The 511,823-nt window shown below is 40.2% G+C and overlaps 9 protein-coding genes across 13 annotated transcripts; 5 read left to right on the top strand and 4 right to left on the bottom strand.

The window, feature by feature from the left end:
* Positions 1-36,204: 36,204 nt before the first annotated feature.
* On the top strand, positions 36,205-85,704 carry snap25a (synaptosome associated protein 25a). The gene is made up of 8 exons (XM_063002053.1): positions 36,205-36,313; positions 59,827-59,970; positions 61,081-61,122; positions 72,077-72,125; positions 76,363-76,480; positions 81,874-81,993; positions 82,184-82,328; positions 84,205-85,704. The coding sequence occupies exons 2-8, from the start codon at positions 59,899-59,901 to the stop codon at positions 84,271-84,273; spliced, it is 615 nt and encodes a 204-aa protein (XP_062858123.1). The 5' UTR covers positions 36,205-36,313; positions 59,827-59,898; the 3' UTR covers positions 84,274-85,704.
* Positions 85,705-104,322: 18,618 nt separating this feature from the next.
* On the bottom strand, positions 104,323-124,126 carry cnstb (consortin, connexin sorting protein b). The gene is made up of 9 exons (XM_063002483.1): positions 124,033-124,126; positions 122,376-122,479; positions 119,775-119,805; positions 119,327-119,413; positions 116,359-116,476; positions 113,713-113,734; positions 112,816-113,061; positions 106,756-106,894; positions 104,323-104,716 (listed from the first exon to the last, which is right to left on the bottom strand). The coding sequence occupies exons 1-9, from the start codon at positions 124,124-124,126 to the stop codon at positions 104,505-104,507; spliced, it is 1,053 nt and encodes a 350-aa protein (XP_062858553.1). The 3' UTR covers positions 104,323-104,504.
* Positions 124,127-134,247: 10,121 nt separating this feature from the next.
* kif26bb (kinesin family member 26Bb) lies at positions 134,248-180,165 on the bottom strand. Its single transcript, XM_063002482.1, has 15 exons — positions 179,783-180,165; positions 178,128-178,463; positions 165,723-166,076; positions 157,997-158,127; positions 154,116-154,284; positions 151,319-151,516; positions 148,529-148,622; positions 143,769-144,025; positions 143,363-143,546; positions 141,578-141,722; positions 141,344-141,500; positions 138,388-141,253; positions 138,107-138,276; positions 135,949-136,099; positions 134,248-134,450 (listed from the first exon to the last, which is right to left on the bottom strand). Exons 1-15 carry the CDS (start codon positions 179,801-179,803, stop codon positions 134,248-134,250), a joined length of 5,436 nt encoding a protein of 1,811 aa, XP_062858552.1. The 5' UTR covers positions 179,804-180,165.
* Positions 180,166-190,848: 10,683 nt separating this feature from the next.
* hnrnpub (heterogeneous nuclear ribonucleoprotein Ub) lies at positions 190,849-199,018 on the top strand. Its single transcript, XM_063002051.1, has 14 exons — positions 190,849-191,458; positions 192,900-193,014; positions 194,325-194,398; positions 194,524-194,663; positions 194,750-194,846; positions 195,025-195,137; positions 195,221-195,484; positions 195,959-196,078; positions 196,175-196,303; positions 196,392-196,560; positions 197,164-197,487; positions 197,603-197,850; positions 197,948-198,058; positions 198,481-199,018. Exons 1-14 carry the CDS (start codon positions 191,002-191,004, stop codon positions 198,529-198,531), a joined length of 2,412 nt encoding a protein of 803 aa, XP_062858121.1. The 5' UTR covers positions 190,849-191,001; the 3' UTR covers positions 198,532-199,018.
* A 5,772-nt stretch (positions 199,019-204,790) lies between these two features.
* On the bottom strand, positions 204,791-207,508 carry lft1 (lefty1). The gene is made up of 4 exons (XM_063001242.1): positions 207,241-207,508; positions 206,011-206,254; positions 205,665-205,904; positions 204,791-205,118 (listed from the first exon to the last, which is right to left on the bottom strand). The coding sequence occupies exons 1-4, from the start codon at positions 207,506-207,508 to the stop codon at positions 204,791-204,793; spliced, it is 1,080 nt and encodes a 359-aa protein (XP_062857312.1).
* Positions 207,509-219,340: 11,832 nt separating this feature from the next.
* Positions 219,341-350,130, top strand: cdc42bpab (CDC42 binding protein kinase alpha (DMPK-like) b). Its single transcript, XM_063002052.1, has 40 exons — positions 219,341-220,137; positions 267,905-267,996; positions 274,663-274,746; positions 275,527-275,622; positions 280,960-281,108; positions 290,923-291,016; positions 291,140-291,340; positions 291,709-291,957; positions 292,365-292,444; positions 297,072-297,232; positions 302,390-302,512; positions 307,524-307,654; positions 308,781-309,023; positions 310,742-310,852; positions 310,976-311,229; positions 314,087-314,192; positions 321,232-321,356; positions 321,811-321,916; positions 322,431-322,579; positions 322,942-323,033; positions 323,969-324,045; positions 326,157-326,195; positions 328,172-328,288; positions 328,388-328,465; positions 328,625-328,730; positions 332,499-332,635; positions 333,949-334,088; positions 334,166-334,247; positions 335,127-335,346; positions 335,679-335,741; positions 338,060-338,358; positions 338,447-338,741; positions 340,011-340,108; positions 341,666-341,750; positions 341,837-341,960; positions 343,035-343,152; positions 344,155-344,272; positions 344,460-344,617; positions 346,361-346,435; positions 349,744-350,130. Exons 1-40 carry the CDS (start codon positions 219,960-219,962, stop codon positions 349,861-349,863), a joined length of 5,373 nt encoding a protein of 1,790 aa, XP_062858122.1. The 5' UTR covers positions 219,341-219,959; the 3' UTR covers positions 349,864-350,130.
* Positions 350,131-359,505: 9,375 nt separating this feature from the next.
* On the bottom strand, positions 359,506-387,909 carry fzd3a (frizzled class receptor 3a). Of its 3 annotated transcripts, none has more exons than XM_063001241.1 (6): positions 387,691-387,909; positions 372,955-373,151; positions 367,716-368,733; positions 361,657-361,805; positions 360,994-361,242; positions 359,506-359,792 (listed from the first exon to the last, which is right to left on the bottom strand). In XM_063001241.1, exons 1-6 carry the CDS (start codon positions 387,907-387,909, stop codon positions 359,534-359,536), a joined length of 2,091 nt encoding a protein of 696 aa, XP_062857311.1. In that variant the 3' UTR covers positions 359,506-359,533. The 3 variants fall into 3 exon arrangements, with proteins under 3 accessions (XP_062857311.1, XP_062857309.1, XP_062857310.1); XM_063001239.1 differs by having other exon boundaries at positions 360,994-361,239; positions 387,691-387,885; XM_063001240.1 differs by having other exon boundaries at positions 360,994-361,142; positions 361,704-361,805; positions 387,691-387,885.
* A 5,678-nt stretch (positions 387,910-393,587) lies between these two features.
* fbxo16 (F-box protein 16) lies at positions 393,588-405,465 on the top strand. Its single transcript, XM_063002481.1, has 8 exons — positions 393,588-393,615; positions 394,946-395,065; positions 398,983-399,018; positions 399,135-399,341; positions 400,793-400,957; positions 401,793-402,049; positions 403,889-403,988; positions 405,226-405,465. The coding sequence occupies exons 2-8, from the start codon at positions 394,973-394,975 to the stop codon at positions 405,463-405,465; spliced, it is 1,098 nt and encodes a 365-aa protein (XP_062858551.1). The 5' UTR covers positions 393,588-393,615; positions 394,946-394,972.
* A 7,477-nt stretch (positions 405,466-412,942) lies between these two features.
* fam49a (family with sequence similarity 49 member A) lies at positions 412,943-467,667 on the top strand. 3 transcript variants are annotated; one of them, XM_063001235.1, is made up of 12 exons: positions 412,943-413,027; positions 448,095-448,149; positions 455,704-455,783; positions 458,042-458,163; positions 458,592-458,697; positions 458,789-458,925; positions 460,610-460,687; positions 461,254-461,370; positions 465,144-465,223; positions 465,435-465,561; positions 465,680-465,750; positions 466,972-467,667. In XM_063001235.1, the coding sequence occupies exons 3-12, from the start codon at positions 455,711-455,713 to the stop codon at positions 467,033-467,035; spliced, it is 975 nt and encodes a 324-aa protein (XP_062857305.1). In that variant the 5' UTR covers positions 412,943-413,027; positions 448,095-448,149; positions 455,704-455,710; the 3' UTR covers positions 467,036-467,667. The 3 variants fall into 3 exon arrangements, with proteins under 3 accessions (XP_062857305.1, XP_062857308.1, XP_062857306.1); XM_063001238.1 differs by lacking the exon at positions 455,704-455,783 and adding an exon at positions 455,300-455,379; XM_063001236.1 differs by lacking the exons at positions 412,943-413,027; positions 448,095-448,149 and adding an exon at positions 455,311-455,379.
* The last annotated feature ends 44,156 nt before the right edge of the window (positions 467,668-511,823 follow it).

The raw sequence follows: 511,823 nt of genomic DNA, 5'->3' as shown, positions 1-511,823 counted from the left end.
TGTTATGTATGCTTTTCGATGTACAGCACTTTGGTCAACGTAAGTTGTTTTAAGAGTGCTTTATAAATAAAATTTACTTACTTACTTACTCCTTGCTCTTGTTTACATGCGTACATAAGCATCAGTGTCTGCACATTGATAAAAGCCAGAGAAGCTTGCTCTTACACACTTGCTGTAATCTCCAGGGGCTTTGGGATATGTCGGCTTGTGACAAAGGAGGGACGTGAAAGCAAATCCACCAGCACGGTCCCAAACATATTTTCTAAGCCCAAATCAGTACACTATTTAATGTTAAAAGGTCAGATTAAGAAGGCTACAGGTCATTTGGTTAGTTTTTGCTTCGGGGTTGGATGCACTAAATGAATCCTATTTCATGGGTCTGTTTTTAGCTGTCAGGTCACACTGGGGAAAATGCGCCATACTGCAGTACTCGTATCCCTCGTTAGCTTGCAGTTCCTAAAACCGACCAGCAGAGGGAGAAGCAGGGATGCGGTACCATGATGAAAAATGCCTTGTTTTGGTGGGCTGACTGGGCTGTAGAAGGATTCTTGTTTTACAACCAGTTCACATTATAGCAAAACTGCAGGATTGTTTAAAACTGCAGTCCAGTTCATTTTTTAATGCATCTAAAATCCAAGTATAAAGATCCAGCCTGGTGGATTATTTAAAGTCAGGCTATGTAGTCTAAGCTTTGTGCATTAATGGTTTTTCTTCTCCAGAACAATCTGATCTGCAGCAGAGTCTAAAAACTGAGCATGCAGTATTTGTAGAGACACTTTTGTTTACAGGATTTTAGCATTAATATCAACTGATCTTTCAATAAACGATCAAATTCTGTCGAAACACAAACAGTTGTACTAATTTAAATGCCTCAATAAATTAATGTCACTACTACAGAGACACATATTACAAACGTTGGGCTAACAACTTATCTGAATCATATGTACCAATTTACTTGCTGATTTGGGCAAGGATGGATTAAGGATAGTCTGGGCCCCTGGCCAAAAAAAGTCTAAGCGCTATGTAGACATTTGGAAAGGTTGACTGTAAATTCAAATTTATCATGGTTTTGAGCATTTTACTAGGACATTTTTCTTTTTCTGTTATGAATAATTTGTATTGTATCAATTCATCTGCCAGGCTCATGTTCAGATCTGAAGGATATGCTGCAGTGAGTGAGTTAGCCTTTAAAGTGAGCTCACTGTTGGACATATTGTCAGGCATGAAAAGAACATCAAATAGCTCAGTTAAGTGTGTGTATGCATTCAAACTGCTTGAAATTGCTTGTCTTAAATTTAAATAATTGCTAAATTGCTAAATTAATTTGTGTCTCTGCGCTTAAGAGAAATTGAACATAATAATTTTGAAACAATACAAATTCAGAAACATTAAGTAAGGGCCTGAATCGCATATTTGCAACAAAACGTCTGTTATGAAATATGGTAGCTTGCCTGGCAATTTGTAGGTCCCTAGAAAGTCAAGGAGCCATGGTAAATGACTTCTATGGAAGTCAAGGGCCCCATAGCAGGGGCCCTCGTGATCAAGGGCCCTCTAATGGTATGCCCTGCTCTTCTCTAGGGCCCCCTGGTAGGGGCTCTCATAACCAGGGCCCTCTAAAAATATGCCCCCCTCTTTCCTAGGACCCCTAATAGCCAGAAGTCGAAGTCAGAGCAGTGCCACAACGCCTCATCCATTTTCATAAGGGGCCCAAAAGCATGGCTAGGGCCCCCAAAAGCATGGCTAGGGCCCAAAAGCATGGCTAGGGCCCCCAAGAGGCCCTGAGGTCAAAGTCCCTAATAGTCAGAGGATCCTTAAAATGGAGGGCCCTAGGAAATAAAAATATATTGTATCATAAATGTTGATAGGCATCGCAAAATGTTTTGGGCCAGGGCCCCCCCCCGGGGCCCCCTGACCTCAAGGGCCCCTGGGCGCTGGCCCCACTGGCCCGGTCAGTAATCCAGCCATGGATTTGGGACATGTGGGTAATAGAGGTGCCCTGTAATAATGTAGTACAAGGAAAATGCAAAAAAAATAATAATAATAATTAAAAAAAAAATTATTTGATTGCAGACAGGATGAACCTGAGATATTTCATTTATTAATAAACAACCATTCCTGCATTTCAGGCCTGCAAGACATTCCAAAAAAAGGACTGTAAAGAATTTACCACTTTATAATGTTGCCATTCCTTTTCACCACACTTAAAAGACGTTTTGGCACCGAGGATACCAAGTGATTTAGTGTTTCAGCTTTTATTTTGTCCCATTCTTCCTGCAAACACGTCTTAAGATGTGCAACAGTAAGGGGTCGTCGTTGTCGCATTTTTCGTTTTAAAATTCTCCACACATTCTCTGTTTTGGACAGGTCAGTACTGCAGGCAGGCCAGTCCAGTACCCTTACCCTCTTCTTCCGCAGTCATGCCTTTGTAATGTGTGCAGCATGTGGTTTTGCATTGTCTTGTTGAAAAATGCATGGACGTCCCTGGAAAAAATGACGTCTTGAAGGCAGCATATGTTGCTCTAAGATCTCAATGTACTTTTCTGCTTTAATGCTGCCATCACAGAAGTGTAAATGACCTTTGCCAAAGGCTCTTACACAGCCCCATACCATGACAGACCCTGGCTTTTGGACTTGTTGCTGATAACAGTCTGGATGGTCCTTTTCGTCTTTGTTCCGGAGCACAGAGCATCCATTTTTTCCAAAAAAGACCTGGAATGCTGATTCATCTGACCACAATACACGTGTTCCACTGTGTGATGGTCCATTCTAGATGCCTCAGAGACCAGAGAAGTCGACGCCGCTTCTGGACATTGTTAATATAAGGCTTCTTTTTTGCACAGTAAAGTTTTAAATGGCATTTGTGCCTGTAACTCTGTATTGTAGTGCTGGACAAAGGTTTGCCAAAGTAATCCCTCACCCATGTGGTTATATCAGCTATTGTTGAGTGGTGGTTCTTGATGCAGTGCCGTCTGAGGGATCGAAGATCACGGGCGTTCAGCTTAAGCTTGCGTCCTTGGCCTTTATGCACTGAAATTACTCCTGATTCCTTGAATGGTTTAATGATATTATGCACTGTAGAGGGAGAAATATGCAAATCCCCTCCAATCTTTCTGAGGTACATTGTTTAACATTTCAATCATTTTCTCACACATTTGTTGACAAACTGGAGATCCTCTGATCATCTTTTTTCATCAAAGACTCAGCCTTTCCTGGATGCTGCTTTTGTACCAAACCATGATTACAATCACCCGTTGACATCACCTGTTTGGAATCACATCATTATTTAGTTTTTTCACTTCATTACTAGCCCTAAATTGCCACTGTCCCGACTTTTTTTTGGAATGTGTTGCAGGCCTGAAATGCAGGAATGGAGGTATATATAATAAATGAAATGAAGTTGAGCAGATAAAACATGAAATATCTTGTGTTCAAACTATCTGCAATCAAATAAAAGTCAAAGTAAATGTAAGAAACACTGCAACTTTTTCTGATTTGGGGTTGTTTGTGTAATGAGGACAGTACTAACCTAAAACTAACATTCTATTTTAATTAACTCATATATTTATTTATTTATATGAAAATTGCATTTGCTTGCTTTATAAAGTTGATTTAGCCACAGCATGCAGACAGTACAGTACAGTATAGAATCTGATGTATAAAGCACCAATCCATTGTGCAGGTGTTGATTGTGTAATGGTGCAGGGAATGTGTTTTTGACACACCTTAAATTTATTGCAAAGTGGCAAACCTTGGCTTACAAAGGCTTGCTGTTGTAGTGCATGCACACTAAGGCCCTGCACTGTCTTTCAACAACCCCAAATCAGAAAAAGTTGGGACAGTATGAAAAATAATAACCAAATAAAAAAAATAAACACGACATATTTTTACAAGGAAAAATGCGACAATGACAAGCCTACACAAAATAACACATCTCAAGTGCTGTGAGAAGAACATTACATGTGGTCAATGCTTTTTTTGGAATATGTTGCAGGCCTGATATGCAGGAATGAATGTATATTAACACATGAAATGAAGTTGACCAGACAAACATGAAATATCTTGGGTTTACACTGCCACAGCTTTGCACAACTTCAGCCATGTCCCTTGAAGCTTGTTTCCGTCCATCCTTAATGTGCCCTTTACCCCAGCTGTCATTTGCTATTCTTTTTGTAGGGAACTTGGTCATCCTACAGTTGTTGAGTGACATTTGAAAGAGTCATTTTTGTCCTCTGCCAGTTTATAGCTTGGTTATCCCCAATGGGGCGGCATGGTGGCTCAGTGGGTAGCACTGTCACCCAGGTGGGGCAGTCCGGGTCCTTTCTGTGTGGAGTGTGCATGTTCTCCCTGTGTCTCTGTGGGTTTCCTCCGGGAGCTCTGGTTTCCTCCCACAGTCCAAAGACATGCAGTCAGATGAATTGGAAATACAAAATTGTCCATGACTGTGTTTGACATTAAACTTGTGAACTGATGAATTTTGTAACCAGTAATTACCGGTTTGGTCATGAATGTAACCAAAGTGTGTAAAACATGACGTCAAAGTCCTAATAAATAAATAAATATCCCCACTGTATGTTGCTGGACCTTGTTCTAAAGAACTGCCTTTTTAAAAAAAGCAAGTTGGTGCTCACTTTATACCTTTACTAGTAAAACCAGAATTAAAACCTTTTCCTCGTTTAAACTTGTTGTCTACAATTTTGGCATGGTCTAGTTGTTTTATGAGATCAATTACTTTTGAGGTACTACCATCACTGTTATTGCCAGAGGTGGAAAGTAACGAATTACATTTACTCATGTTACTGTAATTAAGTAGTTTTTTTGTGTACTTATACTTTTTAAAGTAGATTTTACAACCAGTAATTTTACTTTTACTTTAGTATGTTTTGTATTAAGAATTATAATTCGCTACATTTTAAATAACATCCGTTACTGAGTGAAAAATAAAAAACTCGACATTAAACCGGCCCGTTAGGCTGTTTGATCCGGCCCGCTGAGCATTTACGAAATTGTTCTTTAGAGTAGGGCTTGCGAACTGAATCACTGAGTTAAAGAGTCAGAAACGACTCACTCTGTTTCATTATGATGTTGTGCATAAACAACTCCATGAATCGGTTTATTTGGTGAAGAGATTCAAATGTATAAAGCAATTAGAGCTTCAGTATTCAGATTCTGGGCAGAATTTCAATATTTTTCTTCATTGGTTGTTGTATAAATTACAGTTTAGTGAACGAATCACCAATTTAAGCTTTTTACCGGGAAAGTCGAGAGAATAAATGATCTACAATAGTTTTCATTAGTTAGGTGGATAAAAAAGTATAAATATAAAAGGGTATGGATTTATATATTATGAAAACATACAAGATGGTCTTATATAGTGGATTATATCCCTAATGGGACAACACACAGATATAAATCAGGTAAGCAGATAAGTGGTTATGATTTTTTGCAGCTGCTGTGTGATTGATCTAGGTCACCATTCTACTGTTTACAGTACGCTTCCATTTTGCAACGATAGCAAAGCATTTTCAAAACCCGGTATATTTTTTATAAGTGCAACCCTAACCGCCTAACCTGATTGAACTGCTAATATGCACTGCATGGCTGGTGAGCTGTGTGTAGTCTGCTGTATCATTCATCTATGAACATCTGTTGGAAAATGATGTCCCTCCTTCTGTTAAAAAAGTAACAAAGTAACGTTTACTCTAAGCACATTTTACATGAGTTACTTTTTACTTGAGTAGATTTTTAGACTAGTAATTTTACTCGTACTTAAGTAAAAAATCATCAAAGTAATAGTACTTTTACTTGAGTACAATATTTTAGTACTCTTTCCACCTCTGGTTATTGCCAACAAGCTGGTCCTGTTACAATGAGATTATGAGAGTGATAATCACAGCAGTGTTTTTTTTAATACTTTTTCTTTGTTAAATAAGATTTGGTTCAGGTGATCATTTAATCAGTACCTCATTTACTAGAATAAGGTGTGTGTGTTGAAGTGGAAGACACTGGAATGGAATGGCTGCCATACATGTACTTGGTAGTGGCAAGCTAATCAAACTGACCATGTATACTCCTGTCCATCTTCCAAAGGGCTCGCAGGCATTGAAACTGGACTTTAAAGCAATGAAAGAAGGTCGACTGGTCAGATTTAGCCAGTGCTCTCCAATATCGTATGGCCGCCACATGTGTATCGTTTCCCATGGACGACATGGCACCAGGTTATACTGTGGTTCTACTTCGCAACATACAGAAGTTAAAGAACATGCTGGTAATGTCCTGGTACCAGATATCACAGGACTCCTTCAGTCCAGAAGTCCATGTCTTGGTTGGTCACAACTTTTAGGATAATGTAGATAGATGAGAGAAAAGTATATTCTTCTCTCATTAATGCACAACGCCATGAATGAAGAGAAAATGTACATCACACTAAAATTATTCCAGTTGTGAAGCACTGGAGGAGAGCTTCATGATTTGGATCTGCATGGGGCCTCAGGGCCTGGACTTCTTCCAATTTGTAATCTTTAATAATGAATGTAAATTTCCTTTAATTTCCTTCAGATCAATAAAGTATCTATCCATCCACAAAGTTGAATCAGTTCATCAGGACACAAGTTTGTTGTAGAGAAATGTTTCGCCATTCAATCCGAGTGACTTCTTCAGTCTGAGCTGGTGGTGGATACCCCAACCTTATATGCAGCCGACTTGCATAACGACCGATCACAGCCCATTGCATAACAATGGAATCGGTGATCAGGTCCATATGCAAATCACAATGACCATTAATTACAATGGTCATGTGTGTCTTTCACATATGATTGGGGTATAGCTCCTATTAAGGCATTGTAAGATGGTGAGAGATGTACTCTCAGGCCCCCTCCCCGGTTCAGAGATGGTCGTTCCCTCTTCACATAGATGGCCTCTTTGACCAGCGTTCCTCCTTGTCAAGGATCTGCGCATCTTTTTCTTGTCAAGGATCTGCACTTCTTGAGAGTACATCTCTCACCATCTTACAACGCCGTAATAGGAGCTATACCCCAATCATATGTGAAAGACACACATGACCATTGTAATTTATGGTCATTGTGATTTGCATATGGACCTGATCACCAGTTCCATTGTTATGCAATCGGGGGTGATCGGTCGTTATGCAAGTCGGCTGCATATAAGGTTGGGGTATCCACCACCAGCTCAGACTGAAGAAGTCACTCGGATTGAGTGGCAGACGTTTCTCTACAACAAACTTGTGTCCAGATGAACTGATTCAACTTTGTGGATTTGTGTACCTGGATTATTCAGCATGCATCAACAGATATCCATCCATCCATCCATCCATCTATCTATAATTTTACAAGAAAATCTCATGGTGCCTATTGCTGCATAGAAATTGCATGGATAAGCAAACAATGACCAAAAACATACCACAACAATACCAACAAAATAGTTGGTCTTAATTAATTAATTTATTTTAATTTATTTTTAATGAATTGGCCAGGTCAGAGTTCAGACCTTAATTTCATTAGGAAGCTGCATGGTCTAAAAAAAAAAGCCATTTTTACAAAACATTTGCTAATGGTCAGACTTTCCTTCTTACTATTGTATATGATTAAGACATAAAAATACAATCATTTATGGATTAGTATGGATTTTGACAAAAAAAAAGTGAATTTTTTGAGCAATCCATAAAATAAAATCTAATATTTTTAAATGTTTCACAGTTTTCTTGTAGTTACTATAAGCATAATGTCAAACTTTAAGCAAAATATCAAAGAAGGTGTGTTTAAAATGTCAACATTAGCATCTGAGTAATCGAGATAATAGTCCTACACCGCAAGACTGTGATTAAGCTCATTTCATACCGCTGGACTTTGCCGTCAGATTACATTATTAGATTTTAGTGTCTTCCGATGTCTGTTGGGAATCATTACATAGCCAAGCAAGTCTACAGTGCCAGTGGCTGTTCAGGCTGCTGATAAATGCTGGTGCTTAGAAGGTAAATATACGTAGATGATGACTGTGTACAGATGCTTGACAAATTATAATGTCATATAATAATATGGCATTGTTTAGTCTTTTAATAAGCTAAGAGGCTATTCCTAAAACCTTTTATTGCAGACATTATAGACTGCATTTGACGTTTGACATTTTCTTCAAACAGTTAAAATATATCCAAACTGACATTATTGTATATTGTAAACATTATTGTATAAATATCTAAGTAACTTTAAATGATGGTTTCTAATTGATAAATAGATGACAAAAGCTTCAGACACAAGACCTCTCACCTCGGTTGTATTTTAGTTGGAACATTGACCAAAGTGACATTCATGTAGGCATTAAGATGTATGGGAAAGTTTTCAGTTTACAGAGTTGTAAACTGTGGTGGAAAATATGTGTTTAATAACTGTAGTGCTCACTAGTGCTCAGGCATCAAGTGTAATATAAAAAAAAAAAATCAAGTCACTTTGTCCAGTGTTTGTTTAATACATACAGTATATACATTATATTTACAAAGTATTCAGCCACCTTGACCTTTTGCACACGTTATTGTGTTATGATTTTAATGATTTCATTTGGTTCATCATATCATTAACTATTAGGGTTGCCCACTTTCAGAACGGGAAATAAGGAACACCCTGGGCTGGCGGGTTGGCGCCGCCCCACCCCAGCGCCCCCATAGCGCTGACCCTGCTTGTGTTACTTGCCCTAAGCCGGATTCATGCGTGATGCACTCTGCCCACTACACTACTCAAACAGCAGAATAATAAACAGGTTGTTATGCTGAAATGCCTGTGCCTAAAAGTGAACACTACTTACAATAATAACCAAACGCTTTCTAATTCCCACGGTAGCAGCAGTTTCCTTCTGTTTCATACATATCGCCTAATGTCTAATCTGCAGCATTTCTTTCCTATTGATAAAAATACGGAAGAAAGCACGTCCTGTATCAGTTCAATACGCAACGCGACGTTTAGTTTCCAAATAAGAAACGATTCCATATTTTACGGGACAGTTAGCAACCCTATTAACTATATAGCAATATGCCCGTTGAATATGGCTGACTTGAAAATGAGATAATATTCTGTAACGAATGGGCTATAAAGACGTGACAAGAGGGGGGACACACACGCAGAGATGTTTACAAAATGTTTAATAATAACAAAAGACAAGACAAGGTACAAGACACAAAAACACACAACCTATGCTAACTACTAAGCTAAATGCTAAACACATGAAACACTGACCTAAACAAACTAAACCCTAAGCTAAGCTAACACAAAATGATCTAGACAACATGAGGCAAGACAGTATTACTAAACAAGAATTATAACTAAACACATGAACCGAAATGCGAGACAAGAATCAAGAACATGATAACCAAACTACTCATAAATATCCACAAAACCATGAACCATACTATGCAAAAAAGAAGCCTTATGTTAACCATGTCCAGAAGCAGCGCCGACTTCTCTGGGCTCAGAGGCATCTAGGATGGACCATTACACAGTGAAAACGTGTATTGTGGTCCGATAAATCAGCATTTCAGGTCTTTTTTCAAAAAAAAAATGGATGCTGTGTGCTCTGGACCAGAGACGAAAAGGACCATCCAGACTGTTATCAGTAACAAGTCCAAAAGCCAGGGTCTGTCATGGTATGTGGTTGTGTCAGTGCCCTTGGCAAAGGTAATTTACACTTCTGTGATGGCAGCATTAATGCAGAAAAGTACATTGAGATCTTAGAGCAACATATGCTGCCTTCAAGGTGTCATCTTGAAGACAATGCAAAACCACATGCTGCACACATTACAAAGGCATGGCTGCGGAAGAAGAGGGTACGGGTACTGAACTGGCCTGACTGCTGTTCTGATCTGTCCCCAATAGAGAATTTGTGGAGAATTTTGAAATGAAAAATGTGACAACAACGACCCCGTACTGTTGCACATCTTAAGACGTGTTTACAGGAAGAATGGGACAAAATAAAAGCTGGAACACTAAATCACTTGGTCTCCTCGGCATCAAAATGACTTTTAAGTGTGGTGAAAAGGTAAAAAAATATATATTTTATATATTTTACCACCGCTTTATCCGAGTCATGGTGGGTCCAGCTTCTTTGCAATCAGTGGGTGCAAGGCAATACATTTTGCAAATAGGGCACCAATCCATTACAGCTCCAGTTTTTAGTCACTCCATCATGATAAAAAAAATTATATGTACAGTGTGTGATAGCATACATAAGAGGGCATCAAGTGCAAGCTTATTAATTATATTTATAGATCAAGTCAGAGAGCCAAGCATGGTGAGTCAGGATAGAAAAAAAATGGTAAAGAAGTGAAAAGTAAACAAGTGGGAAGAGCAGACGTGGAGGAGTGGTGAAGTAATAATGACATCAATGCAGTGCTGCTGTAAGCAGGGCAGCATTGATCTATACACACTGAGCACTTTATTAGGTACACCTATGTGGTACATACATTCATTGATTATTTCATAAGCTACACTTAACATACAATTAAACTTTGTAGGTATACAATTACTGACAGTAGCCCATTTGTTGCTCTGTGCACTTTGCCATGCCCACCTCATTTATCAATTACATTCAGGTGCAGCAGTGTTGTTGAGATTTTTAAATAGTGTTTATACGAATTTATACGTTCTGTACAAGGGGTGCTGTTGCATTGACACTAAGGTGTCCCAACAACACTGCTGAACCTGCTTCACTCATTCCAGCACAACACACACACCCTTGTCATTACCATGTTAATGTCATTGCAGTGCTGAGAATGGTACACCACCTTAACGTCATCTGGCCAGTGTGAGTCTCATGGTCCTAAGAGTACATAGCAACATGTAGGCTACATTGATTAATTGAATACCCTAAAAGTTTATCTGTATGGTAGCTGTAGCTCATGAAATAATTAATGACAGTATGTTTCAGCTAGGTGTCTCTAATAAAGTGCTTGGTAAGTGTACACCGATCAGCCATAACATTAAAACCACCTCCTTGTTTCTACACTCACTGTCCATTTTATCAGCTCCACTTACCATATAGAAGCACTTTGTAGTTCTACAATTATTGACTGTAGTCCATCTGTTTCTCTACATACTTTTTTTAGCCTGCTTTCACTCTGTTCTTCAATGGTCAGGACCCCCACAGGACCACCATAGAGCAGGTATTATTTGGGTGGTGGATCATTCTCAGCACTGCAGTTACAATGACATGGTGGTGGTGTGTTAGTGTGTGTTGTGCTGGTATGAGTGGATCACACACAGCAGCACTGCTGGAGTTTTTAAATACTGTGTCCACTCACTGTCCACTCTATTAGACACTCCTACCTAGTTGGTCCACCTTGTAGATAAAGTAAAGTCAGAGACGATCACTCATCTATTGCTGCTGTTTGAGTTGGTCATCTTTTAGACCTTCATTTGTCGTCACAGGACGCTGCCCATGGGGTGCTGTTGGCTGGATATTTTTGGCTGGTGGACTATTCTCAGTCCAGCAGTGACAGTGAGGTGTTTAAAAACTCCATCAGTGCTGATGTGTCTTATCCACTCATACCAGCACAACACACACTAACACACCACCACCATGTCAGTGTCACTGCAGTGCTGAGAATGATCCACCACCTAAATAATACCTGCTCTGTAGTGGTCCTGTGAGAGTCCTGACCATTGAAGAACAGCATGAAAGGGGGCTAACAAAGCATGCAGAGAAACAGATAGACTGCAGTTAGTAATTGTAGAATTACAAAGTGCTTCTATATGGTAAGTGAAGCCGATAAAATGGACAATGTGTGTAAAACAAGGAGGTGGTTTAATGTTACGGCTGATGGGTCTGATGATTGTCAGATGGGTCATAACAGGCTGCACCAGTGGCTAAATGCCTGTCTCACACATGCAATGAAGACAAAGTAATAGGCATGTAGTGTGGAAGTCTCCCACCTTTGTGTCACAGGGCACAAATAGCCCTCAGGATGCAGGTGAAAACTCCTATACTATTTGCGCTGCAACAGTGTGCTTCGCTATGAATTTTATATGGTAATGTTTATGGATTTTTTGTTGTAGCTGAGGAAAGCTTCCACATAACATATTGCCTTATTCTGTTGAGCTCAGGCTCTGTGTTGTTGCTCACTGTATTTAAATGAAAGTCTTTCCTTGCAGGACTGCAGTGCCTCAGCCCCCCCCCCACACACACACACACCCACACACCCACACCAAGCTTACTCAGCATTTCTGTTCCCACTGGGACTAAAGCGGAGACATAGTGCTCCAACTAACCCATTCCAATTTTTGCTTTTGCTCTCTCCTTCATTCTCTCTCTCTCCTTCCCTCTCTCTCTTGACTGTGCTTTTTCAGCATCCCCGGCAGCTCGGTTGCACTGCCAACCCCCACTGATATAAAAAAAACAGCCAGACTCATTATACAGAGTCTTATAAAAAGTCAGCCCCTAAACTATTTTAATAATTCATTGTCTTAGATTGCACATTTCAAATTCATGTTTTTTGTAGTCAATCCATAAGGCTTAATGCATATACATGTTACTGTTGGTAGTAAACATCTGTGTAAGGAAATTGAGAATTTATTGTGCATGAACAAATAGTCACTTAGTGAGGTCTGCTGTTGGTGTATTCTATGATGTAAAATAATAGGCCAAAAATGTAACAAAGCAAAATTAATAAAATATTCAACGCAAACAAGCCAATGATCAAACCATAGACACACGTCTCAAATTATATGTATCTAAGGAGGTGAAACAGTATGAAAATACAGCCACACTGCCTTGGTCAGTCAGCTATTTTAAACATATTTAATGATATGAATGAAGGCAACTCTGCCACCATGATCAGGAACTGAGACCAGAGCTGCGTCCAAAATACGGTTTGCATAAGTCCATACTGAACAGTATGCAAAAGCAGTACACGTGTGCCAGCTAGGTAATGCCAAGTTCACACTACATGACTTTCCAAGTCGTCGGGTCGCTGCACAGTTCACACTACACAACTGGATCTCTTGTAATCGGGAGTCTTACAAGTCGGTGTGTATTTCATACTACACGACTGATCGGCGATAGGGGGTTTCACACTACACAACTACGTTCTGTCACGAAAACAAACGCGAGAAGTGACAAGGGGTTTAATGATACCACGTCCAAAAATGCACGTCAACAAGTAGCGAGCAATCAAAGTTTGCGCGCTGATGTGCAGCGTAAAAACAAGTAGGAAAAATAAGAACAGTATAGATTGTTCTATAGTGAGTTGGAAGTTGATAAATATTTTTTTGCAATGCAGCGTTGGTGTTATGGTTTGTAGAGAACGATAAGGTCAGAAATACTTGTGTGTGTCTCAATGTATTCTGGTATAAACTATATTACTCCCCTGTCCCACCTTTTTACAACTTCTCCCCTGCGTTTCCCCTCACCCCGTATCTTGCGTTTTCATTGGCTGGTCAACATAGCACTCATTGCCAGTCGGGCAACTCAGATCTAGATATTCGACAAGTTGAATATCTCTCTTCGGTCGCCGAGTTGCTCTTGAGCTGGGAAATCTAGCACCGACCAGTTGCCGAGCGAAAATCAGGGCAAAAATCGTGCAGTGTGAACTAGGCATTAGTGTCAGCTAGAGAAGAGTCGGCTCTTTACAAGTGCAAGTAAGGCAAACATTTTAAATGTTATAATTGCATACAACCATGAGTAACATTATCAGTAGCTTTGTGAAGAACGACAGAATTCATTTAGTCTGATTTTAAAATTGTTACAACGGGACGCTCAGGTGGCGCAGCGGTAAAACACGCTAGCACACCAGAGCTGACATTTTGAACTTGTAGGTTCAAAACTCAGCTCCGGCATCCGTCTGGGCTGGGCAGCTATATGAACAACATTTGGCTGCTGTTCATACAGGGAGGGAAAAGCCGGATAGGGACCTCATAACTGATGCAATTACGACCTCTGCTGGCTGATTGATGGCGTCTGCACAGAGTTGAGGCATAATGCATTGATCAGGGTGTGGTTCTCCGTGAACAAAGCTGATCCACATATGAACTTGCCTTGTGCAGTCGGTACTGCACACGTGCCGGAGGGGGTGTGTGTCAGTTTGTTCTCCATCGGGGCGGTGGTCAGCACCAGTAGAGAGGAAGCATAACACAATTGAGTAAAAATTGGATGCGCTAAAAATCATTGGAAAAGGGGCGAAAATGCATACAAAAATGTTATAACTGTGGTGATTTGACGTCATGCATCACGTGACATTGGTAAGAAGGCGGACGTAGTACATCTGAGGTTGCGTGCATACTGCACACTTGTATACTGAAAGAGCTTACTGCTTTACTGGCCAAGCAGTACATTTAGTACATACTGTTTAAATATGCGATTTCGGACACAGCCCAGTAATATTTTTAAATCAACCATATTAAACTTCCTGGAAGAGTTTCAAGGAAAACCCATTTACTTAAAGAAATTAACAAATACAAATTGAAAGACTCTTTAGCAAGCACCAAAACGTCTTGTGAGTTTCTTAAGTAGCCCAGTTGCAATCCTGTGGTACAACCCAACCACCCTGAATATTCTGGCAATAACTGGGAATGAGCCAAAAAGAGGACTGGGCCGAAACAGCTTCATTATAACATTAACTGGGACTACTGGCTGTAATTTTTTACATTTTTTACAACAAATGTGTAATGAAAATTTAAAATGTATAATGTAAATGTAAATGTATGCTATTATCAGGCACTATATCACCTTAATTAACATGAGATAAGTCCTTTGCTAACTAATGTTACTGAAACTATTAGTAAACATGGCAAGGTTTATAATACCATCAGGACTACTTTCATCCCACATTATGTTTTAGATTTAAATTATTTATGACAGCATATCTCTGACAGTGCTTAATACTTTGTGGTCAATAAACCGTACATGAGCTTTTAGTACTACAGCTTTGCAAAGCAGTAGAAAACGTCATGCAAACTTGAAGACCACTCGACTTTAGAAAATAGGCCAAAGATCAGTATACAAATAGTAGACCAGTATCAAATTCAAAAAGTGGAAGGGCCAAAATAATCCTAAAAGAAACAATGGATTTAGAATGGCATTATTATATTCATACTGTGTGATGGGATCCACATAATAAGGGCATTGTTATATTTATACAGTGTGATGAGACCATAATACAGTACTACCAATGAACAACAAAATTGTTAATATAAAAAGACAGTTTGTAATAAAAAGCCTAAAGTAAAAGGTCAAAATGTTTAATAACTTAACTTCTCTCTAAACATGTAATCATAACCTATTTAAATAATCTAGAATATGAAACCTATATTAGCAGGTTTGTTAGCTAACTGCTTACTACAGTGAAAGGAAACAAGTTATGATATCAGATATCCAATTTAAATGTACACAGAATATCTTTTTACTTTAGTCTTTTGTAAATATGAATAAAATGAATGTATTTCTAAGCATAAACAAAGATGAGTTTGAAAAAGAAATTCATTAAGAAAGAAGTAATTAGGAAGAAAGAATAATGCAAGTCAATCTATGTCAGTTGCAACTCTAAAACATGTACAGTATTATACGAGGGTTCTTCAAAAAGTTTCCGCACTCTATTTATTAAGAATTTCAAAAACAAATTACATCACTTTTTTACATAGTCACCTTCCGATGCATTTTTCCCAGCGTTGTACTAACTTCTTAATGCCATCAGCAAAAAATGTTTTTGGTTGAGCATGTAGCCACTGATGCACCGCTGCTTTCACATCATCACAAAATCTTCTTCCCCTTAAAGCTTCTTTGAGCGGTCCAAAATCAGGACTATAAGCTCTCTCTCAGTCTCAGACACGACCAATTACTACTCCTCCCGCCCTCACCGTTTCCAACCAAAATATACAAGTGCGGAAACTTTTTGAAAATCCCTCGAACAATGCACTCTTTTCAGAATAGTGGTTTTTATTTTGGCTCATTTTACTTTACAAATTGTCTTTAAATCCACATGGTAACAAGAGTTATTATGGTGGACTCCCTGGTTCAAGGTGCAAATAACTGAAGATGATTTTTAAAGAGTTAAAGTCTGGACATTGGCTAGGCCATGTTTGTTTGTTTGTTTATTAGGATTTAAACATCATGTTTTACACTTTGGTTACATTCATGACAAGAACGGTAGTTACTCATTACACAAGATTCATCAGTTCACAAGGTTAAATCAAACAGAGTCATGGACAATTTAGTGTCTCCAATTCACCTCACTTGCACATCTTTGGACTGTGGGAGGAAACCGGAACACCCGGAGGAAACCCACGCAGACACAGGGAGAACATGCAAACTCCACACAGAAAGGACCCGGAACGCCCCACCTGGGGATCAAACCCAGGAGCTTCTTTCTGTGAGGCGACAGTGCTACCCACTTAGCCACCGAGCCGCCACTATTATGTCCAGGTACTATAAATTTTATCATTGTTTTTCTTTGGTGACATGTAAAATCACAGTAACTTTGTATAGAAGTCCAATATTGTGATGCTACCACCACCATACATTACTGTGGTTCTTTTTCTTTAAATATGACTAGCTAAATTATTAGCAAAGAGCTTTTTTTGGGTTTCCTCTAACCAATAAATTGTCCCTAAATTGGTTTGATCTGTCTAAATACTAGTGTGTAAACTGTAGACATGCATCTATGGGCTTCTTTTTATCGCAGAGATGTTTTGCATGGGGTGTAGGAAAGAGGATTTTAGTGCATATCATTGCTCATTGTGATCTGTGTGCCTGCTGTTGCTGCTTTTTTAGGCTGCCTTGCATCTATTTTTAAGTGACTGGTGGCTTTTCTCAAACCTTCCTTAATGTTAGTCAGAGAGCACTGACTTTCTATTGCAGATTTTATACTTAGTAAGGCATTTTTACTGATAAAAAAATGTTTAGGGTGTTTGCTATGGCTCTAACTTTTTCTATTTAAGGGTTGTGATAATGGGTCATAATCACCCATTCATCTGTCCTATATTCTGTAAACACACAAAAATCCATTCCTGTAATGAATTCACTAGGAATACTCATCTGCTTTCCCTAGCCTATTTTCTAGTCATTAAGTGTAGATGATCTCTATTGAAGTTTCCTGGCTGCTGGCTATCTTCATTTATTCATTTTTCTAAACGCTCATCCCTGGTCGCAAGGCAGAAACCTACCTCTGACTAGGTGCCAATTCATCACTGAGTCACACACCCACACTTTCTCCTACATTCCCTTTTCCCCCACTTTTGTCTCAGTTTGGTTCCATTTATTGCCATCTCTAGTCTGACTTGCACAACACCCTTGCTGGTGAGTTTTCACACTGTAGTGCATGTGAAGGACCGTGCTATGCATTCCTGTGCTGGTACCTTGACCAGACAAAAGGAAACACTGATGATGAGGTAAATCCACATTCAACTTTAACTCTATCAGTAACAGCTAATTGTGTCTGTGAAGCACTCAGCTAGGTCTGTACCACCACTAGAACTTGAACTTTGGTCTCTGTGGTGGGCTAGCACATTAGACAAATTGTGTCTAATGGGATTAATATATTCTCCTACATTTACACTGATCAGCCATAATATTAAAACCACCTCTTTGTTTCTACACTCACTGTCCATTTTATCAGCTCCACTCACCATATAGAAGCACTTTGTAGTTCTACAATTACTGACTATTTCTCTCCATCTATTTCTCTACATACTATTTTAGCCTGCTTTCAACCTGTTATTCAATGGTCAGGACCCCCACAGGACCACCGCAGAGGAGGTATCTCTCTCAGCACTGCAGTGACACTGACATGGTGGTGGTGTGTTAGTGTGTGTTGTGCTGGTATGAGTGGATAAGACACAATATTGCTGTGTCTTATCCACTCATACCAGCACAACACACACTAACACACCACCACCATGTCAGTGTCACCGCAGTGCTGAGAGAGATACCTCCTCTGCGGTGGTCCTGTGGGGGTCCTGACCATTGAATAACAGGTTGAAAGCAGGCTAAAATAGTGGACAGTGAGTGTAGAAACAAGAAGGTGGTTTTAATGTTATGGCTGATCGGTGTATATTACAACAGACAGCTGTCATGAAAAAATAATGTGAGATGATATATGAAAAAAGATTACAGTTAACTGGATTGGAAGAAGAGAGCTAGGGCCCTCCTTTTATACTGTTTTAGTCAAATCACATTGGGTGTTGGACTTTGGAACCTCCATTCTGTGCTAACTGTTGTTTCTTATCTGCTGACAGCTTAACGATAGACATGTTGCTTATCTCTGTACTTTAGACTCCCAGCCACATCTCAAGCACAATATAACTGAGGATTTAAAGCAGAAAACAAAATGTACGCTTACTAGATGCCATTTTTAACAAGTCATGTGATAAAACTGTTTTGCCAGCACTGCCCTGTTAATTTTAAATATCACTGTTAAGTAAAATATTTACAAATTATAACATAAAATCTTACATACATGGACTAGTAATACTAATTTGCATATAGCATGATACCACTAAAGTGAGAAGTTATGTCAGCACAACTGCTACTCATTCCATTGAAAGTAATTGGATTGGATTTCTACTGGTAAGCAGCCACTCACAAGCCTATCACTATGCAAACTCCCAGGCATCGTGTTGGTGTAAAGTATAGCACTATTTAAGAACAGTTAAAGCATGTTATCTTCTGTCATTAATGGGGTGGCACGGTGGCTAAGTGGGTAGCACTGTCGCCTCACAGCAAGAAGGTCCTGGGTTCGATCCCCAGGTGGGGCGGTCCGGGTCCTTTCAGCGTGGAGTTCATGTGTATGTTCTCCCCGTGTCCACGTGGGTTTCCCCCCGGGTGCTCCGGTTTCCTCCCACAGTCCAAAGACATGCAAGTGAGGCGAATTGGAGACACTGTGTTCGATATAACCTTGTGAACTGATGAATCTTGTGTAAAGAGTAACTACCGTTCCTGTCATGAATGTAACCGAAAGTGTAAAACATGACATTAAAATCCTAATAAACAAACCATAACAAACTGTCATTAATGCGAGAGAAATCAGGGTTTGACTGATGCCAGGCTAAAGTGGAATTCTGATCTATAGCAGTTGTTGATTATTTGTGCATGACCAGCTTGGTTTTAAATGCAACATTTTATATACCCCAACAGTGTTGTGTAATAAGAGTGTGCTAAGGAGAGCAATTATACAAAGATTTGGTCAGGATGTGGTCAGGGCTGTGTGCCATCCACTGGAACTCCCCCACATCAAGCCTTGTCTTAATGGACCTCACAATGGTCACAAAGGTCTGCTAAAAAATAAACTTTTATTACCTTTGTATTTAAAAAATAAAGCATTTCTAATGGCCTTTATTACAGTCCTGTTGAGAATACGAGTAATGGCAATATACTGTAAATATACAGTATATACAGCAATATACTGTAAATTTCCTCACTGCTAGTTTAGGAGTCACTGAGGCAATGGTAGCTCAGTGGTTAAGGTACTGGCCTAGTAATCAGAAGGTGTTTGGTACAAGCCCCACTGCTGCAGAGTTGCCACTGTTGGGCCTCTGAGCAAGGTCCTTAACCCCTAATTGCTGTATTCATTCATAATTTTTAGTCGCTTTGCATATAATTGCTGCTAAATGCTGTATATGTAAAACTTATCACTTATCACAAAAAATATAACTTTTTTTTTTAATGCATTTTTATGACCATTTCTCCTCCCGATTTAGCACATCCAATTTGTCTTCCGCTGCTGACAGACTCCAGATTTGTATCCAAGGAGAGCACGCCGCTGCCCACGCCTTCTTTACACGTGTACAGCTTTCCTCTTCTCGTCTGCGCTTCCTGCACGAGCGTCTCTTCTGCCAATCAGGGTCCTTACACAGCGTATGAAGACCCACCCACCCACATATAGTCCGGTCTCCACCCTGCAGATACGGTGGCCTATTAGTATCTGCTCCAGGCACTGCCAATTATGCCCGCCAGATGGTGCCCAGCCGACCGGTGGCAACACCAAACCTCAAACCCGGGAGTTCAGAAACTCTGTGCTGGTGCGTGAGCGGAATATCCTGCTGCGCCACCTGGATGCCACATATCACTTTTTTTCAAGTTTGACATTTACTTATACAAAGGAAGAGCCTTCCTGTAAGATAATTATAAGGAATTAAGTGGTCTTGGTTTGCTCATTTTCGGCATTTAGCAGACAGTTTTATCCAGACTTACAGTTGTGACAGTATACAATCTAAGCAGTTGAGAGTTAAGGGCCTTGCTTAAGGGCCCAACAGTTGCAACCTGGCAGTGGTGGGGCTTAAACTGGCAACTTTCTGATTACTGGACCAGTACCTTAACCACTAGGCTACAGCAGCCCTTCGCTTAGGGGTGGCATTTGATCTAAAATTGCAAGCTTAACTGTGGTGGCAGTTGAAGCCTAGTGGTTAAGGTACTGGACTACTAATTGAAAGGTTGCTGGTTTAAGCCCCACCACTGTCAGGTTTCCACTGCTGGGGCCTTGAGCAAGACCCTTAACCCTTAATTGCTTAGACAATATACTGTCACAGTACTGCAAGTCACTTTGGATAAAAGTGTCTGCTAAATGCCAAAAATGTAAATGTAACTGTACTAGCCTGATGTTTTCTTGTTGATAGTAAGATTTGTTTTAAACATCTTGTATGATATGAAGAAAAAAAGACTTACTGGTCTGTACAGAGTACTAAACTCTGTGAATGAACTGGAATGCCTAATGGAAATCAGTCCTTACAGCCCAGTCAAGCTGGAAAAAGGTATTAAAAGTGTTAAATCCAAATCTAGAATGGTGTAATGGTGTTTTAACACACTGGATGTTCTTTTTGTTCTATTTTTATAATTCTTTATTTAACAGCAGCACTGTTGAGTGACAAAATATTGATTCATGATAAATAATTTAATAACATGCTAACCTGCAAGCACACAAACATGATTACAATAGAAACAGATTCACACTTTGATGTTTGTATGTGTCGACCTGGATCTGGGAATGAAAAAGCTTCATATAGTGAGGATCAGGTTGTTCTTCTTTATGCAGCAATATCGATCTCACATACAAGTCCTAGATTAGTAACCTTAAGATGTAAGATGCTTTAGAAGTATTAGCACTAAGCGAGGAGTGCTTTGTCTCTTCGTCTTCCTGTAATATTGTTTGAAGTGATCACATTGCAGCCCATTACAAAACACTAGTGTATGTAGCAGCCTGCTGAAGATGGTGACCAATAAATCAGTGTGCAGTGCAAAGGTAGAGACACTAGTAGAGGGGTGCATTACTGCTCCTCTCTTTTCATCGATCCAGCACAGAAGCAATGGCTCCGGACTTAGTTTCACTGCAGTGGAGTCATCTGCTGTTCTACCTTGACCCTCTAACACACTCCAGCTTACTAAAATGCAGTCCTTAACCCTTTGATGCAAAACCTGGGTTAAAAGTGACTCAACTGAGTTTTAATTATCTTTATCTTCTATCTTCTTCTATCTAAAAATAAATTAATTTCATCATGCACTACATAGGTCATAATTGGCTACTTTGGAACTACTGACATTTGTAAATGTTTGCATTCAGAAACATATTTACTGCTACAAATTTCTCAATTTAACACTGCTGCTTTTGTACATACTTTGTTTACCTTTTTTTGAAGGGGGTTGTTCGGGTCTTAATAAAATAAAAATAAAAATAAAAAAATAACATAGGAAAAGAAGGGGTTTGCTTAGCTAGTGCATCAAAGGGTTAAAGACCTGAAATATAATTCTTAGTGTTTTCCAATTCAATCTTTCTAAAACTGTACATGTAGCCAAAGTGTACTTGCAACTAAAAATGATTTCTATACTGAATGTTACTATGAATGGTGGCTTGACTGGTAACACTGTCACCTCACAGCAAGAAGGTTCTGGGTTCGATTCCCAGATGGAACGGTCCAAGTCTTTTCTCAGTGGCGAGTTTGCATGTTCTCCCCGTGTCTGTGTGGGTTTCCTCTGAGTGCTCCGGTTTCCCCCCACAGTACAAAGACATGCAGTCAGGTTAAATGAAGCTACTAAAATTGCCCTTGGGTGTGAATGTGTGTGTAAATGTGTGTGTGTTTGCCCTGTGATGAACTGACGACTTGTCTGGGGTGTTTTATACCTTTTACCCAGTGAAACACACCCACTGCAACACTAAACAGAAAAAAAAAACCCTGTTCCAACTTTTTTTTAAATGTGTTGCAGGCATCAAATTCTGAATGAACATGTATTTATAAAAATCCTTGATATGGTAAAACATTACATTTCTATGATCTGTGCTGTTTTCAACTAAATGCCAGTAAAAGTCATATGATGGATGTCTGTTTCTATTTGCATTTTACCTACTGTCTCAACTTTTTTGGAACTGGGTTTGTATAAAGGTGCTAGAGTATGATGCAAGTAACCGATTTGCAAAACCTCAGCAGTGTAAACAAACAATATAAACAACCAGCACTCAACTTTCAATACAAAGGAGAGAGAGGAGCTACTGCCTGATTCAGTCTGAGCCACAAAACAACTGTCATTCCTCGCCTCTCAGATTAACGTGTAGGCTGCATCAGGCGTTCGGCTGTTTTTTTTTTCCTTGAATGTGAATCGAGTCTCGAGTGAAAGAGGAAAAGAGGCGGTAAACGAGGGTGCAGGTGACGCAGACCGGCTGGAGAGGAACCCCGTGTTTCCATGGCAACGGACAGGTAAAGGCGCAGGAGGCTAATCGGATGTTCCATCCGTGGTATTGTCCCACTATGTTGTGCATAAACTCATACACAAGCTCTGTGATACGCCCACGCACGGGTGAGTCGCCGTTCCTGAAGTCTTGCACCATGCTTTTAGAGATAACAATCTGCAGCGCTGGGCTTTAGTCACCAACCGGAACAATGACCTCCACAACAAAGAACCAGAGGAAAAAAGAAGCACTGTAGTGGAGGAGGATTGATGGTTTTAGTAGCACACTGGACTCATCCCTGGCTCCATCAATATTCCAAATGGCACACACCCCCACAACAGTTTCCTTCCTTATAAGGATACGCTGTAGCAAAATGGCCGACCCTGCGTGTTATATCTCTCTGTGTTATTTTATTAGACCGGCGCCAATTTCCTCAGGATGATTGTGAGCTCATTACATCTGCTCAGACAACACATTAAGCATTCCTATGCAGCAGAATGTGTGTGTGTGATGTACACACACCCACAGCCTGGATTTGTGAGCAATAAACACCAATGCAAAGGAAGAAGCATCACACACAAGCACATATGGGCTGTAGAAGCTATGATGTCAAACTTCCTGGGAGACAGCCAGAAGAGACTTTCTGGCTCATTGCACTCAGGCATCCAGCATCTTACATGACAAAACATGGTAAAATAAGTGTATGCTCTTATTTTAACCCCACCTCTTCTAAGCTGCTTATTCTAATCAGGGTCGTGGGGTGCTGAAGCCTATCCAAGCTCTCATTGGGCGTAAGGCACACAGAAACAGCCTGCCAGTCTATCGCAGGGCAGACACACACACACAAACACATTCATACACACCTGAGGGCAATTTCAGTATCTCAAATTAACCTGACTGCATGTCATTAGACTGTGGAAGGAAACCAGAGGTCCCGAAAGAAACTCACACAGCCACAGGCAGAACATGCAAACTCCACACAGAAAGGACCCAGACTGCTCCACCTGGGAATCAAACCCAGGACCTTCTTGCTTTGAGGCAACAGTGCTACCCACTGAGCCACCGTGCCACCCTTTATTTCTACCTGTTAAACTGTATTGTTGTTGTTTGGTTGTTTCATGTTACTTGAACATTCATTCATTGTCTCTTATACTACCACTGTAATCTATTTAGGGTGGCAGTGGGTCCTTAGAATCAAGCAGAAAAGCTAACTCATTTGACCATGTGTGTTTCTTTTGCTCCAACTGAGATGAGTTTGTGTCTAAATACCTTTGCATAGAGCTGTGTTTCTGCATAGAACTGATGTATGGTAATAGAGTTTTGGACTGCATTTCTCAATACAGCTGTGGGCTGTGATAAATGACAACATTTTTGCGAAGTACTTCAGAGCCCATGTGGCTAAATTTATCCCAGTAGCAAAAATAACTGGTTTTTCATGCAGTTCTGTATTGGGGCTCCAATCTATTGGTCTTGTCCTACATTGACCATTGATTCTCTGGAATCCCTAAGTATTTTCACAATATTATGTATGGTAGATGGTGTAACACCAAAATTCTTTGCAAGCTTGCATTGGGAAATGTTCAAAGTAGGTACAAAGTGGTGAGCTACAACCCATCATTGCTTGTAAAGACTGATACTTTGGTGGATCCTCATTTTATACCCAATCATAATTCCAAATTGTTGCAGGCATTAAATTCAAACTAAGTTTACTATAATTAAAATCAGCCAAAACATTAAAAGTACTTCCTTTGTACTTTTGTTAGTTAAATAAAGGTTCTTGTTTTTATTCTATTCTTTTATTATTATTACTATTGATGTTTATGAGTCCAGGCCACATCTTTAACTGTAGTGAATGAAGAGTGATTATGAGACTGTATGAGAGCGGAGGGGAACTCTGAGGATCTTGGGCTGGAGTTCAGGGTGGTTCCCTCTGGTACTAAGCAGCCAAACCCCCTTTTTATTGATTTACAAAACAAAACATGAAGGACTGTGGAGTAAATGGAAAAGAGGTGGGTACAAGGGGTCATCAAGGAAGAGAGAAGGGAATGATGGCTGAATATATATAAGTTGGGTGGAGTTATGTCATAGCTCCATTTATTGTCCTCGTTCATTTTTTGGCTTCCCAAACAGTAATAAGGGGGAATAAATATTGAGTTAAACTAAAAGTTGAGTTATTGTGTTTGAGTTGTATTATTTTTAATTTATTTACATTTTTATTAAACTGGACAGAACACCAAGCCATCGCATGGTTTTGACTTATTTGACCCAAGTTTCATTTATACTTCAGCTTTACCCTGGGCAGTGTCACAGTGGGTCACCAATCCATTGTGTGGCTTCAGCCACCCCCGTAGACATAACCAGTGATAGTTTCAACCAGCAAATAAGACCTGCTGAGATTCAAACACAGCATTGATGGGCTAGCATAATAAACTGCTGTGCCACCTCAACACCTACAGTTTATTATTATTATTATTATTATTATTATTAACTGATGTCTGTCTATGTTTTGTTCTGTATAGATTCCACAGTTCTCTTCATTTATATTCTCATTTTACTCAAGTACCTGCAACTTGAAACCTGTCACAATATTTCAGGAATAAAAAAAGCACATTCGTGTTTCCTCTGTTTTGCATACACACACAGTGAGAGAGAGAGAGAGAGAGAGAGAGAGAGAGAGAGAGAGAAATGAGAAGACCGCCAGATCAATGCAAGTCGACAGCTCAGCTGACATTTATCTGTGTTTCAAGGAACCCAGGCTGTAAACATCAGACCTTTCAGTGTCAATGCAACCCTAAAATCCAGCCATTCCTCAATCATCACACTAAACATCACATCAGTATGTAAAATCATTTCTTTTATCTCTTTTGAAGATTTTATTTATTCATTTATATTCACACAACTACTTAAAAACACTGGGCAGAAGCCAAAAATACACAGACCAGGCATAATATTATGACCACTGACAGGTGAAGTGAATAACACTGATTATCTCTTCATCACGGCACCTGTTAGTGGGAGGGATATATTAGGCAGCAAGTGAACATTTTATCCTCAAAGCTGATGTGTTAGAAGCAGGAAAAATAGACAAGTGTAAGGATTTGAGCGAGTTTGACAAGGGCCAAATTCTGATGGCTAGACGACTTGGTCAGAGCATCTCCAAAACTGCAGTTCTTGAGGAGCACAACAACGAGTCTGAGGTGTTGACTTGGCCTCCAAATTCTCCAGTCTGATCCATGGAGGCCCCACCTCACAACTTACAGGAGTTAAAGGATCTGCTGCTAACATCTTGGTGTCAGATACCACAGCACACCTTCAGGAGTCTAGTGGAGTCCATGCCTCGACGGGTCTGGACTGTTTTGGCAGCAAAAGGGGGACCAACACAATATTAGGAAGGTGGTTATAATGTTATGCCTGATCTAAGAGCATGGAGAAAAAAAAGGAATACAATCTGGAAACTTATCTGAACATGGTAAAGGTCTGTTTTATGGTATAAACATGTAAAAGTTGAGAAAAAAACAGACACAGCGGTACCCTATTGTTTGCTGCAATGTGCAAACACCACAATTATTAGCTTGGTAAACAATGCAAACTGTGATTATCCAATTTAAAGTGTGGATGATTTTAAGAAGTAGGGTAATTCTTTATGTTTGGTTAGCGGTGTTAACCATTTTTAAAAAATAAGTAATTGTACTTACAGGTTACATCAGGCATGCAGGCCGCTGTGCTGGGAGTCAAAGGACCCGAGCGCTGATGGTTGATAGTATTTGAAGTCCTTGGACTGCACCATTTTGGAAATGTGCTATTTTAAATATATGGGGTGTGTGATTGTAAATTATGCTTTGTATGGTGTTGTTATATATTTGTGTTAGTGATATTGTCTGAAGGTAATTAATATGAAATTATTTATTAATGTAATGATGTAATGTATTGGTTTATCCTAGACCAATGTATTTTAATAATGGTGAACTTGTGGAAATACTGAGTTACCTGTAGTTGGTTTTGTCCAATCCCACAGAGTATTTAACGAGCAGACTTCAGCCAATGTGGGGAAAGAGGTTTTTCTTTTGTCATGGTGGAGAAGCTGTAGTGGAGAAGCTGTAGTGGAGAAGCTGTAGTGGAGAAGCACTTTAGCTTAAGTTTAGTTTAAGTTGGTTTATTAGTTTAGACCTTAATTGAGTTTTGGTATATCTCATTAAAATGATTTTGCTTTATGTATGATATTGTGCACTTGTTATTAGACATGGAGAAATAAATCACCATTATTGCATCACAAATTCCTGATCCTGACTCCTGTAACAAACTCCCAAATACACTGACCTAATGTGAGGATTAAACACAGATTCTTAGGACCCAGCTTGTTGTATGACATGCTTTCCATCAGCTGCATTACTATAGGGCTGAAATACAATGGCGGATTAGGGTCACTGTAAACAAATATTTATAAATTTTGATTTCAAGTTGAAATGATTACGAAAATAAAGTCAAAATATTATGGCCAAAGAGTGTGCAGCCATCATAGGCTTGTCAGCCATCAAAGCACGGGTCTCAGTACCTGGATCGGCACGCAAGAGCTGAAGGCAGCCTCCAATGCGCGTTAGTGTGGTTATCCAATAACCCGCGATTATTTTTGTGTCGTTGTTTGTATTGTATGCTCCCATCCATAGGACGTGGTGACTTAACCTGTCAATGCAACCATTTATAGTGATGTCATACGGCTTTAATCTTAAAATCATTTCGACTTCATTCTTGAAATAATTTTGACTTTATTCTCGAGGTCATTTTGACTTTATTCTCGAAATCATTTTGACTTTATTCTTGAAATCATTTAGACTTTATTCTCAAAGTCATTTTGACTTTATTCTCGAAATCATTTTGACTTTATTCTTGAAATCATTTAGACTTTATTCTCGAAATCATTTAGACTTTATTCTCGAAATCATTTAGACTTTATTCTTGAAATCATTTTGACTTTATTCCCGAAATTGAAACTTATACGACTTTATTCTTGAAATCATTTTGACTTTATTCTCGAAGTCATTTTGACTTTATTCTCAAAATCATTTTGAATTTATTCTTGAAATCATTTTGACTTTATTCTCGAAATCATTTTGACTTTATTCTCGAAATCATTTTGACTTTATTCTCGAAATCATTTTGACTTTATTCCCGAAATTGAAACGTATACGACTTTATTCTTGAAATCATTTTGACTTTATTCTTAAAGTCGAAACTTATACAACTTTATTCTCGACATAATTTCAACTTTATTCTCAATATCGAAACATACTACTATATTCTCGAAATCATTTCAACTTTATTCTCGAAAGCGAAACTTATACAACTTTAATCTTGAAATCATTTCGACTTTATTCTCGAAATCAGCACTTACATGACTATTTTCAAAATCATTTCGACTTTATTCTTGAAATCATTTCGTCTTTATTCTTGAAATCATTTCGTCTTTACTCTCGAAATCGAAACTTGTACGACTTTATTCTCAAAATTATTTCAACTTTATTTTCAAAATCATTTCGACTTTATTCTTGAAATCATTTCGTCTTTATTCTCAAAATCATTTCGACTTTATTCTCAAAATCAAAACTTATACGACTCAAAATCATTTCGAATTTATTCTCGAAATCGAAACTTATACGACTATTCTCAAAATCATTTCAACTTTATTCTCAAAATCAAAACTTATACGACGTTATTCTTGAAATAATTTCAACTTTAATCTCGAAAGCGAAACTTTATTTCGACTTTATTCTCGAAGACAAATTTTTAAAATATATTTTTCTTTAAAGTTGCCCTAATACGCCGTCGTACTGAAAAAGTCCTTATATAAAAATATAAAAGGAATGATATGGGTAAACTTTGTCTGCACGCATGACTCAAATTATTTTAAAGCTTTGTGCTTGTTTAATTTAAACAGAGACTTTTTAAGTACTAAGGGGGGAAAACATTTGGGTAGCATATTGTTTGGGCTTAAAGGGTGATTTTCTGTGCTTCACTGCATCACTGAGCAAACACTATTTAAATAACCAGGAGCTAATAGTAACCACTGCTGATCTTATAATAACTTATTTTATGAGGATGTTCTACAAAAACACTTAAAAAAGGTGCTCTGAAGAACCATAAGAATTATTTTTAAAAAAGCAAGTGGAACCCAAATGTTTCTTTAAGAACTAATGTGTTTTACAAGAGTATTTTGATGGCATTCCAAAGAAAATTTGGTGATTGTTGTTTGTTTGTTTTAATTAATACCTTTTAGAATTAGGAGTGTTGTCGAGCATGTTCACATTGTTCTTTCTGTCTTAAAAGCTCTGTAGTTTTTTCTGTGTCCCCTGGAGCTACTACTACCACTATCTATCTGAGGAACACTTTTCTGCACAGTAAGACCAGAAATCAAAGGTTCTGCACCAGAAGTGACAACAGGATGCGATAAAAAATGAAGTGAGGTAATAATAAATCAGAGAAATAAATTTCCGTAATAAGGCAGGCCAGGCATTTCCCTGACTCATCTGTCTGGGCTTTTCTGTGAAGCAGTAGGGTAGAAACATGTTTACTGGGGGAGATTGCTGAGTCACAGGTAGAGTCTTTATTGCCAAAGCACTAGAGCTACCCGTTCCTGCTTTTAAACAACCCTTTTTAAACATGTTTCCATCCAGTTTCTTATTTTCTTTGTTATTCTGTTTCTTTATTAGGATCTATCCTCTGTTTCTCTCAAATACTCTCAATGTTTTTAATCTCCTCCTACTATTGAACAGTATTGCTTTACAACCCCCTCTTCAATGATCTCTCACTCGTTTAATTAGGAAGATGCAGGCTGGAAGAATTGGAGGTCAGGGGTCACCGTTCAAGGACAAACAATTTGATAATACAACTGTAAGTCTTTGTTAGAACAGGATTTAAACTAGAAGAAAATCTAGCACTACTCTCTTAAAAATGAACATGCCAAAAAGGGCCTTTTAGCTTTACTTCAGTTGGAGCTTTATCCTGATTAGGGTTGTGGTGGATCTCAGACTACCCAGGAACACTAAGTTCAGCAGGGGACTGCATCATCAATAAAGTGCCAGTCCATTGCGGGGCATCATACTCTAACTCATACACTAGTCACTCAGCTACTTACTTACTCCCACACACCTATGGCCAATTTAGAGCATTGCCATATTTTAGTGAACAGACCTGGCAGATGATTCAGAGTGTGGGAGGGGATCGGTGCAGCTACCAAATGTTTAGATTTGCATAGTCATGGTGCAGCTCTATTTCTAAATGTCAGTTAAAACCAGTGCTGGGTATTGATGAGATACAGATTAGGGATACAAATAAAAGATTTTAGATTTAAAAAGAACTATAGACTTAAAAATCCCATGCTACTGTGATATTTCATCAGCTCCACTTACCATATAGAAGCACTTTGTAGCTCTACAATTACTGACTGTAGTCCATCTATTTGTCCCCTTTCATGCTGTTCTTCAATGGTCCGGACCCCACAGGACCACTACAGAGCAGGTATTATTTGAGTGGTGAATCATTCTCAGCACTGCAGTGACACTGACATGGTGGTGGTGTATTAGTGTGTGTTGTGCTGGTATGAGTGGATCAGACACAGCAGTGCTGCTGGAGTTTTTAAACACCTCACTGTCACTGCTGGACTGAGAATAGTCCGCCAACCAAAAACATCCAGCCAACTCTATTAGACACTCCTACCTCGGTGGTCTACCTTGTAGATGTAAAGTCAGAGACGATTGCTCATCTATTGCTGCTGTTTGAGTTGGTCATCTTCTAGACCAGGTGTGGGGAACCTTTTACCCACTGGGGGCCAGATTAATAATTACATATCTGGTCACGGGCCACAGACTACAATGACGCAACATACAGCCAAATAAAATAGGCTTTATAAATACATGATGCTCATGGTATGTAGTGTTTATATTTGATCTCAGACTTACCTTATTATAATTTCAATGTGACAGTTGTGAATGTTTGGTCTTGACCAGCTGTAAAATATCTGGGGGCAATAATGTCGTGGCAACGCGCAACTGGTATGTGGCAACATAACTCGTATTGGTTATGTCTGTTGTCTCATCTAAAGTTTAATTAAATGCATAAAGCTCAGACAATAAAATCTAGGAAATACAGTATATGGCAGGCCAGATTTAATTGAGAGGGGGGCCGTATACGGCCCACGGGCCGGAGGTTCCCCACTCCTGTTCTAGACCTTCATCAGTGGTCACAGGACGCTGCCCAAGGGGGGGTCAAGACCAAACATTCACAATCGTCACATTGAAATTATAATAAGGTAAGTCTGAGATCAAATATAAACACTACATACCATCAGCATCATGTATTTATAAAGCCTATATTATTTGGCTGTATGTTGCGTCATTGTAGTCTGTGGCCCGTGACCAGATATGTAATTATTAATCTGGCCCCCAGTGGGTAAAAGGGTCCCCACCCCTGGTCTAGAAGATGACCAACTCAAACAGCAGCAATAGATGAGCGATCGTCTCTGACTTTAAATCTACAAGGTAGACCAACGAGGTAGGAGTGTCTAACAGAGTGGAATTTAAAAACGTTATCAGCATTGCCTTGTTTAATCCACTCATACCAGCACAACACACACTAACACACCACCACCATGTCATTGTCACTGCAGTGCTGAGAATCATCCACCACCTAAATAATACCTGCTCTGTAGTGGTCCTGACCATTGAAGAACAGGGTGAAAGCAGGCTAAAAAAAGTATGTAGAGAGATAGATGGACTACAGTCAGTAATTGTAGACCTACAAAGTGCTTCTATATGGTAAGTGGAGCTGATAAAATGGACAGTGAGTGTAGAAACAAGGAGGTGGTTTTAATGTTATGGCTGATCAGTGTATAACACAAATAACTGATTAATTCATAGTTCATATAGGTGATGAATATTGGCAAGTGATATTTATTTGCACCTTATTGGTTCTTTCATGCTTTTAATCTTCTGTGATGCAGACATTACTTGTCTGTCAGTAATTAAAACTGCCTTTGTAATGTGGTGGATCCATTTAGGAGCTGCTCACAGTAAGGAGTCGTGTCCCCCTGTGCAGCTTATTTTGGCTGGCAGATGAGGCACAGTAGCATGTGATTTTAAAGTCTGTCTTAACCGAACAATTATCTGTGCCTCTCTGCACTCCCTAGTTTGGCCTAGTTGCATGTGATCTGTCAATTTCTCTTGACTGACAATCACCTGCACCTGATACGTTGATATGCTTTGTTTGCACACTTGTTTTTTTCTGAAGCTTTTATGCCGGAATGCTCGGTCCCAGTGGCGTAACTATTTTGGGCCCCCCTCAACAAATTTCATATATATATACTATATACTGTATATATACACTCGCCGTATGGCCTCAGCATTGAAGTTCGGGTGCTCGTCCGGCGAGGATGCTACAGGTCTTTTGCTCCGTACTGTGGTGGAGGTGTGGAAATAAAGGCACACGACAAGGTAGAGTTCACTTTAACTGTTTAGTCAGGACTTCAATGAGCATTACAACACTTTAGACTGCCTAGGTCCAGCTCCCGAACTTCAATGCTGGGGCCATACGGCGAGTCTCTATATAAAACTGCAGAATGTCCGAACGCACATGTATAAACTGGGTGCTGCATTCTGATTGGTTGGAGCTGAATGTCAGTCACATATCGCCGCTACAATATTGTAATATAATAATAACGACCTGGTGAGTGCAGCCAATGGGGAGGCACCCGAAGGTACAGTAGTTACGCCCCTGCTCGGTCCGGTCCAGTTTCGTGCTGATGTGGGATGTCTTTTGGTTTCTGTGACTGGTCCTGGTTTTATGGTGTTTTGGGTCTTACGATGGAGCCACACTGAGACATTGCCCCAGTGGCAATGTGACATACCTTTTTTTTTTTATTTAACCCACTCATAAACTCACTTCATGCTGGGGTTAGAGGTTTTGCTCAAGTATAGCCAAGCCAGCAGATTCTAGTGGTCCTTTAAAGTTTTTCATCAAAGTTGGTCCATCTCTGCCCAATCCTAAATAAAAGTAATACATTTTAAAGGCAATATAGCTTGGAAGTGTTTGAAATGTCCTTATAGCTTGTGCAGTTTGAAATGGTTGCTTTTGACTTATAGCCTCTGAAACTGAGCATTTGATCAAATTTAATGTGTGAGCCTCTGATCTATTTCAAATTCTGCAAGTCATTTCTGCTTTACTAGCTGTCACAGCAGTGGCCACTTTACTACTGCACTACGTTCAAAATAAAGAACTGTCAATAACTTCTGGTACTCCTGCAGTGTCAGGTAAATAAGGCTAAAAAGATGAGTGATAGGCTCAGTAGGAAGAGAGTGGAAACTAAAGGATGTTATTGCATCCTCTCTCTCTGCTTCTCTACATCTTCCTCTGGTGAATGAAAGAGTAAGAGATAGAGAGATGTAGAAAGGGAAAGAGAAGGAGAATACAAATGTATTCTAATAAATTTCTACCTTGATTTCTCTAAGGGATCATCATTATCACTGTAAGAAGCAGGTTTATACAACCCCAAATCAGAAAACGTTGAGACAGTGTGGAAAATGCAAATAAAATAAAAACACAGTGTTCCTTACATTTACTTTGACTTTTATTTAATTGCAGATAGTTTGAACCCAAGATATTTCATGTTTTATCTGCTCAACTTCATTTCATTTGTTAATAAACATCCATTCCTGCATTTCAGGCCTGCAACACATTCCAAAAAAAGTTGGGACGGGGGCAATTTAGGGCTAGTAATGAGGTGGAAAAACTAAATAATGATGTGATCCCAAACATGTGATGTCAACAGGTGATTGTAATCATGGTTTGGTACAAAAGCAGCGTCCCGGAAAGGCTGAGTCTTTGATGAACAAAGATGATCAGAGGATCTCCAGTTTGTCAACACGTGTGAGAAAATGATTAAAATGTTTAAAAACAATGTACCTCAAAGAAAGATTGGAATGGATTTGCATATTTCTCCCTCTACAGTGCATAACATCATTAAACGATTCAAGGAATCAGGAGGAATTTCAGTGCGTAAAGGCCAAGATTTCAAGCTTAAGCTGAACACCCGTGATCTTCGATCCCTCAGATGACACTGCATCAAGAACCGCCACTCAACAATAGCTGATATAACCACATGGGTGAGGGATTACTTTGGCAAACCTTTGTCCAGCACTACAATACAGAGTTACATGCGCAAATGCCACTTAAAACTTTACTGTGCAATAAAGAAGCCTTATGTTATCCATGTCCAGAAGCGGCATCGACTTCTCTGGGCTCGGAGGCATCTAGGATGGACCATCACACAGTGAAAACATGTATTGTGGTCAGACGAATCAGCATTCCAGGTCTTTTTTGAAAGAAATGGATGCCATGTACTCCAGACCAAGGACAAAAAGGACCATCCAGACTGTTATCATCAGTTTTGTTGTTACTTATGAATAACAGTAAATGACAAAACAATCTAAATTAATCAAATCTATTAATTACATTTTCATTTATTCATTTAAAACTGGTATTAGTTGATTACTTAATTAAAGCTAAACAACAATCTAAATACAGAGTCTGGGCTTGGTACTAAATGGAACCAGTTAGGGAACCTTTTAAAGTGCTGTGAAAGAATCATTAAGAGTTCCCTTAAGTGCCTTCCTAAGAGTTCTTAGTGAAGCTGCTTTCAGGTGGTACAGCAGTCTAATACATTAGCTAAGTCTTAAGTTTGAGTCTCATTAATTCCACCAGACTGGCTGGATGCTATTAGACACAGAGACATGTTTGTGTATACTGGTTTCTAACAATACATTTAGTAACGATATACCAGTGCCAATTACTATAAAATGGCAGTTTTTATCTTTTATATAATATATTAACAGTAAAATGTGCTTTTGGTTGCCTGATTGTAACTTAACAGCAATAATATGAATAATTATAAAAAGTCTTTACAAGATAGCACTGTATTACTTAAACAACAATGACATTTTTAAGATAATGGAAATTATGATGATGATGGGGTTTTACCAAGCCATGTTTAATATAGTTGGGAAAAAGAGTGAAGTGTTTTCAGAATTTATTTCATTATTGAATTTAAAGAAAGGTTCCAGTTTTTTAGTTTTCTGTCTTACTTCTCTTCTCTCAAACCCTATTACTTATAAACTCTATTGCTCTCATATTACCACATCATATAAACTACCTAAACCTGATTATTTCAGAACATCTCATGCTGGGACAACTACCAACTCAGTAAACCCTAAAGGTATAATATGTATTGGTCATAAGAAATACTAGATTTCTAGAAAATAAACTTAATGCTTAATTTATCACATCTTATTTTGTTTTGGTGCTGAAAGAATGGATCAGTAACTAGTGCAATATTTTGGTCTGATTTATAGTAGCTGCCAAGCAGCTCCATACTGGGATTTACTGAGAAGTGTCTAAGTAAGTAGGAAGGCTATCTTTGTTAAATTCATTAACATTCAAAAGCAGAGTCATTGATTGTAATGTAAGGAAGAAATGTGTTCCAGTAAAAAAACAACCCATTTCAAAAATCATTTAAATAAAAGGAATGCCATACATTATACAACCCCAACAGTCCGGATGGTTATTGTTCAGGAACACACTGCATTCATTTTTTTTCCAAAAAAGACCTGTAATGCTGATTCATGTGACCACAATACACATTTCCATCCTAGATGCCTCAGAGCCCAGTGAAGTCGATGCCGCTTCTGGACATGTTTAACTGCTTTTTTGCACAGTAAAGTTTGTATTGTAGTGCTTGACAAAGTTTTGCCAAAATAATCCCTTGCCCATGTGGTTATATCAGCTATTGTTGAGTGGCGGTTCTTGATGCAGTGCCGTCTGAGGGATCGAAGATCACAAGCATTCAGCTTAAGCTTGCACTCTTGGCCTTTAGCACTGAAATTCCTCCCGATTCCTTGAATCCTTTAATGATATTATGCACTGTAGAGGGAGAAATATGCAAATCCCTTCCAATCTTTCTTTGAGGTACATTGTTTTTAAACATTTCAATAATTTTCTCATGCATTTGTTGACAAACTGGAGGACCTCTCATCAAAGACTCAGCCTTTCCTTGATGCTGCTTTTGTACCAAACCATGATTACAATCACCTGTTGACTGTTTGGAATCACATCATTATTTAGTTTTTTCACCTCATTACTAGCCCTAAATTGCCCTCGTCCCAACTTTATTTGGAATGTGTTGCAGGCCTGAAATGCAGGAATGGATGTTTATTAACAAATGAAATGAAGTTGAGCAGAAAAAACATGAAATATCTTTGGTTCATCCTGTCTGCAATCAAATAAAAGTCAAAGTAAATGTAAGAAACACTGCATTTTTTATTTTATTTGCATTTTTCATGCTGTCCCAGGTTGTAATATATTAACAGTAGTACAGTTTTGCTGTAACTGGGGGTAAATTTTGCCAGTTCTCCACCACACCCCCCCACCCTCCTCGCGCCACACTGCTATTAAAAGGAGCTGACGTCAAAGCGGCGGCCATGTTCGGCGCGAGCAAGGCTGCTCTCTCTCTCGCGCTGTCTCTCTCTCTCGCGCGCGCTCTACTGAAGAGGAGCTGCATTAGAGGCAGTCAGTGGCAGCACGAGCAGCTTCAAAGCGGTCAGTCAGCTGGTCAACAGCGCACATTAGCAGGTAAGATTTCATTCTTTGTATCTTTGTACCTTAGCCATCTAGGACAGTAAATAGTAACATGTTTTGTTATATTATAAGATTAAAAAACACTGAGCAAACGGTGAACTCTCAGTATGAGGAGTGATTTTGTCACTGCGTAAAACTAATTGCCTGACGACTGCATGGTTGGATAGTGTTTTCGTGATGAAAATAGTATTTAGATGCTGGTTTGGTGAACTGGTTTGAGTTTGATGATGGGATTTGAGGATGTGAAGGTGGTGGTGCTGTATACGGTGGATGCGGTATGCGCACGATGTGAATGTGGGCGGATTCTGCGTTTCAGCACCACGGACAGCCACTGCATTCTCTAGTGCAGGTTTCAATACGATCAAACGTCACGTTATTCTGTACCTGATTTTTACTCATTATTTACATATTTTGCTGACAATGCAGCAAACCAACTCGATTTCGAGCTGTCACATAAGAAATACATCTTATATTTACTGACTGGTGTACTGTACGAAATCTATACAGTTATAAAAAATCATTCCCAAATGGATCAATCACTTGCTGCCATATTCTACTAGTCATACAAGCTCTTTTTCATGTACTTACATTACAAAAGTCAAAGGAAATGAAGTTTCGTTTGAATAGCGCAGCGTATATGCAATGCAGGGGTATTTATTTAAAATTCAATACCACTCATATATTTAATTATATTCAGTTAAAGTTTGATTATAATATCAAACATTTGGCATCTAATAGTACATATAGATGTTCTGAACATCGTATTGTTTGGCGTGAGCATTTTTATAAAGAGCTAATTTGCTGGTATGCCCATCAATCATGTTCTCTCAGCACTACAGCAAAACTGCCAAAATCGAAGCCAACGCCTTTCATTAGCAAGCTCTTTTGTTCTAAATAATACTCATCGATCAGTAAATGAATTGGTATGTCGTTTAAAAGAAACCCAGCTATGATGCTGGTCCACAAACTGTGAGGATGGAGTGGCTGCTATGCCAGCGGATGCTGTGCCAACTGCGACATAGAGGATGAAACAGAATAAGGATGGACCTTGATGATGGAGGGAGACAATCGTTTTTAAAAAAAAAAAACGTATTTACTGGAATGCTACAAGCAGTAAAACAAAAAGGTTAATAGGATTTATTTATTTCTTTTTAAAAGAAAGAAAAAAGCGGCCACAGCCCTTGTGTATTTACGTGACGGAGGCGTTAATTAGTACCCGTGTCTTGTGGGTGATGGGCGGTGGGTGATGGGCGGGTCTTGTTGTGCGTGGGTGGATGGGAGAAACCCGCACTGACAGAGCATCATTCCAACCGAGATCAAATCCTCACGTAGCTATAAGCGCATTATAGTGCATCACGATCCAACCAGATTCACATTTATGTGCGAGCCCGAAATTAGGCAGATATAGAAAAACAAGCCGGATAAAACGCAGCGTCACACCTACAAGCTGTGCTGCAGATGTTCTCTGTCAAACGCTTTGGCTTTTTTTTTTTTTTTAATCCTCTGAATCAGAAAGGATTTATTCAAGGTATGTTTTTTAGGATAATCTGGAATAGTAATAAAAAAAAGGCTTTAAATTGGTTTGGATGCCATCCAAAAATACACATAGCACCAATGTATTATATAAATCAAGCTTATAATAGAATCAGAATCAGACTTTATTGGGCAAGTATGCTCACACATACAGAGAATTTGACTTTGGTTATACAGATGCTAGCAGTGCACGATAAATACAATAAGGACAGTCTTAAACACACACACACACACACACACATTCATACTTGTAAACAATAAGCATGTGTAATTCACATTATGGGTTAAAGGTGCAGAGTTCTGTGCAGTATAAAAACTATATATATATATATATATATATATATATATATATATAAATAAGAAATGAAATGAATGTGAAAGACCAGTGTAGCAGGGTTGCGAGTCATTATATAAGTTAAATAGGTCATTTGTAGATGAGCAAATGTCCCAAAGATTCTGTAGTTCAAGTTCTGTAGTGTTCAATTGTTCATGAGCACAGTGGAGTGTGGAAAAAGAAGCTTCTTTGTAGCCTGGTTGTTCTGGTCTTTATGTGGCTGAAGCGTCGGCCTGATGGAAGGCGCCGAAACAGGTTATGGCCAGGGTGAGACGTACAACTCAATATACACTGAGTTGCAGGTGGACAGTAAAATACTAAAGCTGTTTTTCTTTTTCATACAGAATGTTTGTTAATCCTGCTCTAGTCTGTTGTCAGAATGGTCTACCACCCGTATAACACTTCCCAAGCAACAGATGGGCTACAGTCAGTAATTGTATACAAACAAGCTCATCTGTGTGCTTGAAGCTAGGAAAATATTGAATAAATGTATGTGCTCTATATGTGTGCATAATAAAGCGCTTGACACACATACGTCATTACAGGGTAAACACACATTGACTCACATCTAGGGGCAATTAAAATACATGTTTTGAGGGGTGTGCGGAAAACAGAATACCCAAAGGAAAGCCATATGATCAAATGTAAAACGTAAAACTGGAGGTGAGAAGTAAATCCAGGATCCCATGACCTATAATTTGTGGCACGCATTCTACCAGCTGTGTGACCATGAGGTCTAGTAATATCTTTCATTTGTGTGCTACTTGTGCACAAATTAAAATTCAGTCAGCTTACTTACACCTAAGGGCACCAACCAATATGGACATAAAAAGCTCATGCAAAGCTCCTCACAGACTGTGAGTGGAGGTAAGGATCAGATTCAGGTCCTATGCCACTTAACAGCACCCACTCTACCAACTGCATCACCATTGTCAACCATACTTTATTTACTGTATGTAGTACATATGTGTTTAGGTGTATATTTCAATTCCATCACTGTTTTTAAGGTTTTATTGTTAGATAAAACCTTGCATTTATTAAATGAAAAACATAACACTTTAACTTTTCAAATCAACACATACAACATACAGTTATAAAAAGTCTGTAAACCCCATTCAGTGAATTACGTTTTACGTGTGTACCTTACCAATGAAAAATTGGTCCTTCCCTGAGTATGACGCAGTGGATAAAACTAAAGTCATGTCTTCTGTGAGAGAGGAAGGAAACCCCCAGCTCTTCTCAATGTTTACAAACGTTGCTAAAAGCCTTTTAAGCAGACACTGTGGAAAATGCGTCTTTTGTGTGGGTTTACAATATGCTATTGTTTGTCAGCTATTGTACGAGGCAGGTGGGCACAGTTTGGGCTCCAACTGTTAAATGTATTGAACGTGTGTTTAATGCAGCTGCAGATCTGCAGTGCTCTACTGCTTTATTTCACCAAATGGTGACTCATGATTCTGAGCATCTACTAATATATTCACATTTTATTTCTGATTTTCATGATTGAACTTACGCATTTCAGGTTAATATTAACAAGAAACCCTTAATTGATTCTGATTGTCAATGGGTTATACATACAGTATGTTTATAAATAGAGATTCTATATTTCAGTTATTGAAAATAGCATTCCATGGGCACTTTCATGCTGGTATACAGTCAAATGTAATAGAAAGAATCCTTCTCTACTCTGTTATCAGAATGGTCTACCACCAGTATAACACTTTCCACTGATGCATGGGGAATGGGGGTGGCAAAGTTTACAGAGCAAAAAATGAGCTACAGTCAGTAATTGTATACAAACAAGCTCATCTGTATGCTAAGAGCAGGTAAAATATTGAGTGAATGTATGTGCTATATGTGTGTGCATAATAAAGCGCTTGTTGACTGTGTGTATATACACACATACGTCATTACAGGGTAAACACACATTGACACACATTGATCTAGGGGCAAATAAAATGAACATGTTTTGAGGGGTGTGAGGAAAACAGAATACCCAAAGGAAAGCCATATGGTAAAACATTAAATGTAGCTTTGCTAATAAACGACAACAGTTGCTTGCTTACGACAACAGTATGATGAAATACGACATGGTTTAAAGGTTAAGTATGTAACTGGTTTGGGGTATTTAGAGAATTATGTGGTACAAATGTGTTACTGCAAGCTACTTGTTAAACAAATTTGTTGTTTATAAACTGCTTAATCCTGGTCAAGGTCACAGTTGTATCAGTAAACACTGGGAACAAGGCAGGTATACCCTGGACAGGAAGCCAATCCATTGCAGGGCTTTGGGCATCACACCCCACACCAGACATTGTCCGTCATGTTTGTGAATACGGTTGGTCGTCTAATAGCACAACTAAGATTTGAACCTGGATCTCAGCTGTGATGGGCTAGCAAAAGAGACCACTGCGCCACCTGATCTAGTGCATTTGTATAGTGGATATTGTGTTGTGCATTTGCATAGTGGAGAGTATGTGATGCTGGGCACTGTGTGAATTATTTGTTAGAGGATAGTATGTGGTGCTTTGTGTAGTGCATTTGTATAGTCAACATTATGCAGTGCAAATGTATAGTGGACTGTATGAAGTGTACTTGGATAGTGGACCCTATGTAGTGCATATGTTTAGTTGGTTTATGTGAAATGCATATGTATAGTGAAAACTATGTACCATGTATGAGTGGACATTATGCTGTGCAATTTAATATTGAACACTATGTATTGCATTTGTATAGAGGACGCTTTGTAATGCATTTGCATTGTGGACACTAAGTACTGCATTTGTAGAGTGAACATTATGTAGTGCATTTAAGTAGTGTGTAGAAAGTAAAGATTTCCAATGTATTTACTGATCAACTTTATTGTATTTTGTAAACATGAACACATTTAGAATTCAACCCCTTCAACAAACCCCCAAAAAGTTGGCACTGAGGCATGTTTACCCCTGTGCACCTCCAATTAATGATACTTATTAATGGTTTGGGAACTGAGGATACTAATTGTTGCAGTTTTACAAGTGGGATTTTTGTCCCATTCTAACTTGAAACAAGACTTCAGCTGCTCAACAGTCCATGGTTGTCATCGTCTGATTCTCCTCTTCATGATGCACTATACATTTTTAATAGGAGACAGATCCTGACACATTCTGTGTCTACAAAGCCACGCTGTTGTAGTGCATACATCAATTGGGCCTGGCATTTTCTAGCATGACCTTCCAGGACATGTCTCTCAAAAATCCCAATGTATGCCTCCTCATCAGTGGTACCTTCACACATATGAAAATCACCCATGACATGGGCACTGATGCACCCCTGTATAGATCTTGAGGGTTGCTGCTGCTGGCAGTGGTGGGGCTTGAACCAGCAACCTTCTGATCACTAGTCCGGTACCTTAACCACTAGGCTACGGCTTTTACAGATTACTTTTCATCCTTTGGCTTACAGATGTCCGTTTTTCCCAAAAACAAGCTAAACTGTGAACTCATCTGACCACAGCACACGTTTACAACGTCTTTTGAACCATCTGAGATGAGCCTGGGCACAGTAAAAATTGCATTCTCTTTGTGTATTAGAGTTTCAATTTCCATTTCCTGACGCAACGGTAGACTGTGTCAAGGGACAACAGTATTCTGAAGTACTTTCAAGTCCATCCATGTGACTATATTTTTTGCAGCAGCATGACAGTGTCTCATGCAATACGTCAGAGAGCTTAAAGGTTTGCCATACACGGTCTTAAGACTTCCCCAGGTTTCTTGAATCTTTTCACAATGTTAAGTACAGTGGATGGCAAAAGACTTGAATTTTTTGCAATCTTGAAATAAGAATTTTTTTTTTTTTTTTATTGATTGGCAATTTACTTTTCAGATGCTGAGCCATGATTCATATTTGCTAGTAAAGACTGATCCTCTTTTTATACCCAAGCTCTTACCAATTCACCTGCTTATTGTAAAAAGCTCTAACTTAAAAATTCTATATATTTTTTCACTCTTATTTTGCCTCTGTTGTAAGTTAAATACACAGAAGTTGATCAGTGAAACCATTGTAATTTTTTTCTTTCTACCATTGTCAGTCAAATTCAAGAGAATTAACACATTACAGATTCTTCCTTTTACCTGATTTTACACCATGTCCCAACTTTTTCACAATGGGTTTTTTACACTGTGTTTTAAAACATGCAGAGTGTTACTTGAGTTTTGATTTGCAGTTTATAATGCTGTGCATTTTGTGCAAACATGCTAAAATTTGCATGAATTTTACATTAGTACAAATGTTAAAACTGCGCTAAAGGGGTTTGGCAAATTGTGACAGCAGTGTTTTGAATGGGCACAATAGACTGAATGCCAAATGGCTTCCTAATGGGTACATTCACTGTATAGGGCCCACAAGCCATGCTAACTTCCACCACTAACTTCAAGTGGTGCATTTATATCAGTGCTGTCATGGATAAAGAGAGCTAAAAGGAAGTTTTTACTTTTTAACAATGAGCATTCAGTGATCCTAGAAGGTTAACATTTTAACAGAGATTAAGGTTTTCACTTCCTCTTGTCTCTAAATTATTACTTTCATAGCATTTTACATTACAGCCTAAATGAATTATAATTTCATATTTGGGTACCACTTCCTTTAAGGAGTAACCAGATTGGGTCCTTTAACTCATTAGGCATAAAAAGTATTTAATGATAGAGCATTAATTAATCTCTAGGGATTCTATAGTATCACAACACTTTCATAGTAGGAAATCATAGTTTTGTACCATTCCTAGGTGATGTATACCTTCATGTGCTCAGATGCCAGCTAAATTATGATATGATACCTATCAATAACATGTTAATCTGAGTAAAGAAAATCACATGTTTACAATTTTTGGAGCACTTGGGTGGCATAGTGGTAAAATACCCTAGCCCATTAGTACTGAGATCAAGGGTTCGAATCTCGGCTATGTCTATTGGTGGATAAAAAGTCTATTTTTTGCCTAATAATTTGGATAGGAAATTTGTCAGTGCGCTAAAGAGCCTATACACACTTATACAAAGATCTAAACCTTTCCAAAATCCTTCATTAATAATTAAGTAGGTATAAAATTATCTGCAAGTTCAAATTTGTATTCTGTTACTGAAGCCCAGCTGTGATGAGTGTTCTCTTACTGTGCAATATTCTGTAGCTGTGAATAAAATGGAATGTTTTTTGGAATGTTCTGTAATTGAACTGAAAAGACATTTACGTTTGGACATTATTGAAGCTTTGTTCCTACACCATATACTACTGTCCCATTGCTGTGGTGCCCAGAATGTTGATTGTGAAGTTGTTTGACCAATGGTTATTTTGTGTGTGCCTAATTGTGCTGCGTGAAAACACAAGACCTATATAGGGTAGTAAATAAATGCACATTGTATAGTGACTGTAGAGAGCAACACCAAATCCCGGACATATGGGCAGTTTGGAAATCATGCCCACACATAGTTTCTAATTCCGTCACTGAAAACATATTAGGGGAAAAAAGGGGGAGGGCTTATTTTATATTTTTTCCAGCATGACTTCATATATTCTGTATGTAATGCTTTTGAAAGCTTTATGAAAGACTAATGTATGTAGCAATTCTTGTACATAAACCGTACAAGCAAATAAAACACATGTTAAGAAGATAATAATTGGAATACTATATACCTGGGCTATAAATAGGTTTTAAAGCCCAGTGGATAGACGAAATTATGTCGGGTTGCTAGAAGATGCATAGAAGATGCTAATGTTATATTAAATCATTAAAAACCAATCAAAAGTAAGTAAGTATTTAAGAAACTGGTGAGAACCAATAAAAAGGCATGAAAAAATTTACTCTAGGACCAGTTGCGGCTCAGGAGTGTGTAATATTCCAATAGTACCTCCCGATCAGGGCCGGCGCTGGGGGGGGCTGAGGGGGGCATTGCCCCCCCAAATTGTGTCTTTGCCCCCCCAAGCACAATGCAAGCAACGGCTATTTTTAAAATTATCTCTGAACCAATCACAAAAATGCATTTTGTTTTACAGTGTGAAGATATTTCCTTGCTTATTCCTGATTGGCTCTTTGAGTCATATAAAAATCGGCAGACTGCCCCAAACAGTTCAGTTCGGCAGTATATGTTCTGTTAGTGTGAGCGAGAGGCAGGTATACTGGTAAACACTTTTTTTTTACAGAATTAGTATTCTTTTGTTTTCTTTATATTTCCCAATAATATAAATATTCTCACTCATTCCTATTTCCACGTTTGAATATTCTCAGTCTGTGTGTAGGTACATTTGTCAGCTTTGACTTAAATTTGTATTAAAGCCTTTCAAGAAATAGAGTTGTTCTATTAGTAATGGCAATTTAATTAAGGGGGCGTATTAAAATGAAATACAATTAGATAATCTTTTTTCTCCATTTACATAATCAACATGTATTTTTTAATCATTGGGTTTTAAGTTTAAGTTCGAAAACATACATTTTTATTTCTTTACCTCATACATCACTTTAAGCCAGTATCAATAGCTTGGCTGTCATCATTCATGCACAAATCAAGCCTTGAATATATTTCTGGCTTCAAAAACATGACTATCAACATGCCCCCTCATTAGGTTTTACTGCCCCCCCAAGCAAAGCAGTCCAGAACCGGGGCTGCTCCCGATGTTTTGTAACCAACTCGTAATATTCGGTACATGTTGTGATAGCTTTACTGTAAGTGATATCTAGTGAAATCCTGCAGCTGTAATGCAATAAGTCTTCAAGCCGCAGCTTTTTTTTTAATATAATGGACGCTCCATCTTACTGCTGTTCATTGATTTCTGCTGCAGAATTCTCCTCAGAATGTAGCTGAACCCCACTGCACCAACAAACCTGTCTTCCTATCTGCTCCTATTTCTTTAGATTTTTGCTGATGCAACTAAAGTGAAACTAGGCATTCATGATTAGGCCAAAAGTATGTGGACAAACTTTTCAATAACCAGGAGTATAGCTTCCAATATTGTTTCACAGTTTAGGGAAGATCCTATTCAGTTCCAGTATGACTATGTATTTGTGCACAAAAAGAGGTTTATAAATACATGGTTTGATGAGTTTAGTGTGGGGGAACCCCAGTGGCCTGCATAGAGGCCTATCTTAATCCCAACTAAACATTTTTGGAATGAAATGGAATACTGATTGCGAAGCCAGACTCACTTGATTGACATAAGTGTCTGGCCTAATGTCACAAATGTTCTTTTTACAAATGCTAAGTATGTGTGATGAATAATTGCTGCATAATGACTCCTAATTCCTAATACCCGTACCAAACAGTGACATTATTAAGAATTTTTTTCTACTTTTGTTCACAAATGTATTCAGACCCTTTAATCAAAGTCTTTTTTTAAAGAAAGTCTTTCTGGATACATCTTTGCAAACTCCTACATTTGGAGGTTTATTCCATTGTTCATGGCAGATGCTTTCAAGCTCAGTCAAAGTGAATGGCAAGTGTCTGTAAACTGCCATCTGTAGGTCTCTCCACAGATGTTCCATGGGGTATAATTTGGGTTTTGGCTGAGCCATTCAAGAAGATTGAACAGACTTGCACTAAAGCCAGTGTTGTTTTGGCTGTATGCTTTGGGTCATTATAATGTTATAAGATGAACTCCCACCTCAGTCTGAGTTTGACTGTACTGTCGAGGAGAATTTTTTGAAGGATGTTCCAGACCCTCAAATCTTTTCGGCCTCTCCACCATTGCTGATGCTGCCACCAACATGTTCTATCACTGGGATGGTACTGTATAAGCCAGGTGACTATTTTCTACCAGATTTGGTGCTTAATGTTTACCCCAAATAGTTTAATCATCTCTTTAGACTAGAAAACTAGTAATTTTGTTTAGCAGACTCTAAGCAGGCGGTCATACACCTTTTACTAAACAGCTGCATCTATCTTGAAACTGTCATAAAGGCCAGAGTTTTGGAGTGCTGCAGAGATGGTTGGTTGGAACCAATAGGTTCTCCGATCTCTGCACAGAACATTTAAAGTGACTATTGGGTTTTTTCTTACCAACCTGACCAAGGCCCATTTCACCCAGATCAAATTTGCCTAGATAGCCAATTGTAAGAAGGTCCAAGGTTTTTCAGCTTTAAAATTATTAAGACCTGAGGAAAAAAAAGCCTTCAAAACTTGGATTTGTTTTATGTTCTTGCCTTGATCTATGCATTGCTAGAATTTTTGATGGGGGTTTGACCTGGGGGTTTGGTCCTCACATCTGATCACTGCCTGTGGGAAGTTGGTTTTGTGATCATGATTTTTCCCCTTTTTATCCAATAGACTGGCTCCTCTAAACTGATCCTGGTTGTCAGTAAGTAAGTAAATAGGTAAGTGTGCAGTGCCATGTAGGAAATTGGCAACCAGTCTAAAGTGATTTTCTGCTTTGCACTAACTACAACATACCCATTAATGAATACTAAAAATATCACGTTTGATGTTGGGTAATTTACTGGCATTCCACTTTTATGATATTGGATACTGAAACTGAGATTTTATAAAGGCATAGTCATGACATACCCTTGGGCAAAAGTTATGAACCAGTGAGTGTGTCTAAGTGCAAATCCATTTGACTAAACTCTCTCTAAGCTCAGTCAAGAGTCATGTGCCAGTATGGCCAGCTAAGATTCTAACACCACCCACTAATCCCATCTTCAATGGGCACTTTGAGCACATATTAGGTGCAGTTATCAACAAAAATGCACCATCAACAATTCTGAAATTGGAATTTATGAATGTGCGGCCTTAAAATGTCCTAAACCAAAGAAATCGCAAGTATGATTTCATATTTAAGTTTACAAAAAATTTACATCCCATGCAATTTAATTTTTGCAGACCTGTCAGGGTATGCTGGGCCCGGCAAAAGCATAAAACCCTGGGCACAATGCCAGTGCACCAACGGTCATTTATACTCTTTCACAACTATGGGCAATATAGAGTAGCATGTTTTTAGAGGTTTGGGAAAATTAAATACCCAAAGGAAAACCTCAGAGACACTGAAAGAACAAACAAACTCCTACTACTACTTCCAAATACTGAATGTATGGGATGCATCATGGTAAAAAAAAGCAGACAGTAAGAAGACAATAATGCTAAGGGGAAATTTGTCTGGATAGTCGGGTCTAACTGTCAAACAATCATAATTGGGTTAGGAGATTACTGTGCAAGCAAAACAATTTGGCTCAGGGTTGTAACAGGTCCAAGTCCACCTGGTACCACTGGGTACAAGGCAGAAATACTCTGGACAGGACACCAATGCATCACAGGACTTTGTCCATTCCATGCCTCCCTTACATAACCAATCGTGTATAGATACCTGTCGGCCATTAGCACCAGTGGTAGGCTGGCTGCACCACCTGAGCACCAGATGAACTGGCACCCTGTATACTGTATTCCTGCCATGTGCCCAGTGTTTCCCTGTGGAAGCAAAGCTTATGCGGCCCTGACCACTACAAAGCAATTGATGAAAATAAGATGAAGTGAAAGGGTACATTGTGTACAATTGTAGAACATTTTATTAGCAATTTCAATGTTACCTCAAATGGCAGTAAGCCCTAATCTGAGGGTAGCCATAGTTCCTTTAATTTTTGATAGCTTGGCAACTTGGCAACTGAGCATGTCATTATGTTGTCTAAAGGATCCAAAATTGCATTATATAATCAATAATTATTGTTGTAAGCAGTTATTGATTTGCTTATGTATTAATGACCTGAAATTAGGTTGAGAAATTAGAACCTACGCAGCTTTTTTCACAGCATGTTTACATTAAATCCTGATCCTGAATATGATTGAAGGCTTTGTTCATGTCTGTAGGCTCATGGACTCTCTAATTGCTTTTTAATGTCTTTGTTTTTGCAGCTTCTTAAATATTTATCAACCATTCATGCCACGACTTGCCACTTCTGCGGCTTTCCGCACAAACCTTAAAAGCTCAGCCCTCCATCATTTAACCTTCATTATAATCCTTATTGTCATACTCAAAGCTTGGGTTCTTAAAATAAAAATGTGAAGTACTCTTGATGGTGTACTTGAATAATGCAATTTATCTCACTACATGTAGGTCACGTTATGTAACAGGAATATGCACGAACATGATCACACAATGTCGTGCATAAGTTGCTTGTAAATTTTGTACTCAAAAATCCATTTTAGCAAGTGAATGAAGCATGTTCTGGTAGAAGGGAGAAGAACAAGCATTTTGTTATTTAATTAAGGCATTAAAGAGCATGCTTAAACCATGTTTTTATGATACTTCTTCTTAATAGTGTGCTAATTTTATGTCATGTCTCCAGAATAGTTGTTAGTAATAGAGGACGGGTGCTCTTTTATAGCTGTGCTGTTAAAAAAAATCCATCCCATTACAGGACAGCATTATTAGTCTGGCCTGCTATAAGTGGACTGCGGGATGTACTCCTTGATTCGCAGTTGGGTGGGGTTTTGTTACTGCAGTAAAATCTTTTACTGCAGAACAGGCACAGGTGGTCATGTGAAATAGACCATTGGCAGATCAGTTGCATAGAAAAAAAAGACTATCTAAAGAAGAAGTATATACAGCAAATGAGCTCCAGGCTTAGAGAATACTAGAATAAACGCTGTGTCATGCATGTTGATGAGTGTGGCAGTGACAGCAGAACAGAACATTTTATGCTCAAATACAAAGCAAAACTAAAGCAAAGCAGAATGGGTCGCGCCTCACCGCTGAGGTGCAGAGTGTAGCAATAATTAAAAATTAACCCAATTTGCAGAATGGTTAATCAAGGTAGAACAATACTGTGGGTTAAGGGCCAAAATTCCCAAAACAAACAAATTAACAGATGAAAGACATAAAAAAACATCCACAGCCCGCAGGAGAGAAAGTGGATAGAAATAGGATGAAGCAGAAATAAAAACTGGTTGTCACAAAATGCGGAGCTGCTCAGAGTGCCTTTGACAACAAGTTCTCAAAAAAAGAGGACAGAAAGGAAACCCAGAACAAAGGATGAGCGGCACCCCACTGATCTCATTGGCAGATTACAAGGACCCGTTACAAGAACATGGCACTGTCAACAATTCATGATCACTTTAGGTTCAACTAATTTAAAGCAGGCTACAAAGACCACACGTCTAGACTTTTAATAATAAAATACTCAGATCTGCCCATATTCACTCACTTTCTTAACCGCTTATCCAATTAGGGTTGCGGGGGGTTGCTGGAGCCTATCCCAGCTTTTCAATGGGCGCAAGGCACACAGTAACACCCTGGATGGGGCGCCAGTCCATCGCAGGGCAGACACACATACATCTGTGCACTATATTAGGTGCCATCAGGATGTAGCCAATAAGAATTTAGAAACAAGAGGGTACATTTTGCCCTAGTTGCTATGTTTCTTTGTTCTGCAATAGACTAACTAGATACTCCAGAGGAAAGCTAATCTCACGATTAAGGTTTATTTCCTTTTTGGTCATTTCTAAATATGGTCAGTTCTAAATATAGGACAACGTGTAACAATAAAAGTTGCTTTTAAAAGGTCATAAGCAATTGCCATTTGATTTAGAAGTCATGGTTAGTGTGTAATGCACTGCAATGAATTAGTGCCCTGTCCTTGCATCCAGCATTTGTGGGTGACACCAGACTCATTACAACCCTGACCTGTAGAAAAATGATGGATGGATACTATGAATTTATAATCAGAACGGGATAGTGGCTTGTAAATGTCTAGTTGAGCCTTATTTAAAATCATATCCACAATCCATTCCCAAAAGAAGAAAGTAATCCATATCACCACACAGAAGCGGAAAAGCTAATAATAAGACCAAGATCAAGATAATCTCATAAAAATAAATCAGCTTTCTCTGATCTCTAAGATTTCGAAATGTGATGAATAAACCCCTTTTATCCAACTGAACTGCAAGTACAGTGAAAAAGTTTAAACAGGCAGTGCAAAATGCAGACAGTAAGTGACAGTAAGACCATTGATGAGACATGATTTGGTGGCATAGAAAGAAGACTGATGCATTGAAAAAGAATAACATTTTAGTGCAATATTGTAAAAATTACATTTACACAAGTAAAGATTAATTGTGCATTAAAAGTGCCATTTGTGATGAAGGTTAAGTATATTTTCCTTAAAAAGAACGTATTTGGAAACTTATTACCAACGTATTTGGAAACCCTGAAGATGAATACAGATACAAAATGGGCAGTATATTGCTGCTTTAAAACCAACACCACCCCCAACACAGACAATCACCATCACAATCATTATTTGGCTTTTATATCTGCACTCATTTAAAGCAAACTTAAAGCATGTGCAATACCTTATTACTTATTATTTTATTAATATATGTATAAACACGTATTATACTTTTGTATTCTGAAAGTTGCTGTAACGTTGCAATTATCTCCTGTGGGATAATAAAAGGCTATCTTATCTTATTTGAAAATCACATAGAAACAGAGATTTTTGGTAATATATACAATTAATCTTGGGAGCAAAAACATGAAGAATATAAGAATATGATGTACCAGGTTTAGCAAAGCTTATCCTATTTAAAACTTGCTAAGCTTCAGTTATTTTTAATTAGAAATCATGGTTACACATAGACAAAACAATTTCCGTAAAAAGACATTTGTTTTACAGTTTTAAAAATATTATTACACAAACCCCATTTCCAGACGAGTTGGGACATTTTGACAAATGAATGAAGGTCTAATTTGTTCATTCTCTTAACACTTTATTTAACTGAGAAAGGAACAATAAAATAATTTCCATTGTTTTCACTGATCGTTGTATTTTATAACTATAAGCACATTTTTTATTTTATGCTTGCAACACACTCAGGGAAAGTTGGGACAGATGCATGTTTACTACTAAGTGACCACAGTGGGGCCAAAAAGTATTTAGTCAGCCACTGATTGTGCAAGTTCTCCTACTTAGAAAGATGAGAGAGGTCTGTAATTTTCATCATAGGTACACTTTAACTATGAGAGACAAAATTTATGGTGGAAAATAAGTTAATAAATAAATAAAAGCAAGGTTTCTGGCTCTCACAGACCTGTAACTTCTTCTTTAAGAAGCTCTTCTGTCCTCCACTCATTACCTCTATTAATGGCACCTGTTTGACCTCGTTATCTGTATAAAAGACACCTGTCCACAGCCTCAAACAGTCAGACTCCAAACTCAACCATGGCCAAGACCAAAGAGCTGTCGAAGGACACCAGGAAGAAAATTGTAGACCTGCACCAGGCTGGGAAGAGTGAATCTACAATAGGCAAGCAGGTTTGTGTGAATAAATCAACTGTGGGAGCAATTGTAAGAAAATGGAAAACATACAAGACCATTGATAATCTCCCTCGATCTGGGGCCCCACGCAAGATCTCATCCCGTGGTCAAAATGATCATGAGAACGGTGAGCAAAAATCCCAGAACTACACGGAGGGACCTGATGAATGACCTGCAGAGAGCTGGGACCAAAGTAACAAAGGCTACCATCAGTAACACACTACGCCGAGAGGGACTCAAATCCTGCAGTGCCAGGCGTGTCCCCCTGCTTAAGCCAGTACATGTCCAGGCCCGTCTGAAGTTTGCCAGAGAGCATATGGATGATCCAGAAGAGGATTGGGAGAATATCATGTGGTCAGATGAAACCAAAATGGAACTTTTTGGTAAAAACTCAACTCGTCGTGTTTGGAGGAAGAAGAATGCTGAGTTGCATCCCAAGAACACCATACCTACTGTGAAGCATGGGGGTGGAAACATCATGCTTTGGGGCTGTTTTTCTGCAAAGGGGACAGGACAACTGATCCGTGTTAAGGGAAGAATGAACAGGGCCATGTATCGTGAGATTTTAAGCCAAAACCTCCTTCCATCAGTGAGAGCATTGAAGATGGAACGTGGCTGGGTCTTCCAGCATGACAATGATCCCAAACACACCGCTCGGGCAACGAAGGAGTGACTCCGTAAAAAGTGGCCTAGCCAGTCTCCAGACCTCAACCCCATAGAAAATTTGTGGAGGGAGTTGAAAGTCCATGTTGCCCAGCGACAGCCCCAAAACATCACTGCTCTAGAGGAGATCTGCATGGAGGAATGGGCCAAAATACCAGCTACAGTGTGTGCAAACCTGGTGAAGACTTACAGGAAACGTTTGACCTCTGTCATTGCCAACAAAGGTTATGTTACAAAGTATTGAGTTGAACTTTTGTTATTGACCAAATACTTATTTTCCACCATAATTTACAAATAAATTCTTTAAAAATCCTACAATGTGATTTCCTGGATTTTTTTTTCTCGTTTTGTCTCTCACAGTTGAAGTGTACCTATGATGAAAATTACAGACCTCTCTCATCTTTCTAAGTAGGAGAACTTGCACAATCAGTGGCTGACTAAATACTTTTTGGCCCCACTGTATTAATTACACTTTTTTAATGTTTAGAAACTGAAGTTACTAATTGTTATTAAAAATACAATTAAGCAAGTGGAATTTTTGCACATTCTTGCTTGATACAAGAATTCAGCTGCTCAACAGTCAAACGGTTCTCTTTGTCTATGGCACAGAGAACTTTTTGTCCCCAAAAGAAGCTTTTAGTCTTAGAATTGCGTAGAATTCATGTAGGACTTTCTCTTAATGTAATGCTTAAGGAAGCATTTCTTTGAGTGGTGGACTGTGACAACAGTTTTCTGAAAAGTACTACAGTACTCCGGGTGGACTGCAGTAGAGGTTTTCTGAAAAGTACTCCAGTACTCCAGGTGGACTGCAGTAGAGGTTTTCTGAAAAGTACTCCAGTACTCCAGGTGGACTGCAGTAGAGGTTTTCTGAAAAGTACTCCAGAGCCCATTTGTTCTAAATTAACACGCAACATGACGGTTTCTGGTGCTATGTCCTCTGAGGTCACACGTTAAGTGGTTTCTGGCTTTGCTCTACACAGACTGAGATTTATCCAGATTCCCTGAATCTTTTCATATTATTATGTATGGTAGATGGTGAAAACCCACTATTTTCAATATAACGCAAATTATTTGCAATCTTGCTTTGAGAAATCTTCTTTTTGAACTGATTGACAATTGACAATTCCCATCTTTGTTGTGTTATTATGCTGTAGTCTATAAAACAGTTTGTTTTAGCTCCTTTGTCATATGTTGCACCAGTTATCATCAATACTGTGGTGTATGTGTATATTTCAACAAAAACATTTGATTTTTGGTTAAATGCCCGGGGAAAAATATGGAAAGATAATTTGCTAAATGTTGTTATTTGAGAAAAAAAATAGCAACAGCAGTCGATAAAGAAAATCTCAATTGTTTCATAGCTTACATTTTACACCACAATAATAGATTATATTACTGAGGGCATTTTACAAATCAATGCCTTTACAACTCACTGACTGGGCAAATTAACAAAATAATGTATGCTTAATAATTCTAGAGCAATAGGCTGATGAAATATGTGTTCAATTACTTTGACACTTGTCAAGTATAAAAAGAATCGTTAATATAGTTGGTTTCAAATGGTTGCAATATGCAAGTGAAATAGATTAATATTCATCATTGCACTGTACCTTTGCAGAGTTTGTCCTTGCTCTTTAAAGTGCTGTCCTCTCTCTTTAAAAAAGATATTGACTGAGATCAGTTTGTTTCTGATCTGATCTAATCTGATCTCCACTGACAAGAGGGCAGGCCTGAAAACTGGGTTTTACATTGCCTCTAATCGCCATCTATGGGGAGTTTTGTCTATGGTCCAATGTAATGTGGCTATCTCCAGGATGTATTCCTATCTAGAGCCCAGTGTTTCCGAGCTGTACTAAACCTATTATAACCTACAGGAAAAAATAGTTAATTTATTAAAATACATTATTTATGTATTATGGAAACTGTTTATTCACCACAGCTTGTTTGTTAGTTGTTCACCATAATTTAATACAGTCTAACAATAATTAAATTGAAAGTAGAACATAGCACTAAGAGAACCCACATTATTTGGTTTTAACCTTGCCTTTGGTCATGATTAACAGTTTCCTTTTCCTAAATTGCTGCTAGACATAAGTGAGTAATGACTTGCAGTGTAATGGCACAGTAGTGTATTCCTGCCTTTTTGGCTCTAGACCCACAATGACCCAAAAAGAAGTAGTTACTAAAGAGAAATAAATAACTGATGATTAATGAATAATCAATAACAAATATGTAATCACTCGTGTCAGCATATCTTTTTATTTTTTCTGACATTAAAGGAGGTGTGAGTGATTTGGGTAGTCTGCTGAGATTCAAACCCCGGATCTCTGTTGTAGTATTGATACAGAGCTAAATTACAGTGGACCTTCCTCCTAATTATAAAGTTTAGATGTTTTAGCCACACCCATTGCTAATACCTGGTATGAAGAGGAACACTAGTGGCATGTACACAGCCTGGACCTCGACCCACTGAGCAACTTTAGGATAAACTGGAATGTCCGTTACAAGCCAGGCCTTTCCATCCTAAATCGGTGCACACGAATGTCCTTTAACTCAACAGGCACACATTTACACAGACAGCTCTTGCTGAAAGCCTTCATAGAAGACTGAGTTGTCTGAGGAGCTTAGAGTTGGGTGTCCAGGGGTTTCACTGAAGCAGTTTTCATTTTTCCAATATAAGAAGTGATACAGTAGGAACAGTCGGTGCTGTGGGACTCTTGTTTTGAAATTCCCTGAGCATGAAGATAACGCTCAGCCGGAGTGCCGCTTGCTATCTGTTTATTTTAAGCCTGCTGTCAGCTGATGTTTGTTTTAATATCTATTCTTGTTTGCTGAGCTGTTAGGAGTGAATATGAAAAAAGAAATGCCAGTGACTCTTTTGGATGAACATAAAACAATATTAAAAAAGCAACTTTTGTAATGAACAAAAGATTGAAGAGAACAAATTGTAACTCCTAAAACTTACCAATATGGTAAATTCAAAGCTGTTTCCTATATGATTACACTGTAAATGAAGTAAAAGCTGTTATTTTAAACACATGCTTATGCTACTAGATGCAGTCCTAACCTGTTTCGTGATGGATTAAAAATACTTAAAACAGGTTTAAGTAGCATTAGTATTTACACCAATGAGGCATAACATTATGACAGGTGAAGTGAATAACACTGATTATCTCTTCATCACGGCACCTGTTAGTAGGTGGGATATATTAGGCAGCAAGTGAACATTTTATCCTCAAAGTTGATGTGTTAGAAGCAGGAAAAATGAGCAAGCGTAAGGATTTAAACGAGTTTGACAAGGGCCAAATTGTGATGGCTAGACGACTGGGTCAAAGCATCTCCAAAACTGCAGCTCTTGTGGGGTGTTCCTGGTCTGCAGTGGTCAGTATTCAAGTGGTCCAAGGAAAGAACAGTGGTAAACCAGCGACAGGGTCATGGGCGGCCGAGGCTCATTGATGCACGTGGGGAGCGAAGGCTGGCCCGTGTGGTCCGATTCAACAGACGAGCTACTGTAGCTCAAATGGCTGAAGAAGTTAATGTTGGTTCTGATGGAAAGGTGTCAGAATACACAGTGCATCACAGTTTTTTTGTGTATGGGGCTGGTGTAAGTAATCATATACCACAGCCTGTGAATATTTATCCACACACACAAAGATAGATAGATAGATAGATAGATAGATAGATAGATAGATAGATAGATAGATAGATAGATAGATACAGTGCCTTGCAAAAGTATTCAGCCCCCTTGAACTTTTCAACCTTTTGCCACATTTCAGGCTTTAAACATAACGATATGAAATTGTAATTTTTTGTGAAGAATCAACAACAAGTGGGACACAATCGTGAAGTAGAACGAAATTTATTGGATATTTTAAACTTTTTTTAGAAATAAAAAACTAAAAAGTGGGGCGTGCAATATTATTCAGCCCCTTTACTTTCAGTGCAGCAAACTCACTCCAGACGTTCAGTGAGGATCTCTGAATGATCCAATGTTGACCTAAATGACTGATGGTGATAAATAGAATCCACCTGTGTGTAATCAAGTCTCCGTATAAATGCACCTGCTCTGTGACAGTCTCAGAGTTCTGTTTAAAGCGCAGAGAGCATCATGAAGACCAAGGAACACACCAGGCAGGTCCGAGATACTGTTGTGGAGAAGTTTAAAGCTGGATTTGGATACAAAAAGATTTCCCAAGCTTTAAACATCTCAAGGAGCACTGTGCAAGCGATCATATTGAAATGGAAGGAGTATCAGACCACTGCAAATCTACCAAGACCCGGCCGTCCCTCTAAACTTTCAGCTCAAACAAGGAGAAGACTGATCAGAGATGCAGCCAAGAGGCCCATGATCACTCTGAATGAACTGCAGAGATCTACAGCTGAGGTGGGAGACTCTGTCCATAGGACACAATCAGTCGTACACTGCACAAATCTGGCCTTTATGGAAGAGTGGCAAGAAGAAAGCCATTTCTCAAAGATATCTATAAAAAGTCACCTGGGAGACACACCAAACATGTGGAAGAAGGTGCTCTGGTCAGATGAAACCAAAATCGAACTTTTTGGCCACAATGCAAAACGTTATGTTTGGCGTAAAAGCAACACAGCTCATCACCCTGAACACACCATCCCCACTGTCAAACATGGTGGTGGCAGCATCATGGTTTGGGCCTGCTTTTCTTCAGCAGGGACAGGGAAGATGGTTAAAATTGATGGGAAGATGGATGGAGCCAAATACAGGACCATTCTGGAAGAAAACCTGTTGCAGTCTGCAAAAGACCTGAGACTGGGACGGAGATTTATCTTCCAACAAGACAATGAACCAAAACATAAAGCAAAATCTACAATGGAATGGTTCACAAATAAACGTATCCAGGTGTTAGAATGGCCAAGTCAAAGTCCAGACCTGAATCCCATCGAGAATCTGTGGAAAGAGCTGAAAACTGCTGTTCACAAACACTCTCCATCCAACCTCACTGAGCTCGAGCTGTTTTGCAAGGAAGAATGGGCAAAAATTTCTGTCTCTCGATGTGCAAAACTGATAGAGACATACCCCAAGCGACTTGCAGCTGTAATCGCAGCAAAAGGTGGCGCTACAAAGTATTAACGCAAGGGGGCTGAATAATATTGCACGCCCCACTTTTCAGTTTTTTATTTCTAAAAAGTTTAAAATATCCAATACATTTCGTTCCACTTCACGATTGTGTCCCACTTGTTGTTGATTCTTCACAAAAAATTACAATTTCATATCGTTATGTTTGAAGCCTGAAATGTGGCAAAAGGTTGAAAAGTTTAAGGGGGCTGAATACTTTTGCAAGGCACTGTAGATAGATAGATATAAACTACCAACAGAGAGAAAAGGGAATTAAAATCTTAATAAATACACACAACTGTAACAAAGTAATATAATATTACTATTTTATCACCTTAAAGTCACAAAAATCGTCTCCCAGTGTCAAAATACATATTTTAGCTGGACCTGGCAACCCTGTGTGTCATTATTCATATAGTAAAGATCCGTTTTGTTTAATATTGTTGATAAAGCAACAACCAAAACCTTTTTAGATAAATTTTTATTGCCAACCTGTTTGGGTGTCAGATTCATTTATATGTTAGTATAAGGTCATGTGAAGGACAGAACACAACTGTAATTACCACCCAGGCTTTACATAATGAAGTTCTGTGGTAAGACCACCTAAATCCCTAAAAGTCACCAATTTCAATGCTAGCAAGCTTTTCAGTGATTGTTCACCGTGCTGCTGTTGTATATTGTATACGTTTAGGTTGTTACATCACTACTTGTAGACCAAATCTCCTTACTGCTGCTTTTAAATGTATGTGGGTTTTACATGCCTGCATATGTCCTTACTAACACCTTAAAATGACTTGTGTACCATCCTGGAGGATTTGGACTACCTGCACAACCTGAATGTGCTGCATGTACTGCCTCATGCTACCAGTAGACCTTGTGGTGGATTGGCGCCCAGTCTTGCGCTCGGTGTTTTCTAGTGTTTCCCGGACTCTGATCAGGATGATGAAAGTAAAAATAAAATGCTTTTTTAATCCTGAACTGGTGTGCTCATTCCTTACTAAAGCAGAAGAGAGTGATTAATGAGGTTTTACAAATGTTAATAGACCATCCTGCATTTTCCATGCAGTGAAAGGTCAGGCCACCACATAAAAGCTAATTGCTAATGTCTGCTGTATGTAAATGAATGAATCAATGTTCTGTTTTTTTGCACCATAAATGTGACTGAATTTTATATTTAGTTACGTAATACCATGTAGCTGTTATTTATTTAGGTTGCTACACTGGGTGCATAGTACTTTCTTATTACTTTCTATATGCAGTGATTTTTGCATATTTTGCATATTAGACACATGTAAAAAGCAGTGTCCAAAATAACAAAAACAAAGTAACAAATGTTGTCACAATATGGTGGGGTGATCTGGCTGTCCAAGACAACTAAGTTCTATGAAAAGAGGAACAAGAGGAAACCCAGATCCAGCCAGGGCAGCAATAGCTGAGCTGGCACTCAATCCCATCAACTGGCACAGTACTTGCCCAGCGTGGGTCCATATGTGTTCTGGAAAAGGGATGTTATGCCGCCTTTAGGGCAATTCACTCTCACAGGGCAGTTATATCGCATAACCTGAAAGTGCCGCAATCTCAGTCAGGTTACAATTCAAAGATAAAGTGTGCTGGCATCCCACACTGGCAGAAAATCAGAACGGACCAGCATAATGTTTTTGGAAAAAAGCAGGAAGAAACCATGATAAATAGAAACACTTTCACCTGGAGCAAATTAACACTCAACAAGACGCAGGAACCGACATCGATCATCTGCACCTCAATGCCCCATCTGTCAGCCAAATTTGGGGAGGCAGAAGGACATGAATCTGTAACTAAAACCAGCAGCTGATCACCACAACAGGTTACAAAAAAACACGGAAAACAAAAATATTTTTCAGACAGGCTTGTTAAAGTCCTGACTGACAGCCAGGATTTCAAGACCTTAAATGTGAGGTTCGTGCTTGACAAGCCTTCCAGCGTGGCTAAATAAAAGCAATTCTTTTTCCATAGAGACATTTTTAAAACTAATCTTCACTCATTAGAAATGTTTGGATTTTCTAAGCAGTTTCTTCACAGTCGTCTGTAGCCACATAATCTTTTTATTTTTAATAAATAAATGTGTTGTTTATCAAATTATGTTCATGATTAAAGATCTAGAACTCTTGTAGGAAAAAGTACACAAATTAAAACAAGAAGGGACATACCATTTTACAGCACTGTTGGTAAAATCGTAGGTAACATACACCATTAAATAAAAAAAATCCTAGACGGGCCTTTATTACACTAAACGGTCACAAAAATGCTTGCTACTCATAAATACTGCTTTTTCTTTGAGGTGTCTGTTGAAGCATTAAAATAGCCTGGCTAAATGAAATTACTTTACTAGATTATAAATCCAGATGACCTCGGTAACTGCTAGCTCAATGACAGCGGGTTGTGTGATTGGATCTGAGGCAAAAGGGCATGAACTTTAAAGGCTGACATGTTTACCTCCCATCCTTTAAATCTGGCCGGAACCGACAACAATCCTCACACATCAGTGGCCTTTCAGAGCAGCCATAATTCAGGAAAACATTACTACCCTTGATCAACTTGAGATTACTAAACAGTTCTGTCTGTCTTGATTCTGATTTTTCCAGCCCTCCCCTGACTCCCAGTAGAACCCAAACTTCCCTGTTGGAGATCAACTCCACCCACTCCACCCAGCAGCAATGGCAGATGACGCAGACATGCGCAATGAGCTCTCGGACATGCAGCAGCGTGCCGACCAGCTGGCTGATGAGGTAAGGATGAGCATCGTTTCTTAATCTGTTGCTTTCTATTTGTGTCAGAGTTCCAGGAGATTGCCAAAATTATGACTATTTCCAAAAAGCAAACATATTAGTGTTAACGGATGAAATCCGTTAGATCTCCAAAAACAGAAGAAAAAAATATCATACTAAAATCCCTAAATATATAATAACAGGAGCAAAAAAAATGGAATTAAAATTTCAGTTTCTAAGATATGCACATATTGCAAATAGGTTAAAAGTGTGAATTATTTAAACACTGTTTAAACACTAAGTACATTACTATCTTACGCAAAACATTACCTTGATAACCAACTTACTAACACTCATGTCAACAATCATATAGTGGGTACATCTAGAGCTCTTTTGAATTACTTCATAAAAATAACTAAATCAGTCATCTCTTTGTGAGGTCTATCAGTATGGTAAAGTTGAGTCAAATGAGCCTTGTAAAACAAGTCATGGATCTAATTACAGAGAAGCACTTATCTGAAAAACAATGAAAGACTAGCTTAATAACTGATCACACATCAGTGCTCAGTTTAGCTCATCATACTGACATCAAGAAAATATGGAACTGTGGCCACACTGTCAGGTCAGATAATCCTCTTAAACATCACTTTATAGACTCCATAATAAAGTTTAGAATGCTTAGGCTTTAATTCTAAGTGGTATGTGGCATACAAGGGACATCAGCCAGGTAACACCATCATTTCTGTAAAATGTAAAGTTGGTTACATTATGTTATGGGGTTGCTTTTTAGTAGTTGTGGAGTTTGAACTGCAACCGTGTAATTACTGGTCCTGTACCTTAGCTACAGAGCTACAACTAATTAGTGTCTTGGATCCTAGAAAAAAACTCTCTGATTCATAAAATTAAGCCACTCAAAAATATTTTCAAGTTTGCCTCACTGTGTGCTTTGGGTCATGGGGATTTTCCTCATGTTTATGGCATTGATTGCATTCTTTTTCGGGTTTAAGGTTATACAAATTTTCTTCTATTTAAAAATTATTAGGGTCACTGTGGTCCTGGTGACGTTCAAAGCCTTGGATATAATTCTGTCACACTTCCTTTTGTAAAATAATGTTTTGTCTCTTTCCGCAGTCACTGGAAAGCACTCGCCGTATGCTCCAGCTGGTGGAAGAGGTAAGTTATTTGTCAAATTAATTATTCGCAATATTACATACAAATGAATTTCAAAATGTGTCTGTACCCCCTGTTGAGTTCACATTGGGTACCGACACAGACAAGATTGGCGGATACTTCTCACTGTGAGACTCCTTCTCTGGCAGGTGAAAAGATACGGTCATTGTCTGAATGCATATCGGAGGGGGAACAGAATAGTCTTTGGCTCTCCTCATTCAGGTTGGGGGTCTGCAGTAGATGAGGATGTTACAACTGGGGAATTTGATATAACTACATTGAGAGAAAAAGGGAAAAATGCAGGAATATAATTAAAGAAAAATAACACCCACAATAGACCTACTATAATGTTAATGTACAGCGGGAGCCAATAATCAAGTTTACTAGTGAAAATGCTTCTATTTTGCATTTTCCCTGAATTAAATACAATTTAAATACAATTTTATTAGAAATCATAAAATCAGCATAACAGTTTGCGGGAAAAGTCTTTGAAAAATCCATACAGTTTAGAATTTCTTAGTATAAGTTGGTGTAATACGGCAGGCCTATAGCGCCGCACCTCCAAGAATTAAAAATAAACACCATATTCAGGATGCTTAACCAAGGTAGAACAATACTCTGGTTAAAAAGCCACAAAGAAAACGGGCAATGGTATGAAAGTGGTCAAAATAACAGAAACAAACAAAGAAACCAAAGAAAGTAACAAAACATATGCAGAAGCAGCAGAAAAAGTGGATATAAAAGGGAAAAATAAGAATGAAGGCTTAATCTATAATTCTACGCCAACCAAGTTCATGAAAGCAGGGTAAAGAGAGAAAACCCAGCAATGAAAGGATCCAAAAGTGGGACCAAGTCCAAAAAGGGCTGTCAAAAAGTTCATCCATTGAAGCTAATTATTGAAAGTAATTGGTGATTGTTAGAAGCCATGAAGTTGATAGTTAATGTGGATTCCTACTCATTAGTGTTTCTAATCTATATTCTGTCAAAATTAGCTTATTCATCAACTACTATTTGGAGAAATTTACAGGGGATATTTTTAAAAACCCAAACCATTGAAAAGGGGTAAAGAGAGAAAACCCAGAACAAGTTGAGGACAGCAATAAAAGGATCCAGATATGGAGCCAAATCCGAAAAGGGTTGTCAAAAAGTTTAGTGACACAGCTGGGTTAAAAAAAATATATATATATATAAAAGTGCCATCATCAACGCCGGCAAAAGAACAGAACAATCGGGCCTGGCATCACGGTTTCAAAGAATAACAGGTGCCAACAGAGGAAGCATAATTAAATACATTAATCAGCCTCCATGCCCCCTGTGCCAGTCATAAATACATGGAAGATGGACATGATTTTTTATGTCATGTCTCTCTGCCAATCTCCATGGCAGGTGGGCCAGTTACAAGGCATATGTAAGCACATATGTGAAACTGACCACGTCTATTCCTTTGGACAAAAAGGTCAGATTTCTGTGGGTCTTATCCTTTTAATTGAAGCACATGATCAGATGACTTTAAAAAGGGGGATGTGATCTATAAAGCTTCTTATCGGTAGCTTGTTTAGAGACGAGGGATCTTCAAAAAGTTTCCACACTTTTATATATTCGTTGTAAGGTGAGGGTGGGAGCAGTACTAATCTTGTCTGAGAGACTGAGAGAGAGCTTATAGTTTGGATTTAGCGCCAACTGATTTCCACCTTTTTGAACGCTCCAGAGAAGCTTTAAGGGGAAGAAGATTTTCATGTGATGATGATGTAAAATCAGTGGTGCATCAGTGGCTACACACTCAACCAAAATAAATTTTTGCTGATGGCATTAAAAAGTTGGTTCGAAGCTGTGAAAAATTTATCGGAAAGTGACTATGAAGAAATATGTTATTAGTTTTTGAAATTCTTAATAAATAGTTTTAAAAAAGTGCAGAAACTTTTTGAAGAACCATCCTAAATACATAAAATATGGCCATACTAAATACTAAGAAATTCCTGTACATTTTTCTAAAATTCATCTTTTTACTCAGTGTTTACACAACTTGCCCTGAAAAAGACTAATTAATTCAACATGCAGAATAAAAGTTGTTTTTTTTTACTAATGATTTTATACCTTTGGCCCCCATCAGTAATAAGCTTAATCAAGTTATGTACAGACGCAACAGAAAATATCCAACCACCATGACCTTCAATTGTATGATGGTGATGTGAATAGAATTAAATCAAAACAAATACACAACAAGAACTCAAAACATCTAGTTCTCTTTACAAATGTTCATGTGTACCAAACAAGCTGTTGATCATTACGGCCAAAGAATTTTAGTTCTTTCGTCACTCCAAAGAACTGTGTCCCAGAACTATGCAGACCTATTTAAATTCCTTCTGGCATATTCCAGTCAACCATTCCTGTGCTTCTTAGTCAAGAGTGGTGTGCACTGGGTAGTTAAGTCATGAAGACCCTGGTTGTTAGGTGCTCTTCCTATGGTTCTAATACTTTCGCAATAAAAAAAAGTGTTTTTGCTAAGACCTCTGAACCAAACTGAACCAAAACAGCCAGACAGGTTTGTTCATGCACCATAAGTCTGAAACTTCTGGACAGTACTCCCAATGGTATCGCTAGAATTGTTCAAGGTCTTTTACTAACCGTTGCCCTTTTAGTGCATGAAATGATCTTCTCTCTCAGCTTTTGTAACAACTTAAATCTCTGGGTGGTGTTTATATAACACATCACGACCGAAGCAAATTAAGGTTTGTTATTGAGTTCTCAATGGTTTAATCATGTAACCCAACTTTAGGTCTTACAAACAAGCAGTAGGTTTTAAGATCAGCAATTATGTAGAGGTTCATTATCTTTGTTTAAGGCTTTTAAGACTTAAAGCAAAATTAAACTCTGCTAAAAGGGTTAGAGTTATTAATCCTTATTTTCCTTTCTTTGGGGGGTTGAATATCTCCAATTGCAACTGTCTTACAGCTGCAAAAATAACACTGCACTTTTAAAATACTTTTAAAATAAATTTATACAGAAATTCAAGTTAAAAAAACAAAATTGCTGTTAGATTCTTTTCTCAACCTCATTTACATTTTTGTGTCTTTATTAATTACTGTTTCTTAGTTTAGCTAAAGTGATGTTGCCTAGAATTAAACACAATTAAAAACAACAATATTTGGCCGCTCAGGTAAAAACACAGTAAAAACACACGGTAAAAACACACGCTGGCACACCAGAGCCGGGATCTTGAATACATCGTATCGAATCTCAGCTCTGCCATCCGGCTGGGCTGAGCAGCCACATGAACAACGATTGGCCTGTTGTTCATATAGGGGTGGGACATTAAGCCGGATAGGGACTCTCTCATAACTGATGCAACTATGACCTCTGCTGGCTGGTTTATGGCGCCTGCACAGGGGTGGGGAAGGAGTGCGTTGATCAGGGTGTGTCTCCCTGTACACAGAGCTGATCCGCAGCTGATCTCGTCTAGTGTAGGTGACAAAATGCATACGGCTGCTGCCCACCTTAACCTTAATTGCTTGTATTGTTTTTAGTCACAACTGTAGATCACTTTATATTAAGGCATCTGCTATATGCTATAATGCAGTTTTCAACTGATGATTAAGTAAACATAAGACCCCATTATGAAAGGAATAAAACACATTAGATAAAAATTAGCATAAATTATCCCAGGATTTTTAAGACTTACAGTTTATAAATTAGGTCAGGCTGTTTGTGTGTCTCTGTCCTGTCTGATGAGATCAAGACAGATGGTTTGTGTGGCCAGAAGCAAGTTCAGTCATTTTTAACCAGGCTAGACAGGACTAGGGTGGGGAGAGGTAAAAAAAAAAAAAACACCAGGGGGACAGCGATGTGGAGAATATATTGTGGTGCAGAGGCAAATGACTTTCTGCTGTATATGTCAAGGTTGTACACATAATCAGTGTCCATATTGCTGTTAAAGCACCACCCATGCCAATTAACTGGAAGAAAAGACTGGAGCAATACATGAGGAACAGTCTGTTCTGGTGGAAGACAATAAAATGGAGGACACAGGCTCTTAAAGGTGGCTCAGCACTTAGTAAATAATAAATAATTAAAATGCCTCTACATGTTCCCTATTTTTAGCTTTCTGCTTTGAGTTTCATTAGTCGTGTTATACATTTTGTAGTAGAGACACAGAGAAAAGCAAAATTATATATATATATATATATATATATATATATATATATATATATATATACAGTGTATCACAAAAGTGAGTACACCCCTCACATTTCTGCAAATATTTTATTATATCTTTTCATGGGACAACACTATAGACATGAAACTTGGATATAACTTAGAGTAGTCAGTGTACAGCTTGTATAGCAGTGTAGATTTACTGTCTTCTGAAAATAACTCAACACACAGCCATTAATGTCTAAATAGCTGGCAACATAAGTGAGTACACCCCACAGTGAACATGTCCAAATTGTGCCCAAATGTGTAGTTGTCCCTCCCTGGTGTCATGTGTCAAGGTCCCAGGTGTAAATGGGGAGCAGGGCTGTTAAATTTGGTGTTTTGGGTACCATTCTCTCATACTGGCCACTGGATATTCAACATGGCACGTCATGGCAAAGAACTCTCTGAGGATGTGAGAAATAGAATTGTTGCTCTCCACAAAGATGGCCTGGGCTATAAAAAGATTGCTAACACCCTGAAACTTAGCTACAGCATGGTGGCCAAGGTCATACAGCGGTTTTCCAGGACAGGTTCCACTCGGAACAGGCTTCACCTAAGTCGACCAAAGAAGTTGAGTCCACGTGTTCGGCGTCATATCCAGAGGTTGGCTTTAAAAAATAGACAAATGAGTGCTGCCAGCATTGCTGCAGAGGTTGAAGACGTGGGAGGTCAGCCTGTCAGTGCTCAGACCATACGCCGCACACTGCATCAATTCGGTCTGCATGGTCGTCATCCCAGAAGGAAGCTGACGCACAAGAAAGCCAGCAAACAGTTTGCTGAACACAAGCAGTCCAAGAACATGGATTACTGGAATGCCCTGTGGTCTGACGAGACCAAGATAAACTTGTTTGGCTCAGATGGTGTCCAGCATGTGTGGCAACGCCCTGGTGAGAAGTACCAAGACAACTGTATCTTGCCTACAGTCAAGCATGGTGGTGGTAGCATCATGGTCTTGGGCTGCATGAGTGTTGATGGCACTGGGGAGCTGCAGTTCATTGAGGGAAACATGAATTCCAACATGTACTGTGACATTCTGAAACAGAGCATGATCCCCTCCCTTCGAAAACTGGACCTCATGGCAGTTTTCCAACAGGATAACGACCCCAAACACAACCTCCAAGATGACAACTGCCTTGCTGAGGAAGCTAAAGGTAAAGGTGATGGACTAAACCCAATTGAGCACCTGTGGGGCATCCTCAAGTGGAAGGTGGAGGAGTTCAAGGTGTCTAACATCCACCAGCTCCGTGATGTCATCATGGAGGAGTGGAAGAGGATTCCAGTAGCAACCTGTGCAGCTCTGGTGAATTCCATGCCCAGGAGGGTTAAGGCAGTGCTGGATAATAATGGTGGTCACACAAAATATTGACACTTTGGGCACAATTTGGACATGTTCACTGTGGGGTGTACTTACTTATGTTGTCAGCCATTTAGACATTAATGGCTGTGTGTTGAGTTATTTTCAGAAGACAGTAAATCTACACTGCTATACAAGTTGTACACTGACTACTCTAAGTTATATCCAAGTTTTTTTTCTATAGTGTTGTCCCATGAAAAGATATAATAAAATATTTGCAGAAATGTGAGGGGTGTACTCACTTTTGTGATACACTGTATATATATATATATATATATATATACTGTATATATATATAGGTGAAAGGCATTGAGCTTCGTCAGTAATTCCAAACCTCTGTGGAGATTCAGCAGAGCCCAGTGCTTATATCTAAACCCCCAAGGATTCATTAAATACCTGCTAGAGCATGGGGTAGCCACCGCTACCGAATCTTACCCTGATTTATGCCACCATGCAGCTGCATGCTGTAAAACCTTGATCCCTTTTTTCTCTCACAAATTGCCGAGACAGCAGCTTTGTTGATTAAAGCTTCACCAGCTCATTTGGCCATATTTCAGCAGTACAAAGACAATAGTGCAAAAGAGCAGAAATGTGATTTTTTTTTAGAAATAAATCTGAAATCATTTCATCAGCTGAAGCTAATTATTGAAAGTACTTGGTCGTACTATTCAATACATCAATATTAGTGAGTGTTAGAGGCCAGGAAATGGATGTGTAATTGTGGACTGCTACTCATTAGGGTATCTAATCGACAGTCAGGCAGAATTAGCTTCTTTATCAACTATGCAAAGCTCTAACTGGTATAAAAATCTAAATTATTTTGCATTACTGCTCATATCAACGGTATATGAATTATAGACAATTCAACACTAAGAAGCAATTTGGAGAAACTTACAGGAAATATATTTTTTAAACCCAAACCATTATGCAGCAAACGGTTTCGCAGATTAAAACATATATATATATACAGGGGTTGGACAATGAAACTGAAACACCTGGTTTTAGACCACAATAATTTATTAGTATGGTGTAGGGCAGGGGTCGGCAACCTAAGGCACGCGTGCCAAAGCTGGCACGCGATACACGTTTGCCTGGCACGCTCGCAGCCCTGCACATAAAAAGTGTATTTTATGTGCAGGGCTGCGAGTTATTAGTTGGATCCGTCCCTACACTTTATGCCTCGTTCCCTACCTCTTGATTAACCTTAACAAGCATAAATTACTCCACCTTAACTCCATTCGCCACCTCCTCCTATGGCCAATTAAGGTGGAATGATTTATGCTTGTTTAAGGTAATCAAGGTGTCGGAGTGAGTCGGCTTTCAATGCGAACTTTAGTATAATATGGCTGCAAAACGCGCAAAAGTGGATGTTCGTTCATTTCAACAAGACTGGACAGATTTGTATGGATTTATTCAACAAAAAGACCGGGCTGTATGTGCCATATGCTGTGAAAGCGTCGTTAGTCGCACATCAAGTGTGCGCCGTCATTTTGAGACAAAGCACCAAAGCTCATTTAGGGATGATACTGAAAAAAACGAATCAATCAAACGAGCAATTTTAAGGTACTATAAACAGACGAGTGTTCTTCAAAATTTAAGCCATCGTAAAAGTTATGCCACACTTGCAAGTTACAAGATAGCTCAGTGCATTGCTAAACGTGGAAAGCCATTTACTGATGGAGAATACATTAAAGAAGCCTTTTGTGCAGCAAGTGATTTGTTTGACGGTTTGACGAACAAAAACACTATCATTGCTAGGATTAAAGACGTGCCTGTTTCAGCAAGAACAGTTGAGCGTCGTATCACAGATATGGCGGGTAATATCAGGGAGCAGCAGGTGACCGGGTTGAAAGACTGCGCTGTGTTTAGCGTTGCGCTTGATGAAAGCGTGGATATTAATGATTTGCCTCGTTTGGCAGTTGTGGCCAGATTCTGTGACTCTGTTGGAGTACGAGAGGAGTTATGCTGTTTAAAACCCATGTACGGCACCACAAAAGGTGAGGACTTGGCTAAAACCTTTGTTGAATATTTTGAAAGGATTGCCGTTGATATTCAAAAAATCGTTGCAATCACCACTGATGGCGCCCCCGCAATGGTGGGAAAGCAAAAAGGATTCGTCGAAATAATTGAAGACAAAATTGGGCACCCTGTTCTTAAATTTCACTGCATAATACACCAGGAAAATCTGTGTGCAAAGATGTCGAATTCTGATCTTAACACAGTGATGGCAACGGTTGTGAAAATCGTGAATTTTCTGCGAGCTCGCTCTGCCTTAACTCACAGGCAGTTCCAAGCACTGCTTGATGAAATGGATTGTGCATACAAAGACATCCCGCTTCACTCCAGTGTCCGGTGGCTGAGTAGTGGAAAAGTGCTTGAGAGTTTTGTGAACTGCATTGATGCAATCAAAGCATTTCTTGTTGACAAGGACCAGAATTACCCAGAGCTGGAAGATGTCAGATGGCTTGAGAAACTTATGTTTCTGACTGATATTACATCACACTTGAATGAACTCAATGTTTGCATGCAGGGAGCTGGACAAACAGTCATGGGGCTGTTTGAGACATGGAAGTCATTCACATCCAAGCTTAAAGTTTTTGCAGAAGATATAGAAAAGGGGACATTTCGCTATTTCAAACACTTGAGAGAAATCTCCACTCGAAATTCAGTCAGAACAGCCAACATTTCCATGTACATGAAAGAACTTGAGTTGGAATTTGCCAGGAGATTCCAAGATTTCCAGACACATGGACCAATGTTTTCCTTTCTCATTCATCCGGACAAACTTAGTGTGAAAGACATGGACTTGTCAATTTTCCAATGGATAGGCATTGATGGTTTTGAAATGCAGCTGATTGACTTTCAGAGCTCATCTCTGTGGACAATGAAGTTCTGTGAACTGCGGACTTCACTTGAAACATCTAAAGAAAATGCACAGTCCCTGTTCATGTGTTGGACATCACTGCCAGAAAAATATGACTGTTTGAAGAAGGTTGCATTGGCGATGCTGTCAGTCTTTGGGTCAACATATCTGTGTGAGCAGATCTTCTCACACATGAATTCCATCCTCAGCCCCTCACGAAGCAGGCTTACTGCAGACCACTCTGAGAACTGTGTTCAGCTCAAAGTCACCTCATATACACCACAGATAGATCATCTTTGCAGAGAAAGTCAGGGACAAGGATCACACTGACATGTAAGTTTAATTAGCTGATTAATTGGTTTATGTCACATACACATCAACTGTTTGTGTTATATGACTAATGTATTCCATGGCACACTGAGTACTTCATTTTCAATTAATTTTTTTTTATTGGCACAGTGTACAAAAAAGGTTGCCGACCCCTGGTGTAGGGCCTCCTTTTGCGGCCAATACAGCGTCAATTCGTCTTGGAAATGACATATACAAGTCCTGCACAGTGGTCAGAGGGATTTTAAGCCATTCTTCTTGCAGGATAGTGGCCAGGTCACTACGTGATGCTGGTGGAGGAAAACGTTTCCTGACTCGCTTCTCCAAAACACCCCAAAGTGGCTCAATAATATTTAGATCTGGTGACTGTGCAGGCCATGGGAGATGTTCAACTTCACTTTCATGTTCATCAAACCAATCTTTCACCAGTCTTGCTGTGTGTATTGGTGCATTGTCATCCTGATACACGGCACCGCCTTCAGGATACAATGTTTGAACCATTGGATGAACATGGTCCTCCAGAATGGTTCGATAGTCCTTGGCAGTGACGCGCCCATCTAGCACAAGTATTGGGCCAAGGGAATGCCATGAAATGGCAGCCCAAACCATCACTGATCCACCCCCATGCTTCACTCTGGGCATGCAACAGCCTGAGTGGTACGCTTCTTTGGGGCTTCTCCACACCGTAACTCTCCCGGATGTGGGGAAAACAGTAAAGGTGGACTCATCAGAGAACAATACATGTTTCACATTGTCCATAGCCCAAGATTTGCGCTCCTTGCACCATTGAAACCGACGTTTGGCATTGGCACGAGTGACCAAAGGTTTGGCTATAGCAGCCCGGCCGTGTATATTGACCCTGTGGAGCTCCCGACGGACAGTTCTGGTGGAAACAGGAGAGTTGAGGTGCACATTTAATTCTGCCGTGATTTGGGCAGCCGTGGTTTTATGTTTTTTGGATACAATCCGGGTTAGCACCCGAACATCCCTTTCAGACAGCTTCCTCTTGCGTCCACAGTTAATCCTGTTGGATGTGGTTTGTCCTTCTTGGTGGTATGCTGACATTACCCTGGATACCGTGGCTCTTGATACATCACAAAGACTTGCTGTCTTGGTCACAGATGCGCCAGCAAGACGTGCACCAACAATTTGTCCTCTTTCCCTGGGTTGGACAATGAAACTGAAACACCTGTCATTTTAGTGTGGGAGGTTTCATGGCTAAATTGGACCAGTCTGGTGGCCAATCTTCATTAATTGCACATTGCACCAGTAAGAGCAGAGTGTGAAGGTTCAATTAGCAGGGTAAGAGCACAGTTTTGCTCAAAATATTGCAATGCACACAACATTATGGGTGACATACCAGAGTTCAAAAGAGGACAAATTGTTGGTGCACGTCTTGCTGGCGCATCTGTGACCAAGACAAGTATTTACTACAGGTGAAGTAAATAACACTGATTATCTGTTCATCATGGCACCTGTTAGTGGGTGGAATATATTAGGTAGCAAGTGAACATTTGTACATTTTGTGAACACAATTGTACACAACCCAAACAAATGTCTGAATGCTGAAGTGTGCAATACATTACTATTCACATATAATTCCATGGTAACTATGGCCCTAATATATGCATTTGTATTCTAATAATTCCAAACAGTTGCATATCGATGGGTTTCCTGCACTTAGACATCCCAAGCAAATATCATATTTACTTTTACCAGATACCAGACAATATGATGTTATAATTTCCATATTGGGGATTATAAAATCTACAGTTTACAGTATTCCCTGTCAACAGTGACACTGACAATGAGCAATGATTAACTCATACCTCTAAAACATTACAGCACATATTAAACAAAACATGAATACCATGGTACAGACAAGTATTCTCCAAACTTAAGGACTCCAAACAGTCAATATGTTGCTCTTCCCCAGTTCCCAAGATAAATGTTCCAGGTATTTAGTGTCTTTATTGTTTGGTTTAGCAATGCTTATTTATGTAGCTTAATGTCTGAATGCCATCTGCTGGGTGCTTTTCTATGTTTTCATGGTAAATCTAACCAAGCCAAAAGGGCTATGAAAGGTCTTTACACATTCTTAACTGTGGACATTTCAATGCCTTTTTAACTTGCCCTAGTAATCTTAACTTACTCTTTTTTATTCTTTCTCTTTCCCTTTATCACCATTACGCCTCCTCTTCATGCTTATTGGTGCATAGAGTAAAGATGCTGGTATCAGGACTTTGGTTATGCTGGATGAGCAAGGAGGTAAGTCCAAGTACTTATGAGTGATGACAAAGTATGATTTACTTAAATATGATTATTATCAAATTATCAAATTTACACTCCTTATTTTTTAAAACACTGTTACACTTTGTTGCATTAAAGTTAAATAAAGTACATTAATAATTTCCAATTCAGTCATCATTAATTTTAACAATTTGTTTAAATGTTTTAAGGTGGTTGTTTTCTCTATTTTCTTTGAACTAACATTTTCTAAATCTTTCTTTATTCTACTACCCTTCTAACAAGCTCTTCTAACAAATGTTTAACTTCAGGATGCAGTCTAACAGAAAGCCACAAAGACTCTTCATTTATTGTCTGCAACATTCCACTTTCCATTTTATATGTGGTCAGTTTAAACTGTACCGTCTGTTCAGTTAAAAGGCCAACATTTTATATTTCATTAAAAATGAGTTTCTTTCTCTGTGTGGGGAAAAGAAAACGATCGATTTTGCTGGTAATGACAAAATGTCTCTCTTTTTCATAAAACACTAAAATCCTTTTTGTAAAATCCCTGGTTTAGAGTTATTTTGTGCCCACATAAAATCAGGACTGGCATGACAAATTGGCCTATATGCAAGTAAAGAATTCATCTGTGGTGTCCACCAACGACTTGTTACCTTACATCGTGAGCGGCATTAACCCAAGATCAGCACTCTGATTGGCTTTGTGAGGGAAAACTTTTATTCCAAAGATTTCTTTTCCATGGTCTGGCTACAAAGAAAACATGGTCAGACCTTTGGAATTTGCAGTAAAAGTCTATTTAAATAAATCCCTAAGCTGTAAAATACTGTCAAAACAGGGTTTAAGTCTGAAGGACAGGTCTTATTAGTATATTAGCTATATTACAATCAGAAAGCTTAAGTATTTTTTGCTTGCACATAATTCTTCTAAATGAGACTAAATTGGGAAGATGTACATGGGATCTTAAGCTTGATAATCTAGCATGTATACGTTATATAAAAAGTAAACATTAGGTTAGGTAATAATGTAGGTTGCAGGTTAGGTAATAATGTATAAACTGTTAGTCAACACACTGCAAAAGTTAGCACCTTCTTCTTCTACCTTGGATTCACTTTGTTGCAGCAAAACCACTGCCATATTAGGTCTACTGAGACATTGGTTTTGCCATCGGTCAAGTATGCAAAATTGCATAACATCTCATGAAAGTCGAAAATGAATGTGATTTTACTTAGAAAATGTTACTGCCAAAAATCTGGTTTGGCCACAACCTTATATAACGTGGTTTTATTTGATCCTAGGATGTCCGATTGTCATTTATAATTAGTATTTCTTTCTTACATGCCATCAAAATGCAGTAGTTTTAGCTTCAAAATCAGGGATTCTACAAATCTGACTATGCTGCAAAGTCCCCGTCCTTTTCTACCCATCCAATGTTTGCCTGTCTTGTTCCTCACCTTACAACACTCTTAACAGTGCCAGACTGAATTGCCACCGGTCGCGCAGCCACCTCTGCCATGTCCATGCCTTACCCCCACCCAGACAAACAAACCATGAGCTAACACACACTGTTAGAGTGGGACTCAAGGGCTAAATGACACAGCAAGTTACAGTTCTCGAAGCTGAACTAAGAGATGAAGGCGGTCTGTAATTTCATCCTGAGGTCTTATTAAAGTCAAAGGATTTTTAAATACTGTTGCAATACAATGGCTCTTAACCTGCATTCAGACTGGCTGCATTTTCTTTACCTAAAATCACACAAATCACTGTTTGTTTATTGCCTGTGGGTATAAGCTACAACAAAAAGGCATTTGTTGTTTTTAAAATAAGAACTATAATGCAGCCTAATGTTGTTGTTTAAACTGTCGGGACTTATTGGTTTGTCTACGATGAACCCAGACTACTAAGCTTAATACCTGTCTGTGGTTCACCAAGTGTGTGGAGTCTCTTCACATGTCATATGCCTATTATTGATGCTCAATAAACTGTAATGTGATTTTAACATTAATTACATGCAAGTAAAATTATTATTATTAATGTAAATAATTTATATTATATTAGAATTTAAGTATGTGAATCAGCATGTGTTAACATACACTATATGGCCAAAAGTATCTAGACATCTTGTTGGTTACCCTATTTCAAAACCATGAGCATTAATATAGTGACTGCCATCTTCCTTCCATTTTTTGGGAAGGCTCTCCACAAGATTGTGCCTTTTGAAAGTTGTCTAAAGAATTTATGCCTTTTCAGTCAAAATAACACTTGTGAGATTAGGCCCCTTTGTTGAACAGCACCTATGGTGGGACAGTAGTAGCCTAGTGGGTAGAGCTTTGGGCTATCAGTCAGAAGGTTCAAATCCAGGCTGTGCTATGCAGCCACTGTTGGGCCCTTAAGCAAGGCCTTTAACCCTGTCTGCTCCAGGGGCGCCGTACGATGGCTGACCCTGCACTCTGACCCCAGCTTTCAAAACAAGCTGGGATGTGCGATGAGAGAATTTTATTGTACTGTACGTCTTTATATGTATACATGACAAATAAAGGCATTCTATTCTTACATGAAGGCCTTGCTTACAATTAATGTGCCAAATTATCCCAGTTGTTTCAACAGGGTTAGGGTCAGGGCTCTGTATCGTTTCTCCACCCCAAACTTGTCAAATCATGTCTTTATTGACCTTTTGTTGTACACTCACACTAGAGGAAAAGGAAATAGCCTTTCCCAAACTGTTGCCACATATTTGGAGGCATTTAACTTATTTTACATAATTGATTTTATACACCGATCAGCCATAACATTAAAACCACCTCCTTGTTACACTGCTACACTCACTGTCTATTTTATCAGCTCCACTTACAATATAGGAGCACTTTGTAGTTACTGACTGTAGTCCATCTGTTTCTCTGCATACTTTGTTAGCCCCCTTTCATGCTGTTCTTCAATGGTCAGGACCCCCACAGGACCACCACAGAGCAGGTATTATTTAGGTGGAGGATCATTCTCTGTTGTGCTGGTATGAGTGGATCAGACACAGCACTCTATTAGACACTCCTATTCAGTTGGTCCACCTTGTAGATGTAAAGTCAGAGACGATCGTTCATCTATTGCTACTGTTTGAGTTGGTCATCTTCAAGACCTTCATCAGTGGTCACAGGACGCTGCCAACGGGGCGCTGTTGGCTGGATATTTTTGGTTGGTGGACAATTCTCTGTTCAGCAGTGACAGTGAGGTGTTTAAAAACTCCATCAGCGCTGCTGTGTTTTATTCACTCATACCAGCACAACACACACTAACACACCACCACCATGTCAGTGTCACTGCAGTGCTGAGAATGATCCACCACCTAAATAATACCTACTATGTGGTGGTCCTGTAAGGGTCCTGACCATTAAGGAACAGGGTGAAAGCAGGCTAAAAAAGTATGCAGAGAAACAGATGGACTACAGTCAGTAATTGTAGAACTACAAAATGCTCCTGTATGGTAAGTGGAGCTGATAAAATGGACAGTGAGTGTAGAAACAAGGAGCCTTTTATTTTTAGATTCGTTAAAACACTTTTCGCCTCACTTCACATTGCTACATGTGCCAGCTCTAATTCATTTACATTCGAAAAATAAATTGCTTTGCTGCAGCACATTGCTGCCTGTCTGAATGCAGAGTTAAGGGACATTTGCTAGATTTTAACTGCTTTTGACCATAGAGGCATGTATTAACACACTTCCAACCCTACAAAGCCAACAATTTTGAGACCTTAAATAAAGAAGGTATTCAAGCACAGATTTTTTTAATCCTTATTTATATATTTGAGATGTTTATAGGTTCATTAATATGCATGCTGTCCCCACTAAATAGCAGAAACACGCCCAGAGTGATAGTTCATTTCTCCAAAATAAACAGTAAAATTCATTTCACTGCTGTCATCCCTTTGTCCTGACCAGAACAACTCGATCGTGTTGAAGATGGCATGAACCATATCAACCAAGACATGAAGGAGGCTGAGAAAAATTTAAAAGATTTAGGGAAATGCTGTGGCCTTTTCATATGTCCATGTAACAAGTAGGTACTGACCATGTGACAAGAGGGTCTTATACGTATGTGGTGGCGTCCATCCATTTTTTATTTTTTTTTGCTTTCCTTCTGTCGCAGTGACTGTCCAAAGTTTTATTTCTTTCTGTCCTCTCTTCTTTGTCTTTTCTTTCTTTCCTTCTTGTCTTCTTCTGACGTACTCCGTTCTGTGGGGGATAAATTGCTTGTTGTTTAATCAGAACAACTGGAGCGCATCGAAGAGGGGATGGACCAAATCAATAAGGACATGAAGGATGCAGAAAAGAATTTGAACGATCTAGGAAAATTCTGTGGTCTTTGCTCCTGTCCATGTAACAAGTAGGTGCTGCTTGCCTGCCTGCCTGCCTGCCTAAAATTCAATGATTAAAAACCTAGAAATATACCCCAGAGGTCTAGTAGCCCTAGCCAGCAGCAGAAAACTTACTATCCACGCTCTTCATCATGACCTGCCCCCTGGAAGAGGATGATAATGAGGCATGGTCTCAGTCTCAGACATACACACACACACTTCTAAACTAACACACACACGCATCTACCCTGCAGACTTGGCTCTAGGTCCTCTGATACACACAAAGTGAGGCATGTTGCACTAATTCTTAGTTCTAACTTCACTATAGACCCCACTGTAGAACCGCATGCTAAGATTTTTAGACTGTCTCTTTAAAAATTTCTCAAATATTACACTGTAAAATCTGTATGGATGTGCCAAAGTTGAACATAGGGCTCAAGTTGTATAAAAAATGGAAACATTAATAATAACAACAACCAATTTCTGGCTATAGTTCTTTCTTGATATGCATAATTACCTATTAAATATAACCAACCACAGTCAAATTATTACAAATTATTAATCTATAATTTGCATTAAATTAAAAAAAACAAGCTGACCAGCAACTTTGAAAGCACATCCATCAATGCCACTGGTTCGAACAGCATGTCCCTGAATGCAAAATGCATGCTAATGCAACTTTTTCCATTAATGAAAATGCTGCTACCTGATTCATACATAATGCATAATGACACTAACAATGGTGATGACTTACACCTGTTATTTGTTAATAAACCAAACCTTGTATACATTAGCATTGGATAAAGAGTATAAGACAATGTGAGAGGGATATGACAGTGCTACCCTGAATTCTGTTTTATTTGATTTTCCACTTTCCTAAGTGTCTTTGGTTAAAGAAATAAATAAATACATAACATTTTTGTATATGAAGCAAAACTAGATATATTGTTACCAAATATACACCAGTAACCTAAAAGATTGGCCTAATGCTTTTTCTGATCCAATCTGTAGACATAGCAACATTACAGAATAAGTGGTCAAAATTTACTGCAAAACTTTTTGCATCTTGAACTGATCATACTAAAATAATAATGTGTGAATAAACAACTAATTGTAATGGGTTGACTAAATTAGTTTGTGTGCCCTAAAAGTAAACTTAACAATATGTCATCACTCCTGAAAAAGCTGTTACATTTATCGCCAACATGAGAGAAAATTCACATTTATCAGCTGTTGTGTGTATGCTTATGAAAGCTACAGACACATTGATTTAAAGCTATCAAGTCATACCAACTATGCAGAAAAATCCAAAGCAGTAGAGGGCATTAATGGAAGGTATTACTAGAACAGCTTACCCCTGGTCACAAATGCCTTTAAAATGCTAGGAATGTTTCATATAGGAAGGGTTATTTGAGATAAAATTTTAGTACGAATAGCACTACGTAGAAATAAATAAGTAAAGACGCATTATGATATATAAGATTATGAATTTCTGCTCTGCAGAATCTTGAACCTTATGGCATAAACCTAAAGTCTACTTGTTTTTACTTCCTAAATGTAATGTTAAAAATAGGGCTAGCACCGATTCGATACTCTGTATCGATGTCAGTCCGATATTGGCCCGCATCACTGGATCGGATATCGGAAGGAAAAAACGTGTAATCCGATCCGATACTCTTGCTTAATGTAAATAACACTTAATGTAAATAAGGCCATTGTTTGTGTATAAAGCAAATAACACACGAAGATACATTCCAACAGAGCGCGGTTTATTGCCACTCACTCTTGATGACATCATTAACATGTGCCACTGATCTACAACTCATCTGCAACAGCCATTCAGAAATTAAAACACACAGATCTACTCAAACTTTTAGCATTTAAAAAAAATCATCTACTACTGCCACACCTAAAAACACTGTTTAAACACAATAAAAATCGCTTTATAAATCGCTCTATAAATGATACATCGGACTTGGATAAATCAGTCTTGTCCTGGCTTGGAGATCTTTCACATCCTCGACGATTAATCCATTAGTGTTATGACATAAAACAAACACCACCGTTTCCCGTTTTCCTCTTCAAAATCCAGCAGGGTTTTTAATAATCTTAAAACACGACAGAACTTTAACGGAAAATCTCAACTCTGCATCAATTCTAATTGGTTAATCGCGTTCGATTGACATCCTCATCTTCCAATTGTAGACACTTTTGTTAAACAAGCCAAAAATGCTGTTAAATGTTCTGTGTGTAAAAGTGAAAATAAAAACAGCAGTTTTGCAGAAGTGTGATGTTGTAGGTTCTGTATTTATTCCTTTAGAATATTTTTTTCACAGTCTGAGCATTGTTATTTAGATAGCTAGTTTAACCATGGTGCATTGAGACATGTATTATTACTGCTGAGAGGAGAAATGACGGTATCGAATTGGTATCGGTATCGCCAGATACTCAGTATCAGTATTGGTATTGGACATTAAAAAGTGGTATCGAGCCAGCCCTAGTTAAAAACACTAAAACCTAAATAAAAATCAAGCAAACATGGATTTTGTATCCAAACTTTTGCATAGAGCTGTATATTTAAACATCAAATGATCTTTGATCAGAACCTGCTTCTTTGCATAGACATTTTACGCTAAATACAGAACCTAGATATCACCACAGTACTTTCCAGAACTAAAGACACTGCAAAAATGGAGAGATGGAGGAAATTATAAATAACACTTCAGTGGGATGGCTGGCTTTCTTCCATGTAGATAAAATCAAGATCTAGAATGCAGCATTCTTCAAACAATAACAGAATTTAATGCACTGGCTCATATTAGCCAGACCAGATTGTATATTAGGATAATGAAGCCAAGTATTTTATTTTTGGCAGACAGGCATAGATAACCAATGAGAACAAACTTTCACAAGCTAGTGGTGCAACAGGAAAGCGTTTGCCTTATTATTAACTTTGATCCCAAACTATCCCATAGTTATCTGTAGCCTGGAGTACAAGAGAGCATAATTAGCCCTGACTTCTGAATCAGAAGCAATACTAGCCAGTCTGAGGCAATTGAGAGCTCAGTTCTCTCTTTTAGACATGTGAATCTGCCTAATAATGTTGCATTAGCTGCAATTAAAAAAAAAACACTGCTTAGGATGATGTGTTTTGGAGGAAGCACATGTTACGCCTTACTAACCCAGGTTGGAAGCCGTAATGCAATGAGGAAGACTCAGTAATTGAAAATAGACAGTAAATAACATGGTGAAAAATTGCCATGCACTTTCTTAGTAGAGCTTAGGAGGAATTAGTTCTATAATGTTATATGCCTTGACAGAATGGTAAATCCTCTAGAATGTAGACATGATACATGCCAACAGTAAAAGAAATTAGCCATCACTACCCCAAAAAGATCCAATCTTTTAATCGGCAGGCCCCAAATTAATTGGCAATTAAGGAATAGGTCCTCTTTCCTTCAGCGTTTTTTCTTTTGCAGTTGTTTGGTCATGTCTCTGGCAGTGTGGCAGTCCTGTGACTTTATGTTGTCTGTCTGCCAAGGCCTGTCATCTTTGTTATTTGTTTAAATTAGAAATACAGAGCAACCTATTAACATTAGGAAGGTGTAGCAGTTCAGAAAAGTAATGGACAGGTGATATTTGTCCCATATATTTTGCTAGCTACCTACTACTTGTACTGTAACTATTAAAAAAGTGTAGGTTTTAGCCAAAACAAGCCACGCATGTATGTATGTATGTAAGTACGTATGTACAATGGGGGAAATAAGTATTTGATCCCCTGCTGATTTTGTAAGTTTACCCCCTTACAAAGACTTGAACAGTCTATAATTTTTATGGAAGGTTTATTTTAACAGAGAGAGACAGAATATCAACAAAAAATCCAGAAAAAAAACAATAAATAAAAGTTATAAATTAATTTGTATTTAATTAAGGGAAATAAGTATTTGATCCCCTACCAACCAGCAAGAATTCTGACCCCCACAGACCGGTCATGTGCCCATGATGCACACAAATTAGTCCTGTCCCTGTATAAAAGACTCCTGTCACAGAATCAGTTTCTTCCGTTCAAATCTCTCGACCACCATGGGCAAGACCAAAGAGCTATCAAAGGACGTCAGGGACAAGATTGTAGACCTGCACAAGGCTGGAATGGGCTACAAGACCATCAGCAAGAAGCTTGGTGAGAAAGAGACCACTGTTGGTGCAATAATTCGAAAATGGAAGAAATACAAGATCACAGTCAATCACCCTCACTCTGGAGCTCCATGCAAGATCTCACCTGGTGGGGTAAGAATGATTCTGAGAAAGGTGAGGTCAGCCCAGAATTACACGGGAGGAGCTTGTCAATGATCTCAAGGGAGCTGGGAGCACAGTCACCAAGAAAACCATTAGTAACACACTTCGCCGTAATGGATTGAGATCCTGCAGTGCCCGCAAAGTCCCTTTGCTCAAGAAGGCTCATGTACAGACCCGTCTGAAGTTTGCCAATGAACACCTGAATGATTCAGAGAAAGCTTGGGAGAATGTGATATGGTCAGATGAGACCAAAATTGAGCTCTTTGGCATCAACTCCACTCGCTGTGTTTGGAGGCAAAGAAATAAATCCCGGTGGGGATGGTGTTCTTGGGGTCATATCCAGCATTTCTCTGATCATTGACAAGCTCCTCCCGTGTAATTCTGGACTGACCTCACCTTTCTCAGAATCATTCTTACCCCACGAGGTGAGATCTTGCATGGAGCTCCAGAGCGAGGATGATTGACTGTGATCTTGTATTTCTTCCATTTTCGAATTATCGCACCAACAGTGGTCTCTTTCTCACCAAGCTTCTTGCTGATGGTCTTGTAGCCCATTCCAGCCTTGTGCAGGTCTACAATCTTGTCCCTGACGTCCTTTGATAGCTCTTTGGTCTTGCCCATGGTGGTCGAGAGATTTGAACGGAAGATTTGAACTGATTCTGTGACAGGAGTCTTTTATACAGGGACAGGACTAATTTGTGTGCCTCATGTGCACATAACCGGTCTGTGGGGGTCAGAATTCTTGCTGGTTGGTAGGGGATCAAATACTTATTTCCCTTAATTAAATACAAATTAATTTATAACTTTTATTTAATGTTTTTTTTTCTGGATTTTTTGTTGATATTCTGTCTCTCTCTGTTAAAATAAAGACTGTTCAAGTCTTTGTAAGGGGGTAAACTTACAAAATCAGCAGGGGATCAAATACTTATTTCCCCCACTGTATGTAAGCTAGACCTAGTATAGAACTGTGAGGTGTATTATTGTGTATGTTATTTCTTGCTTGTTAGTCTAGCATTTGTCTTCTGTTGTTTACTGTGCATTGCTAATCTGTGTGGGTGGGGAAAACTGCTCATACTGTGGCTTTCCAGCCCCCTCGGCACTCATACTCTTCTTGACTCATAAACAGAATGAAGAGCGGAGGCAGCAAGGCCTGGGGCAACAACCAGGATGGCGTGGTGAACAGCCAGCCCGCCCGCATAGTGGACGAGCGAGAACAGATGGCCATCAGCGGAGGTTTCATCCGCAGGTAAGGGGTACCTTAGTGATCTAGGATGGGAACTGTAGAAAATCAGAGATTTGGTTTAAGTAGGGATGGTTAAGACATCTGTGATGCTTAAACAGGAGTATAATTCATAAGTATAATTCAGGTTCTAATAAAGTGTGTGTTTGCACAAAACAGTGTTTCATTTTTATTATATTTGTGTGATTCTGTGCAGGGTAACAGATGATGCCCGGGAAAATGAGATGGATGAGAACCTGGAACAGGTGGGAGGCATCATTGGTAACTTGCGCCACATGGCCCTTGACATGGGTAATGAGATTGACACCCAGAATCGCCAAATCGACAGGATCATGGACAAGGTAATTATTTTTGTCCAAAAGGGGTTTTTAGAGAAAAGAAACTTGCACACTTCTAATAACAGTTCTCTGTTCCCTTGTGTGAAATACAAAAAAGACATACATCATAAGACTTAATGTTTTAAATAGATGGTATTAAAAATAATGACTTTTAATTGAATGGCAAAAACTGAGAAACAGTCTAAAGTCATGGTAGTGTATTTCAAATACTGATAAGCAGAATTGGTCAAATGATACAGTGGTCACACACCGACCAGGCATAACAGGTGAATTGAATAACACCGATTATCTCTTTATCACGGCACCTGTTAGTGGATGGGATATATTAGGCAGCAAGTGAACATTTTATCCTCAGAGTTGATGTGTTAGAAGCAGGAAAAATGGGCAAGCGTAAGGATTTGAGCGAGTTTGACAAGGGCCAAATTGTGATGGCTAGACGACTGGGTCAGAGCATCTCCAAAACTGCAGCTCTTGTGGGGTGATACCAGTCTGCAGTGGTCAGTATCTATTAAAAGCGGTCCAAGGAAGGAACAGTGGTAAACCAGCGACAGGGTCATGGGCTGCCAAGGCTCATTAATGCATGTCGGGAGTGAAGGCTGGCCCGTGTGGTCCGATCCAACAGACAAGCTACTGCTAAAGAAGTTAATGCTGGTTCTGATAGAAAGGTGTCCGAATACACAGTGCTTCGCAGTTTGTTGCGTGTGGGGCTACATAGCCGCAGACCAGTCAGGGTGCCCATGCTGACCCCTGTCCACCGCCAAAACGGCAACAATGGGCTCGTGAACATCAGAACTGGACCAGGGAGCAATGGAAGAAGGTGGCCTGGTCTGATGAATCACGTTTTCTTTTATATTACATTGATGGCCAGGTGCGTTTGCATTGCTTACCTGGGGAACACATGGCACCAGAATGCACTATGGGAAGAAGGCAAGCTGCCGGAGGCAGTGTGATGCTTTGGGCAATGTTCTGCTGGGAAACCTTGGGTCCTGCCATCCATGTGGATGTTACTTTGACACGTACCACCTACCTAAGCATTGTTGCAGACCATGTACATCCTATGGTATTCCCTGATGGCTGTGGCCTCTTTCAGCAGGATAATACACCCTGCCACAAAGCAAAAATGCTTCAGGAATGGTTTGAGGAGCACAACAACGAGTCAGGTGTTGATTGGCCTCCAAATTCCTCAGATCTCAATCCAGTCGAGAATCTGTGGGTTGTGCTGGACAAACAAGTCTGATCCATAGAGGCCCCACCTCGCAACTTACAGGAGTTAAAGGATCTGCTGCTAACATCTTGGCGCCAGATACCACAGCACACCTTTAGCGTCTAGTGGAGTCCATGCCTCGATGGGTCAGGGCTGTTTTGGCAGCAAAAGGGGGACCAACACAGTATTAGGAAGGTGGTCATAATGTTATGCCTATTTGGTGTAAATAGAAACTTACTGACCAACATGGATGGTTGTTAAATGCCTCAAAAGTACAACTACAAAAAGTAACAAAAACTCTACGTTGTGAGTTCACACAGATGCTAGGTCATGGATGAGCTGCTATTTTAAAACATTGTGTTTCAGAATCCAGTACACTAAGATACAATACTTGTAATATTCGACTAATGCATCATGAGGTAGTGTGTGTATGGCACACTACTAGAAAACTGGCCCTAGCACTAAAAGTTATGAAAAAGCTATTAAACTCTACACCCTCATAGTCCCACAAACACTCTAACCACTATACACACAAGTGAAGAAAGCAAATTGACCCCCTATTTTGATGTTTAAAGAATTAATCTATTATTCAGCCATGATAATAGCCATAGCAGCTGACATGGCATTAAGAATTAAACAAACATGATTTTTATTGTTGCTCTTTTTGTCTACCAGGCTGAATCCAACAAGACCAGGATCGATGAGGCTAACCAGAGGGCCACAAAGATGCTTGGCAGTGGTTAAGCATCTGAACCACCTGCTTGTAACAGAGCGGTTTGACAAAAGGCGCAAACATGCTTTTATCCTGGTATTTACCTTCTAGGTTTGCACACATGCACATATCACCCTGGCCCCCACATTGTAAATGTTGTTCTGTGTGCTGTCTGTCGGCTTTTACAATGACTGTCCTCGTAAATTATTTCTTATACTCCGTACCATTCTTTCCAAAGGTTGTATATAGTGCTGGCTCTGGCTCACTTGTGAAGTTTTAATTCTCTTTATCACATATTTATGTATGTGCATATATGTATACACAAAAATAGCTTATATATATATATATATATATATATATATATATATATATATATATATATATATATATATATATATATATATATATTGGATGAAATATATATTAGGAATGCTATACAAACCGTCTTTCCTTTTTGGTATCTCAGTATCGTCTTGGTAATTCTGTCATTTCATTAGGCTACTGTCATGCTCCTTATTTTGATGTTGTCATGACAACTGAAGAATGGGTAAAAGAAAAGTAATTGTTTAACTTTGATGCCAATACAAAAGCACTTACAATATCTGTCCTTGGTTCATTTTCCTTATCACGAACATAATCAGTTACTGTTTAGACAATGTGCAACTGTAGCTGTACTAGACATTGCATTCCAAGTGGTGTGAATTGTGCATTATGCATGACAAATGTTAGATTTTAGAGTCTTATAAATAAAATGTGTTTTAAAAATATGAAAAAAAAATCATGGCAGTAGCAAAAAAAAAATTGACAAACGCATGCTCAGTATTAGGACACAGTTGAACGATCCATATTCCTGCAAGTTTGCAATAGTGCTCTCTGTCAATATATATTTACAGACTGTGATCATTGTTGTAACATAATGCAAAATGACCTTAAACGGAACTGTAATGGAGATGAGAAAAGTTGTGATTCTTAAAAATGACCTGTTTTCTAAATGATTATGCAGTTTGTTGAAGATATGACTGAAGTGGGGAATGGTGGGGACTAGTTGTTTACTGTATCATAGGTTTTGGATGCTCTGAAAAATTAAGTAAATAAACATTTGCAATGTAAAGCAAAGATGCATATTTCTGAGAGATCTTACTTTTATAAGAAGACTGTACCCTGTTAGTTTACTTTCCCAGTGTGGTTTGTTATTGGTTAAAAAAAATCTGAATAATCCATAACAAAAATATTACCGGAGATTTTTTGTTGCTTCTGTACTTAGAGCTATGCACACCAAATTGCTGAGATGTTGAATATAAGAAGACAAATAAATACCTTATCTGAATGACACATAGGTTAAACTGTGAGATGGATGTCCTCAATGCATGTAATATTAAAAACTCCCTCTGTATCCTGTCAGTCTGTGAAGTGGTCAATATTTTGTAGTTAGCTGAATTAATTAAAAGTAATTTCCCCTCCTCTATGGGTTGTCATTATTGTTTCGCATGAACATATGGAACTCTATTAGGGCTGTTTATTTGATAACCCTGATAAATCCTAAGGGGGGTAATGGAATCATTAAAATTTAGCTTTGAAGTGAATTATACAGTTAAGTTCTGTATAAGGTAATATATTATATTACTACTGCAAAGCACATACAATTTGTAATCTGGCACCAAATACCTAAAGCATAACTGCACTTAGGTACATCTATCTTGTATATACATTTATTGAGCCGTTTGGAAATACAATTACTGAATGGAGCCCCTCTGTCAATCTATATGTTTTGTCATGCCCCTGTGCACCATTATTAATTAAAGTTATCCCCAAAGGACTTCAATAGGATCATCAACTGGATGATGTTAGGGTGGTAAACCATTCTCAACATACAATGACACCACTGTGTATTGACATGGTAGTGTGTATTTGTTCTGGTTTGAGTGTATCATGTGCACCAGTGTTGTTGCATTTTTAATTACTCTTCAAACTTACTGGCATCTTTATTAATAGAAACATATATCCAGTTAGCACTCATTGTAGGTGTAGTTACTTCATACACAGTGTAAGTTCATCTTCCTTTGGTCCTTTTAAAGTCTATCAGTGGACACATTCTGATCACAGGACAATGTGATTGGAGCATTGGCACTGCAGCTTTTAAAAATCCCATCAACACTGCTGCACCTGCTACACTTACACAAGCACAACACAGACTTGTGATCATGTGATTACCATTTTAGTGTCTTTGCAGTGCTGAGAATAAAAACCCATCAGTGGGGGTCCCTAAGTTAATCTGTATGGTAGTGGTAGCTCATACAATAGTCAGTAAATGGACATACCAGATGAGTGTTCCATATACATACACCGATCAGCCACAATATTAAAACCACTGACAGGTGAAGTAAATAATATTGATTGATTATCTCATTACAATGGCACCTGTCAAGGGTTGGGTTTTTAGGCATTCTTAAAAAAAATGGGGCCAAGGACCAAACTGAGAGGTGGCAAGATGATTGGGTCAGAGCATCTCCAAAACAGCAGGTCTTGCAGGGTTTTACAATTGCAAATGGTCCAAGAACAACCTGTAAACCAGGGTGCCCATAGCTCAGTGATGCACATGGGAAGTGCTACTGTATCACAAATTGCTGAAAAGCTAATGCTGAATATAATTGGTGTCAGTTTGTTGTGTATGGGGCTGTGTATCTACAGAGGATCAGACTGCTCATTCTGACCCTTGTCCACTGACAAAAGCGTCTATAACGGCTATGTGAACATCAATACTGGACCATGAATGAAATGAAAGAAGGATGGCCTTGTCCGAATAATGACATTTTCCTTAACAAAATGTGTTGCTTGTCTGTGGAGGAGATGGCACCAGGATGGACAGGAGGTAAGATGCAGCATGTTGCTCAAAGCAATGTACTGTTTGGAAACCTTGGTCCTGGCATTCATGTAAATGTTATCACCAATCTTAGAACTGCTACAGACCAAGTACAGCCAATCATGGCAATGGTATTCCCTAATGCACCCTGCTGCAATGCAAAGTTATTCAGGAATGATGACAGGTCAAGGTCTGTCCTTATTTCTGGTTGTTAGCTTAGATTTAGATGTCAACAACACACACTTCAACTTAGATTTAAATTGATGTAATATACAAATGTTTACTTTATATTTCTTATTTAATTTTCTAATTTAATTTATATTTTTATTATTTTGCATTTTTATTAATTGATAATTCCAAATCTGCGAATTTATTCTAAAGCACAATTAAAATCCATTTATTTATGTTGCCCTTTAGATCCTGGTCTCAGTTAGTCTCTTTATTACTCGGAAATTTACCATATGGATCTAGATCTGGTCCACTAGCAAAATAAGGGTAATTTGTGTCTAACTCACTACACTTGTTTAAAGAAAGAGGGTAAGTGTGCATATACTTACAGAGGATTTTGAAATTCTGAGTCCATTTAAGTCAAATATGTAGTCCTCAAAGCTAACAACTTCTTATAGAGTCAGACTTTTCATTTAATTCGATATAATTTGGGTGTGTGCATTGTACAGTACAGGGTGTCCCTAAAGTCTGGACACATAGGAAATATTACTAACTATAACTAACTATGTGTTTACTAAAATACACACACATACAGTACATCACAAATAGTGGAAAACACATTATTAATTACTTAATATTAATATAATGAAATAAATTTACATTTTCGGCATTTAGCAGACACTTTTATTCAAAGCCACTTACAGTACTGTGACAGTATATTGTCTAAGCAACTGAGGGTTAAGGGTCTTGCCCAAGGGCCCAACAGTGGTAACCTGGCAGTGGTGGGGCTTGAACCAGCGAACTATCGATTAATAGTCCAGTACCCTAACCTCTAGGTTACAACTGCCCTACTAAAATAAAATGTTGTTAAAAAAATGTATTGAAATTTATTGAAAATATGCAGTTTGCCTATGTGGCCAGACTTTAGGGACATCCTGTATTGCTCTATAAACAGGCACACAATGTCAAGAGTCTGACCATAAAAATTGTCTAACAATAACAGCAGCACAGTCCTTTAGCATAGACCTTCAGTCTATGTGTCAGTTATATAAAAAAGGCATCATTCCACCTGTAGGTAATGGGTGAGGAAGTATTAGGGTTTGATGTTTTTAAACTTATTTAAAAAATACAACTCAAACTTTGTAAACATGGCAAAACGCAGGGTCAGCCTCTGGAGCAAAGAGGGTTAAGGGCCTGCTCAGGGGCCCAACAGTGGCTGCAAGGCAAAGCTGGGATTCAAACTCTCAACCTTTCAGTTGATAGCCCAAAGCCCTACTCACTAGGCTACCACTGTCCCCAACAGTGACGGTATGTGTGTTTTAAAGCATGGCTTTGTAGGGCATGACAGAGGTTAGAGACAAAATTTTGTTTAGTTTGGTTAGTTTTCAGAAGTGTAAGTTTAGCAAAAAATAAACAATAAAAAGTTACTGAAATTACCATTAACCAAAATGAGGTCATTTAAGACAGCAGGGACAGCAGAAGCTCAGCAGTTGAGGTACTGGACTAGTAACCAGAAGGTTGCAGGTTCAAGTCTCACTTCTGCCAGGTTGTCATTGTTGGGCCCCTGAGCAAGGCCCCTAACCCTCAATTGTTCAAACTGTATTCAGTCAGAACTGTAAGTCGCTTTGGATAAAAGCATCAACTAAATGCTGAAAATGTAAATTAAAGATTACCTAAATAAAGTAGTATTGCAATTTATGAACAACAGTATTTTCTAGTTATGAACAATGTTTGATGGGGCTGCTAGTAGATTTAAGTAGATTTTACTGGTTATTAAATACTCCTTCGGCTGCTCTCATACTAAGGAATTACCAGCGTGGATCTGGTCCCCAGACTTGGCACAGTTTTTACGCAGGATGTCCTTCCCTCCTTTTTTTATCTGGGCTTGGGACCAGCACTGAGAGTGCAATGACAAGTACACCTCCCTATGGCTAGGGTTGTTTCAATCAATTTTTCAGTTTTTCACATGGGAAGCTAGTTGTGTGACACATCAAACTGGTAGAGAATCTCAAAGGTGTGCCTTATGTTAACGTAACGTTTCGTTCTAATGTCTGTTAGTTAAGTTTACCTTAACTAACATGCCTTTGGACTGTGACCACCCCATCTGGGAATCAAACTCAGGACCTTCTTGCTGTGAGGCAACACAAGCCAACAAGCTGACATGAACTGGAATAGAGGACAAGGCAAACACTATTTTTAGCTCATATTATACATCCATAGCGAAGGTAGTGGTTCCATGTGGTAGGACCCTTGATAGTCAAGAGCGTTGTTAGAGTCAAGGCAATTGTAGCCTAGCAAGTAATTGAAATGTCACTGGTTTAAGCCCCACCACTGCCAGGTTGCCACTGTTGGACCCTTGAGCAAGAACCTTAACCCTCAATTGCTTAGACAATATACTGTACTGTAAGTCACTTTGGATTAAAGCATCTGCTAAATGCCAAAAATGTAAATTAAAGGACATAACCTTTCAGAACACTGTCCATAAATGCCATCTGGCTTAACAATTCATTATGCACAAACTGGTCTATCCTGTTCTATATGAAAACGATCCATCAATATTAACGTTGCCTCTACCATATGCTGGCTTATTTTATCTATCATCTCTGTAAGTGAATGTAAACAGGTCTACATCTGCTGTTACAGACAGACAAATGTAACAAACAGCAAGGGGCACCTTAGTCATTTTCTCATCTGAGCTTGTAAAATTGCAAGTGCATGGAGTGGCAGCCTCTCCGGCACAGAAGTAAATAGGATTTCCTCTCTCCCCCACACCTTGGGAGGCTGATGAAAGAGCCACGACTGGCCATGTTCATGCCGCTGCAGTGGTGATTAGGGATGATGGCGACTGATGAATGAGCAGCCTCCTACAGATGGAGGGATGGGTTCTGTTTAACTCATTACCATCTGCCCACTGACAGCTTAAGGGACTATTTCTTATTCCATTTATTCTCGCTGTCTCTTGAGGTAAATTTTATGCAATCAATAGTTCTTTGGTGCTTATCACCTCCTCTCCTCGCCTCCTGCTTTAAAGAAAAGCAGGGATATGCTGAACTGGTCTATTCTGCAGTGTCCTCATAGTGTTAGCTGTTCTAGCGTGCAATCTCTAGACAGCACTTAGAGCAAGCAGACAAGAGGAGAGAGAAAAGAACAATGAAGGAAAGAAGACAATAATGCGTGGATGATGAGGATATGTAATATGTACTGGGCTAGTGTTGGAAGACAAAGTTTATTAGGGGTCTAACAATACACAGATTTTACAAAAACATGAGTATTTTCATTTTGGCACCACATGTAAAAATGCTTTTTAAGAAGCTTTAATGTAATATTTCTGTTGCATTAAAAGTAAGACAAAAATATCTGGAGAACACAAAACAGCACAGCTGTTAAAGTGATATCAATCACAAAATAGACATGCAGCCATGAGTTATTTGATCTATAATAGGGATAGTGGTAGCCTAGTGGGTAAAGCTTTGGGATATCCACTGAAAGGTTGAGAGTTCGAATCCCAGCTCTGCCATACAGCCATTGTTGGGTCCTTGAGCAAGGGGCGCAGTGGGGTCCTTGCTCCAGGGGCACAGTGCAATGGTTGACCCTGCGCTCTGAACCCAGCTTCCAAAACAAGCTAGGATATGCGAAGAGAGAATTTCATTGTACTGTACATGTGTATATGTATATATGACAAATAAAGATATTCTTTCTATCTATCTATCCATCTATCCATCTATCCATCTATCCATCCATCCATCCATCCATCCATCCATCCACACATGAAGGAACTGCTGCTAAACCACTATAATACGTCTCCAAACACTAATATATCTTCAGCAGTATTCTTACAGAACATGAAGTTGATTTCTCACTCACTCACTTTCTTAACCGCTTATCCAATTAGGGTTGCTTATCCCTAATTGGATAAGCTTATCCCAGCTTTTCAATGGGCGCAAGGTACACAGTAACACCCTGGACGGGGCGCCAGTCCATCGCAGGCAGACACACATACACACACCCATTCACCTGTAGGGCAATTCAGTGTCTCCATTTAACCTGACTGCATGTTTTTGGACTGTGAGAGGAAACCGGAGCTCCCGGAGAAAACCCACGCAGACACGGGGAGAACATGCAAACTCCGCACAGAAAGGACCCGGACCTCCCCGCCTGGGGATCAAACCCAGAACCTTCTTGCTGTGAGGCGACAGTGCTACCCACCGAGCCACCGTGCCGCCCTAAGTTAATTTCTAATTTGGCTAAATTACTTATGGAGAGATAAAGCTATTAGTCATTAACAACTGTTATACCATTTGAATGAATAAACTAGTAAGGTTTTAGTCATGTACTATATGTATTTTACTGGCTGAATATAACTAAAGGAAAATACAGAATTCTGGACCACAGATGTTGCTAAGCTAGTTAGCCAGATTTGCTATCATTCCTGATTTAGTGACTGAATAATTTTTTAATTTTTACATGGTAGAACTTTGACACAAATTATAAATAATGTATACTTGGATGTGCATGAATGAGAGATGGGTTAAGAAATAAACTAGCTGCTACAACCAAAATTCTACCTAATGTAGCTTTAACGCTATATACTATTGAATGCATTTTGAATATGTTTTACACACTTTGGTTACATTCATGACAGAACAGGTTATTACTGGTTACACAAGATTCATCAGTTTAGAAGTTTAATGTCAAACACAGTGATGGACAATTTTGTATCTGCAATTCACCTCACTTACATGTCTTTGGACTGTGGGAGGAAACCGGAGCTCCCAGAGCAAACCCACACAGACACACAGAAAGGACCTGGACCACCCCACCTGGGGATCGAACCGAGGACCTTCTTGCTGTGAGGTGACAGTGATACCCATTGAACCACCGTGCCGCCCCCCACAAATCAAAAACATTTAATGTATTGCTAATATTAATGGATGCATATACAAAATTGTAAATTTTTTGTAAATTGTAAATTGCCTTGCTCCTATTCATCTGGTCATTATTTTAGAAGATGATATACTTTATTTGTCATATATACTGTACATATACAGATGTACAGTACAATGAAATGCTTTCTTCGCATATCCCAGCTTGTTTGGAAGCTGAGGTCAGAGCGCAGGGTCAGCCATCATACGGGTTAAGGGCCTTGCTCAAGGACCCAACAGTGGCTGCATAGCAGAGCCTGGATTTGAACCGCCAATCTTCCGGTTGATAGCCCAAAGCTCTACCCACTAGGCTACCACTGTCCCTTCAATGTAACAGAAAGAACCACTCGTCTCTGTGCAGGCTCCATCAATCAGCCAGCAGAGGTCGTAATTGCATTAGTTATGAGAGACACCCTATCCAGCTTAATTCCACCCCTATCTACAGTGTATCACAAAAGTGAGTACACCCCTCACATTTCTGCAGATATTTAAGTATATCTTTTCATGGGACAACACTGACAAAATGACACTTTGACACAATGAAAAGTAGTCTGTGTGCAGCTTATATAACAGTGTAAATTTATTCTTCCCTCAAAATAACTCAATATACAGCCATTAATGTCTAAACCACCGGCAACAAAAGTGAGTACACCCCTAAGAGACTACACCCCTAAATGTCCAAATTGAGCACTGCTTGTCATTTTCCCTCCAAAATGTCATGTGACTCGTTAGTGTTACTAGGTCTCAGGTGTGCATAGGGAGCAGGTGTGTTCAATTTAGTAGTACAGCTCTCACACTCTCTCATACTGGTCACTGAAAGTTCCAACATGGCACCTCATGGCAAAGAACTCTCTGAGGATCTTAAAAGACGAATTGTTGCGCTACATCAAGATGGCCAAGGCTACAAGAAGATTGCCAACACCCTGAAACTGAGCTGCAGCACAGTGGCCAAGATCATCCAGCGTTTTAAAAGAGCAGGGTCCACTCAGAACAGACCTCGTGTTGGTCGTCCAAAGAAGCTGAGTGCACGTGCTCAGCGTCACATCCAACTGCTGTCTTTGAAAGATAGGCGCAGGAGTGCTGTCAGCATTGCTGCAGAGATTGAAAAGGTGGGGGGTCAGCCTGTCAGTGCTCAGACCATACGCCGCACACTACATCAAGTTGGTCTGCATGGCTGTCACCCCAGAAGGAAGCCTCTTCTGAAGTCTCTACACAAGAAAGCCCGCAAACAGTTTGCTGAAGACATGTCAACAAAGGACATGGATTACTGGAACCATGTCCTATGGTCTGATGAGACCAAGATTAATTTGTTTGGTTCAGATGGTCTCAAGCATGTGTGGTGGCAATCAGGTGAGGAGTACAAAGATAAGTGTGTCATGCCTACAGTCAAGCATGGTGGTGGGAATGCCATGGTCTGGGGCTGCATGAGTGCAGCAGGTGTTGGGGAGTTACATTTCATTGAGGGACACATGAACCACTGCTTTATTGAAGAGGCTGAGGGTAAAGGTGATGGACTGGCCAAGCATGTCTCCAGACCTAAACCCAATAGAACATCTTTGGGGCATCCTCAAGCGGAAGGTGGAGGAGCGCAAAGTCTCGAATATCCGCCAGCTCCGTGATGTCGTCATGGAGGAGTGGAAAAGCATTCCAGTGGCAACCTGTGAAGCTCTGGTAAACTCCATGCCCAGGAGAGTTAAGGCAGTTCTGGGAAATAATGGTGGCCACACAAAATATTGACACTTCAGGAACTTTCACTAAGGGGTGTATTCACTTTTGTTGCCGGTGGTTTAGACATTAATGGCTGTATATTGAGTTATTTTGAGGGAAGAATAAATTTACACTGTTATATAAGCTGCACACAGACTACTTTTCATTGTGTCAAAGTGTCATTTTGTCAGTGTTGTCCCATGAAAAGATATACTTAAATATCTGCAGAAATGTGAGAGGTGTACTCACTTTTGTGATACACTGTATCTTCGTGTGGTTGCTCAGCCCAGCCGGCAGGCAGATGTATTTGAGATCCCAGCTCTGGTTCCAGCGTGTGTTTTTACTGCTGCTGTGCCACCTGAGCGGGCCCCCGCTTGCATTGCATTCTGATCTAAATGTATGTTGCTTTGAATAAAAGCATCGTATAAATGCCGTAAATGTAAAAGACTGAAAACTTCTAAAATGCGATAGTTCTTGCTGGCTGCCAAATTTATTTAGCTGAAACTTCATCAGTTAATCAGATATTTTCTTTTTCAAGTTTTAAAATAATTTTTTACAGCTGTACAACATCTGTGTAGTTCAGTGATGATTCCTTTCAGTTTTTGTACCAGATGCCCTACCTAATGAAACCTAATGAAACTCCTGTTTATCCAAGCATGGGGTGCACTGATATGTATCCCACTATGATGGCTGTGTTCACGTACTGCCACGCACCTTTTTTTATTTGTGAGCCCAGCCCAGCATTTAAATATTCCAGTTGCAAATAATTCAGCAGCTCCCGGGAACACTGGGCATAACTTAAACATAAAGAACGTATTAAACAGACTTGTGCAAGTTATGGAAATGCCAGTGGAGTAACCAAAACCCTACTTGCATGTTTTGGCAGATGGAGTAAACCCACACAGTCACTGGGGGAAAATGCTAAGCTCCTTACAGACAGTTACTGGAGGAACACATGTCCCAGAGCCCCTGGTTCTGTGTGCCAGTATGCCACCCAACTTGCTACCAGCGTTTTCAGTATGGTCTAAGACCCCGGGAGCCCTGATCCACGGCCAGATCGCATAAAGGTGTGGTCTGCACTTTGCACTTTAGACTTGGCATTGGTGAGGATGAATGGATGAGTGAGTGAATGAATAAATGAATGAATGAAGCTGCAAAGAGAGAGAGAGAGAGAGAGGGTGGGGTTTAGATTGCTCTGAACTGTGTGTTTCTGACTCATTTATCTCCCTCTTGCTGCCAACCTTTTCCTCGTTTTCTCTTTACCCACCCCCTCAGTAATGTGGGCATTAATAAACACTATATAAATCTATCATCACGCTTTCATCACCTCTTTAAACAGCGTCATGAACATACAGAGGGCGTCCTGCCAGAGGCCTGCTGTGTTCGATATCATATACTTCTTACTACATAGTGCACTACAAAGAAAGGTCATCGTGTTATAAACAATGCATATACGCCAATAACTGGCTTTAAAGCGTTTTGGAATTTCATGTCAGTTGTGCTAATGTAAAGCAGCATTTCCAATAATGAAGGGCACTCGCGGTTTGAATGTTATACCACAATGCAGTTTGAAGGTTATAGTGAGTTGTGTGCGATTTTGGACACGACCCTGCTACCTTGCTGTCTGCGTAGGTGAGGGTGGGGCCGCAGTCTGACTCACAGAAACCGCATAGTATGTTTGGCCATGTGTCATGCGTTGTACTTACATACTATGATGTCAGGCTTTTATTAATGTAGTACAGTAGTATAAGCTTTTAGCTTAGTTCCCCTCTGTTCTACATTCTAAATATCCATTTTTTAATTCTTAAACAGTATTTTCTTCTTTTACCTCGTGATGTCCGCCCTCAAGCAGCAGTACTACTTATATAATACTGCCCCGAGGAACAAAAGCGAGGGCAAGCTGGTAAATGGTGACATCATGTGGGTAATAATGGTATTACACATCGAAACATTAGTTACAGATACAGAATATCCCACAAACCAAAAATATTCAATGTATTGCTAATATTAAAGGATGCAAATAAAAAATAGTAAATCCAGATATAATCCATAATCCATTCCTGTCTTGCTCCTATTCATCCATTCATTCATTTTTAATAACCACTAGAATTATGCCAATTCCAGTTGCAAGAAATTCAACATACAGCGACAAGCTTTCATTAGGAAACAGATGCTCAGCTGGCAGGCAGTTTAGCTGCACTTTAGCAAAATGGTATATTGGCAAGACTTTAGAAATAAACAAGTACAAATATCCTGAAGTCAAGTTTTTAAAACAATTATTTTCATTGTTTGTATCTGTCTTTAGGACCAGCGTTCGGGGGTAACAGTGTTGTCCTCTAGCTGAACCAGCTCTGCCCTGTTACAGTATACAAGTTTAGCTGGCCTTTTTTTTTACTTCTCCTAATTTCGTCATTTTAAGTGCAGCACACTTATGGAGTCACATATTGATAAGGTACTGGCAACTTTATTTTCACCAACCAGCAGAGATAACACCATAGGCCAGGGGTGGGCAGTTACATTTTGCATGAGGCCACATGAAAAAGTGGGACTGTTGTGGAGGGCCGGACCAATAGGCTAAACTTAATTCTGTTCAATACATATTTTATCTATTTGAAAAGGCAGTAAATTGTACAGTTTTTATAAGGTGTTACTGGTAAAAGTAGTCTAGCAGGTAAAGCCTTACTATCAATTGAATGGTTGAGAGTTTGAATCCCAGCTCTGTTAGACTGGCCTGACTGCAGTCCAGATTTGTCTCTTATCATTAATGCTTCTTGACTGGACTATTGCAATTTTGTTCTGTTTGAGCTTTCTGCCTGTAGCCTAAATAGGTTACAATAGGTTCAACATTCAGCAGCCACAGTGCTCACACAGTTCTGCAGAGCACATCAACCAAAATGCCTGCACTAGCTCTGGATAAATAAATATATATAAATAAATTATTATTGTTATTAAAATAATAATTGAATAATTGAATATTATCAAAAATAATTGAACATTGTTAAAAGAATGTGAATGTGTTGCAGCCATCGAATTTAGAATGTATACATGTAGAGTTGTAAATGTCGTTGTACTGTTTTTATTTAAATACATGTCAAATCATATTTGTCTGTTTAACTTTTTTTTTTTATGGTCCCAAACTGTGTTTTTCATATTAATTTGGTTTTTAATTAATTTGTTAAAAAATTGTTTAAACACTGTTTTTGGTGGTGTTCAGGTAAAACAGCGGTAAAATACACTTGCTGAGATCTCAAGCCTTTGAGTTCAAATCTCAGGTCTGCTAATCAGCCGGCCTGGCACTCAACAGACCCACAATTAGCTGTGTGTCTGTAAGGATGGGACAGTGGCTGAACAGGGTTTCCTCATAACTGCTGCAATTATGACCCCTGCTGACTAAATTGATGGTTCCTGCACAATGAGATGGGGAATAATTGACATCAGTGTGTGACTGTGCACGAAACGGATCCCCATATGAACCCACCTCGTGCAGGTGAAAAGATGTGGTCAGTCCTGGTTCCTGGTCTGGAGTGGAAGGTCTGCAGCAGTAGAGGCAAATTACAATAGGCTAACTGGATATGACTAAATTCAAAAGATTTCATTAAAAAAACTTTCATGCCTAAAAAAAAGTTCATGCCAAATGTGCTGCTATATTTTCAAGGCACTGGAACAGTCTACCAAAAGCTATTATCAGCTAAAGCTAGGATAAATCACTGCAGGCCAAAAACAAGGCCTAGCATTAGGCTGAGATACAAAGTTACTAGAACAAAAACTCGGTTAAACAAATATTTTTTTTCAATTTTCATGTGTCTACAGTTGGTTTATTGATAGTTTAAAGCTCTCCAATAGTGTTCATGTCCTATGCATCAAGACTGAACATTGTAGTAAGCAGGTAAATTATTGGGTGGTTTGCATGATTCTAGATTCCAACCAATACATATTTAAAAAAAAAAATGCTTTAAAGAGCTGCCTTCTGCTAGTTAAGTTTGTTACAGAAAATCCTTCTACTACAAAACTAAATCACTGCAAGATTTAGTTTTTAAGATAAGATAACACTTTATTGATCCCGAAGGAAATTGCAGTGTCACAGTTCTTTACAAATTACACAATTACAAGTTACAATTTACAAATTACAGTACAATTACACAAGGGAAGACAGACAAAAAACAACACAATTAAACATAACAGGGCATAGGCAAAAAGACAGGACATTATCAAAAACAGCAGCATACGTATTATTGCACTAAGAGAAAAATATATAAATATATTATTTTACAAAAGTATATTTCACTAAAAGAGATAAAAAGATATTGCACTGCAAAAAAATTATCAACACTGTTCGGGTGGCATGAGATCCGTAGTGTTTAATTCATATATGTTTTTCTTAAATTCAGTTGCATTTTTTTGAGTGTTTATACTTGTTACTTATATATTATTTGCTAATTGTTAAAAATGAAAACCTTACGTGATGTTAATGAAACCATCGATCAGTAGAATATGCACTTTCAGAACTTCACCAGCAGATGTCACCACAGTATAATAAAATACAAAAATACATTTTACTACGTGTATTACTACAAAACTACTGTATAATCAAGCAAAGTATTCGATTATAAGATGAAGTATTTGCACCATTTTCATAACAGCAGTGTTATTAAAAAACATAGATTACCAGGTAAACCAGTTAGTGTCGAAAATGGTCACTCCATGTAGTGTATCCGTTCTGGTAATTTAGCTCGTAAATGTAGTTAAACACTATAACTTCAGAAAAAGTCACGGCTGTATCAATGACAGTGAAGATAGCAAATATTGTAACAAACTAAAATAGCACAACTGTTATGAATGATACAGTTACATTTAAAGTCTATATTTGAATTGTAAATGTGCTACCATAATTTTAATTTGTGCATGACCATGCTTTTATTTATTTATTTATTTTTATTTTATTCCCCCCCCCCCCCCTCCCCCCTGCCCGTCAATCATCCTCTCACTAATGCTGGTCCCTGCTCCTGATTGGGGAGAACGAGGCCGCCCCACGCCCCTTCCGACACGTGCACAGCAATCGAACATCTTATCACCTACACTTGACGAGTGCAGTGCAGTACAGCACTGTGCAAGGAGAGCCACAACCTCTACCGCACTCCTTTCCCATCTCCGTGCAGGCGCCACCAACCGGCCAGCAGAGGTCGTAATTGCACTAGTCTGAGAGAGAGTCCCCATCCGGCTTAGTCCCACCCCTATCTGAACAACAAGACAATCGTTGTTCATGTAGCCACTCAGCCTCAACAGGCAGGCGGAGCCGAGATTCGATACAACGTATTTGAGATCTCAGCTCTGGTGTACAGTGTGTGTTTTTACCACTGCGCCACCTGAGCGGCTGACCATGCTTTTATGATTAAAAATAAAATTGAACTTCCTTGTTAATATCTTTGAACCTTTATTTAACTGACATTGACAAAAGTAAAAAAAAAAATATGTGCAATGTTTTCACTGACTAGCAAAATTGTACAGTATTTTCTAAAAAAAAATAAACGAGGCATACATTTAAAATTTGATGGCTAAAAAAAAAATCTAGCGCTGACAATCTGAACACTCGGTTCGAATCTTGGCTCTGCTACCGGTCGCCGGTCGGCTGGGCGCCATCTAGTAGGCACAATTGGCAGTGCCTGCAGCAGACAAAACTGGCCACCGAGTCTGCTGTGTGGGAAAAGGCCGAACTAAGTGGGTGGGATCATAAACTTGTTCATATTTCTGAAATACAATCAAGTTGATAACGGACTGGTGCGGTGGTCTATTATGCTGACCCACCACCACTGAGACATCACTGGCTATATCTGATGGCAAGTGGCCAAAGCCCTGCCATGAATTGTCATCCTGTCCAAGGTATTCCTGTCTTGTGGCCAGTGTTTTCTTGGGAAACTAGGAAAAAGTGGCAAATGAAATTAAATGCACAGGCATTAAAAGTCATTTCATTGTCGTTGTCAGTCAAATAATGGTTTGAGACAATTTGCACATCACAATTTCTGTGTTTTACAAAATGTCCCAAGTTGTTGGCTAATTAGTGTATAATACCAAGAAGTCCATTATTGTTGCAATGAAAGTCTTCTACATAAGTATATTTATTTATTAGGATTTTAATGTCATGTTTTACACTCTTTGGTTACATTCCTGACAGGACAGGTAGTTACTGGTTACGCAAGAGTCATCAGTTCAGGTTTATTTGTCAAACACAGTCATGGACAATTTTGTATCTCCAATTCACCTCACTTGCATGTCTTGAGCTCCCGGGAGGAAACACATGCAGACATGGGGGGGAACATGCAAAGTCCACACAGAAAGGACCCAGACCGCCCCACCTGGGGATCGAACCCAGGACCTTTTTGCTTTGAGGTGATAGTGCTATCACTGAGCCACCATGCCACCCATCTTCCAGGTAAGTAAAAACATAGCATTAAAAAGACATAAAGAATGTATATAAATAAACATAAATTTTATTTATTCGCATGTTGCACATTAAAAAATAACGTGATTAAAAACACTGATAATGCATACTATTTAAAAAAAAATGTCATTTAAATATTCCACATAATCTGTTCATTATGGAAGCTCAGTCCAAACCTATTGCATATCTGTTGTAAGCATCATGTACAGTGACTACTATGCCATTAAAAATGCACCGGTCAGTATTTTACTTGTTCTGACTATGATGAAACAGAACTGTTAAAACAATTTTAGCATAGCACTTGTTACATATTTGAGAAAAAGTGCTTGAACAAACACAGCTTCAGGATGTTGGCATGATCCCAAGAGCTATTTTTATTGCTCACAGACACAAACATGACGAACCCCTGTGCTAAATGGCTAACATCTTAGGGTGCTTTGCTTTGGGAAAAACACAATTTACTGCAAATGTGTAACATGTAATAATGCTAATTCTGTTATATCAAATGCATGGGCCAGTTGTAGCCTAGTGGTTAAGGTACTGGACAAGTAATCAGGAAGTTGCTGATTCAAGTCCCACCGCTGCCAGGTTGCTGCTGTTGGGCCCTTAAGCTAGGCCCTTAACATTTAATTGTTCAGACTGTAAACTGTCACAGTACTGTAAGTCGCTTTGGATAAAAGCGTCTGCTAAATGCAGAAAATGTAAATGTAATTCAAATAAGACAAATGGAATCCATGAGCTGTTTTCAACTATAGAAACCTACTGTCTATTGGACATAAACAGAATGCTGAATTGGCTAGCTACTGTAGATAATATTTCTGTCAGGCAGTTGATGCAATACCTAACTATTTATACTAATAAATAGGCTGGTCAATATAATGCTTATTAATAGCTGCAATTACTTGTGTTTATAGCTACCTTGGTCATAACTTGCTGACCACAGTTTGATGTTGTGAAGTTGTGCTAAAAAGATAAAGTTGTGGTAATTTTGTACTATTTAAACACATTCATCAGTTATTTTTGGGTGACATTATTTATATATTTTAGATAATTATTTAAGAACTAGCTGAGCAAAATATGTAAAGAGGCTGGAAGACAAGAGCAGCCAGGTTATCTAGTGGCCACCTGATGTGATCTGTTAGTTAGTTTGTTGGTTTATTAGGATAAATTTTTATGTCATGTTTTACACTTTTGGTTACATTAATGACAGAAACGGTAGTAACTCATTGGGTTCATCAAGGTTCATCAGTTAACAAGGTTATATCGAACAGTCATGGGCAGTTTAGTATCTCCAATTCTCCTCACTTGCATGTCTTTGGATTGTGGGAAGAAACCGGAGCAGACACAGGGAGAACATGCAAACTCCACACAGAAAGGACCCGGACCGCCCCACCTGGGGATCGAACCCAGGACCTTCTTACTGTGAGGCAACAGTGCTACCCACTTAGCCACCGTGCCGCCCTGTGATCTGTTAAGATGTGTAACTAATAACACAATCACACATTAAACAATGCCAATTTTTAGCATAATGCCAGCTATGTACTTCAAAAGTATGAGGACACCCCTTCCAGTAATACCCAGAGCTAACAGATGTATAAAATCAATGATATAAAATAAATCTAAAATGTAAATTCTTCAACCTTTATATCCTAGTCAGGGTTGTAATGGGTCTGGTTTCACTGGAAAACACTGGGCAGGAATATTGTGGAAAGGGCACCAATCCATTACTGGGCTTCGGCCACCCCAAACACAGATCTTACTGGTGGTTCTTTATTGTTCTATTGTTCTTTATTGTTTTTTACCCATCATGACTTTAACCCTGTCCACAAGGTGAGGTCCATAAAGGCATGGTTTGACAAGTTTGTTGTGGAAGAAGTTCAGTACCCAATCCCAATAAACACTTTTGGCAAGAATTAGAATGCTGATTGCGAGCCAGGCCTTCTTATCCAACATCAGTGGTAGCCAAAACCGATGTACAGGCATAACATTAAAACCACCTCCTTGTTTCTACACTTACTGTCCATTTTATCAGCTCCAATTACCATATAGAAGTACTTTGCAGTCCTACAATTACTGACTGTAGTCCATCTATTTCTCTACATACTGTTTTAGCCTGCTTTCACCCTGTTTGTCAATGGTCAGGACCCCCACAGGACCACCACAGAGTAGGTATTATTTAGGTGGTGGATCATTCTCAGCACTGCAGTGACAATGACCTGGTGGTGGTGTGTTAGTGTGTGTTGTGCTGGTATGAGTGGATCAGACACAGCAGCACTGCTGGAGTTTTTCACTGTTCACTCTATTAAAACACTCCTACCTAGTTAGTCCACCTTGTAGATGTAAAGTCAGAGACGATCGCTCATCTATTGCTGCTGTTTGAGTTGGTCATCGTCTAGACCTTTATCAGTGGTCACAGGACGCTGCCCATGGGGCGCTGTTGGCTGTATATATTTTTGGTTGGTGGACTGTTCTTAGTCCAGCAGTGACAATGAGGTTTTTAAAAACTCCATCAGTGCTGCTGTGTCTGCTGAGAATGACCCACCACCCAAGTAATACCTACTCTGTAGTAATCCTGACCATTGAAGAACAGCATGAAAGGGGGCTAACAAAGCATGCAGAGAAACAGATGGACTACAGTCAGTAATTGTAGAACTACAAAATGCTTCTATATGGTAAGTAAAGCCGATAACATGAACAGTGAGTGTAGAAACAAGGAGGTGGTTTTAATGTTATGGTTGATTGGTGTATATGTATATATGACAAATAAAGCTGTTCTATTATTTTCTATTCTGTTCAGTGCCTTTACTGACTAAATGGGCACACATTTCTATGACAGACAAACACCATAATAATGCTCATGATTTTTGGATTGGGAAGTCCAACATGTTCCTGATCAGGTGTCCACATACTTTTGGTCAAAGAGAATAATAAGGTACAACATGAGATTTACAGTATATAGATATACAAGTGATCTTTAAAAAGTTTCCACACTTTTATATTTTGGTTGAAAGCGGTGAAGGCGGTAGGAGTAGTAACTGGTTGAGTCTGAGAGACTGAGAGAGAGCTGATAGTCTGGATTTAGCACCATCTGATTTCCACCTTTTTGGACCACTCAAAGAAGCTTTAGGGGGAAGAAGATTTTCATGTGATCAGTTGCTACACTCTTAATCAAAAACATTTTTGCTGATGGCATTAAAAAGTTGGTACATCGCTGGGAAAAATGCATCGCAAAGGAATGTGACTTATATAGAATGTGATGTAATTCGTTTTTGAAATTCTTAATAAATACAGTTAAAAAAAAGTGTGGAAACTAGGGCACCCAGGTAGCACAGTGGGATATTCCGCTAGCACACCAGCAGCGAGTTTCTGAATTCCTCGGTTCGAAACTCCCTGTTGCCACCGGTCGGCTGAGTGCCATCTGGCGGGCATAATTGGCAGTGCCTGCAGCAGATACTAATTGGCCACCGTATCTGCAGGGTGGGGATTGGACTGTGTGTGGGTGGGTGGGTCTTCATACGCTGTGTAAGGACCCTGATTGGCAGAAGAGACACCTGTGCAGAAAGCAGGGGCGAGAAGAGGATGGCTGTAAACGTGACGAAAGAGGCGTGTACAGCGACATGCTCTCCTTGGATGCAATCTGGTATCTCTCAGCAGTGGAAGACAAAAACTGAGTGTGCTAAATCGGTAGGAAAATGGGGGGGGGGGGGTGGGTGCAGAAACCTTTGGAAGAACCCTTGTATATACAATATATAGATCATTTTATTAGCTCTATATTTCAGATACATATCAATACATTTACTTTAGTTTACATTACGGGTTTAAAATTAAAACATTGCAAGCGAATGCAAAGTTAGCCTGCTCGCTTCTGAACTAATCTGAATAAACTCTGGCCACTGTATATTCTAGGAGGTAGAAAAGAAAGAAGGTGTTGAGAAATAAACAAAGGTTTGTGTTTTCCCCAAGGCAATCTGGTGTTTTTCCACATCTAAAAACATGCAGACAAAAGTGGACTAGCTGTTCTAATTAGTGAGGTGTAATTTATTGAGTGTTGCTCTGTAATGGACTTGTGCTCTGTATTCCTGTCATGCAGCTAGTACTTCTAGTGCTACCCCATGCACCTTCAAGTTTTTGCTGTTTGACACTAATTCCATTAAGGATAATATGACAGGACTATGATGATGCAGGAGTAAACCAGTGTGTTAGAGTGTCCACTCCCCGTCGTACAGGTCCAAAGTAAAAGTCCATGTTGTTTGAGAAATCAGTGCAGACAGATGAATAAGCTCCACCAAGAAAGCAGTAGAGCATGGTACCTCCCATACTGATGACCACAGTTACCAGGCACAGGAAGAAAAATACAAGACAAGAGTCCCCACCGACTTCATCTGTGTATTACACAATGCAAACAGATTCAATGTTAGTCGGGTTTTAAAAACAAGTGACAACAAATTACAGTGGTACCTTGGAACTTAACGTCAGTTGGTTCTGGGAGTGGTGTTGAGTTTCAAGGTATTTTTTCCCATAAGGATGTTTGGGAAACCTGTTAATGTGTTCCATGGTTCTATGTAACTGCATATATTTTAGGCTAATGTAAAATAATGGGGTTGTTTTTGACACTTATACACTAAAAATGACACAAATATAATATATAAAAAACACTGAAATACAATAAAAAATACAATAAGACATGCACTTTATCTTTACTTCTTTATTGTTTCCTTATGCTTCTTAATCGTGGAGATGATCGATCTTGAAATACCGTATTCCTTAGCAAGTTCGGTAAGGCCGCATTAACATGAGAAGTGGCAAAACCGCTTTTGCGCTGGCTATATCATTGTTTCCTATTGAGTGTGGCTGCTTAGTTTGCCGCGATGCTTCCTTGAGCGACGGGCACTGTGCACTTTTGGGCTCACGATTTTTGCGCTTGCCGATTTGCGCACTTGATATGACACAATACAAGTGACTCAGGTCATACAAACAACGCTGAGCATAAAAATAGCTTAAAACATCGAGCGAGGAATTGTATTAGTTGAGAGAACTTATGAGTAGTTATAATTAAGAGAGGTCTGAGGTTTCTATGTTGTTCTTTTAATACATTAAGTCACATTAAGGTTTATTTTAAATACCCAGATAAATGCATTTAATTTGAGGTAACTCATCTTTCACCTTTAACCTAAGCACCAAATCCAGTTTTAAAAACGTACTGTGCACAAATAACCGAAATCTAGTTGTATTATTTGCACTGCATAGCAATCTTAATCTTTCCTATTAACATGCATCTTCATCTAGGTGCCTGTAATAATGAGCAGTTACTTTGTTTATATGCTTGCTTAACATACTGCTGAAGAGCTTAATCTTTTAGCTTATATGTTTGTTTGGGTTTTTCAACATGACCTTGAAACATGAGAAATACACTGATCAGCCGTAACATTAAAACCACCTCCTTGTTTCCACACTCACTGTCCATTTTATCAGCTCCACTTACCATATAGGAGCACTATATACAATCACTGACTGTAGTCCATCTGTTTCTCTTTTTAGACTGCATTCACCCAGTTCTACAATGGTCAGGACCCCCACAGAGCAGGTATTATTTAGGTGGTGGATCATTCTCAGCACTGCAGTGACACTGACATGGTGGTGGTGTGTTAGTGTGTGTTGTGCTGGTATGAGTGGATCAGACACAGCAATGCTGCTGGAGGTTTTAAATTCCGTGTCCACTTACTGCCCACTCTATTAGACACTCCTACCTAGTTGGTTCACCTTGTAGATGTAAAGTCAGAGACGATCGCTCATCTATTGCTGCTGTTTGAGTCGGTCATCTTCTAGACCTTCATCAGTGGTCACAGGACGCTGCCCACGGGGCACTGTTGGCTGGATATTTTTGGTTGGTTGACTATTCTCAGTCCAGCAGGGACAGTGAGGTGTTTAAAAGCTCCAGCAGCGCTGTTGTGTCTGATCCACTCATAGCAGCACAACACACACTAACACACCACCACCATGTCAGTGTCACTGCAGTGCTGAGAATCATCCACCACCTAACTACATTCAGTAATTGTAGAACTACAAAGTGCTTCTATATGGTAAGTGGAGCTGATAAAATGGACAGCGAGTGTAGAAACAAGGAGGTGGTTTTAATGTTATGGCTGATAGGTGTATATTTTAATAGTGATATAATAACCGTAATAACTTTATACTCTATAACTGCAAACATTTTCAGTGTGATTAAACAAAATTTTGCAGAGATACTTGTGTTATGTTTGAGCTCTATAATTTACAGATAGCATCTCTATAGGGTCTATATGTAATCTAGAAAATTCCAGAAATGCTTTTACATAAATGTCTAAGGTGTGTTATTTTGCTTATTTTGCGATGGCATATCACGTTTGGGTGTGTTTTTAAATAAAAAATAAAAGTATCATACCATTGTCAACTGTATCAGCTGTTTCACTGAAGCGAACCTTAGGTTTGGAGCTTTTGGGTGGAGAGTGATCAGCAGGATTGTTTTTCTCTACACAAGCCCTCTTCTTCAAGATGGAGACAAGACCATTGGAGGGAAACGTCTACAATTATACATAATATATACATGATTACAACATCTGCATTATATATAATCCTTAAGCCTTAAACACTGGAAACATAGGCTTGTTCAAAAAGTTGGAACATTTGTAAAATGCAATCTGTAATTTGTTAATTCTCTTGAAATTGTATTTAACTGACAAATGTAAAAGGAAATGCCACACACTGGCATTCAAGTGAACCCACTAGTGAAAGGCACTGTTTTAAATATAAAAAAAATCAGCAGATTATCTTCACATAAGTACAACCCCAAATCAGACAAAGTTGGGACAGCATGAAAAATGCAAATAATAAAAAACACAGTTTCTTACATTTACTTTGACTTTTATTGCAGACAGTTTGAACCTGAGATATTTCATGTTTTATCTGCTCAACTTCATTTCATTTATTAATAAACATCCATTCCTGCATTTCAGGCCTGCAACACATTCCAAAAAAAGTTGGGACAGAAAAGCATTTACCACTTTGTAATGTTGCCATTCCTTTTCACCACACTTAAAAGACGTTTTGGCACGGAGGATACCAAGTGATTTAGTGTTTCAGCTTTTATTTTGTCTCATTCTTCCTGCAAACACGTCTTAAGATGTGCAACAGTACGGGGTCGTTGTTGTCAAATTTTTTTTGTTTGAAAATCCTCCACACATTCTCTAATGGGGACAGGTCAGGACTGCAGGTGTCTTTGGTTCGGCGCACACAGCGTCCATTTTTCCAAAAAAGACCTGGAATGCTGATTCATCTGACCACAATACACATTTCCACTGTGTGATGTTCCATCCTAGTTGCCTCCAAGCCCAGAGAAGTCGACGCTGCTTCTGGACATGGTTAACATAAGGCTTCTTTTTTGCACAGTAAAGTTTTAAGTGGCATTTGTGCATGTAACTCTGTATTGTAGTGCTGGACAACGGTTTGCCAAAGTAATCCCTCACCCATGTGATTATATCAGCTATTGTTGAGTGGTGGTTCTTGATGCAGATCGAAGATCACAGGCATTCAGCTTAAGCTCGCGTCCTTGGCCTTTACGCACTAAAATCGTTTAATGATATTATGCACTGTAGAGGGAGAAATATGCAAATCCCTTCCAATCTTTCTTTGAGGTTCATTGTTTTTAAACATTTCAATCATTTTCTCACACATTTGTTGACAAACTGGAGATCCTCTGATAATCTTTGCTCATCAAAGACCTTTCCTGGATGCTGCTTTTGTACCAAACCATGATTACAATCACCTGTTGACATCACATGTTTCGGATCACATCATTATTTAGTTTTTTCACCTCATTACTAGCCCTAAATTGCCCCCATCCCAACTTTTTTGGAATGTGTTGCAGGCCTGAAATGCAGGAATGAATGTATACACACAAATGACAATGTTGAGCAGACAAAACATGAAATATCTCAGGTTCAAACTGTCTGCAATCAAATAAAAGTCAAAGTAAATGTCAGGGACACTGCATTTTATTTTATTTGCATTTTCCATATCTGTCCCAACTTTTTCTGATTTGGGGTTGTACAATTTTAGGCCTTGCTACCCTAAATTGTATTAATGAGAGTTCCGAATGGCTTGACTAAAATAAAAAAGGTTTTAGAGAAACCTAGTAAAAGTCCTGAACCCTACTGTGTCAGTACATGCTCAAAAGCCCTCAACAGTATAAAATGGAATTTCACAAAAAAGGGCAAGGTCTCTAGTTGACTGATCTTAAATTATTAGAGGCTTCTGGCTGCAGTTGTTGCTCCTAAATGTGGCATTAGATGTGGCATTTTGAGAGGCAATTACTTCACACAGAGGCAGTTGATGTTAAATACTATACTTTTACAGCACTGTAAATATAATTTAAAAAAAAAGTCAAATGCCTTTTATAAATTTGTCAAATTTTTTGTTAGATTTTCAATCATTAAAACTGCTGTTGAGTAAGAACAGACGCTGTATGCTCTTTTGTTTTTTTGTTATTGAAGGATAGTATTATGTAGGAGGTCCACGCCCAGCAGATGTGCAAGTCATTTTGTACATACTCCTGCAGCTGGATTTTTTTTAACTGTATAGAAAACCTTTCACCTGGTGTGACTTAAGACTCTTATGAGGAGCAAGTGACAGTCAATCAAAAGATATTGACAGATCACATGACAGCCAAACTACGCAGCACAAAGAGATACAAGGCACAGGTGATTGTCAACTGAGAGAGGCTGACATATCAACATGTGTCTCTGTGCCCTCAACTGCAGGCCAAAGCAGAGCATGTCATGGATGGATGCCACCACTTTACACACTAGGACTCCAGTGAACCATAGTTAAAGCCACTGTCTTCACAATAAATCAGCAGATTAGATAATCTTCACAAAAGTAGATGGTAGGGCTGGACGATATGGATCAAAAATAATATCTATATACAGTATATTTTAGCTGAATGGCGATATACGATATATATCTCGATATTTTTTCATCCCATAAGGTAATAACAACAAGACACTTCTGCGACAAAGCTACATGTTCCAAATACTAAATACCAAAAAATTTTACAGGCACTTTTATTAATATTCATGCTGGGGAAGCTTTACACAGGAACTATTTTTCCATAAAAATAAAAAAAAAGAGCTATTCTAAGAAAAAGTTTGTTGTTTTCTAACGTCTCGCCTGTTGTGTAATGTGAATTACAAATATATTGTCTGGCCCTTTAAGAATGTTAAGTGCACTATAGGGTGCAGGGAGCAAGTGTGTAGGGAAGAGATCAGAATTTATCTGATCACGACCACGTACAACATCCAGTATAGAAATCACTCCCCATAATGTTTGATTTTTACAGATAGAGCAAATACATGCACATCACATATACAAACACACAAGTCAGAACAACAGGAGACGCGTCGTTACGTTATTATTACTTTCTCAACACGTGCATACACTGTTTATATATAAAGTAAACACGTGCATGTCAGCGCGTGCATGCGCTTGTGTTTGTTTATTTCCGTTTTCCAATATTGGACTCATTTTCTTGTTTTTCAACTTTGGGATTTGAAGTGAAAAACGAATGACCAAAGGTACACGGAGCTGGAACCTTTTGTCTGAACTTGTTTTCGGCATTCTCTACAGAATACATTATTCCGCTGCTCATCTGACACTTTGAATTCGAACCATCTCCAAATAACTGAGCCATTATTATTCTTTTTACTAACCCGCTCCTCCACCGTCTCCATGCTATCACAGGACGCTGCCCACAGGGAGCTGTTGGCTGGATATTTTTGGTTGGTGGACTATTCTCAGTCCAGTAGGGACAGTGAGAAACTCCAGCAGTGCTGCTGTGTCTTATGCACTCATATCAGCACAACACACACTAACACACCACCACCATGTCAGTGTCACTGCCGTGCTGAGAATGACCCACCACCCAAATAATACCTGCTCTGTAGTGGTCCTGTGAGAGTCCTGACCAATGAAGAACAACTGGACTACAGGCAGTAATTGTAGAACTACAAAGTGTTTCTATATGGTAAGTGGAGCTGATAAAATGGACAGTAAGTGTAGAAACAAGGAGGTGGTTTTAATGTTATGGTTGATCGGTGTATATATGGCAAATAAGGGCATTTTATTTTAGACTAAAGGGACTTTACATACACTACATGGTCAACAGTATTTGGACACTTGGTCATAAACTTGTTGGACATCAAAAATGATATTAAAATACGTAGAGTGAGTTCTGTGTAAGCTTTTCAGCAATAACAACAGCCACGTTTCTAAGAAAGCTACTCATAAGCCTATGAAGTATGCCTGTATGAATTTGTGCTCATTCAGGCAGAGATGTTGATGAAAAAAGCCTCAATTGATGTTCCAGTTTATTTCAAAGCTGTTCAGTGGGGCTGAGGTCAGGGCTCTGTGCAGGTCACTGGAGTTTCTTTAAACCACGCTTTTCTTCATGTCTTTATAGAGCTTGCTTTGTACACGGAGGCACAGTCATGCTGGAACAAGAAAGGACCTCTGCATCTGTTAGCAACTATTGTGGCTGAAACACAGGGGTGTCCCAATACTTTTGTCCATGTAGTGTATGTATCCATTTAAAAGTTCCACTGATGACTCATTAGTCCACAGAACATTGAGGGTGGGGTTTTTGGCAATTGTAAGGCGAGCCCTGGTTAGCAGTAGTTTTTGCCATGCAGCTTTCCCAATAAAAGCTATTTTTGGCCAGATGTTTGTTTTATTAATTCAGGCACAGAAAAGAACAGTTGCAGAAAGCACTACAATCCCAAGACTGACATGACATTCTGAATTTGTCCCTTAAAAGTCTATGGTTAATAATTTACACTGCATCAGATACAGTGTATCACAAAAGTGAGTACACCCCTCACATTTCTGCAAATATTTCATTATATCTTTTCATGGGACAACACTATAGACATGAAACTTGGATATAACTTAGAGTAGTCAGTGTACAGCTTGTATAGCAGTGTAGATTTACTGTCTTCTGAAAATAACTCAACACACAGCCATTAATGTCTAAATGGCTGGCAACAAAAGTGAGTACACCCCACAGTGAACATGTCCAAATTGTGCCCAAATGTGTCGTTGTCCCTCCCTGGTGTCATGTGTCAAGGTCCCAGGTGTAAATGGGGAGCAGGGCTGTTAAATTTGGCGTTTTGGGTACAATTCTCTCATACTGGTCACTGGATATTCAACATGGCGCCTCATGGCAAAGAACTCTCTGAGGATGTGAGAAATAGAATTGTTGCTCTCCACAAAGATGGCCTGGGCTATAAGAAGATTGCTAACACCCTGAAACTGCGCTACAGCATGGTGGCCAAGGTCATACAGCGGTTTTCCAGGACAGGTTCCACTCGGAACAGGCTTCACCAGGGTCGACCAAAGAAGTTGCGTCCACGTGTTCGGCGTCATATCCAGAGGTTGGCTTTAAAAAATAGACACATGAGTGCTGCCAGCATTGCTGCAGAGGTTGAAGACGTGGGAGGTCAGCCTGTCAGTGCTCAGACCATACGCAACATACTGCATCAACTCGGTCTGCATGGTCGTCATCCCAGAAGGAAGCTGACGCACAAGAAAGCCAGCAAACAGTTTGCTGAAAACAAGCAATCCAAGAACATGGATTACGGGAATGCCCTGTGGTCTGACGAGACCAAGATAAACTTGTTTGGCTCAGATGGTGTCCAGCATGTGTGGCGGCACCCTGGTGAGAAGTACCAAGACAACTGTATCTTGCCTACAGTCAAGCATGGTGGTGGTAGCATCATGGTCTTGGGCTGCATGAGTGTTGCTGGCACTGGGGAGCTGCGGTTCATTGAGGGAAACATGAATTCCAACATGTACTGTGACATTCTGAAACAGAGCATGATCCCCTCCCTTCGAAAACTGGGCCTCATGGCAGTTTTCCAACAGGATAACGACCCCAAACACAACCTCCAAGATGACAACTGCCTTGCTGAGGAAGCTGAAGGTAAAGGTGATGGACTAAACCCAATTGAGCACCTGTGGCGCATCCTCAAGTGGAAGGTGGAGGAGTTCAAGGTGTCTAACATCCACCAGCTCCGTGATGTCATCATGGAGGAGTGGAAGAGGATTCCAGTAGCAACCTGTGCAGCTCTGGTGAATTCCATGCCCATGAGGGTTAAGGCAGTGCTGGATAATAATGGTGGTCACACAAAATATTGACACTTTGGGCACAATTTGGACATGTTCACTGTGGGGTGTACTCACTTATGTTGCCAGCCATTTAGACATTAATGGCTGTGTGTTGAGTTATTTTCAGAAGACAGTAAATCTACACTGCTATACAAGTTGTACACTGACTACTCTAAGTTATATCCAAGTTTTATTTCTATAGTGTTGTCCCATGAAAAGATATAATAAAATATTTGCAGAAATGTGAGGGGTGTACTCACTTTTGTGATACACTGTATGCTCTTACCTCTTCTACTTCAATGAGCTTAGTCAGTTCTTCCCCACAGTTCTCCTCCACCTCCTCTTGATGCATTTCCACCAAATCCTCATTTTCCAAAACCTCATCTACTCCCTCTTTTCCACTGTTCTTCTTTTTCAGGCAAGTGTTTATATTAAAACTCTCATTTTCTTTAAGTGGGATTCCTCCATACACTGCCTGATCCACTATTCCATCCTTCATATTTTGTTTTTCCAGCTTATGGTCATCCACATCCTATAGCAAAGACAGACAGCTTTTCTTAACACACTTGTTCAGACCTACAGTACCAGTCAAAAGTTTGGACACCTTCTCTTCAGTGGTTTTTCTTGATTATTTTTATTTTCTACATTGTAGATTAATACTGAAGACATCCATACTATGAAGGAACACATATGGAATTATGTAGTGAACAAAATAATGTTAAACAAACCAGAATATGTTTTATATTTTACCAACTCTACCTCTGCACAAAACAACTGATGGTCTCAAACACATTAAAAAAGCAAAAAATTCCAGAAATTAACTCTAAACAAAGCACAAACATTAATTGAAAACCATTCCAGGTGGCTACCTCATGAAGCTGATTGAGAAAATGCCAAAAAGTGTACAAAGCTGTCATCAAAGCAAAAGATGGCTACTTTAAAGAATATAAAATATAAAACATATTCTGGTTTGTTTAACACTTTTTTGTTTACTACATAATTCCATATGTGTTCCTTCATAGTTTGGATGTCTTCATTATTAATCTACAATGTTGAAAATTTAAAAAAAAACACAGGAATGAGAAAGTGTGTCCAAACTTTTGACTGGTACTGTATGTTCCACACAGAAAAAAATCCCCATGAATTTATATGTTAAAAAAAGAAGAAGCTTTTTATATCATACCTTTTGCCTAAAGCGATGGGGCCTGAAAAAGAAAGAAGCAGGGCAAGTTCAGTCAGTGCATACTTTTTAATAAGTAAGCAAAACTGCAGTATATTTATACACACATTGCTTTTAACAACACATTAATTTTATATAAATCATTAAATCTAGTTCTAGTCACCCCCTCCACCCCCAGCTTGAATCTAGTCTAGACATATTCTATTAATAATGTATTCCAGAATCTATAATGACATTCTGCTTTCTGCATGTCTGCACATGTTATGCTGATATGTCTGTTTCTGCGGTTTTACTGCAGGTCTAGCACACATTAAACAAATACACACTATATGGCCTGTGTGATCTTTTTAGCTATAAGAACAGCCAATCTTTTCACAAGAATTCTCATACTATTTTTTCCCAGTCTCATTTTAATCCTAAAATCATGAATCAGAGTTCAACTGAGATGCAACGGGTGTGGTCATAATCAAGCCTGATCATGTCTAGTTCAATCGAATTACCAATTTAATAAAATTATTTTATTACACAGAGCATGTACAAAAATGTGTTTTGTGTTAACTGAGGTTATTGTTTCCATAATATACATTCAGTTTAAATATCTAACACAATTATGAACCCCATTTCCAGAAAGGCTGGGACTTTTGAAAACGCATAAAAAGAAGTATATGTGATTTGTTTATTCTCCTAAATCTTTATGTAACTGATTAACTAAATATCTTAATATATCTGGAAATATAAACATCTAGATATATCTGGAAATATAAACATCTAGAATTTGACACCTGCAACACACTCCAAAAAAATTGGACATTAATTCCTATTAATGAGACTTGTTATTGGTTTAGAACCTAAGGACACTAACTGTTGCAGTTTTGCATTTTTGCTTGATACAAGACTTCAGCTGTTTAACAGCCTGTGGTCATCGTCTAATTCTCCTCTTTATCAATGCACCATGCATTTTCAATAGGAGACAGATCTGGACTGCTGGGAGGCCAATCAAGCACACACATTTTAAGGTTGATCTAAGGTTGTAGCGCATACAGAATGAGGGCTGGCATCATCTTGCTGAAATAATCATAAACTTCCCAGTAAAAGGTGTTGCCTTGATGTTAGCATGTATCTCTCTAAATTTACAATATAGCTGTACACCTCAAAACACCTCTTGTGTAACTAGTGATTACCTGTGCTGTCATGAATGTAACCAAAGTGTGTAAAACATGACATTAAAATAAATAAATAATGCGCAACAGTCACACACATTCAACAGTGGTTTCCAGCTTTTACCTACATAGACTAAGATCTTTTTACAGTATTATGAACAGTAGATTGTAAAAGACTAAATTATTTGCAATGTTCTTTTTTCAAACTGATTGGCAGTTCACTCCTGAAGTTTGGCACAAAGTGATGAGCCACGACCTATCATGCTTGTAAAGACTGAGTCATCGGTCGATCCTCCTTTTATACCCAATCATGATTCCCTCAACTGTTACCAATTTACCTGCTTATTGTGGAACACTGTTATTTAAATATTCTATTCTGTTATATTCTATTTTACTCTTATTTTGCCTCTGTCCCATTGGACCTAATGAAATGTGATGCAGGCATCAAATTATAAAGTATTTCTATTTACATAATACAATGAGCCAAATTCATAAGTGATTCCTTTATTATTATTATTATTAATGATGAATAGATAGTATATTTAGATAACTGTGGTTTAAAAATAGTTAACTTTTTGTATTACTATTAATCATTTCCTGCCTGTGGGTGCTCAGGTAGTGCAGAGATAAGGTAAGCTAGCCCACTACCCATGGCAGTGGGCGGAAAAGCCCAGCCATTGCCATTAGGAGGTATACAGTCCCAAGCCCAAATACCAACGGGGGTTGAATCAGAAAGGGCATCTGGTATAAAAACTGTGCCAAGTTTTATATGCAGACCAGATCTGCTATAGTGACATCTAAATACATGAGCAGCTGAAAAAAAATGTAACCGTTCTTGCCAACTCCATTCAGTTCCTACAGGTTAGAAAGGCCCCTGTGATGGAATCGTGCATCGTATTGTGGAATTTAAATCAGAAGACTAGCTACGTGGTGGAAGCAACGTCCAATAAGATTAAATGCACATCCCCATTTTCCCATTTTTCTTCAAACATGACAAGCTGAATTACTGCCAAAAGAGTATTTTATTTCTTCCAACCATTGTTCTAATGTGTCTAAATGCATGTGTAACATTGTTAGATGTCATATTTGTGTCTCTTTTTAGAATGGAACTAGGTGAAATTAACATTTTTCATTGTTTTTATTTATTTATTTAATAAACATATAAAAAGTAATTTATGTAACTTTTACACTTTTTACACATGTTCTTGTTTGTGCGTATAAATGCATTATTATGTTTGTTTCCAAAAGTTCAAAGATAATAAACATAATGTGTAAGCGAATATTAAGTGGATATATAGATCAAAACTATATGAATAGTTAAAAATTGTTGATCAATAGAATTTTGCCTACTGTAGATGTTACATTTGGGAATTCACATACTTCAGACCATGCAGTGTGTACTTTCAGTTTGAGAGGTATGCTTGTCTATAGTCTGTTGGCTTGGTGCTTGGCGTCTGGTTTATGTAGCTACATTTACAAACGTTCTTGCCTCTGGTGTGTTCTACAGATGTGACTGAGAGAGTCCATGTACTTGCTCTCAGTCTCACTGCAGCAGCTCTTCACAGCAGAACTGCTTTTAGTTTGAGAGCCAGCCTTCCACTGAGATTCTAAAACCAAACCACAAGTTTAATTGTTACCATTTTCTCCACGTTCTTTATATATTATACACACTTGAGGACAAAATTATTAGCCCCCCTATGAAATTTAAAGTTATTTCAAAATTTCCCAAAGTCCTTTAATAACAGAGCAAGGATTTTTCAATATAGCATTTCTAAACATACTGGTTTTCTTTAGAAAGCATAAATTATTTTTATTTGCTTACTATAACAGAACTATTTCGAAAGAAACAAAAATCACCGGGGTCAATATTATTAGCCCCCTTAAGAACTGACTTTTTTATTGAGTCATAGCACAAACCACTGCTGTGCAATGGTGTGCTTTAACTTTGTTATGATGAAAGCTCATTAAATCAAGTCACAGCTGAGGGTTTTCTCCCAATTTACACACAGTATAAAAGCTTCAGTAAGCATTTGAGCTGTCACTTGAGAAAGCATCATGCCAAAAACAAAAGAAATCAGTTTAGACTTGAGAAAAAGAATCATCTATGCTTACAAAGCAGGAGAAGAATATACAAAGTTATCACAGCGTTTATAAGTGTCAAGAACTGGAGTGAGAAGTATTATTAAAAAATTCAAAGAGAGCCACACAATACAGAACAAGCCTGGCAGAGGTAGGAAGCGCAAAATATCAAAGACCCTGGAAAGAAAACTAGTGAGAGATGTGTCTAAAGACCCCAGAACAACTGCCAAGACACTAGTGAATGACTTAGCCAAGTCAGGAATTGTTGTCTCAAAAAAGACAATCACTAGAGCCCTGCACAGGAATGAAGTGCGAGGTTGCAGACCAAGAAAAACTCCACTCCTGCAGAAAAGACACCTTCAAGCCAGACTGAAGTACGCTAAGGGACAACCTGGAGAAAGATTATGCATACTGGAAGTATGTCCTTTGGTCAGATGAGACAAAAGTAGAGCTCTTTGGCCATAGAGACATTGCTTATGTTTGGAGGAAAAAGGGTGAGGCTTATCACCCAAAGTGTTCTTTGGGTGATAAGACATACATACATCGCACCCAAACATCGACATACATACATCGCACCCAAAACATACATCGCTCCTGGTGAAGAACTACCTCCAGAAGACCAAAGTGAATGTTATTGACTGGCCTGCACAAAGCCCTGACTTGAATCCCATTGAAAATCTGTGGGGTGAACTGAAGAAGAAGATTCATGCCAGAAGGCCATCAAATCTGGAGGAGCTTGAGAGATTTGCCAAAGAAGAATGGGCTGGGATTCCTCAGCAGATGTGTCAGAGACTTGTTGAAAACTACAGCAAACGACTGCAGGCTGTTATCCAGCAAAAAGGATACACAATTGACTATTAGCATCAGGAAGGCTAATAATTTTGACCATGATAGTTTTTGATTTTGTGAAATAATTTGATTTCTGTGGGCAAAGTAAAATGATGTAATCATTCAAAATAAAACTGGGATGTTTGAAAAAGCTGTGTTAAAAGTTATTTGCTCTATTTAACAGTACTTGGGGAAATACATTTAAAACAATGAATTTTTCATAGGGGGGCTAATAATTTTGTCCTCAAGTGTATATATATGTTTTTACATATATATGCCCACAATGAGTTTAGAGCCTAGAGTACTCTTATCTCCCTAAATCAGACACAGCCATTTGCTCATTGCAAACATGACCTCCACAGCATGACCAACATAATGCTGGCTGAGGAGGGCTGCAGGCTAGCACATGCCTCCTTTGATGCACATTAAGTCTTTAACAAATCAAAAAAAGTTTAGACAGTATGGAAAATGCAAATAAAATAAAATGCAGTGTTCCTTACATTTACTTTGACTTTTATTTATTTTTAAAAAATGTTTTCCCCTTTTTCTCCCACTTTAGCATATCCAATTTCTACCCGTCAATCATCCTCTCACTAATGCTGGTCCCTGCTCCTGATTGGGGAGGACGAGGCTGCTCCACACACCCTCCGGCATGTGCACAGCAATCGAACATCTTATCACCTACACTTGACGAGTGTAGCTCAGTACAGCCTTGTGTACGGAGAGTCACACCCTCTACCGCGCTCCTTCCCCATCTCCGTGCAGGTGCCACCAACCAGCCAGCAGAGGTCGTAATCACACTAGTCTGAGAGAGAGTCCCTATCCGGCTTAGTCCCGCCCCTTACCTGAACAACAGGCCAATCGTTGTTCATGTAGCCACTCAGCTGACAAGGCAGAGCCGAGATTCGATACGATGTATTCAAGATCTCAGCTCTGGTGAACAGCATGTGTTTTTACCGATGCGCCACCTGAGCGGCTACTTTGACTTTTATTTGATTGCAGACAGGATGAACCCAAGATATTTCATGTTTTGTTTGCTCAACTTCATTTCATTTATTAATAAACATCCATTCCTGCATTTCAGGCCTGCAACACATTTCAAAAAAGTTGGGACAGGGCAATTTAGGGCTAGTAATTAGGTCAAAAAACTAAATAATGATGTGATTCCAAACAGGTGATGTCAACAGGTGATTGTAATTATGATTTGGTACAAAAGCAGCATCCAGGAAAGGTTGAGTCTTTTATAAGCAAAGATGATCATAGGATCTCCAGTTTGTCAACAAATGCATGAGAAAATTATTGAAATGTTTAATAACAATGTACCTCAAAAAAAGATTGGAAGGGATTTGCATATTTCTCCCTCTACAGTGCATAATATCATTAAATGATTCAAGAAATCGTGATGAATTTCAGTGCGTAAAAGCCATGCTGTCCCAACTTTCTTATTTGGGGTTGTAAGTAATGTGGGGCCAAATGAGGGGACATTTGAAGCACCTGTGGTCCTTTTTTAGAAAATAATTTCTTTAACAGTATGGAACCTGAATTCTTACCGCACTCTTCCTGCATGGAGGCCAGGTTAAAGAGCAGTTTCTCATGGTACAGCCTCTCCAAGCTCAAGAACAGAAGTGCCCACTGGTCTGGCAAAGGCAGTGAGTTAAAGGTAAGACTACTATGATTACTTGGGACACTGTAATCCAATCACTAACATCATATACTGATGTTTCATAATCATTACATAAAACCCAAGAAACTCGATTCATGCCCTAGAAACACCCTAACATTGAATGTGGAAAGCCACACCCTTGTGTGCATTCCTCCAGCCATTATTGCACAAATCACGATGACGGAACAAACGCAGAGCTTCAACTTGACAGGAAAGATAACACAAAGAAATTAGCACATGAGGTTCTCATTATAGCAGAGTGAGACTAAACAATGCTGATTTGCATCAAAACAAATATGCACCCAAAAAGTACAAAATACCAAGCAAAAGGATACAGTCCTCCTCCAGGAAATACGCTTCTGATATCTGTAATGAAAGGAAGCTATTAGAGATGAAAACAATTTTACTCTGACCCAATTTCCTTTCCAAGGCATGTCGGGCCACAGTGTATTATATAGCAGTTACAACTGTTAAATCTTAAACTTAAAACGAAACTTCTAAGTCATTTTTTAAGTTGGATAATTGGTAAGATACAGTAAGAAGCTAATTAAGCTCATAAATTATTATTATCTCTTCTGGGAAGGCTTTCCACAAGGTTTAGGAGTGTGTTTATGGGAATTTTTGACCATTCTTTCAGAAGCTCATTTGTGAGGTCAGACACCGATGTTAGACGAGAAGGTCTGGCTCACAGTCTCCACTCTAATTCATACCAAAGGTGTTCTATCAAGTTGAGGTCAGGACTCTGTGCAGGCCAGTCAAGTTCTTCCACACCAAACTCGTTTATCCATGTCTTTATGGATGTTGCTTTGTGCACTGGTGCACAGTCATGTTGGAACAGGAAGGGACCATCCCCAAACTGTTCCCACAAAGTTGGGAGCATGAAATTGTCCAAAATCTCTAGGTATGCTGAAGCATTAAGAGTTCCTTTCACCGGAACTAAGGGGCCGAGCCCAACTCCTGAAAAACAACCCCACACCATAATCCCCCCTTCACCAAACTTTACACTTGGCACAATGCAGTCAGACAAGTACCGTTCTCCTGGCAACCGCCAAACCCAGACTCGTCCATCGGATTGCCAGACGGAGAAGCGTGATTCGTCACTCCAGAGAACACATCTCCACTGCTCTAGAGTCCAGTGACAGCGTGCTTTACACCACTGCATCCGACACTTTGCATTGCGCTTGGTGATGTACGGCTTGCATGCAGCTGCTCGGCCATGGAAACCCATTCCATGAAGCTCTCTACACACTGTTCTTCAGCTGATCTGAAGGCCACATGAAGTTTGGAGGTCTGTAGTGATTGACTCTGCAGAAAGTTGGCGACCTCTGCGCACTATGCGCCTCAGCATCTGCTGACCTCACTCTGTCATTTTACGTGGCCTAACACTGCATGGCTGGGTTGTTGTCATTCCCACTCGCTTCCACTTTGTTATAATACCACTGACAGTTGACTGTGGAATATTTAGTAGTGAGGAAATTTCACAGACTTGTTGCACAGGTGGCATCCTATCACGGTACCACGCTGGAATTCACTGAGCTCCTGAGAGCGACCCATTCTTTCACAAATGTTTGTAGAAGCAGTCTGCATGCCTAGGTGCTTGGTTTTATACACCTGTTGCCATGGAAGTGATTGGAACACCTGAATTAAATGATTTGGATGGGTGAGTGAATACTATTGGCAATATAGTGTATTATCTGTATTATTATGTGAGTAGTAGAGCCTAATGGATCCTGCTCATTACTTTAATTTTTTAAATTATTTTGAGAGGACAAAATTGTCATTCATTAATTTTCAACAACCTTTTTATCATGCACATTGCATTTTCTTCTCCTTTTTCTCCTTTTTCCTTAATTAAGCACCCAAAATCTGACCGGCTTGCACAACTGACCGCTTCTTAACACAAAACAGCAGCAAAGAAATGTAACATGTACAGAGTAAGACACTATGCTCTCTGTATTTGTCAGCTGTTCATAATGGCACATTATGCCTAGTTCACACTACTCGATTTTTGCCCTAATTTTCGCTCGCCGACAGGTCACCGCTAGATGTGGCAGCTCGGAAGCAACTTGGCGTCCGCTGTGGGCTCGGAAATCAGCTCTCGATCACTATGTGTGAACTGTATGGAAACAACGACTCGATCCGAGCGGCTCGACGAACGCTCGCAGACTCAAGAAAAATATCTAGCATGTTAAATATCTGGACCTGTCAGCAACTTAAAATCATGTAGTGTGAAAGGTGTTGCGATCAGGTTGTAATTGTTGTAAATGCAAGATACAGAAAGAAAACCTGGGGGAGGAGTTGTTAATGTGTAGAACAGGGGCATAATATAGTTTCTAGAGGAATACATCATCACACACACAAGCTTTACAGTATTTGTGACTTATCGTCCATGCCAAACCATAATACCAACGTTGCATTGCAAAAAATATTTATTTGACTTCAACTCTCTCTGCAGAACAGACAATCCCTGCTGGCCGCGTAGCCAAACCCACTCCCTCACCCAGTTACATCAGCACTCAAACAATCTTGATTGCCCGCTTCTTGTTGGCATGTGTTTTGGACGTGGTATCATTAAACCCCTTGTCACTTCTTGCGTAAATTTGGGAGACCAGACAGATTACAAGAGATCCAGTTGTGTAGTGTGAACTGTACAGCGATCTGAACAACGTGAAAGTCGTGTAGTGTGAACTTGGCATTAGCAGACAGTAGTTGTTACAGCGGCAAGGAAGTGACTCCCCATCTGTCTTTCCCTCCTTCAGACACAGGTATCTGTGTCTGTTGAGTGCCCAACCAGGTTGATAACATGTCTAAAGCTCAAACCCAAGTCTCTGTGGTGGGTGTGAGCGCATTAGACCACTGTGCTACCCAAGCTCACCCTAATGCCTTTCATTTTTAAAGAGTTGGAGGGATAATAAATGGATTTGAGCCAAGCCCACCTGGTGTAAGGAGTTGGGCAGAAGCATGTGATCATCATGTTCACCCAAAGAACTTAGTGCAGCTAGAAAGGAGGGACTGGGTTCAGGAATCCTACAAAGATGACCTACAACAGAATCACAGCAAGTTAACACATCATTAACAGACAGATTTAAAAGAAGATTTTAATGAGAAACATATTAAATATTACATGTCATTACATGTTACATGTTAATTCGCTCCAGGTTAGAGTGTTTCTATATATCACGGTTTCTCTCTTACAAACTTGCCATCTCACCTGTCTAGCAACCTGTCTTTTCTCTGGATCCATAATGCTGGGCTTGGTCCGGTCCAATTTTCTGATAAAGTGGGTTGTTTCGGCACTCAGGTGGTGCAGCAGTAAAACACGCTAGCACACCAGAGCTGGCATTTCGAATTCATCGTTTTGAATCTCACCTCTGCAACCGTCTGGCTGGGCGCCTACATGAGCAACAACTGACTGTTGTTCATACAGGGTGGGAGCCGGACGGGAATTCCTCATAACTGATGCAGTTATGACCTCTGCTGGCTGATTGATGGTGTCTGCACAGAGACGAGGGATAATGAGGATCAGGGTGTGTCTCTCCATACACAAGCTGATCCGCATATAAACTCGTCTCGTACAGGTGAAAAGATGCAGTCGGCTACTGCACACATGTCTGTGGTGTGTCAGTCTCGGCTCCCCTCAACCAGGGTAGAGGTCAACATCAGTAGAGAGGAAGCATAATGCAATCAGGTAATTGGATACGCTAAAGTCGGGGGAAAAAGGGGAGAAAATGGATAAACAAAATAAAGAAAAAAAAAAAAAGTTGATTGTTCCATCTTCCCCTTTTCATTCCAATCTAGACATATGCAGTGATTGAAGTGGGAAAAAAGTGCTGGTACTTCCCTTTTTCTCATCTGGATCAGCTGGCAAATTATCAAGTACTACATTCTCAGGTAACTTTACTTAGACTAGCATTAATGAAACTTGTCCTGTACTAGACATTTCGAGATATTGGGAACAGGTCACAGTGCCCCTTAGGAAATGCAGTTTACGTATAGACAATATAAATTTCCCAGAACCTGATATGGAAAGGGCAAATAAAGACTACCGAAAGCCTGTGAGAAGTGCCGGTATGTAAAGGAGTAAGACGTAAAAGTGCCAGTTCTGTGTACCAGTGAATTCCGTCCCATTTCGAGCCCTGGTCATATAAAGTTCTCCAATTTTAACCTCCTCAGCAAGTGCTGACCCCCAACTAGACCAAAGAAAGTGTATTATGGCGACTATACCGTGCACTGTGTATAGTTGCCAGCTGCTTCCTTCCCTATGCCAGACAAGAACTCACAGAGAGCCATGCACCAGTGAATCAACCATCTTTCATGCAGGCACCCCAACCAGCCAGCAGATGTCACAACTGCAGCAGCAATGAGCAACGGAACCCTTTCATTATTTTTCCCCACAGACACAGCCAACTGTGTCTGTGTGGGTGTCAGACCGATTGATAGCAGAGCTGAGATTCAAATTCGAGAGATTAAGATCTCTGCTTGGGTACAATGTGTTTAATTAAGATGATAAAGTACTGTTTTAAGTGTTATTTGTTTGTCTATTAATATGACTTATTCATATCATTAGGCCTGTTCACTGCAATGCATGTTTACCCGATGTTCTGTCATCCATAGGCAATCCTGTGGTGTCAATGTCAGACCCTGGGTAGCTGCTCATCAAATCTTGTTTCACTTCTGTCCCGTCCATAGTTCTGTTCTCTTATACTTTGTTTTTGAACTCATTGGTCACAAACAGGTTAAAGTTAATTATGGGCTCTGTACCCTTCAACAGTACTATGTTGTTGTTATATCTCATCCTCTTCTGTTTTGGGGTCTTCCATTGCTTACAAATGCTCTAGCAGGTGACTAAGAGCCATAGACAAGATCCTAGGTTCAAATCTGCAAAAAGAGATATAAATATATTATGTACAGTACATTAAGTATATATTAAGTATATTTTATATACAAGACTGATGTTTATTTCATTACAATAAATACAACATAGACCAACAAAAATATATACATATATACTTTCCTGTCTACATATGGGTCAATGAGAAGTGTTTTTAAAACACTGTGTAAATTTTTTTTTAATTTTCAGCAACTGCAGTCATGGTCAAAAAAACTCTGGTTTTACCAGAAAACACTGGGCACAAGGCAGGAATAACGTAAACAGGGCACCAATTTGTTGCAAGGCTTTAGAGCTAGCAGAATGTTTTTTTATACATTTTTGTTTGCATTTTCTCCCCTTTTTCTCCCATTTTTTTTAGCGCGTCCAATTGCCCGATTGCGTCATGCTTCCACTCCACCAATGCCTATCCCTGCTCTGATTGAGGAGAACGAAGCTAACCCACACCCCCTCCGAAATGTGGGCAGCATGCCGTATGCATCTTATCACCTACACTTTGATGAGTGCAGTGCAGCTCAGCGTTGTGTATGGAAAGACACACCCGGAGAGCACTCTTTTCACATCTCTGTGCAGGCGCCATCAGTCAGCCAGCAGAGGTCGTTATTGCACCAGTCATGAGAGAGAGAGACCCCATCGGGCTTAGTCCCGCCCATATCTGAACAACAGGCCAATCGTTGTTGATGTGGCCACTCAGCCTTAGCTGAGCTGAGATTCGATACGATGTATTCAAGATCCCAGCTCTGGTTCCAGCGTGTGTTTTTACCTCTGCGCCACCTGAGCAGGCCAGAGCTAGCATAATTGACCACTGCACCACCTGAGCACCTACATCTTACAAAGATACTTCAATATTTAATATTAAGATAACTTACCCCAATTTGGGACATAATTTAACTAACAAAACTATGAAGAAATGACTTTTTATTGTTTAGTTTTTTTGTAAATATAAACACATTTTGAATTTATTGCCTGCAACACAACTAACTAAAAAGTTAGGACAGGGATAAAATAAATGCAAAAAGTGAAAAAATGCAACAATTCACCAAAAACACAGTCTTTGCAACAATATATGTAGTATATACATCGATCAGCCATAACATTAAAACCACCTCCTTGTTTCTACACTCACTGTCCATTTTATCAGCTCCACTTACCATATAGATTGAACCCACTCCAAAATAATGAACACAAAAATTGTGTCATGTTATTGACCTGTAAAAAAATGGCTTACTCTGCTGTTCCTAAACTTTGTTCATGTTGGGCGGAGAACTTTTTTATATTGTTTTTATAGTGAATCTGCACTATTTTATTTTCTGGTTTAACCTAGTGCTTTCCCCTGGGCCAAAAATGTCTTATTTTATTATGAATTTGGTCCTGTATAAGACAAAATCTTTCAGCTAAAAATGTGGCTTATCTAAGTGCTTAACCCTGGAGCAATATAATAGGTGTGGCTGCAAATAAGAAATGCTTATGAATGTACTCATTGTAGATAGGCTTTTTTCTAGCGCTTTGTTCCAAGTGTTGAAAAGAAATGGGTATCTTGTTTAAAAGAACTTTCTCTCTTTACAATAGCCACGATTAAAGGGTGGAATTAGACTGGTAAATAAAATGCCCAAAAGGAATTATGTTATAACATGTAGAAAGCTTGATGTTAAGAGGAAATCTTAGAAAACTAGTGTGATGCAGAGTACAGAATAAGGTTTATAAGTTATTAAATAAATGAAGTGTCACATTTCTTGTAAGAAAATTTGCTACAAAGCTTTCTTGGATAATTCACTTGGGAAGAAACATGTTTTAGAAAGAGTATTTCTCATGATAAAATACAGAATGTAAATAAAGACACATAACAGGCCACCAGTGACAGCAAATTTGGTTAAACTTGCATTCTATCAGTAATCCCCATGTATTTCCATGTTTGCATGAGTGTGCACCTTGTTCTTGTTTTTTATTGGTATATTACAGTAGACCTACTTTTACACCTCCAAATAAAAATGAACAATACCTCATGCACATATTTTACATCTGAAACAATACACTTGTTCTGAATTCCTTTACAGTAACTATACAATGATGTTTACATTTAAATTTGATTGCTTTAAACATTAACTAGTGTTAAAAGTGTTATACCTCTCAATTTCTCAGCAAACCAATCTCCTGGGTTGACCTGAAAACTCAGTGTGATTAAATGGAAGCCTTCTGAAATGAGTTGAAATGGAGTTTTCTTAATTAAATCACCTAATTTGTTAAATAATCATTTAAAAACTGTGTTTTGGGTGGCCAGGTGGCACAGCGGGATATTCCGGTAGCGCACCAGCGCCGAGATTCTGAACTCCTCGGTTCGAAACTTGGTGTTGCCACCAGTCGGCTAGGCGCCATCTAGCGGGCATAATTGGCAGTGCCTGCAGGGAGGGATGTCGGGACTACGTGGGCGGGGTCTTCAAATTAATGTTTAAATGCAATTTCCCTCTGGGATCAATAAAGTATTCTGATATTCTGATAAACGCTGTGTAAGGACCCTGACTGGCGGATAGAGGCACCTGTGCAGAGTGCATGGGTGGAAAAGGGTTCTGTTAAGGGCTGCGCGCAGATCGGAGGAGGCGTAACAGCAATATACCCATGTCAACTGCAAAAAAATCGGGGTTCCTCAGCAGCGGAAGACAAATTGACTATACTAAATTGGGAGAACATGGGGAAAAAAAACGCATAAAATACATACACCGATCAGCCATAACATTAAAACCACCTCCTTGTTTCTACACTCACTGTCCATTTTATCAGCTCCACTTACCATATAGAAGCACTTTGTAGATCTACAATTACTGACTGTAGTCCATCCATTTCTCTACATACTTTATTTAACCTGCTTTAACTGTTTTTTAATGGTCAGGACCCCCACAGGACCACCACAGAGCAGGTATTATTTAGGTGGTGGATCATTCTCAGCACTGCAGTGACACTGACATGGTGGTGGTGTGTTAGTGTGTGTTGTGCTGGTATGAGTGGATCAGACACAGCAGCGCTGCTGGAGTTTTTAAATACCGAGTCCACTAACTGTCCACTCTATTAGACACTCCTACCTAGTTGGTCCACCTTGTAGATGTAAAGTCAGAGACGATCGCTCATCTATTGCTGCTGTTTCATCTTCTAGAACTTCATCAGTGGTCACAGCACGCTACCCACAGGGCGCTGTTGATTGGATATATTTTTGGTTGGTGGACTATTCTCAGTCCAGCAGTGACAGTGAGGTGTTTAAAAACTCCATCAGTGCTGCTGTGTCTGATTCAATCATACCAGCACAACACACACTAACACACCACCACCATGTCAGTGTCACTGCAGTGCTGAGAATGATCCACCACCCAAAGTCAGAAGTGGAGCTAATAAATTGGACAGTGAGTATAGAAACAAGGAGGTGGTTTTAATGTTATGGCTGATTGGTAAATATATATTTTTTTTAAAACCTATGTTTTGTGTTCTCCTGTGTTCTCCTTTTGTTACAGTACATTTTGTATAACACACCATGTCTCACCATAAAGATGGTAACACCCAGGTAATATGCAATGCCTGTTTTTCACCACACATAGTCCTGCAATTCTGCATCATTTTCCTGACATTGCCAAAGTCCTTTTCGTGCCATTTAGCAAACAACAAGCAGGCTATAACTTGCCTTGTACTCAATAGTGGCTTTTGTCTTGCTACTGTTCCAAAGGCCTGATTTATGGAGCGTGGCACAGATGGCTGTGCTTACGACAGGTTCTTCCATCTCTGCATGAGATATTTTAGTGGCTGGTTTGGACTAGTTTGACTGCATTCATTAAACCGAGCATTAATGCAAATGATTTCACTATAGAGGAATGTAACTACTATAGGTCCCCAAATTATCTATGCAAACCAATGCCTATATACACTGCCTGGCCAAAAAAAAGGGTCACACACTCTAATATTTCGTCGGACCGCCTTTAGCTTTGATTACAGCACACATTCACTGTGGCATCGTTTCCACAAGCTTCTGCAATGTCACAACATTTATTTCTGTCCAGAGTTGCATTCATTTTTCCCCAAGATCTTGTATTGATGATGGGAGATTTGGACCACTGCACAAAGTCTTCTCCAGCACATCCCAAAGATTCTCAATGGGGTTCAGGTCTGGACTCTGTGGTGGCCAATCCATGTGTGAAAATGATGTCTCATGCTACCTGAACCACTCTCTCACAGTCTGAGCCCGATGAATCCTGGCATTGTCATCTTGGAATATGCCTGTGCCATCAGGGAAGAAAAAATCCATTGATGGAATAACCTGGTTGTTCAGTATATTCAGGTAGTCAGCTGACCTCATTCTTTGGGCACATAACGTTGCTGAACCTAGACCTGACCAACTGCAGCAACCCCAGATCATAGCACTGCCCCCACAGGCTTGTACGGTAGGCACTAGGCATGATGGGTGCATCACTTCAGCCGCCTTTCTTCTTACCCTGATGCGCCCATCACTCTGGAACAGGGCAAATCTGGACTCATCAGACCACATGACCTTCTTCCAATTGCTCCAGAGTCCAATCTTTATGCTCCCTAGCAAATTAAAGCCGTTTTTGCCGGTTAGCCTCACTGACAAGTGGTTTTCTTAAAGCTACACAGCTGTTTAGTCCCAATCCCTTGAGTTCCCTTCGCATTGTGCGTGTGAAAATGCTCTTACTTTCACTATTATACATATCCCTGAGTTCTACTGTAGTTTTTCTACCATTTGATTTCACCAAACTTTTAAGTAATCGCCGATCACGATCATTCAAGATTTTTTTCAGACCACATTCCTTCCTGGAAGATGATGTTTCCCCACTGTCCTTCCACTTTTTAATAATGAGTTGGACAGTTCTTAACCCGATGTTAGTAGTTTCAGCAATCCCCTTAGATGTTTTCTCTGCTTGATGCATGGCAATAATTTGACCCTTCTAAAACAGATTAACATCTTTTCCACAACCACAGGATGTGTCTTTCAACATGGTTGTTTAACAAATGAGAAGCCCATGCAATGCATCACCCATGCAGTAATTATCAAATGGGAGGCTCTTACCTATTTGCTTAGTTAAATCCAGGTGGTGACCTTTTTTTTGGCCAGGCAGTGTGTGTGTGTATATATATACTGTATACATATGCTTTAAAAATCAACAACACTATCTACTATTGAGCACGGTGGTGGTAGTATGATCTGGGTCTGTTTTGCTGCCAGTGTCAAAATTGATTTAGGATATTTTTTATTAAAAATGTTCATGACTTTTAGATTAAATTCAGATCAAATGAAAGTTTTGTTATTGCTTTTCCCCAGGAACTATTTGCTAAAACGTTCAAGTCGACTCCAGCGCCTGTGATTGGGAATCGATTCTTTTTGGAACCGACTCTGATTCAGTAAACCTGAGAACCGAATCCAGCACTGCATCTGGTTTACATTCGGATAGAAATAATCCACATACAGCGCAAAAACGCACAAACCAAGACCAAAAATCTGATGTATTCCTATGCATTTTTGGCCCATACTTGTCACAATACTTTAACTCTGGTTAGATCACAGACACATGTGCTGTAATACACTCCAACTTCCACGTAAATCTATAAAAATGATGTGCACAAATATCGCAAACACAATAACATGTAATTTTTTGTACCCAAACTACATAACCTAGCAGACATGATTTAACCAAACCATGTGTATTACAATCCTGATAATCATGTCCTTGTTCCCTGCACTGCTTTCATTGTAATTGTATAACCGCTACGCTTCGAGTTTCAGACCTCATGCACCTACTTACATTTATACTGGAACCAGAAAGCAGAAATGTGCTGGTCGTGTTTAATCCACTTCTGCTGCTGTGACCAAATATAAAACAGGTCTGGAATAAGATTAGGAAGAAGCATTTACAGCTGTGCAGTTGTTTTTGATGCAGACAGGGGCGTTCCTCTTTCATCCTGCACTTCGTCTAGTGCCACCTGCTGGTTCATTGCCAGTAATATACCTGTAGAGCAACATTGCATTCGTGTATTCTTCCATCATCAAAGGAATTTAACGTTAATCTCTGACGTCAGAATGTGTTTACTCTGGTACATTGATTTCTGATTGATCTGTCAATGATTCAGTGTTTTAAATCAACCATAGCTTATTTCATTTAACAGGAATCCAGGAATCACCCTGTTTCCAGGAATCACCCTGGACCGCCAATCCATCATCTCGGCCATCCCCTTGCCAAACCGGCCAGTGACACAGCTGGGAATTTGACCTCTGAATCCCAGTGGTAGTGGGCTGGCGTATTTTACAGCTGTGCCACCCGAGCACACATCATAGCTTGCGGTTAAACAAATGTTAATCATACCCTATTCTGTTAAAGCTTCCCAGAAGATTTTGAAGTGTGTCTCTGGGAATTTGTACCTATTTAGTCAAAACAAGATCAGGCAATAATGTTGGACAAGAACGCCTGGCTGGAAATTATTCACAGAATTAGTCATCCTGGTCAGGATCACAGTGGGTCCTGTTTCCAGGAGTCACCCTGGACAGAACACCAATCCATCACAAGGTCTCGGCCGTCCCCTTGCCAGACCGGCCCAGAGTGGCACAGCTGAGGATTCGACCTCTGGATCCCAGTAGTAGTGGGCTGGCATAATTTACAGCTGAGCACACATCATAGCTTGTGGTTAAACAAATGTTAATCATACCCTGTTTGTGGCTATTAAAGGTTCCCAGAAGATTTTGAAGTGTGTCTCTGGGAATTTGTACCTATTTAGTCAAAACAAGTGTTTGTAAGATCAGGCATTTCTGTTGGACAAGAACGCCTGGCTGGAAATTATTCATAGAAATAGTCATCCTGGTCAGGGTCACAGTGGGTCCCGTTTCCAGGAGTCACCCTGGACAGAACGCCAATCCATCATAAGGTCTCGGCCATCCTCTTGCTGGGGATTCGACCTCTGGATCCCAGTAGTAGTGGGCTGGCGTATTTTACAGCTGTGCCACCCGAGCACACATCATAGCTTGCGGTTAAACGCCAATCCATCACAAGGTCTCCGCCATCCTTGCTGGTTATTCAACCTCTGGATCCCAGTGGTATTGGGCTGGCATAATTTACAGCTGTCCCACCCGAGCACACATCATAGCTTGTGGTTAAACAAATGTTAATCATACCCTGTTCGTGGCTATTAAAGCCTCCTAGAAGATTTTGAAGTGTGTCTCTGGGAATTTGTACCTATTTAGTCAAAGCAAGTGTTTGTAAGATCAGGCATTAATGTTGGACAAGAACGCCTGGCTGGAAATTATTCATAGAAATAGTCATCCTGGTCAGGGTCACAGTGGGTCCTGTTTCCAGGAATCACCCTGGACAGAATGTCAATCCATCACAAGGTCTCGGCCATCCCCTTGCTGGTTATTCAACCTCTGGATCCCAGTAGTAGTGGGCTGGCGTAATTTACAGCTGTGCCACCAGAGCACCCATCATAGCTTGTGGTTAAACAAATGTTAATCATACCCTATTCGTGGCTATTAAAGCTTCCTAGAAGTGTGTCTCTGGGAATTTGTACCTATATAGCCAAAACAAGTGTGTAAGATCAGGCAATGATGTTGGACAGGAACGCTTGGCTTGAAATTAGTCATCCAATTAGTCATCATGGTCAGGGTCACAGTGGGTCCTGTTTCCGGGAAACACCCTGGACAGAACGCCAATCCATCACAAGGTCTCGGCCATCCTCTTGCTGGGTATTTGACCTCTGGATCCCAGTGGTAGTGGACTGGCATAATTTACAGCTGTGCCACCCGAGCTGGGAATTTGTACCTATTTAGTCAAAACAAGTATTTGTAAGATCAGGCATTAATGTTGGACAAGAACGCCTGGCTGGAAATTATTCATCCTAGTTTAGAGGTGTCCTCAGTCAGCGGTGAAGGGTCGAATCAGTATAGAGGATGCAATCAGGGTAATTGGACATGACTAGATTAGGGGAGAAAAATTGGGGGGGGGGGGGGGGGGGGGGGGGGATACATCTCAAGAAGTATCAGTGAAAACAAAATGCACCTCAGCTCACTTTTAGGTGTCATATCAAAGAGTGTGCACACTTGTGTACGTATGATATTTTACATTTTGATTTAGATTTTTAATAAATTAGCACAAATGTCTAAAAACCTGCTTTCAGTTTGTCATTGTGAGCTATTCTGTGTAGAATTTTGTGACAAAAAGTGAACTCAATCTATTATAGAATGAGTCTGTAATGTAATAAAAAGTGGAGAGGGTGAAAGGGGTGTGCAGACTTTCCGGCTTGACTGAATGGTTTGGGCCCTGGAGGTATGATCAGTTGTATCAAGAAATTTTACCAAACAAATGAATTGTGGGATGGTGGCACATCAGAAATATCTAATTACTCATCAGTGAGGTAAATAATAACATGAAAAGTACTGTGTGTATTACTAGTTTATTCAGAATTTTTTTGTTGTCATTGCTTTTTTGTTTATTAACTGTACATAAAACTGTTAAACTGATGTAATTAACAAACCGCAACAGGAATTTAATGTCAAATAAAGTGGTTACTAAACTATTTTGGCTAAAAAAACAAATACAAAAACACAATTAAATGGAAAATAGTTTGTAAATAATGGCAGTAAATACATTGTCATGGTAATGTTTTGGGTATGTTTGCAAATTTGTGGTAGCACAACAGGAGCAAAGGCATTTGTCAACTGGTTTTATTGGTCAGCATGACTCAGGACCTCCATCTGTCAAGTTCATTTGTAGCTCTCCACTTCAATATGTTGCGCTGACCACAATCCAAGTATTAGCCATCACCAAAGTAGCAATTTGATTTCTAATCTGGTTTAACCATCTTCAGTAATGCATGCATGATTTATATAACAATGTACTATAATGTATAAGTATCTTTTTTGTACATAGAAGGGGTTATTTTGTCATGTTTACTTTGATCCTCTCATGTTTTTGGGTAATAAAATAACATATATAAAAAAAAAACATGTGTCTTTATTGCGCCTTAGGCTCTACAAGAGGCCAAAACTTGCACATCAGCACATCAGCAATCAGCACAACGAGGTTTTCTATAACCCAAAATCAGAAAAAGTTGGGACTATGTAAAATGCAAATAAAATAAAAATGCAGTGTTCCTTACATTGACTTTGACTTTTATTTGACTGCAGACAGGATGAACCCAAGATATTTCACGTTTTGTCTGCTCAACTTCATTACATTTGTTAATAAACATCCATTGCTGCATTTCAGGCCTGCAACACATTCCAAAAAAAGTTGGGACAGGGCAATTTAGGGTTGAGGTGAAAAAACTAAATAATGATGTGATTCCAAACAGGTGATGGCAACAGGTGATTGTAATCATGGTTTGGTACAAAAGCAGCATCCAGGAAAGGCTGAGTCTTTGATGAGCAAAGATGATCAGAGGATCTCCGGTTTGTCAACAAATGTGTGAGAAAATGATTGAAATGTTTAAAAACAATAAACCTCAAAGAAAAATGGGAAGGGATTTGCATATATTTGCCTCTACAGTGCATAATATCATTAAACGATTCAAGGAATAGAGAGGAATTTCAGTGCGTAAAGACCAAGGGCGCAAGCTTAAGCTGAACGCCCGTGATCTTCGATCCCTCAGACGGCACTGCATCAAGAACTGCCACTCAACAATAGCTGATATGACCACATTGGTGAGGGATTACTTTGGCAAACCTTTGTCAAGCACTACAATACAGAGTTACATGCTCAAACGCCACTTAAAACTTTACTGTGCAAAAAAGAAGCATTTTCCATGCTATCCCAACTTTTTTCTGATTTGGGGTTATACTTGCCAGTCAGTCATGTGTAAATGTATAAATGTATTTGTTTGGAGTATGGCTTCAGTGCAAATACTGTTTCCATTGATGTTTCATTTCATTCAGAATACATTCACTATATTTCAATTAGCCCTTTATAGTCTGTAGGTGGCCATCCACGCCTTGGTGTCTGTCTGCGTTTTGGTAAAGCATCAAAACTGGTCACCATCATAACATTTGCCTTGCAGCGGTTCACTTGATTCTCCAGACGCTGTGTGACCATCTCAAGAGCTTCTAAGTGCTCCAGTGAGTCCACTTCAAAAGTCTGCCAGAGGTCGACTGTAAAGCCAGAAGAAAATATTTATTAAAGAGCACCAACAGTTCTTCACATGCATATCATCAAGTAGTATTATTCTTAAATTTTCACTAACTACTTTATTCTGAACAGGATTGTCAGGGGCTCTAGCGCCACCCAGAAACACTGTGTTTAAAGCTTAAATACACACCAGACAGAGAACCAGTTCACTCAATTATTTAGTCACTCATTTTAAACCAAGTCCCAGGGACTATATAAAGGCTACTAAATCTTATTGATGACAAGTTTCACTCACTCACTCACTTTCTTAATCGCTTATCCAATTAGTGTCACAGGGGGTGCTGGAACCTATCCCAGCTTTTCAATGGGCGCAAGGCACATAGTAACACCCAATCCATAGCAGGGCAGTGTCTCCAATTAACCTGACTGCATGTTTTTGGACTCTGGGAGGAAACCTGGAGCTCCCGAAGAAAACCCACACAGACACGGGGAGAACATGCAAACTCCGCACAGAAAGAACTCGAACCACCCCACCTGGGGATCGAACCCAGGACCTTCTTGCTGTGAGGCGACAGTGCTACCCACCGAGCCACCGTGCTGCCCATGACTAGTTTTATTTTATTTAAATATGCCAACACATATTAACAGTTTATGCCAAAGCATAGAATCTTGAGGGTGGAGTTCTGATTCAATAAATGTGGATACTAGGTTATATTCTGATTAGTTAACAGTAGGACAGCTGTTGGTTTTTGGTGTAGGTTTAGAACCTTAACTTTAATATGTCTTTATTGTATTTTTACTTTTATTACACTGGAAAAAATAATAAATGTAAGGTTAAGGGTTAGTGGAACCTCTGGGGTAACAATTTATGGGAAAATATTTCTAAATAGCTGAATAAGTCTGTGTCTGAAACAACAAACCACATACTAAACAGTCATCAAATAACTAACAAATACTGTATATATTTTTTAAGTTCCTGGCCTCAGGTGGTAATAGACAGGACGAGAAAACCTCTGGTTAAACACATCAAAAGGGACAGGATTGATTGATTTGAACCAATGGGAGTCAAAAGATTTGCATACTGTTACCTCCAACCAATGGGAGAGGACCTATATCTAACCCAAACCCCAAGCTCGAGCCCTTCCCCTAACCCCAAATCCTAACCCTAACCCTAACCCCAAACCCTATCTCTAACACCAAACCCCAAACCCAAACCTTAGCCACAAGACTAGGGGTTTGAACACCCACTGCTCTGAATATCCTTTATAAACATAAATATTGTATTTGGATGCATCATAAGGACAAATAAATATGCAACCCAAAGCTCCTGCTATTGTAGACATCTACTCTACATGTAAAATATCATTACAGGCTTTCCAGAATTTACAGCAATTAACATGCAATAGGAAAGCAATACTATTACTATAAACTGCAGGTTTGAGGATCATTAGTGGACCAGTGCAGGGAAATTTATACTTACAAATCAATTACTAATTACTAAAATAATTTTTAGATACTCACATTCACGGGTCCATTTTCCTGGATCTACCATCAGATGCTGTTTGGCTAGTTCCAGCTCTCTTTTTAGGGCGTTGTACTTGGCTCTCACCTCTGCAATCCTTTGTTGACGATGTTCCAGGAATTTCAGCTTGGCACTGAAGCAGACCACGCTCTGACAAGATGTCCAGAATAAGGACCAATTAGTCCTAGCCAGGACACTGAATTAATTACAGATTTGATCAATATAAATGAAGCAGTTAATTCATTATCACTTTTACAGATGGTGATTTTACTGGTAGGTATGCCAGATTTCAGCTGTGACAATCCCAGACACCACGAGGACTCATAGGGGGTTGTTTTGTTTGTAAAAGCTACACACTACATGTGCAGTCTGCATTCATTATTTTTATTTAGTTTGCCATTAGATAATCACCTAAAAATGTAGTCCTTTTATTTGTTATGTCACAAACAGTAATTACTTTAAACTTTAAAATCTCTCCTACTGACATAAATAATTGAACCAAAATATTGTTTACATTTTTTCCATTTAAACAATTTACTTTGCTGTGGTGGGATATTGCATTAAGAAATATACATATATTACAAATAAAAAATGTAAACACATAAATATGAATGCTGGCGCTTTGATGACGCAATGGTAAAATTATGCTAACTCACAACTGCCAGGGTTTGCTCTCTATTTTGCCAGTGTTTTCAATCGGCCGGGCGTCTACACAAACATGATTGCTATGTCTTAGGGCATGTAGCCACAGCCCTAAAATGGATTGCAGGCCTGTCTAGGGTATTCCTGACTTGTGCTGGACCTGCTGCAACCCTGACCAGTATTTCAGGAGAGAACATAATATACAATGCTGTTTTTTTAGACAATGGAGGGGGGGTCAGAGGGCCAATATTTAAGAGTCGCAGTTCGTTACTGCAATATGCCAATTAAGCAAACCTAATTAATAACTGGGTTTAAATAAACTAGACAAAATCTGGTTACTTACTGCAAGAAAAATTACTTGATCTAAACTTTAGTTCAACAGAACCTTTATAGCAGAGTAGGGAAGGTTGAAAGGTCTAAAACACAAAAAGTCTTAGAAAGACTATAGGACTGCTGTAAAAGTTGGAGGCATTATTTACAAACATGGAATAGTAGCAAACATTCCTCAGAAGTGGTATTAATGTATCCACAAGTTAACAAAAGACAACACATTTATAGATTTTCAGCATTTATGATGCCACCATTTAAAGAGACAACAGCTAATCCCTTGTTTTCCAAAAAAATCTTAATGACTTCTAAGCTCTTGGAATATTATTCTTAGACTTTTTTTGAAAAACCTGGGTCTAGTTAAATTATATCTTATTTGAGCTAACAAAGCATTTAACAATCATTATACCAAGTCAAACATTTTGGTTTTAGCATGATTGGTTTGAGGCGTAACTGCCTGGCTGACTAAATAAATATAAATATAAATAATAGAACCAGGACTTCTGCTCTTGAATAAAAAATCCTGAAGAAGACTTTTTAGCTGTTGTGTAATTGGAATAAAAGATTAGGCACATAGTGCAATCTGAAAATCATGCTGAACTTCCTTTTAAATGCTTTAATTCTTGCATATACTTTTTGTGATAAGTGCAAGTCATGACACTTAAAAATAAGGTACATTAATGATATGCAAATTAACCAATGGAATGCACTTAGATGACTCAACACAATACCAATAGTAACGTTAATACTAAATGCAGGCTAACCCATTACCGCCAGGATCCAGGATTAAAATTTCCAGCAGGGCTATCAGTCGGTCAGGCATCTACATACAAACATAATTGCCTATGTCTTGGGGGGGAGGTGGTCGAGGCCCTGTGATGGTTTGGCATACTGTATAGGGTATGTTAGTGCACTGTGCCAAGGGATTTTGAGGAAACCAGACCCACCGTGACTCTGACCAGAATAAAACAGTGGTAAAACATAAAAAATGAAATGAAATGAAATGAAATATACGGAATGCCCCTGATTTTCCGATTTTTAACCTCTAAAACCAGATTTCCCAGTGGAAAAACTAGCACCTCGCAACCCTATATTGTGGCCAGATCCTAACTTTTGTAATAACTAATGACTAATGTGGACAGATCCAGTAATGATAATTTTAGATTCTTAAGCATTTTTGGATGATACCTTGTTCCCTGCCTTTCCTCTCCTCTGCAAGCTGTCCACATTGTCAATTTCATAGACTTTAATTTCATATGAATCTGAGGTACCCCGATCTATCCAGCGTAATTTGGACCCACTTGAAGACCTGCGTAAAGACAGAATAGTGTCCTGCGATGGACGTCTTTGAAGGGATCCTGAAAACAAAGATGTCAGTTAAAAAAACTAAAAGCTCTTATATAATGCACCCAACTGTTGTCACAATTCATTTGTGTATATAAAAAAACTTTGCTTTACAAATGACTTACCTATATTTCTTTTTTTGGACCCTTTAGCACTCTTCATAGTACTGAAGCAGCTCTGATCACTGGTGGTTTCATGAATTGACATGCTGCTATGTGTGGTTTCACTGTCCCTCATTAGGCTTTCATAACCACTGCTGATGGTGCTAATGCGATTATACAGCAATGCAGTCTTACACATAGCAGGCGGCAGATCTCCACTCAGGACGCTAGTGGTATCACTGGCGTGCCCACTGCAGTGTTTCGGTTTACGAGGGGCCGTGACTCTATTGTATGGAGAAGGTAAGGTCTGGCTTAGCAGTTTAATTTTTCTTTTTGACTCCTCAAGGTCATCAATATCCAAGCTATCTTGACTAGAACTAGACAGTGAATCTCCACTTGCTTTAAGAATATCAATCCGTCCATTCAATACTCTGTTGTTGGGATATTTAAAAGCTGGCGAAGATTTCCCTTGCTTTCTGGATAGTGATGGGGAAGACCAGATGATTTTTTTGGAAAATTCATCAGGTGAAAGGCTTGAGCTTCTGTTTATTGCATGTCTGCTCGACTTGGGTGATACACATAAGTTGGGAGACATCTTGCGGATCACTGGACTTAACAATAGTTTGTTTACGGTTGCCATATAAGACTGACATGACTTGGAAGTCTGTGCTGTGTTTATTTCATCATGGTTTGGGGAGAACCTTGGAACTCTTCTAAGAGTATGACTATTCCAAGTCACAGCACCTTCTTCCTCAAAAACTGCCTTCAAAGCCGGTGAGGTAACACTTTTGGCTGGAGGTGATGTATATTCTTTGTCCAAGCTTCCTTTAGATCCAAAATTCATATTATAGTCCTGATCACGATGTCTTCTACTGACCCTTGGGGATGTACCACTGCCCTCCATCCTCTTTGAAGAAAATACAGTATCACTTTGTGCATCCAAGCACTGGAAGTATGATTTACCAAGGGATTTGCTTCTGTTTGTTAGCTGCTCCAGTTTTGCACTAAATAGCTTACTACTCTCCTCAATGAGGCATTTTTTGTTTGTCTTGTGGTGCTGACTATCTGAGCTTGTCTGGGACAAAAAAGGTTGCACGTCTTTTCTGTTTTTCTTGCTGGGACTGTCCTTGCCTGACCTTGACAATGGTTCACTCTGTAGAGTCCATTCCACACTACCTTGTTTGGTAGGATGTTGTGCATTTTCTAGCATTGCTTTTTGGCTATTGGTATTTCTAATTTCCCAGCCTGTAGAGTGTTGTTGGGAGTCTTTTAAGTGGTCATGTATGTCCACACTGTGCCAACTTCTTGTAAGTGTTTTGTTGTTATGTGTTGAACTGGTACTGCCTGGATTTTCTGGAAGTTTGATTTGAAGGTCTTGTGATATCTTCTGACGAATTGAAGAAACACTGTCTTTTAAATCTTCTCTAGAAGACCTGTTATCTTGATTGCACTTTTTGATGTTATCATTGCATTCTAGTGTGATCTCACTCGCAAACTTTTTGATCTGTGAGGCTTCATTTTGACACAAATCACCAAAAGCAGTTTGGTCCTCCTCTGGGCCAACCTTAGTCTGGCATTCTTTTGGCTTTGAATCAAGTTGAGATGTGTTGTCAGCCTGTGGTTTTACAGCAAGAGTTTGAGCCAAAGGAATTGCTTTATATGCGGATAGTGTCTTACTAATTTTGTCTTTAACTGGCGCTTCAAAATTAACTGCACTTTGCTCCGCTCCGACACTTCCAATTATCTTCACAGACTGAGATCCAGATGGCACATTTTTAGTAGAGTGGTGGTCACCAGTACTAGTCATGTCTGAAGCTTTGCCCTCATTAACCGTGCCTCTGACTGCAACCTCCTTAACCACAGAATATATAAGTTCATCCTGGCCATTCAGATCCAGTGGCTGATTGACTGTTACAGTGATGGTAGCCTTCTCTGCATGGTTCTCCAAAGGAAACTGAGGAATAACTTCACATCGGGTGATAGGAAAAGAAACTTGGGATCCTAGAGTAGCAGACAAAGAGGATAAACTTGTACCCAAAGGAGAGATCCGAATCTTAGAGGGAAGTGTGGAGCTATTAGATGACAGATCTTTTTTTGGCAGGAGTAGAGAAGAAGCTATGTTCCCTTTTCTGGTAAGATTTAGTGATTCTGTGGCTTGTACACATTGCAGCAAGTCACTAACATTGTCACGTCTGGGTGAACAAGGGAGACTTTTTTGAGTATTCTTGACCTGTCCAGTCTGCCTACATGGGTTTTCCACCATGGCCTTCATAGGGGCATCTCGCTGAATAGATTGCCCTAGTTCCCTGTGTTTTTTACTTGGCGATTGTTGAATCTCTGGTTGTTCAGCAGCTATTTTTACAGCTTTTCTTGCAAGAGTTTGAAATTTGATTAAACTATTTGCAGGTTGCATCTTGCTAGGATACAGATCAACCAAATCGCTTTCATCTATACTGCCCAGACGATTCTGCAGTTCAGCAAAGGTACTGCACTTGAGGTGCTCGACATCAGGACTACTGGACTGTGTGGAATTTTGTCGAGAACACAATTTTTTAATCTCCTTTTTTGGACTATTTGAATTTTGAAATGTTGACTTTAAGAGACTTGACTGCTTTATAAAGGAAGCGCTTTGTAAAGACGGAATTATTGGCACAAACTCTTGATTCTCTTTGACCTCTTCATAAAGGGGGAAACCTTTAGGATCCATGCAAATGACAGTGTCACATGACTTGTCAGTTCCAGAGCGTTCTTCAAGATCATCAGTGAGGCCACGCAAAGAAAAATGTTGGTCCAATGATCCTACAGAGTGAAATGCTCTTAACGTGTTTAAGTTATTCACATTCTTTTCTTTGCCCAAGCTTCTTCCTCCAGGTGAACTGCAGCCTTGTTTCTAACAATAAAAATAATCAATATCAGTAGATTTCAAATCTCTTAATCAGATATGTACACAATGCTCGTTTAGAAAAGCTTAAATACGCACTCTGATTTTTTGTAATCTTCGAATCCGAGAGACAATCTGGATGGTGCAAAGAGTTTCTGGTAAGTCCTCATACAATGTGGAAACATGAGCTATGATTGCTGTGCGGCAGTTGACGTTTCCCAGAGACTCCTGCATCAGCATGGACAGTTTACTTCCCCTATGAAAACAGACACTGACAATGTAATGCATGAACATACAACATCCAAATATGCATATTTGCTAGACATACTGTACTTGTTAGGTTCATGTTTATGTCCATTAAGCTTGGCCATAATGACACTTCCGAGGTCAACCAGGCAGACCATTGCATTATTCTTACTCTTCTCACTGGTACAATTACCCAAGTCAATAAGGCTCAGCTTGCTTTGGTCCACATACACTATGCAAAACACAAAAATCAAGGCAACGTCAATTAAAAAAATTCAGTCTGTTTAAATTACACAAATTATAGTACTTAGCAAAAATGTATTTTCTATACAACATGATTATCTTTTACAACCCCAAATCAGAAAAATTTGGGGCAGTATGGAAAATGCAAATAAAATAAAATTTCATGTTTTGTCTGCTCAACTTCATTTCATTTAATACACCTCCATTCCTGCATTTCAGGCAGTTGGGAAGGAGGCAATTTAGGGCTAGTAATGAGGTGAAAAAACTAAATAATGATGTCATTCCAAACAGGTGATGTCAACAGGTGATTGTAATCATGGTTTGGTACAAAAGCAGCATCCAGGAAAGGTCTTTGATGAGCAAAGATGATCAGTGGATCTCCAGTTTGTCAACAAATGCATGAGAAAATGATTGAAGTGTTTAAAAGCAATGTACCTCAAAGAAAGATTGGAAGGGATTTGCATATTTCTCCCTCTACAGTGCATAATATCATTAAACGAAGGAATTGGGAGGAATTTCAGTGCGTAAAGGCCACAATAACTGATATAACCACATGGGTGAGGGATTACTTTGGCAAACCTTTGTCAAGCACTACAATACAGAGTAACATGCACAAAAGCCACTTAAAACTTTACTGTGCAAAAAAGAAGCCTTATGTTAACCATGTCCAGAAGCAGCGTCGACTTCTCTGGGCTCAGGGGCATCTAGGATGGACCATCACACAGTGGAAACGTATTTTCTCCGGGCCAAAGATGAAAAGAACCATTCAGACTGTTATCAGCAACAAGTACAAAAGCCAGGGTCTGTCATGGTATGTGGTTGTGTCAGTGCCCTTGGCAAAGGTAATTTACACTTCTGTGATGGCAGCATTAATGCAGAAAAGTACATTGAGATCTTAGAGCAACATATGCTGCCTTCAAGACGTCATTTTTTCCAGGGACGTCCATGTACAGTATTTTTTAACAAGACATTGCAAAACCACATGCTGCACACATTACAAAGGAATGGCTGTGAAAGAAGAGGGTACGGGTACTGGACTGGCCCTCCTGTAGTCCTGACCTGTCCCCAATAGAGAACGTATGGAGAATTTTGAAACAAAAAAATGCAACAACGACCTTAAGACAGGTTTGCAGAAAGAATGAGACAAAATAAAAGCTGAAACACTAAATCACTCGGTGCCAAAACATATTTTAAGTGTTGTGAAAAGGAATAGCAACATTTTAAAGAGGTAAATGCTTTACTGTCCCAACTTTTTTTGGAATGTGTTGCAGGCCTGAAAGCAGGAATGGATGTTTATTAATAAATTAAATGAAGTTGAGCAGACAAAACATGAAATAGGTGTTTTTTTATTATTTGCATTCTCCATGCTGTCCCAACTTTTTCTCATTTGGGGTTGTATTACCCACTTTATTTTTTATAGATGTTATGGTTACATTTAAAGCTACAATGTACTGGTCAGGCTACATTATGACAGTGTTTGGTATAAAAAGGCTAACAGAAGGTAAAGTAGATTATAAAATATAAAGTAGTAGTGTGGAATTAAACTTCAATCAACATATGTTATGATATGGTAATGTGAAATAAGACTCCTCTAAGCCAGTACTCAGCAGTAGAAGCTGCACTACTTACTCCCAGATGTTGGGTTGCTTTCTATGTGTTTTTGGCAGACATGAAGAGTGTAGAACATATGGCACTGGTGATGGGAAGTCCCTCTGCATCCTTCTTTGCCTGTGCTCCGAGACGCCAGAGCTGCATCTAGTAGGAAAGCTGCTCTCTCGGCTGTAGGAGCACTTACCATCTTATTGTTGCAAAGCTAAACAGACAAGTTGACAACTTATTTATCATATTTATCATTGCTAAGTAGTAATATTAATGAGAATCTCATTTATAATAAATGCTTCCATATAAATATTTATAAATGACATAGTCAATTAATAATGCATGACTTTTTTCTTGCGCTACCAGTCCACTATGTTATTACTTTTTCAATACTCAAGGACTTATATTAATATTATAACTACATATGAAGCCTTACCTGGATTCCACAAACAGGATCTTCCTGGAGGAAAACATCTGTCTTATATGGGAGATCACCTGCCTCTACATCAGACAGTAAATCCTTGATGATCTCGCTCTCCCCACAGACCTCCACAGCTGACACAGATACTGAGATGTTGGCCCATGTCTTGTCCTTTTTCTTGTTGATAAGTTTGAAAAGCCAGGAAATGGCACATGGAATAATCCCAAGATCTGATGTGCTCTCATCAGACCCAATCATCGTGTATGATGTTCCTGTAAATAACAGAGCAAGAAAAAAGTTGAAAAAAAAAGTAGGAAAAAAACTGAACCACTGTGCATGTTTATCCTTAATAGACATGATTTGGCAATGGCTGTGTTAACTCTAAATAGTTGGGTTTACCAGTTGAAAGAACCTTTTTTATAATTGCAGAGAAAAAACACAATGTTAAAACAATGTGATTAAGGAAAGTGTATAACATGCTTAAAAACAGTGGTAAAAAGGTCAGGGCTGGCTTGTTGACACACCCACATCTTAACCATTCATGGACTCCCATGCTGAATGGTTAACCTTCTCTAGATACAATCTAGAAGCTGACTTATCACAAGGTACAAGATTGTTAAACAATGTTTTACCTTTCTGTAGAAGCCATGAACCTGATTCCAACCAAAGCAACTGGTATAAATTGTTTTTGTATTAAATATCCTACAATCCCAAAGTAAAATGGGCTATGTAATTAAAATTAAAACAATGGATATGCTAAGACTATAATACATGAAGAATTATAGCTAACCACATAATCTTGCCAAAATACATTTTTTGACTGTCCCTTTGCGATTAATAAAGTGATCTATCTATCTAATCAACCAAAACTGTCTGTTTGTGTATTTGACCTATTGAATATGCTCCATACGGCATTGCTGGGTATATTGCTGCTCACGCCTGCTCCAATCCGCGCACAGCCCTTTTGCGGAACCCTTTTTAACCTATGCACTCTGCACAGGCGCCTCTTTATCTGCCAATCAGGATACTTACACAGCATTTGAAGACCCCACCCACATAGTCTGGTCATTATGTACCTACCATGTTAAACACACAAAAAGCTATTTACTTCACACTTAACTTTGCATTTTACAAAAGCAAATATAGTGGAACTATGTAAATAGCCAATAGCTTAATAAACTGTAGTGCAGTTAGTGTACCCTGTAATTATTTGAGCCAAATGCATCTTTACCCCATGCATCTTTAGTATTGCAAAACACAGGGCAATGGATGCAAAGACAATGCAAATGGATTTATTTAGTACAAGCAATGTGATTAACTAAAACCTCAAAGTCATTTAGACAGTACTTATCGTGTGCCTAAATAAATAAGAGTAGGCCAGGTATAGACAGTTTGATCAGTTGCTTGAGTTGTCTGGAAAACAAAACAAGGATTGTTTTAACATCTACTGCGGTATGCAATTACAAACAGACAATGGAGATGGATAGCCATTTACACCTGGCATATGTTCATACGCATCTCTAGTAGTTACATAACAGTTAGTATACATTATGGGGAAACATGTCTTTTGGTTTTGTACCTATTAATATAATCACTCAAGTATAACCAAAGGTATAATTAATTACTACTGATCAGGAAAATATATTCACTCACTCATTTTCTTAACCGCTTATCCAGTTAGGGTTGCAGGGGGGGGGGGGGGGGGGTACACAGTACAAGGCACACAGTGACACCCTGCCCAGTCCATCGCAGGGCAGTCACACATACACACACACACATATACACACCCTTTAGGGCAATTCAGTGTCTCCAATTAACCTGACTGCATGTTTTTGGACTGTGGGAGGAAACCGGAGCTCCCAGAGGAAACCCACGCAGACACAGGGAGAAACTCTGCACAGAAAGGACTTGTACCGCCCCATCTTGGGATCGAACCCAGGATCTACTTGCTGTGAGGCGATAGTGCTACCCACCTAGCCAGCCTGCTGTCCGAAAATATATTTAGACATCGCAAAACGACTCCCTGATATCTACAGATGAGGCAATGGAGTTTTGAGCAAAACTGTGATTTTTCTTAGTTCTTTGTCATAACATTTTACCAAAGAATGTCTGGTATAATAAAACCTTATAATATTTTGCATAAATATTCATTCTGCCTATATCTAGGACAAGCAGAATCGTCACATTCACATAGCTATTATTTTTTCTGCCCGGCAACAACTCCCAATTGGTCAGTTTCACAGCTGACTTAGTGAAACTGAATCCACAGATCATTACACCATTACACACAGACTTGGGGGTCATCAAGTTTTTTTGGTTTTTTTTGTAAGACAAGCCATTATGTTCCTCTTGAGTGTTCTGCACGGCAGCTGTCCCATGGATACCATTTTGTGCAGTCTCTTTTTAATAGTGTGATAATGAATGCTGACTTTATGTAAGTAAAAGAAAGTCTGCAGTCACATAGATGTTTAATGACACTGACTCTTATTGTTTGCTTGAGTCCAAGAGCCTTGAGAAATGACTCTGTAACTCTTTCTACACTGATATATGGCAAGAATGTTTTTCTCATCTCTTCCAGAATGTACACTCTTACTTAAAAAACAAGTGGTAGAAAGAGTGATCATTATGTGATCTTTTGTGCTATACTGACAGCCACTTTTCTGAGAAGGCTTCTCACAAGACTATGTATGTCTGTAAAAATGTGTGCCCAGTCAAAGGAGCATTATTATTTAATAACATTTATTTTTGTGTTTTTTAAATAATGAATTGCTCTACGTCCTTATTATTAATTTATTTAACAGCTAATCACATCAGAAAATGTACAGCAATAAGTGATCTATTTTTGTCTATCTTTAAACAACTACAAAAAACATAAAACATAACTTCAAGTACAGTGGTACCTTGTAACACCCTTCGTCAAGAAATTTGTACCCTTAAACTCAACATTTCAAGAAATTTGTACCCTTAAACTCAACATTTCAAGAAATTTGTACCCTTAAACTCAACATTTCAAGAAATTTGTACCCTTAAACTCAACGTGTGTGCGACTACTGTTTTGTTCAGCGCTTGGCTCAAGTGGTGTGGTAAAACATCATCAAAGTGCGAATACGAGACGAATCTGCATTTGTGTGGAATAACCGTCAAATCCACTCTGAAAGAGTGCACGTGTATCTGTGTTTATCTGGATTTTCCTCACTGTTTCACTTTTAAACTTGTGTTACAGCTCGAGGTTCTGAGAAATTGTGAGAATCAGCTTTTCCGAGAAAGTCTAAAATTCTTATCATTAAAAAAAGCTTAATGTAACTTAATGTATTAAAAGAACAACATTGAAACACTAAACCTCTCTTAATTATAACTGCTCATAAGTTCTCTCCACTAATTAAGAAGCATTGTTGTAGACCATGTACACCCTTTCATGGAAACGGTATTCCCTGGTGACTGTGACCTCTTTCAGCAGGATAATGCACTCTGCCACAAAGCAAAAATGGTTCAGGAACGGTTTGAGGAGAACAACAAGTTTGAGGTGTTGACTTGGCCTCTAAATTCCCTAGATCTCAATCCAATCGAGCATCTGTGGGATGTGCTGGACAAACAAGTCCGATCCAAGGAGGCCCCATCTCGCAACTTATAGGAGTTAATGGATCTGCTGCTAACATCTTGGTGCCAGATTCCACAGCACACCTTCGGGGGTCTAGTGGGGTCCATGCCTCGACGGGTCAGGGCTGTTTTGGCAGCAAAAGGAGGACCAAGACAATATTAGAAAGGTGGTCATAATGTTATGCCTAATTGGTGTATATTTCCCTCTTTAAAGCATGGCATAGGTACCCTTATTTTTTCTTTTAAAACAAAATGCTTTAAAAAATTAAGGTCATGAATAATTACGTACCTTGGTTTAATTAATGTTTCAAAATGTATTTATTTATTTTATTAAATTCTATGAAGAAGGAAAAATTGAAGTACTTTTTACTATATTTTACTATATACTAAATGATTGTGCTTTTTTAATTCAAATCACTATTACTCATACATGACTCCCATCTGTTTTGGAAAATAATAATGGCTTCAAGCAAGATTTTTTTGTGTTCCTTGTCACAATGTTTACCAAAGGACATTGAGTACGATGAAACAATATTTGCTTAAATGTTTATACTATTTATATCTAAGAAAATCTGAATCATCACACCCACATACATTTTTTTTACCTCCAAAACCGAACCCTAAATGTAAAAATTTTCATTAAGTGTCTGTTTCTTTAACCATGTAAGGAGTCATGAAACCATGTTCAATGCAAATCTGTTTTAGAAACATATATATCATCTGTCTGTGAGGCAGAAACCTTTGCGAGGGGGGGGGCAACAAAATTAATTAGCTAATAGCTTGTGCTGTAATGCTCCTGGCAGCAAAAAAGAATTGTTTTCACAATTTAAGGAAGGTCCTTATTATTAATAACCTTCTTAGTGGATGACCCATGATGACCTCCCATATAGAGACGACACTGAAGATAAGACAGCGTTAATGCTGATCCATTAAGAGTCACTTCCACTAGCAGTTTCAAATTAAATCTAGCGTAAATAGGCTGACAAATCAAGAGGCAGACAGTGGCTACAGACATGTTCTTTACATGGAATAATTTATCAATCTGGTTTTAGCACTTAAATGCTGTTTCTAAGAAAAAGGGCACAGGGGAGAGCAGTTCATTTAGATTAAATGGATATAGTGAGAGGCAGCAGAGAGGGCGGTAGAAGGTTTAATATAGAATACATCATTGCACTTACCCTCTTTGCTTTGTCCAAAGCTTAGGACGCAGCCATCTGCTCCAGCCATGACAGTATGCAGGACCTCAAATAAGCTCTTCTCACAGACTTTAGCCTAGTAAGACAATTATGTAAGTAATTTACTGAGAAACAACATTTAATATCTACACTGATCAGCCATAACATTAAAACCACCTCCATGTGTCCATTTTATCAGCTCCACTTACCATATAGAAGCACTTTGTAGTTCTACAATTACTGACAGTAGTCTATCTATTTCTCTACATACTTTTTTAGCCTGCTTTCACCCTGTTCTTCAATGGTCAGGACCACCACAGGACCACCACATAGCAGGTATTATTTAGGTGGTGGATCATTCTCAGCTCTGCAGTGACACTGACATGGTGGTGGTGTGTTAGTGTGTGTTGTGCTGGTATGAGTGGATAAGACACAGCAATGCTGATGGACTTTTAAATCTCACTGTCCACTCTATTAGACACTCCTACCTAGTTGGTCCACCTTGTAGATGTAAAGTCAGGGACGATCGCTCATCTATTGCTGCTGTTTGAGTTGGTCATCTTCTAGACCTTCATCAGTGGTCACAGGACGCTGCCCACGGGGTGCTGTTGGCTGGATATATTTTAGGTTGGTGGACTATTCTCAGTCCAGCAGTGACAGTGAGGTGTTTAAAAACTCCATCAGCATTGCTGTGTCTTATCTACTCATACCAGCACAACACACACTAACACACCACCACCATGTCAGTGTCACTGCAGTGCTGAGAATGATCCACCACCCAAATACCCACTCTGTAGTGGTCATGGGAGAGTCCTGACCATTGAAGAACAGCATGAAAGGGGGCTAACAAAGCATGCAGAGAAACAGATCGACTACAGTCAGTAATTGTAGAACTACAAAGTGCTTCTACATGGTAAGTGGAGCTGATAAAATGGACAGTGAGTGTAGAAACAAGGAGGTGGTTTTAATGTTATGGCTAATCGGTGTATATCTATTATTTTGGTTAAATTTGTTAGCATTTTAGAGGGAGTTGAAACAAATATTACCAAGTATAATTTTCTAACAAAAGTCTATTATTATGGTAGGAATTCTCTCACCATTGTGATATTTATGGTGACTAATAAAAGTTAAGTCAACTATAAAAAAAATTCTATAAAAATACTACTTAATTGCCAAAGCTTAAACATAGGTCAGGGTTCAAAGCCTTAAGTCTTAGATGTAGCTTTTCATACCAGGTGGTTAGGCCATGTGTGGTAGTATGAAAATAGTGTACAAGCCTTTTGTGTTCATTACATTATTTGGATGTTGAAATATCCAACAGTGACCATGCAAGGTGTTCTTTACTTATAAGTGCTTATATTTATTCAATTCTTAACAATAATGTAGTGTTGGGCTCCCAGGAGGCGCAGCGGGATATTCCACTAGCACACCAGTGCCGAGATTCTGAACTCCTTGGTTCGAAACTTGGCATTGGCACCATCTAGCGGGCTTAATTGGCAGTGCCTGCAGGGAGGCATGACCAGAATATGTGGACGGGGTTTTCAAACACCGTGTAAGGACCCTGATGGGCAGATAGAGGCGCCTGTGCAGAGTTCATGGGTGAAAAAGCATTCCGTTAAGGGCTGCGCACTGGTCCTCAACTGCAAAAAATGGGGGATCCCCAGCAGAGGAAGACAAATTGACTATGCTAAATTGGGAGAAAATGGGAGAAAAACGAATAAAATATATATTTTTTAAATGTAGTATTGGGGGAAGAGCAAAGATTACAAGTCTGGTACAAAAATTTATGAAATGTCTTATAATCAGACATAGCTACTCAATCTTGCCCCTTTTTAACACAAGAGGAGTTTGATCCATAACACAAGTAAAACAACTCTCAAACTTTACTTAACCTAAGTATTAAAATGAATGTTTCAAATATAGGCTTAGCATTTAATTTATTCCTAAATAAGATGTTTGCAAAGCAAAACAGCACATCATTTAGGTTCAGTACTAATCCTACTGTTCATATCTTCATAAATATAATTCACTAAGTAATATCCTCTCTGACTGTTTAGTCTCTTTGGTAAACAGTCCTGCTGCTGCTCAGGTGGCGCAGCAGTAAAATATGCTAGCACACCAGAGCTGGGATTTCGAATACATCGTATCGAATCTCAGCTCTGCCATCCGGCTGGGCTGGGAGGCTATATGAACAACGTTCGGCTGTTGTTCATACAGGGTTAGGGAGCCGGATGGGGACCTTATGACTGATGTAGTTGAGACCTCTGCTGGCTGGTTGATGGCATCTGCACGGAGTTGAGGAATAGTGTTGATCAGGGTGCGGCTCTCTGTGCACAGGGCAGATTCGCAAATGAACTCGGCTGGGGCAGGTGAAAAAATGCAGTCGGCTACTGCTCACGTATCGGAGGGGACATGTGTCAGTTTGCTTTCCTCAATTAGGGGCAGGGGTCAGCACCAGTAGAGAGGAAGCATAACGCAATTGCGTAAATATTGGATGCACTACAAAAAAAAAAAAAAACTGTCCTGCTGACACATAATCTAATAAATTATTAGCATTTCCAGTTTACATTCATGGTCATGATAAGTAGGAACTGTTTGCACAGTATACACAAGTAGTTTGTGCTGTGTCCCATCTTTTGTGATGTGCTCCTCTGTGCAATTACTCATCAGTTATTTCTGAAATATGAATATTAGGATAGGATTCTAAAATTATAACAAGTGGCATGTTGACAGCACACATTTGCCATGGGTCATTAGACAAGGAAAAAAGTAAACATAAAGATGTGATTAAACCTGGGGTGCCTCAGGGCCAAAAGTAGCATCAAAGTTGAACGTCTTTGGAATAAAGGTCGGAGCCGCAGCTGATCTTTGTGCATTTTGGTTTGAAGGCTCCAGTACTATGACTTGTTTCTTTTGTGCATCCAGTTTAAGGGCATGAAACTGAGACAAGCCTGCCATAAGGAATGGGCCAACTCGCAGCACAACTTTCACCTGAATGTGGGGAAAGAAAGATAAAGAAAATTAAAGCACATTCAAGAACATCATTACAAACCCTATAACTAAAAAAGAAAAAATCTGTGATTTGTTTATTCTTCTGAATCTTTATTTAACTGACAAAAGTTGAAAGAAAATATTTTACTGATGAACGTCATTGTATTTGTAAATAGCAACATATTTAGGATTTGATGCCTGCAACACACTCCAAAAAAGTAGGAACAGAGGCAGAAAAAGAGTAAAATGTTTATAGAATATTTAATTTATAGCGTTCCACAATAGTCAGGGAATCATGATTGGGGATAAAACAAGGATTCACCAAAAAATCAGTCAGCAGTGATGCATCATAGCTCACCACTTTCAGCCAACCCTAAGGAGAGAATTGCCAATCAGTTAAAAAAATACTTTAGTCTTTCACCATCTACTGTTCATAATATTGTAAATAGATTCATGGAATCTAAAGGGCAAAGTCAGAAACCACTGTTGAATTTACTTCATTACTAGCCCTAAATTGTCCCCGTCCCAACTTGTACGGAATGTGTTGCAGACCTAAAATGCAGAAATAATTGTAAATTAATAAATGAAATGAAGCTGACCAGACCAAACATAAAATATTGTGGGTTCATACTGTCTTAAATGAAATAAAGGTCAAAGAAAATGTATGAATTTTTTATACTGTCCCAATTTTTTCTAATTTGGGCTTGTACAAAATACAGTAATGTTGATTAGGGAAAACATTGAAAATGTTCAAGAGAGAATTCAGGAGAACTGACAAATCACATCTTCAAATCACAAACCACAAACTGAAGATCATTTTGCTAGTGGTGATGAAGTGAATGCATCACAGTACACAGTGTCCTGTGGAGTCCATGTCTCGGCAAATGAGAGCTGTTTTTTCAATATATACGAGGGATCTTCAAAAAGTTTCAGCACTTTTATATTTTTGTTGGAAATGGTGAGGGTGGGGGGAGTAGTAATTGGTCATGTCTAAGAGACTGAGAGAGAGCTTATAATCCGGATTTAGTGCCATCTGATTTCTACCTTTTTGGACCACTCAGAGAAGCTTTAAGGGGAAGAAGATTTTCATGTGATGATCAAATTATTAGGCATCAAATAAATAGGCATCAAATAATTAAAATCCAATTATTTCTTAAAATTTTAAAAATGGGCCAATATTTTTGTCCTGTTCATTTTTGGAGCTCTGTAAGAACTGATATCAGATTTAATAATGAGTTTATGTCCCTCAAATTAGTTAAACTGATTTACCAATAGAATGTAAAGGTTAATTAATTAAGCAAAATTAAAGGAATTAAAGGAAAACTTTCTACAAGAGTTAGTAACTGCAGTGCAACAAATACACAGTAATAGATACATTTTGCTGTACTGTACAAGACCTAAAATGTTAGTTTCTATGCTTTTATGTAACAGCTCTCTCAAATACAAAGCTTTGGTGGATGTATAGTCTATATTTAAATCTGAGTCACTCATTTTTGGGGAGATAATGTTCCTGGTCTTGTAAGTGGGTATGTGATGATAAAAATTGATTTTCCATTACTAGGCCCTGAGATCACCTGTCTCAAAAATCATATTGAATAACCATTTTAGTAAGCCAGTTGACACTCCGTCTGATATAGAATAGACTTGTTCATTGACTGACGTTATTTCCTGGTCTTTTGAGTGTCCATCCAAATTGCGTTTATGAGAGATGAATTATTTAAAAGTCCATTTGCTCTACCAGATTTGCTCGGAGAGCCAGGCTGAGTGCATGTCCACCACCAGGTGCCTCTGAGAAAGCTATCTAATGTGAAACTTAAGATCCTCTATTGGTGTGAACTAGGAGAAATAAAGGCAGCATATGCTTCAATTAAACTGAATTGATTTTCTTGCTCTAGGGATTTGGTAAAAAAAAAAAATAGGAGGACATTAAAAGATTTAAAGTATACTTTATATAAGAGGCAATGTGTATTTAAGGGTTCTCAGGCACTTGAAAAGTGAAGTACAGAACCAAATCATATGTACCAAATTATTGTAGGATTATACATTCCATGGACGAAAGTATGTGGACACCATTCTAAATAATTCATTCAGATGTCTCAGCCACATCTATTGCTGGTGTAAAAATCAACTTGCTGCCAATTTTGTGGTGACAATTTGTTCCACTGTGTCTCTGTTCATGAAGCAAAAACCATAAATATATGGTTTAAAAAGTTAACTGTCAAAGGACTGCAGTGACATGCACTGAGCCCTGACCACAGCTATTGAGTTCCTTGGAAATGAATTGAAACATGGATTGCAGCCCAGGCCGTCTTGTTCACTATCAATCCCTGACCTTGGTCTTTTTACAGAATGGGCACAAATGTCCATAGACACACTCCAAAATCTTGTGGGAAGCATTAACAAAGAAGTGGAGGCTGAATGAATGCATATGGTGTTGCAATTAGATTTCTAACAAGCTCACAATCTGAAGTCCACTTACTTTTGGCCCTAAAGAGTACATACAGATTAAATAATTAAAGTGATCTTTTCAGACTCATTGAAGAATATTCCTGTAATTTTTAAGAACATTATGAATTATTAAAAAGCCAGGACAAAGTACCTTTCCTGCATCTAATAGTTCCTTGGCCTTGGGAGTATGTAACAGATTTAAGGGTACGGAAGGTGGGGCCTTTTGGAGCAGACGACTGAAGTTGGTTGGATAGCGCGAGGAACCATTGTCAGAGCCCTGCTTCCTCCTTCTTGAGGTCAAGTTTAACTTCTGGACAGCCCTGAAAAACATGGTTTTTTTTACACTTGTGATTTCTAGAAGAAGACATTGTAACAGAGGTGCTGAGTGTAACTCTGCATGCACAATGTTAAAGATTGAGCCCAATCACAGGGGTATTAACCCAGGCAGAACAATGCTGTGGTTCAAAAACAGGGTGCTCAGGTGGTGCAGTTGTAAAACAAGCTAGCACACCAGTGCTGACATCTCAAACTCGCAAATTAGAATCTCTACCAACAGGACGGGCACCTATACCGACTGGCTTGCTAAAGAGTAGGAGTGCTGGAGGGGATTCCTGCTGGCTGATTGATCCAGAGGTGCGTGCACTGCTGAGGGCCCGAGACTCCGCTTTTAAAGCAGGTGACCAGCCGGCTCTGAGAACAGCGAGAGCCAGACTGTCCCGGGCGATCCGAGAAGCAAAGCGCGCACACGGCCAGAACATCCACAGCCACTTCCAGAACAGCGGTGACACACGGCGCTTGTGGCAGGGCATCCAGGCCATCACCAACTACAGGACGACTCCACCCGTCTGTGACAGTGATGCCTCCCTTCCAGATGCACTGAATGACTTCTACGCTCGGTTCGAGGCGCAGAACAACATGTTGGCGAGGAAGACGATCCCACCTTGTGACGACCAGGTGCTTCGTCTCTCCACAGCGGACGTGAGGAGAACTCTGCACAGAGTCAACCCACGGAAGGCTTCTGGACCAGACAACATTCCTGGCCGAGTGCTCAAAGGATGTGCAGACCAGCTGGCAGATGTATTCACTGACATCTTCAACATCTCCCTGAGCAGCGCCATCGTTCCAACGTGCCTCAAGACGACCACCATCGTACCCGTGCCAAAGAAGTCATCTGTGTCATGCTTCAATGACTATCGTCCCGTAGCACTCACGCCTATCATCACGAAGTGCTTCGAGAAACTAGTCATGAGGCATATTAAGACACTACTGCCTCCCACCATGGACCCACTGCAGTTTGCGTACCGTCCTAACCGCTCAACGGACGACGCCATATCCACTACACTTCACCTGGCTTCTACACACCTGGACAGAAAGAACACTTACGTCAGGATGCTGTTTATAGACTTTAGCTCAGCATTCAACACCATCATTCCTCAGCATCTAATTGGAAAGCTGAGCACGCTGGGCCTGAACACCTCTCTCTGCAACTGGATCCTGGACTTCTTGACTGAGAGACCTCAGTCCGTCCGGATCGGTAAGACCACCTCCAGCACCACCACACTGAGCACCGGCGCTCCCCAAGGCTGTGTGCTCAGTCCACTGCTGTTTACTCTGCTTACGCACGACTGTACAGCGATGCACAGCACGAATTCCATCGTTAAGTTTGCAGACGACACAACTGTGGTGGGACTCATCAGCAACAACGATGAGTCAGCGTACAGAGAGGAGGTACAACATCTAACGGACTGGTGCCAAGTCAACAACCTGTCTCTGAACGTGGATAAAACCAAAGAGATGGTCATTGACTTTAGAAAGACACTAAGGGACCACTCCCCACTGCACATCGACGGCTCATCTGTTGAGATCGTCAAGAGCACCAAATTTCTCGGTGTTCATCTGGAGGAGAATCTCACCTGGACCCTTAACACCAGTTCCATCACCAAGAAAGCCCAGCAGCGTCTCTACTTTTTGAGAAGACTGAGGAAAGCTCATCTGCCACCCCCCATTCTCACCACGTTCTACAGAGGAACAATCGAGAGCATCCTGAGCGGCTGCATCACTGTCTGGTTCGGAAATTGTACTGCGTCGGACCGTAAGACTCTCCAGCGAGTAGTGAGGACAGCTGAAAAGATCATCGGGGTCGCTCTTCCATCTCTCACGGACATTTTTAACACCCGCTGCATCCGCAAAGCTCTCAGCATTGTGGACGATCCAACCCATCCATCACATGGACTTTTTACTCTGCTCCCGTCTGGGAGACGATACCGCAGCATCCGGACTAACACAACCAGACTGTGTAACAGTTTTATCCCACAAGCAATCAGACTCCTAAACTCAGTACTGTAACAATTTCCTCCGGACATTTTCTGCTGCCACACACTGAACTGTATTGACTGTTACTTGCATTTTTGACTATGTTACTTGCATTTTTGCACACCTCCTGGAAATGCACAATAATTTCTGCACCTTACTTGTATTTTGCACCATATTTACTTTTTAGGCACCTTATCTGCATTGCCAATTTTACGCTGCTAATGTACAACATGTCACTACCTCAGGAACCATTGTACCATCTATTCACCATCATGTATTAACACTTGTCTTTAGTCCTGTGTTCTAATTACTTGTTTAGATTAGGGATAATAAGGAATATCTTTTGTAGTTATTTATTATAGGATTTTTTGTATTATTGTTGTATTTGCACTGTTTTGTATTGTCTTGCACTTTTTGTACCGTGTTACACCGTGATCCTAGAGGAACGCTGTTTCGTTTCAATATGTACTTGTATGTAGCTGAAATGACAATAAAACCTCTCTGACTCTGACTCTGACTCTGATTGCTGGTGCCTGAACAGAGACGGGGGATAATATAGATCAGTGCATGACTATCCATGCATGATACAGATCTCAGCATGAACCCGCCTTGTGCAGGTGAAAAAGAAACAGTCGGCTACTGCACACATGTCGGAGGTAGAATGTGTTAGTCATAGCCCTTCTCGGTCAAGAGTGAAGGTCAGAACCATTAGAGGTAGCAAAATGTGATCAGGTAATTGAATATGACTAGACTGGGAGCAAAACTGGAAAAGATGCATTAAAAAGCCACAAAAACAAAGACAGGAAAATAATAAATAAATGAACATATAACTAATAATAAAGCTTGAGAAATACACAAAATAGAACAAAACCAAAGCTGCAGCCTGAAGAACTTGAAAATATAAAGGTAAAGGAAACACAAAAAACATGAAAGGACACAAAAGAGCACTGGGGTGCAACTTCGCCAGCTACTTAATCCTTGGACTTAATCCAAGTGCTTACTGGGAAAACAAAGAGGAAAACTTAGAAAAGACACTGCCATGCCACCCCTAAATATCTTGAAACGAACGATGCCATCGTCCACTGAAGAATGTTAGCAAGAGAACCAGCTAAAGCAAACAGTCAGACAACCAGCTGAGTCCCAGGCTTTCTTTTTAAAGTGTTTTCTCCCCAGGTGTATCAGGTCATGTTTGATTAGACGCTGGTAATACTTTGAAGAGTATTTCAAAGACAAACACCACACCATCCATTCAACTACCTCCCCTACACCTGCCAGGAGCATGCTAGGTGGGGGCGTTACAGTACCCCCTCCCAAAGGAACAGAGCACAATGTTCCAATCCTGATCCAACCCATATAAAGGGTCCTTGTGGAAGCCATCATTAAAAGATAGGGTGGGAGGGGCCAGCCTTCGCTCCCCACGTGCATCAATGAGCCTTGGCTGCCCATCACCCTGTCGCCGGTTTACCACTATTCCTTCCTTGGACCACTTTTGATAGATACTGACCACATTTTTCCTGCTTCTAACACATTTACTTGAGGATAAAATGTTCACTTGCTGTCTAATATATCCCACTCACTAAGAGGTGCCATGAAGACGAGATAATCAGTGTTATTCACTTCACCTGTCAGTGGTCATAATGTTATGCCTGGTCTGTGTATATCTAATTACCATTACTGTAATTTTGTCTAAAATAAAATTTATAGTTGTTTATATATTACCTGACAATGAATGAGAACCCAGCAGGTAGCATAGCAGAGACTTTGGAGGTATTAAATGGTAGAGGGCCGCTGAAGTTACAGAGAACTGTGGACTTGTCATCTTCCTTCATATCTGATAAATCCTGAGATACCTGCAGGAAAGCAGAGAAGTAATTTTATTCAGTATTTTGGGCTGAAAGTACACTATTTTGCTAATAAAACAAAGTTGGGTACTAAGGTTGGATAGTTTGCCTAGAAAAGATCACATGTTTGTGTTTCCCTTAGATTTCTAAGCATTAATAATAATTATTATTTAACTAACACAGCAAATTTAAGGGACGGCACGGTGGGTAGCAGTGTTGTCTCACAGCAAGAAGGTCCTGGGTTCGTTCCCCAGGCGGGGCAGTCCAGGTCCTTTCTGTGTGGAGTTTGCATGTTCTCCACGTGTCTGTGTGAGTTTCCTCCAGGTGCTCCGGTTTCCTCCCATTGTCCGAAAACATGCAGTCCGGTCAATTGGAGACACTGAATTGCCCTATAGGTGGATGAGTGTGTGTATGTGTGTGTGTGGGTGTATGTGTGTCTGTCCGGCAATGGACTGGCGCCCCGTCCAGGGTGTTACTGTGTGCCTTGCGTCCATTGAAAAGCTGGGGTACGCTCCAGCAACCCCACTAACACCCCCCCCCCCCCCATGCAACCCTAATATATAAGCGGTTAAGAAAGTGAGTGAGTGAGTGAGTGAGTGAGAGCAAATATAAGATATATGCTATCCACACATTATGCAGAGAAACTAGTACATGCTTTTAACAGCTCTACAAGGTGTTACTGTAATGTGTTGCTGGCTGGCTGCCTTGTAGCTTTAAATAACCTTTAGTTGGGTTAGAATGCAGCAGCTCATATCCTGACCAGGAAAGGAATGTCAGGTCATATTACTCCTCAGTCTTATTCGTTATCAGCTACCTGTTGGGTTCTGCATTAAATAAAGTCCTTCTTCAGACGTTTACCGTCCTAAGTGGTTTATCTGTGGAATATCTGATGGGAGTGTTATAAGTACTGGAAGGAAGAGTTGGCATTTATTCAGATAATTGGGTTTGCTTAGTAGTGCAGGGAACTCATTATGCCTTGACTGTATAAGGAAGCAAACATTTAGGCACCACACTACATACTGTATGTCCAAATGAAGCTTTCCCCCAGAATATCTTGCTGATCACCTTAAACAGTATAGCCCACCCCGAGCACTTTTATAGCCAAGGCAGGCCTTTTGTTTTTCTACATTGCTACAATCACGGTACATTGTAGAAGATGTTTTTCTTCACTTACCCCCAAACCTTTGTTTACAAGATTACATTTAAAGGAATAAAATCATAATGTGTAACCTGGTTCACTGGTTCTTCATGTAATTAAAAATAGGGTTGCTATGGTAAGCACTGGGATAAGGAATAGGGCACTGGAATAGGGTACCAGACCATCCCTGAGCAACACACACCCACACATTCATTTACTAAAGGCAGCCTAGTGGTTAAGGTACTGGACTAGTAATCCATTGGTCGCTGGTTCAAGCCCCACCACTAACCCTCAATGGCTTAGACAATGTAAATGAAAATGTACTGACTCACAGCTTGGAACAATTTACAATAGCTTTGTACCTTTTGGATTTTTGTATAGTGAAGGGAAATCAAAGTACCCAAAGAAAACCCAAACAAGGAGAACATCCAAAAATCTTTACAGGCAGTGACTAAAAGCAAGAATCAAACTCAGGTCCACAGGATCCATGTTGCTGTGCAGCAGTTTACCAGCAGTGACACAATGCTGCCCACCTACCTTTAGGAAACATACAAAATAGATAAATGGTGCCCAGGTGGCGCAGCGGGATATTCTGCTAGCACACCACATATTGCATCGGCGTTGCCACTGGTCGGCTGGGCACCATCTAGCGGGCATAATTGGCAGTGCCTGCAGGGAGGGATGACCGGAATATGTGGGCGGGGTCTTCAAACGCTGTGTAAGGACCCTGATTGGCAGATAGAGAGGTGTCTGTGCAGAGTGCATAAGTGGAAAAGGGTTCCGTTAAGGGCTGCGCGCGGGTCGGAGGAGGCGTGAGCAGCAATATACCCTCCTCAACTGCAAAAAATCAGGGATCCCCCAGCAGCGAAAGACAAATTGACTACGCTAAACTGGGAGAAAATGGTGTTGATGGTGTATTGTTTCATTGGTGTGTTCATTTTTTTTGTTTTAGATGGCAAGCACTTTGTAAAAATCAAAAGAAACACGTAGAGTAGACACAACTAATTTTATGCTGCATTGTATTGAATTGTAAAATTTCTATCCCACATCAAGTCGCTATGCCGTCATTGCTTTGCAATGGTTGGCTGTACAGATGGGGCAGCTTTCTCAAGCTTGTAGCAGACTAGCCCCTGATAATGCAATCCATGTCATGATGTTGTCAATACAGCTTTTTCTTGGTCTTCCTTGTGTTCTGAGTCCTTCCACTGCCTTAAATCCTGTCATAACACTGCTTTTAATGTTGTCATGTGGAGGCCTTATCACATGCCCAAAGTAACATAACTTGTGGGACTTAATGTGGTTCAGTAGCTACTTTTCTGTTCTGGCCATCTGGTAAACTTGCTCAGTGGTCATCATCTTTCTTAATGATATTTTTAGCTACTTTCTGTTTTAATAACTCTCGAGATTGCTTATAATCCTTGTAGGCTTTTGAAGTAATGGTACTTTTACATGAATAAATATTTTTTGCTATTTCATCCACCTGTAAATAATCAAGGATTGATGTGTATTTATACTTTTTTATCACAGTGCATCATAATGTCAACCTACCAGTGAAGTGATAATTTACGCTAGACAATTACCGCTGGGTACCCACATACAAATATAATTGGCTATGTCTGGGGTTGACGGCCGAGGCGCCATGATGGATTGGCGTTCTGTTCAGGATGTGTTAGTGCATTGCGCTCAGTAAATCCGGGAAAGCCAGACCCACAGTGACCCTGACCTGGATAAAGCTGTGGTAGAATATGAAAATTAAATGACAATGGTGAATGGAATGATGGGGCAACCGGTACAGTCTGTGCTGCATAGCAACATGAGTCCTGGCAATAATAGTGTAGCCTTGCCTCTGGCTTGTTCAGAGTTTTAGCATGTTCTTGTAATCTGGCAGCTCTAAAATTCCCCTTAAATGTAAATGTAAACAAATGAATGGGAAGATCGGCCTGCAATGATTGCCACTTTGCTAATGGTATTTGCCACGTTGTTCATGGTATATTCCCGGTACCCACTGTTTCTTCGTGAAACAGTCCCATTGCAGTCCTGACCATGGTTAATAAAACTGAAAAAATAAGTCTTAGTTAATTAAAGTTTTACAGAAATCCAGTAGGCCAAATTAGTCATATTTTATACAAGCTAATATACAGAAGCTTGATCACTATATTTCTTATTTCAAGGAAATACTTACAGTGGGGCCAAAAAGTATTTAGTCAGCCACTGATTGTGCAAGTTCTCCTACTTAGAAAGATGAGAGAGGTCTGTAATTTTCATCATAGGTACACTTCAACTATGAGAGACAAAATGAGAAAAAAAAATCCAGGAAATCACATTGTAGGATTTTTAAAGAATTTTTTTGTAAATTATGGTGGAAAATAAGTATTTGGTCAATAACAAACAAGCAAGATTTCTGGCTCTCACAGACCTGTAACTTCTTCTTTAAGAAGCTCTTCTGTCCTTCACTCGTTACCTGTATTAATGGTACCTGTTTGACCTCGTTATCTGTATAAAAGACACCTGTCCACAGCCTCAAACAGTCAGACTCCAAACTCAACCATGGCCAAGACCAAAGAGCTGTCGAAGGACACCAGGAAGAAAATTGTAGACCTGCACCAGGCTGGGAAGAGTGAATCTACAATAGGCAAGCAGGTTGGTGTGAATAAATCAACTGTGGGAGCAATTGTAAGAAAATGGAAGACATACAAGACCATTGATAATCTCCCTTGATCCCGTGGGGTCAAAATAATCATGAGAACTGTAAGCAAAAATCCCAGAACTACACAGGAGGGACCTGATGAATGACCTGCAGAGAGCTGGGACCAAAGTAACAAAGGGACCATCAGTAACACACTATGCCAAGAGGGACTCAAATCCTGCAGTGCCAGGCGTGTCCCCCTGCTTAAGCCAGTACATGTCCAGGCCCGTCTGAAGTTTGCCAGAGAGCATATGGATGATCCAGAAGAGGATTGGGAGAATATCATGTGGTCAGATGAAACCAAAATGGAACTTTTTGGTAAAAACTCAACTCGTCGTGTTTGGAGGAAGAAGAATGCACAGCAGAGTTGCACACCATACCTACTGTAAAGCATGGGGGTGGAAACATCATGCTTTGGGGCTGTTTTTCTGCAAAGGGGACAGGACGACTGATCCGTGTTAAGGGAAGAATGAACGGGGCCATGTATCGTGAGATTTTAAGCCAAAACCTCCTTCCATCAGTGAGAGCATTGAAGATGGAACGTGGCTGGGTCTTCCAGCATGACAGTGATCCCAAACACACCGCTCGGGCAACGAAGGAGTGGCTCCGTAAAAAGCATTTCAAGGTCCTGGAGTGGCCTAGCCAGTCTCCAGACCTCAACCCCAGAGAAAATTTGTGGAGTCCGTGTTGCCCAGCGACAGCCCCAAAACACCACTGCTCTAGAGGAGATCTGCATGGAGGAATGGGCCAAAATACCAGCTACAGTGTGTGCAAACCTGGTGAAGACTTACAGAAAACGTTTGACCTCTGTCATTGCCAACAAAGGTTATGTTACAAAGTATTGAGTTGAACTTTTGTTATTGACCAAATACTTATTTTCCACCATAATTTACAAAAAAATTCTTTTAAAATCCTACAATGCGATTTCCTGGATTTTTTTCCCTCATTTTGTCTCTCATAGTTGAAGTGTACCTATGATGAAAATAACAGACCTCTCTCATCTTTCTAAGTAGGAGAACTTGCACAATCAGTGGCTGACTAAATACTTTTTGACCCCACTGTATTTACACTGAGCAGCCATAACATTAAAACCACCTCCTTGTTTCTACACTCACTCTCCATTTTATCAGCTCAACTTACCATATAGAAGCACTTTGTAGTTCTACAATTACTGACTGTAGTCCATCTGTTTCTCTACATACTTTTTTAACCTGCTTTTACTCTGAACTTTTTTTAATGGTCAGGACCCCCACAGGACCACCACAGAGCAGGTATTATTTAGGTGGTGGATCATTCTCAGCACTGCAGTTACAATGACATGGTGGTGGCGTGTTAGTGTGTGTTGTGCTGGTATGAGTGGATCAGACACAGCAGCTCTGCTGGAGTTTTTAAATACCGTGTCCACTCACTGTCCACTCTATTAGTCACTCCTACCTAGTTGGTCCACCTTGTAGATGTAAAGTCAAAGACGATCGCTCATCTATTGCTGCTGTTTGAGTTGGTCATCTTCTAGACCTTCATCAGTGGTCACAGGACGCTGCCCACGGGGCGCTGTTGGCTGGATATTTTTGATTGGTGGACTATTCTCAGGACTATAAGAACTCCATCAGTGCTGCTGTGTCTTATGCACTCATACCAGCACAACACACACTAACACACCACCATCATGTCAGTGTCACTGCAGTGCTGAGAATGATCCACCACCCAAATAATACCTACTCTGTAGTGGTCCTGGGGGAGTCCTGACCATTGAAGAACATGCAGAAAAAAAACAGATGGACTACAGTCAGTAAATGTAGAACTACAAAGTGCTTCTATATGGTAAGTGGAGCTGATAAAATTTAATGTTATGGCTGATCAGTGTATGTTCAAAATAAGCAGGTCAACTAAAACATGAGCACACAATAAGTAGAGAATGACTCAAACATTTACATTAGTCATGAACTCGTTCAAGTTCAGAATGGCTGCCTGAAGCTACCGACATAGTCTGAAGCCTCTAAGCTTAATTCTGTCTCTGCAGAAGTGCTTGAGTAAATTCACAAATAGACTGTGTGTAGTCTAGCACAAGGTAATGGTGAACATTAACTCTATAATAAGGCACTCTTAATCTTAATTTTCTTTATGTTTCACTGACGTTTAGTTCCAGTCATGCTAAACGGAAGCCCTCTTCTTACTAAGGCAAGTAATGCATTGCTGTAATGCCAATTACTGCTGGTGAGAACCTATGGCTGCAGAGTCATCTGGGAGAAGATACTGCAATGGATCCGCTAAGGTCGACAGTACTTCATGCTGATACTCCCTCAGCTCGACTTTCCTTTCTTTCAACCTCTGTCTGCTCTCAACTTTCCTGGCTCCATCAATAGAAGGCATGAATAAGGATTTAATCACACACACCCTTTTATAGCTAAGTCTTCCATCCACCCAACATCCAGTCTATGCTTATGATGCAGCACTGCAGTAGAAAGCATTTCCATTTCTTCTTTATTTACAGTCTGCTGCTTTCAGGGAATGAATTTTCACTAGCCATTAAATATTACCATGATATTGATCATGTCCTTATTTTTGACCGCCAACTGTATGACAGGAATAAATCAAGCGCTACTTTGCATTAACTATGGAAAGCCCTTAGCTACATCTTGGGACCTAATTGAGACTGATTAGAAAGGCGATGAATCACACACTCACATGGTCTGGAAACATTCACGGCGCTCATAAAACGATGTGACATGTAATGAAGAACTGCAGGGGGATTGCATCATACAGTCCAGATAATGGATTACTGCAGACTGGCTGTTCATGTCAGGTTCGCAGTAATGCAATGGATGGCTGTTGTCAAATATGGTTTGCTTGGTTTTTTTCAATTGGGTTTCCACATAGCTCAGTAAATGTTTCTTTACACATACTGCTTATATTAATGTTTAGATGTATTATTACTGTCATCTGTGACATTAACAATGATTTGCTTCTGTTCTGAAATACACCGATCAGCCATATAATTAAAACCACCTCCTTGTTTCTACACACTGTCCATTTTATCAGCTCCACTTACCATATAGGAGCACTTTGTAGTTCTTCAGTGGTCAGGACCCCACAGGACCACCACAGAGCAGGTATTATTTAGGTGGTGGATCATTCTCAGCACTACATTGACAGTAACATGGTGGTGGTGTGTTAGTGTGTGTTGTGCTGGTATGAGTGAATCAGACACAGCAGTGCTGCTGAAGTTTTTAAATACTGTGTCCACTCACTTTCCACTCTATTAGACACTCCTACCTAGTTGGTCCACCTTGTAGATGTAAAGTCAGAGACGATCGCTCATCTATTGCTGCTGTTTGTTTGCTCATCTTCTAGACCTTCATCAGTGGTTACTGCAGTGCTAAGAATGACGCATCATTTAAATAAAACCTACTCTGTAGTGGTCCTGTGGAGGTCCTGACCATTGAAGAACAGGGTGAAAGCAGGCTGATTGGTGTAAGTAATTTCTTTTTTTACAGTACATAACCTTGTTATAACAATTTAAGTTCTCCCATTGGTCTACATTGTGTAAATACTTAAAATACAATTACAATGTTTTTACAATTTGTCCTTTTGTGGATGCATTTTTATATCAGATGTACTATGAAAATATATACAGTGCTGCAATTTAATGATTAGTGAATAACTGATTATTTATATATAAATGTAATTATTCATTAAAAGTATTAATCAAATATTAATGTAACTATTTTAAATTTAGGTTTTATTCTTGACATTTCCCAAGAATTCAAACAGTATGCCTACTGTGTCATCAAATGTAGAGACTCCATTATTTGCAGTCCACAGGGCCTCTAAACGTGCCTGTTCTCTGACCCAGCTTTCCGTCCTCAAATTGCTGGACCTCCGACGGTTATTGAGGTTTGGAGAACTGGAGCCGAGGGTTTTGGGCAAAGTGTGAGTGCCTGAGGCAGGATGGCCAGCTGAGACATTGGCAGGGGGAGAATTGGGCCAGATGGTCCGGTTTTGGGTTAGAATACTATGGATCGCCTCCTGCTTTAGCTGGCTCAGATGAGCAAGGCAGACTTCACAGCAACCACCAAGTCCAATCCAGGCAGGGACTTGCATGCCCTCGTAAAGGAGGACAGCGAGTTTTGGGTCCTGTGGTAAAAAGAGAGAAAGGGGTTGAAATTACTTTTTTTATAGATTTGAATATGATATATATATAATGTAATTAATAACTATAACAGCAATATATCTAGTGTGATTGTTTAGTTACACAATTTCTGCATTAGAAGAATTAAATGCTGCTTGTTTATAAAGCAATAAAAAATTAGGAGTCTACAAAAAGAGGACATTTAGTATTCTTGCAACACTGTAAACCTGAATCTGCTGTAAAAATGCACTGCACTGCAAAAGTTGCAGTGCACTGCAAAAGTTGGCGGTATGACTGGCACAACCTGCAATACTATGACTAAAAAACTCAGGGGTAACAGCAAAGAACTTACAAAATTGCCATTGTCTTCATTTATACACTGTCACTACCAGCTAATATCCAGAGTAACCGCCGTGTGCAGCACGGACAGCAGCTAGACGGGCTGGGAGTGACTCAGTAAGGTCCTGGTAGGTTGTCACACGTATCTGGAGCCATGCTGACAGCAGTGCATCCCACTGCTGCTAGAGGGTGCGTGGGTATCCATGGAGCAAACATGACAATCGAGGTGGTCCCACAGATGCTCAATTGGGTTCAATTGGGGGACCAGGGTAGTACATGGAAGTCTTGGTCATGCACTTCCAACATGTTGCATTGTCTTGCTGGAGGAGTACATCCACCCCAGGGAAGACAATCAGCATGTCGGTTGAGAGTGCCTTCCACATCCACATGGATGCATGGACCCCGAGAATGCCATGTAAACATTCCCCAGACCATAACGCTGCCACAGCCGTCAAAAGTAGGAAGTGGTCATGATAATGTGACTCGACAGTGTATATGACTATAAAAACAACTAGATTAAAATTGTCCTTATTAAGAAGCACCAAAGTGAAAAACATTGCTTGCATATAAAACAGGTGTTAGTACTGCCAGGGTTGCCTGAAGCTCTGATAACCTTGGAAAGGGATGTACTTCCTGCACCAACTGAGGAAGTTCACCATGGCCCAGGAGCCCATGGTGCAGTTCTACACTGCCATCATAGAGTCTGTCATCACCACGTCCATTACAGTTCATTGTATGTGTGAGCATACTTAGTCAATAAAGCCTGACTGTGATTCTAAAAATATTCTGCATTCAGTAAAATAAAAATTAATCAGTAAAATGTATAAGCTAGTCAAAGTCACACTTTTCAGACATTTAACACTTTTGCTGGCAAGAAAAAATCCTATGCAATCTGATGTTAATGTAACCTCAGGTGTCAATCTGAGGTTAATTTCAGCACAGACAGCACTTAATTTTAGCAAGATCACTAAAATTGAAACTGGCCAGTGTATACATGTTTGACACATTCAATTTCCTGGTACTGGGAGGGTGGTACTAGGAGGGTTTGGATTGATCAGGGCTGGTAATTGGTTTACAAAGTATGAGAACCACAGATATAAAAACATCTCAAGTTTATAAGAACATCTCTGGGACAATAGTCTATGCATACATTGGATTGGTGATAGGGTGACAGAAAAGACATACAGTGGGACTTTGAAACTCAACATCAATTGGTTCTGGGACTAATTTTGAGTTTAAAAAGCATTGAGTTTGAAGGTGTATGGGAAACCTGTTCATGCGTTCTGTGGTTCCGTAAAACTGCATATATTTTAGGTTAATGTAAAATAATGGGGTTGTTTTTGACACGTATACACTGAAACTAATACGATGTCATTCTTTTAATACATCAAACCACATTAAGCTTTTTTTAACAATAAGCGTTTTAGAAAAGCTAATTCTTACAATTTTTCTGAACCTCGAGCTGTAACACAAGTTTAAAAGTGAAACAGGAGATAAATCCAGCTAAACACAGATTTGACGGTTATTCCTCACAAATGCAGTTTCGTCTCATATTCGCACTTTGATGACGTTTTACCACACCGATCAAGCCGAGCGCTGAACAAAGCGACTGTTTATTGTTAATTTGAAATGTAATAAATACAATAAACAAATAAATAATTAAATACAAAAATTAATTAAAAAAAAACGTTGAGTAAACTCCATTGAGTTTAAGGGAAACGTTGAGTTTTAGGGTACAAATTTCTCGACAAAGGACGTTGAGTTACAAGGTTTCACTGTAATTGAATAAAATACAGTATTAATTCAGCAGTTAAGGTAGTGGATTATTAATCGGTTGTTGGTTTAACAGCCACCACCACCGAGTTGTCACTGTTGGGGCCCCTGTGCAAGGCCCTTAACCAGTTGCTTGTATTGTATTTTTTCAATTTGTGAAAAAAGTGTCTGTTACATGCATAAATGTGTCAAATCCCAGATCAGAATCCATATCAATGAACACAAGCAAGTTAAAAGTACAAAGGTGGTCTATGATACAGAGATGGCTTAGCAAAGAAAATTTAAGGGAGTCCAGCCACACCACTATCAAGCAGCCACTCCAGTGTCTATAAGCAGCTAATTGTCATCTTGTGGGCTTAAAAGATTTGATTTAGGATTTAAGATTTCTTTACTGTCGTATCGAATCTCAGCTCTGCCTGCCGGCTAAGGCTGAGCAGCCACATGAACAACAATTGAGCCGGATGGGGTCTCTCTCTCATGACTGGGTGTGTCTTTCCATACACAATGCTGAGCTGCACTGCACTCGTCAAAGTGTAGCTGATAAGATGCATAAGGCATGCTGCCCACGTGTCGGAGGGGGTGTGGGTTAGCGTCGTTCTCCTCACTCAGAGCAGGGATCGGCATTGGTGGAGAGGAAGCATGACGCAATCGGGCAACTGGACGCACTAAAAAGGCAGAAAAAAGGAGAAAATGCATAAAGAATATATAAAATGTGCTCTGGTTTTCTCCCAAAGACATGCGGTCAGGTTAACTGGCGATACTAAATTGCCCTAGGTGTTTGTGTGTGTGTGTGTTTGCCCTGTGATGGACTGGAGACCTGTCCAGGGTGGTTCCTCAAATTTGCCCATTGAATTGTACCCACTGCAACCCTGAATCAGCTAGTAGTGGTAAAACAGACAATGAATGAATTATGAGAATGAATATAGAATAAATTATAAACATAAATTATATGAATACATACAATACTATAACAACTAACACAATATTGCACACAAATTCAGTTATTAACTATTTAGGATTCAAGTTATCACAGATATTGCTCATGTTACACTGTATTTAAGAGCCTGATGACGTTTGGCTTGAAGCTCTTAAAGAGCTTTACAGTACTGCACCGCAAGTACCACTGCGGTATCTCTTATCTGAGGATAAGAGGAAAAACAGGTAGTGACAGGGGTGGGTGGAGTCTTTCCTGATACTGGTAGCTCTTAAGAGGTGGTGTTTTCTGGCCAAGTACTCAATAGGTGGGAGAGTAGTCCCAATGATTCCTTCCGTTGTCCTTACCACTCTCCTTATGGCATTACAGCTCTCAAACCACAGAGAAATGAAGCTGGTCAAAACACTCTATGGTAAAGATTGATGTATTCAGATGTGCTGTTTTCAGCCATCATAGAAAATGCAGAGACTGACTTTCTAAACAAGATTCGTCTTTAAAAGAAGGGCTATGTACAACCCCAAATCAGAAAAAGTTGGGACAGTATGGAAAATGCAAGTAAAATAAAAATGCAGTGTTCCTTACATTTACTTTGACTTATTTGATTGCAGACAGTTTGAACCTGAGATAATTTATGTTTTATCTGCTCAACTTCATTTCATTTGTTAATATACCTCCATTCCTGCATTTCAGGCCTGCAACACATTCCAAAAAAAGTTGGGACGGGGGCAATTTATGGCTAGTAATGAGGTGAAAAAACTAAATAATGATGTGATTCCAAACAGGTGATGTCAACAGGTGATTGTAATTATGGTTTGGTACAAAAGCAGCATCCAGGAAAGAGTCTTTTATGAGCAATGATAGCCAGAGGATCTCCAGTTTGTCAACAAATGTGTGAGAAAATTATTGAAATTTTTAAAAACAATGTACCTCAAAGCAAGATTGGAAGGGATATTGCATATTTCTCCCTCTACAGTGCATAATATCATTAAACCATTGAAAGAATCGGGAGGAATTTCAGTAAAGGCCAAGGGCTCAAGCACAAGCTGAACGCCCGTGATCTTTGATCCCTCAGACGACACTGCATCATGAACCGCCACTCAACAATAGCTGATATAACCACATGGGTGAGGGATTACTTTGGCAAACTTTTGTCAAGCACTACAATACAGAGTTACATGCACAAATGCCACTTCTAATTTTACTGGGCAAAAAAGAAGCCTTATGTTAACCATGTTCAGAAGCGGCATCGACTTATCTGGGCTCTGAGGCATCTAGGATGGATCATCACACAGTTGAAACGTGTATTGTGGTCAAATGAATCAGCATTCCAGGTTTTTTTGGAAAAATTGACACACTGTGCTCCGGACCAAAAACGAAAAGGACCATCCAGAATGTTATCAGCAACAAGTCTAAAAGCCAGGGTCTGTCATGGTATGGGGCTGTGTCAGTGCCCTTGGCAAAGGTCATTTACAGTTCTGTGATGGCAGCATTAATTCAGAAAAGTACATTGAGATCTTAGAGCTTCATATGCTGCCTTCAAGACGTCATCTTTTCCAGGGACCTCCATGCATTTTTCAACAAGACAATGCAAAACCACATGCTGCACACATTACAAAGGCATGGCTGCGCTAGAAGAGGGTACTGGTACTGGACTGGTCTGCCTGCCTGCAGTCCTGACCTGTCCCCAATAGAGAATGTGTGGAGAATTTTGAAACAAAAAATGTTGCACATCTTAAGACGTGTTTGCAGGAAGAATGGGACAAAATAAAAGCTGAAACACTAAATCACTTGGTCTCCTCAGTGCCAAAACGTCTTTTAAGTGTGGTGAAAAGGAATGGCAACATTATAAAGTGGTAAATGCTTTACTGTCCCAACTTTTTTTGGAATGTGTTGCAGGCCTGAAATGCAGGAATGGATGTTTATTAATAAATAAAGTTGACCAGACAAAACATGAAATATCTCAGGTTCATCCTGTCTGCAATCAAATAAAAGTCAAAGTAAATGTAAGAAACTCTGTGTTTTTTATTACTTGCATTTTCCATACTGTCCCAACTTTTTCTGATCTGAGGTTGTAATATATAAGTAAACATCAGGCATAAAATTTGCAATGGGCAAATAAAGTATTTACTAAACGATAAAGTTAATAAGGTAAAATGTTTAATATTGTTTTTAATTTTTTAACTTATTATTAATTTATTACAGGTTAAAGTAGATTTTAATGCATTCTGTCAATATTATGTCTTATGTTAGACAAATGGTCAATTACATAGTAACAATTGTAATAAATGCCCATTATAAGTTCATATAAATTATACAGCAACCTATACATTTGGTCACGTCATTGTACTATGATAACTGAATGTCAGAATACATTTCTGCTAGGCAAAGGACCTTGTCTGGAAGCCTGGACGTTTTATCAATATGACTGGCACAGGCTAAGGACGTGGTCCACTAACCCATTTGCTTTATTAAATACTGAATTCTGTCAAAAGGGAAGCTCACCAATGCATCTTTGTCTTTGAAATAACATTATATTTGTATGTTATCCTCTAGGAAAGAAAATTGTTTTTTATATTCCACCCATTCTTTTAAATCTTCTCATGTAATGAGGGGTGTTGGGGGAGACATGCGAGTCACGATTCTATTACAGGAGCTAATCGATTTAAACTCATTTAAAAGAGGAAAAAAAGCTCTTGCTTGGGCATGTAATGGATATTTGAGCCAGCAGACTGCATTGCTCATGGGATGCATGTGTAGGTCCAGGTCATCTGAAACTGTTGGGTCATTATGGAGATAAGATGGTAGAGTATATTTGTAAAAGTGTTTAAATAAAAGAAATGCTTTCTAGATTTTTGTCTAGTTTTAAAAGCATTTGGTAATAAAAATGCGTAAACAATGTAGGGTTTTCTTTCTAACACATTGTACAAACTGTACAATAGCTTGCCTGTCTTGCAAAAAAAAATCAGTACTTCCTAAATATTACTTTTATTTTGCATCTGTGATTTTTATTGATTTTGTCTGGCACTAGCACATTTTCTCAATAGCCAGACATACAGATTCAAAACATTTTTAAGCATGATCACATATTCCTTGTGTCAGCCAGTTTAACACAATGCTCAATTTATGAACAGTGCCACTAATGAGACACTATACACCGATCAGCCATAACATTAAAACCACCTCCTGGTTTCTACACTCACTGTCCATTTTATCAGCTCCACTTACCATATAGAAGCACTTTGTAGTTCTACAATTACTGACTGTAGTCCATCTGTTTCTCTGCATGCTTTGTTAGCCCCCTTTCATGCTGTTCTTCAATGGTCAGGACCCCCACAGGACCACTACAGAGCAGGTATTATTTGGGTGGTGGGTCATTCTTAGCACTGCAGTGACACTAACATGGTGGTGGTGTTAGTGTGTGTTGTGCTGGTATGAGTGGATCAGACACAGCAGCGCTGATGGAGTTTTTAAACACCTCACTGTCACTGCTGGACTGAGAATAGTCCACCAACCAAAGACATCCAGCCAACAGCGCCCCGTGGGCAGCATCCTGTGACCACTGATGAAGGTCTAGAAGATGACCAACTCAAACAGCAGCAATAGATGAGCGATCGTCTCTGACTTTACATCTACAAGGTGGACCAACTAGGTAGGAGCGTCTAATAGAATGGACAGTGAGTGGACACGGTATTTAAAAACTCCAGCAGTGCTGCTGTGTCTGATCCACTCATACCAGCACAACACACACTAACACACCACCACCATGTCAGTGTCACTGCAGTGCTGAGAATCATCCAGCACCTAAATAATACCTGCTCTGTGGTGGTCCTGTGGGGGTCCTGAACATTGAAGAACAGGGTGAAAGCAGGCTAAAAAAGTATGTAGAGAAACAGATGGACTACAGTCAGTAATTGTAGAACTACAAAGTGCTTCTATATGGTAAGTGGAGCTGATAAAATAGACAGTGAGTGTAGAAACAAGGAGGTCATTTTAATGTTATGGCTGAATCACTCATTTGCAAACTGGGTTGATATTTTGCAGCACATTTATTTTCTGCATGTTTTTGAAAGCTGGAAAGTGAACAGCCTTATTGTGGAACAGACTATTCCCATTAGGATTGAAATGTATAACTGGTACAGCAGTCTAATTCACTAGCCCACCACTGCAGAGACCCAACAGACATAACTGGACATGTCTGTGTTTTTTTCTTGGTGTACATGCCCTTGTACAGTTATAATCTAATGATATGCTTTTTTGTTTATGGACCAGTGCCTAAGCCTGTTACACCACTGAACTGCCAAATGTGCATTACTTTTGTACATTAGAGTGTATTTACCACACCCCTACTATAATATTCCCTATTATGTAGTATAAAGGACAATAATTTATAATTTCAATAATCTACACCGATCAGCCATAACATTAAAACCACCTCCTGGTTTCTACACTCACTGTCCATTTCATCAGCTCCACTTACCATATAGTAGTACTTTGTAGTTCTACAATTACTGACTGTAGTTTATTTATTTCTCTACATACCTTTCTCTACATACCTTTTTAGCCTCAATGGTCAGGACCCCCACAGGACCACCACAGAGCAGGTATTATTTAGGTGGTGGATCATTCTCAGCACTGCAGTGACACTGATATGGTGGTGGCGTGTTAGTGTGTGTTGTGCTGGTATGAGTGGATCAGACACAGCAGCACTGTTGGAGTTTTTAAATACCGTGTCCACTCACTGTCCACTCTATTAGACACTCTATTTTTTTTTTTTATTATCTCTGAACCAATCACAAAAACACGTTTTTGCTGTTCAGTGTGAATTTATTTATTTGCTTATTTCTGATTGGCTCTTTGAGTCATATAAAACAGGCAGACTGCTTTGAGCAGCTCAGTAGAGCAGACATGTTCTGTCAGTGTGAACAGGAGAGGCGATCACATATCAGGGCAATTTAAAACACTTCTTTAAGTTTAAACTCACTTCCACATGGTAACGTTTGCTTAATGTGGTGATTTGTTGCTTAATATTACTTACTTATATTTTTTAAATTATTTTATTAGCAGTTAGCTGCTAGTTAGTATCAGCTAATCTGCCAGACTTAATTTTACTTGATACCTTTCTGTATGTTTTTTTGTGTGAATTTTGCATTTAATAAACACACATTGTCAGAAAAACCTATAATGCATGTTTTTTTTATTTTAAAAAAATCAACCGAACATGCCAGTGTCACATTTGAGGGCTCCTCCATGTCACAACATGCCCACCCATTATGTTTTGCTGCTCCCCCAAGCAAAGCAGTCCAGAACCGGGGCTGCCCAGGTACCTTTATCAGGAACACATGGCATCATGGACTTCATTAAGCACCAGATAATTTGAAGTCTAATTGTCTGGGTTGGGTTGACTCTTAAAGCAGGACATTAATACAAAACAAGAACAGTGTCTTGCTGAAACACCCAACTGTGTCCAAGAACCTTCTGGCTGATAGTTTGAAATTGTGCTGAAGAACTGGAGGTAATCTTTTTTTCTTATTAACCTGTCAACTTTCTGCAAGGTGCCAGTTCCATTGGCGGAAATACAGCCCCAGGGCATCAAATTACCACCACCATGCTAGACAGTAGGTACAATGTTGTGATGTTTGAATGCTTCACCTTTTTTTCTTTGAATATTTTTGTTTTATCTGTCCACAAAACTCCAGAAAGTTTTTTTTATTCTCCAAAGGGCTTTTTTGTCTATGTGATAAACAACAAAATTTAGTCAAGATAGTCAAGGTGCTGATTCTGATGCAGTGGCTCCTTTTTTGCAATAAGGCAATTGTTTTTACTGCAGTTTATATGGCACCATTCTATTAGCTTTTAATTTATGGCACTCCTGCATTTATGGTGGTGTCTGGATTACATTTGACACAGACAAATTTCATCTCAGCATTAAGGGACAGTTTGGGTTCCCTTCTGAAGTTGGCAAAGAGACCATTGTTCCATGTACTTTGTGGTTGAATACAATTGTTTGTTCAAATGGTCTTGAAACCTGACATTTCTTAGAAAAGACTTAAAATCACCATTGATAAATATTAAGTTAAATGACATTTTTACAGAACAAATTGAAATGTTTACACCACCAGACAAAGAAGAGTTGCAAATATCACTGAAATCATGAATGCCAGGACAAACCTGGCCTCTTAAATGTATACTATATAGCCGAAAATACACTAGCCACTATGAACAAAAGTATGGCACACCCCTTCTAATTTTTGCATGCATGTGTTTCAGCTACAACACTTACTAACAGGTGTAATAAATCAATTATGTAAAGGAAATCATGTGCTTCCAACCCTGCAGCAACAATTTGGGGAAGGCCCTTTCTGTTTCAGCATTACTGTGCCCCTGTGCACAAATCAAGATCTATAAAGACATAAAGAAAAGCTTGGTTTAAAGAATCTCCAGTGGTCTGAGACCCATGACATCAGCCCCACTGAACATCAATGGAGGCTTTCCTGACCAACATCAGTGCCCATCCTCACGAATCAATGATTAAATGGACATACTTCAAAGTCCTGTGAGAAGCCTTCTCAAAAGAGTGGCTGATTTTATACCTGAAAAGATCACATAAAGGTCACTCTATTTCAGTATTATTTCATTTTAAAATGGGATGTCCGATGAGCTCATGCTTTTTTTTGTATTTTGTTTATGCATTCTCTCGCCTTTTTTCTTCCGACTTTTAGCACGTCCAGTTGCCCAATTGCATCATGCTTCCTCTCCACTAATGCCAATCCCCGCTTTGATTAAGGAGAACAAAGCTAACCCATGCCCCCTCTGACATGTGGGCAGCAGCCGTATGCATTTTTTCACCTGCACTATGTGTATGGAGAGACTTCCCCACCCCGGTGCAGACACCATCAATCAGCCAGAAGAGGTCATAGTTGCATCAGTTGCATCAGTTACGAGGAGACCCCATCTGGCTTACTACTACCCAACCCCTATATAAACAACAACCGTTGTTAATGTGGCCGCTCAGCCCAGCTGGATGGCAGAGCTGAAATTAGATACGATGTATTCGAGATCCCAGCTCCAGTGTTTTACCACTGCGCCACCTGAGCGGCGAGTCCAAATGCTTTTGGCCATATAGTGTATTAGTGTATAGTGTGAAGGATATTCATTCTAAAGGTGTTTAAGATCTGAGATTGGGCCACTGAGGTCCCCTACACAAAAGTTATCAGTCTTCATGTAATCTTTGTGCACAGGGCCACACTCATAATGGATCAGGAAGGGGACTTCCCCAAACAGTTGCCACCAATTTGAAAGCATATCATTTGCTGTATATAATTGACAACAACATTTACAACACAAACAAAAGCTGTGAGCACAACAGCATTAGGGGAAAACACAAATACAATATTATGAATTTAGCATTCAAAAACGCTGCATTTCAGAAACGCTGCATTTCGAAAACACTGCATTTTGAAAATGCTGCATTTTGAAAACGCTGCATTTTGAAAACGCTGCATTTTGAAAACGCTGCATGAATTACAACAATACATTTCAAAAACACTGCATTAACTAAACCAAAAACATTATTAAAAAACTGCATTTTAAAAGAACTGCATTAACTAAACCAAAAAAAATAAAAAACACTGCATTTTAAAAATACTGCAATAACTGCACCAAAAATCATTTCAAAAACGCTGCATTAACTGAAACAAAATATTTTTTTAAACGCAGCATTTTTTTAAATGCTGCATTAACTGAAACAATACATTTAAAAATGCTGCATTTGGAGAAACAAAATACATTTCAAAAACATTTCACTTCAAAAATGCTGCATTTAAGGGTTGGTCTCATTCGAAATTTAAAAACCCTCAAATGCAGTGTTTTTGAAATATATTTTGTTTTCGTTAATGTAGTTTTTTAAAGTATTTTGTTTTAGTTAATGCAGCAAATTTAAAATGCATTTTTGTCAGTGCAGCGTTTTGTTTTTTATATAAATATTTTCTTTATGCATTTTCTTCCCTTTTTCTCCCTTTTTAGAGCATCCAATTGCCCGATTGCATCATGCTTCCTCTCCACCAATGCCGATCCCTGCTCTGATTGAGGAGAACGAAGCTAACCCACGCCCCCTCTGACACATGGGCAGCATACCGTATGCATCTGATCACCTACACTTTGACGAGTGCAGTGCAGCTCAGCGTTGTGTATGGAGAGACACACCCTGAGAGCACTCTTTTCCCATCTCTGTGCAGGCGCCATCAATCAGCCAGCAGAGGTCGTAATTGCACCAGTCATGAGAGAGAGTGACCCCATCTGGCTTAGTCCCACCCATCTGACAGGCCAATCGTTGTTCATGTGGCCGCTCAGCCTTAGCCGGCAGTCAGAGCTGAGATTCGATACAATGTATTCGAGATCCCAGCTCTGGTTCCAGCATGTGTTTTTACAGTGCAGCGTTTTTAAATGCTTTTTGTTTCAGTTAATGCAGCATTTTTGAAATGCATTGCTTTTCCAATGTGACTTACAGTACTGTGACAGCATACAGACTAAGCAACTGAGGGTTAAGGGCCTTGCTTAAGGGTCCAACAGCAGCAACCTAGCAGTGGTGAGGCTTTAACCAGTTACCTTCTGATTACTAGTCCAGTGCCTTAACCACTACGCAACAATGTCCCTGTAATAGGTTCTTTGTTTTTGTTAATGCATCATTTTTTTAATGCAGCATATTTAAAAATCAGCGTTTTTTTATTTTTTTTGTTTCAGTAAGTGCAGCGTTTTCTAAATGCATTGTTTTTGTTAATGCAACGTTTTTAAAATGCTGCATTCCTGGTAATGTATTTGCATGCTTCTTTAATGCTTTTGTGCTTTTAGCTTTTGTTTACTTTGTAAATGTAGTTAAGACTCAATGTGCCATTGTATTGATGTATATACTGTATACACAATATAGCAATGGGTACGACTGAAACACTTAACCTCAGTAATTTTGGCCACAAAGTCTATAGGTAAGCCATGATAACTACAATAAGGTGCTTACACTGGTTGAGACGTGTCTATCCCGTATCACTTGAAGAGCTTCTTGTCTGAGCGCCACCACACGAGAGACGCATTCATCACACAGAAGTGTCACATCTGGTGGCACTAGACTCTCCCCTCTCGCAGCCAAGGATCTAATAGAGCTGTGCCCAGACCGATCGGAGTCCAGTTTAGATCTTGAAGGACAAGTGAAGGAGGAGAAAGCGGCTGATCCAGGAGTGATACTGGAGTCCCCAAAGGCGCCTGCACCTTCAGGTGGGAGCCGCTCAGAACGCGCCCCACATGTACGCGCATCCCGGGTAGCGCTCAGAGCAGCGCGCGCTTTACTGCCGTTAATCTGTGTGCAATCACAATAAACATTTATTGGACTCAATAAAGGCAAGATCAATAACAATTAATAAAGCTATTTATTATAAGCAATACCCAACCCCATATTATAATATGCAATGCTAAATGTAATTATTACTTTAAGAATTTCCACTTTTAACCCAGTTATATACAAACAATATTTGTAACCAAGGTTGGAAATAAGCAAATGATCAGAAGACATATTTACAATATAAACATTATCATATTAAGTCCAAAATACATACCAATTGCAGTATCAGGAATTCATTTATTTTGTCATTTGTAATCATTTCTGAATGCATACATTCATTCATTTTCACTAGCCTTGTCAGTGATGGGCCCTTTTCACTCTTAGAAGCAATATAGGGCAGTTTATTTACTTTTAGAAGGTGAGAGGAAACCGGAGTATCAGAACCCATGCCGCAGACACTGGGAGAGCATTAAAGACAACCAGGGTGGCACGGTGGCTAAGTGGGTAGCACTGTCGCCTTACAGCAAGAAGGTCCTGGGTTCGATCCCCAGGTGGGGCGGTCTGGGTCCTTTCTGTGTGGAGTCTGCATATTCCCCCCCATGTCTGTGTGGGTTTACTCCGGGAGCTCCGGTTTCCTCCCACAGTCCAAAGACATGCAAATGAGGTAAATTGGAGACACTAAATTGTCCATGACTGTGTTCAATATAACCTTGTGAAGATAAACTATCGTTTCCTGTAATGAATGTAACCAAAAGTGTAAAACATGACGTTAAAATCCTAATGAACAAACAAACAGACAACCAAACCCCTGTTGCATCTACTGTACCAGCTGCACCACTGTGCCAGTCTTTTTATGTTAGTGTGGTTTGCCATAAAATAATAATAATACTGACATAAATTATCAATGTGGTTTAATAATGCAAATGCACACTCCTCTAAGAGAGAATGTTTTGTTTTTTAACATCACTTCACCTCCTGTGGAACTGGAACTCTCCCAGCAATGCAATGGTGCTTCTTCAATTTATTTTTAAATAATTTAAATGTATATTGAAAACCATGCTTTAAGTATTGTAATTGAATACATTACTCAATATATTTAGGGATAGGCAGTCGTAAATAATTTGTTGCCCATGCCTTTTTGTATTATGTTTCTTTTTGCATTATATACTCTGTTGAACATGGTTCAGTTTATATAAGTTTGCATGCACTTCTGTGTTAATAAAACATACATTGTTAAAATAATGTATGGATAGAATGGCTTAACACATTAATACTCACTTGCACTTATCATTTAATGAAATTGGATAGTATGAATTAAAAGGCTTATAGCTACTTACATATCTTGGACTTGTAGTCATCTCTAAAGATCTTATTATAGCCTATTCGTATCCAGTAATCAAAAAGATCCAAGTTGGGAAGCAGAAACAAGCCCAGAATAATAAAAAGGTATGTTGTGCGCTTGATGCCAGTTAAGAGTCCAAGTAGCAGGGGTCCGAGTGCCTGGCATTCTCTACAAACACTCCCATCAAGTCCATCCACTCACACTCATCTAATCCAGTCAACCGTCCCGGTCTTTAACTTTCAACTTCATCTTATAATAAAATAGAAAAACACCATGCAGTAAATAATAGTAAATCAACTATTACTACTCAATCCACAGAATGAAAACATGACAGATGCGCTGGTTCATTGTCTTTCTCAACAGGGTGCCACCCAGTTATTGTCAGGAGACCAAGCTTGGAGATCAGGACCTGTTATGGTTACCGCACGGTGATGTAGTGATAAGCGATTCGTTCGCGAGTCGACTCATTTGAACGAGTCTTTTGTGTATCTGTAGAATTCATTCTGAGGCAGATGTTTTTTTTATATATATATATATATTATATATATATATATATATATATATATATATATATATATATATATATATATATATATATATATATATTTATATTTATATTTATATATATATATATATATATATATATATAGTATATATATATATATATATATACGTAACTTATTATACTATTGTAAATTAAATCTTAGTAACTGAAATAATGTGTGCAAAGAAATGAATTCACTTGAAATGGCCAGTTTAAAGGAAACAAATCAGTACAGTAATTGTAATAGCCATGCCTACAAACGATTATCTTAAAGAAACAGTGCCACCCATCGAGAAGTGCAGCAATCACATCATTTAACAGATTTTCCAACAAACAGCTGTTTGCTATTTATCGAACACTAAAAATTCATGAATTAAAATTAAAATTGGGTTACTAACAATTTATAAGCTACCGAGTTACTTTAACAATTACACATCTTTCGTAAATTAATATGATTTCATGTAAATGCTACCTAATTTCAATTTCAGTGCTTTTTAAATTCGCCAAATCTGCAATTTCCCCAAAATTTACACAATTCTGTGTTGTTTAATATACACTATATTGCCAAAAGTATTTGCTCATCTGCCTTCACATCCCATTTTTAATCCATAGGGTTTAATATGACGTCGGCCCACCCTTTGCAGCTATAACAGCTTTAACTCTTTCCACAAGGTTTAGGAGTGTGTTTATGGGAATTTTTGACCATTTTTCCAGAAGCGCATTTGTGAGGTCAGACACCGATGTTGGATGAGAAGGTGTTCTATCGGGTTGAGGTCAGGACTCTGTGCAGGCCAGTCAAGTCCTTCCACACCAAACTCGCTCATCCATGTCTTTGTGGACCTTGCTTTGTGCACAGGTGCGCAGTCATGTTGGAACAGGAAGGGGCCATCCCCAAACTGTTCCCACAAAGTTGGGAGCATGAAATTGTCCAAAATCTCTTGATATGCGGAAGCATTAAGAGTTCCTTTCACTGGAACTAAGGGGCCGAGCCCAACTCCTGAAAAACAACCCCACACCATAATCCCCCCTCCACCAAACTTTACACTCAGCACAATGCAGTCTGACAAGTACCGTTCTCCTGGCAACCACCAAACCCAGACTAGTCCATCGGATTGCCAGACAGAGAAGCGTGATTCATCACTACAGAGAACATGTCTCCACTGCTCTAGAGTCCAGTGACGGCGTGCTTTACACCACTGCATCCGACGTTTTGCATTGTGCTTGGTGATGTAAGGCTTGGACACAGCTGCACGGCCATGAAAACCCATTCCATGAAGCTCTCTACACACTGTTCTTGAGCTAATCTGAAGGCATGAACATGAAGTTTGGAGGTCTGTAGCAACTGACTCTGCAAAAAGTTGGCGACCTCTGCGCACTATGTGCCTTAGCATCCACTGACCCCGCTCTGTCATTTTACGTGGCCTAACACTTAGTGGCTGAGTTGTTGTTGTTCCCAATCGCTTCCACTTTGTTATAATACCACTGACATTTGACTATGGAATATTTAGTAGCGAGGAAATTTCACGACTGGACTTGTTGCACAGGTGGCATACTATCGCGGTACCACGCTGGAATTCACTGAGCTCCTGAGAGCGACCCATTCTTTTACTAATGTTTGTAGAAGCAGTCTGCATTTATACACCTGTGGCCATGGAAGGGATTGGAACACCTGAATTCAATGATTTGGATAAATGAGTGAATACTTTTGGCAATACTTTTTAGTGTATGTAAATCTACGTGTTGGCTTCTGGCTACGCCTGATTTTTGACCCCTAGGACTGCCCACCCCGACTATAGACAAAGGTGCAGAGCGTGGGGGCTCTAGGTCATAGAAACTTGTGGTGATCAGGGATGTTGGGTTGCTGTCGTTCTGCCTCTCTTGTCCAATCATTCAGGTTTGATGACAGTGGGGGAGGTGGGCGCTGATGTCCTGTGAAAGCCTTAATGACTGTGTTACCTGCTTGCGCTCCCTTTTAGTTATGCTGTGATAATTAGTGGTGCCAGAGTCTAATGCTGCTCTCTGCAAAACTGACATTTTACTTTTAACGATTTCACATTTTAACTACAGTTTCTGTTGTTTTATCCCGAAGTGGTTCTGACGGAAACCTGTTTACCCACCCGAGGTTGATTCCTGCAAGTCGAGAATGCTGTGCCAACAATGCTGCTCCTGCTAGATGTGATGGAAACCTGGCGTGTTTGCACCAAAAATGTCAAGAACTCACTACAGACTTTATCGCAGACTGGACTGAATAATGAAGAACTTCAATTGTTTACATTATTATTATTATTTTTGCTAATTATAGCTTTAAGTTCAATTAAATTTTGTGTATGTATGATTTGTGTAAATCCTGTTTATTCAAATTAACCTCCAGGCCACCCAAGAAGGTTTGGGGTCTCTGCTGAGTCTGGTTCCTCTCATTATAACTACAGTGGTACCTTGAAACTCAACGTCAATTGGTTCTGGGAGTGGCGAGTTTAAAGGTATTTTTCCCCATAAGGATGTATGGGGAAACCTGTTAATGCGTTTCGTTGTTTCGTGAAACTGCATATATCTTAGGCTTGTGTAAAATTATGACACCTATACACTGAAAATAACACAAATATAATATATAAAACTCCAAACCATTTGAAAAAGAGTTAATAATCAGTATAAAATACAATAAAACCTTCACTGTACTTTTATTTCTTAATTGTTTCCTTAATCGTGGAGATGCTTGATCTTGGAATATCGTATTCCATTCAGAAAAGTTTTCACATGAGCACACTGGCTTTTGCGCTGCTTTTTAGTGATGTGTTTTAGACTCTCTCGGAAAAAAAGCTGATTCTTACCATTTCTCAGTACCCCGAGCTGTAACACAAGTTTAAAAGTGATACAGAAGGAAAACACAGATACATGCGGACACTTTCAGAGTGAATTTGACTGTTATTCCACACAAATGCAGATTAGTCTCATTTGCGCACTTTGATAACGTTTAACTGCACCGCTCAAGCCAAGCGCTGAACCAAGCGGCTGGTTATAGTTAATCTGAAATTAAATAAATATTTTTTTTAAGAAACTGAGTTTAGGGGAACAAATTTCTCGATAAAGGCTGCTAAGTTTCAAAGATTTTGAGTTTAGGGACCATTGAGTTACAAGGTACCGCTGTATGTGTTTTAGCTATCCACAAACGTGTTAAATTGTGTTTCTTTTGGCCTAAGAGCTCTATACCAAAAAAGTTGTATTTATACGCAGTCTGTGATTTATTATTAGCAGTGGCGTGGCGTGTTTGCACCACCAGGTGGGGCGATGAAATTCTTAATAATAATTGTCCTCATGCCAAACCCAGCAGAAACAACTAACTGCTATTTATGACATTTGCAACATTGTATGGACGTAGTTAGACACATTAAATGTAACACTTTAAAGGGTTGTCATAACTTTGTTCTGCAACATTATACTGTCAAAAGTAAATTAAAAAAAAACTTGCCAAAAGTATTCACTCACCCATCCAAATTCAGGTATTCCTATCTCTTCCATGGCCACAGGTGTATAAAACCAAGCACCTAGGCATGCAGACTGCTTCTACAAACATTAGTGAAAGAATGGGTCGCTCTCAGGAGCTCAGTGAATTCCAGCGTGGTACCGTGATAGGATGCCACCTGTGCATCATACCAAGTCCAGTGAAATTTCCTCTCTACTAAATATTCCACAGTCAACTGGCAGTGGTATTATTACGAAGTGGAAGCGATTGGGAACGACAGCAACTCAGCCACACAGTGGTAGCTATGTAAAATGCCAACTTTCTGCAGAGTCAATTGCTACAGACCTCCAAACTTCATGTGGCCTTCAGATTAGCTCAAGAACAGTGTGTAGAGAGCTTCATGTAATGGGTTTCCATGGCCGAGCAGCTGCATCCAAGCCTTACATCATCAAGCACAATGCAAAGTGTCGGATGCAGTGGTGTAAAGCACGCCGCCACTGGACTCTAGAGCAGTGGAGACATGTTCTCTGGAGTGACGAATCACGCTTCGAATCTGGGTTTGGCGGATGCCAGGAGAACGGTACTTGTCTGACTGCATTGTGCCAAGTGTAAAGTTTGGTGGAGGGGGGGATTATGGTGTGGGGTTGTTTTTCAGGAGTTGGGTTCAGCCCCTTAGTTCCAGTGAAAGAAACTCTTAATGCTTCAGCATATCAAGAGATTTTGGACAATTTCATGCTCCCAACTTTGTGGGAACAGTTTGGGGATGGCCCCTTCCTGTTCCAATCTGACTGCGCACCAGTACACAAAGCAAGGTCCACAAAGACATGGATGAGCGAGTTTGGTGTGGATAAAAACCCGATAGAACATCTTTGGGATGAATTAGAGCGGAGACTGCAAGTCAGGCCTTCTTGTCCAACATCAGTGTCTGACCTCACAAATGCGCTTCTAGAAGGTTCTGGTAAAAAATTCCCATAAACACACTCCTAAACCTTGTGGAAAGTCTTCCCAGAAGAGTTAAAGCTGTTATAGCTGCAAAGGGTGGGCCGACATCATATTAAACTCTATGGATTAAGAATGGGATGTCACTCAAGTTCATATGCGTGTGAAGGCAGGCGAGCGAATACTTTTGGCAAGGGTACTTTTAGTCTCTGTGTGTGTGTGTACCCTGTGATGGACAGGTGACCTGTCCGGGATGTTTCCTGCCTTACATCCATTGAATTGGATCAAACATGACCCTGGTAAAGAATGAATAAATGAATGAATGCTCAAAAAATTAAGGGAACATTAATAAACAAAAAAATTCAAGTTTAGGCGCTCAGGTGGTGCAGCGGTAAAACACGCTAACACACCAGAGCTGACATTTCGAACTCGTCCATTTGAAACTATCCGGCTGGCTGGGCGCCTACAAGAACAACGATTGGCTGTTGTTCATACAGGGTAGGAGCCGGATAGGGATTCCTCATAACTGAGGCAATTACGACCTCTGCTGGCTGATTAATGGTGTCTGCACAGAGTCAAGGAATAATGCGTTGTCTCTCCGTACACAAAGCTAAACTCGCCTCATGGAGGTGAAAAGCTCGGCTACTGCACACGTTTTGGAGGGGGCATGTGTCAGACTCACTCTCCTTAATCAGGGTGGAGAATGGCATCAGTAGAAAGGAAGCATAATGCAATTGGTAATTGGATACGTTTAAAACCTTTACTGTGTAATTTGTTCAGAACAAATGATGTAACAACGGTCAATGGAAACCAAAATTACCAACCCATTGAAGCCTAGATTCAAAATCACACTAAAAATCAAAGTAAAAATTTTAATCATAGGCTGAATTCATCTTGGCATGTGCCTCAGAACCGTGTATGGTCTGACAACATCTGGACTTGCTTCTGATGAGAAAGCAGATAGTGTCCTGTGGGATCTCCTCCCAGACCTGAATCAATTTATGCCAGAAGGGTCCTGTCGTCCTTCCTTATTTTTCTCCTTTAATGTGTCTGTGGCAACCATAACAAGATCACTCAAGAACCAAGGACTTAATGACAGGACTTTACAATGCATGCCATTCTTGACCAGAAAGCACAAGATGGGTCGACTGGAATATACCAGAAGGAATTTGAATTGGCATGCAGAGTTCTGGCACACAGTTCTTTCGAGTGACAAATCAAAACTGTTTGGCCATATGGATCAGCAGTTTGTGTGGTCAAGAAATGTGAGGCTTATGACCAGAAGAATGCTATCCTGACCGTCAAGCATAGAGGTGGGTCAGTGATGATGTGGGGATGTTTTCATGCTGTTCTTCAATGGTCAGGACTCTCCCAGGACCACTACAGAGCAGGTATTATTCAGGTGGTGGATAATTCTCAGCACTGCAGTGACACTGATATGGTGGTGGTGTGTTAGTGTGTGTTGTGCTGGTATGAGTGGATCAGACACAGCAGCCCTGCTGGAGTTTTTAATCAACTCACTCTCACTGCAGGACTGAGAATAGTCCACCAATCAAAAATATCCAGCCAACAGCACCTCGTGGTCAGGGTCCTGTAAACACTGATGAAGGTCTAGAATATGACCAACTCAAACAGCAGCAATAGATGAGCGATCGTCTCTGACTTTACATCTACAAGGTGGACCAACTAGGTAGGAGGGTCTAATAGAGTGGGCAGTTAGTGGACACGGTATTTATCTAACACACCACCACCATGTCAGTGTCACTGCAGTGCTGAGAATCATCCACCACCTAAATAATACCTGCTCTGTGGTGGTCCTGTGGGGGTCCTGACCATTGAAGAACAGGGTGAAAGCAGGCTAAAAAAGTATGTAGAGAAACAGATGGACTACAGTCAGTAATTGTAGAACAACAAAGTGCTCCTTTATGGTAAGTGGAGCTGATAAAATGGAGAGTAAGGAGCTGGTCTTAATGGTATGGCTGATCAGTGTATATTTCTCATGACTAGCTAAATAAAGACTATCTTAATTAATTACCAAAGTTAGTGAATCAGTAAACTCTTTAATTGTAGCCAAAAGAGCAGATGCTTTACACAGGTATAAAATCAGTGTTCGATAACTTACTTAATTCAGTTTTATAAATATCAAAGTAACACCATTTTACTCAACATATGCAATACTGTGTATGCAACACAGTGCCATGCAACAATATGGATGTACTCTACCCCAACAGATCATATTTTTCCCTATAAGAAGAACAACAAAACTGTCGCCTCACAGCAAGAAGGTCCGGGGTTCGATTTCCATGTGGAGAGGTCTGGGTCCTTTCTGTGTACAGTTTGCATGTTCTCCCCGTGTCTGCATGGGTTTTCTCCAGGAGCTCCAGTTTCCTCCCACAGTCCAAAGACATGCAGTTGAGGTGAATTAAAGATACAAAATTGTCCATGACTGTGTTTGACATTAAAGACTTGAACTGATGTATTTTGTGTAACCAGTAACTGCCTGTCTTGTCATGAATGTAACCAAAGTGTGTAAAGCATGACATTAAAATCCTAATAAATAAATAAATCTCCTAAATAAATCTCCATTACTTATTTATAAGCTAAAGGCCTTGCACAATAAAACAACTGATTTTAGTTTATTATTATAGGAAGAGACAACCCTATAGAATTATTGCAACAAACAGGTATGCAAGTACAGCGTATTCAAATTGGTATGTATGAATGCAGCTATGTTAAACCAAATTCCAAATGTAGACTAAAACTCAGTCCCATTCCTGGAGGCCTAGTGCTCCACACACCCGATTTAGCTTGTAAGCTTCTTATTAAACCCTTAATGACCTGGATTGTGTGTGTTTGCAAAGACCTCTCCAAAACTTCAACTCCATTTATTTTTAATAATTTATTATTGTAAACCTGTGTTTGTATTTTCATCATAGCTCTGCTGCACAACCTAAATATGTCATTATATTTATATTAATTTATATTTGCAAAAAAGCAAGTCATCCAGGTTTGAAACAGGGTAAGTTGAGAATCCACAGGCATAAAATGTTTACAGAACATAAAAGCTTATATTTTATTTGGGTATTTTATAGAAATGTTAGTATTACAGATATTATGTCCATTTTTGCAAAGTGGTTTACTGGTAAACCTGACCATTTGCTTGTAAGGTTTTTTTAGGGACAATAAATATTTTAGAAAATGTAGGCTGTTAATACACAGTTATTTCAGCCTTTGTGTTTTATTGTAGAGCATAATAACATTGCTGTTATGCTAACTAGCTAATGTTAGCATAGCCACACACTTTTTTATTTAATTTGTTAATACACCAATCAGCCATAACATTAAAACCACCTCCTTGTTTTTACACACATTGTTCATTTTATCGGCTTCACTTACCATATAGAAGCACTTTGAAGTTTTACAATTACTGACTGTAGTCCATCTGTTTCTCTACATGCTTTGTTAGCCCCCTTTCATGCTGTTCTTCAATGGTCAGGACCACTCCCAGGACCACTACAGAGCAGTATTATTTGGGTGGTGGGTCATTCTCAGCACTGCAGTGACACTGACATGGTGGTGGTCTGTTAGTGTGTGTTGTGCTGGTATGACAGGATAAGACACAGCAATGCTGCTGGAGTTTTTAAACACCTTACTGGCACTGCTGAACTGAGAATAGTCCACCAACCAAAAACATCCAGCCAACAGCGCCCCGTGGGCAGTGTCCTGTGACCACTGATGAAGGTCTAGAAGATGACCAATTCAAACAGCAGCAATAGATGAGCGATCGTCTCTGACTTTGCATCTACAAGGTGGACCAACTAGGTTGGAGTGTCTACTAGAATTTTAAAAATCCAGCAGCGCTGCTGTGTCTAATCCACTCATACCAGCACAACACACACTAACACACCACCACCATGTCAGTGTCACTGCAGTGCTGAGAATGATCCACCACCTAAATAATACCTGCTCTGTGGTGGTCCTGTGGGGGTCCTGATCATTGAAGAACAGGGTGAAAGCAGGCTAAAACAGTATGTAGAGAAATATATGGAGTACAGTCAGTAATTGTAGAACTACAAAATGCTCCGATATGGTAAGTGGAGCTGATAAAATGGACAGTGAGTGTAGAAACAAGGAGGTGGTTTTAATGTTATGGCTGAATTACTCATTTGCAAATTTATTTTCTGCATGTTTTTGAAAGCTGGAAAGTGAACAGCCTTATTGTGGAACAGACTATTCCCATTAGGATTGAAATGTATAACTGGTACAGCAGTCTAATTCACTAGCCCACCACTGCAGAGACCCAACAGACATAACTGGACATGTCTGTGTTTTTTTCTTGGTGTACATGCCCTTGTACAGTTATAATCTAATGATATGCTTTTTTGTTTATGGACCAGTGCCTAAGCCTGTTACACCACTGAATTCTCAAATGTGCATTACTTTTGTAAATGAGAGTTTATTGATAGCCAGTGATAGCTCAGTGGTTAAGGTACTGGACTAGTAAACAGAAGGTTGCCGGTTCAAGCCCTGCCACCACCAAGTTGCCACTGTTGGGTTCTTGAGCAAGGCCCTTAACCCTCAATTGCTCATTGTGTAAGTCGCTTTGGATAAAAGCGTCTGCTAAATGCTGAAGATGTAAATGTAAATGTATTCACCACACCCCTACAATAATATTCCATATTATGTAGTATAAAGGACTATAATTTATAATTTCCATAACCTACACAGATCAGCCATAACATCAAAACCACCTCCTTGTTTCTACATACACTGTACATTTTATCAGCTTCACTTACCATATAGGAGCATTTTTTAGTTCTACAATTACTGACTGTAGTTTATTTCTTTCTCTACATACCTTTTTTAGTCTGCTTTCACCCTGTTCTTCAATGGTCAGGACCACTACAGAGCAGGTATTATTTAGGTTGTGGATGATTCTCAGCACTGCAGTGACACTGACATGGTGGTGGTGTGTTAGTGTATGTTGTGCTGGTATGAGTGGATCAGACACAGCAGTGCTGCTGGAGTTTTTAAATACCATGTCCACTCACTGTCCACTCTATTAGACACTCCTACCTAGTTGGTCCACCTTGTAGATGTAAAGTCAGAGATGATCGCTCATCTATTGCTGCTGTTTGAGTTGGTCATCTTCTAGAACTTCATAAGTGGTCACAGGACGCTGCCCACGGGGTGCTGTTGGCTGGATATATTTTTGGTGGGTGGACTGTTCTCAGTCCAGCAAGGAACAATCAGCATTGCTGTGTTTTATCCAGTCATACCAGCACAACACACACTAACACACCACCACCAGTGTCACTGCAGTACTGAGAATGATCCACCACCCAAATAATACCTACTCTGTAGTGGTCCTGTGGGGGTCCTGACCATTGAAGAACAGCATGAGAGGGGGCTAACAAAGCATGCAGAGAAACAGATGGACTACAGTCAGTAATTGTAAAACTGTAAAGTGCTTCTATATGGTAAATGGAGCTGATAAAATGGACAGTGAGTGTGGAAACAAGGAGGTGGTTTTAATGTTAGGGTTGATTGGTGTTTATCTCCATTCATGCATTTTATGTATTCAACGCGTTCCAACTACATATTGTAAACAGGTGATTGTAACAAAAAGCATGATTTGGAACAAAAACAGTATCCATGAAGGGTCTAAGGAGGAAAGATGGACAGAGGATCTTCAGTTAGTCAACAAATATAAAATAAAAGCCTAAAATAACAAAAGATTTTGTCCAAACAGGGGCTTCATCCTGCAATAGAATTTGTTAAAAAAAAAGCCTTGTGCTGCTTGGTGGATTGGACAAAGGTGTTCTTGGCTACCACCTCCAGCTCATACTCCAGTCTTTCCAGGGCTTTGTCTTGGATAAGAATTTGTCTTAAAATCTACTGCTGGAGTCCTACACTTTCGGCTTACAAATGCTACTGTACGACTGACCCTGCTTACAATAATTCTTAGTGTAAAATTCGTACACCAGGCCTGTACGAACGATGTAGTTGTGGAGAAGCGTTCATCATGTCTGGAGGAACTGAGCTTGCCGGCTGGGATGACGTCACTAAAGCAGGTATAAAAGGAGGTGGACGTGACTCCTCCCCGCGCTGTAAAAGCGGGAGTGCTGTCGAGGAGAGACGAGGCTTGGAGCAGCAGACCGACAAGCAGGCGGCTCTTTGTTAACCCTCATCAGCATTGTAGCGTTCATTTCTTATAATAAGCGGGTAGTATAAATTATTCGGCGTCTTGAGATTGAACTAAAGTATCAAAATGAGTACAATCAACGTGAAGAAGCTGAAAGTAAACGAGCTGAAGGACGAGCTAAAAAAGCGGCAGCTCTCAGATAAAGGCCTGAAGGCCGAGCTGATGGACCGCCTGCAGGCCGCGCTGGATGCCGAGGCTGAAGCCGGAGAAGCCGCCGTGGCGGAGCCAGAACAAGAAGCCGATGAGAATGGAGGTGAGGAAACTGGTGGGGAGGTCGAACCCGAAAATATAGGAGATGCGCTGGAGGACGAAGAGGCTCCCGTGGAAGAGAGCATGGAGGCCGAGGAGGAAAATGGAGGCGAAGCGGCAGAGGAAGATCTGGGTCAGGACGATGAAATGGCCGCCGAAGAGGAGGAAGATGGAGACGCCGCCATTGACATGGACAAAGCGCTCGAAGACGACGATGAAGACGATGAGAAACTCGGTGGTGAAGATGGTGAGCAAGAGTCGCAGCCCACAGAGGGTGAGTGTCAGGGACAGATTTGTTATTTATAATGCCGTTATAACGTTTCCTGAGGGCACTCTGCAAGGTTATGATGCACGGGCGCTACAGCGAATGTATGCGGCTTTTTGTATCAGCCTGGCTCGGTTGTAGTAGAAAGAAAATGGTTCGGTTGGCTTAGTTTTAGTTGGCTTAGTCTTTTTCTGTACATGCAATTCTTTCGGTGTAGGCCGTGTTTATCTGTAGTCGCCATTGTTTATCTGACTAGAATTAGCTTTTTGGGTTAGCACCAAGTTTTATGATGCTAGCTAGTTAGGCTAGTAATTAGCCGCACGCACGAAACAATAGCTCGCCTCGTTTGGGCTGTAAATGGTGATTTGTTCTTCTCTAGTCAATACAATCCTACAATTGTTGGTTTTTAAGCATATACATTAAGTAGTAATTGCTTCGGTTTGTACGTATCTTTATTTTACATATTATATTTTACAGTAGTTGCGACTAAGTAGACGTGTAGCGTGATTGAGACGAACCGATTGCTAATGGCTAACGATGCGATACTTACGCTACCTTCACGTGCTACCAGGGTTGTCGACAATACGAGTTTTCGACCTAGATTGTTTACGTTTCGTCGAATACATTAAAACCGTAGTTCATTCTAAAGCGCAAATCTAGCCGAAGAGCACGCACAGAAAGCGTCTTGTGTTTATATAACTTAAGGTCACAGTGTTCCATGCATTCCATGCAAATGCACCAAAGCAGTTGACTGGGAATCAGTACTTTGGAATAGCCTTCAATGGCATAGTGCAAAGCATTTCTAGACTTCTGTCTAATTTCATGGTAAAAATCCAATAGAACACTGAGCCTGTATTGAATACTGTGACCTTTACGTAGAGAATACTGATAGACACTGCTTTTGGATGTAATCGATGAGAATTTTAAATGATACTTTTATTTAGGCTTATGATAAATGGGTTCTGTGTGATGCAGGTGGGGGAAAAGGTTGGGTGACTAAGGTGAATTGTGCACAGTTTCTGTTATTAACTGGCTCTTAGTTGATCTTGGTAATTAAACTAGTTTTTCCATTGGGATGCCACATTAGACAAGACATTTTGCTTTGGCACTTAAATTGTCAATGCAGAATACGATCAGCAATTAGGTAAGATGTATGTGTTCAGCCTTTCTAAGCAGGAAAAAAAAGAAGCAAAAGAAGACACGCTTTTAATACAAACGTTCTCCTCATTGCTCATATTTAAGATGTTATTTTAAACTTTGTCTGGTTCATTCCATCAGAATGGGCTGCTTGCCTGCCAAGAGCATGAGTACCTGTTTTGCCTGTAAGGTGGTCAACTCAATGTAACCTGGGTGGGGAGGAGGCCTCATATCCCCTGGTCGTGTGGGCCACCCTTAACACCAGGGTCCATCACGCCTGAGCATTTCATCATTCTTTGTTTTATTCCCAAAGGAGATGCTGACAAAGACAACAATGCTGATCAGAAGAATAAGAAGGGTGTTAAGAGACGCCGAGAGGAGCATGGAAGGGGCTACTTTGAATTTATTGAAGAAAGCAAATACAGCCGGTAAGGATGGAAATAATGGCCTTCATTATCCATGAAGCGCCAGTTTTTATGTGTTGGCTTTAAAAGCCAATGCACCACATAATACAAATACCCTCCGTAATAAAGTGTAAAACAGTTGAGGGTCATCCTTAAACCCTTACCTTGCAGTACTTTTGTGTAACTTTTCTAAAGACTGCACAGTCTGTCTATTGAATGGATATTTGATATCTTTAAAAATAAAATTTATTTGTCTTTGTTCCTCATACATTGTTTACAGGGGCATTGTTGCACATACAGATGTGAAAACACCCTTTTGATTTGTAGCGGAGCATTTTAAAAAGCCTCAAGGAGGGTGGGGCAGGTGGGCGTTATGTCTAGATTTCAGTTTCATGTAGTGAACGCATGTCTTTGGGTGTTCTCTGGTACTGCGCCACATGCAGGTGATGAACATGAGGGGTTGGTGGGGCGACGTTTCAGTGTGCACTCGTGCCATTGTGGTATGCATGCTACGTAAGCTTGCCTTCTCTGAGTTAATGTCGCTCTCTTGCAGGATTTGTTGTAGGTTGCTCTGTTCTCCAGTCATGGTCATTCAATGATTTAGATGGATTTTTTTTGTTTTGTATTTGTCTGTATTTGTCAATGTGTACATGCTTCAAATAACTTTACCCAAAAAAGGTAAGTACAATGCTGTATTTTGATTCTGAAGCACTGGAGGACTTCTCTGTAAACCTTTGACTGGCCTTGATCTTTCCAGAAGGTACAGTATGAAGATAATTGCACTGGGGAGCTTTTAAGTACCCCAGTGTTATTTTTGGACTAATATCAATGTACATTAGTCAACTTCTTTTCATAACTACTTCTGGCCTTATGCTTGAGATATATACAGCATCCATGTAATCTTGGCATGTTTTATATCTTAATTTTAGTCAATGGTAATTATTCACAATTCCAGAAGAATCTTAATTATTTCTTCAGTCCTTTTTTGTTAATTTTTACTTGAATTGCCAAATCGAATTTGCATAGCACGTCATTTTACAGGTTACCAATTTGGCTAACCTTATATTGGTGTAGCACTGTCATATTTGACATTCTAAATGGTATAAAACCAAAAAACTACAAATAAATATACAATTTAGTGGGAAGTTACACATGTGAATGTCCCCCGGGCATTCAGGTTGTGCATTTTCAATCGGAATGAACAAAAAAGTGATCTTAAGTAGGCATAATTGCCAAGCAAGTATAACGCCAGTCTTAAACAGCTAAGGCATAGTCAAGCCACTTTTGGATAGCCTGTTCTCGTGTGTTTAATAGCTTGCTAATCCATGTTTCAGGGCCAAGTCTCCCTTGCCACCACTGGAAGAGGAGGATGAGGAGTTTGATGATACCCTGGTTTGTCTGGACCTCCGTAAGTAACACTTGATTAAAGGTTTCCATGTAGTGCAAGCCTGTTACATTTGGTATTGCAAAAATATTGCTGGCCATGTATGAGTTACCGTTCTTATACTTGTTTCTTCGTTGCTTTTTGTATAGACAACTGCGACCTGCACTTAAAAGTGTCCCGTGACCGCTACAGTGCCACTTCTCTTACCATGGAGAGCTTTGCTTACCTGTGGGCTGGTGGCCGGGGTTCTTATGGTGTAAACCAGGGAAAAGCCTGCTTTGAAATGACTGTGAGGACTTATTCTACATTTAAAAGCCATTATTAAACTAAAGTGAAACAATGCCAGGTATAACCTTTTATTTCTTAAATCTGTAGGTCACTGAGAAGATCCCAGTGAAGCACGTGAAGAGTAAGAATGTTGTGCATGACGTGCAGATCGGATGGTCACTAGCTAATGGAAGTCTGCTGCTGGGTAAGTGTTCATGCAGACATCAACTTGGGTTTGATTGTGATAATAAGCTTGATAAGATTCGTGTAAAGCAAATTTAAACACATTTGTTAATAAAGCTAGCTCTGGTTTTTTGCGAAGGCTTTTTAGCCGCAAGAATGATGCTTGAATTTGTCTGATCGTACCTAATGTTTATCATCAGGTGAGGATGAGCATTCTTATGCCTTTGGACTCAAAGGGAAGAAGACTGCGAATTGTGAGACTGAAGACTATGGCGAGGAATTTGATGAAAATGATGTCATTGGCTGCTCTATTGTAAGAATTGTGCAGTTCATTTTCTAAGGCTATACCTATTTAATATATTTGCATGAATGTACTTATCTTATGATCCTCTGCAGAATTTTGATGCGGATGAAGTTGAAATTTCCTACTTCAGGAATGGGAAGGACCTTGGTGTGGCATTTAAGATCAGTAAAGAGGCTTTGGATGGACGTACTGTCTTTCCCCACGTCCTCTGCCACAACTGCTCTGTAGAGTTCAACTTTGGCCAGAAGGAGACCCCTGCTTTCCCTATGCCAGAGGGCTTCACCTTCCTCCAACAGATCCCAGAGGATGTCCGTGTTCGTGGACCAAAGGGCCCTGAGACCAAAAAGGACTGTGAGGTAATGTTAGGTCCTTGTTATGCAATTTTGTAGCTTGGTAAACTGCTTCGTTTCAAAATGTTTAGTGTAAAGAATAGGGATGTAACGACGCACTCTACCCACAATGCGATACGATTCGCGATACGATTTCTTCTTTTTTTATTACAATATGAAACTAAGTACAAATTAGTTTCCTTATTTCTTTTCAAAATAAACTATTGTTTGTGCTTTTATTTATCTAAATAATAAATGTCCTTTTATTTCTGAGGTAGGTGCAAACTATGCAAAACAATGCTGGTTTCACTTTTTGTGTTTAAAAACAAAAACAAAAAAACCCTCTGCTGTTTAAAGTGAATATTGATTCATCTTAATGAATAACTGATTCAAATCGTGGCACATGTGTGGTGCATCATTATATCCTTAGGAAAGAAGTATGTGTTCAGAAAAATTCATATTGAATTACATTTGTGTGATCTCCCAAACATTTTTGTCTAGGTGATTGTCATGGTTGGTCTGCCTGGATCAGGAAAGACCACATGGGTGAATAAGTATGTTGCAGAAAACCCTGGTAAATATACAGTTCTGGGAACTGACAGCATTGTTGAGAAGATGATGGTGAGTTTTGTCTTAAGTGCATTTTTGCTTGTTTGCTGTTGGGATTTGACCTGCATGTGTGAATGTGAGGCTGAACGTTTTGCTCTATCTTGACAGCTTGCCAGCCTGAAGAGACAGGAAAAAGACACAACAAAACTTGCTGCCATTTCTCAAAGTGCACCACTTTTTCTTGGCAAGTTTATTGAGATTGCTGCCCGCAAGAAAAGGAACTACATCTTTGATCAGGTAAGTGCCCACTGACTGTACTTTCATTAGACAGCAATGTTTTACATCACATGCTGTTTTCACCCTTCTGTTTCTTTCCCCCTGCCAGACCAACATTTCTGCTGCTGCCCAGAGAAGAAAGATGTGCTTGTTTGCTGGCTTCCAGCGCAAGGCTGTGATAGTCTTGCCCACAGATGAGGACTACAAGGAGAGGTCCCAGAAGAAAGTTGAAGCTGATGGCAAAGATGTTCCTGAGCATGCTGTGCTGAAGATGAAGGGTAAGGCCAAAAATACCAATCCATACCTGTTTGTTAGTAGTGTTTGGAAGCCTCATGCAGTAAAGTATTTCAGCATCCGGTTGAGCTTGATTCTCAGAATTAAAGCCCACCAGCCTAAAAATGAAAGCTGTGGTCAAATTGGCTTTCTTCTCTTGTTTTGATTCACCCCAACATCAGAAATATACACTATGGAAACTGTATAGATCAAGTTATATACACTAGATGTAGAATAGGCCGTTCCAGATGAACACACCAACAATTAATATTAGAAGAAAACTAGACTTTGTGCAGAATGTCAGGTACCATCACCATAACACACCCTGAACGAATGTCCAAAGTACAGCAGTAAAAGACAAACTACATATGGCCCAATACATATGTAACTCGCAAGATAATACAGAAATAATTATCAAATTGAAATAAATTTCTCAATAGAATAAGACGATGTGTGTATGTATATATCACAACCAATAAAACATATATAACATTCCTGCCATTTAATATCATTCATAATGTGACATGGCATTGACTAGGTTAATATTGGCTAGAAATGACCTATCCACATTAACTGTCAACCATTTCCCCCCCGTTTGTTCTTTACAGGCTTATACTCGCTGCCAGAAGTAGGTGGTTGCTTCTCAGATGTCACTTATGTAGAGCTGCAGAAGGATGAGGCTGTCAAGCTTCTTGAGCAGTACAAGGAGGAGAGCAAGAGTGCCCTACCCCCAGAGAAGAAGGCTAACCAAGGCTCATCCAAGAAGGGAGGTGGAGGTGGTGGCCGCAACAGAGGTGGAAAGGGCCAGTATGGACGGAGTGGAGGCAAAGGCCATTTCAACAGAAGCGGCGGAGGCAAAGGCCACTATCATCGGGGTGGTGGCGGCCCAGGGCCACGTAGAGGTTACCAGAACCGTGGACACTATGGTGAAAGTAAGTACACACCTACCAGACATACCTCAACTTTAGATGCTTTCCTGTTCTACTGGACTACTTTAGAATGCCCTTGTAGACAAACTCACTTAAAATTGAACCACTTTTTTTCTAGTGCACATGCCCCATCCCTTCTTTGGCAGAGTTCCACGCCCTCTGCCACCTCCTCCTCTCCGCCTAGGCTACCCAGGCCATGGTGGTTACGGCCGTGTCTCTGGAGGACCCCCCGGCAGGATGCCACCCAGAGGACCAGCCAGAAACAGCATTGGCAATATACCACACAGAGGTGAAGCGATGCACCGTGGCAAACCCATGAACCGTGGAGGTGGACAGGGTGGACCCAGCAGGGGCAACTTTGGCCAGGTGGGTCTGGTTAACGGTTATTTCACTTGATTATGTGGAATTCTTTCCACCTGAGCCAAATGTCTGATGTAATGATGGTGTAAATTGGTGCTTGCAGAAATTCCGTGGGCATGGAGGAAACCAGCAGGGTCGTGGTGGATATGGAAACAGAAATGGAAACTTTGGCATGAATAAAGCTCAAGCCTTCAATCAGAGCTGGCACCAAGGGGTAAGTAGATAGTAGCTGTGACGCTTAACCTGCTTTCGTTTAGGGGTCAGGTTTCTGATGCACTTGCCTGATGGGCCAAGTTGGCTGTATACCTACTGCAGAATCCAGAACCACTCAGATTGTTTTGTAATAAGATTGAGTTAAGTTTGTTTAGCTGCCTTAAGTGTTTAAAATATTCACTGTTTATGAACCAAATAAGATTCCAGTTAAACTCTGCTTACATAATTGTTTTAATTTCTAGTTTCCATGTTTATGCAGCACTTAAGCACAAGTGCTTTGTAAATATCTGCAGTCTGCTGTCAAACTGTGGAAATTGCTTGTGTACTAATTTTGTCTTGTAAAACCAATTTCATTCTTAATGTGAATTTATATTACATACTGAATTACTGCATGACTGCAATATCTTGTTTTGACCCCCATAGTTCTGGAACCAGAAGCCATGGAGTCAGAAGTACCACCCAGGATATTACTAAACAGGCTTTTGCATTAAAGACTGGTGGCTTGTGGAAATACCCCCCTCTTGCAACCACAGATCCATTTTTACCCTCTTTTAAAAACGTTTTTAAATAAGAAATTGAAGGGACATACATTCCACAAACCCACAAGTATCCCATAGATGTATAATGGGTTCCCCTTTTGTAAATTTTCTGTTTTTCTTCAGGTCCCATGTTTTGATATTGAGAAACCACGTTTTGTTCTGCGTGGGACGCTTTTGATTTTACTTAATTTCAGAGTTGTGCATTTTATTTTGTAAAATGTCTTACTCAGTGTAAATTATTATTTTGCAAGCTGTATGGATCACATTTGAGTGTTCTGTTAGACTATTTCTAGTAATTGTAGTAACTTGGCATCTTCACAGATCTCATGCTGATGTTGTTACTAAGCTTTGTTTATTGTCTGCAATCCATTATGTACCACTTGCATCATAGGTTTGCAATAAATGGGTTATTTGCTTTTGTACTATTTGTATTGCTTTTTTGGTCTTAAGTATATACTGCATTTCTTTTAATGCTATTAATTATAAAATTTAATTCCAGTCACAGCCCTGCCACCGTCACATTGGCTAAAATCGTTGTCGTCTTCCCTTACATGAACTCTCATCATTTGGCCAGTTTTTTAAGCAGGAGCATCATGTCAAGCTGTTTCTTTGCTTCTGGTAGTGTTAAACATTTAATGCCACTGCAGGTTAAACTAGGTTACAAAATATGGATTATATGCTGCAGCCATGTTAAACCATATAGACAATATTCTGCTTCACTAGTTTTTTAGCATCTACTATTGACTAATACAGTGGTCACCAACCACCGTAAGCTATTTATTACCGGGCCACAAATAATTAATAATTAGAGATTGCTAGAAAGGCAGTTATCACTGCTTCTATTTCAGGTATTATTGTCACTCCTAGGTGGGAGCAGCGTCTTGTTGCAGTTAAAGCTTATATTTTACATTGTGAGCAATATTTTTAAATCCTCCTTTCCCCGCCGGTCTGAAATGATATTTTATATGAATCCGGTCTGTGTTGCAAAAAGGTTAGACTTTAAAAGTGTAAAGATTGCATTGATTAACCACTGAACATTTTCCTTATTGGGCTCTCCCCCACCTTGTGTCCCTTTGTCCTTTTGTTTTGTCCCCAGCAAGAATATATAATGAAGAGCATGACTTAAGTTTTTCCAGACTTGGTTATGTGCAACACTGCAGATTTATTAATCGAGTGACTGTTGCTTTATTTAACGTTTTGTATTGTGGCATTTTATCCAACCATGTTGACTTGTCAGTTTGATACTGCACTTGAGACTAATAAACTTCTGAAACGTTTTCTTGTTTGAGCAGTATGTATTTTCATCTTGTGTAGTAAAAAAAATTAAACATTGTCACTTTACAACCTCAAATCAGGAAAAAGTTTGAACATTATGGAATATGCCAAATACACTATATTGCCAAACGTATTTGCTCGTCTGCCTTTACTGCCAGTCTCCACTCTAATTCATCCCAAAGGTGTTCTATCAGGTTGAGGTCAGGACTCTGTGCAGGCCAGTCAAGTTCTTCCACACAACTCTCATCCATGTCTTTGTGGACCTTGCTTTGTGCACTGGTGTGGTCATGTTGAAACAGGAAGGGGCCATCCCCAAACTGTTCCCACAAAGTTGGGAGCATGAAATTGTCCAATCTTTTGGTATGCTGAAGCATTAAGAGTTCCTTTCACTGGAACTAAGTGGCCGAGCCCAACTCCTGAAAAACGACCCCACACCATAATCCCCCCTCCACCAAACTTTACACTCTGCACAATGCAGTTAGATAAGTACCGTTCTCCTGGCAACCGCCAGACTCGTCCAGATTGCCAGACGGAGAAACGTGATTCGTCACTCCAGAGAACATGTCTCCACTGCTCTAAAGTCCAGTGGTGGCATGCTTTACACTACTGCATCTGCTACCAACGCTTTGCATTGTGCTTAGGGGTGATGTAAGGCTTGGCTGCTCTGTAGAAAGTTGGTGACCTCTGTGCACTATGCACCTCAGCATCTGCTGACCCCGCTCTCATTTTACGTGGCCACCACTGCCATGTTGCTGCTGTTGGGCCCTTGAGAAAGGCCCTTAACCCTCAAGTGCTAGGACTGTATGCTGTCACTACTGTCGCTTTGGATAAAAGGTGTCTGCTAAATGCCAAAAATGTAAGATCACTGTTACATATATGCCCCTTATGGTGTATGTAAACTTTTGACTTCTACCGTTCAAGGGGCGGCACACGGTGGCTAAGTGGGTAGCGCTGTCGCCTCACAGCAAGACGGTCCTGGGTTCGATCCCCAGGTGGGGCGGTCTGGGTCCTTTCTGTGTGGAGTTTGCATGTTCTCCTCGTGTCCGCGTGGGTTTCCTCCGGGTGCTCCGGTTTCCTCCCACAGTCCAAAGACATGCGAGTGAGGTGAATTGGAGATACTTAATTGTCCATGACTGTGTTCAATATAACCTTGTGAACTGATGATTCTTGTGTAATGAGTAATTACCGTTCCTGTCATGAATGTAACCAAAGTGTAAAACGTGAGGTTAAAATTCTAATAAACAAACAATCTACAGTTCAAACCACAAAAGTTGGGAGAATGTATGAATGAATGTATGAAAAGAATGTATTTATTAGTGTTGTGACACTTTTGTTTAGTAAAATTTTGTAATAGTTTAAGAGCTGATTTTTTTAGTCTGGAGTTTCATATTGTGCTTTAATGATACACTTTTACATTTACATTTTAGGCATTTAGCAGACCCTTTTATCCAAAGCGACTTACAGTTCTGTGACAGTATACAGTCTAAGGATCTTGCTCAAGGGCCCAACAGTGGCAACCTGGCAGTGGTGGGGCTTGAACCAGCAACCTTTGGATTACTAGTCCAGTACCTTAACCAATAGGCTACAACTGCCCTACTTTTATAATGGAAGACTGGTCTGAACTGCATACAGGCCACTCTAGCATTGACACACAACGTCATGCTGTTGTAACATGCAGAATGTGGCTTGGCATTGTCTTTCTGGAACAAGCAGCGACATCCCTGAAAAAGTCTAGATGGTAATATATGTTGCTCCAAAATGCGAATGTACACTTCAACATTACTAGTTCTTTAGATGTGCAAGATACTAACATATTTATCATACTAGATAGTCTTTTGGTTTTCTTTTTGTACAGCTGATTAATATCATTTCTCTCTTCTAAATATTAAGTTTTTCATGTAAACTATCTCCTGTAATAAAGTCTTAACTAATAACTACTAACTATAAAGTTGTAAAACTGCTATATGAAAGCTCATATGTTTTATACAGAAAAGCACAAGACAGAAAAATAACAAAAACTTGTTGTAGGTGGGGCAGCGGTAAAAACACACGCTGGAACCAGGGCTGGGATCTCGAACACATCGTTTTGAATCTCAGCTCTGCCTGCCGGCTAGGGCTGAGCGGCCACATGAACAACGATTGGCCTGTTGTTCAGATATGGGCAGGACTAAGCCGGATGGGGTCTCTCTCCCATGACTGGTGCAATTACAACCTCTGCTGGCTGATTGATGGTGCCTGCACAGAGATGAGGAAAGAGTGCTCTCAGGGTGTGTCTTTCCATACACAATGCTGAGCTGCACTGCACTCATTAAAGTGTAGGTGATACGATGCATACAGCATGCTGCCCACGTGTCGGAGGGGGCGTGGGTTAGCTTTGTTCTCCTCAATCAGGATCGGAATTGGAGTAGAAGAAGCATGACGCAATCTGGCAATTAGACTAGCTAAAAGGGAAAAAAAGGGAAGAAAATGCATAAACAAAACAAAAAAATGGTGTATGGCTACTTTGTTGCCACTGGGACTGGAGGCCTTGAATGTTATAATTTTTAGCTAAATGTGCTCCCAAGTGTAAAAAAAAAAAAAAACTAGGTTTGAGTCTAACAAAATGCATCCTACAGCAGTATAATGACCCAAAGTTCAAATCCAAAATAACACAACAATGGTAAGGAAGGGAAAATAAACTATTTTAAACAGACCAGCAATGAGTCCTGATCTCAACCTAATTAAAAATATAATGAGAGAGCTAAAATCTGACACCACTAACAAACCATCACCATGTCAGTGGCACTGCAGTGAAAATGATCCAACACCCAAATAATACCTGCTCTGTAGTGGTCCTGGGAGAGTCCTGACCATTAAAGAACAGCATGAAAGGGGGCTAACAAAGCATGCAGAGAAACAGATGGACTACAGTCAGTAATTGTAGAACTACAAAGTGCTTCTATATGGTAAGTAAAGCTGATAAAATGGACAGTAAGTCCATAAATAAATAAATCTATTTTAATCTGCACTTCCTAGGACCGGGACTATCCACCCTAACTATAGACAAATGTGCAGAACTTGGCAGTGTAAGGGCAAAGAGATTTGTGGTGATCAGGGATGTCAGCTTGCTGTTGTTCTGCCTCTCTCATACATCTCAGGTTGTTAACGGTGCTGATGTCCAATGAGAGCCCTCATTGCTGTGGTACCGCCTAGTTCTCCCTTTTAATTATTCTGTAATAATTAGGGGTGCCGGAGTATCAAGCAATTCTCTGCAGAACTGACATCTTACTACTAATGATTTTATATCACATTTTAACTACATCATCTGCTTTTACCTTAAGGTGGTTCTGACATAAACTTTTTTTAATCTCAACAATGCTGTTCCTGCTGGATATGATAGAAATCTACCATGTACAGTATGTACTCATAATGTCCAGAACTCACCAAAAGACTTTATTTTACCACAGACTGAACCAAATGATGGACTTCCTGCTGTATGTATTTACTTGTTATAACTTTTGTTGGAAATAATTTGATATGTTTGGGTTATGGTTCTAGTTCATTCAAATTATTCTCTAGGCCACCAAAGAAGGATGGGTCCTTCATGAGTCTGGTTCCTCTTAAGGTTTCTTGCTTGTAATATTTGGGCAGTTTTTCCTGACCACTGTTGCCCTGGACTTGCTCAACAGGAACTGGGTTCTGTAAAGTTGCTTTAATACAATGTTTAGGTAAAAAAGGCACTATACCACGCGCAGGTGGCCAGCGGTAAAAACACGCGCTGTTCACCGGAGCTGAGATCTCGAATACATTGTATCGAATGTCGGCTCTGCCTGTCGGCTGAGGCTAAGCGGCCACATGAACGACTGACCTGTTGTTCAGATAGGGGCGGGACTAAGCCGGATGGGGACTCTCTCTCAGACTAGTGCGAATACGACCTCTGCTGGCTGGTTGGTGGCGTCTGCACTGAGATGGGAAAGCAGTGCGGTAGAGGGTGTGGCTGTACTGCACTGCACTCGTCAAGTGTAGGTGATAAGATGTTCGATTGCTGTGCACGGAGGGGGTGTGGAGCAGCCTCGTCCTCCCCAATCAGGAGCATGGACCAGCATTAGTCAGAGGATGATTGACGGGTAGAAATTGGATGCGTTAAAGTGGGAGAAGAAAGAGGGGGGGCACTATACAAATAAAAAATTTATTAAATAAAATAAAAAAATGATTATCAGGAAAAAGTTTTTGCACCATAGGGTGCACCTGATATTTAAAAAGGCCTAAAACCTGCTGTTAATTAACAATTGTATAGAATTCACCTGTGTTTGCCATTGGTATGGTGTTGCAAATTCTTTTCCACTTAAATACTAGAGCATTCTGAACACCATTTCCATTTCCAAACACTGCTTTAAGGTTTCATTGTGCAATGTGAGAAAGGGCTTTTGTGTAGCTGTAGGAACGGCTGGCGGTAATGTATGTGTATGCAGTGCAGTGTAGGTAGTGTATTCAAACCTGAGTAAACAGTGCAGTGGCTGACTTGTGTACTGACAGTCTGAACTGCAGACTAGCAAACACTGCAATAACCAAACCATGGCTGAGCATCTGAATGAACATCACCAGCACACACACATGTCAGATATCAGTGGAAAATAGTTTACTTCATATTTCAACAGTGAAACATGCAATTATATTTACACGTCAAAAATATAACTCGTAATTAATTCCAAACTTTCATGTGATGCCACATAGGCTGTCAATGCAAAAATAAAAAATATGATAAAATTATTAGTAATAATAATAATTACATATTATAACACCAAATATATAAAAACTACATAAATTCAAAGTGCTTGAGGCAGTTAAGCCAGGACAATAGATAGAGTTCGTCAGAAATGCCTTGCATGAAATGATCGGCTTTAAGTACTGCATTTTTTCTGGAAGGCTGGGGTTAGAAGTTACACTACTGAAATATTGTCCATCGCACAGCCGCACTTTTCCACGATCATATTGGGAAACTCTGCAACTTCAATCTCTGTGTAGTCTCCCTTTTTAACCAGGTACATCATGGGTAGTGGGGCACTCTCTACCACTGCGCATTTCCTCTCTCCATAGGTGTATGCATTGTGCTTTGGCTGTCTGCAGCCGCCAGTGCAACGGAACGCCTGGTAGCCCGCAGGTTCGATAATCCAGTACTGCGTCCAGGTGAGGGCACGGAAATTGATGAAGTACTCCTCTCTACAGCACATGTTCTTGCTCTTGTTTGGCTCACAGTCTCCATGGGAACTGTAGGAAATAAAGTAAATGGTTAATATTATGATAAGATATAAGCCATAAGACAGTAAAAAAAACCAACTTTTTATTCATAATATAATATATTAATATTCTTTTTTTTTTTACTTCATACTGCAATACAATATTTTATATTTCTGTATACTATGCTACTCTAAAATATTAGTAATACAATTAAAGATGTATGTAATTATTTTGTGTTTCTATATTCCTAATAGCTAGGATGCTTGTCACCAAAGTTGGTGTTACCACCACTTATGGTAACACCATAAAACCTGTTGTAGTGGCACTAGTCACACCACCAAAAAAACTAGGAGCAACATATACGTTTTTTAATAATGTTATTAGGTTTAATTAGATTATGTAAATGTACTACAAGCATTAATTATTTAGATAGTACATGGCATAGTTGCCAATAGACCTAACTTACTGTAATAAATATTTATAGTAAAACCTAAATATAAAATTAACATACTGTATACTAGGTGATCACACATGACATTTCATTTTGTTTATTCTTAGTTAAGTAGCTCTTCTTACCCAAATTCCTCAAGGTTGAGTGTGTAGAGGACGAGTTCAGGTTTGCCCAGTGTGTTGTCACTTGACTCCTGCGTGGTAAAGCGCACACTCTTGGCCATTTCCGATGCGTAGCTGCCAGGTCTCTCACCCTCAATCCACACCTCCAGATGCATAGGTGTCATGCGCTCACTCTTGGACCAGTAGTGCACAGCCTGCGTTACATCAAAGCTCTTCCAGCCGCTCTCATGGATGGAAATCAACCTACACAAAGAGTGGACATAACCATAAGCATCTACGAAGAAAACAAGCCAGTGCTGAAAGTTAATATATAATGAAGTATAATGTGGATCATGTGATCTTGGCATACCTAGAGTCGACCAGTGAAGTGCGGTTTGAGCCGTTTTCCAGCACCTCCACCCAGTAGATGCTCACTCGAGCATTGTTTACTGGTCTCTGGTTCTTTCGTTCAGGCATGGAATGCTTGTGTGGTGCTTTCTGGTACAACTTGAGCTCGGCCATGGTGACCTCACTGTTGTCCGGAATCCGCGAGTCCATCTCGAACACAACCCGCTGACGAGCTGCATCTGAGTATACAAACTCCCCAGAAATATCTAAAAGAAAAAACATAGATGTATTGTTAATAATGCAAAATACCAGTGTGACTACAGTCAGTGGCGGTTCTAGACCATGTGAGGTGGGGGGGCCAGGCAGGGGCCAGAGGCTATGTTAGAGGGGCCAATTACTTCCTGCCCAAATGTGCATTGTGGATTCAATAGAATTCAACATTTTATTTATGCAGTTTTCAGTCTACATATTTTTTTTTATTTTGATGTAAACAGATCAACAAAGAATCACCATTTAAGGCATTTGCTCTGCTTAAATGTCATTTATTCAGTCCTTTTCTTTTTCATATTCAATTTCAGTTACATATACTGTATTCCTAGGGGGGGCCGTAGGGGGGGCCAAGCTGGTTGTCACAGGGGGCACTGTACAAAAAGAAACTTGGACCTAATTACGGTAAGTGGGTGAATTAGTGAGTTAAGGGAATATGCAATGTATTCATCACATCTTGTTTTAGGGAGAATTTGCAGGTATGTGAGTCGATTCAAAAAATGAGTCGATTCTTTGAATCCATATTTTAGAAACATAGAGTCGATTCAGAAACCTGAGCTGATTCAGGAAATTGATTCGACTTAACTAGGCTACCAGCTGGGTATAGTTTCATTGGCATTTATTCAAGTAGCAAGTCCACATTCTGTCGCGTATTTTGGGGGGTTGTGGTAAAAGCAGACAGACAAAGTGGGGATTGAGCCTTAGTCACTGTGTAATTGCGCAATATCACACTGCAGCTACATGCTTGTTATGCAAACTGTAATTCTAAATCAAATTATTTTAAATAGATTATGATTGTTTCCCTGTATATACTTTTTATTAGACAATAGATGCTCATTACTTTTTTGACCCATATTCCATGTACAGTATGCGCCCCGATCATTTATAGTGACAATAAAGTGACAATTTATAGTGACAATAAAGTTCTACTACTACTATCATGTCCTTAATAGATATAAAGTGATGTAAAGAAATGCAAACTCACCAGCATTACCAGGAATGCCCCTCAGAATGCCAGCTAGACTTGGCAGGGAGCGACGCCTCCTCTCATGATGGAGCTTGAGCATGGACGCGTACTTGCTCTTGATGTGCGCTGGCACCACCAGGTTCTCCAGATCCCTCTTGTGTATCTGAGGAACCTCACTTAGTCCCAGTTTTTTCAGCATGACATCCTTCATGTCGTTGTGCGTAAATGCCTCCGATAACGCAAGAAACAGCACACAGGCAAGAAACGAAGCGAGCAGAGATGCCATGGCAAAAGTTGTTGATCCGTGTAGCCCAGAGTAGAAGTGAAGCACTGACGCTCTGACAGCCAGCCTCGCACTTTAAATGCTTGCTCGACCCCCAACTGTTCACGGGTTGACAGGGGGTGGGGTGGAGCAGGGTGTGCAAAGAGTCTTAATTGCAAACCAGAATCTTTTTGATTCACTGAATTATTATATTTTTCTTAAATGACCAAATAATGACTATTAAAATTACATACAGAAAAGTTACAGAAACAGGCAAAAATGTAAACATCAATTTGCACAATGTACACTGTCTTTGCACAATTGCACCTGTTACAACTAAGCCATAATGCATTTAAAAATGAGTTTAATTGATTTTCTTAAGTAGGGAATTTAGAAACAATTGTTCAGAGGTGTAATGTTAGACACATCACAATATTTCTCTCTTCACTATATAAAAAAACTCTGATTTGTTTATATAATATAACTGATAATTAACATGTGTGCATAGAATTTAATCTGTCTGACACTTGTGTATTAGTGCAATTCAACATCACAAGTCTGTTGACATAAGTGAACCTTTAATTTTGCCCCTGTTCTTCTTGTGTACATTCCCCTGAACATTGTAAAACATTCCTAGTCTGGCAAGAGTCACTCAACACGGCCATCTTATTTCATGTGTCTGACAACCAATTTTAGTGATTAACATTAACCATTAGACCCATCACTATATGATGAGTCCTGAAGGGAATGGAGGGAGTCAGATGTTTATTCAGAGATTCCCACCCCTGTTTCTACATCCCAAGATTAAAATTATTAGGCAAACAGACAGCTAATCCAGGGAGGCCCAGTGGATGTGGATTGGGGAGCTCTTCACAGGTTGGTGATCATCTGATTCCATTGCCAAATTTGCTATGCCTTGTTTGGTCACACAAACATAAGAAAAGGGGCTAGTGGCACTGAAGGGCCACTGTCTGAGTTTGTGTATTGGCCCCTCTATTTACTTTAAGATGTCAGACAGACCAGGAGAGCTTGTTGGAGGCTTTTACAAATTTTGCCTGTGGCCTGAGAAAAAAAACGAATGGAACACATACAGATTTAAGTCAAGCAGCATATTACCTCTGGAGATGCAGGTATTCTTTTTGTACTTTGTCAGAATTTATTTTAATTTCCATTTGGGTTCATGTTTTATTGGTACTTCAGATGTATTACCTCATACTAAATAATAAACTAATAATACATGCTTTTAATAATATTTAGGTTAGTTTACAGCCTCACTAAATTTAAAATCACTGCAGCCTTAAATACGCTGCCCGGTAATACCAAATAACTAATCTAAACTTTCATATGCTTTTAGTACAAAAATACAAAAGAATAAAATTAAGCTGGTACCCACAAGGGTATGTCTTTTTTACCCTTTTTACCATTTTCTTTCTTAATACCTTTAGTTTTTTTCCAAATGCCATCAAACTCATTAATAACTAAAACTGAACTGCTGTTTACTGTTGTTTACATGCCACACTGCACTTTATACATGCTGTATAATACTGTAACTGCATCTTACTTTACTTTATACTTATCTTATGCTATTTTTATATTTTCTGTACATATGCAAATTCTGCTGAACATGTACATTTGTACATTGTCTACATATAGTCTTGTCTGTATATTGTATTGTTTGTAAATTGTAGAGAGCTAACAACAGCCGAAACAAATTCCTTGTGTGTGTAAACATACTTGGCGAATAAAGGTGATTCTGAAGTATTTTATGTGCACAAGAGTCTACCTGAAATTAATAGTACATTATATATGCCAGAGAAGTGTTCATTACAAACATGCACATGTACGTATGAAATCTCTTTTATCACTCTTACATGAAAACTATATAAATCGATCATGCCTAGGTTTTTTTAGATAAGCAGTACTGTACAGTGACAGTTCACAACATAGCTCCAATGATTTACCTATATAGCTTTATTTCCCTCATGTTTCGCTCAGTCTAATTATTGCCAATTTCCCTATTGCAATTATCTTGCCGCACTGGCCAAGGAGAACCAAGACTATCACATTTCCCTCTCACACACATGCAGTGGACACATCTTTTCACATGGAAAGACATGATATGAACCCTGTGCTAAGCCCTGGACAATCTTGGGGCCCCTGTCTACCTAAGGTTTCACCTTTTTTAACAATACTGTGTCTAAACCCATCAGGACAGTATAGTATGGTGCATTGATTGTGCAGTCTGGTTGTTTTGATAATAAAACAATATCCAATCAGGATTCTGTAAGTTTCTTGCCACTTGTACCACCCACACACTGGCCAAGAAGAACCAAGACTATCACATGCCCCCTCTCAAACACATGCAGTGGATGCATCTTTTCACCTGACAGTGATGGGGTCTCACAGAGAGCCGTACCATGTATGGAAAGACATGATATGAACCCTGTGCTAAGCCCTGGACAGTTTTGGGACCCCTGTCTACTTAAGGTTTCACCTTTTTTAACAGTACTGTGTCTAAATCCATCAGGACAGTATAGTATGGTGCACTGATTGTGCAGTCTGGTTGTTTTGATAATAAAACACTATCCAATCAGGATGCTGTAAGTTCGATTCCTTTCCCCCTGTCTGTACACCCCCCCCAACCACACCAACAAATTAGCTTGAATGGATCCCTTGTGTGATATGATCCAGTCTTCTCCCCTTCCCTTGTCAATTATCCAGAGTCCCTTTGGTCAATACGGGGGAACTTGTAATTCGCGCGGATGCCACAGCCCTTAATCAAAGGATACTGAAGAGTCACAATCAACAAAACACGTGCTAATTAGCACCTAGCTATTGTATATGAAAAGCCGGCCTATTTAAACGGATCCCGCCTCTGGTTTGTAAAACAACAAACAATGCAGCAGGTCAATATAACGCGGCAAAAATTACAAATTGCTTTTACTTCGCTTTTTATTATTAATTCTTATTAATAAATAATGGGAAAAATAGAATTTAGAATCGAAAGAATTCTGAATGAACGCACATTTTATTTATTAGGACCGAACGCGGTGTTTATTGTACACGTCCATCAAAGTGAACTACGCTTTTAGTACAGCATACTATTTAGTACACTAGTATGTATTTCGGACATGGCCATTAATAACTAACCGCTAATTTTAGTCAATTCCTTCCGGAGGCTTATCTTACATCAAATGTTTTGACACGAAAGACGTGATTAACACCTTGTTAATGGCGGTGTGGCACTCGTGTGATCCAGATTTGTTTGAACGCGGTCATAAAAATTCAGTTCAAAAGGTAAGGGTTCGTTTTTCAGAGGGTATAAGTGACCGCTGTGAATACGAACCTATACATCAATGTGAATTCATGATTTATTGTTGCGTTTAATAGTAAACAGTATAACAGCTGTTTACCTAACTCATCTACAGACAGTGATTAGTTTATTAAATTGGCATTGGTACAGTATTGGTAGATAGATAGATAGATAGATAGATAGATAGATAGATAGATAGATAGATAGATAGATAGATAGATAGATAGATAGATAGATAGATAGATAGATAGGTAGGTAGGTAGGTAGGTAGGTAGGTAGGTAGGTAGGTAGGTAGGTAGGTAGATAGATAGATAGATAGATAGATAGATAGATAGATAGATAGATAGATAGATAGATAGGTAGGTAGGTAGGTAGGTAGGTAGGTAGGTAGGTAGGTAGGTAGGTAGGTAGGTAGGTAGATAGATAGATAGATAGATAGATAGATAGATAGATAGATAGATAGATAGATAGATAGATAGATAGATAGATAGATAGATAGATACTTTATTTATCCCGAAGGAAATCATTGGTCTCCATGTAGTTTAACAAGCAAAAGAAGAGAAACTAATACAAATTAAGTAAATAAGGTAAATAAGCTGCATTTATACAGCATTTGGTAAGCAACAGAAAAACAGTATGTGCAAATTGTGCATCTGGTACATGTAATAGAAGCAGTTTGTTTGTTTTTATTATTAGGATTTTAACATCATGTTTTTACACTTTGGTTACATTCATGACAGGAGGAAACCCACGCAGACACGGGGAGAACATGCAAACTCCACACAGAAAGGACCCGGACCGCCCCACCTGGGGATCGAATCCAGGACCTTCTTGCTGTGAGGCAACAGTGCTACCCACTTAGCCACCGTGCCGCCCGATAGAAACAGTAGTGTATCTATTCTTATAAACAATATATACAGATATATGAGAATAAATATAGAAATAAGTATATTGTTATAGTTATAAATATATACAATGTTACCTGGGGTTACGGAGTGTTTCGGGTCTTTCAAACATCATACACTCTCACCCAGGCGACCCAGCTGGGGTTGATCGGGCCCCAGCTTGTGTCCAGGTAGCGCTACCCCATCCACAGCCACCTTGAGGCAACTTCTGCTGCCTCAGTGACCTCCTTAATGGCCCTTCGCTTACTGGGCCCCGTGATGCCCAAGAAGTTGTAGGCCCTGCAGAGAGACTGGCCAGCAAACACTCTGCATCCCACCTCAATGGGCTCACATCGTGCTCACCACCCGTTGTTCTGGCACTCCTCCACTAGTTCAGTGTACTTTGCCCTCTTCCTCTCATTGGCCTCGTTGATGCGTCCTCCCAGGGTACAGTAAGTTCCAGGAGAACGATGACTATAGACTGTGTATCAGATATAGAATATATCAGGCATAGGTATGGATGAGTATAGTAGTGGTGAAATAATAATAATAGCAATATATGTAGATAAAATGTAAACTATAACCAATATACATACAGGTACGAATACAAGAATTTAAATATCAAGGAGGAATATGTAGTCTTGGAAAATTGTACAAATGTGGAAGTTAACACCATTTAACAAACAATTGCATATTTTATTGGCAATCACTGTTTATTATAGATAAATATAAAACTGTGGAATGGACAAAACCTTGTATTTAACCAGCTGCTCTAAACTTTTGCATGTTACAGTATTTGTTTTGTATTTTACAGGCTTGCAATTCATTAGGACAACTTTGCAGTCTGGACTCTACTGACATGAGGATGGCATGCAGAAGATATTTAACAAACTCTGTTTATTCAATTTGTACAAACATTAATGCACATTTCTTACTGAATAAAGTCACGTTTAACAGTGTATTTGGTGTATATTGTACGTGCTTTTAATGGGCACTTAAGGATATACAGTTTATAAAACATAAAGTCTAAAGTCCCTTAGAAATCTTAAACTTAAAACACTTAAATCACCCACTTACAGGAAGTTTTATGACATCCCATTATAAATCCATAGGCATTCCTTGTTGCAGCTATAACAGCTTCAATGATTTCTACAAAATTTTGGAGTGTGTCTGTGGGAATTTGTTTCAAACTGTCTCTTCAGGGTTTTTTTTTATATTAACGGCTACTTTTAGAAAGTCAAACTGCACTTGGGGCTTTTTGTTTAGTCATATTTAATGTATTCACTGTTAAACATTTAACACCACCCAAACCCACAGAGCAATAGTGCTCTTTACTCTTTTATCATAAATATGGCTGCCTAATCTGTGCACCATAGCAGATGAATTTTTTTGTAGATGTTTGTTTATTCTATGTCTGTAGTAGGCATAATTTCATATTTGTATTCAGTTATTTTTGTTAAAATTTTTGATTTAAAAAATAAAATAAAATATTATATAATAAAATATAATTTCGAATTTTATAGAGGTCCCAATAATTTTAATTATTATGTTCAATATTATTTTAGACAGGTGCTTGGTGCCGACTAATGCTGAGATGCAGGGTTCGAATCCCCAGCAGTGCCATCGGTCAGCTGGGTGTCTACATACAGACATGATGTAAACTGATGATGTAACTATGTCTGGCCTCCCGGACCAAGCCAAGACCTTGTGATGATTTTAGAGAAACTGGACAGGCCACGACCATGTTAAAACAAGAAAATGAAATAAAAAATACAGGTGCTGAGATGGCACAACTGTTAAGATCTGGGTTTGAATTTAAGTGAGGTTATCGGCCAACCGGGCGGTCATCTACACGATTGCTATTGTTTGAGGTGGGGCAAGGCTGAGGCCATGTGATGGATTGTTGCCCTGTCCAGGGTATTTCTGCCCTGCACCTAGTGTTGTCTAGTTGAACCAGACCCTATCGAACCTGACCGGGATAAATTGGTTGATAAAATGGATTAATTGTATTGTATTGTATACAAAACTAGATGGCGCTTTGCAGGCCACTAATGGTCCTCAGCCTAGAAAACACTAAACTTTAACAGGTACACCAGGTGCACATTGTAGGTATTTAGCTTCTGACTGTAGCCCATCGATATTTAGCACAATTTGTCATCTTGTAAGATTTTTCCTGTTTATCAACAGAAAAGGACTAGCAGAAAATAACCGCCCAGCAACAGTTACTCGAAAGGTGGACCATTCTGTTATATTAGTGACACTGGCATAATAGCAATAGTAGTGAGTTCAGTGCACAGACATAGGGTAACAGACATACACTATATTGCCAAAAGTATTCGCTCGCCTGCCTTCACACGCATATGAACTTGATTGACATCCCATTCTTAATCAATAGGGTTTAATATGATGTCGGGCCACCCTTTGCAGCTATAACAGCTTCAGCTCTTCTGGGAAGGCTTTCCACAAGGTTTAGGAGTGTGTTTATGGGAATTTTTGACCATTCTTCCAGAAGCGCATTTGTGAGGTCAGACACTGATGTTGGACAAGAAGGCCTGGCTCACAGTCTCCACTCTAATTCATCCCAAAGGTGTTCTATCGGGTTGAGGTCAGGACTCTGTGCAGGCGTGCTTTTCACCACTGCATCCGACGCATTGCATTGCGCTTGGTGATGTAAGCCTTGGATGCAGCTGCTCGGCCATGGAAACCCATTACATGACGCTCTCTATGCACTGTTCTTGAGCTAATCTGAAGGCCACATGAAGTTTGGAGGTCTGTAGCAATTGACTCTGCAGAAAGTTGGCGACCTCTTTGCACTATGCGCCTCAGCATTCGCTGACCCCACTCTGTCATTTTACATGGCTACCACTTAGTGGCTGAGTTGCTGTCGTTCCCAGTCGCTTCCACTTTGTTATAATACCACTGACTGGAATATTTAGTAGCGAGGAAATTTCACAACTGGACTTGTTGCTCAGGTGGCATCCTATCACGGTACCACGCTGGAATTCACTGAGCTCTTGAGAGCGACCCATTCTTTCACTAATGTATGCCTAGGTGCTTGGTTTTATACACCTGTGGCCATGGAAGTGATTGGAATACCTGAATTCAATGATTTGGATGGGTGAGTGAATACTTTTGGCAATATAGTGTAGCAGTGTTGCAGTGATACAGCAGTGTTACTGCTAGGATAAAAATAGTACAGCCACAGACAAATATCCAGACAATAATTTCCTGTGGTCAGTATTGATGGCTGTCTCAGGGATGACTAACTTGTTTAATCCTGTACCTCACATTAAGAGTCCACCAGTCCAGAAATACACACTGCACATTGGGTTTAACATCACTAGATTGGGGTATGACTGGAATGTTGAGGAAAAACAGTTTCAAACCACTCCATCTGATAATATAATATTGTAAAGAATTTTGCAGAATCTCAGTCCGTGTAGGTTAAGGCCAGAAACCACTGTTAAATGGAATTAATGATAAATAAATATAGTGTACCGTGAAGGCTTTGAATGTTTTAATTTTATTTCCAAACCTTTCAGCAGCAATTTTAATGCAATGATACATTTTGAACAGCAGATGGCGGAAGTATTCACCTTTTCACCAAACAAACTGCTGCACATGCAGGACTATACATATATACAACCCCTGGCAAAAATTATGTAATCACCACTCTTGGAAGATGTTCTTTCAAATGTTTAATTTTGTAGAAAAAAAATAAATCACAGACATGCCACAAAACTATCATTTCTCAAACTGTCAACCCTCTGGCATTAAGAAACAATAAAAATAGAAACAAATATAATAGTTGTGGTCAGTCACAATTGCTTTTTTTTTGATCAAGTAGAGGAAAAAAATATGGAATCACTCAAATCTGAGGAAAAAATTATGGAATCATTAGAAAACACTGCACCATTATTACTTTGTTGCACCACCTCTGGCTTTTATAATGGTTTAAACTCTCTGAGGCATGGAGTTAACTAATGACAAACAGTATTCTTCATCAATCTGCCTTCAACTGTCTCTTGCTGTTGCCAGATCAGCTTTGCAGGTTGGAACCTTGTCATTGACCATTTTCTTCAATTTCCACCAGAGATTTTCAAATGGATTGAGATCCGGACTATTTGCAGGCCATGCCATTGACATTATATGTTTTCTTGAAGGAAAGTTTTCACGTCCTATGGCAAGATGCATTATCATCTTGAAAAATGAAGTCATCATCACCAAACATCCTTTCAACTGATGGAATAAGAAAAGCGTCCAAAATTTCAATGTGGACTTTGGCATTTATTGAAGACCATCTCCCCTGTGCCTTTACCCGACATGCAGGCCCATATCATCAACAACTGTGGAAATTAACATGTTTTCTTTAGGCAGTTATCTTCATAAATTTCATTGGACAGACACCAAACAAAAGTTCCAGCATCATCACCTTGCCCAATGCAGATTCGCGATTCATCACTGAAGATCACTTTTATCCAGTCACCCACAGTCCACGATTGCTTTTCTTTAGCCTACTTTAACCTTGTTCTTTTCTTTTTAGGTGTTAATGATGGCTTTTGTTTGGCTTTTCTGTATGTAAATCCCATTTCTTTTAGGTGATTTCTTACAGTTCAGTCACAGACATTGACTCCACTTTCCGGCCACTTGTTTCTCATTTGTTTTGTTGTGCATTTTCTGTTTTCAAGACATATTGCTTTAAGTTTTCTATCTTGATGCTTTGATGTCTTACTTGGTCTACCAGTATGCTTCCCTTTTACAACCTTCCCATTTTGTTTGTACTTGGTCCAGATTTTAAACACAGCTTACTGGGAACAACCAACATCTTTTGCGACATTCCACAATGATTTATCTTCTTGAAGGAGTTTTATAATCCTCTCATTTGTTTCAACTGACATATCTTGTGTTGGAACCATGATTCATGACAATCTGCTTTGTGCAACAGCTCTCCGAGGTGTAAGCACTCTTTTTAAACTGAAGAATAATTAGCAAATCTAATCTGCTGCAGATGTTTTGTTTTTAAACTGCAAATTACAGAGTGATTCCATAATTTTTTCCTCAGATTTGAGTGATTCCATATTTTTTTCCTCTACTTGATCTAAAAGAAGCAATTGTGACTGACCACAACTATTATATTTGTTTCTTTTTTTTTATTGTTTCTTAATGCCAGAGGGTTGACATTTTGAAAAATGATAGTTTTGTGGCATGTCTGTGATTTTTTTTTCTTCTACAAAATTAAACAATTGACAGAACATCTTCCAAGAGTGGTGATTCCATAATTTTTGCCAGGGGTTGTATGTATTTTCAAATTCTCCAAAGGACAGATTAATTAGTTTATTTTTACTAGCCAATGCATCCCTGTCAGGATCATGGTAAGCTGCTACAACTTACACATTCACTCATTTACTCAGACCTAGCAGCAGTTTAGATTAACTAATCTGATATTTTATTCTTGTTCCTAATGGACATGGTAGTTTCAAAGTACATAATGCCTTCTTCAAATCAGGACAGAGACCAGGAGAGTGTTTGATAATACAAATCCAGTTTAATAAAAGTTGGGACATTAGAATTAATATAAATACAATTCATGTTAGCCCATATTGAATTGAAAACAGTAGGAATAAAAATATTGTATGTTTTTGCATGTATATGTATATACTTCTTGTGAATATGATGGCCGCTTATGTTCCAAAAAAGCTCACGGCCTCACAGCAAGAAGGTCCTGGGTTTGATCCCCAGTTGGGACAGTCCGGGTCCTTTCTGTGTGGAGTTTGTATGGTCTCCCTGTGTCTGTGTGAGTTTCCTCCGGGAGCTCTGGTTTCCTCCCACAGTCCAAAAACATGCAAGTGAGGTGAATTGGAGATACAATAGTCTGCTCAGCCCTTTGAGCACCATCTCTTAACATGCCAATGAAACACCCCTGTCATACATGTCTGTTGAATAAACTACAGCTTTATTCTATTTAGGGTCGTGGTTGGTACAATTCACACAATTCCTAGACAGGTTACAAGTCCATCACTGGGCAAACACACAAACCTAACCTAACCGACCCCCCATACATAATATGTAAAGCCCTACCTAATTCACAGCCGCGAAAATCGCGTCACGAACCGTGAAATGAGCCGTCTCCCATGAAATGAACAATTTGCTGTAAAAGTCAAAATTTAAGGTTTGTGTTTAGCGATTTAACATTTTTCATTGACATAGCATATGAAATATGAGGTGCAATATGCAATATGAGGCGGTCCTAGCAATCATACGGTAACTAAGTTAGTGTAACGGACTTTTCTGTGGTGTAGTGTGCTGACAATGCTGATGTGTGTTTACACATTGAGTACATTTTGTCCCTTTGGGGATTCCATAGGCAAAGAAAAAGTGTGCTTCTCTACACACATGATCATCTCTGTGCTGCAATAGTTTGTGTAACTCTAAAGACGCTCAGTTACACTAGAAATCGTTTTGACAAAATGTTCAAAATGTCGAAGTCTAAAGCAGCTGAACACACGAGTCTGGAAAACTCCCAAGCGATTCTGTAGACGCAGAGGATGGTGTGTCAAAACAAGGACAAGAATATTCGTTTTTGAGAGGGAGCTATTAAGGTAGGCTGTGCTGTGTGTTGTAGCTTCCATTGATTCTATAATTTCATTCATGACATTTTCATTTACATTTTCAGCATTTAGCAGACACTCTTATTCTGAGCGACTTACAAAAGTGATTCCATGGTGAACATTACCTTACTCTAGTTTAAGTGTACAACAGTCCAAGAATACAAACCTGCTGTGTTAGAACCAAAGGTTTTTTTTTTCTTTTGCAAGAAATAAATAAAAGCATTAGTTAGTACATGTCAGCTTAAGTGCTTAGTAAAGAGATCTTTTGAATTGAATTTTGAAGACAGCGAGAGCCTTGATGCTTGTCTTCCTTGAGTCCTGGGTGGAGGATCAAGTCGAGCGAGACTAGTGGCTCAGAGGTTGCATGGTACAGAGCAGGGTTTTATTAGATCCCGAAGGTAACTCGGGACTGGTCCATTTTTGGCTTTGTAGGCGAGCATCAGTGTTTTAAACTGAATGCCGGCAGCTACAGGAAGCCAGTGAAGAGAACGCAGCAGTGGGGTGATGTGGTAGTGTTTAGGTTGGTTAAAAACCAGCCGAGCAGCTGCATTTTGAATGAGTTGTAAGGGTTTAATAGTGGTTTCAGAAGCATTGAGCCAAATGGCGCAAAGAAGGTTCCAGTGTGTTATTTAATGACTGAAATGTGGCACCTTTTGTGATTTTTGACAAACGAGGTCTGTGAATTAAGCACAATTACGTACTCGTAAATTTAATAGGGCCCTAACAGTAATTATAGTGCCCCCTGGTGGCTGAAGGACCCAGGAAAGCTGCTTAATAGGTAGAGTCAGTTTTCCTTATTGGCTTAAACTGACCAGTTCATTATCACACTAATTCTCAGTGACCTCCAACCACTGTAAATGCTGCATTTCTCTATTATTTCTTGCCATTATTTTCACGTTTGTCTTTTTTTTTTCCAATAAATAAACTGCTTATTGATTTCCCCGTCATTGACTGCATAGTTCATTCACACCAGCCTCTGTTCCATGCAGTATTCCTCCATTCCTGCAGCAGATGCTGTTCGGGCAGGGTTATGACGGCCGCCATGATGCTCCCGGACTGAGCCTGCAGTGAAACCGGAGCGGTCTGATACCAGTGATACCAGTGAGGACGGGTTCTAGAGAAGCATACTGGGGCAGGACTGTGTAGCTTTATACAGGCGAATACGTGCATACAGAAAGCCGGAAAAGGTAGCTGGTTTGTGGAGGATTTATAGTAGGCTGGTGCGGCTTTTCGCAGAGGTGGGGCGTACTCGCTTTGTAGCATTGCAGATCCAGGACTGATGCATATTCTCTATATGTAGTGCATGATGGATATACATGCATGCATGTCAACAAATCAGAAGATTGACCTAATCCTGGCTGTCGTATGTCCTTTGAGAAGGATGTAAAGCAGGGTAATACGAATATACGAATACACATACGAAAAGAAACCAAGCACCGGGAGTCTGTGGATACGTCAAACCAACCATCTGTCTGGAATGTACACTAGTCTGGAAAAGTGAGCAAAATGAGATGTGCAAGATCGACCTTTAAGTCGTTATGTGTTTTTCCTGGCTGGTCATGACCGAATCGTTTGTAAATGCACGTTTCAGACCCCTCAGGAGGTGCCACTCTTTGGTTTACCTAGTTTAATTTCGGAGATATATCGAATCAAGAAACAAACAGTTCAGAATGTCTGGTGAGGTTCGTTTGAAGAAGCTGGAGGAGCTGATTTTGGACGGACCGGCTCGATCCAGTGGACAATCTCTCAGTGTCGAGACTCTCCTCGATATCCTGGTCTGTCTCTACGACGAATGCAATAATTCCCCCCTCAGAAGAGAGAAAAATGTCCTGGAATTTCTAGACTGGGGTAAGATGTTTAACTTTCTGCTCTTTCTTTCCCAGCAGTGGCTTTGCACAGGTAAATTTGTGGTACTGCTGTGGATTAGACTTCTAGCTACAGCAGCATGACAGCAAACATGACTGGTATGGAAATGTGTGTGACTCAGCTAGGACTGAACCAGGACTGAGTTGGCACAGGGAGGGAAAACAGAAGTGACATACACGTTGTAGCCTAGTGGTTAAGGTCGCTGGTTTGAGCCTCACCACTGCCAGGTTGCTCCTGTTGGGCCCCTGAGCAAGGTCCTTAACCCTGACTGTACACCGATCAGCAAGGACTTTGTATTTCTATAAATACTGACTGTAGTCCATCTGTTTCTCTACATACTTTTTAGCCTGCTTTCACCCTGTTCTTCAATGGTCAGGACCCTCACAGGACCACCACATAGCAGGTATTATTTACCTGCTATGTCCACCTGTCCACTCCCTGTCCACTCTATTAGACACTCCTACCTAGTTGATCCACCTTGTAGATGTAAAGTCAGGGACGATCGCTCATCTATTGCTGCTGTTTGAGTTGGTCATCTTCTAGACCTTCATCAGTGGTCACAGGACGCCGCCCATGGGGCGCTGTTGGCTGGATATTTTTGGTTGTTAGACTATTTTCGGTCCAGCAGTGACAGTGAGATGTTTAAAAACTCAATCAGCATTGCTTTGTCTTATCCACTCATACCAGCACAACACACACTAACACACCACCACCATGTCAGTGTCACTGCAGTGCTGAGAATGATCCACCACCTAAATAATACCTGCTCTGTGGTGGTCCTGTGGTGGTTCTGACCATTATAGTTATACAATTACTGACTGTAGTCCATCTGATTCTCTACATACTTTTTAACCTGCTTTCACCCTGTTCTTCAATAGTCAGGACCCTCACAGGACCACCACAGAGCAGGTATTATTTAGGTTGTGGATCATTCTCAGCATTGCAGTAACAATGACATGGTGGTGGTGTGTTAGTGTGTGTTGTGCTGGATCAGACACAGCAGCGCTGCTGGAGTTTTTAAATACCGTGTCCACTAACTGTCCACTCTATTAGACCCTCCTACCTAGTTGGTCCACCTTGTAGATGTAAAGTCAGAGACGATTGCTCATCTATTGCTGCTGTCTGAGTTGGTCATCTTCTAGACCTTCATCAGTGGTCACAGGACTCTGCCCATGGGGCGATGTTGGCTGGATATTTTTGGTTGTTAGACTATTCTTGGTCCAGCAGTGACAGTGAGGTGTTTAAAAACGTAATCAGCATTGCTGTGTCTTATCCACTCATACCAGCACAACACACACTAACACACCACCACCATGTCAGTGTCACTGCAGTGCTGAGAATGACCCACCACCTAAATAATACCTGCTCTGTAGTGGACCTGTGGGGGTCCTGAACATTGAGGAACAGGATGAAAGCAGGCTAATAAAGTATGTAGAGAAACAGATGGACTACAGTCAGTAATTGTAGAACTACAAAGTGCTTCTACATGATAAGTGGGGCTGATAAAATGGACAGTGAGTAAAAACCATCATCTCAAGATGTGACCCTTGTAAAAAAAATCATTGAACAGCTTTACTACGAACGCTTTACTACTAATTAGTGTGGCTACATCCAGTTTTCACTTGTACTACAGTTTCTTACTTGCCCGGCACAATTCCATGCCTAATCGACTTCTTTTTTTTGGATTCTTACTTCTGTCAGGCAGCCTTACATTCCTGATGATGACAGGTGGACATTGTTTACACAGCACACACAAGTAATTTCCTGCTTGCACCCTAAATTGCATCCTGTGTACATAGTGCACATAGTATTTAGTCTAGTCATGTCTGATTTGGGGCATCATTCGTTTATTGTTGTTGTCTGTTTTACCACCGCTTTATCCTAGTCAGGGTCATGGGGTCTGATTTATTTGGTGAAAGGTGTATGTTTTTCTAGTCATAGATGGCTGGCTCTGGATGACTTGAGGTGGTGATATAGGAAACAGTTTTAATGGTACATGTAAAGGTATTAGATTGTAATATTAAAGTGCGTACTTATTGTAGGAAAATAGTACAAATGATTGTTTGTGTTATATGTGTTTGCTCAGTGTGAGATTAAAACAAACACAACTGTATTTATACTGCAGAATTAATGTGTCTTCAAATTACAAACTCAGATCTTTAATGGGAGTCCTATATAATATAGATAGTTCAAAGCTGCTCTGTCCAGTTGATCAGTTTATAGCAGTGGTCAGTTTATAGCACATTTGTTCCTCTGTATATATGGTAAAGCCAAATTCAAATCATATCATGCAGCCTGTTAATAATGTATGACGAGTCTGCTATCATGATTATCAGCTAACAGGACGTTGGTGTAAAAGTTCCTCCTGAACCAAGGGTTCAGGACATCCTAAAAAAAAGTTTGTGTGCCCTCTTCCTGTGGGAAGGCTTGACTGGGCAGAGTCAGGAAGCTGCTCGGGGCCACTGGACACATTATGATGTCATCCAGGGAAACGGCTACGCATTGTGTTTGTCCTCTTTGTGTGCTTGACTATTTGAAGAGTCTCCGGATATGCTCATGAGCTCACTTACTGACACACATGGACAAGCAGACTCATTCACTTGGTCATTTATAGTTGGTGTAGTAGAAGATCACCAACGGGTGATAGAATATATAGAATAGAATATACAGTAGAATGGCTTTATTTGCCATATACACTGATCAGCCATAACATTAAAACCACCTCCTTACCATGTAGAAGCACTTTGTAGCTCTACAATTACTGACTGTAGTCTATCTGTTTATCTACATACTTTTCTAGCCTGCTTTCACTCTGTTCTTCAATGGTCAGGAACCACCACAGGACCACCACAGAGCAGGTATTATTTAGGTGCTGGATGATTCTCAGCACTGCAGTGACACTGACATGGTGGTGGTGTGTTAGTGTGTGTTGTGCTGGTATGAGTGGATCAGACACAGCAGCGCTGCTGGAGTTTTTAAATACCGTGTCCACTCACTGTCCACTCTATTAGACACTCCTACCTAGTTGGTCCACCTTGTAGATGTAAAGTCAGAGACGATCGCTCATCTATTGCTGCTGTTTGAGTTGGTCATCTTCTTGACCTTCATCAGTGGTCACAGGACGCTGCCCACAGGGCGCTGTTGGTTGGATGTTTTTGGTTGGTGGACTATTCTCAGTCCAGCAGTGACAGTGAGGTGTTTAAAAACTCCATCATCATTGCTGTGTGGCGCGTAGCCACTGATGCACGTCCAAAAAGGTGGAAATCAGATGGCGCTAAATCTGGACTATAAGCTCTTTTTCAGTCTCTCAGACACGACCAATTAGTACTCCTCCCACCCTCACTGTTTCCAACCAAAATCTAAAAGTGCAGAAACTTTTTGAAGATCCCTTGTACGTTCACCATAGTAGCTCCCTTCGTCTGCTCGGTGGTCTGAAGGCAGCACGTCTTCTTTGCAATGTCTGAAGCAGCATTTTTTAAGAAGTGAAATCAGCAGCCTGCTAATGTAGTTCAGCCTGCTATATTTCCCAGATAATCACCACAGCTATAAACAATTGCCATCTCTGCCATTCCTTCATGTTTAATTGCATAGAAATATGCACTAATCCAAACAAAACCTTTTTCCTGTATTCACTTTCTAATTCCTTACTCTTACATCTGACCAATAAGCTGAATGAACGTTCTCATATGTTTTGTTGTGATGCATTTTAGTGCACTCAGACTTTTCTCTATGTGAAATAGAAACACAGCCAAGTGGAAAACGCTTCCAGTTATGCCAAGTTCACACTACACGACTTTTAAGGTGTTCAGATCGCTGTACAGTTCACACTACACAACTGGATCTCTTGTAATCGGGAGCCTTTTAAGTCGTTGTGGTTTTCACACCACATGACTGATCGACGATAGGGGGTCACACACTACACGATCTATCACCATGTGAAATCTCAGACGAGTCTGTCTGGTCTCTTAAACTACCTTTAGTCACGTGAACACACGTGAGAAGTGACAAGGGGTTTAAAGATACCATGTCCAAAAATGCACGTCAACAAGAAGAAGCGAGCGATCAAAGTTGTTGTGCGCTGATGTGGAGCGTTAAAGCAAGTAGGAAAAAATTAATGCATCTGGGTGAAAGAGTGGATTTTGGCTACGCGGCCAGCAGGGATCGTCGGTCATGCAGAGAGAGTTGGAAGTCACATGAATATTTTTTGCAATCCATTTGGTATTATGGTTTTGCGTGGACGTTAAGTCACAAATACTGTAAAGCTTGTGTGTGCTGGTGTATTCTGACAGAAACTATATTATACCCTGGTCCCACACGTTTACTTCTCTTCCCTCAGGGTTCCAGATGTTTAGCATGCTAGACATTTCTCTTTAGTCTGCGAGCGATCGACGAATGCTGAGTAGCCTCCGCGCTGCCACATCTAGTCGGCGAGCGGAATTCAGGGCAAAAATAGTGTAGTGTGAACTAGGCATTAATGAACTCCTCAAATGATTCAGACCAGAGCAAATGAACTATAGGGATGAAAATGCTCTTACACTGCCATAACCCAAAACCTTGCAGATTAGACCTACCCCAACAGTTGCAGACATTGCCATGGTGTTTGGTGAACTGTACCACGGACAATAAATACACTCTCACCGATGCTTATTCTTTCTGTCATTCATTTAGGTTAGGAGTTGTCCTGGCAGACACAAACATGGCCATGAGGGTTCAATGACCTCACCCAGGACCTCATGTCCTGTCTCTTTACAGCACACATGTACATCCTCAATAGTTCATTCAGCTTTTTCTAGCAGGGGGTACAATCATGCAGAGAAAGAACACAGAGTTGAATCTTAGTTTCATCTCCAAAGAAAGCTTACGTTCTGCATCTGGTTTTCCTCACCACATGTTTCCAAATGGGCACTACTCAGGTTTATGAGCCCCCTCTCTAGACACTGAGAGCGGGGACTGGCTTTAGATCAGTTCCCACCTCCTACTGCTTCTTCTGAATCCTGAAGGGTTAGTCAAAATATCCCATATATATCCATCCCATAATAACAACTATAATAATAATATCCTAAAGCAACAAGTCTCATAATCTACACTTGCTATATTACATTTAGTTTATTAGTGTTTACTCCATTCATTTACATTTTCGGCATTGAACAGACGCTTTTATCCAAAGCGACTTACAGTACTGTGACAGTATATTGTCCAAGCAATTGAGGGTTGGGGGCCTTGCTCAAGGGCCCAACAGTGACAATCTGGCAGTAGTGGGGACTTGAACCAGCCACCTGTAGATTACTAGTCCAGTACCTTAACCACTAGGCTACAAATGCCTGGTTTATTTCTAAGTAGTGTCATTATTATTATTCACACACTGGGTGCATCCTTGGATCCTGTTAGATCCTTGTTTCCCATTCTTGATACCTTTACATGATTCTTAAATCCTCATTTCTTTAAATGGAAGGAAAGAAAGTGAGGACACGAAAATTAGGGCTAATTTGATGTCCTCAATTACTAAAGCATCACTTTAACCTGTTGATAGTGTGTTACCAGCTGTGTTAGACATTCCTGGCATTAATCAGGCTTAATGTAATTTTAAATTACATGAAATGCTAATATAGGTGCTCGGGTGGTGCAGCAGTAAATAAAGATAGTCTCTTATTGCTGGGATCCAGAGTTTGAACCCCCAGTTGTGCTATTGGTTGGTGGGGCAGCTACAAACTGAGATGGGGGTGGCTGAGGCTCCGAGATGGATTGGTGTCCTGCCTGGGGTGTGTTACTGTGTTGCGCCTAGTGATTCTGGAAAGGTGGACCCACCGCAAACCAGACCAGGATAAAATACAACGTGATATTGGAGTAAAAAATACAATGGTAACAGATTTAATGTTATGCACAGATATTTGGGCCTGCATTAATTTTTGTTAGCTTTAGATTTAAGGGAAAGGAATAAAAATGCTAAAATGCTCATGCTTGATTGATTGCGGGTTTATGGACTAGGAACTAGTATTTTGGGACACACCCAATATGTAGTATGTGGAATGGTATAGCTAGTTTTAAAAGGTGCTGGGGATCCCTGATTGCAATCGAGGAGGGTATATTGCTGCTTCACGCCTCCTCCGACCTATCTGCCAATCAGGGTCCTTACACAGCATTTGAAGACCCCACGCACATAGTCTGGTCATCCTGCCCTAGCAGAGACGTGTCTGCTGCAGGCACTGCCAATCATGCTCGCTAGATGGCGCCCAGCCGACCGGTGCCAATGCCGAGTTTGAACCGAGGAGTTCAGAATCTCGGCACTGGTGTGCTAGCAGAATATCCCGCTGTGCCACTTGAGCATGAGACTTAATTCTAAACTGAAAAAGTTAGTCACATTACAAAATCTTGATCCATGTCTAGAAATTGGTCATTTGATAATCTTTAACTATAATAATACTAAATCAACCTACGTGCATGCCTGTTAATGTGAGCAAACGCATATTAGTCACTGGGAGACCATATGGGTGTTCATTGATTTTACGAAAGTAGCACCATTCCAAAACAAAACCTTAAAAAAGACTTGTGCTGTGTTGTCTAATTAGTCCCAGAAACCACTCTGTATAATTAGGATCAGCCACCCAAGTGTAGTTTACACTTAAAGATTTTTTTTTGTTCTTAAGGTTTATAAGAAAAACTGCTAACCAGAGCTGATGTGTGCACATTTGTATGTGCCACATTCATGCAGAAAGCACAGAACCTTATGTGTTCCATGAAAGCCTGCTGAGGTCTCCTGAATGTTTATAGTTGAGCTTAGGACAAGGACAGAGACTGTCCTACACTGACAACCACGTGACCGTAAAGTGAAAAATTGGAGTCGTATGTTACAAAGAAGAGACTTCTATTTAATGCTTTATTAAATAAAGAAGTCTACGGATTGCTGTAAACATGAAAAAATGCCTGGGAATAAATGGCGACGGCTCAATGATTCATTCACAATTTGCATCTTTTTTTATTGCCAAACAAATTTATCCCGGTGACAGACAGACTTGTTTTTTTGGTTCTGTTATTACTATCACTCTTTATAAGAATGAATGTATGCAGGCGGATATGGCGTTTAAGTGTGAATGTCCAGTGACTTGGCTATATCATTTATTACCAACATTTGACTTAATTCTGTCTTTCTATTTTTACTTTGACTAAATTCATAAAATAATTGACTCTGAAGCTTGATTGTCAGATCTTGAACCTGTTGTTTTCGACACAAACAGGTACAGAAACTAATGCCTAGTTCACATTACACGATTTTTGCCCTGATTTTCGCTCGCCGACTGGATGTGGCAGCTCAGGAGCAACTCGGCGTTCGCTCGGCGATCTAAACTCGGCTCTCAATCTCTGTGTGTGAACTACTCAACAACTCGATCCGAGCGGCTCGCCGAACACTCGCTGAGCGGTCCGTGACCGAAGAGAGATATCTGCCATGTTGAATATCTGGATCAGTCGGTTGCGACTGGCAATGAGGGTGGTGAGGGTGATAATATAGTTTCTATCAGAATACATCGGCACACACACAAGCTTTACAATATTTGTGAACTTATTGTCCACGACAAACCATAATACCCACTTCATTTAGTGCTGCAACTATTGATTATTTTTGTAATTGAGTATTCTATCGATTATTCCAGTGATTAATCGAGTGATCGGATAAGAAATTCTTTTGCTTTAATAAAGAGCAAAAATAAATACATATAAGACAAAATAAGACATGTCTCTTAAAATAAACTGCACATTTTATTCCTTGCATACAGGACAGTTTAAAGAGAACATTTTTGAAATGCAAAAACAAATCCATCAAAAATAAATCAAATTACTTAAAAAATGTATACAGGCAACCTAAAACTAAGGCATAAATAAGAATAAACAATAATACATAAACATAAGCCTCTAATTTGTGCAACTTTCAGAACTAAAGGTTTCAGCTACAGCTCACGCAGAACATAAAGCTTTAATATTTTGTTGGGAGGCTTTGTGGCATTTGTAGGAGGTTCTGTCAGGATTGTATCTCCTAGATGAGGTAGATTTGGCGTTTGTGTGTGTGTGCGTGTACGTGTGTGTTTGCTTAAGCCCTCAAAAAAGCCTGTGGTGGTTGCAATGAAGAACAGTCAGCGTATCAACACAACGCTCTGATGGTGTGGATGTTGTTCTGAGTTTTAGTTTTTTCCATCTTAAAATTATCTCAAACTTTCTGTCGTTTTCTCTGTTCAGTCTCCTCTGTTCGCCCCTCGCTATTTTGCACTATCCGCGCTATTAAATCTCGGCTTCGTTTCAAATCGCACTTTCATACTGAACAGTACGCAGGAGCGGCGAGCGTGTACACTATATATTCATTGAACTGTACGTGAAAGGTACCCGGATTAGGTCCTGTTAAATAATGTTAAAGTAGGATATTTCGGATGCAGCCCTCAACTTCTTCACGTCACCCGTCCACAGCGTGAACGCGTTGTGCAAAAGTGAGAAACACCTTGAGCTGTATATAGTTGTATGGATTAAACGATGCCTCGATGCATAAAATTTGTTTCTCGAGGAATCGTTTCAGCCCTAGCTGCATTACAAAAAAATATTTATTAACCTTTAACTCGATACAGAACAAAACAATCCCTGCTGGTCGCGTTGCCAAATCCACTCGGATTTATTTATTTTATTTTATTTATTTGATGTTACTGTGCACATCAGCGCACAAACTTTAATCGCTCGCTGCTTGTTGACATGCATTCTTGGACGTGGAATCATTAAACTCCTCGTCACTTCTCGCGTTCGTTTTGTAGTGTGAGAACCACACCGACTTAAAAGACTCCCGATTACAAGAGATCCAGTTGTGTAGTGTGAACTTGGCATAACAGATTTAGGGATCATTGGGTTTCTGTAAAAGGCATGCGCAAGCTGTTAGCTATGTGATATACTACACATACTGCATATTTAAGATGCACAGTATTGATATTGTAACAGTAGACACTTTAAATTACTGTCACTGCCTTTAAGTTCAGTTGTAATGAGAGTTACCTGTGCTTGTTGATTATTCTTTATTTTAGTAAACCAAGAGTATCAAATGGAGAAATAGGTAAAGAATTGAATTACTGTTTTTTGCTTGAGACGAAGACCCTTATTTGAAATAAAAAGCTCACCAGGCAGTACAACTGTCTTTAATCATGTAATCATTGTCATTCTCTATGCCGTTGGGGGCAATATAATAATTTTCCATTGTTTATTTACCCTACTCACTAATATTAAGCTCAGTATTGGGTTTTATAAGATACATGTAAAATTTGCTTTTCTTGCAAGGCTTGACAGATTGTCAAATGGCTTCCTATTTACTAATAGTTTTGCTTGGCAAGCATGTGGGGGATTTTGGCTTAAAGGTGGATAGAAACCACCAAACTGCCAAAGTCTTTTTGGGCAGGACCGAATTCAGTTGAAATTTTATGAGCCATTCTTTGACTCATTAAGGTGGAGCTAACACAAACAAATAGTAGAAAACAGGCTGCAATCTAAGCTGTTTTCTAGCATACTGAATGTTATGTTTAATAAGTGTGTTAATATTAGTGTAGTTACACACCGTATAGCACATATAGCACAAATGATGTTTAGCATAGAGTCAGGAAATCCTACGTGTGCTGTGTAAACAATGTCCACCTCCAAAACATAGATGTAAGCTTGTACAGGTTAAAGTCGCTAGGTAATGTGTCTTAAGTGTCATATGAATATATACACCGATCAGCCATAACATTAAAACCACCCCCTTGTTACTACACTCACTGTCCATTTTATCAGCTCCACTTACCATATAGAAGCACTTGTAGTTCTACAATTACTGACTGTAGTCCATCTGTTTCTCTACATACTTTGTTAGCCCCCATTCATGCTGTTTTTCAATGGTCAGGACTCTCCCAGGACCACTACAGTGCAGGTATTATTTGGGTGGTGGGTCATTCTCAGCACTGCAGTGACACTGACATGGTGGTGGTGTGTTAGTGTGTGTTGTGCTGGTATGAGTGGATCAGACACAGCAATGTTGATGGAGTTTTTAAACACCTCACTGTCACTGCTGGACTGAGAATAGTCCACCAACTAAAAATCTTTAGCCAACAGCACCCTATAGGCAGCGTCCTGTGACCACGGATGAAGGTCTAGAAGATGACCAACTCAAACAGCAGCAATAGATGAGCGATCGTCTCTGACTTCACATCCACAAGGTGGAACAACTAGGTAGAAGTGTCTAATAGAGTGGACAGTGAGTGGACACAGTATTTAAAAACTCCAGCAGCGCTGCTGTGTCTGATCCACTCATACCAGTACAACACACCACCACCATGTCATTGTCACTGCAGTGCTGAGAATGATCCACCACCTAAATAATACTAGGGTAAATATATGAAAACTAGGATTTGTATTGGTGCCATCAACAGTCCCCTCCACAATAATTGGGAGGGGCACCCTCTGTTCTATTTTAATGTGTGAAATGATATTCTGCCAAGATTTAAGCTAGACACATATGATGGATATGGTCATTACTGAAGTACAGTATTTTGTCATCTCATGCTCAGTTATCTACCAGCAAGCTAAATAAATGAGTGTCATTCTCTCTCTCCATTTCTCACCTACAAGCTGTCTTCCCTGTAACCTGACAGTTACCAATCTGTAAGGCTATACGCTAAAGTCTGTCTTTCAGTGTTAATCAGAACAGTACAAGGTTCTTACCTGTCCCTTAAACAAGAGGGGATATTGTAAATGTGGCCTAACAGACCACTAATCTAATAGCCAACTCAGCTCAATATAAAGAAGACAAAAGTCATGACAACAGGGGAGACAAATTACTTTACTATTGATGGAGATGTGGACAGCTTTTGCCTGTTGGATCAATTATTAACAGCAAAGGATCCAGCAGTAAGGAAACACGACACAGACTGGCACTTGGCAGAACAAGAATGAAGGAACTGGAAAAGATGATCAGATGTAGTTATTTCCAGATAAAGAGTGGAATTTGGTTTTCTCTGTGGTTTTTCTTGAATGTGGGACAGGAAGAATATTGATGCTTTTGAACTTAGGTGCTGGCGAATTTTTACCTTGTATGGCAAAGAAAGCAATCCAATCAAGACTAGCCTCTTCCTCGAAGCCTAGATAACCAAACTACAGCTCTGTTATTTTGGACAGATCACGATCAGTTTATTGGAAAAGAGTTAAAGGAAACAGAGAAAGAGGACGACCAATGCCAAAATGAATGAATACAAATAGAGGAAAAATAACCAAGGCATTAAAAAACCTTAAAACCCAAACAGAAGACACAATAGGCTGGAGAAACAGAAGTCAGGAGTGCCAGGAGTCACAGTGGACTCAACGTCAATTTTTGACATTGCAGTGTTACCTTGAAACTCAAAGTCAGTTGGTTCTGGGAGTGGCGTCGCGTTTAAAAGACGTTGAGTTTCAAGGTATTTTTTCCCATAAAGATGAGAAACTTGTTAATGCGTTCCATGGTCCTGTGGAACTGCATATATTTTAGGCTAATGGGGTAAAATAGGGCTAATAGGTAAAATAATGGGGTTGTTTTTGACACGTATACACTAAAAAAAAACACAAATATAATATAAAACACTGAAATACAATTAAAAAACAGTTAAATACAATAAAACCTGCACTTTATCTTCACTTCTTTATTGTTTCCTTATGCTTCTTAATCGTGGAGATGCTTGATCTTGGAATACCGCATTCTGTTCAGTAAAGGTACATTTTACATTTACATTTACATTTTCAGCATTTAGCAGACGCTTTTATCCATAGTGACTTACACGATGGGCTGAACACGATGAGCAATTGGGCCTTGCTCAGGGACCCAACAGTGGCAACTTGGTGGTGGCGGGGCTTGAACCGTCAACCTTCTGTTTACTAGTCCAGCACCTTAACCACTGAGCTATCACTGCCCTATAATTATAAGGAATTAAGTGGATTGCTCATTTTCGACATTAGACATGTTTATCCAAACTTACAGTTGTAACAGTATACAATCTAAGCAATCCAGGGTTAAGGGCCTTGTTCAAGGGCCCAACAGTTGCAACCTGGCAGTGGTGGGGTTTTAACTGGCAACTTTCTGATTACTGGACCAGTACCTTAACCACTAGGCTACAGCAGCCCTACATTCACATGAGATGCGGCAAAATAGCTTCTGTGCTGGCAATGTCAATATTTCCTATGTGTGGCGGTGCACAAAGCTTAGCGTGACTTATTGTACTAAAACAACAAGCGAGGAATTTCATTAGTGGAGGGAATTTATGAACAGTAATAATTGAGAGAGTTCCTATGCCGTTTTTTAATACACGTTAAACTTTTTTGTAACGATAAGCGTTTCGAACTCTCTCAAAAAAGCAGATTCTCACGATTTCTCAGCACCCTGAGCTGTTACACAAGTTTAAACCAGAGAAAAATCCAGCTAAACACAGATACTTACGGATGCTGTTATTCCACAGAAATGCAGATTCGTCTCATATTAGCACTTTGATGACGTTTTACCGCACCACTCAAGCCAAGCACTGAATAAAGCGGCAGTCACATGAATGTCGAGTTTAAGTTAACAAATTTCTCTTGTCTAGTTTAAAAGATTTCGAGTTTAGGAGACATTGAGTTACAAGGTACCACTGTATATTATATATACGGTTATTTGCTTTAAAATTAACTATAATACGGCGCCCAGCGGTATATTCCGCTAGCACACCAGCACTCCTCGGTTCGAAACTCGGTGTTGCCACCGGTCGACTGGGTGCCATCTGGCGGGCATAATTGGCAGTGCCTGCAGCAGATACCAATTGCCCACAGTATCTGCAGGGTGGGGGCCGGACTGTGTGTGGGTGGGTGGGTCTTCATACACTGTGTAAGGACCCTGATTGGCAGAAGAGACACCTGTGCAGAATGCAGAGGTGAAAAGAGGATGGCTGTACACGTGTCGGAAGAGGCGTGTACAGCGACGTGCTCTCCTAGGATGCAATCTGGTATCTCTCAGCAGCGGAAGACAAAATTGAGTGTGCTAAATCGGGAGGAAAATGGGAAAAAAATGCATTAAAAATTATAATGAACAGTGTTAACAAACTGTTTTTAAGTCTGTTTACCACATCTTACAGCCTGCACTGACTTTAAATATGTGCTTTCACATAACAAATAAATTAGATTATATAGCCTATTTGTGCAATAATGGAATAAAGTATTGTGGGAATATCAAAGAGCAATGTATATGTAGTACATTGACCTTAATAGGTAAAACAGGAGCATTTTAAAAACAAGAAATAAGGTTAACCTGTACTAATGTATCACATCTCACATATCACAGACTTTTCCTAACCAAATGATCAGTCTCAAACCGCATTTCTGGAATAACAAGTATTTTAATATAGTTCCATTACCATTGATTACCATACAGTACAAACACGAATCCAGTCAGAATATGTTCTCAAGCTGCTGATCATGGAACCGATTAAGGGAACTAACTAACCCATTCTGTATCTTAGTTTACTTTTTATTTTATTTTATTTTTTTAGGGTGTCCCCATATATGCTTTTTCGGCCACCAAACCAAAGATACCATGCTGTTGGTAAATGCTATAAGGATATCTCTCTCTATGTCTATTCTTGACAGCATATTTTGTAAAGCCTGGATCCTTGAGCTAAGAGTATAGTTTCAGACCAAAGACTTCTGGTCTTCTATTTTGTCCTTGGGCCCTTTTTACCACCCTAGTCTCGTATTTCACCATTCCCGTACACATGCAGTGATTAAGACATTTGGAAAACGCATAATGTGTACGCTTAAAACATCGAGAACCTTAGTTTAAAATTGTGTGGTGTTTTGGTAATGATGAAGATAATGGGTATGCTGTGCATCAGCAGGCAGGTCAGACATAGAGGACATTGCTTGTGGTAAATGGAAGCTGCATTCTGCTCAGGTATGCATCTCCTCCGAGGGGAGAAGAAAGTGCTGACTCAGAGCCTCGACACTTTCCAGTCTGCAGAATGAAGACGTACACGTCACACAGCTGGTAGATTTGACCTAGCTCGCTCACTCATTATTGCACATTTTTACATTATAATCCCAAACCTATGTATGTAAACATTGGATCTAGAAATATCGCATCTGAAACCAGAGACATTAACACTTTAAAAATAAATGGTCATTTTTAGTAGACCAAACATCTCATAATGAAATGTCATGTAGAACCCTCACCACTGCAAGTCATTCCTGAGAGCTTAAAAGTAATCAATAATGTTGAAAAGAAAATCATTAGGTGATCTTATAAATGTAATTTAAACGTGGTAGGTGTGTGAGTGTTGTTGATTTTTACTTCAGGGCACTTACTCAGCCAGGGGTCATTTTTTACCCACTAGAATAGAATTTGACTCTTTTGGTGTGTTTGAAAACCTAGTGCATAGACAGCATTTTACGTCATCCTATGCATGCTCCCGAGAAGCAGGCTGTACGAAATCCTAGATGCCTTAAAATGCTCCCTAGTAAGATATCCTAAAATTTCAACAGTATTTTGAGTGGAGAACGACAGAGCAACCTATGCTTCCTTAGCGGTGAAGGCAATCACAGCATTCCAACTTTTCTCACAAAAAATAACAAATATGGCGTCCAATTGCACGATTGTGTTATGCTTCCTCTCCACCAATGCTGATCCCTGCTCTGACTGAGGAGAACGAAGCTAATCCACACCCCCTCCGACACGTGGGCAGCATGCCGTATGCATCTTATCACCTACACTTTGACGAGTGCAGTGCAGCCCAGCGTTATGTACGGAGAGACACACCCTGAGAGCACTCTTTTCTCATCTCTGTGCAGGCGCCATCAGTCAGCCAGCAGAGGTCGTAATTGCACCAGTCATGGGAGAGAGACCCCATCCGGCTTAGTCCCGCCCATATCTGAACAACAGGCCAATCGTTGTTCATGTGGCCGCTCAGTTTCAGCCAGCAGGCAGAGCTGAGATTCGATACGATGTATTCGAGATCCTAGCTCTGGTTCCAGTGTGTGTTTTTACCGCTGCGCCACCTGAGCGGCCCAAGCGGACTTATTTTCAAATGTAAATAAATTATCATTGATTTTTAATTTGTATAAATGTGTACAAGTGTTTTTTTTTTTTGCAAGTTCAGGCTTGTCAGGGACAGTTTAACCGTTTTCGGTACACGGAGGGAGATATTAGTTGACTTTCTAGCACATTGTGCCACCTCATCCCTTTGGTTTGAATGGCATGATGCTTAGTAAGCGAAAACCAATGTAATCGCTTTCTAAGTAGCCTGTTCTTATAACCTGCCTTATACAGTAAGTCAATGACTTATTAGAATCCTCTCTACTTAGATAGCTGCCTATGTAGGCAGCTCCCTAGGTTTTCGAACACACCCATTGTCTTATTTCCCCATGAATATTGATTTTACCTGAAACCCTCTTGAAATTGTTGCCAGGCAACTAGCTTTTGGTCAGTGATGTCATAATATGTCCCAAACAATCAATTTCACTGTGCTTGAAAAGTAAATAGTGCAGCTGATGTCTTCTGCTCTTGTAGCCCATCTGCCTTAAGGATTGATGTGTTGTGAGCTCCGATGCTTTTCCGCTCACTACAGTAGTTTCAAGCCTTTTACTCAGCTTGAACTCTGACCTCTTCTGTCAAAAAGGGGGTTTTGCCCACAATCCTGCCGCTCACTGAGTGTTTTTGTTCTTCGTCCTATTCCAGTCCAAACTGAAGAGACCTCTTTGCGTTTCTGACCCAAGTCTGCATGATATTTTTTTTTGGATTGTGCCACTTCCACATGACAGGAAGCTTGATTGCTTGATAAGCTGGCGTATGGACGTTCCTGACAGGGTGTTAATTATATCTGTCTCTCTTTCTCTGAGTGAATTCTCAGAGCAGTATTGATGGTGCATCAATGCTGGTTGATGTCCTTCGATTGTGCTGACTTTGCTTTTTGTCGAGGAAGGTCTCAGCTGGCTGTCAGCACTGTGCTGTCGTTTCATTGATCCGAGTGTGTGTGTGTAGTTCTCATAGTGCTGTGTCCTTTTTTTTGGTGCATTCATGCAACACAGGTACATCAAGGCTATTTTTAGGATTCTGTGCTGCATGCATAAGGACACAAGGATGCATTCTCAATAATTGAGATGATTGTTTATGTTATTTGGCTTGTTAGGTTGAGAGTTTGAATCCCAGCTCTGCAGCATGCAGCCACTGTTGGGCCCTTAAACAAGGCCTTTAACTCTCTTTGCTTCAGGGGTGCCGTACCATGGCTTACCCTGCGCTCTGACCCCAGCTTCAGCTGGGATATGCGAAGAGAGAATTTTATTGTACTGTATGTCTGTATATGTGTATATGACAAATAAAGACATTCTATATTTTATTCTTCTAACATAATGAACATTTAAATCATTTGCATTTCATTGTTATGTTTTACCACCTCAGAATAACTAGGCTCCGTGCAGTAACACACCCGGGACAGGACACCAATTCATTGTGAGGCCTCGACCTTCCCCCTGCTTAGGCATAGCCTTATGTCTGTATGTAAATGCAGACCGGCCAATAGCACCGTTGGGGATTCGAGCCCTGGATGGATATGGATAGCTTACTTCTAATTAACTAAAACATGCATCTGTCACTAGACTATTGTTTGTTGAACTCATGCATGGAAATACAGTTATACAATTATATTGTACTGTTATGATACACAAAATGCAGAAATAGTGAATTTATTAAATCTATTACCAGAATATATAGAGTTTACACAACTTTAGACAATGTCGAACCAGCCTTATCTTTGAACAGTTGGTAGTTGAAAATCTTAGTTATACTGACAATTATATATAAAATATGGTGGCACAGTGCTTTGATTATATTAATAAACTGATTGACGTTTGGCAAGGCATGTAAATTTAGAATTGTTAAATCTAACCGTTAATTGTGGTAATTAAAAAATATTCTTGGTAAGTCTAAATTATTCTTATTGTGTTGCTATTATATTGCTGTATACACCTCTAATATGATCATTTGATTTTAATAACATTGTAATGGTACATAGCACTCAGTTGGTGCAACGGTAAACTGGCTATGTCTAAGGAGATTTTTTTTTAATCCAGACCCACCGTGATCTGAACATAAAATGTAAAAATGTAATTGTATACATCACAAATTTTGTAATAGGTTCTTTTTTTGTTTGTTTTGCCAGTTGTTAGATTGAGGTTGTATTCCTACAAGATTTGGGGTTCCTCTTAATTCCAAGCTCTTATTGAGTTTGGTTAAATGATTGACATTGCAATTATAACTATTACTGTTATTATTACGAGGGATCTTCAAAAAGTTTCCACACTTTTATATTTTGGGAGGAGAAGTAATTGTTCATGTCTGAGAGACTGAGAGAGAGCTTATAGTCCGGATTTAGCACCATCAGATTTCCACCTTTTAAGGGGAAGAAGATTTTCATGTGATGATGATGTGAAAGCAGTGGTGCATCAGTGGCTACGCACTCAACCAAAAACATTTTTGTTGATGGCATTATGATGGCAAAATGCATGGAAGGTGACTATGTAGAAAAGTGGTGCAATTTGTTTTTGAAATTCTTAATAAATAGAGTTTTAAAAAGTGCAGACACTTTTTGAAGAACCCTCATATTATTACATTTTACATTACATCCAAAGCGACTTACAGTACTGTGACAGTATACAATCTAAGCAATTGAGGGTTAAGGGCCTTGTTCAAGGGCCCACCAGCAACCAACCTGGCAATGGTGAGGTTTGAACCGGCAACCTTCTGATTACTGGACCAGCACCTTAACCACTAGGCTATAGCTGCCCTTATTATTATTATTCATCTACTGCATTGTTGCGTCTGGTCCGGATTTACTTGGAAAAACTAGGCACAAGGCAGGAATACCCTGGACAGGCTGCCAAACCATAGAACGGCTTTGGCCAATGAGTTTTCGTACACTTTTGATTTGGAATGGAAACAGAAACAAAATCTCTCATTCAAAAAGTAAAACACTATTCTATACCTTGTAATAGCCCCATTGACGACAGTTCCAGCTACAAGTCCTAGATTAATCTCTGCAAGCTTTGTGTATTTGGATTTGGGCAGTTTATCCCATTCCATTTAAGCTCTGTCAGATTCAATGGTGAGCATCTGTGAATTACTATCTTCAGGTCTCCTTACAGGTTTTTAAGGTTTTCAGTCAGGTCCACTCAAGGACGTTTACAGACCTGCCATGAAGCCGTAACAGTGTTGTTTCAGCTGTTGAAAGGTGAACTGTTGCCCTAGTCTGAGCTTTTCTTCAAGAATGTTCCTGTTTCTGATAGCTCTCCCGTATCATGATGCTGTTTTACTATATAGATGGTAATAGCCAGGTGTTATGCAGTGCCTGTTTTTCATCAGACATAGTGCTTGCTGTTCTGTTGGTGCTGAACCCATCAAATCAGAGGATCTTTTCTTCTCCTTTATGTGCCTTTTAGCAAACTTTTTACTCGACGGTGACACTCTGATTTACAGTACTGCAGAGATTTATGTCTGCTCAATAGGTTCTTCCATCCTATCTTACCTATATCTCACTCATCAGAGGTGCTTTGAGCTCTTACTTTCTTGACCAAGGCTCTTTTTGCCCGAAGTTTTAAGGATATGCCAAGTTTTATCCAATCTCAAAATGATTGAGACCCCATGTGGTCCTGGGATCACTCAAAGCCAAATATGTTATTTTATACCCTTTTCTTAATCCATGCCTTGCCACAGATCCTTAGTCAGTTCCTTGGCTTAGTTTTCATCTTAACAATGTCGTCCTTTCATCCTCTGGCTGTAAGCATTCATAGAATTCAGACTAGATTTGTTACAGTATTGGATGTAACCCCTCACCCCCCCCAATTAGATCTGCTTTTTTGTTTGGAAATATTAATGAAAAAAATCCCTGCATCAGAACTCTTATCAAAATAATAGGATTACAGGGTGATAGATGATGATGGTGTGTTTGTGCCTGGCTTTAGATCACATAAGATCTGTGCTGGTTGCCATCTCTTGTCAGTCATATCAAGGTCAGAGAGGAGTCCAATTTCATCAGGAGTGCTGAGTGCCTTTGGCCACCTGCTGGGAGCAGGAAGAAGAGATTGGAGTGAGATGCTCTCTTTTTAAGGGGGTTGGGGTTTAAAAGAGGTGGGGGACCGAAGCACCAGGAGACTGTGCATTATTCATGCGGTCTAAAGAAATGGGCTCCGGTGAATGTTACTTGGCTTCGGTGCTTGCGGTTTGCTCTTGGAACCATGTTGTGCTTTGTTATGCATGGCAAATCAAAACAAAGCCAGATCTGGTCTTGTGTTTGCATGTGTGCTATGCCTCGGTACTGTTAGAACATGACTTGCTTCCCTCCCTACCCTCTCCTGCTCATCTGTCACCAGGCTAGATGTTTTGCAATGTTTCCTTTTGAGCTCTAATCCACTGTCAGAGCTCACCTACAGTTTTTACTACAGTGCTGGTTGGGACATGTTACATCATAATGCATATTTTTGGGAAACTTGTGGTTTGAAGTTCCAGCCTTGACACCCTTTCTCTGCAGGTTATAATTAGGACTGGTTCCAGCTTAAGGGATTGGCTGTGGCCTAAAAACTGTGTGCAAAGGAAGACAACTTACAGGAGATATAGACCGATCAGCCATAACAATATAACCACCTCCTTGTTTCTACACTCACTGTCCATTTCATCAACTCCACTTACCATATAGAAGCACTTTGTAGTTCTACAAATACTGACTGTAGTCCATCTGTTTCTTTGCATGCTTTGTTAGCCCCCTTTCATGCTGTTCTACAAATGGTCAGGACAAAGGTCCCAGGACCACTACAACACTGCAGTGATACTGACATGGTGGTGGTGTGTTAGTGTGTGTCGTGCTGTTATGAGTGAATTAGACACAGCAGCGCTGATGGAGTTTTTTTTTTTTTTATTTTTTTTTTTATTTTTTATAATTTCTCCGAATTTTCTCCCCAATTTTTCTCCCAATTTTTAGCGCTTCCAATCTGTCTTCCGCTGCTAACAGGCACACCAGACCTGCATCCAAGGAGAGCACGCCGCTGCCCCACGCCTTCTTTACACGTGTACAGCCCTCCTCTGCAAATCAGGGTCCTTACACAGCGCATGAAGACCCACCCACCCACATATAGTCCGGTCCCCCACCCTGCAGGCACTGCCAATTATGCCCGCCAGATGGCGCCCAGCCGACCGGTGGCAACACCGAGCCTCGAACCGGGAGGTTCAGAAACTCGGTGCTGGTGCGTCAGCGGAATATCCCGCTGCGCCACCTGGGCGCCGATGGAGTTTTTAAACACCTCACTGTCACTGCTGGACTGAAAATAGTCCACCAACCAAAAATATCCAGCCAACAGGGCCCGCCGCGTCATTTCATCCGGCCCGCGAGAGCTTAAACGACTGTATGATTGTTGTGATGGTTCGAGTCGTTACAGAGACGCACTTATAATTTAATGCGCTCCTGCGCCTTTAAGAGACAACGTGACATCGTAGTCATGGCAGCTAACTTTAACCTTCGCTAAGAAGCCATGTGACTTTTACGGCAAAAGAATGCGGGGTAGTGTAGTCAGTAATGTAAACAATAATAAATAAATACAAATAATTATATTGCAATATAATACCCAAGCATTGTCTGTAAGTAGTGGCGTTTATATTCTCAGTTGTTAGTAAAGAGTATATATAGTAAGAGTATATCACAGCGTTTTAGTTACAAATTTACCGTAATTAAATACTGTTGTTACCGTTACTATAGCAATTAGTAACTTTACACAAAATTTTAACTCGTTATTTTACGTTTGGTTAAATCTCATATTGTACCAGATGTAACACTTGACTACAGCTGTGTGCTTTTACTGTATTAGGTTCTTTATTGTTTTAATTGTTTGTATTTTTACTTCATTTTGATGCACACAGCTGGGAAGCAAATAAACCGACTGTATTCTGAAGAGAGCTGTCTGTCTGTCTGTCTGTCTGTCTAGCTGAGAAAGGGGGATAAACTATTAGTGAGGGCAGAATGATTGTCTTAAAAATACACTGTAAAATCCTAAATAAACTGCATCTTTCAAAATGCAGGCTGATTTTGTGACCTGCAAAGTGACACATCCCGCCAGTAGATGATGTTACACATATTTACACATGATCCTACAATGTACAAGAAGATAAGTAAGAAAATTAAGCATAAGGAGGAAATTTAATGAAAGTGAAAACAAGTTTGTGCTTCAGGAAGAGAAACCGGTGCATCTCTTGTGTTATGAGGCTGTGTCTGTGGTAAAGTAGAACAATATAAATTCAGAATTCAGCCTCCAAGAAAAACAGCAATGTGACTGCAATCACAGCAGGATACGTTACAATCGGCCCTTCGAGGGCCACCATAATGCTGATGTGGCCCTCGGTGAAAATGAGTTTGACACCCCTGGTGTAGAAGATGACCAACGCAAACAGCAGCAATAGATGAGCGATCGTCTCTGACTTTACATCTACACGGTGGACCAACTAGGTAGGAGTGTCTAATAGAGTGGACAGTGAGTGGACACGGTATTTAAAAACTCGCTGCTGTGTCTTATCCACTCATACCAGCACAACACACACTAACACACCACCACCACGTCATTGTCACTGCAGTGCTGAGAATGATCCACCACCCAAATAATACCTGCTCTGTGGTGGTCCTGTGGGGGTCCTGACCATTGAAGAACAGAGTGAAAGCAGGCTAAAAAAGTATGTAGAGAAATAAATGGACTACAGTCAGTAATTAGAAGTAGAAGTACAAAGTGCTTCTATATGGTAAGTGGAGCTGATAAAATGGACAGTAGGTGTAGAAACAAGGAGGTGGTTTTAATGTTATGGCTGATCAGTGTATATGTATAGTATATCATATTTATAATATGACATACTTATATATTATAGTTAATTAAGTATAATTAATATAACTATTCATTTTTATTGTCATGTTTTAACACCACCAGGTTTACAATTCGTCACGGGGCCTCAACCCCCCACTCCCTTCAGACATAGCCAATAGTCGATTGTTTATATTGCAGGAGGCATTTGTGGAAAAAAGAAGAACATCTGTAGTTTGGGAATACTTTGGACAGAGCGTGGTCATCTAGTCTAAAACCAAAGATTTGTGCAAAGTGTGCCAAGCCATTGTGGCTACCATGACATGGCTATCCCAGAAAACACATCAAACCTTTACTGTCAGTTAAAGTACAACCACAAACAACTGTAGGATGAGTGTTTAGCAAAAAAGTCAGAAAGCACAATTTGATTTGACCCTAATTCACATGTAACTCTGTCTGTAAAATAGCCATCCATTACTTTGAGTTGAAAGCATGACACTGTATGACTCCCAGCATTACAAAATAAAATAATGCTGAGAAACACTGTCCATACGGAATTTGGAATCAGATTCACTGCACCTTATAATAATAATATTAATCAACTCCTATACTACTTGACTTAATATATGGTGTGTTTATACTGAAGCTTCTGCATGAAAGAAGCTTTGGCTCGAATGACTTATGATGGATAAACAGTACTAGATTCCTTAACAAGTGCACTTCTTCCATTTTCCAGTACTTTGCTGTTGCTTTAACAGCAGATCTGTGATCTAGTAGAACAACTGAGCCATTTAAGCAGGTCTTTGAGTTAAAAAGTTGATGTTTTCAATGCCTCGTTTTCCTAAGAAGCCATGGAGGTGCACAGTTGTTTAATTTAAAGAGATGTTACCTATTTTTGAATAATCCTGAAAAGAGCTAAGTGGGTAGCACTGTCGCCTCACAGCAAGAAGGTCCTGGGTTCGATCCCCAGATGGGGCGGTCCGGGCCCTTTCTGTGTGCAGTTTGCATGTTCTCCCTGTGTCCGGGCGGGTTTCCTCCGGGGTGCTCCGGTTTCCTCCCACAGTCCAAAGACATGCAAGTTAGGTTAATTGGAGACACTAAATTGTCCATGACTACGTTATATTTAACCTTGTGAACTGATGAATCTTGTGTAAGTTTCCTGTCATGAATGTAACCAAAGTGTAAAACATGACGTTAAAATCCTAATAAACGGCCGCTCAGGTGGCGCAGCGGTAAAAAGACACGCTGCAACCAGGGCTGGATTCTGAATACCTCGTATCGAATCGAGCTCTGCCTCACCGGTTCGAGGCTGAGTGGCTGTATGAGCAACGATTGGCCGGTTGCTCAGTTGGGGGGCGGGACAAAGAACCGGATGTGGGTCTCTCTCTGTCAGAATACGATTACGACCTCTGCCGGCTGATTAGAGGCGCCTGCACAGAGATGAGGAAGAGCGCCCTTAGGGTGTGTCTCTCCGCATGCAAAGCTAGGTGGCGCCAAACTCATCAATGTGTGGGTGGCAAAAATAGTGGTGATATGCTTTGTTTGGTTTTCACCAGACATGATGCTGTGTAAGATGACCAAACATCTCCATCATGGTCCCATCAGTCCAAAGGATTTTGTTCCAAATTTTTGTGGTATGTTCAGATGCAGTTTTCCAAGCCTGAGTCGTGCCACCTTTTTATTGTAGTTTTTCTTTCTAGCAACCCTTTAATAAAAGCTATAATTGTTTTGTCTTTTACTATGCTGTCATGATCATCAACATTTTATGTTCTTACAGAGGCTTGTAGGTCATGTGATGTAGATCCTGGGTTTTCTGTCTTTGAGCCTTAAACGGTCTGAACTTGTACTGAATTTGCCGGGACACCCACTCCTGGGAAGACTGCCAAATGTCTTGAATGCTTAGCATTTGTAAACAGTCTTTCTCACTATAGAATGCTGAATTCCAAATAGTTTGGACATGGCGTTCAAGCAACAACTGCTTTGCTGAGGTTGTGGCTTGAAAACATAAAATAGACAAAGGTCCATCTTTTATAGACAGCATAGGGACAGCATGTTGGACACCCCAGTATAAAAACATGGGGATTTATATGCTGGCACCTCATTTTTTCAGCTTTAACAGCCTTTAATCTTCTGGAACACTTCTCACAAGATTTTTCATTACAAGATTGCATCTGTAGTAATTTGTGCAAATTTGTGTGGTCATGCATTGATGCTTGGTCAAAAAGTTCTGCCTCTCAAATGATGTTCTGTTTCATCCCAAAGGTGTTCATTTGGGGTAGGGTCAAGGCTTTGTGCAAGCAACTGAAGTTCCTCCACACATGTCAAGCCATGTTTTTATGAACATTGCTTTGTGCACAAGTCATGGTGAAACAGGAAATCAGCCTTTTCCAAACCTTTCGCATACTTTTGAGCATATGGTATATTTCTTTATGCTGTCTATTGTGGTCAAAGCTAACATATGTTTATCATACTTCTGTACAGGCTATCTGATGCAGGGAGAACATAATGAGAATAAATGGGGTAAAAAAATCTACATTTAGCATAACTAGCACTGACAGTCAAGGACCAGCTTGCTTCATTTAAAAGCGTAATTGTTTTGTGGTGGAGTATGTATAAACACAAACGTCTAGTGATCCACTGCAGCGGGGCTGATCTGGGTTTAATTGAAGATTTTATTGACTTTCCTAAATTAGTTTGGAAGTCCGGATCAATGGCCAAAATAGCAAAATGTTGGAAAACCATGGTTGACACTGCAGTTTAATGTTTACTAGTAATCAGATGGATCACTGTCATATTTCTAATTATGTGATAAGCCATGTAATTATCTAGTTTCTAATGATCTGATAAGTCATGTAATTATCCAAATGGTCATGAAAACAGCATATTTGATATTTGAAACTGAAGTGAGGCCATACTCACTATATCAAATCTTCGATAAGGCCAGTGATTGGGTTATTGGGTTTTTCAGTAAAGTACACAAGCCCACTACACCTGAGATCCAGGGTTTGAATCTAAGCAGTGCTCTTGGCCGGTCAGGCGTCTGTACAGACATGATTGACCAATGTCCGAGCGCAGGGGATGGCCAAAACAGCCTAATTATTCGAAGGTGCTCTTAGTGCCAGTCCCAACCCTGGATAAAAGTAGGTGGGTTGGACCAGGAATGGCATCCATTGTGCCAAATCTGATGTGTGGACCAGACTCTCAGTGGAAACCCCTAATATAATGAGAGGAGCCCAAAATAAAACAAAACAAAAATGCTCAGTTGTCAGATTTCAATTAGATTTTTTAACATTTAGAATTTACTAAGGATAAGCAAAGCCTGTCAAGTATCTATTTACAATTGTCAAGTAACATGTGGAGTGTTAACTTCATTTAAACACATAGTTTTCTGTAAAGCAGAAAGTCTTTTTAAAACCATTTATGATGTGATTTATGATCACCTGTTTACACATGGGTGTAATATCAATATATACAAATATCTCTAAAGCATAAACAAAGATTTGTATATGCCTTTTATATATGCCCTACATGTGTACCACGTCAGTATTCATAGTGTATCGGTATCCACAGTGTACCAACACACTATGAATACTGACAAATACACTATAAAATATATAGAAGAGATGCAAACATTGCCACCTTATAGAACATTAGCATGCATAAGCATGGATGGTCAGTCGAATAACTTCAGCATTCAAAATGTACAATTTAACCAAAGCTAAATGCTGTCCATATTAATATAACGTGTTAATAGAGCATGGTCAGCAACAGTGCTTGAAGTGGGGAAAAAGTGCCAGTACTCTGCTTGTTTACATATTGACTTATTCTACAATACGAACAGCTACAAGGAAATCTTCACCTCAGTACCCCCCAAAAAAGCACTTGCACTTAAAAACGCAATATAAGTTAGGAAAAAAACAATTAAAACTCTATATTCTCATAGTTACACAAACACTCTAACCACCATATGCACAAGTAAAGAAAGCAAGTTGACCCACCACTTTGACGTTTAAATCTATTAGCTAGCCATGATAATAGCCATAGCAGCTTACATGGTGTTAAGAATTAAACAAACAAACAAACAAACATATTGACTTGTGTATCAGCTCTTATCAGCAAATAAATACGTATTTTTAGACTACTATTAATGTTACTTGTCTTGTACTAGACTTGAACCTAAAACTGATATGAAGAGGGCAAAAAAAGTAGCATAAGCTTGTGAAAAGTACACATAGAAAAGTCATGATATGCCAAAGAGTAAAATGTAGACATGCCTGTAAGTATCGGCTCTTTTTAAGCACTGGTCAGCAGTGTCCTTTCTTTGTTTTTTTGTTAAGAAAAAACATCACACACATCCACAGTTACGAAGTTTAATGTCATTTAAATATATAGACATATGCTATTCTGAACTGATGCTTATGTAAAATACATAATTGTTTTTTTAAATTTGCTTAAAACCAAAACACGCTATTTACCGAGAGAATGCATCAGAGAACAGAATTTCTCATAACACAGGAGTGCAGAATTGCAGAAATTTTAATGCTGTTAGATCAGACTGCAGCCCAATAAAGGCTTCCTTGACATATTGTTGATGTGTGTGCTAACGGTAGCTTTACAGATTACTAAAATATCAGTTCTCAGCTGTCGGAAATGGATTTTCAGTGAATTTTTTTGCACCAACAGTTAATTGGGCGGCACGGTGGCTCAGTGGGTAGCACTGTCGCCTCACAGCAAGAAGGTCCTGGATTCGATCCCCAGGTGGGGTGGTCTGGGTCTTATCTGTGTGGAGTTTGCATGTTCTCCCCGTGTCTGCGTGGGTTTCTTCCAGGAGCTTCCATTCCAAAGACGTGCAAGTGAGGTGAATTGAAGATATAAAATTGGCCATGACTGTGTTTGACTAAACTTGTGAACTGATAAATCTTGTATAACCAGTAACTACCTGTTTTGTCGCGAATGTAACCAAAGTGTGTAAAATATGGTGTTAAAATCCTAATAAATAAATAAATAAAATGTTTAATATTCTTGATACATAACAATCAAATGTACACAAAGGCGGTTTGTGTGCACCTGGGTTTGAATGGGCTCAACATTCCTTATTATGGCAATGCATCCTTACAGTTAAAGATTAGAGATTTACCTTACTAACTACTAATTCTTGAGCATGAGCAACATGTTAAAAGCGTTTAATTTTCTAAAAGGTTTATAACCCACTAATGTGACTGCTGCAACAAAGTCAGTACAAATAAACACTGTGTCAGTGTTCTGTGGTTAGGTGGATGTGGGGCAAATTTTCATAGCCTTTGCATACAGTAGGTTTTCTAATTCTTGGAAAAGCAGCTCCCAGATTCAGTCTTAACTTGTATTAGTTGTATCCAGGAAAGAAGTGCAAATGTAAACAAAGAAAAATCAATTACACAAAATTATTGCAGTACTCACTATAAGCGTGTGCTGCCTGGGATGAAACCCAGTTTATTCAAATGAGGACAATTTGTACATTCTTGTACATATTTAATCTGCTTCATATCTTCATGCAATTTTCAGACCCTACAATTTTAATTTTAGTTTTAGTTTTTTTTTTTAATGAAAATTAAAAACTTAAATTCACATTATGTGTAGGTTATTTTAAATGCTGTTATACTGTAAGTTCATTATTATGTAGAATAGTTCACCAAGGTAATGCAAAACATATACATTTTCTATGTTTAAAAAAATAGACAGAAATTTACTAGAATAATTGTACATTTCAATTTGTGAGTTAAACCGAAGAGCCAAAACATTACAACAATCCCTCAAAAAAGTTTATAGCATTGTTATTTTGTAACAGTTGTTCATGTGACAGGGTTATATTAAATGTTGGGCTGATGGTAGTTATTTGTAGTACATGTGTTAAATGCAGCAAATATGATCTGTGTAAAGACCTGGCCAAATTGTTATGACCAAATGACTGGTTACCCACCTGCAGTGATCTGAGACAGGTCTCTGACAGGTCATTTGGCAGCCAAGACCCATTGATGCCAGAAGATATTAAGGCTATTGTGTCTAGTACAGACCAACCAAAGTGCTTCTGTGGTTAAATTGCAGATAATTTTAATACTGGTGATGACGTACAGGTGTCACAATACACATTGCATCAAACACTTGTGTGTTCTGTGTAACTCCTGTTCTCCATCAGCTTAATGTAGCCAGTGTGGCGGTAATGTAGAGCAGTTACATAAGCATGAATGACCAATCAAGTTCAGCAGTCAAAATGCACAATTTAACCAAGGTATGTCTGTAGCTAGCAGTTTATTACAAAATGCTGGCCATATTAACATGACATGTTAATAGAGCATGGTCAGGAGCAGTGCTTAAAGTGGGGAATATGATCAGCATAAGGACCTGAGTGACTTTTATGGCCATACGCTGGGTTATCCGCTTGCAGTGGTCCAGGGAGAAACAAGCCACAGACAGCTGACGGGTCATTTGGCAGCCAAGACCTATTAACGCCACAGGATATGAAGGCTGTGGTGTCTAGTACTGACCAACAATGATGTTTCTATGGTTAAATTGCAGATAATTTTGAAGCTGGTGATGATGTAAAAGTGTTACAACTCTTTTCTTTTTTCTTCCTAACTCCTGTCTGTCATCAGCTTAATGTAGCCAGTGTGGCAGTAATGTAGAGCAGTTACATAAGCATGGATAACCAATCGAATTAGACAATTTAACCAAGGTATGTCTGTAGCTAGCAGTTTATTACAAAATGCTGGCCGTATTAACATGACATGTTAATAGAGCATGGTCAGGTGCAGTGTTTAAAGTTGGGAATATGATCAGCATAAGGACCTGAGTGACTTTTATGGCCATACGCTGGGTTATCCACTTGCAGTGGTCCAGGGAGAGACAAGCCACAGACAGCTGACAGGTTGTTTTTATGCCAGAGGATATGAAGGCTATGGTGTCTGGTATTGACCAACAAAGATGCATCTGTGGTTAAATTGCAGATAATTTTAATATTGGTGATGACATAAAGGTGTCACAAAACACAAAACTGGACATCTAAGCAATGGAAAAATGTCAGCTGGTTTGACCACCAGTTTTCTCCAAGATTATGTGGACCGCTGGGCATATGTATATTGTTTACCCATGGAAAAAATGGCATGTTGTGGGCCGATCTACCCCTCAACGTACAGAAGTTGAAGGACCTGTTGGTAATGCCATAGTACCTGATACCACAGGACTCAGACGTTATGTGGAGTCTTGGCACTGTTGTTTGGCTTATGTGTGTACCTTTTGTCTTACTAAATGATTATGTCCTAAAAAGACTAAGCACCTTTAATCTACATAAGTGATTAGTGCCTTCTAATTGCCTTCTAGTGTCATTAATGTGCTACACTTATGAATGTGGGTTTTCTTTAAAGAAGAATTATCAGTGCTTTGTCAGCTTAATTCTGGCTGTATCCTAAATCCAGCTGTTTATCTAATCGATATATCAGTTCTTCAAAAAGTTTCCGCACTTTTATATTTTGGTTGGAAACGGTGAGGGTGGGAGGAGTAGTAATTGTTCGTGTCTGAGAGACTGAGAGAGAGCTTATAGTCTGGATTTAGCACCATCTGATTTCCACCTTTTTGGATGCTCAAAGAAGCTTTAAGGTGAAGAAGATTTTCATGTGATGAGGCTGCACGCTCAACCAAAACCATTTTTTGCTGATGGCATTAAAAAGTTGGTATGATGCTGAGAAAAAAGCATTAGAAGGTGACCATGTAGAAAAGTGTTTATTAAATTCTTAATTAATAGAGTTTGAAAAAGTGCAAAAACATTTTGAAGAACCCTTATACAAATAATTAACATTTATTTACTAGTATGAATATATACTTATGAGAGAGTATATACTTATGAATGCTTCTTTTTTTATTCTGTCAAACATCACAGAGTGACATAAAACACTGCAACAGAGCACACAGATGCTTTGTCACAGCATAATTAAGATTTTTGGCATTGTCTCATTGTCTGCATTTTTCTCAAATGAGCATTCACACTAAAGTCCTGACACCGTCTAGATTTTTATCACCTTGTTTGTCTTTCTTGATTGTGTCTTCCTATATGATTTGTGAATATCCTGTTTGTGCTTTCCAATGTCAAAACACTCATGATCTTTTCCTGCTCATCTCTCGCTCTCAGTGAAACATGCATGACCCTATTATGCAGGATCATATTGCTTTAGTTTTGGTGCCTTAGGCAGTCGGTGTAGCATTAAAACCAATTTAATGCCCCACTGCATGTACGCCCAGTATGAACATGGTCCTCAGCCACGTTTCTCTATATATGGTCATTAGGAATGATTTGCAGGTTTCAGCTTTTCATGATAGTCGTGTCTGTCACTCCCTACAAACTGTAGCTCTTAGCTCTCACTGGCACAAATTATAGACTTTCAGTTCTGCTGTGGAGTTTGGCCAGCTGCTCTCTTTTAATATCGCTGACCAGCTTTACGTCGCATTCTACCGATGAATGAAAGTCCACTGCTTTGGTTATTTATTCACAGCGTGCCACTGTCTACTCAATATAAATCATTATGGAGTTATTTGTGCAGTTCTTGCTGCCCCTGAAGTCTTGTGTATAATTGCTACAGCTGTCATTGGCAGACAGGCCTGATTTTATTTACTTAATTCTCAGGAGGGATGTTAAGGGCATGACCTTAATTATTACTGTGCTTAGTAAAAATGAAGACAGAAATTGAAAACTATTAGAAAGAATCAGACAAAATACGTTTGGAATCACACGTAAACAGTTGAGGCATTATAGCAGGTTGAGATAAAATATTGTGTTAATATTCAACCCCCCTTCATCTTAAACAGTAGTATGATGTAAAATGAATGAAATTGCATAACAAAGGATTTTAGTAAATGTTCTTTTTTTACACACAAGCAATTTTGTCAATACTTTGATGTAATTTTGAATTTAAATTAAAGAAACATTTAGTTTTCTAGACGAAGGTCTATAATCACTATTATAAAACCCTCAGCCTCATTATTGGTGGAACATCATTTTGCCCTAATAATGTCTAATAAGTGATTTTGCTAAGTGTTAACAAGCTTCTGACACCACACATGTGGAATCTTCACCCATTTATTATTTTTGTGCAAAACCATCCAGTTCATTCAGGTTTCATGGCTTTTGGGCTGCCGCTGCCGTCTTTAAGTCCCACCGAAGATTTTCTGTGGGATTTAAATCTGGACACTGAGAAGGTCACTTGGATAGAATTATTACACATAAAAACAAAAGCTGGTTTGTGTCAGTATGGAGTCTGACAATGTTAAACTCTGCCCTTGTGGATCTGTGTGTAATGTTAGTTTTATTGCAAAAATGATGTGGATATTTTGCATCATGAATCAGTATAAAGGTAAAACTCAACTTATCATGTTATAATCAAATTTATTTGTATAGCACTTTTTGCAATGGACATTGTCGCGAAGCAACTTTACAGAATCCAGGACCGACAGACAAATATATACAGTGTATCACAAAAGTGAGTACACCCCTCACATTTCTGCAGATATTTAAGTATATCTTTTCATGGGACAACACTGACAAAATGACACTTTGACACAATGAAAAGTAGTCTGTGTGCAGCTTATATAACAGTGTAAATTTATTCTTCCCTCAAAATAACTCAATATACAGCCATTAATGTCTAAACCACCGGCAACAAAAGTGAGTACACCCCTTAGTGAAAGTTCCTGAAGTGTCAATATTTTGTGTGGCCACCATTATTTCCCAAAACTGCCTTAACTCTCCTGGGCATGGAGTTTACCAGAGCTTCACAGGTTGCCACTGGAATGCTTTTTCACTCCTCCATGACGACATCACGGAGCTGGCGGATATTCGAGACTTTGCGCTCCTCCACCTTCCGCTTGAGGATGCCCCAAAGATGTTCTATTGGGTTTAGGTCTGGAGACATGCTTGGCCAGTCCATCACCTTTACCCTCAGCCTCTTCAATAAAGCAGTGGTCGTCTTAGAGGTGTGTTTGGAGTCATTATCATGCTGGAACACTGCCCTGCGACCCAGTTTCTGGAGGTAGGGGATCATGCTCTGCTCAGTATTTCACAGTACATATTGGAGTTCATGTATCCCTCAATGAAATGTAACTCCCCAACACCTGCTGCACTCATGCATCCCCAGACCATGGCATTCCCACCACCATGCTTGACTGTAGGCATGACACACTTATCTTTGTACTCCTCACCTGATTGCCGCCACACATGCTTGAGACCATCTGAACCAAACAAATTAATCTTGGTCTCATCAGACCATAGTACATGGTTCCAGTAATCCATGTCCTTTGTTGACATGTCTTCAGCAAACTGTTTGCGGGCTTTCTTGTGTAGAGACTTCAGAAGAGGCTTCCTTCTGGGGTGACAGCCATGCAGACCAATTTGATGTAGTGTGCGGCGTATGGTCTGAGCACTGACAGGCTGACCCCCCACCTTTTCAATCTCTGCAGCAATGCTGACAGCACTCCTGCGCCTATCTTTCAAAGACAGCAGTTGGATGTGACGCTGAGCACGTGCACTCAGCTTCTTTGGACGACCAACGCGAGGTCTGTTCTGAGTGGACCCTGCTCTTTTAAAACGCTGGATGATCTTGGCCACTGTGCTGCAGCTCAGTTTCAGGGTGTTGGCAATCTTCTTGTAGCCTTGGCCATCTTCATGTAGCGCAACAATTCGTCTTTTAAGATCCTCAGAGAGTTCTTTGCCATGAGGTGCCATGTTGGAACTTTCAGTGACCAGTATGAGAGAGTGTGAGCGCTGTACTACTAAATTGAACACACCTGCTCCCTATGCACACCTGAGACCTAGTAACACTAACAAATCACATGACATTTTGGAGGGAAAATGACAAGCAGTGCTCAATTTGGACATTTAGGGGTGTAGTCTCTTAGGGGTGTACTCACTTTTGTTGCCGGTGGTTTAGACATTAATGGCTGTATATTGAGTTATTTTGAGGGAAGAATAAATTTACACTGTTATATAAGCTGCACACAGACTACTTTTCATTGTGTCAAAGTGTCATTTTGTCAGTGTTGTCCCATGAAAAGATATACTTAAATATCTGCAGAAATGTGAGGGGTGTACTCACTTTTGTGATACACTGTAATAACTACAATAATGTTGTCAGGAAAAGCCTTAATCTACCGACTGCAACTTTATTTTTTGATTATCATGTCTAGTTAGTGCTTGTAATGAATAGTTTTGGACACTTAAACATAAGGTTGCTGGACATCCTATTACACAATTTTACATAATTACATAATTTTTATAATTTGTATAATTTTACATAAGTACATAACTTTTACCTCAATTTTCCCCCATGGGGATCAATAAAGGAATCTTATCTTATAACCATCGACACTGATATTGCCCCCTTCTCCCCTTTGTAGCTATAACAGTCTTCACTCATCTGAAAATGCTTTCCACAAGCTTTCGTCTTTGAGTTTGTCTTTGCAAAAATAGCATTTCTGAGGTCAGGCACTGATGTAGTACATGTTTCAAATCATACCAAATATGTTCATTTGGGCTGAGGTCAGGGCTCTGTGCAGGGTACTGGAGCTCCTTCAGATCTGTTTATCAAACCATGTTTTGTGGACCTTGCTTGGTGCACAGGGTTCAGTTAGGGCTGGGCGATATGACTAAAAAACTCATATATCTCAATATGCTTTAGAGAAGTGGCGATATACGATATGATAAAAACTTTAACAATGTATAATCAATATTTATTTGTAACACCAAAAAGAGCATGCTGTATTATAACTGTACTTATCAAACTGTATAAGTTATATTTAAAATAATAATAATAAACATAAGACAGTTGCACATCCAGCATACAGCTTGTAACTTAAGTAAGGTCGGTTGCTTCCAACATAAAAACAACTTTGTAGTGACATCAGTTATCTGTGGAAATGTGGTGAAAATGTTGAGCCATGAGTTAGCAAAGAAAAAGGCTGTGGAAGTGAGAGACACCATGACAGAGTGAGGTAGACCTGAGTGTGTGTGATGAACGTAGTGAATGTAGTGGCATACACAGACAACAGTGGGCTGTGTGTGTGTGTATGTGTGTGTGTGTGTGTATCCAAGGCATACTCGATATAACGAATATAGTCATTTTCAATATCAAGTAAAAAATACTATCGAATATATTGATATTTGCAATATACTGCCCAGCCCTAGGTGCAGTCATGCTGAAAGAGTTAAGGGCCTTCTCTAAACTGTAGTTAAAGTCTAAAGGCAAAAGCATATGTGATGTATATTTTTTACTTTATACACCTGTGAGCAGTAGGTAGGACTGAAACACTCAAACATAATAATTTGAAGTAGGGTCCACATACTTTTGACGATACTGTGTATTTTGATGGGACGATATATGCCTGTGAGTTATCATTAACTGTCGACTAATAAGAGTTGTTTTTCGGTAAAAAAAAAAAAATGTCAAAATTAGCATCTCTAGCTCTGACGAAACATCAAGATGTTGTTGTTTTAAAGCTCCTACTGACAACATTAGTGTAATTATTATAAGAAGATAAGCAGAGATCTGGAGTAGCTGATTCACTTTCTGAATGAATATGGAAGGGAGGTAGTCAAAATACTCAGAGGGAACTAGGGCTGGACGATATGGCTAAAATTTATATCACGATATAACTCCTAATTTCGGTCGATACGATATAATTCCGATATCGATATGAATAACACAAATGTCAGAAAAACTGCCAAAAACACCAAAATTGGATGGCTGTACCTGCAAACCTGTTTTCTGGCAAGAAATACAAGCTGAATTAGTCCTTCCTCTCTTATCAGCTATTTCATCTGCTTCTTTTTCAACTGTAGACCGTGGCAAAGCCAGACAATTTCCATAGGGGTGGCCAAACTGAGACCATTGCTCACACAGGGGTGGCACAGAAACTATTTTTGTATGTGGCTAGTAGCTGTTGATCTATTAGTGTTTTGGTCACACACTCATTTACCTATACAGGCAGTGAGTGCCATGTAGAATTACATCGAGCCTAGCATAATAAGCTTTTTATTTTTTCTCATTTTCCCTGTGAAAAACTAAAATATAGCCTATAACCTTAACAGAATTTCAAAGATATTCCTTTGCAATACTTGATCATTTGATTGCAAACTTGTGTGTACTGATGAGACTCATTTGAACCCCAGAACATGCCAGTGTGAATGCATGGAAAACTAATTTTAATTTTCTTTCAAGAATATGACACATTCTGACCAGCACTATTAAGCCAAATCCGCATTGAAAATTGACTTTACTTTTAATATCCTTCTACAATGCTGGGGCTTCTTAAAACTGAATATTCTCTTTTCAATAGAAGTGTTATTTAAATGCTATTAAATTGTTTTTGAAAAAAAACCCCGCCCAATTAGGAGGAAAACAGCCCAATCTGGCAACAGTGGAACGCGAATATCCCGTTGGTGCCTTTATTCGTAGCGCGCCACAACTAATAAGAAGTAATATTAATAACTGGTATTAGTACTCAGTAGTAGTACTTTTTCTGTAATTGTGTTGGTGCTTGACATTTATGTTGAGTGTGTAACTGCACTGTTTTGATGGAGAACTACTCGCTTGAGGTGCGCTGTTGAATTGCGTCCCTGTTGGAACACCTGCGAGCAGAAATGCTTCCGCAAAAAAGTAACACGGGCAAAGCGCACTGACGTAATGCATATCGATCGAATTTGTTTAAAAATCATATCACCGTTATTGAAACATTTTCTATCGCGATATATATCGATATCGAATTATTGTCCAGCACTAGAGGGAACCTATGTGAACGTGATTAGAACACACCAAACTCCTTATAGACTTGTGCCCTACGTAAGGCACTCTACCCTCTGGATGGTAGCAGGGAAGCCATTCCCAGGTCTTTCATTCTACTTGAGACGGCATTTTTGTGCTATTACCTCATTGCGGCCGTAAATAATCTTTCTTATGGCTTCCAGATGTCCCTGCACAAGAGCTCCAGGACAGCACACACTCTCACACACACACGTACACACACACAAATGCGTACATTTGCTGATTTGTAGGCCTCTGAGTTAGCATCTCTGTCTGCACACACTCAAATCTAAGGGAAGACAAATAGACAGCAGCATGCACTGTTTCTCATGAATGTACAGATACGCACACTCAATCATTCAGACTGTGAGAAATACAGACATGTTTATCATATGCTGCACCGCTTCAGGGCCCCGGGGCCTGGGTTTGATTCTTTACCTTTCTTTGTTGCCTTTGAGGATTTTGGCATCTTTTCTCAGTGACTGTGTGGGTTTCCTATGGGTACTTTATTTTCCTCCCACCCTTCCAAAACAGTCCAGTAGCTGAAGTGGCTGTTATAAATTGGCCCAGAGTGTGAGTAAACGTCTGACTGTGTGATCTCCTAAGATACACCAATTAGGCATAACATTATGACCACCTTTCTAATATCGCCCTTCAGCTGTGATGCACTGTGTATTCTGACACCTTTCTATCAGAACCAGCATTAACTTCTTCAGCAATTTAAGCTGCAGTAGCTCGTCTGTTGGATCGGACCACACGGGCCAGCCTTCGCTCCCCACATGCATTAATGAACCTTGGCCGCCCATGACCCTGTCTACCTGTTTACCACTTTTCCTTCCCTGGACCACTTTTGATAAATACTGACCACTGCAGACCGGGAACACCCCACAAGAGCTGCAGTTTTGGAGATGCTCTGACTCAGTCGTCTAGCCATCACAATTTTGCCCTTGTCAAACTCACTTAAATCCTTACGCTTGTCCATTTTTCCTGCTTCTAACACATCAACTCTGAGGATAAAATGTTCACTTGCTGCCTAATATTTCCCACCCACTAACAGGTGCCACAATAAAGAGATAATCAGTGTTATTCAATTCACCTGTCAGTTTTCATAATGTTATGCCTGGTCGGTGTATATTAGTGCGCTGTTCATTCATGTTCCATTGTTTCCAGTTAGAATTCAGATCCACCATGTGTCTGATAAATAAAGGATAAAGCAGTGATTGGGGATAAATAAAGGAGTACCGTCATAATGTCTGTTTCTACTGCTCAGTTTTGGTTTTGGTCTATTCACTTAAATTTTCAGCTTTTATTAGAAAATAATCTAAAGTTTAACAACATTGGATGCAGCTCACAGCGGTTTTGATAGACTGGTGTCTGGACAGTAAAAATGATGTTTTATTTGATCTGTCTTGTAACTTTTAAAGTATAATGGCAGAAATATCATGACAGCAGATCACTATTCAACCAATGGGAAAAAATAGTGTAGAATCAAGAGTTACTGAGCTGTTTTGGGTCTTACTGGAAAGCCATTCATTTTTGGGACGCACCCTTAAAAGCTCAGAAAGACTTGGACTTGCGTCTACCCACAGTGCTTATGGATTGAAATAGATTCTTTAGAAATGTATATTTGGTCTCTTCTGATTTTCTGTGCTTTAACTTGGAGTCACTGAGCGAGTTTATTGTTAAAAAGACGAACAAGCTTGTGCAAGCTGCATCAAACTTATGTTGAAGGACAGATTATATTTTTCCTTTTGTTTAACGTAACTGGTAGTCTTGTAACATTTTACTATTAGAAAGAATTAGCAGTAATACCAGCAGTGATGTGTTGATGTGATGTGCTGTGTCCTAAATTACATACTGCAGTATGGAAGAGTAAGCTTTTTTAGAAGGTGGCATGTAGACTGGGATGTAGCTACGTGTGCGGTTGCCAACCACTTGTTTTTGATCTCCCAAGATACTGTTATCTCAAGAGAGTTTAGGGCCGCCACTAACGACTATTTTTCTATTAATTAATCTATAGACTATTTTATCAATTAGTCGATTGATCTAAACGATTAATTTTCCTTCAAAAAATGGTAAGTGTTTCACATAAGAAGCTTTTTGTGCTTTGAGCACCGCGGCAACTGCAAAAATCGCGAGCCCAACACAGCAAAGTGCACGGCGGTCTAACAGAACTCGCTGAGAAATATGGTATTCCAAGATCTCCGCGATTAAGAAGCATAATGAAACGATATAGAAGTAAAAGTTTTGCCGCATCTCATGTGAATGCCTCCTAACTGAACTCGCTAAGAAATACGGTATTCCAAGATCTCCACAATTAAGAAGCGTGAAACAATATAGACGTGCAACATGGCGCTAGTGCTGCTGTGGTACCATCAAAGCTTTGCACAGTGTACAAACCACCTATTTGTTTTGTGCCAGTTGTAAGTATTCCCAGACTTTTGATGATTTGGGTCTTTGGAAAACTTTTTTTAGCTTTTTTAACTTTTTTTCTTTTTTTAGCTTTTCTTTAAAAGCTCTCTACAATCGGCCTCTGACTGCTGCAGACGGCATTTTTTAAGACTGCGTTTAATGCCGCCAACCAGTGACTGGACCAAATACGACTTAGGTCATGCACACAGCAAGTAGTGCTGAGGGAAATCATATGAATAATTATACAGTATTTATGGAAACATTGTAGAAATTAAAAAGGATCATTTATAAAGATAGTTTTAAAAACGATGCATCGGCGCATTTCAGCATCAACGTCATTGACTAGGTCGACCAATCGTGGCAGCCCTAAGAGAGTCACACACGGTTCTGCATTATTCACCATCTCTGTACAGGCGTCTTCGGCCAGCCAGCAAAGCTCACAATTGCAGCAGTAATAAGAAATCCCTTCGACCATTTCTCCCGACATACACAGCCAGTCTCTTGGGCCTGGGCGGTCAATATCTCAGCGCTGGTGGCCTAGAACATGAGCCAGAAGTTATTACTCAGAGCACAAATATAAGGATGTAGTTTAAGCACATTCAGTAAACAGACGGGAAAATTGTACAGGATCATTTATAATAGCGGTAAAAAGTATCGTTTAGAGTGGTGCTCTAATGATTTAATGTGCTCAGTTTTAGGCGTGCATGAGTTGTGGGATACTTCTATTTTTACATGTGTTAGAACAAAACATGGAAGTGTTTTGCTAACTGTGGTAAAGCCTTAAATAAAGGCTGTGTGTTGAAGTGATCCGTTTTGCTTTAGTCATTCTGCTTTTTTAGCACTATGTCATGGTTTCAATTGGCACAATTACACGCTGTTGTTAATTACAATTGTGTTCGAGTTGTGTTTTTTGTGCCTCTGCTTCCTATTATATCCCACATAGCGCTCAGTAATCCAGCATGGTGTACGGCTGAAAAAACAAACCTAATTATCTAAAGCCGCTGTTTCCTTTTTCCCACATAATCTCACATAATCTCACTTTGACAAGTGCTTGTGCTGCACAGGTCGAACCCAGACTTAGACGTGCGGCAGAGAACATTAACGGCGATAGAATAAGTTGAACTATCTTTTTTTAATCAACAGTATAAGGGTTCTTCAAAAAGTTTCCACTTTTTTTTTTTTACTCTTTATTAAGAATTTCAAAACCAAATGACATAACTTTTCTACATAGTCACGTTCCTTTGCGATGCATTTTCCCAGCATCGTACCAACATTTTAAAGCCATCAGCAAAAAATGTTTTTGGTTCAGCGTGTAGCCACTGATGCACCGCTGCTTTCACATCATCATCATCACATGAAAATCTTCTTCCCCTTAAAGCTTCTTTGAGCGACCAATTACTCCACCTCCCACATCACCATTTCCAACCAAAATATAAAAGTGCGGAAACTTTCGTACATCCGCTTTGAAATGTATGATCTGTTTATGTAAGGCAGAGGTGTGAGGAACCTTTTACCCACTGGGGGCCAGATTAATAATTACATATCTGGTCATGGGCCACACACTACAATGATGCGACATACAGCCAAATAATATAGGCTTTATAAATACATGATGCTGATTGTATTGTAGTGTTCATATTTGATCTCAGACTTGCTTTATCATAGTTTTAATGTGCCAGCGAGTAAAACTCGAAATCCGTGATAGAATTTTTCGTAGAGTTTTTAATACCCTCTGCCATAAGCCGCTCAGGTGGTGCAGCGGTAAAGTGCACTAGCGCACCAGAGTTGGGGTTTCGAATACATCGTATCGAATCTCAGCTCTGCCTTTCCAACTGGGCTGGACGGCTGCATGAACAACGATTGGCTGTTGTTCAGGGTTAGAGGGTAAGAAAGTCGGATCATAGGTCCTCATAACTGGTGTGACTGCGGCCCCTGCTGGCTGACTGATGGCGACTGCACAGGGCTGAGGAATAATGCTGATGGGGGTGTGGCCCTCCGTACACAGTGCCCGTCAAGTGTATGAACTCGACTCGTGCAGGTGAAAAATGCACTATCTGTACCGACTGTGCGTACCGGCATGTCAGTTGAGAGGCGTCCTGAAGGGTCGAATCAGTATAGAGGACGCAATCAGGGTAATTGGACACGACTAGACTAGGGGATAAAAAATTGGGGGGAAAAAAGAGGGGAAAAAAAAAAATCCTCTGCCATATCACCAATACGGTCATCATTAATGCAGGGACAGAGACGCCTGGGCTGCTTTACTTGCCTTGTTGCTACCGCGACCCTGAAATGGATTATGCGGAACAGATGATTATGATGATAAATTGCATAAAGCCCAGACAATAAAATCTAGGAAATATATGAGGGGCCACATTTGATTGAGCGGGGGGCCGTATATGGCCCACGGGCCGCAGGTTCTCTACCCCTGATCTAAGGTCTACGCTAGAGCTGGACTGTTCATTTATATCTCTGGTGAACTTTGTGTTATTTTACTTTCGCTTTCAGTTTACATCACGATAAAAGAAACAAAGCGCTGCGTGCAAATCAGGAGGCATCGGCTTTGTCATTGCAGTAATAAATGGCGGTCCTGGTGTATTTACAAACATGACATTTTAGTACGCCTGTAGCAGCTGCATTCAAATCCAGCATGGATACACTTTTATGGAATGTGCAACAATAAATCACCCAAAGCACAAATTGCATATACAAACTGTAACTCTGCCAATAGCAGATCTAAATTTTGGTTCAGGTTCTTATTCTAGTTCTGCTATGGATTGGTGTTAAAAATGACCATATTCGATATATCGAGTATGCCTAGGATACACAGGTTACCATTTGAGAACTTTCAAAACAGCACAAAAGCAGTGTTCGCATGTTTTCTTTCGCACATGAGCGGGTCGACGCGTGCATGCACACACATACACCACATGGGCCCACTATTATCAGTGTTTGCCACTATGCTAATTTTCCCCCTTTTTTATTAAGATCATTCCGGTCTACCTCATTAATAACTAATAAGTCAGGAAACTATGGAGAAAAAATGAACTAAGTGGAAAAGGTTTAACATGTTGTATGGAAATGTTTTGGCTTCTGTAGGGGTGATGCGCAACAGAGTAGTTTTGTGCAAAATATGCAGTAAATATTCTACAAATATTCTGGGAACATGAAGGAAATCATTTACAAAAAGTTGATTTTATTCCTAATGGAACAACACATGGATATAGTAGATTTGATCTCAATTTTAAGGAGAGAAGCTCAGGTAAGCAGCGGTTATACTTTTATGCTGCTGTGTGGTTGATCTGGGTCGTGTTGTTTCTGTTTAACGTATGCTTTCATTTTGCAATGACAGCAAAGCATTATCAAATATTCAACTTTTTCGGGATTTTTTTTAATTCTCATTTATTTGAAGTAAAATGGACAGCAGAAATGTAATTGTGAGTTTCTGCTGGTTTGTTGTAATAGTACAAAATATAAACACTCCAAATACAGGCAGTGGCCTGCCATTGTACTTTGTTAAGTTTACTTTATATCGTATCGTATATCGCCACTTCTCAAAAGCATATCGAGATAGGAACTTTTTAGTCATATCGCCCAGCCCTACAGAAGACTAAAATCATACGGAACAGGTGAGTCGCGACCCTTGGGTGGGTCGCAAGCCAAAAAAATCTGTCACAGAGAGAAATAATAATAATTAAATAAACAAATGTTAACAAGCACATTAACACGAAATCAGTGTGTACTCAATGCCCCCTTGTGGAGGCTTTACATTACATTTTGCAAGCCACAGTGGGACCAGATTGCCTCAAATTTTAGTAATTAAGTATATTTAGTTTGTGTTTTGTTTAGATGCATTGTTCGTGTTGCCTGGGTTGTGGTAAAAATCATGGACAAAATGTGGTCATTAAAAAAGTGTGAATAAACCTGATATAGACTAGAGATTTTGCTAACTAGCTTGTGGTGTGTTTTTCTAGCTGAAAAATGTTCTTAATTAAACGATTATACATTTTACAATTACAAATACATTATACAATTATACATTTTTACACAGCAAGAGCTGCCGGGTTTGTTCATTTGTGGATAAAATGTGGAATATGAGGAGTATGATGGTTTTTTACCATGTACAAAAACGTGCTGTTGACTACCACAAAACAAATTCTACATCCCTAAAAGCAGTAGTATAAAACTGTGTTAAAGACGTTTGGGGTTTTCAGGGGAAAAGTATTGAATTTGGAGACTTGGACTGAGCATAGTCTGGCTGCGTAGTCTGTGGTTTACTGGAACGCTAAATGCAAGAGAGCTTTGACTTCCCCACTATTTGAGTGTTTCCATGTGAGCAGAGTCTGTATGTACCCTGTGAGGAGCTCAGCTTGAATTATTTGTTTAATTTTAAAAGGCATTTCCTTTATTCCTGAACTCGGCCTTTATTTTTTTTTAGGCTGCTTAATGATTGCTCGATTAGAGATTTTGGGACTTCACAAAACATGCGACTAGTTTTTTTCTGCACTAGTAAATCTATGGCACGCTTGTACATACATGGCAAAAACATGTGAGCCACATCATCATGTGGTCGGGGTTAGTTAGGACCAGTGGATTGTACTGGAAGGCTTAGGAAGGTCTTAGTGTCCAGACTCCCACGGCACTGGCCAGCGCTATTTACCGCTGTGACACCAGAGCGCCCTATACTACAGTAGACCCTTGACTTACGACTTTAATTGGTTCTGAAGGGCTGTTTTTAGGTCAAAATGTTCGTTAGTTAAACCTATTTTTCCCATAAGAAATAATGTAAACAGAATTAATCCGTGCCAGACCTCCCAAACCACCCCCTTACCTAACCTTCCTAATGTCTTAAATTGTCTTTTTTGTTATAAATACAAGTATATTTTCTCTTCATCTTAAATTATAGAATAGACATTCCTGTAATAAACAATAATAAACAACAATACACAGTAGTACTGTACAGTACATAAAAACATCACATTTCAGTACAGTATGTGTGCTGTACCATACATCATAATAAATTTTCTTCTTTGTTTTAATAAAATGTATCTACCAGAAACAACAATAACCCTTATATTTCTCTATTATTTTCTTCTTTATTTTAATAGTGTTGTATTTTGTAGGTGTAATTGCACGAAAGAAAGAATACTTTACTCAGCCGAATACCTTCTTCTCTCTCACTCACTGTCCCCTCTGTCTGATACACAGTGACAGCTACTGGCAGGAGTAATTATACAACACAACAAATGTAAAAGATTTTTTCATTTTTTCACAACGGTGCTTCCTCTGCAACTTCTCTGGGGACATTTTAATATTGAATTTTACAAAATATAAAGAAAACACCGGAAGAACACCGTCTGCTGTCTGAATGTTCGCTCACTGTATATATATATACAGTGTATCACAAAAGTGAGTACACCCCTCACATTTCTGCAGATATTTAAGTATATCTTTTCATGGGACAACACTGACAAAATGACACTTTGACACAATGAAAAGTAGTCTGTGTGCAGCTTATATAACAGTGTAAATTTATTCTTCCCTCAAAATAACTCAATATACAGCCATTAATGTCTAAACCACCGGCAACAAAAGTGAGTACACCCCTTAGTGAAAGTTCCTGAAGTGTCAATATTTTGTGTGGCCACCATTATTTCCCAGAACTGCCTTAACTCTCCTGGGCATGGAGTTTACCAGAGCTTCACAGGTTGCCACTGGAATGCTTTTCCACTCCTCCATGACGACATCACGGAGCTGGCGGATATTCGAGACTTTGCGCTCCTCCACCTTCCGCTTGAGGATGCCCCAAAGATGTTCTATTGGGTTTAGGTCTGGAGACATGCTTGGCCAGTCCATCACCTTTACCCTCAGCCTCTTCAATAAAGCAGTGGTCGTCATAGAGGTGTGTTTGGGGTCATTATCATGCTGGAACACTGCCCTGCGACCCAGTTTCCGGAGGGAGGGGATCATGCTCTGCTTCAGTATTTCACAGTACATATTGGAGTTCATGTGTCCCTCAATGAAATGTAACTCCCCAACACCTGCTACACTCATGCAGCCCCAGACCATGGCATTCCCACCACCATGCTTGACTGTAGGCATGACACACTTATCTTTGTACTCCTCACCTGATTGCCGCCACACATGCTTGAGACCATCTGAACCAAACAAATTAATCTTGGTCTCATCAGACCATAGGACATGGTTCCAGTAATCCATGTCCTTTGTTGACATGTCTTCAGCAAACTGTTTGCGGGCTTTCTTGTGTAGAGACTTCAGAAGAGGCTTCCTTCTGGGGTGACAGCCATGCAGACCAATTTGATGTAGTGTGCGGCGTATGGTCTGAGCACTGACAGGCTGACCCCCCACCTTTTCAATCTCTGCAGCAATGCTGACAGCACTCCTGCGCCTATCTTTCAAAGACAGCAGTTGGATGTGACGCTGAGCACGTGCACTCAGCTTCTTTGGACGACCAACGCGAGGTCTGTTCTGAGTGGACCCTGCTCTTTTAAAATGCTGGATGATCTTGGCCACTGTGCTGCAGCTCAGTTTCAGGGTGTTGGCAATCTTCTTGTAGCCTTGGCCATCTTCATGTAGCGCAACAATTCGTCTTTTAAGATCCTCAGAGAGTTCTTTGCCATGAGGTGCAGTGTTGGAACTTTCAGTGACCAGTATGAGAGAGTGTGAGAGCTGTACTACTAAATTGAACACACCTGCTCCCTATGCACACCTGAGACCTAGTAACACTAACAAATCACATGACATTTTGGAGGGAAAATGACAAGCAGTGCTCAATTTGGACATTTAGGGGTGTAGTCTCTTAGGGGTGTACTCACTTTTGTTGCCGGTGGTTTAGACATTAATGGCTGTATATTGAGTTATTTTGAGGGAAGAATAAATTTACACTGTTATATGAGCTGCACACAGACTACTTTTCATTGTGTCAAAGTGTCATTTTGTCAGTGTTGTCCCATGAAAAGATATACTTAAATATCTGCAGAAATGTGAGGGGTGTACTCACTTTTGTGATACACTGTATATATATATATTAGGGCTGTCAAACGATTAAAAATTTTAATCGCGATTAATCTCAGAATTTCATATAGTTAATCGCGATTAATCGCATTAAATAAAATCTGTGTAAATGTTATAGAAAACAAGGATTTTTAAGTGAAATGTGAAAAGTGGACGTTTCTACACGAAGTGAGTGTGTTTTGACCCTTTTGGGGCTTCCATAGTTCATGGACTAGCGTGCTTGACTCCGGTATTCAGTGCCGTAACAGATTAAGTTAATAAAGTGTTTTGCTCCCGATAACTTGTGAATATACCGTGTATTTATTTCTTTATTATGCAAGTGCATCCCTACGACGCTCAGTTATATTATTTTAACAAACCGCAAATGAACAACGGTGGCAAGTCCGACATTAAAACGTTTGTTCTACCAGTCAAGTCTCAACATGAACTAGAATTTGCGTTAACGGCACTATTGTTTTTAATCGCGTTAAATTGAGATTGTGTTAATGCGTTATTATCGCGTTAACTTCGACAGCCCTAATATATATATATAGAGAGAGAGAGAGAGAGAGAGACGGTTGGAGTCAACTTGTTCGTGACGTCACGTGTTTCGCGAATTTCTGTTCGTAATCTGAAATTTGTTCGTACGTTAAGTTGAAAAAGATCGTTTGTAACCCAAAATGTTTGTATGGTAAACCGTTCGTAACTCAAGGGTCTACTGTATTTTAATAATTATCTTTAATAGAATAGAATGCCTTTATTTGTCATATATGCATATGCACACCTAACATACAATGAAATTCTTTCTTCATGTATCCCAGCTTGTTTGGAGGCTGGGGTCAGAGCACAGGGTCAGCCATCGTACAACATCCCTGGAGCTTAGAGGGTTAAGGGCCCAACAGTGGCTGCATGGCAGAGCTGGGAATCGAACAAATCAAACTTTCAGTTAATAGCCCAAAGCTGTACCCACTAGGCTACCACTGTCTCTAAGTCAAGGCTGGCATTGTGTGGTGGCATTTCTTGCCACTACTAACTGGCTTAGCTCAGTTTTCCAAGTTCTGTGGGTCAGTTTTCCTAGGTGTTTTGGTGACAGAATCTACCAAATCCACACAGAGGGTGTATTGGCCATGCTAAATAGACCCGTCTTCTGTGTAAGTGAATGTGAGTTTCCCTGCATTGGATTGATACTCTGTCCAGGGTGTATTTCCGGCAGTGACCCAATCTTGACCAATAGAATTAAATGCATTATTGTGTTATTTTCTATCTAAGGCTTTGATCTACAAACTATTTATAACTATGTTGAAATGCAGCTTTAGTATGCGTTCAATATTACATATTACAAGATGGCCCGTCTGCTATGGATTTCAGCTGGGTGGCCCGGTTACAGAATCATGTCCTTCTGCCTTGCCAAATATGGCCAGCACAGAGGTGCAGATGATTGACATCTTGGTTCCTGTTAACTGACAGTCACCTGCACCTTGTTGAGTGTTGATTTGGTCCAGATGGAAGTGGTTCTATTTATCGTGGTTTCTTTCTTACACATTTCCTTTGTTGAAAATCTGATTTTCTCCTGAAACAGTGATGACAGGCTCAATTCGGTCTGGTTTTCTGCTGGCGTATGATGCCAGGATACTTTCTTTCTGGGAATTCAGCTGGTGTTGCTGCCTTTTTCAAACGTCATGAGGGAAATGCCTTGGACAATCGAGCTGCCCCAGAGGCGGTGATGGCTCTTGTCTGAAGCAGAGTGAATATTTCAGTTCTGCGTTTGATAATCATCACAGGCTTTACAACATTATGTCTGAGGTTTCTGAGCAGGTACTTATTGCTGGTACCCAGTGGAATTTTTTGCCGGAAAAGCAAAATGTTTCCAGCTTATTTTTTAACGTTTAAATGTTGCTGGTTCGAAACCTAGAACCAGGGAAATCAGTGACTTGAGAACTGCATCATTTTTTGCATCAAGGTTTCTTTTGGTAAAGCTAACAAACTGTCCTTTATTGGACTCCATCCTCAGAATAAAATAATAAAAAAATTAAATTGTTGGAGAAAAACAATGAATTATCAAGCATTGGGCATTAAGGAAAACATTCAGTTCACAAGCAGTTGTACTGAACTTTGGCTGTGTTCCAAATGGTGTAGATCTGGCAGAGTGTGTGAGAATTTTAAGTACTTTATCAATTAAGTGTACAGGTTTGATAGTGTAATATGGTAGCCTGGGGCGGCACATTGGAGTTTGCATGTTCTCCTTGTGTCCGCCTGGGTTTCCTCCGGGTGCTCCGGTTTCCTCCCACAGTCCAAAGACATGCAAGTAAGGTGAACTGGAGATACAAAATTGTCCATGACTGTGTTTGATATAACCTTGTGAACTGATGAACCTTGTGTAATCAGTAACTACCGTTCCTGACATGAATGTAACCAATGTGTAAAACATGATGTTAAAATCCTAATAAACAAACAAACAATATGGTAGCCTGTGATTTGGTACACTGCCCTCTATTGAGAAGCTACAAATACTTATAAAAAACAGTGTAATTATTGAGGCCTCCTTTGCATGAGGAAAATTCTATTTTAAGAATCTATTTTCACATTCTACTGGCAAATATTTTTAAGTGATGCTTATGTTTTTTTGTTTTTTTTTCTCACAGCAAAACCGTTCACCTCCAAAGTGAAGCAACTGCGTCTACACAAGGAGGACTTTGAGATCCTGAAGGTGATAGGCCGAGGAGCGTTCGGAGAGGTAAAGTACTTTAGTAATGTGACCTAACATGATGTATTCACTGGGGAATGTGAGGTAGACAGATATGCATGCCAGGAAACCCAACACTATTAGATTACACACCTAGACTGGTGAACTAGAGGGCTCTGGAGAGGAGCCCAGTGCTAAACACTCGATGGCTTGTTTAATAGACGTTTTTATTGGGGGTTTATTTCAATCTAACTGGTAACATGGCTTCATGCCACTTGACTCGTGCCAGTTTTGTGTGCTGCTTTAATTCTTTAAAACCTCTGTTTGGGTTGTGAAGCTAATGTCAGATATTAATGTCATTTATATATATATATAATGTCATTTATATATCAGGTCTGTTAAAAAAAAAAATATATATATATATATATATATAAATAAAGTTAACAAACTGTCCTTTATTGGACTCCATCCTCAGAATAAAATAATAAAAAAATTAAATTGTTGGAGAAAAACAATGAATTATCAAGCATTGGGCATTAAGGAAAACATTCAGTTCACAAGCAGTTGTACTGAACTTTGGCTGTGTTCCAAATGGTGTAGATCTGGCAGAGTGTGTGAGAATTTTAAGTACTTTATCAATTAAGTGTACAGGTTTGATAGTGTAATATGGTAGCCTGGGGCGGCACATTGGAGTTTGCATATATATATATATATATATATATATATATATATATATATATATATATATATATATATATATATATATATATACAGTTAAGGTCAAAATTATTAGCCCCCTAGGAAATTTTGAATATTTCCCTAAAATACTGCCCAATGTTTGCAATATTCATAAAATTTCATATAGTAAATCATTCATCAATGATATGAACAGCTGTGCGTTGCATCATCGCAAAGCACAAAGAAACAAAGTCTGTTAAAAATAAACCTGGCCGTGGTCGAAAACACAAGATTTCCAAAACTTGAGATGTCAACAAGAATCCCCGGACCTCTGCAAAGATTGTTGCTGAGTTGGCTTCCTCTGGACTTGATGTTTCATGCAAGACTGTTGTGAGGGCTCTTCATCGTGGTGGACTTCGTGGTCATCATCCAAGAAAAACCCCGTTGCTCTCACAGCGGCACACCAAAGCCCGACTGAACTTTGCCAGAGACAATCTGAAACATAAGGGTGAGTTTTGGAAGTCTGTCCTTTGGTCTGATGAAACCAAACTTGAGCTGTTTGGGCATATGGATGCTGCTTTTGTTTGCGTAGGAAGGGCGAGGCCTTCAACCCTAAAAATACTGTCCCCACAGTGAAGCATGCTGGTGGAAGCATAATGCTGTGGGGCTGTTTTGCTGCTTCAGGGACAGGAAACCTTGTTCTGGTGCATGGGACCATGAAAAAAGAGGATTATGTGGATATTTTGAAGAATAACATCAAGACATCTGCTGCCAGTCTAGGGGTTAGGTCGTCGCTGGGTCTTCCAACAAGACAATGACCCGAAGCATACATCAAAGTTAGTCAAAAACTTTTTGAAAGACACCAAAATCAAGGTTCTGGAGTGGCCCTCTCAGAGCCCTGATTTCAATCCGATCGAAAATCTGTGGAGGGAGCTTAAGGTTCGGGTCCATGCTCGGAGACCAAGCAATTTGCATGATCTTGAACAATTTGCCAAGGAAGAATGGGCTAAAATCCCTCAGGAGACATGTGCCAACTTGGTTAGAAATTATCAGAAGAGGTTGTTGTCAGTTTTGGATCAGAAAGGCTACACTATTGACTATTAATTGTTAGAGGGCTAATAATTTTGACCATTGCATTTTTTTCTTTTTTCTTGTTTCAGTTCAGCAAACCAATAAAAATGTTCATTTGACCTTATGCAGATGTTGTCTTTGTTCTTGTGGACGCACACAAACTATAAACACTTAAGGTTATGGCCCATGTCATTGGAAGGATAAAGGTTTTATTTGATTTCATAAGGGGGGCTAATAATTTTGACCTTAACTGTATATATACTGTATATATATATATATATATATATACACATTAGGGCTGCCATGCGATTAAATTTTTTTATCGAGATTAATCGTGATAAAAGAGACAAATTCATCACGATTAATCGCAAACTAATAATTAAGCAAAATTTAAACAGTTATGCACATTTTTATTGCAAGAACCATTTCTAGATGCAACACCAGTGGTGTAACTAGGAGCTCATGGGCCCCAGTTCAAAAAAAAAAAGTTGGACCCCCTCAACAAATTGCATATGCTGATGATAAGCATAAATCATGCTTTCAAAATATTTTTATCTAATATTATGCATCAATAACAAAACACAGATATGATTATTTCATAGATCTATTAAGAAAAGCTTTTAATACTGTGTTGTGCAGAAAAATGACTGACAAGTTACCAGACATTATATAGAAGTTATTGACTGTAGCTATAAAAAGTGTTAATTAATACAGTCCATGTAAACGCTTAGTCCATATAAATATCAGATACAAATGTGTTTTTAAAAAAACTACAAACATCACAAATATAAATCATGTTTATAGCCATGTGATAGAATAACCTGAATAAACTGTAGAGATGAAGCATTACGCAGTTTCACTTCTGTCTCAAACAGTACCTGAGGGAAGGGAGGCGGAGCTACGCGGTTTGATGGACAGGTCTAGCAGCCAATGAAAATACTCGTTACAGAGATTGCGTGATTTCATTCATCTTTTCATCAACACGTAAAAATAGTGAAAACCGCTAAAAGTAGTTTTTCATCGGACAGCGACGATAATTTATTACTTTTTTCTGTTTGACTGCGCTGGCGGGTCACAAGTAATGCAGTTTAAAACAGAAGATGCGGGGGGTATAAAACCAGATCCAGTGTCGACAGAACACCCCGGACTTTGGACATACTGCTTTATACAGTCCAGTGTGATCCATTTAACAGCAGTGTTTGTACAGTTCTGTGTACAGTTCATGCGCTTTACATACAAATTCATCTGAAATACAGTTCATTACCACAGAGACACATATTTACGTGGCACAAACAGCCAAATAAAAACAGTTAGATTACAAATTTTAATCTTGAATAATTTTTTTAATCGCGATTACAATTTTAACACGTTAAACGACAGCCCTAATATATATATATATATATATATATATATATATATATATATATATACGATCAGCCATAACATTAAAACCATCTCCTTGTTTCTACACTCACTGTCCATTTGATCAGCTCCACTTACCATATAGAAGCTTTTTGTAGTTCTACAATTACTGAATGTAGTCCATCTGTTTCTCTGCTTTCACCCTGTTCTTCAATGGTCCGAACCCCCACAGGACCACCACAGAGCAGGTATTATTTAGGTGGTGGATCATTCTCAGCACCGCAGTGACACTGACATGTGTTGGTGTGTTAGTGTGTTAGTGTGTGTTGTGCTGGATCAGACACAGCAGCGCTGCTGGAGTTTTTAAATACCATGTCATCGCTCATCTATTGCTGCTGTTTGAGTTGGTCATCTTCTAGACCTTCATCAGTGGTCACAGGACGCTGCCCACAGGGCGCTGTTGGCTGGATATTTTTGGTTGGTGGACTATTCTCAGTCCAGCAGTGACAGTGAGGTGTTTCAAAACTTCAGAAGCGCTGCTGTGTCTTATCCACTCATACCTGCACAACACACACTAACACACCACCACCATGTCAGTGTCACTGCAGTGCTGAGAATGATCCACCACCTAAATAATACCTGCTCTGTGGTGGTCCTGTGAGAGTCCCGACCATTAACGAACAGCATGAAAGGGGGCTAACAAAGCATGCAGAGAAACAGATGGACTACAGTCAGTAATTGTAGAACTACAAAGTGCTCCTATTTGGTAAGTGGAGCTGATAAAATTGACAGTGAGTGTAGAAACAAGGAGGTGGTTTTAATGTCAACAAGTCAAAATCTACCCTTGCTAGCACCCATATGCTACGTTGATCGGCCAAGTAGCAGATCTGACAAAGGACTTAGACTAAAAGAACTGGCACACTAAGTGTTGGGTAGAAAAGTGAACACGAAAGGCGAGTTCAGTGTCAGTAAAGCCCGAGCCAAGAGCAGTGCGCTCCCATCTGATCAAATCACCGTGTGGAGAAAGAGAGCGTTGCCAGAGCGTTAGTGTTGTGTTACGGTAGCACTGGAGCTGTTACTACTAGTTTTTTTTAAAGAAGAGGTTTCAGCCCTGCTGAGCTACAAGTCTGGTCCTGTGTCCTCGTGTTTCTGCCTTTTTCAAATTTCAGCTGCTTGTACAAGCTATAATAATGTCTTCATTCAAAAGCAAAATGTACATGCCACAAACTGTTAAATGGTCTTGCGTGAACAGTATCGACATGTCCTAGAAATATTTATTTGGCTAAGGTGTTGAGTAATTGTTTTTTATTATTATTCATTAATTTAATAAATTATTAATTTTTTTATGATAGTAAAGTAGAAATGTGTAAGTGTCGTGTGTTTGTGTGTGTGTGGTGTGGGGATGGCCAAAGCTCTTTAATGCATTGCCACCCTGCCCTGGGTATTCCTGCCTTGTGCTCACTGTTTCCCAGAGGAACCAGACTTACTGTGATCCTGACCAGGATAAAGTGTTTGAGAAAAATAAAATGAAATGTTCTGTACTTCAGTGTTAGGGTTTATAGTCCCTGGCATACTTTTATTTAATGGCTATTCTACATATATGTGTGTTTTATTTTAGTACTGATAACATTTTATGACAGAATTATTATTTAATAAATCATATTGGGCAGCATGGTGGCTCAGTGGGTAGCACTGTTGCCTCACAGCAAGAAGGTCCTGGGTTTGATCCCCAGGTGGGGCGGTCTGGGTCCTTTCTGTGTGGAGTTTGCATGTTCTCCTTGTGTCTGCGTGGGTTTCCTCAGGGAGCTCCGGTTTCCTCCCTCAGTCCAAAAACAAGTGAGGTGGATTGGAGATACAAAATTGTCGGTGTTTGATATTAACCTTGTGTAACTAGTACCTATGGTTTCTGTCATGAATGTAACTAAAGTGTGTAAAACACGATGTTAAATTCCTAATAAATACAGTGCCTTGCAAAAGTATTCAGCCCCCTTGAACTTTTCAACCTTTTGCCACATTTCAGGCTTCAAACATAACGATATGAAATTGTAATTTTTTGTGAAGAATCAACAACAAGTGGGACACAATCGTGAAGTGGAACGAAATTTATTGGATATTTTAAACTTTTTTTAGAAATAAAAAACTGAAAAGTGGGGCGTGCAATATTATTCAGCCCCCTTGCGTTAATACTTTGTAGCGCCACCTTTTGCTGCGATTACAGCTGCAAGTCGCTTGGGGTATGTCTCTATCAGTTTTGCACATCGAGAGACAGAAATTTTTGCCCATTCTTCCTTGCAAAACAGCTCGAGCTCAGTGAGGTTGGATGGAGAGCGTTTGTGAACAGCAGTTTTCAGCTCTTTCCACAGATTCTCGATGGGATTCAGGTCTGGACTTTGACTTGGCCATTCTAACACCTGGATACGTTTATTTGTGAACCATTCCATTGTAGATTTTGCTTTATGTTTTGGATCATTGTCTTGTTGGAAGATAAATCTCCGTTCCAGTCTCAGGTCTTTTGCAGACTGCAACAGGTTTTCTTCCAGAATGGTCCTGTATTTGGCTCCATCCATCTTCCCATCAATTTTAACCATCTTCCCTGTCCCTGCTGAAGAAAAGCAGGCCCAAACCATGATGCTGCCACCACCATGTTTGACAGTGGGGATGGTGTGTTCAGGGTGATGAGCTGTGTTGCTTTTACGCCAAACATAACGTTTTGCATTGTGGCCAAAAAGTTCGATTTTGGTTTCATCTGACCAGAGCACCTTCTTCCACATGTTTGGTGTGTCTCCCAGGTGACTTTTTATAGATATCTTTGAGAAATGGCTTTCTTCTTGCCACTCTTCCATAAAGGCCAGATTTGTGCAGTGTACGACTGATTGTGTCCTATGGACAGAGTCTCCCACCTCAGCTGTAGATCTCTGCAGTTCATTCAGAGTGATCATGGGCCTCTTGGCTGCATCTCTGATCAGTCTTCTCCTTGTTTGAGCTGAAAGTTTAGAGGGACGGCCGGGTCTTGGTAGATTTGCAGTGGTCTGATACTCCTTCCATTTCAATATGATCGCTTGCACAGTGCTCCTTGAGATGTTTAAAGCTTGGGAAATCTTTTTGTATCCAAATCCGGCTTTAAACTTCTCCACAACAGTATCTCGGACCTGCCTGGTGTGTTCCTTGGTCTTCGTGATGCTCTCTGCGCTTTAAACAGAACTCTGAGACTGTCACAGAGCAGGTGCATTTATACGGAGACTTGATTACACACAGGTGGATTCTATTTATCACCATCAGTCATTTAGGTCAACTTTGGATCATTCAGAGATCCTCACTGAACTTCTGGAGTGAGTTTGCTGCACTGAAAGTAAAGGGGCTGAATAATATTGCACGCCCCACTTTTTAGTTTTTTATTTCTAAAAAAAGTTTAAAATATCCAATAAATTTCATTCTACTTCACGATTGTGTCCCACTTGTTGTTGATTCTTCACAAAAAATTACAATTTCATATCGTTATGTTTGAAGCCTGAAATGTGGCAAAAGGTTGAAAAGTTCAAGGGGGCTGAATACTTTTGCAAGGCACTGTAAATAAATAAAATAAATCATATAATGTTTTTCTCTCAGGTGGCTGTTGTGAAGGTGAAGAATGCAGACAAAGTGTTTGCCATGAAGATTTTAAACAAATGGGAAATGCTGAAGAGAGCTGAGGTGAGCAGCATTTTAAAATTCCAGCTCTTGTGGGGTGTTCCTGGTCTGCAGTGATCAAAAGTGGTCACAGTGATTTGTCATAGTGTTTATGCCAGATGCCCTTTCTATTGCAACCCTCCTATTTATCCAGGCTCTGAATAGGCACTGAAGGTACACTGATGTGTCCCCCTAATGACTATGACCTTGTAATGGCACACTATTTCTGTGTTTGGGATTGGAACCCCAAAACTCAGACTTTGCTGTTACCATCCTACCATTATACACAAGCTCAATATCTACTCTTATCTTTGATGGTAGTTAGTGTAAGATAATGTTAGATATTTGCTACTGGAGCATCATTTCATATCATACTTCTAGCTAATATGTTTATTATAATCAATCCACTTTTTAGAATTATGCTAGATTATTGCCTGCACAAAATTTAGGATGTGTTCACTGTAATCTATGCTCATTTTCTAGTTTTTTACTTGTGCAATGTGTTTAAACCCCCCCAAGTTTACTTTATGACTACAAACTATTGTGACATGGTTTTTCTATCCTCCTGAACTGTGTCTGAAAAGTTTGGTTTATTTATATTGTTTCGCTGGAGCATAATGAGTGCATTTATAAATGGCATTGTGAGCTGTTAAAGGTTGTGTATAAGAGTAATTCCATTTTGCACAGGTTAGAGAAGGGAGGGGGAAGATAATCTTTTTTCTTCCCAGCTTAATATAATTGGGAAATAAAATATACATTCTTTGGCTCCCTGTGGCATTTTCCACCCTCCTTTTCTTTTCTCAGACGGCGTGTTTTCGGGAGGAGCGGGACGTTCTGGTGAATGGGGACAGCCAATGGATCACCACGTTACATTACGCCTTTCAAGACGAGAACAACCTGGTGAGGAATTCCCATAATATACACATAATACTGCTGACTCGGAACATAACACATATATATATTTACTGCGGTCTCCGGCAGAATATACTCCAACCACACTGTCAAGGGCCTTTCTGCTTTTCCTATTTAGCGTCGGTGCTCCAAAAATGCACGGGAAGCGCTGAGCTCGCCGCTTATAGTGCATGTGTGTGAAGAGCAGATAAGCTGTACAGTTGGAAAGATGGTGATGTTTCTGAATGGATTGCAGACAGAATGATTAAGGGGAAATGATCTCACAGCCGGCTGGCAGTGTGTGTTTAGCTGTGTCTGACCCCTGCTAAGCCAGACACATTTTCCCATGTCTGTGTTTACGGAGCAGTGACAGAGCAAGAGAGAGTGGGTGCTGTGTTACAGTAGCTGTGTAATTCAGCTCTAATAGGATTATTCTCCAGGCTGTATTGATATTGTGCCATTACTATTCCCTTTAAAAATAGACCTGTGCCATTCTAATATAGCTGTGACTAAATAAAGTGCATTTGTTTACAATTCAGCTTTCCAAAAATTGCTGACTGCTTAAATCTTAGAACGTACATTAGTGAATGTGCATTTTTTTTGGACAGAATATTAGATATGAGACAGAGGCTGTGTCCGAAATCGCGTACTTTAACAGTACATACTAAATTCAAGGAGTGCGCACTGCTCGGCCGGTAAAGCAGTAAGCTCTTTTAGTACGCAATCTCAGACATACTACGTCCGCCTCTTACCAACATCACATCATCGTCACAGTTAAAGCCCCAATATTCATTAAAAGCCCCACTTGCCAACATTTTATTATATATAAAATTATATATATATATATATATATATATATATATATATATATATATATATATATATATATATATACAGTATATACATGTATATATACGGTATATACACCGATCAGCCGTAACATTAAAACCTCCTCGTTTCTACAATCACTGTCCATTTTATTAGCTCCACTTACCATATAGGAGCACTTTGAAGTACTACAATTACTGACTGTAGTCAATCTGTTTCTCTGCATGCTTTGTTAGCCCCCTTTTATGCTGTTCTTCAATGGTCAGGACTCTACCAGGACCACTACTGAGCAGGTATTATTTGAGTGGTGGATCATTCTCAGCACTGCACTGACACTGACATGGTGGTAGTGTGTTAGTGTTGTGCTGATATGAGTGTATAAGACTGTCACTGCTGGACTGAGAATAGTCCACCAACCAAAAATATATACAACCAACAGCGCCCTGTGGGCAGTGTTCTGTGACCACTGATGAAGGTCTAGAAATTGATCAACTCAAACAGCAGAAATAGCTGAGTGATCGTCTCCGACTTTACATCTACAAGGTGGACCAACTAGGTAGGAGTGTCTAATAGAGTGGACAGTGAGTGGACACTGTATTTTAAAACTCCGGCAGCATTGCTGTGTCTGATCCACTCATACCAGCACAACACACACTAACACACCACCACCATGTCATTGTCACTGCAATGCTGAGAATGATCCACCACCTAAATAATAGAAACAAGTGTAGAAAGTGTAGAAACAAGGAGGTGGTTTTAATGTTATGGCTGATTGGTGTATATATATATATATAGCGCAGCCCTTAACATAACCCTTTTTCACCCATGCACTCTGCACAGGCGCTTCTATCCGCCAATAAGGGTCCTTACACAGCGTTTGAAGACCCCACCCACATATGCCGGTCACCCCTCCCTGCAGGCACTGCCAATTGTGCCCGCTAGATGGCGCCCAGCCGACCAGTGGCAACAAACCGAGGAGTTCAAAATCTCTGCGCTGGTGTGCTAGCGGAATATCCTAATTATATTTTTTTATTTCATTCAGGGTTGTACACAATCATAAAATTTTTGTCTTGCTTACACTTGTAAACAGCCGACTCTCTGCTTTCCTCCATCTTTCTTCTTACACTTCGAACGCCTTTGCAGCTCCAAATGGGATAGATTATCGGCCCGCAGTGTGCTGTGTTTACATACTTAGAAATGGCTGCCCATGCAGTAGGTCACCCGGGTACTTTTTGCGTACTGTTTAATGAATACTACCTATTCGGACACACTACCTGCTCGTGCATACTGTTCAGTATGAAAGTATGCAATTTAAAGTACAGAATGAAATCCGTTTCTCACATGCACTTTTATACACCTATTTCCCAGTCCAAGAATATGTGGACACCTTAATATAAGATTACAAAACCATAGGCATCAGTATGGCATCACAGCCCCTCCTTTGCTATAACAGCCTCAGCACTTCTGAAAAAACTTCCCGCAACTTCGGTGGGTAGCTCTGTCGCCTCACAGCAAGAAGGTCCTCGGTTTAAACTCCAGGTGGGGCGGTCTGGGTCCTTTCTGTGTGGAGTTTGCATGTTCTCCCATGTCTGTGTGGGTAATCTCCGGGAGCTCCGATTTCCTACCACAGTCCAAAGACATGTAAGTCAAATCTTGTTTTAACAGTAACTACTGTTTCTGTCATAAATGTAACCTAAGTGTGTAAAACATGACGTTAAAATCCTTATAAATAAATAAATATTTCATGGTCCAAAAATATGTGGACACCGTAATATAAGATTCCAAAACCACAGGTGTCAGCTCCATAACAGCCTCAGCACTTCTGATAATGCTTCCCACAAGATTTTGAAGTGTGTTTGTGCCTATTTGTGCTCATTCTGAGTAACGTTTTCGAAGGTCAACCACCCAGTCAAAACAAACAGGCCTTCACATTCCACTTCTTCTCAGAGGTGTACAGTAGAGTTGAAGTCAGGTCTCTGTGCAGGCCACTAGAGATCCTCCACACCAAATATGTCAAACCGTGTCTTTACTAGCTTTGTTTTGTGCAGCGGATCATAGTCATGCTGGAACAGGACAGACCTTGATAAGATCAGTCTTGAAGCAGATAAAAAACATTAAATCTCAGTCCAGTGTTTGTTTTTACCGAAGCATTTATACATGCAGCTGTGGCCGCTAAAGCACAACCATCGTACAAACAAATCTAAAGACTTTTATGGTACTTTCTTAGGGTCATGTTTTAAAAAAAGTCTGTACTATATATTCAGTTATTTAAATACTGTGTATTGGATTCAGGAGGAAGTCATGTGTGTTCACGTGCCCTAAGCTGAGTGTTTTCCAGGTTTGCTTTCAAGCCTCTGATATCTCAAACACTTGTTGTTCACCGTTCAGTAACACCCTGAATGTACACACTACAACAGGCTTAGGGAGAAAATGCCATTGTCTTGTTATGTGCAGTGTTACACCGATCAGCCAAAACCGATCAGCCAAAACCACCTCCTTGTTTCTACACTCACTGTCCAATTTATCAGCTCCACTTACCATATAGAAGCACTTTGTAGTTCTACAATTACTGACTGTAGTCCATCTGTTTCTCTGCATGCTTTGTTAGCCCCCTTTCATGCTGTTCTTCAATTGTCAGGACTCTCCCAGGACCACCACAGAGCAGGTATTATTTAGGTGGTGGATCATTCTCAGCACTGCAGTGACAATGACATGGTGGTGGTGTGTTAGTGTGTGTTGTGCTGGTATGAGTGGATTAGACACAGCAATGCTGATAAAGTTTTAACACCTCACTGTCACTGCTGGACTGAGAATAGTCCACCAACCAAAAATATATCCAGCCAACAGTGCCTGTGGGCAGTGACCACTGATGAAGGTCTAGAAGATGACCAACACAAACAGCAGCAGTAGATGAGCGATCGTCTCTGACTTTACATCTACAAGGTGGACCAACTAGGTAGGAGTGTCTAATAGAATGGACAGTGAGTGGACATGGTAGTTAAAAACTCCAGCAGCGCTGCTGTGTCTGATCCACTCATAGCAGCAAAACACACACTAACACACCACCACCATGTCAGTGTCACGGCAGTGCTGAGAATGATCCACCACCTAAATAATACCTGTGGGGTCCTGTGGGGGGTCCTGACCATTGAAGAACAGGGTGAAAGCAGGCTAAAAAAGTATGTAAAGAAATAGATGGACTACAGTCAGTAATTGTAGAATAACAAAGTGCTTCTATATAGTAAGAGGAGCTGATAAAATGGACAGTGAGTGTAGAAACAAGGAGGTGGTTTTAATGTTATGCCTGATCGGTGTATACTTCACATTATGTTTATCAGGACTTTGCATGCAGTATCAACAGTCATGTGCTGAAGTAATAAAAAGTCAAGAATGCAATTGGCATGACGGTTGTGGTCAAATTGACAAGGATGTAGAAAAACAAGTCAACCATCACCAAGCTACGATTGGTGAAAGCTTTGGCCTGGCCACTAGCCACATACGAATGTGAAGCCTGGATGCTGAAGATAGGGGAAGAAAGACACATTCAGACTTCAAGATAATGACCATTGAGCATGTTTACAAGATGGCCAGAACAGAATAGGAGCCACTAAACCACATTAAGTCCTGCAAGTTATGTTACTTTGGGCACCCACATGACAACATTGAAGTCAGTGTTATGACAGGACTTGTGGACTCAAGGACAAGGAAGACCAAGAATAAGCTGGATTGACAACATCACAACATGGATTACATTGTCAGGGGCTAGTCTGCTACAACTGATATGAGACAGAGAGCAATGGAGACAGCTGATCCATCTCTGCAGCCAGTCATCGCAAAATGATGACAGCATATTGACATGACATGACATTGACATTGGTCTACACAGACATGTTTGGCTATGTTTTGCTGGGGTTGCCTAAAGCCCTGTATTGGATTGGTCTTCTTTAATGCATTTTACCCCCTTTTTCCTCCCAATTTAGCATAGCCAATCTGCTGCTGGCAACCCCAACAGCATCCAAGGAGGGTGTATATCTCCTGTCTCACAAGAGCCAATCCCCGATCTCTGCGCTCCTCGACAACCAAGGTCTCTATACAGCATTGATAACCCCACCCCTTAATATGGTCTCTTCCCACCAAGCAGACTGGAAACCAATTTTGTCTGCCACATTAGCCAATTATGCCTGCTAGAGGGCGCCCAGTCAAAATTTGAACCGGGGAGTTCAGAATCTCGGCGCTGGTGTGCTAGTGGATAATCCCACCATTCAATAGATTGGTGTTCTGCCCAGAGTGTTCCTACCTTACACTCAGTGTCTCATTGGAACCGCACATGTCCCGACCCTGATCAGGATAAAACAGTTGCTGGAATTGAAATGTGTTACATGAACTTGTTTGGTGTATGAAATGTATAAATGGACTTTGTTTAATTGAGCTGTTTATTGTTAATAGTTTACGATGCTGCATGTGAACGTACTTACTTTAATATTCCATTGTTTTCCTCCTTTACCTTTCTCTCTAAAGTACTTGGTGATGGACTACTATGTAGGCGGAGACCTGCTGACTTTGCTAAGCAAGTTTGAAGACCGTTTGCCTGAAGACATGGCTAAATTCTATTTAGCGGAGATGGTACTGGCTATCGATTCAGTGCACCAGCTGCACTATGTACACAGGTAAGCTCTATGTCGATCCTTTCAGTTTGTTTATGCCAGGATTACTATCCCTTTCATTTCGGAAAGTATTTCTTCTTGAGTCTTTGTTCATACAAACCTAATTTCCATAAAAGTTGGGACACTGTAAAATGCAGTAGAAACAAGAATCATTGATTTGTTTATTCTATTGAACCTTTATGTAACTGACAAAAAGACAAGGACAAGATTTTCAATTACCAATGTTTTTACCGGTCCGTAAAATAGGATTGTCAGAAACACAGAGGTTTTTTCCATATGAAAACACAGCACTGGGGTCCACAAAATTGCTTAACATGCACATTTTAGATGCACATAAACAGTAAAATGAACATATGTAATGTAAAACCTTTAAATAAATATTACTGTACTACTGGGGAGAAATTTCATTTACCTTGTGTGGTGGAGGAGATGTATTTTTTGCTGTGATTGTACAGTATAGTCGGGACTCAGAGAGTCTAGTATTCTGAGTCTGAAGCACTGCTGGTGGCTACTGATGCATAATTTAAGAATAAAACACTGACAAAAGGCGAGAACAAAGTGAGCCTCCTGACAAAATAAAGCCTATCACTCATGTAAACAGAGACGTGTGCCGACTAGTGGGCAATTACTGAACTGCTGGTCTTGGAACGCTTCTCACAGGAATTTTTTAACAATCGGACCGGACATTCAGTTTTCCAGATTATGTGTGTTAAATCTGTTAAATGGAGGTCTGTTAAATCGAGGTTCCACTGTTTAGATAGATACTGTTTAGATGCACTGTCAGGCGAATATACATACCCTCCCTGGACGCCGTCGGGGTTTCCAGCAGCGGAATGGCTAAGCTAAATTGGGAGAAAAATGGGACATTTTAGGACATTCGGTTTTCTAGATTTTGTCTGTTAAATCTGTTAAATGGAGGTCTGTTAAATCGAGGTTCCATTTAAATTTCGGTTTTCTAGTTTTTGTCTGTTAAATCTGTTAAATGGAGGTCTGTTAAATCGAGGTTCCATCAAAATTTAGAATTTGATGTCTGCAACTTTAAAATTATTGGGAAATGCTTGTTTATTACATATTACATTTACTACATGTATTACATTGTATTACATCACCTTTCCTATTAATTACACTTTTTAATGGTTTGGGAACTGATGTCACTAACTGTTGCAGCTTTGCAAGTGGATTTGTTTTCTATTCTTGCTTGATACAAGACTTTAACTGCTCAACAGTCTATGGTCGCTGTTGTCTGATTCTCCTCTTTATGTTGCACCATACATTTTCTATAGGAAACAGATCTGGACTGCAGGCAGGCTAGTTAAGCACAAGCACTCATTGTGTCTACAAAACCACGCTTTTGTATTGTGAGCAGAATGAGGCCTGACATTGTCTTGCTGAAGTAATCATGAACATGATGGATTGAGGCATATGTCTCCTCTTCAGTGGTACCTTTATGGATATGCAGATCAGTAAAGAACATGCCAGGATACGCTTCCATACAATAAACATGTGAAACTTCTTAAAGATAGTATATTACCAATTACAATTACGGATTATTACAACGTCTAGTTCCAAAGATTCCTAGTTTAGGGGGCGTCAAGTTACAAGGTACCAGTGTATTTTTAATTGCTGTTGAATTTAACAGCCCAACACCCCAGCTGTCACATAGGAAACGGCTTTACTCCATTTCCATAACGACGAGCTCCAGTAGCTTGTAGCTCAGCCATGATTGATGCGTTTGTTGTCATGAAGGGTGGGATTCGAATTGATCATGCAGAGAGAAACACACAAACTCCCACCCCCAAAATACACACACGTTCACACTCCCTCGTTCACACGTGTCTCCGCACACCCCCAATACGTACTCACGATCTATTCTTGCTGTGATAATTGTACGCTGGTTTTGGGGTTGGTGGGGGAAGCGGAAAGGCAGTAATGACAGGGTGCTCGAGGTATGGTCAGCTTTCTCCTGTGAGAGTTTGGCACGCTTGGTTGTAGGAGGGTGGGTAAGGGTGTGGGATGCTCCCCTGGGAGCAAGCAGTGGAGGAGGGTGGGTGTGTATTTGTATGTGTTTACCAGTCTGGGTGCTGATTAATGTATAAAAATAGCCAGTGTGTGGTCACTGGCATTCATGGTGTGTGTTTGTATTCACTGTAAATAGCATGGATGAGTGATGGGAAGCTATTCAGATTCCCTGAAGTGAACTCCTTATTGAGAAATAAATCATTTAATGTCATGCCCAGTATACAAAAATGGCTACATTTTAATGTACTCTCATTAAAAATAGCTTTAAATTGGGTGTTTGGGTGGCACAGAGGTCTTACACGCCAGCACTGTCTGAGAGAAGGAAGGTCAGATGCTGCCACTGCTATATGTGTGTTATCTTTGGGTCTGGTCCAGTAAAACATAATGGGTGGGCATGTCTTTAGTCATATTTTTAAAGCCGGAACTTTATTCAGGGCTTGATTTGTGGAGGGATGATGAAAACAGAACTAATGGTACTGGTTTAAATTAAAATGTAAGGTAAACAAATAAACTGGTGGTGTCTGACTTGACATGGAGGAGCCCTCAGATGTAACACTGGCAATTTTTTTAAAATCAGAAAATGATGCATAATAAGAAAGGTATCAAATAAAGTTAAGTCCGACAGATAAGCTGCCCATGTGCAGACGTCAATTCTACACACCTGTCCTTTCTACGCAGCTGTCCTTTATTGTCTGTGCTTGGGGGTGTACGACCACTGCATTGTGTGCCATTGATCTCAGCCATATGTACGTTCTATTATTGATTAGGGCCATGTGTTAGAATGGCTAAGGCCAGATTGTGGAATCTGAGGTTGCCACAACTTTGGTTACCAAAGTCCAGCAGAACGCCTCATAAACACATCACGTTTCACGTTGCCCTTGTGAAACGTCACATTTAGGTTGAGGTCTGGCCATTCAGCACCTTGATTTTGTTCTTTTTCTTTAGCCATTTAGATTCAAATGCAGTGTTCTTTTAAAAATTAGCATTTAGTAGCCTTTGATGCTGACATTTAATAGGCTGGAGAGGTCCATTGATTTCTGGAGAAAGGTCAATGTATGGACTCTGTAATAAGTCTGTTTGATCCGTGCTTGTTAGTACCCAAGTTTCTCGCTGCTGATGATCATACAAAAAGTGTTGGATCAAATGTGGAGATTTTGTTTAGTTTTTAGACCTATATTTTGTTTATACAGTCTTCTCATTTCTATATTGGACAACTCATCACACCCCCTCCATGACCTCCTAGTCAGACAGTGGAGCACTTTTAGTAACAGACTAATTTAGCTCCGCTGTAACAAGGAACGGTACAGGAAATTGTTTGTACCAACAGCAATCTCACTGTATAACTCCTCTCCACTGTGCCAGGACATCATAGCACACTACCTGGTCCATGAGTCACTACCTGGACTATCAGGACAGACTGATGAAGCCTGATTAGCCACCTGGATTATGGAACCTACATTGCACATCTGTGAATATTTACTATTCTATCTATCTATCTATCTATCTATCTATCTATCTATCTATCTATCTATCTATCTATCTATCTATCTATCTATCTATCTATCTATCTATCTATCTATCTATCTAATCTATCTACAACCCCTGGCAAAAATTATGGAATCACCACTCTTGGAAGATGTTCTGTCAATTGTTTAATTTTGTAGAAAAAAAATTAATCACAGACATGCCACAAAACTATCATTTTTCAAAATGTCAACCTTCTGGCATTAAGAAACAATAACAAAAAGAAACAAATATAATAGTTGTGGTCAGTCACAATTGCTTCTTTTAGATCAAGTAGAGGAAAAAAATATGGAATCACTCAAATCTGAGGAAAAAATTATGGAATCACTCTGTAATTTGCAGTTTAAAAACAAAACATCTGCAGCAGATTAGATTTGCTAATTATTCTTCAGTTTAAAAAGAGTGCTTACACCTCGGAGAGCTGTTGCACAAAGCAGATTGTCATGAATCATGGTTCCAACACAAGATATGTCAGTTGAAACAAATGAGAGGATTATAAAACTCCTTCAAGAAGATAAATCATTGTGGAATGTCGCAAAAGATGTTGGTTGTTCCCAGTAAGCTGTGTTTAAAATCTGGACCAAGTACAAAGAAAATGGAAAGGTTGTAAAAGGGAAGCATACTGGTAGACCAAGTAAGACATCAAAGCATCAAGATAGAAAACTTAAAGCAATATGTCTTGAAAACAGAAAATGCACAACAAAACAAATGAGAAACAAGTGGCCGGAAAGTGGAGTCAATGTCTGTGACTGAACTGTAAGAAATCACCTAAAAGAAATGGGATTTACATACAGAAAAGCCAAACAAAAGCCACCATTAACACCTAAAAAGAAAAGAACAAGGTTAAAGTAGGCTAAAGAAAAGCAATCGTGGACTGTGGGTGACTGGATAAAAGTGATCTTCAGTGATGAATCGCGAATCTGCATTGGGCAAGGTGATGATGCTGGAACTTTTGTTTGGTGTCTGTCCAATGAAATGTATGAAGATAACTGCCTAAAGAAAACATGTTAATTTCCACAGTTGTTGATGATATGGGCCTGCATGTCGGGTAAAGGCACAGGGGAGATGGTCTTCAATAAATGCCAAAGTCCACATTGAAATTTTGGACGCTTTTCTTATTCCATCAGTTGAAAGGATGTTTGGTGATGATGACTTCATTTTTCAAGATGATAATGCATCTTGCCATAGGGCAAAGGACGTGAAAACTTTCCTTCAAGAAAACATAATGTCAATGGCATGGCCTGCAAATAGTCCGGATCTCAATCCATTTGAAAATCTCTGGTGGAAATTGAAGAAAATGGTCAATGACAAGGTTCCAACCTGCAAAGCTGATCTGGCAACAGCAAGAGACAGTTGAAGGCAGATTGATGAAGAATACTGTTTGTCATTAGTTAACTCCATGCCTCAGAGAGTTTAAACCATTATAAAAGCCAGAGGTGGTGCAACAAAGTAATAATGGTGCAGTGTTTTCTAATGATTCCATAATTTTTTCCTCAGATTTGAGTGATTCCATATTTTTTTCCTCTACTTGATCTAAAAAAAAGCAATTGTGACTGACAACAACTATTATATTTGTTTCTTTTTTTATTGTTTCTTAATGCCAGAGGGTTGACAGTTTGAGAAATGATAGTTTTGTGGCATGTCTGTGATTTATTTTTTTTCTACAAAATTAAACAATTGAAAGAACATCTTCCAAGAGTGGTGATTCCATAATTTTTGCCAGGGGTTGTATCTATCTATCTATCTATCTATCTATCTATCTATCTATCTATCTATCTATCTATCTATCTATCTATCTATCTATCTATCTATCTATCTATCTATCTATCTATCTATCTATCTATCTAATCTATCTATCTATCTCACTATCTCATCCATCCATCCACCTACCTGCCTATCTATCTAAGTACCTACCTATCTTTCAACTTTAGTGATGTGATCTGGGATGTAAGCTATCACATTATAATTGAGGGCAGGGTCATGATTTGTTTGCACCGGTGTTAATGGTTTGATTGCACAGCACGTATGTTTGTTGAATCTGTGTTTTCTTGTTGACCTAGCGTCTCGTCATTGCTGTAACTGGTTCAACAGTAACTACCTCATGCTGTTTTTTCTGGATTCCCCCCTCCTCCTTTTATCGCCTAATCTAGTCATTTCCATTCCTAATTGTCCTAATCCTAACCCCCAATTTGATCAAGGAGAGCCGGTACACTACACATGCCCCTCCAACGTGTCCAGTCTGCAGTGGCTTCTTATCACCTGGCAGTGTTGGGTTACCATACAGACCTGTAACACAGATCGCAGCGGCAATGGAAGTGACCCCTTCCATTCTCGAACACGGCTAATTGTGTTTGTGTACATTCCCAGCCAGGTTGATGGCTCTGTTAAGATTCAAACTCTGCAGTGGTGTACTAGCACAAAGAGCAAATCAATTTACAGTATTCATATTGACATGTATGCTATTTAGCAGATGCGTCTATTCAATAAGACTGCAGCTTATACAATGCAATCAATTGAGTGTTAGGGGCCTTGCTCAGTAGGGACCTTCTACTAGTCCAGTACCTTAACAGCTGCACTACCACTTCCCTTAGAATTGGTAAAATATATTATTTGTAAAAAACATACATGTATGTGTGATGCATATACATTTTGTGTACATCATTGAATTGTATTTTGTAAATCTAAACAAATTTGGAATTTGATGCCTGCAACATACGGTTGAGTTGCGCAGCAGTCTATTACGCTAGACCACCTATTAGCTACAGGCCAGCCGAGTGTCTACACAGACATGATTGGCTGTGTCCAAGGGGGGGCAGTTAAAGCCCTGCAATGGATTGACACCCTTCCAATGGATTGAAACCCCTTCCATGGCCATTTACTAGATCTACGTATGTACACTTTATTTCGTTGATTTGGGACACAGTCTTTTTATTGGGTCTCATCACAACATCTGGCTACTGTGAGCATGATATGCTGTGTAAACACAGCAGCGAAGCATGGCTTTGGAGGGAGCATGTACATGGCAACATGCAAAGACTATGGCAAACAAGCACTTCTTTTTCAAGCAGTGATTCATATCCTTATTTAATCAAAGAAAATAACAGTTGCTGAAATCTTTAAAATCACTGCACTTGTATACGTTTTGCTGAATTCTTTTTTCACGTTTTTATTTATAGTGTGTGAAATGCAAAGTTTACAGTGTCACTGAGCTTACATTTCAGCCAGGTACTGGTTTGATATATGGTGGCTCAAGCTCCTGACCTATCAGCCAAATCAAACAAAAACTCAAGCACTAAAGACTCTTCTCCTACTACCTACTACTTCTGGTAGTCCTCATCTCACCCGTCTGCCATGTATTCACTCCTAAAACGGGGGGCACACCTATACTGCACACTGCACACCGACTTCTGTCTTACTCAGCAGTCCAAGTTAACAATCAACAGCTGTGGAAACAACAGCCCCAGCGTCTAATGCTGACTGGACTCATTACTTTCATCCTGGTGGAAATTCAGAACACACACATACTGTATGTACACACATAAACACATGCAGTAATGTGCACGCAGACATGCTTTTAATGACCAGATTTATTAGAAGCACTTTGGAAGATCTAACACGTTGGATTTAATGGTGTGTTGACTGTATTAAAGAAGAAACCGTCATTAACACTAGTAATAAGTAGGCGCATGGACAGTGCCTTCAAAAAGTGTTCATCCCCCAATTCTTTGTTCACAGTGAAAATTGATATGTTTTAGGAACTGTTGATTCTCGATTAATACAGTTAAGTTCAGTCGCTAGGGTACTGGACTAATGATCAGAAGGTTTAAGCCCCACCACTGCCAAGTTACCACTGTTGGTGACACGGTGGCTCAGTGTGTAGCACTGTCGCCTAACAGCAAGATGGTCCTGGGTTCGATCCCCAGGTGGGGCGGGTCCTTTCTGTGTGGAGTTTGCATGTTCTCCTCGTGTCTGTGTGGGATTCCTCTGGGAGCTCCGTTCTCCTCCCACAGTCCAAAGACATGCAGGCCGGGTTTAAATCTAGTCTTTGCTATCGACCTGGATGGGCATCTATCAGGCACAATTGACTGTGCGTATGAAAGGGTTGTAGATGGGGTTCCTCATTACTGCTGCAAATGCGACCTCTGCTGGCATCTGCAATAGTGATGAAGGACTCACTGAAGGATGTAGTGGGACTTATGGGGTATGTCAGGGTTTTTCAAACCAAGGAAAAATGGGTCATAGAGAAAGATAATAATAAAACAAATTTTAACAGCCTCAAAAAAACATGAAATAAACTTCTACACCCATGCCCCCTTGTGGAGGTTTTTCGTTACATCTTGTAAACCACAGTGGGACCAGATTGCCACCAATTTCCTTTTTTTAATATTTTGTTTATGCATTTTCTCCTGACTTTTTAGATTAGATTAGATTAGATTCAACTTTATTGTCATTACACATGTGCAAGTACAATGCAACGAAATGCAGTTTAGCATCTAACCAGAAGTGCAATAAGCAGAAAGTGCAGAATAAACAGTATTTATAATATACATTATTTACAGTGGGTAAATAGCAGTGGTATAAACAGGATCTATTAACTCTACAATAAACAATATATGTAGCTGAAAACAATATACTGTACATATTAAGGTTCAGATTAATATTAAGGTGCTATGCAGGTTAAAGTGATTAAGGTGCTATGGACACGATCAAGGAATGAGTACGTAAAAACATAATAAACAGATATATACAGTATTTATGAGATTTATGTACAAATGAGGTGTGTACCAGTGAAATACAAAGCGGAAAAAGGATAAAAATGATCATGTTTGTAGTGGGGGGGGGGGGGTTAACGGGGGACAGAGTTCAATATGGAGACAGCTCTGGGGAAAAAGCTGTTCCTCAGTCTAGTAGTCCTTGTCCGGAGGCTCCTAAAGCGCCTGCCAGAGGGCAGAAGGGCAAATAGTCTGTGTGCAGGGTGGGAGGAGTCCTTAAGAATGCTGCGAGCTCGATGCAGACAGCGTTTCCTCTGGATGTCCTCAATGGGTGGAAGTGAAGTCCCTGTGATGCGCTGGGCCGTTTTCACCACTCGCTGCAGTGCCTTGCGGTTCGCAACAGTGCAGTTCCCATACCAGACTGTGATACTGCTGGTCAGGATACTTTCTATTGCACAGTGGTAAAAGTTCACCAGGATGGCCGAAGACAGATGGTGTTTCCTGAGTGTCCTCAGGAAGAAGAGGCGCTGGTGAGCCTTCTTGGCCAAGCTGGAGGTGTTGGTGGTCCAGGACAGGTCCTCCGAAATGTGGGTCCCCAAAAACTTGAAGCTGGAGACACGTTCAACAGCTATTCCGTCTATGTGGATGGGGTCATGCGTGCCTCCTCCTTCCCTCCTGAAGTCCACGATGAGCTCTTTAGTTTTGTTGGTGTTAAGGAGCAGGTTGTTGTCCTCACACCATGTGGCCAGGTGCTGTACCCTCCTCCCTGTTTGCTGTCTCATCGTTGTTACTGATGAGTCCAATCACCATGGTGTCGTCAGCAAACTTAATGATGGAGTTGGATCCATGCACAGGCCTGCAGTCGTGGGTGAAAAGGGAGTAGAGGAATGGGCTCAGCACACAGCCCTGTGGTACGCCTGTATTGAGTGAGATGGTGATGGAGTAGGTGTGGCCTGACCTAACATGCTGAGGTCTGTTGGTAAGAAAATTACCCAATTGTATTATGCTTCCTCTCCACTGATGCCAATCCTCCCTCCGACACGTGTGCAGTGGCCAACTGCATCTTTTCACCTGCCCAAGACGAGTTCATATGTGGATCAGCTTTGTGTATGGAGAGCCACACCCTGATCAACGCATTTATTCTTCGACTCTGTGCAGGCACCATCAATCAGCCAGCAGAGGTCGCAAGCACACCACTTATGAGAGAGAGTCCCTATCTGGCTCCCCGTATTAACAACAGCCAACCGTTGTTCATGTAGGCGCCCAGCCCAGCCGGATGGCAGGGCTGAGTTTCGAACCGACGAGCTTGAAATGTCAGCTCTGGTGTGCTAGCGTATTTTAGCGCTGCGCCACCTGAGCGCCACCAATTTCATTATTTAAGTATATGTGGGCCGCCTGAAAAAAGGTTTGAGAAACCCTGGCGTATTTGAAGCGAAATTACAGTCAGGGAATTAGAAACGACTTAATGGGGGAAGTGGAAACCCAAAAATAGAATTTATAAACAAAACGAACAAAAAATGTTTATAATCATGCCATTTTTTTACATTCCTGTGCACCATCAGGGACATCAAGCCTGACAACATCTTGATGGACATGAACGGCCACATCCGCTTGGCCGACTTTGGCTCCTGTCTGAAACTCATGGAGGATGGAACTGTAAGTATTTGCCTCTCCACATTCAGACAGATCAAGAGGTTGCCATGTTGTGCACAGTAATTGATCCTTGTGTCTAGTGGCTTCGTATTGGGGTTTATAACTGTGTGGTTGCGCCTCACCCAGGTGCAGTCGTCGGTCGCCGTAGGAACACCGGACTACATCTCTCCTGAAATCCTGCAGGCCATGGAGGACGGGAAAGGGAAATACGGACCCGAGTGTGACTGGTGGTCCTTAGGCGTGTGCATGTATGAGATGCTGTACGGGGAGACGCCCTTCTACGCTGAATCACTGGTGGAGACGTATGGCAAGATCATGAACCATAAGGTGAGCGTGCCACTTACCATGCTGCTTAATTAATCAAAGGTTAACTTAGCATGACTTTTGTGTTTATAATAATAAATTGCTTAATTAGTTTGGGTTTGTATTCCTGAAGCAGGATTTTGCTTTAAATTCTCTTTCTGTCTTCCCTTCACTATATTATTCTGGATTAGTCATCTCACCCTCTCAGTGAGGTAATTTACCCTTCGTACTAAGGTTGACTCTAGATTTAGGAGTTGCTTTTTAAACTTTTTTTACTACTAGTCAAGCCTACTACTAGTTTTACCTTAGCAGCATTAAACAGACATCCCAGCTGCTTCGGCTGCACTTAAATCCAACATGATCTCATTTCTTGTGTATTTATGTTGCTTTAGGAGCGGTTTCAGTTCCCAGCCCAGATGTCAGATGTATCTGAGGAGGCCAAAGACCTGATGCGCAGACTGATCTGCTCTCGAGAGCACCGACTGGGCCAGAATGGCATCGAGGACTTCAAGAATCACTTGTTTTTCTCAGGCATTGACTGGGAAAACATCCGTACGTGCGAGGCTCCCTACATCCCTGAAGTCAGCAGCCCCACTGACACCTCCAACTTTGATGTAGAAGATGACTGCCTTAAAAATTCAGTACGTGTTGATTCTTTATCTCTTCATCCTTTATCTCTCAGTCTAGTAATTTCCAATTCCTGATTGTGAATCCGCTGTTGCTTGCACAACCCCTGATCTGATCAAGGAGATCCAATCACCACATGCCCCTTGGACGATCACTGACGCCCATTCGTGTCCAGTCTGCAGCTGCTTCTTATCATCTGGCAGTGTTGTGTTTTCACACAAAGCCAAATCGCATGTGGTGATCCATGCTAAGCTCCATGTGACCACAATCACGCAGATCATGTTAAAAATTGTGTTATTATAATTCAAATGCAAACACAAGTGCTGGCACAGCAGGAATAAATATGTGTAGATTAATAGGTTGAATGTAGTTACAGTTAATATGTGTGAACCGTGTTAACTTAGTGTTCTCCTTTCGACAGGAAACAATGCCGCCACCCTCTCACACAGCCTTCTCTGGACACCATCTCCCGTTCGTCGGCTTCACCTATACTAGCAATTGGTAAGCTTTCATTTGGTGAGGTTGTTTTTATATATAGTTGACTCAAAGAGGAAAACTGCATTTAAAGAACACTATATTGTCATATGTATCTGGAGACCTAATGATTTAGGTCATAATTATAATATATACAGTGGTGTTCAAAAAAATTGCAGTCCAACACCATTAACCTGATAAATCACTGTTTTTAGTAGAAATGCTATTTCTACAAAGCAAATAATTCACTTGAAAGTGTAGTAGAGTAATGAAAACAAAACAAACCCAACAATTAGGACATGCATGCCGCTCATTCTGAGTAATCGAAGCATTGATCGAAAGGGGCTTGTTCAAAATAACAGCAGTGAGGAGTTCAATTGGTGAAGTCATTCATTCTGCAGAAGAACTGGTGTCAATTTTGGCCCTTATTTAATATAGGAGGGGGGCAAATGTTGCACAGGTTGGTCATAGCACATTTCCTTTTGAAATACTGGGTAAAATGGGTTGTTCCAGACATTGTTCTGATGAACAGCGTACTTTGATTAAAAAGTTGATTGTAAAAGGAAAAAACATACAGAGAAGTGCAGCAAATTATGGGCTGCTCAGCTAAAATGATCTTAAATGCCTTGAAGTGAAAACCAAAACCTGAAAGACGCAGAAGGAAGCGTGGAACTACTGTTCGAATGGATCGAAGAATAGCCAAAATGGCAAATACTCAGCCAGTGATCACCTCCAGAAAGATCAAGGAACATCTGAAGTTACCAATGAGTACAGAAGATGATTAAGTGAAGCCAATTTACCAGCAAGAACTCCTTGCAAAGTCCCGTTGTTAAGAAAAAGACATGTCCTGAATAGGGGTGTGCTATATCGTATCGTTCACGATAATACCGGTATAATTTTTAAAACGATACAAAAAAGCCCATATCGTAATAATAGCGATATTCTGCGTTGTTTACGTAATTACGTCACACAGCTACGCGAATGGCGTACGTTCGTTACGTGGGTCATTTGGGCACAGCAACGAGTATGGCGGAAAGCGGCTCTGCGGTGGAGGAGCTCGTTCCAAAAACTCCAAGTCCACCAAACCCCATTTTTGTTGGGAAACAATTTAATAGCAGTTAAATAACACTTCTATTTTGAAGAAAATATTACGTTTTAAAAAGCTCCAGCATTGAAGAAGGTCATTAAAAGTAAAGTCAATTTTCAATGCTGATTTGGCTTAATAGTGTTGGTCAGTCTACTGTATATCATATTGTTAAAAGAAAATTAAAATGAGTTTTCCATGCATTCACACTAGCATGTTCTGGGGTTCAATTGAGTGTCATCATTACACACAAGTTGGCAGCCAAATTATAAAGTATTGCAAAGGAATATCTTTGAAATTCTTCCTCATCATGTTAAGGTTGCTATATTTTGGGTTTTTTTACTTGTCAGGGAAAAAGTTTAGTAGTATGCGGGTCTTCATTATGTAATTCTACATGGCACTCACTGCCTGTATAGGTCAATGAGTGAGTGACCACATAAAAAAAGGTATCAGTTTCTGTGCGACCCCTGTGTGAGCAATGGTCTCAGTCTGGCCACCCCTATGGAAATTGTCTGACTCCGCCATTACATTATGTTACATTATTTTTACTGGAAAGACAAAATACAGAAAAGTGTGCGTAATTCTTACATACGTCTTACATTTTTTTTACGAAGTGTTAACTTATATTCTAAATAAAAACTGAACATTATTTTTTTTTGCAAGTGTTTTCTCGAAATAAATAAAATATTTTGTTATATCGCCAAAAATATCGTTATCGCAAAAATAACCTGAAATATCGTGATATTATTTTAGGGCCATATCGCCCACCCCTAGTCCTGAATGGGTTAAAATCTGCCAAGGAACACAATGACTGGTCCAAAGAGAAATGGCTGAACATTTTGTGGACTGGTGAAAGCAAAATTGTTCTTTTTTGGGTCTAGTGGCCGTAGACAGTATGTCAGACGACCCCCAAGCACTGAATTCAAGCTAAAGTTCAGTGTGAAGACAGTAAAGCATGGTGGTACAAAATGATGATATGGGGATGTTTCTCATACCATGGTGTTACACCTATTTATCACATACGAGGGATCATGGATCAGTTTAAATATATCAGAATACTTGAGGAGATCATGTTGCCCTATGTTGAAGAAATGTCCTTAAAATGGGTGTTTCAACATGACAATGACCCACAACATCCTGGTTACAGACAAACAAGATTGAGGTAATAGAGTGGCCAGAACAATCCCCTGACTTCAATCCCATAGAGAACTTGTGGGCTGATATCTGAAACACGTTTTTTGAGGCAAAACCCAAAATTGCAGAAGAACTGTGGAATGTAGTCTGATCATCCTGGACTGGAATACCTATTCAGAGGTGCCAGAAGTTGGTCGACTCCATGCAACACAGATCTCGGAAACAATCGTTATGCCACTAAATATTAGTTCAGTAATTTGAAGTAAAGTGAAACATTTTAAACTCAAACATTTTCAGTTTATACATATATTTTTTGAGTTTTTAAAGAAAAATGCTGCACTGCTATTTTTTTGAACAGCCTAATATTCATTTTTCTTAACTTTCTGTAAAGGATTAACGCAAACTGGCTAAATTTTGTTAATGTTTTGATTTAGAATTGAAAGTGTAGTATTTTCAGTGCATTTGCATTTATGGAAATAAAAGTTATTATAATGATTTTGTGCTCTATTCACTTTTTTAACACTACTGTAGATATACACTGATCAGCCATAACAATAAAACCACCTCCTTGTTTCTACACTGTCCATTGTATCAGCTCCACTTACCATATAGAAGCACTTTGTAGTTCTACATTTACTGACTGTAGTCCATCTGTTTCTTTACATACTATTTTTAACCTGCTTTCACCCTGTTCTTCAATGGTCAGGACCACCACCTTGTAGATGTAAAGTCAGAGACGATCGCTCATCTATCGCTGCTGTTTGAGTTGGCCATCTTCTAGATTTACATTTCGGCATTTAGCAGACTCCTTTATCCAAAGCGACTTACATTACAGTATACAGTCTGAGCAATTGAGGGTTAAGGGCCTTGCTCAAGGACCCAACAGCAGCAACCTGGCAGTAGTGGGATTTGAACCAGCAACCTTCTGATTGCTAGTCCAGTACCTTAACCACTAGGCTACTGCTTGTGGTCACAGGACGCTGCACTTGGGGCACTGTTGGCTGGATATTTTTGGTTGGTGGACTATTCTCAGTCCAGCAGTGACAGTGAGGTGTTTAAAAACTCCAGCAGCGCTGCTGTGTCTGATCCACTCATACCAGCACAACACACACTAACATACCACCACCATGTCAGTGTCACTGCAGTGCTGAGAATGATCCAACACCCAAATAATATCTGCTCTGTGGTGGTCCTGTGGGGGTCCTGACCATTGACGAACAGCATGAAAGTGGGCCAACAAAGCATGCAAAGAAATAGCTGGACTACAGTCAGTAATTGTAGAACTACAAAGTGCTTCTATATGGTAAGTGGAGCTGATTAAATGGACAGTGAGTGTAGAAACAAGGAGGTGGTTTTAATGTTATGGCTGATCAGTGTATATATATATATATATATATATATATATATATAGTTTATATGTAGCAAATTTCTCCCCAATTTTTTCCCTAACTTAGTCGTATCCTATTACCCTGATTGAGTTACGCTTCACCTCTACCGATACAACCCTCCATGCATTATTCCTCGATTCTGTGCAGGTGCCATCAATCATCCAGCAGAGGTCGTAATTGCATCAGTTATTAGGAGCCCTGGTCCGGCTTCCCACCCTGTGTAAACAACAGCCAATCATTGTTCATGTTTGCGCCCAGCCTAGCTGGATGGCAGAGCTGTGATTCGAAACGATGTGTTTAAAAACCCAGCTCTGGTGTGCTAGCGTATTATTATTATTTATTTTTTATTTTTTGTTGTAGCCTAGTGATTGAGGCACTGGGCTATTAATTGAAAGATTGCTGGTTCAAGACCCACCAGTCCCAGATTGTCACTGTTAGGCTCTTAAGCAGAGCCCTTAACCCTCAGTTACTATACAATATACTGTTACAGTACTGTAAGTTTCTTTGGATGAAACTGTTAAATGCCAAAAATGTAACATGTAAATGTAAAATTATTTGCATAACTATAGAACTCTCTTGCATCTATACCAGACTTTTTCTTTCTAAAAGAAGAAGCAGATGATTTAATTCATAGATGTCATACCTGTTAGCAATGGGTGTGGCTGAAACATCTAAACTCAATAATTAGGTGCAGTGTCCACTTTGGTCATATAGTGTTTGTGTTCTGTCATAAATTAGAAATCAGAGTTGTACAGTGTAGGACTGGCTGCACTACTAATACATTCAAGCTCTATGTGGATTTGGCTATAATACTGTGTGCTTTAGTTTGGAATGATGTGGGTTTGGGATGAACTCTAAGTTTTTCCTTACAGTGCAGATAATGATGGTAAAGTGATCAGACCAAAAGTGCCTATGTTTGTTTAAAATAAAGCGTCTTTTGATATTGGATATTTGTGGCTTTTGGTATTCCATGTGCTAGGATTGGTGCCACGTGCTAGTTCAAAAGCCATCATGACTATAGAGTTTTTTTTTTTTTTTCTGTGTGTAGCTTTCTGTCAGATCGGGGCTGTCTAAAAGAGTCAGGAGGCTCTGACAGGGTGGATGCATGTCTACAAAGGACTCTTGAGGACAGCTTGGCATCTGAGGCATATGAAAGGAGGATTCGACGTCTGGAGCAGGAGAAAACTGAGCTTAGCCGAAAGCTCCAGGGTGAGCAGCGACACCTACTAAAACACAGAGATCTGTTACAGACACTTTTCCTAAATAAAACAGACATCAACTCACATTATGGCCACATAAAATTCATATTTCTGACTGGCTGACATGTGGGATGATGCATCCTGTTTGCTTTAGATGTGTCCATCTGTTGTAATTAAATTAATTGGACATAGTTTAAGAAAGCACACACCTGAGTTTGTAAGGATCCATAATTTACTCAACATTATCAGGACAAACACAAGCCATGAAGTCCAAGAAACTGTCTGTGAATCTCCCCAATTAAACTGCAGCAAAGCAATAGAGCAGAACATTAAAATGAAACAAAATCTGAGTCTTTGAGTCTACCCAGGACTATGGTAAATGTCCTTGAATGGCCCTGCCAACGCCTAGATTTAAAATGTATTGAACTTATCTGTGGAGAGATTTGCAAATGGCAGATCACATATGCTTGGCATCCAATTTGATGGGGCTTGAGAGGATCTGCCATGAAAAATGGGATATACTGAGCTAATGGGATAAACTGGGATAAACTGAGCTAAATAAGCTTATTGAGATGTATTCAGGAAGATTCACAGCTGGAACTGCTGCTACAAAGTTCTGAATAAAGGGTCTGAATCATTTTAGATTATTAATTATTTTTGGGAGCTTAATTGTGGTTTTGATGAGTAAAATTATATCTATTTAAAATCAAGTACACAACACGGTGAAGTGTGCGAAAACTCAAGGTATCTGAACACTTTCTGAATCCACTGACTGTGTAGACCTGGCAACACACTCTGTTGAATCTGTAAATGAAACACTACAAATTGGTGGTGGTTTTGACAGAGGGATTTTGTTTACTTAGTCATGTCTACACTTTTTAGGACTAGACCAATTAAAATATGAGATCTTGTTATGCAGATATTTATTATGTGTAGGTTAATATGCAAGGTGGAAAGAGTACTAAAATATTGTACTCAAGTAAAAGTAGTATTACTTTAATGAATTTTTGCTTAAGTACGAGTAAAATTACTAGTCTAAAAATCTACTCAAGTAAAAAGTAACTCATTTAAACTCTACTAAGTAAAAAAGTACTCAGAGTAAACGTTACTTAGTTACTTTTTTAACAGGAGAGGGTGACAAGTGGATATAAATCACAATAGTTGTTTTTTATTCAAATATAATAGAAAAAACATGTTGATACAACATTTAAAACATTTAGGGATGTGTAATGTGTCATTTTAGTACAGTCCATTCCATAAAACTTTTTCAAACTGTATAACCACTAGTGATGGGTCGTTCGTGAATGATCCGATTCTATTGAACGGCTCTTTAAAATGAATGAAAGGAACCGAGTCGTGCCTTTGGGAGTCGTTATATATGTAATGAAATGTAAGCCCAGTTTGGCTACAAGTTATACAACAGATGATTTATTGCAATTATTTTAAACTATTTTTGTTATTAAAATATACTTGTTGTCAATTTGTATACTTTTGACAACAATCTTTTTTTCTCATGTAAGTGTTGTTTGAATTAGATGACTGTTCATCATTGATATTAATATCGGGGCTGTATTATAGTTACAGTAGCGCCTCTCGCTGCCTGAACAAAAGAATGAAGAGCCATTTTTTTTAACGGCTTTTTAAAAGGAACCGAGCCAAAAGATCCGACTTTCCCAGATACGATTTTTTTAGCGTTTATTTTACTCAGTAACGGATGTTATTTAATATGTAGCGAATTACAATTCCTAATACAAAACACACTTAAGTAAAAGTAAAATTACTGGTGGTAAAATCTACTTTAAAAAGTACAAGTACACGAAAAAACTACTCAATTACAGTAACACGAGTAAATGTAATTCGTTACTTTCCACCTCTGTATGCGAGTGTGTGTAACTCATATTATGGCCACATAAAATTCATATTTTTGAGTGGCTGGCATGTGGGATGATTGTTTTTATTCAAAAATATATATAAAGAAGGTTCAGTAAGGATTTTTATGATTGTGAATCACTGTATCTGACTGAACATAAATTTGTTAGGGTGTAACCATTATAACAAATTATACCAAGGATATCAGATTCTAATTTCACATTTCGCTATTCTGTGATATTAAGTATCTGGTGTTCATGATCTAGAGAAGCTCATTCATGCTTTTATTTCCAGCAGGGTGGACTACTGTAATGGTCTCTTAACTGGACTTCCCAAAAAGACCACTAAACCGTTATAGCTTATTCAGAATGCTGCTGCTAGAGTTCTAACCAAGACAAAGAGAACAGAGCACATCACTCCAGTTCTTAAATCTCTACACTGGCTTCCAGTTAGTTACGGAATAGGGTTTAAAGTGCTGCTACTAGTCTGTAAATCACTAAATGGGTTCGGGCCCAGAATACATCTCAGATATGTTTACGGAGCATAAACCCAATAGATCTCTTAGATCCGTGGACTCAGGTCAGCTAGTCGAGCCAAACTAAACATAGTGAAGCAGCATTTAGCTGTTACGCTGTATATAACTGGAACAGACTGCCAAAAGATATCAGATGTGCCATAAATGTAGAAATGTTTAAATCCAGGTTAAAAACTTTTATCTTTTCGGGCGCCCAGGTGGTGAAATTCTGCTAGCACACCAGCGCCGAGATTCTGAACTCCTCGGTTCGAAACTCCGTGTTGGCACCGGTCGGCTAGGTGCCATCTATCGTGCATAATTGGCAGTGCATGCAGCAGACACGTCTCTGCTAGCGTGGGATGACCGGACTATGTGGGTGGGGTCTTAAAAATGCTGTGTAAGGACCCTGACTGGCAGATAAAGAGGCACCTGTGTGGAGTGCATGGTGCACGGGCTGCGTGCGGGTCGGAGGAGGTAATCAGGGATCCCCCAGCAGCAGAAAACAAATTGACTACACTAAATTGGGAGAAAATGGGAGAAAATGCACAAATGAAATGAAAAAAAAAAACCTTTTATCTTTTCTTGTGATTGAGCTCTAAATTACTGCACTTTAGCCTCAATAAGCTATTTTAATCTATTTTAATCTTTATTTTTATGTTTCATCAAATTTCACTGCACTTACTTTTTATAAGCTAATTTACTTTACATTTTCTTTTAGTGTTTTCTGTTCTGGTTTTAATTTCATGTTCTTTTAATTGTAACTATATTTGCAAACAGCCTTTCTGAGGTTCTAGATCTCAGAAATGTTTTAATGCTTTTAATTTTTTCTTATGTAAAGCACTTTGAATTGCCACTGTGTATGAAAGGTGCTATACAAATAAACTTGCCTTGCCTTGTTAAATGAAAAATAAAATATGAAATTGTTACTATGTATTTTTACATCAGTTTTATTTGGCTTGGAGAAGCACAAAACATAAATAATGAACAAGACAACCATAGTTCCACTAAAAAATCAAGAGAACAGCAGCCAAAAGGAGTTAAAACAGTAGTCAGTAAGTCAGTATAACATAACAGAAGATTATGGAGAATAAAAAATAGTAGATTTTAAATTTAATAAATGTTTTTTAATCTATTTTTTTTTTTTAATACAGTGCATTTAGAAAGTTTTCAGTCACCTTTTGAGCACAAAATGGCAATATGTTTTTCACTACAACATTTTAGACCCATTGCTTTGGCACTCCAAACTGTGGTCAGGTGCATCCTGTTTGCTTTAGATGTTGCAATTAAATTAATTGGACATAGTTTTAAAAGGCACACACCTGAGTTTGTAAGGATCCATAATTTACACAGCATTGTCAGCACAAAAACAAGCCATGAAGTCCAAGAAACTGTCTGTGGATCTCCCCAATCAAACTGCGGCAAAGCATAGAACAGAAGTCTTTGAGTCTACCCAGGACTATGGTAAATGTCCTTGAATGGCCCTGCCAATGCCCAGATTTAAATTGTATTGAACTTATCTTTGGAGAGATTTGAAAATGGCAGATCACATATGCTTGGCATCCAATTCCATATTTGAGAGGATCTGCCATGAAAAATGGGATAAACTGCCTAAATTATGGTATGTTAAGCTTATTGAGATGTATTCAGGAAGATTCACAGCTGGAATTGCTGCTACAAAGTTCTGAATAAAGGGTCTGAATCATTTTAGATTATTAATTATTTTTGGGAGCTTAATTGTAGTTTTAATGGGTAAAATTATATCCATTCAGAATCAAATACACAACACGGTAAAGTGTGTGAAAACTCAAGGTATCTGAACACTTTCTGAATCCACAAATTGGTGGTGGTTTTGACAGAGGGATTTTGTTTACTTAGTCATGTCTACACTTTTTAGGACTAGACCAATAAAAATATGAGATCTTGTTATGCAGATATTTATTATGTGTAGGTTAATATGCGAGTGTGTGTAAATTAAAAGCATTTAGAACAAAGCAACATTAAGCTGTTGGTGTGTAACCATAGCGACTATCTTGTAAAAGCCACATGAGAGAGACTAAAGCTTTCCTTTAACAACAAGAATTATTTAAAATTATGTGCAAGCAAGACGTACAAAACATTTTAAACATGGCCGTGGTAGCCGCTCAGGTGGCACAGTGTTAAAACACACTAGCACACCAGAGCTGAGATTTCAAACACATCATTTCGAATCTCAGCTCTGCCATCTGGCTGCGCTGGGCTGGGCGGCTACATGAACAACGATTGTCGAGGAATAATGTGTTAATCAGGGTGTGGCTTTCCGTACACAAGGCTGATCCACATATGAACTCGCCTCATGCAGGCAAAAAGATGCAGTCGGTACTGCACACACGTCGGAGGGGGTGTGTGTCAGCTGCGGCGCTCCTCAGTCAGCGGTGGAGGGTTGTATTGGTAGAGAAAGCGTAATGCAATCAGGGTAATTGGATACAACTAATTTAGGGAGAAAATTGGGGGGGGAAATTGCACAAAAAAACATGGCCGTGGTAAAGCAGGAGCAAACACGCCAACATTTCTTTGGAAATTAAATAGCATTTACTTTGCGTCATGGTGCTTTTCATCTTTGCTTTGTTTGTTGTTTTCTCAAATAGGACTGTTAGTTGGGCATTATCTCATACTTATTCTAATCTTTGAGGACTTTAGTTTGTGTCTCTGCACTTTTCTAACCCTGCCTTGCCTTTGCAGCCACAAACATGCATGCACACGCACACTCCTAATGATACGCACTGTTATTCATTTTCTCTTTCTCAGAGTCCACCCAGACTGTACAGGCTCTTCAGTACTCTAATTCAGACGTGCCAGTCAGTTCTAACAAAGAAGTGGAGATAAGAAGTCTGAAGAGTGAGATAGACATCTTAAAAAAGCAGATAGCAGGTAACAGATTCACGCTGAGATATAACAGATTTATATATACACATGCTATCCATCCATCCATCCATCCATCCATCCATCGCGGTCCGGGTCCTTTCTGTGTGGAGTTTGCATGTTTTCCTTGTGTCCGTGTGGGTTTCCTCCACATGCTCCGGTTTCCTCCCACAGTCCAAAGACATGCAAGTGAGGTGAATTGGAGATACTAAATTGTCCATGACTGTGTTTGATATAACCTTGTGAACTGATTAACCTTGTGTAATGAGTAACTATCGTTCCTGTCATGAATGTAACCAAAGAGTGTAAAACATGATGTTAAAATCATAATAAATAAAAAAATAAAATCATCCATCCATCCATATGTCCACCCATCCATCCATATGTCCACCCATCCATCCATCCATCCATATGTCCACCCATCCATCCACACACACATAAACACAATATGGCTAAAAGTTTTTGTACGAGGTCCATAAAGACAAGGAGTTTGGTGTGGAGTAACTCCAGTGGTCATTTGCCTTCCAATATAGTCATATCCAATTGACAAATCTTGCCTCTATTGGTGCAGACCTTCGCTCCTGGCTGAAGAGGGCTGTAACTAACACATCCCCTCCAACACGTCCAGTAGCTGACAGCTTTCATATGGGGATGTGAATTCAAATGGAGATACGTATTGCGCATGGAGAGTCACAAACCAATCTCTGTTATCCCCATCTCTGTGCAGTGTAACGGTCCCTTTAAGGGGTATGAGCATGCACATTATTGAGAGGGTATTTAGACAGTGTTAGATAAGCATGCATGGTGTTTAGCTCTCTGTTCTATTCTACTGCTGCTATCCTGGATTGTGATAAATGGAAGTGTGGGTGCTCCTATACTTAATAAATACTCCCATTACCCTGCACTGGTCGACTCCTGTGTGTGTGTGTGTTTTTCGGAGGACAGGGCAAGTAGCTAAGGCACGATCGATCAGCCAGCAGAGGCTACAATTGCAGCAGTCATGAGAAATCCCTACAGCCTCCCTCCCTCCCTCCCTCGGACCAGCCAATCATTGTCAGTGTAGGTGCTCAACAAGCCATTATCAGAGCTGAGATTTAAACATGTGAGCTCAGCACTGGTGGGCTAGCATGCTTTACCGCTGCACCGTCCAAGCACCCCAAAAATGAGCTTTTGACTTAATGGGAAAAATTCCCTATGACACATTGTGTGAAAAGCTTTACTGAAGAGTGGAGGCTGTTCAAGCTGCACAGGGCGGCCAAGTCTAAATGAATAAGCGTTTTTGGAGCAGTATGTCCACCAAGCTCATGGTCAGGTGTTCATGTAATCTAGGCCATATAGTGTAGCAGCAATCTTCTGTCTTGTACAGTGAAATGAAAACTTTATAGTTATACTAAAACACTCAAGCTTAATGAACTAATTCAGACTTCAGTTTAAAGCTTTTAAGTTTCTAGTTTTAATTTTACAGATGGAAAAGTTTTTAGATGTTTTTGAAAGAGTGGAGAGGAGTGCAACTGTAAAACAACAACAAAAGATTGATGTGGTGGAAGCAATCCAATTTAGAGTAAAGCGAGTCAGTAGATCAAAAGAATATGATTTAAAACACTTGTCTAGATTGCGTTAGAAAATACACCATAAAAATGTGTGTGTTTCAGCCACAACAACTGCTAACAGGGATAATAAATTAATTATATACAGAAAATTACATGCTTTCAACTTTGCAGCAACAACTTAGGGAAGGCCTTGTCCTGTTCCAGCATGACTGTACCCCTGTGCACAAAGCAAGCTCTATAAAGACATGAAGAAAAGCTTGGTTTAAAGAAACTCCAGTGGCCTACACAGAGCCCTGACCTCAGCCCCACTGAACGGCTTCGGAATAAACTGGAACAGTTGAGGCTCTTGACCAGCATCAGTGCCCAGCTATACAAAAGCAATTTTGACAGAATAGGCACATATTCCCACAGACATACTTCAAAGTCTTGTGAGAAGCCTTCTCAGAAGAGTGGCGGCTGTTATAGTTTTGTAATGGGATGTTCAACAAGCTCATGGTCAGGTGTCCAAATACTTTTGGTCATATAGTGTACACAGTGATGGTACATAGGACACAACTCTTTATTTGAGTTAAGGCTAACCTCAAATGAAATTTCATTGTTTTTCTATGGATTGTATGTATTCCAAATCTTTTTATGATTACATAACACTACATAACACTGCTTATTGTTGAAGTGGATGTCAAACAAGAAAAGTCTTAAGCTTAACAGTTAACCGTAAACTTGGTTAGCACAGTTTGGCAATTGGTTTGTTTGTTTATTAGGATTTTAACGTCATGTTTTACACTTTGGTTACATTTGTGACAGGAACGGTAGTTACTCATTACACAAGGTTCATCAGTTCACAAGGTTATATCAAACACAGTCATGGGCAATTCAATATCTCCAGTTGCATGTCTTGGACTGTGGGAGGAAACCGGAGCTCCTGGAGGAAACACGGGGAGAGAATGCAAACTCCACACAGAAAGGACCCGGACCGCCTCGCCTGTGGATCGAACCCAGGACCTTCTTGCTGTGAGGCAACAGTGCTACCCACCGAGCCACCGTGCCGTCCATAAAAAAGACAATTTGTAGAAATTAATAAGAACAAACTTCTCTGCAGTGTCAAATATGGGTTTCAAAATAGCTTGAGGTGGCACAGCGGTAAAACATGCCCGCCCACGACTCTCAGCTCTGATCAGCTGGCCAGTTGCTAATACCTACCTAATTAGTGTTTGAATGTGGGCCGGTCAGTGGGTTTTTTAATTGCTCCTGGCTGGTTGATGGCATCTGCACAGAGATTATGAGTAATAGAGAGCAGTGTGTAACACTTTATACGTGACACCGCACACTGGGTTAAACTGCCATGTGCAGCAGGTTTGCTACTTCATACGTGTGTTAGGAGTGTGTGACCTTCCTGGTCAGGGTGGCAGGGTAGCAGTCTGTACCTGTAGAGGAGATGCAAGTGGGTAACTGGATACAGCTAGATTTGGAGAAATTAAGGAAATGCATACAAAGAATATTTGATATATTTGAAGCAGATATGTGCAAAACGTCTTTGTATATGGACTTGCTATACACAGCCTCATTTGGGTATTTACCAGTTTGCAATTCACACCTCTGCGGTTTCCTGGTTTTCAAGCTGTCAGAGCAGGAGTTTTAAACATGAGGTGATTAAAAAAGCCAGACTGTTAAAGCAGATAACAGAATTTAAACTTTGCCAAACACTTTATTAAAGTCAATAAATACCTATCAGTTATCACTCATGTTTGACTTGATTTAGTTAGTATTGATTTTGTGTATAATCTTCAGGCCACACATATGTAAACACCTGACCAGAAACTTGATGAACATCCCATTCCAAAATCATGGATATTAGCAAATGAGTTGACTCGTCTTTTGCGGTGAACTGCCTTAGTCCTACAAGATTTTGAAGTGAATCTGTGGGAGCTTTATGCCCATTCATTCTGAAAAGCATTTGTAAGTTCAGGCATGGATGTTGAATGAGAAGACCCAGCTTGCATTGGATATTGCAGTCATCCCCAAAGATGTTCAGTAGTGTTGAAGACTGTATGCCAGCAACTGGATTTCCTCCACATACAACTTACCTTACATTAAACCAGGGGTTTTCAACCTTTTTGGACATGCGCCCCCCTTCGTGTGCCAACCGCGAACTTGCCCCCCCCCCCCCCCCCCCCCCCCCAACTTGCGCCACGCCCCCAACCCCCCCCCCCCCCCAACTTGCGCCACGCCCCCTCCCCTTCGTCAACCACCGCACAGAAATCATTGAGAAAGCTTCTGACAAGCTAAAATAACGTAATTAATGTTGTGCACATCATACATATGATGCAATTTTGCTAATACAGATAATACAGTCCGACCCCATCTGAGCCGATTCTATCAGCACATTATATAAATTCGTGGTTCACTTTGGTAAATCATAAGCGGTTCTTGCTTTTTGATGTAGATGAGAGCAGAAAACGTTACTTCACAGAGTCAAGCATAGACAAAATTTAATCAATTACTAAGTTGGTTAGTTCAGGATCATCTGCTCTGACTGACAGAAAACGTTTAGCTCCACAGGCAGAACGACTCTGACTCTGTGGTAATACTCAGTATAATTAAGCCTGAGCTTTTTAAGGTAAGCGAGTCACACAAAATGTTCTGTAGTAGTTGGTGTTTATTTACAACCGCAACATTCATTATAACAGTAAACACAGAGAGATGACTGAGAAAAGAAACTTACGCTGCGCTTAAAATGAATTGACTCCCGAGTCACTTATAATCGATACTGTGAACAGAGCGTCTCTCTTAAAGACACAAACACGTCCTATAACAGCGGTCGTTGCTTTTGTCACCGGTTATCTTCGCTGATAGCTCTATTTTGAAGGTTTTTTTCAGACGGAACTGAATAACATTAAACGTGCGTGTGAGCGTGGTCAGTTAGAGTAATGAAATATGTCTCCCGTGGGTGAAAAATGAATTGCTTTAGTTTTAGAAGTAAATCTCGTAATGCCACGCCCCCCGGTCAGGCACTCGCGCCCCCCCCCCCCCCCCCCCTTCCCCAGACAAGTACTCGCGCTTCCCACAGGTTGAAAACCCCTGCATTAAACCATGTCTTTGTGGGGCACAAGCGCCTTCTTCAAGCTGTTGCCACAATATTAGAAGTGTATAAATTATTTACATAGATTTATTTACATTAATTTATATACATGTTATATATCATATGCTGTAACTCATAAATCAGGGTGACCATATGGTATCCACACATCTTAGGCTTTTTAGTGTGGCTTATTGTTTTCAGCATTTAGCAGACACTTTTATCCAAATCGACTTACAGTATACAGTCTAAGCAATTGCCCAACAGTGGCAACCTGGCAGTGGTGGGGTTTGAACCAGCAACCTTCTACTCATTAGTTCAGTACCTCAACCGCTAGGCTACAACTGCCTGTTTACATCAGTTACTTAACCATGATCACTGTGGTGTGTTTTAGATTCAGGTCAGATGGAACAGCTGGAGGAGGCCGGTTTGGCACGTAGAGATCTGGAAGACTCACCCAAGCTCATGAAGACTCTGGAGAGACAACTCAAGAGTGTCACACAGGAGAAAGATGGCCTGCACAAGGTTTGAATTCTTAAATGTCACCATTTATGTTTGAGTTAACTGGTAGCGTGTTATGTGATGCATAGAATTCAAAGCAACTCTGAAACATGAGCCCTAACTGTCTACTAAAAAAGAAAGCAGTTTAATTTGATCTCAGACTTACTTTGAGAATGAGGGTTGAGAATGTTTTGTCTTGACCAACTGTGGAATTTCTGGGGGCAATGATATTGAGGAAAAACACAACTGGTTCTTCAGGTTGATGTCTGTTGAGAATGGTGGAAAGGCTTCTTTACAAATTAGTGACTTTTCTTTCGTTTTACTGTAAAAGAAATCTGTCCATTAAAAAAAACCTCATCACAGACTTTTCTGCTCTTGGGATAAATAGATTTTTCATTTTTCCTTCAATTTTCTTCTCAATCTAGTCGTACTTAAGTACCCGATTGCACTACGCTTCCTCTCTACTGATGTTGACCTCCACTCTGACTGAGGAGAGCCGTGACTAACACACGCCCCCTCCGACACGTGTGCAGTAGCCGACTGCATCTTTTCACGTCTCTGTGCGGGCGCCATCAATCAGCCAGCAGAAGTCGTAATTACATCAGTTATGAGGAATCCCCTTCGGTACCCTTCCTTTGAACAACAAGCCAATCATTGTTCGTGTTGGTGCCCAGCCTGCCGGTAGCAGAGCTGAGATTCAAACCGACAAGTTCGAGATGTTAGCTCTGGTGTGCACCTGAACGCCCTGCTCTTTTGCATTTTTGCAAACTTGAACAGACCTACTTGATGCCCGAAAGATGCAGCTAATTGGATGAACCCACAATCACGATTCTTGCAGCTGATTGGTTAATTTGAAATATGCTTAATTATGAGTTGCAGATTACCAGTGGTGATTGCTTTAAGTCCAAACATATGGCCTGTAAAATCTGATATCTGGCGGGCCGTATATGGTTCGCAGGCCGAAGGTTCCCACACCTGCCATACTCAATGATAGCCTTTATCTAGTCTGTACTTACAGGTGTATTAGCTTGGAAATTTGGTTAGCATGATGACTCTGGTTTCTACTCATAAATGCTGACAGCTTCTGTACGATCAGCATTTGATACATACAACCTACATCCTTCCAACTATCCTCTTCATACTCATCCAGGATCTATTGGAGGCTAAGGAGAAGCTTAAGGCACAGGGAAAAGAGCTTAAAGAGACACACAGCCAAAGGAAGATGGCCATGCACGAGTTCTCTGAGCTGAACGAGCGTCTTACCGATCTGCGCTCAAATAAGCAGCGGCTCTCTCGTCAGCTCCACGACAAAGAGGAGGAGGCAGAGGGTCTTTTACAGAAAGTGGAAACGCTGCGGCTGGAGGTGCGCAAGGCCGAGAGGGCACGCAAAGAGGTAAGAGAGGCTCTCTTCTGCTTTTAGGCTAACCTGCCATCTGTAAATCAGGTTTATTTATCTATTAGAATGTGTAAAATACTGTACCATTACTGTACCATTTGAAGTGATCGGGATGCCGGACCAACAAACCCAACAACTGACTTTGAGTAAGTACATAGTCTAGTTATTTCCAGTTCCTGATTGCAGCTCCTCCATTGCTTGCACTACCTCCACTCTGACCAAGGAGAGCAAGGCTTGTTCCTTAGGGCGATCTGGCAATGCACCGCGAAAGGGGGCGAATTTTTTTTCTGTGACGTTCTACCACGGTGTTAAACTATGATAAGCTGTGACTTTTCTGGACAGTTTGACTTGCCTCTGAATATCGTAGTCCAATCAGCATCAAGTTGTGTTCCATACAGTACCGCCCCTTTTGGGCGATTTCAGTCTGATTGAAAATCAGATTGTTCTGATAGACATTCATACTAAGGCATTTTTTTTTTAACTGTAGTCGCTGCAATGCAATCTGTATGTGTTCCAAAAGGGCACTTATGTGCTTGCATCATACGCAACCTGCTGTAGGGATAATTGGGGCAGCTGGCGATCTGGTCAACATGGCTACAGCAACCCAGAGCAACTAAATCATGTCATTAAGAGAAATGCCATTCAGTCGTCTTAGTAATCAGAATAAATTGGCAAACAAAGAATTAGGGCCTCCCAGATCAAATGTAAACATCAAGCAAGTGTCTACAAAAGAGAGACGAGCAAAATTTCAATACAAGTGGGAAATGTAATTTTTAAATTGAGATTGCACGTATTGTAAGTCTTTTATTCATTGCAAAGCAGCACCAGTGCCAATGCCTATCTTATTCTGGATCTGCCAATCTGGAAGTTTGTACTAGAAGAGTATCAATAGAAAAGCCCTCATTGTGATGACTTAGTATTTTTACTGGGACCCATTCTTTTATTTTAATTTGTCAGGGTAAATCCATATAGGGTACTAGATAATGTCTCACATTCCTTAACAATCATTGAAGACATCTGTAGCTCAGTTGGGTTATATCTGCATTTTTTAGCTAACTTTACTAGCAGAATCATTCATTTGAATTGTATTTGCTGCATTTTAAACTACGAGCCACAAATTAGTTTTGTAGACCAATAGCCTATCTGATTTTATGGGGTAATCACTGAAGGGATTTGTCCTTTGTTTTGCAACACAGTAGGTTGAAAATGATATATTTAGCCTACAGGATGTGCCATGTACACTATATTGCCATTAAGTATTCGCTCGCCTGCCTTCACACGCATATGAACTTGAGTGACATCCCATTTTTAATCTATAGGGTTTAATATGATGTCAGCCCTCCCTTTGCAGCTATAACAGCTTCAACTTTTCTGGCAAAGTTGCTGTCATTCCCAATTGCTTCCACTTTGTTATAATACAACTGACAGTATTTAGTAGCAAGGAAATTTCACAACTGGACTTGTTGCACAGGTGGCATCCTATCACGGTACCATGCTGAAGTTCACTAAGTTCCTGAGAGCGACCCATTCTTTCACTAATGTTTGTAGAAGCAGTCTGCATGCCTAGGTGCTTGGTTTTATACACCAGTGGCCATGGAAGTGATTGGAACACCTGAATCCAATGATTTGGATGGGTGAGCGAATACTTTTGGCAATATAGTGTATCTTTAAAAGCATTTTTTTTAACCCTGCCTTGTTTTTGGTTGGTATTTCAGCTGGAGATGCAGGTTGAGGAGCAGACAGCTGAAGTTCAGAAAGAGAGGAAACTCAGAGAGAGAAATGAGCAATACAGCAAGCAGCTGGAGGAGGATTTAGATGGAATGAAGGTAAGTGTCATCCACACGAACAGAAACAGAAATTGTGATTATACATTAAACATTAGGACATGAACCACACAGGTGCGAAGTGTTTAAAGGTTTAGCGTTTACATGCACTCATGCCCTCTGCAGCAGGTGAAGCAGGCCGGTCCTCAGCACCAGAACGCGAGTGCAGAGCAGCAGCTGCAGGAGTTGGCATCACTGAGGGCTGAGCTGGAGAAGAAGCGGGTACAGCATGAGGCGGAGCTGTGCGGCAGGGAGAGCCAGCACAGTACAGAGCTGAAGAACATCAGAAAGGAGTTACGTGATGCCGAGGCTCAACACCTCACCCTGCAAAAAGAGATCCTCATGCTTAAAGACAAGCTGGAGAAGACCCGGCGAGAAAGGTATGAGCCGTGCATGTTTATGTCTGCAGGATCTGTTCATTTTCTTTGCAGATTATTAAGGTCAAAATAAGTGGATTGTGATCCTGTGATAAGGTCATTGTAAAAATGCTTAGTTCAGATAGCTTGGCTTATCATCATCCTGGCTGGTTCTTGAGGCATTTGTGGGTTTTTAGCACTAGTGTATTGAGGTCCACTTAGTTCTGGTCAATATTGAGAGATATTAATTGTCATAATACAATTTAACATCATGATAAATTACACTCACTGCTATTTTATTCAAAACTTGATATTAATACTGAGTAATTACCCTAGCTCTCAGAAAACCCTCAATTCCCTGAAGTGTTGGAAATTTTGCTTAGGGATTTTGCAAAAAAAAATATGTACAAGAGGAAAGGCATATGACGAAAGAAGACAGTTATATACGAGAAAAAATGCAGTTACGTATTAGAAAAAAGCAGTTATGTACATGACATGACAAAAGAAGGCAGTTGTTTACAAGGCAAGGCAGTTATGTGTGCTAAAAAAGACAGTTATGTACGAGAAAAAAATTTATTTATGTATGAGAAAAATGTGGTTACATATGACGAACGAAGGCAGTTATGTACAAGACAAGGCAGTTATGTTAGGGTGACCATATTTTTTTTTTTTTAAAAAGAGGACGCCTGGTTCGGGGAAGGAAGGGGGGGGGTTGTTTCATTGGGGTCGTTGGGGTAGAGGTTTAAATAGTTGACAAATGAGTCAATAACCATCCAGCTGTGTTACTGAACTTTAATAAATGTACAGCTGCTCTTTAACAAGGGCCTTTATGGTCAGATAATCTTATTCCTTCACATTCAGCGTTAAGCCCTAAACAATAATAACAACAAATTAAAAAACCTATTTTTGTCACCTATAAATAAAAATCCCTTTATTTTTTAGTTTCTTTGATGTATTGTACAATCGTATCAGCCGACTTATTAGGAGTGTTTTTAACTTTAATTTGATTCACTTTAATTACTTGCTCCCATCAGTAGAAATCCAGCAGTAAGATGTGTCTTCTATTGCTTGCTGAGCAATTTCCACAGAATGCAGTGCCATCACGGTGTTGACAAGAGCCTCTGTTAGTACGTGCACGTGAAAATCAGACTTATTTTAACAAAACAGATGCACTCCTAAAAAGACCTGAAAACAAACCAATGCAAACCAATGCAAAAACATACACACAGAATAGCGAGTGCAGACTAGAAAAGCCGAATCCCGGACATTTTTGGTGATTTAAAAATCCCGGCCGGACGCATTTTTTAGGTCTCAAAAAGAGGACATGTCCAGGAAAAAGAGGACGTATGGTCACCCTAAGTTATGTACAAGAAAAAAGGCAGTTATGTACGAGAAAAAATACATCTATGTACAAGACAAGGCAGTTATGTACGGGGGAAAAGGCAGTTATGTACAAGAAAAAAAGGCAGTTATGTACGAGAATAAATACAGTTACTTAAGAGAAAAAAGACAGTTATATACAAGAAAAAGGCAGTTTCATATGACGAAAGAAGGCAGTTATGTACAAGAAAAAATGCTGTTACAAGAAAAGAAGGCAGATACGTACGAGAAAAAACAGTTATGTACAAGCAAAAAGGCAGTACATATGACGAAAGAAGGCAGTTTTGTACAAGACAAGGCAATTATGTACGCGAAAAAGGCAGTTATGTACAAAAAAGGCAGTTATGAACAAAAAAGGCAGTTATGAACGTGAAAAAAAGACAGTTATGCACAAGAAAAAAGGCAGTACAGTACATATGATGAAATAAGGCAGTTATGTACAAGACAAAGCAATTATGTACGCGAAAAAAGGCAGTTATGTACAAGAAAAAAAGGCAGTTATGTACGAGAAAAAATACAGCTATGTACAAGACAAGGCAGTTATGTACGGGGGAAAAGGCAGTTATGTACAAGAAAAAAAGGCAGTTATGTACAAGAAAAAAAGGCAGTTATGTACAAGAAAAAAAGGTAGTTATGTACGAGAAAAAATACAGCTATGTACAAGACAAGGCAGTTATGTACAAGAAAAAAAAAAAAAGGCAGTTATGTACGAGAAAAAATACAGCTATGTACAAGACAAGGCAGTTATGTACAAGAAAAAAAGGCAGTTATGTACGAGAAAAAATACAGCTATGTACAAGACAAGGCAGTTATGTACGGGGGAAAAGGCAGTTATGTACAAGAAAAAAAGGCAGTTATGTACGAGAAAAAATGCAGTTACTTAAGAGAAAAAAGACAGTTATGTACAAGAAAAAAGGCTGTTACATATGATAAAAGAAGGCAGTTATGTACGGGGGGAGGGAAAAGGCAGTTACATACGAGAAACAAATGGAGTTATGTACAAGAAAAAAGACAGTTACGTACAGGAAAAGAAGGCAGATACGTACGAGAAAAACCAGTTATGTACAAAGGCAGTACATATAACGAAATAAGGCAGTACAAGACAAGGCTTAACTCTACTTATTAATAATTAAAAAAAGACTTTTTTTCGATGCATTTTCCCAGCATCGTACCAACTTTGTAATGCCATCATCATATGAAAACCTTCTTTCCTTTAAAGCTTCTTGTAGCGGACCCAAACGGTGGAAATCAGATGGTGCTAAATCCGGACTGTAAGCTCTCTCTCAGTCTCTCAGACACGACTGATAACTACTACTCCCACCTTCACTGTTTCCAACCAAAATATAAAAGAGCGGAAACTTTTTGAAGTTTTCTCATATAAGAGAACAAAGTTACATATGAGAGAATGATACTGTTGTGCAAAAAGTCCATGTCACTGATAATCCTTGTAACCTTAGTATGTGCATTTGTGTGTGTGTATCTGTGTGTGTCTGTGCATTAGCCTAAGCGAGCGTGAGGAGTTTGAAGCTGAGTTTAAGCAGAAATATGAACGGGAGAAGGGACTGCTGACAGAAGAGAACAGGAGACTCACCAGTGAACTGGAGAAGGTAAGAAGCTATACTTCCAGATATAAAAGCTCACATTCATTACATTTATGCTTACATACAAGTTCAGCGCTGTGGGGACCTGGGTTTGGGATGTTTGTACTCTTGAAACATAGCAAAAAGTTCATTAGGAAATGTGAGTAAATGATTTAATTAATAAATTAATGAAATTAAATGAATAGATAGTGAATAAAGGGTTTGTGTGTCTAAATGAAGTAATAAAAAGGGTAAGTTAGTCAATAAATGGGCAGTAGAGTGTATAATGACATTGGATAGATTGGAGCTTCATCCAGGTGTGCGTTAGACTCACTACAACCCTGGTCTTAAAGAAGGTATTATGGCAAATAAATAAATAAATGTTAACATTATGACTAATAATCATACTATTATAAATACAGACAGCAATGTGGCTTGGTAGGAAGCACTGTCACCTCACAGCCTGAAAGTCCTGGGTTTGATTCCCAGGCGGAGCGGTCCGGGTCTTTTCTGTGTGCATGTTCTCCCTGTGTTTGTGTGGGTTTCTTTTGGTCTTCTGCTCCGGTTTCCTGCCACAGTCCAAAGACGTGCAGTCGGGTTAATTAGAGATACAAAATTGCCCGAGGTACATGCAGAATACAGCGGAGGTAATACAGAGACTGAATGAATATTATAAATAGAGATATTGCAACTGATCTGATTAAGTGCATATTTAAATAGCATACACAATCTTCAGTCAAAGTACCACACCGGTTCTGACAAGCCACATTTGTGTCTGATCTCAAATTTGATTTTAACCAAATTTCTAGACATGCAAGTCAGTCTAACTAGTTTATTTATTTATTAGGATTTTGACGTTATGTTTTACACACTTTGGTTACATTCATGACAGAACAGGTTACACAGGATTCATCAGTTTAAGTTTAATGTCAAACACAGTCATGGACAATTTTGTATCTTCAGTTTACCTCAATTGCATGTCTATGAACTGTGGGAGGAAACTGGAGCTCCCGGAGGAAACCCACACAGACACAGGGAGAACATGCAAACTTGTGCCACCCAGCTAGTTTATTATGTTATATACCATCATGTTCAGTTTCAGAACATTTTAACAGCTCACAACATATTTCTAGCCTTTTTCAGTTAGCTTGATACTTTGTGACTTTTCCACATTTTATGGACACTGCAAATAAACAATATTGTTATATTGATATTGTGTTTTAAACACCACATAATCTATACACTTCTGTTCAGGGTATCAGAGCTCCCAGCTAGAATACATAACCCCTTGCAAAATCTCCCACTTTTCTCTTCCCGGCTAATTTGGATAATTAATTTGGTTAATTTTTAACTCAATGTAATTAAAAAAATCTTCAGTCTCTACTTGTACATCTACGTCGAGTGCTAACATACTATGTGTTTCAAAGAAAAAAAACATTTTATGCTTCTGGAAGCTTATGATTTCCTTTATGTAATTTATTTATTACATCTGTTAACAATTGTTGTGGCTGAAACACATGAATTCAAAAATAAAAAATAGTGTTTGTGATGAAGTAAGCCACCCTTACCCATCACCTGAATGACTATTGTATGTACTTCTCTGCTGAACCTTTGAATGAAGGACTAAAAGAGTAATTAAGGAACAATAGGGTTTTACTTACCTGGGTTGATCCATCCTCTAGTAAGGAGAGGGGAGAAAAGATCAGTTAAAGATGAGAAAGTGTACACTATAAATAAAGTGAGTGATTCTATTTATTGAGAGTGCCATGGTCACGAACGTGTATGAAAGACACGTAAGAAATGAGTGATAGGTATATTCAGTACAATATTGGTTTAGCCAGGGGGAGGAGTTAAGGATATATAAGCAGCACGCAGGTAAAGGTTAGTGGTGGTAAATTCGTTTCATTTTATGGACGCGGGTTAATCTGAGTCACTCAGTAATGTGATCCGGTTCACTTGGGTCAGTTGAGTCACTTGTACTGACATTCTGATTGCGATTGATTTACTGCATGAAAACGCATCCAAATATCACGTGCCTTCCGTGCACTCATCTACTGTTAATAAATCCTTCTCTCTTAATTCTCTTGGCACCTCACACTTCTCCTGTCAGTGACAAGTTGACACTTTTTTCTAAGTGGAATCTTGATCATGAGGGAGAGGAGGGTGGACTCACCTATTAATCAGATGGGTATATTAATGGGTCAAGGGTTTAAAATTACCATGGGGGCTATGATACTCCTTAAGTGGTACAGTACTAAAGTAGCCTGTAAGCATTTGCATTTTAATAATAATATAACTATATTTTGTTGTTGTTTTGCTTACAAGAAAATATGCTGCATTACTAATCTATACCACTACTACTGATAATAATAATAATAAAATGTGCATAACATCAGTCACATAACGAACACCAGTGTGTTTAACTGCTTGTTTATTGGAATATTTAACTTATTACTTAGATTCACGGACTGGAGTAAAGTTGGTTCAGCCAAATCATCTGAGTCCACGGTGTTTCGGTGAGTCCGCTCACTCGCCTTGTGTACTTAGCAGCCAGTCAGAGGACTCATAGGATCCGGGTTAATTGAGATTTCGGACTCGTGATTCCTGATTCAGTACAAAGATTCGAATCATTAACCCGGGTGATTCAGGAACCGCCCAGCTCTAGTAAATATTGGGGTCAGTCTGTAATTAGAGAGAGAGAGAGAGAGCCAGCCTTTATGACTTTGTAGTCATTGGTTGTGTGTACATTGTCTGAAGTGGTCATTGTTCGTTTGTATTTTCGCATTGTGCGCGTGTTTGTATTTATGTAAATAGCTGTGATTATTGGTGTACAAATAAAGGAGGCGGGAAAAAGAAGAACATCTGTGTCCTTACCGTTCCTTCCAGTCCCTCAGACTGGTCGCCCGACACTACCCATGGTTCGCCCCGTCACAGTGTCCCAATACTTTTGTCCATATAGTGTAGTTAACTATGACTGGAAACCAGGCTAAAAATCACAAAAGGGTGCAACAGGATTTGAATGTGAGACACGGGTGTAATTCACACAACCATCCACCCCCTGAACAGAGTTTAAGAGGTTTTTTTTTTCTTTAGCAGATTGATAGGGGAAAGTATTCAGATTTATAGAATATTAGTAAATTACACATATAATGTTTTAAAAAAATAATACTATACCATTTACATATACTTCTCGTCTCCGATTCCTCTGGGCTAGTAAATAATCCCCATGCTTTGCACTGAACACTCTCTTTCTCTACTGTTTTTTCCTCTAAAAGCCTCTCATATGTCTCTACATTCTTTTTAAGATATTTTAACCCCAGATGCACATGCTAATGAAATCGCCTTTTCGATCACTCATTATTTGTCTTGGATTGAGGATGTACATTACTTTCAGACAGCAGCTCCCAAGTCAAATAACTGCGGGAGCTTTAGTCATGTCAAATCTTTCACGAAGTTCCATTGTTTTTGGCATAGCCCACCTCATTTAGTTTTAAATAGAAATAGCAGGAAAGCTTTTGCATGACACAGGTGCAGATTGTGCTGCTTTCTGTCAGGGTAGAGCTGTCCTGGGGTATGTCAGATTGGAAGTCGTTAAGGGAACACTGATGGCATTAAGAAAAATGATCATACTGTGATCTACACCTGAATAAATATGTTTATTCAGCAGTTTTGACTAGAAAGACAGCTTATTCTGTAACATTTGTACTGAGTTTCTGGCTTACAGTGGATATACAAAGTCTGCACACTCCTGTTACAAATGCCAGGTTTTTGTGAAGTAAAAAATCAGACCAAGATAAATAATTTCAGATTTATTTAGATAATTACCTTTAATGTGATCTATAATCTGTACAATTTAATTAAAAACTGTATTTTAGGGGGGAAATATTAATACAAAAACTAAAGTAATGTGGTTATTTAAATACACACACCCTTAAACTAATAATTTGTTGAAGCACCTTTTAATTTTACGACAGCATTGTCTTGTTTGGGTAGGGGTCATGGCACATGGCACATCTTGACTAGCCAGTTTTTGCAAAAGCACTTTAAATCTGTCAGGTTGCAAGAGCATCTCCTGTGCACAGTTCTCTTCAGGTAATGCCAAGTTCACACTACACGACTTTCCAAGTCGTCAGTCGGGAGTCTTTCAGGTCGGTGTGTATTTCACACTACACCATCTATCACCAACTGGAATCACAGGCGAGCTTCTCTGGTCTCCCAAACTACGCTCTGTCACGAAAACAAACGTGAGAAGTGACGAGGGGTTTAATGATACCACGTCTAAAAATGCACGTCAACAAGTAGCGAGCGATCAAAGTTTGTGCGCTGATGTGCAGCGTAAAATCAAGGACAAGAAATAAAAGAATCTGAGTGGATTTGGCTACGCGAGCAGCAGGGATTGTTCTATCGTGAGTTGGTGGTTAATAAATATTTTTTGCAATGGAACGTTGGTGTTATGTTTTGTACAGAACGATAAGGTCAGAAATACTGTATAAAACTTGTGTGTGCCGATGTAGTCTGATATAAACTATATTATGCCCCTGTCCCTCCTTTTTACTCCTACCCCACGTTTCCCCTAACCCCGTATTTTGCATTCTCATTGGCTGTTTGACACCGCACTCGTTGCCAGTCGGCCGACTCATATCCAGATATTTGACATGCTGGATATATAACTTTAGTCGCTGAGCACTCGGCGAGCCGCTCGGATCGAGTTGTTGAGTAGTTCCCACATAGCGATTGAGAGTCGCAGAGCGAACACCGAGTTGCTTCCGATTTCTGATTTAGAGGTATGCTTTGGGTTGTTGTGCTGAAAGGAGAAATTTCTCTTCATCTGTAGTTTTTATAGCAGCGGCCTGAAGGTTTTGTGCCATGTGAACTCCCCCTTGACTAAAACCCCAGTTCCAGCCGAAGACAAACAGCCCCAAGGCATAATGCTGCCACCACCATGCTTTACTGTGGGTTTGCTGTTCTTTTGCTGATGCAGTGTTGCTTTTGTGCCAAACATACCTTGTGGAATTATGGCCAGAAAGTTCAACCTTGGTCTCATCAGAACATAACTTATTTTACCACATGGGAAGTTTTTTGGCAGCCTTGATGTAGGTTTTTGCAAAATATTGCCGGGCTTGGATGTGTGTGTATAAGGGTCTTATTGGCTGCTTGTGGGCAGCACAGTGGCTTGGTGGGTAGCACTGTCGCCTCACAGCAAGAAGGTCCTAAGTTTGATTCCCAGGTGGAGCGGTCTGGGTGCTTTCTGTGTGGAGTTTGCATGTTCTCCCCGTGTCTGTGTGGGTTTCCTCCGGGTGCTCCGGTTTCCTGCAAGTGAGGTGAATTGTAGAGACAAAATTGTCCATGACTGTGTTTGACATTAAACTTGTGAACTGATGAATCTTGTATAACCAGTAATTACCTGTCCTGTCATGAATTTAATCAAAGTGTGTAAAACATGATGTCAAATGACGTTAAAAATAATAGATAAATATTGGCTGCTTGCTTATTTACGTGTTGCTAAAATAACTACTGCAAACTACAGTTTCAAAGTCTCAGAATTGTTGTACCACTTGCCTTTATTAATAAGGGCCACCAAGACGATTCCGACTTCTGGCAACCATATAGGTCTTCGGGCTTCAAAATGACTCGTTCATTGTTCCTCTTATTGGATGTATCCATCAATCTTGTTCCTGCCCTTCCTCTTCTACCTTCAACTTTTTCGAGCATAATTGTCTTTTCTAATAAATTGGTTCTTCTCATAATGGTTTCAAAATAAAGAGAGCTTCAGTTTTGTTATTCTGGCTTCAAGTGAGAGGTTAGGTTTGATTTGGTTGGTAGCCCAGAAACATAATCCTGCTGTCTCTTAAAATATTTGTGAAAATTGTATATATGGCAGCCAAAATAAAGCTATTTGCTGGAGTAGTTGTTTCTGCACAAAGGAGTAACTGAACAATAAAATAAACATGAGAAACAGTCTGTAAAAAAATCGAACTCGAGGATTAAAAGCATTGGTAGTTGATTAGTTTCATACATTTGGCAGAACTGTTGCGTCACAGCAAAAGGGTCCTGGGTTCGATTCCCAGATGGAGCAGCCTGGCTCAGTTTGCATGTTCTTACCAATGTCTGAGTGGGTTTTCTCTGGGAGCTCTGGTTTCCACCCACAGTCCAAAGAATTAGAGATACAAAATTGGCCATGGTGGTGTGAGACATTGAACCTAAACTGATGAATCATGTGTAACCTGTCCTGTCATGCATGTAACCAAAGTGTAAAACATGATGTTAAAACATAAACAAACAAACCATGTATTTGGCTTTGGACACCAAGTTTTACTGCAACACTCTAAACAAGTATGTGCTGCCTAGACAAAGGCACTGCTGCCACTTTAGTGTTGACAAGGGCTGCATCCCAAACATTATACTTTTGCTAAACAGCCTGTCTAATTTGTACTAATTTAAGCACAGTATGTGGTTTAAAGTGCAGCATCAACCATATCTTTCTTTGAGCCTTATTTTTTAGGTTTTAATGGTGGAGATTGGATTAGTATTTTGTATAATCATTCATCCACTGTCTTTTTTACCACCATTATTCTGGTCAGGGTTGCAGTTGGTCCGGTTAATTGAGTGAAAGGCAATAAACACCATGGACAGGTTGCCTGTCCATCACATGTCAGACACACAAGACACACATTCACACTTAAGCAAATTAGTAGCTCCAGTTAAACTGACTGCATTTCTTTGGACATGTGGATGAAACTAGAGCACACAGAGGAAACCCACACAGACACAGGAAGAACATGCAAACTTCACACAGAAAAAACCCTGGCCAAAGAGCTGGGGAGTCGAATCCAGGCCCTTCTTGCTGTGTGGCGACAGTGCTACCCACTGTGCCTCAGTGCCTCCCTGATTAATCATCTTTCTCTCTATGCCAAACCTATCTTAGACTCAATTTTCGAATCCAGCTGAGGTTTCTTTAGCATCTAGTAAACTCCAGACTTTTACATTTGTGGGGAAAGGTTTTATGTTTGTTGGTGGTGTAAATTAATTTGATTTTAATGCAAAACCCCTTTGTCTGTCTCTTTAGGTAAACTCTCTGTATGAGACTCTAAGCGGAAGCCACACGCAACTGGAGGACGAGTTGAGAGAGGTTTCTGATAAAAAGGAGAGTGTTGCACATTGGGAGGCGCAAATCACAGAGATCATCCAGTGGTGAGTAGAGCCCCTTGGTCTACACACCTACACACACACATACACACAGACACAATAATCAACATGTCTGTTCCCACAAAGTAAGCATGATTGTGGGCAGTTCTGATTGGATTTGAATTGTCTGGACTTAAGGGTAGCATTGCAATGCAGCAGGTAGTGTGGGTGCCGCACAGCAACATTGGTCCTAAGGACCTGGGACCTGTAAGGTGTTTTACATGTTTTCCCAGTGTGGGTTTCCATGCACCTCCCACATGCAGAAACTGCTCTTAGGTGTGAGTGTGTGTGTGTACCTTCTGTTTAAACACAACATGGCAGTGATATGCATGTCTGAGAACAGCCTGAAACCATGTCCAAAAATCTGGAGCTTCTTAGCTAAGAGGACTTGATGTGCCCAATGAGGTGCTTTCCCACTTTCTCTCATTCTTTATTTTTATCTACCTGTCTCCTTGTTTAGGGTGAGTGATGAAAAGGATGCTCGAGGCTACCTTCAAGCACTCGCCACCAAGATGACTGAAGAACTAGAAGGTCTGAGGAACACCAGTCTGGGGGCCAGAGGCACAGTGAGTCTCTATATCTATTTCCACTTGAGGTCAAAAATTTAAAGACACTTGTAAGGGGCATGTATGACATTTCAGTGTTAGGGGTTTAATAATTTATGCAACTGTGTTTTTCTGTGCTTTAACTCTAAAGGTTTTAAATTACGTAATACGTTTTAGTATGTTTCAAATATACAAGGGATCTTCAAAAAGTTTCCACACTTTAATATTTTGGTTGAAAACGGTAAGGGCGGGAGGAGTAGTGATTGGTCGTTTCTAAGAGACTGAGAGAAAGCTTATAGTCCAGCTTTAGCATGATCTGATTTCCATTTTCTGGATTGCTCGAAGAAGCTTTAATGTGATGATGATGTGAAAGCTTTGGTGGCTACGCGCTCAACCAAAAAAATTTTTTGCTGATGGCATTAAACAGTTGGTACGAAGCTGGAAAAAATGCATCGGAAGGTGCCTACGTAGAAAAGTGATGTCTTATATATCTCTAATTCACTTTTTCGAACCCTTGTGGCTCTCTCATTTGCAGGAAATGCCATGGAAGATGAGGCGTTTTGCCAAGCTGGACATGTCTGCTCGTCTGGAGCTGCAGTCCGCACTGGATGCTGAGATCCGAGCCAAGCAGGCCATCCAGGACGAGCTCAACAAAGTCAAGGCTTCCAACCATTCTACTGAATGGTACACACACACATAGTTATTGACAGTTACAGTTTGGCTTGTCCACTTTTAAACACACTAGTACAGTAATATAATACAGAGTTGTATTATTCATTATTTGGAATTTGACAGATCACTTTGGTCACTGTCTGCAAAGGCTCTTCTTGTCTTTGTTGGGTTTTCTCTCATCTTTCTCTCAATCATGCAGATATTTGATTGGCTGCTCTAAATTGCTACTATGTCTAAGTAAGTAACAGGGTCAGAGACCTGAATTGGTCCCCCCCAACAACTCTGGTTCAACCAATGACAGATTGAATAATGTTGATGACTTGCACCATGGCTGTACAGGAAATATTATATCTTCTTTTACTTCATTCTGCCAGTAAACTTCAGGAGTCTGAGAGCAAGAACCACGAGCTTATGGCTGAGATTGAGAGGTTGAAGAAGGAGACGGAGGAGCTGCGTCAGAGAAAGGGTGAGCCCACATTTCAGTATACAGCGATGAGGCATAACATTAAAACCACCTCTTTGTTTCTACACTCACTGTCCATTTTATCAGCTCCACTTACCATAGAAGCACTTTGTAGTTCTACAATTACTGACTGTAGTCCATCTATTTCTCTACATACTTTTTAACCTCCTTTTACTCTGTTGTTCAATGGTCAGGACCCCCACACGACCACAAAGCAGGTATTATTTGGGTGGTGAATCATTCTCAGCACTGCAGTGACACTGACATGGTGGTGGTGTGTTAGTGTGTGTTGTGTTGGTATGAGTGGATCAGACACAGCAGCGCTGATGGAGTTTTTAAACACCTCACTGTCACTGCTGGACTGAGAATAGTCCACCAACCAAAAATATCCAGCCAACAGCACCACATGGGCAGCGTCCTGTGACCACTGATGAAGGTCTAGAAGATGACCAACTCAAACAGCAGCAATAGATAAGCGATTGACTGACTTTACATCTACAAGGTGGACCAACTAGGCAGGAGTGTCTAATAGAGTGGACAGTGAGTGGACATCCACCACCTAAATAATACCTGCTCTATGGTGGTCCTGTGGGGGTCCTGACCATTGAAAGCAGGCTAAATAATGTATGTAGAGAAATAGATGGACTAGTCAGTAATTACAAAGTGACCGTGACTACAAAGTGCTTCTATATGGTAAGTGCAGCTGATAAAATGGACAGTAAGTGTAGAAACAAGGTGGGTTTTATGGAAGGTTTACTTGTCAGGCTGGTCCCAAGCCCCTATGCCAAATCAGGTATGCCCACCAGAATGATCCGCTGTAGCAAACCTTAAATACAGGAGCAGCCTGTATTTTTTCAGACTTAATGACCCTGCATGGTTTTTAACTTAAATGGAGTTTCATAGTGCTCTCGGGTAACTCAAAGTGGCTTTGTTTTCAGGTGTCAAACATCAGGACTCTCAGAACTCGTTTCTAGCTTTCCTAAATGCCCCCACCTCCACCCTGGATCAGTTTGAGGTGAGTTTTGCTCTAAACTCTGTACTTCTTAAGAACATCTCACACTTCAATGCACAGCTGCAGATGTTGACAACCTGTATTGTCCTTGGTTGGGTATTATTTTAATAATATTATAATATTATTATTTCCTTCCTCCTTCTCATTTTTAATTAAGTTTTGGGAAGATCTAATTTTACTTTAGGATATACCGCAGAAACTGATTTCTTTTGTATCCATCACCTGTATTTAGTTAATTCTTATTCAAACACAAACACACTTTGACCCCTTGATCACACCACATTCTATTCACAGAGTTGCCATAAAACAAAGCCAGAATCATAACTACAAAAAAAACTGGTCATTAAGCCCACTGATCTGAATCTTGGCAATAAACATTTTTACATGCCAGGCTGCTACCTTTCATGTAAGAGTAAAGAGAACCCCATCATCTCAACTACACTAGGTTATATGTCCTGTTATACGCAATGTGACCAAAAGCATGTGGACATCCCTCCTAATTACTGAGTTCAGGAGTTGCTTATCGATGTATAAAACCAATGATGTGAAATAAATAATATGCTCCCAGTTTTGAGGAAGACCCTGTTCTGTTTCATCATGACTGTGCCCCTGAGGCCCATAAAGACATAAATGGATGAGTTAGGTATAGAAAAACTCCAGTGACCTCATTGCTTCTGAAAACCTTTGGACTGACTTGAGCCATTAACTGCAAACACACTTCAAAGCCTTGGTGGAAAACCTTCCACAGCTGCCAATAAGTGACCAACTACCTATCATGTCCAACAAGCTTATAGTCAGGTGTCCACATACTTTTGACAGTATATTGCATTTATTTACATTTACATTTTTGGCATTTTGCAGACGCTTTAATCCAAAGCGACTGTGACAGAATACTGTCTAAGCAAATTAGGTTTAAGGGCCTTGCTCAAGGGCCCAACAGTGGCAGCCTGGCAGTGGTGGGGCTTGAACCAGTGACCTTTTGGTTGCTAGTCCAGTACCTTAATCACTAGGCTATAACTGCCCAATATCGTAACTGGAAGTGTGTTTTATTATAGGTATATCTAACAGGTTGCTTTTAGACTTACTTTTTTAAAGTATTAGATATAGTTTGGAGTTAGATTGGGTTGAATGAATTTTGCCACTGAAGTCACTTTCTTGTAATTTTTTATTTATTTTGTGTTTTATTGTCCTAATCTTCCATAATGTTAATCTCTTATAAGCTGTTTATAGTCTGATCTGAAGACAGAGCCTGCCTTCCAAACCACGTACAAGTTTCTGCATACTACATAGTGATCGGTGTTCTAATGAATACAGTTGTATTTAGTGCAGTAGTGTGTGGTTTGGTACACAGCCTAAAAAAAGGCTTTTTTATCTGTGGTGTTGCCACACATGCACTGGTTTTTGTTTACTACATTTACATTTTACATTTTAAGCATTTAGCAGCACTTTTATCCGAAGGGTCTTACAATTATGAATAAATAATAGAGCAATAGAGGGTCAGGGGCCCAACAGTGGTGGTGGTGAGGCTTGAACCGGCAACCTTATGATTACTAGTCCAGTATTTTAACCACTGAGCCACCACTGTTTACTGAACTGAAATCCACAAGTCTATTTATATATACGTATTATATGTACAGCAAAGGTTTTCTGTGTACTGTTGCATTACATTAGTACATGTATACAATTGATTTTATAAACCCATAAGCAATGGATGTGGCTAAAACACATGTCCTTATACTTTTGGCCAGTCAATGCACTTACTTGCATTTCAACATGCATTTTTCTTCATAATGACTTAATGACATGCCTTTTCTTTATCTTGAATCAACAGTAAAAGGTTAATTGTGCTCTAGGTGAACTGTGCTGTATTTAGATATCGTATTCACTGCCTGTGAGCACCCCACCCTGTTCCTGTTAGAGACTCCTGCTTCAGCCTCTTTGTGCTGTAGACCTGGAGAGCATCCAGAGATCCAACAACTTGATATTATGTGTTCCAACATGCCCCCTTTTCCTATTCAATTCCCTTTTAGCAGTTAAAATCTTAAAAACCCGCCATAACATCACATCACACACTGCACTGTGTTAAATAATTTGCTTCTTGTTCCCTTTTCAAGCGTTCACCTTCATGTGGTCCTGGAAGCAAAGGCCGGCGCGTAAGGCTCGATTTTCTTGCTCTGATCCCAGAACTGTGGCATTGTGTGCTTTCTGTGTATGGCATGGTCAATGTTGTTTAGCATGAGGAACCTTTAATCAAATTTTCTCTGTGGTTTCGGTGATTGTGCTTTGCCTTTACCCTATCGATGCAGCAATTGATTTGACATGCAATGATTTTACTTTTGCACTCATTTTCCTCCCTGTTATTATGTGGTTTATGGCTTTGTGGTTGACTGTGTGCTCGTTTTCTTTGTCCTGCATGTGGGCTGGGTGTTGTGGCCTTTTCACTTTGCATTGTATTTTGGCCTTTTGGTTTGAATTCTCATTGACTCGGTAAGGCTGTAAATAACAGTCACTGATCTCTGATAGACCTCCATTTGTGCTGCACTGGATCTGGGTTTACTTGTTGGGTGAAATGCTGGGTAGTTGCTAGTACATGAACACTGTTGTGTGGATTGCGATTACTGTCTTTGTGGGTTTCATATTAGGGCACTTCTGTGTGAAATCAGCTTTTATTATTTTAACCCTTGTGTAGTCTTCCTTTGTACTAATGGTTAAAATGACCTGCCTTGCTAAACCTCTAATAAAAAGACAGCTTAATTACTTTTTAAAACCCAAACCTAAAAAAACAACCTGTCATTTGTCACAAACATTGTGAATATCTGGGGTCACATTAGAAAAAGTCAAATCTCAGTTTGAAATAAGATTGAGAGGATTATGCTGATAGTTATATTGCACAATACAAGGGTTAAAGTTTGCACTGACCAACTTAATTGTATTTTGTAAATATAAACAAATTGCAAATTTGATGCCTGCAACACACTCAAAAGAATTGGGACAAATGTATGTTTACATTGTGTTCCATCACCTCAGTATCGGAGGAGCAGCAATTTACCCTCCTTGAATGCAATTCGGGATCCCCAGCAGCAGAAGACACTACTCGATGGTTTAGATTGAGTGTTGACATACATTTCCTAATTTTTGGGCCTGCCTGCCTAATTTCTGAAGATTTACTATGGAAGCTACACAAAAATCATACAGCATAAATAGTCATTTCTGGGTCAAATTAGGTTTTAAAACTCGAAACTCAGTGAACTTGAAAAACCGAAACAATTCTTCAAATCCTTCAGTTTCCAAACCATTAAAAAGTGGATCAATCTAAGCCATCGGGTAGTTTTTAATTTTATTTATGCATTTTTCCAGATTTTAGTGTAGTCAATTTGTCTTCTGCTGCTAAGGATCCCGGATTGCATTCAAGGAGGGTATATTGCTGCTCACACGTCCTTCAACATGTGCGCAGTCCTAACGGACCCCTTTTTTTTGCCCATGCATTCTGCACAGGCGCCTCTATTTGCTAATCAGGGTCCTTGCACAGCATTTGAAGACCCCACCCACATAGTCATCCCGCTCTAGCAGACACGGTGGGCAGTTAGTGTCTGCTGCAGGCATTATGCATTATGCCCACTAGATGGCGCCCAACCGACCGGGGGCAACGTCAAGTTTTGAACCAAGGAGTTCAGAATCTCTGCACTGGTGTGCTAGCGGAATATCCCGCTGCGCCACCTGGGCGTGCCATCAGGTAGTTTTTAGTTTATTTTAGCTACTTTTACTGACTGAATGGGATGGCTGAATCTACTGCATAAAACTAGACCAGTCCATTACGTTACATTATATAATAGATTATAACATCCAATAAGCAGCCTATGGAAATATTTAGATTTTATTAATAGAACATGATTCATTGACAGAATTTATCATTTATACAATTTATCAATATTTAGAAACATTTTGTTGACTTTATTCTGATCGTGTTTATGATCTGAAGCAGATTATGAAATCATCTTGTTTAAACCCAACTCATCTGCATGAAAGTGTGGGCAGATTCTTTTTCTTGTATGCTATGGTGTGTGATACAGTAAACAAAGAAAAGAGATTCCTGCTTCTCTCATGCCTCTGTCTAACTCTGTTTTCACAGATCGACTCTGGTGACTTCACTCCCTCCAACACGCCATCAAGGGATGGAGATTCCAAAGCACGCCGTATATCACGCTCACGCTCACCATCCACTGCTAGTGACATGGAGCCCTTGGAGGTAACGTTAAGCATCATTACTGTTAAACAGATAAAGAAAGGGTTTGATCTTTAGTACTGCTATTTGGCACTGATATGGTTTGGCATTGATGTCTTGCAGCTGGTTGACCATGCATCACGTCTTCAGACCCCGACCAGCAGATCCAGCTATGGAAGCCTCGAGCACTCGTCTCCCAAAGTAAGCAAGTAGTTATTATGATAATCAGTGTAAACTTGATTTTCAAACCAATGTAGCAGATACGTATATATACCTGTATATTTTTTCATATCAGTATCATTTTATATTGGTATCATTTTATAGTTTAACACTGCTTATTTAATTTACTCTGTATTGCAGCCCAAAGCTCATCAGTTTGTAGTAAAGTCTTTCAGTGTTCCTACCAAGTGTAACCAGTGTACATCGCTGATGGTCGGCCTCATTCGCCAGGGCTGCACTTGTGAAGGTGAGAAACCAAGGAAATCAATAGAGAAAAAACTTAAAGATGTTGTTTAAACACTCCCACTAAACACTGTTTTAGAAACACCATGCTTACTAAGATAGAACCTAAGGTAGACTCATCAGAACAATGTAGCAGATTTGCAAATCTCCCGTTCCACTACATTGTAAAGGATCTCAGTTAGATTCACTTCTATTGACCAGGGAGGCCATTGAGGTTCACCAAACTCATGGTTGTGTTCATGGAACCAGTTAAAAAAACGACATGCTTTGTGATATTATGCAACTCCAAGCTGTTCATTCTCCTTTGACATCTCTCAGAAACAGGGTGATTCCATCAGCAGAACTGCCACTCACTGGATGTTTTTGCAGCATCTGTGTAAACTTCACAAACTGTTATATGTGTGAACATTCCAGAAGATTAGCAGTTTCTACTAGGGATGTAACGATTCACCACAATACAGTTAATAACCGAATAAAAAATTCCACGATTCAAATCGATTTGATATGTAAAATAAATTGATATTCACTTTAAACAGCAGAAGGCACTGGCGCTATTCACCTCGCCTTGTTGAACGTCAATGGTGCGATACGCCTGGTTGCCAAATTCGGAGATTTTCAGCCAAATTGGGCTTAATTCAAAATTGCTTTGCATAGTTTGTAGCTACCTCAGAAATAAAAGGGTATTCATTATTTAGATATATAAAAGATAATCACACATACAGTATTTTATTTTCTTTTTTTAAGAGAAATAATAAAAGGAATAATTTGTCTTCAATTTGTTTGTTTATTAGGATTTTAACATCATGTTTAAACTTTGGTTATATTCATGACAGGAACGGTAGTTACTCAATACACAAGGTTCATCAGTTCACAAGGTTACAGTGGCAAGAAAAAGTATGTGAACCTCTTGGAATTTTATGGTTTTCTGCATTAATTTGTCATAAAATGTGATCTGATCCTCATCCAAGTCAAGCGTATCGACAAATATAATGTGCCTAAAATAATAACACACAAAAATTTTGATACTTCATGTCTTCACTGAGAACAACCATAAAAACATCATAGTGCTAGTGGATAAAGTATGTGAACCCTTGAGTTAATGATCTCAAAAAAGCTAATTGGAGTCAGGTGTTAGCATACCTGGAGTCTTGTTAAGAAAATGAGTTTGGAGGTGTGGACTAGAGCTACTTTGACTGATAAAAAACCACTTAGACTTTTTGAGTTTGCTCCACACAAGAAGGAGCTCCACACTTACATACGCGTATGTAAGCCATGTCTCGCCAAAAAGAGCTTTCAGAGGATCTACGATCAAATATTGTTGATTTACATAAAGCTGGAAAGGGTTACAAAGTGATTTCAAAGACTTTAGAAATTCATCAGTCTACAGTAAGGCAAACAATCTACAAATGGAGACAATTTGGGACTGTGGCTACTCTGCCAAGAAGTAGGCGCCCAGTCAAAATGACCCCAAGAGCACAACGGAGACTCATCAATAAAGTGAAGAAACAACCCCGAGTGACAGCCAAAGATTTGAAGGCGGCATTGGTACAGGCTAACATCTGTGTTCATGAGTCTACAGTTCGTAAAACCTTGAACAAGCAGGGTGTCTATGGCAGGACACCACGAAGGAAGCCGCTGCTTACTAAAAAGAACATTGCTGCATGCCTGAAGTTTGCGAAAGAGCACATTGACACTTCACAACTGTACTGGCAAAATGTTTTGTGGACAGATGAAACTATTTGGAAAGAACACGCAGCGATACATCTGGCGTAAAAAAGGCACTGCACATCATCATGAAAATATCATCCCAACCGTCAAGTATGGTGGAGGGAACATCATGATTTGGGCCTGCTTTGCTGCATCAGGGCCTGGCCAGCTTACAGTCATTGAGGGGAAGATGAATTCCCAAGTGTATAAAAAAATTCTACAGGATAATGTGAGAGTGTCTGTACGCCAGCTGAAACTCTGTAGAAGTTGAGTGATGCAACAGGACAATGACCCAAAACACCGGAGCAAGTCCACAACAGAATGGCTTATGAAAAACAAAATCCGCCTTTTGGAGTGGCGGAGCCAGATCCCAGATCTCAACCCTATAGAAATGCTATGGATTGACTTGAAGAGAGCCGTACACATGAGGCGTCCAAGGAACATGACGGAGCTAAAGCAGTTCTGCCAGGAAGAATGGGCTAAAATTCCTCCTGAACAATGTGCAGGTCTGATCCACAGCTACAGGAAGTGCCTGGTTGAGGTTATTGCTGCCAAGGGGGGTCAACCAGCTATTAATTCCAAGAGTTCACTTACTTTTTCCACTACCACTTTGAATGTTGAATGAGTGTGTTCAATAAAGACCTGAAAGAAAATTTATTTTTTTTGTGTTATTATTTTGGGCACATTATATTTGTCAATACGCTTGACTTGGATGAGGATCAGATCACATTTTATGACAAATTAATGCAGAAAACCATAAAATTCCAAAAGGTTCACATACTTTTCCTTGCCACTGTATATCGAACGCAGTCGAGGACAATTTAGTGTCTCCAATTCACCTTACTTGCATGTCTTTGGACTGTGGAAGGAAACCGGAGCACCCGGAGGAAACCCACTCGGACACGGGGAGAACATGCAAACTCCACACAGAAAGGAACCGGACTGCCCCACCTGGGGATCGAACCCAGGACCTTGTTGCGTCTTTAATTTTAGTTTGAAAAAATCGTATCGTGAACCCAGTATCGTGAATCTCATCGCATCGTGGGTAGAGTGTATTGTTACATCCCTAGTTTCTACACAAAGCAGCCTGTCTGGCACCAACAGTCATGTCTCTGTCCAGTCAAGTCAGCTCTTGAATTTTCTACAGGGAAACTTGTAGCAGAATACTATAGTAATACTTTTTTATTTACTTAATAATGCAATAAATACAAAACGTTTCATACACAGCTTTAAATGGCTAATAAACAGAAAGCGATATTGCAATAATAATTATTTCCAATTATTTTACCCAGCGTGTTTAAGGATGTGCATTTGCGTAGTAAATAACCTCTTACACTGATTGCTCTCTATTTTGAAGTGATTACTACTGTCCGTCCCTTCCTATGTGTACTTCTTCTGTAGTGAAGGAGGATTCACTCTGTAGGGGAATAAAATTCAGCCATTTAAAGCTCAAAAGTTAATATTACAAATGCAACATTTGATAATTGAAGTGTATATAAAAGTAAACCCAATAAACACAAGTGACTGTGTTCTGGGAGGGTGGATTGTTGCTGTTGCAATTGTGGCCTCTGTTGACTGGTCGAGCCTTCCCGAGAGATGAAAATATTACAGCTAGTAGTGTGTGACTGTTCTTACATGATACTGCTTTGTGAGAAGCATTTTCTGTCGTGTAGTTTGCAGCTCTCTTCAGTCAGGGTAACAGTCTGCAGCAGAGGAGGAGATTACTTTGGGGAATTTGATACGACTAGATTTGGAGAAAAAAGGGTGAAATGCATGGTACGAACCTTTAAGTGGCGGTTGTGGGCATTACAATGATCACTTAAGATTGCATCACAGCTATTTGGTAAAAAAAAGAGTGGATGGACCTGATTGTACTCAATTAAATTTGTTTGATTCAGTTCACTTGACTGAGTCAGAAGTGTTCCAGGTCATTATAACATGTCAGGCTTGTTAAGAGAATTCCAACTGTTTTAATTTTTTTTATTAATTACTTTAAATAAGATTATTTAAAATGAACATATTTTTAATCATTATTTAACCTGCTATTCAATCTTTTTCCTTGCAGTTTGTAATTTCTCTTGTCATGTGACGTGTGCGGATAAGGCTCCATCAGTGTGTCCGGTTCCTCCTGACCAGACCAAGGGTCCACTTGGCATCGATCCACTGAGGGGCATTGGCACTGCCTATGAGGGCTACGTTCGGGTAAACTGACTTAAATATATACCAAGTTTCAAGTTTGTGTCTGCCATCCAGGTAGAATAAAAATATTATTTAACAGTGTTAATGGTGAGGCAACAAGACACTATACACCAATCAGGTATAACATTATGACCACCTTCCTAATATTGTGTTGGTCCCCCTTTTGCTGCCAAAACAGCCCTGACCAGTCAAGGTATGGACTCCACTAGACCCCTGAAGGTGTGCTGTGGTATCTGGCACCAAGATGTTAGCAGCAGATCCTTTAACTCCTGTAAGTTGCGATGTGGGGCCTCCATGGATCGGACTTTGGAGGCCAAGTCAACACCTAAACTCGTTGTTGTGCTCCTCAAACCATTCCTGAAGCATTTTTGCTTTGTGGCAGGGAGCATTATCCTGCTGTAAGAGACCACAGCCATCAGGGAATACCGTTTCCATGAAAGGTAGGTGGTACGTGTCAGAGTAACATCTACATGGATGGCAGGACCCAAGGTTTCCCAGCAGAACAATGCCCAAAGCATCACACTGCCTCCACTGGCTTGCTTTTTTCCCATAGTGCATCCTGGTGCCATGTGTTTCCCAGGTAAGCGATGCACCCGGCCATCCACGTGATGTAAAAGAAAATGTGATTCATCAAACCAGGCCACCTTCTTCCATTGCTTCTTGGACATGTTCTGATGTTCACGTACTCAACAAACTGTGATGCACTGTGTATTCTGACACCTTTCTATCAGAACCAGCATTAACTTCTTTAGCAATTTGAGCTACAGTAGCTCGTCTGTTGGATTGGACCACACGGGCCAGCCTTCGCTTCCCATGTGCATCAGTGAGCCTTGGCCGCCCATGACCCTGTCGCTGGTTTACCACTGTTCCTTCCTTGGAACACTTTTGATAGATACTGACCACTGCACACCGGGAACACCCCACAAGAGCTGCAGTTTTGGAGATGCTCTGACCCAGTCGTCTAGCCATAACAATTTCGCCCTTGTCAAACTCGCTCAAATCCTCACGCTTGCCCATTGTTTCCTGCTTCTAACACATCAACTTTGAGGATAAAATGTTCACTGCTCCCTGATATATCCCACCTACTAACAGGTGCTGTGATGAAGAGATAATCAGTGTTATTCACTTCACCTGTCAGTGGTCATAATGTTATGCCTCGTTGGTGTATATTTTAGGCAACCCAGTGAATTTATGTCTACTGTCCTGGATACGCAGACAAGTGTTTTTATATTTTAGAAGATTCCACTGGCAATAAAGATTTCGATTTTTTTTACTTGTTGACCAGAAATGAACTAATAAGGTAAAAAACGTTTTAGGTACCGAAACCCACGGGTGTGAAGAAGGGCTGGCAGAGGGCTCTGGCTGTGGTGTGTGACTTTAAGCTTTTTCTGTACGAGCTAGGAGAGACCAAAACTACCCAGCCCAGTGTAGCAGTGAGTCAGGTTATTGACATGAGGTGAGTAAAGGTTCCTTCGTGAATCGTCAATTAAAACGTAGTTAATTTTTTCATACCTGTTCCTCTTTGTTGCACAGGGATGAAGAGTTCTCAGTTAGCTCTGTTCTTGCCTCAGATGTCATCCATGCTAACAGGAAGGATGTTCCCTGCATATTCAGAGTAAGAGAATAGTTATGTGCTCATCCTTAGCGAAAATACATTTAAAATCTGAAAGTAAAAATGTACATTTGGTGGAATTTTGGTCCAGGTTGACATAACTGCATCCTGTAATTGCTACAGATTTGAAGTACCACATTCCAAATATGCTCTGTTTAGTTTTGATTTTTTGACTGGAGAGATCATAAAGTACACTGATTTTACTGCCTTGTTCATGGGGCCAGTTTAAAATGGCTTGGTGTTGGGACATGGAGCAGTATGGAGGATGTTGTCAGCAACAATATTAACACAGTCTGTGGCATTTAAACTATGCTTAAATTGATAGAATATAATATGCTGGCACACAACCCTGTTATATCACCACGACTAGCCTGAAATGTGGGTGGCACTGACAGTGGGTAGCACTGTCGCCTCAGAGCCTCAAAGGTCCTGGGTTTGATTCCCAGGTGGGGTGGTCCAGGTCCTTCCTGTGTGAAATGTGCATGTTCTCCCCATGTCTTTGTGGATTTCCTTCGGGAGTTCCGGTTTCCACTCACAGTTCAAAGACATGCAGGTGAGGTGAACTGGAGATACAAAATCGTTAATGTCCGTATTTGACATTAAAACCTGAACTGATGAATCTTGTGTAACCAGTAACTACCTGTCCTGTCCTGAATGTAATGAATGTAGTGTGTAAAACATGACATTAAAATCCTAATAAAATAAATGAATAATAATTATTTTTGTATGTACTTAATTAGTACTCCTGTTTGGTATGGCTGAAACACCTGGACTTAGTAATCCAGAGGTTTATTTACATATTTGTGGCCAGAAAATCTAGTGGACTTTAGTTTTTGATAGTTTTATGCTATGTATACAACTTATAATGATTTTATTTCCTAGGTAACCGCTGCTCAGCTGTATTCCTCCTCAGGACAGAAAACATCCATATTGATTCTGGCTGACAGTGACAACGAGCGCACTAAGTGGGTTGCTTTGCTCAGCGAGTTACAGCGGATCCTCAAGAAGAACAAGCTGAAGGAGCGTTCCATTTATGCACCGAAAGAGGCTTACGATAGCACCCTGCCTCTTATCAAAACCACCCAAACTGCTGCTATTATAGGTACTGCATCACTTCCACCAACACCACACATCTGTACAGCTAGTGTTTTGATAACAGAGAACAGAATTTGGGACAGTTGTAGCCAAGTGGGTAGGTAGAGCTTTGGGCAATTGAAAGGTTGATAGTTTCAATCGCAGCTCTGCCGTGCAACCACTGTTGGGCCCTTGAGCAAGGGCCTGAACCCATTGGCTCCAGGGGTGCCGTGTGATGGCTGACCCTGCGCTTTGACCCCAACTTCCAAACAAGAAGGAATTTAATTGTACTGTACACCTGTGTATTTTATTAATTAGGCTTTAATGTATTAAGTGCAGTTGTTTTTACTTATTTTTCAGACCATGAGCGTGTGGCCCTGGGTAATGAAGAGGGGCTTTACGTGGTCCATGTCACCAAAGACGGTAAATGAATTACTTTGTGTACTGTGGATGCATTAGCATCTGACCATTGGTTTGTGAGTATTGCAGAACAGACGACAGGTTTTAGCCTCGTTATAAAAGACAGGCAGTCCCACCGTTCTACCACTGGGTGGCACTAAAAGTTTACAATGCTGGTAAAACAACCCTTCTCGATACCGTATATGAATCCAGGTTTATTTAATGACGTTATAATAATTATTATTGTCAAAGTGCACTTAACATATTTAATTGCTGAAGAAGTTAATGCTGGTTCTGATAGAAAGGTGTCAGAATACTCAGTGCATCACAGTTTGTTGTGTATGGGGCTGCATAGCCGCAGACCAGTCTGGGTGCCCATGCTGACCCCAATGGGCACGTGAGCATCGGAACTGGACCACGGAGCAATGGAAGAAGGTGGCCTGGTCTGATGAATCGCGTTTTCTTTTACATCACGTGGATGGCCGGGTGCGTGTGCGTTGCTCACCTGGGGAACACATGGCACCAGGATGCACTGTGGGAAGAAGGCAAGCCGGTGGAGGCAGTGTGATGCTTTTGGCAATGTTCTGCTGGGAAAGCTTGGGTCCTGCCATCCATGTGGATGTTACTTTGACACGTACCACCTACCTAAGCATTGTTGCAGACCAAAAAAATAGCAGTGATTTTAAAGAAGTGAATAAAGCGCAAAATCATTATAATAACAAATATTAGCCAGTTTGTGTTAATCCTTTACAGAAAGTTAAGAAAAATGAATATTAGGCTGTTCAAAAAAATAGCAGTGCAGCATTTTTCTTTAAAAACTCAAAAAATGTATCTATAAACTGAAATTTTTTTTACTTTAAATTACCAAACTAATATTTAGTGGCATAACTATTGTTTCCGAGATCTGTGTTGCATGTAGTCGACCAACTTCTGGCACCTCTGAACAGGTTTTTCAAGCCAATGATTAGACTACATTCCACAATTCTTCTGCATTTTTGGGTTTTCCTCAAAAGAACGCACTTCAGATTTCAGCCCACAAGTTCTTTATGGGATTGAAGTCAAGGTATTGGGCTGGCCACTCTATTACCTCAATCTTGTTTGTCTGTAACCATAATGTTTTGGGTCATTGTCATGTTGACTATTCTTTCTTTTTTGGCTATTCTTCGATCCATTCGAACAGTAGTTCCACGCTTCCTTCTGCGTCTTTCAGGTTTTGGTTTTCACTTCAAGGCATTTGAGATCAATTTAGCTGAGCAGCCCATAATTTGCTGCACTTCTCTGTATGTTTTTTCCCTCTACAATCAACTTTTTAATCAAAGTATGCTGTTCATCAGAACAATGTCTGGAACAACCCATTTTACCCAGTATTTCAAAAGGAAATGTGCTATGACCAACCTGTGCAACATTTGCCCCCCTCCTACATTAAATAAGGGCCAAAATTGACACCCGTTCTTCAACAGAATGAATGACTTTACCAATTGAACTCCTCACTGCTATTATTTTGAACAACCCCCTTTCAATCAATGCTTCAATTACTCAGATTGAGCGGCATGTATGTCCTAATTGTTGGGTTTGTTTTGTTTTCATTACTCTACTACACTTTCAGGCAAAGTATTTGCTATGTAGAAATAGCATTTCTACTAACAACAGTGATTTATTAGGGTAATGGTGTTGGACTGCTATTTTTTTGAACACCACTGTATACCCTGTCATGGAAACTGTATTCCCTGATGGCTGTGGCCTCTTTCAGCGGGATAATGCAAAAATGGTTCAGGAATGGTTTGAGGAGCACAACAACGAGTTTGAGGTGTTGACTTGGCCTATCCAATCGAGCATCTGTGGGACGTGCTGGACAAACAAGTCCGATCCATAGAGGCCGCACCTCGCAAGTTACAGGAGTTAAAGGATCTGCTGCTAACATTTTGGTGCCACATACCACAGCACACCTTCAGGGGTCTAGTGGAGTCTATGCTTCATATAGATGTATATATGATGTGAAAACCAGGCTGTCTAAAGCCTTGCTATAGACATTCCAGTTTTTTCCTTATGAATTCAGTGGGGTTGTTGGCCTTTGAAGTTTCTTCATACCAAACTCCACCAAATGGCACACTCATGCTGGAACAGAAAGCGACTTTCTCCAATCTGTTGCAACAAAATGCTCTATCAACTAAATGTACTTCAAAAGCAAGTCTTTAGCAGTTTCTTTTTTAATGATGGACATAAAGAACCTTTAAAAATACAAACTAAGAGTATCTGATTAATCTAAGTTGGCGAAAAGTAAACGTCTGTACCTCTCTCTCTCTCTCTCTCTCTCTCTCTCTATGTCTCTCTCTGTCTGTCAGAGATCATCCGTGTGAGCGACAACAAGAAGGTCCACCATGTGGAGTTGATGCCCTCCGAGCAGCTGCTGGCTGTGATCTCAGGCAGAAATCGACACGTGCGCCTCATACCCATGACCGGCCTGGATGGTCGAGACACAGACTCCTTCAAGCTGCCAGAGACCAAAGGGTGCCAGGCACTGGCATCTGGAACCCTGCGCCACGGTGCCCTTACATGTCTGTGCGTGGCTATGAAGCGGCAAGTCATCTGTTATGAAATCAACAAGAGCAAGGCACGTCACCAGCGCCTCCGAGAGTTTCAGGTAACCACCTGCGTTTGGCTTAGTAACTTGAAACGTGTTTTTTGAAGACCCCAGTGTAATGATCTAAATTCTTTATTCCTTGGTGCAGGTGCCGGGAGTGGTGCAGTGGATGGCTGTGCTAAGTGAGCGACTCGTGGTGGGTTTTCAGGCAGGCTTCATGCGCTACAACGTGCTCTCAGATGCTTCTCCTGTTAGCCTCCTTCACCCAGAGGACCACACTTTAGCGTTCATCACGCAGCAGGGCCTGGATGCTTTGTGTGCTGTGGAAATTTCCAGCAAGGAGCTGCTGCTCTGCTTCAGCTGTATTGGCGTCTATGTGGACTCTCAAGGTCGACGCTCACGGCAGCAGGAGCTGATGTGGCCTGCTGTACCCACTTCCTGTTGTAAGCAAATCATATTTACAACACAGTGGTATCTTGAAACTCAACGTCAGTGAGTGGAGTGAAGTGTGGCGGTGCACAAAACTTAACGTGACTTAAGAGAAATTATGAGCAGTATTAATTAAGAGAGGATTAGTGTTTCTATGTCGTTTTATTAATATGTTAAGTCACGTTAAGCTTTTTAAATGATAAGCGTTATAGACTCTCTTGGAAAAGCTGATTCTCACAATTTCTCAGAACCTCGAACTATAACACAAGTTTAAAAGTGAAACGTGAGCCGCTCAGGTGGCGCAGCGGTAAAGTACGCTAGCTCACCAGAGTTGGGTTTCTAGATACATCGTATCAAAACTCAGCTCTACCCTTCCGACTGGGTTGGGCGGCAGTATGAACAACGTTTGGCTGTTGTTCAGGGGCTTAGGGGTAGAGTCGGAGCATAGGTCCTCATAACTGGTACAACTGCGGCCCCTGCTGGTTGACTGACGGCGCCTGCACAGGGCTGAGGAATAACATTGAGGGGTGTGTGACCCGCCGTGCGCAGTGTCTCTCGGTGTATGGACTCGGCTCGTGCAGGTGAAAAATGCAGGCTGTACTGATTGCATGCCGGAGGGGGTGCAAGTCAGTTGAGTGGCGTCCTCAGTCAGCGGCAAAGGGTCGAATCTGTATAGGGGACGCATTCAGGGTAATTGGACACGATTAGAATGGGGATAAAAGTTTGGGGGTGGGGGAGTGGGAAAAAATGAATAAAAAAAATTAAAAAAAAAGTGAAACGTGAGATAAATCCAGCTAAACACAGATACATGTGGATACATGGTCTCTAAAAACATGTTTTTTAGGGTAATTTGGCTTATGTGTTGACGTACTGCACATCTTAGCTCTAGTCTGGTTGAATAATCTCATTAGGATGTTTAAAATTCATCTGAACAATTTTTTCTAATTCTTGAATAAGTAGAAATAGTACAAATTGCTTTTACTTTCACACCCATCTCCTCACATTAATTACTACACCTGATTTTTGGAAGTCAGAAGTCAATGGCTAAGGGGTTCACTTAGTCTCACTTAGTGTTTTCAATAAATGGACATTAGAACTAATGGAAGATTAGAACACATAAGAAGTTCATTAACAAAGCTGTGAAGATCTGAAGGGTTCACAAACATTGTATTTTGAACATTAATTGACAGTTAACTCATTAGCCTCTATTATGAAATGTAAACCATGAGGATTAGGTAAATGCCAAAGTAAGGTTAAAGTTTTATGTACTAAATATGCTGCAGGTTACAGCGCCCCCTACCTCTCGGTGTATAGTGAGAATGCTGTGGACGTGTTTGACGTGAACTCCATGGAGTGGATACAGACCATGCCTCTCAAAAAGGTTAGATTCCCAGAGATTGGTAAGATGTGCTTTCGATTCCCACCATGAAGCTACTCATAATTAATATTAAATTCATTAAATCAAATATTTTTGCTCTTGATCCGAGATTGATAAATGAAGGTAAGAAAACTAGCGTTGTTGTCATTTTGCTAGGGATTTAGGTCCCTTCTACCTCTTTTTCTGATATAATTGTATTTAATTTAGATCTTCACATTGTTATTATTTGTAATAAAAAAAATTTTAAATCACTGATTATATGATCAAGAATAAGGTGTCAGGGCCACTGGGTGGCACAGCAGTCTACTGAGCGTAACACAAACAGAAACTAACATGATAGCAGTTGTAGCCTAGCGGTTAAGGTACTGGACTAGTAATCAAAAAGTTACTGGTTCAAGCCCCACCACTGCCAGGTTGCCAACGTTGGGCCCTTAAGCAAGACCCTTAACACTGTATTGCTTAGACTGTATACTGTAAGTCGCTTTGGACAAGAGCGTCTGCTAAATGCAGAAAATGTAAATGATAGCCCATGACCACTTTCAGTTTTGTATATATTTTTTGTTCAATCGTCAGTTAAATGAAGGCTTTAGAGAATAAGCAAATCATTTGTGCTTGTTTTTATTGCTCTTTACGAAATGAGGTTTATAGATTATATACTTTTATAGAGGTTTTAAGATTCAGGATCTCATTCGAGTAAATATACTGTAGGTCAGTATGTGGCTTGACAATCTGTTCCATTATAATTAAGGCCCTACCAAACTCACAGCTGTGAGATGAGCCTTTCCCATGAAATTTAAAATGTAAGCTTTGTGTTTAGCGATTTAACATTTTTAATTTGCATAGCGTTCAAGTGCCTCATGTTAACTGGTTAATTTGTACTATAAGTCGTCCAAGTAATCCTACAGCAATTCAGTTAGCAATTGGTATGTAAAAATGTCTAAGATCTCGAAGTGTAAAGCAGCTAAAATACTACTCAGGTAACTGAGTTTGGAAACTAGGTAGAACGCAGAGGGGAGTGTGTCAAAATATGGACGAGTATTTTTGTATTTGAGACAAAGCCTTGCACCGTCGCTGGATGTTTTAGGTTTACATTCAACTATTAAGGTAGCTGTGTATTGTAGCTTCCATTGATTCTATAATGTAATTTATGAGTGTTATGTAATGACTGCCATGAAATGTGGTACTTTACCCTTTTTCTTTAAAAATCCGTGAAATCTGTGATTTTTGAAAACTGAGGTCCAAGAAATTAATCACATTTTCCCGTGAATTTTGTAGGGCCCTAGTTCATTATTTCCAAATAACAGGACAGTTATTGCACTTAATCAATCCATGATCACTTGCCAACATTTAAAAACACGTTTGTTTTTGCAGCATGTAATTTTATTATGCCTTAAGTTCAAATAGACTGTATTTTATTCCCTTTAAAGCTGTCCCAGTATAACAAATCAATACATGTATGTCAGCTGATCAGAAATTGTTCACAATTATGATACAAAAGCAACAAAACCTTCTCATGACCTTATCTGTCTGTAGTAATCAGATGCAATTAAATGTGCACAGGTGCGGCCGCTGAACTTGGATGGTTCTCTCAATCTGCTTGGTACTGAGACAGTGAGACTCGTCTACTTTAGAAACAAAACAGCAGGTATGAGCTAATCTTACTGTACGGGTTTAGTTTGAGTTCCTTGAGGGGTGAATCTGGTGTCATCTTTAAATGTGTGTGTGTGGCAGAGGGAGATGAGCTTGTGGTGCCAGAGGTGTCGGATAACAGCCGCAAGCAGATGGTGCGCAGTATGAACAGCAAGAGACGCTTCTCATTTCGCATACCTGAGGAGGAAAGGTTACAACAAAGGAGGTACACCAGCTCTCTCTCACACACACACACACACACACAGCTACAAAGGCTTTATATATTGCAAATTGTTATGCAAATTGCCTGCTATGATGCCAGATGTTTTCCTATTTGTTTACACTTGCTAGCTAAATAAGTAGTTTTAGATACGCCATAGGTGGCTTGGTGGCTCAGGTCCTTCCTGTGTTGGGTTTGCATAATCTTGCAGTCCTGACATTCAGTCAGGTTTATTGGAGCTACTAAAATTGCCCTAGATGTCTTTCACATGTGTTTACCCTGTGATAGACTAGCTACCTGTCCAGGGTGTTTCCTATATTTCACTCAGTAAACTGTACTCACCATGACCCTAAATAGGATAAAGCAGTGGTAAAACAGACATTGAATGAATGAACAGATACACTATATGAACTACAATATTTCAACACCCCTTCACATGAATTCATGTTTTAGACACAAAAAGCAAACTGATATTATATCAAATTATATATTACATTATATATAATGTAACTTTGCAGCAGCTGTTTAGGAAAGGCCCTATCCAGTTCCAACATGCCTCTGCCTCTATAAAGACGTGAAGAAAAGCTTGGTTTAAAGAAACTCCAGTGACCTTGACTGAGCCCTGATCTCAGCCCCACTAAACAGCTTTTGAATGAACTGGAACATCAATTGAGACTTTCTTGACCAACATCAGCGCCCAGCCAAACAAATGCTTATATGACTGAAGTGGCACAAATTCCCAGAGAAACATTCCCACAAGTTTTGTGATAAGCAATCTAGAAAGAGATAGCTGAAACGATCACATAGAGGTCACTCGCATGGTTTTCGTACCATTTGTTTTTGAAATGAAAGATCCAACAAGCTTATGGTAATTTTGGTGTCCAAATAATCTTGGCCATATAGTATGTCAGGTGATGCCAAAATTACAATATTCATTTTTATGTGCAGTTCATTTATATATTGCTAACAGTGTATAAAATAAATTATATAAAAATAAATATTCTTCAAGCCAAAAAGAAATAAATGACAGCTCCCTGGTTACCATTTATTTATATGTTCCTCTTATTTGTGTGTGTTTAGAGAGATGCTACGGGACCCTGAAAAGAGAAGCAAGCTGATTTCTAACCCCACCAACTTCAACCACGTGGCACACATGGGACCCGGAGACGGCATGCAGATCCTTAAAGACCTTCCCATGGTGAGAGACAACAGGACTCGCTAACGGTGCTCATTAACACAGCCTAGTTCTGTAGGGAATGTGAATGTATCAGATGATTGGAAACTAATGATGCATTAAATTGTACTTTAAAAAAAAAAAAGTTTTTTTATGATTTTTGTTTCTATTATTTATTTTCTTTTATTTCCCTTGTTTCTACTCCCTCGTTCGGTTGCTCCAGTATTTCGGGGGTCACCACAGCGGATCATTCTGCTCAGCATACTTAATTTAGCACAGTGTTTACGCCAGATGCCCTTCTTGACGCAACCCTCCTTATTTTTATCCAGGCTTGGGATAGGTACTGAGAGCGCACTGATAAGTGTGCCTCCCAATGGTTAGGCTGTTTGTCCAACCCCTCTCTCTCCCAGACCAATCATGTCTGTCTAGACACCTGACTGGCCATTAGCACAGCTGAGATTCTAACCCCAGATCTCAGTGATAGTGGGCATGTATGATTTATCACTGTATTGCTCAAGTGCCCAAGTTTATATAAAAGATTAAATGACAAAAAAACCTTAAACATTTATAGTTTAATTTATATTTGAACATTTGTATTTAATAGTGAAAAGTCTTAACAATAAGATAAACTTATACGTGTGTTAACAGTAGGTACACCAATGAGCCAAAACATTAGGGCCACCCACATAATATGTTACCATAACAGCTATGACCCAAGACATGGACTCCATGAACGATCTAAAGGAGTCCTGTAATATTTGGTACCAGGACATTGCCAGCAGGTCCTGTAACTTCTGCACATTACAAGGTGGCTTGTCCTCCTTTGTGTGTAAACGATTACACCTGATGATCTTCATGTGACTTGTTTTGAAATAGGCACTGCCATGCACATATTTGTGAGTGGTCCTAATTTCTTTGGCTCATTATTGTGTATAGAAAATGAGACTTAAACCTCATAGAGTACTTTTAATCACTTTTTTTTTACCAGCCAAAATGTGTTTTTGTGTCTTTGTCTCTTACCAACAGAACGTGCGAGCTCAGGAGAGTCGGGCTGGCTTCAGTGGCTCAGTCAGTATTCCATCTTTAGCTAAGAATCGGAGCGAACCTGGGCGCTCCATGAGCGCCAGCAGTGGCCTGGGTATCCGTGAGTTCCAAAAACAATACTTTAAATCTATAGCAATACCAACATCTTGGCTCATTTGTCAAAATGAATTGTGAACAATCTATCATTTCTTAATTTGTTTACACTTTCTAACTTCCATCTAGCAGCCAAATGGCCCCATGTAATATCATGGCACATTTTCTATCTTAATTAGCATTTCTTTTTACAGGTTCCTCTTCTCAGAATGGCAATGCTTTGAGGAGGGAGCTGTCCAGTAGCAGTTACAGCTCAAAGCGCAATACCATGACGTCTCCGTCTGAGAGCTCTCTGTCCTCAGGTGGTGGAATGGATGCAGGAGATGCACCACTGTCCCAGTTTGACAGAGAGGTCAGTAAATCTGTGGACATGCACAAGAGAGCATGAGTATTTCATTTCATAAAACACATGATCAGCAATGCTGGTCATTTTCAATTCATGATTAGGAACAAAACTTTCATCACTCATTCTGTAAATGAATAACAGAGAGTCAGACTCATGTCATCCAACAAGAGAGTTATTGCTAGAGAAATATTTAGATCTAGTAAATAAAAACTGACATTTGAAAATAAAGCAATTTGTAATTCAATATACTTACATCAGAATGATTTGTGGTATTAAGAGCTAATAACTAAATATTTAAAAGGTTTAACATTATGTATTTATTTGATAAATATAAATGTTTATATTATCTTATTCTCCTTTGCCAAATGAACTATAGTCCCTTTTTTTTTTAAGGTAATTTTAAATATACTTTAGTGAGCCTACTTAGGGTTCTGTTGGGCATATAGGTTCATATAAGTCAAACGTTTACAGCTTCTATTGAAGGAGAGTTTGCATGTCCATTAGTAGACAGTTTATCCCAGGGAATTGGTCAGGATTAAACCACATTGCTGCTTATTTCTCATCATAGATGTCTTGAAGCTGTAATTATCAACAATGGTTGCAAAATTATGTGGACATCCCTCCTAGTTATTGATTTTCAGCAACACCTCTTGCTACAAAATCAAACAAATGAAATTAATGATATGCTCCCAACTTTAAGCTCAAACCAAGGTCCATAACGGCAGGGACTGACAAGTTTAATGACCTGCACTGATCTCTGACCTCAAATCCAATTAACAATTTTGGAGTTAATTAAAATGTTGGTTGTGAGTCCAGCCTCTTGTCCAGCAGCGCCTGGCCACACAAATGGACACATTTCCACATACACACACACATACCTTAAAGTCAAAGAAAGGAAAGCCTTTTCAAATGATTGGAAGCCATTATGAAAGTAAAGTTACTCCAACAAGCTAAGAGTGTCAGCATACTTTTGGCCATAAATTGTATAAACATACCTAAACATAAGTGTAAATTCTGTAGATTTATTTAGCTAGAATTGTTGTGATCATGTTGCTACTGCTTGTAATATAATGATGATCCTGTAGAGAAAGTAAATGTGTTGCTTCTTGTCTAGATCCTTTCTTACTCTTACTCAAGTATCATTACTTTGGTATTTTGGTATTATGCATAGCAGTACTTTTACTTGAGTAAAGCTCTTTGCTACTCCCACCACCCTTGAAAATCACATCTAGCATATTTAAAAAGAGTTGTAATGAATAAACACAAACATAGACTAAACAGCACCCAATTGCTATGTTTTAATAGTAAATAAATTTTTATCTCTTTTAACTTTTTAAGTTTTAGGAAATATGTGAGATTTTAGCCCATTGGTTGCTTTTTTATTTGTATAAAGGAAACATAGCAATTAATTAGTATTCAGATTGATGTCGCAACAATCCATATTATCACTGTACGACCTTCATATAAGGACTAGCAGGCTTCATTTATTCAACCACACACCAGATTCAGCAAAACCACACAGCAGCTGCTGTTCCTGTCCGGCTCGACCTTCTCCATATCCTCCCAACCAAACCTCCCAAGTCTGGTCCCAAGGCTTTCATTCCACCCCATTCCTCAAAGTATGCTGGGGCTTGTCTAAGATCCTGCACCTTTGCTCCTATTACACTATTCATTCCCATATACCCTCATATCCCTTTCAACCCTACTCAAAAGCCACTGCTGGGCCCTCAATGTACCTTTCCTTCCCAGTGGCAGGCTGTCTCACCCTCGGAGAAGACGCCTGATCTGAAACGGGCATTAAGGACCCTGCTTAGTAAGATGAAGGTAAAGTTGATGGATTCACACACTGAATGTTTACGCTTCTCCCCTTCCAGAAAGCTCGCACTGCTGTTTTGACGAATGTTTAGCTGCTTCTGGGGTCATGTCTCAAAGACCCACTGCAAACTCAACTGGGATTAAGGGTTTTTTACAGTCTCACAAAGCCAGACGTGATCTTGTAACAAGAAAAAATATTCTGACAAACATGTAAGATCATTTGCTTTAAAGGTTGGTGGAAATGTAAAATTATTAACTCAGTTTCAAAGTTCTAAACTAGTTCTGTGCCTTTGATGTTGGAGTTTAAAGTAACTGCTGTGAAGGGGTGTAGTTGTAAAGGTGGAACACTGCCCAAAATATAAATGGGATGGTGTATAACACTCGACGTAACAGTGTAAATTAGTTCCACAATTTTTTTAAATAGGGAAAGTTAAAAGGCTTACTCTTATTAATGCTTCTTACTCTTAACGTCATTAAGTTTATTTAAATAGAAATGATTTGTTACACAGAATCATTAAGCTCCGGAGAAACTGTGTAATGTTTTCATTATTTTGCATGATATCTTACTTAGTTGTGAATTTTGACTTACTTTACATTGGCTTTGTAGTCTGGGTATAGAAGACAATGGGTCTGTCGGAAAACATAGTGAGATTTCTACATAGATGCATTTCACATCATCCTACGCACTCCCCCGAGAAGAAGTCTGTTCAAATTCCTAGATACCTTAAAATGCTGCCTTATAAGGTGCCTTATTTTGAAACTATAAACTGCCTGAATAATGAGGGAGCATTCGATGCTTCCTTAGCGGTAAAGGCAATCCCAGCATTCAGTGCGGCACAACTTTTCTCACAAAAAATGACAACTCTGAGTGGATCAGACACAGCAGCGCTGCTGAAGTTTTTAAATACCATGTCCACTCACTGTCCACTCTATTAGAAACTCCTACCTAGTTGATCCACCTTGTAGATGTAAAGTCAGAGACAATCATCTATTGCTGCTGTTTGAGTTGGTCATCTTCTAGACCTTCATCAGTGGTCACAGGACACTGCCCACGGGGTGCTGTTGGCTGGATATTTTTGGTTGGTGGACTATTCTCAGTCCAGCAGTGACAGTGAGGTGTTTAAAAAGCAGCGTTGCTGTGTCTTATCCACTCATACCAGCACAACACACATACACACCACCACCATGTCAGTGTCACTGCAATGCTGAAAATGATCCACCACCTAAATAATACCTGCTCTGTGTGGGTCCTGACCATTGAAGAACAGCATGAAAGGGGGCCAACAACGCATGCTACTTACTCAGTCAGTAATTGTAGAACTACAAAGTGATGCTATGGCAAGTGGAGCTGATAAAATGGACATTGAGTGTAGAAACAAGGAGGTGGTTTTAATGTTATGGCTGATCAGTGTATGTTTGTAGTGATATGAAAGAAAAGGTCTTCTTCTGGCATGGTTTGTTGGCACAGAGTTATAGAAAGTTACAGTTTGGCTGTAATTGGGGATTTACTTCGTGCAGGTTTCTTTCAAACTGTAATTTCCCTACAGCGGATGTGGGCATTTCAGGCATGTAGATCTGATTTTTGAAGTTCAGCTCAACACACTGTTATTACGCTGATTAATGACTGAGGGCATCTTGGTCTCTGTTACTTTACATCCAGACCCATACATTTTTAGCATATTTTAATCCTTATTCTTAGCATGCATGTGTAATATTAAAACATACATTTGAATACAAATAATTTGTTCTCTAACACAGTCTTTAACACATTGTTTTCCTGTGTTCTGGATGTGCTCACTTGTACTAAAACAACATGTGTATTCTCATAACAATGCCATGTCTGACCCTGTGAGACTGCATATCTCCAAACATTTATTAACATTTATGCTTATATGGCAAGCATGCTCAGCCTCCATCTGCCCCGTTGACCTTTTTAAATGTCCAGAGCAGTAGGAGAGAATCTCATAAGAGATCTTCCTGATTGTGTGTTGCAGGCTAATGAAACACATTCATGACTTTGCATGCATATGAATGGTTACTGCTGGCAGGAACCTTACCTTAAGTTTCCTTTCTCTGTTTTTGAATCAATCAGCATTTTTAAGTCTGGATGCTTAGCAGATGCTTAAAAAGAACCATTAGATTAGTATTTAGCTGAGTGCGTTGAATTATTGAGGCACCAGTTCAAGCAATTGAAGCAAGTGTAGTTCTGTTTAGTAAATCAGTTCATAATAAAATAGAATTTGTATCCATTTTAAAAGTAATAATGTCCATAATACTAAAAGTAAACAGCTATTTTTTGGTTAAACTGAATGACGAGTAAAACACTAACAGATCCAAAGTCAAACATCATGGCTGGTTGTGTACACTATATGGCCAGGAATATGAGGATAATTATACAATGTCATAACCTCAACCCCTGTTTAATACTTTTTGGATGAATTGAAGATGAATCTGTGATTGTGGCAGCATCATGCTATGGGGTTCTTTTCACTGACAGGTGTAGGTAGACAAGTAAGAATTGAGTGACAGATGAATGCAGCCAAATACCAGAACATCCTTCTTCCATTGTGAAGAACCAACTCAGCTTACCTTTCATCAAGACACTGTCCAAACAATACAGCCATAACAACTCTGGAGTGGCTGTAGTGCAAGTCTTTAAATATTCTTTTTTAAAAAGCCCAGTCTTAAACTCATTCGAACATCTGAGGAAAGACATCTGTGCTATTCAGTCTGACAGAGCTTCTGAACAGGAGGATCTGCCATGAAGAATGAGATAAACTCCCAACATCAAGGTGTGCAAAGCTTGTAGTAGTATACAAGTAGGGCCTTATTCAGGGAGGTGTCTGATCCACTCATACCAGCACAACACACACTAACACACCACCACCATGTCAGTGTCACTGCAGTGCTGAGAATGATCTACCACCTATATAATACCTGCTCTGTGGTGGTCCTGTGGAGGTCCTGACCATTGAAGAACAGGGTGAAAGCAGGTTAAAAAAGTATGTAGAGAAATAGATGGACTACAGTCAGTAATTGTAGATCTACAAAGTGCTTCTATATGGTAAGTGGAGCTGATAAAACGGATGTTGTGTGTAGAAACAAGGAGGTGGTTTTAGTGTTATGGCTGATCAGTGTATACTAAACAAGCTTGTTTACATAATGTTTAGGGATACTTTATGAAATTGTGTTGATGCAGTATAAAATATAAGCAGCATGCGCTTACAGTCTGAACACGCTCAGTAAATCTGTGTTTTTAAGTGTTTAAATCTGGATTGTAGCTTATTTATTTATTTATTTATTTTTTGTTGTTGCAGGATTCAGATTCGCCTCGACACTCCACTGCCTCCAACAGCTCGACCTTCAGCAGCCCCCCCAGCCCCGCATCCCCTCACAAGACCAAGTCTCTCTCACTGGAGAACACATGGGAAACATGATGGACACACCACAGGACCAATTGCTGCGTGCCCTGGCCCTGTCAGAGGCTTCCTGGCCCCGCCTCCCTGTGCATACTATCGGAGACAGCACAGCTAGCGTCTTCCATGAGAAAGGACTAGTGACTGTCAGCAGGGATGGCATAACGCATGCATGAGTGTGTGAGTGAATGACTGAGTGAATGACTGAGTGAATGACTGAGTGAATGACTGAGTGAATGACTGTGTGAGTGACTGAGCGAGTGGCCAGGGCATCTGTTGAACTGAAAAGTGCCTCTTTAGGTCTGGCTCAAAGCCGATTTGCCAAGAACTGAGCATTGCTGGCTTAAACCCGAGCCATGTCACAGACGCACTTCAAAGAGGTCATATACAGACTGACTGGAATTACGTTTGACTGATGTTTGTATATAGACTGGGTTTTGGGGTGATTTATTTATTTCTCTGTCCAATGTTATCTTAAAACAATCTACTTTTAATCATGTTCTTTAACTGTGGACTGTACCAACCACTGCGTTGGTGGAAACGAAAGAGTAAATCATTATATAGTGAATTATTTTTTGTTCTAGGTTACTCGAACTGCCATTCGAACCAGCTGCAAATTTCTCTTCAGCTCCTTTAACATCTCAGACTGCTTCCTATTTACAATACAGGACATGTAGTACCTTAGTATACACAGTGTCAGTACATTAATCATAGTCTATATACACCGATTAGCCATAACATTAAAACCACCTCCTTGTTTCTACACACATTGTCCATTTTATCAGCTCCACTTACCATATAGGAGCACTTTGTAGTTCTACAATTACTGATTGTAGTCAGTGCATGCTTTGTTAGCCCCCTTTCATTATGTTCTTTAATGGTCAGGACTCTCCCAGGACCACTACACAGTGTGTTGTGCTGGTGTGAGTAAATAAGACACAGCAGCGCTGATGGAGTTTTTAAACACCTCACTGTCCCTGCTGGACTGAGAATAGTCCACCGACCAAAAATATCCAGCCAACAGCGCCCTGTGGGTAGCGTCCTGTGACCACTGATGAAGGTCTAGAAGATGACCAACTCAAACAGCAGCAATAGATGAGCGATCGTGTCTGACTTTACATCTACAAGGTGGACCAACTAGGTAGGAGTGTCTAATAGAGTGGACAGTGAGTGGACACTTTATTTAAGAACTCCAGCAGCACAGCTGTGTCTGATCCACTTATACCAGCACAACACACACTAACACACCAACACACCACCACCATGTCAGTGTCACTACAGTGCTGAGAATGATCCACCACCCAAATAATACCTGCTCTGTAGTGGTCCTGTGAGGGCTAAAAAAAGTATGTAGAGAAACAGATGGACTACAGTCAGTAATTGTAGAACTACAAAGTGCTTCTATATGGTAAGTGGAGCTGATAAAATGGACAGTGAGTGTAGAAACAAGGAGGTGGTTTTAATGTTATGGCTGATCGGTGTATGTCCTCCACTGTGTGTCCAGATGTTACATTTAAGTCTAGCCTTGGACTAAGATAAAATCATGATTTCTGATTGAAAGTCTGTTTAGTCTAAGATTAGGACTAATCTTGGTAAGGGAAGCAGACCCTGTACTATACTATACTATGCTATAAAATCTATGGGTCTCCTTGTGGTAAAGGCTTGTTTCATTTTGCTCTAATTGTGGACTCAGCATAATTTAGACCTTCCATAAACCACTGATTCGCATCACAATAATGTACATAGATTAAAGGTATAGTATAATATATAATAAGAAAATATTGTAGAGAAATTCTCAGTTTCTTATTTAAAGATTTCCATGTACTCATGCTAAGGCTTTTTTTTCCAAATAATTTTACTGTCATTAATGTTTTTTTATGCCTGAAAACATGTTTTTTATTTTTATTTTAATCATGGAAGATTTTTTGCAAGACCAAATGTTTGTTTTAAATTTCTCGCTGAAAAATACTGAACAATCTGTCTGTTTTACTCTCATTGTAAAGTAACGACAGTAGCAACATGTATTAACAAGGTTTTTTTTTACATTTCAAATCCAAAATGTGACATTCCTGCTATAAGAAAAAAATCTGTAAGAATACGATTTGCTGTTTGTTTTCCGTAAACAATGAATTCATGTAAGTCCTAAAAATAATCATCTGTGTGGGTAATAGTATTGTCATGCTGAACTTTTATTTACTAGGATTGGAACTATAAACAGGTCAGTTATTATTTACAGTGTATCACAAAAGTGAGTACACCCCTCACATTTCTGCAAATATTTCATTATATCTTTTCATGGGACAACACTATAGACATGAAACTTGGATATAACTTAGAGTAGTCAGTGTACAGCTTGTATAGCAGTGTAGATTTACTGTCTTCTGAAAATAACTCAACACACAGCCATTAATGTCTAAATAGCTGGCAACATAAGTGAGTACACCCCACAGTGAACATGTCCAAATTGTGCCCAAATGTGTCGTTGTCCCTCCCTGGTGTCATGTGTCAAGGTCCCAGGTGTAAATGGGGAGCAGGGCTGTTAAATTTGGTGTTTTTGGTACAATTCTCTCATACTGGCCACTGGATATTCAACATGGCACCTCATGGCAAAGAACTCTCTGAGGATGTGAGAAATAGAATTGTTGCTCTCCACAAAGATGGCCTGGGCTATAAGAAGATTGCTAACACCCTGAAACTGAGCTACAGCATGGTGACCAAGGTCATACAGCGGTTTTCCAGGACAGGTTCCACTCGGAACAGGCTTCGCCAGGGTCGACCAAAGAAGTTGAGTCCACGTGTTCGGCGTCATATCCAGAGGTTGGCTTTAAAAAATAGACACATGAGTGCTGCCAGCATTGCTGCAGAGGTTGAAGACGTGGGAGGTCAGCCTGTCAGTGCTCAGACCATACGCCGCACACTGCATCAACTCGGTCTGCATGGTCGTCATCCCAGAAGGAAGCTGACGCACAAGAAAGCCTGCAAACAGTTTGCTGAAGACAAGCAGTCCAAGAACATGGATTACTGGAATGCCTTGTGGTCTGACGAGACCAAGATAAACTTGTTTGGCTCAGATGGTGTCCAGCATGTGTGGCGGCGCCCTGGTGAGAAGTACCAAGACAACTGTATCTTGCCTACAGTCAAGCATGGTGGTGGTAGCATCATGGTCTTGGGCTGCATGAGTGTTGCTGGCACTGGGGAGCTGCAGTTCATTGAGGGAAACATGAATTCCAACATGTACTGTGACATTCTGAAACAGAGCATGATCCCCTCCCTTCGAAAACTGGGCCTCATGGCAGTTTTCCAACAGGATAACGACCCCAAACACAACCTCCAAGATGACAACTGCCTTGCTGAGGAAGCTGAAGGTAAAGGTGATGGACTAAACCCAATTGAGCACCTGTGGCGCATCCTCAAGTGGAAGGTGGAGGAGTTCAAGGTGTCTAACATCCACCAGCTCCGTGATGTCATCATGGAGGAGTGGAAGAGGATTCCAGTAGCAACCTGTGCAGCTCTGGTGAATTCCATGCCCAGGAGGGTTAAGGCAGTGCTGGATAATAATGGTGGTCACACAAAATATTGACACTTTGGGCACAATTTGGACATGTTCACTGTGGGGTGTACTCACTTATGTTGCCAGCCATTTAGACATTAATGGCTGTGTGTTGAGTTATTTTCAGAAGACAGTAAATCTACACTGCTATACAAGTTGTACACTGACTACTCTAAGTTATATCCAAGTTTCATGTCTATAGTGTTGTTCCATGAAAATATATAATAAAATATTTGCAGAAATGTGAGGGGTGTACTCACTTTTGTGATACACTGTAGATGGAAATCTGCACAACTCGGCTTTTGTGTTTCAAATTAGAATTTGGAATGTGGAACAGTAAGATACACCATGTTGCCAAAAGTATTTGCTCGTCTGCCTTTACACACACATATGAACTTGAGTGATATCCCATTCATAATTCATAGGGTTTAATATGATGTCCGCCCACCCTTTGCAGCTATAACAGCTTCAACTCTTGAACTCGTGAAGGCTTTCCACAAGGTTTAGGAGTGTGTTTATGGGAATTTTTGACCATTCTTCCAGAAGCGCATTTGTGAGTTCAGACACTGATGTTGGATGAGAAGGCCCGGCTCACAGTCTCCGCTCTAATTCATTCCAAAGATGTTCCATCGGGTTGAGGTCAGGACTCTGTGCAGGCCAGTCAAGTTTTTCCACACCAAACTCACTCATCCATGTCTTTATGGACCTTGCTTTGTGCACTGGTGTGCAGTCATGTTGGAACAGGAAGGGGCCATCCCCAAACAGTTCCCACAAAGTTAGGAGCATGAAAATGTCCAAAATCTCTTGGTATGCTGAAGCATTAAGAGTTCCTTTCGCTGGAACTAAGGGGCCGAGCCCAACTCCTGAAAAACAACCCCACACCATAATCCCCCCTCCACCAAACTTTACACTTGGCACAATGCAGTCAGACAAGTACCGTTCTCCTGGCAACCGCCAAACCCAGACTCATCCATCATATTGCCAGACAGAGAAATGTGATTCGTCACTCCAGAGAACACGTTTCCACTGCTGTAGAGTCCAGTGGTGGTGTGATTTACACCACTGCATCTGACGCTTTGCATTGTGCTTGGTGATGTAAGGCTTGGATGCAGCTGCTCGGCCATGAAAACCCATTCCATGAAGCTCTCTACACACTGTTCTTCAGCTAATCTGAAGGCCACATGAAGTTTGGAGGTCTGTAGCGATTGACTTTGCAGAAAGTTGGTGACCTCTGCGCACTATGCGCCTCAGCATCCGCTGACCTCACTGTCATTTTACGTGGCTACCACTTAGTGGCTGAGTTGCTGTCGTTCCCAATCGCTTCCACTTTGTTATAATACCACTGACAGTTGACTGTGGAATATTTAGTAGCGAGGAAATTTCACGACTGGACTTGTTGCACAGGTGGCATCCTATCACGGTACCACGCTGGAATTCACTGAGCTCCTGAGAGTGACCCATTCTTTCACTAATGTTTGTAGAAGCAGTCTACATGCCGAGGTGCTTGGTTTTATACACCTGTGGCCATGGAAGTGATTGGAACACCTGAATTCAATTATTTGTATGGGTGAGTGAATACTTTTGGTAATATAATGTATTTACCTGCTAAGTTCCACATTTCCCGCATACAGCAATGGATTTATTAGCTACACTTACTTTATACACTTACTTCATAGCTGCTGCATGTCCAAGAGTTTGCATTTATTGGCAAAATCACCTTTTCACACAAGCTCATTAACTCAGGTATCAATCACCAGTTTACCAGACCAGTGCTATGTAAAAGGACCCCAATGCAGACAGTAATTTACTTGGTTGACATGTAGTACAATTATAATTACACATAGTGGGTAAATACCACTCTGGTTCGTGTGTAAACAAAGCCGATTACCAGAGCAGAAAACCTCAAAGGCACAATGAAAGAGCATTCAAATCAACTGTTCCCATAAACATGTATTTCAGTCTGTAGGCAATATCAATAAAGGCAATATCAATCTGATTTTAAACATTTATTGGGTCCATGTTCTCGCAAACATCAATGTGTCTGCAGCTGACTCCAGACATCTCTGCACCATATACAGGTAATCAGTATTTATGTGTTTTATTTAATGTTATTTATGGACTTTTCCGAAGCTGAATTGAATTTTAATGTAAAGTATGATGTTCTAAGGGGACATACACCGATCAGTCATAACATTAAAACCACCTACTAGTTTCTACACTCACTGTCCATTTTATCAGCTACACTTACCATATAGAAGCACTTTGTAGTTTTACAATTACTGACTGTAGTCCATCTGTTTCTCTGCATGCTTTGTTAGCCCCCTTTCATGCTGTTCTTCAATGGTCAGGACTCTCCCAGGACCACCAAAGAGCAGGTATTATTTGGGTGTTGGATCACTGCACTGCAGTGACACTGACATGGTGGTGGTGTGTTAGTGTGTGTTGTGCTGGTATGAGTGGATCAGACACAGCAGCGTTGATGGAGTTTTTAAATACCATGTCCACTCACTGTCCACTCTATTAGACACTCCTACCTAGTTGGTCCACCTTGTAGATATAAAGTCAGAGAAATCACCCATTTATTGCTGCTGTTTGGGTTGGTCATCTTTGAGATCTTCATCAGTGGTCACATGACGCTGCCCACGGGGCAATGTTGGCTGGATATTTTTGGTTGGTGGACTATTATCAGTCCAGCAGTGACAGTGAGGTGTTTAAAAACTCCATCAGCGCTGCTGTGTCCAGCACAACACACACTAACACACCACCACCATGTCAGTGTCACTGCAGTGCTGACAATGACCCACCACCCAAATAGTACCTGCTCTGTGGTGGTCCTGGGAGAGTCCTGACCATTGAAGAACAGCATGAAAGGGGGCTAACAAAGCATGCAGAGAAACATATGAACTACAATCAGTAATTGTAGAACAACAAAGTGCTTCTATATGGTAAGTGGAGCTGATAAAATAGACACTGAGTGTAGAAACAAGGAGGTGGTGTATATGTGTATGGAAAAGGGAGTTTAAATATGATGTAAGGAGCCAGTCCATCTTTAAAAGTCTCTGCATTAATAATACCAGTTTACAATTTGTAATCAAGCTGTAGCCTAGTGGTTAAGGTGCTGGACTAGTAATCAGAAAGTCGCTGGTTCAAGCCCCAAGTTTCTTTGGATAAAGGCGTCTGCTTAGTGTCGAAAATGTAAATGTAATCATACGTACAGTTCTGCCTATCAGCTGTGATCAATACTTGGTTTTGTGTGCAGAGAACCTATTATATAAACCTGACTGATATGATCGATATAATAACCAGAGATTAACTCACACGTACAAACGAGCTCTTTGATCCAAGTTCTAGTTTGCAAAAAACTTCTAGACTAAATAAGACAAACAGAAAGCGATGAACAGACTTCAGTTTTATTCAGCTATTCTAAAGTGGGAAAGCAATTTACTTCTAACAAATTTTTCTAAAGAGGAGAAAATATTTTACATGTGGAAGTGTTCCAGTGTAACTCATCACAAGTCAAATTCCTACCACAAATTAAACATTCAGTCAACAACACTAACAGTCCTGTTGTACTTAGTTATGTGCTCAGTAGGGATGGTCATTTGATTTGCAGCCTAAAACTACAACCCCTGGCAAAAATTATGGAATCACCAGTCTCTGAGGATGTTCCTTCAGTTGTTTAATTTTGTAGAAAAAAAGCAGATCACAGACATGACAAAAAACTAAAGGCATTTCAAATGGCAACTTTCTGGCTTTAAGAAACACTAAAAGAAATCAAGAAAAATAATTGTGGTAGCCAGTAACAGTTAGATTTTTAGAACAAGCACAGGGAATACATTATGGAATCACTCAATTCTGAGGAAAAAATTATGGAATCATGACAAACAAAATAACACTCCAACACATCACTAGTACTTTGTTGCACCACCTCTGGCTTTTATAACTGCTTGCAGTCTCTGAGGCATTGACTTAATGAGTGACAAACAGTACTCTTCATCAATCTGGCTCCAGCTTTCTCTGATTGCTGTTGCCAGATCAGCTTTGCAGGTTGGAGCCTTGTCATGGACCATTTTCTTTAACTTCCACCACAGATTTTCAATTGGATTGAGATCCGGACTGTTTGCAGGCCATGACATTGACCATATGTGTCTTTCTTCAAGGAATGTTTTCACAGATTTTGCTCTATGGCAAGATGCATTATCATCTTGAAAAATGATTTCATCATCCCCAAACATCCTTTCGATAGATGGGATAAGAAAAGTGTCCAAAATGTCAATGTAAACCTGTGCATTTATTGAAGATGTAATGACAGCCATCTCCCCAGTGCCTTTACCTGACATGCAGCCCCATATCATCAATGACTGTGGAAATTTGCATGTTTTCTTCAGACAGTCGTCTGCATAAATCTCATTGGAACGGCACCAAACAAAAGTTCCAGCATCATCACCTTGCCCAATGCAGATTCGAGATTCATCACTGAATATGACTTTCATCCAGTCATCCACAGTCCACGATTGCCTTTCCTTAGCCCATTGTAACCTTGTTTTTTTCTGTTTAGGTGTTAGTGATGGCTTTCTTTTAGCTGCACTGTATGTAAATCCCATTTCCTTTAGGCGGTTTCTTACAATTCAGTCACAGACATTGACTCCAGTTTCCTGCCATTTGTTCCTCATTTGTTTTGTTGTACATTTTCTGTTTTCAAGGCATATTGCTTTAAGTTTTCTGTCTTGACGCTTTGATGTCTTCCTTGGTCTACCAGTATGCTTGCCTTTAACCACCTTCCCATGTTGTTTGTACTTGGTCCAGGTTTTAGACACAGCTGACTGTGAACAACCAACATCTTGTGCAACACTGCGTGATGATTTACCCTCTTTAAGGAGTTTGATAATCCTCTCCTTTGTTTCAATTGACATCTCTGGTGTTGGAGCCATGATTCATGTCAGTCCACTTGTTGCAACAGCTCTCTAAGGTGTGATCACTCCTTTTTACCTGCATACTAACGAGCAGCTTTAATCTGATGCAGGTGTTAGTGTTTGTAATGAAAATTTGCAGGGTGATTCCATAATTTTTTCCTCAGAATTGAGTGATTCCATAATTTATTCCCTGTGCTTGTTCTAAAAATCTAACTGTTACTGGCTACCACAATTATTTTTCTTGATTTCTTTTAGTGTTTCTTAAAGCCAGAAAACTGCCATTTGAAATGCCTTTAGTTTTTTGTCATGTCTGTGATCTGCTTTTTTTCTACAAAATTAAACAACTGAAGGAACATCCTCAGAGACTGGTGATTCCATAATTTTTGCCAGGGGTTGTATGTCAGAACTGTTACAACAGAATACAGGTACTGTATTTTTATTCAACATTTAAATCAACAAATCAAGTAATTATTAGATCAGGCGCTTGGGTGGAGCAGCTGTCTATTACGCTACCCCACCTGAGAGGGGATGGCTGAAGCCCTACAATGGATTGGTGCTCTGTCCAGGATATTTCTGCCTTGCGCCCAGAGTTTCCTGGTGGAATCGGAACGGACATGAACCTGATCAGTATAAAGTAGTTAAAATTTGTAATTACTTCAAAATGTAAATTTGCAAAGGTCACAAGTCAGTAAGAAAGTCACTGACCTAAACAAAATATCTGTATAATTAAAGAATAATGCCCATCCCTACTGGTCAGCCATGTGAATGGAAGACAGAGGTTCCAGACCTACTTTTAAAAATCTGCAAAAAGCACAATAGAAAACCAGTAAAATCTCAGTAAACTCAATGTTTACTTTAGCACCATTATAAAATGTCCACAAAGTGGGGCCTGAGCACAAATAAGTAAGTGCTTAAATACACTATTAAAAAGATAATGTAGCCAAAGCCCTTAAAGTTTACCCTGTTCATCCTGGAGCTCTTTGATCAGAAAAGCTTTTGCTGCTGGATCTGCATATCATCCAGCTTTTAAAAAAACGAAAAAGTCACAAGACTGGTGTCCAGTTTCAAGCCACAGTTCAGTATTCTCAGTGAGGACTATAAGAAAGTCTTGACACCAGCTCTCCAACTGCTTACAGCGCTGCTTCAGCACTTCAGTTTCATTTATAAGAACATCCATGCTTGATTTTCTTTTACTTGTACTTAAATACTTGTCACTAAAGTGTTGAGATCAAGTACAGGCTTCGCCTTCCTCTACAACAGAGTGGATACCATTAAGGGGGCCACTCTGGACCACCGGCTGCATGCTGCTACTGAGGTCCCGGGTACTGCCATGCCGTGATTGGCTGTCCATGAGTTGTGATCCACCGTGTCGTGATTGGCTGTCCAATCGGATAGTGTTGCTGTGCTTTAGTTGCTCGTGTAGACTTGGCATGTTGCTGTGGGGAAGTCGGGGCTTCTCGATGCCATGGTGACTAGAGGCAGTGTACCTATGTTGGGAGACAGATTAGCTGTTAAATGTATATAAACCTTTTGCAATCACTATGATACTTCCTCAGATTTTCATCTACATGATGGGGTCTGGAGACCCTGAGGATCCATAGTATTGTGTTAGAGGAGGTTTATATTTTTTTATAATTTTTATTTTGTTTGTTTATGCATTTTCAATTGCACGACCAATTGAGGAGAACGAAGCTATCCCACGGCCCCTCCGGCACATTGACAGCAGCCGTATGCATTTTGTAACCCACACCAGCCGAGATCAGCTGCGGACCAGCTCTGTGTATGGAGGGACACACCCTGATCTGCACTCTTTCCCCTTTTTACTTTTCTCTGTGCAGGGGCTATCAATCAGCCAGCAGAGGTCGTCGTTGCATCAGTTATGAGAGAGTCCCTATCCGGCTTAACCCACCCCTATATGAACAACAGGCCAATCGTTGTGCATGTGGGTGCTCAGGCCAGCGGGCAGGCAGAGCTGAGACTCGATACGATGTATTCGAAATCCCATCTCTGGTGTGCTAGGGTGTGTTTTTATCGCTGTGCCACCTGAGCAGCCAAGGAGGTTCATATTTTGTTTTATTTTCAAGTAATGTTACAACAGCAACGATTGGCTGTTGTTCAGGGTTAGGGGTAGACTTCGGATCATAGGTCCTCATAACTGGTGCGACTGCGGCCCCTGCTGGCTGACTGATGGCGCCTGCACAGGGCTGAGGAATAATGCTTATGGGGGTGTGGCCCTCCGTACACAGTGCCCGTCAAGTGTATGAACTCGACTCGTGCATGTGAAAAATGCAGTCGGTACTGACTGTGCGTGCCGGAGGGGGCGTATGTCAGTTGAGAGGAGTCCTCAGTCAGCAGTGAAGGGTCAAATCAGTATAGAGGACGCATTCAGGGTAATTGGACACGACTAGACTGAGAGATAAAAATTGGGGGGAAAAAAGAGGGGAAAAAATATATAAAAAAAAAAAAGTAATGTTACAACAGTAAAAATTACTTGATCACTAAAACAAAGATGTGTTCATGTTTTTCCAGTATGTTTTTTCAGTTTTCCAATTAGAAAATGTGCACTAATTTGAAGAAATGCCATATGAATACTTAAAAATATTTTTAAAAATAATAAATTGAAAAAAATTGTAGTTTCATTGTCTTAAATAATGGAAAATTTAATATTCACTTGTTGCACATACACACCTGCCATCACGTGATTGGTGCAAACTGCTGCGAAAGCTGCTGGCTTTGCTGTGCACGCTGCTTGGACGACTACTGCTACTACTGTGATCATCATCCAGCATGGCCAGGTGTGTGGAGGAGGCGTGGGTGGAGGTTCCCTGGGTGGAGGTGCCGCGGGAATGACGCACCACGGGCAGTCCGGGCTCACGCAGGAGCAAGTGGGTGAAGTCGGGTTCCTGCAGCCCCTGCTTGCTCTCGTGCACCATGCTGCTAAGGATGTGCAAGGCCAAGAGAGTGGGTAAGAGGGAAGGAATGAGGGGTGAGGGAGAGGGCACAGGGTGGAGTGCAAGGATTCAGAAGAAAAGGAAAAAAGAAAGGAAAGACAGAGGAGCAGGAGGGTTGTTGGGAGGGGAAGGACAAAGAAGGATGGAGGAGGGTTAATGAATGCACCGACTCCAGGGAACAAGGGTGTAGGGATGCAAAAAGGAAGCCCACACTGAAGTATATATTCTTAACATTCAATAGTGTCTAAACGTATCTGCAAATACCAGTGTTGCGGTTTTACTGAAAAGTTCACTTCATTTTATTTAAAGACCAAAACCAACTGATAATAATAAAGTTTGCACCAGCACCTTGCAGCCTATTTAGAGGCTGTTTGAGGGCAGTTTGTTTTATGAGACTCACTCTTTTCTGCGATGGCCGTGGAAGAAGCTGGCCCACTCAAAGCAAGTCTTCTTACTACCCACCCAGAAAACCGAGGGGATGCCCACCACCAGCATCATCAAGTACTTAATGAGGAAGAGAGCAACATTCGGCCTGCTCGTCTGCTCCACCTGTTCAAACAGGAAAATAGGTTATTATTAGATGCAGCAGACACAGAGCAATTCAGACCCTCTAAAAATATAGAGGCATAAAATGTATGCCTTTTTTTCTCTCAACTTTAGCCTATCCAATTACCCAACTGCATTATGCTTCCTCTCTACTGATGTTGATCTCCACCCTGGTTGAGGAGAGCCGTGACTGACACACGCCCCCTCCAACACGTGTGCAGTAGCCGACTGCATCTTTTCACCTGCACTAGGGCCACACCCTGATCAACGCATAATCCCTCATCTCTGTGCAGGCGCCATCAACCAGCCAGCAGAGGTCATAATTGCATCAGCTATGAGGAATCCCTGTCCGGCTCCCACCCTGTATGAACAAGAGCCAATCGTTGTTCTTGTAGGCGCCCAGCCTGCCAGATAGCAGAGCTAAGATTTAAATCAAGAAGTTCGAAATGTCAGCTCTGGTGTGCTAGCGCGTTTTACCACTGCGCCACCTAAGCGCCAGCCAGTATATTTAAGATGCTGCATTGTCTAAAAAAAAAGCATTTATCTGGCATTAAAGCCCTATAAAACCTGTTGTGTTATTAATTTGTTATAATAAGGCACACCACCACTGACATCTGCAGGCCGGGCATCTAAAAAGACTGATTGGCTATGTCTGAGGGGGAAGGTGATCAAAGCCAAACAATAGATTGGAGAACTGAAACTAGACCTGCTGCAGTCATGATCAGAATTGTCCTGATCAGAACTTTATATGTAAGATTTCTATATTTTTGTTGTACATTTGTCTTTTAATACTGCCACAAATTAAATATATTCAATAATAACTGTGACTGTGCTTTAATGAGTAATGTTTCCAGTGTTTTCTTTATTGGGGAGGGTGATCAAAGCCCAACAATGGATTGGAGCCCTAACACCAGACCTGCTGCAGTCCTGATCAGAATTCCTAATTTAAATGTAAGATTTCTGTATTTCTGTTGTATATTCGTGTTTTTAATACTGCCACAAATTAAATATATACAATACTAACTGAGACTGTGCTTCAATGAGTAAAGTTTTCAGTGTTTTCTTTATCGGGATGGGTTTAAACTTGATTGAAGCCAAAGGAAGCCTTAAATCCATAATGTCTGCTGTTAACAGTTAAGTAGGGTAATGTTGTCAGAAAGAGCTTTAATATATATAGACTGCATATGCTCAAAGGTCACACACATTTAGCATTTATCATTTTATAATATTATGCACAGCAAAAGGGGAAATTCTTTGCAATCCTACACTGAGAAATGTTCTCTTTCACTGTCACCTGTGACCATCTCATCTGCTTACTGTGGAATGTTTTAAAACAGTGTAACGTGAATATTCTGTAAATGTTTTACTTGTATTTTGCTTCTGGCCCAGCTTTTTCGAGTGTGTTGCAGGCCTTATATTCAAAATTAGTTGATATTTACAATCGCATTGATCAGACAAAATGTTAAAAGTAAATTATTTGTACTTTGTATTAGGTTAAATAAGGTTTACCAGAATTAACAAATCACAGATTTGTGCCAACAATGTGTCGTAATGTATTGAAGCATTATTTCTTATACAGGGTTACCTTTTAACTATTAATTTGATGCTTCCCTTAAACTCAACATGTTCAGCTTTTTTTTTTATTATTAATTAATTTAATTCCAAATTAAAAATGAACAGTTGTTTTGTTCAGCGCTTGGCTTGAGCGGTGCAGTAAAACGTCATTAAAGTGTGAATATGAGACGAACCTGCATTCGTGTGGAATAACCATCAAATTTACTCTGAAGCGTCCACAGCTGTATTTTTTTCCTCTTTCACTTGTGTTATAGCTCGGGGTGCTGAGAAATTGTGAGAATCAGCTTTTTCGAGTCTAAAACGCTTATTGTTCAAAAAAGCTTGATGTGACAACGTATTCAAAGAACGACACAGAAACATTAAACCTCTCTTAATTATTACTGCTCATAAGTTCTCTTCACTAATTAAATTCCTTGCTCGTTTTAGTTCAATAAATCATGTTAAGCTTTAAGGTTCACCGTCACACTCCATAGGAAATAAAATGGCACTGCCAGCGCAAAAGCTATTTTGTCGCTTCTCATGTGAATGCACCTTTACTGAACTGAATACGGTATTCCAAGATCAAGTATCTCCACGATTAAGAAGCATAAGAAAACAATAAAGAAGTAAAGGTAAAGTGCAAGTTTTATTGTATTTTTACATTGATTACTAACTGTTTTCAATTGTATTTCAGTGTTTTATATTATACTTGTCAAAAACAACCCCATTATTTTATATTAGCCTAAAATATATGCAGTTCCACGAGACCATGGAACACATTAACAAGTTTCCTATACATCCTTATGGAAAAAATACCTCAAAACTCAACGCCTCGACGTTACTCCCAGAACCAAGAACTTTTAAGGTACCACTGTACTCAGTTTCAAATGCTTGCAGGTATATTACACCAGGCTAAGCCTATTCAAGCATGACATGTCTAATTATGCATAAGTAAGTGAACTGTTGTGTTTTTTAACTGCCAGTATATTATGAATAAAGAAGATGATCTCTGTGACCAGTTAAAAAAGCAATCAGCAGCCAAAACAACATCATTTGAGCCATGCAGAGACAAGTGCTCATTATGTCGCATCAAGCATGGCAACTAGGGCTCATGGTATGCAAACACACATGCAATCAACTGAGCTAAAAATACAGGCTGGCTTAAATCAGTGTACAACAAATGAGTAAACATTTCCAGCTCCTAGCTGTCATTCACCCTGCTGATGCTTTTATGTTGTGTTGGAAAAAATGCACTATAGGTACAAGGAGTCGAGCAGCAGCTGCTCATGTTTATCTACTGCACCAAAGCAATGCTCCAGTAAGCATTCCTGTCTCCTTCTACAGACACTGAACAATCTAGGTGAAACAAAGACAAAGATATAAACACACCATTATTCTGAATTAGAGTCTGTGTGCTTGAGTTCTTGTCGGTTGTGTGTTTTAAGTTTTTTTTTAAATGCACCACAGTATTTCTTGGGGTTGTAGATCTTCTATTCAGATTTTTCAGGCACTCAAACATTATGAGAGAGTGTGCTATGAAGTGAGCTTTAGGGCGAGTGAAATGCATGAGTGAGCGTTTAATTATTAAGAGTAAAAGAAAAGTAAGTATTGGAGGCCTGGAGGTAACAGCATAGTACTCTGGAAGGCTATTCGTTTAATTATTAAATGCTTTTTGTTCAGCTAGATAAATGCACAGTCCAAAAGACTTTATTCTACAATTGGATGTATGCTTTAAACTCTAAACATACCATAACTATCAAGCATGTGCAAATAATCTATAATCAAAAAAGGCTGTGTTCCAAACCATAGCATAAATAATGTCTATTCAGTGCACTAGCAAAAAAATCACCAGTCATTATAACGATGCTGCGTCTCTGCTGATTAGAACTAAGACAGCTACTGTTATAATTTGTACTGCAGCTATAAGTTTTGCTGTTGCCTATGAGAAAGGATGCAAAAGAAACACCAGTGCTTCTAAACATTTATAGTTTAAGAACTGTGAATCCAACAGGAAGCTGATTTCTGAAACATAAATTTTAAAGATTTGGTTTAGTAGAGTTTGGGTTGTATTTTGGATGAAAGTAATCCAACGATAAAACAGTGATGAGTTTTAGAGACATTGGCTGCATTCAAAATCGCATACTTCCATTCTGAACAGTACGCGAGAGCGGGTAGTATGTCCGAATGCGTAGTATTCATTAAACTGTACATTTTTAAGTATGCAAACACAGTACACTGCGGTCATTGGTAAGATAACGGACATAGTACATCTGATGTTGCGTTCATACTGCACATTTGCATACTGAAAGAGCTTACTGCTTTACCGGCCGAGCAGTGTGCACTGCCTCAAATTCAGTATGTACTCTTTAAGTATGCGATTTCGGACGCAGCCATAGTCTGCACTTGTTTTTAATACACTTCATAGCCATCTCGCTCCAATTGTGCTTTTTTTCTAATGGCTCCTAACAGTAACAAGCTATACTGCTATATTGCTATTTTTATAAAGTCATTTATAATTCATTTGATTTAAAACCCCACCTTCGCAAACTGGAAGTTAGTGCTCTCTGAGAGCACTGTGTAATAGAGCACTCCGGAATACTGAGAAATCTCAGTCCATGTAGGACAAGGTTTGAAACCACTGCTGTTTGTGCATGACAGTTTAACCCCTTAAATAGCATTGCATGAGAAACTGTCATGCTACTGTGATAAATATACCTAGGTGGCTATTACACAAAGAGAAAGCCATACATCAATGCAAGCAATACATCTATGCAGAAAAGTTCTGCGACACAGATCTTTCTGCTATCTTTCTCCTATTAAAAGAGGAAAATCGGACAACACACACTGTGCGACCACAGATGGTTGAGCAGCATTTAGTATCCTCAGTTCCCAAACCATTAAAAAGTGTATTCAATATGAAAGATGTTGTAACACAGTGGTAAATGTGTCTCTGTCCCAACTTTTTTGAGTGTGTTGCAGGCATAACATTTTATTATTTGTAATTTACAAAATGCAATAAATTTGGTCAGGAAAAAGATCAAATTGAATTTCTTTGTACCTATATCATTTAAATAAATATTCAAGACAGTGATTAACAAATCACTGATTATTGGTTTTACTGTGTTTTTAAAAATATCCCAACTTGAAAACTGGGTTTGTAATTGGAGGGTAAATTGTGCTACAAATATGACCTCAACTAGCTGGTCAAGGCGTCTGCGTAAATGGAGGCTGCCATCATGATCATCGTGGAGGCAAGCGCCACTGGCAAGTAAAAGGAAGCGACTCATGGCTGCACACATTTTGGAGGAAAATATGACAACCATGGCCCTCCTCGATGGGCAGTGGGGGTGGTGGCAGTGACAAGAGGGACATTGGCTCCTGTTGGACATGATGGGTAATAAACAAAAAATGAATAAATAATTGAAAAGCCACCTTCATGCCAACAATCTATGTGAAGGGCAGCTAGAAAAAAGCTTTTTAGACGTGGCACCTTTGATTGTAACCAGGTTCTTTGGTCGCATGAAGGTGGGTTTAGCATAAAAAATGATCCCACTACTAAATATGGTGGAGGATCTGTGCTGTTTAGGGGGCTTTTTTATCTAAAAAGAACCATATTACATGACAACAGAGACTTCATACCGGGACATGCATTTTAGCCCCTTTTTCTTCCGATTTTGCCTAGCCAATTCGCAGTGGGGGACCCCAGCACTGCCAAGGAGGGTTTATATTCGCCTGAAACACACTCTCTCTGAGGTGTGCGTAGTCCTACCGATCCCTTCTTATTCACCCATACTTTGGTGGATTTGCACGTGAGGTCGGCTTCGAGTACAGAAAGCTACACTCTATGTACAGACACCCTGGGTCAAGGTCCTTACACAGCGTTGATAACCCCACCCCTTCTGATCCAGCAGACTGGAAGCCAAATTTGTCCGCTGCAGGCATTGGCCAATTGTGCCTGCTATAGGGCGCCCAATGGACTGGTAGCAGAGCCGAAATTTAAACCCGGGAGGTCAGAATCTCGGCACTGGTGTGCAAGCGGATTATCCCGCTGCGCCACCTGAGCGCCCACATACCAGGAGATTTGAATTTAAAATATGACTGCCTCTGCCAAAACGGCAAATCTAAGATGTGGTTGGATCTCCCAGCAAAACAGTGATCCAACATGTATCTTCAAAGTCTCAAGCTTTTGCCATGGCCATGCCAGTCCCCTGACCTTAACCAAATAAATACATGAAATGGGGTGGGATTTAAAAAGAAGCCTGGGACATTAATAATGATTCTGTAATATGGAGTTAGGAAAGTTAATAATGTATTAAATACAGCAGTATTTGTTATGCTTTGATTAGCTTGGATATTTACCTGAAACGGGCATGGGATGTGGTAGTTTCTGCATTGCTCTTGTACCCATGTAATCTCCCACGTTGACCTGGAGCTCTGCTCATACACATAGCAGCATATCAAAATCAACAGCGGCACCAGGTAGAGAACGGAAAACACACCAATGCGGATCATAAACTTCACCAGCTTGTCCTGGTTTTCCTTGTCCAAGGGGATCTCCATGCGCACACGATTGAGCGCCACAATGCCAGCCAGCAAAAGCAGCACTCCGACAGTCACAGCCAGCGACAGAGGGGCCAGGAGGAACCAGCGCAAGGTAGCAAGGTCATAAAGACCCACATAGCACACTCCACTGACACCATCCCCCTCCACCCTGTTTAGAGCCATGAGGGCGATAGTAAGCATGCCAGGCACTCCCCAGGCCACCGCATGGAAAATCAGAGCCTTTTTCTCAATCGCCTCACTGCCCCACTTCGGTACGGCAGCCAGGAACCAGGTGACGGTCAGCACAACCCACCATGCGCTGCCTGCCATGGTAAAGAAGTAAAGAGCCATGAAGAGCAGTGTACATGCTTTGTTGTGTGAGCCCTGAGTGATGGTGGCAGCGTGGAAGTGACCCGGTGCTGCAGAGTTGCACGCCACTCGCTCCTCCAGCAGGAATCCCAGGAAGAAGACCAGTGAAACCACCATGTAGCACACAGCATAAAATACGATGGGCCTCTCCGGGTAGCGAAAGCGACCCACATCAATCAGGAAGGTAAGAAAGGTGAAAAGAGTGGCCGACAGGCAGACGATGGACACCACACCGATGAAGTAACGGGCAAAGACGAGCTCATCCTTTTTGAAGTACATGTTGGGACATGGGGGAGAACAGTCCTGCACACCTAGGAAGGAGTAGCCCAGCTCAGGGTCAACTTTTAACTCTCTCGGACACCAGAAGCCATAGTCACGTTGCACAGACACAGAGGACTCCTCGGTGGGGTCGTCGCTGGACAGCAGGTCTATAGCTCGAGGGTATGGCTCATCACAGTCTGGGAACCTGAGTGAGGAAAAGTAATGATGCATCAGGATTTAGTATGTCTCTACTAAAGGATTACAGAAAAGGTTCATATTGTTTGTATCAATTAGCAAAATTAAGATACACATTAGTAGGGACTAGGGTGCTCGAGTGGCGCAGCAGTCTGTGGCGCTAACCGACCACTGTTGATACCTGAGTTCGTCCAGCCAGGCATCTACACATATGTAAAAGCCTTCATGGCTGTGTTACCTGCTTGCTCTCCCCTTTAGTTATACTGTAATATTTAGGGGTGCTGGAGTCTCATGCTACTGCAAAACTGACATTTTACTCTTAACAATTTCACACTACATTTAATTACATTTTCTGTTTTTTTTACCCCAAGGTGGTTCTATTTATTTTATTTTATTTTTTATTTTATTTTTTTCGCCTTTATCTCCCCCTTTAGCGCATCCAATTGTTCAATTTGCATCGTGTTTCCTCTCTGTCCACGCCGAACCCTGCCCTGACCGAAAAGATCGAAGCTAACCCATATCCCCTCCGAAACATGAGCAGCAGCCGGATGCATCTTTGCCACCCACACATTTATAAGTTTGGCGCCACCTAGCGTTGCATGCGGAGAGACACACCCTAAGGGCACTCTTCCTCATCTCTGCGCAGGCGCCTCCAATCAGCTGGCAGAGGTCGTAATCGCATTCTGACAGAGAGAGACCCACAGCCGGTTCTTTGTTCTCTGTCCAGGTACTCAGAATCCAGCTCTGGTTGCAGCGTGTCTTTTTACCGCTGCGCCACCTGAGCGGCACTACCCCAAGGTGGTTCTGATGAAACCTGTTTACCCACCCAAGGTTAAAGACTGCAAGTCAGGACTGCCGTGCCAACAAAGCAGCTCCTCATGGATATGACAGGAACCTGGCGTGTACAAAAATGTCAAGAACTCACTACGGACTTTATCACAGACTGGACTAAACTCCAATTGTTTAAATAACTATTATATATTTTTTTTGCTAGGTATAACTTTTAGTTTAAATTAATTCTGTGTTTGTATGATTTGTGTAGATCCTATTAATTCAAATTATTTTCCAGGCCACCCAAAGAGGATGGGGGGTCCCTGCTGAGTCTGGTTCCTCTCAAGGTTAATTTCTGTAATTTAAAGAAAGTTTTTCCTTGCCACTGTCGCCCTTGGCTTGCTCAACAGGGGTTTTTGGTCAGTCAGTCCTGGATTATGTAAAGTTGCTTTGTTAAAAGTGCTATACAAAAATGTTTTATTTGATTTGCTAAATCTTACGTGGGTTAGAAGAAAGGGGGATTAGGCCAAAGCCCTGCAGTGGATTGGTGCCCAGGCTGTCCAGGGTATTTCAAACTTGCACACTGTGTTTTCAGAGAAACCAGGGCACTGACCGGGACAAAGTTATTGTGGACTAATATAATATTAAGGCTTGCTATAAGTTTGTTAACATGTTTAACAAATATGCAACATATTTAAGGTTCACAACTATAAGCCATTTTGACCTGAATAGGATTATGACATTTTGAACTAAATGCCATAGAGATAAGTGTGAGTAAAAAGTTCCTATTTCCTCTTGGTTTTGTCATTGTAATTTGTTTCGACATTTACATCTCTATAAGAGAACAACATGTATGGTAATTATATATACAGCTAGGAGGGGGCACTAGTGAAAATGCTTCTATTTTGCATCTTTCTTGAATTTACTACAATGTATTTCATTGCAAAGTATATGATCAGCATTAGGGGTGGGCGATATGGCCTTTAAATAATATCACGATATTTTGGGATATTTTTGCGATAACGATATTCACACGCGATATACAGTGTATCACAAAAGTGAGTACACCCCTCACATTTCTGCAGATATTTAAGTATATCTTTTCATGGGACAACACTGACAAAATGACACTTTGACACAATGAAAAGTAGTCTGTGTGCAGCTTATATAACAGTGTAAATTTATTCTTCCCTCAAAATAACTCAATATACAGCCATTAATGTCTAAACCACCGGCAACAAAAGTGAGTACACCCCTTAGTGAAAGTTCCTAAAGTGTCAATATTTTGTGTGGCCACCATTATTTCCCAGAACTGCCTTAACTCTCCTGGGCATGGAGTTTACCAGAGCTTCACAGGTTGCCACTGGAATGCTTTTCCACTCCTCCATGACGACATCACGGAGCTGGCGGATATTCGAGACTTTGCGCTCCTCCACCTTCCACTTGAGGATGCCCCAAAGATGTTCTATTGGGTTTAGGTCTGGAGACATGCTTGGCCAGTCCATCACCTTTACCCTCAGCCTCTTCAATAAAGCAGTGGTCGTCTTAGAGGTGTGTTTGGGGTCATTATCATGCTGGAACACTGCCCTGCGACCCAGTTTCCGGAGGGAGGGGATCATGCTCTGCTTCAGTATTTCACAGTACATATTGGAGTTCATGTGTCCCTCAATGAAATGTAACTCCCCAACACCTGCTGCACTCATGCAGTCCCAGACCATGGCATTCCCACCACCATGCTTGACTGTAGGCATGACACACTTATCTTTGTACTCCTCACCTGGATGCCGCCACACATGCTTGAGACCATCTGAACCAAACAAATTAATCTTGGTCTCATCAGACCATAGGACATGGTTCCAGTAATCCATGTCCTTTGTTGACATGTCTTCAGCAAACTGTTTGCGGGCTTTCTTGAGTAGAGACTTCAGAAGAGGCTTCCTTCTGGGGTGACAGCCATGCAGACCAATTTGATGTAGTGTGCGGCGTATGGTCTGAGCACTGACAGGCTGACCCCCCACCTTTTCAATCTCTGCAGCAATGCTGACAGCACTCCTGCGCCTATCTTTCAAAGACAGCAGTTGGATGTGACGCTGAGCACGTGCACTCAGCTTCTTTGGACGACCAACGCGAGGTCTTTTGTGAGTGGACCCTGCTCTTTTAAAACGCTGGATGATCTTGGCCACTGTGCTGCAGCTCAGTTTCAGGGTGTTGGCAATCTTCTTGTAGCCTTGGCCATCTTCATGTAGCGCAACAATTCGTCTTTTAAGATCCTCAGAGAGTTCTTTGCCATGAGGTGCCATGTTGGAACTTTCAGTGACCAGTATGAGAGAGTGTGAGAGCTGTACTACTAAATTGAACACACCTGCTCCCTATGCACACCTGAGACCTAGTAACACTAACAAATCACATGACATTTTGGAGGGAAAATGACAAGCAGTGCTCAATTTGGACATTTAGGGGTGTAGGCTCTTAGGGGTGTACTCACTTTTGTTGCCGGTGGTTTAGACATTAATGGCTGTATTTTGAGTTATTTTGAGGGAAGAATAAATTTACACTGTTATATAAGCTGCACACAGACTACTTTTCATTGTGTCAAAGTGTCATTTTGTCAGTGTTGTCCCATGAAAAGATATACTTAAATATCTGCAGAAATGTGAGGGGTGTATTCACTTTTGTGATACACTGTATAAGAACACTTTTTTAAAAAGTTTATTTTAAAAACACCTTTGTTTTGCAGACAGTCAGGAAATCTAAGGTACAAATGTTACTAAATGTACATTAAATTACGCATCACTGCCAGTAGGGCTGGGCAATATGGCTAAAAAACTCATATCTCCATATGCTTTTGAGAAGTGGTGATATACGATACGATATAATGTAAACACTGTAGTTCTGATCAATTCTGACTAATTATAGTGTTTATATTTTGTATTATTATATGGCTGTATTTGTATTCATATTGACAACATTAACATTAAACAAACCAGCAGAATCTCACAATCACATTTCTGCTCCGTTTTACTTCAAATAAATGAGCATCAAAACAAGTGCAATGCGGATAAGCACTGTGTACAGAGAGACACACCCTGACAGCACTCTTTTCCTGTCTCTATGCAGGCGCCATCAACCAGCCAGCAGAGGTCGTAATTGCATTAGTTATGAGAGAGACCCTATCCGGCTTTAAAATACCACCTCTATCTGAACAACAGGCCAATTGTTGTATATGCGGATGCTCAGCCCAGCCAGCATTTTATCGATGTTTTTAAGATCCCAGCACTGGTTCCAGCGTGTGTTTTTACCGCTTTGCCAGTTTTTAAAACCTTTTGTATAGACACAGAATGAACTCTCTTACAGATACCCAATGAAGTTGCCTTTCCCCATGTGCAGTGTGCCGCCAAACCTGCAGAGACTGTCAAGCACTTGCTACTGTTTATGAAAACTGCCATCTGATATATTTTACCTCTTACAGGCCATTTCTTCAGGCCAGCTTAATCCAAAGATGTCCATTAGCTTGTAGCAGTCGCTCTTGGCCCGCTGACAGAGACGCTGGCAAGGCAGGGTCACACGGCCATACTCCGTGCACACTGGAGCGTAAAGGGCACAAAGGAATGGACGCAGATCAGCTGAACACTCCAGGTTCACGATGGGGTGAAAAGGCTGTGGAAGGGTAGAAGTGACAAAATGATTTTATTACTAATCAGGTTTTAAGTAACCATTTTTGACAGTAGCACTTAAACTTCACATGGAAAACACAAATCGCACAATCAATGCATTTTATTTTTAAAAAATTGGGACTTTTGCACTTTTAACTTGACCTGGTATTTCTTTGTATTTATGATGCCAGTCACATCATCAAGATTGCCAGTTCCTGCAGCAGAAAAATATTCCCACATCATTGCTGACCCACTTTACACCATACTTGAGTACCCACTGCCAATTTGGTGCAGTTAATGTATTGCTCTCTTTAGGCTATGCAGTTTAGCATATAATAAGTTATAGATCCTTATTTTTTCCAGGGTTTAATTTTTCTGATTGCAGCTGTAGTATTACTATTGTAGAAGAAATGTCCAGAACACCTACACTCATCTCTCAAATAGTACATTCTGCTCTAGCCAGAGTTGTTAAATATTACATCATTTTTCAGTCAAGCAACTTGCCAAACATATGAAAAGGACAAATTATTGTCATTTATGTATTACATTTAATAAAGCTATACTAGCTAAACCCACCACATCATTTTCAGTAGTCCAGCTCTGAAACAATACCCAATAGATATATGTGGGTAGGGAGAAAGGCTTTTTATTGGGGCCCGCTAAGACGAGAGGCATTCTGGTATAATAGTACTAGTTATGGGGGTAGAACTGAAATATGCAGATCCCTTCTGTAGGGCTTTGTACTGTTGTTACAATACAAATTTTACTAGGAGTAGAAATGTTGGAAATACAGTGTATCACAAAAGTGAGTACACCCCTCACATTTCTGCAAATATTTCATTATATCTTTTCATGGGACAACACTATAGACATGAAACTTGGATATAATTTAGAGTAGTCAGTGTACAGCTTGTATAGCAGTGTAGATTTACTGTCTTCTAAAAATAACTCAACACACAGCCATTAATGTCTAAATAGCTGGCAACATAAGTGAGTACACCCCACAGTGAACATGTCCAAATTGTGCCCAAATGTGTCATTGTCCCTCCCTGGTGTCATGTGTCAAGGTCCCAGGTGTAAATGGGGAGCAGGGCTGTTAAATTTGGTGTTTTGGGTACAATTCTCTCATACTGGCCACTGGATATTCAACATGGCACCTCATGGCAAATAACTCTCTGAGGATGTGAGAAATAGAATTGTTGCTCTCCACAAAGATGGCCTGGGCTATAAGAAGATTGCTAACACCCTGAAACTGAGCTACAGCATGGTGGCCAAGGTCATACAGCGGTTTTCCAGGACAGGTTCCACTCGGAACAGGCTTCGCCAGGGTCGACCAAAGAAGTTGAGTCCATGTGTTCGGCGTCATATCCAGAGGTTGGCTTTAAAAAATAGACACATGAGTGCTGCCAGCATTGCTGCAGAGGTTGAAGACGTGGGAGGTCAGCCTGTCAGTGCTCAGACCATACGCCGCACACTGCATCAACTCGGTCTGCATGGTCGTCATCCCAGAAGGAAGCTGACGCACAAGAAAGCCCGCAAACAGTTTGCTGAAGACAAGCAGTCCAAGAACATGGATTACTGGAATGCCCTGTGGTCTGACGAGACCAAGATAAACTTGTTTGGCTCAGATGGTGTCCAGCATGTGTGGCGGCGCCCTGGTGAGAAGTACCAAGACAACTGTATCTTGCCTACAGTCAAGCATGGTGGTGGTAGCATCATGGTCTTGGGCTGCATGAGTGTTGCTGGCACTGGGGAGCTGCGGTTCATTGAGGGAAACATGAATTCCAACATGTACTGTGACATTCTGAAACAGAGCATGATCCCCTCCCTTCGAAAACTGGGCCTCATGGCAGTTTTCCAACAGGATAACGACCCCAAACACAACCTCCAAGATGACAACTGCCTTGCTGAGGAAGCTGAAGGTAAAGGTGATGGACTAAACCCAATTGAGCACCTGTGGCGCATCCTCGAGTGGAAGGTGGAGGAGTTCAAGGTGTCTAACATCCACCAGCTCCGTGATGTCATCATGGAGGAGTGGAAGAGGATTCCAGTAGCAACCTGTGCAGCTCTGGTGAATTCCATGCCCAGGAGGGTTAAGGCAGTGCTGGATAATAATGGTGGTCACACAAAATATTGACACTTTGGGCACAATTTGGACATGTTCACTGTGGGGTGTACTCACTTATGTTGCCAGCCATTTAGACATTAATGGCTGTGTGTTGAGTTCTTTTCAGAAGACAGTAAATCTACACTGCTATACAAGTTGTACACTGACTACTCTAAGTTATATCCAAGTTTTATTTCTATAGTGTTGTCCCATGAAAAGATATAATGAAATATTTGCAGAAATGTGAGGGGTGTACTCACTTTTGTGATACACTGTATACACTTACTGACCACTTTATTATGTTCACTCAACTTGTATGTACATTTATTGACAATTATAAGGGCTATATCTACCATTGTAGAAGCACTTTGTGGGTATACAAATACTGTCTGTAGCCCATCTTTGGTTTGTCCCCACCCTCAAGCTCATCCATCAAAGGAAATGACTTCCAAAGAAAACTAATCCCAGCACAGCAATGACACTTTCATGGGTGACACAGTAGTGACATGGTGCTTGTTGTTGGACTGGAAGTAGTGTATCTGGTACAGCTGCATGAATGAGGTGTTAAATCTACTTGTAATAAAACAGGTTGTGCCTCCCCACCAGGTTCAACCCTGCACCAGTTTGCAGGATGCTTAACCATCATGGAAGAAACCGTTATAAATAGAAACACATTCACCCAGTGCCAATTAACGCTCAGAAAGGAGCAGATGACTGTCAGTTAAGAAGAACTGACACATTGATCATTTCAGCCTTAATGACTCCTCTGCCAGCCATAAATGACAAGGCAGAAGGGCATAATTCTGTAACCGTTAACCCCCCTCCCCCAACTGAACTAGACATAAGTGTTTTGAATTCAAACAACAGTGCTGCATCTTAGACATTTATACAAGTACAATATACACTGAGCTACACTAGTAATTGTATACACATATACAGTATATATATATAACAGGTGTAGCTTTTAACATGCCTAATGATTGTAGGTACAAGACAAATATACCTGACATTATGGCTGGTGAATGCACTAAGATTAGATGGAATGTACTATATGTATAATATATACGACAAATCTAAAGTAGATTCAGATTAAAAGTAATAAATATATGTAGTTGCACCATATAAATTATTTAGGTTTGCTTTGCACTTGTTTCTTGAGAAAGATGTTTTAATCTAGTATTGGTAGTAAATGCAGCAAATGCTCATTACAACAAGCCAAATCACACGCAGAATATCCTATATTTTACCAAGCTACCACCCAAACTAGCTGTAAAAACAGGATTAGGATGGATGTTAGTCTTGCCCATTAGACACAAAGCATCCATATAAAGACATCTTTTTCACACACCTAATCCATATTTGACACACTGTATTCAGTCTGGATCTAGATTTCACCCAGACATGGCATTCCATTCCTGACATTCCATCTGCTTAATGTTCTTATCATAGAGAGTGTCTGAATTTTCAGTCAAACATATATAAAGCACATCTAAATCTGAATGTAGTGCATTGTTCAAATTGTCACGTAGCAATCTTCTAATTACAGCCTGATTTGTTTAAATAAATCTTGTAAGATTGTTTGTTTGTTTATTAGGATTTTAACGTCATGTTTTACACTTTGGTTACATTCATGACAGGAACGGTAGTTACTCATTACACAAGTTTCATCACTTCTCAAGTTTATATCGAACACAGTCCTGGACAATTTAGTGTCTCCAATTCACCTCACTTGCATGTTTTTGGACTGTGGGAGGAAACCGGAGCACCCGGAGGAAACCCACACGGACACGGGGAGAACATGCAAACTCCACACAGAAGGGACCCGGACCGCCCCGCCTGGGGATCGAACCCAGGACCTTCTTGCTGTGAGGCGACAGTGCTACCCACTTAGCCACTGTGCCGCCAAATCTTGTAAGAAAATGTTTTTGTTTATATGTCTTACATGTGTATTTTTGTTTATACTTTTGCCCTGTTAACTTTTAATAAGCATTTATGGTTAGTGCTACCAAGCTCTCTTGTGTAATCTTCCACTATTCTTCAATTTTACCACAAAAATAATACACCAAAAGTTTAAAGGGTTGCTCAATGGCATCACTGGGGTAACCTGTCGATGGTGGGACTTGAACCAGTTACCTTCTGAACATTAGCTCTGCACCTTAACCACTACTGTTGCATCATCCAAGCCTTTATTGTTTTTACTTTTGTACTATAAATTATAATAATGATAATGATAGGTTTCAGTTTAGATTTCATTAATAGTTATAATTGACCTTGTAATCACAAGTGGTGCTTATATTGGTATGTAAGTGAATAAAACTACAAAAATGAATTTAGTGGTACCATTACCGAGGTTTGGAAATTCCAGACAATACTCCCAATGGTGTCTTACGGATTGTTCAAGGTCTAGGAAATCTTCTTATACCCGTTGCCCTTTTGAAGCGATGAAATGATCTCCTCTCTCAGCTTTTTTAACAGCTCATTAGTTTTTCACCATGGTTGCAACACACCTTGTACACTTGAATCTCTGGGTGGTGTTTATATAACACATCACAACTAGGGCAAATTAAGGCTTGTTATTGCATTTCCAATGGTTTAATTTAATCAGGTTATAACCAAGCTTTAGGTTATACAGACTAGCCATAGGTTTTAAGATCAGAAGTATTATTAACACATTGAATAACTTAAAATCTAGCTTTGCTGAAAGGTTTAGATTTTTTTTAATGCATTTTCTCTCCTTTGTCTCACTTTTTAGCGCATCCAACTGCCCGATTGCGTCATGCCTCCTCTACACCAATGCCGATCCCTGCTCTGATTAAAGAGAACGAAGCTAACCCACACCCCCTGCGACACGTGGGCAGCATGCCGTATGCATCTTATCACCTACACTTTGACGAGTGCAGTGCAGCTCAGCGCTGTGTACGGAGAGACACACCCTGAGAGCACTCTTTTCTCATCTCTGTGCAGGCGCCATCAATCAGCCAGCAGAAGTCGTAATTGCACCCGTCATGAGAAAGAGACCCCATCCAGCTTAGTCCCACCCATATCTGAACAACAGGCAGGTAGAGCTGAGATTCGATACGATGTATTTGAGATCCCAGCTCTGGTTCCAGCATGTGTGAAAGGTTTAGATTTATAAATCCTGAATATTTTCGATTGAGACTAAATGTAAAGCAGCCCACCCAAAGTGATAATTTCTTTTGTAACAGTTTACACTTATGTGATGATCTATCCATCCTAGAATAATAAAGCAAGATCTTCACTAGTAGACACATTGCTACTGTCAGACGGTGTCTTGCTCTACAGCTGCACTACCACTGCAAATACAAAATTTCAAAGGATTGTACCAGGAGGTAAAGAATCTTTGCAATATACAAGTATATGCATTACATTTATGACTCTACATGGTTTACACTGACTACCAGTTATTTAGATTATTAACAAAAAAAATGTTATATAAATTATATACATTGTCCTTCTTTTGAGACCATTAAGTTCCATTAGGTTTATTTGTGTTTACTGTGTTTTTGACCTTGGCACCAAAAGTATTTGTATTGCCATACAAAAGGCCACTCATACTAAGCCCATCACTCAATTCATCATCAAAAATCATCTCTGGTTCAGTGGAGCACAAGATTTTCATTACAGCCTGCGATGTCCTATTACTCACACTTGAATGATCAAATGAACTCAAGGGAGCATCTTAATGGCACAGGCCTTTCTTGGGGGGAAAATCTAGTTCAGAGCTTTTCAACATGTTCAACAAACATACTGCAACAATATGCAAAAGGAAGTCTTTTAGGCCATATGCATTTTATCTTATCTGTTTATGTAAGTCTGCCTTTAATGTGTAGGAATAAAAGGTCTACAGAATAGTACACACCACTAAAATCATACAACCCACTGCTGTTATGCATATTGACCTGTATAGAGGTTTATGGATGGCATTAAAAATAACCTTTTTCTAAACATTACATAAACCATAAGCCATGCGTATAATCCAAGAGTCATTTAGTTATGAAAGGGAAATATTCAAAGTTTAAAGTCCAAGACCAGGTCCCACACTGCTTCTCACTTACCAAGGCTGCATACAAAACATAAACCTACCAACAAATTCTTCCTTTTTAAAGCCATCAATGTCATGTATATTCAAATATGTTGATAAGTATTCTGCACTGTTTATCACAAACAGGCCATACTCAGGTGGCCAATGAAGTATATTAAGAGCCTCTTTTTGGATTTCCCCATTTCCCCCTTCTTTGTGTTTGTTCAGTGCCTGGCTGAGATTCAATCTTAAGACCTAGAGTATAAGGTTGCCATACCACCCGATTTTTATTTATCTTTACATATCTGAGTCATTTAAATGTTTTAAGAAAACAAGCAATGCCTACAAGAATATTAATATAAAGCCCCATGCAGTGTGTGTTGTGCTGGTATGAGTGGATAAGACACACCTCACTGTCACTGCTGGACTGAAAATAGTCCACCAACCAACCAAGTATCCAGCCAACAGCGCCCCATGGGCAGCGTCCTGTGACCACTGATGAAAGTCAAGAAGATAACCAACCTAAACAGCAGCAATAGATGAGTGATTGTCTTTGACTTTACATCTACAAGGTGGACCAACTTGGTAGGAGTGTCTAACAGAGTGGACAGTGAGTGAACACGGTATTTAAAAACTCCAGCAGTGCTGCTGTATCTGAGCCACTCATACCAGCACAACACACACTAACACACCACCACCATGTCAGTGTCACTGCAGTGCTGAGAATGATCCACCACCCAAATAATACCTACTCTGTAGTGGCCCAGGGAGAGTCCTGTCCATTGAAGAACAGCATGAAAGGGGACTAACAAAGCATGCAGAGAAACAGATGGACTACAGTCAGTAATTGTAGAACTACAGTGCTTCTATATGATAAGTGGAGCTAATAAAATAGACAGTGAGTGTACAGGGTGGGCCATTTATATGGATACACCTAAATAAAATGGGAATGGTTGGTGATATTAACTTTCTGTTTGTGGCACATTAGTATATGGGAGGGGGGAAACTTTTCAAGATGGGTGGTGACCATGGTGGCCATTTTTGGTTTTAACGTAACTTTATTCTTTCATGAGTTATTTACAAGTTTCTGACCACTTATAAAATGTGTTCAAAGTGCTGCCCATTGTGTTGGATTGTCAATGCAACCCTCTTCTCCCACTCTTCACACACTGATAGCAACACCGCAGAAGAAATGCTAGCACAGGCTTCCAGTATCCGTAGTTTCAGGTGCTGCACATCTCGTATCTTCACAGCATAGACAATTGCCTTCAGATGACCCCAAAGATAAAAGTCTAAGGGGGTCAGATCGGGAGACCTTGGGGGCCATTCAACTGGCCTACGACGACCAATCCACTTTCCAGGAAACTGTTCATCTAGGAATGCTCGGACCTGACACCCATAATGTGGTGGTGCACCATCTTGCTGGAAAAACTCAGGCAACGTGCCAGCTTCAGTGCATAAAGAGGGAAACACATCATCATGTAGCAATTTCAAATATCCAATGGCCTTGAGGTTTCCATTGATGAAGAATGGCCCCACTATCTTTGTACCCCATATACCACACCATACCATCAATTTTTGTGTTCCAACAGTCTTGGAGGGATCTATCCAATGTGGGTTAGTGTCAGACCAATAGCGGTGGTTTTGTTTGTTAACTTCACCATTCACATAAAAGTTTGCCTCATCACTGAACAAAATGTTCTGTGTAAACTGAGGGTCCTGTTCCAATTTTTGTTTTGCCCATTCTGCAAATTCAGTGCGCCGATCTGGGTCATCCTCGTTGAGATGCTGCAGCAGCTGGAGTTTGTAAGGGTGCCATTTGTGAGTAGCTAATATCCGCCGAAGGGATGTTCGACTGATGCCACTCTCCAGTGACATGCGGCGAGTGCTACGCTGTGGGCTCTTGCTGAATGAAGCTAGGACAGCCACTGATGTTTCTTCATTAGTGACAGTTTTCATGCGTCCACATTTTGGCAAATCCAACACTGAACCAGTTTCACGAAACTTGGCAAGCAGTTTGCTAACTGTAGCATGGGAGATGGGTGGTCTCGTAGGGTGTCTTGCATTGAAATCTGCTGCAATGACCCGGGTACTGCGTTCACCAGACATCAACACAATTTCTATCCGCTCCTCACGTGTTAACCTCTGCGACATGTCAATGGCTGTAAACAAAGAGAAGCTTGTAAATAACTCATGAAAGAATAATGTTACATTAAAACCAAGCACACCATTGTTTTTCTTGTGAAATTCTCAATAAGTTTGATGTGTCACATGACCCTCTTCCCATTGAAAAAACTAAAGTTGGATCCAAAATGGCCGACTTCAAAATGGCCGCCATGGTCACCACCCATCTTGAAAAGTTTTCCCCCTCCCATATACTAATGTGCCACAAACAGGAAGTTAATATCACCAACCATTCCCATTTTATTTAGGTGTATCCTTATAAATGGCCCACCCTGTAGAAACAAGGAGCTGGTTTTAATGTTATGGCTGACTCAACTCATCTGTCAGGGCAGTGTTGTGTGACCGTCGAAAAGTGCCACAACACCAGTTGAGTTTCCAGGAAAAAGCTAAAGGATGTGAGTGGAAAACTACACTTGATCAAGTCTGGCATCACGGTTTTAAAAAGAAGAGCAGATTACAAGCAGAGAAGCCAGTAACACTTTGAGGGTAAAACTCCATGCCCCCTGCTGGCCCCAGTGGCATGGCAGATGGCATGAATCTGTAACTCTCCACATCAGGATATAGCTCAATAATTGTATTTTTTTAAATTGTATTTTGCATTTTCACCTTTTCCTGCCAATCTAGTCCAATTCTGCTACTGTATATTTCTCACCCTGCAGTGCACAACACACGCTGGTTGAGGAGGGTGGTAGGCTAGCACTCGCCTCCTCCAAGACATTTAGTAGATTATCAAGTAGACTATTAAAGGGAGCTTCAGCATATACTGAGGACAACTCTTATCTTTCCGTATCTCTCCAACACTCATGAAAACACCTCAGCCAGACAAATTAACAGACTTCTCTTGACATATTAATGAGCTGTACTGTTTCTCGGTCCACCCATAAGACCCACTTCGGTACACTTGGCTCCTGTGCTAGAAGGGTAACCAATTTTAGCATGGGTACTTGAGTACAGTAAAGGTAACTTGATAACGGAATCAATTACACTTTTGGCAAATCTGCTTTTTTCTGGATGAAAGGGCTGTGGATATTTTTGTATGTTTTGTTTTATGCATTTTTTTCCCCTTTCTCCTTTTTAGCGCGTCCAATTGCCCGATTGTGTCATGCTTCCTCTCCACCAATGCCGATCCCTGCTCTGATTGAGGAGAACTTGTGTACAGCCTTGTGTGAGGAGAGACACACCCTGATGCACTCTTTTCCCATCTCTGTGCAGGCGCCATCAATCAGCCAGCAGCGGGCGTAATTGCATTAGTTATGAGAGAGACCCTATCTGGCTTAATCCTGCCCCTGTATGAACAACAGGCCAATCGTTGTTCATGTGGTTGCTCAGCCCAGCCGGCAGGCAGAGCTAAGATTCGATACAATGTATTCGAGATCTCAGCTCTGGTGTTCAGCATGTGTTTTACCGCTGTGCCACCTGACCGGCCTTGTGGATATTTTTGTTTCTTTTATTTGTTACTTTATTTCCGTTATTTTGGTCACCTTATTTATGGTGACCTTAATTAAAACATCCACCAAAAGGTGCAAGATGTTTTCTTGCAGGCGCGGGGCTTTGGCTTGCGATTCAATAGCGAGGTGCAACTTGCACCATTGGCCACAACTGAGAAATAGGACCAGAACAAGGATAGTGCAGAACTAAAAACTGGTTGTCACAATATGAAAGGCTCCCCTGGTCTTGTGTGACAACTCAGTTCTCTTAAAATAAGGAAAGATACTAAACCCTCAGAGCCAGACTGTCAGCCATTATACTGCTTGTCTAACCCAGACTAAACAATCACGTTCTGGCTGCCAACCTTCTTCTCACGACTGCTCAGCTGCACATATCCATCCCACTGTCATGGCAACCAGCCATCCAGCAAGAACCGCATGCAATGAGCGGTCTCTATGGAGCGAGGTCAAAGGGCATAGTGGGAGGGGGACACCTCCTGAGAGAACAGAGCTCTGCTCCTTTGTTAAAAGACAATTGGGACTCGTTTCCAAAGCAACACCACTACCTCAGGTGGGGGAGGGATGAAGAAAGAGAGAGAGGGGAGGAGAGTAGTAGACAGAATGAGAAAAAAGACAAAAGCCTGTGATAGGGAGGTGGAATATGAGTAAGCCTACTGATAGGGAGCAAACGCAGTGATAAACGATTGGAATCAGCCAGGTAAAAATCTGAGAATAAAGTATTTCTATACTAGTGTTTACAAATGAAAAAAAAAGAAATAAAGAAATATGTGCACACAGCAATTTAATTGAAATTCTCTGGAGTAAGTATATTACATGTAATACTAGCAGTGGAGCAGTTGTGTAAGAGCTCTTTAAGCATCACTAAAGGATTAAGTAACCAAGCTGTGTCACATTACAGTAGGAGCCCCAAATGACTAAGCCAAAAAATACAAATACTGAAACATAAAAGTGGCCCTGACTAGTCCATGACAACACGAATCCTGCTCAGATATCTCAGTCACTCTGCAAACACCACAACAATCCCTCATTCTCATCCCTCAGGCAAACGTCTCAATTCACAAGAGGGGTTATGCAGAGTTCAGACCAAACACAACAGTGCTAGGAATCCTAAATGTGCCATCATTTATCTAATTCCGCAGTCCAGAAAATAATGAAATTACCGAACCCAAAAATTACTTCACAGTCTGACCTGTTTTACATCAGACACCAAAAAGATATATTTTTCTTAATGCTTCGAATCACAGACGAGTCAAAGCATAACGTTTAAACTGTAGTTCAATGCGGTGTTATTTCTAGTTAATTTTAATTCTCTATTACTAATATGTAATTAATTTAAATATCCTTAATTTATTGTATCCATAAAAATAATAATAATTAATTATAATAATACGGTTCTTAGGTGGCACTATGGTCTAATGCAATAGCACCCTACTGTGGAATGCTGGATCTCACAAGTTTGAATCTCACCAGAGCCAGTAACATGGCCAGGTGTCCAGATGAACACAATCTGAGGGAGTGTTTGAGGGAGAGAAGGTTGGACGGGGTCTCCTTCAGCTGCCACTGTGATATGCGCTCCCCGGGACTAGACAGGATTGCACACTGTAAAACAGTCCTCATTCCTTTTTGGTTTATTCACTCAGACTTTTACAACTGTGCTACTATAAACACACAAATTTATCTCTGAGATCAATAAAGTGATCTAATACTTTTTTATTTTTTTAACTTTTTATCATTGGCAGGCCCTTTAATGGCTGTCTGTCTAGGATATTCATGCCTTGCGTCCAGTGGTTCCCTATGGAACCCAAACAGAAAAACGCAGATCACAAAGATGCAATAAACAAAAAATATTATGCATTGATTATCTACATGTACAGGTAGCTTATTATTTAAACAACAGATCGGCCAGTATTCAAGCTTAAAGGATATTCAGGCTTAAAATGAGCCAAAGGTTGCCAGATTTCTGACAGTGTGTTGCCTTCACAATCTACACGTTGCTGCGCTGTTTACAGAAGGTTCAGCCTGCAAGTTAAAAGCACTATGATCCAAAGGACATTGTCACACTTACTGTAATGCAACTGCACCTGAAACACTGGTTCAAGCCCCACCACTACCAGGTTACCACTGGTCCCTAATCTTTAATTGCGCAGACTGTATAGTCATAATTGAAAGTTGCTTTGGCTAAAGAGCGTCTGCTTAATGCAGCAAATGTAAATGTCATGACAGCAGAGCATCAGACTGAGGTTACTGATAACACTGCTGTTGTAAAGTGAGGGTTTACCTGTAGCTAGAAGAAAGTTCATAGTTTTGTTGGTAACATTGCTGCCAAGCAGGTATTGCTCATTTGGGTTCATTACTTATCCCCCGGGCGGCACGCTGGCTCGGCACGCTGGCTGGGTAGCACTGTCACCTCACAGCAAAAAGGTCCTGGGTTCGATCCCCAGGCGGGGTGGTCCAGGTCCTTTCTGTGCGGAGTTTGCATGTTCTCCCCGTATCTGCGTAGGTTTCCTCCGGGAGCTCCGGTTTCTTCCCACAGTCCAAAAACATGCAGTCAGGTTAATTGGAGATGCTGAATTGCCCTATAGGTGTGTGTATGTGTCTGCCCAACGATGGACCGGCGCCCCGTCCAGCGAGTTACTGTGTGCCTTGCGCCCATTGAAAAGCTGGGATAGGCTCCAGCACCCCCTTGCAACCCGAATTGGATAAGCGGTTAAGAAAGTAAGTGAGTGAATACTTATCCCCCTTAGTGTTTACATGTGTTGAATTGCATTGCTTCACACTTTTAAAGCAATCTGGCTGCTCCCCTACTTTAAACATCTTCCCTCGTGCCTATCTGCATGTGTGAAGGTCCTACCAGAACATATTCCTGTTAAACATTGGACAGTTATAACTCACTGATTAATGAAAGACAGCTGTTTTTACCAATTAAAACTACATTTAATTCACAACAGCGAGAAGCACTGGTAATTAAATGTGTATTCATGCATATTATTTCTAATTAATAATTACTCATTAATTTGATAGTACAGGTATTATAGTATTACTAATTATGATATATGGTTACAAGAATGCTGCCTTTTATATAATTAATGTAAACGGTCATTTTTCACTGAAATGACACATTAAATCGAATAATTTGTCCTGCAATATTAAGATAATAAGACCATATGTTATTCGGGTGGTGGACCATTCTTGGCTCTGCAACAAAATCTAACAAGGTAATGACATGGTATTTTGTGTGGTATCGATATAAGTGTATTAGATGCAGTGTTTCAGTGCAGCATTATGTGATCAGAATGTGTCCACTGATAAAAGACTAGAGAAAAGTTAGATCCATAAAATAAGATAGCTTTATTCTTCAAATAAACTGTTTTGACAGAGTACATGTTCCTAATAAAAAGGCTGTTAAGTGTGAACAGTATTTAAATATCCCGAAAACACTGCTGCATCTGATACACTCATACCAGACCAACACACACTCCCATGTTACATTTATATTTTATATATCCCTACCCAAACATTGTTGCAGACCAAGTACATGCCCTCATGGCAACGTTATTTCCTAATGGCAGTCGCCTCTTTTAGCAGGAAAATGTGCCTGTCCACACGACAAGAATTGTTCAGGAATGATGCCAAAAATCCAAGGTGATGACTTGCAAATTTCACAAATCTTAAGCCGATCAAGTATCTCTTGTCTCTATCTTCTTTATCTTGTGGTTCATTTTGTGGTCCATGTGGCTTGTGCATTGTGAAAACCGACCCGGGTTTGGTTTCACACAGAACCTTCAGGCTTGCCGTAACTGCTACAATACTCAAGGATTCAAGTGTTGTGTTCTATAGAGGAAGAATGAATCAAATATGATTTTGCCGTTGTGGGGGACTTTTGTGTATTTGCAAATTAAAAAGACTGCCAGAAGTTCAGCCTGGGTACAGTGCAAGGGTTATGTAATTCTGTCTTTCCATATATAAAACAGGAGGCTGAGCAGATTGGCAACCTGGGCTCATCATCATTTTATCTCCTCATCTTTCTTCATTTCTCTCACTCTCATACTGAATACACACCATAAGACTCCCAGTCTTATGGCCAAATGTTATTCTTCACAGTACTAGTGCCAACAGTAAAAAAGAGGTAAACACGATGCCACCATCCTACAGCTGACAGTCCAGCAAAGCAGTCCAGCAATGAAGATATATAAGCAGCATTTATGAATTTAGCTGTTCTGACTGCAGATACTGTGATTACAGTGCAATCAAAGTAAACGATGCCTATGCGCTTCATTACCCACCAGCAAGATGAAGATGTCTGACGGTGCAGATTAAAGTTCGAGGTAATTGATGGGATATGTTCTCAGATATTGTAGAAATTGTACTCCAATTAGTTTAACTTTTACCTTAACAATATAAAATAGAATAGAATAGAATAGAATAGAATAGAATCTTTATTGATGATCATTCTGATCCGCGTACCTGATCTTTTATGCTGAATGTCCTTTCTGACACAACCCGTATTTTATTCGAGCTAGGGACTGGCATTAAGCATGCACTAACAGTGCACCTTCCAATGGCAAGGCTGTTCGGTCATTCAACCCATTCCTCCAAATATTAGTTACTGTATGATTTCAAAGTCATCATATTAATAAATAATATTCCAGTTTTAAGAACCACAAATCAGTGCATGCACAGTACCTTATAATAGCTCTTTATACTTCAAATTGAACTAAATGCACCAAATAGTAACTCAAATATTAAAATCAAGATGTTTTACCTCCATAGCAAGGGCTGCCATCTGCTGATCATAGTGATTGAGCAGGTTGGGCATGAACGTGGTGTTGTAGGAGAGACCCTGGCACATCCGGAGTGTGATGGGCTCACAGGTAAACGCGCTGTGGCTGCCTGCTGACTCCACATTGATAGCTGTGCATCCTGCCAGCAAGGAAATTCCAATCCAAAAAAGAAGCATTGTCTTAAAAACATCCAAAAGCATGGCGAGAATTAGTTGGATAGGTGTTTATTAGTGGATCAAGTAAGAGTAGGTGGAAGCTGATATAATCCTGACGTGGCTGAAGCAGGCAATCTCCATTGTTGTCTTGGTGTAGTAAAGTACAAGTCTTCTCATTGAATATCCATTTTTGGATTGAATAGTAAGATGCAATTTAATGATCAGTCTGTGGATGAAAAAAATAGCATCAGTGTTATGTGCAAAACCATCATTTTTATTGTCTAAAAGAACAATTCATAGAATGTTCCAAGTTACTAAGCAAACAAACAAAATTCAATGAATTAGACTTATCAAAGTAGACTTTGCAAAAACAAAATACATAATAACAATAAAATACCATTTAAATACCATTTTAAACATTTATTGTTGAATTTAAAATATTAACAATTAACATATTTTTACCCATTTAGTTGGTATTAAGATTGTCTAGTGCTTGGCCAACACCAATAGTTATGCAGTTGTCAAAGAGTAATGGCAGAAGACAGTTTGGATCCTACATCCGTGTAGATCTTTGTCACATCATTAAAAATCTTTCAGCATTGAATTGCAGAGGATTTGATCAGAATACCATATATAACAAATAATATTTTTCCAACAAGACATCAGTGTCAATGCGGCTGCTATTCCAAAGGTTTCATCTGCCAGGATAATGTCTTGTAGATCGTTCTTCGGGGTTTGATTCCCAGGTGGAGCGGTCCGAGTCTGGAGTTTACATGCTCTCCTCGTGTCTCCTTGTGTGTGTGTGGGTTTCCTCCAGGAGCTCCGGTTTCCAACCACAGTCCAAAAACATACAAAATTGGAGATAAGTGTGTGCCAATGAACTTGAATTAATAAATCATGTCCTGTCATGAATGTAACCAAAGTGTAAAACATGACAGTAAAATATAAACAAACATCGTATCGAATCTCGGCTCTGCCTGTCGGCTGAGCGGCTACATGAACAACGATTGGCCTGTTGTTCAGATAAGGGGCGGGACTAAGCCGGATGGGGACTCTCTCTCAGACTAGTGCTATTACGACCTCTGCTGGCTGGTTGGTGGCGCCTGCACGGACATGGGGAAGGAGTGCAGTAGAGGGTTTGGCTCTCCGTACACAGCGCTGTACTGCACTGCACTCGTCAAGTGTAGGTGATAAGATGTTCGATTGCTGTGCACGTGTCGGAGGGGGCATGGAGCAGCCTTGTCCTCGCCAATCAGGAGCAGGGATCAGCATTAGTGAGAGGATGATTAACGGGCAGAAATTGGATACGCTAAATGTGGGAGAAAAAGGGGTAAAAAAACAAACAAACAAACAAATAAAAAACAAACAACCAAACAAGTTGAATGTTAAGCATGATTTGGTAGATTATGACCAGCACATGGAACAGTGGTAGCGTTAAGAAGGATCTGTACATTTCTCATTCATTATAACCCTTTCTTAATGTTCCATCTCATTATTTGTCCTTTGTTAGATGGTTTTCTCTGCTTATATTGAACTAACAACTGTGCATGAATTACCAGTTTATAATTATTATTAAAAAAAAGTCAATAATGATGATTAATTATTTGGAAAGGTATGAGTGCCTGAGCACTATGTGGAATATCTTGGACTGCCTGGACATCCATGGTTTACAGATATATGTGGAATGTGTGTATGTGTGGAAGCAGCCTGAAGCAGAGGCTTTAAACAGGATGTACAGTAGTTCGTGACAGTTGAGGACATCCTGTGCGTACAGTGATGGTGTCAATGACATTAACTCAAAATAAAAATGACAATGCATGTTAGCAGGGCCGGCGCTAGGGGGGGGGGCTGAGGGGGGCATTGCCCCCCCCAAATTGTGTCTTTGCCCCCCCAAGCACAATGCAAGCAACGGCTATTTTTAAAATTATCTCTGAACCAATCACAAAAATGCATTTTGTTTTACAGTGTGAAGATATTTCCTTGCTTATTCCTGATTGGCTCTTTGAGTCATATAAAAATCGGCAGACTGCCCCAAACAGTTCAGTTCGGCAGTATATGTTCTGTTAGTGTGAGCGAGAGGCAGGTATACTGGTAAACACTTTTTTTTTACAGAATTAGTATTCTTTTGTTTTCTTTATATTTTAATTTCCCAATAATATAAATATTCTCACTCATTCCTATTTCCACGTTTGAATATTCTCAGTCTGTGTGTAGGTACATTTGTCAGCTTTGACTTAAATTTGTATTAAAGCCTTTCAAGAAATAGAGTTGTTCTATTAGTAATGGCAATTTAATTAAGGGGGCGTATTAAAATGAAATACAATTGGATAATCTTTTTTCTCCATTTACATAATCAACATGTATTTTTTAATCATTGGGTTTTAAGTTTAAGTTCGAAAACATGCATTTTTATTTCTTTACCTCATACATCACTTTAAGCCAGTATCAATAGCTTGGCTGTCATCATTCATGCACAAATCAAGCCTTGAATATATTTCTGGCTTCAAAAACATGACTATCAACATGCCCCCTCATTAGGTTTTACTGCCCCCCCAAGCAAAGCAGTCCAGAACCGGGGCTGCATGTTAGTATTAAATGGAAATAGACTGAATGGCGCAAAATTAGTATACAACACTGTTACACCTGTTAAAACAAAACAATATGGACCGTAAAATGGATTTAAAAGAAACAACACAAGCCAAGCGTGGTTTACTCACAGTTGTGAAGAGCACCCAAAAATAAAACAATAACAACATGGAAATTCAATATATTTTAGTCATATTTAAACGAACCGTTTCTCTCCGACGAACTCGATTCAGAGCCGAACAAAAGAGAGGCGCGTTGGTTTCAGAGGTGTGCTGATACTGAAGCTCTCTCTCCGTCCGACCGCTTTAAACCAACATTACCTGAAAACAGTGTGTTCTTAGTTTCATTATTTACTGTCCTTTACTCGCATTCACCTGCCGCTAAGCATACTTACAAAATAACTGCAGGTGAAAATGATTCTTGCCTCTCTCGACCGGGTGCACGGTATCCGAGACTCACACCGCTCCTCCTCCTCTCTGCATTCGGACTGAAACACAGAATGTGACCAAGCGCGCACATCAGACGGTGATTCACTAACGGCGGGATTGAGTCGATTCAAAAGAATCATTTCCACTCTCCTATAATCACTCAAATTGATGATTTATTTATTAGAAATTTAACATCATGTTTTACACACTTTGGTTACATTCATGACAGGACAGAAACGGTTGTTACTCGTTACACAAGATTCATCAGTTCACAAGTTTAATGTCAAACACAGTAATGGACAATTTTGTATCTCCAATTCACCTGACTGCATGTTTTTAGACTATGGGAGGAAACCGGAGCTCCCGTTGGAAACCCACGCAGACACATTTACATTTTTGCCATTTGGCAGATGCTCTTATCCAGAGCGACTTACAGAAGTGCTTCCATAGTAAACATTTAATTACTCTAGATTAAGAACACAAATCTGCTCAAACCTGTTAGAACCAAAGTTTTTTTTTTTTTAATGTTCTTCCCAGACACGGGGAGAACAAGCAAACTCCACACAGAAAAGACCCGGACCGCCCCACCTGGGTGAGGTGACAGTGATACCCACTGAGCCACTGTGCCGCCACAAATTGATTATTAAATTTACCATATGCATGAATATAAAGTTTGAACAAATGTGTTTGTTTTCTGTCACGAACATGATTTCTTACAGTCCACATATTCTCAGTAAAGTTGAAGTCACGACTAGTCAAGTCAGAAAGCCTATCCAAAAGCTTAAGCTGTATTTTTAAAACATGTTTGATGTTTTAATCCATCAGTGTTCCCATCAGTTGCTGATGTTTTAGACTGGCAGGACCCCGCAACCCTCAGCCCCAGTAGATCTGGTACCTCTCAGTGTTCAATTCATGGCTACAGCCTTGTGTTGGGACACTCATTTACTTAAAAGATTTAAGAGGTTTAGGGTAATTATTATTCTGTCCATGTTATGGAATGTCAATTTCACTGACAATAAAACAGTCCCAAAGCATAGTCTTTGGAAGACAACTGAAAATCCTGACAAATTTTCTTTCGAAAAAAAGACCTTGGCAAATACTGTAGATCACTGCTCTATTTAGTTTGTACTTGCTTTAGTTTGTAATTTTGCCCTCCCCCGTCAATGAATTCAAGTTATTGGCATGCATCAAGCAGAGAAAACATCTAAGGAGATTGCTGAAACTACTACAATCGGGTTAAGAACTGTCCAACTCATTATTAAAAAGTGGAAGGACAGTGGGGAAACATCTTCCAGGAAGGAATGTGGTCGGAAAAAAATCTTGAATGATCGTGATCAGTGATCACTTAAATGTTTGGTGAAATCAAATGGTAGAAAAACTACAGTAGAACTCAGGGATATGTTTAATAGTGAAACTAAAAGCATTTCCACATGCACAATGCAAAGGGAACTCAAGGGATTGGGACTAAACAGCTGTGTAGCTTTAAGAAAACCACTTGTCAGTGAGGCTAACCGGCAAAAATGGCTTCAATTCGCTAGGGAGCATAAAGATTGGACTCTGGAGCAATGGAAGAAGGTCATGTGGTCTGATAAGTCCAGATTTGCCCTGTTCCAGAGTGATGGGCGCACCAGGGTAGGAAGAGAGGCAGCTGAAGTGATGCACCCATCATGCCTAGTGCCTACCGTACAAGCCTGTGGGGGCAGTGCTATGATCTGGGGTTGCTGCAGTTGGTCAGGTCTAGGTTCAGCAACGTTATGTGCCCAAAGAAAGAGGTCAGCTGATGTCAACGACCAGGTTATTCCATCAATGGATTTTTTCTTCCCTGATGGCACGGGCATATTCCAAGATGACAATGCCAGGATTCATCGGGCTCAGACTGTGAGAGAGTGGTTCAGGTACCACAGTCCAGACCTGAACCCCATTGAGAATCTTTGGGATGTGCTGGAGAAGACTTTGTGCAGTGGTCCAAATCTCCCATCATCAATACAAGATCTTGGGGAAAAATGAATGCAACTCTGGACAGAAATAAATGTTGTGACATTGCAGAAGCTTGTGGAAAGGATGCCACAGTGAATGTGTGCCGTAATCAAAGCTGAAGGCGGTCCGACCAAATATTAGAGTGTGTGACCCTTTTTTTGGCCAGGCAGTTTTTAAAAGGTGCAGTCAGACTAGGTCAGTTTATAGTGGCATAAGAAGTCACATAATAATACATTACATACTTTAATAATTTTGCATCGTTTCTTTTACAAATATTTCCTGCTTATGTCAATTTCATATGCATTTAGTTAAAGAATCATTAATTGAGAAGAATCGATTCACGCAATCGACTACATCAATTTACATCACCTGAGTCGATTCCGTGAATATAAGAATCGAATAGCCCTAACCAATGCGCTGTTAAACATTGAAGCGTTCAAGGGTAAGCACGTAAATGAAGCTTTTGAACTAACTTGCTAAGGACAAGTATGTCTTGCATATTATAGTAAATGTTAAATGTTACCCGAGTCGCGTGTTATTTTAAACCAAACAGCAGTGTCGCGCTTTGAATAAAATAAGCTGGAGGCTTTATGATGAAGTAGTGAGTCGGTTGCTCGATCGCTGAGCGTGGTGGTGCAGGTTCTCTATGGAAACCAGTAAACTGAGAACACAAGTGCACATGCAAGAAACCGAATAAACCATGAGGATCTGGATTAACTGCTTTACTGAGTAATGGATCTTTATGCATAGCTTCATTACGGTATGTCATCTCACGTGTCTTTTAAGTTATAGTCGTTTTGCATGCATTATAACAGAGTCTGGTAGATTTGGATGCATTACAGCTAGGGACAACAAGTACGTTCTTCAATGTAAATGGTGACATACAGTGTGAGAACAGCTCTTTAATTACATATTTTGTTATTTCATATATTAACTTTGTACTTATAGATATAAACAATATCTAGTCACTATATGAAAATAATATTTATTATGCAAATGTAAAAACCAGAAGCCATAATGGTGAAGTTTTCCAAATATCACTTTCATTATATTAATGAATAAATTAAAAAATGAATGAAGGAAGCCATAACATTAAAACCACCTCCTTGGTTTTACACTGACTGTCCATTTTATCAGCACTTTGAAGTTCTACAATTATTGACTGTAGTCCATCTGTTTCTCTACATACTTTCTTTTAGCCTGCTTTCACCCTGTTCTTCAATGGTCAGAACTCCCACAGGACCACCACAGATCAGGTATTATTTAGGTGGTGGATCATTCTCAGCACTGCAGTGACACTGACATGGTGGTGGTGTGTTAGTGTGTGTTGTGCTGGTATGAGTGGATCAGACACAGCAGCGCTGCTGGAGTTTTTAAATACCGTGTCCACTCACTGTCCACTCTGTTAGACACTCCTACTTAGTTGGTCCACCTTGTAGATGTAAAGTCAGAGACGATCGCTCATCTATTGCTGCTGTTTGAGTTGGTCATCTTTGAGATCTTCATCAGTGGTCACAGGACGCTGCCCACGGGGCACTGTTGGCTGGATATATTTTTGGTTGGTGGACTATTCTCAGTCCAGCAGTGACAGTGAGGTGTTTAAAAACTCCATCAGCGGTGCTGTGTCTTATCCACTCATACCAGCACAACACACACTAACACACTGTAGTGCTGAGAATGACCCACCACCCAAATAATACCTACTCTGTAGTGGTCCTGGGAGAGTCCTGACCATTGAAGAACAGGATGAAAGGGGGCTAACAAAGCATGCAGAGAAACAGATGGACTACAGTCAGTAATTGTAGAACTACAAAGTGCTCCTATATGGTATGTGGAGATGATAAAATGGACAGTGAGTGTAGAAACAAGACGGTGGTTTTAATGTTATGGCTGATCGGTGTACATAACCATAAATAGTACATGGACATGTGTGCCATGAAACAGAAAGATTTTTCTGATTTCTCTGGTCCTCCCCAGATGTTGCAGACTTATTTATTTACCTTATGCAGTATCACAGCTGTTATTACCCTTATTACAGTTATTACCAGTGATTACAGTTATTATCCTACAACTGTTGTTGCATTTTATAGGTGAAACTGGAGGAGTCCTAATGCAGAATGCCTATCGCTGTTAGAGAGACAAATGGTTCCAAGATGCAGACCAAGCGAAGCACCTGGACCCCACTGAACCACCACCTCTCTAACAGCCATGTATGTCTGACCATAAATGAATAATTTTTACAAGATTTTCAACATAAAATGGACTGCTAATGTCACTTTTATTTACATTTACACCATCAGAAAATCTTTTTTTATACAGTGGGGTCAAAAAGTATTTAGTCAGCCACTGATTGTGCAAGTTCTCCTACTTAGAAAGATGAGAGAGGTCTGTAATTTTCATCATAGGTACACTTCAACTATGAGAGACAACATGAGAAAAAAAAAATCCAGGAAATCACATTGTAGGATTTTTAAAGTATTTATTTGTAAATTATGGTGGAAAATAAGTATTTGGTCAATAACAAAAGTTCAACTCAATACTTTGTAACATAACCTTTGTTGGCAATGACAGAGGTCAAACGTTTCCTGTAAGTTTTCACCAGGTTTGCACACACTGTAGCTGGTATTTTGGCCCATTCCTCCATGCAGATCTCCTCTAGAGCAGTGGTGTTTTGGGGCTGTCGCTGGGCAACATGGACTTTCAACTCCCTCCACAAATTTTCTCTGGGGTTGAGGTCTGGAGACTGGCTAGGCCACTCCAGGACCTTGAAATGCTTTTTACAGAGCCACTCCTTCGTTGCCCGAGCGGTGTGTTTGGGATCATTGTCATGCTGGAAGACCCAGCCACGTTCCATCTTCAATGCTCTCACTGATGGAAGGAGGTTTTGGCTAAAAATCTCACGATACATGGCCCCGTTCATTCTTCCCTTAACACGGATCAGTCGTCCTGTCCCCTTTGCAGAAAAACAGCCCCAAAGCATGATGTTTCCACCCCCATGCTTCACAGTAGGTATGGTGTTCTTGGGTTCTTCTTCTTTCTCCAAACACGACGAGTTGAGTTTTTACCAAAAAGTTCCATTTTGGTTTCTTCTGACCACATGATATTCTCCCAATCCTCTTCTGGATCATCCATATGCTCTCTGGCAAACTTCAGATGGGTCTGGACATGAACTGGCTTAAGCAGGGGGACACGCCTGGCACTGCAGGATTTGAGTCCCTCTCGGCGTAGTGTGTTACTGATGGTAGCCTTTGTTACTTTGGTCCCAGCTCTCTGCAGGTCATTCATCAGGTCCCTCTGTGTAGTTCTGGGATTTTTGCTCACCGTTCTCATGATCATTTTGACCCCACGGGATGAGATCTTGACCCCAAGGGAGATTATCAATGGTCTTGTATGTCTTCCATTTTCTTACATTTGCTCCCTCAGTTGATTTATTCACACCAACCTGCTTGCCTATTGTAGATTCACTCTTCCCAGCCTGGTGCAGGTCTACAATTTTCTTCCTGGTGTCCTTCGACAGCTCTTTGGTCTTGGCCATGGTTGAGTTTGGAGTCTGACTGTTTGAGGCTGTGGACAGGTGTCTTTTATACAGATAACAAGGTCAAACAGGTGCTATTAATACAGGTAACGAGTGGAGGACAGAAGAGCTTCTTAAAGAAGAAGTTACAGGTCTGTGAGAGCCAGAAATCTTGCTTGTTTGTTATTGACCAAATACTTATCTTCCACCATAATTTACAAATAAATTCTTTAAAAATCCTACAATGTGATTTCCTGGATTTTTTTTTCTCATTTTGTCTCTCATAGTTGAAGTGTACCTATGATGAAAATTACAGACCTCTCTCATCTTTCTAAGTAGGAGAACTTGCACAATCAGTGGCTGACTAAATACTTTTTGGCCCCACTGTATATGTGGTGGTAACTGCAACATGACAGAGGTGTCAGGTGTAACCCCACACCTACAATATTAATGAATGAACCCAACTGCAGGAGACTTAAACAAGGCAGAGGGAAAAAAGAGGAGCAAAAAAGAGGAAAATACACATACAGTGTATCACAAAAGTGAGTACACCCCTCACATTTCTGCAAATATTTCATTATATCTTTTCATGGCACAACACTATAGACATGAAACTTGGATATAACTTAGAGTAGTCAGTGTACAGCTTGTATAGCAGTGTAGATTTACTGTCTTCTGAAAATAACTCAACACACAGCCATTAATGTCTAAATAGCTGGCAACATAAGTGAGTACACCCCACAGTGAACATGTCCAAATTGTGCCCAAATGTGTCGTTGTCCCTCCCTGGTGTCATGTGTCAAGGTCCCAGGTGTAAATGGGGAGCAGGGCTGTTAAATTTGGTGTTTTGGGTACAATTCTCTCATACTGGCCACTGGATATTCAACATGGCACCTCATGGCAAAGAACTCTCTGAGGATGTGAGAAATAGAATTGTTGCTCTCCACAAAGATGGCCTGGGCTATAAGAAGATTGCTAACACCCTGAAACTGAGCTACAGCATGGTGGCCAAGGTCATACAGCGGTTTTCCAGGACAGGTTCCACTCGGAACAGGCTTCGCCAGGGTCGACCAAAGAAGTTGAGTCCACGTGTTCGGCGTCATATCCAGAGGTTGGCTTTAAAAAATAGACACATGAGTGCTGCCAGCATTGCTGCAGAGGTTGAAGACGTGGGAGGTCAGCCTGTCAGTGCTCAGACCATACGCCGCACACTGCATCAACTCGTTCTGCATGGTCGTCATCCCAGAAGGAAGCTGACGCACAAGAAAGCCTGCAAACAGTTTGCTGAAGACAAGCAGTCCAAGAACATGGATTACTGGACTGCCCTGTGGTCTGACGAGACCAAGATAAACTTGTTTGGCTCAGATGGTGTCCAGCATGTGTGGCGGCGCCCTGGTGAGAAGTACCAAGACAACTGTATCTTGCCTACAGTCAAGCATGGTGGTGGTAGCATCATGGTCTTGGGCTGCATGAGTGTTGCTGGCACTGGGGAGCTGCAGTTCATTGAGGGAAACATGAATTTCAACATGTACTGTGACATTCTGAAACAGAGCATGATCCCCTCCCTTCGAAAACTGGGCCTCATGGCAGTTTTCCAACAGGATAACGACCCCAAACACAACCTCCAAGATGACAACTGCCTTGCTGAGGAAGCTGAAGGTAAAGGTGATGGACTAAACCCAATTGAGCACCTGTGGCGCATCCTCAAGTGGAAGGTGGAGGAGTTCAAGGTGTCTAACATCCACCAGCTCCGTGATGTCATCATGGAGGAGTGGAAGAGGATTCCAGTAGGAACCTGTGCAGCTCTGGTGAATTCCATGCCCAGGAGGGTTAAGGCAGTGCTGGATAATAATGGTGGTCACACAAAATATTGACACTTTGGGCACAATTTGGACATGTTCACTGTGGGGTGTACTCACTTACTGTATGTTGCCAGCCATTTAGACATTAATGGCTGTGTGTTGAGTTATTTTCAGAAGACAGTAAATCTACACTGCTATACAAGTTGTACACTGACTACTCTAAGTTATATCCAAGTTTCATGTCTATAGTGTTGTCCCATGAAAAGATATAATGAAATATTTGCAGAAATGTGAGGGGTGTACTCACTTTTGTGATACACTGTAATATTCATGAAATACACAAAACAAGACCAAAGCCACAGCCTAAAGCGTGTCTCAAAAAAGAAAAGAAAGGCAGGCAACCACATCACTGGACCCAAAACACTGCACTCCACCCGATTGTCAGAAAACAGTGTCAGACTGTAACTTTGCCAGCTACTCAATCCACCAGTGAGCCACAATCCAGTCACCAGAGAAACAAAAAAGGGGAAACTCAGAAAATAAGCATTAGAGAAAGTTGCAATCAACCATTAAATCCTCGAAACCAGAGCTAAAGAACACTAGTAAGAGAGCCAGCAATAGCAGACAGTCAGGGAATCAGATGATCAGAGGATCATTTTGAAATGTTGCCCCTGGGTGTAGTTTAAAGATAACTGCATTTTCCATCAATTTTTGCACACTGCCCCCCTTACAGGTGGGCATGTTACTTTCTTATTTAAATTTTTAGTTAATTCCCGATGTATTCTTTTTATTTGTATAATTATTTCTGCAGGTCTTTGAAGAGAGGAGAAATCTGCTCCACAAGTGGGTGAGGAAAATATTACAAATATTAAAATAAAAAGTAGCCTTTCATATGGTAAATGTTCTTTCTATTTCCAGTATATTGCGTGTTTGTTGCTCACATGTATTGCACGTATCTTTCAGTTTGATAAGTGGACAGATAGCCAGAGAAAGCAGGTGCTACAGGACTTCTTTTCTCACTGCTCTGTGGCCCAGTTAAAGTATTTTAGGCAGTATCTGTGCAGTCAGGTGCCAGAGGAAACTCTGGACTTCACCAGCGTTCTCCCTAGAGTCATAACTCTCTACATCTTCTCATTTCTCGACCCTAGGAGCCTTTGTAGATGTGCACAGGTAAACAAAATTAGCCAAATGTACTTAATTAGTAGAATCTTTCCCTATATTTATTCACAAACCATGTATAGCTATTCACGAATTCCAAAAAACATTGGGACGGTAGGTAAAATACAAATGAAAATATATAGCAGTTTTTCAAACTGTCTACAACCCCAAATCAGAAAAAGTTGGGACAGTATGGAAAATGCAAATAATACATTTGACAGGATGAACCTGAGATATTTCATGTTTTGTCTGGTGAACTTCATTTAATTTATTAATAAACTTCCATTCCATTCCAAACACGTCTAAGATGTGCAACAGTACGGGGTCGTCGTTGTCACATTTTCCGTTTCAAAATTCTCCACACATTCTCTATTGGGGACAGGTCAGGACTGCAGGCAGGCCAGTCCAGTACCCGTACCCTCTTCTTCAACAGCCATGCTTTTGTATTGTGTGCAGCATGTGGTTTTGCATTGTCTTGCATGAATGTCCCTGTCCCTTGGCCTTTACGCACTGAAATTCCTCCCAATTTCTTAAATTGTTTAATGATATTATGCACTGTAGAGGAAGCCCTAAACTAGCCCTAAATTGCCCACGTCCCAACGTTTTTTTGGAATGTGTTGCAGGTCTGAAATGCAGGAATGGAGGTATACTAACAAATGAAATGAAGCTGAGCAGACTAAACATGAACTATCTTGGGTTCAAACTGTCTGCAATCAAATAAAAGTCAAAGTAAATGTAAGGAACACTGCATTTTTATTTTATTTGCATTTTCCATACTGTCCCAACTTTTCTGATTTGGGGTTGTATTATAAGTTAATATAAAAACCAGCACAAAGAAGAGATGTTCAATGTTTTACTTCATCAACATTATTTATGTTTGTAGCAAACATAAAAACAAATTCCAAATTAACAACTACAACCATTGGTCTACTTAGCTGCTCAGCTTAAATGATTAATAAACATTGTTAAGAAAAAAAAATGATGCAACACAATGGTAAACATGACCCTGTTCTAACTATTTTTGGAACTTCTTGCTCCCGTGTATCTATTCAAAAAGCTGATTAGTTGAAACATTAAAAATCTTGTCTCTGCATGCAGTCAGACTCCTTACTGACAAAAACTGGCTTCTGTTTGTGGTTATAATGTCGAATAGTTCCAGTTTTTATGATTTACATAATATAAATGCAATTAAAGGTTTCCTTTTTAGATAAAAATTTCTGAATGCCTCTGTACGCAGAGCTGGCGCATGCTCACTGATGGCCAGTCCAATGTGTTTAAATTGAATACAACTTCTCTGTAGAGATCTGTAGCTGTGCTCTTAATTGGAATCAAGCATCACCTGTTGGAAATGAATTTAAATGACAATATTAACCAACAGCATTAATTAAATTAGGATTTTTTTGGTAAATGGTTAACTGGTTAACATGAAAAGGAATTGATCTTCTGCTTTTGAAAAATAATAGGTCAGTTGGCACTGGAAGAATCTGGTTGAGCTGGACCAAGTGTGGATGCCAAAGTGCCTGAGACTGGGTTGGTGTATAACTTTCACTCCTACGCCATTTGAGCAAGGTGTATGGAGGAGGCACTATGTAGAGACAGTTCAAGGGCTTCACATATGCAGGCCTAAGGTAAGACAAAACTTAATAGTTAAAAGTTATTCCAGTAAAGCATGGACAGATTACTAACTTAGAACAAGCAGATCAGGTGTTTGGGCTACCAGTTATTTTTGTTGTTGATGTCGAGTTGACAAGTAATGCCATGGTTTACTAGCATTTTTTTCTGCTCATTCTTTAATTGGTTTGTATTCTTTTAGTGGTATGTCTAAAGTTCATGCCTGCTGTAACAGGGTGGTGCACGCCTCGCCACGGAACCACCAGTTGTAGCCCTGCACTTGATGTGTTTTAGATCAGGGATTTTCAACCTTTTTGGACATGCGCCCCCCTTTGTGTGCCAACCGCGCCCCCACCCCCACCCACATACTCAGACTTGTGCCTCAACCCCCCACCCCCCCTACTCGTACTTGCGCCTCAACCCCCCCACCTTCGTCAGTCATCGCACAGAAACCATTGCGAAAGCTCTTGACAAGCTAAAATACCTCAAATAAACCTAAAATTCTCTGAAAATTGGGTTTGTATTTCCATAGCATCAAGGAAGATCACGTTCTGCTTGTTGTTAATAACCATGTTATGAATTGGATAAATACTAAACACACACTGCCTTAATGCGTTTATCTAGCTAACTAGTTTAGCATACATTAAATGATAATATTACATGAGATATACCTTGCGACTTAGTTGATTAAGTATTGTGCGTCCATATTTACTTACAGAAAAGCACATGCCCAGTGGGCTAGGTAATAAATGTATTATTTGTTTTACCGTTGTAAATGTTAATTACTTACTGTGTCTACATTTTAGTAAAACCTGTATGGATGCTTAATTGTTCTTGTGATTTACCCTTCAGACTCCTGCAAAGGAACACTTTATTGTTCCTGAGGTAAGAGTGATTGGCAGCAAGAGTGAGGAGTTGAATACAGAGATTGGCAGCCATGAATCAAGACCAAGCAACCAGAGTCATACTGGGAGGGGTCTATCTGGCCGGTCCTCAGTGACATCAGCAAAAGGACCTCCACCATGGAGAGACTCAGACAGACATCCTACAGACACAATACGCTTTAACTATCTAGAGAATGTCGACCCAACTGAGCATGCAAGACAAATGTAAGACAATATTCTCTGTTTAGATATAGTGGGGGGTTAAATGTCTGAGACCACTAGTAAAAATGTTATTTAAAATTGTACATCAAGGGGCGTCCAGCTGGTGCAGTGGGATATTCCACTAGCACACCAGTGGCAAGATTCTGAACTCCCCGGTTCAAAATTCGGTGTTGCCACCGGTCGGCTGGGTGCCGTCTGGTGGGTATAATTGCCAGTGCCTGCAGCAGATACTAATTGGCCACCGTATCTGCTAGGGCAGGACGACCGGACTATGTGTGGGTGGGACCTTCATACGCTGTGTAAGGACCCTAATTGCCGGAAGAAACGCCTGTGCAATATGCAGGGACGAGAAGATGAGGGCTGTGCACGTGTCGTAAGCAGCGACATGCTCTCCTCGGATGCAATCAGGTATCTGCATAAAAAAATTTTATATCATGTTTTTATTACAAATCTTAAATTTTAATACTTTAATGCAACAACTTGAAGATCAAAGCTGTTGATCCGATAAAGTACTGACCATCATGGACTTTCCTCCACAGTCACCTGAACATTTATGGGGGCACTTAAGGGCAGAGAAGGCCAAGGATTCAGTAACGTAACAAGATGCTCTTTGGAATGTTGTTAAATCATGCTGGGCCATCATAGATCATCAGAATTTGCACAAATCCTGCCAAACCTGGATATAAATAAAGAGGTTTGCATCAGGAAGAGCAATGGTAAAACTACCAATCATGATTGCAGGAGCAGCCAAAAAGAAGTTTGAACTAACTGACTGTTTGATTTATAACTAAAACATTGTATTAAATTTGAGAAAGAAAGGCAACAAAATAGTCATTTTAACTAGTGGTCTCAGACATTTGGCCCCCTTAATACAACTACACATTCAACCAAAACACTATTCTAGCATGAATGTCTCTTTCCTAAAATTTAAATGACTATGCACTGTAGTACTTTATGTAGTTTGTGTGTCCCAACCAGAGATGGGGACTCGATTCAAATGACTAGACTCATGACTCGCATAAAATGACTTGTGGACAACAAAAGTCAGCAACATTAGTTACGTGTAACAATTATATACAGTATATAACAGATAATGTGAATGGAACGTTCCTACAGAATTGGCGCTAATGATTGTAAGAGCCGCTTTCTGAACCAATCAGACCTTCTGATTGTAATTGTTAGTAAGAAATGCTGTTATTTGCATGTATTTAGTTTGCAGCGTCACACAGATGATTGCCAATGAAACGCTTGATTGGCTTTCTAATGAGTTCGTGTTTTACTTCACAACCAAGAAAAGTTTGGGGTTTTTTCATTATAAGCACATTTACAAAATATTGGATTCTATTCCTAATGGGACACACGCTTATAAATTTAATAGCATCTGGAACAACATAAGCTAAGGTAAGCAGTATTATGGATTTTTTTTGCTGTGTTTGGGATTTTGGCCGCTGTGCCATAATTTGCAATGAAAACAAAACGTCAGTTTAAGCTTTTAACTGGTACCTAGGAAAGTAAAGGCACGAAGTAAAACAGCAAAATACAGTTGCTAATCTGTTGTTGTTGTTTATCTGAACTTACATATTATTTCTACGCTACATTTCCAATATATGTTTTGTGTATATTACATTGACTCGTGACTTGACTTGGACTCTAGCCTAAAGACTCGTGACTTGACTCGGACTCTAGCCTAAAGACTCGTGACTTGACTCGGACTCTAGCCTAAAGACTCGTGACCTGACTCGGACTCTAGCCTAAAGACTCGTGACTCGACTCGGACTCGTATTTTGTGACTTGTGAACATCTCTGGTCCCAACGTGTGAAATGTCCTCATTATCTTTGCAGTCAGGCAAGAAGCAGAAGAACTACCAACTCAACACAAGAAAACATAGACAAGAAAGCCTCTTCTGCCTCGTCATACAAACTGCGCAAGGCCAAATCTATGGTAATCTCATGCAATTACTGTGTGACCTTTCCACTCATTCTTATTCAGATCAAAATGAAAGCGTGCAAAGAAGTCCGGGGGCTACATTTCACAGGAGCATTATGCACACTGAGCAGCATTTACATTTGGAAATTATGTTAATGTGTGCAGTATGATGGTGGGGGCAGAGGCAAAAATAAAAATCTGCCTTTGAGCAGAGGCTGATGTGGCTAAAGAAAGTTTAAAAATGTAATAACCATGTGGGGGGGTTAAATTATTCATGTTCACTGGGAGCAAGGCAAGAATAACCTGGACTGGGTTGCCAATCCATCGCAAGGCTTTGGCCATTCCCCCACCCTCAGACATAGCCAATCATGTCTGTGGAGAAGCCCGGGCCGGCCAGTAGCACCACTAAGACTTTGCATTTTTCCCAATTTTCCTCCCAATCTAGTCGTACCCAATTACCCAATTGCATTACGCTTCCTCTTTACTGATGCTGATCTCCACAGCTGATTGAGGAGAGCGAGACTACCACACATCCCATCTGATACGTGTGCAGTAGCTGATTGCATCTTTTCATATGCAGATCAGCTTTGTGTACGGAGAGCCACACCCTGATCAACGCATTATTCCTAGACCTGCAGGCGCCATCAATCAACAAGCAGAGGTCGTTATGAGGTCCCTGCTCCGGCTTCCCACCCTGTATGAACAAGAGCCAGTCGTTGTTCATGTAGCCGGCCCCGCCCAAACAGATAGCAGAACCGACGATTTCGAAATGTCAGCTCTGATGGGCTAGCGTGTTTTACCGCTGTGCCACCTGAGCGGCACTAACCCAGTGTTTTCTAACCTAGCGTAATAGACCACTGTGTCACTCGAGCGTCTCGAGTGATTTAAGGATAAAAATAACTAGACTCAAATTCTTAAAAAAGAATGTACATTGTTCATAATGTATTCATACCCCCTGTAAAACAAGCTTTGATCTCGAACAAATCATAGCCTTGCCATCTCACACAGATATTTAGGCCCATATTTTATATATAAGGTCTATCAGCTGTGCCAATATGAGGGATGCAGATATTTTATCTAGGTAAAATATGTGTTTATGTAGGTAATTTTAGCATGTATTGGTAAACAACCAGCTATCAGCCTGATAATGAATGACTTTAAATTGGTCAAAGACAACCCCTAGTGGTATTATGAGAGGTATATTTCTACAGATAGGCATGGAAAGAAGTGCTAAACTCTGTATGTCTCTTAGATGTTAACATCACTGGATCTCAGCACAGATGGTAAAAGAAAACAGAGCAGACCTCAGTGGGCAACACAGAGTGCAGCTAATAAAGATCCAGAAAAGAAGCTCGATTCAAGTCAGTGGAACGCCGGGATCCGACCAGGCCCAGTAAGGACTCCTGTACCCAAACTAAGCGAGGAGGGGCTCAAAGCATCACAAAGATCTCATAGGACCATGCCAAGTAAGGCCACTGCTATGTTACTTTGAACTATTGCACCAGATGCTGATCTCATTATACGACATACAATACATAATCAAAAATATGTAGAAAAATATTAGATCTTTTTCAGTTAAAAACTAGATGGGTTGGGGCACCCAGGTGGCGCAGCGGGATATCCCGCTAGCACACCAGCACTGAGTTTCTGAACTCATTGGTTCGAGGCTCGGTGTTGCCACCGGTCTGCTGGGCGCCATCTGGCGGGCATAATTGGCAGTGCCTGCAGCAGATACTAATTGGTCACCGTACCTGCAGGGTATGTGTGTGGGTGGGTGGGTCTTCATACGCTGTGTAAGGACCCTGATTGGCGGAAGACGTGCTCTCCTCGGATGCAATCTGGTATCTCTCAGCAGTGGAAGACAAAATTGAGTGTGCTAAATTGGGGGGGAAATAGGGAGAAAATGCTTTAAAAAACAACTACATTAGATAAAATGGAGCAATAAACTATATTTTGCTGCTCTTACAGTCTTTGTTCTTTCAAAATGTTTAACACTAGATTTTCAAACATGTCAAAAATCTGATTTGAATACCTTTCTTGCTTACACAAGATCCAGTCTAAATGACTGGGGTGTTCTGCACTATTACTGGATAACCCAGTGAGGTGCATTAGATGACAGCTTTGCATTTTTATTTAGTCTTGCTGGCAAAATATATAAAATAATTATAATATTATATATATATATATATATATATATATATATATATATATATATATATATATATATATATATACAGTGGGGCCAAAAAGTATTTAGTCAGCCACTGATTGTGCAAGTTCTCCTACTTAGAAAGATGAGAGAGGTCTGTATTTTCATCATAGGTACACTTCAACTATGAGAGACAAAATGAGGAAAAAAAAATCCAGGAAATCACATTGTGGGATTTTTAAAGAATTTATTTGTAAATTATGGTGGAAAATAAGTATTTGGTCAATAACAAAAGTTCAACTCAATACTTTGTAACATAACCTTTGTTGGCAATGACAGAGGTCAAACGTTTCCTGTAAGTCTTCACCAGGTTTGCACACACTGTAGCTGGTATTTTGGCCCATTCCTCCATGCAGATCTCCTCTAGAGCAGTGATGTTTTGGGGCTGTCGCTGGGCAACATGGACTTTCAACTTCCTCCACAAATTTTCTATGGGGTTGAGGTCTGGAGACTGGCTAGGCCACTCCAGGACCTTGAAATGCTTTTTACGGAGCCACTCCTTCGTTGCCCGAGCGGTGTGTTTGGGATCATTGTCATGCTGGAAGACCCAGCCACGTTCCATCTTCAATGCTCTCACTGATGGAAGGAGGTTTTGGCTTAAAATCTCACGATACATGGCCCCGTTCATTCTTCCCTTAACACGGATCAGTCGTCCTGTCCCCTTTGCAGAAAAACAGCCCCAAAGCATGATGTTTCCACCCCCATGCTTCACAGTAGGTATGGTGTTCTTGGGATGCAACTCAGCATTCTTCTTCCTCCAAACATGACGAGTTGAGTTTTTACCAAAAAGTTCCATTTTGGTTTCATCTGACCACATGATATTCTCCCAATCCTCTTCTGGATCATCCATATGCTCTCTGGCAAACTTCAGATGGGCCTGGGCCATGTACTGGCTTAAGCAGGGGGACATGCTTGGCACTGCAGGATTTGAGTCCCTCTTGGCGTAGTGTGTATACTGATGGTAGCCTTTGTTACTTTGGTCCCAGCTCTCTGCAGGTCATTCATCAGGTCCCTCCGTGTAGTTCTGGGATTTTTGCTCACCGTTCTCATGATCATTTTGACCCCACGGGATGAGATCGTGCGTGGGGCCCCAGATCGAGGGAGATTATCAATGGTCTTGTATGTCTTCCATTTTCTTACAATTGCTCCCACAGTTGATTTATTCACACCAACCTCATTTTGTCTCTCATAGTTGAAGTGTACCTATGATGAAAATTACAGACCTCTCTCATCTTTCTAAGTAGGAGAACTTGCACAATCAGTGGCTGACTAAATACTTTTGGGCCCCACTGTATACAGTGTATCACAAAAGTGAGTACACCCTTCACATTTCTACAGATATTTAAGTATATCTTTTCATGGGACAACACATGGGACATTTTGACACAATGAAAAGTAGTCTGTGTGCAGCTTATATAACAGTGTAAATTTATTCTTCCCTCAAAATAACTCAATATACAGCCATTAATGTCTAAACCACCGGCAACAAAAGTGAGTACACCCCTTAGTGAAAGTTCCTGAAGTGTCAATATTTTGTGTGGCCACCATTATTTCCCAGAACTGCCTTAACTCTCCTGGGCATGGAGTTTACCAGAGCTTCACAGGTTGCCACTGGAATGCTTTTCCACTCCTCCATGACGACATCACGGAGCTGGCGGATATTCGAGACTTTGCGCTCCTCCACCTTCCGCTTGAGGATGCCCCAAAGATGTTCTATTGGGTTTAGGTCTGGAGACATGCTTGGCCAGTCCATCACCTTTACCCTCAGCCTCTTCAATAAAGCAGTGGTCGTCTTAGAGGTGTGATTGGGGTCATTATCATGCTGGAACACTGCCCTGCGACCCAGTTTCTGGAGGGAGGGGATCATGCTCTGCTTCAGTATTTCACAGTACATATTGGAGTTCATGTGTCCCTCAATGAAATGTAACTCCCCAACACCTGCTGCACTCATGCAGCCCCAGACCATGGCATTCCCACCACCATGCTTGACTGTAGGCATGACACACTTATCTTTGTACTCCTCACCTGATTGCCGCCACACATGCTTGAGACCATCTGAACCAAACAAATTAAAATTGGTCTCATCAGACCATAGGACATGGTTCCAGTAATCCATGTCCTTTGTTGACATGTCTTCAGCAAACTGTTTGCGGGCTTTCTTGTGTAGAGACTTCAGAAGAGGCTTCCTTCTGGGGTGACAGCCATGCAGACCAATTTGATGTAGTGTGCGGCGTATGGTCTGAGCACTGACAGGCTGACCCCCCACCTTTTCAATCTCTGCAGCAATGCTGACAGCACTCCTGCGCCTATCTTTCAAAGACAGCAGTTGGATGTGACGCTGAGCACGTGCACTCAGCTTCTTTGGACGACCAACGCGAGGTCTGTTCTGAGTGGACCCTGCTCTTTTAAAACGCTGGATGATCTTGGCCACTGTGCTGCAGCTCAGTTTCAGGGTGTTGGCAATCTTCTTGTAGCCTTGGCCATCTTCATGTAGCGCAACAATTCGTCTTTTAAGATCCTCAGAGAGTTCTTTGCCATGAGGTGCCATGTTGGAACTTTCAGTGACCAGTATGAGAGAGTGTGAGAGCTGTACTACTAAATTGAACACACCTGCTCCCTATGCACACCTGAGACCTAGTAACACTAACGAGTCACATGACATTTTGGAGGGAAAATGACAAGCAGTGCTCAATTTGGACATTTAGGGGTGTAGTCTCTTAGGGGTGTACTCACTTTTGTTGCCGGTGGTTTAGACATTAATGGCTGTATATTGAGTTATTTTGAGGGAAGAATAAATTTACACTGTTATATAAGCTGCACACAGACTACTTTTCATTGTGTCAAAGTGTCATTTTGTCAGTGTTGTCCCATGAAAAGATATACTTAAATATCTGCAGAAATGTGAGGGGTGTACTCACTTTTGTGATACACTGTATATATATATATATATATATATATATATATATATATATATATATATATATACGCACATGTTGCAGATGTAAAAGGGTTATAGTAAGAATTCTGGATTCTTCTGGATACTGGTACCTTTATCTACTACAAAAATGCCCTAATTAAGTGTGGTTGGGTGCCACAGCACTGTAACGTGCTAGAACACTACTGCGGAGTGTTCGAACGCCACACAAACACATTTCGTCGTGTTTGAGGGAGGGATGGTCGGACAGGGTCTCTTCCTGCTGCCTACGATATGTGATTAGTCCGGGCACCTACCAAGTGGGGGGTGGGGGCTGTCTACATGGAGTGCGCCGAAACAGTCTAGCGCTTAGGAGGTGCACTTGCCAATGACCTCTCAGTTTCGGGCTTAAACCTGGATATAAATATGAGGGTTGCAACAGGAAGGGGAATAGGGTGTAAACCTGTGCCAAATCAGGTATGCAGACCTGAATGATTTACTGTGGTGACCCCTAATTAAAGAAAGAAAACAAATCTGTAATAATATTGCTTTGGTAAATAATAAGAAATTAGAAATAATGACATTAACATATATGATGAGAGATTGTATATAATAAAGTGATTATATAGTAATGTGTGGTGATCAGTTATATGTCATTGTCTATACATTGCAGCAGTACCTCTGTTTGAAGGACATTCTTGAAGGACACGAACCTCAGATGAAGACAGAGATTTGTTGCCATCTGGTGGACAGCATCAAATGTTCAACGTGCTGCGTTACTGTTAACTACGAATGAGTGTTTATAATTTATTGTTTTATACAAATGTTATTGTTAATAACGGTTAACATAGTGACTGACAAATATAACCCTTAAAATCCTGACAATGATTGCATCAACATAGTAAATTGTTAGTTAATCCAAAAACAAAAAGGTAAAAAAAAAAAAAAAAAATTATGTTTATTAATAAAGATGTGTGTGACTTATTGTATTTTATTAAATATTTTTTGTATTTTATTAACTGTTTGAATGTTTATGTGAATTTATAATTACCTTCTATGGCAACAAGATAAAAACCTGACAAAATTACTATCACTATTTCCCCACTGCTTGATAGTACAGGAGTGTGTTTGCCACATGTAATAAAGGAACATGACCTGTTATGTGAACCTAATTTTAAATGTTTTTCAGTTTCATATAATGTATCAACTTATTTAATACAGCATTTTCAAAGGCTATGTGACCATGTGCTTTATTTTTTGGGGCATCCCTATGGAACAACCTGTATGTTTTAACATTATTTTGTTAAAGTAAGTGACAAAATACATTCAGAAATGCTTGCAAAAATATATAGCCCTAAATAACTAAAATATGATTGCTCCCTAGAAAAAAAATTATGAAAACATCTTCATCTTTAAGCCATTTAAATACCAGGTTTTATAAAAAATAATTTTTAAAATAATAATTTTTAAAAAATATTGATGAATATGCTGTTTGGAAATGTCCATGTCATTTTGTTATCCCATAATACGTTATATGGCCAAAAGTTTGCGGACACTTGACCATGAGCCAAGCTAGTCAAACAATTTTTTTCTGAAGCAAATAAAATATGAATTTGATCCAAAGTAAAACAAATGTATGCATTTAAAAACCACAGTCTTTCTGGAAAAATGTTCACATTGTCAACAGATTAAATGAAGCCTATAGCCTATACAGTGAACTATAATAAAGGCTCTTTAATGTAGGCTGCTTTGTTGCCTCTGGAACAGGAGCTCTTGAACCTGTTACATGAACAATGAAATCAGAGGATTATTAATACAATTGAAAATCTTTGGAGAGCAAAAATCTGCTGTTAGAAAGAGGAACCCTGCAAACATTCAGGAGTTTAAGAGCATTGCAGTGAATGAAACTACCAGCATAAAGGTGCAAGAAGGTAACAGATGGCTACCAAAACGTTTGAAGGCTGTCATTGTTGCCAGATGTTGTGCAACCAAGTATTCGGGAAAAGTGCCTTTAATCCTGACAGTGTCATATACTATGTTTTTTCTTTACTTATTTTCTTGGCTGCATGTATTTTGAGAGGTAATTTTTGTTAAATGTATTTGGACATGCTATTAAAATATTATTATTCAAAGTTGGTACATATCCAGTTATTTTTGAGGGCAGTTGTAGCCTAGCGGTTAAGGTACTGGACTAGTAATTAAAAACGCTGGTTTAAGCCCCACCGCTGCCACTGTTGGGCTCTGAAGCAAGACCCTTAACCCTCAATCGTTTAGACAATATATTGTTTTAGTACTGTAAGTGTTTTTGGATAAAAGTGTACATTTCTGAAGATATTGTCTTTTTATACTAAACAGTCAATGGTGCCAATAATGTTGATCTGTATCTTACTTTTGTTTGTTTATTAGGATTTTAATGTCATGTTTTACACTTTTGGTTACATTCATGACAGGAACAGTAGTTACTCATTACACAAGTTTCATCAGTTCACAAGGTTATATCCAACACAGTCCTGGACAATTTAGTGTCTCCAATTCACCTCACGTGCATGTCTTTGGACTGTGGGAGGAAACGAGCACCCGGAGGAAACCCACGCGGACACGGGGAGAACATGCAAACTCCACACAGAAAGGACCTGGACCGCCCCACCTGGGGATCAAACCCAGGACCTTCTTGCTGATCTGTATCTTATAATTTTGATCAACTGTATCTTTAAAAAATCAGGCAAATTTATATTTGCAAAAATAATACTCTAATTTTGTTAACTTTTGCATTATATAATATTGAAATGATTTAAATATAATTTATTCTGGTAGTAATTACATAAAAACAAAATTAATATCAAAAATAGAAATTATATCATTAGTGGATTAAAAAAGACAGATGTCTTGCAATTGATTGGTGTCCTGTCCAGAGTTTTACTGCATTGGGCCCAGTTATTCAGGGAAACTGGATCCACTGTGACCCTGACCAGGATAAAGTGGTGGTAAAACATGATAATAAAATTAAATGTGTCTGAATATTTATTTAAAAACTGTTAAAATGTACAAGATTCATTAGCATTGTACTTAGATAATTGTACAAATAATGATAAAATTATTTGACTCTATCATTCTTAAAACTGTTTAGGTTTGACTTAACAAAAATGTTTAAGCCCATTTGTATTTAAGATAGATAAATTACTTGTACATTTTTATTTTCTTTATAATTGTACAATTAATTGTACAAATAATTATAAATTGATTGGAATTTATCATGGCATATCTAGGACAGTTTAACTTTCTTCATAAAATATACACAATATGCACGACCTTTTCTTTTCTTAAACATAAACTCACTAAAAAATACTGTAAGTTTACAATTTAATGTTATTTACTTTGTATAGTGACTAGAAATCAGTCACTTTTATGAAGAGTGCTGTGAGCTCTTATATTTTGAAAAGCGAACCGTACTGCAGCCATTTTCTCCCACAGTCTCGCTGTAGATTTGTTTACTTCGCTGCCTCCATCCCAATTCAACACAAAGCTCCCTAGTCCGTGGTGTCGCCACATGGGAAAAACCAAGTTCAGAGAGGCGTAGTCGGCTTTTAAAGCTACGTTCGTTATAATCAAGTAATACATTCAAATATGTAATTTCGCTCCTGTTTAATGAAATCTGTATGTTTTTTGTACATTTCTACAGATTAAATTAGCAAAATCGGTATAATTTTGCACAGAATATTTTACACCCCTCTGTTATGGGCTCGTCCTTGTTGAGAGCCGATAGCAGCAATAAGGGAAGGGTTGAGAATGTAGAATTGAGACAGAGCCAGTGCGTGTGCATGTGCGCGTGCGAGTGTGAGAGTGAGAATAACTCGTACAGTAGGAAGGCTGAGGAGAAAAGCGGTGCTAGTGGAACAAATCACTGTCACAACCACGTTTTGGAAAACTACTGGTAAGTTTGAAATACATCTTCCTCTTTTCAACGTTTTTAGTTCGGGATGAACTTTTGACTCCAGTTGGTGACGTTTGGACTTCGGTACTGTTTTATTAAGGAGCTTATTTTGAGTTCTAAGCGGTACGTTAGCTGCCGTAGTTAAACGTGTACACACGCAGGGTACGTCACAAATCACATACTTTTGCCTTAATAGTGTGTTGGAATGTTAACAACTCCAGTGGGTTGTTGTACACATTTGACTTACTATTTAGTACAGGAGTGTGCGGTTTGGAACGCAGCCATAGTAGTTACAGTTTATTAGTTAGGAAGCCGCAGGAAGTAGGGCTATCGCCTTCTGCTTGGGGTTGGGCGATATGACGATAATATACCGTCCGACGATATAAATGGGTCCACCGCTAAAGATTTAGCTTTATCTTTTATACAGTATTATAGATAAACATTGCTCTAAACTGTTTCAGTTTCACTTATCTGAAATGTTTTAGCCCATTTGTATTCAAGATAGAGGAATTACTTCAAATAAATTAGTTTGTAATAAATAAAACTCTTAAATATTAAGTAAAAAGTATTAAGGCAAATAAAAGTACCATTGTTAGCTTAATGTGTACAGCTAATTCAGGCATGCTTTCATATTGGCAATTCATTGCCTTAAGAACAGTATTCAGGCCCTTTTTACATTTCGTTGTAAAAAAATAGCACCTTTTTCTTGCCCTATTAAGTTAATCTATAAAACAGCATGCATTTGCTAACAACGTAAAATACATCACACCTTGGGCACTTACTCAATTTATTAAGTCAACACCTGTGTTGTGGTTCAGATGTTTCCAATGACATCTCTAAGGGTCTATCAGTATGGCACAGACTGTCCAGTGAAGTCTCAGGTATCTAATCATAGCAGAGCACAGCTCTGAAGCAATTTAAAATAACATTTCTCAGAGCAGACGATGAAGGGGTAAAAAAGAAATTACTGTCCTACTAAAAAAAAAACTTGTTGAAACACCCCCCCCCCCCCCCCCCCCCTTTGCTAATAGAGCATAATCAGAAAGATAATGAGTTACTAACCTCATAATAGCACACAGAGATAACTCATTAAAGCAATGGATGTTTAAAGAGCTGTACTATCTATATTTCAACCACATGTAAACACTTCAGCAGATTAGACGTGTTTTCATGATTGCACTGAGCAAATAAACTACCTGAGCACAAAAAAATGGAACACACTCTGCAGTGAGCAAACAGTAGATCTGTCAAGTAATATTTGCTTTTTATTAATTATTTTAAGACCTGTTGGCCCACAATGTCCTAAAGTTTAATTTGATTAAGTTTTGTTTTACATTTTTTCTTATTTTCTTGAACAAGCGTGATAGTGAGTGTAATAAAAACACAATCATAAAAAAGTTCATGTTCATAGAACACTTGGATCAGTTTGTTCTTTTTGGACTGGCCTTACTGCATTTTAATAATCTTCAAGGATATTGAACAGCTTTGTTTTTTTTTTTTTTTATTATTTTTAAAATGCATTTTCTCCCCATTTCCCTCCCAATTTAGCACACTCAATTTTGTCTTCCGCTGCTGAGAGATACCAGATTGCATCCGAGGAGAGCACGTCGCTGTACACGCCTCTTCCGACACGTGTAGAGCCCTCCTCTTCTCGCCCCTGCTTTCTGCACAGGCGTCTCTTCCGCCGATTTCCTTACACAGCGTATGAGGACCCACCCACCCTTTAATATAAATTCTGTCACTACTGTCTTACAGTCTTATGCAAAAGATTGGGCACCTGTAATCAATTTGTGTGGTTGATTTTCTAAGTAAAATGATATTATTCATCAAAATTATCAAACTTTTTTTGCAGCTTTTAGTGCATATTAGGAAAGTAATCTAAAATCCCCCTCCCACTGGAACAATGAGCATTGCCTCCACACTGGTCGTAGAGGGGTAAGACTATCACACGGTCTGGCCAACGTGCACATAGATGCCTTTTCACCCGCTCCCATGGAAAATTTTTGGTTTTTCAGCACAAACCGTGACATCTGTGAGTGTGTGAAGTTGTAGAGGAAAGACAATATATCACCAATAGTTCATTAATGCTTTTTGGATTAAAAAAACCTAACTTCTGTAATAATAGCAAAAATGCTTGCAGGTTAACCGTCAGCGTGTTACTGCTGTTTACTTCTGTGCCACAGCCTCTGTTGATGATGCATTCTTGGTGCCAATAAACACTGGTTAGATTAAAAGTAATCATGCATTAATGTCTGCAGAAATGTGTTCCCTGTAGACCATGTTTACTTTATTACACCCCTGTGACCAGGCATGTCAACTTTTAAAGGAGACTTTACATACGTTTCATTGTATGAAACTGTTTAGTTGTATATAGTGTAGCTTAAGAACTAGATCTGCATTACTCAGCTTTAATCTTCTTGTAATGTTAGGGTTATTTACTTGATCACAAAAAAGTTTTATTGGAGTCACCACAAGAACTGTGGGCTATATGTGACTGTACAAGACTGTAAAAGGCATGTGGGATCAGTTTTTCAAAACACAGCCTGGTGTATGATTAGGGGTTCCCCCTTTGAAGGCAAAAGTAAACAGGCTACATGAAATCAACAGCAGGAACTGAAAGTATTAGGAGTGGATTACCAGTGTGCATATTATACTTCATAAGAAGACACATGGGAATTTTTTTCTGAAGCAAGGCAAGCCAGACCGTTTGATGCCAATGCACATTTTACAGATCAACCTTTTTTAATTATTTATTTATTTATATTTTTGCATTTCCCCCCAATTTTCCTCCCAATCTAGTCGTATCCAATCACTGTGTTGCATTACGCTTTCTTTTTACTGTTGTCGATCTCCACCCTGGTTAAGAAGAGCCGTGACTGACACACGCCCCCTCCGACACGTGTGCAGTAGCCGACTGCATCTTTTCACCCACGCAAGGTGAGTTCGTATGTGGATCAGCTTTGTGTACGGTGAGCCACGCACTGATCCCATTATCCCCCGTAGATGTGCAGGCACCATCAATTAGCCAACAGAGGTCGTAATTGCATCAGTTATGAGGTCCCCTCTGGCACCCCCTTGAACAACAGCAAATCGCTGTTTGTGTAGGTGCCCAGCCTGCCTGATGGCATAGCTGAGTTTTCGAACCGAAGTTCGAAATGTCAGCTCTGGTGTGCTAGCGTGCTTTACCGCTGCACCACCCAAGTGCCCAACCTTTTTTAATAACTGCACGATGAACGAAAGTGTATAAGATTAACATATTAAAAATGCAATAACCCAGGGGTGTCAAACTCACGGCCCGCGGGCCAGATCCGGCCCGCCACGTCATTTTATGTGGCCCGCGAGAGCTTAAACGACTGTATGATTGTTGTGATGGTTCGAGTCGTTACAGAGACGCACTTATAATTTAATGGGACACCTGCGCCTTTAAGTGCAACTGTTGACATCGTGGTCATGGCAACTAACTTTGACCTTCGCTGAGAAGCCATGTGACTTACGGCAAAAGAGCGCGGGTAGTAATGTAAACAATAATAATAAATATAAATAATTATCTTGCAGTATAATACCAAAGCATCGTCTGTAAGTGGTGGCGTTTATATTCTCAGTTGTTTGTAAATGTTTAGTGAGTATATCACAGCGTTTTAGTTACAAATTTACCGTAATTAAATACTATTGTTACTGTTACTATAGCAATTAGTATCTTTACACAAAATGCTAACTCGTTAGCGCTATTTTACGTTTGGTTAAATCTCATATTGTACCAGATGTAACACTTGACTACAGCTGTGTGCTTGTACTGTATTAAGTTCTTTATTGTTTTTATTGTTTGTATTTTTACTTCATTCTGGTGCACACAGTGTATCACACAGCTGGGAAGCAAATAAAACCGACTGTATTCTGAAGAGAGCTGTCTGTCTGTCTGTCTGTCTGTCTAGCTGAGCAAGGGTGTTAAACTATTAGTGAGGGCAGAACAATTGTCTTAAAATACACTGTAAAAGCCTACATTAACTGCATCTCTCAAAATGCATGCTGATTTTGTGACCTGCAAAGTGACACATCCCGCCAGTAGATGATGTTAAGAAATATTTACACATGATCCCAAAATGTACAAGAAGATAAGTAAGAAAATGAAGCAGAAGGAGGAAATTTAATGAAAATGAAAACAAGTTTGTGCTTCAGGAAGAGAAACCGGTGCGTCTCTTGTGTTATGAGGCTGTCTGTGGTAAAGGAGGACAATATAAATGCAGAATTTTGCCTCCAAGAAAAACAACAGACAGCAATCACAGCAGAATACGTTACAATCGGCCCTTTGAGGGCCACAATAATGCTGATGTGGCCCTCGGTGAAAATGAGTTTGACACCCCTGCAATAACCCAATAGAATGACTAAATTCGGTCCTTTAATGCTTAATAAATGTTATTAGTAGTCTTTTGTCATGTTTTCTTTCATCTTCGCTTATTTGCATGTTGTATTTCAAACTAATGTTTCTTGGTAGTGTTCTATAACCACATACCTTTTGTAGCCTATTGTGTTAAGGCAGGCTAGGGAATTGTGACCACTGCATAGCAACCACTCATTTGTTGTGGAACTACTTTTTGGAGGAAGGTATTGCCAGTATTAACTCATTCAGTGGAAAAATCAGGGCTTCTTTGATTTAAAGCGATAGAAAACTCAAGGTTTGAGTTGTCACAAATAACAACACAGCTGTGGTGATTAATTCACTGTAACATTTCTATGTTGATTTGAATTTTGGTGTTTAATTCTGTTGTTGAAACTGGCTCTGGGAAGTTGGGTTCCTTAACTGGCTACACTTTGTAGTTGGTAAAATTAGCACTTGTCAGAACAAAAAAGAAACATTGGGAACTAACCACAAAGACCGGTTGTTAAATATCGCATGGATTCGTGTTTCAAATTGTTTTCCAGATTTATTATTGCTGTCCCAGATCCATTGTGAAAACCCACTTATTGCCAGACGTACAGCGACAGCTGTGGCTTTTAGCATCATTGTGTTGGTTTAAGCCACAGAGTCTGTTTAAACGACACTGGTCTGATTACACAGTGGCCCGACCAGACTGTGGTTTCATCGTGTTTATTGATAACGTATTGTTGACAGAAGCGCACCACCAATTAGGCAGCCATTGTCCTCGATGTGTAGCTAAATTCTTTGCAGGTGCATGGAGTCCAAAAGTCCCTCTGAAGTGAAATGGGCTGCAAAATTCTGCATTTGATTTATTTTTACATGTATACGCTTGGCAAATGGTTTGGTTTGATTTAATACATTTCTCACTAGGGATGTAACGATACATACCTGCGATGCGATTCATGATACTGGGTTCACGATACGATTTTTTTCCTGATGTTTTTTATTTTTTATTTTTTATTTTATTTATTTTTCCCCCAATTTTCTCCCCTAATCTAGTCGTGTCCAATTACCCTGATTGCATCCTCTATACTGATTCGACCCTTCACCGCTGACTGAGGACGCCTCTCAACTGACATACGCCCCCTCCGGCATGTACAGTCAGTACAGACTGCATTTTTCACCGTGTATGGAGGGCCACACCCCCATCAGCATTATTTCTCAGCCCTGTGCAGGCGCCATCAGTCAGCCAGCAGGCGGCGCGGTTACACCAGTTATGAGGACCTATGATCCGACTTTCTTACCCTCTAACCCTGAAGAACATCCAATCGTTGTTCATGCTGCCGCCCAGCCCAGTCGGAAAGGCAGGGCTGAGATTCAGTACGATGTATTTGAAACCACAACTCAAGGCTGTGCCACCTGAGTGGCTTTCCCGATGTTTTTTTTTTTTAAACAAAATGAAATTAAAGACAAATAATAATAAGACATTTATTATTTCTCTTTTATTTATCTAAATAATGAATGCCCTTTTATTTCTGAGGTAGGTACAAACTATGCAAAACAATGCTGCACATTAACCCTTTTTGTGTAAAAACAAAACAAAAAACGAAATAAAAATTTTTAAACAAATCCCACATTAAATAAATAAATGAATAATACAAATAAAGAAAGTATCCTCACATAAATAAATTTGGCTGGAAAATTCAGAACCTGGCAACCCTGTAGTGACGTCAACCAGGCGCCAGTGCCCTCTGCTGTTTAAAGTGAATATCAATTCATTATACATGTAAACCGGTTTGAATTGTTACACGTGAGTAGATTTTTAACTGTCTTGTGGTGCATCGTTACATCCCTATTTCTCACATATCACTGTTAAAACAAAAGCTGAAATAATGAATGTAAGATGGGGGGTAAATTGTACTTGTCTAAAAAACCCTCTGTTGGGCCATGCAGCTGGCAGTTATGCATGTTTAAGGTGGTTTGTTAGTTCTCAGAGGTGCAATGCATCTGTAACAGCAATAACAGGATGTTTATGGTTAGTTTTGGTTTTCCAAGGCTGCGTGAAGTATACAAGATGTTCTTCTCAATGCTGTGTTTCCCATACACGGTTTAAGTTCAGGCAAAAAACAAAGAATTCATTCTATTTCTTTTTAATTATTTTAACCTGATCGTGTTTAGTTAAGATTTTATACCAGTTATTATGAGTAGTGTGATACATTATTATATCTCTTGCTTCCATTGTGGCCAGCCGCCACCCCCACCCCCTCCGTCGATTGCCTATTTTTTACCTTATGCACTGCCATCCGTGAATACCCCCCCCCCCCCCCCCCCCCATTACCCCGTGCAGAAGTTTTGACCAGTCCTCAAAGGTCGCACTTGTCACGTCGATGAGAAACCCTGTTTCAACTATTGTCACTCCCCCTATAGTCTCACAGGCCCCTGACCAGCTGATAGCAGAGCTGAGATTGGAACTCTTGACCCTAAGATCTCTGCACTGATGGGCTAGCATTGTTTTCTCAATTTAGAGCTACTGTATAGTGCATGAGTCAGCTACTTTTTGATTTAACTAATTGTATTAGGCATAAACTGTGCAGCTGCTCTTATTATCTAGTAAAACAGAAATATGGGATTAGTATAGGTATTGGCTAATAATGAAATAATTGGATCTTGGGTGAAAAGGATCGGAGTATCAATAATGGTATCATTCACATTACATTTACATTCGTGGCATTTAGCAGACGCTTTTATCCAAAGCGACTTACAGTTGTGACCGTATACAATCTAAACAATCAAGGGCCCAACAGAGGTAACCTGGCAGAGGTGGGGCTTGAACCGGCAACCTTCTGATTACTAGTCCAGTACCTTAACCACTAGGCTACAGCTGCCCCATTATTTGATAAACATTTTTTTTAAATTTACATCTGGGGTTTGAGTCTCCAGCAGTGCTATCTACATATAGACATGACTGGCTATGTCTAAGGGGATTGGCTGAGGCTCCACAATGAATTGGCGTCCTCTCTGTGGTTCGATCCCCAGGTGGGGCGGTCCGTGTGCTTTCTGTGCGGAGTTTGTATGTTCTCCCCGTGTTTGTGTGGGTTTCCTCCGGGAGCTCCAGCTTTCTCCTACAGTCCAAGGACATGCAGTCAGGTGAACTGGTGATACAAAACTGTCCATGACTGTGTTTGACATTAAACTTGTGAACTGAAGACTCTTGTGTAACCAGTAACTACCGTTTCTGTCATGAATGTAACCAAAGTGTGTAGAACATGACGTTAATATCCTAATAAATAATAATACATAAATAATTAAACTAGTGATAAAACATGACTGAAATGGAAGAAAGTCACTAATAATACCGACATATCTTAGATGGCCAAAGTATGACCATGAGCTTGTTGGACATCACATTTCAAAAACAAGTGGTATTAAAATAGAGTGACCTTTTCAGCTATCACAACAGCCACTGTGCAGGCCTGAGCAGGCCTCTCAAAAGAATATGAAGTATGCCTGTGGGAATTTGTGCCCATTTAGTCAAAAGAGCATTTGTATCTCTGGGCACTGATATTGGTCAAGAAATCTTCAACTGATGTTCCAGTTCATTTAAAAGCTGTTCAGTGGGGCTGAGGTCAGGGCTCTGTGCAGGTCACTGGAGTTTCTTTAAACCAAGCTTTTCCTGTCTCGGACACTGGTGTGTTCGAAAACCTAGGGAGCTGCCTTGCTGTCTTACTGTCTACATAGGCAGCTGCCTCAGTAGAGAGGATTCTAATAAGTCAATGACTTATAAAGCAGGTTATTCGAACATGCTACTTGGACAGCGATAACATCGGGTTTAGCATTTAGCATCTTGCCATTAAAACCAATGGATTGAGGTAGCACAGCACGCTAACATGTCAACTAACATTTCCCTTCATGTACCGATAACGGTTACATTTCCTGACAAGCCCGAACTTGCAAATAAAAACACTCGGTACAAGTTTATACAAGTTAAAAATCAGTAATATTTTATTTACGTTTGAAAACAACTCCATTCGTTTGTCCGCACCGTCAGCCATGTTAATTTTTCTGTGAGAGAAGAGCACCCGAACCGCAATGAATGCTGGGATTGCCTTGATCACTAAGGCAGCGTCGGATGCTCACTCGTTCTTGAGCCAAAATAACATTGAAATGTTAAGATGCCTCAGTAGTGAGGATATTAAGGCATCTAGGATTTCGAACAGCCTCCTTCTCGGGAGCGCGCACAGGATGACGTTGGCATTTTTGCTGCCTATGTAGACAGCACACTAGCTTTTCGAACACACCGTGCACAGGGTTACAGTCATGCTGGAACAGGAAAGGGTCTTCCCAAAACTATTGCTGCAAAGTTGGAAGCATTTAGTTTTTTGTATAATTGATGTCTTTGTTATGACTAAAAATGTCCAAATACTTCTGTCCTTATAATGTATCTTACAATTGTATTGTATAAAACGTCCATTTCTATAGTGCTGTGTGGGCGGCACTGTCGCCTCACAGCAAGAAGGTCCTGGGTTCGATCCCCAGGTGGGACGGTCTGGGTCCTTTCTGTGTAGTTTGCATGTTCCCCCCATGTGCTCTGGTTTCCTCCCACAGTCCAAAGACATGCCATTGTCCATGACCGTATTCGATATAACTTTGTCTTAACTGATTAACCTTGTGTGGTGAGTGACTACTACTATCCTGTCATGGATGTAACCAAAGTGTAAAACATGACGTTACAATCCTAATAAACAAACAAACAAACTGTAGTGCTGTGTAATTACCAGTTTTTGCCTGGGACAACAGGTTTTGAAAATGAGCAGATCTTGGAGAGACCCACATTTCTAACTACAGTTAAAATAAATCAAAAGTGGAAGTGAATGCTGTGATGCGTTTACTTTATTGCATATTTCTGTGCAGTACAGTAACAAAAAGTGATGTTTTCTTTTGTCCTTGGTGCTTCCTGTTCAGTTCACTTTTCAGATACACATCCTGTGTTTCACAGAGGGGACGAATGACAGGGTTTTCTAAGAGAGAAAGAGAATAAGACTCACTGGTTTATTATTTTAAGCAGCAATGAAATAAATCATCAGGTGATATTAAAAGTAAAGTAAATGCTAAACAATGAGGTGTATATACACCGATCAGCCATAACATTAAAACCACCTCCTTGTTTCTACACTCACTGTCCAATTTATCAGCTCCACTTACCATATAGAAGCACTTTGTAGTTCTACACTTACTGACTGTAGTCCATCTGATTCTCTGCATGCTTTGTTAGCCCCCTTTCATGCTGTTCTTCAGGGGTCAAGACTCTCCCAGGACCAGTAGAAAGTAGGTATTATTTAGGTGGTGGATCGTTCTCAGCACATGGTGGTGGTGTGTTAGTGTGTGTTGTGGTGTGCTGGTATGAGCGGATCAGACACAGCAGCGCTGATGGAGTTTTAAAACACCTCACCGTCACTGCTGGACTGAGAATAGTCCACCAACCAAAAATATCCAGCCAACAGCGCCCTGTGGGCAGCGTCCTGTGACCAACGATGAAGGTCTAGAAGATGACCAACTCAAACAGCAGCAATAGATGAGCGATCGTCTCTGACTTTATCTGCAAGGTGGACCAACTAGGTAGGATTATTTAGAGTGGACAGTGAGTGGACACGGTATTTAAAAACTCCAGCAGCGCTGCTGTGTCTGAGCCACTCATACCAGCACAACACACATGAATAGGGATGTAACGATACACTCTACCCACGATACGATGCGATTCACGATACTGGGTTCACGATACGATTTTTTAAAAACTAAAATTGAAGACAAATGATGATTTTTTCTTTTTATTAGTTTTCTTAAAAAAAGAAAATAAAATACTTTATTTGTGATTATCTTTTATTTATGTAAATAATGAATGCCCTTTTATTTCTGAGGTAGGTACAAACTAGGGATGCATCGATACCATTTTTTCCCAACCGAGTACAAGTACATGTATTTTAGTACTCGCCGATACCGATACCTATTTAGAATGATGCAATCTGGAGCATTATGGAATAGTGTAGTTTTTAGTGTAAAATAGTGCAGTGGAACAGTTGCTTGGGTTGCCTTCACTAATTGTAAAAAAAAAAACCCACCGCACAGCCATCATTGAGAAAGCTTCTGACAAGCTAACGTAAACGTTCATTAATAAACGCACGTAATTAACGCTGTGCACATCATACATGCGATGCGATTCTGCTGATTGAAATATTTACTTTAAAAAGATAATACAGTCCGATCCCATCTGAGCCGATTCTATCAGCACATCCATTCGTGGTTCACCTCGGTAAATCGTAAACGACTCTGAGTCGGCTCCCGCTCTGTGGTAATAACCAGTATAATTAAGCCTGAGCTTTATAAGGTAAGTGAGTCACACAAAATGTTCTGTAGTAGTTGGTGTTTATTTACAACCGCATCATTCATTATAACAGTAAACACGGAGAGATGACTGAGAAAAGAAACTTACGCTGCGCTGAAAATGAGTCGACTCCTGAATCACTTGTATCGACACTGTGAACAGAGTATTGAACACAAACACGTCCTATAACAGCGGTCGCTGCTTTTGTAACCGGTTATCTTCACTATTAGCTCTATTTTAAGTTTTTTTTTTTTTTTTTTCAAACGGAACTAAATAACATTAAATGTGCGTGTGAGCGTGGTCAGTGAGAATAATTCAATCTGTCTCCCGTGGGTGAAAAATAAATTGCTTTAGTTTTAGAAGTAAAAAAAATCTCGTAATGTCACGCCCCCCCGGTCAGGCACTCGCGCCCCACAGGTTGAAAATCCCTGCGTTCAATCAAATGGCCTAACAAATCTTATTGAAGAGCAACAAAGTCACGACAGGTGATTCCTGGTTAAGGAAGCTTACTATCTGAAATGCAAACCCGTAAGTGAGAATCAGTTTCTGTCCTCCATGTCTGTGCTTCTCTTCTGGTTACATTTTATATCAACAATTTATTTTATTCACAGCGCTTTGAAAAGCTCAGTTGCAATCTCGGTCAAAGTTCATTCAGGTTAAGGTAACACAGCTCATATTCTCTACGTGTCCCTCTAAATCATGGATACACAAATCACTGTACAAAAATACATCCAAAATAGATCTTTGTATGATCTGTACAATATAGAAAGTTGGATTCTGTCTTTAAATTTCTTATCTGTGTACATTAAGCCATTTAGCTTGGTTCTTTTAACTGCTGGAGCAACTTGTTTGTTTACATTGCTTCCCTTTTTCGGATGTAAAAATTCACTGTCTGATTAGTTCAGAGACTTTAAAGGTTCATAAATTTTTTTTTATACTTTCTTTATGCATTTTCTCCCCTTTTTCTCCCTTTTTAGCGCATCCAATTGCCTGATTGCGTCATGCTTCCTTTCCACCAATGCCGATCCCTGCTCTGATTGAGGAGAACAAAGCTAACCCATGCCCCCTCCGACACGTGGGCAGCATGCCGTATGCATCTTATCACCTGCACTTTGATGAGTGCAGTGCAGCTCAGCGTTGTGTACGGAGAGACACACCCTGAGAGCACTCTTTTCTCATCTCTGTGCAGGCGCCATCAATCAGCCAGCAGAGGTCGTAATTGCACCAGTCATGGGAGAGAGACTCCATCCGGCTTAGTCCCGCCCATATCTGAACAACAGGCCAATCGTTGTTCATGTGCCCGCTCAGCCTTAGCCGGCAGACAGAGCTGAGTTTCGATACGATCTATTTGAGATCCCAGCTCTGGTTCCAGCGTGTGTTTTTACCGCTGTCAAGTTTAAAAGGCGTCGAGTTTCAAGGTATTTTTCCCCATAAGGATGTATGGGAAACCTGTTTATGAGTACCATGGTCCCGTGGAACTGCATATATATTTTTGGCTAATGTACAACAATAGGGTTGTTTAAGACACTTAGACACTGAAAATAACACAAATATAATATAAACACTGAAATACAACTGAAAAACAGTTAAGTACTATAAAACCTGCTCTTTACTTCTTTAATGTTTTCTTATGCTTCTTAATCGTGGAGATGCTTGATCTTGGAATACCATATTCTGTTCAGTAAAGGTGAAGAACCCCGAGCTATAACACAAGTTTAAAAGTGATACAGAAGGAAAATCCAGCAAAACACAGATACATGTGGACACTTTCAGAGTGAATTTGACTGTTATGCCACACAAATGCAGATTCATCTCATATTCGCATATTCGGTTTTACTTTACCGCTCAAGCCAAGCGCTGTGCAAACCGGCAGTCGCACACGTTCGAGTTTAAGGGTACACGTTTCTCGACGTGTTTCAAAGATTTTACAGTTAGGGGGCGTCGAGTTACGAGGTAGCACTGTACAAGTCCAAGTCATGGGACTTTAGGCTGTAGCGACCAAGTAAAGTCTTAAGTCAATACAACATATCCAAACATTTCTTAGTCAAAGTTCGATTAACTTTGTAGGCGCCCAGGTGGCACAGCGGGATATTCCGCTAGCACACCAGCACTCCTCGGTTCGAAACTCGGTGTTGCCACCGGTCGGCTGGGTGCCATCTGGCGGGCATAATTGGCAGTGCATGCAGCAGATACAAATTGCCCACAGTATCTGCAGGGTGGGGGCCGGACTATGTGTCGGTGGGTGGGTCTTCATACGCTGTGTAAGGACCCTGATTGGCGGAAGAGACGCCTGTGCAGAATGCAGAGGCGAGAAGAGGAGGGCTGTGCACGTGTCGGAAGAGGCGTGTACAGCGACATGCTCTCCTCGGATGCAATCAGGTATCTCTCAGCAGCGGAAGACAAAATTGAGTGTGCTAAATCGGAAGGAAAATGGGGAGAAAATGCATTAAAAAAAGATTAACTTTATACAGTTCTTTTGTTTTTATTTTCCTAAATCCTACTTAATTTTTTTTACAATTTTTACTTACAAAAATATGACCATGTTTTGTTAATTAAAAACAAAAAATTTTTTTTTTTACAAAACACATGTGAGAAGTGACGAGGGGTTTAATGATACCACGTCCAAAAATGCACGTCAACAAGTAGCGAGAGATCAAAGTGTTGCATGTGCGCTGATGTGCAGCGTAAAATCAAAGAGAAAAAATTTATTAATCTGAGTGGATTTGGCAACACGAACAGTATGGATTGTTCTATTGGGAGTTGGAGGTTAATTAATATTTTTGCAATGCAGTGTTGGTGTTATGTTTTGTAGAGGATCAAGTCAGAAATACTGTAAAACGTGTGTGTGCTGATGTATTCTGATATAAACTATATTATCCCCCTGTCCCACCTGTTTACACTCCTCTCCTGCGTTTCCCCTCAGACCGTGTTTTGCGTTCTCATTGGCTGTTCGACATAGCACTCACTGCCAGTCGGGCAACTGAGATCAGATATCTGACATGTTAGAAATCTCGATCTGGTCGCCGAGTGCGATCGAGAGCCGAATTTTGATCGCCGAGTGAACGCCGAGTTGCTCCCGAGCCGGCAAATCTAGCGCCGACCAGTCGCCGAGCGAAAATCAGGGCAAAAATCGTGTAGTGTGAACTAGGCATAACCTGCTTGAGTCAGTAGGCGTGTTTGAATTTTTTGACGCTGCACGTAAACGTTATAGTGACTATATTAAGCCAGGGTAAGCCTAGGGTAAGGAGATGGCAACCTTTTTTGCACCACAGACCGGTTTCATATAAGATATAATTTCACGGACTGGCGGGAGGATTTAAGATAAAATTAAACGATGAGCATAATAAAAAAAACACAAAGTACATAACAATACTACTTACCAGTGACGGAAAATCAGTGGAAACCCTGAGCTTTTTTTGTTGCACCGGGACACTCCCACCTAGGGGTGATGGGAGACGAAAACACCCGAAGTGTGTTCCTTATGTCCGGTCTACTCCATAACTTTGTTTTGGTTGCCGTCACTGCAGAAAATCCCGCTTCACAAAGATAGGATGTTGGAAATAAAAGCAGTGTTTTTATTGCTTTGTAGCGATCTCTAATTATTTATTATTTCTTTGCGGCCCGGTAATAAATGACGCATGGACCGGTACCGGACCGTGGCCCTGTGGTTGGGGACCACTGGTCTAACGTAATATAAACAAACCTATCCGGGCATGTTTTCAGATGCTTTATGAGATTTGATGTGGTCAATTCAATGTCTTTTATTTGTCTCTCACATTCTTTGCATGTTGCTACTCTTTTGATTGATCTCAGGGATTTTTTAACCCACAGTTCGGTTCTCCCGCCAAAGCCATGCTATGCTGCTTTGTTTGCACCTGACAGTAGACAGTGCTTACTGATATCACTCTCACGCCAGCCGGATGTTGTGATGCATCATGATGTAAATCTATCACACACTCTGCCTGGATAATAATGGAATGACGCTTGTTGTTCATGTTATTTTTGATGAGTCCAAGTCATTAGGGATGATTTGTAGATCAAGTCTTAAATCTGTTTGGATGCATTTTAAGTGTGACTCAAACTCGGATTACTAACTTGAGTGTTTATTTCGTAAGAGGTTCACAGTCTGTGGCATTGTAGCTGACCTCCCTGGAGGGTGGATAAAGAATCTCAGTTAACCTATAAAGAAATGTAAGCTGACCTGCAGACACAGGGTAAAACAGTGTCAGCTCATACTACTTGTCATTGTCTAAATACTATGGTAGAAGACCCAGAAGGACCCCACTGCTGCCAGAGACATGTGGCTTGCCTAAGGAAGCCACAGTCCATCTGGCAGAACGTGCTGTGCCCAGATGAGGCCAAAATAGAGCTTTTTGGTAAAGCACATCATTGTACATTTACAGAAAACAAAATAAGACCTTCAAAGCGAAGAACAAGATCAAACATGGTGGAGGTTTACAGATGTTTTAGGCTTTTTTTGCTTGGATTTTGGAGCACAAAGTGGGACTCGATTTAAAATGCTGGGTTTCCATTAAAGGTCATGGATAATCCAGAAGGACTAGCATCCAGAAATGGATTAAGACAAATTACTGGATAGTTCTAAAGTGGCCAGGAATGAGTCCAGATCTAAATCAACATCAAATAAATATGAAAGGATTTCAAAACAGTAGTTGGGAGAAGGCTGCCTTCAAATCTGAATGATGTGGAGCAGTTATCATAGGAGAGACATAAGAAACTCATTCATGGTTACAGTAATTGATTGTAGTTCTTGTTTCCAAAGGTGTGCTATCAGATATTAAGTTGACCAATGTTGTCTAATGCATGTCTGGAGTTTTGTGTGGATATCAGATTTGAACGTTTTTCTCTGCTTTTTTGGTGTTGTGCAAAGCGAACAAAAATTAAGGATGTAAATTTTGTGGTTAAAATGCAAGGGTGCCATTCGTTTGGCCCAGGAATAGAGTGGACCCTTGACTTACGAATTTAATTGGTTCTGAAGGGCTGTTCTTAAGTCAAAATGTTCGTTAGTTAAACCTATTTTTCCCATAGGAAATAATGTAAATAGAATTAATCCGTGCCAGACCTCCCAAACCACCCCCTTACCTAACCTCTCTAATGTCTTTAATTGTCTTTTTTGTTATAAATACAACTATATTTGCCCTTAAATCTTAAATTATTATTATTATTATTTCCTTCTTTATTTCAATAGCGTTGTATTTTGTAGGTGTAATTTCACGAATAACTTCCTTCTTCTCTCTTACTCAATGTCCCGTCTGTCTGATACACAGTGACAGCTACTGGCAGGAGTAATTATACAACAACAAAAAACGCTTTCTCTTCACCTTCTTTGGGGACATTTTAATAAAAATATAAAGAAAACACCAGAAAAACACTGTCCACTGTCCGAATGTTTGCTCACTGTATATATATACTGTACATATATATATATAGAGAGAGAGATGTTCTAAGTCAACTTGTTCGCGACGTCTCGTGTTTCACGAATTTCGGTTTTGTAATCCGAAATTTGTTCGTACGTTAAGTTGAAAAAGATCGTTCGTAACCCAGAATGTTCATATGGTAAACCGTTCGTAACTCTACCGTAAGCATAAACATGTATATTTTTGCATATAGGGCTCGTCAGTGGATACATTGCTGACTGCAACTGGCATGGGATTTTATCTGCAACCTTGGCCTGGCTAGTCTTAGTGCTGCTTCACTTTCATTGATTACAGCAGCTGCTGGAGATACTGATTTATGGTGTTCAGCTATGATAATAGTCCGTGAATGCAGCAGAAAAAAAAGTGCAGACGGTTTATATGTAACGTTTCAACAGGCAGGATAATTACAGTGCAGTGGGATGGAAAACTGGATTTTGTGTTCCTCTGTTAAGGCTATATAGCAGCTCACAATGCCTGTTTCCACTTCAATGATACACTTGTCTTGAGTGATGTAATTTGGCCTTGCTGTGGGTTTATTTGGGCAGACAAGTATTAAACATTCTGAGGGATTTTATGCTGCTTGCTGATTAGAAGACAGGTTGACCTAGATATTCTTTTAAGGAGCAAGTACCTAGGATTTTGTTAGTTAATATGGTTCTTTGAAAAGTTTCCATACTTTTTTTAAACTCTATTTATTAAGAATTTCAAAAACAAATGGCATCACTTTTCTACAGTCACCTTCCGATGCTTTTTTTCCAGCATCGTACCAACTTTATAATGCCATCAGCAAAAAATGGTTTTGGTTGAGCGCATAGCCACTGATGCACCGCTGCTTTCACATCATCATCACATGAAAAACTTCTTCCCTTTAAAGCTTCTTTGAGCGTCCAAAAAGATTCTTATAGTTTGTATATTTTGTGTTTAATGTTTAATGTATACATTGCTTGTAAACTGTATTTATACTAGAAAGATACAATCAGTTGGAACCAAATTCCTTGTGAGTATCCACATACTTGGCCAATAAATCTGATTCTGATTCTGATTCACGATACTGGGTTCACAATGCGATTTTTTTTTAACCGATTTTTTTTTTTTTTTTTTTTTAAACAAAATTAAATTGAAGTCAAGCTATGACAAAGTTTCCTTTTATTATTTATCTTTAAAAAATAAAATACTGTATTTGTGTTTATCTTTTATTTATCTTAATAATGAATGCCCTTTAATTTCTGAGGTAGGTACAAATTATGCAAAACAATGCTGCACATTTCCCTTTTTGTGTAAAAAAATGAAATTAAATAAATCCAACATTTAAATAAATAAATGAATAATATAAATAAAGAAAGTATTCTCACATAAATAAATTTAGCTGGAAAATTCCGAACCTGGCAACCCTGTAGTAATGTCAACCAGGCAAGGTGAATAGCGCCAGTGCCCTCTGCTGTTTAAAGTAAATATTGATTCATTATACATGTAAACCGATTTGAATCGTTACACGTGAATCGATTTGTAACTGTCTTGTGGTGCATCGTTACATCCCTAATTACTACTCCTCCTGCCCTCACCGTTTCCTCCCAATCTAGTCGTATCCAGTTACCCAGTTGTATCTTTTCCCCAATGCTGCTGATGCCAAGGGCTATATTTAACGAACACCCAATCTGCATCCTGTGCAGATGCCAACTGCTGCTTTCTACCTTCCAGATAATTCTATTATTTATGTTTACGTTTTTGGCATTTAGCAGACGCCTTTATCCAAAGCGACTTTCAGTACTGTGACCGTATACAGTCTGAGCATTTGAGAGTTAAGAACCCAACAGCAGCAACCTGGCAGCAACTACAAGTTCAATCCTCCCAGCTGCCAGAGCCACAGATCCAATAATGTGTTTACCTGCAAGGTGTGAATATCTTGATGCTGTTTTTCCCATTACTGATCCGATCTGAAGCCAAAGCTCTGAATATCAGCTGACATTGATACTTATCTGATCCCCACACTGTTATGCTCAGCACTATTTTTTATTCCAGTCCAGAGTTCAGATTAAATGCATTCATAATATGATCATCTTTAGTGGATTGGGAAATTTGTCCAGTTTGATATCAAACAGCATAGGCTTCAAAACAGGTAATAAATGGAATTACAGTGGGGCCAAAAAGTATTTAGTCAGCCACTGATTGTGCAAGTTCTCCTACTTAGAAAGATGAGAGAGGTCTGTAATTTTCATCATAGGTACACTTCAACTATGAGAGACAAAATGAGAAAAAAAAAATCCAGGAAATCACATTGTAGGATTTTTAAAGAATTTATTTGTAAATTATGGTGGAAAATAAGTATTTGGTCAATAACAAAAGTTCAACTCAATACTTTGTAACATAACCTTTGTTGGCAATGACGGAGGTGAAACGTTTCCTGTAAGTCTTCACCAGGTTTGCACACACTGCAGCTGGTATTTTGGCCCATTCCTCCATGCAGATCTCCTCTACAGCAGTGATGTTTTGGGGCTGTGGCTGGGCAACACGGACTCCACAAATTTTCTATGGGGTTGAGGTCTGGAGACTGGCTAGGCCACTCCAGGACCTTGAAATGCTTTTTACGGAGCCACTCCTTCGTTGCCCGAGCGGTGTGTTTGGGATCACTGTCATGCTGGAAGACCCAGCCACGTTCCATCTTCAATGCTCTCACTGATGGAAGGAGGTTTTGGCTTAAAATCTCACGATACATGGCCCCGTTCATTCTTCCCTTAACACGGATCAGTCGTCCTGTCCCCTTTGCAGAAAAACAGCCCCAAAGCATGATGTTTCCACCCCCATGCTTCACAGTAGGTATGGTGTTCTTGAGATGCAACTCAGCATTCTTCTTCCTCCAAACACGACGAGTTGAGTTTTTACCAAAAAGTTCCATTTTGGTTTCATCTGACCACATGATATTCTCCCAATCCTCTTCTGGATCATCCATATGCTCTCTGGCAAACTTCAGACGGGCCTGGACATGTACTGGCTTAAGCAGGGGGACACGCCTGGCACGGCAGGATTTCAGTCCCTCTCGGCGTAGTGTGTTACTGATGGTAGCCTTTGTTACTTTGGTCCCAGCTCTTTGCAGGTCATTCATCAGGTCCCTCCGTGTAGTTCTGGGATTTTTGCTTACAGTTCTCATGATCATTTTGACCCCACGGATGAGATCTTGCGTGGGGCCCCAAATCAAGGGAGATTATCAATGGTCTTGTATGTCTTCCATTTTCTTACAATTGCTCCCACAGTTGATTTATTCACACCAACCTGCTTGCCTATTGTAGATTCACTCTTCCCAGCCTGGTGCAGGTCTACAATTTTCTTTCTGGTGTCCTTCGACAGCTCTTTGGTCTTGGCCATGGTTGAGTTTGGAGTCTGACTGTTTGAGGCTGTGGACAGGTGTCTTTTATACAGAAAACGAGGTCAAACAGGTGCCATTAATACAGGTAACGAGTGGAGGACAGAAGAGCTTCTTAAAGAAGAAGTTACAGGTCTGTGAGAGCCAGAAATCTTGCTTGTTTGTGGGTGACATCATTTTGTCTCTCATAATTGAAGTGTACCTATGATGAAAATTACAGACCTCTCTCATCTTTCTAAGTAGGAGAACTTGCACAATCAGTGGCTGACTAAATACTTTTTGGCCCCACTGTACATCCTAAATGTAATTAAATGTCTTTTAATCAGAATGAGATGCCTCACAGCAAGAAGGTCTGAAGTTCCATTCCTGGGTGAAGCGGTCCCAGTGCTTTCTGAGTGTCTGCGTGGCTTTCCTCCAGGAGCTCCGGTTCCATCTCACAGTCCAAAGACATGCAAGTGAGGTGAATTGGAGATTGTCCATGACTGATTTGAGTTAATGAATTTTGCGTAACCAGTAACTACCTGTCCTGTCATGAGTGAAACCGAAGTGTGTAAAGCATGACGTTAAAATCTCAGTAAATAAATAAATACATTTTGTGTTTATTAAAAGTGCTAACACACGTATGCCGCTCAGGTGGCGCGGCGGTAAAAAGGTTGGAAGTGGGTCTCTCTGTCAGAATGGTGCGGCTACGACCTCTGCTGGCTGATTAGAGGCGCCTACACGGAGATGAGGAAGGAGTTCTCTTAGGGTGTGTCTCTGCATGCAATGCTAGGTGGCGCAATGCTCATCAATGTGTGGGTGGCAAAATCCATACTGCTTGCTGCTCACATGTCGGAGGGGATGTGGGTTAGCTTCGATCTCCTCGGTCAGGGCAGAGATCGGCAGTGGCAGAGAGGATGCGTGATGCAAATTGGGCAATTGGACGTGCTAAAGGGGGCAAAAAGGGGGGAAAAACATGACGTTAAAATCTCAGTAAATAAATACATACATACATACATGTGTATTTGAGGGAGGGAATGTCGGGCGGGATCTCTTTCCACTGCCGCTATGGTATACTCTCTGGGACTGGTCCCGCGCTGCTTAGCATGGCTTTCCGTACACGATACGGCTATGTGTGGGAACCCAACGCTGGCAGGTGATGAGAAGCGGCTGCAGACTGGACGCATATCAGAGGGTTGTGCAAGAGGCAGCACATTCACGGTCGAGGATTGGAAATGACTAGATAGAAAGAGAAATCCAGGCTAAAAACAAGTCTCAGCTATTTTTTAAGACAAATAAAATAAATATATGTAAATGTAATCACATAGCATGTATAAAAGAAAATAAACGATAGAAGTCAGACTACTGAAGCTCATTTAAAGATGTTAGTCCCCTGATCTCACTAAGGTTCTTATTTACTTCTTTTCTAGAGAGGAACAGAGACGGCAGTCAGTTAGAAGCTGATATTGTAGCAGGCCTAACAGTAATGTCTCAGATAAAGCCTGGCTGATTAGTGAAGAACCTCTGTCTTCTTCAAAACCCTAAAACACAGCTCTTTTGTATGCTGCTGCTTTTCAGATGTGGTGGTCATGACACAAAAGTAGCATTCAGACCAGTGGCAAGCCATAGCAGGAATTCTGTGCCTCGGACTCCTACACGTTTGACGACTGGCCATGAAGACCCCTCCTGAATACCAACCCCCTCCATCCAGTTTACACACTGTAGCTTTTTTGTTAATCTCTAACTCCCTTTGCTTCTCACCCCAAAGTCCTTTATTAAAAACAACAGTGCTTATAGAATTAGAGCCCAGAGGGACCCGCTCTATTCTCGTGGCCTCCAAAACCGTTAAACGCACTGTCCGCAGTGGCTCATTAACTAGGCTAGGCTCCCAGATGTGTGTAAACATGCACTGCTTGCATCACACAAACACATCTTGAACAACAGGCCTCATACATTTCAGTGTCATATCACGAACTGTGATCTGGCGTAAGAAGCAAGTCAGCGTTGTGGTTTTGGTCTTGTTGCCCCTTGCTTGCTCCACCTTTAGTACCCATATAAGGATAAAACTAAGCAAGCAGCTCTGAAGTCAGACTTGGTCCTCGGTCACATTTGCTGCAGTCAGAGGGTGGCACTGCTTTCTTAACCCAATTTCAGTTTTGCTTCTACTGGCACTTGCTTTTTCTCCAGATAATAGGAAGGTTAATGGGCCAGACACAAAGGCAGTGCTCTGGTTTTGCAGCAGTGATATTCAGTTCATTCTGTAGAAGTCCAAGTGGGAAGGGGGGTGGTCTCTTTAGCTTTATTAAGCTTGTTTTCTTTTCTTTTTTTTACCGAACTGCTCCCAGTTGTTGATCATGATTTTTTAAAATCACTAATCTATCTCCTACCTTATCTGCCTTCGTCAGATGTAGCCAATCATATCTGTTTATAGATGCCATGTCACTACGCACTCAACACTTCGTGATGGTTGGCTGTCCAGATGGGCTGGCTTTCTCCAATGCCTTCTGTCTCGCTTCGCTTGTAGCAGACTAGCCCCTGATAATGCAATTCATGCTTTGATGTCAATCCAGCTTATTCATGGTCTTCCTTGTCCTTCCACACAAGTCCTGTCATAACACTGCCTTCAATGTCATGTGGTTGCCTCATCACACACCCAAAGTAACATCACTTGCAGAACTTAATGTGGTCTGTACAGGGGTTGGACAAAATAACTGAAACACCTGGTTTTAGACCACAATAATTTATTAGTATGGTGTAGGGCCTCCTTTTGCGGCCAATACAGCGTCAATTCGTCTTGGAAATGACATATACAAGTCCTGCACAGTGGTCAGAGGGATTTTAAGCCATTCTTCTTGCAGGATAGTGGCCAGGTCACTACGTGATGCTGGTGGAGGAAAACGTTTCCTGACTCGCTTCTCCAAAACACCCCAACGTGGCTCAATAATATTTAGATCTGGTGACTGTGCAGGCCATGGGAGATGTTCAACTTCACTTTCATGTTCATCAAACCAATCTTTCACCAGTCTTGCTGTGTGTATTGGTGCATTGTCATCCTGATACACGGCACCGCCATTGGATGCACATGGTCCTCCAGAATGGTTCGGTAGTCCTTGGCAGTGACGCGCCCATCTAGCACAAGTATTGGGCCAAGGGAATGCCATGATATGGCAGCCCAAACCATCACTGATCCACCCCATGCTTCACTGTGGGCATGCAACAGTCTGGGTGGTACGCTTCTTTGGGGCTTCTCCACACCGTAACTCTCCCGGATGTGGGGAAAACAGTAAAGGTGGACTCATCAGAGAACAATACATGTTTCACATTGTCCACAGCCCAATATTTGCGCTCCTTGCACCATTGAAACCGACGTTTGGCATTGGCACGAGTGACCAAAGGTTTGGCTATAGCAGCCCGGCCGTGTATATTGACCCTGTGGAGCTCCCGACGGACAGTTCTGGTGGAAACAGGAGAGTTGAGGTGCACATTTAATTCTGCCGTGATTTGGGCAGCCGTGGTTTTATGTTTTTCGGATACAATCCGGGTTAGCACCCGAACATCCCTTTCAGACAGCTTCCTCTTGCGTCCACAGTTAATCCTGTTGGATGTGGTTTGTCCTTCTTGGTGGTATGCTGACATTACCCTGGATACCGTGGCTCTTGATACATCACAAAGACTTGCTGTATTGGTCACAGATGCGCCAGCAAGACGTGCACCAACAATTTGTTCTCTTTTGAACTCTGGTATGTCACCCATAATGTTGTGTGCATTGCAATATTTTGAGCAAAACTGTGCTCTTACCCTGCTAATTGAACCTTCACACTCTGCTCTTACTGGTGCAATGTGCAATTAATGAAGATTGGCCACCAGACTGGTCCAATTTAGCCATGAAACCTCCCACACTAAAATGACAGGTGTTTCAGTTATTTTGTCCAACCCCTGTATGTAGATGTCCTATGTAAATCCTTCACCACTCTTGTTGGAGATCACATACCACAGCAGAAGATACCGGATTCATCCTTTCCCCCCTCAGACACTGTCAAATGTGTCTGTGAGACGCCCAACCAGAGATTCATATCTGAGAGCTTGAACAGGGGGCCACATAGTTTGTGACTATTTGTGACTTTACATTGACTGATGATGGCATGGAAAAGTGAGGACTGTTATTGTAATGATTGGATTAGTGCTCACACATTACAGACTTTATTTTAATTATTTTATAATGTTCAGGACTGATGAGGCACTGTAGTAAAGAGCTGGTCTTTTTAGGTGCCCTGCATTTAACAAACACATTTTTTATTTGCATTGTTTTTTTGTTTTTTTTGCATTAATACTATTTTAGTATTTTTCACTATATATTGAGTAAATATTTGTTAAGGAAGTAGCTGACATCTCAAACTTCGGTGGTCGGTCTCGGCTCTGCTACCGACAAGCCACCTGTACACCTATACGGATGATGATTGGCATGTCTGGTCAGGTGGGATTGCCAAAAGGGATTTTTCTTAACTACTGCAATCGTGACCTCCTGTTCGATGGCGCCTGCACAGAGACGGGATAATGGTGATCAGTGCATGACTCTCCGTACGTAAAACAGGTCCCCGTATAGGGCAGGGGTAACCCAGTGGTTAAATTATAGGACTAGAAACTGACCCACATCAGACCCACATCTGCCAGGCTGCCACTGTTGGGCCCTTAACCCTTAATTGCTTGCAATGTATACAGTATCAATTGTAAATCGCTTTGGATAAAGGCGTCTGCTAAATGCTGAAAATGTAAATGTATGAACCCATCTCTTGCTGCTGAAAAGAAGCAGTCAGCTACTGTACACATGTTGGCGGGGGCGTGTCATAGTCACAGCTCTCCTCAGTTAGAAGTCTGAAGGAGTTAAGGAAGTGAAATATGATCAGGTAACTGGAAGGAAAATTGGGGATAAATAACTAGTGTATTTCCGTTTCTATACAATCAGTCTTGTAAGGTAAATCAGTGTCTATGTGAATGGGCATTCTGTACGACATCAACCACAGTTTTACATTCATTTGGCAGCTTCCTTTTAATTAAAACATTTTCCTACACAACTGCATAAAACTGATCATTTACACAATTAAACCTTAAACGGGGATGCTCTAGTGGCACAGCGGTAAATTACTCTAGCCAACTACCGCTGGGATCCAGGGTTCAGATCCTCAGTAGTGCCATCGGTCTGTCGGATGTCTACATACAGACGTGATTGGCTATGTCTAAAGCAGTGGGTGGGTCACGGGGGCCGAGGCCCTGTGTTGGATTGGCGTTCTGTCTGACTGTTGTTACTTCATTGCACACCAGGCAATTATAACCAGGTGCCGAACTGCCATTGGCACGATCATACTGCCCTCACCCACCGACACCCTCTGGTTGGCGAGCAGGCACCAACCTGTCAATTCTGCGCTACACCCCTAACAATCAAACATATTTTATTAGTATGTCCTACAATTTCAGCCATCAGAGACATTTTTATAGGGTTGAGAACATAAACCCTATTAAAAAGGTGAAAGCTGAACCCACTGCAGATTGACCAGTGCAAGTAGAGATGCATGAGTATGAACATGAAAATGAAACAAAGAATAAAGCTAAAACGCAGCTATCACTACAATCCACTATCCCAAGTTTTACACATTCGTTTGCAGAAAGTCGTCTTAATTACTGTGAGGCCATCAGTTTTCGCCCTCCATCAGTATGTCAATACTCTAAGCTTTCACGTTCAAAATGGGGAATGGGGCATCACTAGTCATGACAAATAAGGTAAGAAATGAGTCAGGCAGAACCAAATATAAACAGTCCTGATTTCAGGTTGTTTCAGGCCACTGAATAAGATTTTTTTCCTTGGAATCAAACACACTCGACCACTGGCAGCAAACCCATGTCAGTAGGTTCTTAACACTTGCATATTTGGTGGTTAGTCATGCTCAGATGTTTTGAAATTGTATCTCGTCATGGTTTGCTATGTCTAATAGCTTGCAGATGAGCGTCTCCACAACCTGACCATCTATGTATTTACTGTATGTACTACAGCCTTTGTGTTTCTGCAACACATAAATAAATTGATTTAATTATAGTTTAAGCAGCTTGTCTATCTGTTCATTTTTGATGACACAGAATATTCCAACAAGCCTTCCTCAACAGCGTTTGTATCTAGTTAATAAAGTACAATTAATAAAGTAAAAGAATCTCACTTGAAAAGAATCTCTGATATGACCATTCAGGCATGGCTCAAAGCCCCACGATAGATTGATGTCCTGTCCGGGGTGTTTTACCGCATTACAGCCAGTGATTCCAGGAAAACCGTATCCACTGCAACCCTGACCATGATAAAGCGGTGATAAAACATGAAATTGAATGAATAAATAATACTAATGTTTTTACAGAGTAATGAAATGCATTTCATTTAAACAGACACATAAAGACTGAACAAGCTTATCAAAGACTGAACAAGCTTATCAAGAAAGCGAGCTCTGTCCTGAACTGTCCTCTCGAACCTGTAGAGGAGGTGGGAGAAAGGAGGATGATAGCCAAGCTGACATGAGTCTATAGTACCCCTTTTCCACCGACGTGGCACGGAGCCCGTTCCGGTTCCCGAACTTGACTTTGAACCGGTTCCGCGTGTTTCCACCGAAAAAAAGAGGTTCCAGACAGTGAACTAGCGGGCCAATCTGGCACCACAGAATACTTGGTTTTTCAGCCCGAAACGTGACGTCTGTCGGTGGGCGTGTCATGTTGTACAGCATAGCGCGTTATGCCTAGTTCACACTACACGATTTTTGCCCTGATTTTCGCTCGGCGACTGGTCGGCGATTGATTTTCCGGGTCGGGAGCAACTCGGCGTTTGCTCTGCGATCAAAACTCGGCTCTCAGTCGCTAAGTGTGAACTATCCAACAACTCGACCCGACCGGCTCGCCGACCGCTCGGCGACTGGATTGAGTTTTCTAGCACGCCAGATATCTGATCTCAGACGGGCAACTGGGAATGAGTGACATGTCGAACAGCCAATGAGAACACAGGATGCAGCGTGAGGGGAAATGCAGGAGAGGACAGGGGACAGGGGCTTAATTAATATACTTTATATCAGGATACACCGACACACACACGTTTTACAGTATTTCTGATTTGATCGTCCTCTACAAAACATAATACCCACGCTGCATTGCAAAACTTACTACAGAACAAGCCATATACTGTTCGTGTTGCCAAATCCACTCAGATTCATTTATTTTTCCTCCTTGATATTACGCTGCACATCAGCGCACAAACCCTTTGATCTCTCGCTACTTGTTGACGTTAATTTTTTTGGACGTGGTGTCATTAAACTTCTCGTCACTTCTCACGTGTGTTTTTGTAAAAAAAAAAGAAAGAAAGAAAAAAAGGGAGACCAGAGAAGCTCGCCTGTGATTCCAGTTGGTGATGGATCGAGTGGTGTGAAACCCCCTATCACCGATCAGTCGTGTAGTGTGAAATACACACCGACTGAAAGACTCTCGAGTGCAGGAGATTCAGTCGTGTAGTGTGAACTGTACAGCGACCCGACGACTTGGAAAGTCGTGTAGTGTGAACTTGGCATTAGCAACAATGCCGTCCGCTGGAGTCTCATATGGAGCTTAATGCTGCATTTTTATCTTTTAAACTTCACCTGATCACATTTTGAACCAGTTTGCCGCTGATATTTTCAAAGCGACTTTAAAAAAGTGAACTGTGTGATATTACGAGATAAAAGTGACCCGGTCAGAACGAAACACGCTTAACGTGAAAAATAAAGCATGAAGCTTTTTCAACTCCCCGAGCTGCATAAACACACGTGAAGTAAATCCAGCTAAACACAGATACATGTGGTATTTTAGAGTGGATTTGATGGTTATTTCACACAGATTAATGTTCATGTTGTGGAACTTTAATGATGTTTCACCGCTCGAGTCGAGCGCTGAGCAAATCGGCTATTTGCGCCGAGAGTCGCGGTGAAAGCGAAGCGCAAAACTCCTCTCACGTCAATAAACTAAAGAAAACAACAACTGAGACAAACACGTCACGTCTTCTAATCACCGATAGTTAGATCGATGCGTTTTACATAAAAACAAACATCTGTAACAGCAGCACAAATGCTCGCACATAATCCACACACTCCGCCATGTTATTACTGCTCTTAACTCTTAGTATGTAACGCCCACAGATGATGACGCTGCTTGGTTCTCAAAAACTGGTGGAAACGCGACTCGGTTCTCTACAGAACACCAAGGTTCAGAGAAACCCGAACAGAACCGGTTCAAGAACCACGTTTTTTTTGGTGGAAAAGGGGTATAGGAGACCTAACAAGCTCTTTCAGTACCAGACTCCTCCACCCCATGTGTAAGAAGGAGCACTACCGCAGGTCCTTTATTCCCACAGCCATCAGAGCTTACAACAGAAATAATATATAATAATGTCACCCATACCTATTCTTTCATGTTCATGGTGTAATAACAAGTGCAATATGTAAATTATTTACAATAAGTGCAATAACCTAATATATTTTGCATATTTCTACTGTATATATAATTTTTTTTATATTTTGCAGTGTGCAATATTTTTTACTTAGTTGTATTTCTTTCTGTTTTTCCTGTCTTCATACTGCTGTAACAATTTAATTTCCCTAAGGGGATCAATAAAGTCTTATCTTATCTTATCAGTGCTAGGAGGAACTGTTTTTGTTTTCATTAATAATGTGGTCAGTGTCTGTTGGAGAACAGCTCACCATCTGCTGCTTAACAATGGCTTCACACACAGTCTGTCTATCCATCTGCAGCAGAATAAAGAAGTCAACTTCCTATCTACTGATCAGCTACCAGATCATCAGCTTGGGTTGTAATTCCTGTGTTGTCAAGGTTGAAATGTGTATTATTGTATAAAATGTGATCTTATCAGCAGCCTGAATGTGAATTGTATCAGCATATACACCGATCACCCATAACATTAAAACCACCTCCTTGTTTCTGCACTCACTGTCCATTTTATCAGCTCCACTTACCATATAGAAGCACTTTGTAGTTCTACAATTACTGTCTGTAGTCCATCTGTTTCTCTGCATGCTTTGTTAGCCCCCTTTCATGCTGTTCTTCAATGGTCAGGACTCTCCCAGGACCACCACAGAGTAGGTATTATTTGGGCGGTGGATCATTCTCAGCACTGCAGTGACACTGACATGGTGGTGGTGTGTTAGTGTGTGTTGTGCTGGTATGAGTGGATCAGACACAGCAATGCTGATGGAGTTTTTAAACACCTCACTGTCACTGCTGGATTGAGAATAGTCCACCAACCATTGTGTGTATGTATAATGTGTGTGTATATCTTCAAATCCCACCAAAGGGGGACTTTGGTGGACTTCACTGTAGACAGGGTGTTAAGTGTATGCTTAATTCTTCCTCCTGCAACCATAATGCTAATCCATAGGATTGCAGTTTGGTTTCAGTGCACCCCCAAAACTTCTGTGACTTATTTATATGGGTGTGATCATAAAAGTTCATAAAATTTGCTAATGAATATGGATTGAATAATTTTAATTGCAACTGCACATGTATGACCTTATTTCATTCCCAAGCTCATTTCAGGATGGATTTGTGAGGCTTGTAAACCCAGAATCCATTCATAAATGATCATTTCTAATTGACTTTTACCTCAAATACCATTGAACCATTTATGGCTAAACAATCCGGCTCACTACGCTCACCAGTTTCTGCCAGAATTCATTGCTGTACTTTTGCAACTGTTGTTACACTAAGGGTCTGCTGCCTAAGTTGAGAGGATTCTAATAAGTCATCGACTTATAAGTCAGGTTATTCGGACGTGCTACTTAGACAGTGATTACATCAGTTTTTGCTTACTAAGCTAACACACTTAGCCTTATGCCATTGAAACCAATAGGATGAGGTGGCACAATGCGCTAGCATCTCAACTAACGTCTCCCTCCACGTACCGTTCAACTTTAAGGTACCTGCCGCTTAAAAAGCGGTAAAAACACACGCCGCAACCAGAGCTGGGATCTCGAATACATCGTATCGAATCTCAGCTCTGCCTTGCCGGCAGAGGCTCAGCGGCCACATGAACAATGATTGGCCTGTTGTTCAAATGGGCGGGACTAAGCCGGGTAGGGACCTCTCTCTGTCAGACTGGTGCAATTATGACCTCTGCTGGCAGATTAGAGGTGCCTACACAGAGATGAGGAAAGAGTGCTCTTAGGGTGTGTCTCTCCGTACACAATGCTAGGTGGCACAACACTCATCAATGTGTGGGTGATGAGATGCATACGGCTTGATGCCCACGTGTCGGAGGGGGCGTGGGTTAGCTTCGATCTCCTCGGTCAGAGCAGGGATCGGCATAGGCGGAGAGGAAGCGTGATGCAATTGGACAATTGGACGCGCTAAAGGAAGAGAAAAAGAATTAAAAAGTAAATAAAATTTACGGTACCTTAGTAGGCAGCATTTTAAGGCATTTAAGAAGTCGAGCAGCCTTCTTTTTGGGAGCGCACGTAGGATGATGCTGCCTATGTAAAGAGCTCACTAGGTTTTCAAACACACTCTAAGGCTGCGTTTACATGACGAGTTACAAAACCACTTTTGCACTGGCTGTGCCATTGTTTCCTGTGGAGTGAAGCAGTGCTGCTTACCTTGCTGCTGCACTGCCTTGAGCATTTACTGGTTTGGCGCTCGATTTTTACTGCTTGCCACTGCACTTACAGTTTAATCTGATCGACTTTGACCCAGTTTGCCTCTGACTTTTTCAAAGTGCCACATTGTTCATAAGACATAGTCAGAAGCCAAGCACAGACATGACCGAGAGATTCTCACTCTTTCAGAAAACCCAAGTCCTGGGTTCGATTCCCGGGTGGAGCGGTCTGGGTCCTATATGTGTGGAGTTTGCATGTTCTCCACGTGTCTGCGTGGTTTTCCTTCGGGAGCTCCGGTTTCCTCCCACAGTCCAAAGACATGCAAGTGAGGTGAATTGAAGATACAAAATTGTTTGACACTAAACTTGAAGGAACTGATGAATCTTGTGTAATGAGTAACTACCGTTTCTGTCATGAATGTAACCAAAGTAAAACATGACGTAAATTTTTTTTTTAAAGCATTTTCTCCCCCTTTAGCGCGTCCAATTGCCCAATTGCATCACGCTTCCTCTCCGCCTATGCCAATCCCTGCTCTGACCGAGGAGATCGAAGCTAACCCACGCCCCCTCCGACACGTGGGCAGCAAGCCGTATGCATCTTATCACCCACACATTGATGAGTGTTGTGCCACCTAGCGTTGTGTACGGAGAGACACGCCCTAAGAGCACTCTTTCCTCATCTCTGTGTAAGCGCCTCTAATCAGCTAGCAGAGGTCGTAATTGCACCAATCTGACAGAGACCGACCCCATCCGGCTTAGTCCCGCCCATCTGAACAACAGGCCAATCGTTGTTCATGTGGCCGCTCAGCCTCAGCCGACAGGGCAGAGCTGAGATTCGATACGATGTATTCGAGATCTCAGCTCTGGGTGCAGCGTGTGTTTTTACTGCTGCGCCACCTGAGCGGCTCATGATGTTAAAATCTTAATAAATAAATAAATAAATAAAATGTAATTCATACAAAACTGTATGTAAATAGATTACCAATGCTGTCAGTCAGTATTGTGCATTTTTTTCAAGCTTGCCGCTCAATGACAGCCAATATAAAGCGGTTTTGCTGTGTCATGTGAAAGGTGTAAACACTGCACTAAGCGCCAACATGCACCCAGCCTCATGGTGAACATGGCATTAAAACGTATCATGTGAAAGCAGCCTAAGTGTTGTAAATCTGTGCTGTTCATATGCACGGCACGCTTAGCCTTCGGCAAAGACTGAAAAGAAAGGCCTAACCATGGCATGTTTAAGTCAGAGAGCCAGAGGGTAAAAAATACGCATCATCTTGGATCTGATGCAACCAGACATTTATTTCTTCAGCTTCTGAATGAGTACCCTGTTTCTGCTGGGAAATTAAGTTTTTGTGTGCCAAACTGCCATTTTATGCTCCAAGAATGAGCTCTCGTATTACAGCACATGTTGCAATGTTCTGCCTGTCAGGAAATATCAGCCTCAGTGCAGAGTTTGGTATGTAAGATTTGACAGCTGCAGGCGGTGGGTAACTCGCTTCATCGGTTCAGCTCACAAGAGCCTGTAGCAGGAGGAACCTCCCTGACCCAAGCTCCAAGCTTGCTGTTTCGTTGGAGAGCAGCTATTAGTAAGATGAATGGAAAATTCCATTGTCAGCGCCAAACATGTTTATCTGATAATTGCTGTACCTGGACCTGCAAGGGGAAATGCCACAAATAAAATATTGCCATCTGCTCGTCAGACACAGGAAAACCCTTTCTTCCATGGCAGGCTAATGTCTGGTTATGTGCTGTGCTCTAGCAATTGAGCTAAACTACCTCTACCTGTAGAACTTGTGCTATTGCACAGCTGGTGGAGGATGATCGGGTTTGTTTGGGGTGTCGAGGTGTAGAGCTATGGTCAAATAGCCATTTAGTAGGCCCCCACTCCTGAGATTTCATGGCCAGCTCCCAATGTGCCCTGTCCATGCCTCTCCCATTGCAGGCTATCCTCAGGCAGGTTCCTCTGGTGTGCATGGGGGAGGGGAGCACGAGGACTGTGAAAACCTGACACAAGGAAGAAGCTGCGCTATACAGTGGGTACGGAAAGTATTCAGACCCCTTTAAATTTTTCACTCTTTGTTTCATTGCAGCCAATTGGTAAGATCAAAAAAGTTCTTTTTTTTGCTCATTAATGTACACTCTGAACCCCATCTTGACAGAAAAAAAACAGAAATGTAGATATTTTTGCTAATTTATTAAACAAGAAAAACTGAAATATCACATGGTCATAAGTATTCAGACCCTTTGCTGTGACACTCATATTTAACTTACATGCTGTCCATTTCCTTCTGATCCTCCTTGAGATGGTTCTACTCCTTCATTGGAGTCCAGCTGTGTTTAATTAAACTGATTGGACTTGATTAGGAAAGGCACACACCTGTCTTTATAAGACCACACAGCTCACAGTGCATGTCAGAGAACATGAGAATCATGAGGTCTAAGGAACTGCCCAAGGAGCTCAGAGACAGAATTGTGGCAAGGCACAGATCTGGCCAAGGTTACAAAATAATTTCTGCAGCACTCAAGTTTCCTAAGAGCACAGTGGCCTCCATAATCCTTAAATGGAAGAAGTTTGGGACGACCACAACTCTTCCTCGACCTGGCCGTCCAGCCAAACTAAGCAATCGTGGGAGAAGAGCCTTGGTGAGAGAGGTAAAGAAGAACCCCAAGATCACTGTGGCTGAGCTCCAGAGATGCAGTAGGGAGATGGGAGAAAGTTCCACAAAGTGAACTATCACTGCAGCCCTCCACCAGTCGGGGCTTTATGGCAGAGTGTGCCGACGGAAGCCTCTCCTCAGTGCAAGACATATGAAAGCCCGCATACAGTTTGCAAAAAACACACGAAGGACTCCCAGACTATGAGAAAAAAGATTCTATGGTCTGATGAGACGAAGATTGAACTTTTTGGTGTTAATTCTAAGCGGTATGTGTGGAGAAAACCAGGCACTGCTCATCACCTGCCAAATACAATCCCAACAGTGAAACATGGTGGTGGCAGCATCATGCTATGGGGGTGTTTTTCAGCTGCAGGGACAGGACGACTGGTTGCAATTGAAGGAAAGATGAATGCGGCCAAGTACAGAGATATCCTGGAGGAAAACCTCTTCCAGAGTGCTCTGGACCTCAGACTGGGCCGAAGGTTCACCTTCCAACAAGACAATGACCCTAAGCACACAGCTAAAATAACAAAGCAGTGGCTTCAGAACAACTCTGTGACCATTCTTGACTGGCCCAGCCAGAGCCCTGACCTAAACCCAATTGAGCATCTCTGGAGAGACTTGAAAATGGCTGTCCACCAATGTTCACCATCCAACCTGAGGGAACTGGAGAGGATCTGCAAGGAAGAATGGCAGAGGATCCCCAAATCCAGGTGTGAAAAACTTGTTGCATCATTCCCAAGAAGACTCATGGCTGTACTAGCTCAAAACGGTCTGAATACTTATGACCATGTGATATTTCAGTTTTTCTTGTTTAATAAATTAGCAAAAATATCTACATTTCTGTTTTTTTTCTGTCAAGATGGGGTGCAGAGTGTACATTAATGAGCAAAAAAAAAAGAACTTTTTTGATCTTACCAATTGGCCGCAATGAAACAAAGAGTGAAAAATGTAAAGGGGTCTGAATACTTTCCGTACCCACTGTATCTCAGTTCTCATATTTCAAGTGCAAACTTGTTGGGTTTGCAGGCTGATCTGGATGAAAGCATGAGGCACGTTGATAAATTGGGATTAGTTTGTTGAAAAAAGGGAAGGATTCACATGACTAAGAAGGTGGTACCACGGCATACCTTTAACAAAGAATTTAGACCTTGGTTTTGTAGAAACAGGCAAACAAAAACAACACATGTTAATGCCTAAGCTCTAATTCATCCCAAAGGTGTTCTATCGGGTTGAGGTCAGGACAGGACTGTGCAGGCCAGTCAAGTTCTTCCACACCAAACTGGCTCATCCATGTCTTTATGGACCTTGCTTTGTGCACTAGTGTTTTGGTATTGTGGAACAGGAAGGGGCCATCCCCAAACTGTTCCCACAAAGTTTGGAGCATGAAATTTTTCGTGGCCTACCACTTCGTGGCTGAGTTCCTGTCGTTTTTAATCGCTAACACTTTGTTATAATACCACTGACAGTTGACTGGAATATTTAGTAGCGAGGAAATTTCACGACTGGACTTGTTGTACAGGTGGCATCCTATCACGGTACCACGCTGGAATTCACTGAGCTCCTGAGAGCGACCCATTCTTTCACTAATGTTTGTAGAAGCCGTCTGCATGCCTAGGTGCTTGGTTTTATACACCTGTGGCCATGGAAGTGATTGGAACACCTGAATTCAATGATTTGGATGGGTGAGTGAATACTTTCGGCAATATAGTGTACATTTTGGTCTGTGAGGGGCACTCAGGTGGTGCAGCGCTAGTCTGAAATCCAGAGTCTCTTAACAGTGCCGTTGACCATCTTAAGGGTTGGGTGGGTTGATCAGCCTTGCAGCCGAGCCAATGCGAGGTGAATCTCCCAGTGAGTTATCAGTTCCGGTCCCAAGCCCTAAAATATAAAAGAGGGTTGTGCCAGACAGGCCATCTGGCATAAAACTTGTACAGCAGCTGCCGAATGAAAACAAAATAAAATGATAATAAAACATCATGGGTAGTGGTAGCTTGGTGGTTAAGGTACTGGGCTAGTGATTTTAAGGTCTCAGGTTTCAAGCCCCACCAATGCCACTGTTGGGCCCCTGAGCATGGCTCTTAACCCTTAATTGTTTGCATTGTATTAGGTCACAATTTCAAGTTGCTTTGAATAAAAGTGTCTCATACAGACTTACACTTTAAAAATCATCACGTTTTCTTTTGGTTTCTTAACTTAAGTCTTAACTTAAATCTTTTTTTTTTTTTTCTCTTCCCAGAAATCAGGAATAAGCGGATGATTTAAAACAAACCACAAGTTCTCCTCCAGATAAGGTAAAACACAGTTGATGTAACATGTCAATAATCTCTATGGTTCTCATACTGTGATCTGGCTTAAATTTGTTTTAAATGGATAAAAGGTCTGTAACGTTTAAAGTAATTGTCATTTTATACCAATTTGGAATTTGATTTTAGATTCTCACTAGTTTTCATTGCACATTGGTAATTGTTCTGAAGGAAAAAAGTTGCTTCAATTATGTAGCTGTTCAAGAACTGACAGTATAAAAAGGCTTATAAGGAAAAAAAATCCTAGTCTTTTTTTAAATGTCTTCCTTAAACAGTTTTTTTTAACACGTTTCCCAAACACTTATTAACAGAATGTACCCACATGAAAAGCCACCAACTTTGTGTCGCACCAACTATTAAGGACATTTTTACTCAAACCAAAACAGAAGTGTTACTAAAATCCTGACCCCCATAACTGTATCCAACAAAATTGTTCCTCCCAGGAAAATGGCTTATAATTCCTTTTTGGTGTTAAAATCTCCACTAACCCTAAGTTTCCACAGGTGAATAGGTAACAGGTGATACTATCATGATTAAATAAATGAATACTTACTTACATGGCCGCTCAGGTGGCGCAGCGGTAAAACAAGCTAGCACACCAGAGCTGACTTTTCGAACTCGTCGGTTTGAAACGCAGTTCTGCATGACTACATGAACAACGACTGGCTTGTTGTTCATACAGGGTGGGAAGCCGGATAGGGACCTCATAACCGATGCAATTATGACCTCTGCTGGTTGGTTGATGGCGACTGCACAGAGTCGATGAATAATGCGGACAGGGTGTGGCTCTTTGTACACAAAGCTGATCCGCATATGTACTTGCCTCATGCAGGTGAAAAGATGTAGTCGGCTAGGGGGAGGGGGCGTGTGAAAGTCTCGCTCACCTCAATCAGAAGTGGGGATCAGCATCAGTAGAGAGGAAGCGTAATGCAATCGGGCGTATGGATACGTCTAGATTGGGAGGAAAATTGGGGGGAAAAAAAAGTTACTTGCATAAATAATAGTAGTACCATTAACAAACATGTAGGGGGTTCTTTTTTGCTATTTTAACAAAACAAAATGTAAGTAAATGGTCCAGTTAGAACAGTTCAAGTATAACGTTCCTCACAGCACTGTTGCAAGGAATTTAGAAATGATCCTCTACAGTCCTTAACGTTATGCACAGAAATGTCTCCCGATTCTCCAAATGTGTATATAAGGTCGAAGACCAATGTTAAATGTTTATAAACCTTAATTCCTCTGACGGTATCGCTTTAAAATTGATCTGATTCTTTGATGAATATAAAGTATATGCGTAGTGTGTTTCATTAATCAAGTCTGATTGAATGTATCATGTTTACAATGCTTACAAATGATCAGAATTATCCTTAAATCAGACACTGTCTACTGTTTTGTTAGCACTTTCTGAGGTGACAGTTTCACACACTTTTTTTGAAAAGGTGAAGGTGTTTTGGCATCAGCAGAAGTCTAACAGGAAGTGTTTTTCTTTTAATCTGCAGCTGCCATTGTAATACGCTAAACCACATACAATAGAGGTGCTGTTGTCTTCACATCCTCTGCAAAGCTGCACATTCACTTTTAAATTTTATACCTTTACTTCCACAATTCAGCTCTAGCAGCTCACAGGCTTACATGCATTCACTTTTTTTTTTTTTTTTTTTTTTTTTTGGAAACGTCAGTGAATATATTTTATCTGTTATATACAGTACCAGTCAAAAGTTTGGACACACCTTCCCTTCAATGTTTTTTCTTTATTATTTTTATTTTCTACATTGTAGATTAATACTGAAGACATTCAAACTATGAAGGAACACATATGGAATTATGTAGTGAACAAAAAAGTGTTAAACAAACCAAAATATGTTTTATATTTTACCAACTCTACCTCTGCACAACACAACTGATGGTCTCAAACACATTAATAAAGCAAAAAATTCCAGAAATTGACTTGACAAGGTACAAACGTTAATTGAAAACCATTCCAGGTGGCTACCTCATGAAGCTGATTGAGAAAATGTCAAAAGTGTGCAAAGCTGTCATCAAAGCAAATGATGGCTACTTTAAAGAATATAAAATATAACATATTCTGGTTTGTTTAACACTTTTTTGTTCACTACATAATTCCATATGTGTTCCTTCATAGTTTGGATGTCTTCATTATTAATCTACAATGTAGAAAATTTAAAAAAAAATCAAGAAAAACCACAGGAATGGAAAAGTGTCCAAACTTTTGACTGGTACTGTAGGTTGCTGGAAGCTGTGTAAACGAAAGCCAATACATGTACATGATGCACGTGTAAAACAAACCTGGTGCAAGTGCAAACATTTACTTATATTTGATCATTTAGCCATGATCAAATACGGCCATGCGGCCCAATATGCTATGTGATTGTAGAGAGATAGCACAGAGTGCTTGCTGTAGGGTTTCACATTAGAAAAAGCACTAAACTAATATTACATATGACATCTGGGAATCCTGTCTGAAGCTATTTAAAAAAAAAAAAAAAAGGTGCTGCTGGGCACTCAGGTGGCACAGTGGCTTTTGGGTTCAAATCTCAGCTCTGCTCCCAGCCAACCAAACACCTAAACAAAACAGACATTCAATCAGACAATTGGCTAGTTCTGAGTATAGTGGCCTCTGCTGGTTGGTAGAAGGCATCTTCACAGAGATGGGAAATAATGGAGAGCGGTGTGTGTTTCTGTACGCGATACTGACCCCTGTGTAAACCCATCTCGGGCAGTTGAAAAGAAGCGGTTGGCTATCACACACGAGTCATAAGGGCTGTGTGTTAGGTACAGCCCATTTAGGTCAGGGTAGGTCTCGGTGGGTAGCACTGTCGCCTCACAGCATGAAGGTCTTGGGTTCGATCCCTAGGTGGGGCAGTCCGGGACCTTTCTGTGTGGAGTTTGCATGTTCTTCCCGTGTCTGCGTGGGTTTCCTCCAGGAGCTCCGGTTTCCTCCCACAGTCCAAAGACATGCATGACTGTGTTTGATATAACCTTGTGAACTGATGGATCTTGTGTAATGAGTAACTACCGTTCCTGACAAACAAACAAACAAACAAACAGGTCAGGGTAGGGTCTGCAGCAGTAGAGATACAGTGGTACCTTGTAACGTGACGTCCCCTAAACTTGAGATCTTTGATAGTTGCCGCCCATCGTTGAGAAATTTGCGGCTATTTTGGTTATTTCACTAAAGCTATAGTAGGCGAGATTTAAATAACTTGTATCTTGTGTACTGGGTCTTTAATTTGGGAATGTGTGCATTCACATACAGCGATTAGGCATAACATTACGATCACCTCCTTGTTTCTACACTCACTGTCCATTTAATCAGCTCCACTTACCATATAGAAGCACTTTGTAGTTCTACAATTACTGACTGTAGTCCATCTATTTCTCTGCATGCTTTTTAGCCTGCTTTCACTCTGTTCTTCAATGGTCAGGACCCCCACAGGACCACTACAGAGCAGGTATTATTTGGGTGGTGGGTCATTCTCAGCACTGCAGTGACACTGACATGGTGGTGGTGTGTTAGTGTGTGTTGTGCTGGTATGAGTGGATAAGACACAGCAATGCTGATGGAGTTTTTAAACACCTCACTGTCACTGCTGGACTGAGAATAGTCCACCAACCAAAAATATATCTAGCCAACAGCGCCCCGTGGGCAGCGTCCTGTGACCACTAATGAAGGTCTAGAAGATGACCAACTCAAACAGCAGCAATAGATGAGCGATCGTCTCTGACTTTACATCTACAAGGTGGACCAACTAGGTAGGAGTGTCTAATAGAGTGGACAGTGAGTGGACACGGTATTTTAAAACTCCATCAGCGCTGCTGTGTCCGATCCACTCATACCAGCACAACACACACTAACACACCACCACCATGTCAGTGTCACTGCAGTGCTGAGAATCATCCACCACCTATATAATACCTGCTCTGTGGGGGTCCTGACCATTGAAGAACAGAGTGAAAGCAGGCTAAAAAGTATTTAGAGAAACAGATGGACTACAGTCAGTAATTGTAGAACTACAAAGTGCTTCTATATGGTAAGTGGAGCTGATTAAATGGACAGTGAGTGTAGAAACGAGGTGGTTTTAATGTTATGGCCTATTGGTGTATATGGCCCACATTTACGATGTTAATAGTAAAACTACTTCAGGGTTTATGACTGGATACAATAATCAGACTCAAACATAATACCGATCACGCCATAAAATGACACAACTGTGTTGAACATGGCATTAAAATTCAAACAAACAAACCTCAGGATTTACGGTGTAGCGTACTAGAGGTGCAGGCATCTCGAGTTAAACTGGTTTGCACATGAGTGCCCTCTACTGGATTCTCAAACTGTAAGTCATCCAAACAGTGCTGAACCAGATCTTGAGCATTTTGAACCTGCCTACACCTTGTGTGAACTTAAGTTCGTTATTTTTACTTCCTGCAGTCAAACCCGGTTTTTCTGTGCATTGCTTACTCTTACTGGCTACTTATCAAATGTCATATGTTCCTTCAAAGCTGACCCATTGTATTTAAACCAGAATGGAACTATACAGGGTATCAGTTTAGAGAAATAAAAGTACCAGCTTAAACTATTACAGCTTATTCCTATTAGCCAAGAAAGTACATTTTTATTTGACATACATGTACACAAGTTTTTGGTGCTTTCCCAATTCCTTGGTAGAATAAAATTAAAACAATTGTGACACTACAACATCCAGTTCTGTGTAGTAGGTGCTTTCTCTTTAGGTCCCTCTCCACCCTTTTCAAGAATAGCTGTTAGCTGAGCTCACTGATGGTCATCCCAGAACAACAAACACTACCATGCAACCAAATTGAACTGAGTAAAGAGCTGCAAAAATACCAGCATCGTGTAAAGTGGTCTAGTGACATCTGCTGCTAAACTGGGGGTCTTTTTCATTATTATTATGCATTTTTAATCTAGTCATATCCAATTACCCAGTCGGATCTTCTCTACTGCTGCAGACCGCGGCCCTGACCAAGGAGGGCCTTACCTTAACACACTCTCCTTTCGGCATGTGTGCAGTAACCAACTGCTTCTTTTGACCTGCAGAGGGTGGGTTCACACAGGGATCAGTCACATACAAGAGTCAGACTCTAATCTCCAGTATTCCCAGTCTCTGTGCAAGCGCCATCAACCAGCCAGGAGAAACCGCAATTGCAGCAGCAACTGGGAACATGTTTGACCATTTCTTCCCCTCAGAGACAGTCAGTTGTGTCTGTGTAGATGCCAGACAGGCTGAGAGCACAATTGTGATGGGCTGGAGAATTATGCCGCACGCTACACGGGCATTGTAAGATAGTTGTGGAAATTAATCCAAAATTTCATTCAAGATCATCCAATTCATGCTCCAAACATGTTAGCAAATGTATTTTTTCCTTTTTTTAATTGGTAAATCCATGTTTAACTTTTAAGATGTGGGCGCTTGGGAAGCATAGCAATAAAACCCGCTAGCCCACCACTGCTAAAATCTTGACCTTTCAAGTTCAAATCCCAGCTCTGCTGTTGGCCGGCTGGGTGCCTACACAGACATGATTGTCTAGGTCTGAGGGAGGGCGGACTGAAGGGATTCCTCATTGCTGCTGCAATTGCGGCTTCTGCTGGATGATCAATGGCCTGCACAGAGACAGTCAGTGATACTGATCCCTGTGTGAACCCAACTTGTGCAGATGAAAAAAAAGTTGGCTCTTCTGATGTAAATTGAGTGAGTTAAGTGATTAAGTTTGTTTTGCCAATTTGTCAGCTGCATAAAAATACACCGATCAGCCATAACATTAAAATCACCTCCTTGTTTCTACACACATTGTTCATTTTATCAGCTCCTCTTACCATATAGAAGCACTTTGTAGTTCTACAATTACTGACTGTAGTCCATCTGTTTCTCTGCATGCTTTGTTAGCCCCCTTTCATCCTGTTCTTCAATGGTCAGGACTCTCCCAGGACCACCACAGAGTAAGTTATTTAGTTGGTGGATCATTCTCAGCACTGCAGTGATACTAACATGGTGGTGGTGTGTTAGTGTGTGTTGTGCTGGTATGAGTGGATAAGACACAGCAGCACTGATGGACTTTTGAAACACCTCACTGTCACTGCTGGACTGAGAATAGTCCACCAACCAAAAATATCCAGCCAACAGCACTCCGTGGGCAGCGCCCTGTGTCCACTGATGAAGGTCTAGAAGATGACCAACTCGAACAGCATTAATAGATGAGCGATCGTCTCTGACTTTACATCTACAAGGAGAACCAACTAGGTCGGAGTGTCTAATAGAGTGGACAGTGAGTGGACACGGTATATAGCGCTTCTGTGTCTGATCCATTCATACCAGCACAACACGCACTAACACACCACCACCATGTCAGTGTCACTGCAGTGCTGAGAATCATCCACCACTTAAATAATACCTGTTCTGTGGTGGTCCTGATCATTGAAGGACAGGGTGAAAGCAGGCTAAAAAAGTATGTAGAGAAACAGATGGACTACAGTCAGTAATTGTAGAACTACAAAGTGCTTCTATATGGTAAGTGGAGCTGATAAAATGGACAGTGAGTGTAGAAACAAGGAGGTGGTTTTAATGTTATGGCAGCACGGTGGTTTAGTGGGTAGCACTGTCACCTCACAGCAAGAAGGTCCTGGGTTCGTTTCCCAGGTGAAGCGATCCGGGTCCTTTCTGTGTGGAGTTTGCATGTTCTCCCCGTGTCTGCTTGGGTTTATGCAGGAGCTCCGGTTTCCTCCAACAGTCCAAAGACATGCAGTTAAGGTGAATTGGAGATAGAAAATTGTCCATGACTGTGTTTGAGATTAAACTTGTGAACTGATGAATCTTGTGTAACCAGTAAACTACCTGTTTTGTCATTAACATAACCAAAGTGTGTAAAACATGACCTCAGAATCCTAATAAATGAATAAATAAATTCATTTAGACTTCTTAAACGACCTTGATTATTTAAAGCAGTATATTTGCTGAGCATTTGTTCACTGAACCCAGCATTGAAATGTCATTATTCCGCATATGTACTGTTTTTAGTTCCTTATTTATGCAGTTTATTGATGTGTTTATTACCCTTGTACATGTATGATTCATTTCTTTATCATTTATATCTCGATTAGGTTTGCTGGAATGGGTAATCTTCTAAAAGTCCTTACAAGAGATATAGAGAACTATCCCCATTTTTTCCTGGATTTTGAAAGTAAGTTTGAGAGGAGGTGCAGTCTGACGGCGTGCTTTGTAATCACTGAACTTTCCTCCACAGAAGGAGAACCTTAACTGCCATGTCTGAGCACTCTTGTAGTACAAGTGTACCCACAGACTTCAGGACTTCAGTAACAAGACGATATTTATAGAATTCAGTTTGCGATATCAGGTTTTGTTGCAGGAAAAATAAAGTACATTTCTTTGTGAGCAGGTCAGACATATGAAAGCGAATGTAAACTGAGGGCTTGTGCTATTACTGTCCATGTCATGCAACACTTCTCTCTCTGTTTCTCTTTCTCCTCTTGTTCTTCTGTTACAGAAACCAAATGGGGAATCTTTTAAAAGTGCTCACTTGCACTGAGCTTGATCAGGGGCCAAACTTTTTCCTTGACTTTGAAAGTGAGCAGAGCTTTTGCCTGGCCAAGTCTGTCCTCCCAGCTGGCTACTAACACTTTGCATGTATTATTGCTTGAAAGTATACTAATCAGTACAATCGTTACATGTTTATGAATGTATCATCTCATTAAACTTTGACGGTAGTGTAAGTCGATTGGGATCAAAAAAAAAAATTCAGGGCGTTTGCATGTGCAAATCGATTTGGTGCAAATCAGGGTTTATGCCTTTGCATCCGTTTTGCACATTCAAATGCTTCAGTCTATTACGTAAGACCAGAGCAACCAAATTGTCCAGGGCCATTTTACCTTTCTTTGGGCATTGGCTTGTTTTCTGATAAAATGTACATTTGCACTTATTATATACACCGATCAGCCATAACATTAAAACCACCTCCTTGTTTCTACACTCACTGTCCATTTTATCAGCTCTTACCATATAGAAGCACTTTATAGTTCTACAATTACTGACTGTAGTCCATCTGTTTCTTTACATGCTTTTTTAGACTTTTCTTCAATGGTCAGGACCCCCACAGGACCACCACAGAGCAGGTATTATTTAGGTGGTGGATGATTCTCAGCACTGCAGTGACACTGACATGGTGGTGGTGTGTTAGTGTGTGTTGTGCTGGTATGAGTGGATCAGACACAGTGTCCATTCACTGTCCTCTCTATTAGACACCCCTACCTAGTTGGTCCACCTTGTTGATGTAAAGTCAGAGACGATCGCTCATATATTGCTGCTGTTTGAGTTGGTCATCTTTGAGATCTTCATCAGTAGTCACAGGACGCTGCCCACGGGGTGCTGTTGCCTGGATATTTCGGTTGGTGGACTTTTCTCAGTCCAGCACGTACAGTGAGGTGTTTAAAAAGACTTATCCACTCATACCAGCACAACACACACTAACACACCACCACCATGTCAGTGTCAGTGCAGTGCTGAGAATGATCCACCACCCAAATAATATCTGCTCTGTAGTGGTCCTGGGGGGGTCCTGACCATTGAAGAACAGCATGAAAGGGGGCTAACAAAGCATGCAGAGAAATAGATGGACTACAGTCAGTAATTGTAGAACTACAAAGTGCTCCTGTGTGGTAAGTGGAGCTGATAAAATGGACAGTGAGTATAGAAACAAGGAGGTGGTTTTAATGTTATGGCTGATCGGTGTATATCTAACCACTAACAATAATCAACCGCCACAAATTAAGAAATCCCCCTTTCTGACTTATTTGGATTAGTTTTCTGTATTATGTGCATGTTATTAAATGGTTAGAATTAACCAAAAAATAGCAGCATGTGACATTAGTAAATGTGGTGCTAATGACTTCTCCGTTTCAGCCTTTCATTTTCTTCACAGCCCTCTTTAGAGTCGTACAATCAGCTGAACAGAAATAAGTAGAAAGCTTAGTGTTATTTAAATGAAAATGAAAGCACAAGAGCTTTTACTACACTAGTTGTAAATATAACGAATGAGCACACTGAAATTACATTCATATCTGCATTACTAATTGATAAATATTACTCAAACATAGATAAACACATTACAGTCCAATTATTGATGAACAGAAGTTGTGCTAGTTCCTGTCTTCATCAAATCCTGGCTTTAAGCGCTCGGCTGGTGCAGCAATCTATCACGTTAGCCCACCCCTACCGTGAACAGACAAATTGTGTGACTAACCGAGGAAAGGCCATATAAGGTATGGCCCTGTTGGCACTGCAACAGTGACGCCTTCTTATCTGGGCAGTAGAGAGAAAATGTCAGTCTGGAGTAAAATCTGCCCAGTGGATAATCCTGGGGTGTGTCCGCTAGTATGGAATATGGAAATATCACAATTCCATGTTTTATGGATAATTCCGTGTTTAATAGGTACACGACTGACTGAGAGTTAACAGAAAAGAGGGGTCCAGAATGAAATAGATAGCATGCTAGGCCTGACATAATGGGCACCATTTCCCACAGTGCAATGAGTAATGGAATGAGTGCAATTAAAAAAGCATGCCAGCCAGAATGCGGGGTTTCGGCCACTCACCCCACTCAGACATTGTCCGTCATGTCTGTATGTAGATGCCTGACCGGTTGATGGCACCGCTGGGTATTCAAACCCCGAATCCCAGCGGCAGTGGGCTAGCGTAATTCAGAGCTGCGCCTTCCGAGCTCTCTCAATAATAATAGTATAAAATGTAGAACATTCCAAAAGAATCCTAACATTTTATTGCAATTCTTTGTCTAGCTTGTTATTGACTGTATTCCTGTTGTGTATCAGATGCACAGCCCACAGAATGTGAGCGTGAAGTGTGGAACCAGGTGAACGCTGTACTTCAGGAGTCTGAGAGCATTCTGTCAGGCCTGCAGGCATACAAGGGTGCTGGACAGGAGATACGAGATGTAAGTCACACACATGCACGCATCTTTTGGAGCCTGAATGATGTTACGACTTGGTAGATGCATGATATTGGCCAGAATTTGGGTTTTTAATGCCCTACTGGGGGCGGCACGGTGGGTAGCACTGTTGCCTCACAGCAAGACGGTCCTGGGTTTAATTCCCAGGTGGAACTGTCCTGGTCCTTTCTGTGTGGAGTTTGCATGTTCTCCCTGTGTCAGCGTGGGTTTCCTCCGGGAGCTCCGGTTTCCTCAAACAGTCCAAAGACATGCAAATGAGGTGAATTGGAGATACTAAATTGTCCATGACTGAGTTTGACATTGGAAGGTGGTGAAATGCCGATGTTGGTTGGGCCCAAACATCTTTATAAGCAGCATTACTCATTACTCATATTGGCCATGATTTGCTAAAGATATATATTTGTGTTTCTTAGGCTATACAGAATCCAAATGACATGCAACTTCAGGAGAGAGCCTGGAACTCTGTGTGTCCTCTCGTCATCCGGCTGAAGAAGTTCTATGGCTTTTCGTTAAAGCTGGGTAACACCTAATGCCATTACTACACATATACATGTGAATACTAGTGTTTTAACCTCACATAGCTCATGTCCTTTCTCATTTCTTTGAACAGAGAAAGCCTTACAGAGTCTCTTGGAGTGTCTCACCTGTCCACCTTGCACTCCCACTCAGCATCTGGAGAAGGAGCAGGCCCTGGCTAAGCAGTTTGCAGAGATCCTGCATTTTACCCTGCGCTTTGATGAGCTCAAGGTGCCTTTGACTTTTGCCTTGAAAAACTTCAGCATAGTGGCTCCTTTACATGCACAGCTTTCAGGTTCAGGGTTACTTTTCTTTTACAAAGTACATACATCGATCAGCCATAACATTAAAACCACCTCCTTGTTTCTACACACATTGTCCATTTTATCAGCTCCACTGTAGTTCTACAATTACTGACTGTAGTCTATCTATCTCTCTACATACCTTTTTAGCCTGCTTTCCCCCTGTTCTTCAATGGTCAGGACCCCCACAGGACCACCACAGAGCAGGTATTATTTGGGTGTTGGATGATTCTCAGCACTGCAGTGACACTGACATGGTGGTGGTGTGTTAGTGTGTGTTGTGCTGGTATGAGTGGATCAGACACAGCAGCGCTGATGGAGTTTTTTAATACCGTGTCCAGTCACTGTCCACTCTATTAGACACTCCTACCTAGTTGGTCCACCTTGTAGATGTGAAGTCAGAGATGATCGCTCATCTATTGCTGCTGTTTGAGTTGGCCATCTTCTAGACCTTCATCAGTGGTCACAGGACGCTGCCCGTGGGGCGCTGTTGGCTGGATATTTTTGGTTGGTGGACTATCGGAGCGATCGTCTCTGACTTTACATCTACAAGGTGGACCAACTAGGTAGAAGTGTCTAATAGAGTGGACAGTGAGTGGGACACAGTATTTAAAAACTCCAGCAGCGCTGCTGTGTCTGATCCACTTATACCAGCACAACAAACACATCACCACCATGTCAGTGTCACTGCAGTGCTGAGAATCATCCACCACCTAAATAATACCTGCTCTGTGGTGGTCCTGACCATTGAAGAACAGGGTGAAAGCAGGCTGAAAAGTATGTAGAGAAACAGATGGACTACAGTCGGTAATTGTAGAATTACAAAGTGCTTCTATATGGTAAGTGGAGCTGATAAAATGCAGAGGTCGTAATTGCACCAGTCTGACAGAGAGAGACCCATATCCCACTTAGTCCCACCCATCTGAACAACAGGCCAATTGTTGTTCATGTGACCGCTCAGCCTCAGCCGGCAAGGCAGAGCTGAGATTTGATACGATGTATTTGAGATCCCAGCTCTGGTTGCAGCGTGTGATTTTTACCGCTGCGCCACCTGAGCGGCAATACTGACTAACTTAATTGTATTTTGTAAATCTAAACAAATTCTGAATTTGGTATCTTCCACATGTGTAAATAACCAATGCCTTGGGCATAGATGTACCCCAATTTCATGACAGATGTTGGCTTGGACCTTTCATTGATAACAGTCTGCATGGTCCCAAGTCAGTGTAGCTATATTTATCTTAATAACATGATAGTGTCTTTTGAAATGCTGTCAGTGGATTTTAAGGTCACACGCATTCCTCTGTGGTTTTTGGCCTTGTCTTACACAGACTGAGATTTCTCCAGTATCACTTTTTACAGTATCATGTACGGTACATGGTAACAAACTATTTTCAGTCTTGCATTATTAAATGCTCTTTTTAAATTGATTCACAACTCTCTCACAAAGCTCTACACTAAGTGGTGAGCCATAAACCATCATTACTTACAATGACAGGGACTTTGGTGGATACTATATAATTTAAAATGTTTGAGTTTTGGGCTACTCAAGTTACAAATTGTTCATATTTGTAATATATGTTGCATCTGTGACTAAAATGATTTCTTTTCAGATGCGTATTCCTGCCATTCAGAATGACTTCAGCTACTACAGACGGACGATTAGTCGAAACAGAATAAATAACATGAACGTAAGTGGAATCTGATAATGTTCATTCATTAGGCATAACATTATGACGACCTCCTTGTTTTTTACACTCACTTTCCATTTTATCAGCTCCACTTAGATGCACTTTGTAGTTCTACAATTACTGACTTGTAGTCCATCTATTTCTCTACATACCCTTTTAGCCTGCTTTCAGCCTGGTCTTTAGTGGTCAGGACCACCACAGAGCAGGTATTATTTAGGTGGTGGATCATTCTCAGCACTGCAGTGACACTGACGTGGTGGTGGTGTGTTAGTGTGTGTTGTGCTGGTATGAGTGGATCAGACACAGCAGCGCTGCTGGAGTTTTTTAAACACCTCACTGTCACTGCTGGAAAAAAAAGTATGTAGAGAAACAGATGGACTACAGTCAGTAATTGTAGAACTACAAAGTGCTTCTATATGGTAAGTGGAGCTGATAAAATGGACAGTGAGTGTAGAAACAAGGAGGTGGTTTTAATGTTATGCCTGATTGGTGTGTGTTTATATGTTAAAATCACTGTTTTGTGCAATTACATTAATAAATATGAATGATTTGCTTGTTTCCTTTAGCTGGACATTGAAAACGAGGTCAACAATGAGATGGCAAACAGAATGTCTCTGTTCTACGCTGAGGCCACTCCAATGTTAAAAACCCTAAGTACAGCAACAACTAACTTTGTGACCGAGGTAATGCACTTCTACATACTGATAAAAAGTGTCCATGAGCAAACTAAGCATTTAGAATGAGACTTTTCTGGATTTCTGTGAATCCTCAAAATCAGCGGTCACCAACCTTTTTTGCACCATGGACCGGTTTCATATAAGATATAATTTCACTGACTGGCGGGGATGGGAGGATTTAAAAGAAAATTATACGATGAGCATAATAAAAAACACAAAGTACATAACAATACTACTTACCAGTGATAGAAAATCAGTGGAAACCCTGAGCTTTTTTCACTGCAACAAGATGCTCCCACCTAGGTGTGATAGGAGACAATAACACCCAAAGTGTGTTCCTTATGTCCAGTCTACTTCGTAACATTATTTTGGTTGCCGTCACTGCAGAAAATCCCGCTTCTTAAAGATAGGATGTTGGAAATGGAAGCAGTGTTTCCATTGCTTTTGTAGCGATCGCTAATTATGTATTCTTTCTGTGTGGTCCCACGGTGACCAGTAGCAGCCCATGGCCCGGTGGTTGGGGACCACTGAATCACATCCTGTATTGAAAGTATTAGACACTATTAGTAAATATTATTTGATTGAGTTTTATCTACGGGTAGCCCCACTATACAGTTAACTAAACAGTAAGCTAGCATGCTAAGAGAATGTACAGCTTATTTACAGCCATGTGGGTGGCACGGTGGCTCAGTGGGTAGCACTGTCACCTCACAGCAAAAAGGTCCTGGGTCCTTTCTGTGTGGAGTTTGCATGCTCTCCCTGTGTCTGTGTGGGTTTCCTTCGGGAGCTCCGGTTTCCTCCCACAAGCCAAAGACATGCAAGTGAGGTGAATTGGAGATACAAAATTGTCCATGATTGTGTTTGACATTAAACTTGTGAACTGATGAATCTTGCGTAACGAGTAACTGTCGTTTCTGTAACCGTGTAATAGCATGTAAACCATGACGTTAAAATCCTAATAAATAAATACATTTACAGCCTTGTGTATCAGTAAACAGACCTGCTATAAACCTAAACAGTGTCCAGGGTAACTCTTTTAACGTTTGCTTGGATTCAGTAGTCTTGGTTAACTATGTAGAAACCACACACAGTGTCACATGAATACAGCCTTCTGGAGTGTATTTTTAAATTAATATTGCAATGCTAGGGTTCATATTTTGGATATTGTGTAGCATCTATGCTTTATGCAAGAGCTGTTTTATGCTTGAATGTTAAACACGTTTTTAACCACTCAGTTAGCAATTTTTCCACTAAAAGAAGCTCTGTTCTGTTCGAGTTTCTTTGAACCTTGGTGTTTTTACTGCTGTTGTTACAGATGCAAAAAGCATCTCTCAACTATTGGCGATAAGAAGATGTAGACGGCAACTCAGTTCGTCGTGTTTGTGGACATTGTTGCTTTCTTTAGTGCATTCATGTGAGAAGCATTTTGCGCTTCACTCACCATGACCCTCGGTGCAAATAGCCACTTTGCGCTTGGCTTTAGAGGTGCTGTAAAACATAACTAAAGTGTTCCACGAAACACAAACATCCATTTGTGTGAAATAACCAACAAATCCACTCTAAAAGCGTCCACATATACAGTGGTGTTCAAAAAAAATAGCAGTCCAACACCATTAACCTGATAAATCACTGTTTTTAGTAGAAGTGATATTTCTACATAGCAAATAATTCACTTGAAAGTGTAGTAGAGTCATGACAACAAAACAAACCCAACAATTAGGACATGCATGCTGCTCATTCTGAGTAATCGAAGCATTGATTGAAAGGGGCTTGTTCAAAATAATAGCAGTGAGGAGTTCAATTGGTGAAGTCACTCATTCTACAGAAGAACGGGTGTCAATTTTGGCCCTTATTTAATGTAGGAGGGGGGCAAATGTTGCACAGGTTGGTCATAGCTCATTTCCTTTTGAAATACTGGGTAAAATGGGTTGTTCCAGACATTGTTCTGATGAACATTGTACTTTGATTAAAAAGTTGATTGTAAAGGGAAAAAACATACAGAGAAGTGCAGCAAATTATTGGCGGCTCAGCTAAAATGATCTCAAATGCCTTGAAGTGAAAACCAAAACCTGAAAGACGCAGAAGGAAGCGTGGAACTACTGTTCGAATGGATCGAAGAATAGCCAAAATGGCAAATACTCAGCCAATGATCACCTCCAGAAAGATCAAGGAACATCTGAAGTTACCAGTGAGTACAGAAGATGATTAAGTGAAGCCAATTTACCAGCAAGAACTCCTGCAAAGTCCCGTTGTTAAGATAAAGACGTGTCCTGAATGGGTTAACATTTGCCAAGGAACACATTGACTGGTCCAAAGAGAAATGGCTGAACATTTTGTGGACTGGTGAAAGCAAAATTGTTCTTTTTGGGTCTAGTGGCCGTAGACAGTATGTCAGACGACCCTCTGAGCACTGAATTCAAGCTAAAGTTCAGTGTGAAGACAGTAAAGCATGGTGGTACAAAATGATAATATGGGGATGTTTCTCATACCATGGTGTTACACCTATTTATCACATACGAGGGATCATGGATCAGTTTAAATATATCAGAATACTTGAGGAGATCATGTACATCCTGGACTGGAATACCTGTTCAGAGGTGCCAGAAGTTGATCGACTCCATGCAACACAGATCTTGGAAACAATCGTTATGCCACTAAATATTAGTTCAGTAATTTAAAGTAAAGTGAAACCTCAAAATTTTTTTCAGTTTATAGATCTTTTTTTGAGTTTTTTAAGAAAAATGCTGCACTGCTATTATTTTGAACAGCCTAATATTAATTTTTCTTAACTTTCTGTAAAGGATTAACGCAAACTGGCTAAATTTTGTTAATGTTTTGATTTAGAATTGAAAGTGTAGTATTTTCAGTGCATTTGCATTCATGGAAATAAAAGTTATTATAATGATTTTGTGCTTTATTCGCTTTTTTAAAATCAGTGCCATTTTTTTGAACACCACTGTATCTATGTTTAGCTGTTTTTACTTTACTGTGTGGTGGTTTACTTTTAAACTTGTGTTATGCAGCTTGGGGTTCTGAGAATCAGCCTCTCGGGAGAGTCGAAAAAGCTTAACATGGCTTAATGTACTAAAAGTTGACAGGAATGCAAAATTTCTCTCAGTTATTACTGGTTATAAGTGCTCTGTACTGCCGAAATTCCTCGGTCGTTGTTTTAGTACTACAAGCCACGTTAAGCTTTATCTTTCATGCTGAGTGTTTTACGTACTGTCTTGGGTCACTGTTACCACGTCCTATCAAACAGTTTGTCTCATTAAAGGCGCTTTGAAAATATCAGTGGCGAACTGGCTAAAAATTCAATCAGGTGAACTTTAAAAGAAGGAAGTGTAGCATCACGTTCCACAGGAAACAACAGCACAGCGGCACGAAGCGGTTTTGCAGCTCCTCATGTAAAAGCACCCAAACCTCTACAACTTGACATGCCCACAGATCACGTTGTGGTTCTGGCTACAAAACCTTGTATTCTGTGGTGTCAGCTTCGAACACAAGTTCACAGTTTGGAACCTCTTTTTTTTGGTGGAAACATGCTGATCCGGTTTAGAATCTAGTTTGTGAACCAGAACGGAGCCCGTTCAAATGTGGGCTGCATTTTAGCCACAGTTGGGACTGAACCACTAATGAGTTACTAAACAAAAATGTGTCAATTGCAATGTTCAAAATATATTGAAAGAAAATAGTAATCATTGTTTTAAATAGAAAACTGATATTCCTTTATTTGTTTGTGTGTTATTAAGGGCCTAAATTAGCATTATCTTTTCTTCTAGAATAAGACGTTGCCCCTTGAAAACACCACTGACTGCTTAAGCACTATGGCCAGTGTATGCAAGGTCATGCTAGAGACACCGTGAGTATTAAGTTAACCTTTTCCTTAGTTCCATAGACTTTCAGAACGTAACATCTGGTCCAGTTTATTCTCCTTTAATGAATGTGTATTGTGAAATTTGACTTACTTTTTCTCCAACGCTAGCAAGATTATTTGAACTTTAAATTGTCAATGAAATTTCTATAAACTGCCTCAAGCAGAAATGTTTTTTTCCCTCTCTCTTTTTTGATAGCGAGTATACGAGTCGGTTTAACAGTGAAGATACACTCCTGTTCTGCATGAGGGTGATGGTGGGTGTGATCATTCTCTACGACCATGTGCATCCCAACGGTGCCTTCACCAAGTCCTCAAAAATAGATGTAAGATATTTATCATATTTTCATGCTGGGTGCATCTTACTTTAAGCAGTGGGATATTGTTTGTTTATTAATACTATTTGGGATTTAAATTATAACCATGTTTGATGTTTTTTAACAGATGAAAGGATGCATAAAGGTTCTAAAAGATCAGCCAGCTGATAATGTTGAAGGTCTCCTGAATGCCCTAAAGTAAGTCATTTGCAGAAATGGACCAATACATGTTACATGGCTTTCTATTTAATTGTGCAAGCATTTTTAATTTGCTTATACACTGACTAGGCATAACATTATGACCACTGACAGGTGAAGTGAATAACACTGATTATCTCTTCATCACAGCACCTGTTAGTAGGTGGGATATATTAGGCAGCAAGTGAACATTTTATCCTCAAAGTTGATGTGTTCGAAGCAGGAAAAATGGGCAAGCGTCAGGATTTGGGCGAGTTTGACAAGGGCCAAATTGTGATGGCTAGACAACTGGGTCAGAGCATCTCCAAAACTGCAGCTCTTGTGGAGTGTTTCCAGTTTGCAGTGGTCAGTATCTATTAAAAGTGGTCCAAGGAAGGAACAGTGGTAAACCGGCAATGGGGTCATGGGCGGCCAAGGCTTAATGATGCATGTGGGGAGCGAAGGCTGGCCCGTGTGGTCCGATCTAACAGACGAGCTACTGTAGCTCAAATTGCTGAAGAAGTTAATGCTCGTTCTTATAGAAAGGTGTCAGAATACACAGTGCATCACAGTTTGTTGCGTACGGGGCTGCATAACCACAGACCAGTCAGGGTGCCCATGCTGACCCCTGTCCACCACCGAAAACACCAACAATGGGCACGTGAGCATCAGAACTGGACCACGGAGCAATGGAAGAAGGTGGCCTGGTCTTTTACATCACGTGGATGGCCGTGTGCATGTGCGTGTTCGTGTCGCTTACCTGGGGAACACATGGCACCAGAATGCACTATGGGAAGAAGGCAAGCCGGTGGAGGCAGTGTGAGGCTTTGGGCAATGTTCTGCTGGGAGACCTTGGGTCCTGCCATCCATGTGGATGTTATTTTGACACGTACCACCTACCTAAGCGTTGTTGCAGACCATGTACACCCTTTCATGGAAACTGTATTCCCTGATGGCTGTGGCCTCTTTCAGCAGGATAATGCAAAAATGGTTCAGGAATGGTTTGAGGAGCACAACGAGTTTGAGGTGTTGACTTGGCCTCCAAATTCTCCAGATCTCAATCCAATCGAGCATCTGTGGGATGTGCTGGACAAACAAGTCCAATCCATGGAGGCCCCAGGTCAGAGGTGGTCATAATGTTATGCCTGATTGGTGTATAAATCTAGAATAAGAAGTGGCATAAAGTGTGAAATGTTTGGCACTGCACTTTCCCTGTAATCATTTTTATTTCCTTTCTTCTAGATTCACCACAAAGCATCTGAATGATGAGTCCACTCCAAAAAATATTAGAACAATGCTGCAGTAATTATTTTCATTTTTTAAAGCCAAGAGGATCAGTGTACAGACCTCAAAAAGATGTATATGTTTACATTTATTTAAGGACTTGATGTTAATACTTGTCTGTATTTACAAAGCCATTCCCACCAATGTACTGCAATGTAGAGAAACTGTATTTGTTATTCTAAACAGAACGGATTGCCTCTACTGTCTGTAAGCACAAATTAATGAAACCATGCAGCCTTATCAACACTCATCATGCTCTCCTTGTCATGTTCAAATCAAAAACCGTCATCATTTTAACCAAAGGGGCTAATGCACTGTGTAGTGTCTGTATTCAGGGATAATTATGCCTCGTACAAGTCACATGGTATTAAGCTAAAACACATTCTCAAAGAGTGACTCGAACCTATTTAAATGATTGTGTGGTTTTTTTCATTATGACTGAACAGTGTGCAGACAGCTCAGTAAGGTTAAAAGGCAACACTGTCCCCATTTCTTTCTTGTTTTTTTTTTTTAATTTGTGGTTTGGCTAAAATTATTTTGTTGTATTTTTTTTGTGATGTGTGCTTGTTTGTGTGCCTCCGCCTCTAACACATACATTATTCAATGCCACAGCTTTAAATTTTGAAATAAAATGACATTTTGAGTATATTTTAAGAGGACAATTGAGAGACTTGTTTTATTGTATTTTGATGTGGCAGGTTTGGTGCAAGCATTTCACATTCATACTACAGCGATTCAAACCGCAATTTCAAAAAAGGTTTTGTATTATACAAATAGAAAAAGGCGCTCAGGTGGCACAGGCAGGCTCTGGCAGCCTGGGCACCTACACGAACAACGATTGGCTGTTGTTTAAGGGAAGAGCCAGACGGGACCTCATAACTGATGCAGTTATGACCTTTTGTGGTTGTAATCTTAAGTTTTGAGTTGAGTGAGTTAGGCAAGTACAGTGCCTTGCAAAAGTATTCAGCCCCCTTGAACTTTTCAACCTTTTGCCACATTTCAGGCTTCAAACATAACGATATGAAATTGTAATTTTTTGTGAAGAATCAACAACAAGTGGGACACAATCGTGAAGTGGAACGAAATTTATTGGATATTTTAAACTTTTTTTAGAAATAAAAAACTAAAAAGTGGGGCGTGCAATATTATTCAGCCCCTTTACTTTCAGTGCAGCAAACTCACTCCAGAAGTTCAGTGAGGATCTCTGAATGATCCAATGTTGACCTAAATGACTGATGGTGATAAATAGAATCCACCTGTGTGTAATCAAGTCTCCGTATAAATGCACCTGCTCTGTGACAGTCTCAGAGTTCTGTTTAAAGCGCAGAGAGCATCATGAAGACCAAGGAACACACCAGGCAGGTCCGAGATACTGTTGTGGAGAAGTTTAAAGCCGGATTTGGATACAGAAAGATTTCCCAAGCTTTAAACATCTCAAGGAGCACTGTGCAAGCGATCATATTGAAATGGAAGGAGTATCAGACCACTGCAAATCTACCAAGACCCGGCCGTCCCTCTAAACTTTCAGCTCAAACAAGGAGAAGACTGATCAGAGATGCAGCCAAGAGGCCCATGATCACTCTGAATGAACTGCAGAGATCTACAGCTGAGGTGGGAGACTCTGTCCATAGGACAACAATCAGTCGTACACTGCACAAATCTGGCCTTTATGGAAGAGTGGCAAGAAGAAAGCCATTTCTCAAAGATATCCATAAAAAGTCACCTGGGAGACACACCAAACATGTGGAAGAAGGTGCTCTGGTCAGATGAAACCAAAATCGAACTTTTTGGCCACAACGCAAAACGTTATGTTTGGCGTAAAAGCAACACAGCTCATCACCCTGAACACACCATCCCCACTGTCAAACATGGTGGTGGCAGCATCATGGTTTGGGCCTGCTTTTCTTCAGCAGGGACAGGGAAGATGGTTAAAATTGATGGGAAGATGGATGGAGCCAAATACAGGACCATTCTGGAAGAAAACCTGTTGCAGTCTGCAAAAGACCTGAGACTGGGACGGAGATTTATCTTCCAACAAGACAATGAACCAAAACATAAAGCAAAATCTACAATGGAATGGTTCACAAATAAACGTATCCAGGTGTTAGAATGGCCAAGTCAAAGTCCAGACCTGAATCCCATCGAGAATCTGTGGAAAGAGCTGAAAACTGCTGTTCACAAACGCTCTCCATCCAACCTCACTGAGCTCGAGCTGTTTTGCAAGGAAGAATGGGCAAAAATTTCTGTCTCTCGATGTGCAAAACTGATAGAGACATACCCCAAGCGACTTGCAGCTGTAATCGCAGCAAAAGGTGGCGCTACAAAGTATTAACGCAAGGGGGCTGAATAATATTGCACGCCCCACTTTTCAGTTTTTTATTTCTAAAAAAAGTTTAAAATATCCAATAAATTTCGTTCCACTTCACGATTGTGTCCCACTTGTTGTTGATTCTTCACAAAAAATTACAATTTCATATCGTTATGTTTGAAGCCTGAAATGTGGCAAAAGGTTGAAAAGTTCAAGGGGGCTGAATACTTTTGCAAGGCACTGTAATTAATCAGCTGTAGACAGGCACCTTAAATAAGTTCTGGGGGCCGCTCAGGTGGCGCAGCGGTAAAAACACACGCTGCAACCAGACTGGGATCTCGAGTACATCGTAGTAGCCACATGAACCACATGCTCTTAGGGTGTGTCTCTCCGTACACAACGCTAGATGGCACAACACTCGTCAATGTGTGGGTGATACGATGCATGCGGCTTGCTGCCCACGTGTCGGAGGGGGCGTGGGTTAGCTTTGATCTCCTCGGTCAGAGCAGGGATCAGCATAGGTGGAGAGGAAGCACGATGCAATTGGACGCGCTAAGGGGGGAGAAAATGCATTTAAAAAAAGTTCTGGGTATTTACAGAGATACTAATACAGTATATTGTTTCTGGTTTTACATTATTCTTAATAACTGCTTTATTTTTTACAACACACGTTACGCTGCATGCTGTGTATCCAGTATAAGATACACAGAACTGAAGGCAGTTGTAGCCTAGTGGTTGTCACTAGGCTGTCAGGCTGTCCTTGTTGAGCAAGGCCCTTAACCCCTTAATTGCTCAGACAGTATACTGTCACAGTACTGTAAGTCACTTTTGATAAAGTATCTGCTGAATGCTGAAAATGTAAAAGATGTAAATGTGGGATACTGTTGAAAACAATAAGTAGTTGGCTTCACTTAGCAAGTGAATTGCTGCAACTTTCTACAGTGTAGGTTTTAGAAAATATACTGTATAATATTCATACTGTACCCTGATTGTAATGATTTCTGATGATTCTGGTAATGATGCTGATCTATTGTTGGTATGTAACCAGAAAAAAATGTCTTCAAAACACGGTAAAAAGTGTAAGTCTGTGCTAATTTTTATGTTCACTGTTTGGTAGCAAAACCGGTTATTTGTTTATGGTGGTAGATCTGAATTAGAGTAGCTGACCAGAAACAGACCATTCACAATATACAAGGTCTATCAAGACTTATTCTCATCAATGACTAGAAGCTTTCTGACAATGTTAGTGGCGTGGTATATGTGTAAAACTTTGGTTCAATTAGGCCCTTAAGAAATACTAGAGAGGGAATGACTGAGTAGAAGAGTTTGACACTAGATGGCACACTAACGGTATGTAATAGAAAGTAAAAAAATAAATAAAAAAAAGTACATTTATTCAGTGTTAATTTTGACAGCAAATTTTGATTTAGTTTTAGTCATAGTCTTTTGATTAAATGTCATTTAGTTTTAGTCGTAATTTAGTCATCTGAATTGTTTTAGTCTAGTTTTAGTCGACTAATTATCATAAGAATATAGTCGACTAAATCTGCAGTCGATTCAGTCGACTAAAATACATATTTGTTTGTTTTTTAGGATTTTAACGTACATTCATGACAGGAACGGTAGTTACTCATTACACAAGTTTATATCGAACACAGTCATGGACAAATTTAATGTCTTCAATTCACTTCCACGTCTTTGGACTGGGAGGAAACCGGAGCACCCGGAGGAAACTCACGCAGACATGAGGAGAACATGCAAACTCCACACAGAAAGGACCCGGACCGCCCCACCACCTGGGGTTCGAACCCAGGACCTTCTTGCTGTGAGGTGACAGTGTTACCACTTAGCCACCGTGCCACCCTAAAATACATATAAAGGGTGTAAAATGTAAATGCTTTTTTATCACTTCCCTTAAATTATTTGTCATTATATACACTTACACAAAATGAAACATTTTTAACCAGTTATGGAATATTATTAATGTTTGAATGTGCAATACACACAAAACCAGATTTAACTTATTTCAAACATCTTTATTTACCTGACCTTGCTTATTAAGCATAACAATAACAAAATATTAATGACCAGTAGGCCTGCCTACACATGGTTTACACATCGTCTTGTTTTTCACGACATCAAATGAGAAATGTGTCCATATATCGGCTCTCCTCTTTCTCCCTGTTGACATTGTGGAGTTAACCTAGTTCCATGAGTAAAGACAGTTCACAGGCTAGTCTGGTCTTCCTGGGTTTAGATCAAATATGTGCGAGTGTGGTCTTACCGCGCGCGGTACTGCAAAAGATTAGTACTGATTGGATGGCTAATCGGCTTGTCCCGCCTCTCCTCATATGCTAAAGTAGTTCTGATTGGATCTCTTCCTTACTTGTCCCTACCTTCCACAAAACTAAATCAGTTCTGATTGGATGTGGTCCCTGCCAAACATTTTCGTCTCGTTTTTATTCGTTGACGAAAGTGTCGATTCATTTCGTCATAGTTTTGATCTTTTTATGTAGTTTTTATTTAGTTTTCGTCTCGTTTTCCTCATGAAAAAAAGGTTCGTTGACGAAAACTATGACGAAAATCATTCGTCAACGAAATTAACACTGCATTCATTGCTAAGCAGAAAAATATGATTTTCTTTAAGCAGAATGATTTTCTTTAAATGAATTAAAGGATTGTCTCCCTGTTAGTCAGCGCTTTTACTGCAGATGTAAAAAAGTAAATAAATAAAATTACACATTACAGCATTACATTTTACACTAAGGACTTAAAAAAAAGAAGCTTGACAAACAATGCACGTTGGCACAGCTGGTAGTGTGGGTGCTGCACAGCAGCATGAGTCTTTAGCACTTTTTTTCTCAGTTTTATTTACATTTACATTTTCGGCATTTAGCAGATGCTCTTATCCAGAGCGACTTACAGAAGTGCTTCCATAGTAAACATTACCTTACTCTAGTTAAAGTAGTCAACAGTTCAAGAACACAAATCTGCTGAAACCCTGTTAGGAAATGAATAAGAGTGTTAGTAAGTAAGTACAAGTCAGCTTAAGTGCTTAGTAAAGAGGTGATGAAGGTTTTTAATCGTCTTGAAGACAGCGAGAAACTCAGATGTTCGGACAGACAGAGGAAGTTAGTTCTACCACTTGGGTGCAAGTACAGAGAAGAGCCTTGAAGTTTGTCTTTCTCGAGTCCTGGGTGGAAGATCAAGTCGAGTGAGACTAGTGGCTCAGAGGTTGCGTGGTACAGAGCGGGGTTTGATTAGACCTCAAAGGTAACTTGGGGCTGGTCCATTTTGGCATCAGTGTTTTAAACTGAATGCGGGCAGCTACAGGAAGCCAGTGAAGAGAACGCAGCAGTGGGGTGTTGAGGTAGTGTTTAGGTTGGTTAAAAACCAGGCGAGCAGCTGTATTTTGAATGAGTTGCAAGGGTTTAATAGTGGACATAGGAGCACCTGCCAGGAGGGAGTTGCAGTAGTCCAGCCATGAGAGTACAAGTGACTGGACCAGGATCTGAGTGGCTTCCATGGAGAGAAATGACCAAATCTTCCTGATGTTGTAGAGGAGGAACCGGCACGATCTCTTCATGTTGGCTATATGAGGAGAGAAAGTCAGTTGGTTATCCAGGACAACACCAAGGCTTCTTATATTATCAGATGGTCTGATCTGGGAGTCATCAAGACAGGGATGACTAGATCCTGGGTTGGAGATTGATCTCCAGGAATAAGTAACAGCTCGGTCTTGCTGGCATTAAGTTTTAGATAATGATTTTATTGATTAGCTTTTTCACACAATGCAAAAAGAATGATTGAAATGTGTTGTACAATAAGATGGAAACAGTTAAACATAAATATAAATATGCAATGTAAATGCTATTTCCTCAGAATTAAACAATTAAACGTAAGATATTCAGATACACACAGACCTACAATAAAAAAAAAACCCGTTTCATATTAGTACCACACTTGTATATTATCCAAAACAATGACACTGATCATTAAAAAGGATAAAGAGCAAATGACTACATCTAGAACATCTAATGCGGGTAGAGGCTAGCCAAAACCAGAGGATTAAGAAGTCACTCTGGATAACTAACAAACTGCAGGTGCTCCACATATCTCCCAGGTGTTCCTAAAGGGAGCCTCCCACTCTGCGTCGGATTTTTTTTCTTCCTAATCCACAAAGAAAACAAGGGGGAGCTAGGCTGCTTCCACCACAACAGGATCAGTTGCCTAGCCAAATAAAGTTGTAAAGGCAAATCAGCCTCACATTTAGATAACTGTAAAGAGGAAGAAGGAATTCCAAAAAGAGCTGTAAGAGCAGATGGTTCAATAGTAATCCCAATGGTCTTGAGAATGTGTTAAAAATGTCTGACCAGAATTCATGCAAGGAGGGATGTCCAAAACAATTGTATATAAAAGGCTGGCGCCTGTTTGCATCTGTCAAAAGTAGGGTCAATATTACTATCAAATTTGGACAGTCTAACCTAAGTTATGTGAGCACGATAAAGAATTTTACATTGAATCAGCCCGAGTTTTGCACAAATAGACGAAGAGTAAACGCGATTTAGGACAGCATGAGTCTTTAGGACCTGAGAACTATTTTCACATTCGGGATTTCACACACAGTATAGGTAGGCAACTATTCATGCTGTGCCAACCTAAATTAGAATATAATAAGTACAGTAGACCCTTGAGTTACGAACTGTTTACCATACAAACATTTTGGGGTCACGAACGATCTTTTTCAACTTAACGTACGAACGAATTTCGGATTACGAACCGAAATTCGCGAAACACGTGACGTCATGAACAAGCTGACTCCAAGCGTCTCTCTCTCTCTCTCTCTCTCTCTCTATATATATATATATATATATATATATATATATACAGTGTATCACAAAAGTGAGTACACCCCTCACATTTCTGCAAATATTTCATTATATATTTTCATGGGACAACACTATAGACATGAAACTTGGATATAACTTAGAGTAGTCAGTGTACAACTTGTATAGCAGTGTAGATTTACTGTCTTCTGAAAATAACTCAACACACAGCCATTAATGTCTAAATGGCTGGCAACATAAGTGAGTACACCCCACAGTGAACATGTCCAAATTGTGCCCAAAGTGTCAATATTTTGTGTGACCACCATTATTATCCAGCACTGCCTCCTGGGCATGGAATTCACCAGAGCTGCACAGGTTGCTACTGGAATCCTCTTCCACTCCTCCATGATGACATCACGGAGCTGGTGGATGTTAGACACCTTGAACTCCTCCACCTTCCACTTGAGGATGCGCCACAGGTGCTCAATTGGGTTTAGTCCATCACCTTTACCTTCAGCTTCCTCAGCAAGGCAGTTGTCATCTTGGAGGTTGTATTTGGGGTCGTTATCCTGTTGGAAAACTGCCATGAGGCCCAGTTTTCGAAGGGAGGGGATCATGCTCTGTTTCAGAATGTCACAGTACATGTTGAAATTCATGTTTCCCTCAATGAACTGCAGCTCCCCAGTGCCAGCAACACTCATGCAGCCCAAGACCATGATGCTACCACCACCATGCTTGACTGTAGGCAAGAGACAGTTGTCTTGGTACTTCTCACCAGGGCGCCGCCACACATGCTGGACACCATCTGAGCAAAACAAGTTTATCTTGGTCTCGTCAGACCACAGGGCATTCCAGTAATCCATGTTCTTGGACTGCTTGTTTTCAGCAAACTGTTTGCTGGCTTTCTTGTGCATCAGCTTCCTTCTGGGATGACGACCATGCAGACCGAGTTGATGCAGTGTGCGGCGTATGGTCTGAGCACTGACAGGCTGACCTCCCACGTCTTCAACCTCTGCAGCAATGCTGGCAGCACTCATGTGTCTATTTTTTAAAGCCAACCTCTGGATATGACGCCGAACACGTGGACTCAACTTCTTTGGTCGACCCTGGCGAAGCCTGTTCCGAGTGGAACCTGTCCTGGAAAACCGCTGTATGACCTTGGTCACCATGCTGTAGCTCAGTTTCAGGGTGTTAGCAATCTTCTTATAGCCCAGGCCATCTTTGTGGAGAGCAACAATTCTATTTCTCACATCCTCAGAGAGTTCTTTGCCATGAGGTGCCATGTTGAATATCCAGTGGCCAGTATGAGAGAATTGTACCCAAAACACCAAATTTAACAGCCCTGCTCCCCATTTACACCTGGGACCTTGACACGTGACACCAGGGAGGGACAACGACACATTTGGGCATAATTTGGACATGTTCACTGTGGGGTGTACTCACTTATGTTGCCAGCTATTTAGACATTAATGGCTGTGTTGAGTTATTTTCAGAAGACAGTAAATCTACACTGCTATACAAGCTGTACACTGACTACTCTAAGTTATATCCAAGTTTCATGTCTATAGTGTTGTCCCATGAAAAGATATAATGAAATATTTGCAGAAATGTGAGGGGTGTACTCACTTTTGTGATACACTGTATATACATACATACTGTATATACAGTGAGTGAACATTCAGACAGCGGATGGTGTTTTTCCGGTGTTTTTCCGGTGTTTTCTTTATATTTTGTAAAATTCTATATTAAAATGTCCCCAGAGAAGGTGCAGAGAAAGCATTTTTTGTTGTATAATTTCTCCTGCCAGTAGCTGTCACTGTGTATCAGACAGAGGGGACATTGAGTAAGAGAGATGAAGGAAGTTATTCTTTCCTGCAATTACACCTACAAAATACAACACTATTGAAATAAATAAGGAAATAATAGAGAAATATGAGAGTTGTTGTTGTTACTGGTAGATACATTTTATATAAAAAGAAGAAAATGTATTATGGTGTATGGTACAGCACACATACTGTACTGAAATGTGATCTGTGTTTATGTACAGTACAGTACTACTGTGTATTGTTGTTTATTATTGTTTATCACAGGAATGTCTATTCTATAATTAAAGATTTAAGAACATTTTGACTTAAGAACAGCCCTTCGGAACCAATTAAATTCTTAAGTCAAGGGTCTACTGTACAATGATTTGTGGTCAGAGTATAAAGGTGGTATACATGGCTATGAAGCTGTATAGATGTATGAATGAATACATATGATAAAATTTAGATTTTAGTGCGCCCAATTTATACCCAATTGCGTTATGCTTTCTCTTTACTGGAGCTGACCTACACCCCGATTGAGGAGAGCAGGACTGTCACACGCCCCCTCCGACACGTGCACAGTAGCTGACTGCATATTTTTACCTGCACGAGGCGAGTTCATATGCTGATCAGCTTTGTGTACGGAACGCCACACCCTGATCAGCATTATTCCTCGACTCTGTGCAGATGCCATCAACCAGCCAGCAGAGGTCGTAATTCGCTCAGTTATGAGGAGTCCCTATCTGGCTTGTCCTACCCTATGAACAACAGTCAATCATGCCGGATGGCAGAAAATTCTGCTGAAATTCGATATGATGTATTCGAAATCCCAGCTCTGGTGTGCTAGCGTGTTTTACCGCCGCACCACCTGAGCGGTCATAAAATTTAGATTTAATATACTTTTGAATTAAGCTTCTGTATTCACTACACTTTTTTATTGGACACAAAGTAGAGTTTGCTATACACTGAACATAAAATGTATTTTTACTAACAGTCATCATCAGAATTATTGGCTAAAGATGAATAAATGTTATGAAAAAAGCTTCTTTGAGTTTAATTAGCTCATTTTTACTCTAAAAAATCAAATGGTAATTTATTCTTATAAAACATATGACATGTGCAACGCTCTTTGCTAGCACTGAGTCTTTTACAATGATTGATGAGACTTACAAAATTCAGAGAACACTACTCGATTTCCCTAGATATTACAGGCTCCTGAATCATCTCTTGAGGAGTCCTCTCAGCCTACCACAGATATTTTTTAGCAGGGCTTAGGTCAGAGTACTGACCAAGAGAAAAACTTAATTCTGTGCTCAAATAACCATTTTGTTTCTTGAGCACAGTGGCCACCCTTATTCGTAAATGGAAGAAGTTTGGAACCACCAAAAATCTTCCTAGCTTGAGGAATCTTCCAAACTGAGCAATCGTGGAATACGGGCCTTGGCCCCAGAGCTCCAGCATATCCTTGTGAAGATGGGAGAACCTACCAGAAGATCAACCATCTAGGCAGCACTCCACAAATCAGTGGTACTGGGGTGACAAGTCCTGATAGAGGGAAAGATAAATTCAGCTAAGTACACCGAGATCCTTGAAGAAAACCTGCTCCAGAGCGCTCAACCCGAAGCACACAGCCAAGAGAACAAAGGAGTGGCTTCGGAGAAAGTCTGTGAATGTCCTTGAGTGGCCCATTCAGTTATGTATTCAGTTAACGCTTTTATATTTAATTTATATTAATCTGAATATGTTACTTTTTTTTTTTTTTTTTTAAATAAAGCTGGTGAATCATCACTAACCTTTCATTTGCTCTCTACAGTTTTAGTCACTTTCAGAGACCTTGGAAAGCACAGCAAAGAGCATGTCATCCATTTCTCCTAAATAAAAGATTAGTACGCATTACAGACTTCAACACACTCTGTGGATGAAGATCGTCATGCTACATAACACGGTATGATGAATGGTACATTCTCAATTCCATCCTCCTCTGTTGCATAACTGTGGAGACGCTTTTTAGAAAGCCAACTTTGCTGTTGATTAAAACAGCCTTTTGCTCTTTGAGAACCACTTCACTGTTCTTCAGTACTGCTTACATAGAGTTACATAATCCTTCATAATTACCATTCCTCCTACATTCTTACGTGTTTGGCAAACACTTCACTGACTTTTTATAGACAGTTACAGCCATGTTATTATTCAACAAATTATTCAACTCATGTTATCATAACAATAACACTAATGCTGGGTTAATTGTATAAGATAATACTGCTGTTAGGGATTTCAGATTTAATATGTCCTATTCTCTGTGTTAATGTATTGTGTACATTTTCTCAGAGATGAAGGTTTGTAGCCCTTAACTGGGTTACTTTAAACATTCCTTAGTCTTGTACAAAAAGGCAACATCTATTAACTAAAACCCTGTGAGATGGCAAGGTGGGCAAAAATACAGCCAAATATTTTCTGTAAGTGAGTGTCTTCAGTCTTCAATGTCTTCAGACATTATTTAAAGACAGTAAGAGCCGCTTAGGTGGCGCAGCAGTAAAAACATACGCTGTTCACCAGAGCTGAGATCTCGAATACATCGTATCGAATCTCAGCTCTGCCTTCCGGCTGATTCTAAGTGGCCACATGAACAACGATTGGCCTGTGGTTTAGATATGGGCGGGACTAAGCCGGATTTTGACTCTCTCTCAGACTAGTGCGATTACGACCTCTGCTAGCTGGTTGGTGGCGCCTGCATGGAGATGGAAAAGGAGTGCGGTAGAGGGTGTGGCTCTCCGTACACAGCGCTGTACTGCACTGCACTCATCAAGTGTAGGTGATAAAATGCATACGGCTGCTGCCCACTTGTCGGAGGGGGCGTGGGTTAGCTTAGTTCACCTCAATCAGAGCAGGGATCGCATTGGTGGAGAGGAAGCATGACGCAATCGGGCAATTGGACGCGCTAAAAGGGAGAAAAAGGGGAGAAAATGCATAAAGAAAATATTTTTAAAAAAAAGAAGGCAGGGTAGACAAAAATACAGTCAAATATCTTCTGTGAGTGAGTGTCCAGTCATTTTTTAAAGACAGTAAGAGACTTTGCTGTTTGGTATAATCTTACTAAAATAACCATGGACTTACCCCTAAAAGACGTCGCCTTGATGGCAGCATGTGTCTCTCTAAAATCCCAATGTACACCTGTATTTGTCACTGTGTCATAAGGGTATCTCCTAAAATACCATCTGAGGGCTTGAAGGTCATGCACATTCAACAGCGGGTTTCGGCCTTGCCCTTCGAAGACAGATTTCTCCAGATTCTCCCTGAATATTTCACAGTATTATGTGTGGTAGATGGTGAAACACCTAAATTTTTTGCAATCTTGTTTTTTTTATTGACTGTCAATTCTCTTAAGTTTGACACAGAGTGGTGAGCCACGACCTATCATTGCTTTCACTGACCGATTCTCTTTTTATACGCAATTATAATTCCTTACCTGTTACCAATTCACATGCTTTTTGTGGAATGTTTCAAAAACCTGTAACCAATATTCTATAATTTGCTATTCTAGATAGCAAACTAGCGTTCCAGTCTGGCACCACAGAATACCTGGTTTTTCAGCGCGAACCGTGACGTCATCTGTGGGCGTGTCACAGTGTAGAGATTAGGGTGCTTTCATATGAAAAGCTGGTAAACTGCTTTGGCGCTAAACTGTCATCCTTTAAAGTTCACCTGATTAAATTTTGAGCCAGTTTGCCGCTGATATTCGCTGATATTTTCAAAGAGATGAACTGTGTGATATGACGTGGTAAAAGTGACCCGGACAGTACGAAAAACGCTTAACGTGAAAAATAAAGCGTAACATGGTTGTTGTACTAAAACAACTAGTTACGTAAAGCTTTTTTCGATTCCCAAGAATGATGTTTTTTGCATAAAAACGATCATCTGTAACAGCAGCACAAATGCTCGCAGGTAATCTACATGCTTCGTTGTGTAACGCCAACCGTTGATGACGCAGGCTTGGTTCCCTAAAACTGGTGGAAACGTGCGTCAGTTCTCTACAACAGGGGTTTTCAACCTTTTTGGACATGCGCCCCCCTGTGCCAACCGCGAACTTGCGCCCCCCACCCCCACCCCCAACTTGCGCCACGCGCCCCTCCCCTTCGTCAACCACCGCACAGAAATCATTGAGAAAGCTTCTGACACGCTAAAATAACGTAATTAACGTTGTGCACATCATACATATGATGCAATTTTGCTGATTAAAAATATTACTTTAAAAAGATAATACAGTCCGACCCCATCTGAGCCGATTCTATCAGCACATTATATAAATTCGTGGTTCACTTTGGTAAATCATTAGCGGTTCTTGCTTTTTGATGTAGATGAGAGCAGAAAACGTTACTTCACAGAGTCAAGCATAGACAAAAGTTCATCAATTACTAAGTTGGTTAGTTCGGGATCATCTGCTCTGACTGACAGAAAACGTTTAGCTCCACAGGCAGAACGACTCTGACTCTGTGGTAATACTCAGTATAATTAAGCCTGAGCTTTTTAAGGTAAGCGAGTCACACAAAATGTTCTGTAGTAGTTGGTGTTTATTTAAAACCGCAACATTCATTATAACAGTAAACACAGAGAGATGACTGAGAAAAGAAACTTACGCTGTGCTTAAAATGAATCGACTCCTGAATCACTTATAATCGATACTGTGAACAGAGCGTCTCTCTTAAAGACACACACACGTCCTAAAAAATCTCGTAATGTCACGCCCACCGGTCAGGCACTCGCGCCCCCCCAGACAAGTACTCGCGCACCCCCGGGGGGGTGCGCCCCACAGGTTGAAAACCCCTGCTCTACAAAACACCAAGGTTTGAAGAAACCTGAACAGAACCAGTTCAAGAACCATGGTTCTTTTGGTGGAAAAGCGCTATGTGACACCCTGGTGCTGTGTTGAACCACCATTCTGCTCTTTAGAATAAGGTAATTATTATAATTTTTTTTACTATTTTATTTATGCATTTTCTCCTGTTTTCTCCCAATTTAGCGTAGTCAGTTTGTCTTCTGCTGCTGGGGGATACGTGATTGCAGTCGAGGTGGGTATATTGCTGTTCCCGCACGCAGCTCTTAGCGAAACTTTTTTTCACCAATGCACTCTGCACAGGCGCCTCTATCTGCCAATCAGGGTCCTTACACAGCGTTTGAAGACCCCACCCACATAGTCCAGTCATCCCACCCTAGCAGAACCGTGTCTGCTGCAGGGACTGCCAATTATACCCGCTAGATGGTGCCCAGCCGACCGGTGGCAACGCCGATTTTCAAACTGAGGAGTTCAGAATCTCGGCTCTGGTGTGGGCAGTTGTAGCCTAGTGGTTAAGGTACTTGACTAGTAATCCAAAGGTCGCTGGTTCAAGCCCCATCACTGCCAGGTTGCCACTGTTGGGCCCTTGAGCAAGGCCCTAAACTCTTAATTGCTTAGACAATATAGTGTCACAGGGCTGTAAGTCGCTTTGGATAAAAGCATCTGCTAAATGCCGAAAATGTAAATGTAAATGGTGTGCTAGCTGAATATCCTGCTGCGCCACCTGGGTGCCTATTGAATAAGGTAATTATTAAAAGTAAACAAACCATACAATACAGTATTATTGTCAAATATATTTACAGGATTTTAATTAAAAAATAAGGACCTGCAGTGTTAGGTTAGGCAATCCACATGTACTGTATTTGCACTGTAATTGTTGTTGCTTGCTTTACTGCTATGCATTGGTGGTGCAGAACTGGATTTCCCACCCCCATCCCATAATTCTCTGTAATTGGTATGCGAGAGCAGGCAGGGTTGTTCTGCAGTATGCCTTTCTGAATGTTGGTACATGTCAGATGAAAAAAGGGGAGACATACTGCAGTGGAGTGGAAGAAGGGGGTGGAGGAGGGGTGTAATGGTGTGTGTGTGTACAAATGGTGGAGGGAATACCACATTAAATACTCTCTCTCTCTCTCTCTCTCTCTCTCACACACACACACACACACACACACACACATAGTCTTGCACCAGGATTCCCTGTCTGGAGAGATTAAAGTCATGCAGTGTGCACTCAGACTCTGTATGACAGGCAGTTTGCTGCTGAATATGAGACGCACACTGGAAAAAAGGTGCTTTCATACCATCAAATAAAGAACAACTGAGATTATGTTCTGTCACTTTACAAAAAATATCTATCTGTCTGTCTGTCTGTCTGTCTGTCTGTCTGTCTGTCTGTCTGTCTGTCTGTCCATCCATCCATCCATCTCTTTATCTATTTACAGTGGGGAAAATAAGTATTTGATCCCCCGCTGATTTTGTAAGTTTACCCCCTTACAAAGACTTGAACAGTCTATAATTTTTATGGAAGGTTTATTTTAACAGAGAGAGAAAGAATATCAACAAAAAATCCAGAAAAAAACATTAAATAAAGGTTATAAATTAATTTGTATTTAATTAAGGGAAATAAGTATTTGATCCCCTACCAACCAGCAAAAATTCTGACCCCCACAGACCGGTTATGTGCCCATGAGGCACACAAATTAGTCCTGTCCCTGTATAAAAGACTCCTGTCACAGAATCAGTTTCTTCCATTCAAATCTCTCAACCACCATGGGCAAGACCAAAGAGCTATCAAAGGACGTCAGGGACAAGATTGTAGACCTGCACAAGGATGGAATGGGCTACAAGACCATCAGCAAGAAGCTTGGTGAGAAAGAGACCACTGTTGGTGCGATCATTCGAAAATGGAAGAAATACAAGATCACAGTCAATCACCCTCGCTCTGGAGCTCCATGCAAGATCTCACCTGGTGGGGTAAGAATGATTCTGAGAAAGGTGAGGTCAGTCCAGAATTACACGGGAGGAGCTTGTCAATGATCTCAAGGGAGCTGGGAGCACAGTCACCAAGAAAACCATTAGTAACACACTTCGCCGTAATGGATTGAGATCCTGCAGTGCCCGCAAAGTCCCTCTGCTCAAGAAGGCTCATGTACAGGCCCGTCTGAAGTTTGTCAATGAACACCTGAATGATTCAGAGAAAGCTTGGGAGAATGTGATATGGTCAGATGAGACCAAAATTGAGCTCTTTGGCATCAACTCCACTCGCCGTGTTTGGAGGCAAAGAAATGCCCGGTGGGGGTGGTGTTCTTGGGGTCATATCCAGCATTTCTCTGCTCCCAGCTCCCTTGAGATCATTGACAAGCTCCTCCTGTGTAATTCTGGACTGACCTCACCTTTCTCAGAATCATTCTTACCCCACCAGGTGAGATCTTGCATGGAGCTCCAGAGCGAGGGTGATTGACTGTGATCTTGTATTTCTTCCATTTTCGAATGATCGCGCCAACAGTGGTCTCTTTCTCACCAAGCTTCTTGCTGATGGTCTTGTAGCCCATCCATCTATCTATTTATATCTACCCATTCATCCATCCATCCATCTATCTATTTATATCTACCCATTCATCCATCCATTCATCTATCTATTTATATCTACCCATTCATCCATCCATCCATCTATTTATATCTACCCATTCATCCATCTATCTATCTATCTATCTATCTATCTATCTATCTATCTATCTATCTATCTATCTATCTATCTATCTATCTATCTATCTATCTATCTATCTATCTATCTATCTATCTATATCTACCCATTCATCCATCCATCCATCTATCTATTTATATCTACCCATTCATCCATCCATCCATCTATCTATTTATATCTACCCATTCATCCATCCATCCATCTATGTATTTATATCTACCCATTCATCCATTCATCCATCTATCTATTTATATCTACCCATTCATCCATCCATCCATCTATCTATTTATATCTACCCATTCATCCATTCATCCATCTATCTATTTATATCTACCCATTCATCCATCCATTCATCCATCTATCTATTTATATCTACCCATTCATCCATCCATTCATCCATCTATCTATTTATATCTACCCATTCATCCATCCATTCATCCATATATCTATTTATATCTACCCATTCATCCATCCATTCATCCATCTATCTATTTATATCTACCCATTCATCCATTCATCCATCCATCTATCTATTTATATCTACCCATTCATCCATCCATCCATTAATTCATCCATCTCTCTATCTATCTAACTATATATACCCCTCCATCCATCCAGCCATCCATCTTTCTATCTATTTATATCCATCCAGCCAGCCAGCCAGCCATCCATCCATCCATCCATCCATCCATCCATATCTATCTATCTATCTATCTATCTATCTATCTATCTATCTATCTATCTATCTATCTATCTATCTATCTATCTATCTATCTATCTATCTATCTATCTATCTATCTATCTATCTATCTAGATCTACCCATCCATCATCCATCTATTTATATATAGCATAAACAGTTCATAACATTATTACAAGATTTAAAGAATCAGGTAAATATTAAATCTTCATGACCTTTGATCCCTCATGGTGACACTGCATAAACACACATCATGCTGTAATAAACATTAACAATGTATTGTGGAATACTATATAAAACCCTGATCAATAAACACAGTTTACACTGGCAAGGTGTCTACAAATGCAAATTTAGACTTTAGTATGCAAAGCAGAACCCATAATAAGCTGGTTCATCAGCAGTGTTTAATGTTTTTTGCTTAATTGTTTAATGCTCTTATGTTTGAAACTCAGATTCCACTGACCTTGACGTGCATCCAACAGAAACAACTGCCCATTTTTGAAAGAAGAAAGGTTGGACTAGGTTTCTTCTTCCTGGTGCCAAAAAAACATGATCTCCTTGACTGGTCTGAGCACCGATATGAGTGGTGAGATATCCATATAGAGCAAAGTATAACATGGCTGTGTGGGAACCCACCAGTGGTAGGTGATAAGAACCAGCTGGTGACTGCACAAATTCTGCATGTTTAACAACTTCAGTTAAACTCCTATTTACACATGTGAGTGCTAAACTGGATTGTCTAAAAGGATTTGCAAATCATTGCTGTCTGTCTGGGTTCATTACAGTTTTTCTCAGTCGCTTTGGTTCATTTCTCAGATCAGAATTGAAATTCTCAAAACTGTTTGTTCAATCTCCACATCTCCTTGTCACTTGTGCACATCATAATAGCATTTCTCATTGTGTTTCTCATTTTGCAAATGCTTTTGTACATTCATGCAAATGGTCATGTACGATTGTCTGCTGTTTTTTGCATTATCAATTGCTTATGTCATGTTTATCAAAATGTGTTCTACTGATTGTCTGTTGAATTGTCTCACCCTCCAAAACATTTAGGCTTCGGGTCATTGCCTAGGTCATTACATGCAAAAGTGCTGAACATGAAGTCATAATCTCTCAGGCATAATTTTTACATTTCTATGAAAGTTTTTTGGTAAATTTTGGTAATTTATCCTAAATTGATTAAATTGTTCTCAGGTGAATCTTGGCTTTCAGTTAAGAGGGGGAATTTGTGAAGGTTTAGATCAACCAATGGTCAAACAGCTCTCGACCATAGGTCAGAGGTGCATCTCATGAACCTTCAATTGACAAACATATAGAGACACAAAACATTGCAGTGTCACAAAGTCTCACAATAGAAAGACAAGGCCGTGTACAGGGTGAACAGCCAAGAAGAGGGGTAAGGCTGTGTGGTGGAAGACTGAGGGGACAAAACAGAGGAAGAGGTAGGAGAGTCCATGCCACTCTAACACCATCAGGCAATGGTTTGCCATTTATCATAGAATGCTGGTGGAATTCCTCCCACCCTACTCCCCATTCCTGAACCCAATTGAGGAGTTCTTCTCAGCCTGGAGATAAAAGGTGTACAATCACCAGCCGCACACCCAAATGAACCTGCTGACTGCCATGGATGCAGCTTGTGAGGATATCACAGCAGATGCCTGCAGAGGCTGGATTAGGCACTCCAGGAGATTCTTTCCACACTGCATTGCAAGGGCAGATATCTAGTGTGACGTGGATGAAAACATGAGGCCCAAAAGAGAGGAGCATCAGGATTTATAAAAAAAAAAGCACTATAATTCCTTAAGTTGTTGTCTCAGGTTGTTTTGAATGTTTAGAGTAAGTTTCTAATTTTGTAGTTTTTCCTTTGTGTTATAGAGAGCTGCCAAACAGTTGTCTGTCTTTCCTGAATTTCTATCTGATTTTTTTTGTCAACAAACTGCAGTGCGAACAATACAGTAAAAGAATATTACTGTATAAATTTGATTCCAGTCCAATTTCTTGCTGTCAGTCTCCCACATACAGTCATGTGTAACTTTGTTTTCTGTGTAAGTTTGTATTTTGTGTGTAACACGTACCGTTTCAATTGATAAGCCACAAAATGTGCAGCGTTCTTGTAATCAAAAGCTAAGTTAGTTTCCATCAGAATATACTTACAGTGTACACTGTTGCACTGATAACATGACTAAGTATTTTTACTGCCTTGTTCATAGGCAATGACACACAGACTAGACATTCTGATGGCACTGACAAGTTGATTGACATAAAAATTTGCTTTTGAGGCAAAAACAAAGAATTGTGAGCGAGGTACATGCTTTTGCAGGTATTTCATTGAGTTTTGCTGTTTGTACTAACTGTTTTGAGAAATGCACTTGTTGTGATGCCAATGTAAATCATGATGTGAGAAATGTACCAAATCGACTGAGAAAAACTGTAACATGTTTCACTTCTGTTCCAGGACTGTTTTGCTTGCATACAGCTATAAGAAATTTCAAACAACAACCCAAACAATCCACAACACCTGAGATTTTTTTCTTCTTTGTTTCTTCTGTTAATTTGCTAGATCTTCTATGCATTCCTATTTAAAATCTTTATTTAATTTCCCCAAACCTTCCTCTCATCCTCCTATTTACCTAATAAAAGTAACCTTGTCTCCACTTCTCACCTCCTCTCTGTAGCCTCTTAGCTCTTTCCTCTTCTTCCTTATCCTTTAGACATTTTCTGATTCAATTTGCTTTCCTAATGCCTAATGACTTTTACAGCAGGCACTTCAGTAGAAAGAGAATCTGCCTCTCTCTCTCTCTCTCTCTCTCTCTCTCTCTCTCTCTCTCTCTCTCTCTCTGTATACAGTGTATCACAAAAGTGAGTACACCCCTCACATTTCTGCAAATATTTTATTATATCTTTTCATGGGACAACACTATAGACATGAAACTTGGATATAACTTAGAGTAGTCAGTGTACAACTTGTATAGCAGTGTAGATTTACTGTCTTCTGAAAATAACTCAACACACAGCCATTAATGTCTAAATGGTTGGCAACATAAGTGAGTACACCCCACAGTGAACATGTCCAAATTGTGCCCAAAGTGTCAATATTTTGTGTGACCACCATTATTATCCAGCACTGCCTTAACCCTCCTGGGCATGGAATTCACCAGAGCTGCACAGGTTGCTACTGGAATCCTCTTCCACTCCTCCATGATGACATCACGGAGCTGGTGGATGTTAGACACCTTGAACTCCTCCACCTTCCACTTGAGGATGCGCCACAGGTGCTCAATTGGGTTTAGTCCATCACCTTTACCTTCAGCTTCCTCAGCAAGGCAGTTGTCATCTTGGAGGTTGTGTTTGGGGTCGTTATCCTGTTGGAAAAAGGGAGGGGATCATGCTCTGTTTCAGAATGTCACAGTACATGTTGGAATTCATGTTTCCCTCAATGAACTGCAGCTCCCCAGTGCCAGCAACACTCATGCAGCCCAAGACCATGATGCTACCACCACCATGCTTGACTGTAGGCAAGATACAGTTGTCTTGGTACTTCTCACCAGGGCGCCGCCACACATGCTGGACACCATCTGAGCCAAACAAGTTTATCTTGGTCTCGTCAGACCACAGGGCATTCCAGTAATCCATGTTCTTGGACTGCTTGTCTTCAGCAAACTGTTTGCGGGCTTTCTTGTGCGTCAGCTTCCTTCTGGGATGACGACCATGCAGACCGAGTTGATGCAGTGTGCGGCGTATGGTCTGAGCACTGACAGGCTGACCTCCCACGTCTTCAACCTCTGCAGCAATGCTGGCAGCACTCATGTGTCTATTTTTTAAAGCCAACCTCTGGATATGACGCCGAACACGTGGACTCAATTTCTTTGGTCGACCCTGGCGAAGCCTGTTCCGAGTGGAACCTGTCCTGGAAAACCGCTGTATGACCTTGGCCACCATGCTGTAGCTCAGTTTCAGGGTGTTAGCAATCTTCTTATAGCCCAGGCCATCTTTGTGGAGAGCAACAATTCTATTTCTCACATCCTCAGAGAGTTCTTTGCCATGAGGTGCCATGTTGAATATCCAGTGGCCAGTATGAGAGAATTGTACCCAAAACACCAAATTTAACAGCCCTGCTCCCCATTTACATCTGGGACCTTGATACATGGCACCAGGGAGGGACAACGACACATTTGGGCACAATTTGGACATGTTCACTGTGGGGTGTACTCACTTATGTTGCCAGCTATTTAGACATTAATGGCTGTGTGTTGAGTTATTTTCAGAAGACAGTAAATCTACACTGCTATACAAGCTGTACACTGACTACTCTAAGTTATATCCAAGTTTCATGTCTATAGTGTTGTCCCATGAAAAGATATAATAAAATATTTGCAGAAATGTGAGGGGTGTACTCACTTTTGTGATACACTGTATATGTATGTACAGTCAAGCTGGAAAGTCTGCACACCCCTTTCACCTTCTCCACATTTTATTACATTACAGACTCATTCTATGATAGATTGAGTTCTTTTTTGCCTCAGACATCTACACACAATCACCAATAATTATGAAGTGAATACAAAGTTTAGAAATTATGCAATTTTATTTCACTGACAAAAATGGTTTATTAGGGGTTACATATCTGTACACACCCTCAGCCTAATGCTTGGTTGATGCACCTTTGGCAGCAATTACAGCTTTAATGCGTTTTGGAAAAGAGCTTGGCACACTTGTTTCTGGAAATTTTTGCCCATTCCTCTTGGTATATCCTTCCTTGCAAGCTCCGTCAGGTTGGATGGGGAGCGTCGGTACACAGTCATTTTCAGCTCCTTCCACAGATGTTCGATTGGATTCAGGTCTGGGCTCTGGCTGAGTCACTCAAGGACATTTACAGAGTTGTCCCGAAGCCACTCCTTTGTTCTCTTAGCTGTGTGATTCGGGTCGTTCATGTTGGAAGGTAAACCTTCGCCCCAGTCGGAGGTCCAGAGCGCTCTGGAGCAGGTTTTCTTTAAGGATCTCTGTGTACTTAGCTGCATTCATCTTTCCCTCTATCAGGACTAGTTGCCATGGTCCCGCTGCTGAAAAACATCCCCACATCACGATGCTGCCACCACTGTAGGGATGGCATTAGCCAGGTGATGAGCGGTGCCTGGTTTCTTCCAGACGTTACGCTTGGTATTCAGGCCAAAAAGTTCCATTTTTGTTTTATCAGACCAGAAAAATCTTGTTTCTCATTGTTTGAGAGTCTAGCATGCTGTTGTGTGCCTTTTACTAAGGAGTGGCTTCCGTCTGGCCACTCTACCATAAAGGCGTGATCTGTGGAGTGCTGCCTGGATGATTGATCTTCTGATAGGTTCTCCAATCTCCACAAGGATACGCTGGAGCTCTGTCAGAGTGACCCTCGGGTTCCTGCTCACCTCCCTGGCCAAGGCCCGTCTTCCTCGATTTCTCAGTTTGGTCAGGCGGCCAGGTCTAGGAAGATTTTTGGTGGTTCCAAACTTCTTCCATTTACGAATGATGGAGGCCACTGTGATTTTTGGGAGCCATAAAGCTGCAGCATTTTTTCTGTACCCTTCTTCAGATCTATGCCTTGACACAATTATGTTTCTGAGGACTGCAGATAATTCCTTTCACCCCATGGCTTGGAGTTTGCTCTGATATGCACTGTCAACTGTGGGACCTTAAATAGGCAGGTGTTGGCAATCCCCAATCATGTCCAATCAATTAGATTTACCACAGGTGCACTCCAATTAAATTGTAGAAACATCTCAAGCAGTATCAGTAAAAACAAAATGCACCTCAGCTCACTTTTGGGTGTCATATCAAAGAGTGTGCACACTTGTGTACATATGAATTTTTACATTTAGATTTTTAATAAATTAGCACAAATGTTTAAAAATCTGCTTTCACCTGCTATACATACATCAATCAGGCATAACATGAAAACCACCTCCTTGTTTCTACACTCACTGTCCATTTTATCGGCTTCACTTACCATATAGAAGCACTTTGTAGTTCTACAGTTACTGACTGTAGTCCATCTGTTTCTCTGCATGCTTTGTTATCCCCCTTTCATGCTGTTCTTCAATGGTCAGGACCCCCACAGGACCACCACAGAGCAGGTATTATTTAGGTGGTGGATGATTCTCAGCACTGCAGTGACAATGACATGGTGGTGGTGTGTTAGTGTGTGTTGTGCTGGTATGAGTGGATCAGACACAGCAGTGCTGCTGGAGTTTTAAAATACCGTGTCCACTCACTGTCCACTCTTTTAGACACCCCTACCCAGTTGGTTCACTTTGTAGATGTAAAGTCGGAGACGATCGCTCATCTATTGCTGCTGTTTGAGTTGGTCATCTTCTAGACATTCATCAGTGGTCACAGGACGCTGCCCACGGGGCGCTGTTGGCTGGATATATTTTTGGTTGGTGGACTATTCTCAGTGCAGCAGTGACAGTGAGGTGTTTAAAAACTCCAGCAGCATTGCTGTGACTTATCCACTCATACCAGCACAACACACACTAACACACCACCACCATGTCAGTGTCACTGCAGTGCTGATAATGATCCAACACCCAAATAATACCTAATCTGTGGTGGTCCTGTGGGGGTCCTGACCATTGAAGAACATGGTAAAAGCAGGCTAAAAAGGTATGTAGAGAAACAGATGGACTACAGTCAGTAAGTGTTTCTATGTGGTAAGTGGAGCTAATAAAATAAACAGTGAGTGTAGAAACAAGGAGGTGGTCATAATGTTATACCTCATTGGTGTATGTAGAGATAGATAGATTTTACTTATCTTTTTGATAAGTTTTGAATGCATATCGTAGCCTTTTCACCATGTTCCTCCTAGAGTAAAAGTGTTTTCTTGGCTGCGTCCCTTCAAAAAAGACCATTCCTGATTAAGCTTCTTTGGATTGTAGAAGGGTCAACTTAGCATCATTATGAAGCTGCCAGATGCTGAGCCAGGTCCTTGCTGCAGCTCTTTTAATCTCAGATTTTGAAAGTTTTTTGGCCTTCAAGTCCTTTTGCCCTAGAAAGATTCTCTTTTCAGTAGCAGGGCGTGACCAGTCCTGTTACAACTACAATAACTTTACTCACCATGGGTGAATTTGCAAAATGGCTTCTGTTTTAAACACTTATTTTAATTAGTTGTATTAAGATTGACAGGAATACTGTTTACCACATGGCTCCCTGGTGGGCAAGTAAAATTTGATGTGGTGCAAGAATTGCTTTGAAGTTTTGTTTAGAGAGCTAAAACTTTCATTCTGACTTGTGTCTCTTTGACCTGCCAGGCACAACCAAGCATGGCAGGTGGGGACGTTACAACTGGAGACCACCAGTTGCAATTTACAACCCCAGATCAGAAAAGGTTGGGACAGTATGGAAAATGCAAATAAAATTGCAGTGTTTCTTACATTTACATTGACGTTTATTTTATTGCAGGCAGTATGAACCCAAGATACTTCATGTTACCCATGTAAACCCATTCAGTTCAAAATTCTGCACACATTCTCTATTGGAAACAGGTCAGGACTGCAGGCAGGCCAGTCCAGTACCTGTGCCCTTTTCGTCTGCATTCGTGCCTTTGTAATGTGTGCAGCATGTAGTTTTGCATTGTCTCTGGAAAATATGTCACCTTGAGGGCAGCAACTGTTGCTTAATAATCTCTTTATATCATGACAGACCCTGGCTTTTGGACTGATAACAGTCTGGATGATCCTTTTGTCCTGGTCTGAAGCTCACAGTGTCCATTTTCTTCAAAAAAGATCTAAAATGCTGATTTGTTGCCACTGTGTGATCATGGTCCATCTGAAATGCCTCTGAACCCAGAGAACTACTTCAAACAAACATAAAGCTACTAAAGCATATTGAACCTTCAGTAAACACTTTATCCAGCAACTAGAAATTTAACTCAAGTGCTTATAGCCCTGGTTCAAGCTAGAATGAATGATGGATAAATAAAAAATTTACCTATGAATGATAAATGGCTTTATGTTTTGAAGAGTTTTTCCACCCTCTTCATATTTTTAAATTGTGGGAGGAAAACCAGAGGCTTCTAGACATTTCGATGCCTGGAACCTTTTCTAACATTAATAATACACAAAATCAAATCAACGAAATGCTTCCAAATTGTGTGAGCGTGTGGAAAATAAAAAGTTGCATTTCTTTATAAACAGATGGCTGAGGTGCCGCTCTCCTTGGCTTGTGTGTGGGTTTGTGTGTTCAGGCATACTTTATGCATGTGTTGTGTTTTGTAGAACTCAGCATGGCTCTGGCTTAATGCTTTGCTACGTGATGGGATAGAAAGAACTGCCAGGCTGTCAGGGGTTACATAAATTGAAAAGAGAAGACATAGTGAACTCATCACAAATGAATGGATGTTTTCTCCATCAATGTCAGATTTAATTAGAGTGAATGGATAAATAGAAATGCTTTTACCTGGGTGCTAAAATATGCACGGGTTAACCTAAAATACTTTACGCAAAAAATACATTGGACTCATGGTATTTCAGTTTGGATGCTGCATGGCTGCAAAGAAACCTAAGTACTAATTCCAACTGGTCACAGCACTGAATAAAGATTTTAGTATAATTATACTGCATTTAAAAATGCTTATCAGGTCAATTTTACTCGATTTTTGCTTAAGACGCCAAAAAGAAACAATCTACTTTGTGTTTTGTAGAGTAAAAAAATTTACACACCAAAAGAGGGGGACTGCTTTGACTGCTTGACCTCTACATTTTAAATATCTGAAACATTCCAGCTGCTGAGCAGGTAGATTGGTAACAGTTGAGGGTCTTATGATAGGGTATATCAGAAGAATGCACCAATGGCTCACACTTTGTGAGCAATGATGGCCACCTGAGGACTCCTGGTCAGCTGAGGAGCATTCAAAGGTTTGCAGTAGTTCTTTGATAAAATGGTCCAGAGAAGAACAGAGATCGAGCCAGTTTTTCCATATGGCGGTGCTCAAAGTGCTCGGGATCTGGTAGGTGGGGATTGAGATGGTGGGCTCTGAAACTTTTGCCAGATGTGGCATGAAGCGGAAGCGACAGAAAGGCTTGAGACAGGCGCTGCTACCAGTAGCCGTGTGCATTTTTTCACCTGCCCTAGGTGAGTGCTAATGCGGATCAGCACTGTGTACGTAGAGACATACCCTGACAGCACCCCTTCCCGGCCCCTGTGGAGGCGCCATCAATCAGCCAGCAGAGGTCATTACGAGGAGACCCTATCCGGCTTACTACTACCCCACCCCTATATGAACAACAGGCCAATCGTTGTTCATGTAGCCATTCAGCCCAGCCCGATGGCAGAACTGAGATTCGATACGATTTATTTGAGATCCCAGCTCCGGTGTGCTAGCGTGTGTTTTTACCGCTGTGCCACCTGAGTGGCCTATTATTTAAAAATGTTTTTACTTTGTCTTTGTGGGTGATTAAGTGTAGACGAATACATTAAATCACAGTTATAAACAAAGTAAAATTCAAAAAAATTCAAAAAGTGAAGGGGTCTGAATACTTTCTAAATCCATTGTAAACGTCAGACACATACTTTGTCTCCTGCAATAGGTAAGGGCTGTTGCTTTGACCAATACAGTCAAATGCTACCTCTCTAATTGTGTCAGAGCCTGAAACTGGACAGCCTGTTTTGGCCACAATTGCAGGCTGAGCTGACCTTCACAGCTGGACTGATGAGCTCCCACAGCTGGGCATCATATGCTGCCACTTAATGTCTCTTGCTATTTGCATTCTACTAATTTGCAAAAAAAGCGAAGTACCCAGATCAAGCTCAGAAAACAGGGCTAATAAGTAAATCATGGACTTGTGTTTATAATAATAATAATGATGATAGCAATAATGATGATTTCCAAGTACCCAGAAGAGTAAGTATGTATCTAAGCATTCACTTTCTATTTTTTTACCTAGGCTGTAGACATAGTAATGTGATCCCTGTTATTTTTATTCCCCAACACTCTAAAAACAAAGAGGCTGTAATTCAAGCACCCAAACAAGAGCTATAGATCAATGTGTGTCAAGCCTAGCATCCAATCAGCTCCCACTACACCACTAATCAATATCTCATCATTGTCCCAAAATATCCTTTTGTGCAGCGTCTGAAAACTGCTGCCAGCAGGATTTATTTAAGCTCTGATCACCACTGAAGAGAACTACTGAGTAGAATGTTTTTGTTACCTTAAATAGTAGAGAGTATAGTGGGGATATGTGAACATTATTTAATTATTTGGAGTTTTGAATGTTTATAGTATTAGCTTTATTCGCTTCTTTATAATATACAGTGTAACATTTAATTTCATTTTCATCAACTGTTTCATCCTAGTCAATGCAGAAACTCCCTGGACAGTGTGGCAATCCATTGCAGGCCTTTGGACATCCCTCCCCTTTATCAGATACAACCAATCTTGTCTGTTTAGATGCCTTTATATAAGATAAGATAAGACTTTATTGATCCCCTTAGGGAAATTAACTAGCAGAGTGTGCAACATGTGCTGCCTTCAAGATTACATATTTTCTGGGGTGTCAATGCATTTTTCAACAAGACATGCTGCACACATCACAAAGGCATGGCTGTGGAAAATGAGGGTGCAGGTACTGGACTGGCCTGCCTGCAGTCCTGATCTGATAATGCAATTATGCATAATTAAACACAAATAATTAACAAAAATTGTAAAGATTTTAACATATTAAAATTTTTTTTTATCAGATCTTCATCCTGGCATATCATTCTAACAAACAAACAAAACATGCACACACAACAAAATGCCTTATATATATAAGGACATCACAGGCTGAAGAGAATTAAGCCTAATGAGGCGAAGAGACTGCGCTTGAGGCACTGTCAGTCATCTGCACCTCCATGCCTCTGCCGACCCATAATGGCATGGATTAGTGTAACTTGCTCACCTGCTGGCCAACAAAGCAAGTATTCACGTTACAACCTTACATTTTTCATCATTGTAGTAGTTTTTGCTCCAGTAAAAGGTGCATAAGTTAAAATTCTCAACACAGCATTATCCAATACCATCTGGTGGTACTACTAATACTACCTAATTATGACCACCAATGTGTTCTAACAACAAAAATACAATGTGTCAAATTACAGCAGTACCTTGTAACTCCACATCCCCTAGACTCGAAATCTTCCAAACTCTACGCCCTTTGTCAAGAAATTTATACCCTTAAACTCGACGTGTGTGTGACTGTCGCTTTGTTCGGCGTTTGGCTTGAGCGGTGCGGTAAAACGTCATCAAAGTGCAAATATGAGACGAATCACCATTTGTGTGGAATAACCATCAAATTCACTCTAAAAGCGTCCACATGTATCTGTGTTTAGCTGGATTTTCCTTCTGTTTCACTTTTAAACTTGTGTTATAGCTCGGGGTTCTGAGAAATTATGAGAATCAGCTTTTCCAAGAGAGTCTAAAATGCATATAGTTTAAAAAAGCTTAATGTGACTTATTTTATTAAAAGAACAACATAGGAACACTAAACTTCTCTTAATTATTACTGCTCGTAAGTTCTCTCCACTAATGAAATTCCTCACTCGTTTTAGTACAATAAGTCTCGTTAAGCTTTGTGCACCACCACACTCCATAGGAAATAACCGCACAGCAAGAGCAAAAGTGATTTTGCCGCTTCTCATGTGAATGCGTCTTTACTGCACTCGCTAAGGAATACAGTATTCCAAGATCAAGCATCTCCACGATTAAGAAGCATAAGGAAAGTGCAGGTTTTATTGTATTTTTGTTAATTTTGAACAGTTTTTCAATTGTATTTCAGTGTTTTTATATTATATTTGTGTTATATATTACATTACATTACAGTGGGGTCAAAAAGTATTTAGTCAGCCACTGATTGTGCAAGTTCTCCTACTTAGAAAGATGAGAGAGGTCTGTAATTTTCATCATAGGTACACTTCAACTATGAGAGACAATGAGAATGAGAAATGAGAAAAGAGAAATGAGAAAAAAAAATCCAGGAAATCACATTGTAGGATTTTTAAAGAATTTATTTGTAAATTATGGTGGAAAATAAGTATTTGGTCACCCACAAACAAGCAAGATTTCTGGCTCTGACAGACCTGTAACTTCTTCTTTAAGAAGCTCTTCTGTCCTCCACTTGTTCCCTGTATTAATGGCACCTGTTTGACATCGTTATCTGTATAAAAGACACCTGTCCACAGCCTCAAACAGTCAGACTCCAAACTCAACCATGGCCAAGACCAAAGAGCTGTCGAAGGACACCAGGAAGAAAATTGTAGACCTGCACCAGGCTGGGAAGACTGAATCTACAATAGGCAAGCAGGTTGGTGTGAATAAATCAACTGTGGGAGCAATTGTAAGAAAATGGAAGACATACAAGACCATTGATAATAATCTTGGGGTCAAGATCTCATCCCGTGGGGTCAAAATGATCATGAGAACGGTGAGCAAAAATCCCAGAACTACACAGAGGGACCTGATGAATGACCTGCAGAGAGCTGGGACCAAAGTAACAAAGGTTACCATCAGTATACACACTATGCCGAGAGGGACTCAAATCCTGCAGTGCCAGGCGTGTCCCCCTGCTTAAGCCAGTACATGTCCAGGCCCGTCTGAAGTTTGCCAGAGAGCATATGGATGATCCAGAAGAGGATTGGGAGAATATCATGTGGTCAGATGAAACCAAAATGGAACTTTTTGGTAAAAACTCAACTCGTCGTGTTTGAAGGAAGAAGAAGAACCCAAGAACACCATACCTACTGTGAAGCATGGGGGTGGAAACATGCGGCCAGTGATAGCTCAGTGGTTAAGGTACTGGACTAGTAAAAAGTAGGTTGCTGGTTCAAGCCCCGCCACCACCAAGTTGCCACTGTTGGGTCCCTGAGCAAGGCCCTTAACCCTCAATTGCTCATCGTGTTCTGCTCATTGTGTAAGTCGCTTTGGATAAAAACGTCTGCTAAATGATGTAAATGTAAATGTAATGCTTTGGGGCTGTTTTTCTGCAAAGGGGACAGGACGACTGATCCGTGTTAAGGGAAGAATGAACGGGGCCATGTATTGTGAGATTCCTTCCATCAGTGAGAGCATTGAAGATGGAACGTGGCTGGGTCTTCCAGCATGACAATGATACCAAACACACCGCTCGGGCAACGAAGGAGTGGCTCCGTAAAAAGCATTTCAAGGTCCTGGAGTGGCCTAGCCAGTCTCCAGACCTCAACCCCATAGAAAATTTGTGGAGTCCGTGTTGCCCAGCGACAGCCCCAAAACATCACTGCTCTAGAGGAGATCTGCATGGAGGAATGGGCCAAAATACCAGCTACAGTGTGTGCAAACCTGGTGAAGACTTACAGGAAACGTTTGACCTCTGTCATCGCCAACAAAGGTTATGTTACAAAGCATTGAGTTGAACTTTTGTTTTTGACCAAATACTTATTTTCCACCATAATTTACAAAAAAATTCTTTAAAATCCTACAATGTGATTTCCTGGATTTTTTTTCTCATTTTGTCTCTCATAGTTGAAGTGTACCTATGATGAAAATTACAGACCTTCAGGCCCGGAGTGGCTAATCGGGAGATTCGGGAGGATTCCCGATGGGCCGGCTCATGTCAATCTCAAGTTTGGGCCGGTTGGATGGGAAAAATAATTTTGACACTTATTTGTCACTTATCTAATCTTCTTCTTGCATTCATTCTCCATTCGTCTGACAGCACAGCCCCTACGTACATCGCTGTAGATTAGATGGGTTCTACCATCAGAGGGAACCCCCCCCCCCTCCCAAATGTTTCAGTTGGTTTGGCCCACGAGGCGTCTTTTCTGGAGCGCCGGTAAAAGTAACAGAATAGCGTAAACCATCAGTCGGTGGTGATGGAGGGCAGGAAGAGGCAGGTGGAGCCGAAAGGGCCAGGTTAAAAAAAATTAAGGTGTTGGAAGAAGATGCTGCCAAATTGCCAAATTAACAGACATGTTTTCCAGATGACAGACCCCATGCAGCCGGTATTGCGCAACATAGACAAGTCAACTTAGCGTAGTTTATTTTGTAGAACCCAATACACACCATTAATCACAAATATCCAGTTTCAAGCTGAAAATAATAAACATGTGTAGTGAAGTGTAATATATTAAATAGCCTAACTCATTAATGGAATGTTTTTGTTCCGACGCTACTGTACTGATGATCCCGAGGAGGCCATGACTACTGAAGGGACAGGTAGAACAGAGTTATTTAGACTAAGTTATTAGTAATGTAAAATATAACGTAGAGAATATACATGATATTTGTTTAAGCATGTTATGTTATTCAGCAAAATAGGCTAACCCTTAATAATTTTTTTTTTTTAGCCTCAGAGCAGCAGATAAGCCATGTCTCATGTCTATAGACAATGACACCGTTATTAATAAAGTGCACTCCTTAGGAGGCTTTTGATGCTGTAGGTAGCCTACTAAATAGTGAAGCTACTTAGGATTTTAGTGTAAACCTAACAATAGAGCACCTCTCTGTTGGGAACACAAATGCTATTTTAATTTCAACTTATTGCTCCTGTACAAATGTAAATAATTGTTCATTTTTATCAAATTTTTTACCTTTTAAATCTTTATCTGATTTAAATTTGAATTAAACATGTTTAAGTGAAGTATTTTCTGTTAACTTACCAACATACACCTGAATTTATACCCAATAAAAAGTCATTGTAGGAGCTAGATGCTGTTTCATTTATTAAAATTTTTCCTCCGTGGAAAAAGTGGGCCGGGTTTGGGCATGAAACTCCCGGGCTGAAAAAGGGGCCCACTCCGGCCCTGCAGACCTCTCTCATCTTTCTAAGTAGGAGAACCTGCACAATCAGTGGCTGACTAAATACTTTTTGGCCCCACTGTATATTACAGCACTTTGGTCAACGTTAGTTGTTTTAAGAGTGCTTTATAAATAAAATTTACTTACTTACTTACTTACTTATTTTCAGTGTATAAGTGTCTAGAACAACCCCATTATTTTACATTAGCCTAAAATACAGGTCCTTCTCAAAAAATTAGCATATTGTGATAAAGTTCATTATTTTCCATAATGTAATGATAAAAATTAAACTTTCATATATTTTAGATTCATTGCACACCAACTGAAATATTTCAGGTCTTTTATTGTTTTAATACTGATGATTTTGGCATACAGCTCATGAAAACCCAAAATTCCTATCTCAAAAAATTAGCATATCATGAAAAGGTTCTCTAAACGAGCTATTAACCTAATCATCTGAATCAACGAATTAACTCTAAACACCTGCAAAAGATTCCTGAGGCTTTTAAAAACTCCCAGCCTGGTTCATTACTCAAAACTGCAATCATGGGTAAGACTGCCGACCTGACTGCTGTCCAGAAGGCCATCATTGACACCCTCAAGCAAGAGGTTAAGACACAGAAAGAAATTTCTGAACGAATAGGCTGTTCCCAGAGTGCTGTATCAAGGCACCTCAGTGGGAAGTCTGTGGGAAGGAAAAAGTGTGGCAGAAAACGCTGCACAACGAGAAGAGGTGACCGGACCCTGAGGAAGATTGTGGAGAAGGGCCGATTCCAGACCTTGGGGGACCTGCGGAAGCAGTGGACTGAGTCTGGAGTAGAAACATCCAGAGCCACCGTGCACAGGCGTGTGCAGGAAATGGGCTACAGGTGCCGCATTCCCCAGGTCAAGCCACTTTTGAACCAGAAACAGCAGCACTGGACTGTTGCTCAGTGGTCCAAAGTACTGTTTTCGGATGAAAGCAAATTTTGCATGTCATTCGGAAATCAAGGTGCCAGAGTCTGGAGGAAGACTGGGGAGAAGGAAATGCCAAAATGCCTGAAGTCCAGTGTCAAGTACCCACAGTCAGTGATGGTCTGGGGTGCCATGTCAGCTGCTGGTGTTGGTCCACTGTGTTTTATCAAGGGCAGGGTCAATGCAGCTAGCTATCAGGAGATTTTGGAGCACTTCATGCTTCCATCTGCTGAAAAGCTTTATGGAGATGAAGATTTCATTTTTCACCACGACCTGGCACCTGCTCACAGTGCCAAAACCACTGGTGAATGGTTTACTGACCATGGTATTACTGTGCTCAATTGGCCTGCCAACTCTCCTGACCTGAACCCCATAGAGAATCTGTGGGATATTGTGAAGAGAAAGTTGAGAGACACAAGACCCAACACTCTGGATGAGCTTAAGGCCGCTATCGAAGCATCCTGGGCCTCCATAACACCTCAGCAGTGCCACAGGCTGATTGCCTCCATGCCACGCCGCATTGAAGCAGTCATTTCTGCAAAAGGATTCCCGACCAAGTATTGAGTGCATAACTGAACATAATTATTTGAAGGTTGACTTTTTTTGTATTAAAAACACTTTTCTTTTATTGGTCGGATGAAATATGCTAATTTTTTGAGATAGGAATTTTGGGTTTTCATGAGCTGTATGCCAAAATCATCAGTATTAAAACAATAAAAGACCTGAAATCTTTCAGTTGGTGTGCAATGAATCTAAAATATATGAAAGTTTAATTTTTATCATTACATTATGGAAAATAATGAACTTTATCACAATATGCTAATTTTTTGAGAAGGACCTGTATATGCAGTTCCACAGGACCATGGAACGCATTAACAGGTTTCCCATACATCCTTATGGGAAAAAATATCTCAACTCAATGCATTTTAAACTCGACACCAGTCCCAGAACCAATTGATGTCAAGTTTCAAAGTACCACTGTACTGTTTAAAGATTGGTTTGCTACTTCTCCATTCTCTAAGAAATCCTCTAACACAAATGACAAAAGGTCCTCAAATTATACCACAAGACTGTCAAGATAATAACAGTAGTCTCCTCGACTTAATCCAGCAGTCATTAAAGAAAGTGGAGCCTCGTTGGAGGAGTCATAGATGCTGGTGTTACTCAAGTGGCAAAGAGAAGATTCAAGACTGCTACAGTCAACTGCTTAATCACTTCCACTTTAGAAAATAGCATGAGCTACTATAAGTGCAAGTGTGTATGAAGAAGTATAAAGAATCATGTAGTCTATCATGAATTACTTTTATATTACTTAAACATTTAGGAATAATTGCAGAAACTTTTAATAATTTACCTGTAAATTCTCCAACTCAGAGCTCTGAAATTAAATAGTTATCAAAGTCAAAGTTTGATTACTGTTGCAGATTTAATGTCTTAAAACAATGTTTTTTAATTAATTAATTCCAAAACATTTTAGATAAACTTGTTTTCTAAAGCTTAAAGCTTAAAGTTTCTAAAACTTTAAGACCTACTTGTTTGTAAATGTCTGATTTTCTTTTATAATCATAATATAATTGATCATTGTTTGTATATTTCATAGAAGCTGGATTTTAGCAATGATTTTACACTGTTATTAATTAATGTCTGTGCACTTAATAATAGACTTACAAATGCTCAGGTGGCACAGTGGTCTAATGTGATAGCCCACCACCTCTGAACTCATGGATTTGAATGTCAGATGTGCTATGAAAAGTGGCCAGTGACTGCAAGCATTTTAGAGAGGGTATGTGATAGTATGTGGCTTACTTCGGTCAGTGCAGGGCTGGTGAAAGCAGCAAGGAAATTGCAGGGAAGAATTGGAAATGATTTGAAAAACATTGTTGGGAAAAAAGGACCATTTGTAAATGATGAAAAAAGGCACACACACTCATTTAGACATTTCCTCCCAATCTAGTCACTTCTAATTTCGTATTGCTGTAACAGGGATAGCATGAAAGCACCAAGCTTATTCTGGACCAGTGGTTGAACACCTAGCTTATTCTGGACAAATGCAGTGGCTGAACAGTAACAAAAGAATGCCAAAAAATACAAAACTAATTAAGTAACAGTGACCTAAAGAGAAAGAAAATCCAATTGCTTAAGGTGGGATTTAAAACATTGCTCACACTCACTGTTTCCTGTAACATCCAAAATAAAATGAACTAACTCTAGCTAGAAGATGAGAGCACTAGGTGAAACTATAACCATAGCCAGAAACATTAGTTACTTGGATCACCAATGAACTAACCAACAATAACAAACCAGTCCAATGCCTCTACCTAGAGCCATGGCTACCAAAAATAATTACTACGTAAAACAGTAGTGTAATTAGGAGCTCATGGGCCCCAGTGCAAAAAAAAAATTATATACACACACACACACACACACACACACATATATATATATATATACAGTATATATATGCTGTATGCTGATATTCACTCACTTTTAATATTTTACTTAACAAATATATTGTAATATAATAATAACAACCTAGCGAGTCCAGGGGGCAGTGTGGTGGGGGGTGTAGTTCATGTTGTGGAGGGCCCCCCAACCGCCATGGGCCCCAGTGCACCTGCCCCCCCGGTAGTTACATCCCTGACGTAAAAATAGAGACAGGGTGGATCACAGATCCGGTGCTTTGAAAATGATTAATAATAGAATGGACTGAGAAAAAAAAGCTCTCTCTTACAAGCGGGGTAGCAGTACACACCACTGGCAGTCTACCTTACCAGCTTTGTCAAAATAATAAGCAAAGACTGGCACTGTTTTGATTAAAGATTGTGATTAAACAATGCCAAAACAGAAAACGTGGGAGAGTATGGAAAATTCAAGTAAAAAAATTAATTTTTTACATTTACTTTGCCTTTAATTTCATTGCAGACAGAATTAACCCAAATATTTTATTTTTTTGTCTGGCCAACTTCATTTTATTTCTTTAATACATCTATTCCTGCATTTCAGGCCTGCAACACATTCTAAAAATCTGGGACGATAAAGCATTTAACACTTTGTATTGTTGCCATTAACTCTTACTTAAAAGACATTTGACACCAAGGATACCAAGCAACAAGGTGTTTCAGGAGTTATTTTATCGAATTCTTCCCACAAACATGTCTACAAGGTGTGCAACAGTACATGTTGACTGTTGGAGACATGTCAGAACTGTAGGCTGGCCGGTCCACCCTCTTCTTTCACAGACATGTCTCTGTAATGTGTGCAGCATGTGGTTTTGAATTATCTTGGAAAATACAGTATGTTGTCTTGAAGGCAGCATATGTTGCTCCAAAATCTTAATATACATTTCTGCATGATAGCTGCCATCACTTAAGTGTAAATTAGCTTTGCTAAAGGCACTAACACAACCCCATACTGTGAATGTAACTCTGTATTGTAGTGCTGGACAAAGGTTTGCCAAAGTAATCCCTCACCAATGTGGTTATATCAGCTATTGATGAATGAAGGTTATTGATGCAGTACCGTCTGATCACAGATCATGGGTGTTCGGCTTAGGCTTGTGCCCTTGACCTGTATGCACTGAAATTCCTCCAGATTCCTTGAAATTTTAATGATATTATGCACTGTAGAAGAAGAGCAAATCCAGGGCCTGCATGAGGAGCAGTGAGATCTTCTCTATGTGGTTACCAGTATATGAGGTAATGAGGCAGATTTGACAGGTAATCGCTCAATGGTCAGGTCATAGATGAGGCAAAGATGATGGCGGGTCATGAGCTCTTTGACAATCCCTCCTGGAACACAGCCAATAATGCCAGCCACTATCGACAGCTAGGGTATGACAATGTGGGGCGTTTACCTTAGTCTGGAATGTTCTGGCCAGTGTTTTCTTGTTAAACTGGACCTGCCACAACCCTCGCCAGGATGGAGCAGTTGAGAAAAATTAAATGCAATGAACTCATATACAGTGATCATAGACTGATGCTTCTCCCTAGACCCCTGGCTAACAAAAATAATGATCAAGAATAAGATTTGGCCGCTCAGGTGGCGCAGCGGTAAAACACACGCTGTTCACCAGTGCTGAGATCTCGAATACATCGTATCGAATCTCGGCTTTGCCTTGCCGGCTGAGGCTGAGCGGCCACATGAACAACGATTGGTCTGTTGTTCAGATAAGGGGTGGGACTAAGCCGGATGGGGACTCTCTCTCAGACTATTACGACCTCTGCTGGCTGGTTGGTGGCACCTGCACGGAGATGGGAAAGGAGTGCGGTGGAGGGTGTGGCTCTCCGTACACAGCGCTGTACTGCACTGCACTCATCAAGGTAGGTGATAAAATGTTCGATTGCTGTGCACGTGTCGGAGGGGGTGTGGAGCAGTCTCGTCCTCCCCAATCAGGAGCAGGGACCAGCATTAGTGAGAGGATGACTGACGGGCAGAAATTGGATGCGATAAAGTGGGGGAAAAAGGGGGGGTGCTTCCCCTCCTCAGACACGCCAAACTGTACCTGGCCAGGCCGATAGCACAGCTAAGATTTTAACTTGAAAGCTTGAGCTCTCTGTTACTGTGAGTAAGCATATTAGACTGATGCGTCACCCAAACTCCTCTAAGGTCACATTTAATGAGTCATAGGTTACCTCCCCTGTTAAATTAGCTAAGGATTTAAAGCACAGCAAGCCTCTGTTTTTAGCCTCCGTCACAGTGCTTTATCTTCCTTGGTTATTTATTTCAACAAAATGAAAAGCCCAGTCGGTTAAATTAATTACAACTCCAATAGGCACCGCTATGGCAATGCTCTGACCCTTTTCTAAGCTGTAGCTGCTCTTTGCATGTCACTGGTGTCAGTTAAGAGGAGAAAGATGAAGCTAATTAGTACGAGAGCCACAGGATGCTGCTGTGGCTGTGTTGCTTAGGTAGCATTGTGGACAGGTGGTGGTTCATGCATATTCATGTTGCATCTCTCTATTTCCCGAGAGCACTGGCGTACTGAGAAATAAGCATTCTAATGGCATTCAGGAAACCTGCTTTGTTACCATAGCGATAGGTCTCCAGCCACACTCGATAATTGAATACAATTTTATGCATGTCTATGTGTGTATTTACAGCTGAAATTCATCACTGTGACTAGTCTGTTTATAGAACCAATGTTTACTGATCATTTTCTCATGTATGCACCAGAATTAATATCACATTATGGTATAGTTATTATGTATGATGTCATAAAGTGAAATCATTTTATTATTGTTGCTGCAAATATATTCATAGGATTTATGAATTGAACTTGAGAAGCTTTAATAAAATGCCAAACCCCTACAAAACTCTTAGATTAGCTATTTTTCTTTTAGCATTACAATGAAATAAAAGTACCTCTATAGAATTTTTAATTCACTTATTCACCTAGAGTAACTGCTTCATCCAGATCAGGATCACCCTTTTAGGCTAGTCAGGCCAGTGGTATTGTAAAGTCTGTAACTTTACTGATGTGCATTGACAGTGTGGGTAAGTGTATTGGAAGGATGAACCAATATAGTCTGTACAACATAGCCAATGTACAGGCATAACATTTTGACCACCTTCCTAATATTGTGTCCCCCTTTTGCTGCCAAAACAGCCCTGACCCATCAAGGCATGGACTCCACTAGACCCTGAAGGTGTGCTGTGGTATCTGGCACCAAGATGTTAGCAGCAGATCCTTTAACTCCTGTAAGTTGTGAGGTGGGGCCTCCATGGATCGGACTTGTTTGTCCAGCACATCCCACAGATGCTCGATTGGATTGAGATCTGGGGAATTTTGAGGCCAAGTCAACACCTCAAACACGCTGTTGTGCTGCTCAACCCATTCCTGAAGCATTTTTGCTTTGTGGCAGTGCGCATTATCCTGCTGAAAGAGACCACAGTCATCAGGGAATACCGTTTCCATGGTCTGCAACAATGCTCATGTAGGTGGTATGTGTCAAAGTATCATCCACATGGATGGCAGGACCCAAGGTTTCCCAGCAGAACAATGCCCAAAGCATCACACTCTGGTTTGCCTTCATCCCATAGTGCATCCATGGTGCCATGTGTTCCCCAGGTAAACAACGCACACGCACCCGGCCATCCACATGATGTAAAAGAAAACGTGATTCATCAGACCAGGCCACCTTCTTCAGTGGTCATAATGTTATGCCTAGTTGGTGTAACTTCTTTAGAATAACAGGCATTATGATTACTCATGATTGTTTATATTGCAAATACCACTGTTCCTCTATCTTTCCATAGTAGCTGCCTGGCTAATGCTAAATTTCTAGGTAGTAAACAAGAAGCTATTTTTTTTGCATCTAAATTGCACACAACTGTTTTAAATATCAAGGGGGGGGGGGGGGGGGGGGGGGGGCAAATAGTGTTAGTAGTATTCTGAGATTTGAAATGCATGGCCAAAACCCAGTCAAGTTAGCAGGCTGGCTAGCTAATTTTAATGTTTTTAAAGTTAGCAAAACAAGTTAAAATATACAACAGTAATGTTGGTTTATGTAGGTAGCACTAGCTAAAAAGCCAGATGTTTAACTTCATCAGAGATGCTCATAGGCTGAATGTTGTTTGATTCACTAAAACAAATACCCAAAATTAAAACGCTAGTTTATTTACTACCCACTGTATTCTCATCTTGACCTTTATCAGAGGAAGAAAATATTGTAAGTGCTATAGATGAGTGAATACACAAACAAAATGTGACAAACATATGTTGACCTTTTGAATTTAGGCAATGGCTATAAACAATGCCAACATAGCTGGAAATACCCACATTCACAATTGGGGGAAGCCTAAAGCTATAAGAAACTTGTCTGTAAAAGAAAGCAAGTGCATCCCCAACAAAGAGGAGCATGGCTTAAAAAAACGATAATTCTGGAAACAAGGTTCATGGTTTGAAAGATATGCAAAAGATGGTGGTATGTTTGGGTCATAAGGTTTCAAAATGTTTAATAAAATGTCACCTTGTTGCCAAAAAATTAAGGTGTTTCCTTTTATCCAACCATAATTACAAGTGTCTGGAGTTTACTAGATGTTGTGAGAGCTTTAACTTCGACAGTGTTCAAAGCGCTCAGGTGGCGCAGTGGTAAAACACATTGTCGGTTCGAAACTCTGATGCATAACCGATGCATTTACGACCTCTGCTCTCTGCTGGCTGATTGATGGCACCTGCACAGAGATGAGGGATAATGCATTGATCTGGGTGTGTCTCTCCATACACAAAGCTGATCCGCATATGAACCCGCCTCGGCTCTCCTCAACCAGGGTGGAGATCAACATCAGTAGAGAGTAAGCATAATGCAATCAGGTAATTGGATACAACTAGATTGGGAGGAAAGTTGGGAAAAATGCAAAAAAACAAACAAAAAAAAATTCGACAGTGTTATGTGATCAGAAAAAAGTCTTTTGGCAACAAACATTCAAGTTGGATTGTTAATGTATTTGGCTCTTTTTCATGTGAACCTTGTCAGGATATACACCGAACAGCCATAACATTAAAACCACCTCCTTGTTTCTACACTCACTGTCCATTTTATCAGCTCCACTTACCATATAGAAGCACTTTGTAGTTCTACAATTACTGACTGTAGTCCATCTGTTTCTCTGCATGCTTTGTTAGCCCCCTTTCATGCTGTTCTTCAATGGTCAGGACTCTCCCAGGACCACCACAGAGCAGGTATTATTTGGGTGGTGGATCATTCTCAGCACTGCAGTGACTGACATGGTGGTGGTGTGTTAGTGTGTGTTGTGCTGGTATGAGTGGATAAGACACATTAATGCTGATGCAGTTTTTAAACACCTCGCTGTCACTGCTGGACTGAGAATAGTCCACCAACCTAAAATATACAGCCAACAGCCCCCCTTGGGCAGCCACCTGTGACCACTGATGAAGATCTCAAAGATGACCAACTCAAACAGCAGCAATAGATGAGCGATCGTCTCTGACTTTACATCTACAAGGTGAACCAACTAGGTAGATATTTAAAAACTCCAGCAGGGCTGCTGTGTCTGATCCACTCATACCAGCACAACACACACTAACACACCACCACCATGTCAGTGTCACTGCAGTGCTGAGAATCATCCACCACATAAATAATACCTGATCTGTGGTAGTCCTGTGGGGTCCTGACCATTGAAGAACAGGGTGAAAGCAGGCCAAATGGTAAGTGGAGCTGATAAAATGGACAATGTGTGTAGAAACAAGGAGGTGGTTTTAATGTTATGGCTGATCAGTGATTCCATTAGGTACCATTAGATTTTTAATAAAAGCATGTCTGTCTTTACCAAGAAGCTAAAAATACTAAGTAAAGGGTGTCAATAATAAAAAAAAAACTACAATTGAGGGTTAGATTTAAGCTTATAAATGTCAAAGAAGTGTTTTTAACCTTTTCCCTATCTTTACCAACAGTGCCAATAACTCTAATGCTGACTGTATGTTTCACAGAACAGTACTTATGCACTGATTAGCAATTTTACGCAATCATGAGCAACATGGATTGTTGCAGCGTTTCTTTACAGCTGCAGGCGAGAGAGAAGAGCAGAAAGTATTGATAATGCAGCATGCACAGGCACACTGACCCAGCCCCCTGAGGTCATCAAGTGAGCCATTGATTTCTCACAGTTCCTAATTCCTGATGCCTGGAAAAAAGAAGAAGAAAATCTAGTCAATGCTGGAGACTGGAACCATACAGTTTTAATAAGCATATGAGATGATTATAACAAAGAGAACAAGAGGCAGGCACTGCAAAATTAATTGCATTTGCTAGCTTATCACTTATATCCACTACTCAAAATGTGCATATTTATTAAATACATTTATATCCATTACTGCAGGTCATACATTTTCATTTTCTTTCTTTTAACTGGCATTTCAATTTAAAACATGCAGCTCTGGCAATCAATCCTGCTTAACAAGTACTCATTATTTGTTTTGCTGCATTGCAGTCCTGGTTTGCTCTATGCCTGTGATATGGAAGGGCTGCTCAACACTCTCTTCACATAAGGGAGGTTGGCACGGCTCTGTTTATCTCTTACTTGTTCTCTTTAGCAGCAGCTCTTACATAACTTTGTCACAATATTTATGTCACAGTAGAAAAAGTCTAAATATAAACAGACAGCAATGAGTTTCAAATTATGACTTAATTATGACTAATTATTAAGATCTTACAATATTTAAAAGAAAGATTGAATTGAATTATTGGTGGGAAATGAACAAAGCGGTACATCTGTGAAAATGAGTTGATCCTAATGTCTTGAAAGGTTTAAAAAGATAAAGGGCCTCCTTTAGCTTTTTTAAGAGTCTTTGATGTCTCCTCAGTCCATCAATGGCTTTCTCCTTGCTTTCATGTTGCAGGCGCAGTTGATTAGTTTTTGATAAACTCATCTTGGCATTAATTAACTGCACCTTTGGAAAACAGACTCCAAAGTCAAGAGGCTTTATTGTGATTTTAGCTGTATACAAGAACATATTAAAATGAAACACTGTTCCTCCAGGACCAGGGGGCAACAAGAAACACATGTGCAAACAATTATTACAAAGTAAATTTTTTAGACAGGACCAAAACAATAAGGGACCAAAAGACAAGTGTGGTGTTGGCCAGTACATTGTACTGAGTAAATGTATAGTGAAAAAAAAGGCTATACAACATTTATTGATATACAAGCAACAGTGTAGGGTTTATATATAAATGCAAGAATGCAAGTGATAATATAGTACATGATACACTGATCAGCCATAACTTTAAAACCACCTCCTTGTTTCTACACTCACTGTCCATTTTATCAGCTCCACTTACCATATAGAAGCACTTTGTAGTTCTACAATTACTGACTGTAGTCCATCTGTTTTTCTACATACCTGTTTAGCCTGCTTTCACCCTGTTCTTCAATGATCAGTGACACTAACATGGTGGTGGTGTGTTAGTGTGTGTTGTGCTGGTATGAGTGGATCAGACACAGCAATGCTGATGGAGTTTTTAAACACCTCACTGTCACTGCTGGACTGAGAATAGTCCACCAACCTAAAATATACAGCCAACAGTGCCCTGTGGGCAGCGTCCTGTGACCACTGATGAAGGTCTAGAAGATGACCAACTTAAAAGGCAGTCGTCTCTGACTTTACATCTACAAGGTGGACCAACTAGGTAGGAGTGTCTAATAGAGTGGACAGTGAGTGGACACGGTATTTAAAACATCCAGCAGCGCTGCTGTGTCTGATCCACTCATACCAGCACAACACACACTAACACACCACCACCATGTCAGTGTCACTGCAGTGCTGGTGGTCCTGTGGGGGTCCTGACCATTGAAGAATAGGGTGAAAGCAGGTTAAAAAAATATGTAGAGAAACAGATGGACTACAGTCAGTAATTGTAGAGCTACAAATTGCTTCTATATGAAAAGTGGAGCTGAAAAAATTGACAGTAAGTGTAGAATCAAAGAGGTGGTTTTAATGTTATGGTTGATCATTGTATATTACTAGCAATGTCAGTGTCCAGGGAGCAAGGCTGTTCAAATGTAAATCATATTTATTTATTAAATGTAATGATGCTTTATCCCATTCATTTCTTAATGATTATCACTTTATCTTGATTAGGGTTATAGTAAATACCTGGAAACATTAAGCACAGGGCAGAAATACACCTTGGACCATCACAGAACAGAACAGACCATGTCAAAATTTTCATAGACAGTAGACGGTTTTTCATCCACTAGCTTTTTGCAAATTTTGAAAATGCACATTAAAAAACTTGGATAGAAAAGCTCAAAATTCGAGAAAAGACCCAAATTTCGCAAAAAAAGTTTTCACGCTTGAACGAGGTGGAAAAGTTAGAATATAGCATCGCCGGAATGTGGAAAAAGGGGATGGAAACGGGTTTTGCGAATAAACGATGACGTTTCAAGCTGTAAGTAACACACGCATATATATACATTGTATCACAAAAGTGAGTACACCCCTCACATTTCTGCAAATATTTTATTATATCTTTTGATGGGACAACACTATAGACATGAAACTTGGATATAACTTAGAGTAGTCAGTGTACAACTTGTATAGCAGTGTAGATTTACTGTCTTCTGAAAATAACTCAACACACAGCTATTAATGTCTAAATGGCTGGCAACATAAGTGAGTACACCCCACAGTGAACATGTCCAAATTGTGCCCAAAGTGTCAATATTTTGTGTGACCACCATTATTATCCAGCACTGCTTTAACCCTCCTGGGCATGGAATTCACCAGAGCTGCAAATAGGTTGCTACTGGAATCCGCTTCCACTCCTCCATGATGACATCACGGAGCTGGTGGATGTTAGACACCTTGAACTCCTCCACCTTCCACTTGAGGATGCGCCACAGGTGCTCAATTGGGTTTAGTCCATCACCTTTACCTTCAGCTTCCTCAGCAAGACAGTTTTCGAAGGGAGGGGATCATGCTCTGTTTCAGAATGTCACAGTACATGTTGGAATTCATGTTTCCCTCAATGAACTGCAGCTCCCCAGTGCTGGCAACACTCATGCAGCCCAAGACCATGATGCTACCACCACCATGCTTGACTGTAGGCAAGATACAGTTGTCTTGGTACTTCTCACCAGGGCGCCGCCACACATGCTGGACACCATCTGAGCCAAACAAGTTTATCTTGGTCTCGTCAGACCACAGGGCATTCCAGTAATCCATGTTCTTGGACTGCTTGTTTTCAGCAAACTATTTGCGGGCTTTCTTGTGCGTCAGCTTCCTTCTGGGATGACGACCATGCAGACCGAGTTGATGCAGTGTGCGGCGTATGGTCTGAGCACTGACAGGCTGACCTCCCACGTCTTCAACCTCTGCAGCAATGCTGGCAGCACTCATGTGTCTATTTTTTAAAGCCAACCTCTGGATATGACGCCGAAC

This window comes from Trichomycterus rosablanca, chromosome 9 (assembly GCF_030014385.1).
Source record: "Trichomycterus rosablanca isolate fTriRos1 chromosome 9, fTriRos1.hap1, whole genome shotgun sequence".
Lineage (NCBI taxonomy): Eukaryota > Metazoa > Chordata > Actinopteri > Siluriformes > Trichomycteridae > Trichomycterus > Trichomycterus rosablanca.
Note: the sequence above shows the minus strand (reverse complement) of the source record. Positions and strands in the feature narration are given on the sequence as shown.

Coding starts and splice junctions, on each gene's coding strand:
- snap25a (XM_063002053.1), top strand. CDS start 59,899: ATGGCAGATGACGCAGACATGCGCAATGAGCTCTCGGACATGCAGCAG. Junction 76,481..81,873: donor TGCTCCTGTCCATGTAACAA/GTAGGTGCTGCT, acceptor ACTCATAAACAG/AATGAAGAGCGGAGGCAGCA. Junction 82,329..84,204: donor TCGACAGGATCATGGACAAG/GTAATTATTTTT, acceptor TTTGTCTACCAG/GCTGAATCCAACAAGACCAG.
- cnstb (XM_063002483.1), bottom strand. CDS start 124,126: ATGGACGGGACAGAAGTGAAACAAGATTTGATGAGCAGCTACCCAGGG. Junction 119,806..122,375: donor TGCCCAACTCCTTACACCAG/GTGGGCTTGGCT, acceptor CTTTCATTACAG/ATATCAGAAGCGTATTTCCT. Junction 106,895..112,815: donor AGCTCATTGAAGTAGAAGAG/GTAAGAGCATAC, acceptor GTATAATTGTAG/ACGTTTCCCTCCAATGGTCT.
- kif26bb (XM_063002482.1), bottom strand. CDS start 179,803: ATGACTACAAGTCCAAGATAT. Junction 143,547..143,768: donor ATCCTGTTTGTGGAATCCAG/GTAAGGCTTCAT, acceptor TTGTCTGTTTAG/CTTTGCAACAATAAGATGGT. Junction 138,277..138,387: donor GTCCAAAAAAAGAAATATAG/GTAAGTCATTTG, acceptor CTTTGTTTTCAG/GATCCCTTCAAAGACGTCCA.
- hnrnpub (XM_063002051.1), top strand. CDS start 191,002: ATGAGTACAATCAACGTGAAGAAGCTGAAAGTAAACGAGCTGAAGGAC. Junction 194,664..194,749: donor AAGCCTGCTTTGAAATGACT/GTGAGGACTTAT, acceptor TTAAATCTGTAG/GTCACTGAGAAGATCCCAGT. Junction 196,304..196,391: donor GGAACTACATCTTTGATCAG/GTAAGTGCCCAC, acceptor TCCCCCTGCCAG/ACCAACATTTCTGCTGCTGC.
- lft1 (XM_063001242.1), bottom strand. CDS start 207,508: ATGGCATCTCTGCTCGCTTCGTTTCTTGCCTGTGTGCTGTTTCTTGCG. Junction 206,255..207,240: donor GGGCATTCCTGGTAATGCTG/GTGAGTTTGCAT, acceptor TTTTTCTTTTAG/ATATTTCTGGGGAGTTTGTA. Junction 205,905..206,010: donor ACTTCACTGGTCGACTCTAG/GTATGCCAAGAT, acceptor CTCTTTGTGTAG/GTTGATTTCCATCCATGAGA.
- cdc42bpab (XM_063002052.1), top strand. CDS start 219,960: ATGTCTGGTGAGGTTCGTTTGAAGAAGCTGGAGGAGCTGATTTTGGAC. Junction 332,636..333,948: donor CCTATGAGGGCTACGTTCGG/GTAAACTGACTT, acceptor AAAACGTTTTAG/GTACCGAAACCCACGGGTGT. Junction 341,961..343,034: donor GAAAGGTTACAACAAAGGAG/GTACACCAGCTC, acceptor GTGTGTGTTTAG/AGAGATGCTACGGGACCCTG.
- fzd3a (XM_063001241.1), bottom strand. CDS start 387,909: ATGCTTTTGGATGTTTTTAAGACAATGCTTCTTTTTTGGATTGGAATT. Junction 368,734..372,954: donor GAAGAAATGGCCTGTAAGAG/GTAAAATATATC, acceptor TTCCTCACTCAG/GTTCCCAGACTGTGATGAGC. Junction 361,243..361,656: donor CACGGCCATCGCAGAAAAGA/GTGAGTCTCATA, acceptor GCACATCCTTAG/CAGCATGGTGCACGAGAGCA.
- fbxo16 (XM_063002481.1), top strand. CDS start 394,973: ATGCCTATCGCTGTTAGAGAGACAAATGGTTCCAAGATGCAGACCAAG. Junction 395,066..398,982: donor ACCACCTCTCTAACAGCCAT/GTATGTCTGACC, acceptor TTATTTCTGCAG/GTCTTTGAAGAGAGGAGAAA. Junction 403,989..405,225: donor TGCGCAAGGCCAAATCTATG/GTAATCTCATGC, acceptor TATGTCTCTTAG/ATGTTAACATCACTGGATCT.
- fam49a (XM_063001235.1), top strand. CDS start 455,711: ATGGGGAATCTTTTAAAAGTGCTCACTTGCACTGAGCTTGATCAGGGG. Junction 458,698..458,788: donor TGGCTTTTCGTTAAAGCTGG/GTAACACCTAAT, acceptor TTCTTTGAACAG/AGAAAGCCTTACAGAGTCTC. Junction 465,562..465,679: donor CCAAGTCCTCAAAAATAGAT/GTAAGATATTTA, acceptor GTTTTTTAACAG/ATGAAAGGATGCATAAAGGT.